Source organism: Primulina tabacum, chromosome 2 (assembly GCF_025594145.1).
Source record: "Primulina tabacum isolate GXHZ01 chromosome 2, ASM2559414v2, whole genome shotgun sequence".
Taxonomy (NCBI): Eukaryota; Viridiplantae; Streptophyta; class Magnoliopsida; order Lamiales; family Gesneriaceae; genus Primulina; species Primulina tabacum.
In genome coordinates, this window is record NC_134551.1 from 54,007,041 (window position 1) to 54,572,907 (window position 565,867).

Sequence of the window (565,867 nt, forward strand, 5' to 3'; positions counted from 1 at the left end):
TGAGAAAAATAATTGAGGCTTGAATTTATTATATTCAACGATGTTGGATCACACTTTGAGATGGATAATTTCCAAGACAAATTAAAAAATAAGGTAATGAGTTGGTTTACAACCGTGTGAGATGCTGATGTGGGCCAGAAAAGCATTTTCATTAATTGGGCCCACAGGCCCACATAATTTGGGGTTGCCCGGTACATTGACTGCAGTGTCACTACGAATACTAAACTTGTGGCTCAGGTTCGTAGTGATCCGGCCTTTTTATTACGTGGCAATTTTCTATTGGATGATATAGATACTGTCGTCGTCATATGTTCTGTTCCACATATTTTGTACGTGACTCAATTTCAGCCACGTCCATCAATGCAAAATTCATATTCATCAATGGGCAAGAATTCTGTGTGTTTGAATGCGACTTGTACTCGGGACACTATACCCGATTTGTAATCAAATCAAGAAATTGAGTTTTAGGTTTGAACAACAAGACACCGTGTCTAGTAATCACGAACTTTGATGGAAATTGAATGATTTATGGCATGCCTGAATCTCTGGATCAAAGAACATGGCCAATAATCAACCATTAATCTTGATTACCTTGCACTTGTTAGAACAACTAAAGCCGATTCGGGGTTGGTATCGAAGTAGCCGAACCAACCGAATAGAACCCAAATGAGATGGAAAAATTATCACTTTACATGACACCCCCGAAATAATATTTTTGATCCCTATCACCTCATCATATATAGCCCCACCACCTTTTCATGCCAACCACAAAATTATAGCACAACAATTTCCACCCACTAACTTCCTGCCACGTGTCGTCCCTTGGATTATTCCAACCCCTTTTCACTCCATTACTACAGACTCCGCCCTCGCCACAACTCGTCACATGCTACTTTGCACTTGAAGAATATGCAAGCACAGTAAATAGAAAAAGACCATGCTGAAATTCGAGAAACATGGCGACGAGGGCCTTAACACCTGGGCCAGAGCCTGCGACACGTGCCACTCCGCAGCATGCACTGTGTACTGCTGCGCAGACATGGCGTACCTCTGCAGCAGCTGTGATGCCCGTATCCACGCGGCCAATCTGCTGGCTTCCCGCCACGAGCGTGTTTTGGTTTGCGAGGCATGTGAGCGTGCTCCGGCTGCCTTCTTGTGTAAGGCTGATGCTGCATCTCTCTGCACTTCTTGCGACTCTGATATACACTCCGCAAACCCTCTCGCTCGCCGCCACCACCGAGTTCCGATTCTGCCGATTCGGGGCTTACTCTACGGCCCCTCATTTCCTAGACCTGGCGGGTTCGTAACAGGTGAAATATGCGAAAATGCTTTCTGAAATATATTTATAATCATATACGGAAGAATAAACCAGTTTAGTAATCTTCAACACAAATTAAACTATGTACATGCTAACTGTTAATGATGCAGCTGCAGCAGCAGATGATTTATTGACTCGGGAAGGAGATGACGCAGATGAAGAAGATGAAGACGAAGCAGCATCATGGCTACTGCTCAATCCTTCAAAGAATAGAGAAAATCAAAGCAATGAAAGTGGGGGTTTATTCGGTGAAGAAGTGGATGAGTGTTTTGATATTGATGATTATAATCCACGTCTAGACAACCAGTTCAACGATCAGTACAATAGTCTGCAGCAGAATTACAACAGCACTGTTTCTCAAAGGAACTATGGAGGAGACAGTGTTGTCCCGATCCAGAATTGTAAAGAAAAGGACGTTTTTTTCCATATGGGATTTGAGTGCAAGGCTTCTAACTTGGGGTACAGAAGTTATCCTCCTTCGAAATCTCATATAGTAAGTTACCTTTGCCAATAAATATTACACAAAATTTAAGTGAAATTCTTGCAATATATACGGAACACTTTTATCTTAGGGAAAAATTTTGATTTGATCGAGAGTTTGTGATGCATGACACACAAAATATTATACATGAGAAAATAGAAGTGACATGTAAGGGGAATTGGGGATGTAAAATGATATAAGAATATTATCCGAGTTAATATACGCTTGCTACGTACAGTGCTGGCATAAACCACTCGAAGGGCCTGAGTTCAATCAAAACAAACCTCTCGATCCCACATTACCCTCATAATAAGAATAATAACAGCATAAGACATGGATTTATTTTTAGAAGTCAAGCTTTAAATTGTTAGATTTACTATTAATAATGGTCGAGATGAATTAGAAATAGCACAGTAATCATGATACAATATCCTTATAACATAATTTCCCAGGTTTCCCTTTCGCCGGTGGACGTTGGTGTGGTTCCAGAAGCAACATCGTCCGATATCTCCTCAGTCTCCCACACAAGACCTCCAAAAGGGACAATCGATCTTTTCTCAGGTTCATCAATTCAGGCACCAACTCTGCAGTTAACTCCAATGGACAGAGAAGCAAGAGTCTTGAGGTATCGAGAGAAGAAAAAGGCTAGAAAATTCGAGAAGACGATTCGATATGCATCAAGAAAAGCATATGCAGAAATTAGACCAAGAATCAAGGGTCGATTTGCTAAAAGAAAAGATGTTGAAGTGGAAGTGGATCAGATGTTTTCTACTTCCATAATGGCAGAAACTGGATATGGGATTGTTCCATCATACTGATTGGTGGGTATCAGGAAAATGTGAAGAGCGATTAAAGCTACTACTGCTGATACTTTTTCTTGCTTTTAACTCATATTTATATTAATGGTAATTTGATTTCTTGAACTTGATTCGTGTCATATCTAAGTTGATTTATGTGCGTGTATTCGTTCTTGATTTTTTTTACAGGAATCCACGATTATCTTTGTATGTGTGTATATATATATATACTGTGTAAAATATAGAGCGTGTGTAGGAAAATATGGCCGAAAATTGATTAAAATAAAGTTGAATTCCAAGAAATACGACAATTACAGATTTTTCATTTCCCTTTGAAGAAAAATATGACAATCTGTTGGAAGATGATAAATCTTTCAAAAGAAACTAGCACAATGAAGTTAGCAAAGTCTACCGGGAGATTTTTGTCATCTTGGGATGCAAAATTATATTCTTATAAAGTTGCATCTGTTAATTTCAATTTTCTTTTTCTACAAAAAAAGATCCACGGCTCCTAATCAGATAGTGCGGCCGCGTGGGGGTTGTAAATTTGCAAGAAAAGTTCTGGGCTTACATTGGATAATGAAACTTAAATGCTCATCATGATCTCGAAAGAAATGCAGCAATCTCCGAGAACTGGAGGCTGCAAGCATATAATACATCCGGCCTCATAACCACAAAACTTTGCAGCTTCACCAGTTCCACATACGTTGCAATACTTACACTCCAAAAACCAAAAAATGTTCTCAAATTCGTACGCCACTCTTCAATCTAATTCACATTGTCAAGGTAAAAGTTCAAAGTCACCGTCAACCACACGAACATCAAATACACCACCACCTCTCTCACGCCTTCTCTTCTCGTAATCTGCAAACAGGGCACGTCGAGTCGTGGTGAAATGCATTCTCTATGGTACAGATGAAAACAAGCTAAGGCAATCTAGTCACTTTCTCTCCAACTGAAACCTCGTCCTTACAAACTACACAAGCAATTATACAATTATTATTCTGTCCCACTTCTTCTTTTGTCAGAAACCCCGCAGGCAGACTTTCTACCACGGATTTGGCTGCTGGTGGACTACCCTTTAAAGCATTCTCATTTTCCACCAGCGTCCGGAAATGGGCCTCATATTCCGTTATTCTAAGTACTCTATATAAGTCTTGATATTGAAAATAGTTTTTCATGTAATTTTAAAAACTCAAGAGTTGTTCAACATTAACTTTTAAAAACTCTATAAATATGTATTCAAATTTTCAATATACTTTTAATATAACGTACAAACATTAAAGCCTAAGATACAAGTATAAATTGTCAAAAATTGTATTTGGTTCAACAAAAGTTTTGGATGAATTTTTAAAACTTCTAACTCATACACAATCTATTTATTTCTTTCTCTATCGTTTCACCTCTCTCTTATCTTATCTTCTCTCCTCTCATCTATTTCTATCACTCTCTCAAATTTTCGAAGTGTATATCTATATATATTTTTTCATCTTTCTTTTTCAAAATTTTTATTTTTTGGCTGATTGTTCATTTAATAATTTTTATTTTAATATCATAGGAAATTTTGAATTTTAGAATTGATTTTGTGATTTTTAATTTATGATTTTATATAAATTTATGTAAAACACTCAATAATAATAAAAGATGATAAAAAATATCGTTTAATTCTTAATAATTGAATAGCCTCGCAACAACTATGATTTTTTAAATTCTTTTTTGCATTTTCATAGCAAGTTAGAAAGATTGAGCGACAGCCCTCCCACTCGGCACCGTCAGATCAATTAATATGTAAGCTACAATATTTTTATATAAAATTATATTCACACAATGCTAAATAATATTTTTTTCACATGTATATTATCAATTCAAAAATAATGTTACAGATTAATCAATTGATGTATTTTAAAAAATTTATAAACATTTATACAAACCCACATATATACATATGTAAATATTAAATGATTTAACTTTTAAATAAGTAAATTTAATTATTAATATAAATTTTGAAAAACTATTTCAAACTGAATATGTTATATATGTCAATTAATTATTGGTTCAAAAAAATTAATAAAAAATAATATGTTATAATTAAGTATAAAATTTAAAAATTTATTAAAAAAATTTCACAAAAGTCTATAAAAATCTTGCAAAAAAATCTACACGAATCCACATTAATCAGTTTATAAATCTGTGAGATTCTGTAAATGTCAATAAAAATCTATAAAAGTCTATCATTTGAAAAAGTTATTAAATACCATCAAAACTCTAAATTGAATACAACATACTAAATTTCTTGAATTTTTAATTTTTGACTTGAATTATTAATTACAAAGATAGTCATCGTGGGTCGTTTATCTTTTGATGTTAGTCCAAATTAATATTAAGTTCATTTGTTGCCTGTGAGTATAGGTCCAATGATCCAAACTAATTCGATGAAGCAAAATATTCATGAAACACATTGGGCTATATCATCCTAATTAGTCTAAACATGACTAGCCCATATAAGTTTTTTTTTAAAAAAAATACTAAAATCACGTAAATTAAATAGGTATTCGAATCTATAGATTTTATCGTAACAAATTCATTTGTTTATTTGACTTACAAACAAATTTCAAATTTCAACTTGACCATTTAAAATAATTATTTCAAATACTCTCACAAATCTAAATCATCCTCGTACCAAAAATGCATTTACAAAAACTTGTGTGAGACTCATGGGTCGTATTTTATGAGACGGATCTTATTTGGGTCATCTATGAAAAAGTATTACTTTTTATGCTAAGAGTATTATTTTTTATTGTAAATATCGGTATGATTAATCCGTCTCACAGATAAAGATTCGTGATATCGTTTCATAATAGACCTACTTTTAATTATATTACTCGTAAATTTCTCTTCCTACAAAATGCCGTGTTCAGCCGAATGACTCCAAATCCAATCGATGTCGTGTGGCCGCCCAAAAAGTGTGATCATTCAATATGACAATGTGACGTCTTACCTAAATTGTGTCCTTTTTGTTGTCATTAGATACATAGTTAATTCAAGTCCTAATAATTTAATCACTATCAGGTATTGTAATCTGGAAAATTATTATGATTAAATTAAGAAGTCGGTAAGCAATCAGGGTTATTTATGAGCATAATATTAAATGCATGAGTATGTATCTTCTGAGACGGTCTCATGAATCTTTATCTGTAAGACGAGTCAATCCTACCAATATTCACAATAAAAAATAATACTCTTAGCATAAAAAGTGATATTTTTTCATAGATGACCCAAATAAGAGATCTGTCTCACAAAATACGACTCGTGAGATCGTATCACACAAGTTTTTGCCTAAATCCATGTATTTACAAACATAATGATGTAGAAATGGGCTTTGGAGATTTAGAGTCCATTTGGAATAAAAAACTAGAGTAAGAAAAGAGTGTGAGTTTTTTTTTTTTTTATGTGATTTTTATAATTTTATATTTGTTTGGATGAGATTTTTTTTGTGTGTTTTAAAAAAGCACTTAATTAAGTAAATTTAGTGTTTTTTTTTCAAAAGTCAATATTTAGAGTTTTTAAAGAGCTTTTTAATAACCTAGAATCAAAACAATCTTAGTCGATCATCTTATCATATCGAAATTATTCACAATTTCAAAATATTCTCTATTTTACATAAAATTTTCTTTTAAATGATTATATGAAATTATTCACAATTATTCTCCTACTCATATGTTTGTTTTAGAATTGAAATTTATTGTCTTTCTTTAATTTCTTTTAAAAATCGAGTTATTAATTAATTAATTATAATATAACCATAGGTATTATTTTGTCTAATATTTTTTATGCTTTATTTTTCAATATTTACGGATATCGTTATGATTTATCAATTTAACACGTTGTTTTTTTATTATTTATATATATAATAGAAGTATAATATATATCGTTATTACACTTGTTTAGAAGTATAATAGAAAAACATATATCAATTAATGAATTAAAAAGCTCTTCAAAAAATACTTTCAAACATATTTTATGAATTAAATAGTTATTTATTTATTTATCCAATTACAAAATTATCATAACTCTTATTTTAAAAATATTTTTAAAATTCCAACTTAAAAACAAACACCTTTTGAAGCACTCTTTCTAATTGTATTTGGTCTCCAAAAATTAAAAGATATACCAATTTTTTTAATCTTTATTTCTAAAAGAAAAGGAAATTAATAAAATAAAAATAAAAAGGTATTTTAACATCATCGCATTCCTCGATTAATGATGTCCGCTCAATCCTCATCGGAACCACCCAATTGCCAACAATATCGATATAAAAAATAATGATGCTGTAAAATCAATGAAATCCCGATTATTCTTTCTTTATTTTAATCCTTCGATTCAGGTGAAAATGGAATTGGCCACACGCACACCAAGAGTAATTTGAGTGATACCGCGTGTACCCCACAAGCAGGAGTCGTTTAATCAATCGGACTCTCGGAGGAAAACGACGCCTGTGGTTATCGATTTATGTAGCATAGGGGAAACCCACTTCTTTCTTTCTTTCTTTCAAGCAATAGAATTCTTGAATTTACTGCCATTGATTTGTTCGGAGAATAATCAAAGCGAGTCACGGTCCCTGTAGCAGCATACTTGATTTGATGATATTATTATATTACTCATTTCAAGAAACGTGAAAATTTATCTCTCCGTTTCTTTCCGTTCCCATCATCGCTTCCTCTAACCATTGGCTACTTTGTTACGAGGTATGAAATTTATGTTCGTAGGGTTTTATTGATTGTGGGTTTTGATTTTTGATTTTTTTTTTGGCTGCGTTTTGTCCGATGATTGGATTGGTGGATTGATTTTTAATGAATTCAGCCAAGTAATTTTGATTTGGGATTCAGAGTTTCTTGTTTATGATTTGATTTCGAAGAATATAAGTAACTGAATTATCTTGAAATTGATTTCTAACTGTTTCTAAATTGATTAGTCTGTTAAATGTTTCTTATCACAAAAAATTCTCCTGAAAAAGGTTGTTTCGCCTTTATTTAAAAAGTGTTTTAAACTGATATTTTAGGTTAAACAAGCCGGGGAGTTTCTTCTGTTGTAATCATACATTAAAAGTCCAATCTTGACACAATTGTTCGACAATTACTTGAAAAATGACTACTGGAAGTATTAAGTACACGCAAGAAAAAAGGCCAAGAAAGAGCAAGCAAGTAGTTGTCGATGAGAAATCCCCATTGTTGCCCACTAAGCACGAGGAAGGGAGCGGGTTCGATGAATTTAATGGAGCTTCGTTTAGTGGGTCGGTGTTTAATCTGTCCACGACAATTGTGGGTGCTGGAATAATGGCATTACCTGCAACCATGAAGCAATTGGGACTCATTCTTGGAATTGCTATGATAATTTTTATGGCATTCTTGACACATGCCTCAATTGAGTTTTTGCTTAGGTTTAGCCGGACTGCAAAGTCTGCTTCTTATGGAGGACTTATGGGGGATGCTTTTGGAAAGTATGGCAGGATATTGATTCAGATCTGTGTGTTAGTCAACAACATTGGTGTGCTCGTTGTGTACATGATTATCATAGGTATTTTTTTGATTGAATTTTAGTTGCACGTGCATCTCCGCAAAAAGTTATTACAGGGCTTCTGTACTATGTGGCAGCCTTGGCAGCACAGAAATCGAAATACAGTGTTTGGGATACTGTATTATTTAAATGGCTTGAGTCACACTGGTTTCACAAATTATAACTTTTGGTACACCAGTAGACAGTTGATCCTAAAGCTTTTATTGTCTCAGTATTAACTTTGTGAATGCGTATGATGTTAAGGTGATGTGCTTTCTGGAACAACATCCGGAGGAGTCCATCATGCTGGTGTTCTTGAAGGCTGGTTTGGAGAACACTGGTGGAATACTCGTTTTTCTGTTCTTCTTATCACCACCCTCGTCATATTTGCTCCATTGGCAGGCTTAAAGCGAATTGGTGAGCCCCTTCTTGTTTTTTTTGGCTGTAGCTTGAAAGTTGGTACATGTTTCGAGATAAGCTACTCGATAACTTGGTTTTGCACCTTACTGAACTAACTGCGTGAGCAATTTGACTTCCTCTGGGATACTTGGGATTTAATTTTATGTTATTCTTTTGAAATATTATGCTCTTCATGTTTTTAACTCTTCCCTTTTCTATATATTTAGTTGTGTCATGTGAGCTAGTTTCCCACCAAATACAAGAATCGCAATAGCCCAACTAATCTTGTTTGTATCGAAAATAACACAAGGATTTTTTTTAATCTTGTTCTGTGCCTTTGTTTACTGATTTTGTGAGTAGTTTATTTTCCCCTTCCATCTGTTGAAGTTTAATGTTTCTTTCATTTGTTTACAGATTCATTGAGATACACATCTACTCTATCAGTTGCACTGGCCGTTGTATTTCTTGTCATTACTGTGGGGATTACGTTCTTGAAGTTGATAAATGGAACTGTTCTGATGCCTAGATTGCTTCCCAATGTCACCGATGTTGCTTCATTCTTCAACCTCTTCACTGCAGTTCCTGTTCTTGTCACCGCGTACATATGCCATTACAATGGTATGTAATCAATTCAATTTTTGGGCCTTAATTTTGCACCCGTATACTTGATGCTTTTACATTCGACAGAACCATAAACAGATTTTTGATAAATGTGTAAATTTACAATGGCTCTTAAATTTACTTTCAGTAAAAGAAATACTCGGCCATTTTTATAATCCAAGTTTTGGATACAATCAGCTAGAGACGTGTGTTCAAGTCCTCAAATTTTTTGTTTTGCAGTACATTCAATAGCCAACGAGCTTGATGATAACACACAGATAAAGTCGGTTGTTAGAACCTCCCTTCTCCTTTGCTCAAGTGTGTATATAATGACTAGCATCTTCGGGTACCTCCTATTTGGTGAAGCAATACTTGATGATGTTCTTGCCAACTTCTCAACGGATCTTGGCATTCCATTTGGATCACTACTCAACGATGCTGTCCGTGTTAGCTATGCAGCCCATTTGATGCTTGTTTTTCCCATTGTTTTTTATCCCCTGAGGCTAAACATAGACGGGCTCCTATTTCCATCCGCTAGGCCATTGGTTTCAGACAACTCCAGGTTTGCGGTGCTCAGTATTGGGCTCATTGTTGTCATCTTTTTGGGTGCAAACTTCATACCAAGCATTTGGGACGCCTTCCAGTTCACTGGAGCTACAGCTGCTGTTTGCATTGGTTTCATACTTCCGTCTGCGGTGACACTCCGGTAAGTTTAATTATTCGTGTCATGCCCCAGGCACACAACACCATACAAGCAGTGTTTCTCAACAGTGGGTTTTCTAAATAGTTGATTTGCTTCTGCACTCACTTTACAAAAATGGTTATACTCCAAACCCCTAGAAGTGGTCATTGCTCAGTCGTATAAAGTAACTCACATACGTTCCACAATCTGACATGGGACAGAATATTACAATATGAACCACTTGAATGCGTTAGATTATATGAGTTCAACTTGGTCCCACAAAATTTTTGCCCAAATTACGTGAAGTTAACCGTGACACTATTCTTGTTGGCCCAGGGACCGGTATGGCATAGCCACGAAGAAGGACAAGATCTTATCTATATTCATGATTGTCTTAGCCATCTTCTCTAATCTGGTGGCGATATACAGCGACACCTATTCATTATTCAAGAAGAATTCACCAAAACGTGAATAATTGATGACCTCTATTATTTATAAGCTAAAGACTTCCATTGTAAAAAATGGAAATGTATTCATTCAGGTAAAATGGTTGGATTTATAAGTGTGCAGGTCCGGGTTTCGGTCGCTCCAGCAGTCTGCTGCTCAACTTAAATGCTGAGTTGTCTTTCTGAAAGCGAAAGGTTCTAGTTGTATTGTTTGTGTTTGCATTGTATTTCAATAATTGTGTTGTACTCAGGATCATGTAATCATTATCAACCATAAATCTAGATATGTATACGTTCTGTTTCACCAGCTTGATTTCTCCCACTTGGATTTGGTATTTGTGTATGATGTGATTAACATGCATACCTTAATTAAAACATAATCTCAACAAAGTGAAACAACGGAAACAAAAAAAAAATAATAATAAAACATAAATCCCGCTATGCCAACGGTAAGTCTGAATAATCATAATACTAGATTATTATCTTTCTAAACATGATTTTTCCCATGATAACCGAGACAGTTGTCTATAATCTGCCTTTTGGGAACGATAGCTTCATAGCTCAATTCTTGAGTTGCTGCTTATTACGTGAGTTTTGTGCAACCCTTACAGACTTCAAGAACAATTGTAAAAATCCTAGAATGTACTAGAATATAGAGAGAAGGCTTGCAAATGTTGTACAAATTCTAAATCCCTAGTGACCTATTTACAGGCTGAGTTTGGAAGCTTCGCACTCGAGTTTGGACATTTCGAACTATATTTGTGACACCTCGTCGTTCGGAAGCCCGAAGCTCTGAATTCTTACGTGTCGATATTAATTTGACACTATACTTTGGAAGCTCTGATCGTCGATTGGGAACCTCTGATCTTCGTTCGGACGTTCCAAACTGACTTCGAAAGTTTGATTTGTTCGACGGTGGTGAAATGTTATCCGATGGTTTCGAACTAGCTGCTGACTAAATAATGATTTGCTTAAGTAATGACTTAATCATCTTTGGGTTCGCTTGATTTTTAGGATGTGATAATTGAATGATTGATAATTTGATTGATAAATGTTTGATAAGTTAATATATGTAATTTGAGATATATATAATATCATGTGTGGTGTGAAATAAACAAGAAGGATAAAATGTTGATAAAGTGATTTTTGACCAAAATACCCTTTAATATTTTAATTTAAATAAATTTTATTTTTATTCAGATCTTTCGAAGAAATGGGGATATAGTTGCCATAATTGTTCACTTCTCCCCTAAGCATCGCTCTGTATCCCAAAAAATCTGACGGGAAATGAAAACCCTCTCCACATCGTTCTTCCTTCAAGATCGTAAGTCGAGGTCAGATCCGTGAAAGATATGAACCGAAGTTGTAGTTTATCGAGTTTTACCTTCGAATAAATACATAACCAATACTCACACATAGATTCAAAGTCGTAGTTTATCGAGTTTTACCTTCGAACAAACTTGAAAATTGAACAGATCGGACTTAGAAATGAGGATTTTTTGTTCACCACTTTCGATTTCTAAGGTACTGCGCTTCCATCGATTCTTCAGAAGGAAGAAGGAGAATGACGTGTCCGTAGGCCACTTGTATTTTTTTTAATATAGAGAAGGGGTATTTTGGTCAATAAACGTTATGTGAGCAGCAGGATAAATACTATCCACACTGAATGCATGGATTTGTTGTCCAAGGAGAACAGTAAAGTTTATCTAACTAATAGTCAATATCATATTTATAAACGAAAGCAAACAAAGGATAACTAAACAATCTCACCTTAATAAGGCTAACCAAACTGGGCCTTTAAGTCATAATTTATCGATAACTGGATTTAGATCATTATAATAGGAGTGAATATAAATGAAATATAAGAATAAATGATATAGAGCGAAAAATTTTATGATGTTTAGGTATGATTTTGAATTGATTGATTATTTTTGTTAATTATATCGTGATTAACAAAATACCTTTATATTAATTAGTAATATATTTTGAAAAAAATTGTAGTAATTAATTAAAATTTTTAAGAATATTTTATTAAAAAATTAAAAATTAAAATATTATATTAATTATTAGATCTTTCCTGATTTCAATTCCAAGGATACATAAAAATAATAAAAAGTATTAATTAATAATATAGAAAATTATTAAAATTTAAAAATGATAGTAATAACAATAATATGCATTTATTGTGGACAATTAAATAATTTTTTTAAATAATAATACTAATTTGAATATTAAATAAAGTTGTATTTGAATGAGAGTACTTGGAATCTATGTATTTAAATATATTTTCATTGTTTAGATAACTTAAACAAAAGTAATTCAAATACATCTTCCAACTTATTTACTTTGAAATTATATATTAATCACAATGAATTTCAAATATTTAGAATATTAGAATCATTTGAAATCCCTTGTCATATTTATAATATAATTTATAAATGTAAATAATTGGACGATGAATTTGAGTGTATTCTATTTAACTTAAGTAAGAATGAATATTAATTTGAAATGAATTTCAAATTACTCAATCTAAATGCAAGCTAAAGGCGAGCAACGATAATACTATACTGTTAAATAAGTATTATTTTAATGATTACTAATAATAATTAACTAGTTTTATATTAGTCATATTATAAATTATAAATTTATAATTATTTTAAACTTTAGAATATTTTAGGACATCGTCTCCAAGGTATTATTTAAACACTGTAATGGAGATAATAGTCTTTTCAAGCATTCTTATTTATTTTACAAATTTTTACTTTGTTTAGTTTAAATAATTTAAATCTATATCTTCATCGTGATGATAAAAACAATAACAACAATAATAATAAATAAAACAATGTATAATAATAATTATATTATCAATAATAAAAGATTTGATTATTAAAAATAATTTTATTAAATTCATTTTTCATTTATTTTGATATCAATAGTTGAATTGAAATATGACTATTAATAAATTAATTTTTAGAGGCCGTAAACACTTCTGCGTGGTTATAAAGATATTAACACTCGTCTGATTTAAAATAATCATTAACTGTGAAAATATGATATAAAAAAGTATTTCAGATTGGGGCATTTTGGAGAAATCTCAAAATATTTGGGTGGAATAAGGATCTTAGAAATTTATGGGGCAAAATGCAATTGATTATAATGACCGAATCTCCATTTCGCCATCCATCACAGCGTCGCTCGCCCCAACATAGGCTCTTGAAGCTTCCATTATAGGTACATCTCTTTCTTTCATGCTATTCATCTGTACGCTTTGAAATTTTGGCTTTTTTTTTTTGTTCTTGATTGTTAAAAGATTAATGAATTTTGATTTGCTGTCGGGTTGAAGAAAGTTTTAGTTTTATATGAATTGGAGAAAAGATTTACATTTGTGAGAAATGTAAATACTGGGATGCATGATTTTTGAGTTTCTAACGCTTACCCGATTCATTTCCTGGAAATTTATCTTGCCGTGACTAGATTCAGTTTTAAATGGTGAACCAGGGGATTATCGTGAATGTACCTCAAGATTTTTCAGGAAGTGGTTTCATGATTTAAACTGCTTAAAATTCTCATGGGTCGATATTTCTATCTATATCTTTATGTTTGATCGGAGAGAGCTACCTAGTGCTTTGATCAGCATTTTCTGGTTTGCCTAGTAGAAATGGAATAGGCTATTTTGGGGGGTGGGGGGGATTTATATTAAGTTCATCAGTAGTCTGTACTGGGGATTATGCTTTTAGTTCTGGTGTTGATGACGTACAACAGCCAAATTATTTCAAGTTTATTTTGATTTACAGGAGACAAGTTCCCATGTCTCTTAGATTGATAGTGTATTTACTGACATGTTCTGATGCTGAAGCGTACTTAATACTAGATATGCAAATTCTTTCACCTGGTAAATTCTTAAAAGAAATTTGGGTCAAATTATGCCAAGTTCATGTTTGAAAATGCATTACACGGATGTTTTTGTTGAGGAAACTATCCACTACTGGTGCGTAGTTTTTGTTGACTTACATGGTATTGCAAGATCACTTTGGATCTTTGATCTCGCTTCTCGTTGTCACACTCATTACAGTGGCACTTATCTATGAGCCTAAGAAGAATAGATTGCCTTGGATGCCAAACCATTTTGATTATATCTTTCTTTGGAAAATTGGTATGTAGATTAAAGGTATCTTTTACTTGTGCATATCTATATCTATAATACAAAAATAAGGCTTGCATGAAATATTTGATGATTCCGGTAGTTTCCATATCTGGCTAATGGGAAAGTGATCACTGCATGAAAGGAAATTGTATGATCACACTCGATTATTTTGTGATACAACCAAGCCTTTTCTTATTTTAAATTTTGGTTGTATAGAAATTTATGTTATTTCTTGTTACTGAATGAGTTTTAAGGGTACCAAGGTGTGAAAGGTAGGGAAATATTTGGCAATTTAATTTACAAACACTTGTCTCTGCATGATGGACATAGGTCAACTAGTCTAGCAGGGCCCTGAGTGTGTCTCATAATGGCTTCTAGGAAGGAGATGGAGCAAGATCATCTGGCCGAGTCCCTCGATGATCTCTTCACCAGTGTCTCTAATATGATCAAAGGCGAGCTTCAGGTAATAGCTTGGCGAGACGTTTTGTTGTTTTAATAAAATGTAAAGGAGTGAATGAGTTCATGGAGAAGTGGTACATGATGATATGTATACATACACGTCATTCAGAGGTGGTTCTTGCGCGGGGCAGTCGATCCATCCTGTTCAAGAAACGATCATATTTCACTCTGTAATTTTTTTCAAAACTGCAAGCACTTTTGTTCTTCCAACTAAATCCAATTGATCCATCTCGCCTGTCCAGTTGCTCCTCTCCCAAATTATTGGATCAGCCCTTAGGTTAGTGAGTTTGTAATCAATGCCAAACGATGCTTATTCCCTTTGTTCTAGGTAAAGATTTTTTGAGTAAATTCTGGCAATGTTCTGAGATGATGCTAATTTATATCCATAACAACTTTTTGATGGTTTCTTGTTCTTATCTCCTCGAAACTTTTTCCAATGCTCTTGTTGCTGTGTGTGGCTCTCATCCAGTGAGCTGAAATTTTTCATATGTCTCAGGGAACAAACGACATACTCGAACTTTTGGAGAAAATGAATATAAGGGTCGCGGAAGAATACACAGGCTTTGGCGATGTGGCTTCTGGTTTAAGAGTATACGTGGAGCAACTGAAGTCCAAAAGCAACGGCTTTGACGAATATGTTCAACAGATCGATTCGATAGAGCAACAAGTCACCGAGTTTGAAGCTGTAGTTTCCACGCTTGATAAATACGTTTCCCTGTTAGAAACAAAGATGAAATCTATCTACCAGATTCCACCTTCATAGATTTTGTTCATTCTTTCAAAATAACGATCTAATCATCACATTTTTTGATGAAATCCTGTCAAAGTACTTACTTTAGATTCATGCGCAGCTTATAGCTCAGCAATAATGTCACGTGAGACGTCTCTCTTTTATATGTTATCAATTACATTAAATATAAGTGAGATAAGACAAAAATCATTGTGACTTTTTGCAGCCGCAAGGGTTAAAATCATAAAGTTTTGGTGCAGAATTTAGAAGTTATGGGCTACGTCGGAATAATTTACTAGTTAAGGTGCAGAATGAAAATGTCAACTATTTAAGCAAGGGTGTGCCACGAGGTTTACAACTATTACATAACAATCCAATTAAATTAAATTTAAAAATTACATGTATATATCTCATATTGTATTAATTTTACACTTACTTTAATGATACCACATTAATGCTACATCAAAAAAACAACGATAACCAACTAAAACATAAATTTGACAACATAGAGATCTAAAATCACAAAAATACAAACATAAGAGAGGAAAAAAGAAATTTTGCCTTATTGATATCCATACAAACATAAATAAAATCCCTCCAGATAGAATGTATTTGTATGTTTTCACAAGCTGAGAAATTTGCGAATAATGTGATCAAATAAAAGATTGACGATATCAAATTAATTTAAGTGTGTGTGTTTGTATTTATTTTGAAATGAGTTTAACAAAGAGATCCAAAATATTGCAATATTTTGATTATTTGAATAAAACAATTAAGTTTATTTTAATTTTATTTTTTTAAATTTTATTTGGACGGATTGGTCACACTGGCTCCATTGTATCAGCCCAAATGATCAAACATTTCATTGCACACTGGAAAGTGGAAACACTATTATTTTCAACTCTGATTGATTGCATGCAGCAATGACAGTCTAATTTCTGATATGTTGCGAAAAATGCTTATCATATAATATATATCAATGGTAAATATATTTTATATAAATTAAAATGGACTAATTTTTGTTCATAAATTTACGAGAAAATTAAATAGTTTTGTCTCTGCAAAAATTAAACAGTCCGTATGATGCCATGGTTGTTTTTGCGCTGATTTCAAGAAGTTAACAACTGGAAAGTAGAGTTCGCCCACGGGTCCTAATTAGCTCCTTAAGCTAGACCAGCAATTAAATTTTAATGCAAAGTTCTGAAAGAATAAATAAAGTGACGAGTAACTCAATGAAAATAATAATAATTCCACTTGCCCACGTTATTGAAGCTCTTCATTTGATGCGCATGTTTTCTCTAATGCCTTTTCTTTCTAAACCTAGCTACTAATTCCTTTACTATATTTCCTGATAACTACAAGGATAATGATGATGAAATCCGCGGTCGCTATTTTTAGTATGCACTAGGTAAATCTCTGAGCTAATTTGGACCGAACTGGTCAAACTATGTGTGACACACTCACCCGATAAAGTATTAATGTGAATAATCAAACTCATAATCATTGGTCAAACGCCAATCACCTGGAGTTAGGCCTTCACATTAACTTATATTCAAACCTGTGAGGATCGAATCTCTCTGACTTGAAGCTTTCCTCCATATTTGACTGTGCTGCATGCCTTTTTATTAAATTGTTTTTCCACTCATGCACGGAGATTTAAATACTATATTAATAGAGTTACAGCTCATATAGCATATGAATATTCACTCAACTATCGAGTTACTATTTATCGCATGAGAAATAAAAAAAAGAAGATAATTAGTCAGATGAATCTAGCACATGGGCATGTTTTAGAAATTTATAATCTGCACCAAACAGTGCTATATATATATGATTTGCAGAGTCCTAAGTTCGGAATGAGGAGTGAAGATAAGTCTGCAGTGAAGAATCGGTCAATATTACAATCTTTTGTATTTTTTTAACACTGTCACTAAATATATATTAGACCTTTTAGTTTTCCAAAGTTGTGTTTGTGCCAAAAAATGAAAATAAAAAACGCAGTTGGTTGCCTCCTGTCGGGAACCCTACTTTTTGACTCAGCTGCAAATTTGAACTCTATAAAACCCCATAATATTCCATCCGCTAACTACATATCATCTTCCTTCAATAATATATATATATATATATATATATGAAACGATATATATCAACCTTCAAATGGGGTTTCGAAGCTGTCCAAAATCACTGTTAACTTTTATCTTCATTGTGCTTGCATGCGAATACTCCATCGCAAAAGGTAAATTTATCGATATTATATATATCCAAGAAGATTCAAGATTCATTTTCTGTAACTATATGTCCATTTCCATAATAAAAAATTGTTGTCACAAGTTAATTAACTGGCTTACTTCGTATATATATATAGGGAGATATACGATTCATTCCCTCAAGAAATCTGCAACGGAATTATCAACAGGAAACGATCATGCAAAGGGCGGAGCAGCAAAAAGTGCCAAAACTGCTGCTGATTTTAGCTCTAGAAATGAGAAGGTGGTGGTTGTAAACTCTTATAAGTCGAAAACGACGGCTTTCCTCGGAGAAGCAGATGAAGTTGCAAATATGATGGGTAAAGACTACACGGGTTGTGATCGACCTAAAAATAACCCGCCGGTCAACAATCACGAGCCGAAAGATTAATTAACGTCTGATATATTAAATATTTTACGTGTTAATTTATGGCATAGTTTATCATTAATCAGTTCTAATTATAGGATTAGCTAGGCTTCACAATTTTGTTCCTCAAGTGAAGTCGTTCTGTTCTGATAAATCGTGTTGTACTTGTTAGCTAGAAATATTGTACAAATATTAATACAATACAATTACCTAGATTTTTTCTTTTTCCTTTTGAAGCTTTTAATTCTAAGCAACCAATAATGGCTGATTTGCATTTTTACATTCTGCCAGTAATTAGGATTAATGCTCATCCTGTGTACCCTCGCTGCTTTGCACATTCAACCCTATATATTCATATAATACACTGTCCGTGGCCAAATTTCGGGAAAAAAATGCATTTTTAGTCATGTATATTTGCTAATTATTTGATATTTTGGTACGTCATGCTATCAAATTTCAACTTTAATCTTGCATTTTTTGATTTTTACAATCTAATATTTTTTTTATTATCAAGAATGCTGGTATGACGTCAGTGTCACTTTGAAAAAAAAAACTAAAATATTGCAACACATAATCATAATAAAAATGATAAAAGGTAAATTATACGATTTTGATCTTTTAATATGCTCAAGAAATTAATTCTATATCAGTGCCAAAAATGACATATCATCAACATATAAACAAATGACAGCGCCTTTATTTCTGAAAATTTACTGTAAACATATGTTTAACTAATTCATGTATCATAAATCTATCAGTTAAAGATAGTTTGTTAGGAAGCACTTCTTAGATTCTAGTTGAGTGGAAGTGCTTTGAGGTGTTTCTGAATGACAATTTGTGCTTCAACTTCTGTAGTTTTTAACCAAAAGCTAGAAGCAAGACTGATATGCTTTTTTTTTTCTACTTATGCTTTTTATAAATATTTTTGGAGATTTTGTAAAATACTAAATTTTATTTATATATCGATTTTTAAATGTTTCGAATGGAACACATAAAATTTCAATAATATTTTATACAAGCATTTATTGTTTTAAAAATATTTTCCGTTATTTTATAATTTGCATTTAGAGAATTTTTTCACATATTTTTGTGCATTTATACAAAAATTTCATGTGTTTTTTTTATTAATCTTATACAAATTTTCTAGCATTTATGTTATAAAAATAAATTAATTTTGATACAAAAATATTCAAATCATAATAATAATTATATAAATACATTGTTCAATGACGCGAATACCAAAATTTAGATAATTAAAAAAAATAAATGATGTATAAATTAAATATATTATTGTCATTTTACTGAAAATAAGGTTAATTTGAAAACAATTTTTCTCCAAACATTCAAATTTTAGCTTTATAATTTTATTTTCAAACATTTTTTACTTTTATTTTTCACACACTTCAAAATAATATCTCGAAGAATCACTTTATAATAAACAAAACCTCTCTCAAACACTTACAAAATATGATAAAGATGATTATGAAGCACTATTGTTACTTATATTAATTAAAATGTAACAATTCAAAAGATGTTTGACCAACATGCATGCTTTATAAAAACATAAACAGGGACTGATTATTAGCTAGGGAATATTCAAAAAATCATTTTCAAAAATTCACTCAACAAAATAGCGTTGTTTGGGCACGAACGAAGTCATATTCGTAAAAAAGAGACATACGCAAAACTATGATAAGCTTGTATTATTATTACATGTTTTAGTGACAATAATCAAATTTTATTTTACCAACAGACAACAAGCAATTATTGTTTCGATTTAATAAGCACGAAAAAGCGTGTCATCCCTAACGCGCTTTTAGTTATTACTATTTTATATATATATATATATATTTTTTTTTTTGAGGCTTAATATTATTATTTTTCAATTCAACAAAAAGTTCGTTCAAGTCGTCGTCTCCTCCCGAAAATTCTAAAAAAAAAAGAAGATAAAAATGTTGCAGAAGATAGCCAGATATATAGATATGATAATCTGACTTCGGTTATTGTTTCCAAAATCCTCTATCTCCATAAGCTGGGTACTTCTATTTTTTAATTTAATTTTGTCTTATGTTTATCTTGTCGGGTGGAATCAGCTTAGACTCGTGTAACTGTAATGGGTTTGAAAAACCAAGTCCAACTTTTGTGGGTGTTTCTAGGATTGGATAGTCGTTGATGAGAGATTTGAGAATTTAGTGATTCTTCCTTACTTGATTTTGAAGGAAGTGGAAATTTCAGAGCTTTTGATTACTGTTTGTTTACTTTCTTCATACCCTATTGTGTTTATGTCGGTGTGGGGTTGATGATTTGATGTTGACTTCGCTGCAGCTTGATTATAAAAATTTGTGTATTTAACAAATAATTTGTATCTGGGCCATCTTCATTTATTGGTTTGATTTCGATCACTGATCATATCTATTTTGTTTTGATCTTGCAGGTGATAACATATTTATTTCAGTTGCTTGAGGCTTCCCAGCACCAAAAACAAAGCAAGGGTGGCACTTGGGTTGTAAGTGTCTCTCGCAGGTTCAGAAAGCTAATTCATATTTTCCAAGATCGGGGGTCTACTGTTATTGTTTTAGGTTATTTCTGTGCCATCCTACTTGATCTTTTAAGGTTTGTGTGGTCTGATTCAGGTTCTGTGGGAAAATCCTGAGGGGGGACAGGAAGTTTGAGGGGTTTAATTAAACCGAGATTGGCGATAATGGGCGCTGCTTGTTGCTGTTTGCGAGATGATTTCCATAATCCAAACAGCTCTCTTTATAGGAACTGTGTATGCCTTCGTTGCTTTGTTCAGAACTTCTTACTTGTGGTAAGCTATGGTTTTATGTTTTGAATTAGATTCTTTGACGTTAAAAATCTTTATTCAATTATATAATTCTGGTTGCTTACACCAAGCATCTCCGGTGATGGCATGCATTACATTTGTCCAGTATGATTTCCTAAATTTACAGATGTTTTTTTAATCTTCAAAATTTTAGGCCATGTTTGGTATCATTTTCAAAACCATGATTTTGTTTTCCAGAAATAAAAGCAATTTTACACCTTATTTTCTCAAAATATACGTTTCCGTCACAGCTCACAAATTTTTTTATCTAATCATAATTTTCGGTTCAACTTCTCACCATTCCCAAAACTTCTCGATTATTATATTATATCTTAATCTAGTAAACATCGTATTAATTATTATAAATGTACATAGCTCAACATATTATTACATGGTGTGACTTATATGGCAAAAAAATATTTCCTTCAGAAAGCAAAACGAAATATTTATTAAATTCCTCAATATGATTTTAAAAAAACCGCATTTTTTTGGAAACTACATAAATGAATTCAAACGTGGCATTGAGTTTTCAGCTAGATCTCGTGGTTATACAAACAACTACTCTTACACATAGGAGGTAGATCTAAAAAATTTAGAGTGGTGAACTGAAATATATATTTTTTACGTATATGCTAGATATAAATATGTATGCTCATAAGAAAATTTAAGAGTGAGATAGCATGAAGGCCTCTGACGCTCTGCCAATGCTTCTGAAATTGGGTTAGGTGTCTCCCCTTTCTCTGTAAAGGAAACATTCTGCATGAAGCTTCGACTGTTTTACTAAATCACTTCCTGCATAGGCTACTGAAATTTACTAAATGTCATTAGTCCTATCTTGATAAAACTTTACTTATGCAGTATGCCTCACTGTTTCATAGAGGAGATGAACATACTATACCTTCATCCTCTCAGGCGACTGGCTCTTTAAGTTCTGTGGCATCACTTGATAACTCTTTAGCTGATATTTATCGTTCTCCTCCAAGACCTTTACCATATGACGCAGATCCAAGATACTTCCGGTTGCAGCGTGATGGACTAGTCTCCCGAAGGGAAAAAGGCTCGAGCCATTCGCATGATCAGGAAACCGAACCACTAAGAACAAGTGAAGTTGATGAAGAGGCTGAGTCCATGAGTAAAAAGAATAAATGGAATGAATTTACATGTGAAGATGGATCAAAGGACTATAATTCAAAATTATCACTGAAGCTCTCAACAGGCAAAACAACAAGTGGATTTGCTCATATTTATACTACTTCAGATGATGAAGATGTCTGTCCAACATGTCTTGAAGGTAGGCAGTAAAGCTACTTCTTGCATTTTCTCTCTGCAATGACTGATAGAATCGTGCTCGTCTTGCGAAAAATATTTAATGTGGCATCGTCACTCAGGAAGAATAACGAAATAACATTACTGGAGGTAGAATTTTAGGATTCTCCAACTCGGTGAATGGTGTTAATATGTGAATTTTCTTTACCTATTCTTAATTTTGCTTGTTTAAACATACTAGGATTAGGTAACATTAGTGATGAGGTTGTGATTTTAAATATGGAACTTGAACAATCTTGGATTCCTCTGCAGAGCTCAAAATATTTTGCTCATGTTGAGTTGAGTTTGTTTTTTATGTTACATGTTAAACTCACGTATGTCTTATTGTGAGTTTTTGTTTTTCATAATTTTTATGTATCCTCTTGTGCAGAATATACAAAAGAGAACCCAAAGATAATGACAAGTTGTTCTCACCATTTTCATCTTGGCTGTATATATGAGTGGATGGAAAGAAGCGACAACTGCCCAGTTTGTGGCACGGTAAAGTCTGAACAGTATCATGTCGTTAATGTTACTATTTTCTGCTTTGTGTGCTTAGTGAGTTAGTTCTGCACAGCACCACAGCCCTTGAGTTTTTCCTCTTTACCATAGACTTTAAAGGATGTAAGATCGGCTCTCTTAATCAAAGTTTATGCACAGTTTGTTAAACTGTAGCGAGTTAGTTCACTTTTTTGATCGATATCGAACAAATATGTTCTTGAATGGACATGTTTAACTTCTTCTGCTGATCTTGTTTAACCAGTAGAAAGAATCGTACTGGTTCCAACTTGTTAAGATTGAGACTTGGATCTAGTTCAATATATGCTACTTCCAAGGACTTAATCCAGCCGATGTGAGATATCTTACGCTCGAGAATGATTCAACTCTATAGCTCCACTTTTCTATGTGCATTTCTTGTGTTGAAGAAAATACAGAGTAGAGAAAAACTTGAGATCCTTTCTAACGCTGGTGCTTGCAATTTCGTAATATTTTCTGAAATTAGATGGTTATTTTTTTTTCAGATTATCAAGCACATTCATATGATTTGTTAGCCAGTTTAGGTTTAGGAGACATTTCATACCATATTTATGTGAAGATAATTTCAGCTATATGAAAGGGAAATGATTGTATTTTAAATTAAAAATGATTGATATAGTTTGAGCACTCTTGAGAATTATGTTGTGAATAATGCTTATTCATGGTCGAATCATGTAAAAATATAGCATTGTGTTGCGTGCTATATCCACCTGTATTTCCAGTACTTCAAATTCAGTAGAGAGAAAATACAGCTACCATTAAGTTGAATCATGCATGTCTCATTTAACTAGAGTTTTGCTACGTTATGTACGCCTGGTATTTAGTAAGTTGAACAGCAAAATCTTTTTGCTCGACTTCTCACCATCAAGATTTCGTTTTAATTCTGGATATTTTCCTCTGGTTTCCTAGGTAATGGCATTTGATGAGTCGCCGTAGAGTATCCCAGAAGTTCTTCTCGTGGATGCAACGACACCAACACATCTAAGGAAGAAAAAAACTCAGTAAAGTTGTTGTAAATAAACCTTATACAAGAGTTATCTTTGTATTCATGAGCATAACATTGACAATTATTTGCATTTGAATGTAATGTTCTTCCACTTACGTTTCTTATATTATTCAAGATTTTAGCTTAAGCTTTCATACGAAGACGAACAAGTGTCGAATGAATCTAAAACAAAAATGAATTCTGAGGCTATGCTTGTTTCGTGCGGCTATATCTGTTTTGTGAGAACAGAGATGTACGATGCAACCGTGATGGGGTGTGGGCGAAGTTGGTCATCGGCGGGAGTATTTTCCTTTGTTTTCATTATTCTTAAATGCTCGAACGTGAAGTTTGGCTCGAATCACGATCTTGTCATCACCACCAATTACTCTATTGGTAAGCAAATTAGCAGATGCTCGGCCCCCGAGCGTGTAGCACTTTCTTATCCTCCGATGCACTTTCTTATCCTCCGATGGGGTATAGGAACAAGCCAATTGTGAAGACACCCTTTTATTTCTCATAAAACATGTTTTGAATAAGAAATAGGCCGGAAATGTTAATCTCTTCGAGCAAAGTTTACTATTTGTCATTTAAATATGAAATATCACATATGGTATTTAACATATGGTAATAAAAGATTTTGATATCTACAAAATGGAAACCGCCCAAATCGAATTGATGCACACCTGTGTCACAATATATTAATCTTGAAACGACCAAGTTTATTCATAACATACAATTACGACATACGGATTTCAACCCGACAATCACACTTGACAAACACCACGATGAGGTACTCAAAATGATAACTACATGAAATTTTATTATTAATTAACAGAGAGCATAGATCAGCCATCGGCAAGACGAACCCGTTTTTGCCTTCAAAAAAACTAGGAGCTCTCCTTTGCAGCCAATTGAAAAAGCTTGAGGAAGGCCTCCGGCGGTTGGCCGCCGCTCAACTGGTGCTTGCCGTTTATCTATCAAGAATATTGACTAGATTAGCGTTTTTTTTAACATTCAAAATCAACACTATATGCTTAAACGTGACTTACAACAAAATGTGGAACACCGCTTATATTGGACGAGTAGCGCTTCAAATCTTCATTAACCTTCAAGAAAAACAAAAATTGCATGGGTCCTTTGCATACACTTTGGTGTGGAAAAAAGAGCACAACAAAATGGGATAGTTTTCTCGTTCGGAAATACTACCTCCTTGATTCCATTGTTGGGATCTTCAAGAAACTCGGCTGCGCCTTCAACTCCAACCTTTTTAGCAGACTCTACGAGAAAGTCCCTGTAGATGAAGAAAAAAACATAACCATGCTAATTTCCAAAGGATAAAACAAAGATTAAAGACTATTCAGACCCACAATATCATTTTCTAAAGAGATTCTAACAAAACAAAACCACTAGCAACTCTACTCACCTGTCGCCAATGTACTTTCCACGAGTGAAATAGCCACTGCCAAGTTCCTCTGCGAGTTTATGTTGTTTATCAAGCCCTTGTTGTCCAGCAAAATACAGTACCCTATGGCTATCGAAAGAATTTCCCCTGTGCATCAAAGAAAATTGTCAGAAACAACTCTGTACAAAAGACCACCTTTTTACTCTAAAGCGTTGCCTACTCGAGTAATGAAAACCGACAAACAACATGAAGTGGCTAGACTCTGAACTCCTAAACAACGGAAACTGTATCCCCGTTCGACCAGATACTTAAAGCCAAACTCAAGAGTTTAAATTTTTTTTTCTCAGGTTTTAAAATTTCTACGACATCCAAGTTCATGGCTTTACGTGAAATATTGATGGACTATCGCACAAATTAAAAAATCGAGTTATGTGACTGATTAGCATCAACTATAGTTTTTCTAAAAAGGACAGAGACTCGATCATATACAAATTATCTCTTCTAACACTTATAGTGGGCGTCACACTTAGTTGAGAATATGAGCACACAGGAAAAACGGATATCACCACATCAAATTAACTCCATCGATTTAAGAGCAACTTACGTAAGTCCAGACATGTCATAGTCCATTCCAAGCCCCTTGAAAATCTGTCAAAACAGAAAGAAGTAAATTTTGTGATACTTATTGAGCAGAATGTGAAACGCAAAAAAAAACTCTCCTTTATACTGTATAATATAAAGGGGGTGCATAGAAACAAAAGGAACCTCCGACATCCGAGCTTCGATCTGTTCAGCTCGAGACCCAAACTTATTGCGGTAAAATTCCTTCTTATTGACGCCTTCCTTGGGTGCAGATGGCATAAGTAAGAAGGGATGCCACTTGATCTGCAACATAGAAATTAGGAATGATTGAGTAAAAAGTAGGAAGCATACAACAAAAAGAAATTTAAATATACAAAACACAACTCATTTGTACCTCAAAATTGTAGCTATCATTGGATAAACCTATAGCTTTGTCAAGACTCTTTTTCCCCACAAAGCACCATGGGCACACAGTATCGGCACTAATATCAATTTTAATAAGTTTCTTTCCGTTGCTGCTGCTACCAACTGAGGCCATGGAGATCGATCTGAAAATTTTTGGAGACTTATTCAAGTCACGCGTGCTATAATAAAAAGGCAGATTTTACACAACAGCCTTCATATTGAGAGGGGCAGCAAGCTTTAGCAACATATGCACTAGTCTAGCAAGGGGGAAGAATTCAGTTCCATGGTTTTAGTTAAGTTTGGCATCTGATTAACAGATAACATAAATTCTTGACAGAGTTTACATGTTTCTTAAAGATATAGCATGGTTTTTTGTTCACTACCTCATTTATTAGTGTATATTTGTATGAAAATCTCAATCACTTAGCAATGGACACACTTGTTCAAGCCAACCGTTGTTTCATACTTCCTATCGCACTCTTCTAATCTATTGTTCAACAATATTTGTCTGAATATAACTCCACCTTAAATTTAAAAAGAAGCCAAATCATGCAAAACCAATTATCAGCATTTCCGATCCTTTTGAACTGCATCCGCGAGGTATAAAATGGCACACTTGTATGTAATAATATAAAACTGAGCCGAGCCACATAATTCTGACGCAAGAAATAAAAATCAAAACTTTCTTTAAATCAGAACGAAAACCGTTCATCGTCAGATGTGTTTGGGTCTTTTCTATCGATTCAATCGAAACACAGAACAAAAACGACCCAAAATTCACAACCCTCAAAAGGGATCGGGATACACAATTTTATGAGCGAACATCACAAGAAAATATCTCCGTAGAACGATTTCTGAAACTTTAAAAGGGTAACAAACCTGGGAATACGAGCAATTCGGAATGTATGCTGCAGGTAGCTCGAACGCATAGAATAGAACTCGATCACCTACTACGCCTGCATCTCTTTATCTACCAGAAATTTTATGTTGACTGACATTAAAAAAATGAATATTTGACGGGATGATTTATTTAATGGAAACAAAAGAAATTGACCAATGACCAGACCAACCAGCCATCCGATCAGTGGCGGCATTATTCAAAATCAGTGTGGAAGCTTCCTTTTCTTTACATACTAAATGAAATAGTTTTCATCAAGTTCAACAATCGTGGATTGACTTCGGGCTACGACGTGGCTGAGTTTTTTTTAAAAAAATTGAAATTGTTCTATAAATTTAAGGCATAAACTTATCGTTTGAAATAATATATACATCTCTTTTAAAAAAAATGACATGAGAACTCGCATTGTGTATTGAATAAACCATTTTACTAACTCGAGGCACTACCCTCACTTCATTTCAACGGGTAAGATCTTGTCATACATACAATTTCAAAAAAAAAGTGAGTCCTATATATGCATGGACAAATCTTGACCATCCATCCTACCCATGGGGGCAGCAATGCCCCCATGGGTAGAATGAAATAAACCCTTGCGAACTAAGCTAACTAGATAATAACATTGGACAAGTTTTTTGCAACAGATTGACCTGAAAAAGAGGTCGGCAAGATAATCAAACCTTATAACCGTTAGCCAAACGATCAACTACTATACGAGCTCGGATAACCCTATAAACATTAATATATACATTTCTTACTGCGAGGTGACATTACACAAACCACATTTGATAATTTTAAGTGAAATATCAAAATTAGCGCTAAATAAGAAAGATGGGAAGAAAGAATAGTCTACTATATTGTAATTTTCCATACTATAAAAATATTCCCACGACTTCCTTCTTATTTATATTTATTTAATTATTCTAATCAACGTTACGTTATTTCTTTTACAACTTATTAATATTTTATAATTAAAAAATAATATTAAATATATTATATTACATGCAGACATCGGTGTATTTCGGACGCTGGTATATTTTATTAAGCAGTCCACCATTTTACATTTTTGTTCTTTTTCCGGTCGTCCCTTCGAGTTTCACCATGTTACTCACTGGTGCTGCAGTTCAAAAACAACAACAACAACAATAATATTATTAATAATAATATTTTACAATTTACTAAAATTATTTTCTTCCAAATGTAGATTGGAAGGCCGCAAATTCTCACCCAGAGAGCAACTGCTTAATTCTATAGTACGCAGTATCCACAAACATATATAATATTATGAATGCCAGTTATTCAACTCGTTACCACATTAAATTAATAAAATTTATTAAAAGTGATCCACTGAAATCTTTATCGTTGGTTCACGTGGCGGAGGAGCCACGGCGGAATAAGGGTGTTGGAATTTGAATTCTGAATTTGATTTGCTTCTTCTGTCCACTGCCGGGGCTCGCCACTGCATAAAACCCAAAACTCTATTATTTAAAAACTACAAACTTGATATATATATATATATATATATATATAAAAGGTCAAGCTAAAACTACGTTGGATAAATGATCTAGGCAAATATATACTTGAAGGTGACAATAGATGTCTTAGATTTTTTTAAAAAAAGATAGTACCCGATGGTGAGAGAAGGCAAAATTATATGCAATGCACGAGGAGGAATCAAGGGTTCTGCAGATAGAGCAAGAGCTGAATCTGGTTCCCCTTCCACCTCTACTGGCCTTTCAGGTTTCCCCTCTTCTTTCAGCTGTTTTGTTTCCATAATATGAACAAGTACTTGATTAAATTAAGTACTGTTTTTTTTTTTAAATCAAGGCGTGAAGAAAGAAATTGAAGAAAAAAGATATAAAATTCACCTTCTTTTTGAGTAAGTTGTTTTGATCTTGCAGAGATCTCTCCTGCCATAAATTCCCAAAAGAAAAATAAGAAGATTTTATAGCATCTAAGAACCCTAAGTTGTAGAGATAGAATCTTTGAAGAAAACATCTTTTCAGACTACACTACTTTTTTGTTTTATTTCTCGAAAAAATTATAAAATTAACCCTATATTTAAATTTCTACTTTCAGATATAAAATACACCACCATCAATTTAAATAATTCAATTGGCTACAATTCCATTTCACCCTATATCTTGAAGCCAGCTAATTATTAAATCTATGATTTAGGGGCTCATTCTTGACATCTCACCTCATATATCCCAATGTTATAATTTACTTAATTAAAAGTCATATATACGTATACACGAGCTGAGAAAAGAAATCAAACACCAGATATTAAAGTGTAGCTGGTGTTACCTTCTTTTGAAGCTGAGAAATGGACTCGTTCATCAGCTGGTTCTGAGGACGCATTTCGAACACAACAAATAATATTAATATGATGTTAAAAATATAGAGATTATTTATATCATTCGTATACTCGTTCACAATTCGATATTCGATTTAATTCAAATTTACCTTACCTTCTTTGTACGTATACGCTTGAGAGCATTGTCAAGCTGTTGTTCCAAACTCCGGAGCTCTCTAAAGCTAAGAGGGTCTAAAGCTTCACCCATGTAGTTGCTACAAAATCAATATAAAACAATAATTAATTCTTATTCAACAAAAAAAAAAACTATAAATTAATTCAGCAAAATTTAAACTTATTGTTCTTCGATCATATGTATACTTCTTGTAAATTTAAGAAAAATTACAGCATACATGAACAAGTAATTTGAAATGCCCAAATGCATTGTTCGAACCGGCTTGGATGTTACTTTTTCCGGTCAATATCTATTTAACATTCGGTACTGAATCAATTTGTTTATACTCCTATAAATCTATCGATGAACTATTTTCTAAATAAGGCTAATTAATTGTCTAGGAAATATGAATTGCATAATCATTGTTCTAAATATTGAACATTTTAAAGAACTTTAAGTTTTTTAAAAAATGGGTTGGCATTGATAAATTATAAGTGCATTTCCATTTAATCATATCAATATTGAATCTGAATTATCAAGAACTCATTGTCACTGCACATTTATGTCCAATATAACTATAGAAAATTGCCAGTGTGCCGATCCAATGTTAAGATCACATGAAATCTGTACCTCATGTTTCTTTGCAGAACTTCTATCCGAGCCATGAGTTTTGGATAATCGGCACTCCAATTTTCCTTGGTAACGAAACCAAAACGATCAAGAAATAGATGAAACACCACCTAGAAATTAATAAACCTGTCTGCAGATTTAGTACGCATACCTCGGGTTGATTTACAGTCGCAAGTTTGTTCTCAGCATAGGAGCGTCTCTCGTATCGTTCGATAATTCTTTCCATGCTAAAATATAAAGATCAAAGTGAAATTAAAATAACAATGACACACACTTAGCTAGGTAACCATAAAAGAAACTGATGCTGTATTTGCCACAGCAATCGTTCCGGTGTCGATAATAGGTATAGTTACATGTATTTGCACCTGTTTGTTAAAGAAACCATTCACATTTGTCCGAATTTTCAAACCTCTGGAACGGACCGTTAAGCGATTTGATCCTTCTACACAAGCACCATCTTATTTTTTCTAAAGTTTATAAAACGATTGACAGAAAGACATACGTAAAATGTACAAGTGTGACAGCTTGACTGATCTGTCACATATGTAAATATTAATCTAACACATCAGTTCAAAGACTTGGTACTATTAAGTAGACTGATCAGAAGCTAGCTGAGCTAGCCAATATCATAGTACTGATCAAGGTATAGATCTCCTATAAATTTAACATAATTCTTACAGTTGATATTCACCAAACTCAGCTCATTATTAACCCAAGAAAGTAGAAAGCGAAGAAAAATTTAAAGCCTGAAATTTTTGGGCAGCCAAATTCCAAATTCAAAATCTTGGGATTCATATAAAGTGCATATATGTGTCATATTGCTAAAAAGACCTCATAATTTGCAGTCTATAGACTGTTTCATCGATCAAAACCTTAAAATATTAATGTCCACTTAGGTTATGTCGAATTTATTACAGGATTTCCTAATCCTGCCTCTAAAAAACTAAGCAACTTTAAAACAGCAGACAATAACAAAAGCAAAAGTGTTCAAAATAAACTAATTAAGACTTTTATAAACTAAATCAGAAAACATCATTCACACCAAGAAACAAGACAATATATGGGCTGATGCGATTACTTGAAAACTTTTCAAATGACGTACATTAAATTGAAGTAAGTGAAAAAAATCATATTTTGTCTGTCAAAGAAAATCATCTGATCACGACCCAGATAACTCTTAACTCGATTTGGTATGTCTCTCGATGTTTTTTCTTTTTTCTTTTTTGTTTTCTGTGTGTGTAAATCATGAAGAGAAGTTAAGATAAGTATCTTGAAATGAGATCTGCAGAAAAATAAACCTGGAATCAGTAGAGTACTCAAACAGCTTTCCTTTGGAGGAGAAAACAATCAAAGCAACCTCAGCATCACACAGAACAGAAATCTCATTAGCCTTTTTAAGCAAACCAGACCTCCTCTTGGAGAAGGTGACTTGCCTGCTAATCTTGTTTTCAATCCTCTTCAACTGAACCCTACCTCTCCCCATCTCTTACTTTTATCCGAGTGATATAAAACTAAAAAGATGGACAGAAACTGAGCAGCTGCCAAGTCTATGAAGTTATGAAACTCAAAACCCTAGATTTTTTTGAATGGTCCTGTTTTAAGCATCAGACTCAATCCCACACACCAAAACTACTGAAGGGATGACATGAATGGGGATCTTATCCTGACATTACATGGTGTTTTCTACTTTGGTGTGGTTCAAAGACAAGGGCATATGATGTTCCTTAAAGCATATAGGGATCTTTCTTTATTTATTTTTCTTTCTTGATCTTTGTTTTTGTGTGTGTGTGTGAATGTATACACACACATATATTAGCGAAGTGGAAAAGTAAAAGAAGTAGAGGGGGGTTGGGGTGGGGGGGTGGTGACGATGGGGTGGGTGAATTGCGTTGTCGAGTTGCGGTTGGTCATGGGCTGGTGCAGTCGTTAATGTCTGGTTTTGAGCCACAGGTTTGGAACAATTCGTACGATGTGATGTCAAATATAAGGGCCCTCATTTACTTCCCTATTCAGCTGTCTTTGAACCCTAATTATTTAGACCAAAAGAAAACAAAAAATTTATACCAACCTAGGTTTTTTTTTTTGGGGGGGGGGGGGGTGTGTGTGTGTGTGTGTGTGTACACACACACACACACACACACACATACTCAAAACTTTAAATATAGAGACAAATCCAAGAAATGGAGAAATTCATATATCATTTGAATCAAATTATGGTATTCGGACTTCCTATGACCATTAATTTTATTAATGTTTAATCTCTCATTTTCGCTGTAATTTATAAGATAAGGGGGAAGGGGCAACTTCCAAATCGCTGTATAAAAGGTAGCCAGTATTCTTTTTATAGATTGAATATTTAAAGCTTTTAAAAGCTTATAATTGTCTAAATAAACCACCATGAAACAATATCTACGCTTTGCCAGTCTGTTATCCTTATGGTGGCAACTAATTTGTACTTAATATTCTACTCCCTTCTCCTCATCGGTTCTCCTGCTAGTCACTTAAGTACTACATTAAAGGTTTTAAAAACTATGCAAAAATTTTGTGGGGATTAACAATTGAACGTTGGATGGAGACGGCCGGTAGAAATTTTTTTGGTAAACAGGGTATCCTAGCTTTTTTCCGGACTAATCCTGGGGAGGACGACCTTCCCCAGCTTGGTTTGTCCTCTCAGATAAATGCGAATGCAACCATAATCTATACACACTTGGAGAAGACTCTCATTTGGTTTTTATCCTCAGTTGGATTTGAACTTGTGACGAACTCGTGTTATCCTCCAAATGTTGTTGTAACAAGGAAAATTTTTCTTTAGAAAAAATAATTAAAAGTATGTGTTGGGCTATACCTAGGAATCTATAATTTTAAAGAGATTTCAAAAAACCAAATTCAAGAAGACAAAAAAGTGGGTTTTTTGAAATTTTGAATTTAAAATATTTTTAAACTTATCCAAACAGAAAATTGCTTTCTCAAAAATATTTAAAAAAACAATATTAATCAATTATAAAATAAAATTTAAGCCTTTTTTTAAATGAGTAGGTCTCTTGTGAGACGGTCTCACGAATCTTTATCTGTGAGACGGGTCAACCCTACCGATATGCACAATAAAAAGTAATACTTTTAACATAAAAAGTAATATCATTTCATGGATGACCCAAATAAGAGATCTGTCTCACAAATACGACCCATGAAACTGTTTCACACAAGTTTTTGCCTTAAAAAAAAATCTAAACTTACCCTAAAATTATATATGATTTTTCTGATCAAATTAAACCCTTTAATTAGTTGGAATTGGATGCCAAGGGTTTTGTCCTGATTACGCTTTAATTTATTTGAAAGAAATTAAACTAATTCTATACATCGCATATCCTTCTTACGTTACAAACCTTTATATTTTACAGACCTTGAAAACTCAAGGTTTCTAATTTAAATTTGAATTGAAACTCATCAATCTGTCCTATGTACTCATTACTGTTCTTTATCGTAGGAGTACTATAAGCTATGAAGTTGACTCGAAAAGATATAAACAAGAATATCATATTTAGGAAACTTAAATCAAATTGAAATAAAATTGCTAAATATTTTTAAATAATAATTTGAAATAAATTATCGCAACAAATTAATGATAGAGATAACTGAGTGTAACCAATTTAAGACTAAATGGTACGTGCAATAATTTGAAATTCAGATCGAAAGAGCTTAAGGAGAAAATAAACATTTCTCAATACCCCTTTTTAATTTATATAACAGGCAATTACTCGAATTATTCATAACAAATTAATGGTGGTCCACTCTTTCTGAATACATATATGAAAATTGATAGAGCCCATAAAATTAATTTTTTTTATTATATATAAAACAAATTTATCTTAGGTTAATGCGAACGAAATATATTATATTTCGTACAACTTGAGCTGCTAACCATAGTTGTTTTGTTCCAAAAGTGGTCCAAATTAAGATACTTGTGGATTTATTTTCTAAAGAAACATGCATTATAACGTAAATTACTTTTAAAGTTTTAGGGGTTTGCTTATAAAGATGGGGGGACCATCGTTAATTTCATAGGGAAACGGGAAAGGAAGAAACCCTAATGGAAAATGTGTGTGAAATTCCTCTTTGAATCCGTGGGGTTCAAAATTTTCAATATAGCGGTGACAATTTATTGTTGAATTTGGAGATAATTTTTTTTTTTTTAAGAAATATCAATTACATGTGAAATTGAATAGTTTATTTACATTGGTGAGTACCCCTATATATATAGTGGATGACAGATGAGCGGTTGACATGATCGATCTTTCCCATTCCTTGAAATATATACAGACACACAGAGAGAGAGAGAGATATATATATATATACATATCTTATATTTATATGTTAATTATTAATAACATTTCAAAAGATTCTACATATGATTTGATTTAATTTTTCTATGTTCAACTTCTAAACTCTAAAATCGATTTCTTTAATATTCCGATGTGTCACTTATGTGACATCTACGTGACGTCTACGTTTCTATGACATGCGGTGATGTGTAAATTTCCTAACAAATTAATTTCATAAACAACTTTTGGTCACGGTACTAGAATACAGTGTTCAAGCACATATAGCAGTACCACAGTTGTCTTTCTTTCGTTCAAGTTAATGTGAATATATTTAATTTACCAAAAGTACCACCTCATCAGAATATATCCTTTTAATGGAAATCCATAGACCCTGGGGCAGTTGGGCTAAAATCTTGGATCATATTCTCAAATCACATTATTTTATTAGGAAATTCACGTGGGAAGTGGGTGAAATCCTTGACTACAGAGCTGCATAAAATTAGTATAAAGCTGTCTTTTGCGGACATAAAAAATGGAAGAAATTCATGGTTGATTGGCTAAATAAGGCATCATTTGAGTAATTCGGAAGTTTGGTCTACTTATAGAATTAAAGGATCTGTCTTTCTTTGAGCCAGTTTCTAAAATTTTAATACATATATTGTTGCAAAATTTAGCAGCACTGCTAATCAATATTCTTCTTATATCATCATGTGATCATGATGTAACTCAAGGTTTCGTTCTTGCCAACTTCTCCATCGCTTGTTGAAGTAATGTATGCATTCCTCTGATAATTTTTTCCTTTTCAATTTAGTGCAAGTAAATATGATCGGAGGGGCCATTGCTAGTGCTTCCTTTATTTTTATTTTTATTTTTAAAAAAAATCCAACAATCCTAACAATTAAAATTTTAAAATATTGCTTTATTGTATGTATATCCACACACACACTATATTGTAATACTTAAGTCATAGTAGAGACAAAATATGCCCATATTTCTTTTTTAGCCCTTCTATTTCTTTTTCCTTTTTTTTTTGTGCACGAAAATTAAATTTATTTAACAAAATTTAAAAAATTCATGAAAACTCAGAATTACACACGCAACACGTGCACACGAGTCTAGTATATATAATCGTCTTAACCTTACCTATAAATCTGTTGCTAATTCAATCTATACATGCATATGATGTAAATCAGTACTGATGACAAGATCATTTTGATTACATAATCAAAAGTGAAAATATTAATTAATTAATTAATTAAAACATCACTTGGTCCTATATCATGGAATATCATGGAAGATAAATATGCAAATACACAATAACATAACTCTTAATATATATATATATATATATATATATATATGCTTGGAGGATTCTTTGTTTTATTTTTATGAAATGCTTCACACACATATCATAGCAGCCAACCGGGGATCATTCCGCCAACATCAGTCGCTGCAGTTATTTGCCTGGAACTCGCACCATCATAATTATACCTATTCTCAAAGAAAAAAGAAACTTATAGATTTAAACAAATACTACAAATTTATGATATATGTTGGCAGCAAGGGTTCTAACTTTCAATATATGAAGATATACTTGATTTCACAATTAATAATGTTCTTATTAATAAGTATAAAATCTTGATTTCGTGTGTTGAAAACGAAATTAACCTTACCCATTATGGAGAGATAAACTGGAATGAAGAGGTTGAAAAATTCCTTGAGGTTGAGCATGTTGTCCCCCACCTTGGACCCAAGACGATCGCTGAAAATGTTCGCTCACCGCATGTATCTCTTCGAGCTGCAACACACGTACAAGGAAGGCTCAGTTTCTTCACCTAAAATTCAAGAAACCATGCATTCTACAAATGGAGTTTTACTTAAATTGTTGAGCATGCCCCAATCTCAACCATTATTAATTTAATATACCAAAAATAGGTTTGGATTGTGGTTTTGATGATTCCTACATGCACACGAATTAATCGAAACGAACCCCATTTTTATTTTCTGTGGTTTAAACCACGAAATCAAACTGAACCCTTGCCAAACAAAACCAAGAAATGGAAAAAGTTTTTGGCTTAGAATTATGCAGTTTCGTGTACATTATTTGGGAAAATTACAATTTAATTAATCTCGACATGTTGGATGAAAACAAAACATTGGCAAGTTATTGGATCAAAATCCAAAACATGTCAACTCACTAGACTGAAATTACAATTTTACCACATAATTTTTCCTTCAATATACATCAACACAAGTTAAACAATAAGAACTATGTAAAAGTACCATGTAGATAATATGTTTTATCTTTATATATGACATATTTTACCTTTATCTCTTTTATTCAAGAAAAATATCAAATTTCACAAGTCAAGTTGATCTTTAAAATGAAGATAAAATATAGAGTTTAAAAAGCCATCGATTAAACTGAAATTAACTTTGTGCTTTGATTCAATCAATGTATAAAGGCAGCTCCATTCTATTAGGGAACAGCCGATGGTTTCGATTTTACAAAGTTATAACCACCCAAACTAAACCAGTCGTTCACCTGCATGAAAAAAATTGGCACCCTAACCTTTCTTTCTAAAGCCTTGTTGGCCTCAAGCATCGACTTCTCCTGCAGTAAAATTCATGGCGCGTCATTTGAAGGCATGGAATCCAAGTATGTATAACTTGTAGAGTATATTAAGTAATGATCTATAGTATACCTTTGCTTGAAGATCAGAAAGCTGATCAACCATACCTTGAGCCTGGCGTTGAATGAGAACATTAAGGGAGGACTAAATATGAGCAATAAATAAGTTATGGCACTTTAGACAATATACATGCAAGGACTTGGAAATTTCAAGAAATGATTTTCATCAAGGATTATTTTTAACTGAACCCATCAAATTTAGACATCTATTTCTTTACGGTTTATGCTGCACAATAGCGCGAGTTGGGATAAGAGACGTCGTGATGTGCATGAAGCCTTTTTGGTACCATGGGATCACCCCAAAGTCAAATAAGGGAAATATCCAAATTGACAGGATTTCAAATGTTAATACATATCCAGACTGGTTAGATGAATCCATCTTGTGTATTTTGTGACTGTTCCGAGGAGGAAGTAAACTTCTCATTCAATGATTTAATCCAAATTTCAATTTGAAGATGTTGAGCTACTCGTATTGAGCTTGAACCTTTGTTTTGGGGTATATTTTAAGAAGTCTGGTTGAGATTTTTCTCAGGTTCGTGTAGGGCTTTGCTCGGTTTTTATATTAGTCAAGAAAGGGTTGGAGTACCCCGTGTACTCCCTTATTAATAAAATTTTCCTATCCAAAAAGAAAAAAGAAAAACAATTTTGTTGATAATGGATGGAGATGCATAGAACAAACTCAATGAAAATGAGAGGAAAACAGAATTTAGGTATACCCTTGTGGACCTTATATGTTTCAATGATGTCTCCAGTTGATGCTCAATGTGCTCAAGGTCATTCATGCTGAGAGGAGCCAAATCATCTCCAAGAAGATGCCTGCAAAACGACATTCATGAGTTCCAGAGGTACTGACCTTGTTGCACAATGTACAAAAGAGATGAAAGCTATTCACCTTTGGTATTGTTGGAGTGACTCGTATTCAGATTTTAGTTTTAGATATTCATTGTAGCTTCCATGCTACAACAAAATTCCAACTCTAAATTAAAACTCTTTATTAATTGATAAATATTCTCTTACTTCAAGATTGATACATATGATTCAATTTTTAATACCTCAATAATGTTCTTGGCTGAATGATTCACTTCTAAGGAACCATAACTGCAGTTTCGATACTTTTCAAGAGTCTTGAGCATGCTGACACAAATGCACAAGATTAATCGAAAACGAAATCCAATAGTTTCATAAAGAAAATGAAACAAAAACAAAAAAATCGAGAAATCAACCAAGTTGAAAATGTACATATATACTTCCTCAAATTCAATATCCGTGGTTTCACCAAAATTACTAGATAAGTACTCTCATGCATATACATTCAATTTTCATGGTTTCACTGTACTTCTTAGATTTTTTAAAAAAATTATAACTAGCTGAAACTTTAATCTCACGGTGTTAGGAATGGAACTTGGACCTAACTCAACCCCAAAAGCTAGCTCAAAGAGAGAGGATTGTTCAAGCCCATATATACAACTCCCATGTTATTTATCCAACCGATGTGGGACAGTTAACACACCCTTCTTACGCCCAGGAATGAACATCTGGAGCGTGAAGTTTACAAATGACCCAATTATGGGCAGAAAGGGTCACCTAATTATAGGCAGGCCAACACATAACGGTGGAACCAGGCTCTGATACCATGTTAAGATTGTAACTTGGACCTAACTCAACCCCAAAAGCAAGCTCAAGGGGAGAGGGTTGTCCAAGCCCATATATACAACTCACAGGTTATTTATCCAACCGATGTGAGATAATTAAACTCCGGTCGTGAACTTAATTATGTCTTAACAAGTTAAGTCATGCTCAACATCTAACGAATTTTGAGGATATATTGTCTTCTTCAGCTTTGTGGAGGAGTACTATTGCTTCAATAAATTTCTTGATTCCAAAACTCTCTATTCAGAATATTTTTTAGAATCCTAAATTTTATTCAAAACAGTCATTGTAATTAGTTGTTTATTCTTCATGTAGAAAACTGGAATTAGTAAGATGGATCAGGCCTAAAACCGGTGATCAAAACCAAACCCGTAAGACTGAAAAATAATATCTATTTGAATTGACTTCAAAATAATCTCGCTGCCAGTTTATATATTCTAAAGCAAAGCTGCGTCTAGCCCTGGAACAAGAATAAAATAAAGAAAATCACAGAACGCAGAGTTAAAGATTAACATACCAAATTCAAGAAATCACAACTGGCTCAAATAAGTACAAATAATTCTTTTTCAAAAAAATAAAAATAAATCCCATTATTGACGAAAGAATATAATTAAACTTATCGTATAAAAATACAAAAATAGAAAAAGCAAGAAGATACTTGGAGGAGCTGCAGAATTCATAGAGCTTGCCACGATTAGAGAAGATAATGAGAGCAACCTCAGCATCACACAGAACAGAGAGCTCGTAAGCTTTTTTGAGCAAACCATTTCTCCTTTTTGCAAATGTCACCTGCCTATTAATCTTGTTCTCTATTCTTTTCAGCTCCACTCTCCCCCTCCCCATGGATCCCTTTATCTATATAAATACGTATGTTCAATTTTCTGAAATTTTGATTTTCACGCTCTACTGATTACTTCCCTTTCTTTTCTTGGGAAGCTTTCTTCCTTTAATTCACTTGCCCACAGTCTTCTCAAACCAAATGCGTGAAAATCTTGAAACCCTAAAAGAGAAAAAGCAGGAAACAGAAAAGGATTTAAACAGGAGAGAAGAATATAATTTGGAAGCGGAAGCTTATCTATTTTATTCCTGTTATTTGAGGTTGTTAGATTTTCTGTAAGATTTTTCATGTGCACCAACAGATTAGATATATGATACGAAGAAAGTTATGGTTGGATTTTTTTTTTCTTTTATTTTTTGATTAATTATTTCATATTAATCTTTTGACCATTGTAATAAAAAGCATGTTGCAGTGTGTTAAATCTGGAGCGTGGCAACACGCGGTAAGATTAAAGCTCGGTGTATTTGTAACGCGGCATAGAGACGCGTGGCCGTGGATCCTAAGGTCAATCATAACATGGAATCAATGCATACCACGTGTCGGATGTTCAGTGGATATAATCTTGCAAGTTATTCAGATTAGATATTTTAAAAGGGCGTTAAGTATTGGTTAGGGTTTGTTAGATTGTAATTATTAAGTCTTTGGGGGTTACTGTGTAAATTCAACGAAACTCGAATATTTTTAAAGTCTAATTGTGGGGATCATGAATGAATTTGATGTTTTTAGGAGTAAAAGTTATAATTTATATCAATTAATCTTTTAAATGTTTCAATAACTCAGGTACGACATTATATCGTTTCGGAAGAAAAAATTTAAAACTAATTAAACAATTTTCATTATAACATCTTATAAACTGATGAAATGGGTTTTTTACATTAAATTTCGTTTCGGCATCATGGAAGTGTGCCGGCTCTGTGTTGTGAGCCGATCGATCTTGTCTCAGCATTGTATTGTGAGTCGATCATGTATCAAATCATGGACAAGTTGAATCTAAAAATTGAAAATGGAAGGGGAAAAAAATCGGAGCGTGAAATTAATTTGCCTTGAAATCCTATATTATTAAAAATCACGCACAAAACCTCTTACAAATATATATGGTGAATGTGCTTTAGTTTTTGGTACATTAATTTGTCTAATTTTGGATTTTAGTCCATTAATTTTTCAAATTTTTGTTTTGGTATATTATATTTTAATTTTATGCTATTTTTGGTCAATTTTCTGACGTGATATATTAGCGATTTTCAAAGTCACGTTAGTATTTCCTAATGTCACATTAGTAATTTGAACCGAACAACCGAAAATTAACAATTAATGTACTAAAATAAAACTTAACCGACCAAACCCCAATTAATCCCCATAGTTTTTTTTAGCATATGAGTGAGATGTGTTTGATTTTAAAAAATAAAGGATATATTAATCTATTAATATATATTTTTCAATGTCTTTTAAACTTTTCATTACCCCATCAATTCTATTGTATAATAGTTATACAAGTTAATTGCTTGGTATCGTCGCGGGCCGACGATAAGTTTTAAGGAACAATTCCAAAGTTTTTAGTTTTCTATTCGTAATTTTGTTGTTTATATATTTGGCTCTTGTGCTTTGTCTCACTAGAAACTCTTGGTTTCGGTACGAAATGCACGATAAAAAAATTTGTAATTTTCTGGTTAATCATTTGGCTAAATGACTAAACTGAGTTATCATTGAAAGTATTTAATGATCCGTGCAACCAAGAATCAAGACAGGTCAATTACACTAAATCATAATTAAATTAAATTGAATTAATTAAATATATCAACATTTGTAGCATTGTAATGGACGAATCTAAAGCTTCCAAAAGCTAATATCTGGTAATCTTTACTTGCTTCTCTTCCAGGTAGAACAAGAAGATCCTCTTCAAATACAATTCCTAAATCATCATTTTTACAAACATTAAAACTTTTCAAAAAAGAGTTTGATTGTAGATCATGAGTTCCTCACTTCCACCTCAAAAACCAGACGTAACACTTTCCCTAAGCTTACGACCCACTTCCAGTGGTGGATTGAAGCCCGAAGAAGGAGATGTGAAGCTTATTCAGCTATTGCTAACCTGCGCCAGCCATGCCTCCTCAGGGAATCTACACCACGCCGACGCCTGTCTCCGCCAGATCTCTCGTCTGGCCTCCATCAACGGAGACTCTATGCAGCGGCTCGCCGTCCGGTTCGCCTCTGCGCTGGCTGTACGCCTCGTCAAGCGATGGCCAGGATTGTACAAGTCCCTGAACATTAATGGTGCTGCCTCGGCTTCTTGTGACATTGTTCGGGCTCGGGAAATCTTTGAAAGGACCTTCCCATGCATCGAGTTTGCGTATGCTGTAATCAACCGAGTCTTGTTTCAAGCCATGTCGCGTGAACACGTGATCCATGTTATAGATTTGGGTTCCGGGAACCCGAAGTTGTGGGTCGCTTTTATTCGAGGATTACATGAATTGTCCGACGAGTTCGATCACGGGCCTCCGCATCTGAAGATAACATGTATTGGGAAAGACAAAGAAGCACAAGAAAGACTTCGGGCAGTCCTTGTGAAGGAGGCCGAGGTTTTAAGCATGCCCTTTCAATTTAACCCTGTGATGGTTGACATCAGAGATTTAAAAATGGACATGCTTAAGATCGAACCCGGTGAAGCATTAGCTTTGATTTCAATCTTGAGTCTCCACGTCCTATTAGCCGAGGACGACCGAGTTGAATCGCATTTCGGGCTCAGTAAAAATGATCAGATCAAAGATACTAAGCGTCTCAACGAGTTCCTCGAAATGGTCAAGTCCATGTCCCCTAAGGTGGTGCTACTAGTCGAGCAGGAGTCGAATCATAATTCGAATCGTTTGGTGGACCGTTTCGTAGAAGGATTACATTACTATAGCGCGATATTCGACTCCATTGACGTAGCTTTCGGCGGATTTTCGCGCAAGGATCGTACAACGTTGGAGGAAATGTTTGGAAAAGAGATTGAGAATATCGTGTCTTGTGAAGGAATGGAGAGGGAAGAAAGGCACGAAAGATTTCGTCAATGGGCCGTGAGATTTGGGAAAGTGGGCATTCGGCCCATTAGATTGTGGTCTGAAAATATGGATGAGGCCCTTAAAGTGGTGGAGGATTATGGGCCTAGTGGGTTTAAGGTCATTAGTGAGAAAGGAAGTTTGATGATATGTTGGCATGATAGGCCCATTTATGCTGTCTCCTCGTGGAATTGCTTTAGGTTTCTCGCTAATAACGACGGTTGAAGTTTCTTGTTCATTTCTTTTGATTTATTTGTACTCATTTGTTAAAAGATATTTGCTTTTGTGAAGCTAGAAGCTCGCATCATTCACAATTATTTCCGGGGAATATAATTAAATTAATTTTATCGAAGAAGTATTAGAAAGAAATAGTTCTATTTTTTAGACAAGATAAAATTTATAATTTTAAATAAAATAAAATAATTATATAGAATTTAAATTTTATTTAACGTTAACCATACATACATATTTCCAAAACAAATGAAACACCGCTTCACTTAAATAATGTTTTAGAAAAATGATGAAAAGTCCATAATTATATAAAGTTAAATTATTCGATACGTTAAATTCTAAAATTTCTGTTTTAAAATTTTTTATTCTCAAAGGTACTGATGCCCAGACCATCCAGCCATGTGTTCAAACATGAAAATAACTCGTTCACTTTGTCGTATCCATCCCACATGATATGTTTTGAATGGTTTTACAAGACAATACGATGGTTCTTCCAAGTTCCAATGATTTGGATGGACGGATTCGAAGTAGTTTTTGACTTGGTTACTTGCAGGCTGATTTCGACCGGAACCAATTCTTCACTCAGCAATAAATGCATTCAAATTTATGTGCAGGCTGATTGTGACAAAGTTAACATTCACTTTTGAAACCCATTTTTAAACAAAAAACAATACGCAAATATGAGATATGATCACAACCGGTCATTTTCCGAATAATAATTCCGGAGAAATAATCCTCTGATCAGGGAGAGCTACAAGTCGACCCCTTCTGCAACATTTAAGTCAGTTATTATTTTATTAAATTTAAAAAGACATGAAAAATGAGAAAACAAAAACAAATTTGGAAATGAACTTACAACACATGAATGAACATCATTGCATCCGCAAAGCAACTGCCCATTCAAGTCGTCCGCAGATCGAAACGACCCTCCACCCTCACTCCTCTGCATCAGTCAATGCCCCAAAAATTCTCTACCTTTAATATACATACATATATATATATGGCTGTTGGTGGCGCAAAATTAATTAGTTTAGTTCGAAAACATTGACCTTGTAAAAATCGACGGCCAGAAAATTGGCCCACCGGTTGCCGGACGCGGCTTGGCAGGTCTGAACCATGCTCATCAAGTCCCCGGAGTTATCCACACAGGACATCAGTTTGATGGGGATGGACCTAAAGTAATTCACCAGAACCAAAGATTTGCTGGTGTCGTTGAGGTTCGACGATTCTGCCCGATTGTAACAGCTCCCTCCTTTCATTCCATCATCTCCATCTGTTCCATTCAACAACATTCTTTTAGACAAAAGACAATAAAAGCTCGATTAGTTACTCCTACGCGTAAAAAAACAATTAGTTACATTGATTTTCGACCATGTAATTCCATTGATACGCGATCCCTTCACTGTTTTCTTTGGATTTGATGGAAGTAAACACGAGCAACCTCTGATTACGAGCAACCATGTCGCTGACGAGCGGCCAGTCTCCACCATTTTTAGGCATTTTAGAGAGTGGGAACCAATACTTCATCAATCCTGCGTCTGTGAAAACCTTAGTCAATCCGTTGGGTGTGTGAACGTAGTCCTCCAAGATTATTGTCACTATTTCTGATGGATTTGCAGACATGAATGCTTCGATTTCCTTCAATGTGTCTATTGCCCGTTCCTGATCATAAATCAATACACATCAGATTAGTATATGCTTCATAAATCTAAAGAACTGGATCGATCATCGACCTCTGATATACTTACAAAAGCAGTGTAGTCGTGGCATTCACCTCCGAAAGAATGGCATAACCAAATGTCTCCATCGAAGTCGTAAGTATCGAGCATCAACGCACGAACTCCATTCTACAACCGAAACTCGCAATTAGGAAGGTCCAAATATGTATATGTCCGTTGGGAAACTCTAAAAAAAAGTGATTCTCCTTTCGTTTAGGTGTCGCAAACACTCGCTAACTATGTAAACAGACATACATTAAGCTGTTGGGTGACGCTGTCTTCTTGATTTGTGAAGGTTAGCTTTGGATTTCCATCGCCTATCGCGTATGAATTGTGCGTCGTCAAAAACGCGTATTTATTGAACGGTAAAGAATTATTCTGCAACACACCCAATGGCACGAACTTCAAAATTAATTTAAAATGGCCCAAAAAACTCGATAAAAATGTAATCTTTTTAAGCAGTTACAAACGCAAAAAACCAAAAAGATACCACTAAGTTGAACTGGTTGGTGGCAGTTGATCTAACACATCTTGACCCTGAAAACGATGCTGTGCATGAAAAGCAATACAAGCCACCCTCACAGTCTCCATTCGATGAGCATTCATCCCCAATCTGCTACCAACTTCAATAAAATAAATGATCGATCTAATTCGGAAAATCAGACAAAAAAGTTTCTTGGGAAAAAAAAAATCAAATTATAAAACATATGTTTTGTTTAAAAAATAAGTACTTAAATTTTGAACATCTAGATCAAAGATGTGGATATACCTTGCAGGTTCCATTAGAACAGGCGATGCCGTGTCTCAGCAAAAGAAAGAGAGCAGTGATCAGCACAAGATGTTCTTGCTTCATCACACCCATGGCGCTGACAGAAACGGGAGGATTTTTACGTTTGTGGAGTTTTATTTTGTAGTAAAGTTTTGTCTGAGGAATCGAAGAGTTGATTTTTATACATCGAATACAAAATTATGGGTATTTGAATTTCGACAAGAAAAAGAATTCCTCAAAAAAGAGAACAAGAAAAGTCGGGTTTTGGTAGTATTGTAAGATAAAGACATACAGAAGGTCGGGTCTTAATTACGTCGGTATTAGTTAGGAGGGAAAACGTCCAATACTTGTAATTATTGTCAAATAAACGTAATTAAGGGGGTGGCTCCAAACATGTCACACGTATTATCTTACTATCGAAAATGTTCTACTTAGATTGCTGTATATTTTTAAAATTTTAAATTGAATTTTTAACATCAATTATAATTTTTGATATAACAACAAACGTTCAGTTCTATAAATTTGTCAAAATCGTTCTCGGAATCCTTAAAATTTCCCGTTGACAACTTTGTTCTCCTTCCATTGTTCAAAGATCAAGAAATTATATCCAAATCTGTAAAGTATTTCCTCTTTGAGTAGGTCTCTTGTGAGACGGTTTCGCGAATGTTTATCTGTGAGACAGGTCAACCCTATCGATATTCATAATAAAAAGTAATGCTCTTATCATAAAAAGTAATACTTTTTCATGGATGATCCAAATAAGAGATTCATCTCACAAAATACGACCCGTGAGACCGTCTCACACAAGCTTTTGTCTTCCTCTTTTATTAGTAAAGGTATTACATTTAATATAAACATCATGCTACACCAAATGTTTAAAATACTCAATCAAATTCCACATAAATGAAGACATTTTTATTAGGTTGACGTAATTTGCAGGTTTATGCAATTTCTTTTAAAATATGAATACAATCATAAGAATTGCTTACTTGAATTTAAAATTTTGAAAATTATACTAAATATTTTGTTTATAGTGAGACCTTTAACTTTCACATATCATTTATTAGGAAATTATCTTAGTAGTTTTGGAAAGTAATGGGACAATCATTATATATTAGTAGTCATTTATGACAAAGTGATATATGCTATATTTAAAAATATGAAAAATGTTTTTTTTTTTTCAATTTTATATTGAAAGTTTTCAATTTTTTAAATAGAAATGTTAAGAGAAAAAATAGAATAAAAAGATAAATATAAAATATGCTGTTAAAAAATATTTTGAAATTTTTCAAAAAAACTATAACAAAAGCTAGTTAGTATGTAAAGTATAAATAATACATATATTAATATAGATATTTATTTATTTTTATAATGAACCAAAAATAATACTCGCTAAGGAACAATTATCCATAGCGATAACAAAAATGCATTTAAGTGAAATATCAACATGAGACAAGTCACGATTAATCTAAGAGGACATATCACCTGGACCAATCTTGGCACATACAATACTGTACTAATCAATCATCATTAGGGATGTTCATCGGTCGATTCGGTTATGTTTTCGGTTTTTTATTTCGGTTTTCGGTTTTAGAAATATATAATCCGATATCCGAACCATTTTCCTTCAGTTCGGTTCGGTTTTCTACCAAAACGGTTCGGTTATTTCAGTCGGTTAATTCGGTTTTAATATAATTATTTAAATTATAATATAAATATATTGTAAAATATAATATGTTAAATTTTTGCATGTTTTCTTAGTGAAATATTTAAATATAATGTCTAAATTAATTAAACAAACAAAATATTGTCTAAATTAATTAAACAAACAACAATCACCTAAAAATTGTTCAAAATTGTTCTTCGTTCACTAAATATTATATCAAAATATATAATATCAATAAAAATATAAAAAAAATTATTAATTTATTGAAATTTCGGTTTTTTCGATTTTTTCGGTTTTGACATATATAATCCGAAACCGAACCAAATAAACTTCGATTTTAACATTTATATCCGAATTACTAAATTCGGCTTTCGGTTCGGTTCCATTTTCGGTTTTTTCGGTTTGGATTTTCGGTTTTATCCGAAGTTTGAACACCCCTAATCATCATTAACAATACGATGAAAAATTAAATCTTGTCCTTGCGCTAAAATCTCATTAATCAAAACGCAGAAGCATGCTTTTGAAAACGTTTATCTAAAATCAAGAAAGACAACAATGACGAGACCATCCATTTCTGGAAGAGTAATGTGCTTCCTGTTGATACTAAATTTGTTGGTATCGAGATGGGAACAAATCTAACCTCCGAGCCAACGAATATTGTAGGGGGGAACAACAGGCTTCGATTGAAATTTCCAGTAGCATACTAGCAGCTCTCATCCTATTGTTTCCATTTTGGGGGAACGACTATGAAAAAACACTCAAGAAATGAGCTAAAAAATGGGCTACAAATTTTAGTAAATTAAAAAGACAATGCTAAATTTTAAAAAATAAAATAAAATTCAATTTATATTATTAATTAGGTCAAAAAATATAGTCTGGGCTGGAACCCACTCCAGCCTTTGGGGTGGCTCCGTCCTTGATTGTACCATTAACTCCTTACAAGCATACCATTGGTTGTCGTTAGATCTTCAAGATCAAATGTATCTCGAATGGATCGATTGATCGGCACAAAGCTTGCCTAGTCGTTAAGGGGTACACCCAACAAGAGGATGCTGATTTTTTTGGAACTCTCACCCGTAGCAAAGCTTGCCACTGCCAAGATTCTGTTGGCTCTTGCTGCCATTGATGCATGGCATTTGGTTCAATTGGACATCAACAACGCATTTCTCAATGGAGATTTGTTTGAAGAAATGTATATGGATTTACCATCAGGGTATTTGAATAAACATGACTCAAAATCTGAACCACATCGCTTGATTTGTAAGCTTCATAAGTCCTTATACAGTGCTACTTTTAAATTCTCTTTCCCTTGTCAGTTTTGGTTTTATACAGTCCAAATCAGATCATACTTTGTTTACCAAAGGTGAAAAATCTTCATTCGTTGCCTTGTTGGTCTACGTAGATGATATTATCATTGTTAGACCAGCTCATTCTGTCATTGATGATCAATAGTCCTTCTTAAAAGGTCAGTTTAAGTGATAGATCTCTTAAAAAACTTCTTAGGAACGGAGATTGCTCGATCACAGGCTGGCATGTCCTTATGTCAACGACAATATATATCACAACTCTTGGAAGACACTGGTTTTCTTGCTGGGAAGCCAACCACTGCTCCTATGGATCCAACAGTCACTCTATCTGCTGTTGAAAATGAGCTCATTGAGGATGCTGTCATTTATAGACTTCTCATTGGTCGCCTATTATATCTTACCATATCGCGACCGGACATCACATATGCATTACATAAAGTGAGTCGATTTGTTGCTCGACCACAAACCACACACTTGGCTGCGGTGCATCATTTACTCAAGTATCTAAAGTCTTCGCCTGAGCAAGGCATTCTCTTTTCTGTCTCTTCAATGATTCAGCTTAAGGCATTCTCATATGCTGATTGGGCCTCTTGCCCGGATACCGGACGCTCTGTCGCTGGATTTTGCGTCTTACTCTCTTGTATTGGAAAGCCAAGAAGCCAACTACTACCTCTAGATCATTCGCTGAAGCCAACCACTACTCCTATCAGATTACCTGCCGGGATCGGATAAAGCTGAGGCAAGAAACAAGAGGACCAACAACACGGTGGATATCTTGCATCCTAAGATAGATCTAAAGCATCGTACTTCCATATCCGGAATTTCCTGAATTTTCTGGATTATGACTCGCGGTCACTGCTTTATCGAGTTCTGCAAGTGGAATGAGTAGAGAGAGAAAGAGTCACAAGGTGGCAAGAGCTTGTTCGAACGTAAAATTCTTTTCGTTTTTTTTTTTCCGAACTTTTTTCAGTAACCATTCACTGTAAAAATAAACTTGAACTGAAGGGTGCATTTATTTTAAGCTCTCGTATTTTTCCTATATGCAGAGCGCTTATGTTGCATAAATCATCAACAACAATACACTATGGTTGCATTTTTTGTTGGTGGCAAAGATTTTTTCGCAAACCTCTCCCATCCCGCATTTTTTATTGGTGCCATTAAATCATCAACAATAATACACCAAGTGCTTTTGTTAAAGCTACCCACGAAAATGTTTTAAGACTTGTTCTATGTTTCATTATCCGCTGAACAGAACCTCATACTCTTAAGTTGATATGATAGCAGAGCAAATTAACAAATTGTAGAGCAACTGCATCAAAATTGATTAAGTTGAAGATTTGCTATACGAACTTTTTATATAGGTCCAAAAAATGTCTGCGATTATACCAAGTGTTGAATACATATACAAGATTGAAGTATTAGTTATTCTTTATCATATCAATCACCAAATAGAACACGCAAAGAATGAGAAACCAAATGATCCAGACAGGTAACTTGGGGATGAGAGGCATCATTTGTTCCCATCGCTGAATAGGTAATTCAGGGAGGAGCCACCCCCAGGTGCAGCATGGACCTTCGTTGATGGTCGGTCCTGTAATCATTTATACATCATTAAAGAAGTCACACGAGTAACCATAGGTGGATGATAGGCATAATTGTCAAATTCGGAATATGGTGAAAAGAAGTCCATATAACTAACTGGACAAGAATTTGATTGTTATCCTGATGAAAAAGTAAAACCATATTTTAGAATCTGATATCATGCAAGAAATCTGTAGACCATTTGTGAACCGCCAACGTTATGCATAAGAATGTAACGTACAGTTATAAAGTTTCCGCAATTCTGCCCATCTGTTCTGAAGTAGTTGTTTGTGACATTACCAAGGCTGCTGCCGGCAGGAGTCCGCTTATTGTTATCCACTGCTTGAGAAGCAGCAGAAGGCTTCGAAGGAGGCTCATTACTTGGTGCATTTTGTGCTTCTCCAGGATTTTTTGGGGCCTCTCCACTTCCAAACAGGTAACCCAAAGAACTTTGGCCGCCACCAGCACTGACTCCACGACCCATTTTCTTTGTTTATTCAGAAGAAACACCTGATTAACAAAGGATCACACTTTCACAACAATTCTTCCCAAATGAAACTAACCTCGCAGAATATAAAAATGCATTCATCCCTTCGATACTTTAAAAAAAAACGTATCCCAATAAATTGTCATTTGATTAAACCATTCAACTTCAAAATCAATCAATCAAAAACATAAATATTGCCTAATTTGCATTCGTACTCTGTAAACCAATCCTCTCAAAATGATGGCATCGATTTGACATTTGAAAGCTACAATCTTGTTATATCTAATAAGATGTTTTGAACATCAATTCTTCATAATTCCATTCGCAGACTAAAACGAAGATTACCTGATCTCCAGAAAATGACGGATAAACATTAATAATGTTTGCGCAACCACATATACGAATGATCTCAATTATTTTTATTTGGGAAATGCAATTAACCAAAGATATCTAGCAACGCATCAGATTAACCGTGATGAGTCATATAATATCATATATTATAATTCAAAAAAGCGCAAAAATTATCAAAATGCAGATTTGATTCATAGATCCAGTAATCCCTGAAAATGAATACTACAATCAACAAAACTAGAAAATTTAGCATACCCCCCTTTAGCTATAGATGTTAGATGCGCGAGCAATGGAATTTCTTGAACAGAGAGAAATGGGAAGTTATCGGTTTGAAGGTGGGTATTAGAACGGACGGCCATTCGAACTATAAATTGAAAAACTTGACTAACCGTTAAAAGGACTTGACGCCAAATGTTTGGCACTCCGATTCCCCAGTCCTTTCAACCTTTCATATTTCTTTTTCAAAAAAATCGTTCGGCCACGTCCGAGTTGGTGATTTCTTGTCATGTGTGATTTATTTGGCTAGCGTATTTTACATTATATCACATTATTTTTATTTTTAAATATATATATATATATATATATATATATATATATATATTGTAATAGCACTAGCAACGTGCTAATTTATCAAAAAGAAAAAGAATTTAAGAGATAAATTTGTGTCTTCCAAGACAAGACATGTTTCCTTCCAATACCGATGCTCCTTAATTGCTCAAGGCTCGCAAAATTATCTTATAGAAAAATGATCTTTAGTTTTAGGCGCGATTTCGTGAAAGATAAGAGTTCGATTTCGTCATATATGTTTGCAATCAAATTGTCAAGTCTCGCAAGAACATGAATATGTATATAATCAATGTAATATTATAATTAAGACATGCACCACCAGATTTGAATATGTTAATAGTAAATCAATGAAGATGTTTGATTAGGTGGGGAGATGGTCATGTGCGAACAGATAGCCTAATCTCTTGGAACATAGTACTATTAACTATCTATGGGTTTGAATATTATTATATTAAGGTTCAGTTTGTTTGCCTTCTAAACTTCAAGCAACCATCATAGGATCTCCCCACATTTAGATTGTTTTTTTCCTAGCATACAATATGAAATTAATTATGCTGTCATATATCCTTAAAACTCACTAATTGGTCATAATTGATAAGTAATTATATGATATTTTTTTTCTCTCAAGGTTATTAACCATTATAAATAGTTTTTCCCTTGATACTTCTTCTTCTTCTTCTTATTTTTTAAATCTCTTTCCACACTTTTGAATTATTTATGGGTGAAAGAATATGTGGTAGAATAGAAGGGATGATGTTAATGTTTTATTCCCTATCTTTGTTTGGGCGTAATAAAATTTTAATTGCTTTTTTCTAAAGTTAAGGAAGCAATTGCTTCTCCAGAACCTAGTCGAATAGATAATGTATGTTTGAGGAACATTGCATGTGAGTCTGTGACGTAGTGACGAATTTAAGTAGAAAAAATCTCAACTGTGTACGATTGGTAATGTCGCTTATTAATCTTCAAACAAATGGCATTATTGTTCTAAAAACATGGAATCACTTTTTTTTTTTATTTTTGCCTTTGACATCAACACATGAAAAATATGGAATTAATGTTGCCTAAACTCGAAAGTAGTACTATACATAGAATGAAAGAGAAGTTAAACCATTTTAATCGTGTTGGACACATAACAAACTCTAGATCAGAATTAGCTATCATTCGTTTCGTATGGAAAACATTTTATTTTACGAGTGGTTGCTTAAAATCAAAGTTATGCCAGCTATTTGAACTTTTTAAAGTCTGTTTTTTAAGAAACTTAATTTTTTTTTTATTTTTAATAATGATGTATTGTAAAAAAAAATTCATACTAGAATTAAAATCAAAGTTATTCCAGCTGTCAACCACGTCAAGTGCACCAAATATGCTGGCAATTGTGACACATATAGTGTGATTTTTTTTAGGAATGTGAATTAATTTTTGCATGCATGGTGCTTCAAGATTTGACATCCAAAACAAGATAAAAATCTGTGTGAGACGATCTCACAGGGTCGTATTTTGTGAGACAGATCTCTTATTTGAGTCATCCATGAAAAAATATTACTTTTTATACTAAGAGTATTAATTTTTACTATGAATATCGATAGAGTTGACACGTCTCACAGATAAAGATTCGTGAGCGCTTCACAAGAGACATACTCCCCAAAACAAATAGGACGTGTACAAAAGGGTTCCCAATATTGCAATAAAGTAACAAAAATGACGTCCCATGAAACTATTTATATAACTTGATATCATTTTTTTAACATTTTCTTTTTAAAAAAATCAGCATCCATGCCATAAAAATGCAAATACTCGGTTCAAGTTTTCCATAACAATTGATAAACGAGAGAACTTGGTACATTTCAATTAAGAATTCAAATTTTATAGTTTTGATTGAAAAAATAGTAGATATAAAATCAAAGATTATATAATTTTTTTCTCTGATTTTGAGGAAGAAAATTTGTTATAATTGGATGTGGAATGTGAAACCTCGTTCAAATTAGGGATATTTGTGCCGGACACACTACATGAATATCCACAATATTATACAAGTTTTGTTCACAAGTGACTGTACTTAATTGGCCAAGACGGGGCCTTGAATGTGAATATTACAAGTGAGCAAGAAAATGAAGACAATCCCGCAAAAGCATTAATTAGTGAAGGGCAAGGGACAGGCAATTCTTGGCAAATACATCAATGGGGAAACATAGTGTCCCAAAGTGAGTCCAAACACAGCTATTTCCTTATCATCTACTCCTTTAATTTGGTTAATCTATTAAAATTCTTTTATTCGAAGACGATATCAATTTTTCGACTTGCTATTCATTCTTATTAAAAAAACAAAAATAAAGTATGATCTTTGTGCTTGAACTTGCAAAATCCCACCATTTTGTGACACAGTGATATCCTGGCATTTGGTCGATGACACATGTTACTTGAAGTGTGTGTATTTCTTGTAAAGGGCACATAACTAATGAACCATATCGAATACCATAAATATTTCGGTATTTCGAAGTTTGAAATGTTTAGTTCAATTTAAATATCCAAGGATTTTGCTGAAGAAAAGAAAAAAGGACGAGATAGATATAATAATACCAAGTTCATTTTCATAGTAAATGAAGTTCCTGAGAAGAAAACAATTGAAGAGTTTCAACAATTTATTGCAAAGACTGGCAATCTTTTTTTTTTTTTTTTTTTATGGTAATGCAAGGCAGCAAATTAAATGACAAGCACAAAAATAACAAGTTTCGGATCCCTACAATTTACTACTGCCAGCTGATGATGGTGAAATGCAAACCTGATTAAGTAATATTAGAGAGTGACACTTCCACCAAGCAATTAATTCACTGGGAAAACAATCCATTATGGATTCTACAAACTGTCGTCTAAAATCAAACTCGATACTTCATTGGCCCATAAATCTCCACTAGAAGAGTATAAAACAGAAAGGCCTCAAATAAGTTTGCGTATAAGCCAACTTTCCATAGATTTTCGCAGAGGATGTTTAGCGAGTATAATATTTTTTTGTCCATTGTATGTAAGTTCTTCCCCAAATCTCGACTTATTTGTTGTTTAATGTAATGTTCTGTTTATCTTAAAAGAAAAAATTAAAGGAGAAAATACTCCCATCCATTTACAACGTAAGAATTGACAAGAAAGAGGCTGAAAAAGTGGTTTAGACTCCACAAATCCATTTTCCTACATTAACCTGACAGAGTCCACGTGCCGCATGTAGACATAGCTCCACCCTTCAGAGTCTAGACATACCCCATTGTCTAGTCCACTTGATAATCCAAGAAAATGACTACTATAACTCAACCCCACATTTTCACATCACCAAACTCACAAACTATATATATGTATACATATAGCATCACCTCCACGAAACGTTAGCCTCTGTAATCCATCGGTCTCTTATTTGGCAGATTTTTTTCCAGAGACTACCAAGAAACAGAAGCATCTTTCCTTCATCTTTCTTTCTATCACAGTATCACCATTGGGATTCTGGGTCCATTTCCAATTCCTGTTTCTTCATTCTAGCTGTCACTCAACGGTGGAAACGGTATTCCTTGATAACTGGGAATCCAATAAGGCTAAGATTTCGAACCAATTCCCCATCAGTCATCAACCAAATGATTTGCATATTGCACCTCATTTGTAAGTTTTCAGTCTTGTCTTCTGTTATTTTTCTGAGAGTTGTTGCAGGCAGTAAAACCCAATAATTGGATAAGACTAATATATCCCCCCTGTGAGAAGAAAGATGCCAAGAAACAGTTTCAATCAACTATGATTCGTGTATGAAACTCACCACTACATGACACAAATATCATAGAATTTTTTGTAATTCTTGAATCTGGTCGCATTCTTGGAGTTCATGAAACTATACAGGCAAGTGCCGGAGTAAATTAGAAACTCAAAGATCCTCTGCTGTGGAACTAAAGTAAGAAACAGATGCCTTCCTTAATGGACGAGAATCGAGATTTTCGGAAGCAGATAGGATGCATGAATGGCATTTCTCAACTTTTTGATCGTCACCATTACCTTACAAGTTGGCGAATTAGCAGCCACAACAATAAAAAACTACTTTTAGGTACTTTAAGGATTCAAATACTCTAACATGCAGCTTTTAACTCTACGTATTTCTGCTAAACCCACTCCACCGTGTGTATTCTTTTAGGTACCCAATACCAGTTGAACTCCCAACATGCAACGAGAGCTGCGGTGGTAAGATTCTAAGCAATAAATGGATTCCATTTTATGCTTTATTAACGATAAATTAACTTACGTGAATGTAATTATACCACTTACATTTACAGGAAAAAGTTCAGGATATCCAGAAGTTGAAACAAAGAGTTTCCATGGATTCATCACTTGATTCTCATGGCACAGCAGGACCAGCATCATTCCCACAAAGACGAATCTCCGTTCACGAAGGCACGCTTGATCTTCGTGATGTAGTGAAAGGATCCATGTACAGAGAAGCCCGTTGCGTGCCTGTCAAAATCCAGACGAATGATAAAAGTAGAGACCATGTCATGAAGCACATCGACTCTCCCAGGCCCATGATGCAGCAGCACAAATCCGGGCAACCAGAAACCACGGCTTCCGAGGGATCAAAACTGTTTTTTGCTAAGTTCCAAGAAAGTACGAAGAACTCCAAGGCTGCACGACTGGCACTTCCTCGTTTGTCTTTTGATGGGAGAGAATCGAGAGACACATTTCAGTCGACTATGAAGAACAAAGAACTCCCTAGATTATCTTTAGACAGTAAAGCAAGTTCCATGAAGTATTCGTTCCTTGAGTCGAGGTCGACTTTACTTAGCAGGGACTACCTGCAAATGGAAAGTGAGAGCTACAGCCAAGTTCTCCCTTTGAAACAAGAACCAGGAGGTCAAAACCGATCATCTAGTGTTGTGGCAAAACTAATGGGCTTGGATGATTTCCCAGATACCATTTCAGCTGAGAAAAGGAAGATTAAAAAGTTTGAGTTGGACCCCAAAGAAACTTTACTTTCAAAATCATCCGCAACAATAGAGAAAAGCAAGCAAAATCAAGTTTCTTATTCCCCACGTGCTTCACAGAACAATCCTACATCTCCATCGCTATGGTTGCATAGTGCCAGTTCTATCAAGAAACCAACTGAAACTTCAAGGTTTTCAATGGAACCAGCTCCTCGGAGGCAACATTGCCCCACTCAAGGTTCACAAAAAAAGGCCCAACAAAGTAGGAAAGCACCAACAATTACCCAACATCTATCTTCTTCAGTTTATGGTGAAGTTGAGAAGAGGGTGACAGAGCTTGAGTTTAAGAAGTCGGGAAAGGATCTCAGAGCCCTTCAACAGATTCTTGAAGCAATGCAGAAAACAAGAGAGAGGTTAGAAAACCAGATAGTGGAGCCTGCTGAGGTTACATCACAAAGGAGTTCCATTTTGGAAGACAGTTTCTCGGACCAGAGTTCTACCTTGTCAATGTGGCAGAATTCAGACAACTACCTCAAAGTCCCTGGCACCATGGGCCCCAGACCTGCTAAGCATTCAGTTTCTTATATTGTTATAAAGAAACCAACCAAAGTGATTGACGAAAAAAAACTTTCAAGCTCCAATCAGCTCACCGAACTGGGAACACATCGGCAAAGAATCCAAACTCTGGACCTGAAACACGAGAGGGGAAATTCAGCTCACATACAAAAAGCAAAAGATCTTACCCCAAGGAACAATAATCTCAAATACACCAGCAAACATCTTCCTTCAATTGATAATAGGACCACTCGGAGAACTTTAGAGCTGGCAGGAACCTTAAAAGAACCTCAACTCATGAAGGCAGATAATTGCTCTGGAAGAAGTTTAGTAGCGCTGAGTGGAAGATTACGACAAAATCTACCAAAGAGCGTAGGAAAATCCAATGCCACAGTCGACACTTCATCAGACTCCGGTAGAATCAAGATGCAATCCAAGAAGAAAATGGTAGAAAAAAGTTCGCGCAACAAAAACCGCTCAACGAAATCAAAGTACTTGGAGCTAAGTGATGACCAATTGAGCGACATAAGCAGTGAAACAAGGTTTTCAAGTTACCAAGGTGACTCAGTCTCTGTAAAATCAGAAAGCAACGATAGCTTAGCTTCACATATAGAAACAGAGGTCATAAGCTCGGCTCATTCAATCAATCCAAATGCCAGCCAGGTACGAAGACAGAGTAAACCATGTTATTCTCGTGTTTTCTTAGTTGCTTAGCACCTGAACTACCAGTAACCATGCAGGAACAACCAAGTCCAGTCTCGGTTCTTGATGCTACATTTTATGGCGAAGACTCGTCATCTCCAGTAAAGAAGACATCGACGGATTTTCGAGGTATTGCTGTAAATACAAATTTGTTCTGCTTTTTTGACAAATTCACTTGAACAATTTACACCACGCAACCGTTGCCTCAAAATCAAGAGCAAGAGTCAATTCGAACAGAATACTTTACAAATATAATTCACTAGAATGTATGCAAGCTTCATCCATATTTTATATAGATCGTAGCCATGAATTTGAACAATTATATGGGCATGCAAATTGATTGTCAAAGCCTATGATAGAATTAAAGACAACTTGTTCAATAAAGTTGTAAGATAGCTGATATTTCAAATCAAAATGAAGAAAAACAAGAAAGTCATAGACACAATACATTCCTTCCATATCATTTCATGTCCTTATATGGAGTAATGCTTTTTGTAAAAAATTATATTATCTTACACATGCGCCAACAATGCATACTAATCTACTATTTTCTCCCAATATGCAGATCAGAGTCCAAGTCCTGATGAAGCCAACTGGCATTTTGAGAATCTAAATCATTTCATAGATTGCCCGAGAACTGACCATAGTCACGTAGTTCATGAAACTAGATTGTTGAAAAGTGAATCTGAAGAGTTGGCTCCGAACCAAAATGAAATGGGTAATCAAAGATATATTAACAAGATTCTACATACATCAGGAGTCCTGAAAAGTGCGAGCTTCATCCCAATGGCTAGTCAGTTCCTTTCCTCATGCCATGTGATTAATCCAGACACGTTCAACGTTCTCGAACAGATGGAGGAAACAACGCCGAGAGCGAACAGAGAGTTCATTGAAAAGAACAGTCAGAAGCTACTAAATCAAAAAAACAAAAGAAAACTTGTGTTTGATATGGTAAACGAAATACTTGTCCAAAAGATCACTTCAGGCAAAAGATTTATCACAGGGAAAAGAAGAATTAGCCCGTCAATGCTCGCGAAAGAAATATGTCAAGAGATGGAGTGCTTGTGCAGAATACCGGATAATAACTTTGAGGAATTAGAGGACGACAGATTAAAAAGAATCTTAACCGGAGATATGATGTACCAATCTGAAGATTGGGCAGAATACAGTGGAGAGGTTCCAGCCTTAGTGTTGGATATAGAACGCCAAATCTTTAAAGATCTGGTTAACGAGGTAGTCTCAGCTGATCATGCAATTGTTCGTGGTCGAACGAAGAAACATCGCAAACAACTATTTACCATGTAGTATTTCCTTTTCATCCTTCATTTAAAAGCAAAACACTAACTTCAGTATCCATGTTCAAAGCAATGCAGCTCCTCTGAAACCGATCGTAGATTTCATTTAATTTGACTTAGCCTATTTTTGTGAGAGCCCAGCCCAAACACATTGATACCACTCTTGCTAGGTGAAATCGTGATTTCTGAAAACCCGTCTAAAAACGCCGCCGGCTTCACCGTTGAAATCGTCGTATTCCGCCGCTCAAAACTAAAAATTGATTGAGGGGTTTTGTTCCTTATGTCGTAAGCTTCCTTTTGGTACAACTTTTGCAAATTTTCGAGAACAACCCGTCGGCTCCGTTTTTCTGCGTGGTTCCGGTCATCTTCTCCGGCGAGTTTGCCGCCTGTTGCCGGTGAGCTTCGGTGTAGGCTTGATTTTAGCCACTGTTGTTCGGATTACAAGCTACCTCGGTGCGAATTGTTGCCCACGTGAATTTATTTCAATTTCGACTCAAATAATGTATCATTATTGATTAATTATTGGGTTATTGTTGTAGGTTCCGGAATTGTGCAAGTTGGAGGTATAGTGTGGTGAACCTAGAATTTATCGCAGTCGCTTAAATATTAGTTTAGCGTCATTTAAAGCTAAAAAGAATATTTTGCGACGATAAAATAGAAATAATTGATTTTAGTCATTTTAGTCGAATATTGAGAATTTAGAAATTTAAAATGCCTAAATTGTTTAAATTGGATTTTTAGCGAATTTAAATGGTTCTGGAATTTTTATATGATGATAAGACCATTTAAATTAATATTCAGGTGATTTGTCTGAGTTGGCATTTACCGGACTTTCTTGAGGATTTAAAATATTTTGTGGTAAATTAAAGTCAGTTGAGATACGCATTAACTGTTTTATTATGACGTCTATATGATGTGAAATGACTTTAAGTACTTTGTAATGAGTTGTGGCGTGCCTTATGTGTTTCTGTGAATACGTGATTGCATTCACGCATTTATTTGAGTTGATACTATTGTGGCATAGCATTTCGAGCCTTGACTCCTTTGATTGCTATTGATATTGATCTATCGAGTTGTTGCGTCATCGATGGAGTGGGTGGGTAGGATTAGCACTCCTGATGACTTGCATGAGGGCTGAGCGGGTCGCTCCCGTACCCTCGATGCTACGTGCATGGGATGAGCGGCGGCATGATATTACGTTGCTGCAGTCCTGGCACGGGTGGCCACTGTTCTTGTTGCTGATGCGTTTCATTTGGACTCCGCTTTGGTATCCATTATTTTGTTGTTACCGACACGCATTGCATTGCATTTCATTGCATTTTACTTGATTTTATTTCATGTCAGTTATATTTGTCGTAATATTACTGGTTCGTCGTACTGGGGCCCGACCCCTCGTTTCTTTTTATGCTGTGGTTGTTTTTGATGCCATAGCAGGTTATCCAAGAGGATTTGACGCGTCTGGTGGAGCGTCAGGTAGTGGTGCCCAATCGTCGAGTCATGGTTGAGAGTTCCCAGATATATATATACTATATTATGGAGTTATACATTTACCGGGGAGATGCCCCGTGTAGCTGTACTGTTATTTTTACGATGTTTTGTATTGATAGTTGTGCGATCGAGCCTTGCCGGCTCTGCATGTGTTTAGTCCTGGCCAGTGCAGCTATAGGTTGTGAATTGATGTTATGACTTTATTTCGAGTATATAAATGTTGTTTGTGTTGTTTTGATTTTTTTTGGAATGTCCTATTTACGAATAGGTCATGCCGAAATTTCTGTAGGCCCAAAATGGAAAATTTTAATCGCTTTCGCTGTTTACATTAATAAATCCTGGTTGTTTTGTCATTAAAGATTAATCAGGAGCACGGGCCCCCAATCAGTTGGTATCAGAGCGTAACTGGGATATGCTCGAATTAGAGTCTAGGGCACTTGAGTCTAGACACAAATAACATGATTGTGCATGTGTTTGACGATTTGCTCTTATTTGAATTATTTGGTGTGATTTGCTTGAATTTACATGCGTTAGAACGACTAGCTGATTAGGCATGGTATGTAGTTTCGAAATTGCCTATAACTTTCTTTTACCTGTTATCTGCATGTGGATTTAATCCTCGTGTCTTGCAGAATGGCACCTGGAGGAAGAGGTAGAAAGGAAAAGAAATAGCGAAAGAATCTGAGGCGCAAAATGTTCGAGGACTTGCAGATATCATTAGAGGTAGACGTGGTCGACCTCGAGGACAAGTCGCTCAAAATGTTGAAGAAGAAGTGAACCAATAACCTCCTCGACCTGAAAGACCTGGAGCTAGACATGTAGCGATTGAGCAAGAAGTGGAACAGCTGACACAAAAAGTTGGAGGAATGCAGTTAATAATTTCTCAGTTTCAAGAATTACGTCCTCCAAAATTCTTTGGCAATGAGAGCGGAGAAAAAGCAGCAGGCTGGCTGAAAAGTATAAATCATCTATTTAATTTGTTGGAGTATTCCCAAGATATTAAATTGAAGCTTGCCATCTACCAACTTAAAGACCGAGCTCAACTCTGGTGGGAAGCCACAGAGGAAGCAATGAAGGACTCTGGTGAAATTATTACTTGGGATGCTTTTCGTGCCCACTTTACCCAAGAATATGCACTACCATCATATTATGCTGCTAAAAAAGAAGAGTTCAATCAGTTGGTGCAGGGCAACAAATCAGTGGTGGAATATGCTTCACAGTTTTCTGCTCTTTTGCCCTATGTTCCACATGTTGCCAGGAATGATCAGGCTAAACTATCACGTTTTCTGCACGGGTTGCAGCGGACTGTTCATACTTTGGTAATGACTGGATCGACTAATACGTATATTCAAGCAGTGGAAAAGACGAAGAAAATTGAAGCAAGTTTGCTCAGAGGAGACCCACAACCAGGTCCATCATCTGTTTCTCAGGGATCTGGAAGTAGTATGTCAATGCCAGTGGATTTACCTCCATATCAGCCTGCACAGTCATACCAACAACCCAAACAGCAGAGGTACAAAGTAAAAGGAAAGCAATTCAAGAAGAAGTCTCAATCCAGCTCTTCCAGTTCAGGCAGTGCACGAGGGGGAGGTTCTGTTGGGTCGTCTAGCACTGTGCATTGTGATCGATGTGGTGGTCGACATTTTAGTTCCCAATGTGTAGGAGTTCAGGGGACTTGTCATAATTGTGGTCAGGTTGGACATTACGCCAGGGTATGTCCTAATGCAGGGAGACAGCAGTTCCAGCCACAGCAGCTTGGTCAAGTTCCCCGTGGACCAGTCTTTAGACCATATGCTCCTACTCCATCATTTCAGCAGTCCAGTTACCCACCTCCCAGAGGTCCTATTCAGCAGCCATTTCCAGGGCCACAGCAAGCCCAAGTCCATGCTTTGACTCAGGACCAGGCTCAGGATGCACCAGGAGGAGTGATTGCAGGTATTTGTTATGTTTTTGATTATCCTGCACGCATATTGATAGACACAGGAGCATCTCATTCATTTTTATCTGCTGCATTTGTTGATGAGCATGAGATTGCTACTATTCCTTTGTTGGATACTGTGTCAGTTGCTACTCCTTCCGTTATATATTTGATGTCCCGTGAGATAGTTTTGAACTGTGTGATTAGATTTGAGGGTAATATTATGATAACAAATCTAATCAAATTAACCATGACTGATTTTGACTGTATTCTGGGTATGGATGTGTTGACGAATTATCGAGCCACTGTGGATTGTTTCCATGGAGTTGTCAGATTTAGACCATGTTATGGCAGCAAATGGAATTTTTATGGTTATGATTCACAGTCTCGAATTCCATTAGTATCTGCAATGGAAATGTTCAGGTTGTTGTCAATCGGCAATGAAGGATTTTTATCTATGCTCTTGATGCAACACGGGAAGAACGATTGAAAGTTTCAGACATTCCCGTTGTCAAGGATTTTCCAGATGTATTTCCTGATGAGATTCCAGGCTTTCCGCCTCAAAGGGAAATAGATCTTAGCATTGAATTGATGCCAGGGACAAATCCTATTTCTAGGGCACCATATCGTTTAGCTCCGACAGAGTTGAAAGAACTCAAGGAACAGCTACAGGATTTACTAGAGAAAGGCTATATCAGACCCATTATGTCGCTCTGGGGAGCTCCAGTATTGTTTGTAAAGAAGAAAGACGGAACGATGAGAATGTGCGTCGATTATCGGCAGTTAAACCGGGCTACTGTGAAGAATAAGTATCCTCTGCCGCGTATTGACGACTTGTTTGATCAGTTGCAGGGTACTTCTGTGTATTCCAAGATTGATCTTCGTTCCGGATATCACCAGCTTAGAGTCCGAGAGGAAGATGTTCCTAAGACAGCATTTCGGACACGTTATGGACACTATGAATTCCTAGTCGTGCCGTTTGGTTTGACTAATGCTCCAGCAGTTTTTATGGATTTAATGAATCGTGTGTTCCGGGAATTCATAGATAAATTTGTTATCATTTTCATTGATGACATCTTGATTTATTCAAAGTCACAGAAAGAGCACGAAATACATTTGAAATTAGTTCTCCAAACACTCAGAGAAGCGCAATTGGATGCCAAGTTTTCTAAGTGTGAGTTCTGGTTGGATAGAGTTTTATTTTTAGGTCATGTTATATCTGCACAAGGAGTATCTGTTGATCCTAGTAAAGTTGAAGTTGTTATCAATTGGCCTAAACCAACCAATGTGTCTGAGATTCGAAGCTTTTTGGGATTAGCTGGGTACTATAGGCGTTTCATTGAAGGATTTTCTAGAATAGCTAGGCCTATGACCCAGTTGACACAGAAAGATCGACGTTTTGTATGGACTGCAGAATGTGAGTCTAGTTTTCGGACTTTGAAAGAAAAATTGACCACATCTCCAGTGCTAGCTTTGCCTTCAGGCTCAGGTGGATTTGTTGTCTGTACAGATGCTTCCCTAAATGGACTGGGTTGTGTTTTGATGCAAAATGGACGAGTGATTGCGTATGCATCTCGTCAGTTGAAGCCACATGAGACTCGATATCCAGTTCATGATTTGGAGTTAGCTGCCATTGTGTTTGCATTGAAGATATGACGTCATTATCTGTACGGAGAACAGTTTGTGATTTATTCTGATCACAAGAGTCTGAAGTATCTTTTCACACAGTCCGACTTGAATATGAGACAGCGTCGATGGTTGGAATTACTTAAGGACTTTGATTGTGAGATTCAGTACCAACCAGGGCGAATGAATCAAGTTGCAGATGCTTTGAGCAGAAAGGTTCAGCCTAAAATGTTGGCATCTTTGACTATTTCAAAGGTTCATGAGCATTTGGGAACTTCAGGATGGACTTATCAGTCTAAGGGCGACTACTTTATAGTTTCATCTATACAAGTTGAACCAAAGATTGTTTCTAAAATCAAAGCAGCACAGAAAACTGATCCACATGTTCATAGATTGAAAGAATTGACTCAGACAGGTCAATCAGACAAGTTCAGTGTTGCTTCTGATGGATGTCTACGCTATAATGGTAGACTTGTGGTTCCAAATTTGATAGACTTAAAAGAAGCTATACTTCGAGAAGCTCATTGTAGTCGACACAGTGTTCATCCCGGAATCAGAAAGATGTATCATATCTTGAAATCCCATTACTGGTGGGAAGGTATGAAGAAAGAGATTTCTGACTTTGTGGCTAGATGTTTGACGTGCCAACAGGTTAAAGCTGAGAGAATGAAACCTGGTGGTATGTTACATAGTCTTGAAGTGGCACAGTGGAATTGGGAGCACATTGCTATGGATTTTGTGACACACCTACCTCGTTCTAATTGTGGTTGTGATGCGATTTGGGTGATTGTTGATAGATTGTCTAAATCAGCCCATTTTATTCCTTACGATCGTACTTGTACTTATAAGAAAATGGCAAAAATGTACATCGATCATGTGGTGAGATTACATGGTGTGCCTGTAACCATAGTATCAGATCGTGATCCCAGGTTTTCTTCGAAGTTTTGGGGTAGTTTGCAATCAGCATTGGGTTCAAAGTTGGCGATGAGTACTGCATATCACCCACAGACAGATGGTCAGTCTGAGAGGACCATTCAGACACTCGAGGACATGTTGCGAGCAGTCGTGATGGATTTCAGGAGTGGTTGGCAGGAATCATTGTCACTTGTTGAGTTCTCTTACAATAACAGCTTCCAAGCAACCATCGGAATGGCACCATTTGAAGCCTTGTACGGTAGAAAATGTAGATCTCCGATATGCTGGGAAGATGTAGGAGAAAGACAGATGTCAATGCCAGAATTTATACATGAAATGAAAGATAAGGTTGAAATGATTAGAAAAAGAATGAAAGCAGCACAGGATCGTCAAGCCAGCTATGCTAATAAAAGGCGTAGGCCTTTAGAATTTCAGGTTGGCGATCAGGTTTTCTTGAAAGTATCACGTTTCGTGGTACTATGAGATTTGGGCGCAAAGGGAAGCTAGCTCCGCGTTATATTGGTCCATATGCGATTGTTGAGAGGATTGGCACTTTGGCTTATCGTTTGGACTTACCACAGAGTTTGTCTGCGATACATGATGTGTTTCATGTATCTATGCTACGAAAGTACGAGCCAGATCCTTCTCATGTCTTGAGGACTGATGAGGTGGAGTTGGATAGTTCCCTTAGCTATGTTGAGCATCCAGTGCAAATTCTTGATCGTAAAGAAAAGCAACTTAGGAATAAGACTATACCACTGGTTATGGTGCAGTGGAGTAGACATGGGAGAGAAGAAGCTACATGGGAATTAGAGGCTAAGATGCGTCAGGAATGACCTCATTTGTTTGAAGATGTAATAAATTATTCCATGTATTCTGATTTCCCTATGTACTATCAATGGTAAATGTTTGTAAACCAATTTTGTATAAATATTGTGTATGGTAGATTTCGAGGACGAAATCTTTCATTAATAAGGGAGAATGTGAGAGCCCAGCCCAAACACATTCCCCAAGCCCGGCCCAGTTTGATTAAGTAAATAAATAAATAAAAAAAAAGAAACGTGAATTTCGCTTTCTCTCTCCCCGTAGCCGATCTTCTCCATTCTTCTTCAACATTTCAAAATTTATTTCGTCGATTGTGGCCGCACCGGTGATCAAAAAATTCAAGTAAATATACGATTGGAAAGCTCTCGACGTAAGCTTTCCATTGATACCACTCTTGCTAGGTGAAATCGTGATTTCTGAAAACCCGTCTAAAAACGCCGCCGGCTTTACCGTTGAAATCGTCGTATTCCGCCGCTCAAAACTAAAAATTGATTGACGGGTTTTGTTCCTTATGTCGTAAGCTTCCTTTTGGTACCACTTTTGCAAATTTTCGAGAACAACCCGTCGGCTCCGTTTTTCTGCGTGATTCCGGTCATCTTCTCCGGCGAGTTTTCCGCCTGTTGCCGGTGAGCTTCGGTGTAGGCTTGATTTTAGCCACTGTTGTTCAGATTACAAGCTACCTCGGTGCGAATTGTTGCCCACGTGAATTTAATTCAATTTCGACTCAAATAATGTATCATTATTGATTAATTATTGGGTTATTGTTGTAGGTTCCGGAATTGTGCAAGTTGGAGGTATAGTGTGGTGAACCTAGAATTTATCGCAGTCGCTTAAATATTAGTTTAGCGTCATTTAAAGCTAAAAAGAATATTTTGCGACGATAAAATAGAAATAATTGATTTTAGTCATTTTAGTCGAATATTGAGAATTTAGAAATTTAAAATGCCTAAATTGTTTAAATTGGATTTTTAGCGAATTTAAATGGTTCTGGAATTTTTATATGATGATAAGACCATTTAAATTAATATTCAGGTGATTTGTCTGAGTTGGCATTTACCGGACTTTCTTGGGGATTTAAAATATTTTGTGGTAAATTAAAGTCAGTTGAGGTACGCATGAACTGTTTTATTATGACGTCTATATGATGTGAAATGACGTTAAGTACTTTGTAATGAGTTGTGGCGTGCCTTATTTGTTTCTGTGAATACGTGATTGCATTCTCGCATTTATTTGAGTTGATACTATTGTGGCATAGCATTTCGAGCCTTGACTCCTTTGATTGCTATTGATATTGATCTATCGAGTTGTTGCGTCATCAATGGAGTGGGTGGGTAGGATTAGCACTCCTGATGACTTGCATGAGGGCTGAGCGGGTCGCTCCCGTACCCTTGATGCTACGTGCATGGATGAGCGGCGGCATGATATTACGTTGCTGCAGTCCTGGCACGGGTGGCCACTGTTCTTGTTGCTGATGCGTTTCATTTGGACTCCGCTTTGGTATCCATTATTTTGTTGTTACCGACACGCATTGCATTGCATTTCATTGCATTTTACTTGATTTTATTTCATGTCAGTTATATTTGTCGTAATATTACTGGTTCGTCGTACTGGGGCCCGACCCCTCGTTTCTTTTTATGCTGTGGTTGTTTTTGATGCCATAGCAGGTTATCCAAGAGGATTTGACGCGTCTGGTGGAGCGTCAGGTAGTGGTGCCCAATCGTCGAGTCATGGTTGAGAGTTCCCAGATATATATATACTATATTATGGAGTTATACATTTACAGGGGAGATGCCCCGTGTAGCTGTACTGTTATTTTTACGATGTTTTGTATTGATAGTTGTGCGATCGAGCCTTGCCGGCTCTGCATGTGTTTAGTCCTGGCCAGTGCGGCTATAGGTTGTGAATTGATGTTATGACTTTATTTCGAGTATATAAATGTTGTTTGTGTTGTTTTGATTTTTTTTGGGATGTCCTATTTACGAATAGGTGATGCCGAAATTTCTGTAGGCCCAAAATGGAAAATTTTAATCGCTTTCGCTGTTTACATTAATAAATCCTGGTTGTTTTGTCATTAAAGATTAATCAGGAGCACGGGCCCCCACAATTTTTCTTTCATGTCTTGCTTTCATGGACAAACAGATCGAATGATAAAGAGCTGTAGGAAAGTTACTTTCATGTATTTGCAGTCAATGGTTAGTTTTAAAAAAATTGCTTTAATCACTGTTATTTTTTAAAAAATTTATCTTTAGCTCGAAGGAGCAATGCCGTATCAAAATTTCTTAATCTTTCTGTGAACTCTTGAATCTAATCCAAGAAATTTTGCTCCGCCTTCCTCATCTCGTCGTAACAGCCGTGACAACCCTAAAAACGGTATTTTTTATTTTTTAATCTCAGTCAATTATTTAATCAAAAAAATTATCTATATATTTCACTAATTAAGAGATAATTGAGCGAGCTTATTCATTGGGAGGTTAATGGCCGAGACAATAATAATTTTAATAAAATTAAAATGTCGCAGAATATGGTTACCAGCTTCCGTAGCATAGTGGTATTGCGTTCGCTTCGTAAGCGAAAGGTCGCGAGTTCGATCCTCGCCGGGAGCTGTTGTCCAAATCACTCGTTGGTTTTTGGCTTTGGTCATCAGTGTGATTTGGCAAAAAAATGCATATCAAATAATTATTGAATTCTCAACTTTTTTTTGTCCTTTATATATATATATATATATATATATATATACATATTCTCAAATTCTTGACTTTTGCTTCAACACCTACTGATCAGTACAATTTCAGCATTAACTATTTTAGTAAATTGATATCTCTTCACGGACTTGGCTTTTTAATCCACATGCAGTCTATCATTTCAATCCATTTCATGTTCAAACTCATTACTACCACGCATGCGAATTACCCTTGCTGATATCGCTTGACAATTGAAATAAATATAATATTTTATGTGCATTTCTTAGCTAAAGTTGATAAATAACTCAAGTTTTCTTTTATATTTTACCTTGAGCGATTTATTTAAATAAGAAGACCTGCATGATCATGACCCTAACCTAATTGAATTTGAAAATATCTGGTAGATTTAAAGCTTTAATACACTCTCTTTGAAAGTAAAATGACATTTTCAAGTTTACTTGTTCATGCTTTTTATGGTGGATAATTAGTCTCTTGATTTTTTTAAAATTGATTTATTCATACGATTAATGGAAAATTAACTTTTTTGGTAATGTAACTTGCACATTTTTTGGTTTTAGTCATTTACCAGACAATTTATGATTTTAGTTTCATTTTTAACCTTTTTCAATCGAATTCATTTCAAAAAAAAAAAAATCGAATGACGATGTGACATCGGACACGTTAACATTTCTCGGTGCCAAGTAAACTTTTTCCAACGCCACAACAGCATTCATGAAAAATGACTAAATATGAGTAAAAAAAATTATTCGTCTGGTGCGATTAGTGTATACATAAATACAGATGATAGATACGTTTCAGAACCAGTGCACATGGGGACCCTTCTAGCTACAAGAATTTTGTGTATGCATGGTCCCTTGTACGTCTACACATACCCACGCCACATAAAAAAAAAAAAACCCTAAATATAACTTTGTACCTTAGCCAATCCCTTTCACTTCATTTCTTTTATTAGTTTTGGACCACACTATGGCTTTTTTCCCCCTTCAAGATTAAGCTAGCTTATTAATTTATTTTTCTTCAACTGCTACTTTCTTGGATCTTATATATATGTTAACATTGACAACACAGCACCTATCGTATTCACTCAATAACAAATTAAGCCCTTTTCCTTCCTTTTCTTCTTCATGTTGCAGAAAGATAAATGGTAAAGAAAATAAAATCCAAACAATCTATATGGGTACAGGACGATGATGCTGGCTAGCTAGGGTTTTCGTGCCCCAGATAATATGATATTAGGCATGTTCGTAATTTTAAACGCTTCAGGGCTTTATAAAAATCAAATACATGGAACTGATAATTGAGTACAATACGATTGGTTTCAATTATATAATGCTCTCATGTGTAATTCAATAAAATCATTCTTGAGCAAAATAATAAATGACAATAATACATTGGCTTGATATTTTTAACATACATAGGCAAGACACTCGCAATGTTGAGTCTTTCTTTGATCAACATGAAATCTTGGTATCTTGCTGACATGTAGTGATCAATTTCTTTCAAGCATGCATATGATAAGCAATATAAACTTCTTCCAGAAGGAGTTCACAGCATAAATGATTCGGTAATTGGACAGTGATCTATAAAATCTTCACTCACAAAAGTGTATGATGCAGCTTAGAATGTTAAGTTCATCGAAGTCGTGACTCACTCGCTTTTCAAGGAAATAATTAATAGAACCAGTTTGTGTAGCATATATAGAGCCTTTTAAAGCTACCTGGAATCATGAAACTGGTTACTGTTATTATTTTGCTCATTTTCTTCATTGTTATGAGAAAAGGAGATTGGCTGTCATGATGGCCTCACAGAATGAGCAGAACTTGAGTTAACAGGTGGAGAAAGGGAAGGAGTAGACAATTTTAAGGTCTGATAATTCAGTTGTTTAGGGTCGTTGAATTCTATATTCATTGCGGCTATTTGTGAAGAGAAATGGGATTGTGTAGCCGTTCCAGCTGGTTGGTACAAAAGAACCTGAGATCCTGATGCAAAAGACAGTGTGGATGACATTGGCAAATGGCTGAAATTATGCAAATCTTCATTCGCTGTAACCGTACTCAAACCATAGCTTTGTGTAGGTTGAGATAGAGTTAAATTTGAAGGATCCAGTCTAAAAAATGGATTATGTGATGAAATACTATTCACAAAACCTGAGAACGAAGTGGGATTTTGCCTAGAAGCCAAACAGATGCTTGCAGAAACATATCGGTTTTCATCTTCATTTCTTGACCAATTCTCATCTCTCACGCTTGTTTCACCTGAATTGTCAATTGATTTCCCCCAGAAAGGACTTGATCTTTGGTGTTTTAATGAATCATTCGCACTGTCACCGATATTTAGACCTTGTAACTTGTCTGATTGCGAAGCTCCGAATTCAAGAAAACTTGGATTTGGACGGAGACTTTGTGTGCTAAAGCTTAGTCCATTAGGGATTTCTAATGGAGGCAATTTATCAATCTCATCTTTCGCAGCATTAAGAAGCCAATCCACCACCTTGCTTGGCTGATTTAGCTCTAATCTCTCTTGAAGATCATACAATTGTATGGCAGTCGGGACCGATAGCCTTACCCGCCTGTCCCTCAAGCCTTTGGCTGTGCAGACTTTGCTGTGTCTATCTTTCCCACCAAATACTCGAGAGACTCGCACGATTCGTGGATCTTTTAACCTAGACCAAGATGTTGCTGAAGTACCTGATGAGGCCAGCTTGGATGTTTTGGCTTCCTGTGTACTTTTGGTGCTTATTTCTTGAATCAGTGTAGTAAAATCTTCTCCCCTTTGAATCATTCTTGTATATCTATACGTCTGATCTCTCTCTGATCACAACATATATTTACCATAAAGAAAGTGAATTACCTACTGAAATGGATAAGCATGTTGGATCTTGAAAAGATGTTTCTTTTTATCGGCACAAACCTCAAAATCCCAGCACCAATTTTCTGTTATGTTGAAACGGTCAGGATCAAATTTCTTTGAGAAAACATCAGCTTCTTCATGAAATCTATGGAAAGACACGTCTATTTGAACTCTCAGTGTTCAAACAAATCATAACAAATAAGTACTTACCCCAAGACTTCTGATTTCTTCGGCCTTTCTTGATTCAGAAATTGTCAGCCTGGAAATCTGAAAATCACTTTCATATAAATTAGTATATAATATACATCTAAATATGTATGAATATCAGAGAAAACAAGATGCCGGTCTGCAACCGACCAAGCTCCATCGGCAGGAAATAATGGTGCAAAGGCGGCCACGTTATTTATTCTATCAGTTTTCTTTGTCACACCACCTATATATTGTGGGCTTGATTGGTAATTAACCATTTGCTTACTGGTTGAGTACATTTTGAGTGAACCTTTTTTTTCTACAGAGATTGTACCACACTAGCTATTTTTATTTCCTGCTATGAAATTCTTAAATTCTTGAATTCGATCGAACCACATGTACGCATCTGATATATAAATAGTATATTATACTATATAGTATATTATATACCTAGTATTTTTAAATTCTTATTTTACGACCAAAGAAAAGTTGGTTAATTTTACATCAGCCAAGCAAATAATTGTGGAGTACTTAGGTTCTTCGACTCACATGCATTCTGCCTCCATATTGCATAAGAGGTCGAGACAACTTTGATTTTTACCAAATAGTACTAATTGCTTGTGTTCCTGTGAGAAAGACAAGTAAATTATTGATGAACCACGGGTCTTAAGTACTTCTCCAATATTGAAAAGACATGTTAATTAATTATTATATATGCATAAAATCAATCACGAGAAATTATTAGATTTTTACCCATTATATTGTTTTTTTGATGCTTTGTATTTATTACACAAACCATATAAGGTGGAAAGGACAAAGGACTGAACTAAATTAATTTCTTCGATTGTAATCAATCTTAATTAAAGAAACAGCTGTCCATTAAATATATATATTTAATTTCGTTGCATTAGACTAATATTGTAAGATAAAAAAAAACTTTCAATCACTTCACAAATTAATTGATTCTACAATAACTTTAAATTATTGAGGATTTGATGATAAGTAAACCTGTCTAATATTAGTATATATATATATGTGGAAATGCATACACAGGTTAGGATCTTGGATTAGAGACTCGATCGATGAATATTGAGGAAATGACCGAATTAATTATATATTTAAGTAGATGAAATATTAATTTTTTTAAAAAAAATTACACATTAATTAAAAAATATATTAATTTTATATATTCATCAACCTTAGCTGCTTGTTAGTCCAGTACTGACGTCCTTTGTATTAGAAGAACAGGTTCCATAAAACAAAACTATACTCATTAATTCGAATTTCACAAGTTCACTCCATAAAGTTTTAAATTGTCACATATTATATTTATATATATATATATATATATATATTATATATAAAAAATTTTATCCTAAAATATAAATGGACGACTTATTAAAAATTTTAAAATCTACATTTTTAAATATTCAAATGTATGAATTATAATTCCCAAGTTGCATTATTGCGAAGTAAATGGTCTACAAATATATGATATATCCTAGACAGAGGGTGCTTTAATTTAGGTCAGGAGTAGGTCTCTTGTGAGACGGTATCACGAATCTTTATCTGTGAGACGGGTCAACCCTAACGATATTCACAATAAAAAATAATAATCTTAGCATAAAAAATAATACATTTTCATAGATGACCCAAATAAGATATCCGTCTCACAAAATACGACCCGTGAGACCGTCTCACACAAGTTTTTGTCTTAAGTGAGAGTATCAGGGATACATCCTTTTTAAACCTCCATTAGCTAGCTTACCATATTTTTTTCGACTCGAAGCCAGATTAATCCCATTTTAATTCCGTAAAACAAAAGTTATTGAACTATTAATTATAAGCTGTATATTTATTTACAAGAATGTTATTAATTACTGATAGAAAATGAATAAAAGTTGAATAATTATATGAAGAGTAATGAGTGAATATTGAGGGGTCTCTCTTTTTAAAAAGCGTCGCAGAGGGTACTCTTTTATTTATATTCAACAATTAATTTCATGCAGACAATACAAGGTCAAGCAGATATTATATCAGGGTGGTGTGCTGCTCCTACTTAAAGTGAGCATGTGAATGTTTATTACACGTCCGGACGAATAATAGATAGCTATATATATATATATATATATATATATATATATATATATATATAAGAAAAATTACTTAGATTAATAAAAATATTATATGCTTAATTGTTTTAAATATTATTTCCTTATAAATTTACTTAGCATACTGTTTGGATGGATGAATGGATGGAGAGATCTGAGTACGGTGAGTGTACAGCATATCAAAATTATGATTCCAAATAACATAATTCAAATGCATATCTCCCGTCCATGCAATCAAGTTGCCATCGCCACTTAAGCAGGTTATTCGTTCAAATCAAGAAGTTGTCGATACAAGGCACAAATTTCATTACCGACCAAAAATTAAACTGGAAGCGACATATATAAAGCAATAAATTGAATTAATTTGATGAAGTTAATTGTAAGTAGAAGCTGGTCCTAGTTGAGTGCTAGCTGTGTTATTTAAGTGATAAAAGGTAGTGCTGGCACTTGCAGTACTTCATGATACATTATTTTATCGATCCCTTTATTTATTTTTAATATTATATTAAATATATCCTCATGAAATGTAGCTGGGTTTTATATGTGTATATATATATATATATATATGTATATATATTGGTGAAAAAATACAAGTTCATTGTTAACACGAAAACAATAGACAAAATACAAATTACATATCAAAAAATATAATTATCTCCATGAACCTAAATAACTAGATACATGGAATTAATTAAATTAGTTGGATTTGAAAAAATCTTGTATCGATATCGAATTTTTGGTTAATTAATATTAAAATTATATCGAACCTGGTATTTCATAACAAAACGGACGTGATTTTTTCGTTAAGTCTCTTACCAAAACAAAAAATGCATAGCCCATATAATGAAGTGTAAATCGAATTGATAACTATGACTATAAAAATCCATTTAGAGTATAAAATTAAAGTTTGAAAATTTAATGAATCTAATTTTTTAAATAAATTTTAATATATGATTGCCTTGTGTGTGTGTGTGTGTGTTTTGTATATATATATATATATAAGTTGTTTGACGTATTAGAGACAAATTAGTGTCATGACTCATGAATAGTTTTTTTCATTCCCCAAAATATCCTTTTGACATAAAAAAACTAAGTTTATGTAAAAAAAATAAATAATTAAAACTTATTAAAAATCATATAATTAAAAATTGGATTTTTACTTTTATAAATTTAATTTTTCTTTTTAAAAAAAGGAATGCATATACAAAATTTTGACTATATAATCATATAAAGCATGAAATAGCCAGCGAAAAGCCCAATAATCCTCTGATATTATTGTTTAAAGTTGGGCTTATTAAAATTTGAAATTTAATACATGAATTGGGCTGAACAACGGCCCAAAACCTAACCTGTGCAATCCTACTAGGACAGGTATAGATTTTGCAAACATGAAAAAAGAAATCAGCAAATTAAATTAAACATATAAATCGAGAAAACTAATTAAAGCCAAACCTTCAATTGTATGCAAGTACTCCGGCTTCAGAACTAAAAGTCTCGGCTCTTGAATCTTCTACCTCTCCAAATTCTCTCGCTCGTTCGCTCTCCGATCGTCTCTATCGGGTAATTGGTGTTATCACCACTTTCAGATCACACTAAAGACACTTTTTTTGTCGAATTTTTTCGTTGTTTTTACGCCGTGTATATGATTGCTAGCTTTCGTTTGGTCGAGAATGTGTGTTTGTTAAGTTGATATGTTTTTGCACATGATTTCTCAATCCGCGTGAAGCTTTGTCTCTTTGATTTTGTTGTTGAGACGTGTCTCAGTTAGATCTGCTGGCGGAATTCGTAAAATCCATCCATTGGTTAGATTTATTGTTTACTTTTGAGATTTATGTGTATTTTTCAGGCGTAAAAGATTCTGTAAAAGGTTCTCAATTTTTTTGAGAAGTTTTCATGGTTTATGGTATAATAATAAATTTGACTGATTAGGGTTCACGGTTAAGAGATGTCTTTTTTCTCATTATTTGTTGTTAAAGATGCTTTTACTCTGTTTATTGCTATTCCACGCAGATCTTGAGTTTAGTTAACCCTAGTTTGTGCTGTTTTGTCTCGATAAATTATAATCCTTTGGTTAGTTTCCGGATCAAGATTGTGTATTTTTTAGAAAAAAATTTCTCAATTGAAAATTTGTTTCCTTTAATTGGTGAACATGATAAAGTGCCTTTTTACTTGATCTTGCTTTTTGAATTAAGGTTTTTTAAAAGTTAAAAAATGGTGGAATTCAGGTGGGATTAGTTCTTGCTTAATTTTGAGTTTACCAGAAAGTAAATATTATATATACATTGAATTAATACTAATTAGAGCTAGAGTGATCAAAACACAAATTATGTTAAGCTGTATTTAATTTCTTTTTGTCTCATAAAAGATTATGCACCAAACTACAGGCAAAGATATGTGAAAGAGCTTATAGGAGATTGATTTTGACCCTCGTGATTTTCTGAACCCATTTTGACTTTGAGTTTATTTTCTTTTCTAAAGAATGGCCATGCAAACTGTGAGTCCTCTGCCTGCTCCCAGTGCTCAAGTGGTCGGAAATGCTTTTGTTGAGCAGTATTACCATATTCTTCATCAGTCTCCTGAGTTAGTTCACCGATTTTACAATGATTCGAGTGTGTTGAGTCGCCCAGATCCTAATGGTCTTATGACGACTGTGACAACTATGAAAGTAAGTCGTTATGATTTTCCCAAATACCAATTTTTCACCTTTTTTCTTTTCTGGATCTGCGTATATCTAAAGATTGTTTTTTTGAGATATTCATGTTTGTCTTGAACTGCTTTATTCTCATTGATTGTATTACGTGTATTATATATTTAAATATTGTTAGTTGTATCTTCAAAAGTTCATTACCCTGTACTTGTTTATGCTTCCCTTTCAGTTCCGATTTATCGCGCCGCTTACATCAACGTGTAGAATTTTTTTGCCGCTATACTAATGTACCACACGATCAGTTTTCATTAAGTTTAATGTGCTCCAATGGAAAAAAGTTCAATTCAAACATGACATAAGTAGCAGATATAAGTGATTTTAACCGGTTTGATTTTGACTGTTGGTGATTAGATGTCCCTTCTGAATTTACCAGAGATATGATGCGCTGTCTCTGGAAAAAATAGCATCCCCAGATCCCCTTTAACAATTTTGGGTCTTTCTGTACTTAAGCTTGGCTCCCTGAGGTGTAAATGTTGATTGTTGCTCGAAAAATCCCTGATGCTCAAGAAAGCTCCTGGTTTTTCGCTTGATTATTTACTTGGAAACTTGTGTAAACTATGAATAAGATATAGCTTAGGTACATTTGTTATGGGATACCACAAAATGTGGGGTTAAAAGACGAAGTGATGATAAAAGATACAACAGTTCACATTGTTCGTTTACACGTCAATCAAATCCGCGGAACATCCATTTTTCCTCAACGAATTTGAAGCCTGCCTGTCGCAAAAATAAATGCACAACTATTGTTCTAATATACAAATCCACCATGTCCAAGTCCTATCAGAAATGGTTTTCCCCAATTTTGGACCATGCTGAAATACTTCGAGTGGGACTGTAATTCTGGTCCAAATAATAAGGCATCTCAGTAAAATAATTAAGGGTGCTCTTACTTCCAGATATTTTTTTAATTCGTAAGGTCGTTCCCATCTTTGGCCAACGACTTTGGAACAGATGAAAAATTGCAAATATGCATGTTTGTAACCTCGTAAGGTTATAAAATGTGTGTGTGTGTGTCAAAACACTTCCATTTGAGATACTGAAGTAAATGGACAAGTGTTTTTCTTGAAAAAGTGAGAGCCATTAACTCTAATAAAATTATGGAGAATTTTCTCCAACTGTAAATCTTGTAATTAGCCAGGTGAATAAATGTGACTGGTTGATTTTTTGTGTCCTAAACTCTTAACAGGAAGACTTGCAAGAAATTGCAAAATAATTTTCTTCTAAGATACTAGAAGAAAAATTTATAAATACCAGTTTCCTCAGCATTCACCTGTCTCGTATTCTCTACTGCTTATTGATGATAAATTGATCAAATTCTATTATTGCCCTCTGGTAGAGCAAAAATATTATAGCATCTTTGATATGACAATCGACATTCTGTTTATCCATTACGTTCATATGTTCATGCGAGAAATGGATGATATAAACCTTTGTAATGTTTTTTTTTCCCCAGAGCATCAATGATAAAATTTGTTCCTTGGACTACAACAACTACAAGGCAGAGATAAAGACTGCTGACGCCCAGGATTCGTACAAGGATGGAGTGATTGTCCTAGTTACTGGTTGCTTGACTGGAAAGGACAACCTGAGGAGGAAATTCTCACAAACCTTTTTTCTTGCTCCTCAAGATAATGGGTATTACGTTAAAAATGATGTTTTCCGATATGTGGAGGAGAGTGAACCAAACATCAGTGAAGTGACAAACGGAGTAGGTGACTCAGCATTACATTATGTGGCCCAAGATCCAGGTTGGCTGTATAACTGGTTTCAAATGAATTACAACATGGTCTTGCTATCACTTTTTTTCGGTCTTTTTATCAACTTCAATTTTTTCCAGAACCTGTTCAAGTGGTTGATACGCCCACCTCAAACAATACAGCTTCTCATGAAGAGGAAATTGGGACTGTGGAGGAGAAAACCATTGGCCAAGAGGTTGATGAAAAACAAATTAGTCATGACAGGGATATTGTTGTTGAAGCTAAATCTCATCCTGATGAGAATCACGTATCTGCGAATGCAGAATCAGATGCTTCTGCATTTGAAGATGATGTTCCCAAAAAATCATATGCATCAATTGTGAGCTCACAAACAAAGAAGGGTCCGACCAAAGTTTATGTCCCTGCTAACACTGCAAGATTTATAAAACCTGAGAAACAAACTGTTATTCCAGCTGCCGAGTCATTGGGCCCTGAAGCATCTGCCCCTTCAGCACCTATTGATACCCCGGAAGGCAAAGATGACCAGGACGAAGGTATTTTTGATTTTACAGTCATATCAGCTAATTTGAGTAAGAACAAGCACTATGGGCCTGACAGCATGAGATTCTGGAAAACAAAACTTGATATGAAGCCACTTGTTGCTTATCTACAATTTTTTTGTTCTAAAGCAGTCATTCCAAAGATGTATATTTATATTTTTGCCTTATTTCTTACAGTGGATGGTCACTCCATATATATCCGCAATTTGCCTCTAAATGCAACAGTCGATCAGCTTGAAGCTGAATTCAAGAAATTCGGGACTATAAAGCAAGACGGAGTACAAGTCAGAAGCAATAAGGTTGATTTTACCACCACTTTTTTTGCTGTTTAATTCTACTTGCTCAGCTTCTGTTGATAATAATGTCATCTATTCTTTTATGCAGCAACAAGGATTCTGTTTTGGCTTTGTTGAATTTCAAGATTTTAGCTCCATGCAAAATGCAATTAAGGTCCAGGTTCTTTGAATATGTTCTTTATGTAGTCAATTACCACCTTGACCTTGATTTCATACATCTGAAATCAGACAGATCTAGAAGTTTGACTGTTCTGATTCACCATTTTGCATATTTATCCTATTGCAATAATTTGTTTATTAGAGAACATATGATCAATAACTCTTACGACATATCCCTCTATTACTATGTATTTATAAATAATTTACTCTTTCAGGCTTCTCCTATAACAATTGGAGATCGTCAAGCCACAGTGGAGATAAAGAGGACTACAACTCGAGGTGAGTCATACCTATGCTAAAATTATACTGGTGTCGTTATCTCTTTTCTAGGAACTTGTTACATATTAGTGGTTCTTCATATGATATATTGATTATGTTACTGTGACAGTTGGCATTGGGAGGGGTCGTTTCAATTCTTCACGTGGAGGGTTTCGTAATGACAATTTCAGAGGCCGTGGAAACTTCAGTGGTGGTCGAACCTATGTGAGAAACGATAGCTTCAGGGGCCGAGGGAACTTTAGCAGTGGACGTAATGGGGATGGTTATCAACAAGGAAGAGGGAGAGGTAATCGACTTCTTGGCCTGAGTCAGAATACTGGTTCAACGTAAGTATGTATCTTTTAGATATATGAGCAGCAATTTTGACACAATTTTCGTTATCTTTCTGGCATCTTCTTTCCTAGGAGTGGAGTAGTAACGGTTCAGTTATTCTTTCTAACTGTGTAGAGGAATTTTAATTGCAATAAATTAATTATTTTGTCGGCTGGAAATTGCTTTTCCACTTGTTTTTACCTTTACTGCAAATATTAAAGTTTTGGATTACATAATTACATAACCTAGGTACTTGTAAATTCGTTCTACATGGGTCCTCTAGTGTTTGTTCACAGATTTCAAGTGATATGGGATCAGTTGAAATAATAGGATAAGACACACGGACAGGGTGAATTTTGGTAATATTATATATAGAAAAATATGTAAGCTATGGTTAAATTTTATATTATATAAGATGAAACAGTCATTTACTCACTCAATAAATGAGCTATTCAAGTATTTTTATATGTCATATTATCGAATGAGTATTCAAAATAATTTTTTTTATAAATTAATAATATTTTTAAAATAATATCTTGTCTCGATCTCACCTTGAACTAATATACTATAGTATACATTAATAATTATCTAATAAAAATTATAAGTAAGACAATTTATTAAAATATAATTTACTGTTATTTGTTTTTATTTTTGAAAATTAAATTTAGTTGAATTTATGCCTAATTAATCTCATTGAGCTCATAGATGCAAATGTCTTTAATTCAAATTCTACAATTATTTTTTAATTATTAAAAAATAATATCATTTACTTGTTTTTATATGTGTATGAATGAATTTTTTTTTTTTATTAATAAGATGCGTACATTGAACACGATGTCTTTTTATGTGCTTTACGTTCACTTTGAATTGAAAAAAAATACTCTTTGGATGATAATTTGTTGATTAATTAATATTTTTCCAAATTAATAAAATCTATATCGTCCTAATATTATTAATTTATAGAAATTTTATGGTATATCAAGCTGTCCAATATTTTATATTGTATCGTGTTCGTTTAAGATGAATTTTGGCCTCGTTGTATGATCGATCAAGCTAGTTGTAAAAAATTCAGGGCGACAAGAAAATAAACGTAATGTTTGGATACATCATACGTATTTTGTGGAAAAAAAGGCTGAAACATAAATTCTTAAATGTTTTCCAAATTAGTCCTTTTTTATATTCTCTGGAACAGATAAATTCAAGTATACAGATGTTCGTACACCGGTATCAGCAATAAGAATACCGGTAAAAAGCCTGTTCTCTATAGTTTTTATTCCAACAACCAAAAAAAAAAAAAGAAAAAGGACAAACAAGTATACATCATTTTGCAGAACTTAAACCCCTAAATTATAACAAAACAGCGTGTAGAAATGGAACCAAAGCTGCACTACAATTTACAAATACCCACAATTCATTCGAAGACAAACACAAATTTACGGATTAGCTTCTACCTATGGATTGCTACATCAAATAAACCAATTCCCCCGTACATAACTACCAAGATGGAGGATGAAGCTGTTTAAGCCGTCTCATCACTTGCTTCATCGTCGGCCTGTTAGAGAGGGAGTCAGCAGTGCACACCACGGCCAAGTGTAGCACTTCAACCAAATCGTCGTGCGGCCCTGCATCCCACAATCCAGATGCAAAGAACTCTTTGGCACGCCCTTGACTCAAGAGCATGCTTCCCCAAGCAACGATGTTGAAGCCATTTCCGTATGATGAAAACGAGGGATCCAGTGCCTTTTTGTCGGATATCAACTCAAGAAGTACAACCCCATAGCTATAGACGTCAGCCTTGTCAGAGACACGGCATGTCATTGCATATTCAGGAGCTACATATCCAAATGTCCCGGCCACACCAGTTGTTGCATGTGTTTCTGAAGTTCCAAGAAGCCGTGCTAGTCCAAAATCAGATAAATAGGCATTATATTCCTCATCCAACAATATATTGCTAGGCTTCACGTCTCGATGAAGCACTCGTGGCACACACTGGTCATGTAAATAGGCAAGTGCCCGAGCAATGTCCAAGGCGATCTTGTGCAGTATCCTCCAATCAACATCTCTAACCGATCGTTCATGTATAAATTTTTCAAGATTGCCACCTGGTAAGTAGTTATACACAAGAAACATTTCAGTCTCACTGGCATGATATCCTATCAAAGTCACAAGATTTTGATGACGAAACCTTCCCAGGGTTTTGATTTCTGCATCAAATTGTTGAACGCCTTGGAAACGACCTAATGCAAGCCGTTTAATAGCCACTAAGACACCAGGCGCAATCTCTGCTTTGTATGTTGCTCCAAAACCTCCACTGCCGATACAGTTGCTGGCGTTAAAACTCCCAGTGGCAAGCACCACATTCTCGAATGTTAGAGGAACCCCAATGTCAGTAAAGACTATCACTTCCTTTCTAGAAGTTCCACTAACTCGGGACCTTGGTTTCCACTTTCTAGTATAGCATAGGAGGACAATAAGCGCAATAAGAACTGAGACAATGGCTGCAGCGGATGTTATAGAAGCAACTTCAATTGAGTTCAACCCACCATCGCCCCCATTTTCTTCTGGATTCAAAGAAGCATCATTTTGCAGATTCCCTGTTCTTCCCTGTTGATCAGCAAAAGATGAAGATAAAGAGGACATGGGGCAATGGAGAAGTGGATTCCCAAGATAGCAATTGCACTGGATAAAACTATCGTTCAAAGGCACGGGCCCAGACAAATTATTAAATGACACGTTAAACATCGACAGAGAGGAGACATTTGCCAAGTTGGGGGGAAGCTGCCCAGTTAGCTTATTATTGTTCAAAAGAAGGATAGTTAAATTCATCAAATTTGAAAGATCTTTTGGAATTTCACCAGATAACGAGTTCCAAGATAGATCAAGAACTTCTAGAGAGTATAACTGCCCCAAGTTTGTGGGGATCGAACCATTCAGGTAATTTCCAGACAAAGAAAGATACTGGAGATCCTTAATCTCACCAAGGGTACTAGGAATCGGTCCTTGGAGAGTGTTCCAGCTCAGATTTAGAACAAAAAGTGAAATTAAGCGGCCAAAGCTAGGAGGCAAGCTTCCAGCTATTTTGTTACTGGAAGAATCCAGGACGATCAAAGACTTGCACATAGTGGCAATATCGGTTGGAATTTGACCAGATAACCCATTGTCAGTGACATTGATAATTGTCCCTTTCACTAGATCACACTTCTCAAAAAGGGTTCCAGGAAATGTTCCAGTAAGCTTGTTCCTCCCGGCAAGAAATGCATAAACACTGTGATTACCTAACCTTTCTGACGCGATAGGCATTGACAGCACAGGGCCGGTAAAGTTGTTAGAACCAAAATTATGCAATATTACAAAACTACCACAATGTCCAGGATACGGCAAAAAGTCTTCAAATTGAGTTCTAAAACCAAAATATGATACACAGGCAGAGAAAGGATCACAAGGCTCAACAGAACGCTCGTGATTGGATTGAATAGGAGAACAAGATCCAAAATTAAATTTTGGAATTGAACCTGACATAAAATTTCCACTGATATCAAACAGAATCATACAGGGAACAGGAATTTTGTCATTTATCTCCCCACTAAGTCTGTTTGAGCTCAAATCAAGAAAGCTCAGCTTCTTGCAATTGCTAAACCTCTCGGAGATTTCCCCAGTGAAAAAGTTCTGAGCCAAGTTCAACATCTCCAAATTATTGCATTCACCCCAACTTGAAGGAAAATCTCCTTCCAAATTCGCTTGAGGAGCCCACAACATCCTCAAGCTCGAGAGACTCGTGATTCCGGCAGGAATGCTACCATCATAAAAATTGAATTCATCAGCTGTAAACGCTAATTTTCCAAATTTAGATCTACTGTCTAACCGCGAAACATCCGGAAGAGGATCCCATGAATTCGACAAAACGAGGACTTCTAAATTTGTGCAATTTCCAATCTCACTCGGTATAGCACCACCAAAATTGTTTCTTGACACATCCAGCACTTCAAGTTGACTCAGTTGACCAATTTCACTCGGAATGGTGTCCTCCAACACATTAGAGTACAGCAAAAGGGTCTTCAACACCCCACAGTTCCCAAGACTTTTCGGAATAGATTCAGATAAATAATTACTCGAAAGATCTAAATGTTCAAGCTTCCCACAACCATCCCCAATCTCAGCAGGAATCGATCCACTAAGTAGATTATAGGACAAATAAAGGCCCCTCAAAAGTCTAAAACCCCCAAAAAATCCTGGAATCGATCCATTAATTTGATTACCAGCTAAATTCAGTTCTTGAAGAGCCGCACAGTTTGATAAGGAACTGGGTAACTCCCCGAAAAGCTCATTGAAACCCAAGTTAAGCACTTTCAATTTCATCAACCCACTAAAAGAAGCAGGCAACGATCCTGAAATATAATTACCTTCGAGGTCAAGAACCTCAAGTTTTTCCATACCCCAAATCTCCACAGGAATTTCACCATTGAGTTCGTTGAAAGGAAGTGATAAAATCTTAAGCTCGCTCAGCTTAGCAACGGCCACAGGCAGTTTACCCAAGATTTTAACTTTACTATCGCGACCTAAACAAAGCCTCCTAATTCCAAAACCGTACAGTGGGAATTGAGAAATTCTAGCACAAGAAAAAGAATTACCTCCACCGGTGAGATTCAAGGCTACGACCCGATAACTCGAATCACAAGAAATCCCGGCCCACGAGCAATGATCTCGAGTTTCCAAACTCCATCCATTCAGAGCCCCGTTAGGATCCGAAACCGAATCCTTGAAGGCCAAGAGTGCAGATTTATCCGAATCGGAGCCCGAAACTCCGTTGTTACGAACCAAAAACAACACACATAAGAAACTGAAGAACTTCAACGGTTTATGAATATTGCACCATTTCACAGCAGACGTTAAAAGACCCATATCCCGAAAAATCCCGAGAAAACACCCGGACCTCAACCCAAACACTGATTTTGGGTTTTCACCCTTAAGCCTTGGCCAAATACAAAAAAAATTATCCTTCTGAAACAACGGATTCAGGACTGATTGGAGGCCGCAAAAACGTTTTTCCTTGCTAGTAGAAATGGGTTGAAATTCACATTTGTTTTCTCCTTTGATTTTTCTCAGGGTTTACCATTTCCATGGAATTTTGAGTCTTCAGCTGGACTCAATCACAGACTTCCTCTGATTACTTCATTTTATCAGATTGCTATTATTTAAAATAAATGAATTTGTCTGCATAAAAGCCAGAAAGAAAATTAATATGTGCATGATAATAACAAAACAGTCATTTTCATGCCAACCTTTTTCTCTGTTTTAATTCAAAATTATTGAAATAGTTTGTGGTTCATAATTTTAAACTTGATAGAATATAGAAGGGAATTGTGTTTGTGATAAAAACATGGTAATAAATATATGTATATAATTTTTTTATGTTGTCTCCTATTCGTACTCACCTCTATATCCAAAAAATGAATGTAACTTTATTGATTTACACAGAAATTTGCACGGTTTGCGGACAAAATAACAAAATAATATATATATATATAATGTGACGTTATTAAATTATATTGATTGATTAGCTTATATAATATATTTTTTTGGATGGAGAATTATCTTATAAATAAAATATTATATTTTCAATTTTCTGATAAAAACCCATGACAAGTGACCAACCTACATTCTATAGCAATGGCTTATACAAATAATTAAGTGATACTAAATTCTAATGACACCTAATTCATATCCGGTAAGGGATATTCTTTAAGAACATGACAGCTACAATCTGCCCATTTTAATATATTATTTTTCTGTTTCAAATATATATATATATATATATATATATATATATAGATATATATTATTTTTCGAGGAACAATAATTGGACTTTTTTAAATTTTTTTTTAAATATTCGTAAAAGTTTTGCGAGATGATTAACCGATGGGCCCACTCACAGCAAGAAGTATGGGGACCAGTCCATCGATGTTTTGCCCATCAGTCAATTGGGTTGAAGGACCATAGCCCAAACAAAAACAACTAAAAAAATTATTGTTTCTGTGTTTTTTTTAAAAAAAAAATTTATTTAAAAGAGAACTTACCAAAACTCATCTTAATAATAATTTTTTAGGCTAAACTATTGTCCCATTTGGTTAATAAGGGATTTTTCTATGTCCATCGTGAGTATTTCTTCTCACAATGTGATAAAATTTGACCTTTGGATAAATAACTCGTGATGTCAATTTCTATTAAAATATAAGGATAATTATTTTGAATGTAGTCATCAATAAGTATTTCAACGTAATTGGCGATACCCCATAAGAGCCCGGGTCATGGATGATCCGAGAAACTAAATGGATAGCCCAAATTAGAGTCAATAAGCATATTACTATCTTCAGCAGCCGGACATGTGATTACCCTATCATGAGCTACTTTATGCTTGACAAGCATTACTGTCAGAACGACATGTGTTTGGTGTATCAGAAAAGTCATCAGAAGTATGGTATGAGCAGCCGCCTTACCATACTTAGTAGGTGGACAATGAAAACAAAGTAATCATGAGATTTACTCCTATAAATAGCAGGTATACTTCTCATTTACAGATTTTGGGATTTTGTATCTTCGAGTATTCACATATATTCTCACATATATTGCCCTTATCTTCAACCTGCTGACTTAAGCATCGAAGTGGTCACGCCGGACACCCCTCCGACACCCATTCACGAGTTCATCTTCTTGTCTGCAGGTTTCAGTTAAAGTTATCTCACAGAGAAATATCTTCATCAGAGATATCTTCTTCCCTTGCTCATTTTCCTAAACATCAAACTTTTATCATGTCCGGTAGATTGCCCCGATTCAGCTCACCTGATCTACCCGGAACACATCAGTAATAGACCATGTAACGATGCTACTGTATGATTCAAGCTTTGAATTTTTATCCAAATCTTCACTTGATGATACGGGGCACTGCTCTCTTTATAAAAATGGGATACAATAGTCTTTCTCACATTTCCGTGGTTGGAAAGAAATGAGAAAAGATAGGGTTGGAACTATCTATATATATATATAGCACATCATCATCATCTTATCTTCACCAAATGCACAAGAACTCAAACTAGCTAGCAATGGAGAAACTTCAATCAAGCCCCATAAGTCAAAGTTTTATGCATTCATTCAATAGAAAACAACATGCGACACAAGCACGCTACATATCCGCATTCTCTGATACAAAGGCAGGATCTGTTTTCAACATTTGGAACTCTCAATTTTCTTGCAAAGGGATTCAAGAAAACCTCCTTGTTTCACGTAATCTTGCCATGGTTAGTCTCCTATCGTATCGTATCGTATGGTAGGTACTGTCCTTTTTAAACAGCATCAGTTTCATCGGGGAAGAATTTTTTTGCAACATTTTATTCCTAGTGAACTCAGAGAATTTCCTCCTTGTTGAATCACCAAAATTTGTTACATTAACAGAATGAGAACTTCATTGCTATATGTGTCAATGTTTGTCGTTGGTGAGTGAAGTAGTTCTTCTTGATTCTTTACTAGCTAGTTCGATCGAATACGGGTGTGGATGAAATTTTGATTGTCCAAACAGGTTGCTGCCATCAGGAGAAGAAGATCGAACATACAAACAGATACTTACGTATTGATGGAACCGGATAAAAATGAGGAATTTGTGTCGGAGGAAGAATTGTGCCAAAGGTTGAAGGCATTGTTAGAAAGGTGGCCGGGAGACAAGCTACCGCCAGATCTTGCAAGATACGATGACATCGATGACGCAGTTCGGTACCTTGTTAAGTCTGTTTGTGAACTTGAAATCGATGGAGACGTCGGCTCGATTCAATGGTACCAAGTTCGATTGGACTAGATATTTTGTCTGTTCACAAACATTTGAAACACAGGACAAATTGTTGTTGAATTTCGAATATAAGACTTGGTTCGATGATAGAAAAATTATTTGAAAAGATCGACGAGTTTTAATTTCCAAACCACATACTGTTATTTTCAAAATAAAGTGGATCATCTCATTGTTGATCGATTTTTGGGACAATACAAATTTCTTGAGAGTTAGTGCTTAATGAATTAAATTGAACGAAAAATAATAAAATTTTAACTTCTAACTTTTCAAACAACAACGTGAATCTTAAATTCAATAATTAGTTTTAATCTGTTAAATTAATATTCAATCGCAGTGGAATAATTATTTTTAAACATTTTAAAAATACAACAAAAATAATCGAGTTTATTTATTTTTACAACCGATTGTTAAGTAATACACACACACACATACATATATATATATGTATATATATATAAACGTATTTATGTATAATATTTAAAGATTGATCCAACGGTTGAAACCAGTTGAGTTCTCAACGGACTAGATCTCATTGACATACGGAGTGATTGTAAAATATATCCGAAAATTGCTTGCCAGCGGCAGCGAGCATCGCAGGATAAAACCCTTGCCATGTATGTTTGGCGTGCTACAAAGGAGTGCTGAATCTCGTTAAAGTTCTAGAATCTTATTCATTTTTCTGAGGTATTATACGATTTTTATACGCCCCTCTTGGTGATTTCCTAAACCCTTGTCCCCTAGGTTTCAGATTGCGGCGTTGTGCTTGTGTGTATGATCGTTTGAGTTCTTTTTGATTTCTAGTAGGATTTATGGTCGATGGGAAATATGCCATTGATTAAGATCCCGTATTTGATACCAAATTTATGGTTTTTTATTTAAACATTTATTTGATTTTAACTTCTATGGAAATTATTAGTGGAATACCGTTTGCTGTCTTACTCTATTTTGGAGATTTGAATTTATAGTTTGCTTGTACTTTCGTGGATGCTGAAGGGAAAAGGAGGTCTAGCAGAAATGCAGCTGATTAAAAATCTTACGGGATGTTTAAGTTACTTCATTTCGTTGGTAGGATGGTGAAATGAACCTATTACTCTGGTTTTGGTCCTTAGACAGCTCTACAAAAGGTCATTTTTGTCGGACTAGGTGGCATTACAAACCAATTTTGGGCTACTTCTACTGTAAACTAATGTTTTTAACTTGCTCCCTCTCGACTTTTTTACATCTAGTTATACCCCAGCTTTTAAATAGTTTGAACAGTTTTAAGCTCAGTTCAGAATGTCTGCCCAAACTTACAAAGTATCTTGTTTTGTTTGAATTAATTGGTTCATAATTCCTTGTTATGTAGCCTATCGTGTAAATTTTTCATGTTTTATTATATATTACTCCTGCTGACCTTGGTTTTTTTTGGGTCTCCTTTTTCAGGTGTGAAAATGGCTTTTCTCAACAGAGTTGGCAACTTGCTAAAACAAACCGTGAGCAAGCATGGTCATTTTGAATTAGCTGCCTCGAACTCTTCACTTTTCCAGGCAATAAGAAGCATGTCTTCATCCTCAAAGCTCTATGTTGGAGGTGAAAATTATTTTCTTTGGTGTGGAATATGCCAGTCTCTTTCTTCTATTACTTTGTTTATGTATTCATATGTTTCCCATTGCAGGTCTTTCTTATAATACCGACGAGATGGCTTTAAGGGATGCTTTTGCGAAGTATGGAGATGTGGTTGAAGGTATCAGCTTTCTCGCACAATGTATTATATTTGTAGTGAATTTTTTTGTCCTTTCTCAAGTTGTATAATCGTTTAATAGACTACACACGAAAAGCTTGTGATTCTGCTGTTGTTCCTATTGATGGCCTTAAACAATGCAGCCAGGGTTGTTTTGGATCGTGACACTGGTAGGTCAAAAGGATTTGGCTTTGTTACTTATGCAACTACTGAAGCTGCATCCAGTGCCATCCAGGCATACGATGGCCAGGTACTTTTACATGTGTTATTTCTCCGTACTTTTTACCTCGCTGTTGACGCATTCACCATACTGCTCTAAAAGAGATTCAATTCCGACCACATAATATAGTTGTTTGCAGAAATTATATCCTTGTGATGAAACTTTGAGCTCCAGATCACACAACAGCCATTAAATGACAAGAGATTACCTTTTTAGATTTATTTATTGTGGAAAAGAATCGTCCACAAATCTTGTTTGCCTATATATCTTCACGACAAGATATGTCCTTGTGTGTAATTTATCTTTGAATTCATGATTTCAAACATTTTCGGATGTGACAAGGAAACCTTGCAGAGATTCCTGCAGTCTTAGAGCATCAACGGTGGCAGGAGTCAAAAAAATTATCCAAAAGCTTTGAATTTTTTAGTTTATTCGCATTTACTGCCCTCAAAATGCCAAATTGTGATTTATTCATCATCACATTTCTTACTTATGAATTAGGCTTTAGAATTTTTGTTAATGAAGTTTAAAGTCGGCGTGCCGGGATGCCTTTTTCTGTATTTGAGATACCTAGTTTGAAAGTGAATTGTGTTTACAACTTTGATGATTTGGTACTGTATGGATATTCTTTGGTTTAAGTGTCTCTTGAGTTAGAGTAACTTTCAGCTTTGTCATTCGCAGGATCTTCATGGCCGAAGGATAAGGGTGAACTATGCAATTGATAAACCTCGGGGTGGGGGTTTTGGAGGTGGATATGGTTCTGGTGGTGGTTACAATTATGCTGGTCAGGATGGTGGAAACTATGGTGGTAGAGGATACGAAGGTGGTGGGTATGGAGGTTATGGTGGGGGTGGATATGGCGGAAACCAATATCCCAGTGGAGGCGCATGGAAACTACAATGGTGGCGATTCTGTACAAGGTGGTGGGTATGGGGGTTCTGGTGGAGGTGGATTTGGCGGAGGAAACAAGCGTTCCGGTGGTGGTGATGCTGTACAAGGTGCTGGGTATGGAGGTTCTGGTGGTGGTGGATTTGGCGGTGGAAACCAGTATTCTGGTGGAGGTGGTAGCTATGACAGTGGTGGTGATGCTGTGCAGGGTGTCGGTAACTACGGAGGCGTTGGCAGTAGATCTCCTGATAACCCAATTAGATTTTCTTCCCTTTTGGATGAGGAGACAAAGCGGTCGCCCCCGATCAGTGAAAGTCAGGAGCCACACGACACTGAAATTAACGAAGATTTTGGACGGGATGAGTCAGATGGAGACGATAAGGATGACAAATATGAGCCAAATGATTATGCCAATACGAGGAAATGATAACATTTTTGGAGTCTGGTCTTCTGCGAGCGTGAACATAGATTATCAACTTTACCTTTATCATTTCCCCGTGATTCTGTTTTTTTTCGCAATTTATAAATATTGTATGGATCTATTTTCTTATTGCAAAAAGGCGATTCTTGAGATGGAAAAAACTGGTAAATAGCATCAGTTTCATGAAATTTGACGCGAGGGAGCATTATTGTGACATTAATCTCGATCAATTTTATAATGCATCATCCTGAGATATTCTTGAGGAGATTATCAGAAATCAATGATAAATGAGACAAGTGAGACAGATACATAAAAGAGAATTAATCTTCTTGAGACAAAAAATTGGAGCAAAGGGTATAGACGGTTGCTTGGTTTGCTGTATTTGATTTAAAAGTAACAATAATGGTTCTAAGAAAAGGCCAGCTTTATTTTCTCGGAGCTTGATTCTCTCAAGTTAAATAGATGCATAATTTTTCACGGGTTTCTTGTGTTTAATTTCATAAGCTTATTTTCTGATACAATCAGCACAAATTCAGAACGCGAGGCCAGTATTTACTTCAAGGGAACTGGAACGAAACCAAAAGATCATTTAAAGAGATAAAATCGGATTTGTAGCTAGTAATGTCATGCATTTACGATTGTTAGAGACCAATATATTTTACAACTAATCTACACCCCCAAAAGATCATATTTCTGAGAACGAAAACGAAAGAATAACACAGGGCCTCAGAAAAGCCATTGGAGGAATCAAAATCTCTTATATCAAACCGCCCAAAAAGGTTTCGGAAAAACTGCTGTCCCTGGTTGCTTTTTAAATGTTTCCACCTCAACGTCGTCGTCTTCGTCGTCTCCATATTCCATTATATCAATTAAAGTATCTAAGAAAAAATGTATTCAGTAAGAAAGAACTTTTTATAATGACCGATGCAGCAGCAATATATATGAAAGTGGTAAAAACAAGTGTTCATCCTAAGGTTGAAGAAATGGAATAAGAATTGGGAAGTGATATTTACCAGGGATAATTTCCGGTTTTGATTTATGCATGGTGTTGTTTTCATGCAGTTTTGGTAACGATTTGAACGCCCTTGTGTCAGTTTATTTTTTAAAAAAATTTGGACAATTAGCGACGGCTTTTTAGAAACCGCCGCTGATTTGCTGACACGCGGGCCCCCCGTGTTTTGAATTATTTTAATTATATTTTATATTTTATGAACACGGGTCCCACGTGTTTTGATTTACGTGACACTCATGTGCATCACCAACTTCGTGCCGACTTAGTTGAACATATTTGGTCACAATACAACAACAATACTCGAATTAGTATTTTGCATCTTCTCTTAAGTTTAATTTATTTTCTTTTATTTTTATGCAAGTGTTATTTATTATTATATGTTGTACCGTTTTATTTTAAGTTTATAATAAATTTTTAATTTTAAATAAGTGACACTCATAAAATTAAATTATTTTACGCACTAAATATATAAAAACATATTATTATTAATATAAAATAATAGTAATTTAAATTTCTTAAAAAATTTGAAATTGAATTTATTTAATTTAAAATAAGAATAAGATGAATGAGTGGACAGCAGGACCTACAAATAATGAGGGTAAATGTTAAAATGAATGTGGGAGAATAGATGTGTTAGTTTAATGTATATATGGCATGTGGACCCTACAATTTTTGATGAAGTGGTGGGTGTTATAGAGCGGGTGCTCTAATAACAGTTGAAACGTCTCTTCACCTACATGTGATGTTAGTTCACGTGGCATTGGAAATTCTGATCCCTGTAAATTCTTCTGGGAAACATTAACCAAATCTCTCAAAGTTAGCAGAATATATGGCTGAAGAAGAATCGGATTCAGAGGATGAAACCCTCGGAAAATTGTCCGCTGTCATTAGATTCCGCATATGATTTCTTCACTAAATATCTGCTGCTCAAAATCTGTATTTCAAGAGAGGAAATGTACTTCATAAATTAAATTAAGAGAAACTATCAATTGAAGACCAAGCACAATAAAGAAAGAAGAAAAATGAAGAAATATTGGTAAAAAACAAAGGGGCATTCCGAGAATTGAACTCGGGACCTCTCGCACCCTAAGCGAGAATCATACCACTAGACCAAATGCCCATTTGCTTCTCAATGTTCAACGTTTTTATATTATCTTATATTATACTGTTCAAAATGAAACATCTCTTTTCACTTCCTTAAATTTTCGAATCCACATTCCCAGCGTAATTGGATTAAAACGGGCACAAGCTTTTTCAGAAGACAAGATGAGCCCATTTACTAGATCAAGCCCAATCTCGTTGTCCATCCCAAAGGTCATTACTGACTAGCTGAAGCCAAAGCCCAAACCAGAACAAAATCCATTATCTCAATGATTTCATGCTATTCTACTTTTGACGATCCAGCGTAATCAATTCCTCTTCGTGGATCTCTGTTTCTGTTTCTCAGGACTCGGTGAAGTCATTTTAGTGGTGATTTTATCCTTTAACACTGCTATCAATTCATTAGTTAGGGTTTGATTGTGTATTTCAATTGCCGATTTCAAGTTGATGCTTTTTTTTTCTTTTTTACTCAAAAAACATAATCGTTCATGCTTTTTCTTGGGTTTTGCCTGATTTCTAATGCGGTGTCAGTTAAATTCTTAAATTCATTGACTTACTATAGAAGAGTATATTTGAATTGCTTATTCTTGTGCTATTTTTGCATGATCTAGATGCTCTGAAACTTTGGATGTATCCATTGATTTCCAAGTTACAGCTGTTGGTTATATATCAATCTAAATCAGCGGCATTATTTTGGTGGTCTATATGTCGTTTAATGGAGCTTGGCATCGAGCAGCAGTAATTATTATTTTAGTTTTACTATGTTGGAACCTGTATATGCTGATGAAAGTTAGGCTGTTAGGGGCATGCATTAAGACATGTTAAGTGAGTGTATATGGGATTTAAATGATGTTTCTGATGCAGTATAAGATATCAAAAATCGTAATCTTTGTTTGGCCTTGTTCACCTCATATTTTTTGTTTGGCCTTGTTCGTCAAAAAAACCATCATCAGGTCACTTTTTCTTGCTGTGTTTTCATGCTAGAATCTGGATGTAGCGGAATTTTAGTGTACGATTTCATGTGACGTAGGCAGCTGACGCCTAACTTTATTAAATTTCCACTTTTCCAGGAATGGTTGTGAATCAGTTGTTCTACAACCTTTTAATGGCAAAAGTGTTGAATTAAAAGTTTTTGGATGAGAAGTATTCCTTTTACTCGTGGAGATGCCATTTGAGGAGATTTTGAAGGTTGTTTTCCCACTTCTAGAAGGCAAAGACCTTGTGTCATGTATGTTAGTCTGTAAGCAGTGGCTAGAGACTGCTCAGGACGATTATTTTTGGAAATGTCTTTGTGCGAGAAGATGGCCATCAATCTGCAAAAAATCCTCTCCTCCAACTTCAACATACCACAAGCTATTTAAAACCTTCTACAAGCAGAGACCGGTTAGAGCCCTTCTTCCCCCAAGACTGTCCTTCAATGACTTGGAATTTTACATTGACATATGGAGTGAAGATAGGTTGATTCTTTCAGAAGTGGTGCCGGGCCCTGTTCTACAAAAGGGTATGGGAACTCTGCCCCCTGGAATCTGCGACATGCTTAGATTTCACCTGAAGGGTCCAGAATACAAGATGACATGTTCTGTGCAGCCAAGATTCAACATTCCTTTTGATCAGACTGTTAGTGTTTCTGTACTCGTGGGTCAGAGGGATCCGAAGAAAGTTGCTTGTGTAATCAACAAGTCGATTTTTGATTATATAGATCGCTCAGCACATCGTGCCTTGGCTTTTGATTATCTTGATTTTTCACCAGCACACCCTTTTGTGTCTGGTATAAGGGCCTGGGTCTCCTTGCTTTTCATGGACCATGGTGATGAAGGGATTGTTGATGTTTTCGGGATTGAATTGGATTTCTGCGATGTTGCCGACTCTGAGGATCAAGTATTACGGCTTCTTGATATGCTTGATTGGAAGTGAAGAATCAGTATGTCAAAATTGACAAAAAGCACTGCCTAATATGGACAATGATGCATATGGGTTCCCTAATGTGCATTAGGTGCCATTTTATACGTTTTCCGTGAATAATAATAATAATTGTTCCGATTGCTGCATTCTGCCGGCGAGTTTGTAAAATGTAATGTTGTAGGTTGTAATGGGGTTATGTCACAATTGTTGTCCTCGATACTCTTTCAAGTATTACAATACAATAATAAGTCTATCTTTGTTTATGTTATAGACTTGGTTTTTGTTGGTTTTTATTGTCGATGCCTGCGCCAATTTTATTTATTCGTTCTGAAAAGATAATAAAATACACCACCACTCCTTGTCTACTTGGGAATATTGGTTCACCAGCGAAAGGATGCCGTACTGAATACAGATTTTCATGTGCTCTACATCATTTTACCAAGTAGTCTTTACGTAACAATGCCAAAACTAATTCACACCAAGGAAAAAAATAGAATTTCCTGTCAATAAGAGCCATATAACTGTGTACAGTTGGATTATTATTATTCATATTAATCTCAAAACTGATGGGCAAAATCAAAATAAATTGAGCCTCCATTTATGCTTTGTGTGCGCAAGTCGCTGGAGCACACAACCGGGTATTTTACAAATGGAACTAGAGAAAACGCCATTTTGAACAGAAAAGAAACCTAGTAACGAAGCCAGTAGGTCCTGCGTCTGAACCAGTTGTAGTCGGGCAGCCCCTGGACAGGCCCCATCGCAGTAATTGCGACGTCCTGCACACAAAAGCAAGGATTGAATGCAATTTAAATCTAATGGAGAACCAAATAATTTTATTGAAGCTCTGATCTAAAAATCGATCTTACTCTATCAAATATAAATCGGTTAGCAACACGTTTGACAGTGCTAGCATCTACAGAATCTATCCGGGCAAACAGTTCAGCATACGAGAGCCTTCTACCATATGTAAGCAGCTGCAATCAGGAAGAAAATAAATTCTCTTTTTAAGAAGAATAACTCGTACAAAAACAGATTACAATACTGTTTCGCAGAAATACGTTACCATTCATTCATTTATAGAATAGGATTAAAATGAACCGATATAATTACAGTTAAACCTAATCCCAAGAAAATGACCAACACACAGATCTCAGGAGGAGACAAATGAAAAGCACAGGCCTTTGTTGATCAAGCACCAAAGTTCGATAGACTAATCGGTTAAATTCTTATGAGCATTTTATCGAGGAAGCCAATATGGTCAAATACTTGCTGGAAAAGATAGGGTAATACAAGAAGATACAATACCGACTTTAAATTGCCACTTCCACTTGAAAAGCACATATTACCACTCCACGAACACCAAAATATCGAAGTACACGGTATACCATGCAATAAAAACTAGAGTATCACTGAACTGCAAGTTTATCGAGCCATTTAATATGTTAATCCCTAGCCCAAACCACAAAAGTTACATAAAAAGTAAACATCTTAAAGAAGAGTTGAAGCTAAGTTTAACCGATAAGTGAACTCCAAATTATAAAGAAACATATTACGCATCCGTCCATCATGCATAGTCTATCTCACTAAAATATTTGATTCTCAGATACCAAATTATACCTGACGGCCAATATCTTCAGCAACTGGACTGGTTCCATCAATGTGAAGCAGCAGCGAAGATTTCAACTGCAGAAGACCAACAATATGAGTTATAACTATGCATAAATAAAAACTCATTATTCTACCTCAAGGACACCAACATAGTTAACAAAATAAGTTCGCAGTAAAACCAGGTGGTAGTCACCGTATAGAAACTCATTATAAAAGGTACAACAAGGTGACACCATGACTTAAAAAAACAACCTGGTTACGAGCACGAATCGTATCAGCTTCTGATACTCGATAACATAGCTTGGTTATCTCATACATAATTGCATAGGCCAAATCATCCAAGCAATCAGGCTTCAAAAAAGGAAATAATACAAATCAGACCAAGTAAATAATTTTTAACTGCTTCCAGAATAAACAGTTCCACTCCCAAATTCAATTATTTTAAAAAAATGTGGAAGGGTGGGTGTGTCTAAGGCTTGGAAGTGAGAAATAAAGTGAAGGGAGGTATAATTTGAACAAATATATTGCCAACAATGCGTTGAAAAAAGTGCAGCATAATCAAGTAAATAACATTTCCCATTAACACTAGTAACTAGGTATCTTGGAAAATAATGAGCAAAAAACAAATTCATTTTATGAATCCTTGATGGGCTCAATGTACTTAATTCAGAATAAAAGTTCAACTGCCTCCTCTTTATCCAACGCGGAAAACCCACCTTGGCAACAGCATGAACACCAAATAAACCAGTGTCTTTGTAGTTGGTATTGAAAGCCATCATGCTCTCCGCTATTTCATTGATACCTACCCTCTGAGCAAGTTCAGAACTGTATCACAGAATAAAACCAAATTAATGAATGTGACTAGCAGTGAAAATCATAAACATTTTCAAAATGAAATCATATAAGCAATCATGATGAGGTTAGCGAGTACATACCCCATATGCTTCCCGCCACCAGCATTTTTATTCCAAGAACCCAACATCGACTGCATGACCATTAAAGCAATTGAATCTGGATCTGTCCAAGAGGCCCCCTCAAAAGCAACCGCAAATTGTGCTAGAGGAATGCCATCATCAATCATCCTGATCTATATATCCAAATATAAGTCATGTGACTGACATTGCTGTGCATTGCTCTCTTCAAACACTATTACTACTTGTGATCATCAAGCATTCAAACAATACAGGAATACCTCTGAGCCAGTGAATATTGCAGGTTCTTTAGCAACTAAGTCAGAAGTTGTTGTTGGATCTGTTGACAACTTCGTAAATAATTTCTTCACTTGCTCAACAATATCTTCATGCTTGACAGCACCTGCAGCAGCAATCACCTATACAATCCAAAAAGAGAAGATTAAGAGATTTCCATAATCAGAGAACAAGATTATCCAAGCTACCATGCCACAGATTGGTGGAGCCCAATGGAGAAAAGCATTGTGGTTCTACGTACCAATCTTGGATAAGTGTAGTGAGATGTTATGTAATTACGTAGATGTTCTTTTCTAATTGTCCTGATATTTTCAGCGGGTCCAAGTATTGTTCGACCCAAAGGCGTGTACTGGAAAGCAGTGGCATGAAGGTGATCAAATATAACTTCTTCAGCTTGTCCTTCAACCTATGATATTTAAATAATATACAAAAATGAAAGAGAGCTATTATGAGCGTAGAAGCCACAAAAGTTTGTTGTAGAATAAAAATTAGAGTTTTAACAATCTGGATGACTGTACAAACTAAATTCTAAAAAAAGTAGCCCACCAAGATGCATACCTGCCTGTAATTTTCTTTTAGAAATTGGAAGTATGGAGACATCATAATTCATAACGTCACAGAAAACATTTATTCAGAACAATATACATCAAATTAAATCACCAATGGTTTGGGTGGCCACGTATTAGCATGCAAAGGGTCAACAGTAACAAAAGCTTATCCGAAGAATTAACAATGAAACCGTAAAGAACAGTTTGAAAATTTGCAGGATGCCAAACAACTGTTAGATGACTACCAAATAAAGAATGGGTGTGATATCACTAAGTGGAATGTCTGTCCATGACCATCTACCACTACATTCTGTTCAGAATGGTATTCGATGACTGCAAAGCACCTTTTGGTTTGAGAAAGGAATAATTAAAAATAATGGTAATCACAAACTATGATACTTACACCACAAATTAATTCAGAACAATATACGTCTAATTAAATCACCAATGGTTTGTGTGGTCGCATATTAGCTTGTAAAGGGTCAACAGTAACAAAAGCTTATCCGATGAATTAACAATGACCGTAAAGAACAGTTTGAAAATTTTAAACACCTGTTAGATGACTGCCAAATAAAGAATGGGGATGATATCACTAAGTGGAATGTCTGTTCATGACCATCTACCACTACATTCTGTCCAGAATGGTATTCGATGAATGCAAAGCACCTTCTGGTTTGAGAAAGGAATAATTAAAAATATTGGTAATCACAAACTATAATACTTACACAACAAATTAATTCAGAACAATATACGTCAAATTAAATCACCAATGGTTTGTGTGGTCGCATATTAGCATGTAAAGGGTCAACAGTAACAAAAGCTTATCCGATGAATTAACAATGAAACCGTAAAGAACAGTTTGAAAATTTGCAGGATGCCAAACAACTGTTAGATGACTACCAAATAAAGAATGGGATGATATCACTAAGTGGAATGTCTTTTCATGACCATCTACCACTACATTCTGTCCAGAATGATATTCGATGAATGCAAAGCACCTTTTGGTTTGAGAAAGGAATAATTAAAAATAATGGTAATCACAAACTATGATACTTACACCACAAATTAATTCAGAACAATATACGTCTAATTAAATCACCAATGGTTTGTGTGGTCGCATATTAGCTTGTAAAGGGTCAACAGTAACAAAAGCTTATCCGATGAATTAACAATGACCGTAAAGAACAGTTTGAAAATTTTAAACACCTGTTAGATGACTGCCAAATAAAGAATGGGGATGATATCACTAAGTGGAATGTCTGTTCATGACCATCTACCACTACATTCTGTCCAGAATGGTATTCGATGAATGCAAAGCACCTTCTGGTTTGAGAAAGGAATAATTAAAAATATTGGTAATCACAAACTATAATACTTACACAACAAATTAATTCAGAACAATATACGTCAAATTAAATCACCAATGGTTTGTGTGGTCGCATATTAGCATGTAAAGGGTCAACAGTAACAAAAGCTTATCCGATGAATTAACAATGAAACCGTAAAGAACAGTTTGAAAATTTGCAGGATGCCAAACAACTGTTAGATGACTACCAAATAAAGAATGGGATGATATCACTAAGTGGAATGTCTTTTCATGACCATCTACCACTACATTCTGTCCAGAATGATATTCGATGAATGCAAAGCACCTTTTGGTTTGAGAAAGGAATAATTAAAAATAATGGTAATCACAAACTATAATACTTAGACCACAAATTAATTCAGAACAATATACTTCTCACCAATGGTTTGCGCGGTCACATATCAGCATGCAAAGGGTCAACGGTAACAAAAGCTTATCCGATGGATTAACAATGAAACCGTAAAGAACAGTTTGAAAATTTGCAAGATGTCAAACAACTGTTAGATGACTACCAAGTAAAGAATGGGGGTGATAGCACTAACTGGAATGTCTGTCCATGACGATCTACCACTATATTCTGTCCAGAAATGGCATTTGATGGATGCAAAGCACCTTTTGGTTTGAGAGGAATTAAAATAATGGTAATCACTAACTATAATACTTAAGCGCCACAAATTAATTAAGTTCACAGATAGAACTATAGTTTCCACCCTCTCAACCTCAATTCTCAATCTCAAACCAAAGAAAACACCATTATACATATCGCTAGCCAAATAATCAAACGAGTGAAACACACCTATCCACCAAGCAGGTATCTCCAAATGAAGATAATATGACAACGATCAATAGCTAAATATTAAAACTCGATTAATAAGCAGGACATCTTCTTCTTCCCTAACATGAAATATTTCGAAACAAAGAAAGAACACTCTTCACCACCAAACATACAAATTCGGCCATAAAGGCGGTATCTTTGTTCCCCAGAGCAAAAATCAACCAAAGGGAAACAACCCCGAAAGGAGAAAATAATCTTAAAATATTGAAACGAACTTTTTCATCTCAATCAATGATCAATCGACGATTGATTGCCTAATCAATGTTAAAACTCCAAGAGAAAAAAAACGAACATCAAAGAAACACTATCCAATGGATTGATCGTACCTCCTCCATCTCGCGGAGAATAACATCCCGCTCACGATTAATCCTCTGCTCATCAAACTTAGAATTCTGCAAAATATCAGATAAAATATCCAGCGCAATCGGCACGTCTTTATCCATCACTTTAGCGTAATAGGTAGTCTGCTCTCTCGAAGTGTAAGCATTCAAATGTCCTCCCATATTTTCGATATCCTCTTCCAATTCCCTTGCGGTCCTCCTCTCCGTCCCTTTAAATATCATGTGCTCCAAAAAGTGCGCCGTGCCATTTGATTCTTCACTCTCAAACCTCGATCCTGCGTCGATGAAAACCCCAACGGTGGCGGTTTTAGAAGCGAGTGAAGACTCAGTGGCAATGCGGAGGCCGTTGGGGAGTGTCGTGACTCGGGTCAGAGGAGCTGAAAGGATTTCGGTATGAATATCTGGTGTTGGGTGGGGTGAGTTGTATTGGAGGAAGCGTTGATCGGTGTGTTCGAGCTTTTTGAGCTTATGCTTAACGGATTCAGCTAATCGATCGTAGATCATTGCGGTTGGCGGCGGAGCAGCAGGAAGGGAGGGGCCAGTGGCATCGACCACGGCAGTGGAGAGGCTGTGGAGGGAAGTGAATGAATGGATTGGCCTTGGAGAGCGGCGGGTGAGGTTTAGCAGGTGGCGTGTCGTCATGGTCACGACGGCGGTGAGTGGGCGAAACGAGCTCAATGATTTGGTCGGAGAGACCAGAATTGGGAATAAGTTCAACCGATTGGTAGTCCTTAATACGGCGTCGTTGAAGGTCCCCCTCATTTTATTATTATTATTACTATTATTATTATTATTATTGCCCAAAAAAATCATATGATGTAATTGTAGAAATTTAGTTGATATTTCATATATAGTGAACTTACGTCTTGGACAAATTTATATAATGTTAAAAGTAACAAAATAGTTTTAATTTTAAAATATTGAAAGTATGTTTTGGATGGGATGATAAAATGTCAATTTAGCATAAGAAAAGGACTTTTTAAGTGCTCTTTTTCAACTCCATGTTTACTTACTTTGTTTGTGTCCTCAAACAATAGATTGAGCTCCCGCAGGCTGCATGCACTGAAACCTGGGGTTCTTGAAGGACTTGTTAATAATGCTCCATTTGATCCCGGGCGGTAAGTCTTTCATTTCTCGGTGCTTTTACGTTTACATTTTGATTCTGACATTGGCACCTAAACTTGTCTTGTTTTGAACTGTTCTTGAAGTATGTGTGGTACAATTAAGCAGAACGGTTACCTTTGTCTTCAGAAGTCTTTAGAAGCAAAACGCGGAACAAGTTTTTACATCTCATTTTGCATAACCCGTGATTGGTTGAATGTTTCAGCTTTCATGGCTCGAAAGATATTTGCGAAAGGAGAACTGTGTCTTGGTGCCTTACAGAGATCTGGGACAAGTCCACCTCCATTTGGGCGAAAAGCAGTGTTAGTGTTGAGTATCACTGGAACGGATCCAAATGGGTAAGTTTATTTAATTGTGGTTCATAAGATTGAGTTGTTACTTATTAGTTTTAAATGTTGTATATTCCACTTAAGTTTTTGGTAGGGAAAGTATTTTAAAAAATGAATTTATTAAGCCATAATATGATTGATTTTGATTAGACTTTGAAAAAAAAAAACTAACAATGATAGTACCCCATTCATTTACTCCATTGGATCGTTCATTAAATCGCTCGACCAACTCTGTGATTGAATATCTTATTCTCACAAAGTCATATATATCTAACTTATTTATCTACTATTTCATTTGTGATTTTGTATGAATATATAGATGGTGGTAAATCCAAAAATCAAGAAAATAAACAAAGCTTCCACCATTCATCCATTGTACACAGCCGCAGTTATCGACGCAAGACGAGCAACACTTGATCTTCTTGTGTTGAGGTACATGGAACTTCGGTTCTCTCGGTACAGTCAGGTGTTTCGTGGATCTGAAAGATAAACAAACAACCCACTTATGACTTGACTTTAATGATAGTATGATAGCATGCGTCTACTTTGGATGCAGATGTAAATGAAATTTTATTACCTTCTCGGCACAAAAGGTCTGTCAAAATATGGCATGGGTTGAGCTTTTGGAATGATCTCTTTCCTTAGTCTTCTTATCTCTTCTTCTTCTGCTAGCTGAGAAAAGCAAAATAAACATACCAAAAATTATTGCAGGACTGAAAAACATGTTGTCTCGTGTTCTCGTTTGCTATAGATATAGTTTACCTTTTGTTGTCTCTCCCTTTCCAACCGATATTGTTCAATAAATCTCATTTTCCGGGCAACCTTGATAGAAGGAAAAACATGTTTAGACAAAAGTATTAACAGATTGAAAAGCGGCAAGCTTACAAGTGAAATAACAAACTCCCCCAGATTCATGCTGTGACACAGATGGAAATGTGTCATTTCATGTGTTTCTGACAAAAAGTTTCAGCAGGTTAAGTAGGAAAAAGCTATGCCTGTTGATCAAATTCAGCACGCTCCTCTGCTCTTATATCACTATGCAATACCACATCAATGGGCCTATTGTTTTCTTTAACCGGAGGCTTTACCAAAAACTGAAAAACCATTAAATAAAATATATCTAATCAATTATTTCTGACGTAACTTCATATGCGACCAAGATACTGGGACAAGCAGCTATCATACTCCAAATAACAAGATCACTGTGACGATCAGAAAAATAATATTCAAGACTTCTTATCGGTTATCAACTTAGCAAAAGCATTTTTAGCCATAATCAAGAAAAATACTTATGGAAGTCATGAAATGATAGGCCGACCAAATAAAAACAATAAGGAATTGGAAGTATTAAGGTAAAAATTCTCAATTCAGTTAAAAAAGCTTTCCCCAGAGAGATAACACTGCAGGTTACCTCTGGTTCATCCGTGATCAAGGGAAGACGACCCTGAGCAATGGGTATCTGCAATTTTTTCTCCTCTTCCATCCTTTCTTGCAATCTTTTGTTTAGTACAATGTGCAGGCGGGATTCCCAATTTTTTTTATCGAAATAAATCCTACTTTCTTATCTAGACATGAACATGGTTTCGCTCTGATACCATTAGGGATGCGGCTTCGGCAGCATTCTCAAAAGTCATAGTTAAACTTCCGAAAATGTTTAAGCCTTTAAGTTACAACCTATTTTCTTACTGAATACAAGTTTATTTACAACTCAAAAACGAATACAGTAGCAGACTTAAGAAGTTTTATCTTTGCTCTTATAAGGTGGATAAATTGGTGAGTGAACATTAATATCTTCGAGTTTACAATTAAGTTTTGAACTTGTTTTAGCAGTAATAACAAATTATTTAATGTGTAAACGTCAATCTAAATAATAAACAGAGATCCTAACTTATATCAAATATCAAATGCACTAAATTCTGTTCTTCATGGCTTAACTGATTTATCCTGCTAAAGATAAGGTCAGGAATCACGAGTAGCCAGAGTACATGTTGAATATACTGTTTGGTTTATAATTCATTCAGTACCAAAATCAATAAGGTTTTCGGAAATTTCATATAACTTAAAACAATACCAAAATTTCAGATTTTTTTATCGCAAAATTTCAGAAAATCAGAAAACTAAAATCAAAATAATTTCAAAAGCAATATATATAATATATGAAAATAATAAATCCACTTACCGTTTCCGGTAGCCTCAAATTTATATGCAATATGAAAATTTCAGATTTTCTTATATTGTAAAATTCAAAATTTCAGAAAACTAAGATAAAAATTTATTATAAGCAAGATATAAAATATACAAAAATCAAAATATTATTATAAACAAGACATAAAATCAATACGAAAATTACAAATTTTCTTATATAAATTCTTTTTTCAGAATTACATAGAATTAAAATCCAAATTAAAATATAACATATATACGAAAATAATAATAACAAAAACCACATACCGATTCTGGTAGCCTCGGATACATATTCAATAAGAAAAATTAAAATTTTCTTGTATCGCAAAATTTCAGAATTTCAGCAAACTAAAATCAAAGTATTTTCAAAAGCAAGATATTCCCCATGTATTTCCAATGTTGGACTTTGGTTGCATTCCCAACAATCCTCCCGTCAAAAAAAATACCATTATTCTCATGGTCCGAGCCTCCTTTCAATCTCATCGGTCCTTTCCACTTAGAAGAAATCGAGGTGCACGCCTTACGTGAAATACTTGAAGCACCGCTGCCTCGAGAGCTTATTACGGATTTACTAGGAGCCCTCACCTCCTTCTTTTAAGTATCTAAGGATTCAAACCACATGGCTCAATCTAAACATGGCTCTAATACCATTACACAATTGAAATCACATATCTCCATAATGGTATGATATTGTTATGTATCCGAGGATTCCACCCACATGGCTAATCTAAACCTGGCTCTAATACCGTTACACAATTGAAATCACATATCTCCGTAAGCATTCTTAGTTTTGTTTTTGGGCTTTATGAATCAATGATCTTCCCCATTTATTTCTAATGTGAGACTTTGGTTACATTCTCAACAGAATTTATGGGAACTGACCCAGAATATACATATTTCAAGTTTCTTTAAAAAAAACTGATTTTTTTAAAAAGGGAGAAAAAAGTTCAAAATCATAAATAATTTAAATGAAGTTTCAATAACTTCATAAAGTTGAGAAACAAAGACAATTTTTTTATTTCGTCGTGCAATTCAACACTAACACTAACCTTCAATGTCAAACTATAACAACCTAATAGTGTCAATCTAACTTAAATCCCAAAAATCATATGTTACATTTTCTATCGATCATGTAATATAATCACTAGTTTCCCAAATTATTTTTTTATTGTAATAAGTCCTACTTTTCCATCAAGACCACGAACTTGGTTTCGCTTTGATACCATTCTATCATGCCACGGACCAAGGATGCGGCTTCGACAATATTCAAAGTCATGGTTAGGGGCAGACTTTAGAAAGATGAGGTCCTGGTCGAAGCTAAAAATACAGGCCTCGTGCATTAACTACACAAAGCTAAGAACTCGAAGCTAGGAACGTCAACGATCATGGAGGGACAATGTGAGAAATTCATGGACTCATGGTTAAAGTTTTGAAAATATTTAAGCCTCTAAGTTACAGAAATTCATGGAAACCAGCCCATTTTATTACAAAACCCAAGTTTACAAATCAGAAATATAGTAGCGAAATAAAAATTCAAATCAGAATAAGCTAAATAATTACTAAACTTCTTGAAACTGCAACAACACCATGAATATCCGATCAACATCTACAAGCCTGATAATTCTGTTTGTTCCCACCCCTACACGATTTCATTTTCGCTCTTATTTTCTGGAAGATGGGTAAATGAGTGAATGACAAGGGGCGGGGAAAAATTAATATCTTCCATTTTTAAATTTTTTATCTGTAATCACAAAATATTTAACTTGTAAAATGTACTCTAAATAATAAATAGAAATCCTAGATTATATCAAACATCAAATGCATTGATATAAATATAAGAAAATAATAATAAATCCCATTTACCAATTCCGGTAGCCTCAAATTTCTTATTATCTAGAGAGATACATAAAATAGTTTGTTTGAAAGCAGATAAAAGTTATAAAATCCGATTTCAAATATTAGTTATGTAGAATAACTCTAAGGTACTGTTTGGTGTGAATGATAACATGAATTGATTACACATCCTTGTTTCATTCAACGTTTGACTCAAATTCTACAAAGTCTTAAAGTTATAAATAATTATGTTATCCATACGAACTAAAAGGTGACTTAGAAATTAAATTCCAATATAAGGGTAACGATTTGTTGGTTTTGTATAAACAATTTAAACGTAAAAGTCTAATAAAACCGAAGTCAAGGGGAACCATCGAAAACATATATATTTCAAGCTTTTTTAAAAAAGGCTTTTTATATTTATTTTTTAAAAGAGTAAAGTTCAAGAGTGCTAAGTATTTCAAATGAAGTTTCAATAACATGATAAAGTTGAGAAATAATGACATATTTTAATTTTGTTTTGGAATGCAACACAAACACTAAGCTTCAAAGTCAAACTATAATCCAATAATGTCAATCTAACTTAAATCCCACAAATCATAAGTTAAATTTTCTATCGATCATGTAGTATAAACACAAGGTTCCCAAATAATTTTTTATTGTAGTAAATCTTGTTTTTGTGTGTGTGTGTGATTTTTCAGCAGCTTATATTGAAGACATAGAAATTATTAGTATAGAGTTGATGTTATTTTTGTAGGATAATGATATTAGGATAAATTGTTTTTAATATTTTGTTATTTCTTTAATAATTTTTAATTTGTTAATTTGATTTATAATTTTTTTCTCTTATTCTTCTAATTTTTTTCTTTTGTAAATATCCATGCTTATTCGAAATAATTCAAATTTGAGAAAACCAATTATATGTAGTAATAGGATTTTGATAAGGTTTGGATATCTAATCCTTTGACGGATATGGGGATGGGAATGATTGAATACCCAATGGGGATGGGGATGGGGATGAACATTACCCAAATCCGACCCATTGTCATCCATACCGTTCTGTCATGCCACGAACCTGGGATGTGGCTTCCGGCAACATTCTGGCAACATTCTTTAAACTTTGTGCCCATCTTTGTTTCCTTCCCAATACGAGTTCAACACCATAAACATGTTTATGCATTAAAATTGGAGGAAAACAACATGTCTAAAGATAATCATCATTGCACGTGCTCACGGGTCTTGGGGCAATCCAAGTTGAAGCCCTGAGTTAAAAATTAATGAAACTAGCCTATTTTATTATGGAATCCAATCCAAGTTTATTTACAACTCAAAAGCGAATTAGTGGCGGACTAAAATTTCAAATCAGAAGAAGCTAAATAATGATTGTTGGGTTTATAAACACTAGAAATCTTGATTTTGATGATAACAAAACTTTTTATTATGTTTCTAGAATATTTACTTAAGTGTAAAGTTGCTAGCGCAACCCGAAAATCGGAACTCAAATTTAACCAAGCTGAAAATCTGGCAAGCTGTAGTGTTTTGATGATAACTCATAGCTCGGTTATGCAAATGACCAGACCCCCAAATGATTGATCAGAAAACTCTATGTTATACAAGTCTTATTTCTGGTCAGTTGGGCTAAATCGAATGCTATCTAGGTAAATTGATGGTTGCAATGCAAAAATAATTGTAATGAAAACTGAAAAACTGTTAGTAACAGGTTTTGCACATTATCAGGGCTCAGACCTCGAATCAGCAAGGCTCGGCCTAACTGAAACGAGCCTGGCTGATTTATCAGTCTAACTGACGAGCCTAACTGACAGCAAGGCTCAAAATCAGTAGGGCTAGGGAAAAATGGCCTTGACGATTTTAATGTCAGAAACAATCCAGAACCTTTCTTAACAGTCATATTCTTTGGAGGCTATAAATACAATATCTTGAAGATTAAACAAAAGCTTTGAAGGAGATTCAAAGCATGGTCACCCTAGCAAACTCAAGTGTGGGGATACATATGAGATATATACATTGTAAAGGATTAAATTCTCACACACACAAATCACTCACACATAAGAGAGTTGAGCTTCAATAAATAGTTGAGTAATAGTCTTTACACAAAAACTTCAAAGATTGAGTAATATGCGGATTGTGAGGTTGTTGCCTACAATCAAGAGTGTGCTAGGAGCTTCGATTAAGCAAAAGAAAATTCTTAGGTTGAAATGGGTTTATACAATGTGTTGCATAAATCAAAGTCGTCTAATAGATCCTTCCTAAGTAGAAGAAGGGATGATAATGTAAGAGTTGTTGATCTCTGAACATCCATAAACAAATTAGTATCTACTTACTTTATTGCATTTAATTATTGTTGTTTATTTTAGAATGCATTGTTCAAGCATTTTATGTATCTTCAAATAACAAAGCATTGCATAAAAAGTGTTTGATAAACTGCTTCAACCAAACCGTTTTTATTATCGCTCTTATGTTCTAAAAGAGGGGTGAGTTGGTGAATGACAGTGGGGATCGCTCTGCAACTGATATATCTTCCAGTTTTGAAATAATTTTTAAATTTTTTTAACATTAGCAACAAAATATTTAATGTGTACACAATATTTACTCTAATTAATAATCAGAGATCCTAGCTTGTATAAAATATCATATGCATGATATTAGTCCTCTAGATTTTCCATCATGTTTTAACTGATATCAGTATTCTAGATTTATTCTCCTAAGGGTGAGTTCAAGAATCAGGAGTAGTCAAAATTATGTATCCCTAACATTTGGTTCAAAATTTCATTAAGTACCAAAATCAGGAATTAGAACTCAGATATTCAGAAATTTCACATGACTTTATTGTATCGCAAAATTTCAAAAAACTAATTCAAAATATTTTCAAAAGAAATATATAAAATATACAAAATAGTATTAAAGCCCAAAGTATGGTATCCTCAAATCCATATTCATACAAAAATTTCAGACTTTCTTTTATTGCATAATTTCAGAAAAAAAGATTTCAAAAGCAATATAGAAATTATAAGAAAATAATAATAAAGCCGGCTTGACGATTCCAATAGCTTAAAATGCAAATTCAATATGAAAATTAAAGATTTTCTTGTATCATAAAATTTCAGAATTTTAAAAAACTAAAATAAAAATAGTTTCCCAAAGCAATACAATAAAAATATGAAAACAATAATAAAGTATACTTACTGATTCTGATAAGTTAAAATCCATATTCAATACGAAAATTATAGATTTTTTACATCAAAAGATTTCAGAATTTCAGAAAACTAAAATCAAAATTTTTCAAAAGTAATATGATGCCCACTTACCGATTCCGATAGCCTAAAATCCAAAGCCCGCTTACCGATTTTGGTAGCCTCAAATCCATATTATTTGGAGAGACTACGTAAAAAAGTTTGTTGGAGAACAAACAAAAGTTCTAAAATCTGAATTCAAGTATTGTTTATATTGATTAACTCGAAATGTTAAGTTCCAATACATGGGTAACTGTTTATTTGTTTTGTATAAACAATTTAAATGCCAAAATCTAACAAAACTATTAGTTACTAATGAAGTCATGGGAACTAATCCAAAACATATATATTTCAAGTTTGTTTTTAAAAAAAGAAGACAAAAGTTCAAGAATCCTAAGTAATTTAAACGAAGTTTCAATAATTTGATAAAGTTGAGAAACAGAGACATTTTTTTATTTGATTCTGGAATTCGACATGAACGTCTGACACTAATTTTCGAAGTCAAACTATAACCCAATAATGTCAATCTAACTCAAATCCCAAAAATCATAAATTAAATAAAAATCTTAATTTTGTTTCGCTAATTGATAATGATAAATGTTCACAAGTATATTTTATTTTTTATGTTGAAAGTTAGCGGGTATCACAGCTGCAAAGGTGAAAACATAGCTACAATCACCTTTATGAGGAAACAAATCACATCACATCATGTATAAAATGTCTCACCCTTCGCCTGCTTCTTCCAACTCGGGCAGAAGTCCTGGTTGAAAAGCTGAAGCTTCAAAGTTAAAAAATCTAAGTCAGAACATAAACAAGATAAGAAAAAACACAATTTATATGATTAGGACAAACATATATCTTCTTGCTAACCTTCCTTGGCTGCTGTCTAACGAATAAGAACGGGTTGAACCCAAACTTAAGCTTTCTGATGTAAGTTAAATATCTGATGGACAATACAAAGGCAAATAAACTTGCGAGTTAGAGACCTTAGTAGACTGTTGCAGTCCGGGCAAGCCCCATTTTGTCCCCTTCTTTTCGTCCTGCACTTGCTCCAATTCTTCATCCCCAGAATCATCTGCTTTCCGAATCAAATGTAGATTCTCAAATGCCCTTACCAAATGCATCACCCTACCAGATCCTGACTCTGGAACACTTTCTCTGGCTTCTTTTAACAGTTTATCTCTTCTCCTCTTCAGAATTAATTCAACATATTCATCGTTATTCTCTGATGAATCTTTTCCTTCCAGTCCCCCTTCGTTATCAATCCTCGTGTCTTGACCAATGTGGTTTACTTTTAACCTTTCGTTCTCATCTCCGACATTATGCTTATTTAGCTTCTCAACGTCAATTTCATTGCTTAGTTTAGCGCGCTTATCGAAAAAATCTTCTTGAGAAGCCCTCAAACTCTGATATGCCACACACCAACACTTGCTGGATTTCCCAATCGCCTTCTTACACTTCTCACACACCACACCAGCCGCTGAAGAATTCAGTTCCTCATTCCTAGATTTCTTCTTCGCAATCACAAACTTCCTTTCTCGAATTTTTTTCTTCAACAAAGGCGAAGCCACTCGGATGGGGTTAGGGCTTCTGGAATCGGATTTTTTGGCACTCTTTTCTGACTTGATTATCGTCGGAGAATTGAACGACTTCAAGTTAACGATTGAAAAATTTGGGTCGAGATTCTCCAAAAATTTCCGGGTGTCATCAAAGTTAGATGGATTGAACCGGCTGTAGTTTTCTTTCCCAGGAGTAACAACTGCACCCGCAGTCCTCGAATTCGATTCCATGGGGAAACGCCGGAAAATCGAGTGAAGATTGGGGATTTTAGATACAGTAATGGAGAGGAGTCTTTAGGGTTTACAAGATGAGATCGTTGGAATTCATTGATTTACGGGGAAGTGGGGAATGATCGAAGAGGGCGCGGGGAGAGCTTCCTTCTGACTGCGGAATTGTAACGGCTAGTTATTTTTTAAGCGTTGATTAGTTGTTCTGCCGGACGGTCAGGATTGCAAGTTACTTTCCAAGCCCAATGCTTCAGTAGCCCATGGACTTTGCCATTCGGCCCAAAATTTGTACGATTTAGGAAACATTAATTATAATTTTTCAATTTATCTTCAAATTTTATTTATATTTTTCCAATTTAATAAATTTTATTTATTAAATCTTCTCCTAAAATATATATTTTAACTTACACTACACATGGAAAACTGACTTGAATGTTACTCGAAAAGGTGCGTTAATTCTTAATCTTGAAGTTAGCTTCATGCCTGCAATTAATGATTGATTGAACTTGCATCAAAGCTACATGCCATTTTTTAAAAGTTTTTTATGCACTAATTGTTATGTATTTTTTACTAAATAAAATTATAGTGATAACCGATTACATGTAACTAAAAGCTGACATAAATTTTATTTATTATTGATGATTCATTTCTTGAATAGGATTTAACGTACAAATTATCTTCTACCATATAAAGTTTAATATGTATGCATAATTTTCCGAGTGAAACTTCAAATAATCACGTGTATCATCGATTGAGTGAAGTGACATGAACATTTTTTTATAATAAAAACACGAATTCAAATAAAAATATTTACGAAAAAACTTCAATTTATTATCTAAGATAATCATTTAATGATAAGAACAAAAAAAAAAAAAAAAGAACCTAAAAATTGATGAATACTATTTATAAGCAATGAATCAACAAAAATGTAGATCCTAAAATATGATTTATTGCCTAAGTATGGTTTACATAAAGGTCTGAAATTACCATAATCTTCTCCACCTTCCAAGAACACTCAAATTTTGGCACTTGGAGCACATCGACTTGGAAAGCCATACGTGTAAGTGGAGGGGTCTTATTGTAACTTCACTCGTCCGCGGGGTGGGATCTTGGATCTAAACGACAATATAAGAGCTGCCCGCTCTCACGGTTTCTCGACCAACTTCTTTCATTCTCATACAGATATAGATCTCTCGTTCTCTCCACTTTTCAGAAATCCAAACGCGTAATTCAGAGGTAGATTTTTTTTTCTTCTTTAATCTGAAATATTGTAGCTAAGATGGTGTAAAAGTTTTGTTCTTGCTTTTATGTGGAATTTGATACCCGCGCTAGGATGTGTGCCAGGTGTGAATTTCTGGGTGAATTCAGCTTTTCTCGCATCATTTTACGTTGAATTTCCTGAGACGAAATCTTAAACTAAGATTTAGTTTTTTGGGTGTTGATCTGAAATGTAGTTGCCCGCTATTTACGTGATTTTGTTCTTTCCTCTGGTTTGATCTCTCATTTGCTGCGTTAGTTTTTTCATGATTATAATAGTTGCGGGAGTTTTTTGGAACTAGTACGTTCGGTGAATTCTGGCATTTGTCGAGCTCTTTTGTTTTCTGATGATTTAACTCAAATTACTAGCAGTGTTTTTGGGGATTACATGCAATTGAGGGATGGATCTTCAATGATAACTTTGTGGTTTTCTTTTCATATTGAAATGTTCTGTTGAGTTAAAAAAAAGTTTAGATCTTCAATGCTGGCATCTTTTGTCTCAGCTGCTTGCATCAAATGTGATTCCCAAAATTATTAAACGTTCAATTCTGAAAAACTACGATTTTTAAAATTTATGTGATTCTAATTTGATGGAGTATTAAGTTTTTTTATTCATGCAAACTAATGATGGGCAATTTGGATTCGTGTGTATGCATCTTTTATTAACTGTCTCTTTAGCGGCTCATTTTCCTTACTGGATGGCTGCTGTAAATTTAAATTAAATATTAATTTTTTCCATGTTCATGGTGCAATGATTAGTAATTAAATCATATTTTTGTTATGGTAATGCTTCCAAAAGCTGCCTGAGGATATTTTATTTCATATCGAAGTGTTATCCGGACTTAAAGATTTTGTTTGTCATTGAAGTATGATGTAAAATTGGATATCTGAGAGTTGTATGTTTGATATCTTTTCTAGAGCACTGAAACAAGGGTCAAATGGTGAAGATTTGCTGTATTGGAGCCGGGTATGTAGGAGGCCCGACTATGGCAGTAATAGCACTAAAGTGTCCTCAAATTGAAGTAGCTGTTGTTGATATTTCTGTTCCTCGTATCAATGGCTGGAACAGCGATCAGCTTCCCATCTATGAGCCTGGCCTTGATGATGTGGTAAAACAGTGCCGGGGAAAGAATCTGTTCTTCAGCACGGATGTGGAGAAACATGTATTTGAGGCCGACATAGTCTTTGTCTCAGTCAATACTCCCACCAAGACTCGAGGTCTTGGAGCTGGTAAGGCAGCAGATTTGACATATTGGGAGAGCGCTGCCCGCATGATTGCTGATGTGTCAAAATCGGACAAGATTGTGGTTGAGAAGTCCACTGTTCCGGTCAAAACTGCTGAGGCCATTGAAAAAATATTGACCCACAACAGCAAGGGAATTAATTATCAAATCCTCTCTAACCCAGAATTTCTTGCTGAGGGGACTGCTATTCAAGATCTTTTCAACCCAGACAGAGTTCTCATTGGAGGCAGGGAGACCCCAGAAGGCTTCAAGGCCGTGCAAGCCCTGAAGGATGTTTATGCCCACTGGGTTCCTGAAGATCGTATCCTCACCACTAATTTATGGTCTGCAGAGCTCTCAAAGCTTGCTGCTAATGCATTCTTAGCTCAAAGAATCTCTTCAGTCAACGCGATGTCTGCTCTCTGTGAGGCTACTGGAGCAGATGTCACCCAAGTGGCTTACGCCGTAGGAAAGGACACAAGAATTGGTCCCAAGTTCCTCAATGCCAGTGTTGGTTTTGGTGGTTCCTGCTTCCAGAAGGACATTCTGAACTTGGTTTACATTTGTGAATGCAATGGTCTCCCGGAAGTTGCAGAATACTGGAAGCAGGTTATTAAGATCAACGACTACCAAAAGAACCGTTTTGTCAATCGCCTCGTTGCTTCCATGTTCAACACAGTCGCTAACAAGAAAGTAGCCATCTTGGGTTTTGCCTTCAAGAAAGATACTGGTGATACCAGGGAGACTCCTGCTATCGATGTTTGCAAAGGACTCTTAGGTGACAAAGCCTACCTGAGCATCTATGATCCTCAGGTCACTGAGGATCAGATCCAGAGGGACCTTACAATGAACAAATTCGACTGGGATCATCCCCTTCATCTTCAACCGACTAGCCCCTCCACTGTGAAGAAACTTCATGCTGCTTGGGATGCCTACGAGGCCACAAAGGATGCACATGCCATCTGCATCCTCACCGAATGGGATGAATTTAAGACACTCGATTTCCAAAGGATATACGACAATATGCAGAAACCCGCCTTTATTTTCGATGGAAGGAACATTATTGACGCTAATAAGCTCAGGAAAATCGGTTTCATCGTTTACTCAATTGGCAAACCACTTGATGCCTGGCTCAAGGACATGCCTGCTGTCGCATAAATTCAAAATCAATTGTCAGAATGCCTGTTGGAGTTCAAACCAAGCAGCATAGTTGTGAAAACCAGGCAATCGCATGCTATTATTTTGCCAAAATTTTATTTTATTTAAAAATATGCATCACTTTCTGATTTCACTCATATGCCCTTTTGTAGTTGGAGGATTATCAAATATTGCTGCTATCTGGTATAAAGTTAGAAGTTTTATTGGTGACATTACTTTTTTTCGTTTGTGCTTTTGTTTTAGAATTATTGTTTTTGTTGTAGTCCTCCTTTATTATCTTTCAATTTATCAGCATTTGTATCATCTCCTTGACATGCAATCTCTGGAACTGTTCCACGATTTAGATACCTGTTCAAATCTTTCGTTCACATAAACATAAATAACGTGACAAAATAATTTTTGATTTATGTGTGCTGGTAATTTACTGGGCCTTGTGAAGAAAGTCCAAATATATAAAAATGTCCATGTTCATCGGATTCGCATCACCAACTGATTAACTGCGTATTAATTTATGTCGAATTTTCGTTTTAACATATTTTTGTGATTTGAGAAAATCCTCAAATTCCTTGAAGTGCCCTAGATTTATCACATCATAGTCCGACCACCCCAAAGAGAAAGAACATGGCCTCCCACCACCATTTCTGCCAGTGCCACCAACCCGCCACCAACTCCCCCTCTTGCTATGGCCACTGCTGCTACACTCCCCACACACACTGCCACCAGCACCACCACCACCACCCTCTGCCATTACCGCCGCAAGATTCCAAATTCCATTTTCCCATCCCTCCACGACCCCATCTCTATTCTGTTCAATCTCACATTCAAAATCTACACCACCACCCCCATACCCCGGAAGGCTACCTCCACCATGAGCGGCGGATCCATCCCACCGTGTCCTCTCTGCTAAGCCGAATCGCCTCCCTAGAGTCTGCCCTCCACCGTCGCTCCTCCCCTTTTTCCTCCTCCCACTCGCTCCGTGATGCGGCTGCGTGCACCATTCAGACTCATTTCAGAGCCTTCCTTCTCCGCAGATCAAGAACCCCCTCCGCCAGCTCAAAGATCTTGCTTCCATTAAATCAACTCTCGGGCTTCTCAAATCCTCGGTTTATGAGAAAACCCACTTCGATCATGGCATACTCTATGATAAAGCCATGGACTTGCTTCTCAAACTTGAATCTGTTCAGGTAAAAAGAGATCCTGGCTAGGAATGCTTTTATATGCTTGTATTGTTTTTAACACGAGTTATGTGATGTAGTCCGATCGATAATCTTTTCCCCATTTTTCCTCTGTGCTTGTACATTGAAGGGTAGTGATCCCATGATTAGAGATGGAAGAAAGTCAGTGAGCAGAGAATTGAATCAATTTTTGGATTGGATTGATGCAGTTTGTGTGGAAAGGGGAGGGGGTTTTCAAGTAATGTGAGACATAGAGGAGATAATGTGAAAACTAGGGTGTTAAATGGTGAAAGAAAAACTGGTAGCGTGAAAAGTGGAGGCTTCAAAGGAATCAATGTAGCGAAATTGAAAGGTTTAGTTGAAAAAATTGATAAATTAGCTGAGGAGCTTGAGGAGGAAAGTGGGTCAGGTGAAAGCCAAGATTTGTTTTTGACGAGAAATCAAGTTACTTCTGGGAATAGAAGTGGGATTTTGGTGAAGCAGTATGGAGGAGCTCATCCCAAAGTAACAAAAAATGTAAAATTTGCCGACAATGGCAAGGCTTGTTGGGTTTCAAGGAGAAACAGCAGGCCATTATTGGAAGAGGATTGTGATGATAGCATTGATGACGTAAATTTAGATGATGCTGAAAGACAGCTTGAAGATGATCTTTGTCGAGAAGTTGAAGTAATGGGGGTATCTTCAAAAGATGCTGATGATGAAGATGAGGAGGAAAATCACTCGGAGAGTGGAGGATCGTTGCCGAGCAGTGATGGCAAAAAAGGCCTCGGAAATAATAGTAATCATAAAGCCGAGGAATTTGTTTTTGCTGCTCCGTTGCCTGTGAAGATGGAAATGAGAGATGATTTGATTGGAAAGAGACGCAATAGCTAAATTGCTTCGGTTAATCGGATCCGCATATTGTTGCGACAATAGGAAACCAATGCCAGATTGCTGTTTTTAGTTTTTGGTTTGCATTTGGGGATCAAGAAAGAGCTTGTAGTAGAAAAACATGGTGACTATATATTATGTTGTGAGAGATCGGTGTCTTTATTTGAGCATGTAGCAGTTGCCTTCATTGGTGTGTGTAGCTTGTATGTTATTCTAACAAATGTTGTATCTTACATTAACTCATTCTTGTTTTTCTTGGGTTTTGTCTGTTAGATCTTTGAGCCCAGTCTTGGTTGTTTTTTTCGATGTTATTCGTTGTGGTCTAAATTGTACAATTTCCAGTACTTTTTTTATAAGATTATCCATTTTTCTTATAGCCATACTTGTATATATACCGTAAAATTTTCCTTTATTTTTGAGATAAAGTGCTATTACATTGGGATTAAGTACATAATAATATTATATCTAAGTTGAAGGGGTAAAAATTTGAGGCGTATAGTACAGTACATACAGTTGAAGCCTTGTGATGATCTTAATCAACAGTTATTTGAAATTTGAAGGTGCACAATTTATCTTGTCAAATTGAATTTAGGAAAAATTAGTTTTTAAGTCCGTTATGTTTGTCAAATTTCATTTTAATTTGACATGTTTAATTTTTGTTGCGGGAAAAACGACTGCTCGTTGGAATTTAATGATTTGACATCGAACTTTAAAATTATGAATATTTCAAGAAAATACACCGCACAAAATTTATTTTATCTTCTAAATATTCAAAAATAATAATTAACATCAAATGAAAGTCAAGCAAAAAAAATAAAATACAAATAAATAAATAAATAAATAAAACAATTTTACCATGAATGTATTTCATCTTTTCCCACATCGACCCAAGGAAAAAGAAATTCATAAGCGGGGAATTAATCAACGAGGAGCGGCAAACGTTTGAGAGAGAATTTATGGGTACGCATATTTCCAGAAAATTATGATTATGCACAGATAGATATCGGAATTGGGAAAGTGATAGGATATTTTTGGGATATGCATTTCAATGCGGGGACTGGAGGGGAATTAGGAGCGTTGATTAGCTGCCGGAGTGGTGAGGAATGCATTACAAATTTCGAAGAATTGCTGGGATCTACCTTTTCATTCGAGGAAGAAGATTATTAGCTTCAATTTTTGTAATGGTGGAGGCGGTGGAGGCGGAAGGATCATTTGCTGAACTTTAGGAGGGTAAAAGTGGAAAAGAGGAGCATTGTGGAGGAAGAGAAGGGCGGCGGTGGAAGATGCAGCTGCACTTCTCACCTAGCATGAGAAGTATAACGATATCATCGAGCAGCTGTGGAGGAAATGTCAATGGAGGAGGCGGAGATTTGATGAGGATCAAGGTTGCAACTCGCCATATTTCGTACCGCGCGCTCTTCCAAACCATTTTGATTCTTGCTTTTTTGTTGCCTTTTGTCTTCATTCTGACCGCCCTCGTTACCCTTGAAGGTGTCAACAAGTGCTCCTCAATAGGTACGTTCCTACTTATTTCTTACAAATTTTGATGGACGTTTGCTTTGTGTTGATTATTTTATGTGATGATGTTTGTTTGTTATATCTTGTGGACATTTGTTTTATGCTTTGTGCTATAATGGCATTTGGTGGATTGGTTTTTGGATTTTGGCTTCTTTACAAATTTTAGCTTTGGTACTTCCTTCGGACTGTGCTCCTATTTGTATGAAATGTATCAACTGGCATTGTAATGGCTTGCGAAGGACCTAATTACCCATTAGCTGAGCTAATGGCAGCTTGTCATCCTAGGTTATATGGCTAATATGTAGTTATGCTGTCTGTATATATCATATCGTTTACTTCCATTTTTTTTCTTTTTTGCTCAAATGTTGATAAAGTTGTCCTCTTTGCATTATTTTTCCATGAAACTTTGGAATTCTATCACGTGCTTCAATAATCCCGACTCCTTGCCTTCTAAAACTCTTATTATTTGAAGCAATTTACTTAAATGGCCTTCTTATCGACTGAAAGTGACCGATTCCATATTCTGCTCTCCTTTCTGTACTTCACCTCGCTATTGTGTCTGAAACATGATGTATGTTTTAAAACAGAGCTCCTTTTGTTACTTTAGACAATTATTTGAGTTATTCACTCCTGAATCGGAATGTGAAGTCCTAAGCACTGGTCCAGTGTCATGATGTAGTTTTTTGTGCTATATATTAAACTACATGGCAAAATATTTAAGTTGATGATCGTGTGAGAAAAAATGAGAAATGAGTGACTTCCAGCCATTTTTGCTCTTGCTTTTACCTGTATGCTTTCTTTACGATGCACGTGTTTCTTCTTTAAAAATAATAATTTCATTCTTACTTTGATGTATAAAAATATTGATTCATCGGTGAAGTTTATGGTCTCAAGTTCTGTTTTTGTTGCTCTCAGATTGTTTAGGACGCCGTTTGGGGCCTAAGCTTCTTGGTAGAGCTGATGCTTCTGGGGTAAATATATTTTGCTACTCGTTGATATTTAAAACGTATTGATTTAATTAAATATATCATACTTTTTCAAAGTAACTAGTTTTATTGGTGATCCACGTATGATACTGATACTGAAACCTTGTCACTTTTTTTTTATGAAAGAGGCTGGTCAAGGACTTTGTTAAGATCCTGAATCAAGCAAACTCTGAAAAAGTCCCTCAAAGTCTGAAGCTCCCAGACTCTTTTAGTCAGCTTGTTTCTGAAATGAAAAACAACAAACACAGTTCAAAGGAGTTTGGTTCGATTTTGAAAGGGATGGTAGGTGTCGGACTTACATTTGTGTTGTTGTTTGGCAAGTTCATGTTTGCGAATTGTTGATAAACCTTGCAACTTGTTTAGCTTTCTCTCTTTGCTTCTTCCTTTCTACTGACTCCAGTGCTTGATACATCATGATATATCGTATTTTAGAGTTTTAAGTCTAATTTTCTTGTGCATCTATCACGACAAACAAACAGATACTGTATCAAAATTGTTAAAACTTTGAGAAGGTTCTGAATTATGATTTAGCTTAAAGTTCTAAACCAACTAACTGACGAGACCCTTTCTCTGGGGTGACTTGGACTGCACCAATTTGGACATGATGGTTTTGTCTTACATTCCACACACCAAATTAAATCAAATCATGTCACCTCTAATATACCACGAGTTAAAGTGTTAATGTAGAAACAGATAAATAGTGATGTTACCATTGTACAAGATCCTATGGTTTTCTATCCCCCATGCAGCACGGTTCATGTCAATTGTCAATTGTCATATAGGTTTTTTTTGAATTTGGCTTTTGGGAACGGCTGTATCATAAACTGATTTTTATCCAAGTAATTAAAAAGTGATGTACCTTATTGGTTGTCCCGTGGGTTTGATAAGTGTAATGACTGGTGCCAGTTAATAGAAGCATTAATTTTGTTTGAGGTCAAATATTTATTCACATCTCTTGCAATTGATCTCTGGATATTTTTTCAAGCATTCTTTCTACCTAATTGACATGTATGTAATTTATGTATTATGGATTCTCCTTGGTGATCCTAATTTTGTTGATTTGGAAACTGATTTTTCTCTCTCTAACAGATGGAAAGATCTGAAAGGGAAATCAGGGAATCCAGGTTTGCAGAGCTAATGAATAAACACTTTGCAGCTAGTGCTATTCCTAGGGGCATTCACTGCCTTTCATTGAGGCTGACTGATGAATATTCTTCTAATGCTCATGCGCGCAAACAGTTACCTTCTCCAGAGTTACTTCCTTTGCTTTCTGACAACTCCTACCATCACTTTGTATTGTCTACCGACAACATTCTTGCTGCTTCAGTTGTTGTCACATCTGCTGTGCAGTCATCACTAAATCCCGAAAGAAATGTTTTTCATGTCATAACTGACAAAAAAACATATGCAGGAATGCATTCATGGTTTGCTCTAAATCCTGTATCTCCAGCTGTAGTTGAAGTAAAAGGTGTTCATCAGTTTGATTGGTTAACTAGAGAGAATGTCCCAGTTCTTGAAGCTGTGGAGAACCATTATGGGATCAGAAATTACTACCATGGAAATCACGTTGCTGGAGCCAATCTTAGTGATATCTCACCGCGATCATTTGCCTCAAAATTACAAGCTAGAAGTCCAAAGTATATCTCCTTACTCAATCATCTACGTATATATCTTCCAGAGGTAATCAATTAGCCATTGAGCATGCAATTCACGTGCTGTATATTTTTTAATCATATGATAATTATAGAGTATTGCTTCTGAAATTGCAAGGGATACACCATGTGCAAATATCGAACTTGAATATGTAGATAACCAACAGCTGTCTTGCTATTTTAAAAAAATTGGCATCTGTATTAAATTTCAACCCTTGTTTGTTGTTTGGAAACAAATCATTTCAAAAGTCTACGATCCAATCACATATAATCAAACAGAGACCACTGATAGGATCCCCGATGTTTTCCCCAAGCTTATCTCCCTTCATAAGAAACTTGAACCTTTTGAGCACTTGATCGGAATCTGATCAATTCAGTATCATCAGTTTTAACACTCAAGTCTTCTTATCAATTACAGCTGGGATTGAAAATATGTGTTATCATTATTTTATTGCCGTTGCCTTTTCACATTCTATTCATCTTTTCTTATTTAAGGCTGAGAAAGTTATTTTATTACACCTTGCAGCTATTCCCATACCTTGACAAGGTGGTGTTCTTAGATGATGATGTTGTGATTCAACATGATTTGTCTCCTCTCTGGGCTGTTGACCTTGATGGGAAAGTTAATGGAGCTGTTGAAACTTGTAAAGGCGAAGATGAGTGGGTCATGTCCAAAAGATTTAGAAACTATTTCAACTTCTCTCATCCACTTATAACAAGGAATTTGAATCCTGATGAATGTGCTTGGGCATATGGAATGAATATTTTTGATTTGAGTGCATGGAGAAAGACAAAAATCAGGGATATTTATCATGCCTGGCTCAAGCAGGTATACTTCAATGTCCTTTTAATTATATCAAGTAACTTGTGATAGTACTTACTTGCTATACGTATGATGCGTTGATCAGTAAGGCAACTATTTGTGCAAGTAGGAGGCTCAGCTTCGTTTCAGCGAGAGCTGCAGATCTTTATATACCTTGATATTTTTCATTTTGTTTCTATTTGAATACCACATATCCCGTCTTGCTTTGGTGCATTACTAATTCATCAGCTTTAGTTTAAGTTGAGTCCACTGTTTGTAAGTTTACACTTGCCTGATTTATCCATGTATTTTGTGGCAATTCACATTTTTTATGTATTTATGCATTCTTGTAGGTACGGCTTTATAATATTATATGCTGTATTTCTGCCGTTAAATTCATCCAAATATTCCTGCCCTTCTCCGTTATCAATTTCTGTACCATACCTATCAACTTCTTAACCAGGTTATCTGACTGCAGAATTTGAAGTCAAACCTGACATTATGGAAACTTGGAACCCTACCCCCTGCTTTGATTGCATTTAGGGGTTATGTTCACCCAATTGACCCCTCGTGGCACATGCTTGGGTTGGGCTATCAACACAAGAGCAACATTGAAAAAGTAAAAAAGGCAGCAGTGATTCACTATAATGGCCAGTCAAAACCATGGTTGGAGATTGGTTTTGAGCATCTCCGGCCATTTTGGACCAAATATGTGAACAACTCCAATGACTTTATCAGGAATTGCCACATCTTGGAATAGTAATCAACCAACGGAGTGTCACACTTGTGAAATAAATTGACATAAGATGGATACATTTCTGGTCCCTTTTGTGTGATAAAGAAATTTGTAGATATTTGGTTGAGCGAGAACAAGGGGAACCTTGATCTTTTTCACCGCGGTGAAATTAAATCTTGATTTCTACTTTGCCCACATTCCTGATGACTGGTATTGAAAATGGAAATCCGATCAGTATTTGGTTGAGCTAAGGGCATTATTTCTTTGCCTTCAAGTTGGAATTTGATCCTGCGAGTCTTGTTGCTTAGAAGAGAATATGGGTGTATATATTTGTTAATGCATATTGGGACATGATTCAGGAGCCATTGGTCTCGCCGGTCCTCTGCGTGGTTCCCTCTCTTCCCCAAACTAAGGAGATGGTTCTCTCTTATGTATTGCTTTCACATTTAGACAGGTTTTCCCCCATTTTCTTCAGTTTTTTACTCATTGCATTGATATTTTATCATTTTGGTGGTTCCCGTAGATAAGTTGTTAGCTTCCATTTACATACAAAACATCCGATACTTCCATATTGGTATTTCTTCTCTCTATTGGTTCGAAACATTTTAAACGAGCATATGATTCTTCATTGCAAAATTAAATTGAGAATATACATGATTTCCAAAAAATCAAGGGTCGTTGTCATTGTTCGCTTAATGCCGATCGCTATAATTTAAATTCTGATACTTTAGAATTGATTAGGGAGGAATTTGAGGCAGTGTTGTTACTTGGCAACATTTAGGCCACCAAAAATGAATATTTTGCTTTTAAAAGGTGAATGATTTGGTTCCCTTTGAGACAATTAAGAGAAGCTTAGATTCCTAATAGTTGGGGTCACGTATGTTATTTTCTATAATTTATTTTTTAAAATTAGCATTTATAACCTCATGGTAAGATTATTTAATTTTAACATTAATGTAAACTATTAAAATAGTAATGTGCTGATTGTTGGTTGAATAGTAATGCGCTGGTTGCTGTAAACTATATTTAAAATAAAAAATTAGCATTTAAAAGAGAAATATGAACTATGAAGGGGAGCATTTGCTGGTTGTTTATCTAACTGCATTGTTCTGAACAAATAAGTTTGGCAAAATATCAATTTTAGTAATGTATATATATATATTGGATTTATTACTTGATGTTTAACTAAATGCTTAATAATTATATTTTGACGATCAGTTTTAGTCATTATTGTGAAAATCAATATCATTGTTATATTTTTATAATTATGTTGTTAAACATACATGCATGTCACGATTTGGTATTATTGATGAAAAATATGAAACTAAAAATATTATTCAAATATATTCATAATTAATATTGACAATTTGTCGATAAGTTTTTTTCATGGGAATGAACTAACTAATAAGAGAACACAACACGAAGTTCATCGACTGCGTATAAGTTAAGTAAAATTCGACGTTTTTATTAACCTTAAAAACTCCGTTACAGCCTAGCCTCGATCTAGCATTTTCTTTATGTATATATATAATATATATATTATACACTGATACACGAACACCAGTTGAATTAACAATTCATAATTTCATACTAACATATTTTCGAGAAAAAAATAATAATTCATCACTAACATCTACATGTAAATACGTGTTGTACATTATTTATGCATTTCACGCCTTTGTCGCTTCTTCTTTTGTATTTTCTGATTTTCTAATGCATTTCTTCATTACCCTTGCTTTGTGTTTCTTGAAAACTAATACAATCTAGCGAAAAAGGGGAATCAGAGGAAGAATTCAACTCCACCCCAGATCAAGTAATTGCGTTCTTCAAAGTTTTTGATTGTGGGAACTTGAGAATTTTTACCGAAAGTGAGAACTTATGAGTTTTGTTTTTCCATTTTTTTTTTTTTGGGTTTGATTACTTTATTGATTTAGAAGTTAGACAAAGATTTAATTCACTTTTTCGTGATATTTGTGGAAAAAGGTGAGGTGATTACTGTTTAAGATTCTATTCCACTTTACCTTTTTTTTAGCTTTATTTTCGTTGCATCAGTTGGATCAGTCAACGCGCTGGTTCTTGTTCCTTGAAACCGGGCATGATAACCATTTTTTTTCGATGGTGTTAAAAAATTTCCAATAAGTTTAATTTTATATTTGCATCAATCTATGTGGTGCTGATTATTTAATTTATAAATTTGTGATATTCAACTGTGCATCTTAAGAATTCAAAGACTGTATTTTTGGTTAGTTTTAGAATCATATCTCAGATGCACAAAAGGCAAAGATGTGGATGGCTTTCATAATTCATTGAGGAGAGGAAATTCTTGTTATTGAGTGGATTCTTCATTGCTTTTGTGGAAGTGATCTGAATATTTTGTTGAACAGTAGTTCTTGAATTATTTTGAAGATGTCTGGGGCAAAAGATCAGCTGGAAATCAAGTTTAGGTTGAATGATGGGTCAGATATTGGACCGAAGAATTTTTCTGTGGCTACAAGTGTCGCTACCTTGAAAGAGAATGTCATAGCTCAATGGCCTAAAGGTTTGATGATTTTTTCAACAAAAAAAGATTCTTTGTGTGTCCAGTCTTTTCTGCATATGGAGACTTGAATCTGCATCTGTGCTGCGCTTATTTATGATTTACAAACATAAGCACACAATATATAAAGTTTCTTTTAATTGTGGCTGTTAATTCTGCTTTAAGCCCTAAAAAGGTTAGCATGTACAATAGATGGGGATTGGGCATGTTTCGATCGAAGAACTGGAATGGAATTTTCTCCTGAAAAAGAAATCTAGTAGTTAAGTTTTAGTCTGCCTTTGAAAGTGCACGTGCCCTCTTTTTCTGACTCTGTTAGAACTTGGTGCTACTTGGGAGTTGGGCGTAGCATAGTGACATGATCAAATTACGTGAATCACCAAATTCTAGGACATGTGATTTTATCATAAGGTGTATCAAATGGTTTCGTCTTCTATTGGAGTTTGTTATAATTAGGATTCCTACTGTTGGTAAGCAACAACAATAGACTTGTTTGTTAAAGTGGTTCATTTAGAAATGAGTTGAACATGAATACTATATTGTCAATTTAATGCTTTATTTCTGCAATCCAAACTAGTACATACCCATGATCTTATATACCTTCTAGGCTTGTGAACTTCATCACAGCACATTATACAAAAAAATATTAGGTTGCTCGTTGTCTAAACTCAAGTTTCTTCATGTTATGGTGTTATTTCTGCCTTCGGGTAAATAATCAAACATACTTTCCTTAAACAGAGAAACAAAATGGTCCACGTACAGTGAAGGATGTCAAGTTAATTTGTGCAGGAAGAATACTAGAGAACAACAAAACTGTGGGGGAATGTATGAGCCCATTATGTGATATTCCAGGAGGAGCCACCACCATGCATGTCGTTGTTCAACCCCCACCTGAAAAAGGTTTGATTTAAACTCCTTAATAAACATTTCTGGGAGATAATACCATCTAAAATTTCGTCTTTTCCATGTATATGTATGTGTTGGTTTTTATTGTGTAAGGGTCGATGGTGTTTCTCTTTCTTTCCCTAACTGTTGCCTCAAATGCTCTAGTTTTTACTTTTGAATACTATGTTCATCGGGTACGTATCATTTATGTGCAACAGAGAAGAAAGTACCAAGCGAACCTAAGCACAAATGTTTGTGTGTGATTTTATAAGATGCGAGCAATGTAGCAGCATTCCGATTCTCAACAGGTTTTTAAATTCTAGACTCCCTTTACTCGTCTTTTGGAATAAAAACGAGCTTTTTTTCTTCTTTTTTTACATTTTGCAGATGAAGTTGATGGGATTTGTATAGCCATCCAAAGAGGTCAAATTCTTGTTGACACAAAACAAGTGGTGAAACGAGCGCACATAACAAAAAACATGCATTCATGAAGGTTCGTCGTTGATGTTACTTCCATTGAGTGTAATGTTTTATAGATACATTTCTCAGATTATTTTGATGTATTTGGCTTTTTAAGCGTCGATTAAAGATTTCTTCATGCTTTGGAATGAATTTGATTCATAATCATAGAATGCCCCTGTAGTCTGTTGATTATGGCAGTTGATCTGTTGATTATGACAGTTGATATTCATTCATGGTGTTTGAATCTTAAAATTTCTAGTTTCTCCTTAACTTACGGCAAATGTCCACGTTTTATATTTTTCGTAACGAAGTAGTTGCTAAAGATTTCCGTTTCACTATTAGAAAGAGTAATAGTTGTTTATTTTCATCAATTTTCAAATTTATTTTTCCGTAGTGTTAAAACCTTTACAGAGTTTCCATTTAAAATTCATACATACGTTAAAATTTGGAGTAGCAGGACTGCGAAACAACGAAACATTATATCCACTTTGAAAAACTACTTACCCAACAAATTTTCAAAGAATATCTTCCAAGTATCATCCTCAAAATTTTGAATTGAAATCATTAAAAGCCAACGGAAACGCTGCCATTACAAGAACTTGTTACATTGTACCTTACATTAAGGTTCCCAAAGTATTCATAAATCACAGCCAACAATATTTGCTTGAACCATCACCATGTACACAAACAATGTTTCTTGGCAGCCTTGCGCCAGTGAATCTCAATGAAATAAACAAACATAGATCACTAACATGCATGTTGAACACAAAATCTTAGATGTCAAACCAGAAGTATTGTCAAATCTAGAATGAAAAACACATAATCTGGTTGTGCAGAGACAGAATGTCATGTGAAGATCTCCCTCATCAGCCAATCCAAACTGGGATATGCAAAGTACAGAATGAGGAAAGATGGTAGTGCAAAGACAACTGTGATAAGTATGTACAGAGCCAAGATGGCTGCACTAGCAGGAATCGCATAAAAGATTATGAGAAGAAAAATGACGACCAGTGGAAACTTTGCAGTCAAATGAACAAAGAAAATGAGGGCCTTTCTGAGGTTGGAGTGAAACCTCTCAACAGCAAGATATCCGTTGAATTGATTGCCATCATGACTAGATTCCAACAGTTCAGAATGATGCATATGTTGCCGTCTTCTATGGTTATTGCCTACATAGCTTCTCGTTGCTTTTGCACTTGATGAACAAACTACGTGATGATGCCCACAAATGGTGGAATCAGATTTCACTCTGTCACCATTCATGCTTTCCAGCATCCAAAGAAGAAAGAAATTTTTACTGGGAAATTTCAGGTTCCCTCTATAAACCAGGCGAAGTGACAAGAGATTGCACCAGGGGCAAGATATGAAGAGTGGGAGCTGAAGTGGTAAAGTGGGACATTTCACAACAGCCCACTGGAGACCAAGGATGCAGTTCTTGCACAATGAATGTCCACACCACAAAACATAGGGTACATTTTCAACAAGATTAAAGGATTCCCAGCATATAGGGCATTCTAGTCCCTCCTCTCTGCTGGCTGTTGAAGAAACTTCACCATCAGAATAATCCATCGAATCTTGTGTTTGCTTCAATGGGTCAATCTTGACCCCAGAGTTTCCATCTAAACAACCGGAAGCAAGTTCCAGATCATGCAGCAAAGTAGGGAGGCTGCTAATAGATTAACATTTCCTGTCCACAAGGCAAGGGCTCAAGCTACTAAGAGGTCAGACACAAAAATAAGATTCTCAGACTGAAAATTCATGGAAAAAAACAAAGATTAACATATGCAGATTCTAAGTCAGCTAAACTTAACTGCTGTCTATTTCCACCCCGACACATCAAATACCAGTTCAAAGTGAAACGAAAGCACCATTTGCATATGTGAATAATTTCATCACTTATTTTGAGCAAATATATCAATCATGATTCTTCAATAACCACAGCATTGAATCTGTTTGTTTCCTTAAAAAAGGTTTGAAAAAAAAAGGTTGATTTCACAAGAGCGATCATACGTAGCATCAAATCGAGGATCGCAGCTCGGGAAAATTAATGGATCTAAAAAAGTAATTTAAAGATGGAATTACCTATAGATTGAAGCCGATATCGGCGAAACCGGCAGAGGAGAGAAGAAGGATCTGAGATTGATCACAAAGACACAAACAACAGTGACAAAAATGGCGGGGTCCGTCCGCTGTGTGGCTGAGCTTAACCAGCAGCAAGTGCCTTTTGACCTTGGATTCCACATATATTGTCCAATCTCGTCGGCTTCTTTTGAATTTTTATTAATTGATTTCAACTGAATTGTGATAATTTTTTCGCGAACAAAAAGTAAAATTGAATTCAATTAAATAATTTTAATTTTTTGAAAAAATAAAATAAGAATAGATTGTCCGTTAACATAATAATTTCTAGAAAGTTTTATGGTTTAATAATATAGATTTTGACGCAGTTTAATATACGCAAAAGCATATCAACCTTGAAGATATAATCAAAAAATTTCTGAACGAAATATTTCCTCAAAAACCAATTTCGAAACTATATGCAATCGGTATGTTTTTTACTTATCCGACCGAAAAATGAACCCGTCGTTCCGAATTTTGTTCCGAGACTCAACTGTCCGACCATGAATCCTCGGTTGAACCCGCAAACTTAGAGAAGACGGAGAAAACATTCAACTTGTAGAAAGATTGAAAGGTTGAAGATAAAGCCTTAGCGAAATCATTTGTCACTACAAACGAGAACTCAATCATTGACAACGGTCACGAGACGGATACTTTTTGGGGACGTATTTCAAGAGAATTGTCCCGCAATTTATGTAATTCTCCGATCAATTTATATAGTCGTTGCAAATTAACTTTTGGAATATAGCAAGTGTGGATTTTTTTTCTATGTTTACTCCTTCATTTCAAATTTATAATAATATTTTAGTTTTAAATAAATTATACTTGTAAAAATAAGATGAAATAATTTTTAAGAATAAATATAAATAAAAATATTATTATTATTTATTTAATAATAAGTTAAATTATTGTAAATAAAATTGAAAGTGTATTTATTTAATGTAAAATAAAAATAAAGATAAATGAATAAACTGTTAGACCGACAAATAACGAGCGTTGTTTTTAAAATGAATGTGAGAGAATGTATGTTTTAAAATAATATATATGTGATATGTAGAGCCCGTGATTTTTGATTTGGTGGTTAGTGTTATAAGTGAAACAGTAGGTCACTTGTGAGACGGTCTCACGAATCTTTATTTGTGAGATGGGTCAACCGTAGTGATATTCACAATAAAAGTAATAATTTTTCATGAATGATCCAAATAAGATATATGTCTCACAAAATACGATCCGTGAGACCGTCTCACACAAGTTTTTGCTTAAGTTGAATGCTCTTAATGATTTGGGACGGCTTTTTTTTTCTTCTGATTCTTCTTTTTAATATTAGTTAAATTTATAAAATAATTTCCATAGATTTACGATTATTCTAATTAGTTTAATTCACATAAATGATTGTAATCTAATATTGATCTATATTTAGTTATTATAATACAATGGAGAACTTGCTAAAATAGATCCAATATAGACCTGATAATCACATAAATTATAAATTAAATGTATATGAAAACCTTGACAATTTGTCCATACAAGCATCGAGCTTGCTGGGCCTGCTCTATACATGTTGGCCCTAACAAAATGAAACATAATTGGATATCTAGTCTAGGAGAAACCAAGCATTCACAATTGTAGTCTAACAAATTAAATACACAAGTTCTTTGTAGAATTCAGTAGATTTTTCTTAAATGTTCTTTGACATGCATGTGTAATATATAGTTTCTACCATGTTTTCGATTGTTCAACCCAAAATGTTTTCAATATAGTTGTTGAAATTAGCAAAACTCAAACAATAATCGACCTAACTTCTCATCTTATCTTGGTTTCACTTTCATCGTCATAATCATCAACCAAATCTAAAACAATATACCCCTGCTTTCACAGTTATCTTGGTTGGTAGATTAGATAAATGCAATGTTAAATGATCGCGAGCATGTGACGTGATTTGTAGGCTAATATGTTAATCTCGATTGATTTACCCAATGCACAGTACTGGAAGCGACTACAGATTCACTCGTCACCACATTTGAATTTAAAAAAATGTTGAAAAAAATCATTTTTAAAAAATCGACTAACTGATAAACAAGTTGGAGGATGAAAAAATTTGTATTTGTTAGTTGTTACTCTATGTAAAAAATATATATATATATTTGAATTTTTATTAGAGGTTTCCATATATATTAAAGTTGTTAAAGCGCGCAGCAGCTCACATGCAAAATACGGTCTATGATGAAACGAATATGAGTGGATGACAAAATTGTTGGGCCTCATATCTTCAACGGGGAGATTCTATGAACAAAAAAAGACTAATTCATGCATTATTTTGCTTTTTGGACGATATTTGATACTATGCATGTGAAATAACTTCTCGGTAATGAGATCTTTGTTTCATAAAATTTAATATTTATTCTTTTGATATATATAGTAATAGATTTTGTTTTTTCTTTTGCTTTCTAAAATATGTCTTTTTTCTCTAGTTAATAATATAATTTTGACTTTAATAAAGCATATAATATCTTTCATATCTAATGTGCGGCAACGATGTGTATGTTAAACTGTTGATATATATTCGTATGAATGTGATGGCGATAATGTAGGTTGAGTATTTAGATTTAATAAAAATATATTTCTTTTATCTATTATAATAAGTATTTGTAAAGCCTTAGATTCGACGACTGTCTTCATTGTACCAAGACGAACCTTTCTGGCATGTCCCATAATTACCCAAAGTCAAGCACGCTTAACTTTGGAGTTCTTATTTGATGAGTTCTCGAAAATAATATGCACTTTCTTGTTATGACTAGTATCTAGCAATTATTTTAAGCATTCCTCAACTGCACGGAGTCTCATACGTGAAAAGTTTTGAAATCCCTCTCATTCTAGTGTGTGATCGGTTCATTCATGTTCTCTCTGTCTAGAATCCAACAAGGAGCCACTCATTATCCGTGAAACCTCATGGCACAGACGATCACCTCACCCTCTTCAGTCTCATGCATAACAATATTAATTAAGAGATAATTTATTAGGCACAAAAAATTTTGTTAGCCTGATCTTTTATTTAGATCACCCATGGAACAATATTATATTTTATACCAAAATTATTACTTATTGTTATAGATATGAGCATGATTGACTAATCTCATGAATAAATATCCGTGATACCGTCTCACAAAAGACCTACTATTTATTAGCATACTTAACTTTGTTGTAATAATTTTTGTTTTGCCTAAAATCAGTATTCTAAAAAATGACATCTAGGTGATCTGCGGTCGTCCGCCGTTCTAATTTTTAGAAAAATAACATCTCTTAGCGTTGTTGCATAAATCGGTTGCCCAAATGGCTTGAAATCGTCCTAGGCAGATACATATATTTTAAATAAACGGATTCAAAAATAAATAAATAAATTAGCATATTTTCTCATCACATATTTCGCATTCAAGACAACTTCGCGAAGCAAAATTTTATATCGGATTAAGAGAAGATGTCATGGATTTAGGTTTGAATATGATACAAAAAGAAGTGTTGAGTTAAGCGTGCATGAGTGAGATTATTATTAGAATGAGTGACCTCCTGAGAAGTTCTTGTGCGATAAACTAGTTCTCATGCGTCAAACTAGTGACGCTTTGCCGTTTGATCTGGTTGGCTAGGTTAGCTTTAAAAAGGTGAATCTTAACACATAATATTGTCTTTGTTGGGGACATGACTGACAATAAGGAAATGATAAGACTATTATATAAATAGTATAAGACAATATCAATAGATAAATACACACATCTCTAGATTCATGGGCCTAACAGCCCGATCTATTAGAATTCAAGTAGATGTATTTTATGCTGCCACAAAAATAAGGAAATAAAGTTATTCATTAGCTAACAACTATAGTTTTTTGTCTTGGTAAACGTTTTATCATAACAATTGGTATCAGAGTGAGGTTATGCGTTCAAATCTCTTATGAAGCATTTTTCTAGACTTTTTTTTGGATGATGTTGGGTTAAACATGCACGAACGAAAGTAGTATTTGGAAGAGCGATCTCCTAGGAAGTTATCTTGTATCAAGTTATTGACGTTGTGTCGCTTGATCTGGTTGGCTAGGTGGACAATGAAAATAATGATATCAGATCTTAATAGATAATATTGTCTCTACTAGGGTCAGGGTCGACTATAGTGAAATAATAAGACTGGTCTCTAAAAATATATATGGCAACACCAACAGATAGATACGCACCTCCCCGTACTGATGAACCTAGCATTTCAACTCATTAACACCCAAGTATGTACAATATAGGCTGTCATGAATATAAAGAAATAAAAATGCTCATTGACTAACAATTATAACTTTTGGTTTAGTAATAAAAGTTTGATCCTAACATGAAGTGTTGAAAAATATGAAAATGAACAAAAACAAAGAGAGTAGTTTTTTTGTGAGACAGGTCTCACGAATCTTTATCTGTGAGACATGCTAACCCTACAAATATTCATAATAAAAAGTAATACTCTTAGCATAAAAAAGTAATACTTTTTCATGGATGACCCAAATAAGATATCAGTCTCACAAAATACGACTCATGAGATCGTCTCACACAAGTTTTTGTAAAAAAAATAAAAATAAAAAATCAGATACATAAGCTAAAAGAAACTACCTAAGCATTCTAGTGCTTTTTAGAACAGTGCCTAAAATAACTTCATTATTCCAAAACTTCTCCTATTTCAGAGGAATAAATATTTGTGATTGTTTTTAAAATTATTTAAAATAAAACCATAATTTAATTCTTTTATTTCTCTATAGCATATGAGTTTTTAGTAATAATTTTTTTTATCCATTTATTTTAGATGGTAAAAAATAAAAAAGTGAACTAAAGTATATGAATATATATATTTCCACTATTTTTTAGTATATTGTGTCCACTATTTTAGACGTACAATGCTGAAATACTAGTTAGTATACATGTTACAAATAAATTTTAAGTATATTTTGTACAGTGGATACGTGTGATGGAGGAACAAGCATCCATCAGATTCAAGAATATAAAACTTGAACAAAGTATTAAATAGATTACTAAATTATATTATAATAATTTAAAATACTAAATTCTACTCTTGTTCATAATATTGTTATAAAAAAATTAACGAAGATAATATAATTTTTTTAAACAATATATTCAAATATAAATCATATTGTACAGTCTCCATTTGATTGCTTGTACCGCCCACGAGAAGAGAAAAAATATTAAGACGCAAACCAACCGTCACTCCCACCTTTATTGGCCATTTCTGAACAGTTTTGTTTTCCATTTTTGTTGTTTAAATATTATTTACTCTCACGTTTTACGGACCAAATTTGTTTCCTTCTCTCCCATGGTTTCCCTGAGAAGACTTCTTCTCAAAATCCAGACAAACAATTCTCCCTTCCAAGGTTACTGTGCCACCCTTAATTTTCTACTGTTATTTTGCCAAGTTAAGATATATAAAGGTGTTCACAATTTTATATATATATATATATATGTTCATTCTGTTCGATGTATACGAGGTTACTTCAGCTACACAACGTTCAATTTGTTTTCTGATATTGTTGAGTTGGAAAATAATAAATGCAGGTAGTTTGGAGTGTCCCGGCGAGAGCCAGTCCAACCGGGAATCAGAGACGGCATGGAGGACAGCCAAATCTCCAACTCCGGTGAATGTTACGCATGCACTCGAGACAGCATCCCCGTTTTCCATTCCGCAAGCTGGTACAAAGCCGACCAGCCGGAGTGGGAGGCGTCCGCGGGTTCTTCCCTCCTCCCGATAAAAAATCGGCTGGACAGAAAAAACCTCAACACCCACCTCGCCTCGAACCACCCATTCGTCAGAAGTTTGGACCCACGGAGCAAGGGCGTGCGACGTTGGAACAGGGCGATCTTGTTGGCGCGTAGCATGTCGTTAGCTGTGGACCCGCTCTTCTTTTATGTTTTGTCCATTGGCCGCGGTGGGTCGCCGTGCTTGTACACTGACCGTGTGTTGGTCGCTATTGCCACCGTGCTGCGTGTTTGCCTCGATGCCTTGCATTTATGCCATGTGTGGCTGCAGTTCCGGCTGGCTTTTGTGCCGAAAGAATCCCTGGTTATTGGATGCGGGAAACTCGTTTGGGACACACGTGCAATTGCTGCTCATTACTTGCGATCACTCGATGGATTCTGGTTTGATGTTTTTGTCATTCTACCAGTTCCTCAGGTAGTGTCGCGTTATTTACCCATTTCTCATTGTTATTTTGATTTAATCATACCTGCGGGGTCTTGGATAATGTCAGAATGCATAGGTTTTTTACTTGCAACGATGTTACATGTTATAAAAAGTTAGGTACACTTGACTTTTAGTTGCAGGGTTGGGAATGATATATTTTGTACTTATGCATATACATATGAAGATTTTTTTTCCCGGAGAATGTTATTTCATAATTAATAATCATGTTATTTTGCAGGCTGTTTATTGGTTAGTGATGCCAAGATTGATCACAGAGGAAAGAGCACAGCATATAACAACGATTCTCTTGTCGAGTTTCTTGTTCCAATTCCTACCTAAGATATATCACACCTTGTCCTTGATAAGAAGAATGCAGAAGGTAACAGGCTACATCTTCGGCACAATTTGGTGGGGGTTCGGCCTTAATCTCATAGCATACTTCATCGCCTCTCACGTATGTGTAACCAGATCCAAATCCAAGTTCTCGAAGGAATATTGCAACTAGCTAGCTTTGATATTGAATCTGTTTTGTAGTAAATTTGATCATTTTACTGCAGGTTGTGGGTGGATGTTGGTACATTCTTGCGATACAACGTGTAGTGTCGTGCCTCGGGCAACGACGCAACCCAGAAGTTGTGGGTAGAAAATCATTCTGCTTGGATGTCAATGGATCGTTTGGATACGGAATATACACATGGGCACTTCCTGTTGTATCTAGCAACTCGGTGTCTGTCAAGATTCTTTATCCCATTTGTTGGGGAATGATGACACTTAGGTACGTGCGCATGTTCTTATATCTGTATCTATGCCTGGGTGGATTGTGAGACAATAGACATGACTCACTAGACTTGAGAGGGAGCAAAATATTGCACTTTTAGAAAAATTATACAAAAAGTTCACTTTTTCAATTTAAATGGACTCGCCCTTCGCAGGGTTTGTGCGCGGGGGAATCCTTGTCACGAGCTCAAATCACACCCAGGAAACCATTGCTATGAGAAACATAGTATCGAGTCAGCAGCTTTTCATTAGCAGAGTGATGTGGGAGTGTTAGATGCGTAGTTCATGGCAATCTTGACGTTCATTTGCTTGTGAATAAATTTTGCAGTACTTTTGGCAACAACTTGGAGCCAACAAGTGACTGGAAGGAAGTAATGTTCAGTATAAGCCTTGTCCTTGGTGGTTTGCTGTTATTCACTCTGTTGATTGGAAATATTCAGGTGATTCAAAATCTCAAACTCCACTTATTTTATTAATAACACGAGACGTACATTAAAATAAATAAATCATTCACACTATGTTTGGAAAGGTATTTTTGCACGCTGTCATGGCCAAGAAGAGAAAAATGCAGCTAAGGTGCCGTGACATGGAATGGTGGATGAGACGGAGGCAATTGCCATTGAAACTGAGGCAAAGAGTCAGACGTTATGAACGACAAAGATGGACTATATTGGGTGGTAATGATGGATTAGAATTTATTTCTGATCTACCAGATGGACTCAGACGCGACATTAATCGATTTCTTTGCCTTGATCTGATAAAAAAGGTATACCGAATATTCTTCGGCCTATTTGAAGTCATCCATTTTCTTGCACTGAGTTTCAGTTGTGTTTTTTTTGGGAGGTACCACTGTTCCACACCTTGGATGATCTGATACTGGACAATATATGTGACCGTGCCAAGCCTCTCGTCTTCTCCAAAGACGAAAAGGTAGATCTTGTGCAACCATCATTTGCTCAACAGGATGTAGACCGACAGTAGTTTTGTATTTTAAGATAACATTTAAGAAAGCTAACGACTTTCTTAACATATTCACTGAATTATGACCAGATAATACGAGAGGGTGACCCTGTGCAAAGAATCGTTTTCATTGTGCATGGTCGTGTAAAGAGAAGCCAAAATCTAAGTAGAGGGATTCTGGCCACCAACATCCTCGAGTCAGGTACATTCTTTGGGGACGAGCTTCTCTCTTGGTGCCTGCGTCGCCCTTTTATGGAAAGGCTTCCGCATTCTTCCGCCGCATTTACATGCCTCGAATCAACGGAGGCATTTGCCTTAGAAGCCAACCATCTTCGGTACATCACGGATCATTTTCGCTACAAATTTGTGAACGAGAGGGTGAGACGCACAGCAAGATACTATTCGTCGAATTGGAGGACATGGGGCGCTGTTAATATCCAATTAGCTTGGCGACGTTATATGCAGAGGAGTTCACATTGTTCAGTTGGCTATGGCTCCGGGACTGCGGATGGTGATCGCCGCCTGAGGCAATACGCCATATTCTTTATGTCGATTCGACCCCGTGATCATCTTGAATAAGAGCAATGCACTAGGCATTCTCATTTCGTTATTAAAATTGCTGCCAAAGTCCTGATATCATGGCCTTACCTTTATCCTTATTTCTTAATGCTAGTGGCGGATCAAATAATTTAGTGGTAAGTTTTGGTCCTGGTCCTTTCAAGGTGGTATTAGGAGCTTATTTTGTTAAATTATGATATTAATTTAAATAACATATAAAGCTTATATTTTATTTTAATATATCTAGGTCAGATAAGTAATTAAAGAGGATTTAAAAAATTAGAGATCGATGGCTGGTTGCACAATAATTTTATAACAATTAAATAATTCCAAAGCTGCTCGGAATTTTCACTTGTGTACGAGTAATGTTTTAATATAGCTCATTGAATACGAGTATCATTCTTACATATATTGATATATGAAAATTTATTTCAAACATAATTATTTAATTAATTAAAATGATAAGTGAATTAATTTATAAAATAAATTAAAACTCATATAAGAAGATATCTTTGACGATTGAATTTCAATTCATAAATCATGATTTTGACGAAATTATCTAATCTATTAAAATATTATGTCGAGTAATATTAATCTAATTAACAAATTATAGTAATAAAGAGTTCTTTTGTTTTTTAACAATTACAATAACATTAACAAACTTTTAAATCTTTTAGCTTTCGATTTTCAGAACATGTACACAACCTCATATATCTATGCAATTAGTAGATCAATGAATTATGTTACTCTATCAGGTCATAAAATATCATCTCGATCTTATTTATAATACAGCAAAATCCGTAACTAGCGTTTGTCCTACAGTGCAGCGCGTTGCGGCACTGGTCTTGAAGTGCCTAGGCGCTGAAGCTATGCAGAGGTAGCGCTTGGTTTCTTCTTCCAAGCGCTGCTGCGCTTCTTCTTTAGCGCTGTCATGCTGGTCCGTCTACATTGTTCCACACTAATAACATTCACATGGTCTCCAAGCTTATTCACATGCATCACAACTCTTTTGAGGCTTGGAACGTTGTTTGCAAGCTCTTCTTGATCGCTTATGAGTCAATGCAATACTTCCTTAAATCTCTTTTCAACCATTAGCATGCCATGTCCGATTAGATTCATATCACCCTGTCATAATTGATGTAAATGACACGCCATCTTTCATTTTATCTTTTAAAAAACGTTTCTAGCTGTTTTTAGTACACCCCATTTCGCATACTTGTTTATAAACGGATTCGTTACTTCAGTGTTTCCTTCGAATCTGCGCCTGAAAATGTATCCATGAATAGTTTGGCCCTTCCTCTTGTCTTCCTCTGTGTTAGGCGTTGCAGAAAACACAATGACAATGGTACTCGCATTAGGTCTAACAATTCAGTGACAATTTCTTGAAATGTCTCCATGGCTCTCAACACAAATCCATTGTCTAGATAACCTGCAATCATCACGTTAAACAAGATACAGTCCTTAACCTTGGTTTTGTAAAATATATTCGTTGCTCCCCTTATATGCGTTACATTTTGAGTACATGTCAACTAAAGCTGTGGCACCAACAACATCGAAATGGACTCCTTTTCGTATTATAAAGCAATGGATACGTTTTCCAAAAAGCAAATGCCCCAAACCAGCACAACTCGAGAGTCCGTTCACTAAAGCAGTTGAATCAAGCCCACAATTCTCACGTACCATTTGGTGAAAGAGATTCAAAGCATCTCATTTTCGTCCAAACCGAAGACGTCCAGTCATCAAAGCATTCCAAGTAGCAACAGACCGTTCGTTTATCATGTCGAAAACCACAGCAGCCCTATTCGGATGACAGCATTTTACGTACATATCGACAAGGCTTGTTTTAAAAACTTCATCTAAGCCACCAATTCCTCTTCTAATTGCATAACCATGAATCATTTTTCCTTCATTAACTGAAACTATCCGTGAAGCGCATTGGAGTAGACTCACCAAAGTCACACCCTATTAGGCTCAAATGCATCCATCTGCATGTCACGTGCAACTGCGAAAGCTTTAAAAACATAATGATCCCCAACCTGAGCATATCCTGCTATCATTGAAGTGCAGGCAACATCTCTTATCAGTTATTTCATCAAGCACTTTAGCCGCTTCCCTAATTAGATCACACTTGCTATAAAATCCAATCAGTGACGAACCCACAAATCGATCATTACTCAATCCAAATTTTAAAGCATCCGTATGAACATTACTTCCAAATTCACAACTGCCCAACTCGGCGCAACTTTTCAAACCAAAAATAATCGCTGCGTTATGAATTCCAATATTTTCGGCCTCAATGCAACACACAATCTTAAAACATCGCCACATTCACTGGCTCTGAAGTATCCCACAATAATTGAATTCCATTGGGGTATATCGTCATTAAAAAATTTGGGTAAAAAGATCGAATTTTGCATAGGGACAGAGAGTCCTGGAGCCAAGAACTGAGTTCTGTTCAAGACCCCGTACGATCATGCAAGCTTGCTGCTTCTTTAACGAATTGGGCACTAAACAGTCGTCCAAATAAGTTGAAAATTTTGCGGTGCTGGCCAGTCAAACAGAGCTTCGACTTTCGGGGTTAAGCTAGAAAAATAGATAGAATGAACTTTTCTTGAGTGGAAATTGTAATGTAGGATTTTTCAAATGATTTGGGAATCCCACGAGAGACGGAGTTCATATTTTTTGTGCGCAATGTCGCACAATCTGAAAGAAAATCAGCATCTTAGAATAAAATCATACCATTGCAGAGATAAATAATGAAGGCTTATATTTTATTTTAAACCAAATGAACAATCAAAATCAGCAATAAAACATCATAGTCATATGTTTTCACCCGATGCATCAATTAGAGGCTTAATAGATTATCCACAGGGTAGTAATCTCATTCAGTATACCGACTTTTTATCCACTCGACATACATGAACAAGGACAGTTTGTGGCATGAACAACAATCCTAGATTAGACTCGAGATTCATATTAACAACAATACGTCAATATCCCATCCGGCCCTGGCCCAAAAACGTCGTGGATCAGGACACTTTTCTTCGGCCCATGAGCCCAATAATCTCCTCCCAAAGCCCAATGCTTCCGACACTGGTAAGCCCAACAACACCACAACTACAAGCAGCCACAGTCCAATACCCGGCCCTAATCTCATCCCTCAGCTGCTCCTTATCCCACCCGCAGTATCCATCGAAGAACCTGAACTCCCCGACTTTCACCATATCCCTTTTGACCATTTCAACCGCACATCCCACGCTTTCCTTAGTCCCGTAGTACAGTCCTTTCATCACCTCCTCAAAGACACCACTCTTCTCCACAATCTCCGTCTTCCCTTCTTCCTCGGGACTCACCAGAAACAGCCCTTCTTCCAATGGACCTCCGAAGAACAATGGCCTGTCCGAAAAGGTTCCCGAAACGTCGAACGAAGATGACTTCATTTCTTTGATGGACATGAGTGACGGCCGGTTGAGGATGAGGCCGGTCGGGCCGATGGGGCCGGTGGACAGGAGGAGGATCACGGTTCTTTCGAAGATGTGCACACCGTCTAGCTTCTCAGTCGCGATAAGCAGGCAGCCCTTTTCCGGTTCGGGGATCGTGTGTGCCCATTTGGATCCAAATGGGATTGGCGGAGGCGGGCTGGCGGGAGCTGTTTGATTGGCGGATTGATGTTCAGGCCGTATGGACTGTGATTCGTTGGCGACGAGTCTTGCTCGGAAAGCGCGCCAGTCGGAGCTGACAAAAGGATTTTCTTCATCTTGAGGCGATGCTGCTGTTGAACCTGATTGTGATTGGCAACGTGTGAACAACACCAGTTTAGAGGGCGATAAATTCAATAATACGAAAACCTTCAAGAAAACAATACCCATTAGAATAGAAACACGTACATGATACAGATAAATTAGGAGCCGTGAGTGTTTTAGACTGATACTGATTCAGCCTTTTCCTTTTGTAAGTGGGGATCCTAACCCTTATTGAAGGAAGAACTTCAGTTGTTTTTGTGAAGGAATTGGAGGAGAAAAAGCAAGCTTCCATGGTGACACACCCAGCTTCCCACAGAAAAGTGCAGTATAAAATGCATAAAAATAATATAAAATATAGCGATATGGATAAGAGAATGTATATTGCGCTTTTTTACGTGTGACATGACGTTGAATACAGACCACAAAATGCTCGCATCATATCCCATCCTGTCCAAGTAAGCTGCTTCAGCGTGGAACTCTACGCACCACAATTTCATTTTTTGTACACTAACTTAACTTTGTAGTTTGGAAAACGAAATCTTAGATATGATATTTTAATACTTTGTCGGGTTGAGTTGAGGTTACTTCGTTTGGGATGTTTGGCTTCCTTCTTCAGAATGGGCCTGTTATGTTGAAATGAACAGCAGTGCTCTCAAATTTTTGGCCCATAAAAGCCACATTGGAGATTAATAAATATGCAGATTTTAATAAGATGCATGAAAGATTCGTAGCAAATTGATAAATCTGAACTGTTCATGTTATTCAAAAAGAACTTCATCCGATGCGACGGATTCTTAATTGCTGTCTGAAACTCTTGTAAATGCTTTTAAGAAATTTACGTTTAAATGGAGAAGATGAAATGGCTGCTGGTGTGTGGTCTTAGGTGCTGGCGAAAATCCCGACAGGGGAGATGATAGTTAACGTGATTGTGCGTGATCTGGAGACCATGACCTACATATAGATAATGTCTATCATTATTTTCTTATATTTCTATTTTTAATTTATCATAAAAACAGAAATTACACTCATATCTCTACATATTAAAATCTCAAAACCTATTAGATACATTAAAGTTCAATAATCAAACCTTTAATCGATCATTTTAATTTTGGAGTTAATTTAATAGACAACTTACAACGCATAATTACTCACATATAAGCTCATATAAATAAAATAGATCCAACAATCTCCCACTTGAAGCTATATATGTAATCTTATAATAATGTTTGTAAAAATAACCTTATGAGTTCAAAAATAGTGTCATTCCGAAACATGTATATGATCAATCTGGTCCATCAATCAGATCAACATAGGATCAAAGCAGTATTTACAATAATAAACCAAATTACAATAATAATAATCATCAAATAAATTCAAATTAGTAATTGATTGTTTAATAAAATCAAATTTCAAAACCATATTTTATGAAATCATATCAACATAATTGTACTTGTACAAATTTTAATATATTTAAAATTGAATTTTACATTAAATTACCCATATTAGTTAAAATGAAGTAGATTTTTTTCCCCTAAAAAACACACTTGATTAGTTGATTTTTTTAAGTATACCTTTTTTCCTTGAATGCTCTTGCACGATGATTGGAAGCGGGGAATCTCAAATAATCATTGTTATTCGATTTTAAATTCAACTCATATTAATTTATATAGATGTAATGTTAACTATTTGGCATAATAGGTAAGCAAAGATTGTCTAATGATTAAAAGTGGTTCCATTTATCAACATTTTTTCGGATAAGTTAGACTTGTTCAGTATAATTTATCAGAAATTATTGTATTAATTTGAGGATTTATCCAAAAAAAACAACGTTTACGAATTCTCATGTCATAAATTTTTTTTAATCAACAGCGCAGCTTGAATTTTATATGTAGGAGTAGAATCAAACGCCAACCTAACTTGGAAAACTTCGCTCAAAAAGCAAAATGAGTCACATGTCTTATAAATCAGAGTTAACAACCTTTTTGATTAATTAACGCCATAATTTACAAAAAAAAAAAACTACCTTGGATTTACAAATAATAATAAAGTAATAAATTCACGCCCATCAGGGACTCTACCCCACACGTCAATATTTACTTTCCTTTTACTACGGCTACATATATCTGTTTTCTTTTCAGAGATTTTGTGTTGATTGTAGAAGAGTGGGCGCGGAAGATGGGCCGGTTAATTGCGGTGGTGCTGGGATTGATTTGTGCGGCGGTGATGCTGCCGGAGGTGGCGGCTGTGCGTTTCATGGTTGGTGGGAACGTGGGTTGGAGTCCAAATGTTAACTATACTGTATGGGCTGAAGGCAAGCATTTCTACAATGGGGATTGGCTGTGTATGCTCTCTTCCCTTTTTCTCGATTTTCAGATCTACTGCTTTTTTAGGGCTTTTCTCACCTTCACAATTTTTCTTGGAGATTTGGATGAAATATTTGAACTTGGAAAAACTTTACGTTATATGGAAAAATGAAAGTGGTCTGAGAAGCGTCTTCAATATCTAGGCTTCGTTGTTTTGGTTTTAAAGTGATTATTGCTGCTGCGTCTCACTTTTATGTGTGAATTGCTCGAGTGTACACTGCTTCTTGAATTTTTTTTGAACCGTAAAAAGAGATTTTGTTGGCTTTTCACATCATTTCATCGGGTCCAGGAATTGGACGAGGGATGAGAAGGATGGGTGGAACTCAAAGGTGAAATCTAAATTTGTATTTTCCAAATATTTGGGCCTAAATGTTTGAATTTGTTGACCAGATTTAAAGTATATCCATGCTTTTTATAAATGTATGTATGCAAATGTTATTAGTTTTTTGTATTTTACTTGGCAATTTATGTTTCTGCAATTGATCATTAAGAACTTGCTATACAAGCACCTTTCTTTTGAGTGTATGGATAGGAAACTGCTAATGAATCACACACAGCAAGTAACTTTGGCCACTTTTTCTCAGTTTTTGTGTACGATAGGAACCAGATGAACGTTCTAGAAGTGAACCAAACTGACTATGAAAGCTGCAATTCCGACCATTTCCTTCACAATTTTACTACTGGTGCTGGAAGGGATGTGGTTCCGCTGAATGTGACGAGAAAATACTATTTCATCAGTGGTAAAGGATTCTGCTTCTCAGGCATGAAGATAGCAATCAATGTCGAAAATCCACCGCCTCCACCATCATCTTCACCTCAGAAGGCCGGATCTAACAGTCTGTTCTCTACTTTACGAGAGATTCTGGTGCCAGTTCTTTTCGCAGTTGCTGTTGCGTGGGATTCGATTGTCATGATCTTCTAGGTGTGTTGTTAGAAAATATTTAGTTTGTGTTTGATTGGGTTTCTTTCTTTCTTTCTTTTCTTTTTCTTTTTTAAATCTTGGATTGAGTTGAACATTACATTGCAAGATTGAAATGAAAATCTTTTGTTCCATTAGTCTAATGGAAGCTTTCCCTGATTTTGGGGAGTAAAAGTGCTTGAATGATGTGAAATGCTTGTGTTTCTTGGATTTATCCTCTGCTCTATCGGTTGAAATTCATGTGAAAAAGCACAAATATATATCCGACTTGCTTTTTATTGGATGTACGCAAATTACTCCGTGCCGGGCTGTATATATCTATATGTTCAAATCAATTTGATCTCTTGGTGTGTTACTTTCTGTTCTGAATTGATAAACAATGAAGATTTAATTATGGTATATTTGTTGTGTTATTATTTGTCAAAGTTACAATTCAAAAATTTCTGATGTTAATATAAAAAACCAAAACTGTAATATTATCGGTCAGCATACTAAGTAAGGTAGCAAACATAAATTCAATAAAGTTAATTTGTTGATACTTGATGCTACAATAACACAAAATGGATAGGATAGGAGTTGGGTGGATGATAAACAGTAAATGTACTTTAAATTTTAAAACTGGATGTTTTTATATTTTGCAGTGCGACTGTCCAATCTTCAACGTGTGGTAGGACTTTTGTACAGCTCACATGAATACCAACCACATCATGTATATTCTTTCTTTTTGCCTCACCTGGCATGCACGTGGACACTTCAAATTGGCTATCATCAATGCCAAATATGTTTTGTATGTACATTCATTCGTTTATAAAATCTAGAAATTTCACAATCATATTGGATCATCACAAAAAAAAAAAAAAAAAAAGAAGAGATTTACCTGGTTGGTTATTGTTTGCAGGCGTGTCAGGTATGTTAAAACACAGATTATTCTTTTGTGGAGATCAGATAATAACAAATCCATGTTTTCAATTGCAATTAAGAACTGAACAGATAATAACAAATCCATGTTTTTAATTGCAATTAAGAACTGGAGTAAGACACACAAAGTTTGGTTGAATGAATACCAACTTTTCACGTGGAGGTTAATTCAATAAAAGAAGGGCCCATTCAGATGCGGGCTTTGATGATTAGTGGACTATTCCATTTGGACCATTCACTACCATACAGTTTTGGTTCTTTTAGCACGGAAATTTGTGGACTTTCATTTCAACCTAACTCGGGAAATTACATGTAAATACCTTCGTTCAAAAATATAAAATAAAAAAAAACAAAGATTTAAGCACACCCTTTTGCAGCTGCTTCCGATTCTAACAGGCGTGGAAAATTTCTAAAGAGATTTCAAATGTACGATTTTAAGACCTAAAAGGCGATTAGGACAGAGTGAGGAAAAAGAGGGTTCAATTTGCAGAGATGATGGATAACTAAACTGACCCCACCACCCAGCAGTTAATGCCCACACAACTTGCTATATATATTAATATGAATGTGGTGGTTGAGTAAGTGAGAAGGAGAAGAAGAACAAGAAGGAAAAGCAACCTACTTTTTGTTGCTGCAACTAAATCTTAAAAATCATATTTTGTTGGGATTTTATCCATTTTTTTTATTTTCCCAGAACCCGATCAACAAATGGGTGAGACTGTTGAAGAGGTGGTGCCGGTTTCTAAATCCAAGCCGACGATCTCGGTGCCCCCACGTGGCTCCATGGATGCCCTCTATATAAACTGGTCAGGTCTCGGATTCAGCCCGGGTCCGATGACGTTGGTGTCGAGCTACCTAGGGGACCAGGGTCCGTTTTCTTTCTCTCAGCTTTTAGCAGGAGCCATGGCTTCGCCGGTCGTGGGGAAGCCGGGGTTTCTATTGGGTCAAGATTCGGGGAAAGAACTGAGAGAGGGGAGTTTTGCTAATGATGAGAAAAATAGTGAGTCCGGTGGTGGGTATAAGCGGAATAGGCCCATGAATCTGGCGGTGGCACAGCCGCAGTCTCTATCGTCGGAGCCGCAGAGTTTGAGCCCACTTTTCATGTTTCCTCCGGGATTGAGTCCTGGATTGCTTAATTCACCTGGGTTCTTGTCCCCGCTAAACGTAAGCTACCGATCCTGAGTAAAATGTGTATTATGTTGGTCATTTGCTCTAGATTCTTATTTGTTGGATGGTCGAATTTGCTTTGGATTTCTTGAAATTACCGTTCAAACTTGAATAAGTGTGTCTGAGTTTAAGGATTCGTTTCATAAGATAATTGTAAAGGAATTGACACCTTGAATTTGAAACGGCAAATAACGCAATTCGGTTCGGTTTCACTAAGGTTAGAAATCTTAGATTTCACCTTCGCTTCAATTTTGTTTGGCCCGTATGTGCGAGTCTGCATATGTGGAAGCTCTGTTTTCTGGTATAGAAAAATTCAAAATTGACTATTCCAACCATTTTACTTATCATTTGTCCAGTGTGAAATTCTTTGGTTAAAACTAAGCTCGAGCATTATTTAAGTGATTCAGAATTTGAATTTGATGGATTTTCTTAAATCTTTTGCGCAGAGCCCATTTGGAATGTCGCACCAACAGGCTCTAGCTCACGTGACAGCTCAGGCGGCACTATCCCAATCTTTCATGCAGATGCAAGAAGAATTTAATCGTTCGTCATCTACCGCTATCACAGAAGCATTGGAGCACCATTCTGCTTCTGCACCAAAAGAATCTTCAGCACAACAGACCACTGCTTTACCAACAATACCAGAGAGTTCAAAGGTTGAGACATCTGATGTTTCCCTATCTGATAAAAGAGCTGCTTCAGTTGCTGGTGATAAACCGGCCAGTGATGGTTATAACTGGAGAAAATACGGTCAGAAGCATGTGAAGGCCAGTGAATGTCCTCGGAGCTACTACAAATGCACACATCCAAACTGTCCTGTCAAGAAAAAGGTTGAAAGAGGGGGTGATGGTCATGTATCTGAGGTTACGTATAAAGGACAGCACAACCACGATCCACCTCATCCCAATCCCAATAAACATGGAATGGATAGTTCTGGTTTAGATAGATCAATAAACTCACAAGTGAAGCCCGTTTTTTCCGAGGCTGTAAGTTATCCAGCAACCACTCCACAGTCATTTGAACATCTTCCTGTCACTGGTCAGAATGTGGAAACGAAATATGCTGCAGTAGCTGTAGATGGGGATGATGACGAACCAATTGCCAAAAGAAGGTAAAATGGTAGTTTTGTTTCTCTTGTCTCACTTCCTTAAAATTCATTTTTCTCGTATTACATACTCTTCCCTTGAAATGCAGGAATGTGGATATTGGATCATCAATGCCAGCTTCATCACAACAAACTGTTACGGATTCAAAAATTGTCGTTCAGACCAGAAGTGAAGTTGATCTTTTGGATGATGGGTTCAAATGGAGAAAATATGGACAGAAAGTAGTTAAGGGGAATCCTCATCCAAGGTTGGTCTGTTGATCAATATAGAAGTGAATATTGTTGTCATGTTGTGTTTCTTGAACTAAATCTTCTTCAACTTCACTAGTTGGCGACAAGTGTATTTAATTGTTTACTTCTGATCTCAGCATTTCTTTATGCTGAATCTTCCGACAAATATAAGGGACATTGGATAATGATATCGTGTTTCCTTCATAGAGAAATTTCAAGTCGGGATTTTGTTTTGTCGCTAGGATTTTAGGTTTCTCAGGATGTTGGGTTAACATTTGCTCCGTAAGTGCACTTCTCTACAAAATACAGGTTTCTCCTCATTAAATTTGTAAAACAGTCACCTAAGCTTCCTCTTGAGCCTCCTCTCAACCCATAAATATGCGTCCTAGAGGACATGATCTTGATTTAGCACATGTCATAAACAAGTTTTGATCGATAATCTCGTTGCTCCTATATGTTCATTCTAGATAAATAATTTCTATCATAAACACCTAATAAAATAGTATAACTTCAGCAGCTTGACACTGCTTTCCAAATTGGCCTTCGAATTCAATTTCAAAGGTTTGGTATTAATTTATTGGATTCAAGCATCAATTTCTGTAGACATTTGAAGTAGAACTTGACTTTTTAAAGTCAAGAACCCATAAATTTTACATCACCCAACCTTCTTTTAAGGTTATAATTGAATCATGTAAAACCTTTCTGCAGGAGTTACTATAGGTGTACATATTCTGGTTGTGATGTTAGGAAACATGTCGAGAGAGCCTCAGCAGACCCCAAATGTGTTATTACTACGTATGAGGGTAAACATAATCACGATATCCCAGCAGGAAAATATAGCAGCCATGGCTCGGGCAATACAAGTTCTCACCAGTTTCAGGCGCAAAAAATGGTTGCTGAGAATCCTACAGCAAATAAAAAAATAGATTTTGGGACTATAGACCAAATCCCGATGACTCTACAGCTCAAAGAAGAACAAATTGCTGCCGCTTGATCTCTAAATCCTGATATGATTACTACTTGCATTTGTAATATTATGTTGGATCTGTAAAGTCCTTTGTATGCTAAAAGATTTTGCACTCCTGTTTAGGTATTCTACTAGGACATGCAAGGTGTCAAGAATAAGTATTTGTAATCTGTAATGATGTATCTGGTTCGGTCGACTGAAAGATGCAAGTCACGTGCACCATTTATGAGTTTGTGATATAAGTGAAATTTATGTGGGCAACAGAAAAGGTAATCTTTTATGCATGCGAAAATTGTGCCCCTGCTAGTTTGTGATGCATGATAAATATGCACCGTACACTGAATATTGTGAAACAATAATCAAGTTTCATGGTCACACTTTACCTCTACTTTCTCAAATGGCCACGTTACGTTTCTTGTGCGCATTATTTTACAAACATCAAGAATCTGAAGCAAATAACATGATTATCGGACCCACGAACTGCAAATGTCCACCCCGCATATCTCGCAACAAAAATACACAAGATGACATAAACAAGGAATGCATGAAAATCTTTGACTTTACCTTTTCCGCTCTTTCCCTTTCGGCCTTTCCCCATTATTTTATAGTTTCTCTTTGGCGGCAGATTATTTTCTTTTTCTTTTGTCAAAACCAATTGCAATGAAGCTGTTGTAGGGGTGTTTCTTTTATTCCACCCCTCCAACATTTGCCCCATATGCTCATCTGGGTCCACCCAGAAATCTTGTGGTGTTGAAATATTTTGATGGGTATTCTTGGGTCATGGGTTGTGTCAGCTCAAAGAAGGCAAGATCTGACGAATCACCTGCATTTGATGCTTCATTTTCATCCTCAGCAAATGCGGTACGACGCCGTAGGTGCGGACGTCTTTCTGCCTCTGCTCCGTTGCATTCCCAGTCGGTATTCGGGCCGTTGGAGAAGATAAAGGAGGAGCCCGATAAGGATGATCTTGTGGAGGGCGAAAGCAAAGATAATGTGACGAATCAGCATTTTTTTATTGATTATTCAGGGCGTTTGCAACCGTTAAAGAGCGAGACCTCTTGTAAAAGGACTCCTTTTAGCATTAAATTTGGGAGGTGGGCGGAAGGAGAACAGCTGGCTGGGTGGCCACCTTGGCTCTCCGCTGTAGCTGGTGAAGCCATTGAGGGCTGGCTGCCCTTGAGATCGGACTCTTTTGAAAGATTTGAAAAGGTAAAATTTACAGGGACCGACCCAAAACTTGAGGCAAGGGGGTGCAATATTAACTGTTAAGTAATTGATTGGTAAAGTTCACATTTTTAGATTAGTAAACTTACAATGCACACGATTGTACATATATAGATTGGACAAGGAACTTACAGCCATGTTTACCAAGCACGGAACTTGGAAACTGGGAAGATGGTTGCTCTGAAGAAGGTGCGTTTCGACAATTTTCAACCTGACAGCGTAAGATTCATGGCACGCGAAATCTTGATTTTGCGCAAGCTTCATCATCCAAATGTCATGAAACTGGAGGGTATAATTACTTCCAGATTATCCTATAGTTTGTACCTTGTCTTCGAGTATATGGAGCACGACCTTTCCGGGCTGTTATCCTGTCCTGACATCAAGTTCACTGATTCACAGGTTCGTTCAGGACTCAAGCAACTTTGGTTTCTTGTGCATTTTCAGAAAATCACACGTTTTTTTTTATTTGAGTTTTTTAGATCAAATGTTACATGAGACAGCTATTGAATGGAGTCAAGCATTGCCACTCACGAGGTATAATGCATCGAGATATCAAGTCATCCAATATCTTGATAAACAACGAAGGAATCTTGAAGATTGCAGATTTTGGTCTAGCAAATTTTGTTAAACCCGAAAACGAGCAACCTTTGACTAGTCGGGTGGTGACATTATGGTATCGTCCTCCTGAACTCCTTTTGGGGTCAACAAATTATGGGGAATCAGTGGATTTATGGAGTATAGGTTGTGTTTTTGCTGAACTTTTTAGTGGAAGGGCTATTCTTAAAGGAAGAACGGAGGTTAGTGGGATCGTTCTAATTGATGGGACATTCACTTGTACATCAAGAAAGTGCAATTTTCTGTTTACGTGTTCAAGATTTGATTCAAGAAACTGGTGTTTTTAATCAATTTTTTTCATGCTTTTGCAGGTTGAACAGTTACATAAAATCTTCAAACTATGTGGTTCTCCAACGGAAGATTACTGGAAAAGGTGCAAACTTCCTCTTGCTGCAATGTTTAAGCCCCAGATTCCCTATGAAAGCACTCTTCGAGAAAGATGCAAAGAGTTTCCTAGAAATGCAGTTAGCCTTATAGAAACCTTACTTTCTGTTGAACCCGACGAGCGTGGAACTACTACTTCTGCTCTAAATCATGAAGTAAGTTTCGTCAGAATTATCAGTTCGGTTTTTCTGTTATGGGGGATTCAAATCTTTTGGAACCTCAGCTTTAGGAATCTGATAGGATCATTTATGGCTGAATCTTGTTTCTTCTTTCAGTATTTCTATACAAAACCACGTGCATGTGATCCATCGAGCTTGCCTAGGTACCCACCGAACAAAGAGATTGATGCCAGATTTCGACAAGAATCAAAATGGTGAATTACACAATTTGTTCTTTTCAGAATCAGTGATATCCTTTTTTCTTTTCCATCATAAAATTTGACTAGAAATTAACAATAATCTTTAAATAGAGTTGCTTCTGTTCATCAATTTCAAAGCTTCGATAAATAAACCGCCATTTTACCAGGAAGAAGGATGGTGTCCCAGCACTGGCACAATCTGGTTCAAGAAATCTTAGGAGAGTCCATAAAACTTCGCATGATTTCTACGAAGCTGTTCCAACCGAGGTCATCTTCCTCTCTCTGTCTTTTTCGTGTGCGTGAGCTGTTGATAAACGAGCCCATTAATTTTGCCGCATTTTTTCTTGTAGGGAGTGGAGGCCAACGTCCATACGGCTCAGAGAAAAAAAGGTAGAAACGTGTCCCAAATGGCATCCAATAAGTCCTACGACACTATATCGGAGGCTTCACAAATGACTCAAGAATCACAAGGATCCAACATCAATTCAGTCCCCGGACATATAACATCTACGAACGGTTTTGAATGGGTTAAACGGCGAAAACGGGGGGCCGTAATTACAAGATTACATGATTTTCCCAATTCAAGAAGTAAAAAAGTTGGGCCTTCGGAACCATCAAGTGTGTTGCATGTTCATGATACTGTGAACTCAGATCGGCAAAAAAAAGACAAATTTTCAGGCAGGATCCAAGGTGATGAGGCCGCGATGAATGCCATTCTCGGAGAACCGATGCATTTTAGTGGATCTGATTATTTCGATCCAACTAATATTTACGAGTCGAAGGGATTGCCATTGGTGAGATGATTAGATTTATCATTTCATCAGCATCAAGAGAGACATAAACAAATGATTTCATTCTCTGAATTTGAATAGGATTATGGCCATAAGAAGAAGAAGGGTAGTTTCTCAGGACCATTACTGTATCAATCTCAAGAAACAGCTTCAAGGCAGTATGGTAGACATGCTCAAGTTCTTCATAGATCTCGCTTTTATGAAGGTAAAAAAATAAAAAATCAACCCAATACTTGATATCGATCTCAAAATAAAAGAAAGTACCCTTGACGAATCTACCTTATTTTCTGCAGATTCGTGATGCAAACCTTATCAGTTTGCTCAAGAATGCTGATTCAAAAAGTACCGCTGCAATTCGATTTTGTTTGCTTAACCGTTCATAAGACAAGCCACTCAAAATCTTGAGGTGCTAAGAAAAGAAAGGTTCTCAGCAACAAATTACTGGCGTAGTATGAAGAAGTTTTGAGTGAAGCAAATCCCAAATATCATTCAACAGAGGGATAATACTTCAGCCGTCACTTTGATCAGCATTTTTTAGTTGTCTTTCAAATTTTAGATTTTCCTCCAGTTGCCATATTCTCTATGATGTTGCAGATGTTGTCTGTATTACATTTTGGTTCTTTTTGCCGAAACGTGTTATTCATTTTCCAGTCAATTGTAAATCACATTTTTTAGAAAATTATTACATGTCATATTTGAAGATTTACATCTATTGCTTGTTTTGTACTCGTGTATTTGAGTAAACGAGTAACCAACAAAATGGAACTTTCATTTTAGAGATTTTAGAGGATTGGGTTGAATATTTTATACCAGATATTGTAATAGCGTACCATCTTAAGAATTTCCGAGTCCACTTACTCATTGCACAGATTTATTGTTTTGATGAAACTGCGACAAAAAATACCATCTTGTTAATTTTTAATAAGTCCACATTAAATAAAACACAAAAAATCTTTTAAGACTGTCTTATAGATCAATTTTGTGAGATAAATTTTTTATTTAAGTTATCCATAAAAATATTATTTTTTTATTGTAAACATGAATATGATTTACCTTTCTTACTAACAAAGTCCGTTTTGCTTGAACCTAAAAAACAGGACTCGAGTGTTTTTCGAACAGTGTTACGTGCGAGTTCAGTTTGTCACCAGATTGATGGCTATATATCTTTACAAATAAAAGCTTCACAAAAACCAAAACTATAAGAAATAAAATATATCGGCTATGTTTATAACTAAAAGCTTCTCAAAACCCAAAACTAATAAATAAAGTATTTCATATCATATATGTCATTATGCTTATTACATACGCTGAATTCAAGAATCAAAGAAATATTTACATTCCCAGAAGATGACGATTTAGACTCAGAAACATAGTATATCCGACCATTTTTGTGGGGCCCTTAGCTCCTAATCGTTATTAGGACACAATCTGATTAGGGTTAATTAATTTATTTCAGCGGAAAACGAGTTTAAATTTTCTTTACAATGAGCCCAAAATATTTCTTCTATAATTTGAATACTAAAAATAGTATTTTATCTCATATCATAAAACTCGCCCACATATAATATATATATATATATACATATACATATACATATACTGGGAACAAAACATAAAACCTCAGCCCAAACTGTGACTCCCTCTAGAAGTACCCTCTCCGGCCTCCTGATATCCTGGAGTACCTGCCATTGTCCACACACAAAGACAGCAACAGCCTCCCTTGGGGGTGAGCAAAGCTCCGTATGGAACAACCATCATATAAACCACAAGTATCTAAACAATGATATATGGTATGCAATGCATCTATGTCGTGGAGGTATCAGGTCAAATATCCATCCACTGAGCACATGTCAGAATCAAAAGAATCACTATCAAATCAATGCTCGAGCTGGCACACCAACCTCAATCAGGGATACTCGTATGATAGCGTCGACAAAGCGCCATCAAATCCCTAATCTTAATCAATCGTCGGGGCCACAAATGTCTATGTTTTAAGGGTCATATAATACCAAACATAGCATTGTGTTCACAAACCCCAGAATCCAATCAAAGCATATCAGGGTATCCAAGGATCATAGCTCAACGTGCATGTCATGTATCGATGTATGCATCAAACGATGTGTGTTAACAAAACATTTATTTTATACATCGATATTCAAATCACAATGTCATGTATGCCACATAAACTCAACAAATAAGGCATATAAACATGTATTCTCATTCCAATCAATCAAACCAATCCAACATATATCATATAATACAGATACCTGTCGTATGTTACCTGGTCGCAACATACCTCAATTCTTCGTTCCAGTTGATGTAGCTTGAAGATATCAGTATAATAATCTATCTACATCAATAATATATTCATTTCAATCAATAACATGATCCAAAATCAATAATATAAGTTCCAAATATCTTTTGAAACTTTGAAAATTCATATCAAATCCAGTTCATAACATAATTCAATTCCGACATCAAAACTTAGTTTCTTGTTGGTTATTCTACCTCATATAGGAATCGCGACTTCAAATATATGCTATTTCAGCACTTTCATATTTAGAGCTGCTGAAACTAGAAGAAATTTACCTCAAAAGGAAGCTCTCGACGCGAAGATTCCGAATCTATAATTTGTTTCGCGTTTGGACAACATTTCGAAGTCGATTCGGACGAAAGAAATCGATTTTCCTTTCTTTCCCTCGAAGTTTGCTGAAAAAGAATGAATAAGAAATGAATCAAAAGACTCATTCTTATCTCCACCGCACTCGCGCTCGGGCGGTAGAATTCTCGCGCACGAGCGCGAGACATTCTGTCCCCGAGTTTACTTACATCGCGCTCGGGCGGTCACAAACTACCGCTCGGGCGCGGAATGTTCTGTCCAAGCACGTTCTTATTCTATATTGGCGCTCGGGCGGTCATTTTCTACCGCTCGGGCGCCACACGTTCTGTCCAAATTATTGGGTTTTGTATTATATTGGCGTCCAACTTCTCCACTCGAGTTCTTACAACTACAATTCTGTTAATTAATCAATATCTAGTACGATATTTCATTATTAACACTTATTTTCTCATTTTCCATTGTCATGAAATACCTCATATACATAATCACATGACAATTTGATAAATTATCGATAATCAACATAGGATTTACGATAATACGATACACGGTCCTTACAATTTCATTATGCGAGCGTGGAGCTTATTATCAGTCATCATCCAGCCTCAAAATTGTGGGTATTTGACCATGGTTAATGAAATCAATCTTATTCAATCTCACACAGCAAAGAACGTTTTCTGGTAATTCTTCGGGCTTCTGTGCCTGTTTGTTCAAAAAATGAAAGACTTAATTCCAGTTAGTAAGTTGAACTCATTTTCCACACACAGTTGGGGAAACGTAGTGAACCTGAATTGTTAGTCCGAAATCGAGTATTCCATTTCTTAATCGCTCACGGAATGCATCAAGTCCCTTTCTTGCTATGTAGCTGAAGCGATGAACATCAAGATCAATCTCGAAGTAGTTGGGTCCCTACATATCAGAGAAGTACCAAAATGAAAGCAGATATTGTCAATGTAGAGTTGCGGTACAGATTTTCTCGATTTTTACATGGAAGGCAGGGAGAAGATGTTCCACCTGATAAAAGTCATGTTGAGGGCGAGAAAGAACAGGCTTCTCATTATAGGCATGCAGAAATTTTCTTTCAGTCGAACACGAGACGAGATCTTTTGGATTTACCACACCAACCATAAGTTTTAGCCTTTCTCTGAATGGGACTGTCGACTCTTTCGCAAATCCTCTAACCTTTTCCATATCATCATCCACTAATCTCTGCAGTGAAAAGAATAAAAAACTTCCGATAAACAAATTGTACGGCTGAAAATGCTCGATCCTACAATCACCAATAGAGCATGTATATTTTGCATGAGTACACACTTGAATAAGCACATGTACAGAGAGTGGGGTTGGGGTGGGCTACTGCTGAAACTTAAAACTCATAGCATATTTACCTTGATCATGTCTTGAAACTGTGGAGATGTCTTTCTCAAAACTCTCGGAAAGTTTAAAATACAGAACAAGGCTCAAGCCCTCCCCATTGGCATCACCAAGAAACATTGGCACCGGATAGGTGGGCAGCTGCCACGAATTAGAAACGACCCAAGCCCATGTCAGATTACAACATTTTTGTTTTCATAAATTGTTGCCTCGAGGCACATCTCCAGCGCCATGAAAACCTAAGACGTTAGAATATTGAGCAAAATCACCTGAATGTTGACAATTAGAAGTGGAGGCAGTTTCGCGTCTGCTTTTATGGAAGGAAGATCAAGGTGCTGTGCAATGTGGTTTATCTTTCTCGAGGATGTAAACAAATCAACACCAATTGGAGTGTATGAACTCATATTGGGTGCATTGAATTTCTTCTTATCCCTGCAAATAATAAATTGTTAAGGAAGGGACAATGCCGCTGCCCGAAATTCTTTCATGTTCATAACAACATACTTGAAGTAGTTTTCTCCACGTAGCTTAAAAGTTGAAGGCTCAATCTCAGACCAACTTCCAGAAGTTGGCTTTTCTTCTTTACAACATGGAATCATAAGTGCCACTCTTGGACGATACAAGTACTTTGTTGATGCACCTAGATCAACAAAAAATCACGACAGTCGAATAAGATTACATTGTAAAGAAACAGGATTCTTTTTTGTTATTGACACTGTTAGAAACTACTTCCAAAAGCAGAACTCATAGGAAGTCGAGGAGGAAATAATTGCATCAGTAGATTTGAAATTCTAACGTCCCGCTTCAAAGATATTCTTAATCAATAATTTAAACTTCAACAAACCCAGTCAAAATATACTTACAAAAGTCATTAGTGTCTTCTCCATCAACAGATGTTCTCGTAACAGAGAGCCTAATAACAGCTGATTTCTTTCCACCGGAGCTCGAGTTGAGGTGGATCATGTCGTTAAAACTTACAGAATGAGCTAACCGAGGCAAGACTGACTTCAACAAGCTATCAGTACATTTCTCTTCGTACTCGTTCTCCTCATCTTTCACAACCTTGAAACTTGTATGGGCATGATCTAAATTTTTCTTCCTTTTCATACCAGACTCGTCACTCTTCAATAAACCAAGAAGTTTTTTTCCATAGATATTTACAAGGGTATACTCATTTGGCTCCTTCATTCCCTCTTTGCTCAATTCTATTTTTAGGAATCTTTCATGGTACTCTGTGGAGGTGCGGTTACTGTCCACAAAACACGATGAAGTTTTACATTCAAGCACTTGTCCATTGGAGACACCAGGAAAAATATCTACAGAAGAGAAAACAGCTTGGAGTTAACAAATAAGGTGTTATTCTATCAAATTTAGTAACAAACATAAGATTGGTTGTTCATGCCAGCAGCTCAAGGAAAGCTTGCTAAATCATCCTTTTTCTTAACAGAGAAAATAGTTTGATGTTGTTTACCTCCATGTACACTGCTAAAGTCGTCATCCGAGTCAGACTCTAGTAAGCTGAGTGTGTCAAACCACTTATCATCCTGACAAAAACCTATAAAAGCATAAATCTTCCATTATTTCAAATTTTCAGGATTCTGCAGTTAATGAAGTCTGAAAGTTCAATCAAAATTCCTACAGACTACTCGGTACAATCAAGATGAGGATGTGGGAAAGATTACAGTTAATTTACGCCATCACAGCTTGTAAGACGAGAGAAATTATGCTCCAAACATTCGACTCGGTCAACTTAACCGAAAACCTGAGTTTAAGAAGATTGGAAGACATGCATACCATCAGCATCAATTTGGCTATGGTGCCACTGAAACTGAGTGAGGTGGAATGTGGAGTTTGAGACCTCAGATCTTCTGCAGGTCGTAGTTGTGTGCACAAACTCACTAACAGAAAAATCTGAAACTCTAGCACCAGCATTGCTTTTTCTTTTTACGTTTCCATCTGTAGCTGAATTCAAACGATGCCTTTTGCAGCGTCCACGGCGTTTCCTTCTTACTTTAACAGTTTTCAACGGTGCACTTGTTATAGCTTGTGAGGAGACAACTGCCCATAACCGTATATCAGCCTCGTATCTCTAATAATTAAGTCTATGCGTCCTAAGCAGCTGCAAACCCAAAAATCGAGTTCATTTTAGTCAGAGGAACGGAAGTAGCATTTTTATAAACACAGACACAAAATTTCAAACCTTTTTCAATTATCCCTGCCTGGCCCTTTCTCACTTTCTTTGTACAACTGCCAGCAAATGTAAATTCATATTCCTTTGCCTTTCTGGATCAGAATATGCATATCATAGCTTTCTCTGGTGGGGTCTCCTTTGCTAATCATTTCAGAAAGTAATGAATCCTACCAAATTGTACACTCCACTCCCCTTCAGACCTTCAGAGAAACCATTAATGCAATCAAGAAAATAGATTTGATTACAGAAAGATATTTCAAATCAGTAACTCGATATCCCATCTATTAGTAACAAAGAACAGAAATATCTGGGGCAAACCAAATCGAACAAAATTTAATGTCACCAGCAGATTGCGTAACACTAAACTGAATAAAAAGGCATCATGATCTCATACAACCATTTAAATTGCCTGTTTCAAAGTATGTTCATAAACTGCAACAAGGAGAAAACAGCAATCAGATTTGAGAACATGATTTTGGAATATCACTTTCAAAGGTCGAGTCGAATTAATCAGATATGGTATGATAGAAAACAAGTTGATCATCCATACAAGCGGCCAAGCAGAGCCAGACCACGATTCAATAGTGGATGTCAATTTACCATCGTGTTATCATAAATAAATAAATTATGAATTTTATCTTCCCTATTGGCCACTCAGCTGGATAATCATCCAAAAACAATACAAGATTAATGGGAGAAATAAAATGTTCACAAGAAGCGAAAGTGTGGATATGCCTCAGTTCAATGCAATACACATAAACACAACAAATATCGTTGTCGCTTTCAAGAAGACATAAAAATAGAAATACCTTACAAAATATGAAAAGCATCCGTGGTAGAATAAATTGGAAAATTTCAAGTTAATTCACAATTCAATTCCAGATAAGAAAGAATAGGAACAAAATTCCATGCGCTACCACCCAAACAAATTAGAAGCTGTAAATTCAATTCCAGGTCTAAGAATCAGACCTGAAAAAGAGCTTACGGGGGAGAAGGAGATGTGGGCAATCACGATTTCCAATTCAAAACCTTCTCCTCTGTGTCTCTTCTTGGATAAAAATCGAGTCTTTCTTCAGTATGATTTTCTTATTTCATAGATTTTCTGTCTCTAAAAGGGTCGTCCGTGTGTGACGTAGTTTGCTAAGTTTAGCGTCTTGCCACTTTTCTCGGTTCTTTGTCATTTACTGGTACACTATCGGTCGGTTTACATTGATTGAGCCAGCAAGATCAGATTAGCATTAAAATATTTTTGGAAATTTTGAATTTAGAAATAAATAACAAAATTATTAAAGTAGCCTGATTTATGAGTACATCCTCATTTGAAGAATGGTGCACAACCCCCACAGATGAAGCAATTTCATAGCTTTCCAGGGGAAGGGGAAATGTCTTCAACCAACGAATTACTGAGGAGTACGTACTCATCTTGTTCAATCACGTATTGTGGTCTCCACAGTCGTCCTGTTTGCCAAAGTGCTGTTATTTCCAACACTCACACCAAAGTGTACGAATGAATAAAATATTATTTTTGGTTTGGTCGCTTATTCTTTACACTTTTGGGTGTATAATATATATATATATATATATATATATATATATATATTTATTAATAATAAAGAGTAACATCATAATATTTATCTAATATTAATTTAACTCAAAATCTCGTCTATTTAGATAATTATTAATTATAACTATTAGGCTGCGTTTGGTTGAGATAATTAAATAATGAAATGATCAAGAGAGAAATGATAAAAAGAATGATTGAAGTAAATAAGGATAAAATAATATTATGTTTGATATGATTTTTAAGAATGAGATAAATAATAATCTTTTGATGAATTGAGAAAATTGTCCTTCAAGTTTTGTGGCGGCGGTCGACGGTGGCTGGCCGGAAGCGGCGGCGGCGGTCCGGCGATCATCGGCCTGTGATCGGCCGACGATCGGTGGCGGTGGGCGGCGTCGGCAGTGGTCGGTCGGCGGTCGGTGTAGAGAAGTGGTGGTGGGTTTGGATTTAGGAGAATGGTAAAATTAGAAAAATACGATGGATTAAGAGTTGGATAAATAATCATAGGGATGAGGAGTGATTATTTTATCACACCTAATATAACCTAATCATTTATAGGAGAGATAGACTTCGTTAAATAATCACCCCTACTAAACATGTGATTAAGTGGGTTAAAAAAAATAAATTCACCTAATCAACCGTAACAAACGCAGCGTTATAGTCAACCCGCACGCATGTTTATGAAATGTTGTGGAAGTAACTACACGAAAACGCTGTCGTATCAGACAACGAAGTTCCAAGAAATTTCTATTTTATCCCGAACTTTCCCCGAATCTCCAGGTTCTTCTTCTAATCTTCTCCATCTAAGATTTGTTTGGTTAGGTCTCAGGTGCAAGATCCTTGACTTTCACTCAAACATCCGATTGGAGTTCTGATTTCATTAAACGATGAGCCAGGTTTTCGATGGTTACGAGCGCCAATACTGCGAGATATCTGCTAATTTGTCGAGGAAGTGCTCGTCGACCGCCGTTCTTGATGGAGGTCAGCTTGAGCCCTAAATTTACCCATTATTAAACGATGAGTTAGTGTTTGCTTTATTTGGTGCCCGTTTAGATTTGGTTATTGCTTTTTGTATGTTGTTTGTTGCGGAAATATTATGCGATGAGCTGTGATTCGTGATACACGATGATGATTGCGGTTCTATTTCTAGCCTACTATTTTAGAGGAATTGTAACTTGATTTCTTTTTCCTGTAACTTGGGCTGGAGCATGTAGGATCAGTTCTCGACGTTTATAAATTATTGCCCATTGTTAGAATACGATGCAAAGAGACGTTCTTTTGGATAGGATGGTCTTTTAGGCCGGGACAGATTCTTTGTTTAGAAACTCTGGTATTTTTAGTTTGACTTCTATGCATACTCTTCATTTCCAGCAAAGGAAGCCTTGTCTCTACTTGTTTTATGCGATAACTATTTGTGTATCATATCAAATGACACACCATTTTATGTGTGTTTACTTTCTGATGGGCGGTGTAGTAACTTCTTCATCTCTATGATGTTCATCACATCAACATGTTTGTGGATGCTTGCTTCAAGTGATGTTTTTACCATATGATTCTTAAAGTACTGATACATAAGCTGAATGGTATAGCAGTAGATGATTTTTTTTCTCCTCCGTATATGCTTCTGTTTTCTGTTGTTTTTACAGTATTTGAGAATTTTATTTATGCTCTTGTGAGTCTCCCTGGGATAGCTGTTATCAGAATATTATACATTTGCAGAACAAAGGAAGCAAAAAATTTTGGAAATAAAAAAAGGACTGGATGAGGCCGATTCTTTGGTACTCCTTAACCCGTTATCTAAACTATTTGCTTCCTTTAGTTTTTCTTGCAATTTTTTCCTGAGACTGGATTGACAATGTTTCAGATCCGTAAGATGGATCTTGAGGCCCGTGGTTTGCAACCAAATGTGAAGGCAGTTCTTCTTGCAAAGCTAAGAGAATTTAAATCTGATTTGAACAATTTGAAAAGTGAAGTAAAACGAATTGCTTCAACGAACCTGAACCAGGCTGCTCGAGATGAGCTGCTGGAGGCAGGGATGGCTGATACATTGACGGTATGTTTATGCCTATAAGCATTCCATTACCCAGTTCTTCTGTTCATTTTGACCTTTCAGAGTTCCCCTCCTCCTCGACAAACACATAAATTGTCAAACTGAATTTTCGAAGAAAAAGTGCTTACCCACCTTGGTCATGGATGTGTCTCAGTTTCTTTAGATGACCGATAAATTGTATTTTTTTTCCTGCTGTGGCTCTCTGTTTGATGATTTCGTATACGTCTCTACTTTGACTTTGTGGACGAATTTGGCCCAAACAACACTTCACTCTTCACTTAATTATGTAAATAGAACTCGAAATTCCTTTGAAAAAGAAATTCTTAAATTTGTAATAAATCATAATAGGATCAAGCGCTACTCTTTTGTTTTGCTATATGGAGATGTGCATACTCTCATGTTGATTATCACAGGCTTCAGCAAATCAAAGGGGAAGACTGATGATGTCAACTGAAAAACTGGACAATTCCAGCAACAGGATCCAAGACAGTAGAAGGGTCATGTTGGAGACAGAAGAGCTTGGTGTATCTCTTCTTCAAGATTTACATGGACAGCGGCAGGCTCTCTTACATGCTAATGATACAGTATTACTTTTTCATTTGCTAATGTTAAGATGCAGTTTTTTGCCGTAATTGTTCAGTAGGATAGTAATTTATTGTGCCTGGGTTCCTATTTGATTTGCTCTTGTACTCATCTCACTTGAACAAGGCCTGAAATCCCCATTCCATTTTCTGCACATAGTTGCATCTGCCTGAAATATCTAAGTTGCATCTGCCTGAAATATCTAATTCCCTGCTAGTGACGCTGAAGGTATGGGGCTTTTAAGTGTTGAATGGATATAAGTAACATTGACCTTTTCTCATTCAGATGTATGGCGTGGATGACAATATAAGCAGGAGCAAGAACATTATGACCAACATATCTAGGAGGATGGACCGAAACAAGTGGATTATTGGTTCTGTAATCACAGTGCTAGTTATTGCTATTGCCGTGGTTTTGTATTTCAAACTTTCCAAGTGACCCAGACCACATATTTTTCTTGGAGTCACGGAGTATATATGCCAGTTTCTTTTAGTTTATCTTGCCATAATTCAACTACTCGAGAGTTTGAATGCGTTTGCATGATGTGTTGCTTTTTGCTGTCGATGAATTTGTTTGTATTTTTGGTGTGATACTACCATGAAACTATTCAACGAACTGTAATTTGTATTGCGTTGTAAATTCAAACTTGGGGCTGAATTAGCACTTTTGTAAGATATGTTGCCTCTTTTAAGATTTGTTTTGACAAAAAAAAATTAGTGTTGCCATTTTTAATATCTATATTCGTAATAGACACATGCATTGTACGTGGATACTCATAATTTATTTATAATTTATGGATCATACAGTTATAAAATATTTATATTCAATTTTCTCTTGAATTTATTTCCTTGAACCGCATGGACCGTGCATTTCGAGAACTGAAGGAACACTTTTGCTGTATTGCATATTAATCTTCTAACTTAAATTCTGCTTTCGATGGCAATGCAATCCCTGAAAGAGAATAAAAGAAGCTGATGTGGCCGCCAATTCATTATACGTCTTTATGTGTATGCGCGCGTTCGTCTGTCTATATATCATGAAAGGGAAAATAATCTTGAATTTCAATATATAATTTATTCATTGAAATAATCTTTTTCTTAAATTTAAATTTCCTTATGATATAATATTACTGATTTAAAAAGAGGTTGATTCTATAAAACTCTTGATTTTCATATCTTGTAGATTTCCTTTTGAGACGAGGAGAATTATAAGTAGGAGAAATAAGCCAAGGAAAGTGGACGCTTCTTCGATTTATCGCTCTCGTGGCGTTTGACTCTTCGCTTGGAAGTTTTCGTTGCTACTTACTGTTACACTTTTGCACGTCGTGATCTTTCGGAGAAATACAATTCACAAGGACGCTGCTGTTTTGAAGAGTGTTGTTGCATGTGTTGTCGTGATTGTTGGAGACATCTGCAGACAACACGCGTGCAAGTGTTGATTGAAGATCAAGTTTTGATGCTCCAGTTTTTGACATCACGATTTTGCTTTCTTGAATACGTTTTAGAGTTGTTAGTTATTTTAGAAAGCATGTTATTTTATCAACGTGTTGAGAAAATTGATTTTTATTAAAATCAACAGTGATTGGTTTTTGTAAACTGAAAGTTATTTTCTAGTGATTATTTTGCCTGAGGCACCGCATACTTGTGCACAATTAATTCTGAGTTACTTTATGGTAAACTATTTATTTGTGTTATATTATTCCGATGCGTGTTGTGAAGTGTTACGATATTTGGAACAACATTTAAATATAATACACACAAACTCTCGTATACTTTACACAATTTATATTAAACAAAATACATCTCATACCCTACAGTATACATGATTAGATAAATATATTAGGTGCCTACAATACTAACATGAAGTGCTGAAGATTCAGTGAACAAATGCAAAATCTTGAAAGAAGAATTTTCTAGGTTTAGGTACATGTAAGTTGTAATGGATACAATTCAATGAACACGATACTAAGAATTAGGCTGTCTTGTGTTTTTGCTGCAAGAAAATCGTGGAATTCGTACAGGTCTAGTTGGCATGCACCATAGCTAAATATACAGTGGTAAATGGATGTATATCCATGGGAAAATTAATTACATTTATTGGTAACACATGTTGTCTACCCTCCAACAGTTGTGCTGTCTGCAGTTCATGATGAACGGTCATGTGGATCAAAGTATATATTATTCGATCAAAAAACATAATGTTGAAGAAGTTAAAAATATAATATACGTAATGATACGATATATTTTTTAGGTGTTAGAAGATAGATGAGAGCTCGAAAAAAAGTGATGTCACAAATCACTTGCTTTGAAATTAAACTGATTTTGTTGAAAACCCTTGTGATGTTGAAAGCATCAATTACTTAGTACAAGAGAAGCTTACCGGTCTTCATGAGATAAATTCAATACCTGCAAAATGCAAATAAAACCATGAAACATTAACAACTACACATTCATCAAAAAATCTAGCATGAGACGAACTAGGTAGATATATAGCCACGAATAACTTGCCGGACAGAATGCATAAAAACTATAGTATAATACATATAATTCACCGGCAAGTCATCCTTGGCTGTACCTCCTAACCTAATTGCCTCATGCAAGACTTGAGATGAAAAAAACGTGTAAAAGAAATCAAAATGTATCATTTCCCCAATCAAATTGTGTCCTAAAACGAAGAGCGAATGATTGAAGGGATTTCTTTCCCAAAAAAGAACACAACACTCTGCGTTGCATTGATGAGAAGTAACATATATCCTTGCAAAAATACAAATTAGAGGGGTTGTTTGTATCTATGAAGCATAGTAGAAGAAAGGAAGGCACCGATTGGTGAAATGTTGCAGATAAGGAACAAATGGGGCTTCATGTTATGTGGAGAACGCAGCGTTGGTTGATAAATAAATGGAAATGGGAAGGTTTTTAATAAATGCGGCTTTGATTTTCGACAGTGGGAGTAGCTAGCGTGATTGTTATTACCCAATGGGGAAAGGACAAAGATTGGGGGTAATATTTGAATCTATATGTTTATGGTGTAAGATACCAAAAAACAATTTTTTTTTTTTGTGATGTTATATCTATTTGGTTATTACCCTTATTTTAATATATCTAGTGTTTAATGCATGTAGATGTTTTAAAAGTTTCTTACCAAAATTTTGTGATCTGACTCGAGGAATTATTACACATACTCGTGGACATACAAACGCATAAAATGGGAGGAGATAAAAAATTCAAAATAAAATGCTTTCAGTGTAAACGCGCCAGGATTTTTATTTTTGCGTCTCTGGTTTTTGTATGGGTTAGATTTGACTATGCAATGTGCAGCAATTAAGGCAGGGCAGGGATTCGGTCTTTTTTGTGTACCTTATTGTTAGATTAAAGGACACGGAGTTCGGTGTGGGGGGCCTTTACTCCATTCATTAAGCCATGTATATTTGTGTTACCTCGGACCATATATATATTTTTGCGTAAATTCACCACAAATTCATATATGGTCCGAGGTAACACAAATATATATATATATATATATAGCAGTGGGCCTCCATCGGATCGGGTAAGATAATACACGGATCCACATCCTACAGCATGATTTCTTGCAAAATCGAGTCAAATAGTTTATATTCTCATTTTCGATTATTATAGACGAGAAATTCCAAATTTAAATTTCTTGATAATTTACAGATTTTAATATTTACGACTCAAACTGACTCGTTAACAGGTAATAAAAGGCTAATTAATTATCCATTATTGTTTTCCATTTTCTAACTTGAAGTGGTACTTTTGACTGCCTAACCGGGGGCCCAAACTATTGATAAAAGGATCCAGCTTATATCGATCTAAGGAACATATATGGAAATTTATGCGGTTTTGTGATCTTTCAGCTTGTGCAGAAAGCGTTTAGTAAAAATTAACTTATGCCTGTTTGGACTGAAATGGTAGCACAAGGAAAACTTCGGGAATGAACCTAAATCTAACAAAACTCGAATATAAAATTATGATTTGAGAAGATATTTGAATAATTAATTTCAAATGACACTAACCTTGCATATATTTAAAATCAATCACAATTATCATTACAAATACTTAATTTTCATATGTAGAGGATCTGAATTCGTTTGAATTTAGTCAAAATCCAAACAAGTTGAAGAATATATAGAACTATGAGTCTGAAATTCATGCAACCAAAAAGATTAGATCACACATCCGAGGGCATTGATGTAATTAAGGAAGATTTCTCTTTTTCTACGAGCCACCAAGGAAACTTTGTTATTTTTTGGAAGAAGTTGAAATTTTCAATATTTAAGCCTAGATTTTGAACAAAAACTGGTCTTCAAATGCATGCAATCACCCACTCACCACGCTAAAATATCGCAGAAAATAAATCCACGAGATACAAAACACAAATTATATGCTATTTTATAATGTCAATATGGAAAAGTAAAAGAATAAAAATTACACGGTAATAATGCTTCTACCCTTGAACAGTAGGTTACACACAATGTCATACGAGAGCAATGCTTTCGGTTAAGAGATGCATACATAATAACCACATTGATCGTGGCCCTACTACGGTTATCAACAGAAGACAAGAGGACAATAATTTTACATAAAATAATATATAGATCTACAGACCAACTACTCTGGGAAAAAAAAGGGTGTGGGTGGTTGAAAATTTTGACTTTGATAAAAAAAAAAAACAGTCACAATTTGCACCATTTCCAAGCATTATTCAGTTTTAAGCACTTGTTTTGGCCAATGTAACAGAGTGAGCAGATACTGAGATCAAATGCCCACGCATGCAACCCATATCACAATAGTATATTGTCAGGGTAAGCTCAATAAGGGAGCACGAGCCCAAAATGTATTGCAGGACAGTGTCAAACTAATATTACTGGTATTTTGTCCTACATGCATGCCGAGTGGTTTAACCATAGCTATCAGGGGCAAGCATCATTGCGAGAGCGATCAAACCTTAAAAAGTTTTTTCACAAGTAGATGATGGAACAGAAAAATTCATGCATGAAAAATTAGTCGAGGTTACCTGCTCTTACCATAGATGACAGCTTCACCAACCAGACGTCTGAGCTGCATTGGCCAATCACATAGATAGATCCTCAGGCAACTTCATAATCTACAACTTCTTGAATAACATCTTGAAAATGGTTATTGACCAAACAAGCAAAACCATTAAACGTTATAGCTTCACTAAGTGATTGCACTAACAAATAGAGGTACAAGAACCTTTTGGATTTCAGATGCAAAATAGTCTAAATTATGAAAAATAATATCTAAACAAACGTCCAACAGATATACCATATCGCAAAATTAAAATTCGCAAGAAGCAAATTCCTGAGATAAAATTGCAATCACAACAATGAATGAAGTAACCAACATGAAAAACAAGATTTAAGAAAATATTGACTCCAGACAAAACAAGTAAGCAAACAGCTGAGATCTAAGTAATGAAGTCAACTGATACATCAGTCGGACAAAGTAAAATGGATAAAGGCTGCAGGTTCTTGGGAGCACTGCAAATTAAAGCTTGGAGACGAGTGGTGTCGGGACATGCATTTTCAGTGGGTAAGATCTTCGGATAATAGTCCACATATAGGAAAGCAACAAGGTGGATCAGTTGATCCAGACCCTGTATCAACTGGTCTTCAGGTTTAGGCAGGTAGCTTCATTAAGATGGGCATGAGGCTGGCTTCAGGCTTCAACATCACAGCTGTTGTGTTGGGAAGGGAAATGAAATAAATGCAAACGAATAGTATCAGTCATACTTGGGACACTGATATGGCAATTACAGCAACTTGTCAAATGCACTGTGAATTGGTGCTACTTGTTGGAAAATGCGGACTAAAGTGAAGACAGGATATGCAAAGTCATCTGATGGTCTACCTGCGATTTTATTATTGACCTCTAGTAGTCAAAGGTTCTTCCACGAGAAATAGAATTACGGCCAGATATCCTGGTAAAGGAAGCTGACAATCAGGAACTAAATGGAATAGCATTTCAAGCTAGGGAATTATTCATTGTAAGATGATAAAGTTGAACAAGTAAACTTCCCCAACAAGGAAAGTTAACGCCCTGAGCCAGATAGAACACATCGGAAACAAATGTCTTAAAGTCTATCACTGGTTTCAGAGGTCAAGCTCAGCACAAATAAGGTTCGAAAAGTCGTCAAACATGATAATATTTTGTGCGAATAACAATCCAGTTACTATCATGTATCATCTGGAACACGCACAATGGACTTTACAGGTTATAACAGACCCAGGATATCTAAAGAACATATTAATTAAATATTGCTAAGGTGAATAGGATGCCAAAAGTCTTACCCGGAACCAACCGAATATAATGACAAGTAACTTCCATACGCTCCATAAGCATTGCCTCCACCACCACTCTGCAAATGACAAAAACAAAAAAAGATCTAACACAGGACAAAACAAAGAGAGAGGTGCTTTTCATACTTTATTTTTAGCAAACAACGTAGAAAATTAGGTAACAATACCTGAAGACTGCCATACAGACCATAGGAATCCACAGGTGCCAAATCAAAACGACCATAACCACCAGAAGAATACCCACGTCCACGGCTCTTAGCATCTCTGTTTTCATATTTCAAGCTATCTGAACCATCTGATGACACTGGAAGGTACGGGAGAACAGGCAGAAATGCAGGCAGAGAACCCTGTCCCTCCCTGTCAAAAAGATCAGCCCTCAGTCTTGAAGTTACTTGTATAAGAGCATCCTTAGCAACATCAAGATCTCCAGAAATCTGTAAACAGTAAAGCGTTCATGAGATGATATTCAACCTAAAATATCGCAACATTCATTCACATCCTTTCACATGGCTCAATTTTCTACTCCTCACAAAAGGGTGTACCACAGAAACCATAACATCCACAATATTAGATATTATACAGCAATCACTAGTATTATCTCTTTCTTCTAGCAGTTTACGCGATCTAAGAAAAGTAGAACAGTTTGATTAATCGAGTAATGGTTCGACGCATACCATGGAAAAAACATCGGTTGTGCAATATGCAAAAAGGAGCATACCAGGAAAAAAATATTGGCTATGCAATATGCAAAAAGGGAGTACACAAATTTCGATAATGGTTAAACAGTTAGATTAAACACTTTACACTAAATGTAGATATCAGCAACACCATAACAATTCCTAGCATTTCACCTGCACCATCTCATCATCTTTAGAAGCAACTTTAGGCAGGTTTTCTTTGGACAGTATGCGAATGTTGGCTTTGGTGACTTTCCTCATCTCTGAAATTATGGAACCTCCTTTTCCAATAAGACAGCCAATTTGAGAAGATGGAACAAGCAATCGTGTGGTAAAAGAAAGGAGCCCAGAATCCCTTTCAACTTTCTCACTGCACCTGGGCTGCAAGCGTGCAGCCGCATCGATTGCCGGGGAAAATGCATCTTCAAACGTCTAAAAATTATAGTAGATATTTCCCAACAATTAAATAATAAAGTAAGATTATGAATCAAAGACTAATTTATCGGTGAAAAATTTAACACCTCTTTTGCAGAGATAGATATCACACGATCATTTCCATCAGCAGAGGAGCTATCAACTTTAATAGCCGCGCCAGAATCTTGCCTTATTTGATTAATGATCATGCCACCCTTTCCAATTACACCTCCAATATTCGCAGTTGTACAAATCAAACGAAGTGAGAATTCTTGTGAAGACGCTTCATTTCTTGGAGCTGAATAAATAGACTGAGACCAATCTGCACTCTCACCCTTATAACCTCCATATGCCCCTACAAGTGGAGTTAATCCCATGATCGGACCACCACCAGCAGCCCCCAATACCGAACTAGAAGATGGATAGCCAGTTTGAGCAGAAGAAAGTAAATGCTGATATCGAGATGGATTATCATGTAGTCGAGAAGCAATCTGCTGAAGAGCTTTCTTCACCACAGAGGTATCACCTGATATCTATATGCGAGGGAAAAAGGATCATTAGCTCAACAAAAGGAAGCATCCACCAAAAACAGAATTTCCATAACTCCAATAAGGCAATAATGTTAAATAGAGAGCAATCGTGAAGCAGGATGGAGTCAATATAGCTTTAATTAGGTATCAAGAGTACCTGCACCAGTTCATCTGAACTCAACGCAGAAGTTGGCAGATGATCATCCTTTACAATACGGATCTGTGCCCCGGTTTCACTTCGGATGTTTTGAACTATCTGTCCACCCTTCCCAATAATACACCCAATCTGATCAGAAGATACTAGCAGACGAGCTGTCACCAGTAGGGCTTCTTCTAAGTTCTCCTCAACTGCAGTGCCATCAACAACAATCCTATCATGAACCTTAAAAAGGGCATCTTGAGCGGGACAAACATGACCATCAACACTATCAGATACATTAGTTCCCTCGTTTGTGCTGTAAATAGTGACAATACGTTCCTCACATCCTGGTACAGACTCACCAATTCTTATCTTGGATTTAGTATCCAATCTTAATTGCTTAACGATCTCTCCGCCCCTTCCAATTATACTTCCAATTTTCCTTCCAGGGCACAGGTAGCGGTATACAGTATCCTCAGGCCCAACGTCGAGTGGATCTTTATCAATTCCTGAATTTCTTCTTTTATTTGCACCATTATCAGTGTATTCGGAGTGAGAACAAGAGCGCTTGCCGTAGTTATTTCTCTGACCTGCCATACTGAAATAAGACATTGACAGAAGGTCAAATAAGAAAATTCTCAGTGTTCAAAGAAATTACATTTTCAGCATTCGAACATAGATAAATGTATTTTTGTTCCACAGAAAAATAATATTTCCTTAAATTCGCATCATGCATCTGCATCACTGCAAGTAAAAATAATTTTTTCTGCTAATCTCATTCGATAACGTGCATATTTGATCAATAAAAGTTACATGCAGCAATCACGATATTAACCAATTTCAAAACCTATACACTGGCAATATGATTTCGAGAGAAGTTCAAAAACCAACCACAATTACAACCCCATTCCCATCTTAACATCAACCTACACAGCAAAAGGGGAAAAAAGGAGAGAAATTTCCCTCGAATGGTATGTTCATCACATGGATAAACCGAATTACTAAGCACCTGACTATTATTCAATTACAACCCCAAACACTCTCTCCTCTCAAAAAATAACAGACTAAAGGTTCCCATCACACATCAACTAGAACAGAACCACTTATAACACCATGATATTAATTGATTTTTCAATAAACAAGGCCGGTAAAAGAAGAAATAGCCAAGCAGTAATAATTTGAACAGATCAATCCAAAAATCAACATCCTTATCTCTCAACTAAAAGTAAAAGTGACGAGTAAAATTTCAGAGGCAATAGAAATTGTAATCGATACAATACCCCTCTGATCGAAATTCCTAGTACTCGATCATGACCATGAGCGATATTACAAAAATGAAAATGACATATATATAGTACGCACCAATTCCAAACAAGCGAACCAGAAATCTGGATTAGATAAAGAGAAAAAAAAAGTATAGATCTTCAAAGTTCAAATCACTCGAGCGATTGCAGATATAATAAATATACAAGTATCAATCAACAGCGAAGTATCGTCAATAGCGAGCGGTCTAAGATAAATAATTGAATTGTACCTTTCCGGATAATTGAGCCTTTTTTCCACAAGAGTAGGGTTTCTGATTTTCCCCTAGAAGCTACCCGTACATCTAACTTAGGCATTTTATATACGAACAGTTCTCAACGGTCTCACGGATTTTTATATGTGACATCGGTCAACACTACCGATATTCACAATAAAAATTAATACTCTTAGCATAAAAAAATAATATTTTTTCATGGATGACCCAAATAAGAGATCCGTCTCACAAAATACGACTCGTGAGACCGTCTCACGCATTAGAATAAAAAATTTATTTATTTAATTATTTTTAAAATTTATTAAAGTAATAATTTCAGATTTAGGACTACGTTTTACTCGAGTAGAATCTACTTTAACTCTTGCACATCATGGACTCCGAAATTCGAATCATCTTATATGGTTTTTAATTGATCATACTTCATACGATGCGCCTTCAATCACACATCGCCTGTTTCGCCGTTGGACCATCACAGGAACATAGATTTTTATATGAACACACATACTCACAACAGTATATTTTATCATTATATGACTTGAGCTGCGATAATGGCATTGATGAGAGAAACGAGAATGGTGATGATGACAACTAAGATGACCACCAAGCCGAGATATCGTAGGATTTTATTATATTTTTATTGAAGATGTACGTTTGTTGTATATTTTAGTTTATATATAAGTCGAATTTGAAATATTTGTATATGTAAAATATTAGTCGGATTTTATTTGAAATATATTAATTTAATGTTATTTATTGGAGAAATTATAATTTAATTTATCATGGTTGATATATAGTCAAATTTATTAATAATTTTTTAAATAAAAAAACATATTAATAATTAAAATTCAAAATATAACTAAATATATTAATAATTAAAATTCAAAATATAAATAAATTATAAGTTATTAATTATATAAATTTAAATATTATTGTTTATTTAAAAATAATTTAAAATAAAAAATTTAGCGACAGATTTTAATGTTGTCGCTAAATTTAGCGACGATTTTTCATAAAAACCTCGCAAGTTAATATGGGTTTTCACAACAAATCGTCTCCAATTGAGATGATTTTCAAAATCTTCACAAAATTTAGCTATATTTATTAAATCCATTGTTAATATTAGCAACAACGTTTCACAAAAAACTGACGCTATCTAGCGACAACTTGATACAAAAAAATATCACAATTACCAACTACTTGTAATTTCGTCACTAATTTTAGAGACGGTTTTACACAAACACCGTCGCTAAAATATGGATATAAGCGGTTGTATCCTTTCCAAAATAGCGATGGTATTCTTAAAAGAACCGTAGCTGAATCTGCTACAATTTTTGAAAAAATGTTTTTATATGTCAACAACGACGATTAAGAGGTGAAATTCAAAATTAACGACGATTTTAGCGACGATTTTGACCATTTGCGAGCCACTTTTCCTTTCATTTATGTAGTGACATAAATATAACATAATGATGAAAATCAATATAATTGGATAAAATAATTGTACATGAGACTAATTTTTTTTTATAAAACATGATCTAAATATTGACATAACAAATATATGTAACAAGTCAATGTGAGTTTTGAGAATAGTTTTGAATTGGACATATTGAGCTAGCTAGGAATGATTGCTATATCTTTTGAGTGTGATTCGTTACATCATTTCTTTTTCTTAAAATAAAAAAACTAATAAGATCGATAATTACACACACATTTTTACTGCATGAGATTAGCAAAAATCAATTAAAGATCCTACTTCACACACACACACACACACAGATATATATATATATATATATATATATATATAAAGTAAAGTTGAAGACAGACAAGTGATTAAATATGAATTAGTTGAAGTCTAGCAGTAGGTGCCCGTACCAACAGTAAATTCAGTTTGAACCGCCTGAGCTAAGCTATGGGACCTATCTCATTATGCTTTTATCTATCTACCCTTGCTCGCGGGGGGGCAATGCAATGCTTTTTATTATAAATAGCATACTGATTTGAAGAATATAATATATCGTGTTATTTTATTTTTATTTTTAAAAAAAGGATAATTTGATCCCAGTTGTACGTACCACAAAAAAAGAAAAGGAAAAATCTTCATTAAACTATTTTAGTGATTATTTTGATGAAAAAACTTAGAATATTTTTGTGTTCAAAATAGATATAATGAGTTATAATTACATTGAAATATATCCCATTTAATCAAATTAAATAATCGAATTTTCTTTGCGACGTGTGGAAGGGCAAACATGCCTCAAAGACTGCACCCATTTTTGGTGCATTATAATCCTACGATTTCATTAATGGAGGAGGATGGAGAGAACAAGTCAAATTAGGAGTCATCCCCACTTGGCCAGTCGGTGAAACCCAGCAGGGCCCCCCCTTGGATCACTAATTTCTCCCAATCTGCAAATTAATTTAACACCGTGAATTTTATAAAACTACTCCAATTAATTTGCATGTCTCTCAAATCATTGCAGACTGATCCATGCAGCGGCACCAGCAAAGTGGTGGCGGCACATCCGCAAACGACAGCGGAAGAGAGTTAAATACCGCGGGAGGATGTTGCTTTATCATGAGGAATGGGTGCTTTGAACTCTCCGATAAAAACCCAGAAGCAGATGTTCTCGGAAATGTTTCTGCAGCAACCTGCACGAATTTCATTCGTGATCGAGGCAACCCTAGCGAAAATTATGGCAAGAAAACTAGAAATGGGAAGCCAAAAGTATGTTCTAGAGGGCACTGGAAACTTTCAGAAGACGCCAAGCTGAGAGAACTTGTTGCCATGCATGGTCCTCAGAAATGGAACCACATAGCCGAGAAACTACAAGGCAGATCAGGTAATTAAAAATCAACTGAGTATAAAATGCGCGCTAACTTATATTAATATTTAGCCTGATTAATGGTTGGTCTGTAGGTAAAAGCTGTAGATTAAGATGGTATAATCAGCTCAACCCAAAGATTAACAGAGGAGCTTTCAGTGAAGAAGAAGAGGAGGCACTAATGGCGGCTCAAAGAGAATATGGAAACAAATGGGCCCTGATTTCCAAGCTTTTTCAGGGCAGAACAGATAACGCTGTGAAGAACCACTGGCATGTTGTAATGGCTCGGAAATATAGAGAGTTCTCCAAATCTTGCATGAAAAAACCATGGAGCAGTACTCAGTCTGCACTTGATCATGTAGGAGTACTATTGATGGATGAATACTCAAAATCTAGTGTTGCACAGACTCCTACCTTCGTTTCCATAAAGTATAACGATCCGGCCGGATTAAAGATACTTGAGTCAAGTGGCGCCGTTTGTGCGCTTTCCAGGTTTCCTGGTAAGGGTTTCACGTATAAGCATCAAGCGAAACGTTTATACTATGTGGTAGTGAAATAAATACAGGATACACGTATACCAGGATCATATCGTTTCTACTTCAGTTCTTTTATTTATTTATTTACAACTGGGGAGGGGAAGGCTCGAACAAGAGCCGATGGTGTCACTTGGGTTAATCCCCACTGACACTTTAGTTCCATATTTTGATCATTCGAGCTAGATGCCATTTTTCTTTCACGATATGACATCGTCGACTATCTATCCCAATTAATCCTTAGATAGCACCCCACCCGGCCATTTCATGTCGATTTGTATCTACATATAGTTGATTCTGCCATCATATGAATGCTTTTCTCACAATTCGCAGGCTGGGAGGAAAGGCGGTGGCCACAGCTCGGAGAAAAGATACAAAGCGATATTTCGCTTTCAACATCTGAAATCTCTTTTGCTCAGCCATCACTGCCCGTTTCAGATGAGTACCAAGAAACATGCCGTTTTCAGAACAGTATCACGGAGACACCTCCCTTTGTGGATTTTCTTGGGGTTGGAACCTCATAATTACCCAGTCAAACTTCCTATTTTACCAAGGGAAACATGCTTGCTAAGTGATTTTCTTGTTTGCTATTCTTGTTTCTTTTTCTTTGGCAATTTTAGTTAATTTTCTAAGTGGCATCATTGCAATGTTGCTATAGATGTACGTACGTACGGAGTGGCACGTAAGTAAATTACCAAAAGTGGGAAGATACGAGACTAAGATTGAAATTTGATAACATAGATGACCAAAATTACAAAGTGACTAAAATTTGACAGATTAATAGACTAAAACCCAAAATATTAGGATTGGAAACAAAACAAATATTCCATTTATTTGGTCATATTATTTGAAGAGATGGGGGAAAAAGGATGTTGAATCCTGGAGGTATGCGTAATGCTGCTGCTCAATTCAATATAGAATTGAATGAATGAGTAATGCTGCTGCTCAATTCAATATATATTTCATAAATACAAATGATAACGTAATTACACAGTGTCAAAAAACTAATCTAACAAATCATATTGAATATTGAAACAAATTGCACGAAAGAAGTAGAACAGAAAAATTTACCCCACAAATTAACATATTGGATATTGTATAATTTATCGCATCACTGATGATCTATTTTATTATTTCCTAGCACTGATGATATAAATATATTTTTTTCTTATGTTATTGTTATTATTATTATTTTATTTGCTTTTACTCTCGCACCTCTTATTTTTTATAATATATAATATAATTACCAATATATAATACACTTATTTAATGTTGTACACAACTTATTTGCATGTATATATATGATCTTGCATCCGAACAATGGAATTTGGGCAACGTGAAAAGCTTGGCATCAGCATTTAACCACTGGTGTTTTCAATCAAAGTTTAAAGTAAAGGGCTTTGAGCTCAACAAACTTCCATATTAGAATGTTATAGCTAAAATATAATACTAATCGAACATCCGATCGAGCTCGAACCAAGTTCAAATAGTTAGATTCGTCAAGGCATTCACCATCAGTATCACACTAATTTATTTCCAACAAACAAGAGAACAAGGAGATCGTCTGGGGCAAGAGATTTTCGGCAAAATTCATTAGTCACAAGTTGATTTAGGGAACTTGTCCAGAGTAATAACAGATGGAAAATAAGAGAATTTACATAATAAAACTTCTTTCTGCTATATCCAAGACGCTAATCTTTCAAAATAATTACATTCCTCCACTGATGATGTAGAAGAAGTTACCAAATGGATGACACCTTCGAGTACTTCAGTCGAGGCACGGAAAATGTCATCCCAACTGAATAAGCAAAAATACGACCTTCAAATATTGACTTGGAAACCGACGACAGTACCCATCATGATAGGATCATGAGTCCCTGAACAGGAGCAAGAGCTACCTGTTCATGGCCACAAAACTTCACCATTGATATATTTAGCAGCTATGCACACTTCCTCGTAAATTTGAGCAGCATTATCCCAACTTAGATCCTTCATGCATCATGCGGCGTTTCTGGAGCCCCTCCCAAATTGTTTTATACTGACGATATATATGTCAAAAACAGTTTCCCAATGCATTTATCAGTTCATTAGCCTCAGCTTTAGAAAAAGTCCAGCCAAGCCCAGATTCCTCATACGGGTTAAATTGCTCAACTGTGTCTCTTAATCCACCCACGGCATGCACGACTGGAATTGTTCCATAACGCATAGCATAAAGCTGATTCAGCCCACAAGGCTCGAATCTCGATTATATCTTCACCAGCAGTTATTCGATGAGCGATTTTCACAGAGAAACCAACCCAGCCTCGAACTCTGTCACGCTCAAACTGCCTGAGAAGCTGTTCAAGGTCATGCCTTCCCGAACCCAACATGATCAACTGGCACATCCTGGCCCGGCATCCAAGGAACTACGTCAGCTATCTGATCGACACCTTTTTGGTGATCCAGTCTCCCAATGAAACCAATTAACGGAACATCGTGACGATGGGCAACCCAAGCTCCTTTGGTAATGCTGTCTTGCACCGAGCTTTGCCAGTTTTGAGTGTCTCAATTGAGTAATTGACATAATTGTCAGATTTCAGGTGAATATCTAACTCAGGGCTCCACTCTTTTGTGTCAATTCCATTTTCAGTTCCACGTAGTTTCCAATCATTATCGTTTATGATCTCGTGTAGACCCCAGCCACCTTCAGAAGTTATCTCCCAAGAATATCCACGGCTCACTGTAACTACGCGATCGGCCGTCTTTAGACCTGCAGCGAAGATGTTGAAGTGTCCTCCACCCATTGGATCATATAACTTAAAAAGGTCCTCGCAGTGAGGTGTAAGATCCACAAAGGAAAAATCATCCACGGGGCCGCGACCCCTGGTTGGTCATTAGATGTACATGGAGAGAAAAATATGTAAGATGTTGGGTAACATTTTCTCCAATAAAAAAATTTATAACTATTGAAAAACTGAAATAGAATCATAAAAATCAGGAGTACCTGTTTTAACCCATGGAGTACATTCTGTAGCAACCAACATTATGTTCAATCTCCATATAAGGCTGTTCGCTTTCCTCTTGATCAATTATACTATTTTTTTTTTTTATCAATGAGATCAATTTCTTTCTTTCAGCAATCTGTGTTGCGGAGTCATAGAGAAAGCGAGCAATTATGACCGGATATTTAATCGTTATTCAAGTTCATCCAATCAAATACTAACATGCTTTTAGAAAGAACGTCAAACCATGGATGGAGTTCATCTATATTAATAATTTTATTTGTGTCATCCATGAAAAATATTATTTTTTTTTACTAAGAGTATTACTTCTTATTTTGAATATCGGTAGGGTTGACCCGTTTCACAGATAAAAATTCGTGAGATCGTCTTATAAGAGACCTACTCTATAAGATTTCATGAGATATTGAATTAATGGTTTTGTCTTTCTAGATATGATATTTATGATAATGATTTTTAAGATATATATTATTGATTTAAAAAATAGAATTCTTGATTTCCATCTCTTGTAGATTTCTTTGAAGATGAATCCTAGAAGATGAGATAACTATAAATGAAGGAAGCAAGTTAAGGAAAGGGTTTGGTCGTGCGCGGTCGTCCCTTTTGGTGATTAAATTCTATTGCTCTCAAGACCGATTTTGTTTTTCACTATTCATTTGGAAGTTTTCGTGACTGCATATTGTGTGCACTTTGCACGTCGTGGATTTCAGAGAAAAACATTCTACAAGGACGTTGTTGTTTTGAAGAGTAATGTTTCACATGTTGCTGTGATTGTTGGAGACATTTGCAGACAACATGTGTGAATGAGTTGACTGAAGATTTGTTTTTGTTGCTCCAAATTTTGACATCACGTTTTTGCTTTCTTAATTATGTTTTAGTGTTATTCTTTGTTTTGGAAAGCATTTTATTTTCTCAACGTGTCGAGAAAATTAATTTTGTTTAAGTTGGTAATATTTTTTATAATTTATTTGATTTCTAATTTATTTTGTTTATACAAATCAAAATATAGTTACAATAAGAATTGTGAACTGACTCTACACTTGATGATAAAAAAAAACATATTATTTACATTAAAATTTTAATATTTTATTAATATATATAATTATTAAAATAGATCATACAACTAAAAATCAGTAATATAATATAGATTATTTATAAGTTCAGTTGACATGGAATAAATGTTTGCATTTAATATAATAACGGTTTATTAATGGCAGTTCAAGCAAAAGCCGAGTGGGTTCGAGATAATTATCAATTTCGCATAATCCCATACAAGACGTAAAATAAAATCGTTTCTTAATACTTGAAAGTCGGTAGAAATATGAGGCCAAACTCACATGTCAAGACAAATATTAGCAGCTTATAACATATTTTGGTATGGAATAATTAGCAGGGAGTTGATCAAGGGCATTTTGGACCTCCTTCTTTGGTCTTCCAGTTGTTGTAGCAGGGGCACACAGCTTTGTTGCCGTAGTAGCCAGGGGGCACGCACAGGCATTTTCTGCAGCACTTTTGACAGAAGAACATGCAAGGCTTGTGGTATTGGGTCCTCCCACACCGCCTCGAGCATTGTGAGGGGCATTCTGGTCATTCACACAAAATGAAATTTGTGGTCAAACTTCTCTGACTCTACCAGTAATTAGATAATATAACATTTTGCAACAATGGGGTGTTGTGCTCGGGAAGCACCTCCGATTTTACTATATGAATGTATTCTGAACAATGGTGTCATTCAAGATAGGAAAAGGAAAACGCAGAAGAGAGACATTTTATCACTTACGGAAGCCCTTCAAACTGCCGGAACCGTATCGGCTCTGTCATAACAAAAACATCAGCACTTGCCAAGAAATCAAACCAGAGAGTAATAAAATGGTACAAATTTAACCTTGTTCAGCTGAATATCCTCCTGGGAAGCCATGATCTGGGTTCAAAAAAAGAAACAAGAAAACAATGAGAGAGCTAAAATATTTAACACCTTTACCCAAACGAGGAAGACAAACTCTGCTCACAGGTATTTGCATCACGGAAATGACCACAAGGGCCAAGAGTAGAAATGCAAGAAACTTGGCCATTGTCTGGTTCAGGCGAGCAGCAAGTACGCTCAAGAACTGAAGTGTGATCCGTGGGGGTTGTGGGCTATTATGCGGAGGCTTTAAATAGAGGTTTTCATGAGTTTGTTAGGGCTATCAATATTTTATGGGCTTCTGGTTGGGGATTGGCCCCCGCTAGGTTTTATGGACAGAACATTATATATCAGACCTTCACATGCTCCACAGTTTCTCCTTTTTTTTTTGTTTGACATATGCTTTTTTCACATGCATGATCATGATGGTTAAGTCCATGCTACCCTAACAGGCACTGCCTCCACGTGTTTTGGATAAACAAGATTCACACACATATGTGATTTTAAAAAAATTAATGTACCCCGTGTATGTGTGGTTAAATTTGAGCCCTTGATTTTATCATGTGGATAGTGCCCCTACATGTAGAATGTAATCAACCGATCATGATGATGATTCTTTGGCAATTACTATCTCAAACACTTGGTCGATTTTTTTAGGTTGGAAATTATTTTTTTTCTTGTTATCATTCTATTGAAAAAGCATAAATACATCAAATCGAGCTAAATATGATGAAGAATTTAAGGTTCAAATTCAACTTGAATTAATTCTATTCGAGTTCACTCGATTCAAAGTTCGAAAAATTTACATTTTTTGTTCGAATTCTGCTCGAAATATTTGAACATGTTTGTTAACTATTGCTCCAAATTAAGTACTCGAAACACTAAAGTTGTATTTATCTAATTTATATTTATATTATATTAATAAAATATTAGGCGCGAACTGTTGACAAAACAATTTGATCTTGAGTTTGGTTCATCGAAAATGTTTGAGTTCAGCTCGAATACAAATCAAATATTTTTTTAATCAGCTCGACTCTCTTCGTTAACACTCTAATCAATTCACAGTATCTCCACTAACTTACATTTTCTTCAATTTTAATTATTTTTAATCAAAATGTGACATAGCAATGGACGCGCCAGCAATAACTAAAGTCACGTCATTATTTTCTTGTCAGCTATTGTTGGGAATTATAAATTGGAAGAAGTCCTTTGGATAAATATAAAAAACAAATGTATAATAGTTTAAACTCAATGTGAACAATATCATATCGTTTTCAAGATATATAACTTGTCGTATGTTGTGTGAAATTTGTTATGTTCTCCTGAATGGTAGTATATATACATGCAATGAATCTGTCTCAAAAACAAGATTTGGTTGTTATGGTCCCATAAAAGTGGTAAAGTATCCTTTACTATTGTCGTGTAAATAAATTAACAACGTGAGACCATGTGGGAGGGGGGGTGTTAGTTTGGGAAGTTGGGGACAGAGGGTACACCCCACTATTAAAACCAAATTGAATACAAGGATAAGAAAACAAAATATATTAAAGTTTTTGATCAAATTATGGATAGGAGTTGAATGCGGAGGCCTAATACATGTGGTGGGGTTTGATAGGCACGTGAAATCAATACTGCTCGCCGTTTGCGCTGTACGCAATCCTTTTTCACAATAAATCTATGATTGGAATCGGTTCTTTTCTATAATATTAAAATATTTGCATATTCTTTTAATTTTTTTGGATATAAATGTATTATATATGGTCAAGTAATGTCATCTCCAAGCATAACATCACCATTTTTTACATTGGATTGAAGCAATACTACCTACAAGCTGCTCCACATTTTTTTTGTTTTATCTTATTTTAAGTAACTAATAAATTTTATAATATTTTTATTTGTAATTTTAAATCAATATTAAATTTTTAATTGTTAAAATAAAAAAATAGTGTGAATAATTCTATTGTAGAGAATATGGGTTGGAAATAATGATTTTTATGTAACACTGATGTAACGCAAAATGTACTTTACCGTGCTGGAGATAACCTAAATAACTTAATGATAGAAACTGTGTTTTATTATCATATATATATATATATATATGATGATAATAATAATTACATAAAAACCTTCAATTGAATTGTCTTCCAAATTAAATGGGAATGGAAAATCATTTGATAAGACTCGGAATATTGTAATATTATAATAGTTGAATCATCATATTTCGTCAATTTAAATAAACATTGAATGTGTTTCCCTCGGCCCAAATTCATATATACATTCATCGACCCCTAATTGAGGGTGCCCATAGTTGCACTCAAACATGTGGGCTTCTGAGTTATAATTAATCATAGCATACAAATGTACAGTTGGCTAATCGGGTTTGGATTTTGTTTCAGTACATAATATATTATAATTGCTCTTAGTAGATATTGATGCGAGTAATGTCGATTTGACGTAATATATTATTTTCAATAAGTGGACGTCATCACAGCGATGTTCGTATCATATCAAACCTACGTATACATGTATAGATATATAAAATATAAATACTGCTTGTATAATATTTTGTTAGTCTGTGTTGTCCAAAAAGAATGGACTATTGACGTCATATATGGATTTGACATGTACCAAATTTAATAACAGATACCTAAAGGTTTGCTCCCTCCGTACCAATACCTAACCTGAGAGCATTTTGTTCTTGTCCATCGCACATGCACGAGACTCGCTAGCTCCTAATATGTATCAATATAACTCTCATGCACGTATGGTGTTACAAAATAATTTGTACTAATTATGATTTAAAAAATTTATAATTTTTCGTCTATCCGTACAATTAGCTAGGTTAAATTAGAAAGGTAAGAGGCGTTAATTGCTTGCCTTCGAAGTAATTTTCAATGTAAGTATTCGGATTGGCTGGCTTGTAATGTCATATCCATGCAATTAACTACTGAACAAGCTCAAAACATGAAAGATTATTCATAAGAAAAAAGATAAAACATTTTAAAAGGAATATATATACAAATATATTTCAAGAAATTCATGCACATACATAAGCAGTAGAAACACGGTTCAGTTACTCGATATACGTGGATGAGAAGTGGCATATTCTGAAACCGCCTCCGATCCAACCTCCCTCCGGTGGAAGCTACGGTGACAGCCACAGGCGGCGCAAGTAAGTGCACCATCAGTTCCCTCCTCATCAGAAGCCATGAATTCTCCACAACCGTCCACGGCATATCCTCCCACATCCGCCGCTTGATTTTTCTGGCACTCAACGTATCTCACACTTGTCGCGGTAAATGACGAGTTTGCGTCACTCTTCGGAACAACTTGGCATTTTTCCATCTCAGCTTGCAATCTTTTGAGGCGAGGCTGGAATGAAGAACAGATTCCAAGTTGGGGAAATATGGAAGTTTTGAGTTGAGCGTGGAAGCTAGCTAGCAAGTTCCTTTCCTTTGAATATGAAACGACAAACCCTAACCCTTATGGAAATTATTTATACAATCAATACAAAATCGCATTGTATAAAGCTGAAATTTACATAAATTTAAGTTTTTTTTCTAAAAAAAATTATGCAACAACTTTTTTAGACGTACGGCTTGGTATTACCTCCAAGCCGAGTAAGGTGAATTTTGGCGATACTGAATCTGAATGACACAGAAACAGTGCTTTTTGAGAGGAAATGGGCCAACTAACCGAAACGTGATTGTGGATTCAGAATATTTGAATTAATTTGATGCCCAACCTCTTTTTTAGGTTTAATTAATGGGGTGCACTTCTCATTTCTCAATATATATATATATATATATATATATATATATATTTATTTATTTATTTGATTTTTTTTTGGACTATAAATAAATATGGTCGTGGTTTGATTAAAGTTGGAACGAATAATATTCTGAACGTTTAAATTTTTTTAATCTATTAAGTTAATCTTTTCGTTTTACGTTTCAGTTACATAACATATCACAGGAGAAAGTAAGGGTCTTGGTGTGGGGGCCCGTGCTCCTGATTATTATTTAATGATCAAACAACCAGGATTTATTAATGTAAACAGCGAAAGCGATTAAAAATTTTCCTTTTGGGACCAATAGAAATTTCGGCACAACCTCCCCGTAAGTAGGACATCACAAAAATTTCCAAACAACACAAACAACATTTATATACTCGAAATAAAGTCATAACATCAATTCACAACCCTATAGCCGCACTGGCCAGGACTAAACACATATAGAGCCGGCAAGGCTCGATCACACAACTAACTATCAATTCAAAACATCGTAAAAATAACAGTACAGCTACACGGGGCATCTCCCCGGCAAATATATAACTCCATAATATAGTATATATATTTGGGAACTCTCAACCATGACTCGACGACTGGGCACCACTACCTGACGCTCCACCAGACGCGTCAAATCCTCATGGATAACCTGCTATGGCATCAAAAACAACCACAGCATAAAAAGAAACGAGGGGTCGGGTCCCTAGTACGACGAACTAGTAATATTACCACAAATATAACTGATATGAAATAACATCAAGTAAAATGCGATGCAATGCAATGCATGAAAGGTAACAATCGATAACGGATACCAAACGAAGTCCAAATGAATCGCATCAACAACAGTAACAGTGGCCACCCGTGCCAGGAACGTAGCAACGCAACATCAAGTCGCCACTCATCCATGCACGTAGCATCGAGGGTATGGGAGCTACCCGCTCAGCTCTCATGCAAGTCATCAGGAGTGCTAGTCCTACCCACCCGCTCCATCGATGACGCAACAACTCGATAAATCAATATCAATAGCAATCAAAGGAGTCAAGGCTCGAAATGGTATGCACTAATAGTATCAACTCAAATAAATGCATGAGTGCAATCACGTATTCACAGAAGTACATAAGGCACGTCACAACTCATTACAAAGTACTTAACGTCATTTCACATCATATAGACGCCATAATAAAATAGTTCATGCGTACCTCAACTGACTTAATTTACCACAAAATATCTTAAATCCTCAAGAAAGTCCTGAAAATGCAAACTCAGACAAATCACCTGAATATTAATTTAAATGGTCTTATTATCATATAAAAATTTCAGAACCATTTAAATTCACTTAAAATCCAATTTCAACAATTTAGGCATTTTAAATTTCTAAAATCTCAATATTCGACTAAAATGCCTAAAATCAATCATTTCTATTTTATCGTCGCAAAGCATCGAACTAGTTGATACTCGATTTATTCATCTCATTAATTCAAAAATCCCTTATTAAATATTCTGAAATTTGTTTAATACCTCGAATCAACTCAAAGTTTATACCTACATCCAAAAATATAATCAATGTCAATATTGATATCAAATTTAACCAAAAATGAAGCAACCCTTAAACAATTTCTGGAATCATAATATATACCTCAATATATATATCAAAATGAAGCTTATGACCCAAAGAACAAAATCCCTTAATCAATTTCTGAACTCCGGCGACGATTTAACGAAGAAACGGACGACGGGTTTCCGACGGGTTTTTGAGAATCTCGATTTTTCCTATCAAAAGTGGTATCAATGGAAAGCTTACGTCGAGAGCTTTCCAACCGTATATTTAGTTTAATTTTTCGATCATCGGTGCGGCCACAATCGACGGTCAAAGATTCGAAATTGAGAAAGAAGGAAAACGAAGCTTCTGGCAGAAGGTTACGGGAGATAGGAGAGAAGATTCAAGTTCCTTTCTTTTCTTTTTCTTTTTTTTTTTTTTAAAAAAAAACTTACTTAATAAATGGGCTGGGCTTTGGGGAGTTCTTGGGCTGTGCTCTCACATTCTCCCCTACTAATAAAAGATTTCGTCCTCGAAATCTACCATACACTACATTTATGCAAAATTGGTTTACAAACATTTACCACTGATAGTACATAGGGAAATCAGAATACATGGAATAATTTATTACATCTTCAAACAAATGAGGCCATTCCTGACGCATCTTAGCCTCTAATTCCCATGTAGCTTCTTCTCTCCCATGTCTACTCCATTGCACCATAACCAGTGGAATCGTCTTATTCCTAAGTTGCTTTTCTTTACGATCAAGAATTTGCACTAGATGCTCAACATAGCTAAGGGAACTATCCAACTCCACCTCATCAGTCCTCAAGATATGAGAAGGATCCGTCTCGTACTTTCGTAGCATAGATACATGAAACACATCATGTATCGCACACAAACTCTGCGGCAAGTCTAAACGATAAGCCAACGTGCCAATCCTCTCAACAATCGCATATGGACCAATATAACGCGGAGCTAGCTTCCCTTTCCGCCCAAATCTCATAGTACCACGAAACGGTGATACTTTCAAGAAAACCTGATCGCCAACCTGAAATTCTAAAGGCCTACGCCTTTTATTAGCATAACTGGCTTGACGATCCTGAGCTGCTTTCATTCTTTTCCTGATCATTTCAACATTTTCTTTCATTTCTTGAATAAATTCTGGCATTGACATTTGTCGTTCTCCTACATCTTCCCAGCATATAGGAGATCTACACTTTCTGCCGTATAGAGCTTCAAATGGGGCCATCCCGATGGTTGCTTGAAAGCTATTATTGTAAGAGAATTCAACAAATGACAATGATTCCTGCCAACCACCACTAAAATCCATCACGACTGCTCGCAACATGTCCTCGAGTGTCTGAATGGTCCTCTCAGACTGACGATCTGTCTGTGGGTGATATGCAGTACTCATTGCCAACTTTGAACCCAATGCTGATTGCAAACTACCCCAAAATTTCGAAGTAAATCTGGGATCACGATCCGATACTATGATTACAGGCACACCATGCAATCTCACTACATGATCGATGTACATTTTTGCCATTTTCTTATAAGTACAAGTACGATCATAAGGAATAAAATAGGCTGATTTAGACAATCTATCCACAATCACCCAAATCGCATCACAGCCACGATTAGAACGAGGTAGGTGTGTCATAAAATCCATAGCAATGTGCTCCCAATTCCATTGTGACACTTCAAGACTATGTAACATACCACCAGGTCTCATTCTCTCAGCTTTAACCTGTTGGCACGTCAAATATCTAGCCACAAAGTCAGAAATTTCTTTCTTCATACCTTCCCACCAGTAATGGGATTTCAAGATATGATACATCTGTCTGATTCCAGGATGAACACTGTGTCGACTACAATGAGCTTCTCGAAGTATAGCTTCTTTTAAGTCTATCAAATTCGGAACCACGAGCCTACCATTATAGCGCAGACATCCATCAGAAGCAACACTGAACTTGTCTGATTGACCTGTCTGAGTCAATTCTTTCAATTTATGAACATGCGGATCAGTTTTCTGTGCTGCTTTGATTTTAGAAACAATATGCGGTTCAACTTGAATAGCAGAAACTATAAAGTAGTCGCCCCTAGACTGGTAAGTCCATCTTGAAGTTCCCAAATGCTCATTAACTTTTGAAATAGTTAAAGATGCCAACATTTTAGGCTGAACCTTTCTGCTCAGAGCATCTGCAACTTGATTCATTCGTCCTGGTTGGTACTGAATCTCACAATCAAAGTCCTTAAGAAATTCCAACCATCGACGCTGTCTCATATTCAAGTCAGACTGTGTGAAAAGATACTTTAGACTCTTGTGATCAGAATAAATCACAAATTGTTCTCCGTACAGATAGTGAGGCCATATTTTTAATGCAAATACAATGGCAGCTAACTCCAAATCATGAACTGGATATCGAGCCTCATGTGACTTCAACTGACGAGATGCATACGCAATCACTCGCCCATTTTGCATCAAAACACAACCCAGTCCATTTAAAGAAGCATCTGTACAGACAACAAATCTACCTGAGCCTGAAAGCAAAGCTAGCACTGGAGATGTGATCAACTTTTCTTTCAAAGTCCGAAAACTAGACTCACATTCTGCAGTCCATACAAAATGTCGATCTTTCTGTGTCAACTGGGTCATAGGCCTAGCTATTCTAGAAAATCCCTCAATGAAACGCCTATAATACCCAGCTAATCCCAAAAAGCTTCGAATCTCAGACACATTGGTTGTTTTAGGCCAATTGATAACAGCTTCAACTTTACTAGGATCAACAGATACTCCTTGTGCTGATATAACATGGCCTAAAAATAAAACTCTGTCCAACCAGAACTCACACTTAGAAAATTTGGCATACAATTGCGCTTCTCTGAGTGTTTGGATAACTAATTTCAAATGTTCCTTGTGCTCTTTCTGTGACTTGGATATTAATCAAGATGTCATCAATGAAAACGATAACAAATTTATCTATGAATTCCCGGAACACACTGTAACCCCCCAGATTCGACGACTGTCCTCACTGTATCAAGACTGTTCTTTCCAGCGTGCTTATGTCCTCACTCACACGTACCCTAGGAAACTTCCCAGGAGGTCACCCATCCCACCTCAAGTCAAGCACGCTTAACTTTGGAGTTCTTATGTGATGAGCTACCGAAAAGAAGATGCATCTTCGTGATATGAGTAGTACAAATCAAATCTTTTAAGCACTCTTCAACTGTACAGTCCATTACATTGAACAGTCTCGTAATCCCTCTCATTCCCGTGTGGGTCGGTTCATTCATGTTCACTCCACCTAGAAGCCTGCCAGGAACCGCTCATTGTTCGTGCAGCAACTGATGGCACCGACGATCACCCCCCGCCCTCTTCGGCCCCGGGCCTCACATGCCCACCAGCTTCCGCTTGGTTCGTCCCCGAACCACACCGTACTAAGAGAGGTCGGCTCTGATACCAACTGTAACGCCCCAGATTCGACGACTGTCCTCACTGTATCAAGACTGGTCTTTCCAGCGTGCTTATGTCCTCACTCACACGCACCCTGGGAAACTTCCTAGGAGGTCACCCATCCCGAAATTGCCCCAAGTCAAGCACGCTTAACTTTGGAGTTCTTATGTGATGAGCTACCGAAAAGAAGATGCACCTTCGTGATATGAGTAGTACAAATCAAATCTTTTAAGCCCTCTTCAACTGTACAGTCCATTACATTGAACAGTCTCGTAATCCCTCTCATTCCCGTATGGGTCGGTTCATTCATGTTCCCTCCACCTAGAAGCCTGCCAGGAGCCGCTCATTGTCCGTGCAACTGATGGCACCAGCGATCACCCCCGCCCTCTTCGGCCCCGGGCCTCACACACACGATTCATTAAATCCATAAACACTGCGGGTGCATTAGTCAAACCGAAAGGCACAACTAAGAATTCATAATGCCCATATCGTGTCCGAAATGCTGTCTTAGGAATATCTTCCTCTCGGACTCTAAGCTGAGGATATCCGGAACAAAGATCAATCTTGGAATACACAGAAGTACCATGCAACTGATCAAACAAGTCGTCAATACGCGGCAGAGGATACTAATTCTTCACAGTAGCCCGGTTCAACTGCCGATAATCGACGCACATTCTCATCGTTCCGTCTTTCTTTTTTACAAACAATACTGGAGCTCCCCAGGGTGACATACTAGGTCTGATATAGCCTTTCTCCAGTAAATCTTGTAGCTGTTCTTCCAGTTCTTTCAACTCTGTCGGAGCTAAACGATATGATGCTCTAAAAATAGGATTTGTCCCTGGCATCAATTCAATGCTAAGATCTATTTCCCTTTGAGGCGGAAAACCGGGAATCTCATCAGTAAATACATCTGGAAAATCCTTGACAACGAGAATGTCTGAAACTTTCAATCGTTCTTCCCGTGTTGCATCAAGAGCATAGATAAAAAATCCTTCATTGCCGATTGACAACAACCTAAATATTTCCATTGCAGATACTAATGGAATTCGAGACTGTGAATCATAACCATTAAAATTTCATTTGCTGCCATAATATGGTCTAAATCTGACAACTCCATGGAAACAATCCACAGTGGCTCGATAATTCGTCAACACATCCATACCCAGAATACAGTCAAAATCAGTCATAGCTAATTTGATTAGATTTGTTATAATAATATTACCCTCAAATCTAATCACACAGTTCAAAACTATCTCACGGGACATCAAATATACACCGACAGGAGTAGCAACTGACACAGTATCCAACAAAGGAATAGTAACAATCTCATGCTCATCAACAAATGAAGCAGATAAAAATGAATGAGATGCTCCTGTGTCTATCAATATGTGTGCAGGATAGTCAAAAATATAACAAATACCTGCAAAGTACATAACGTCATTTCACATCATATAGACGTCATAATAAAACAGTTCATGCGTACCTCAACTGACTTAATTTACCACAAAATATCTTAAATCCTCAAGAAAGTCCTGGAAATGCCAACTCAGACAAATCACCTGAATATTAATTTAAATGGTCTTATTATCATATAAAAATTTCAGAACCATTTAAATTCACTTAAAATCCATTTCCAACAATTTAGGCATTTTAAATTTCTAAAATCTCAATATTCGACTAAAATGCCTAAAATCAACCATTTCTATTTTATCGTCGCAAAGCATCGAACTAGTTGATACTCGATTTATTCATCTCATTAATTCAAAAATCCCTTATTAAATATTCTGAAATTTGTTTAATACCTCGAATCAACTCAAAGTTTGTACCTACATCCAAAAATATAATCAATGTCAATATTGATATCAGATTTAACCAAAAATGAAATAACCCTTAAACAATTTCTGGAATCATAATATATACCTCAATATATATATCAAAACGAAGCTTATGACCAAAAGAACAAAATCCCTTAATCAATTTCTGAACTCCGGCGACGTACGGCGACGATTTAACGAAGAAACGGGCGACGGGTTTCCGACGGGTTTTTGAGAATCTCGAATTTTCCTATCAAAAGTGGTATCAACGGAAAGCTTACGTCGAGAGCTTTCTAACCGTATATTTAGTTTAATTTTTAGATCACCGGTGCGGCCAAAATCGACGGTCAAAGATTCGAAATTGAGAAAGAAGGAAAACGAAGCTTATGGCAGAAGGTTACGGGAGATATGAGAGAAGATTCAAGTTCCTTTCTTTTCCTTTTTTTTTTTTTTTTTTTTAAAAAAACTTACTTAATAAATGGGCTGGGCTTTGGGGAGTTCTTGGGCTGGGCTCTCACACTTGGTACAGCTGCCTAACAGATCAATACTGATTAATTTGTAAGATATAATTTTTTACTATTATATTTATAGTTAATTAAAAAAAAGCTATGACTAGTTAGCAAATTATAATGTAAGATAATATATTTTGTCTCAACTAGAAGTTAGACCAATCGAAAATGTGATGTTTGAGTTGTTATAGTTTTTGGTAAAGTTAAAAAAAAAAACGATCATATAATAAAATAATATTTAATAATGTATTATGAAAAATATTGTATAAAATTAATTTACTTTATCTATTGATTATTTCTCAAGTGGTAAAATATATAGATAACATACGCTCTCTTCATGTCTTCACTAAGCTTTTTTGTAATTCCAATATTATTGCCCTGAAATTTTCCATGCAGGATAATTTCCAAAATTTATTAATGTGACAATTGTTTGCCACACGCGGACCAATTTCTCGACCTTTCTCATTTAAAAATAAATTTAATTTAATTAATCGTTAAATATCTTATAATAAAGAATTTATTGCAGGAACGTCGTAAATTTTCATTCAACAGTCAACACCATGTAGGATCGCATTGATGTCACATAAGAATGGCCACGGGTCGGGGGTAGTTTTAACCAAACCCGAAAGCCGACCCTCCAAACATTGGACCCGTCCCGTGAACCCGATGGATCTAATCCGAATTAGACCCATAAACTCGTCAAATTTATTATTTTTATATTTTTTTCAAATACAAAGTAAAAAAATTAAAAACTAATTAATCATAAAATTATTTTCAATAGTTATATTAATAATATTTAAGAAAAAGGTATTGCCACAAATTAAAATGTATTAATTTCAATTAAAAATTAATTATCGATTTTTATTCAAGTAATAATTAACAAAAATGTGTAATTAAATATATTTATATCAATATTTTCTAAATATTTAAAAATAAAATTTTGAATAAAATATTTATTATTAAATATTTGAAAATTTATAATTTTAATATAATAATAATAATAATAATAATATATATTTGTTTTTATATAAATACGTATATGTCGAGTTCGGGGTAGGTCTGGCTAAACCTAGGTTGTGACCTTGTGACAGTGGAACAATCCATGCACAGATTTCTCCACGAAAAACTAAGAGCTGCTGGCCTGGTGTAATGCCATGAAATTTGATCTTGCATTAATATAGTAATATAATATAATATAATATAATAGTACGTAATGTGTGGTGTAGTTTAAAAGTAAATCAGTGTGGTATATATAAAATTAAGGAAGTAAAGCATAATATTGATAATTTAAGAATTTATTAATATGTCATATATATATTGAGTTTTTATTTATTGTCGAATAAATTAAATGCACATTACTATTTGAGAGGGAAGCGTTTGGTATAGTTGCGCACATGGCCGTGTCTTTGTAATTGATATATATTGTGCGTTCCGTCGTCACAAGATTTGGATTGCGATTCATTCAATGTTAAAATATATATAGGCGTAGGGTCCAAACCATGTGATCCAGTGAACTCATTTTTTATTCTTATTTTTTTAAATCATCTACTCAATTTCCAAACCGGGTTCGACAGAGAATGGACAACTGAGAATGGACAACTGAGAATGGTATTTATGACTACAGTAAATTTTTAATCTCACACTGGATATGTTGTTGACGTGACCAGATGTTAGTAATGACATGTTCGGCAGCATTATGGTGAAATAGGAATACAGAAGAAGCAAAATAATTAGTATTCTAACGTGTCGTTTGATTCGTGTGATATGATAAGTAAATGATATATAATAATAGTGATTATAAAATAAAAAGTAAAGATAAATAAATAAATTATATGATGTTTGAGACGATTTTAATTTGTTTGATTGTTTTTGTTAATTATATTATGATTACTAAAATGCTCTCGTCATATATTAATTAATAATATATTATTAAAATGATTAAATAAATAAATAAAATTTATAGAATTAATTTATTTTAAAAATTTATAAATAAAATTAAAATATTAAATTAATTATTAAATTTTCATTAATTTTAATTTCCGTAAACAACTAAAAAAATCGATTAATATTATAGAAAATAATTAAAATTTGATAATAACATAAATATACATTTATTTTGATAATTAAAATATTAATAAGAATTTGAATATTAAATAATAGTTAAAAACAATTATAATCTACGGTTAAAAATAATATAATAGTTATTAAAATATGATCAATAATAGTTAAATTATTTATAATATTAGTCAAATTAAAAATTATATTTAAATATTATTAAATTTGTTGAATTTATAATTATTTTAAACTTTAGGATATCAAAAGAAAATTTAATTAATCAAACATCATCCCTTCTCACCCAAAAGATTAAATAATCATCAACAAGAGGATAATAATGCATACAGTGCAGGCCGAGTGTGGGTTGAACGGGCCTATCACAATTTTAATCATTCACTACCAAACATATGATAAGTGAAAGATTAAAAATCAATCATCTTTTATCATGCATACCAAACAATACCTAAGACCAAAACTTTAATGAGTCACGTTTGAGCGAAAAAAATCCCCCAAAATACGACGACTATAAGACGAAACCTTCAATTTTTTTCCGTCAAAGGGGAAGGGGTCGAGGGAAAATGCATGTTGGTTGATAAATTCCACGTTTGTTGAATTTTGGCCTTCGGAGCTTCAATCGATCAAGCCTTAATCATTAAACCATTTTTGTAAATTACATAAAATAATGTTTTTATTATTTCTCGCCTTTACAGCCTGAAAGATTCTAGCACTTCACATGTCAGCATTTAAGACCATCATCTGTATTTCAAAACCCCATACATTCTTACCATTTTTTTTAAATCACAACAGTCCATCATTATATTTCTATATTTCATATGTCCTGTGCTACTTTGATGAGGTCCAACTTATTGAGATAATCAAAAACTTGTATGAGACGGTCTCACAAGTAGTATTTTGTGATACAGATTTTTTATTTGATTCATCCATAAAAAAAAGTATTACTTTTTATTGTGAATATCGATATGTTAACACGTCTCACATATAAAGATTCGTGAGACTGTCTCACAAGAGACGTACTCTATCATAGAGATTGTGATAATTTAATTTCACAAATACCCAATCAATCATATAGGTTTTCTTATCTTTTCTTTTTCAAATATAGAGTTCAATGAGTATGAAAACAATAAACGGACAGAGAAAATTTATCCACCCAGTTCTAAATAGTTAATTGGAAACTAAAATTAGTGTGGATGTAACCAACCACATTCAAGTGCGGAATTGCTAATGAACAAGAATGGAATATATCACAAATTAATCCAATAATATTACGTTGTCATTCAAAAACTCAACTAGAAGATGAATATCAGACATCGATCAACACTTTCGAACCATACATCAATAAGACAAAAAAGGTGAAGAAGAAAAAATCCATAGTTAGGGCCTAAAATCAGAATGTTCAGTAGAAACACACAAAATCTAGCTATAAGTTTGCCATTTTCCTTGAACAACAATATAATCAAATCTTAAAACAAATCTGAATTTTCATCAAATGAGAAGTTAGTCAAATAATCTTTCCCTTGATCATCCAGCAGCCAATTCTCCAGCACCGATAAGGGGGCCAATCCAGTGGAGTCGTCGAGTTTCTTTTCACCATGAACGAAACTATTTTCTGGAGAAGCGGGTCTCGAAAACTTAGAAGTAGAAGATTCAAAAGACTCAAATGTACCAAAAAGTGATTCAAATGATTCGGACAAGTTTGTGGTGGAAGTTGACTCTGCGGTCACAGCATTGTTCGATGAATCTTGAGTACTAATCGAACACTTGGAATCTTCAGATTTCGGCTTGTTTTTCACCCACCCTTTAAGCAATCTCGCTATGTTCTCTGTGCTGGACGCGTAAGAATATGCCTGCAGCACCGGTTTAGCATAAGAAACTGATTCATCTTTTAGCGTCGACTGACCGCCAAAATGACCCGGTTTTTCGAAGGACAATGCATCTTTAAGGGCTTGTTTGGCTGTGTTTATATCAGCTTGGAGCCTTCTCTCCCATTGCCCCCTGGAAATAGAGTGTGAGTTTGATGAAAATCCATCAGAGCCCATTTCAAGCTTTTTAAGCTTCTTCTTTAAATGGGTGTTCCAATAGTTCTTTACATCATTGTCTGTTCTTTCTGGAAGATATGAAGCTATGGCTGCCCACCTGGATTTTAAACAAATCCCAGATTCAGACGTAAGTAATTAATCAGTGTAAACTTGTTTTCATTCAACTTATCGTAGCTTATAATTACTTGTTCCCAAGAAGATCTTGAAGCTGGATGATCATCTTTTCTTCCTGATCAGTGAAGCTGCCTCTTTTAATTCCAGGGCGGAGATAATTTGTCCATCTCAGTCTGCAACTCTTACTACACCTCATTAGACCTGTAAATCAAATCAAGAAACAATCAACCAGCTGGAAACTAGACATTCATAATCGAAAGCCCCAAGTAAGAGATCAAATTGGCAAGTAACCTGTGCGTGTAGGAACAGACTTCCAGTTACCAGCACCTTGCTCTTGAACATAAGAAACCAAAAGTATATCTTCTTCCGGAGTCCATGGTCCTTTTTTCATTCCCATTTTTTCACAGCAAGGAGGCCTGCCCATTTCCCTTGTTTAGTTAATGTTTCTTGACTGGATTGGATTCGATTCCACTTAACTTTTGAAGCTAAGTGTGGAGAACAGTAGTGCTAGCTTATATATATATATCTCTCGAGATCTAATTCTCTCCTAATTTGTAGTATATTTCTTGTTTGGAAATAAAAAGAGGAGACAATGGTCTAATGGGCACAGGATGTCTCTCATCCGCATATATAGAAAACAAAGATGGTTTTCTTCTCTAATCTAATATAACTCGATGACAACGCTGACCTAACAGATGGACTCTCAAAGAGTCAAAAGTTGACAGCAAATTAATGCATTAACTGAATGCATGATCTAAAGTCAGCTGTGCTTCTATTATTATCTATGGCGTCTTCTGTTTCTGATGTGTTACCAAAACCGCGTCGCATTCAATGTGGATCACTCATTATTGAAAACCCTAATTCAATTTGACCTTTTCTTCTGCCCTAATTCTATGCAACAGAGTACATTCTATCGTCTCATATCATATTTATATTATATTATATTTATATTATTAAAATAGTTAACCCATGATCGATGTACACGCGCAATTTATGTATGATAAATTTAAAAATTACTTTTTTACTGCATATCAGTAATTTAGAACCGTAATTAATTATTTTGTAGTAAGGACGTGACATCGGACATTGCTAACTTGTTTGATATCATGTTAACAATTTGACTAAAATAATAAATAATTAAAAATTAATGTATCAAAATCAAAATTCGAAAACTTAGTATGAGACACCAAAGAAATTAATTATTTGTAGTTAATTTTGTTTGTTAAATAATTTATATGTTCATTCAATTATCACAGTGCGTAAAATTTTGTTTCAGCTAAATTGACTAATCAAAACATATTAGTTTGGTAACTAAGTTCAGTGTAGTCAAATTTCATCAAAAACAGAATAATTCAGATAAAACAAACTTGATGGGAATTTTTTTGATTCTTTAGTTTTAGTCGATTGCTTTCCATATTTTAGAGATTATTAGTCCTGTTTATTCTAAATATGGTTTGGCTTAACGTATTTTAGTATAAATTGGATTCAATTATTGACCAAAATTTGGATTGTTCTATTAGTTCGAAAAACATCATGAAAAAAAAATATTTTATATTTTGGTATATGTGTGTTTATGCATATATATGATTTTATATCGCTCAATATTAGTTGGCAAAAATTTGTGTGAGACGGTCTCACAGGTCGTTTTTTGTGAGACAAATATCTTATTTGGGTCATCAATGAAAATTTATTATTTTTTATGCTAAGAATATTATTTTTTATTGTGAATATCGTTACGGTTGATTCGTCTCACAGATAAATATTCGTGAAACCGTCTCACAATATATCTACTCATATTAGTTAAGTACTTTACATTAATGCATTAGATATAAATTTACTCCCAATTCTATTTATAACAAGTCACGTCTTCTTTCCTTCCCAATATTTTACTGTGTTATTCGTGCATCATCTTCTTAAGTCCAAATCCAATTGAAAATATATATAATATTTAAATGTGTATATATATGGTTATTAAGAAAATTAATTTATTTTTTTTTAAAAAAAGATTTATTTATTCAAATGCCAAAAACTAAATTTTTTTGAAAATTAATTAAGAACTATCGAGTGATTTAATTTCCTTCTTTGCTTGTGGGTCGAATAAATGAGAGATATTATGCAGGCGGGGACCTAATTTTTATTGATTAATTAGTTAATGAATTAATTATCATCCTTTCACGCAATAATTGATAAATTAATTCTTCATAAATGTTCATTGTTAGATTAATGCTACCCCTAAAAAGGTTTTTAAGGAATATTAAGTTTCATTGCCTTTAGTTAAGGCACCGCCGCATTGGGTAGTTGCGATAATTAAAGATGATTGTCGCATTATTAACTTCAAGAAATAAATATTCTCCATTTATATATATAGAAATATTAAATATAAAACCTTAGCAATCCATTTTTATAGTATCTACATAATCGTTTCTCTGTGATATTTTTTTTACTAAATCAATTAATATGTAAATTAATAACTTACACTTGAGTATTTTAAAATTTTTGATATTTTGGTTATATATTTTACTGTGCAATTATTTTGTAGATTTCCATTAGGTAAAATAATTGTTACAGTAGGTGTATTTCATGTATTTAAAAATTTGACAATCATAATATTAAAGTTAATTACTTTGGACCTCCAATTCTTGATAATATAGTATAGAAGTATTATAGTATGGATGGATATAGAATGTGACCTGTAAATTTCTTGAAAAGGCTAAATAAAATTTAAGCAAGGATTGGTTTAAGAAGATGGCTAGCATGCCCAAATGCCCTGTCACGGGCAGGAGAATTCAAGAGGTGATACTCACGGGAAATTTAGGGTTCGATCCACGCAAGCGTCACTAATCCAGACACGGGCTTCAAAATTACCCTGGGCGTGAAATCACAAATAAGACCGTTAGGAGGGGGCTAGGAGGGTGTCCCGGCGTAGCCCCTCCGACGCTCAAGTCAGAGACTGAGGATATATGGGGGGAGCAGCTAAGGGCGCTGCTGAAAACAATATATCGAATCCAATAATCATACGCTCCAACCTGGTATTTATAGGAGAATACATGGGCTTGTCATGGGCCATTCACCTGTGGGCCTTAATGATGGGCCGGGAATTTGGGCCGGATCTTGATGGGTTCATCCCTGGGTATCAAGGGGTATCTGCTCGTTGTACTAGTTAATATGTTTTTGTTTTTCACATCGTGAGATTCACTGCGCGTGGTGGTCTGAATTTGGTTGTTACTGACTCGTGGTGCTGTTATGTTCTTGTAGAAAAGGCCAATCACTAAACTGGTTTGAGGAATGTTGTGTAATTTGGCAATGACGAAAGTTGATCCGCAACCCCATGACCATATATAATTTGTCAAGATTTTGTGTGACATTATTACCTTCATGTGGCTTGTCTGCGATAGCGTAGGGCACATGATCCGAAAACTTTTGGATGTGTCAAGATGCTTGCTTTTTGCGTGTTTGTGCTTATTACATAATTTGTAAAGGATGCGAACTTGTTCGTCACATATGACTGGCATCAAGGCAAGGCTTGTTCATGACAGTCTGTCTGTCTAGTCCTCATGATGTCAGTCTCTGGGGAATGTAGCTCATTTTTTATGGACTCATGTAGATCATATCCATATATATAACGATGGGATGGTTGTCGGAAACTAACTATTACCTCAATGGGTAGTTCGTCAGTGTATAAAATTATTGCATGTTTGTGTTGATTCAGTTTGTGGATAATCGCCAACTAAACATTCTCATTCTGAGATTGATGTATATTTGATGGAACTTGTGCATGTTTTCAATTCTTCTGTTTGTTCAACTAAGCTATAGAATGAAATAGAGCATGTGAACTATTTAAATTATTTTTATTTATTTGCAAAACCACTTAGGTTGATAATAAGTTCAGTTGATAACACTTGATTCAGGATCACATGCATGGCTGTAGTTTATTTCAAACATGTCCATATATTTAATTAAACAGCTTTGCAAAAAGATTTAATTAAACCTAAACTAAGATTATATTCGTTATGAAATTCATATTTGTCCAAAATTACAAATTATCTTCAAAATTTATAATCTAATCGTGGTCTTGAATCATAATATCATCATTATCTTATATTACGAAAATACAAATTTAACGGTAATGTCACGGTCTTGCTAAACTAATATTTCTATTTGCTCAATTTTCATCTTTTTTGAACTCATGTAATCATGTATCTAGAATTTACAACAAATAGATGTTAAGTCTTTGGGAACTCAGTGAGGGAATAAAATTGGGTTTAGATATGTATAACTATAAGTAGTCAAACATTAATATCTCATTGCAGTAATAGCCGATCGATAATCAGTCATAAATCAATAAATCAAAAAATCTAAATCTGAAGTATAACATGACCAATAAAAATGAAAAATGCATAATATGATGTAAATATATGGATAAACCTAGTATTGGGGTGGAAGTATAAATATTATGCATAACATACTATGATGAAATAGTATAAATATTATGCATAACATTTCGTGAGGTATAACATTTGACCTAGTATTGCAGTAGATTCTAGGTCAAATGTTAAATACTATTATTTCACGAAATCGGTAGAAATCATCACGGTGGAGAAACCTCACCTCGATAACTTACTATTTCACTTGGTTTATGAGCTCAAGCCGAAATAATTTCTTATAAATATAATTCAAGTAAATTTATATTATGTAGGATCAAGAGTAAATGTTGAAATATAAATTCATTTTTGTACAAAATGTGTACCGAAATAGTTTTGGTTAAAACTTGATAAATTCATATTAAATCAAATACATGTCTGAAAATTACAGAAACTTCACCGAATGGCTAGAATCATGTCGGAATTGATCGGAAAATGTCAAAACTAACTTCTAGTCGGCCCGTGTGGTTGCTCCAATGACCACACAGGACTGCAAATTTTCATGTCGATGTATCTTGAGACGATCTACGACTTTTATGTTTTATAATTTTTCAAATTTAGATTGGATCAATAGCAAATATCGTTTATGTCATTGTGCAGGAAAAGCGAACCAGCCCATCTCAAGTTTCAGATAATGACATAAACTTCAATATCATTTCTTGGTCGAAAACGTGTACATCATGCAATGCTCATACGTCTCTCCAGGATTAATAATCTGTGAAGGGAAATTTGGGTGATTAACAGAATCCGGAAATCCTTGAGTCTCTAAGCACAAAGCTGCATGAGATTGGTAAATAGATCCACCTTTTCCCGTCACATTTTTAATATAGTTACCGGTATACAACTGCACTCCAGGAGCATTCGCTGATAAATGCATCACTCTTCCAGACTTCTTATCGTAAACCACAGCTACCGGCTTCATTTTTTGCCCTTTACGACCATCGACCACGTAGTTGATATCGAAACCCTTGGAGCCCTCCGGGAGATCTTTTATTGGCCCTTTTATTTCACGGGATTTACGAAAATTATAAGGACTATTCTCTACTGATACAATTTTACCAGTGGGTATGAGTTGTTTGCCAACAGGCGTGATGTGTGATGCGAATATCTGCAGCTTATTCGAGAGTATATTCCCACTGTTATGACCGCCAAGATTCCAGTAGCTGTGTTGGGCGAGGTTCACAGGAGTCGCTTTTTTTACAACTTTTGCCTTCATGGTTACACTTAGTTTGTATGGTTCAATAAGAGCATATGTAACAGAGGCCTCAACATCACCAGGGAATCCTGTTGAATCAAGAGTTCAGACACTGAAAAATTGGGATCCTGGTTAAATGAAAGGGTTATGTTACTTACCTTCTTCGCCATCAACACTGTAACACGATAAGGTGATATAAGGAAATTCTTCATGTTTCTTGTGCTTCTTCACCTTCCAAGCAACTTGGCTGAATCCTTTTTTACCACCTGTAAGCAATTTACAGAACAAAATATTCAAAAGTAACAGTACACGAGATGCATCATGCTTTCTGAAGACTCCATGTCTCCCCAACAACTAAAAGATGGAAAGGACAGATACAAACGATTAACAACATAGTACCGTGAAGCATGTTAGATCCCTCATTAGCGTCAAGATTATATAGAGTTCCATTTAGAACAAACTTAGCACCGCCAATACGATTAGCAACCCGGCCAACAATGGCTCCAAAATAAGAGCTGTCATTCTGCAGCCATAGGATCAAATCCATGTAAGGAGCATCCAGGGGAACTTTTAAGGTAGCTGAAGTTCTACAAAGTGCTATTTGGACACAACCATTCCTCGATCATAATAAAACAAGACATACACGCAGCATGTGTTTGAGCAAGTACCGGAACCAGATATTGAGTACATGAGGCAAGCACAGTGGGGACGAGCAGCTCAAAAGCCCACACTCATATAATAAAAAAATATCTAAACATACATGTTCCGCCTTCTTAGTAGACATTCGAGTCTCCCTCAACCAAATTTGTCTGTTAGGATTTTCCAATTTTCTTTAGGATGATTGCCCAATATAACATCAACAGGCTATAGAGCCACCAAACAGTGACCCATTTAACAGCTTTGAATTGAATGCCTGGCCTTTAACTTATCTTGTTGTATGATCAAATAATAGGATAGTAAAGCACGTACCATATTGTTAAGAGTACTAACCCAGAGTCATTATTGAGGTGGGAGAACAATGAGTCCTCTATCACGACAAATGGAAACAAAAAAATGGTCTTTTCCAACATTATAAAACATGTGAAAACTTGAAATCTTATGACAAAAAAAACTTAAAATCTTTTTTTTTTTAATGGGAAAAACTTGAAATCTTGAGACATGCTGATTAAGGAAATTGAGATGTTGAAGAATAACTGTCATCTACAACAAATATCCATGACTAGAATCACGAAAATGAAAGAAATGTGATATCTTTGAAATTTGTTGACTACGACCGGAGCCAGTAGTTCACTTTTCATATCAGAAATTTATCAGCATTTTAAAATGTAAACGAAACAATGAAAACACAATTACCATATACTCTTTGATTGTGTCATAGCCAAGAACAACGTCTGCTAACTTCCCTGAAAAATCATGGAACAATTGGTTCTTTCAGACACGTGTAGTCAGAAATCTGAAACATTAAACATGAATTCCAAGAAACATGGAAAAATCGGAGCACCATTCTTATCAGGAAGTATAACAGAGACGATTCTTGCTCCATAGTTGGTGACTTTCACTGAGAAATCACCTTTCTTGATCTCATAAAACCCAAGTTTTGAACCACTGACAAAATTCAAGAACATGAAACAAAACAGGATCAAAATCTTAGACATTTCTGAATGTTTCAAGAACTGCCGTCCCAGATTTACTTGAAGTAGCAGATTTATGACATCAAGAAATAATGGGCTCTGCATAAAACATTTAATCCCATGAAAATGAAATGAATAAAAAAATGGGATTGTTGTCGGATACTACCCTCTGGATGTAACGGGGTAATAGAAAAATGCGATGATGAGTTGGGAAGTCTTCGGGTCAGAACCTTAAGTCAGTCTACATTGTTTTATTAATGGGATTTTGTGTGCAAGAATAATCAAGAAACGTGTAACGAGTCAGGATTGGTCCAACAAGAGTGGAAAGAACAAACGTTTAAATTTTGATAAGTGAATGAATGTGAATGACATTTATTATTATTATTATTTAAAAAAGAATAAATAAATAAATTTAATGATTTTTACCAAAAAAAATTAATCTTGAGTCTTTGTGATTGACAAAATAACATTATCAAGCTATTGTAGGAAACCGGCCACTAAATTGTTTTGTAATTTCAGGTTTCCGAACGTTGATGAAGAAGCCTGACCGTTCAAGTTATTTTCAACCTGCAAATCACTCAAAGTTTTGACCGGAACAAATTTTTAATAAGCATTCACGGTAAATCGTTACTATACAACTGCAAGTCAAAAATGTGCAAAGCAAAGCCGATGCTTGTTTTTCAACCATTTTGAAACTACCTATTTGATATAAGACTACAGTATCCCACCAACTCTCGATGTGACAAAAAATTTCCTTGTATACCTTAAGTCAAGTTACTTTTCAGAGATTACTCAAGCTTAAGACGAAAAAGCAAAGTAAACATTAAATGATATTTATTGTAGTATACGATAATGATAGAGACAAAGTCATTCTATCAGGAATTCCTACAAGTAATAGTTGAAAATTATATACGATTTGTGGAGATTTTCAACTATACATAGATGCAGATTCAGTTCAAAAAAAATACTTACGCTCTTGCTTTCGAACTTGCGTACTATCTTACTGCATCTTAAATATATTTGAGCACTGTTAAAGCTATATATTTTCAAGTCGCTTACTAAGCACACACTCAGTAGTTCATATCATATCTTCCAAGGATCATCATTGTACTACTCAAGCCGTTACAAGCTATTTGTTGATATTGTTTATAAGTTTCTGGTGAAATGAGGATTCTAAAAAAGTCAAAGTTGTAAAGTGATCACTAAGAATTTCAACTCAAAGCAATAGATAAATCATAGTTCAATTGAGTTGTTAAAAGACATTGTAAAATAAAAAATCTTTTAATAGAAATCTTCTTAAATGGAAGAAGACGTGACATAGAAGCTTGAGTCTGGAATATCCATAAAATATTTGTGTCATTAATATTATGCATTTACTTTCATTTATTTATCGTTTCTAGTTATTGATATTTATTGAGAAGATATTTTAACTATATATTTATCAATAACATTTTTGGATCATTTCCGCATTTTTCACCTTTTAATAATCCTGTAAAACTAGTTGTTCAAAGATCTTTGTTTTCAAACAGCTCTTGTTACTCCTAAAATGTTTTAAAACGTAAATTCACTCATTCTAAACACTGTTTCGATCTCAACTGTAATATCCCTTGTCTCACATTTTAAAAATTAAATATTTAAAATGAGTTTATAATGAGCTTACAATGAACTTCTATAACAATTTGGGTTAATCATTTCCGTAAAACGAGGATGAATATGAAGTAGTTCCTATAAGGGCTATTGTGCATGGAGACGCGAGCCCGGACTCGAGGTGTGACACCAACATGTACTTATTTATTTTTCATTCAATAGAGTCCAATTAATTCGATTCAGTGGATTCAAATACAAAATTAATGTAGTTGCGAAGCGTGAAATTCATCAAATTTTAAAGAAAATAATTATTCGTGCTTCACATTTAGGTAGCTTTCAATATAGCATTTATTGAATATAAAGCTGGAAATAGAATTGGCTCGTCAATTTTTAATAAGCTAACGCGATAACAAGTTAGGGGGGGTCATTCAACTATTTTAATGCACTTGTAACTTCAAAATAGTAGTGTTTTTTTTAACAAAATATAAATTTTTTCTCCAACTGATCTAAAATAAATATTAAGAAAAAATTTCATATTATTTTATTTACAACAATAATTTTATATAAGAAAATATTGAGCTTAATAGAAAAAAAATAGAACCCATTAATTTTATATATTTAATGTAATTATAAAATTATTTAATACACAATTATTAAAAAATAAAACCCATTTAATAGACAATTAATGAAAAAATAGAAGTTATTAAAAAAACAATTGTCACGCAAGGTAAGCCAATAATAAAATTATTTAACACATAATTATTGAAAAATAGAATCCATTTAATAAAGGATGAAGTTTTGAATCGAAACTTAGCATCGTTGGGTGAAAATTTCTTAACGTATTCATTGTTTATGTAGATCTTGGAGAAACCTGGATCAGCCCTTCCACCGTCTCAAGTGAAAACTCAATGCGGGAACGACATAACCGCGACGCCTGCAATCTTTGATGGGGCAGTAAAAGTCTCCGGTGTGGAAACAGAAGTTGAAAGCCTTAATTCAACCACACCAGCTGTTTTCAATGTTACGACGCCTGTATCCAGAACAACTCCAACCATTGCCGGTGACTTGTTGGTTATCTGTGAAACGTGCGACGGGAGAGCTTGTTTGGAAAAGGCAGCTTGATACGCGGATATGCATGGACATTGATCGAAATCATGGCAAGATTGTCTGGTCAACTTTAATTTTTATCGATTATTTGTTGTACTATGAATAGAGATGCAAGGTGACTGGCTCATGAGTTTGTTGAGCCGATTTCATTCAAATCCAATTTGAACTTTAGCTCTTTCGAGCTTCAAACTCGAACTTGAGGTAAACCTTTGATGTTCAAAAAGCTCTCGTATTGTCACATGAGCTTTTTGTTATTTTAATTTGTTTAATATTTGAGTTAGCTCACACTTACGACAAGTTCATGGACCCCCCAATCGACAACCTGGTCTCACTAGTTCAGTTCTAATATTGTTTTCAGCTTGATTAATTAGCATTTAAGATGATCTCGATTAAACACCTTTTAAGTCGAACTCTAGCTCAAATAAATGATAATTCTGGATTTGGAATCATTCACAAACTAATCCCGATCGTATTAATTCAATATTTTCCTGATGGAAAGAAGTAATACTGATGTAGGAGGCTGGTCCGGAGGTGCCAATGGAGGAGCAGCCACAGACACAGACACTACGAAAGTTTACACCAACATAGCCAACAACGAGAAGAAGAATTTTACTCTCTTGCCATCAAATGAGGTCACAACTGGAGGCTGATGGGTCGCAATGGATCCTGGAAGGCAGAATCCTCTGATCGACCGCTGTTCCTTACAACGCCACGACAAATCCCGTGACCATTGCCAACGGGCGTTCTCTTTGCGGGTTCCACATATAAACCAGGGCCTGTATACACCATCAATGGAATGACTGATGCAATTCTCTGGAAATATGAAACAGGGGCCTCAGTATATGGTGGCCTATCTGTCAGCAGAGGATGCCTAAATGCGGGGAATGAATGAATATCGCGTGAACCCACCCGTCCTTCACAGCAAGAACAACTCTTTTTGCCTTCTGAGTATATCAAACCTTTGGACAGTTTTAAAACTTTCTTTTCAGTGTATTGCCAGAATACCAAGTGTTATGAAAAATGTAGCAGTAATAGTAAGACTTGTATATCTAAATAAAACGAGCTTGGTTATTTTGTTTGGTTGTCGGGTATTATTGAGAAAGAAACAGACCTTAAGGTTGGTATTATTGCTAACAGTATAAGCACCCGTTCATCTTTGCATGCAGATATATGGTGCAGCATCAACTCCACTACTGTTCTGATTGAGATATTGAAGGAATCTTTGCAATCTCTAAAAATATGCTTGAGAAAAATTTCATAATGACTGCTACCTTAGTAGACACTGATTAATGATTTGTGAATTCTATAAGTTGGTGTAATTTTGCAAGAGCGCGACATCAATAATAACCTGAAAAGAGTAAGCTGCTCGGAGCGGGAGGCAATCGTGTGTGTCTGGCACAAGAACAAATGAAATTTTAGTAGACAACAACATTAGAGCAGTAGCTTATTAGCAAATGTAGATGACTAAGATCCCTCTAAGTTCTTGGTCTTCGAGTACATATTTCTTGTTCGATGATTTTTCTTTTTTGGATAAATTTATGTTCATGTTCCTATGTCAATTTTTAAAGCTATTGATCTGGTCACTGTACTTGAAATAATAATAATAATAATAAATCTCGCTTCTGAAATAAATGAAAATTTGGTGCTTTTTTCCCTTTTCTTTTTGAAAAATATGTCGCAATTTTCATATGAAAGAGCCGAGCATTTGGCAAGCCCAAAGAATTCGCCTGATTCGAAAGGCCAAAAGCGAGAGCCCTAATTGAAACCCCTGCAACTCAGCGAGCTTTCCTTTAGCCCAGTAAAACATGTCTTCTCTGTGCAGAGCATCAAAGACCCTAAAATCATGCAGCAGAACCCCTTCCTATCTAAGCACTGGCAGATTGAGCTGCACGCCCAATTTAAGTTCAATCTTGAGTTGGACTCAAACTACATTTTTTGGGTCATATTCTAGGGAAAATCCGAATGTGGACCTGAGTCAGTTCCCTCCCGATAAAATTCGCAACTTTTCGATAATTGCGCATGTGGACCATGGCAAATCAACGCTGGCTGACCGGCTTTTGGAGCTTACTGGAACGATAAGAAAAGGCCATGGCCAGCCGCAATATTTGGATAAGTTGCAGGTGTCTTTATTTTTCTACTTCTGTTTGGTAGCTTTTGTAGTTGGGATTGAATGTTTTGCTGATAATTATCTTTCATGCGGTTTTTCTAGTGAGGATTAATGCAGTGATGCCCAATATATATTAAAGGGGTGATTGTGTTCAATTAACGCCGGGACTTTGAATTCGTTGTGGTTGAAAGGGGGCACATCCTGTTTCAGATGTTTGTTAGATTGTGGCCTAGTGAAAATTTAAAGACAATAGCTTTGATTTGAGTTTTCTATTGTAAGTTAACACGAGATGATATGAGGGATCTTTGGGATCAGTTTACACACCGAAACCATTGGCATAGTTAGTCTTCAAACTTCCATTGTTTTTTGTTTTGGTTTTTAGCTGCGAGGGGTGAGGGAAATGTATAAGTAGTTGATGAAGAATGTGATTTTTTTGAGGTATTTTTTTCTTATCTGTATTGTCAAAATAAAATCTGTATATGTTTCACAAGTTTTGGAGAATATTTCCATTTATCCATATTCTCGAGTATAAGATGTTTTACATATTTTTATCTTCTCTCTGTTTATGTTGTAATTGTAGACTTGTCCATTAATTTATGGAGATGAGATCTTTGGTCATTTTTTCGTATTTCTATACTTATTCAGAATTAGTTTTTGACATGTTGAAATTAATTTGCAGTGACTATTAGAATCCCGTGTTTATTGAGTTTATATCAATTGCGTTAGGTAGAGAGAGAACGTGGAATAACAGTTAAGGCCCAGACAGCAACTATGTTTCATAGACATGACCTTCTTGGCACTGACACAAATTTCTTACTGAACCTAATTGACACGCCTGGGCACGTGGATTTTAACTATGAAGTTTCAAGATCTTTGGCAGCTTGCCAGGGTGTTCTACTTGTTGTGGATGCAGCTCAAGGTGTCCAGGCACAAACAGTTGCAAATTTTTATCTTGCTTTTGAAGCAAACCTCTCAATAATTCCTGTCATAAACAAAATTGATCAACCAACAGCTGACCCAGATCGAGTTAAAGCACAGCTGAAGGCTATGTTTGATCTTGATCCAGACGAAGCTCTTTTAACATCCGCAAAAACAGGGCAAGGTCTTGAGGCTGTCCTTCCTGCTGTGATCAAACGAATACCTCCTCCTCCAGGGGAGAGTAGTTCGCCATTAAGAATGCTTTTGTTGGATTCTTACTATGATGAATACAAAGGTGTTATCTGCCATGTAGCAGTTTTTGATGGTGCTCTGCAGAAGGGTGATAAGATTTCATCTGCCGCAACTGGCCAATCTTATGAAGTTTTGGATGTTGGGATCATGCATCCTGAGCTCACCCAGACTGGAGTCCTTTTCACAGGGCAAGTTGGATATGTCGTCAGCGGTATGCGTTCAACCAAAGAAGCACGTGTTGGAGATACTCTCTATCATACACGAAACTCTATAGATCCTCTTCCAGGTGGAGTTTTTACCTTATTTGTGTTTTACTTCAACATTTTTCATGAATTGTTTGGATTGGTGTAATTAAATTTGATTGGGTTACTCTGGTTGCACCACTTTTATAGTATTTCTTGCTATGCTATTGGAACTTACCACTATGTTTTATGTACTTAGATCATTCTTTTATTGAGATGGTTGTTAATGTTGAAAGGTTTCAAGCCAGTAAAACATATGGTGTTTTCTGGTCTATATCCTGCTGATGGATCTGATTTCGAAGCTCTTAATCATGCCATCGAAAGATTAACTTGCAATGACGCTAGTGTCTCTGTTACCAAAGAGAGTAGCACAGCACTTGGCTTGGGCTTCAGGTGAGTGTAAATTGCAGTGGTTGTAAAACATTCTACGTGTTAGTTCTAGTTTTGACAACTTATAGTTTCCAACAGATGCGGTTTCCTTGGCTTGCTCCACATGGATGTTTTTCATCAACGTCTTGAACAGGTATTGTGTTTCACTTATATATGTTTTGAAGAAACTGAAGCAACATTCATAAACTATTCATCACTTAAACTACCATCAGAGATTGTCATTGAATGTTGTTTTAGAGAAAAATCTCATATGTTAACATACGAAAATCATCATATTTTCTCAGGATATTTATCCTTTTCAAATGGTATGTTGCATTCCTATATTGCTGATGAATATAGTGCGACTTACAGTGAACAATATACTCAGAACTTGTTTTTCATGAGTTGGACTGTTTCACTTATTTTTGGAATGTGAATATTTTTTCCATCCATTTTCTTGAGGTGGAATAAGGAAAGCAATTCTTTAGTGCACTTAATATTATCATCTGTCAAGAAAGAATGAAAAGCACATCAATTTTAGTTATGCATGGGTCTCACTAATGCAAATGTTATTTTGCATACAATGAAGTAGCACCGTCACTGCCTTTTTCATGCGTTGACAATTGGAATACCTTCATTTTTTGACATTTTCTTTTTGTTGCGCAATATAGGAACATGGAGCTCATGTGATTTCCACTGTTCCAACTGTGCCATATATTTTTGAGTTTTCCGATGGCAGGTAAGTGGCCTGTACAAAAACTTTTAACTTTACTTTTTTCTTTCAACGATTTAAAAGCAACTGATGGTTTTATCCCTTTTGAATAGTAAAATACATATTCAAAACCCTGCTATGCTGCCTTCAAATCCAAAACAACGAGTGACAGCTTGTTGGGAACCGACTGTGATGGCAACAATTATAATTCCTAGTGAGTAAGCTCTCAAGCTCTACATTTTCTGATAATAATTTCATGTGATGTATTGGAAAAGTCTGGCCTATGAATTAACCATTAAGCGTGTTTACTAACATCTTTTCTTTGATTGAAGGTATGTTGGTGCCATTATAACTTTGTGCTCGGAACGGCGAGGGGAGCAGTTAGAATACTCTTTTATTGACAGGTGATTTATTTGAATGTGGTCAATGTCTTGCTGTTTTCTTATTGAACCCTTGCTTTAAGTTTGACAAAGAATTTAGGAAAACGATAAATGCTTAACATGAATCTGGCTTTGGTTTGTACCCTCCTAACCCCGTGTTGGAATAGACTGTCGGTGATTAACTAAATCATAATTTTAGCTCTCAATTTGGTCCAAAAGGTTAAAATAAGCAGATTATTATTTTCTCATCTTATTTACCATTGGTAAACTACTTTTCTCCTGTTCCTACGGTTAGTTAGCCCTGGGTTTTTTTATTGATGCAGTCAGAGAGCTTTCATGAAATATCGATTACCTTTGAGGGAAATTGTTGTTGACTTCTACAATGAATTGAAGAGCATAACGTCAGGATATGCATCTTTTGATTACGAGGAAGCAGAGTGAGTTTGGTGCTCTTCTTCCTTGCACCTTTTGGGTTACTTTTATTTTCACCGGCTCTGAAGATGCAGTGCTGCATAATCTACGAGTATCCTTAAATAGAATTAGATGTCAACAACTGGTTCTTTTGACAGCTATCAGGCCTCTGATCTGGTGAAAGTTGATATCCTGTTAAATGGACAACCAGTTGATGCTATGGCCACTATAATTCACAGATCAAAGGCCCAAAGAGTTGGCCGTGAACTAGTGGAGAAGCTGAAAAAATTCATTGACAGGTAATGATCAATATCATTAGCCATTCTATTTGATTTGTGCTTTGTTGTGGAGACTATCGTAATACATCGTTGAACAGGCAAATGTTTGAGATAATCATCCAAGCTGCTATTGGGTCCAAGGTCATTGCCAGGGAAACGTGAGTAGTTTTAAAAATTCCAGAATTCTCATAATATATGCCTGTTTGGGTAATCTTATACACAACTTCTTGTGATAGTACCCTTTGATTTTCAACAATTCCAACTCACCCACACCTCACTATTTATAGAATTCAGGATGTGTTAAATTTTAAATGATTCAAGTTTTATGCTTAGTTTTCATTTTATGTGAGCGATGAGCCTATGACTCTTCCTTGCATATTTTTAGGATATCGGCAATGAGGAAAAATGTTCTTGCAAAATGCTATGGTGGTGATGTTACTAGGAAGAGAAAATTATTGGAAAAGCAAAAGGAAGGAAAAAAGCGCATGAAACGTGTTGGGTCCGTTGACATACCACAGGAGGCCTTTCACGAGCTATTGAAGAGTTCATGGTATGGACCCTGTCATACAAGGGGATGTTATTTACTCTTTTTTTTAATCAGATGCCAAGGCATCACGTTCTAATGTCACATTCAACTTTTAGTTTTGGCAAAAAAATTCTACTTTCTCACTGTTTGATATTTTTGCACCACAATTAGCAGCCACCGATGATATTGCGGCAGCTATTTCGGATAGAGAACTTGGATCAAATGTAAATGATGTCGTTGGTGCCTGCTGGGAGGAAGCAGCTTGGGTAAATATAAATCCGAGCAAGTTTATTAATTTTTTTCTTGGGTTAATTTTCCTAGCCGCAAAGGATGATAACTGTCATTAGTTTTAAGTTCTAAAAACATCCCCCAGTGCCCCCAAACTGAAGATCCCATGTTAGAATTCATGAAGAAAAAGCCTTGACTGTTGAAATTTTTTGGGTTATTTCGAGCTCGAATGTCCGTCTATTTGATGTGGTGGATGGATTGGTGGTGAGGTCGAGGGTAACGATGGGAAAGGGGCCGATTTTGGACTGTACATGAAGGTTCACCTTTAGTTTGCCCTCGGGACAACTCTATCAAGAAATTATGACGGCAAATATACCATCACGGCCTATTCATTATAATAAACCTTATCGATCTTATAGTGATCGTGCCGAAATTTAGAATAAGATGATAACAACGAAGAAAGTTCAAAAGTCTAAAATGGAGATGGTCTAATAAAGATTATTTAATTTCGAGTCAAATATAGTTTAGATCAGGCATTCGGTTGTATTTCCACTCAGCAAAAGTTGAATTATTAACGAAAAGGGAAGATGCATGCTTTCTTAAAGCTACCTAATCCGTATACCATCAAATCTTGCTTCGAAGTTAAGCAGAAAATTCCAATGGAGGATTATCATAAAATTCTCGTTGTCGACGTCATCGATAAAAAAACAAAAAGAAATGTTCAAACTTTGTTCTCTCAAAAATATGAGGTAGACTACATGGATTCCTTCTCTTTACATTTCTATCCCCCAAAAAAAAAAAAAAAAAAAAAGAACCGTGTTGCCAATTCTAAGGCTTACATTAACTACATCAAATGAACTACATCAAATGTATTCCGTCGAGAACTATAAATTGGCAAACCGAATTTAACACGTCAACAAATGTTTCTTTTGGGGGTTTAATCTTATCTAAATATATACATAAAACTGTCCTGAGATCAGGAAAACAAGCGTATTCTTATCCGGGGTGAAACAAAGAACAAAAGTGAAAAGAAACAGAAGCAGCAATGCAACTATCTTAGTTTGTTGCTATCTTTGGTCCCTTATATGACACGCCAACTACGTAGAAATCTTCCGGTTTTTCCCTCTCCATGAGCCATGCAAACTCATTCTGTTCTTCCTCAGGTACAAGTCGGCAGCTCTCCACTGAATCTGAACGACAACGTGTAACGAAAATGAGCATTAAACTACCAACCATGGTGATGTGGAAATGCATGCAAGAGTTGAGGGGTGGATTCAGTAGCGAGTGCGAAGGTGGATCACTGCCCGGATAAAAACTTCTAATTTTTTTACATGTAATATCTTTTGGCAATCCACGAGTTATCCAAAATACATCGCCAGTCCCCCCACCCACTCGACTTTCTAAATCCACCCCTCCACAATTACTAAAATGTTATACCCGGAAAATTGTTTAATGGGAACTCATGGTAGTATTGACAATGACGACCCTCGGGATCACAGTATGGAGGGCCAAGCACATCTAGTACTGCACATGCAGTCTTGGCTGTTAGGATGTGCATGTTGCCACCATGAGCCGGATACAGAATCGACGTTTCACAAGGAGCAGTGAACTGGGAGTCCACCTTGAGTTTTGCTAGACGTAATCCATTAGCATCGCCTGCACGATCAAATATGATAAAATTATCATTCACACTTTTCAACACGCACGTGCGTACATTCCGACCACAATTCAATAATTATAAGACCCGATTATAAATAGCTTTGGATTAAACGCATAAGATTAAAAGATGTTGGTCTAGGACGGAAATGTGGCTACTGTCGAGGTGGAAGTAAATTCTATGCCTTTGAGGGACCAAAGGTAGGTATGGCTTATGTTAGACAGCAGTAAAGTAACTAAAATTCCAAATGTGACAAGCCAGCATAAAGCTGAGCTGTCACATTGTTCTTGGAAAACTGTTACTTTCACCAATCAATTGGAGGACAGATAAATTTCACTTTCCCAGACTTGTTATGGGGAGACCTTTGCACCTAAACTCATCCACAAAAGTCTTAACATCTGTCATGTCCTATACTGTACAAGAAAGCATCGAAACATGGAGGAGGGAGCTTCGTAATGTATTTAATGCATTTTTTTTTTTAAATATTTAATGCATTTTTGGAGGCATTCAAGTTCAAATTTTTTTCCTCATTGGCTGGATGATAACCTTCCTTGCACCTGATCAATGGTCGGTTAACTTACTCTGTAGAGCGTTGGCAGTTGCGGCATCAATGTTAGCATCCATCTCATTCCACCAGTCATATGACTTGTAATGCATTTTTCCAAAGAGAAGCTTACTAAAAACTGTCATTCCAGGATGATTATGTAGCGGAATGACACTTTTCGGTGGCAAGCAGAAAATTCCAATCTGGAATCATTCATTCAAGACAATAAATATCGACCATTAGGATTGCGGGTGAAATAAAGAGCGAAGCAGCAGATTACATACGGAGAATCTATCGCACTCGTGGAGGTGCAGGTAGGTTATGATTGGAGCTCTATCATTGTCGAAAAACCTCATATTAGGACTCAAGCCAACATCCGCTTGAGTCATCTGGTCTGCGAGGGTACGAAATTTTATTAGCCCGGTAGAGTTCGCGACGAGAGTACATAAACCAGCGGTTTGCATATCTTCAAGCACACAGGAATTAGGTTCTTTATATATTTTATAAGCCTAAAATCATTGAGATAGCATCCAAAGAAAACAATGAAAGCATATCTGAAAACATGAAAAGATTAGAATTCATACTTGATTACCTTAATTCAAGATGATCCTTTGAAGACAATGAAACAAGACTCATTTAAAATAATACCACGCAAACTATGATTTTGTTGATATCAAGAGACAGAAATCAGATATACCTAAAGCGATTGCAACTCATCTTTGAATTCTAATTCAGTAACAAGCAAGATTCAAAGTAACCAAGATTGAATTTTTATTGTCAGAATCTCTAAAGACAAAACTCAAGGATTTAGTATATACCATGCCAAGCTTCCTTTATAAGAAAACCAAAAGGTATATCATTTCTACGTTAAAACAAGAATGAATGAATGAATGAATGAAGAAGGCAAAAAAGGCTATAAATACCCAGAACAGCAGCAAGCTTTTCAACGTTTTGAGGCGATGGAACAATACCAGGGGAACAATCGGCAAACACTTCCTTGCAAGTCTCATACAGTCTTTGAACAGGGGACAGTCTCTTCTGTCTCCGCTTATCTTTATTACCTTTTCTACCACTACCGTTTTGTTCCATCCCCATTTGCATAAAAAAAGCCACAAAAGTTGTAAAAATCTTGGGCTGATGAGAAAATTCAGAAAAAAATTGAACAAAACTCGATATGGGTATTTCAACCAAATCAAAATTCTCGAAACTGGACAAATTTCTGATCTATAATCTCTGTATAAAAAAAAAAGAAAGAAAAGGGCGGCCTTTTGTACTCAAGAAAACAGGGAACTCAACAAACAGGGGAGGGGAAAACAGAATCTGCGTAGTCTATATATATTTATAGATAACAACACAGATTCAGTTCCAACACAACAGTAAAGTTGTACTCGGTAATGAAATAAAAAGTTTTGACAGATTTGTGGAAGATGGAAATTATGGTACATATACAGTTGGTATGCAGAATAGTTGGAAGGAAAACCAGGGGCCTGTTTAAACTTTCCCATGGGCTGTTCAGAGAGCGGATTCTATTTTTTTTTCCTATATTTTTTTAATCTTTTCCCAATTCTCCTTTAAGATCAAGATAGGTGTATTCAATCTAAGATATTTTTATGATTATGTGTGAAAAGAATATTGTTCTTGCTAAAAATACGAAGTTAACAAATTAATTGAAAATGTTAAAAAAAATTAAAATCATTTTTACTGAAAAAATTAATAAAAATTATAAAATTTATTTTTAAAAAAATTACCATTAATTTCAATTCTATGACTAGGTTTATTTTATAAATTTCTTCTTAATTTTATTAATATAGTGATGTATTTTTAAAACTTTACAAACATAATACAAACTCATGTGTATACACACATATGTATGTAAGAATTAAATGATTTAACTTTTAAATAATTAAATTTATTTACTAATATAAATTTTAAAAAACTAGTTCAAACTGCATATGATATCTATGTTAGTTACTTATGTTATAATTAATTAGGTACAAAATTTCATATAAAAAGTTTACAAAAATGTATAAAAATCTTGTAAAAAATATACATAAATCTGTTTGTAAATCCGTGAAATTATGTAAAAATCAATAAAAATATATCGAACCAACAAAAGTTTATCATTTAAAAAAATAAGTAAAATTCATCAAAACTATAGATTGAATGCACTGACTAATATTGGATTCGACTATGTAAGAAGTTAATGTTGCCCTTTAAAAATTCTTTAAAATTTTTTAATGGAAAATCAAATAAAAAAATTTCCCATATTTGACAAGTTTAAGGTTTTATTTTCAGGGGCCTGATAACTGATATAAACAAATTCAGCTGCTATTATTGTTTTGGGCCAAATTTTAGGTTGAATTATTAAAATTCCAATTCATTTCCTTTAATAATGAAATCAAATTTTAATATCATAATATAATTTAATCTTGAAAACTCAATTAGTTTAAAACATATTTATGAAAAATGTATTAAAAAATTATTATATATGGTCTATCGAATAGTACAATATTTGATCTAGAATTTAATTTAAAATGCTTTTATACACGTGGGTGGGAGCTTGGGATTCTAGGGGTCACCTGCAATATATAACTAGTATTTACTATTTAGGTATATTTAATAAGTAGATATATTGTGAAAAGACCAAATAAAAATATCATTTTAAAAAGTCACAAAAATTCGAAGTAAATTACCAAGATGGATACAATCTGCTCTATTCACAAAATAAAATAATTAAAACAACAAAAAAATAAATAAATGAATATAATATAATGCATGATTGGCACACAAGATGACATTGCTCTATCCATATATATATAATCCCTTTCTTCGTCTCTATTGCTGTACGCATCAACAAAATAAATCAAATTCAGGGCATGCATGCATGCATGCAGCAGTTTTCTAACATGGTACCCCCGGCCTGCAGTTGAGCCAACCGGCAAACTTGGTCATTTCTGCTACGAGCGTTGCAGAGGCAGCCGATATCTTGTCGAATTTCTCGGGATGTTTGCTGGACCAGTTTGGGTCACCGGATTGAACAAAGAATGCTCCTCTCAAGAAAAGATCGCCCTCTGATCTCCATGTCCACTGTTTCCACACTGATTCTGGTGCATAGTCTCTCTTTGTCACCTACATTTTCATTTTAATTTTTTTAAAAAAGAGTTATTTAAGTATAAAACTTTGTTTGGATCAAATCCAGGATAGTTTTGTCTGGCGTACCTCCTTGGCGTAAGGGTTTTCGGGAGGGGCGATGAACCGGTTTCCCTGGCTGATAATGGTAGGGTGCTGGCTACCACCGATGGCATACATGTTCCAGTGCGTGTAGTCGTTGTTCACGACGTGGAAATAACCCCATCTGCACCGCGGCATTCTCTGCACCATTCTCTTACCGAAGTGGTTGAATGCCACCGTTATCTGCATTATCGCGTCTTGAGAGTGGCTGTCGCTCGCCCCGAAAAGCATCGCCTGCATGCACGCAGCAAACTCGATCTATCAGTATCTTTTTTTGTTTCTGGATTCTAAAATGATCATTTGACTTAATAGTTTCGAGTACGTCACCTCGTTGTGATCGGTGAAATGGCCGTTGGAGATGGTGATGCCAGTCGAGCCCATGATCGCATCTATAAGGCCGTCGTAGCAATTTGTCATCGACACATGATCGATCCATATATCCTGAGCCCCAAAAATAGAGATCCCGTCACCATCACTCCTCGTCCTCAACCCGAAATGATCCACGGAGTCCCTCACCAAGCCTCCACTCCCTTGAACAATGTCATGAATCCTCAACCCATGTATGATCACATTGCTCACGTACTGGATCGTGATCCCCGCTCCATTAGCGATGTGAACCCTCGCCCCACGAGCATCGATGGTCTTGTTGCTCTCCATGATCAGCTCCTGCGAGAGCCTGATGATCATGTCGCGCTCGAATATGATCCAGAGCGGCTCCTTCTGGATCACCGCGTAGCGTAGAGTCCCTGGTTTCGGGTTTAAGACATTGTCGTCCGAGGAGTCAGTCACCACGTAGATCTTGCCGTTCTTTCCCCCCTTCGCCTTGTAGCCAAAGCCTAACCCGCAGTCTGCGAGCCTGAACCGGTTGGAGGCCCAATTGGGCTGGCATCTCCAGCACCTGTCGATGGGATTGGTAGCCTGGCATGGGCCGCTGTAGGAACTCTTTCCTAGATGTCTTCTCGTGCTATTGTTTGAGCTCGAATGGTCCAGTCCTATTTCTTTCAATGTCCTGATAAAAAAAACATGCATGGAGCAAGAAATTATATATATACATATCACGAGGATAAATTAAATATGAATGAGATATTTCATTATTTGAAAGTATGTTTGATTTGATTATTATAATATGAACATGAATGAGGTGATCTTCTAAATTTTGAGAGATGGTTTGTTGCGTTTATATTTTCCAAGAATTAATGCGAAGACGGAAAGGAAAAACTTCTTTGAAAAGTGGATTTGTAACTTTAAAAGATATTATCGATAATAGAAGTAGTTAAAACTATTGGTACGTACATACCTGTGGACATTCATGTTCAAGTGGCTAACTATTTTATGGGGTTCTTGCTCGTAAGATTCCAGGGTTCGATTCCAGGCCTCGGCGGCTCGCCTTTGCCAGAACTCATCAAACTCTGCGAAATTAGCTCTCAGGGTGGGAAGAAACGAAGCAAAAGCATAAAACAAGACGATTAACGAATTAAATTTAATGCTGCCCATCTTGGTATATTTTCTTTATTTTTTTTTTTAAAGATATACCGGTCTGGAACGGGGCCGAACCCTTTAGCTCTTCGGGTTCAGACCCTGTGATCTACTCGACCAGACCGAACAACAGTACTCAAGATACTTGGGATTCTTACTTCTTAAGGATATAAAAAATCAACTCACGAATATGTGATATATTGTGCTGTAATAAATTGTTTTAAATAAGGAATTGTTTGATGAGACAACCTTTGCGATGATAGAGGGTAACCACTTGCTTCCAATGGCTATCAGGTTGTGTGTACGATCACACATTTTAGTGGTAGTGTTTTTTGTGGTTCAAAATATATATATAAATAATTGGATTAACACTTACATTCAAGAAAAATTCTACTGGTATATGTTTATTGTTATCGTTTAAATAAATTTGTCCCGAATTTTTGGGTTGGGACCTTTAATTTATTTATTTGCAGGAGAGGTGTATGCTTGTAGTCAATATTAGCGGATGGGATTAAAAATATTCCTTATATAAAGGTGAAGAGGTTATGTATTTTGGATGTAAATATTTTAAAATAATTAATAATACTTCTTATTGTTTAAGGTTTTGGTTTAGAGTTATTTTTTACATCTCTTGAATTACGCTTCATCTATATTATGTGTATTTGAATATCACATACATATTATCAAACCTTCAAATTATATTGCTAATCAAATCTGGTAGTCAAAATGCTAAAATTCGAAATATGAATACAACAATTATATAGACCAGTAAACGAAAGTAAGATCGTACGGATACAAATATACCACTAAACAAAAGCAATATGCAACTAAAAATATATATAAATATCGAGTGTATAAAACAATGGGAAAGCAGTATATCAAACCGAGACATGTACGGTGTACAGTTTTCTTAAAACATATTTGTCCCCTTCGAAAGTGTTTCGAGGATCAGGACGAACAATTGTTTCGCACGATAAAATGACAAAACCATGGGACAACACAAAATCTAACTAATCTTGTTTTTAAAATCCATACCACTTCCTACATATCTGACAAGGATATAACCTGCAAGAAGTCCCAAATTACAAACTATGGCAATGCTTTTGCATCATACTATTTGGATAGTCATGTAAGAAGTATTACAGGCGATTTCTAAACTATCCAAGCATTTGCCAGTACACCAAATATTTGCCAGTAAATTTTTCAAAAAAAAATTACTTAATTCGTATCAAAATTTGAGAATCAAATTTCCCAAGAGTTCATTATATATGAATTTCAGAAAAATGAAGAACATCTATTTTCAAGGCAGCAGTATCACGACTCTGTTACCAAATGTTATATTTTTTTTTTCAAAAATTCATATTTCTACAAATTTATAAACATGATAAACAATATGCGGAAACTAATCTAGCGTTATTTATGGCCATTTAAATAATTTGTTAGTTTTCTGTATTTTTCTCCGATTGAAGTCTTCTAAACATTCCAACATTCTATGTAGATGATGTATTTTGTTATTATGAGGTGTGTGCTTAGATACCTCAATCTTCGATATTTATAGGTGATACATATACTGTTTTTCAAAATTGTAGACTATAGCTGTCGTCATTTTCTACGCATTTTTTCTTCCTTTTATATGAGCTATTTTTTCTTACATACCGCACTACAATGATTTGAGCTCAATTCAATTTGTATTTCTTGTTGCATTATTTTATGATGATGATCTTTATTTATTTAGTTCCGAAATAATTGAATCTGAAAAAGGAAAAAAAATTAATTCATTGGTTAATTTAATGAAATAATTAAAAAGAATATATATCACATTTAATGACAAATAAATATAATTTATTTCGGCGTTGTGCCATTTCACTAAAACAGAATGGTGACTTCGTAGAATGTTGCTCACCTGGCCTTTCGCCCGTAGCCTTCCCGATCGACTCGCTCCTCGTGCTTAGGTGATTCAATACAGTAATTCTTAATCTCTTTCGCCCTTAATTTTTTTTTTATCTACAAAATTTTACTTGATCGCATAATGTTTTTCAATCTTCTAGTTTTCCCCTCTTTTGGGCCAATCGTTTAGTCATACGATATCGATTTTCTAATTAAGATTCAGTCGTCCTGAATTGGATCTGAGGAAACACGGTGATTTTTTACACGCCCTTTAAGGTGTTGGGTGCGAATTATCTGCTATTGTGTTTGTTAATGTATTATGTACGTGGGAAAAAAATTAGCTTGATGTAGAAATGTTTCGTTGAATTATATCAGTGATTACTGGTGAACATCTGCAGTAATATACCCATATGTCACGAACTTTTTTTTTTTTAAAAAAAATTGCTTATTGCTGTTGATTGTGAGTAATCAAGTGTCTTTTTCTTACCCTTGCATTTCTTGATTGGAGATTGTTTTCCTGTGGCCGTATATTTGGTTCCTGTACTATCCCTAGAGGTGTGATTAGTCTTTTAGGTTCAACAGAACTAATAAAAGTGGTCTATATGGCAAGCACCACAAATCATGGTTACTTACCTGAAGACGTGATGCTCGACATTGTATTGAGGTTGCCTGTGAAGACACTGTTGCAATTCAAGTGTGTTTCCACGTATTGGTGCACTCTCATCGAAAGCCCAGGCTTTGTCAAACGGCATTTCAATCACAAGAGTAATCCAGAGCGCCTGCTTGTTCGCAATTATAGACCTGACACCGACGAATATGCCTATGCCTTGTTTCATGATGAAACATTTTCTGGATTCGAAGAACCTGATCATCTTCAAATGCCCATTACAGTTGGATCTCTTCTGGGACCTGTGGATGGCTTATTTTTGGTGGTTGGTAGGTCGGGAAACATGGCTTTGTTGAATCCATCCATGAGACAGCTTAGGCCTATCCCTTTACTTCATCCGGATGTTAAACCCCATTTATCTCCCTATGATGATCTGCTTGGGTTTGGATGGGACGAGTCTGGCAAAGATTATAAGGTCATTTCCATCCAGTATTTCTGGAATGATGAACTGGATATTCCTCATGATCCTTCCATTGTTTCTATCTACAGCTTGAGGAGTGATTCTTGGAGACATTTTGAGGACGTGGATTTGGCAAACTCAGGTCATTGTTCTTACAAGTCCCTGTGTAACACGTACTTGAATGGGGTTTATTACTGGTTCACAGAGCTTAACGACCAGGATGTCTCCATACTTGCTTTTGACATGAGCCTTGAAACGTTTTGTGAAATAAAAGTGCCAGATTGTATCAAAGCTAGAGGAGGGGACCTTGCTTTGTACGGTGATTCAGTGGCCCTAATATCGTGTGATTTAGATAGGAATGATAAATGTGTTGACATATGGGTGTTGAAGGAGGAAAGCTGCTGGATTAAATGTTTGAATATTGGCCCTTTTGAAGACCTTAAATGGCCCCTTGGTTTCTGGAGGGACACTGAACTCTTACTGGAAACTGGAAGTTCGCACTTGACTGTGTATAATATTAATACGAAGAAATTAAGGACTCTTGAAACGCGAAGAAGGGAGAATGGTTTTTTCATATATTGGGTATTCTTTTACAAGGAGAGCCTTGTTTCGATAAATGGAGAGGGGCTCAAGTGCATGCAGTGGGATCCTTCTTCTGATTCTATCAAGGATTTACTCAGAAGAAGCCAGTAACTGGGCAGATAAAGATATCTGCATACATGTTGCATCTTGTTTTCAAAGTGTGTAGATTTGTTACATATAAGGATGGTTGAAACTAAAGTGGCAAATAATCTCAAAACAGTTGAATTTCGGTTAGCGCTTGTGGTTGACAGCATAGAGTCTTGAATTTGTTTTCCTCGATTAGTACATTTGCATTCAAGTTTTCCATCACAATTCCCAGTCTCACAAGCGTATTCCTGATTGGAAGAATGGAAAGCACAGCCCGTTCTAGCCCGGATTGGGCCGACCTGGATGCTATGGGTTTTATTTAATAAAAAAGTTTTTGACCACCGATTTTAGTTAAATTTGTAGCCCACATCTATAACTATCACTTCTTATATAATTTCCAAGAAAATTTTGAAATTACTTTAATATTTATTTATTCTTTCTAGACTTTTGAATTTTTAAATAATCGCATTACTTCCAACAGAAATTATTATTAAAAAAATTTATTTAAACAACAAAAAAAAATTATATGTAATTAAATGGAATTTTAATAACAATATTTGGAACGTGAATAACATTATGTTAAAATCTTGGTCCATTTTTACTAGTTGATGAAGACGATAAAGCTACCATTTTATTAATTTTTTTGGAATTTTATTTGCTACAAAAATTTCTAATTCCATGTCTATCAGAGAGAGAGAAAAAAATTGAACCTGAAAATTTGAAATAGTTTTAGAAGCGTGTCATCATTTGTTCATACAGTTAATTTAATTTAACCCCTAAAGGATCAGCACAAGTATAATTGAATGCACCAACCAGTCTTGATAATAGATCGATTTATTGTTTGAGACAAACCGATTCATATCATCTTAAAATAATATTTTGATTAATTTGTGGTTGAGATTTGAATAACATCCAACTGTTTTGAAACAATAAAAATAAATTGATATTTTCTTAGACAAAAACTTGTGTGAGACGGTCTCACAGGTCATATTTTGTGAGACAAATATCTTAATCGGGTCATCCATGAAAAAATATTACTTTTTATGCTAAGAATATTACTTTTTATTGTGAATATCGCTAGGGTTTACCCGTATCACAGATAAAGATTCGTGAGACCATCTCACAATAGACCTATTCATTTTAATATTAAGATTATAATATGATTCTCCCTTTAAATATTTGGATCAGATGGTTCTTGTGTTGTGTTGGTTTATATATATTAAATGATGTTTGTTCAAACTTTGAATGGAGCCGAGGAATTCAATATTACAGGGCTGTCTCTTTAAATGTTATCCATCGCATAAGCTTGTCGAATTTAATTTTTGTGTGCTGTTTCTTTTAAATTTGAAAAGATTCATTAATATTTTTAATACTGCTGATTTTGAATTTGTATCGTCCACCTAGGGGAATACAACAACACTATTTTCTCTTTATTTATTTATTATTTATTTATTTATTTATTATTATTAATTTAGTAGATTTTGTTATTATTATCCATTTGATGAATATTTCAAAACCAGTTTTATCTTATTTTAACTCATTGGGCTTCTCAACACAAGTAACGTTGTTCAAATTTGAATGAGCTTTTTACTTCCCCTTCCCCTTCCCCATGCTCACTTGGCGCCCGCATCTGTCTCCCATTTGCTTTGACTGCCTCGCCGTCCCAAAACCCCATTTGACCATCTGCCTTTCCCCGGTCTTTTTAAAGCCATTTCAGTCGTTTAAGCAGACTTCAATCCCCTATAATGACCGAAGCTTCGGAGAATAGGTGGAAATGTGATTCCACCACGCTCAACCTTAGTGTTAATACCAGTCCTAGCGTTGATTTATGTAGCAGTACGGCAACAGGGTCCGACACTTCTAGCTTAAGCAGTGGTCAAACTAGCGAATATGGTTTCTTAGATAAACGAGTTGATATTAAGAATGCTGAGGTCGATGCCATTGAAGCAAGTGCGGAGAGCGAGAATACCACTAGTTCGAGCGATGCGAATGACGCCGGTTTTAGGAGTGTTTTCCAGTCTAAACCGCATAGAGGAAACGATGTGAGGTGGGATGCAATACAGCGTGTGCAGGGTAGAGATGGGGAGTTGGGTTTGAGGCACTTTAGACTTCTGAAGAAACTGGGGTTTGGAGATATTGGTAGTGTTTATTTAGCGGATTTGAGGGGTATGGGGTGCCTTTTTGCCATGAAAGTCATGGATAAAGGTATGTTAGTTAATAGAAAGAAAGTGGGGAGAGCTCAAACTGAGAAAGATATCTTGGGTTTATTGGATCACCCGTTTCTTCCAACTCTTTATTCTCATTTTGAAACGGAGAAGTTTTCTTGCTTGTTAATGGAGTATTGCAGTGGTGGGGACCTGCATGTGCTTCGGCAGCGTCAGCTGGGCAGGCATTTCTCAGAGCAGGCTGCAAGGTATGGCTTCTTTGGTTCTAATAACAAGTTTGAACTTGAAATTATGCTTTCATCCTATTTAACTTTAATTCACTTTGCTCCTAGTTCGTTTTTATGTTCTTGGATAATTTTTGTGTAAATAATGATAATAAAAAGATCAACTGCTTTAAAGATTTAATCTTTATTTATAAAATTATATCATCGTCGAAATATATAAAAAAAATGAAAATTTTGTAAATCCCAACTGATGTGACTTTCTTTGGCTTCATATTATGTTGTATTTGATAGGTTTTATGCATCAGAAGTGCTTCTTTCGCTCGAGTACCTTCATATGATGGGAGTGGTGTATAGAGATCTGAAGCCAGAAAATGTATTGGTGAGGGAAGATGGGCATATTATGCTATCAGATTTTGATTTATCACTGAGATGTTATGTGAACCCGACCCTTGTTACGGATGGCGATGGTCCGTCTTGTACATTATCATCGTATTGCATCGAACCATCTTGCATTGATCCTGTATTCAAATTGCCCGTTTGTGTTGAGCCGTCATCTTGTTACAAGCCCTCTTGCTTCAAGCCTCGCATTTTTAACTCGAAGACAGAGAAAGTCAAGGATAAAAAACCAACTTTGGCAAGCAGAGATTCGCTTCCGATGCTCGTTGCAGAGCCAACAGCAGCAAGGTCAATGTCATTTGTTGGGACACACGAGTATTTAGCCCCTGAAATCATCAGAGGAGATGGTCATGGCAGTGCTGTTGACTGGTGGACTTTTGGCATATTTTTGTACGAGTTGCTCCATGGAAAGACACCCTTCAAAGGCAATGATAACAGAGAAACGCTGCTTAACGTTGCTGGACAGCTCTTGAAATTTCCCGAAAGTTCCTCAATAAGTTTCGCTGCCAAGGATTTGATTCGAGGTTTGCTTGTGAAGAACCCTCAGAAAAGACTTGGATTCAAACGCGGGGCAACAGAGATAAAACAGCATCCATTCTTTGAGAATGTGAACTGGGCACTTGTTCGGAGTATTAGTCCTCCTCAAATTCCCAAACCAGTGGATATAGCCGTTTTCAATCAGACTTCGAAATCATCTTTGCCATCGAATGAAAAGTGTACGTCGGATTCGAAGAGAACATCCGGCTCTTACTTAGAATTCGAATTTTTCTGACATTTTCTCCCAGTGTAATCATATTTCAATTCAACGAAATTCTTTCTTTTGAATCTATGCATCCATCATAGAGAAAGAAACAAGCACGCCACCAGAAATATCCCCATTTTCTGGGCAAGAATCTTGTGAAGCTCTTTTATATGTCTTGGGATTCTTTAAAGAAACATTTTGATTGGGACATATTAGTATTGGCTTTGTGCTTTAAACGGGTGTCAGTGTTGCCAACCAATTTCAGGTCGTGTGCTTAAACTTATTGTCCGTACTTTAAAGTCCTTTTGGTCTCTTGTACGGAAAGCTTGATTTTTGGTGTGGAGGCTGCTGCTTACATGTTACCCAGCAGAGGAACCATCTCCTGTAAAAACCATTTGAGAACTTTGTGCGACACACATTTTATAAACAAGAAAAGCTTTATTTTCTCAATGCAGTTGGCCTATTATTTGATCTAGTATACATACACACCTACAAGTAGCAATTTTTTTTTTTAGGGGTAAATAATTGTGTTGTTAATAATTAATATTCCAAATGAATTTTAGCATCAATTATCTTAAAATTATCAATTACAATATCGAGGGCACTCGAATAAATTGCATGATCAGCCAGAAATTGGTCCCTTCAATTGAAAAGTCATTACATCTACATATATGAAAGCCTGGATAAATTGTGATGGGCCTGTTTTTGCCCGGTTTCCAGTCACTAAAAGTCCACGCGTTCCATTCTTGTTTTTCTCAAATACACGTGTTTTACGTTAGGCTCTCCACTAAGCAAAGAGGCTGTGCTGTCAAGGGAATAGTTCCTGCATGAGAGGTGTGGTGTCCGGTGCTCTCTCCCCTTCGTTCTTTTTCCCATCTCTTTCCAACCATTCTTCTCACACTCCTTTCTTTGCCCGGCTCGTACGCTGTTGGGCTTCTTCCCAGCTAGCATCCATCTTTCCCCCATCTTTTTTTGCTGTCTTGCGCGCGTCTTCAACTCTTCTTCTATTTTCCCTCGCCTCGGAAAGCCATATTTCGGTTCGTATTTCCTTTGGCTTTGTTTGATTCGGGTTTTTTGCTCGTGGTTTCCCCCTACCGGATGCGTTGTCTCTTTCGATTTTTTATGTCTTTGCGTTGTGTAAATTCGAGCGTTCATGCTTACATGCCTTCTTCTGCTCTAATAACGGTTTTTTATGGCTAGGGTTTTAAAACAGCGGTCTCCATTCTGCTTATTCACTCTCGTTTGCTCTTCTTCGCTTCGCAAAACGATATTTGGGTATGTGCTTTCTTTGGATTTGCTTGAATATGTTTTTTTCCTTGCGGTTCATTCCTTATTCGACGCGTTCTTCCCCTTGTTTTTTTTACCTTAGCTTCGTGCAAGGTGGAGCTACTGTGTTTATATGTTTTCTTCTGCGCTACTAATTTTTTTTAATTTTAGGCCTCCGAAGCACCGACTGTCACTTTGCCAGGAAGAACACGCGAGAAATAGGTGAGCTGGTCCTGCTATTGTCTTGTTCCTAAAATGAGCTTCTTTTGTATATGGTTTGGTTTGGCAGCCTGCTTGTGTTACTTCCCTTACGTGCCATACGTTTTCCTTAAAAAATTTGCCTTCATTGTTGTATTTATTTGAGATTTTATGCTTATATGCTCTCCTCTGTTTTGTTTATGGGTTTTAACTTTTATGTTTTTGCCTTATTTCTCTCCTTTCTGTTGGTGAGTGATTAAAAAAATAACTGAGCTAATTATGATGTTGGCTTTCTCCTACAATAAACCGACTTTGTCAATGAGTTTGCTTCGAGATTAGCTTCCCAATGACAGGGGCATAATACGAGGGAGCCGGGTTTTTTTTTTTGGTTTTTGCTTGCTATCAGTGACTTGCGATTTTCCCCCTCTTTGTCGTTCATATATTAGTTTTAGGTCGCCTGTTTTGTCTTTTAGCTTGATCTACTGTTTTTGGTTTTCGGCTTTCCTGATGTTTCACGAACAATATGAGTTGCATGTCAATCTAATAGCTGGATAAATCCTTCGCTGTATTTCCCCCATTTTTTGGTTAAAAAATATGTATTGAGAGGCAATAGCAGATTCATCTGTTATCTTCCACTTTTTAAAACCAGATATTCAAGAAATTAATAGCAATAACAATAATAATTCTGAACATTCCAGTTGAAAAAATTTTAGAGACTACAAACTTCTAAACAATAAAATCAAACGTGAATTGTCAAGTAGTTGGGCCAAGTAATTGTTGCTTACTTGTCCAGATATAACTTGAATATGCCATTAGCATGAATGAAATCGTAGGTCCTTGGGTAAGTGGAGAACCCTTCACACCTGAAATAATCGAGAACAATACAACTTAGCTCCAAATCTAGGAATTTCCAAAAATTTACTGGTTGGATATGCATGTTAAGGTCCGTTTGTTGAATGTGAAAAAGTAGACAGTGTACCAATCATGATATATGCCAATCAAGCCTCGCTCGTATATGAAACCTAGAGTATCCTGAGCAAATTAGGCACAACATTCATCACCCATAGTTTCAGAGATTCCGATGATGCTACAAAACCTCCGAGACCTGCATTCATATCCATGATGTTCCGATATCTTGCGGTGCCAAGTAACCTATCAATTCTTTTGTACTCGTTGACATGTTTTTCCCAAAGCTTATTATCCTCTTTATACAATTCGGATGTAACTCCAGGAACATCCCCATTTTTTATTCGAGGTGGCACATCAAAAAGCCTGGCCGGAAACCGCTTCAACTCCCCTCCAGCTACTTGATTGTCTCTTTTGACCTCTGGGAAAGGAGTTATGCAAGTTTCTATTTCCTTGTACTTTCCAAGACATCATGAAATTTAATATTAAGATTAAATATCTTCAGAGGAAAAATGGTTTCAACATACATAAAGAAATTAAGGAATCCTCTTGACATCAAGATCACTCAACTGGGCATCACACATGTGCGTCAGTGTCTTCATGTTTATTAATTTTCCTTGAATTTTGTTATTTTTTATGTTGTATAATGCTTATAAAGATGCTCAAATGAATTTACATTTCAGTAAAAAAACGATAAATTATACCCTAAAACCATCTCTAAAATTTTCATATGCACATTGAGGGTGGGAAATTAAGGAAAAACATATAAATCTCACACTATATTAGAATTGGAATAAATTAATTGAACCATCAAAATAAAACTACTTACATTTATATAAAACGAATAAGCCCTCAATCACCACCATTAAACCCCAAGTGATATGGGTTTAAACCACGAAATTTATAAATTCAGCCAATGAAAACAAAAATGTCGTCAAATTCTATTTTTTGCGGTTCATCAAATCATTTATTTTCGGATAAAGCTTTGGTAACAAACATGCTAACACCTGATTTTCCAAATGTCAGAACAATAGACGCTAAAGCAAAATAACAGATGTTGCAAAACAGATTTATAGTGCAAAACGTTCATGATATTAGAGTATTTGTTATTATTGTATTATTTTTGTAAAGCAAACAAAATACCAACTGCCACAATGTTTAGTCAACTCAAACAAATCAAAAAAACAAAAAAAAAATTACGATTACAAAAAAAACATACCTTCGACACCACATTATACACACCTAACTCAGCCTCTGACACTTGTCAATTGTTAAACAGGGTTAATCTATTTTTACTGAGGTGGCTCAAAATAAGCACCACATGTGTCATAGTTTATCTATGACTCACCCTAACGCATACACTTTATATAACATCATTTGCCTTCTTTTACATTACGGCTAAATATCCAAAAATCCCTACACTTTCTCCTCAAAGTTTAGAATTACTTTTGTAAATCCAACTCTAATGGAAAACAACCGCTATTGTGAATGTATCGACTGTAGCCAATGCTACTACAATTTTCTATTTGAAAAAGAAGTCGAGGAACTGATGAAAAGGCTTTTCTCGAACCCAATTTGGGCCATTATGTTCCGAAGAGCACTTAATATGGAGTCAAAGTTTTCTCTTTTAATAGACTATGCAGCCGATATTGAGACAGAACTGAATCTCAACATTACCCGCCAATCTCAGTATGTACACTGAGTAAATAGTTAAACATTTATCTTATGTACTGATAATAGTTCATTTGCAAAAAAATTAATATGGGGTTGCTAAAAACTCTGAATAAAATTCAATAAAACATTTACTTATAATACTTATTTTTACCTCACTCTTTACATCAGTTTAAGTTATTTTTTTCCAGTGCATAACTAGATTTTGTTCATGTCACTAACATGTTGTATTTTCTCCCTGATATATCTATTCTCAACTATTTAAGTATGTAAATAAGTTACGATATTACTCACAATTACCTAATGCATGATATGTCTAGCTCGTTCTTAGTTTTGACCACATCCTACTATTTACAAGATTTGCTATATAGATATATTCAAAAAAACAATAAATAATATTAGTTTTCAAAATATGTTAATATTTAGACGCAAATACGTTCAAATAGTTATGTTTGCAACGATAGTAAAAATTTAAACAAGTTAAATGATTTGTTCTCCCAAATTATTTCATTCTCAGATCTTTAACATGATATACTTAAAGTTTCTAAACAATATCGTTCGCATTTATTTAACTTTTTAAAATTGGATCTCAACCAAAATGCTACAAATTAACTAACTTTATTATCGGGTTTTTTTTGCAGGTCCAGTGCAACAGCTGAAGACCAAGCATGAAACCAGCGCGTAATACTGCGAAAACAACTAAACTTTTTATGTTTTCTAAGTATGTGCTACTCACGAAAAAATCATAGTATATGTACAAATTATCATATTGTTATAATATCTACACTTTACTCCTACTCTGTAGCTATACTTTATCCGACCAACATTTTCTTTTCAATCACAGTATGTCAGTCAATATGCAACAAAAAAAACGTCATATATTGCACAACATATCTGGGTAAACACCTCAAATATTGAGGTTCGCCTACCTAGTTTTACAAAATAAATAAATAAACAAAAATTTGTCCATTAAGTTATAAATTTATTATATATCATGTAATAATAATTATTATTATTACTACTGTACGATACTCGCTATCTTTAAGTGTGTTGCGGGGATAACTATGTTAGTTATTTAAACCGTACTGTACAAATTATGTGCGACTGATTGTCACAAGAAGATGTTTATTAGGAGAATGAGGCTCATTACCGTATATTTTTATCATGTATGTATCATTAAACAAATAGTTAAGTTGTAGATGAGAGCTTAATTTTTGAATTACGTTGATATAATGTCTCTTTCCAGCCGGAGATTCCAATAATGGCCGGGGTCGTAGTCATAGGAAGGCGTGTTTCATTATTAATCGACGATTTGATTATCCATCACGTTTTTGAAAATACTGTTGCAGCTATGTGCTTTAAAACCCCGGATTAATTATAGTTATCAGAAAATAGCTTTAAAACTCTACAAAAAGGAGAGAAAAATCTGATTTTTTTTTTTTATAAAAAAACTGATTTGATTACGACAAGACAAACGTTAATTAAATTGATTCCTCACACAGAAGCAATTCGAATTTGATGTAAAGTTTATAAATAGTTAAAAATTATCATATATACTAACTTTGATTGTTAAAACTTCTTCACGATATTATCTATGTAACTTGTGAATCAAACAAGTTTTAGAGGGCCACAAAGCCCCTTGATCTCTTAACCAAAAAAAACTTTGTCCATTACATCAATTTTGTACACACTCGAATCTCACTGTCATTATATATGTGTGTGTGTGTCACACAAATGATCAAGATCCATCACACTTGAGCTAGCTAAGCATAATATGGCCGAACAAACCAATATTTCACATTCTCAAAAATTTCCTCATATCAACGAATGTGAGTCCATTGGACGTGAGAGCCACACTGTTGTCACCGATATGGACGGGACGTTGCTGGTTGGCCGGAGTTCCTTCCCATACTTCGCATTAGTAGCTTTCGAAGTTGGTGGGATTCTAAGGCTCTTTTTTTTGCTCTTGTCATCTCCGATAGCAGGAATTCTGTACTATTTCATCTCCGAATCAGCGGGCATTCGTGTACTAATATTTGCGACATTCGTGGGCATGAAAGAGTCCGATATCGAGTCTGTGTCACGTGCAGTGCTGCCAAAGTTCTACTCGGATGACATACATCCAGAGACGTGGCGTGTGTTTTCCTTGTGTGGAAGGAAGTGTGTGCTCACTGCTAATCCTAGGATCATGGTGGAGGCTTTCTTGAAAGAGTATTTGGGTGCTGACATGGTTATAGGGACCGAGATTTCGAGCTTTAAAGGTAGAGCCACAGGGTTCGTTAGTGATGTTGGAGTGCTTGTTGGGAAGAATAAGGCTGAGGCTCTACAGAAAGAATTTGGTGATAAATTACCAGATATTGGGCTTGGCGACAGGAAGACTGATTTCCCGTTCATGAAATTATGCAAGGTTCGTGGATATATATACGAGTGTGTATATAAAAGTATACATAATGTCTGCACGCGTGTACATAAGAATCCAAGAAATATATGTGATTAAAGATGTCACAGAACGCACATGACAAGTGCAATTATATTAGTAAGAAACTTAAATAATATATTATGCCTCCCAAACGGCGTATATCATGTATTTTTCCAATTGATCTCATCTCGAATCAAACTTGCAGGAAAGTTACATAGTCCCAGCAGAGGAAGGAATCCAGCCCCTAAGCCCCGACAAGTTGCCAAAACCAATAGTGTTCCATGATGGCCGGTTAGTCCAGAAACCAACCCCAATCGTAGCATTTCTAATCATCTTATGGATCCCAATAGGCTTCCTCTTGGCCTGCCTCCGCATAGCAGCCGGCGCCCTCCTCCCCATGCCTATGGTTTACCATGCTTTCTGGTCCCTCGGGGTTCGTGTTGCAATCAAGGGTACTCCACCCCCTCCGGCAAAAAAATCTCTCGGCCAAATGGGGGTACTCTTCGTTTGCTCTCATCGAACGCTACTAGACCCCATCTTCCTATCGACCGCGCTTGCTCGTCCCATCCCGGCCGTAACATACTCGCTCTCTCGTCTGTCTGAAGTCATATCACCCATCAAAACCGTTCGTTTGAACCGGGACAGGGCTAAGGACTCAGAAATGATCAAGAAACTGTTGCAGGAAGGTGACTTAGTCATCTGCCCCGAAGGAACCACTTGCAGGGAACCGTTTTTGCTTAGATTTTCGGCTCTTTTCGCGGAACTAACGGATGAACTGGTGCCGGTTGCCATGTCGAATCGGATGAGCATGTTTCATGGGACCACGGCCCGAGGGTGGAAGGGGATGGACCCGTTTTACTTCTTCATGAACCCGAGCCCCGCTTACGAGGTCACATTCTTGAACAAGCTGCCTCGAGATTTGACTTGTGGAGGGGGGAAATCGAGCCACGAGGTGGCTAACTATATACAGAGGATGATTGCAGCAACTTTATCTTATGAATGCACAAGCTTTACTAGGAAGGATAAGTACAGAGCATTGGCTGGGAATGATGGAAATGTGGTGGAGAAGCCAAATGGGCTGCTGAAGTAGAAACTCTTTTAGGAAAATGGACACAACACATGAAATTAAACAAGTTCATGTATATTTTTATAAACTAGAAGACATGCACGTGCGTTGCTGCACGTAACGCATGTGTGGAATATACAAAGATGATATGAGGAGAACAATTCTCACACTATCTTTTATTTTTTAACAATTAATTAAATCTACGATACATCGATAAAGTTCAGTATTTATTTTTGCCTGAGTTCTTGAATATTAATATAATTGAATTGTTTTAAGTTTGATATACATATAATTATATAATGTTGCAATATTATGTCTAAATATAAAAATATTTATTAATGTGATCCATAATTAGAACCATATTCGACATGAGTATTCAAAATAATAAGAACCACAATTTCTAAATTTCTCATGATATATTTTGAAGTTATAAAGTTCTATACATAAATAATGCCATAAAAAAAAGTTACAAGTTCTACAAGTATTCATCGATGAAAATTTGACAGGGCATAAAACATGAAGATAATTGTATTATTTTTTAAAAAATTTATTTTTCGAGAATTTTTTTAAAAAAAAATTAGAAAATTTTAAAAATCTTATAAATCATTTTAAGTACCTGTAGATGTAAAGTAATTTGTTTTACATAAAAACAATATTTATTTGTTTTTTTTATCCATTTGATGTATATAAGAGTAATTATTACACATAAAATTAATTTAAACTCATTTTGATTCTTTTGAAGTGTTTTCTTATGGTACCAAACAATTATTTGTGTTTGTCATGCATAGGATTTAACGATTTGGCAAATTGACAGCCACGTCAATGCAATCCTCATTATGTTCACTATTAGCTTAGTATAGGGATTTGCACGGTAAATCACAATTATAAGAAATAAATATTGTGTCGTGGGTAACAAATATAACTTTTGACATAAAGATTAAGAAACATTCGAACTAAAAGATAAATCTTTCAATATCATTCAGTTTTGTTGGGTTAAGTGTGCAAGAGTGAAGGTAGTACTGGGATGAGTAAACTCTTGGGAATTTTCGTGAGTGAAGCTGCTGACATTGTGTCGCTTATTTTAAATTTCATTAAAGATATATATTTTTTTTGAAAAAAGTTGTAAATTTCATTCCAAAAATAAATTTTTTTTTCTTCAATTATTATAAAATTCATTAATACCTGAAAACGAACAAAAAAAGATATGTATTTATTAATATTATTTAACGAAAATAAAGAAATATATGTAAATTCACACAATTTTATAAGAGTTTTCAAACTTATTAGTCGTGTATTATTTACATTAAAATTTAAAATTGCATAAAAACTCCTACGAGACTGTTTCACGGGTCAATTTTATGAAACATGTTTCATATCATACTATAATAATGAAAAATCATTGTTTTTCACTCTGAAAATTGATCGGTTGGCCCATTTGAAGGATATATCCATGAGACCGGCTCACAGAAGACCAATTCAAAAATTGGAGAACTATAAAATTTTGAACAAAGGTGTATGTATACTTAATTTTCATTCGATTTATTTTAAATGCATTAATTAATGTAAAAAATCAAATAAAGAGAAAAAAATAAATAAAGATAGAGTTCACAAATAAAAAAAAGTCAAACAAAAAGAATTATTTTTAAAATAAGGATATAATTCATTCTGTGAAAATATATTGTAAATTTTATTATTCTTTTATTCATTTGAATTCTATTAAAGATATATTTTTTAAAACAAATAAAGTATAAATTTCATTTCAAAAAATATGGCTAAATTTCATTTTTCAATTTTATTTACAATTAATTAATAGTTGGAAAAAAACAAACAATAGAACATGTATTTATTATTATTACTATTATTATTTTAAATTTTATTAAAGATATAATTTTTTTTAAAAATGATGGGTAAATTTCATTCTAAAAAATGAAGACTTAGTTTAAATTTCATTCTAAAAATTGGTGGCTAAATTTTATTTTTCTTCAATTTAAATATATGGAAAAACAAACAAGCGAAGAGAAATATATTAATTATTATTATTTATATTATTCATATATGTTAATTTATTTAAGTTAAAAATAAAATTGACACAGAAACTCTTATGAGATTGTTTCACGAGTGAATTTTGTGAAACATGTCTCATATCAGACTTGAATCATGAAAAAATTTATTTTTCAGTCCGGAAATGACTGGGTCAGCCCCTCTCAGGACTATATAACAATGTAAATTTCATTCCAAAAAATGGTGACCAAAATTATATTTTTTCAATTTATTTTATAATACATTAATTGCTGATAACAAAAAAAAAAACAAAAAACATGTATATTTTAACAAACCCCAATTTTTAGTAAGTTTTAAATTCTATAAATTAATAGATGAAAAGCAGTAGGTTTTAAATTCTATAGATTAATAGATTCTATAGATTAATAGATGAAAAGCAGTAGGTTTTAAATTCTATAGATTAATAGATGAAAAGCAAACAAAAAATAAACATGTATATTTTAAATTCCATTAATTAATAGATGAAAAGCAAACAAAAAAATAAAAATGTATTAATGATTATCATTAAATGAATAGATGAAAAACAAACAAAAAATAAACATGTATTAATGATTATTATTGAATGAAGATAAGGACATTTATATAAATTCACAATTCAAATCCATATATTTATATTAGTATAGATATAGATAGATATAGATAGATAGATAAAAAGTCACAATTAATAAAGATGTCAAAGTAAATTCACAATTGAAGTGACATGGTGACGTATTTATATATAATAAAGCCATAATTAATAAGGATGTCAAAGTAAATTCACAATTGAAAAGGTGACATATTTATATAGATAATAGATTTTATTAAAGATATATATATATATATTTTAAAAATAATAGAGTGTAAATTTCATTCCAAAAAATGGTGAATAAATTATATTTTTTTCAATTTATTTTATAATACATTAATCACTGATAACAAAAAAAACAAAAAACATGTATATTTTAACAAACTCTAATTTTTAGTAGGTTTTAAATTCTATAGATTAATAGATGAAAAACAAACAGCATGTTTCAAATTCTAGATTAATAGATGAAAAGCAAACAAAAAATAAATATGTATATTTTAAATTCTATTAATTAATAGATGAAAAGCAAACAAAAAAATAAAAATATATTAATGATTATTATTAAATGAATAGATGAAAAACAAACAAAAAATAAACATAAAGTCATAATTAATAAGGGTGTCCAAGTAAATTCACAATTAAAGTGACATATTTATTTTTTTCAGTTTATTTTATAATACATTAATCGCTGATAACAAAAAAAACAAAAAACATGTATATTTTAACAAACTCTAATTTTTAGTAGGTTTTAAATTCTATAGATTAATAGATGAAAAACAAACAGCAGGTTTTAAATTCTAGATTAATAGATGAAAATCAAACAAAAAATAAACATGTATATTTTAAATTCTATTAATTAATAGATGAACAGCAAACAAAAAAATAAAAATATATTAATGATTATTATTAAATGAATAGATGAAAAACAAACAAAAAATAAACATGTATTAATGAATATTATTGAATGAAGATAAGGACATTTATATAAATTCACAATTCATATCCATATATTTATATTAGTATATAGAGTAGATAGATAGATAAAAAGTCATAATTAATAAAGGTGTCAAATTAAATTCACAATTGAAATGACATATTTATTGAGGTGACATATTTATATATAATAAAGTCATAATTAATAAGGGTGTCCAATTAAATTCACAATTAAAGTGACATATTTATATATATAATAGAAATATAAAATTCAGTGTGCCAAATGTCTGGTAAAATATGGATGTTTATTTCTAGTTTGGAGCAGGTAAAAATGACAATGCAAATTTTAATAGAGTAGTAAATAATAATTGACTTTGAAAGATCTATTTAATCCAACTTTCAAGATGAACAGACAGACTAAAGATCTTATTTAATCTACAAACCAAACACAAAATGGAGTGTCCGATATTGAAAACTAAGATGTTTTGTTTGACATCGCCACCAACGGAACACATACCCTTGCACAATCAGATAAACCAGGAAAAAGGATTGCATGAACTCAACTAAAATAGTAATAGGTATTGACTGGCAACAATATTCCCTTGATCTCACAAAGCAATACGTTACGAGTAGTTGCATCAACAACGCCTCGAAAAAGACGGCAATCGTTAGTCTCGGCCATCTTCGCCCTGAACTCCATGCACAAATATTGACCTATATGAAGTTGAGCTTACAAACCGTCTCGAGATCGAAATTGATCTTTTGCTGCAACCAACCCAAAAACATGCAAAACATATTCAATAATATTAAATAATTTGAAATAACTCCTACCTAAATTCAAAATAGAACAAAATCAAAGGCGTACCCGTGGATTCGGTCTGGGGGTGAGTACGACCAATCCTTTGACATTCCAGAGTCGTGTTCTTTCGTTAACGTACTTAAGATTGGGTTTTTATAAAATTGAGTGACGCTGCTCGGGAAAATGGGTGAGTAGGGTAGGAGATTTTCCAAACAGAGATGTATTCTTTCGTTATACGTGTTGGTGACCAGGCAAGGTGAACCCGAGCTGGATAGCATATCTACCTGAGTACAAGAAACGTTACACCAAAAAGGTTTCCTACATAGCCACTATGATGTTTAGATCAGTCACGAATGCATACATAGGAAAAAAATGCATTTTAAGTAAATATGTAGAGAGCGCTAGTGAGAATAAAATGGCCAACTCCCTAATTTTATCTCTGATAAGTATTATAGGTTAGCAGAGTCGGTGACCGCTCCGAGATGCTCGAATAATGGCCACGATGTGAGGATGTGGCCCACGAATGGCTTCAGCACGATCTAAGAACGTGGAGACGAACAAGCTCCTTGTTTATCGATGGACAACGTCCATGATCAATCTATTTAATATTTAATCTTCCTTTATTGTCCGATTGAGGCCATGTGCCAGTGCTTGTACAAGTCTAAAGTGGTTCGATAGGTTTCTCCAATTGATGCATATCAGGTATGGTTTAAAATGAGGTACTCTTTCTTTGCTCGGGTCGGCTTCCACCCGGACTCCTCTTGACTTCTCGGGACCAGCTCTGGGTTCCAGGTCTTTGTTCCCTCCCCCGCCCGAGTCCAAGGGCTGTTTCCGGGGTATCATTGGGCCAGATTTGGGTTATGGGTGTCGATCATATGTTAATTCTCTAAAAAAAAGATTATTCGTTAATCTTTAAATAATTATAAGGTATTTTAGAAACATATTTCATTCTCTGTGCCTAAAATGTTGTTAACATTTCATATTTGGTAGTCTTAAATACTACGAACAAATCTTTCAAATATCTCCCTCATTTTATGATTTTTACTTTTTCGAATTCAACAGTCGAAAAGTATAACCCAATTAATCATTGATAAAATATATTGGCCAAGTGATTTCCAAGTCACGGAACCACAACAAATATACTGTGAAAAGTGACGCGCATAAGCAAAATAAACACAAACTTTCATGCAATAATCCAGCATATTCGGTTGTATATATCTTCTATTTTTATACACGATTGGTGGATTCAGAAATTTAAAGACCAGCTAAGCCGTCGGAGTGCGCATAATATTATTTATACAATATTGTTAGATTTTAAGATATTGTAAATTCTTAACATACGTAGATGGCACTCATGCATTTGAACATTTGTCGCCACCGTTTGCGGTGCATTCCATTTTTAAAAAAAAACTCAAATAATATTTAGACAAGTGATATATAGTAATCAGTGGTTTGTCTAGTGTACGTACCATTAATCGAACAATTCTTTTCGTGTTTTGTTTTCCAATAATTCCCTCCATCTCTGCCTATTGGCACTATGCTTCATCATAAATAAATAATGTTTCGGCCAACAAATCAAAGTCATCGCCAATGGCACTCAGCAAACCATGCATACTCCTCATAGGTAAGTAACTCTGTCGCATTGATTATGTTTTTTTATTATCATTATTTGTTGTCGGTTTATTCATTTTGCTGTGATTCCGTCTCTTATCAACAGACGAGCTTCAATTATATATAAATATTTTTTTTTTCAGTTTCAAGAATGTGTGAAATTGAATGTTCTTCTTACCCTTTAATTTCGTGGGTTTGTTGAGTTTGGTTTTGAAAGTTGAAACAGTGATAGCTGGAATAGAGAGATTTGCCTTCAAGGGGGTGGCTTCAAATTTGGTGTCCTATCTGACGGATGTTATGGAGATGAGCAATTCGTCGGCCGCAAAATATGTGAATAGTTGGGTCGGATTTACGTGGATGCTGCCGCTCTTGGTGGCGACACTGGCCGATTCCTACTGGGACAGATACGCCACCATTTTAGCTTCTTCGGTTCTCTATGCCGCGGTTAGCGTATATTTGAGCTATAATATATGAGAGAGAGATGACACAAAATAAATGTGCTTTTAGACTCTCAAATATAGGGATGAAAGAAATTGCATAGGTGAAATATATTTCCGAAAGTGTTGGGATTAAATTTATGGATAAGGAGGATTTGAGAAAAATCAAAATTGCTAAGTTTTTGAAAATAAGAGTGAAAAAGACTAAGAGTGTTTTTGGCTTTATTTGGATAACACATATCATCTTCAAAATTATTGAGTGTATAAAGAGATTTTCGTTTATTTACCAAAATATCTTAATCAAACCAAGATCACATTTTGAGATTTTGATTAAATTAAGCATAAGCTCACACAAAACGCATAATTAATTTTTTTAATTGATCACTGAATATTTTTTAGAAGCTTTATATGTTAAGATTTGGACATGTGTTTTTTGACCAAAATTGTAGCAAGAAAATTGTGTCTACGTTCAAATTGTCGTCCAATGCGAACGTCCACACTACCGTCCAAATGGTGGCTATAAAAGTTTGAATCTAGATCTGGCTTTCACATTTGAAGAGTTTGCTATATATTGAGCTCATTTGTTCATTTTCTAGACACTCAATCCTAGCTTTCTAAATATCTAAAGTTCAATAGAGCAACTCAAGTGAGAAGAAAAAATTCGAGTGTTATTCTTGTGTGAGTTAGAGAAAATATTTTCTCGGTTATACTCGGGGTTGGGATTGTGAGAGATTGAGTATTGTATACACTTGTAATATTTTCTCCCTATAATAAAGATTTGCAGTAGATCGGTGGATGTAGCCTATCTTGGGGTTATGAACTCAGGAGCTTCATTTTATACCACCGGTAATCGTGATGCATTCGATAATTACATCGTTGGCGATTACGAAAAAGTTTTCTTGGCTGATGGAAAGCCTTTGGAAATAGTTGGTATTGATGATGTCCGGATGAAGATGTCAAATGGATCTATCTGGAAAATCAACAAAGTCAGACATGTACTAAAATTGACACGCAATTTGATCTCAATGGGACAGCTTGATTACGAAGGCCATAATGTGATCTTTGGTGATGGTTCCTGAAAAGTAAATTAATGAGCCATGATTGTTGCTCGAGGAAAGAAAATTAGAACACTTTATATGACTTCCAGTTGCGGAGTTACATTTTCAGCCGTGGATGCTGGAGCAAATTGTCTATGACATTATATGCTTGGGCATATGAGTGAGAAGGGAATGAAGATGTTTGTATCAAACGGGAAGCTACCAGAATTAAAGACCGTTGAACAAAAGCTATGTGAAAGCTGTATCTTTGGAAAACAGAAAAAAGTAAGCTTTTCAAAAGGCGGTAGAGAATCGAAAGCAACAAAGTTGGATCTGGTTCATATTGATGTATAGGGACCATCTCGTGAGAAATCCCTTCGAGGCTCAAGATATTATGTCAAATTTATCGACGATTCGAGCCGAAAACTTTGGGTTTATTTTCTGAAAAATAAATATGATGTTTATGAGACCTTTAAAAGGTGGAAAACCATGGTTGAGAATTAGACCAACTTGAAGGTGAAGTGCTTACGGTCTGATAACGGTGGTGAATATGAAGATGAGGAGTTCAAGAAATGTTGTGCACAGAACTAGATCAAGATGGAGAAAACCATTCCTGATACACCTCAACATAATGGTGTAGCTGAAAAGGATGAACATGACCTTGAATGAACGTGCTAGGAGCATGAGACTACATTCTGTATTACCAAAATCATTCTGTGCTGATGATGTTAACACTGCAGCATATCTGATCAACAAGGACCTTCGATACCGCTTGACTGCAGAATACCCGAAGAGGTATGGAACAGCAAAGAAGTAAACATTTCTTTCTTGAAAGTGTTTGGATGTTTATCATATGTTCATATTGACTCAGCTAGCAGAACAAAGCTTGATCCGAAATCAAATAAGTGTTTGGATGTTTATCCTATGTTCATATTGACTCAGCTAGCAGAACAAAGCTTGATCCTTAATCAAATAAGTGTTTCTTTATTGGTTATGAATATAATAAGTTTGGTTATCGTTTCTGGGATGAACAAAATCGAAAAATCATTCGGAGCAGAGATGTAATCTTCAATGAGCAAGTTCTTTACCATTAAGTCAGACATTGGAACTGAAGATGAAAGTTCTGAAGTCAAGAATAAAGATGAAGTGTCATTGACATATATTGAATGAATAAAAAAGCAATAACTAGGAAGATGAAGAATCAACTGCACAAGATGATGGCCCACAAACTTCGGTCATTGAACTCAGGAGATCTTCGAGAACAATTAAACCACCTGAGAGATACTCCCCTTCACTTCACTATATTTTACTGACAGACAAAAGTGAACCGGAGACCTATAAAGAGGCTATGAAAAATGGCGATTCAATCAAGTAGGAGTTAGTCATGGAAGATGAGATGGATTCAATGTCATCCAACCAGACGTGGGAGTTGATAGAACTTCTGCAAGGTAAAAATGCATTAACTTGTTGTAAAAGGTTTTCAACAAAAGGAATGCATTGATTACACTAAGATTTTCTCTCCAGTTGTTAAGTTAACCACAATTAGTACTGTACTCGAATTAGTGGCAAAAAAAGATTTACATCTGGAGGAGTTAGATGTCTCTAGATGTAAAAACGACATTTCTTCATGGTGACCTAGATGAAGAAATTTATATGAAGCAGCCACAGGGTTTTGAAGTACATGGAAAAGAGAAAATGGTGTGCAAACTTCAGAAGAGCTTGTACGGTCTCAAACAAGCTCCAAGACAGTGGTACAAGAAGTTTGATGGATTCATGAGTAATAATGGTTTCCTAAGGTGCCAGGCTGATCATTTTTGTTATGTGAAGAAGTTTGATAATTCTTATATCATTCTATTGCTATATGTAAATAATATGTTGATAACAGGAGCTTGTCTGGAGGAGATCGATAAACTCAAGAAAGAGTTATCAGAAGAATTTGCTATGAAAGATTTGGGTGCTGCAAAGCAAATCCTTAGAATGAGGATCTTAAGAGATCAGGTGAACGGAATCTTGAAATTATCTCAAGAAGAGTACTTGAAAAAGGTGGTTAGCAGATTTAACATGAATGAAACTAAACATGTGAGTACTCCTTTGGCTAGTCATTTTAAACTAACCAAACCACAATCACCTTCGACGGAGCAAGAGCGGGCTCATATGAACAAGGTTCCTTATGCTTCTGCTGCCATAAGCCTCATGTATGCAATGGTGTGCACTAAATCAGACATAGCACATGCAGTGGGGGTTGTGAGTAGGTTTATGAGCAATCCAGGAAAACAACACTGGGAAGTAGTTAAATGGATTCTGAGGTACTTGAAAGGCACTGCTAGTTTCTCTTTATGCTTCAGAAGATCAAATTTGGGCTTACAAGGTTTTGTCGATGCCGACATGGATGGTGACCTAGATGGCAGAAAAAGTACCATTGGATATGAGTTCACATTAGGTGGTACGACAGTAAGTTGGGTATCTAAGTTGCAAAAGATAGTTGCGCTTTCAACTACTGAAGGTGAGTATGTAGCAGTTACAGAAGCTAGCAAAGAGATGATATGGTTGAGATTTTTTTGGAAGAATTGGGTCAGAAGCTTGAAGGTAGCACATTCACTGTGACAGTCAGAGTGCTATCCATTTAGCAAAAAATCATGTTTATCATGCTAGGACAAAGCATATACAAGTTAGGTACCATTTCATCATATCAGTACTTGAAGATGGAGTCTTGATGCTTGAGAAAACATCCGGAAGTAAGAATCCAGCTGATATGCTTACAAAGGTTATGACCATTGACAAACTGAAGTTGTGTTCAACTTCAATTGGACTACAAGTATAAAAGGGATATATGAGCTACTGCATTGATGGTGCGAAGACATGATTAAAATCAAGTCTTCAAGTGTGAGAATTGTTAAGATTTGGACATGTGTTTTTTGACCAAAATTGTAGCAAGAAAATTGCACCTATATTCACATTGTCGTCCAATGTGAACATCCGCACTACCGTCCAAACGGTGGCTAGCAAAGTTTGAATCTACATCTGGCTTTCACATTTGAAGAGTTTGTTATATATAAAGCTCATATGCTCATTTTCTAGACATCCAATCCTGGCTTTCTAAGCATCCCAAGTTCCAGAGAGCAACTCAAGTGAGAAGAAAAAATTTGAGTTTTATTCTTGTGTGAGTTAGAGAAAATATTTTCTCGGTTATAGTCGGGGTTGAGATTGTGAGAGATTGAGTGGTGTATTCAATTGTAATATTTTCTCCCTATAATAAAGATTTACAGTAGCTCCGTGGACGTAGCCTATCTTGGGTGAACCACGTAAATCTTTGTGTTCTTGCTGATTATTTTATTCCGTATAATTTTTTATCATCACGGTCGTTATCGCTTCGGTGCAATTTCCCAACAGTTAACACCCCCTTAAATAAATTATGGCTAGATTTGATTTCCATATTATCTTGTTTATTAATTCTTAAGTCGCTTGAAAATTTTAGTATATCTAATGAATTAGATGAACTCACGTGCTCAAGCCATAATTCAAGCTTTGTTTAGTAAATCTCAATATTAAATTTGGCTCAAATGAATCGAATTCGAATTATGAATCAAGCACAATTAGAACACAAAACAGTTTGGTTTTCGAGCTTTGAGTGTCAAGACTGCAACTTGATTCAAGCTTGAATATGAAAATATAATTAATATTCAACTCGATTCGACTCGTTAGCGCTTGGGATCTATGATTTTGAATTGTAGAAAGATGTCCAAACCGAGAAAAACCATGATTATTTAAGCATTATATAACTTATGATATGATGCATGTAACCAACACGATAATTAAGTGCTAAATGTTATTAGGGACTTGTAGCATTAACATCAAGAACATTAACATGGCCTTGGATTCATTCAAACAAACCCGGCTCAGTTTCATCCCTATCCTTGTCTCTTTATATGATTTCACTTGGACAAGGAGGTTATAACCCTTCCCTGCAAGCTTTCGGAGCAGAACAAAATGAAGATGAGTTACCTTGTTCTAATAACAATGATCAGACTTCAGACAAGAAGAGTTTGTTTTTTCAATGGTGGTATTTTGGAGTTTGCTGTGGCAGCCTAGCAGGCATCGCGGTTATGTCTTGCATCCAAGACACGTTTGGTTGGGGACTTGGATTCTCTATTCCTACTCTTGCTATGATGATTTCCATTCTCTTGTTTCTTTGCGGCAACCGGTTTTATATGCATAAGCACAGTAGGATCATGGATGGGAAGTTCGAAGACATTGTCGTCGGAGCTAAAGCTCTTTTCTCAAAGATGATCCGTTATGGGAGGTGTTTGCCTAGTAAAGAGTACACTTTGGTTGAGTTAGAGTAAGCATTTTCTGAGTTATTTTAAAACTTTTCTTGCTTCTTTTTCTGGGATTCGCCGATGATAAAGTATTAACGAATAGATTTTTTGTTCTTAGACTTCAAGATAAAGAACTCTGTAATGGAGACTCTGATCAAGAAATCCAGGGCTTTATGGAAAAACCAGATGGAAACATGAAATTACTTGAAGTTGTGAAGATAGTTCTGCGACTGCTGCCAGTTTGGTTAATGCTTCTAATGTTTGCGGTAATTTTCCAACAACCGGCCACGTTTTTCACTAAACAGGGCATGTCAATGAAGAGAAATATTGGAACCGAATTCAAGATTCCGCCAGCTGCCCTGCAGAGTGCAATAACCGTGGCTATAATACTTCTGATGCCCTTATATGACACGTGCTTCATCCCTCTAGTACGTACTTTGACAGGAAACGAAAAGGGCGTCACCATATTCCAGAGAATGGGAATCGGGATGTTATTGTCGGTTGTGGCAATGGTAGTTGCTGCTACAACTGAGAAGAGGAGACTCGAAGGCCAGTAAAAACAGGGAAATAGAGTCTAAAGAGGTGCAATTTACCATCTTTTGGCTGCTTCCTCAGTATATATTGTTGGGGATATCTGACATATTCACTGTCGTTGGGATGCAAGAGTTTTTCTATTGTGAAGTTCCTGCAAGAATGAGAACTGTGGGTATGGCTCTGAATACAAGTGTTTTTGGGGTGGGAAGTTTCTTGAGCGCGCTTATTATATCTGTAATTGAGCATTTGACAACTTCTGGTGATGGGAAAAATAGCTGGTTTTCTGATGATATGGACGAAGCTCGGTTGGATTATTACTACTGGTTCTTGGCACTGTCGAGTGCTATAAGTTTACTAAGTTTTGTTATATTTTGTAAATTTTTCAGATAATGAACATGAAATTGACTAGTGAATCTTTTGAGTTATGGGTGCCTTCGAACAGAAGGATCCTCATATTATTATAACTTATAAGCACAAGCATGGCACCGGAAAACACATCAACCTTGTCTTTAGAACAAAAAGGATTACTAAAACAAGGGATACGTTAGAAACATTTCAATCAAAGAAACCTTAGTCGCAGACGTCTACACACACATACATCAACGTGTATTTGGATCGTTTTTTTAGAGAGGTGTATCAGTTTGGATACAAAAATAATCAACTTTTAAGAAAAACTTGACTTGGAAGGGTACCAAGGCAGAAATCAAAAATCCTTTTTTTCGGCTTTTTAAATATTCCTTATCTAAACCAAATGCACTTTACACACACTAACATGTCAATTTTCGTTGAATTTTATTTATATATATGTATATATATTTCAAGATTAACCATGACAATTATACTGAATATCATCTGACATGTATATTGTCGCACAATCCAGAATTAAAGGTCTGCACACTATCTTTGCTTTAACTATACTATATGCAAGTCCAAGAAACTCAAGTAGCCAACGCACATTTCCATAATAAAAACTCCTATGGTGAGAAAACTGTTCAATGTGCCAAAACAAACCAAACGAAACTGCCTCAAAGATAGAGAATTGCTACATAAATGTATTTATAGAGAGCAAAATCACAATTTAAACACCAGTAAGAGCAAGGAAAGACCCAACTTACTAAAACAATGGGAAATAAATTGATAATATGTTTAATGTTCCTCGAGTATTCCTCTCAATTCTTCTTTTAATCCTCGAGTATTTTAAAACAAATGCAAAGACACATGGAAGTATAAATCTCAATACCAATTTTGACATTGAATCACCTCAAGAATGTAGTTGATGATCGTTAACCGCTGACTCTGAATTGGCCCCAATGGCCTTCTGCATTTCAACGTTCTTTGCCTCTTTAATAATCTCTCCGTTGCTGTCTTCATCATCCGAGTCCAAAGTGAACTGAGACCGACCGTCCATATGCATTTCCCCTCCATCTCCAAGTGGCTTATACTGCATAAACTCACGGCTAACCCCATTCTTCTTACAAATAAAGGAGTACACAGCAACAAGCAGAGTCACAAGAAAGGCCAGATGACAGTTAAACTGTAACGTCGCAATTGCACGGCCACGATGATACTCGGGGTGCCCTTTGCATTTGATAGTATAATTTCCCCGACTATTTGCGTGCAATGCGCATCCGTTAGCTATCAAATTCGTGTGAAAGGAAAAACCCATTTGCAAAACCCACATTCCTTGTAAAACCAACCCAATTCCACGGCCTAATCGTGGGTAATTTGAATCAGGGTTCTTCAATTCAATGATAGTGGAAAACACGCATATCGCAATGGGCACCAGAAAAAGATCGTAGTACCGGTTTTCAATCCCACTCGGGTCCTTACTTCGGCTATAAAAAAGAAAGAATTCTTCTCCAAAAGCAAATGCACAGATTAAATTGAGTACAACTAAGGGAAATCTAAACGAATCTCCAACGTTAGTCAAAATGCCTAAACCCGAGTAGAGGAGGAAGAGCAAGGAAATTGTGATTACCTCGAACTGTAAGGCGAAACCCGTGTTATCTCTAAACTTAATAGCGTCGAACAACGATATCAAAGAGTTAACTATAACGAGGATAGAAAGAACGGAGATCGAAAAGAAAGTAATCGTCGATGAAAACGTCGTCGTCTTCGTAGTGGTACCTTGCAGCGGAGAGGGCGACGATTGGGATGAGGACGCTGATGAAGAACTCTCAACGAGAACTTCAGAGGCAGATATGATTGACTCCCACGCGCCGATAAGTATGAAAGCGCCGCCGGTCACTGCATAGGTGAACAACCCCATCATTGACTAGTCGCACCAACGTTCTGACGATTGAACCTCTGCCGGTTTGTGCTAATACATATGGCTGGCGCACAGATAAAAATGTATATATAGATATATAATAAATACGTAAATAAATATAAATAAATTTATTTTCAAATTTAAATTTGATTTTTTTTAAATATAAATTATATTTAATTATTTAAAATATTGTATCATTTAATTTAATTTCGATTATAATTTTGAGTTTTATATTATTTTATATATTTAGATCTCCCTACTCTACACCATATTTAATAAAATATATATTTTTTAGGAAAAATATAATTTTTTTATATAATGTTAAGTTTTTAATTTTTAAAAAAATAATTAATTTTTTAATAAAAGTTATTAATCTAATAAAATGACAAAAAATTGATAGCGTTGAAAAATATTTATTTATTTTTTCAAATTTTGATATACAAAATAATATATAATTTTTTTTATTAATAATAGTTTCATTCAACAAAAATAAAAAAAAGTCAATTTAATTATCTTTATTTAAACATTATATCAAATGATATAATAAATTTTATAATAAGATTTAAAATATAAATATATTCATTACATTATACCAATAATTTTAGTGTAATGTACTCAATTCAGAGTTTTGATATCTTTTAATACTTATTAAAATTTTAGACTTTCGTGAATTTGATAAATTTTTATTAACTTTTACAGAATCTCACTAATTTACAAACAGATTTATATTGATCATGTATTTTTTACAATATTTTTATAGATTTAGTATAAAATTTTATAGATTTTGTACTTAATTATACCATAATATTATTTATTAATTTTTCTAAACTAATAATTAATTAACATATATAACATATTCAGTTTGAAATATCTTATAAAAATTTATATTAATAAATAAAATTTATTTAAAAATTAAATCTTTAATCCTCAATTTACTGATATATATATATATATATATATATATATATGTATGTATGTATGTGAGTTTATATGTATTTTTACTTATATATGTGTGTGTGTGTGTGTGTGAGTTTATATGTATTTTGTCCATAATAAAAACATATATTAATAATATGTAGCATTCTGGTTTGAATTATATCTTCAATATTAGAAGTAATGAAATAAAGAAATAAATTTAATTTTTAAAAATCAGAAGAAACATTTTATTTTATCAATTATATCTTAAATGTTCTTTATGAATTATAACTAAAAATCTTCATTTTTATTTTATTTTTTTATCATATTTGTTACGAGACTATTCAACTATAAAAAATTAAGTGATGTTATTTTTTGGATAATTTTTTATTATTTTGAATATTATATTTATTTGTATAAATCATAAATTAAAATAACAAAATCAATTTTAGAATTCAAAATTTCATATGATATTAAAATAAAATTTATTAATGAGAAATCAACCAAAAAATGAAATTTTGAAACGAAAAAATGAAAATTTATATAGAGATAAATTTGGAAAATTAAGGGAGTGGTAGAGATAGATAAGATAATAAAAAATGAAAAAAAAAAAGGTGATGTGAGAATGATATAGAAAGAGCGTGTATATTAACAATCCATTCAAATATTTTGTTGAAACAAAGATAGTTTTTGACAATTTATAGTTATATATCATGACGAGTTCCCTCTGTAGCTGGTAAATCTTATAACTCTTGATCTTTCTCAATAAAATTACAAGTTTTGCTGTCAAATTTTTTTTTTAAATTCAAATACGAATAGTTACTAATTTTAATCATTAATTATATAAAATAATATTTTATGATCGTACACGGGTAAAATACTAGTTTGGATAAAGAACAATGGGCAATTCCAAGTAGTTCTTGGGTCGGAAAATAATATTAATAAACTAAAATAATAATTTTTTCCTTTTTAATTTTTTTTATATTTACAAAATGCCTAATTTTAAATAAATCACATTTGATATAAATAAAAAAAATTAAACATTTTAGTTAAGTCAATACGTACAAATTAGACGATTGATAAAATTTAGTGTATTAATTTATCATTTAACCAATAGTTGATGTACCAAATTATTTTATACTCGATTTTTAAGAAATTTTTACCAAAAAAAAAAATCATTATTACATATTACATTCTATTATTCAAACATGAAAATGTGATCAAAATGTTGATAAATTTTATTATATATAATTTTAATTTTTCAAAATAAAAACAAGATATATTTCATTTCCACATGAAAAACTTTTTCGACTCTGCCTGACAAAACAAGGTCATTTGTGTTTTTTTAGACGGATACATAAATCTCACCTTCTTTTAGAAACGAAAACGAATTTTGTGTAAAAATATTATCGATTTATAATTTAGCTTCACCATGATTTTTGGGGGATTTAAATTATCTGATTTTCAAGAATTAAGTATTTGCATTTTTAGTTATGTAAATTGACATATTTTAATTTTAATATTATAATTTGACAAAGTTTAGTTTCATATAATAACTTGAATTTTATTTTATTTTTGGTTTTTTTTATCAGAAATCGTTAAATTTCATCCGATATTGCTCGTTTGACTCCGATGATCAATCATGTGACTCATGTCACAAGACAGTTTATTTACACAGTTAAAATATACACGAACTAAAATAAAACGATTCATTTTGAAGTATTTGGGCCATTTTTCTAGTTTTTATCGAATGAATTTTAATATGAATTTATTCTGGTCATCTATAATATGCATGAGAGAATTAATGCAAATTTTAACTAAAACAGAACAGCTTATGAAATTGAAATTACAATTTTCCCTTCTAATCTTTTGCACTTAATGTGTTGACAGTCGAGATAAGACGCACTCGCAGAATAGCGAGAATTGATTATTCTATAATTATTATTAAATTCAGAAACTTCATATTTTATTCGTGCGGTGGGGACGGGACAACTTCACAGACTACATTATTATCATTTTCTTCTGGTTCAGGACATGAGCAAAGAAAAGAGACATGAAAAGTTTTGGGTTCTTTCGTAGCTTCGTTTTTGCGTTTATTTCTATTTTGGGGGTGCTTCAAGAGTCCATAGGTGGGCGACCTTTGGCCAGACCTCGACCAGATGATGCAGCAGCTTTTGCTAGGTGGTTGGTATCTCAGAGTTCCTGGGGCGTTCTCAAGTATTCTTCTCTATTCAATCTATATCTTTAAATTTTGTGTTGAGACAGCGGAGAATATTCTGTTCTTGGCTCTTAGGATTGCCTAATTTTGTTTGATTTTGAATTCCAGATCAAAATTTTTTTTGCCTGTTCTTGTTGTATTTGACTGTTATAGTAATAGTTCCGTTCCTTTCAAGATTTGGTCGTGGAGTGATTTATGACTAAGTGCGTATCATTAATTTTGATTGCAATGTTATGCTGAACTGAGATTCTACAGTTAGTGGGTTTTGGGCTGTGTGATTTTCAAGGATCAGATCCATCTATTCGGTGATTGTTCAGATGGTTGGTTTTCCCTCAACCTTCCCGTGTTGGGAATCCTCCTAGTTAACGCACCGTGTGGGAGACTTTTCAATTTATACACAATCAACTTTCCCTCAACAAGCTGATATGATCATCTTAATTTCGCAGCACAATATCCAGTGAAATGGAAGGGGCGCCTTTCGGGTATGTTCTAACTCGACCTTCACCATGATCAGTCTTGTTTCTATTTTATATAAAAATGGAATTCAGATTTCAAATGCAGGATGCGTTTGCATTTTGTTGAATGTTTGCAACTTATTAATGGAATGTAGCTGCAATAGAGCAAATACTACATATTTCATTTCAAAGTCATATAAGTTCCCTTTATGATAATTAGAATATATCGAAACCATTTGCAAAACTTCATCATTGACTATTCCCAAGTTGATTGTAGAACATTTTTCCAGATATAAACAACTGGAGCGAGAAGTTTACTAGACATTATTAGGTGGTTCAATAGGACAGTCAAATACATGACGCTAGCCTGAGTCTGTTGATTGGGGTATTCAAATATGAGAGGAAAGCAAGAAGAAAACAAATGAATATGGCTTGTAGAGGCAAGTGTTGAACACTTTCTACTTAAGAAGAATTTGCCCCTCACAATGTGCTAGAGGTTATGGCAATCTTCTCCCAAGATACAACTACAACACTTGAATAATGAGCACTCAAATATTCAAGTTCTATCACAAGGAAATGAAGAAACTCTCTCTTGTTGAAGAAGGAAGAAGACAATATGCATAAATGATGTTATGATATGTGTGTTCTCTTTTGATTTTCAAAATATCAAGCATTTAATGTTTTCATGTTAAAAGACATGATCTTTCAATCATAGGGGTTTCCCTTGGCCATTGTAACTGATCACAATCATCAAACAATGCCAAGGAAATGAAAAAATGCATGAAAAATTCGAAGGGACACGAAGACCTGCAGGCACCCGCTCGCGCCTGCACGCGCGCGCGCGCTGCCGAGCGCGCTCGGCTCTCGGCAGGCGCGCGCACCCGCGCCAGTGGCGTGCGCGCGGGTGCGCGCCTGCCACTGGTAGGAGGCAGGTGCGCGCACCCACGCGCAGACCCGCACGCGGGTGCGCGCCGGCTACTGTACACGCGAATATTTATTTATTTATTTTTTTTTTCGATTTTCGTCCCTTACACGAGGTTCTTTCTTATGTCCGGTACATGAAGTGCATCAACAAGGGTTACTTCCAAACCCGATGTCATCTTCAGTACCACATTTCCGGTGCCCACCACCTCAGATGTTGCGGAGTTCCCCATGTAAAGTTTTCTCCCGGTCGATGGAGTGTATGTGGAGAACATCCCTTTGTTGGAGCATATGTGTCGAGTTGCTCCAGTATCAACCCACCACTCATTGGAGTTTTCAACCAAGTTGGCTTCCAAAATAACTGCAGTCAAATCAAGTTGAGAAAAATCAAATGATACCGACCTTTCTTGAACCACATTGGCTTGAGGATTTCCCTTCTTTGGCTTCCTACAATCCTTGGCCATGTGATTTGGTTTTCCGCAGTTATAACAAGTGCCTTTGAATTTCTTCTTGTTTGGTGGTTGTTGGCCTTGTTGTGGTTGCTTTTCAAACTTTCTCTTCTTCTCTTGAAAACTCGATTCAACAATATTCACCCTCGCTGCCATTTTACTTGCCTTGGTCTCGGTGCTCTTGTTGTCCTCTTCTATCCTCAATCTCACACTGAGATCCTCCAATCCCATCTCCTTTCTTTTGTGCTTCAAGTAATTTTTGAAATCTTTCCACAATGGAGGGAGTTTCTCGATCATGGCAGCATCTTGGAAGGACTCGCTTAGACTCATTCCTTCCGCATGAATTTCGTGCAAGAGAAATTGTAGTTCTTGCACTTGACTCATCACAGATTTTGAGTCCACCATCTTGAAGTCCAAAAATCTCCCAACAATGAACTTCTTCAAACCTGCATCCTCCGCCCTGTATTTCTTATCAAGCATATCCCAAAGTTCCTTGGCGGTCTTTACTTGACAATACACATTGTACAATGCTTTGTCAAGTCCATTTAGGATGTAGTTCTTACACAAGAAGTCACTTTGGTTCCATGCATCCAAAGCGGCCCTCATGTTGGTATCTGTCTCGTTTTCAGCAACGGTGGGAGGATCCTCCTTCAAGAACCCTGACAAACTCAAGGTTGTGAGATAGAAAAGCATCTTTTGTTGCCATCTTTTGAAGTCCGCACCAGAAAATTTCTCCGGTTTCTCTCCTTGTGCAATGGTTGCATGTGGTGTTGTAGATGATGATGCCATTGATATTCTTCTTGCAATGATCAAAAATCCAAGTTCTTCTTAAGATTGTTGATTGGGGTATTCAAATATGAGAGGAAAGCAAGAAGAAAACAAATGAATATGGCTTGTAGAGGCAAGTGTTGAACACTTTCTCCTTAAGAAGAATTTGCCCCTCACAATGTACTAGAGGTTATGTGTAAAAATTATGAATATTATTACTATTATTATGGCTATTATTATGGCTATTATTATTATTATTATTATTAACTATTATGAAGTGCAAAACATTGAAAAACATGATTGCAAAACATTGACAAAACATGAGTGCAAAACATTGAAAATCAAATGTGCCAAACTTTTGACTAAAATAAATAAAATATATTAAAGTATGCATCAATTGTGATAGCTTTGCCTTCCAATTCAACTACGACATTCTCAAGCATAAAACCGTGTCCAGAATGTCGAAGGAACACTGGTGCTTGCTTCAATTGTGGGAAGATGGGACACCGAATTGCTAATTGTCCTGAACCATTAAAGAAAATGACATGGTCAAACACTAATGCTACCCCCAACAAGCCAAAGGAGAACAAGACCAATGCTCGTATGTTTGCCATAACACAATAATCAATAAAATTTCAGCTTATGTGTTGTTTGACTGTGGTGCCACTCATTCATTTATTTCTAAGAGATTCACTAAGAAGTTAGGGCTTATACCAGAGATACTTGTTGAACCTTTTAGAATTGCTACTCCCACCAGTAAAACAATTGAAACACATAAGATACATCGGAACTGCATAGTATATATCAATAAACACACATTCAACGCTGAATTGATTCAAGTCAACATGGTGGAGTTCGACGTTATTCTGGGAATGGATTGGTTATCCAAGAGTCATGCAATAGTAGATTGTCGGCGTAAGATTATCAAACTCCGAACTCCAAGCCAAAAAGAAATCACATACCATGGCAAGGCTAAGAAACGTAAATCCCTCATTTCTGCATCTCAAACCTGGAAAGCCATGAAGTCTGGAGAAATAGTCTACCTAGCAATGGTAAATGAAGTAAAAGAAGGAGTCGAGCTCAAGATAGAAGATATTCCAGTGGTACAAGAATTTTCGGATGTCTTTCCAGAAGAGTTACCTGGAATGGTCCCGGACCGTGAGATAGAATTCGAGATTAACTTGGTACCAGGTGCTACACCAATATCAAAGGCACCCTCTCGAATGGCTCCAACAGAACTCAATGAGCTAAAAGAACAACTCCAAGAGTTGTTAGACAAGAAACAAATCAGACCAAGTGTCTCTTCTTGGGGAGCTCCATTCTTATTTGTAAAGAAAAAAGATGGAAGTATGAGATTGTGTATCGATTATAGAGAACTCAACAAGATCACAATCAAAAACAGATATTCTCTTCCAAGGATAGATGATCTTTTCGATCAACTCAAAGGAGCCACAGTATTTTCCAAGCTTGATTTGAGGATAGGATATCATCAACTGAAGGTCAAACCAGAAGACGTTCCAAAGACAGCTTTCAGAATAAGATATTGCCATTATGAGTTTACGGTAATGCCATTTGGATTGACAAATGCTCCAGCAGCTTTTATGGATCTCATGAACAGAGTATTCAAGCCATTTCTCGACAAATTTGTGGTGGTATTTATCGATGACATTCTCGTATATTCCCCAAGTGAAGTGGATCACAAAGAACATCTTCACCTGACTCTTCAGATGTTAAGAGAAAAAGAGTTATACGCGAAATTCAAGAAATGCGAATTCTGGCTAAAAAGTGTGACTTTCTTAGGTCATATCATTTCAAAAGAAGGAGTATCTATGGACCCTAAAAAGGTGGAAGCAATCACTGGCTGGCCAAGACCTAAGACAGTAACTGAAATTCAAAGTTTTCTGGGATTGGCAGGTTACTATCGAAAATTTGTTGAAGGTTTCTCTTCAATAGTTACGCCTCTTACAAAACTCACACAAAAGAACTCAAAATTCAACTGGAGTGAGGAGTGTGAAAAGAGCTTCCAAACGCTCAAAGAAAAGCTTGCATCCACACTAGTACTGGTTTTACCCACTGAGGACAAAAGCTTTACCATTTACAGTGACGCATCAAAAGAGGGTTTAGGATGCGTACTCATGCAAGAAGGAAGAGTAATCGCTTATGCATCAAGACAATTGAAGCCGTACGAGAAAAATTATCCTACTCATGACCTCGAACTAGCTGCGGTAGTTTTAGCCTTAAAAATTTGGAGACATTATCTTTACGGCGCCAAATGCGAGATCTTCACAGATCATCAAAGTCTCAAGTATTTGTTCACACAGAAAGAATTGAACATGAGGCAGAGAAGATGGATTGAATTGTTAAAAGATTATGATTTAACATTAAGCTATCACCCGGACAAGGCAAAGATTATGATTTAACATTATGATTTAACATTAAGCTATGTCCCGTCCCCACCGCACGAATAAAATATGAAGATTATGATTTAACATTAAGCTATCACCCGGAAAAGCAATACAAATCAAAGTTTTCAGAAGTGCAAAGATAAGAAGTACAAAAGAAAGGAAATGGATTATAAATCCTTATTACAAATAATCACGACACTAAATACTCAATCATCTAAAATCTCGCCATCTCCTAGTATTTCGTCTTCCATCTGTTCTTCTACCGGTTCTATTTCCGGCTCCAATGCCATAATGATGGCATCCTCAAGATGATGAACATGGTTCTGTAATTGTTCATTTTGCATAGTCAAATTCTGCACCGAATTCTGCAGTTCTTGAATGGTTGCCTCATCTTACTGACGGCGTTGTTTTTCCATTAGCAACATTTGTTGAATCTGAGACTGTAGTGCTTGGGATTCCTCTAACATTCGTTGGCGTAATCCATCCATTTCAAGGGCTATTGTTTGGGAAGTCTCTAGTTTGTTCTTGGTCATTTCGTGCTGTTTTTCTTCTGAGTTAAGATAATAAGCAAACCTTTGCATGTCAGCCTGAAGATGGTCTTTGATATCTTCTAGTTCTTGTTTTTTCTTCTTCAAGTTTTCATATACCAAGTCTTTGGCTAACAATTGATCGTGATATTTTTGTTGTTCCTCGTAAAGTTGCGCTCTAAGATGTGCCATCGCAATTTCGTGGTCGTTAAGGGCGAGTTCACGCATACGTTTGGTTATTTCAGCACGAGTACGAGGAGCCATTTCCTGAAATAAAACAAATGGAAAGGCTTAGAACAAGGAGTTATGATATTCACGATTATTACCAAAAACGGCAAAACGTGATTTTGGATGCTTCAACAATAGAATTTTGCGATTTTCAGATGTCACGTTAAGAATAGTGAATATAGTTCATTGGTAGGAAGTCGCTAGGGTCTTGCCAAAAACTGACTTTGTCAAATTTCCTATGTAAATTTCCCAGCCGGATTATGAACCTGGAGGGCTCTGATACCACTTAAATGTCACGTCCCGATACCGGGGTGAGTTGACATCCGACGTTGTTTTACGATTATTCAATTGTAATTCAACAAGCCTCGTAGTACAGTGTACAATCCAAACCAGTCTTTTTCATAAAACATACATTGTCTTTACAACGTAATCAACTTAACAAACGAGTGCGGAAGCGAACAACGTAAAAATAAAAGATAGCCAAATTCCAAAGTATGTCTTGATCAACTGAAACCTTGTTACCATCCCCAGAAATGCATTTGCTCTTCTTCTTCAACTTGTTTTTCATTCTTATCTGGGAATGAGAGGTGTAAGGGTGAGTATTTTGTGAAATACTCAGCAAGTGGGGGTCGATCGATCATAATAACACAAGGATATCAGTATATAGATCTTAACAATTCGAAATTTGCCGTGTATCAACAAACGTCGGGACAATAATTAGACAAAATGATAGACATGACATAACTTATATATATTTATGTAAATATTAAATGAATTTCATGTCACAATAATAATTCATAACAAAAGTCAAGACATGATATTAACAATGAGCAAACATAACTTATCATATGCATATAGACATATATATTATTCGTATTACACTGTTATTTCATCTTATTATCCATGGTGTTACTGATCAGTCTCATATATGTAATTCCTCTAAGGGGTGAGGCTATATATCGGTTATTATTACCCACCGCATCAGGGCCATAAACTTGTCATATCTTATCATGTTTTAGGAAAATTTTTCTTTTTTTACCATTTCTAACTTGAGTCATAACAGTGACTTTAAACATAATTCTTAGAATACACCAAATTGGTGTTTAAGAACATATATTAGAATATAACATGAAACGAAGACAACATAATTTTGAAACGAAATGAACATGCTCTTGAAATTGATTTAAACATGCTTAACAATTTATCGAAACGAAATATTCATATATCAAATCGAAGGAATATATCATGTCGATCGAATTTTCGAAAACATACTTAAATACTTTAAAACATAAGCCCACTTACTGAAAGGTGCTCCTAAATTATGGAAGAAACAAGCTGGAAGTTAACGTCCGAAAATCCGTAAGATTGCTAAATTCGCTTGAATTCCGAGCAGTATTCTTGCAGATACGTTTCCCAGAAATTGAACCGTTGGATGAGGCTGAAATTTGGGTATGATGTTTAGAACATTTGAAAGTGTATTATGAACGGTGGAGATCGGATTCTGAGGTCTGGAGTGATGGGACGAATTTCCAGAAATATAACAGAATTCTTGCTCCTAAATTTCACTTCAAGAAAGGTTGATGGTTTCAAACTTCATGCCTGCTCTAAATGGATAGGTTTTGGTGTGATTTCCCTCAAACTCAATACATCTATTTATAGGCAAAATTTGAAAACAATTTCCACAATTTGATGCATACTTTAATATATTTTATTTATTTTAGTCAAAAGTTTGGCACATTTGATTTTCAATGTTTTGCACTCATGTTTTTCAATATTTTGCAATCATGTTTTTTCAACGTTTTGCACTTCATAATAGTTAATAATAATAATAATAATAATAATATTCATAATTCTTAATAATATTCATAATTCTTACAATGTCCTTCTTATTTATGCACTTAGGAAGCACTCTCAAAATCCTAATATTTACTTTTGGTTATCCTGTAAATTGGTTTCTATGCAGAAATGTAGTTTCATTTAGCGATGGCTTACCTAACAAAGGCAGAGGCATCCCGTACTTCTATCTTACAACCCTCGATCCTACGGCAAGCAATGCTTTAAAAGACCAGCGATCTTCCTTTACTCTAAGCGAATATAACCTAGGAACTTGTGGCACGACCGACCCTGAAAATCCTACATGTGCCAAAATCACACTTACAGGAAAGGTGGTTCTCATCTCATATACAGTAGTTTACTTGGGGACTTTTTAATTAAACACATCAAGTCCTACTTACTTTTCCTTAGGTACATCAGGTCCCTTAAAGTTATGGTGTGTTGTATATCAGTTAGCTTGATTGCTTCAACTCTCATTTCTATCTTAGGCGAAACTCATATGTAAATACATTCCTCGTTGGATTGTGGGTGAGTTAATCACGCGAGATCTAATAATTTTCATAAACCGAGGAAACATGTGAGCTAGTTGATAGCGTATACTATTTTAAGTCATAATTGCGGGACCTGTGGCTTGGGAAGTTACATTATCCGTGGGATATAATCTTTGAAATGATAAATTACTCACAATCTGAATTGTCTAATCAAAAGGTCTACCCGCTTTGAATCACTAATGTTCGAGTACCCATTCCAACAATAATAGTAGTTGGGAAGTTCTTTAGAAATATCTGTATCTGGTTTATGATTCATGCTTTATTATTATTATTATTATTATTAGTTAAAAGCACTTGACGGAAACTCTACAGAAGCAGAATTTGCTCGAAGTGCATTGTTCTCGAAGCACCCAGAGATGAAAGGTAAGTGAATGCCACTGGAAAAATCTGCACACACCCAACCTTTTTCCATTTCATTGATGTCTTGTCGTTTCCCAACATCCAACCATTGTTTTTTTCATGGATTTGTTTTTCAAATATTCCATTTGACTCTGACAGGCTGGCCTAAAGGTCACAATTTCCAAATCTTCCAATTAGATATAAAAAATATCTTTATGATCAATTGGTTTGGCGGTCCAAAGCCTCTCACAGTGGATCAGTACTTTGGAGCCAAGATGTAAGTTTGCGCCATGGTCCATCTTCTAATGTTAAGTTCTTGCAATCCGTAACAACTTTGTTCTAAAGTAGATGTGATAATAATCATTCCCAAGAATGAGATTAAAGAGGATGGATAAATTTACCTATGGTTTCCCAACTTTCGACCCTCGTGATTCTGTGTAATCTACAGGAGTAAACTTGTAGCCATGGGGGATTCAACTTCATCATCGTGAACTCACGTTCAACAAAAGAATTGGACCCATCTGCGTTCATGTATTGATATCATGTAAATGAGAACATGGTCCAGCTAGTTGGCTGGAGAAAATAACACTTGTAAATGAATTGAATGCCTTCTGTATTTGAATTCCTTCCTTTTCATCACACCACATCTGTATAAATAATGTAGTACTGCTGACTCTTTGCAACTAAATTTACATTCCAAACCTATGTATCCCTTGTGTGATGGAGAAATGAACGTACAATACAGTATCGCTGGCATCTTTAAATGTCTCACATTTTTATAAACCAAATCACTGATAAAAATATGAAATTCAACTATATATTTATGTTAGACAAAAGTATAATATTTAATGTTGGTTGTATGTACCTAGGGATGGCAATTGTACGGGGCGGGTTTGCCATCCCCGTCCCCGAATTCCATCTTCACGTCCCATACCCGCCCCGATCCCCGCTTTTTTCGGCTTCGGGGAATTCCCAAATCCGAAACTTCGGGGATCAATTTCTCATCCCCGTCTCTATCCTCGTTTCAAAAATATTAATATAGCAAGATGATGTCGGATTCGAAAATTTTCTCCAACCAAAACTTATTATTATCTATTATTATTAGTGATAATATTAATATTAATATCGATATTAATAATAATATTATTATTGTTATTTTAAAAAATTATATTCTTAATACTAATAATAATATTATTTTATTAATGATATTATTTTCGGGACGGTTTCGAGGACGAGGATAATAATCCCGTAGCCGCCCCGAAATAAATTGGGGATTTGAAAAAAAATTTAAATCCCCCAATCCGATCCCGAAAGTGATATATTATATTAAGAATTTTTATAATATTAAAGAAGATAAATGATGTACATAATTTCCCGATATTGTGGAATGAGTGGCGTTCATCACCACCAATCTATTTAATTCGGAAAATTGATAAAACAGTAATTTCTAACTGTGGTAACCTAGAGAGCGACAAATTGTCAGGACGAATAATTTTTGCCATGAAAGCTCTTCAAGCTTCCACATCTTACAGTCTCGCCTTTGGCGTTTCATCTGTCCATTCTTGCTCAATCCCTTCGCGTCACCGCCACATTATGTCGGCGAAAGGTAATTACTTGTTTTGATTTCTAACCCCATTCTGGATTATTAGTGTTTATTAGTTTATGTAGTTTGGAATTATCGTGTTAGTGGAGCCGACGGAGAAATCAGTTGAAGTCATGAGGAAATTTTCGGAGCAGTATGCTCGCAAGTCTGGAACTTACTTCTGTGTGGACAAGACCGTCACCTCTGTTGTCATCAAGGTATTCTTTTCTTTCCGGTGATTTCAAGCTACTTTCTGTTGATATTCCCTAAATCCTGGCGAATGGTAGAGCTTTCACTCGCCGAATTCTGTTTTTCATGTCTCTAGATGACGAATTACGTGCTTGATTAGTTAGGAGCTTCTTGGGTGATATTTCAAATGAAATAAATAAAATTGCCTTGTGTTCGACTTATCTTTGCTTATCAACCGCTGTAATCTACAATTTGAAGTTGAAATGCAATCTACATCGCATTAAGAATGTCATTAGAGGAGGATTGTCGTCACCATTTGTGGATTTTCGATGGGATTTGTGTGACATGACCGCACAATCATACATTCATTTGATCCTACATATGACATCTAATTGTGGCACAATGAAAATTAAGTTTCAAAGTTAATATATTGAATCTTACGGTGGATTGTGTTCCAACAGATTGTTTATATCTTCTTGAAAAAAAGAAATAGTTAATCATCTCATCTTTTTTCAACTTTCAAGTGTTCAACTTGAATGCATGACAATCACAAGGTTGTATGTACTGAGGACGAACCTTCAAAGTCTTGAGTTCAGGAAACCAAATTAATCATATTGCCGGAAAGAATCTGGGTTGTAAGGTTTTTTGGATAATCTTGTTACTTGTATTGATAATTTATCTGCACTAACTTTGGAAACCCTGTGAGACATTTACAGGGTTTGGCAGAACACAAGGATACATTGGGTGCACCTCTCTGTCCCTGTAGGTAAATATATGTCGAGGAAATTTTTTTGAACAAAGCTTCCAAATGCTGTTAAATTTGTAGCAAATCTGTGTCTATATGATTTAGACATATCACTCTATTTCAGGCACTATGATGATAAAGCTGCTGAGGCACAACAAGGTTTTTGGAATTGTCCTTGTGTTCCTATGAGAGAAAGGTACTGCAGTCTTCTATCTTTTTGTTAATTGGAGGTTCAAGTTTCGACCTTTGAATACAGATGGGTTGCTTGAGTTCAAACTTCAGAAAGTGTGCTTTAATTTTTGTAATCTGCAATTATACACTTCATCCAACTTGGGGTTATTAGGAATTTAAATTGAATCTGTGGCTGGTTGTGTAATCATTTCTTCCCAAGGCCGTAGTAGTTGTATGCATTGTTCTAAAAGGTGCGGTTAAGAAAGCATTATGTGGGATTAAACATTAAGCGTGAACAAAATGCCGCATTTTGGGGAAAAGTGTGAACTAAGCTGTCAAAGCCATGGCTAATCGCATTAAGCATGCTCAATAAAGCACAAGATTTTCAACATCAAGACGATAATAATTTAATATTTCTTAATAAAATAAATATTATAACTTTCAAACTAACTTTAAACAATCAGAAACTCTTTCTAAATGAATCCATAGAAATGAATTTTTTTTGAATGTCACAAATACTAGTAATAATCATAAATTTGAGACTTTTATGTTTTTGAGAATTTGAAATTTTTTTCGTTTAGTCTTAAATGTATTATGTTTATGTATTACTTAACTTCATGTAATAAAAATTGTTAAAATTAAACACTTTTTAATATTTAAGCTTAATCATTCTTAATTTTATAATGTTTGATCTTGAGAACCATGGTTGTATGCTAGCCCTCTCTAGTTTTACTGGTGAATTCATTGATGTAAAGAATTTTTGCTCGTTAACTGGAATTGAATTTGTCAGTTGTTTCCTGTTTTCTACCATGTCTATGGAACAAGAAGATTTGATGCTTTTTCTGGAATTCGTTTTTATATTCCATCAAGGAGATTGCATTCCCAATTCAAGCTCTAACCTTTCAAGCGACTATTGTCAGTCTATCTCAAGCCATTTTCCTTCTCTTTGCTCTTTTCCTTCATTTCCTGCTTGAGTTTAGCGATGTAAACACATACGTATTGACACTGACCTGTGAGTGGAAAGTTTAATTTCATGTATTAAGAAGCTGCATGGCCAGTTAAATTTTATGCAATAATCAGTTTGATTTGTCCAAAACCCTGTTCATATCAAGTGTTTGATCTCTTTGTAACGATGTGGGCCGTTGATGATCATCATTAGAGGCTCTACTTTTGTTGTCTTTTGTATCATAACCTATTGCAATATCTTCCGGGCAGGAAGGAGTGCCACTGCATGCTTTTTCTCACTCCTGAAAATGATTTTGCTGGCCAGGATCAGGTTTGAACTTTCTTTCGATTTTCTATGTTAAATTTGCCCATTTCGTATCTTTGAATAGAGTGAATGAAAACCGTGTGTTTAGAAACTTGTTACCTTTGATCCTCGCCAGTCACCAGTCACCACGCCAGTGGAATATTGTGCATGGACTTCAATGTCCATTACTGCTTTATTACACCGTAATTGCCTTGTGCTATGCAGGCCATTTCGCTGGAGGAGATAAAAGAAACAACGGCAAATATGTGAAGATTTAGTCTTGTATTCACTTGTTTGTATTGAAACAACCGTCTGTAAATCATCTCTAAAAAGAAATGCTTTGTTTTTTTTAACCAAAAACGTCTTTCCATACGAATACTTTGGCCTCATTTAACTGTCTTTTCGTGCTTCTGACCATACTTATTGTGTGAGCATTTCGAGTCCCTCTTATCGAGGGAATTCTGAGCAAGATTAGATTATTATAATCATACCATTGAAGTTTTAGACATAGACAATCCAAATACATATATTATCTGATCTATTTTTGTAAGAAAGATATAAAATTGTTACATAGTCCGCTAAAAATAATCAACAAGCTTTGACAGCTGGTGGCATGATCGGAGCAGTAACCCTGTTCCCGCAATCTTTCACACTCCTTGCATCCACAAATTTGTTTTTACCAGCTGCCATCGGTGAAGGCAATGGAAGCTTTCCGCAGTTGTGATCCGTCGGAAACCTGTGCCTCAAGCAAACATTGATGCGGCAAATTTTGCACGATGACGTATTGGAGAACGTCAGAACTTCTTTACACCGCCGCACAGGGCACGCTGGTTTTTTCTTCTTCTTTGGATCGCAGTCGTGCTTCTCCAGGATTTTCTTCTCTTCTTCTTCGCCGTGCCCGGTGGTCTCAATCGCATGAGAGCAAACTTCACATACCAGCACCTTGCGGCTGCCGCTATCTGAATTCGGACAATGATGGGATCCGTATGATCGGTGTTCTAAGCAAAATATCTGCACATTTCAATCGATTAATAAAAAAATTAAGTAAGATGTACGGCATAAAGCCGAACGATTTTTACCTTGTGACAGGCGTGACAAGAGAAGGGTAGAAAATCGAGTTGATGGCAATCTGGTAGTTCGCAATGGCTTCCTAAATCCGGAAAAGCTTCTGTACCTCCTCCCATCTCGATTATTTTCTGCTGTGTAGTTTGAAAATGAATTCTGAATGGAACAGGGTCATATATTTATTATAGAATGGGGTGACTTGGGGAAGAAGTCAAAATTCATGGAAGAGTCCAGAAGCTACGGGCCGAAACAAACAGGTTGCGATTTGGGCCTGGGCTTTTCCATATTCGATATTATTTTCTCTGGGACATTTAAGCTTTCGAAATTCCACAACGAGTAGTCATGTGAGATGCTTTGGAAGATCCTTTTATCTTCAACTTTAGATCAATCAATGAATTTTGATACGTATTTACTGTTATTTATATTTTTTGATAATTCGACATTAATTCCTGGCATTTGTGATATATGAATTTAATCACATGACATATAGATTTATTTTTATTAAATCTTCAACAAGTAGTGTCAGAGTCATGTTCATATTCAATTATGAAATTTTTTTTATTGATTGATTGAAACAAAAAATAATGTTTTATTCTCAGAATTGATGCGATTTTCCAGTCTATAAATTTTTGAATTCAAAACTGGTCTTTGAGTTTTCTGAATTTCGGATCAGAATAAATTCATGCTTTTGAGATCAGTATTTTCGAATTTTATATCCAAAATTTAGATTTGTTATCGAATTAAAAAAAACGAAAATTTGAATTTTCGAATTGGGGTTTGGGTCTTCGGATTTTGGGCAAATTGACATCCTTCAGTAATTTTCAGACGACGGCTATTGAGGTAAAATATTACTCATCTCCAGGCGCCCATATCAATACCATCTATTGATTGAAAATTGCAGCAATGTGATTAGATTTTGACTTGAGATTCCCAACCTCCGTTCACATGATTTCCTCCATTTTGTGACGATTTCCGATCGTTTTTTCGGCAAGATGGTGGTCGGAGATGGTAGGATAGTGGTCGGCCAAGGCAAGAAGATTGTGGGTCAAGGTTGCTGGAGTCTGGTGCCGCCGGAGGAAGTGCTGGCGGCGTTTCGCGTTTAAGGTTAAGGTTTTCGAATTTGAGGATTTATTTTTAGTTGAATTTAAAAGGTCTTGTTTGGTTGTCTAATTTTAAAACAAATCTTAAAATCCCGAATTTTTACATTTTATTAAATTTTGACTTCCACAATTCTGATTTGTGAAATTATGTTCGACAATTACAAAATTTAATTGCAAAAAATAAAATTAATATGAAAATATTCATTATTTTATCGTCTTTCTTTATTGTAATAAAATATTTATGGATGAATAATTATGAGATGCAAATATTTTATTTCTTGCATATATGATCTCTATATTTTTATTTGGCCCAATTAAAGTAAATTAAAATTTATTGTGAAAATTTTGAGTTAAAATAATATCTTTTATCTCAAATTTGGCTAAATTTAAATTACATGTAATAAAGTGATTTTTGAGATATGTTGATATTATTAAAGTTCAAAATAAATTGTATTTCAATTTATGCAAAAAATAATCGATCCACAATAATGCTATTTTTTGGCCAAATGCAAGCACAATAGATGATTTTAAAGTGCATCTAGATCTATGCGGAAAAAAATCGGTCCAGAAGAATATTAATTTTTGGCCAGATTTTGGGTACAATTTAACTTATTCAAGTGCAATTATATCTGTGCGAAAATTAGTTGGCCCAAAAGAAGACTTTTTTTGGGCAAACTGCAAATATAATAAGTGACCCAAAAAAGTGCGTTTATATCTATGCAGAAAATAATAGGCCCAAAAGGAGATTATATTTTGGCCAGATTATAAGAACATAATTACATGGTCTTAAAACATATTAAAATTATGCGGAAATTAATCGACACAGAGGAAGATTATTTTCTTGTCAGATTGTAGACACATTATATTATATTAAATAGTGTTAAATTTATGCGAAAAATGATCGACCCAAAGGAATGCCATTTTCTGACAAAAATTTAACATAATATGTGGTGCTAAATATGTGAAACGCATGCGATTGTTGGTTCAAAGAAAATTACCAATATTTAATAACCACGATGTTTAATTATACCACTATAAATTGTTATTTTTGTTCAACGACTAAATATAAATATTGTGCTAGGTACCTTTTTTATGGGCACCTGCATGCATATTTTTTTATTTATTTAATTTAAATATATGTATGAAATATAATTTATTATGAGTTTTTTTTTTCTATTTTATTATAACATCTTCTTTATCTACCATTCCCAACAACATTCTAATACTTAATGATTCAAAATTCAAGAAATAGAAAGAGTATATTATGATAGTGCTCGGCTGCTTGGATTTGGACTATGATCTAAGGGAAGGTCGCCTCGTACTTTTGACCAGTTCAAGAACTGCTGATCAAAAGGTTCATGGGAAAAGTGGAAGCGATCAAATCACATGAGTCTGATGATTATGAAACATTCCATTCCAGATACTATAAGAGGTGAATGATACTAAAAAGTTCTTTACTCAAATAGCAGATTGTTTCGCTGCAAACAAAAATGTCGAGACAAGTGCTATTCCGAGTAAACTTGTCTCAATACGGTACAAAGAGAAAGGGAACATAATAGAGTACATAATCAAAATGTCAAATCTTGTGACTCGACTAAAAACATTCAAGTTGGAATTGTCGGAAGACATACTTGTACATTTAGTTTTGATATCTCTGCATACGCAATTTAATCAATTCAAAACAAGTTTTAATGCCCATAAGGAATAATGGAATTTGAATGAGCTTATTGTGCATTGCGTTCAAGAAGAGGAGAGATTGAAATAAGACGTGATTGAAAGTGTTCACTTGGCACCTATCTATCAAAGTAATAGCATCAATAAGAAAAAAAAATAGATCAATAAAGAAAAAAATTCTGGGACTTCATACATGTGTAGTAACAAAAACAAGATAAAATGATCAAAATGATAATCACAGGATTCAATGTTGCAAGTGTCGGTGTCATTTCCCAGGGAAGTGTCTTTCCTTGTCTGTTGATGTGGGATCCGTTAAATGTTATTATTACATCCCAAGTGCTTCCTTGGTTAATTTTAATAATAATAAAAAATCTTGTTTGAAAAATGGCTTGATTTAATTCATGTTGGTCAGTCGTCACCACAGGCATTAATACAAAAAATAGCAATTTGGGAAATTCAAATGTTTAAAAACACCCATGTGATCAGATTCCATGCACAAACAAACAATTTAACACTAGTTCAACCAGGACATTTGTAATAGCCACGTTAATTTGTACTTGAAACAACATCATATCATACGGGCAAGTGACCTGGATAGCAATCAACCATAGAATAGTTTTTGTTTCAGACATGCCCATTTATGTTTTGATTCAGCAGCAACATTTTATTACTCACAAACTGCATATTATTATTGGCTTTGATATATTACTTTTATTTATCCTGGGAAAAACCCGAACTAGATCTTGATAATACAGCTCAAGAAACAATATGATGATGGGTATAACGATTACAAGTAATGAGCAAAAGCTATGCATAAAGAAGATGTAAAACAAGAAGCAAGCACATGTGGACGGACAAAGAGCAATATTCATAATTTCATATTAGAGGTTTAGAGCTGACATTTGCACTGCATCGGATAGTTACATTTTTCAAGTCCGGGGCATCTTTTCTTAGTGCAGAACTCCTATACATCGAATGTTTTAACAACCATCATGATGACTAAAACAACACCATGTACCAAAAAGGGTAAAGAGCTGACCTTTTAAAGCTCCTAGGAACACTTTTCATCGTAAGATGATTCACTATTCGCCGCAGCTAAACAGCCTAAGCAAGAAGGATCCTCGAGATTTTGTTTAACAGTGTAGCAAAAACGTCAGACCATCCGATTTCAGACCCACTTGCCGAACTTCTTCTTTTCCAGAAAGCAACCCGTCCACATAGCCTTCTCTGAAATGGGTTTCCTCTAAATTAAGAGAGGATTCGAATATGGCTTCAAATGAGTCGATTCTTCCCACGTCTCGAATTGGTCTTATTTTTATTTTTTTACGTTCACTACTCACTTTTGCTTCGACCAATATTCAACTCTTGGGTTAGTTCGATGTTTGATCCAAAATGCATGACCATTGGATCAAAAAAATGAATAATATTAAAACATCAGTTTAAATACACGAATTGTTAGAGTAGGTGCCCGGCAAGCCAACTTGTGGCTAGGGTTTTTATTGACTCTAATGCATAACAATCTTTATTTTAATAATATTTTACGATTTTATTCGATTATAACATTATACTTTATCTGTATACTCATGCAAGCTGCATAGATAAAGTCCTTGAATATACAATAGGTACCACGAGGTCTGCGTCACAACGTAAGATCATGAAACTCATTAGGAAGTGTACCGTATATTCTAAACATGTTCCTAGTCGATTCAGCCGCCTAAAACAAGGATAAAGATCGCTCAAGCTTGAGACTAGCATTTGTGGTGTAAACGCCATGTTTCATTGGCAAGGGCATGGAGATGTCCATTCACACAGATGGGTGATCATGTGATGATGCACTGAACAACCCTCATTCAGACTATCCAAGTGGTTCTCACTTATCGAGTGGAATAGTCCGCTGTTATGGTTGTACACCATTAGTCCCTTGACCCGGGATAATGTAGGGGCTATACGTACTAGCATGCACTTTGATCCGTTTACCGACTCTGTGGGGACCCGAACTTAATTCAATTTTTAATCACTTTCTGGGAATAATTAATCAGTTACAATAAACAGGGTCTAAAATTTTTTTTTAAAATACGAGAGTACGCAACATATGAAATAAGTCATATCTCATTTACAAGATCACTATTCAGATCTAAGTACAAGTCCTGTACAATCATAAATCATAATAACTACTGTTTCTTCACTACATCTCAGGTGATATAACAGATATACTCCTAAGTCCGGATCTCCACGCTAACTGTCTTCTCTCATCCTCTTCTTGACCCTGATCCAGCCCCACCTGTTGTCATGCACACATACAAAACAAGACAACAGCCGGATAACTCCAGTGAGAATAAATCCCAGTATAAACAATGTAAACATGCAATCATATAAAAACATATACAAAAGCATATAACAGTTATCATTAACATGTAGCAAATCAACAAACATGAATGATATAAAACGGTAGATCAACTAGTCATCACAGACTCGACTCAAACAACGCGTCGTCTCAGACTCGACTCAACTCTAACCTAGGGATCCCAATGTCTGGATATTGATAATTGTATCGAATCTTAGTCGATAGGAATGAATCAACCCTAAACGGCATCGATATAATTCATATATCCAGTGTCTGGGCGAAACAGCCGGAGAATTGACGAATCAGTCAAGAATTAAGCGAATCAGCCAATAATTAGACGAATCAGCCAGTAATTAAGCGAATCAGCCAAAGTTTAGACGAATCAGTCGATAATTAGACGAATCAGCCAATAACCAGACGAATCAGCCGGTGACTAGGCGAATCAGCCAATGACTAAACGAATCAGTAGTCAATACATGCAGTGGCTATAAATCAATAGACTACAAACATCAATATCATCAATTACAAATATCAATGCAATAAACTAAGTATGTGATTTAGGAAAACTCGAGTCAAACCTCACTCGAGTTGTGCAATCCCAACTCAACATTAATTTATACCTTTCTTTCTGATACTCTGACTCTGTCGAAGTCTCGAACTCCAAGTCTGTCAATACTCAATCTGACAATAACAATATTGAGGGTACGACATCAATACACCACTCAATCAATACTGGATATAATTAGAATTCAATCAAATTCTGTTTCAACAATATAATGTCATCATTTCAATATATCCAGCACTACCATATCAGTCAGATATCAATTCCAACACCTCATACTCAATAACAATTCAATTCTGATATCAAATCGACTCCAAAACTATTCCGAAAATCATAACAATTTCATGTGGTATTTGTTCTCCAGTCCGGTTTCGATTATACGATGTCTAACATGACAAGAACATCATATATGAATCATATCAGATTTTGACAATAACATAATTTCAAATAATATCAAAACGTAGCAAAACTTACGTCCAGTTGTAGCCTACGTCGATAGGAACTCAATACCGAAGTCGGATTCAAAATCGGACGGCCGGATTTCTCCTAGACGGCGTAGAGATTTCTTTCTTTCTCTGAAGCTTTCCCTTTCTTCGTTTTCTAGTTCTGAAGAATTAAGATGTACATATATATATATATATATATATACATCCACGCACATGCAATAAGCCAAGTGGCTCGGTGTGCCTACTGCACGTCTCGCGCATATGCGCGACTAATATCGGCGCATATGCGCGAGACCTACGGGTCTCGTGGATAAGCTTCTCGGCAGCTCGCGCATATGCGCGCACCTCTTCCGTGCATATGCGCGAGGAATTCTTCACAACTCTCGGGTACCCTCGCGCATGTGCGCGAATCCAAGTCGCGCATGTGCGCCCAACTCTCTGGACCTCTCGCGCATGTGCGCGTATACAAGTCGCGCATGTGCGCCCAGTGTTCTGTCCCGCATCATGGGCTTCCGCACTACTCGCGCATATGCGCGCTTACTCTTCGCGCATATGCGCGAGACCTTCGGCTCTCGCATCAACAATCTTACATGCAAACTTTCAATTCGTGTCTCGATTAGCCCTTTCATAATCGTCTCGATTAAAATCAATAATCGTAATTTAACACGATATAAAATCTCGGGCATTACATTTCCCCCTTCCTAAGATACGATTTCGTCCCCGAAATCACAGGCAATCAATCGTATCAATAAGAAGGTATATAGAAGAAGCTAAGTAAACCACTCACCTTAGTGACATAAAACTGGGAACCTCTGTCTCATCTCAGACTCAGTTTTCCAAGTAGCTTTTTCAATGTCATGTTAACTCCACCAAACTTTCACAAGTGGAATAGTCTTCGTTCTGAGCTACTTTTCCTTCCGATCAAAAATCTGAATCGGTTTTTCGAAATAACTCAATGTCTCATCCAACTCGGCCTCATTTGGTGGGATGACATGTGAAGCATCAGACAGGTATTTTCGCAAGAACAAACATGAAAAACGTCCTGTATCCCATATAATGAAGGCGATTAAAGCGAGTCGATAGGCACAATCTCCTATCTTCTCAAAAATCTCGTATGGCCCAATATATCATGGAGATAGTTTCCCTTTCTTGCCAAATCTGACAACTCCTCTCAAAGGTGAAATTTTCAAAAATACTCGGTCACCAGTCTCAAATACCAACGGTCGTCGTCTGACATTGGCATAATTGGCTTGTCTGTCTTGGGTTGCCTTTATTCTCTTTTGAACTAGCTTCACTTTTTCAATCATATCTCTAGTCATATCAGGTCCAGTCTCAGGAACCTCAGAGATATCATTCTAATAAAGAGGAGATCGACACCTCTTTCCGTACAACGCTTCGAAAGGAGCCATCTCAATACTCGTTTGATAGCTATTGTTGTACGAAACTCACCAAGTGGCAATATATCTTGCCAGCTAGTGCTAAAATCAAACACTGCTGCTCTCAGCATATCTTCCAATGTTTGGATCGTCCGCTCAGACTATCCATCGGTCTATGGATGATATGCAGTACTAAAATATAACTTCGTATTCAAAATCTGCTATGAATTCTGCCAGAAGTGCGATGTAAACCGAGGATCATGGTCTGCTACAATCGACTTCGGCACTCTATGCAGTCTACCTACCTCTATGACATAAATCTCAACCATCTAGTCATGTCTGTACGTCATCTTGTACAGAATAAAGCATGCGGATTTGGTCAATCTGTCAATTACAACCCAAATCGCATCGCAACCTCTGGAGGAACATGGTAACTGCGTCACAAAATCCATGAAAATGTGATCTCATTTCCATTCAGGAATGGACAAACTCTGTAACAATCCTCCGGGTTTCTTTCACTCAGCCTTTACCTGTTGGCAATTCCGACATTTGGCTACAAATTTAGCAATATCAGCTTTCATTTGTTTCCACCACAACTGTCTTTTCAAATCATTATACATTTTCCTGCCACCAGGATGAATACTGAACCGAATGTTGTGCGCTTCTGATAGTATCTATCGTTTCAACTCCGAAATATTTGGCACAACAATACAATTATTTACATACAGAACATTGTCACGAACCTGGTACTCGGATCGATGTCTTGCTCTAACCCTCGCTATCTAGTTCTGTACATTCTGATCAACTTTCTGAGCTGCTTATATTTCAAAATCAGCTCTGGGTCGGACTGTACAATATAAATTCCCCCACTGTCTACTATCTGATTCAAACACGGAATTAGAACAACCGCAATATTCAATCAGATTCAAAACATCACTCATCGGTACTGATCTGCTAAACTCATAAAACCGCAAATATCTAACACTGATATCCATCTCGGCCAACTAATTACGGTTTAATTCTGCTAAAATCAATAGATACATCATCTTCAGATATAACATACCCTGAATGCAATCTGTCTCAATCAGGATTCACCAATTCAACAGTTTCTGATATCAAGTCAAGGTTAAAATCAATCTCTCTGACTGAAATCAAATCTAAAGTCTTATATGGGGAAACATCAATAACTTTCATATCATTGATAAATCAGCCAATGATAGACTCAACTTCAGTAAATCAACTGAATACATAAGGAGTCTCTCTGCTCCTTTCTGTAATAATCAAATCATAGGTAGTACGAATTATCAAAGGAATTCTCAATCTAGAATCCTTATCGTACAATATTCATCCTTTGGCCATCTCAGGTTCGATTCTCACCATCTTCTGGAACTAATCTAGGGTAGCTCTATACTTGGTCAGCATATCAATATCAGTAATGCAGTCCCAAAATCAGATAACACTAGTATAATACCAGCTACCAGACGATCTAACTCAATCTCATTCTCATCCTATTGTAGTATACGATATTTTACAGAGTTCACTGCTATAAAAACTCTCCCCAACCAGTAAAGAGATATACTACAGTAGATAAAAATTCAACAGGTAATGCATAACTCAATGCAAATCGTTCAAAAATAAACGTATGGGAAGCATCCGTATTCATCAATACAAAAGCAGGATAACTACATCAAGAACAGTTACCTGCAACATCATTATCTGGTGCTTCCTGAGCCTGCTCCTCAGTCAAAGCAAATACTCTGGCCTGCTGTCTAGGAGGCTGGCTAACTGTCTGACTTCCTCCTGGCCTCTGCTGTGACTGAGATGGTGCTGGCTGGAATGAATGAACAGCAGCTGATCGTCTACTCCACTGTGCCGTTGATCCAGATGATTCGGTTCCCTGGGATCTTTGAGAACCCTTCTGTGGACACACTCTGGCAAAATGTCCCTGTTGTTTGCAGAAGTGGCAACTACCAAGTTCTCCTTGGCATTGCTCAGTGGAATGTCTCCCTCCACAATTTCCGCAGTAAGCTCCGGTGTAACTCTGTTTGGAACCACTGGAGCTAGAAGAACTGCCGCCAAACTTCTTAAACTGCTTTCCTCTAGCCTTCAGAAAATCTTTATTTCCACCACTGCTACTATCACTCTCGAATCGAGGAGATGGTTGCTGTGGTTTCGGTGCGGGAGGAACATCTGCAGCTCCTCTCTGCCTTATCAGGCCCGCTTCAGCGCCCTTTGCTCTATTCATGGCATCAGCAAAGTTATTCGGTCGCCCTGTGTTCACCAATGTAAATATATCGGGATTCAAGCCATTGATGAACTGATCAGCAACAGCTTCGTCATTTCCAGCCACATGTGGAGCAAACTTCAACAAGGTAGAGAACTTGGTCACATATTTTTCAATGTTCAGCTGACCCTGTCTCAAATTGGCAAACTCCGCCCCCTTGTCTTTCCTGTACGACACTGGGAAATTTTTTTGATAAAACTCAGTTTTAAATACATCCCAAGTAATAGTCGTACCTCGATGCTCCAAGGCCCTCTTCATCGTAATCCACCAGTTTTTTGCGACATCCAGCAACTGGTGCCCAATCAACTTAATTCGGCGCTCATCACTGTAATCCAGTGAATCAAACAGCATCTCAATGTTATCTAACCAACTCTCACATTCAACTGATGTCTCAGTACCCTTCAGAGTCGGTGGTTTGAATGACTGAAACCTTTTCAATAACGTTTCCATCGGAGTTGCTGTCACATCCATTGGAGGATTCGATGTGCTACCCTGTTATGGTATTCTTCGAGGAGGCATATCTGATAATCAAATGGATTAGTACCCCAATCCAATAAACCTGTTTCACTTCAGTTCCCTCCTCCGATCATCTTACTGCTGATCGAGAATCGGTTCAAATTCGTTCCCAATAATACATATTACACAATCAAATCAGATAACTCAAGTAACATGTATTATATAAAGCGGTAAAGCATGCTAGCAATCACAAGCAAGGAAAGAAAACTCAATCAGTCTAAAGGATCTATCGCTCTGATACCACTTGTTGTGGGGACCCGAACTTAATTCAATTTTTAATCACTTTCTGGGAATAATTAATCAGTTACAATAAACAGGGTCTAAATTTTTTTTTTAAAATACGAGAGTACGCAGCATATGAAATAAGTCCTATCTCATTTACAAGATCACTATTCAGATTTAAGTACAAGTCCTGTACAATCATAAATCATAATAACTACTGTTTCTTCACTACATCTCAGGTGATATAACAGATATACTCCTAAGTCCGGATCTCCACGCTAACTGTCTTCTCTCATCCTCTTCTTGACCCTGATCCAGCCCCACCTGTTGTCATGCACACATACAAAAAAAGACAACACCCGGATAACTCCGGTGAGAATAAATCCCAGTATAAACAATGTAAACATGCAATCATATAAAAACATATACAAAAGCATATAACAGTTATCATTAACATGTAGCAAATCAACAAACATGAATGATATAAAACGGTAGATCAACTAGTCATCACAGACTCGACTCAAACAACGCGTCGTCTCAGACTCGACTCAACTCTAACCTAGGGATCCCAATGTCTGGATATTGATAATTATATCGAATCTAAGTCGATAGGAATGAATCAACCCTAAACGGCATCGATATAATTCATATATCCAGTGTCTGGGCGAAACAGCCGCAGAATTGACGAATCAGTCAAGAATTAAGCGAATCAGCCAATAATTAGACGAATCAGCCAATAATTAAGCGAATCAGCCAAAGTTTAGAAGAATCAGTCGATAATTAGACGAATCAGCCAATAACCAGACGAATCAGCCGGTGACTAGGCGAATCAGCCAATGACTAAACGAATCAGTAGTCAATACATGCAGTGGCTATAAATCAATAAACTACAAACATCAATCTCATCAATTACAAATATCAATGCAATAAACTATGTATGTGATTTAGGGAAACTCGAGTCAAACCTCACTCGAGTTGTGCAATCCCAACTCAACATTAATTTATACCTTTCTTTCTGATACTCTGACTCTGTCGAAGTCTCGTACTCCAAGTCTGTCAATACTCAATCTGACAATAACAATATTGAGGGTACGACATCAATACACCACTCAATCAATACTGGATATAATCAGAATTCAATCAAATTCTGTTTCAACAATATAATGTCATCATTTCAATATATCCAGCACTACCATATCAGTCAGATATCAATTCCAACACCTCATACTCAATAACAATTCAATTCTGATATCAAATCGACTCCAAAAATATTCCAAAAATCATAACAATTTCATGTGGTATTTGTTCTCCAGTCCGGTTTCGATTATACGATGTCTAACATGACAAGAACATTAAATATGAATCATATCAGATTTTGACAATACCATAATTTCAAATCATATCAAAACGTAGCAAAAATTACGTCCAGTTGTAACCTACGTCGATAGGAACTCAATACCGAAGTCGGATTCAAAATCGGACGGCCGGATTTCTCCTAGACGGCGTAGAGATTTCTTTCTTTCTCTGAAGCTTTCCCTTTCTTCGTTTTCTAGTTCTGAAGAATTAAGATGTACATATATATATATATATATATATACATCCACGCACATGCAATAAGCCAAGTGGCTCGGTGTGCCTACTGCACGTCTCGCGCATATGCGCGACTAATATCGGCGCATATGCGCGAGACCTACGGGTCTCGTGGATAAGCTTCTCGGCAGCTCGCGCATATGCGCGAGGAATTCTTCACAACTCTCGGGTACCCTCGCGCATGTGCGCGAATCCAAGTCGCGCATGTGCGCCCAACTCTCTGGACCTCTCGCGCATGTGCGCGTATACAAATCGCGCATGTGCGCGTATACAAATCGCGCATGTGCGCCCAACTCTCTGGACCTCTCGCGCATGTGAGCGTATACAAGTCGCGCATGTGCGCCCAGTGTTCTGTCCCGCATCATGGGCTTCCGCACTACTCGTGCATATGCGCGCTTACTCTTCGCGCATATGCGCGAGACCTTCGGCTTTCGCATCAACAATCTTACATGCAAACTTTCAATTCGTGTCTCGATTAGCCCTTTCATAATCGTCTCGATTAAAATCAATAATCGTAATTTAACACGATATAAAATCTCGGGCAGTACAGACTTTATCGAGGGTCATCAGGTGGCGAGGTTGGGTGTAGTTTCGAAATACGTAGGAGCAAATGCATTGTAGTCGGGGATTCATCGTTCGCCTACGGGTGAAGATATCCTATGTGATCTGATGAGTTAATAGTGCAAGGAGTCTCTGGCCAGAGCAAGAAATGTGCTTTAGGAAAAGGTGTTTTCCTAGTTGCACATGCCATGCCACTATTAGTACTCAAAGATACATCACATCGTTATCGAACTCATATGCAACTCTCGATATACCAATGGTTGCAGATTCGATCGGGATATATGTGTTGAAGGGATCGTACTGTACGCTAACCATGACTAAAGGTTCTTGCAGGCACTATCAGTGATACCTAGGGGATCATGGGGCGATGCTACTAGACGCTCTTACCATGATCTGATGGGTGCAATCAGAAATGAGTTCTGACATTCTTGATCAAGGAGTTGATGAAAAGAATTGGGTTAACTAGGGTAAACTCGAATAAGAATAAATGTTATTCTGAATCACATGGAGATGTGAACCCACGGCTAGCTGTATCCCTGAACCATTGAGGGTCACACAAGTATCGGATTCTGTGTTCTCGTTGAGATAGTCAAATTTCAAGGAGTTGGAATTTGGCGACTATAGTTTGATGGAGATTAAACATGAAGCTTATAAAAGGAGTTTATGAGCTGATTCCATAGGATGGAAGAAGTGGAAGTTAGCATTATTGCTAAATAAGAAAGAAGAGTGGAACTGCCTGTTTTGTGAAGGAGTTCACTAAAACTGGCAGCTGCCAATTATGGTAACTGTCATATCTGGTAAGTTCTAAATTTGGTAAATGAAAATTTTGATTTTCGAAATTTTCGATTTTCATTATATGAACAAGATTTGTATCCTTGGTACATCGGCGCTCTCGGATCGTCGTTCGGGGTTATAATGAGTTCGGAATCATTTTTCTTGTGAATTTGGAATTTACTAATTAAATGATTGTGCTAGTAGTGGTGACTACTAACTTGCACAAATTTTCATATATGTTCTAGAGGAGTCTAGAATTAAATTAACCAATGAGTTAATTTATTAATTAAATAATGGTTCTTTAATTTAATTAATATACATGAATATATTTTATATGATTTTAATTATACGAGAGTTTAAATATAATGAAATTATTAGAGTTCTTGTGGGAGATGGACTCTTAATTAGATTAGGAGCCTTACTCTATAAATACACTATTAGGGCTCATTGTTTGATGATGAATTTTTCACACCAAACAAAGCTTTTCTCTCCTCCATCTTTGAAGTTACGGCCATGATGAGTTAAAGCAATCAAGTCATGAAATTAATTATGGATTAATGACTTGATTAGCTTTCTTAATTGTTGATTATGAATCAATTAGTTTCACCAATTTAAAAGAACTCTCGGCCATCTCAAGACTTTGTGAAGAAATAATTTCGGTCCTTTGGTTTCTTCCACGCCGCGCTATACCAACTCCGAATTTTGGAAATTTGGAGGCAACAGTCTCAACACAAAATTGTTTGTGATTTCTAGTGCAATCCAAGCGAGGAACATAGTTTTCGATCGTGGACCTAATTAGGCGATCAAAGGAGGCAAGCCGTTCGTAGAGATTTACAAGAAGAGCTATATCCACTTAAACATCGGAATAGTTTGGAGTCCAGCGTTAAGAACGCAAAAGTATAATTCTAAACATCCTATGGATGTTTTGAACACACGACGCCCAAGAACAAAATATTTTTAAACTTCCGCTGCGTCTTGGGTGCGAGAATACGATGTCCCAACACGAATAGCACATTATCATGATCGATGAAGGTTCATTTATATTTAAATTTAAATTTCATAGTCATTGTCCGACTGCTTTGCACGATCTCTGTGAACTTTTCAATAACTTTTTCCGAGTGCATATTCTAAGTTTGTTCAACGCCTAAAAATCTAACATAGACCAAGCAATGAATTTCTCCTAAATTAACATGTTGTCATCATCCCATATGGTTAATTTTGGGGGAAACGAAACGGAATACAACAATCGATACGCACAAAGAAAGCTGTATAATCCACAGTAAAGTAACAGCAACTAGCTAGTCTTGCTAATCCAGGAGTACTGGCACGATCGGTTTCCACAACAATTGAGAATATTATATGGTTTTGATAGACTTTGAATCTGATTCTTGTCGGAATTGAGAACTTATTCTCCTTCTCATTTCGAGAACGGTGGAACAGTGGTGGGGGTTGCAACAGAGGTAAACTTTTTGTTGAAACAAATCTTCGATGGTAAGTAATGGTTAAAAAAATCTAGCCTAATTACTTTTTCGTTCTTGAGATAATATTATCGCATCACGATTCATCGTTCAACCGCTATTCGTCTTGCAAGAGCACTTCAAAACTCAGAAATCCATTAACCATAAAGGTTTAAGGCATTCTTGTAATTATAGAAAGCTTGAAGCTCGAAACTATTCTCCAGATTCTGAATTTAAGATTTGATGTTTTAGAAACTCAGATAAAAAAATTAGCATGGGATTGATACCAGAACAACATCAACAAGATACGGTTATCACATGCTGTATGATGATTTGCATCGTATAAATGATGAATCGAATTATCGATAATTATTCACGTACGGATTAATCAACTCTAGACGTGGTAAATCATTCCCACCTCTAAAGTCGATGCACGAGGTATATTTAATTCATATGTTGCTGAGGTAGAGTTCCTTCTCAAGAAATCATACCCCATATTGATCACCATTCTCTTGATCAAACTTGAACCGGACTTCGCCTTCACATAGCAATGGCCTAGCATGAAAGTCATCCCTGCTTCTCTCGCTTCTACTAGTTCCTCCAGTTCTATTCGACTATTTGTATCGCTTTCTGGGACAAGAAATCTTACCCTTTTCGTCGAAACTTCTGGTGACCTCATATCTCTTGACTCCATGATACTGCTTACTTCAGATGATTCTTTGTCATCTTGCCAAATCTCCATCCCTTTTGCATGGGATGATGTGGTCCCAATCACGTCCATTTTCTCTTCGTTTTCAAGATTCTCGTCTGATGAGTTATTGCAGTCGCCATAATGAGATTGAATAAATTTTGCTATACTACAAACAAGATCCTTTTCGAACTCCACGTTATCCATAAGAACATCACGATATCCATATCGTGCTATACATCTGTAAACTCGGTACTCTTTTGGTCCGATTCGTCCCACTAAGTACCTCTCCTCGGGTCTCACATGAGGAACTGGAACATATTTGATACAGAATAAAACCAGAACCTCGTGAAAAGCTGGGAGATTAGTGACAAAATGGGAGAAAATGGCTGGGATTCCCGAAACAAGTTCTGTATGTATGAGGCCAATGCCTCGAACTCGTACAAACCCAGCTTAGATCCCAAACTGAGGAGCCAGTTGACGGAAACTTTGTTTTGAAGATCAAACTCGTATTTTTTCAGCGTTCCGTAATGCCAAGTGTACATAATGATTAGGAATATAGAAGAAAGAGCAACTGGGACCCAAGCGCCTTCAAAAAACTTGATTAGTGAAGCTAAGAAGTAAAGGGCCTCGATGAAACCAAAGAAAAATATGAAAAAAATAGCCAAGATGGCGCTTCTGTTCCAGCACAAGATGATGACCAGAGACGTAAGGCACGTGGTTACCAACATGACCGTTATAACTGCCAATCCTGCGCCAGCAAATGGGATTTTACAGGACATCTTTATTGATCATCACCACAGAATCAGACTTAGTTTTTACAACAGAAAATTGGGGCTCAAACGTTAGTTACCTGATGCATTGCTAATGTGTTTCGTGTCTCTAAAACCAATGGTAACAGCCAAGCAAAGGAGCATCAGAATCCAGTTGATTTCTGGAATATAAATCTGCCCACACACTTTAGACGATGTGTGAATTATTTTGACTCGGGGAAAGCAACCTAAAGCAGAACATTGCTTGATAATGGAAAACGTCCCAGTAATGACGGCTTGGCTTCCAACTATGGCAGCAAGTATAGCGATTCCAAGAACAGGCCACCGGATATTTGCTGCATTATACAAAGGAGAATGAAATCACATAAAACTCGGAGTAAAGTTGATTAAAACTTCATACCAGGTACTGATTCGTAGAATCCAATCCGGTAGTAACTCTCGATTACATGATGCTTGGAAAGGTAAGCAGCTTGTCCCATGTAAGCAAGGATTAAGGATGGATAGACGATAAAGCTAAAAGCTATCTGCACTAAGGCAGATTTCAGTTAGAGTAGAACCGGCTACTAACGATATTTAATGAAGTATCTTTCATCATCAAATCCTTAACGTGTAGAATGATTCATACTCGTTGACAAAATTATTATGTTGTTTGGCCAGCTGAGTTCAAGGTTTAGAATAAATGATATCTAACATGACATCGATTCCTGGAGTTCACAAGTTCAAAACCTTTGATTCACAATCTCCTTAAATTTCGTTAAGTTGGACTTAGGTACTTGTTTCTTTGCATCTATTAACCTCTGCCCAAACAATATGCGTTTGTGCATGTCAGATATTAGTTTTGATCCTATGTTTTCCAATCTTCGTATATGTGTAAAGGGATATGCTAAAATGTAAAGCAATTACGAGTTTAATTCACGTGACCTCTAACTTTTGGGGTAAGGTACATTTCACAGATTCATTTACACCTGAGATGCATTCACCTTGACGGACAACTGCGAAAAATGACCAAGATCAGCAAACATGGCCTCCGAACCTGAAAAGATGTAAAAAATTTGAATAACTATAAGAATAAAATTTTAAAAATCGTATGTAAAATTAGATTGGAAACTTTTATACCTGTTATACACAACAATATCCCACCTAAGGACATCCACCCCGCTGTTTGAGTCTTTTTCAAGAATTTATACGTGTAATAAGGAGATAGTGCCTTGTAAACATGGGGATTCCAGTAAAAGATATTGTACAAACCAATGGCACTGATGCAGAAGAGCCAAGTGTTAGCCAAGATCGAGGAGATCGGATCACAAAAATTAATTTCTTGTGATTTCGATCAACTCTTCTTCACAGGATCGATTGTTCTACGTATTTAACACGAATTAATTAATTACAACACACAGAAAATAGAAATTAACTCTGAAGCGTGTCTCCGATCTTTCTCTGCACTAGATCTACGCTCCAAACCTCCAAGCCTTCTCCGGTGTTCTCTCAAACTCTTAACGTAGGATTGTGTGTGGTCACAAGTTACAATATCACATATATATATATATATATATATATATATATATATATATATAATATATTTGTGATATCTTGTAACAAAAAGATAATGACAATATCTTTTAGAATATAAATTTAAATGGACAGAATATATTATACCATATCTAGAAGATTCGATGATAAACTTCCATGTAATATATAGTCCAGATAAATTTATCCCACATATACCATAAATTATAACTCATATAATTTATCCGAGTTTATATTAGAGCCACCAAAGGACCTGGTCGGATTCAATTAAATTAAGCTCCAATAAATTAATTTGATCCAATCAACTCATGATTTATCAAAATAATTTATTAATCTTATTCTACTTCACTAAAAGAATAAGATTGCACTCTCAAATTAATTGATATTACTGAAGCACAAAATCAATAATTATATCCTCTGATTTATCGACCCAACATATCACCCATGTCGATCAATTAGAACATCTAAAACAGGGTATCATGACCATATAACCCATATTAGATATTTATAGCTTCTCAACACTCATCTTCTCTTTGACAGTCCCATGTGATCACATCACATAATTAATTCAACAAGAATATTGAATTACTGAGCTCAGATTTTACTGTCTTCTAGAAGAACTTGTGAGTTTATGATCATACCTATTGACTAGGTGACATATTCCATATTACGAACATATGTTCTTTGTTATTTCACTTTGATTCCCAAAACATCGAGATATTGACCAATAGTTTGGTCTTACTCATTGATGTATCAAAGAACTTCAAGCTAGTAATCAAAGTTCATTGTCCGCTCAGGATTAACGTGTTATGTACGACAATCTAGTGATTTTGAATTAGTATGGTCAAATCAAATTCAAATCTCACGTGGTCCAGTCCAATACAACAAAATGTATCCCTAATTTTATTACCAAACCAAAGATAGGTTTCAATAAAATTGAGACGATCTTATCAAAATAATTTGTCCTTATTTATTTACCGATCGTGGACAATAAAACTTTGGATTGAATTACAAATTGAATCTTTCTGTGTTTAACGACTTAAACACTCAATTTATAATTATACAACAATCCAATGGACATATGCATTGCTCAAAAATAAATTTATTTAAATAAATAAATGAACATTATTTTAATTTCAAAATGTCACCAACATATAATAAAAGTACTCGATGGGCATCATACTATCGAACATTATTTCCTCCCACTTGCCCTAGAGTAAATGAGTCATGTCTAGTACACCCATATTTCGAATATGTTCCTCAAAAGCTCTAGCAGGTAAGCTTTTGGTGAAAGGATCAGCAAGATTTTCAGCAGATGCTATCTTGCACACTGTCACGTCTCCTCGTTGAACAATATCTCTCACTAAGTGATATTTTCGTTCAATGTGTTTTCCACGCTGATGGTTTCTTGGTTCTTTTGCATTTGCCACTGCACCACTGTTATCACAGTATAAAGTAATGGCTAGGAGTGGGTACGGTACGGTATACCGTACCGAACTACGGTACCGTATACCGTACCGAAAATATCGGTATGAAATTTTCCATACCGATACCGATAACGAAAATTTTTCGGTATGAAAAAATTTCATACCGGTACCGTACCGACACCGAAAATTTTGCCGGTATACCGAAAAAATGTCGGTATGCCAAAAACATTTTCGGCATACCGACATTTTTTCGGTATACCGGACTTAAATTTAAAAAATAATAATAATAAAAAATTATTTTCGGTATTTCGGTACCGTACCGAAATGTTCGGTATACCGATTTTTTCGGTAAGTTCGGTATTTTTTCGGTACTGTTTTTCGGTATTTCGGTATTTCGATATTTTTTCCCACCCCTAGTAATGGCATTTGATGCAGCAGGAACAACCTCAAGGCTTAGCAAAAACTTTTTCAGCCAAACGGCTTCTTTTGCTGCTTCACAAGCCGCTACATACTCCTTCCATTGTGGAATCAGCAATACATGATTGCTTGATACTCCTCCAAACAACGGCACCACCACCCAATGTGAACACAGATACTGATGTGAATTTACGAGAATCTCTATCAGCTTGAAAATCAGAATCAGTATAACCCACAGGTGCCAACTCTGAAGCCGAGTAAACCAACATATACCCTCTAGTTCTGCGAAGATACTTGAGAATATGCTTTACAGCAATCCAGTGCTCTGGTCCTGGGTTTGACTGATATCTACTAACAATCCCAACAGCATGACAAATATCTGGTCAAGTGCATAGCATAGCATACATAAGACTTCCTACAGCCGAAGCATATGGAACTCTTTTCATGTATTCCACTTCACTTGGATTCTTGGGATTGTGGTCCTTTGACAAGTGAATTCCATGCCTAAAAGGTGTTTGACCTTTCTTGAAATTTTGCATTGCATACCTCACCAATATTTTATCAATATATGAAGATTGAGATAAAGCAATCCGTTTATTCTTCCTATCCCGAAGGATTTGGATACCTAGAACATAACTTGCTTCTCCCAAGTCTTTCATGTCAAACTGTTAAGACAACCAATTTTTGGCAGATGTCATCACCCCTACATTATTCCCAATAAGTAGGATGTGATCCACATATAGCGCAAGAAAAATCACCTTGTCATCCAAAATTTTCTTATAGACACAAGGCTCATCAAGATTTTGATCGAAATAATCTTTCACAGATTGATCAAAAACGATGTTCCAAGACCTTGACGCCTGCTTAAGTCCATAAATAGACTTTTTCAGTTTGCATACTTTATGCTCTTGACCGTTTTGAATAAAACCGTCTCGTTGTACCATATAAATGGTTTCGTCAAGATTTCCATTAAGAAATGCTGTCTTGACATCCATTTGCCACACCTCATAATCAAAATGAGCTGCAATGGATAAGAGGATCCGAATAGACTTTATCATAGCCACAGGTGAAAAGGTTTCATCGTAATCGATTCCTTCTCGTTGGCTAAAACCTTTGGCTACCAATCTAGCCTTAAAGGACTCTATTTTTCCGTCTATTCCTCTCTTTCTCTTGTAGACCCACTTACACCCTATAGGTCTCACACCTTCAGGAATGTCTACAAGAACCCATACGGAGTTAGTGTACATGGATCTCATTTCTGATTCCATGGCACTCCTCCATTGGTCAGCGTCAACATCCTCCATAGTTTTTTGTACGTGATGGGATCCTCCTCTTGTTCAATTGGAACCGCATCAAACGATTCTCCATAGAGCAAGTATCTAGAGGGTTGTCGAATGACCCTCCCACTACGTCTAAGTTGTGGAGGTTCTTGGTTGATTGGAATTGATTGTCGTTGTCTTAAGTTCTCTTCTTGATCATTTCCTTCATTCTCCATTTGGATATGATGGGGTAACCGATCATTAGAACCAATGTCTTCTACCACTTCATTTGCTTGGAAGCCAGTGGTTAATGGTGGTAGAAATGTGAATTCAAACTGAGTAGGTTCAGTGCGGATCTCTGGAGTAGATGATTCAGCAATCTCTTCCAAAAGAACCTTACTCTTTGATTCACTCTCTTCTATGTGCTTGTCCTCTAAGAAGGTTGCATTTGTACTTACAAATACCTTCTTGTCTTGAGGACTATAGAAGTAATATCCTCTTGTTCCTTTAGGATATCCAACAAACATGCATAATTCTGATCTAGGTTCCATTTTATCCATATTTCTCTTTAGCACATAAGCATGACATCCCCATATCCGAATATGTCTTAGATTAGGCACGCGCCCATTCCACAATTCAAGAGGTGTCTTAGAGACAGACTTAGACATATCCCCAAAAGGATGTACTGAGCTTAGAGAAACTTAGCATAGACCTAACCATGTCCAACAATGTCCTATTTCTCCTTTCAGAGACACCATTCTGCTGAGGTGTAGCTGGTGCACTCAATTGGGATATTATCCCATTATCTGATAAGTATGTTCTAAAGTCATTGGATAGATGCTCGCCACCTCTGTCTGATCGAAGTGTTTTTATGCTCTTACCTAATTGTTTTTCCACTTCATTTCTGAATTCCTTGAACCTTTCAAAAGATTCAGATTTGTGGGACATTAGGTAAACATAACCGTATCTAGAGTAATCATCAGTGAAGGTGATGAAATACTCAAATCCTCCTCTAACTTGTACACTAATTGGTCCACATACATCAGCGTGCACTAATTCCAAAACTTCATTGGCTCTATGTCCTTTATATTTAAAAGATCTCTTAGTCATCTTACCTTCCAAACAGGATTCACATACAGGCAAGGACTCCACCTTTAAATTACTTAAAGGACCATCCTTTACCAACCGTTGAATTCTATTAAGGTTGATATGACCAAGTCTCAAGTGCCACAAATAAGTTTCATTAGTGGGAGACAATTTAATTCGTTTGTTGGATTCAATGTGATGCAAAGAGCTGTCATCTTGTTTTAAGACATACAAATCGTTATTCAAATGTCCCTTGCAAATAAAGGCTTTATTCAAGGTAATATCAACCATCATTTGTGAAAAATGGACATAATATCCTTGTCTAAACAATAAAGCAACATAAATCAAATTTCTAATAATCTCCGGAACATAATAACAATGTCTTAAAACCAAATGTTTATTATTCGAAAAATAAAGATAAACAATTCCAACAGATTTTGCAGACACCACAGCCCCTGTGCCAACTCTTAGAGTATGTTCCCCTTCATTGAAGCTTCTGGTTACTTGGAACCCCTGCAAAGTATTGCATATATGATTAGTGGCTCCAAAATCTACAATCCAAGTATCAGTAGAATCAACCACTAAACAAGACTCAATAAAAGATAACTCACCACTAGCCTGCTTCTTGGAAGCTAGATATCCTTGGCAGTTTCTTTTCCAATGACCCTTCTCTCCACAATGAAAACATTTTCCCTTAGGCTTGCCATCTACCTTGATCTTCTTCTCATTTTGTTGTGGACCCTTCTTGTTGGGCTTCTTCCTTTTATTCCCATTTTTACCTTTCGGCTTGGAATAAGATGGCCTAGCAGAAGCAACAACAAATGCATCACCAGTTTTAGTCTTAAGAACACTTTCAGCATTTTGCAGTTCCTTCATCAGCTCAGTCAGGGACATATTTAGTTTATTCATGTTATAGCTAACTTTAAACTGTGAGAACATCTCAGGGAGAGTCTCAAGTGCCATGTCAACCTGAGTCTCTGATTTGATTTCAGCCCCTAACACCTCAGCCACGTTAAACTGAGCGATCAATGCAAGCATATGATCTCTCACGGGCGTCCCAGGTTTCATGCGCATGTTCATAATGGTTCTAATGGCTGCTTGTCGTGCCTGACATCCTTGATGCTCAAACATTTCTTGGAGGCTATCCATGATTTTTGTAGCAGTGTCCATGTTCTGATGTTTCTGTTGCAGCACATTTGAGATGGATCCCAAAATGTAGCAACGGGCCATCTCATCAGAACTGATCCACTTATCATAAGCCTGCTTCTGAGCTACTGTGGACTCCGTCGTAGGCACCGATGGACAGGGTTCATTGAGCACAAACTTGTGTTTCTCCGCAGTTAAGACAATCAATAAATTACGTTTTCAATCAATGTAATTTTCTCCGACTAGTTGGTTGTTGGTTAATATCATAGACAGTGAATTTCCAGTCATTTTTCTGAAATTAAAATAAATTTAAATGAGCAATGCAATAAATAAAATTATGTGTTATGCATGAAATGCATTTGTAGATCCCAAAAACTACTACAACACAGCAATTTACCTAAAACTCCAAAATACATAATTTTTTCTTTAGGAAAAAACATGTTATTTATAGCTAGGCTGAGACCCTCCCATTAAATTCAATATATCTAGCAACTCATGCAATATTAATTTAGTATTGCTTGATTTTGGCCATCAAAAGATATTGTAAAAATATTCTATAGGAAATTCTCACAATATCATTGACTTAAGTGTATATCCTTAAATTAATTATTTATCAAGTACCAAATTAATTATGTCACCTATAGGGTGGTCATAATTAATTTTACTATAAAATAATAATGGGTCCATTCAAGTAACCAAAACAATGTAGCCCTCCTATAGGGAGACCAATAAAATTGGCACGAGGCATACATAATTCTTACTAATAGACTAATAAGGGAGACCGCTGATTTATTTAAAATATACCCTCTCACACTTAATATTTAAATTTAATTTTGGATTTTATCCGATTAATAAAATCATGACTATTTTAACTCTTAAAATAGTTCAATTATTAATCAAAATATTTATTCTCTAAAAAATAGAATAAATAAAATTTTATGCATGACAATATAGTACCTAAAGCGGTGTTTATGCAATCTACATGGCATGATGCATGAATGACAAATATAAGCAATAATTAAACAAGAACAAATTTATGGCCCAACCTAGACAAAAAAAAAATTAAAGATCTAATTGAACCCAATTTGGCCCAATACTTCAATTTTTAAAAAATTTCCGGCCCAAGTAATAAATCCAGTATTATGGTTTGGCCCATGAATAATTTTCCGGATCCGACTCGAAAGCCCATGACCCGAACCCGTAACCCATAGCCCGCGACCCGTCTTCTGCATCTCACCCTACAGAAAAATCGCCGCCACCGCCGCCGGTGGATTCGCCGGAATCTTGCGGAAGTGAAGATCTCCACCGCGCCGGTCACCGAAAAACCATCGAGACACCATATCCAATTCGAAATCGGAAAAACAGATTCTCGATTTTTCCAGATCCAACGCCGAAAATTTGAATCTTTTCGAATCTCCTCCGCGCCGCTCCACCGTGAAGAACAACACGTGAGAAGGACCGCAAATCACCTTCGCATTCATTCCTCATCCTCACGGCCACGTGCTTCCGATTACGCGATCCAGATATGCTTTTTCATGGTGGTTTTCGGAATTTACAAAACAGGTCCCTGACGATTTGAAGAAGATGCACTCTGGTCCCTGGAATGCTTTGGACGAAATTTCCGTCTAGTCTTTGTAGTTTTAGTTGAATTGCATCAGGCCCTCCAGTTTTTTAATCAGAAACAGAAAAGCCCAAATCCGAAAAAATACAATAAAATTACACGAAAATAACAAGGGAAAACATGGAGTCGTAATCCACCCCCTTGGTTACAGACTCGAAAATACGAAATACAATTTCACCAAAAAACTAAGGTCATAAACCGTTCAAAAATTAAATAAATCAATCCATTCAAACCACAATCACAAAAATCTAACACCGCTTTAAACTAAAACATGCATAAATAAATAATTAATTCGAAATACGCAAAACAATATCAAAACCCGTGGCTCTGATACCATATGTTAGCCAAGATCGAGGAGATCGGATCACAAAAATTAATTTCTTGTGATTTCGATCAACTCTTCTTCACAAGATCGATTGTTCTACGTATTTAACACGAATTAATTAATTACAACACACAGAAAATAAAGATTACCTTTGAAGCGTGTTTCCGATCTTTCTCTGCACTAGATCTACGCTCCAAACCTCCAAGCCTTCTCCGGTGTTCTCTCAAACTCTTAACGTAGGATTGTGTGTGGTCACAAGTTACAATATCATATATATATATATATATATATATATAATATATTTGTGATATCTTGTAACAAAAAGATAATGACAATATCTTTTAGAATATAAATTTAAATGGACAGAATATATTATACCATATCTAGAAGATTCGATGATAAACTTCCATGTAATATATAGTCCAGATAAATTTATCCCACATATACCATAAATTATAACTCATATAATTTATCCGAGTTTATATTAGAGTCACTAAAGGGACCTGGTCGGATTCAATTAAATTAAGCTCCAATAAATTAATTTGATCCAATCAACTCATGATTTATCAAAATAATTTATTAATCTTATTCTACTCCACTAAAAGGATAAGATTGCACTCTCAAATTAATTGATATTACTGAAGCACAAAATCAATAATTATATCCTCTGATTTATCGACCCAACACCAAGTTATCACGATTGGTGCAAAAAGAAATCCTATTCGGTGAGTCCCATAGTGTTGTAGATAAAATAAGAACACCAGAATTGTGCAAGCAACTGGGACTTCAATATCTGTAGAATATGTAAACATCAAGAAAATTATAAGATTAGCATTTAACCACTGCTAAATACAAGGTAACGAACAACAGGTGATTTTCACATCCCTTTTATTCTTTGTAAAAAAAGAAGTATTCATGTCATAAGTCGGTAATGATCTTCAATAGCCGTTACAAAACCGAAAAGAACAGAAAAAATCCAATGTAAGAAGACCACTAGAACGGAAATTCAATAACTGATCAATAAGTCAGAAAATGGATAATGGTTGGACCTAAATAATTATTGCAGGTCATAAATCATGCTTAACATGATCCCAATTCAATATCTCAACAGTTGGATGTTCCGTTCGCCAAATTACTTAAGAAAATAATGTGGCTACCCATTCGTTGACATTTAATAGTTGCCAATATCTTCACACATTAGTTGGATTTTAAATTAGTTAAATAGTGTAATCAAGCTATAAACTTTAATTTTTCATCAGAAGATTATTAAAACTTTTCCACTTTTCAATTGTTTAAGCAAGATTTTCTTCGTATCAGGCACAAGATTGTCCAAACAGTATTCAAATAATAGAATTCGCTATACTTCTAAGCTCAGGTTGCATCCCAACTTATAAAGATCACAACCTAGAAAGAGGGTGAGCCAACTTTAGTTGATACAGATGATTTTCATCTGGTTTTGATTCAAGCAAGAGGTTTATCCTAATATATGAGTGGTCCCACTGTATAGGTTTTTTTTCTGACCTCAAACTACATAGCTAAAAGTAAAGAACTTTGAAGATTTCTATTGGAGGAGGAAACATCTTTGGGCTAAAACATCACACCATCATTGAGCCATTCAATTGGAGTGATCCAATTGCTATATATATCCTTTAACGTTTTCCACTTCGCTTATTCTCAATCACTTGTAGAAATTCTAATAAGAATCAAGTTAAGGAGATAGAGGCAAACTCTAGAGACAAGATTCAAGAATGGCAATGAAATTAGTTATTTTGAACTCTATTTATGCAATTAAATATAGACAGCTCCTTATCTAATGTTTGTGTGAATTTAGAGCCTGCCCAATCACAAGATTTGGCAGACAAGAACAAAAAGTCAGGGGCCAGTCCAAGAATTCGAAATAGGGGCTGAAACGAGACAAAAGGAGGTGGCTGTACAAATTTAGTGTGTAAAAACTTATCACTTTAAAAGAATTCACAGTTAAAAAAAGGAGTGAATTGAAAAACATGAGACTTACACTGATGATGATGCTTTGATACGACAAGCTCTAATCCAGACACAGCAGAAAATACTACATACAGTGACAAATAAATAATTAGTTCCAAGTTCTCAGCATATGCAGTTCCCAAAATCTGTAAAGAAAATAGATAGTTTCTCACCCGAAATAGCTGGTGTAAGAACTCCATCCCCAATCACCATACATGTCCCAATCAAAGCCAAAGTGAGCAATATCTTTTGAAGCAATTTATGCTTTTCTAGCATTGATTTCAGTATCAAACCAAGACCCTTGTTAGCTTGTGCAATTCCATCTTTTCTATACTCATACAATTCCTCATCAGCAAGCTGTCCATTTGGCAAAGTGCTCACCCGGGCATGGCGGCACAGCAATGAATACAAAGCAAAAGTCCCACCTTCTCCATTATCATTTGCTCTAAGAACTATAAACACATATTTAATAAGTGGGATCAGAGTTAAAGTCCAGAACACCAAAGATAACACCCCGTATATTTCCTCATTAGATTCTGAATGTTGAATGTCCTCCGCAAAAGTACTTTTATACACATACAGAGGTGAAGTGCTCAAATCACCATACACAACACCTAAGCTCTGATAAGCCAATGTCAATACAGTTCTCCAAGATTCTTTCTGCGATAACAGTTTTATAATAAATAAATAAAATTAGGCAAGAAATCACCAAACATCAAAATGAGATTTTTCTTTAACAAAAAGGTCTCACCTTTATGGGGTTAGTTGGGCTCCATCCTTCAATATCATCACTGGCCGCCTCAGAATCACGGGAAAATCATTCTTGGCCTAACATCTTAATCAGATTACAAACCAACCACTTCAGTTTCACCAACTAGTCTTTTTTTAGCAAGAATGCCCGATCAAAATATTATCAACAAAAAACAAACCTTTATTGCGATGGCCTCAAGAACGCAAATTAACAGAGAATATACGGGAGATGTTTGGAGAATCCGTTATATGGAGGGTGGGCAAAAGCGAGAGGGAATTGTGCTACAGAATATCGCTTAGCAATAGATTAATGTTATCGGCGGCACGCATGACGTACATGGGAACTTTACGTTGGTGATAAAATAAGAACTATTTTTTTAAAGTGTTTACATATCAGTCTGTCTCCACCATATAATCTTCGTCATGAACTTCTAGTATGTATTTCTAATATCAGACTTTGATTGAATGGACAACATATGAATGGGCTATGACCTATTGGAAAATATAGGCTTAGAAAGAAAAACTGACAATAAACCATTCATATTAAAAAAAAAAAAAAAAGAAGGGCGGATTTTTAATAAAAAAATCAAAGAGTTCTAAAAAAGAATGAAACATTTGAAAGAGTGGATTTGAAAAAGGCTTCGCTTCTCTGGTCAAGTTCTTGCTAGCATAATAAACACAATGTTCTAGTGTTATATCTAATTTTCATTTGAATATGAAACGAAATGATTTTACTTTACAAGACACAATTTATCTCAATTTTTTTTTCTTTTTGATAATATTGTATATAAAAATCTTGTTATTCTAAAATATTGAGTTTTTTAAACCATAGATATGATATTTAATATTTTAAAAAATTGTTTCCTAATGAAAAACAACCCTCTTCATATTGTATGAATCTATTCAAAGAATACTATCAATATCATTACAAATCTATATATATTGAAGAATAACTGATGCAACAAAGTGAATCGAGACGAGTTAGAAACGAGAGAACAAAGATAGAATTTTCTAAAGAACTCGCTAAGACGAAGCATCATTGTTTCAATGTGTTGCCATGACATGTTGGAAACAATTGAAGACAATATTCATGCAAAATGTTAATTGAAGAATTGTTTTGTTGCTCTAAATTTGCCACACATATTTTCATCATCGTGTTTTTGTTATTTTTGTTATTGATATTTTATGAGGCAATTTACTCTCTTGACTTGTTAAGAAATATATTTTTTTTACTAGTATTAGTTTTATAAACTCGATTTCTTTTTTAGTGATTATTTTGTCTTGAAAGAATCGTATAAGTCAAATTGTACTGATTTTATGTTCAATTTTTTAATTACTTTTACTTATAGAATACCGTACTTTGGTTTTGGGTCGAGTCACACTTATTATTTTTATAAGATTGCAGATTTTTATCATAAACTATAGCAGATAAAAATTTTCACCAGACCTTAACTCAGGAGCTCTGATTACGTCAGAGCTCAACTCGTCTCGGTTACGCAAGGTTTATAAGGGTTTTCACTCAACCTCAAGGAACTTGATTACGTCAGGGATCACCTCGCCTCGGTTTCGCCGGACTTATGAGAGTTTTCACAGCTCAAGAGCTCTGATTGTGTCAGGACTCACCTCACATCGGTCACATCATGATTATAAAGGTTTTCACCGACATCTCTCATAATGAACTTTATTCGTGTTACCAAAATCGAAAGTCCGATATGAGTTTGCAAAGGGAGATCCGATGTCTCAACAGACCTCATGGTTTTCATCAACATCATATATATATTTTAAGAAAAATACCATTTGGTTTTCCTAAATGAAGGGATATAGAAAGAAGTTGGAAGAATTAAATTATACGAGAAGAAATATATTTTAGTTTGATAAAAAGAACACGTGCAGCCAATTATACGTAATCAGTTACCAAAATATGAAAGATGGTTGTACTACGCTGCGACTTTTATTATTAAGTATAAGTATATGTCTTTGTCTTACAACTACGACTTTTAGAATTTCCATATAAATAAATTTGTGGCCGTAAGCTAATCATTGACCATTCATTCCATTTAATACTACTACTTAGTTACACATCAACCGTCGTGTTAGAAAAAAATAGATGGCCTACTTTCTTATTTCTCCAGTTGATATATATATATTTGTCAAATGTTAGATATTCCGATATACATATCATTGGTAATCGATCGTTCCTCAAGCTCTAATATTTTATCTTTAGTTTGTGTGATATCATTAATGTATCTAAAATTAAGTGAATAAAAAAATAATAATGATTTTGATTTTGATTTAGTGGCTATTTTAACTTTTGTTGATTGTTGATTGATGATGATGCATATCCAACCTAACAATCTATAAATTGATTGACATAATTTCAACACTATCATCAATTCATCATCAAGTCAACTATCAATATTTTTTTAAGTCAGTTCACATGCACTTCTCCCACAGATTTGGGTTCAAGCAAAGCAAAAAAAATTCCCCCAAGTAAGTCTCCACTAGAATAAATTCGATCCTTTGTAAATAGACATATACCTTTGGAAGAGTAATCGATTCAATCCACACCATTAATTTGAAAACCCCAAGAAACACAAAAACCTGAAGGCCTATCCTAACCATGAGGCTGAGACATCATAATCACAAAGGTTATATTTAACAACACATAAAAAAAAATACATATATAAATTACAAGTGTTCTTTTCAGTTCCATTAAGATGAAGAACTTGATCCTTAACTCAAAATTATCACCCTACTACTACACAATTTGTTGTAACACAATTACTTGAGTCCAAATCCCTTTTCGTTTTCGATGAATGAATGCGTTTTGAATAGATAAACAATCCACGTAAATCCAACAAGAAAGAAATTGAATAAGGAACACACGAGATTTACGTGGTTCGATCAAGAATATGATCTACATCCACGGGAGGTGTTTTCATGATTGAATCAGTATACAAAATGAACAATTTACAGTTGCAATATAGACTCTCAACTCCACTCTTTTTCTCTTCTATGAATTACAAAGAAAAAACTCTCGTGCCTTTGTTGAGAAGATGTAATGCCTGAAATGAATATCACAAGTTGTTGATTTAGTAATATGATATTACTAAATAATTAAGGATTTTTAAAAAAATGAAATATGACATATGTTGGTCATATGAAGTCCAAATGATTTGAAATTTGGATATAACGTAGAAAATTCAAAGATATAGAAATTTCATGTTTTGAGTTTTGAGAAATTTGGTCGTTTGACTGGTCCAAAGAGATATACCGGTGTTAAAATGTTAAATATTATATATATTATATTATATTATATTATATTATTTAATTAATATAATAGAATATAATATTAAAAAAAATTTAAAAAAAAGGATAAATTCGAAACTTTCATCGTGAATGAAGGAAAAATTCATTTGACATTAAGATTCGGAGAAGTGAGAGAAAATAGCATTTTGATTTTCTTTTCGATATTGCGACTTATCGGTTTATCTTATCGACGAACCGACTTCAGTTCTGGGATCGTTGACACGAGATCTTCGATTTGAGGTATAAATTTTATATTTTTGGTGATATTTGAAATTCGTCGATTTCTGGAATAAATCCAATAAATTGTTAAATCTGTTGTGAAAAAGTAAAAATTTATGGTAAAAAGTAAAAATCTCAAACTCTCAAAATTTACCAAACTACACACTTTATAATATTTTTCTCTCTACTCAATTGTGATTTTCTTCACAAATGAGAGATCTATTTATAGGAAATCTTTACAAATAATCCAAAAATAAAATACATCATTACCTACATCATCACACACTAATTTTCAATATTTACAACTCTTATTTTCAATATTCAAATATTCAACATTCAAATATTCAATACACACACTTTAAATATTATTTTCCAATACTCCCCCTTGTGATGATGATCATGATACGATGATGTCTTCATTACGTGTTTTTGTACTGCCTCGTTAAAAACCTTACTTGGAAAAACCCATTGGGATAAAAACCATAGTAAGGGAAAAAGAGTGCAGTCACGTAAACTCTCCCTGATGTTGACATGAACAATTCTTCACAAATTTCGTAGATTGCGCATCCCAATATTATATATGTGCTTTCTGAATATTGACGTAGGAAGTGCCTTTGTGAAGAGATCTGATGAGTTTTCACTTGATTGAATGTGACGAACATCAATACATCTATTCTTCTCAAGCTCCTTGGTGAATGCGAAGAACTTAGGAGGAATATGTTTAGTTCTGTCGCTTTTTATGTATCCTTCTTTCATTTGAGCAACACATGCAGCATTATCTTCATATAGTATCACAGGCTTCTCATCAGATGATAATCCGCATGAAATTTGGATATGTTGGGTCATTGATTTTAACCACACACATTCACGACTTGCTTCATGTAGTGCAATAATCTCGGCATGATTTGATGAAGTTGTTACGAGCGTTTGTTTCTGAGAACGCCAAGATATTGCAGTGCCTCCACGAGTAAATACATATCCAGTTTGGGAACGTGCCTTGTGTGGATCAGATAAGTATCCAGCATCAGCATAACCAATTATACTTGGATTAGCATCTTTTGAATACAAAAGTCCCAAGTCTGTCGTTCCTCGTAGATAACGGAATATATGTTTAATTCCGTTCCAGTGTCTCTTTGTTGGATATGTGCTAAATCTTGCCAACAGATTCACGGCAAAAGATATATCAGGCCTTGTACAATTTGTAAGGTACATAAGGGCACCGATGGCACTTAGATATGGTACTTCTGGACCAAGAATATCTTCATCATCTTCACATGGACGGAATGGATCCTTTTCTATGTTTAATGATCTAACAACCATTGGAGTACTTAAAGGATTTGCTTTATCCATATTAAAACGTTTAAGGATCTTTTCTGTATAATTTGTCTGGTGAACAAACATTCCACATTCTTTTTGTTCAATTTGTAAACCCAGACAATACTTGGTTTTTCCAAGATCCTTCATTTCAAATTCTTCCTTCAAGTATGACACAACTTCTTGAATTTCTTTATTCGTTCCAATGATGTTTAAATCATCAACATATACAGCAATAATTACGCATCCGGATGTTGTTTTCTTAATGAAAACACAAGGGCATATTGAATTATTTACATATCCCTTTTTCATCAAGTGATCACTTAGTCGATTATACCACATTCGACCTGATTGCTTTAACCCATATAATGATCTTTGTAATTTCACAGAATAACATTCCCTGGGTTTTGAACTTTGTGCTTCAGGCATCTTAAATCCTTCAGGGATTTTCATATATATATTACTATCAAGTGATCCATATAAGTAAGCTGTAACAACATCCATAAGACGCATTTCTAAATTTTCAGATACCGCCAAGCTAATCAAATACCGAAACGTAATTGCATCCATCACAGGAGAATACGTTTCTTCATAATCAATTCCAGGCCTTTGAGAAAAACCTTGTGCAACAAGTCGAGCTTTATATCTTACTATTTCATTTTTCTCATTTCGCTTTCGAATAAAAACCCATTTGTATCCAACAGGTTTTACACCTTCAGGTGTAAGGACTATAGGTCCAAAAACATTACGTTTATTTAGCGAATTTAATTCAACCTGGATGGCATCTTTCCATTTTATCCAATCCTGCCAATTTTTACATTCACCAAAAGATTTTGGTTCATGATCTTCGTTATCATTTATGATGTCGATTGCCACATTATAAGAAAATATATCATCAATTTCATCTATATCTTTTCGGTTCCATATTTTTCCAGTATTAATATAATTGATAGAGATTTCATGATTCTCGTCAGTTTGTGGTTCTGACAGAACATTTTCATCATCATGTGTTTCTTCAGGAACACCATTCTCTATTTTGTGATCATCATGTGTTTCTTCAGAAACGTCATTCTTTATTTTATGATCATCGTGTTTCTCTATAAATTTTTTTTTTCGAGGATTTTTATCATTGGAACCGACTGGCCTTCCACGCTTCAGGCGTTTAATGACATCATGAGTATCTTCCATTTGTTTCTTTGGAATTTCAATTCGAGCAGGGGCATTTGCAGCATGTATATATGATTTAGTTATCCCTTTTGTGTCTGCAAATGCATCTGGTATTTGATTTGCTATTCTTTGCAAGTGTACAATTTGTTGTACATCTTTTTCACATTGTTTTGTTCTTGGATCCAGATGTAACAATGATGATACATACCATGTAATTTCCTTTTCGGTATGTTTCTGTTCTCCCCCTAACATTGGGAAGATTTCCTCATCAGCAAAACGTGCTGTGAACACGTCGCCTGTCTGAGGTTCAAGATATCGAATGATTGATGGACTATCATAACCGATATAAATTCCAACCTTTCTTTGAGGTCCCATTTTCTTTCGTTGCGGTGGTGCAATAGGCACATACACCATACATCCAAAAATTCTCAGATGAGAAATGTCTGGTTCTTTACCAAATGCAAGCTGCAATGGGGAGTATTTATGATATGCACTTGGTCTGATGCGAATTAATGAAGCAGCGTGTAAAATTGCATGTCCCCATATAGAAATAGGGAGCTTTGTTTTCATAATCATTGGTCTAGTAATCATTTGCAGACGTTTAATCAATGATTCAGCCAATCCATTCTGTGTATGTACATGAGCAACAGGATGCTCAACAATGATTCCCATAGACATACAATAATCATTGAAAGTTTGGGAAGTAAATTCACCAGCATTATCAAGTCTAATTTTCTTGATTGTATAATCGGGAAATTGATTCCTCAATTTTATTATTTGAGCAAGTAATCTTGCAAATGCAATATTTCGAGTTGATAATAAACATACATGTGACCATCTGCTGGAGGCATCAATCAGTACCATAAAGTATCTGAATGGTCCACATGGTGGATGGATTGGTCCACAAATATCACCCTGAATACGTTCAAGAAACATTGGTGATTCAGTTTGGATTTTGACTGGTGATGGTCTTATAATAAGTTTTCCAAGAGAACATGCTTTACATTGAAACTTATTATTCTGAAAGATCTTCTGGTCTTTCAGTGGATGACCATGTGTATTTTCTATAATTCTTCGCATCATTGTTGAACCAGGATGTCCCAATCGATCATGCCAATTGGTTAATATCGAAGAATTATCAACTACCATGTTTGATTCAACGGGACTTATATGTGTATAATGCAATCCAGTAGGGAGCATTGGTAGTTTTTCAATCACATATTTCTTTCCTGATTTATATGTGATAAGACACATATATTTCTCATTCCTTTCATTCATTGTTTGAGTATCATATCCATGGGAATATATATCATTAAAACTCAACAAATTTCTTTTCGATTGTGGTGAATATAAAGCATCATTGATTAAAAATTTTGTACCATTAGGTAACAAAAATTGTGCTTTACCACATCCTTTAATCAAGTCTACAGGACCTGATATTGTATTCACCGTTGTTTTTGTTGGTTTTAGTTCCAAGAAATATCTTTTATCTCGGAGGATAGTGTGCGTTGTACCACTATCGGGTATGCAAACTTCAGCTTTGCTCATAGCATTTTCCATATTTGAACTTCAAAAAAAAATATGCAATGAAATAAATTACTTGCAATATATATTTAAATATAACACAAATCATAATTATACAATAAAACATTATTCTATGAATACATGAAAAATAGATTATTGTACATTTATATTCTACCATTATATTGTTCATTTTCAGAGAAATCGTTGAGAAAATCTGCAGCATCAATATTGTTCATTTCTATCCCACCAACATATTGATCATTTCTAGAGAAATCATTCATAAAATCACCAGCATCAAAATGAGTTGAATCACTCAAACGGTCACTGCGTTCAGTGAAGTTGGTCTCCTTTTCTTTCCCCTTTAATGATTCTTTATAAAGTTTACAAAGGTGCTCAGGGGCTCAACAAACTTTGGACCAATGTCCTGGAGTACCACATCTGTAACAAGAACTTTCATATCTTTTTGAGTGCTTCTCATTAACACTTGTATTCTCATGATGCCTTTTCTGTGGATGGTTTGGGACGTTCTTTTGAGATGAGTTATAAAAATAACTATCTCGATTATTTTCAAAACCACGGCCTTGACCACGACCACGGCCAATTCCACGTCCACGTCCACGTCCACGACCTCGACCTCGACCTCGACCAAAACCTTGTCTTTGAATTTGATTTTGGTTTCCAGGTTTAAATTCATTTTTACTTACAGCATTTACTTCTGGAAATGCTGTTGATCCAGTGGGTCGGGACTGATGATTTCTCATTAATAGCTCGTTGTTTTTTTCCGCCACAAGAAGACATGCGATGAGTTCAGAATATCTCGCGAATCCACGTACTCTATATTGTTGCTGTAGAGTAATATTTGATGCATGAAACGTGGAAAATGTTTTTTCAAGCATCTCAGATTCTGTGACCTCATGTCCACAAAATTTTAATTGCGAGATTATTCTATACATCGCCGAATTGTAATCACTGACTTTTTTAAAGTCTTGGAATCTCAATGTATTCCATTCATCCCGGGCGGTCGGAAGTATAACCTCTCTTATATGTTCGAATCTTTCTTTTAATCCCTTCCACAAAGCCATGGGCTTTTTTCAGTCAGATATTCACATATCAATCCATCCTCGAGATGTCGACGCAAAAATATCATGGCTCTTGCCTTTTCTTGTGACGTGCATATGCCATTTTCTTTAATGGTCTCGCTTAGACCCAATGACTCAAGATGCATTTCTATATCTAGAGTCCATGGCATATAATTCTTTCCCGTGATGTCGAGCGCAACAAATTCGAGCTTTGTTAAATTTGACATGGCGGTACTAAAAAAAATTACGATGCATTTTATTAGTTAATAATTATTGCAATACAAAGTAACGGATAAACAACAAGTACAAGTATTTGTAAAAATAAAGAAAACGCACGAGGAGGATATTCTCCGATAAATACAAGACTCGTGAGTATGACAACCAAAATAATTAAAAATATCCTTGAGAAAGCCATCTTCTTTTTCTTCGAAAAATTTGATGATGAATAATTTTTAGAGAAGAAGAGAAAGTTGGAGTGATGGAATGTGTTTGTGAGATCATATTTATAGGGCAAAAACTAGCCGTTTTTTACCATTTATGACCGTTGGGGTACAAAAAAAATAAAGGTATGTATTTGTATAATTTTATGGTAATAATATGATATATATAATATTAGACATGTTTAAATAATTATGTATATCATATCATAATATTATAATGAGTGTCATAATTTATTTTGTTTAAAAACCTTATAGGCTTTTATACTTGTCGTATCCCTTACCGGGAGTGTGGGATGTCGTCTTAACATCTTCCCAGGATTTATAACAAGTTTATGAAAAATTTATTTTTATTATTTCTAATAATAACATTATATTGTATATTAAATAAATACACAATAAATAAATAACAGTAAAATAAATATAATTATTTTTGTTACCTTTTTCTTCTGTTTGGAGCTTGGAAAAGTATGTAGGACTTTTAGAGCTTCGTGCTGATAACGTGTTGTGAAAAAGTAAAAATTTATGGTAAAAAGTAAAAATCTCAAACTCTCAAAATTTACCAAACTACACACTTTATAATATTTTTCTCTCTACTCAATTGTGATTTTCTTCACAAATGAGAGATCTATTTATAGGAAATCTTTACAAATAATCCAAAAATAAAATACATCATTACCTACATCATCACACACTAATTTTCAATATTTACAACTCTTATTTTCAATATTCAAATATTCAACATTCAAATATTCAATACACACACTTTAAATATTATTTTCCAATAAAATCATACTGAAATTGAAGATTGTTGAGTAGTGTATGATTTTAACGAAGTAGAGAAGATTATTGTGTTGTTGTTTTGAATTATTCATAATTTATTATAATTAGAGATTTTTAATCATTGGATTGAGATTGGAGAGTTGTTTGTCAATTGTTATTAATTCTGATTATATATTCGGAGTCTACGACGTATAGGCTACACGTTGATATAAAGTTTTCGTAATTTGACGGATGTTGTAAATAGCCTATTATTTGAAGTTAATTAATTAGGGTGTATTTGATGGTAGTATTGTGAATTAAATACACCAGATTATTAAATTGTTGAACAATACGAATTTATAATCGAGTTTTATATTTTGTTGAATTAATTGTTGTTGGGCTATTTGATGTTATAAATTGAGGCTATTATAACTGTGTTCATACGGTGACAATGATCTGATAATTATTGTTGAATTATTTAGATACATCACAAGCCTCAGGATCAAAGAAATAGCCAGATTGTATATATACTCGATTATCAGGTACGTGTTGACGTACGAGCATATGTTGTTATTGTTTAGTATTGATGAATACTATTGTGTTGAATGACGATAAATCACTGGATTTGGGTGATTTGGTATTATATTTGTTGTTTATTATTGTTGATGTTGTTGGTTATCGTTGTTGGGAGACGTCTCGTTGATGTTGTCACGTTGATGTTGTTCGTTCAACGATATTGCTGTCGCCGGTGTTGGGGTGCGACGTATCGTTGATGTTGTTATTCGTTCGACGATATTGCTATCGCCGGTGTTGGGGTGCGACGTATCGTCGATGTTGTTGTTCGTTCGACGATATTGCTGTCGCCGGTGTTGGGGTGCGACGTATCGTCGATGTTGTTGCATTGTGATGTTGTTGAGGTTGTTGTTGGCTGATTGTCCAGAAACGGCAAATGGGGTATTTCTATTATGATTTCAGATATATTTTATGTTGTTAATATAATTGTTATGTATTACGATGATGATTGTTGTATATGCTCACCCTTTGAGGGCTGTTTCTGTTGGGCAGGTTACAGGACTATGCGTGTGACATGATAGTGGTGAAGGACTAGGTGTGTCTAGTCAAACAGTCTTGTAGTTGATAGTAGATAGAGACAGTATAGCTTATTGTCTTATTTGAGTTGTATGTGTGTATTTATTATACTGTTTCTGCTACACTGACGTAGATAATGGGGTGATTGCACTATTTTGTCGTATATGCATTATATTATTACGTCGTCGAAAAGAAAAAATTTTATGCATATGACGTCATATGTTGCATGATTACGTGGCGAGGTTTGGGGCGCCACATGTGGTGGTATCAGAGCATATGTTAGATGTATGGGATGGTTAAGAGTTGGGTTTGTGATGAGGGAGTTGGTAACGATATTATCTGCGTGTGTCTGTGCATTTGACTTGTTATTGATGATTTCTCGATATGATTGATTGTTCTTTAGTTGCGTGTACTTTCGTGCGAAAGGTGTGATGATGATTACTGGATTGTAGTTGTTAAATATTATGATTAATAATTTGATTTCCAGTGATGGCAGCTAGAGAACAGGTACATCCACACGAGAAAACAGACGAGGTTGACAGTGGATTTGGACAGATAAATCCATTGCCACCTCCTCCTATGGGACAGGCACCAGCAGATCAGCCTTTATTGCCTGGTGAGTTGACTTTGGCACAGTTCAGCAGTTATCTTCCACCGAGATTTGATAGTTCTGACACCGGTGAGCGAGCAGAGGAGTGGATTGAGAGGATAGAGCAGATATTTGTGACTGCACCGTGTGCTAGGTCTGCTCGGTTACAATTGGCTACATTTCAGCTTTCGCGGAATGTACTATTGTGGTGGCAGACGACTGAGGCCGGATTGAGAGCTCAGGGCCGTACTGTTGATTGGGATGTGTTTCGATCTCGTTTTCTTGATAAATATTTTTCTATAGCAGCCAGACAAAAGAAAGAGAAAGAATTTGAGGATTTGAGACAGGGTAGTATGTCTGTTGCTGAGTATGAGACTCGATATTCTGCATTGTTGAAATATGTGCCACATATTGCTACGAATGTTCATGCTAAGATGAGGCATTTCTTGAAAGGGTTGAAGTTAGAGTCATTTGATCGTGTGCAATCAAACAACCCGGTATCATTTGAGGATGCAGTGACGAGGGCTGAGATGGCTGAGTTAGTTATGCAGGAGTATGGGGCTCAGGGACGATTATCAGAGCCGACTAGGGAGTCATTGCGACCTCAGGACAGTCTTTTAAATATCATAAGAGTTCATCTTCTTCTTCAGCATCATCTGGGAAGCATCGATTTGATTCACGACGTGTTGAGAGTCGTGGGGGCAGTTCTCAGTCTGTTCAGGGGCAGAGAGGAGAGTCCAGAGCAGTGAGATGTTATCGTTGTGGAGGACCTCATCTGATCAGAGAGTGTACACAGACCGAGATCACCTGTTTTGAATGTGGCGGTGTTGGTCATCTGGCGAGACAGTGTCCTAGTCGTGAGGGACAGCGAGAGCCTAGGAGTGCTAGAGGTAGATCCTCAGAGAGAGGAGGACGACAGCCTCAGCAGTTTACACCACGATCTTCTGGAGGACAGCCACGTATGCAGGGAGCTGGTCCGCCTCAAGCACAGGTGTATGCTTTGACACGAGAGCAGGCAGAGGAGGCACGAGAGGAGATGATAGCGGGTAAGTGTTATTTATGTTCTTATCTTGCTTATATTCTTGTTGATATACTGGTGCCTCGCATACTTTTATATCGAAGAGGTTTGTGGTTGAGCATCATATGCGCTCGTCTCCATTGTCTATGCCTCTTTCAGTTTCGATACCTTCTGGAGTTGATATATCAGTTGTATCTATGATATCAGATGGTATTATTTCTTATGAGGGCTATGAGCTGAGATCTGATATGATTATTCTAGAGATGACTGAATTTGATTGTATTGTGGGAATTAATGTGCTGAGGAGATATTGTGCGACAGTTGATTGTTATCAGCGGGTGGTATATTTTTATACAGATGAGAAAAAGCGTTGGACATTTTATGGGAAGGGTTCTCGTCCCCATGTTCCGTTGGTATCTGCTATCCGGATGTCTTGGTTATTGGAGCATGGACATGAGGGTTATCTTATTTATGCTGTAGATGTGACAGAGAAGAAGGAGGAGGTGGGAATAGAGGAGATACCTGTAGTTTCTGAGTTTGCCGATGTATTTTCTGATGAGATTCCAGGCTTCCCACCAGCTCGTGAGGTGGAGTTTGGGATTGAGTTGATGCCAGGTACTTCTCCTATTTCTCGTACTCCTTACAGAATGGCACCAGCAGAGTTGAGAGAGTTGAAAGCCCAGTTATAGGACTTGCTGGACAAGGGATACATTTGCCCTAGTGTATCGCCTTGGGGTGCACCAGTCTTATTTGTGAGAAAGAAAGACGGAACGATGCGGCTTTGTATTGATTATCGACAGCTGAATAAGGTAACGGTTAAGAATAAATATCCCCTCCCTCGTATTGATGATTTGTTTGATCAGTTACAGGGAACCTCGGTATATTCGAAGATTGATTTGAGGTCAGGATATCATCAGATACGAGTTAGAGAGGAGGATATTCAGAAGATAGCATTCATGACCAGATATGGGCATTATGAGTTTTTAGTTATGCCGTTTGGGTTGACGAATGCTCCAGCTATGTTCATGAGTTTGATGAATAGGGTATTTCAGCTTTATCTCGATCGATTTGTTATTGTGTTTATTGATGATATATTGATATATTCAAGGAGTGAGGCTGAGCATGCAGGGCACTTGCGTTCAGTGTTACAGGTGTTGCGAGATAGACAGTTATATACCAAACTCAGTAAGTGTGAGTTTTGGTTGGATCGAGTGGTCTTCTTGGGTCATATTATATCGAGAGATGGGATTTCTGTTGATCCAACGAAGGTCGAAGCCGTGTTACAGTGGTCTGCACCTACATCTGTACCAGAGATTCGTAGTTTCTTGGGTTTAGCAGGTTATTATCGTCGATTTATCGAGGGATTTTCAAAGATTGCTAGACCTTTGACACAGTTGACCTAGAAAGGTGTGCGATTTCAGTGGTCTGAAGCATGTGAGAGGAGTTTTCAGGAGTTGAAGCACCGACTAACGACTGCACCGGTGTTATAAATTCCTACAGAAAACGAGAGGTTTGTTGTTTATACTGATGCATCATTACATGATTTGGGATGTGTTTTTGATGCAGGATCGACATGTTGTGGCATATGCCTCGAGACAGCTGAAACCACACGAAACAAGATACCATGTGCATGACTTGGAGTTGGCAGCCATTATCTTTGCCTTGAAGATATGGCGACACTATTTATATGGTACCTCGTTTACAATTTATACTGATCATAAGAGCTTGAGATTTCTGTTTACACAGACATAGTTGAATATGAGACAGAGACGATGGCTAGATTTGCTGAAGGATTATGATTGCGAGATTGAATATCATCCTGGTCGAGCCAATCTTACAGCTGATGCATTGAGCCGTAAAGTGAGTTGTACTGCAGAGGATGTGAGTCGTTTATCAGCTATGATGACGTCTTGTTGTTCCTTGGGATATGATTTTGATATCTCGACGACTCCTATCCAGGTATCTACCTTATTAGCTGAACCTGATATATATGGTTGTATTCGTGATGCACAGATGACAGACGAGAGAGTTCAGCAATGGAAGGAGTTAGTTTCTCAGAAACAAGATACTCGTTTTAGAGTGGCTGATGATGGCAGTTTGAGGACGAATAATAGATGGGTAGTTCCTGATATATCTGAGTTGCGCCAAGGCCTGTTGCGGCGTGCACATTGTAGTCGATATTCTATCCACCCTGGTGGCAAGAAGATGTATAAGGATCTACGCTCTCAGTTTTGGTGGAAGGGAATGAAACGTGATGTGATTGATTTTGTACGTCGATGTCTTAATTGTCAACAAATCAAAGCTGAGAGGAGAAGGTCGGGAGGTGAATTGAGGAGTTTAGAAGTACCGACTTGGAAACAGGAGCACATATCGATGGATTTTGTGACTCATTTGCCAAGAAGCACTGGAACTATTGATGCTATTTGGTTGATTGTTGATCGATTGACGAAAGTTGCACATTTTATACCCTATAGCATGAGTAGTACGTACATGACGATGGCACAGTTGTATATCAGAGTAGTATTCAGATGGCTCCATTTGAGGCATTGTATGGGAGACGTTGTAGATCTCCGTTATACTGGGATGATGTTGATCGAGCTGCAGTTACCAGTCCTGATATGATTCATGAGATGGAACAGAAAGTAAAGTTGATACAGCAACGATTGAAAGCAGCTCAAGATAGACATGCCACATATGCCAATAAAAGACGAAGACCCTTAGAGTTTCAGCAGGGCGATCGAGTATTTTTGAAAGTTTCTCCTTTTCGTGCCACAGTACGATTTGGCATGAAAGGAAAGTTGGCACCGAGATATGTTGGCCCGTATGAGATATTGCAGCGGATAGGCACTTTGGCTTATCGATTGGCTCTACCTCCATCTTTATCTGGTATTCATGATGTGTTTCATGTGTCGATGTTGCGGAAGTACGAGCCGGATCCTTCACATGTGTTGGATATTTCTGATGTTCAGTTAGATCCTAACGTGTCTTATGTTGAGAGACCAGTTTGTATTTTGGATCGATCTGAACGGAAGCTTCGTAGTAAGCTTATACCGATGGTGAAGGTTCAGTGGGAGCATAGAGGTGTCGAAGAGGCCACTTGAGAGACAGAGCGGCATATGAGGGAGCTCTACCCCTACTTATTCTGATGGTATGACGTATCTTTTGTTTATGCATGTTATTACTGTTGTTGATTAATTTCGGGGTCGAAATTCATTTAAGGTGGGTAGAAATGTAAAGCCTGAAATGAATATCACAAGTTGTTGATTTAGTAATATGATATTACTAAATAATTAACGATTTTTAAAAAAATGAAATATGACATATGTTGGTCATATGAAGTCCAAATGATTTGAAATTTGGTTATAACGTAGAAAACTCAAAGATATAGAAATTCCATGTTTTGAGTTTTGAGAAATTTGGTCGTTTGACATGTCCAAAGAGATATACCGGTGTTAAAATGTTAGATATTATATATATTATATTATATTATATTATTTAATTAATATAATAGAATATAATATTAAAAATATTAAAAAAAAGGATAATTCGAAACTTTCATCGTGAATGAAGGAAAAATTCATTTGACATTAAGATTCGGAGAAGTGAGAGAAAATAGCATTTTGATTTTCTTTTCGATCTTGCGACTTATCGGTTTATCCAATCGACGAACCGACTTAAGTTCTGAGATCGTTAACACGAGGTCTTCGATTTGAGGTATAAATTTTATATTTTTGGTGATGTTTGAAATTCGTCGATTTCTGGAATAAATCCAATAAATTGTTAAATCATACTGAAATTGAAGATTGTTGAGTAGTGTATGATTTTAACGAAGTAGAGAAGATTATTGTGTTGTTGTTTTGAATTATTCATAATTTATTATAATTAGGGATTTTTAATCATTGGATTGAGATTGGAGAGTTGTTTGTCAGTTGTTATTAATTCTGATTATATATTCGGAGTCTACGACGTATAGGCTACACGTTGATATAAAGTTTTCGTAATTTGACGGATGTTGTAAAATAGCTTATTATTTGAAGTTAATTAATTAGGGTGTATTTGATGGTAGTATTGTGAATTAAATACACCAGATTATTAAATTGTTGAACAATACGAATTTATAATCGAGTTTTATATTTGTTGAATTAATTGTTGTTGGGCTATTTGATGTTATATATTGAGGCTGTTATAACTGTGTTGATACGGTGACAATGATCTGATAATTATTGTTGAATTATTTAGATACATCACAAGCCTCAGGATCAAAGAAATAGCCAGATTGTATATATACTCGATTATCAGGTACGTGTTGACGTACGAGCATATGTTGTTATTGTTTAGTATTGATGAATACTATTGTGTTGAATGACGATAAATCACTGGATTTGGGTGATTTGGTATTATATTTGTTGTTTATTATTGTTGATGTTGTTGGTTATCATTGTTGGGAGACGTCTCGTTGATGTTGTCACGTTGATGTTGTTCGTTCAACGATATTGCTGTCGCCGGTGTTGGGATGCGACGTATCGTTGATGTTGTTATTCGTTCGACGATATTGCTATCGCCGGTGTTGGGGTGCGACGTATCGTCGATGTTGTTGTTCGTTCGACGATATTGCTGTCGCCGGTGTTGGGGTGCGACGTATCGTCGATGTTGTTGCATTGTGATGTTGTTGAGGTTGTTGTTGGCTGATTGTCCAGAAACGGCAAAGGGGGTATTTCTATTATGATTTCAGTTATATTTTATGTTGTTAATATAACTGTTATGTATTACGATGATGATTGTTGTATATGCTCACCCTTTGAGGGCTGTTTCTGTTGGGCAGGTTACAGGACTATGCGTGAGACAGGATAGTGGTGAAGGACTAGGTGTGTCTAGTCAAACAGTCTTGTAGTTGATAGTATAGCTTATTGTCTTATTTGAGTTGTATGTGTGTATTTATTATATTGTTTCTGCTACACTGACGTAGATAATGGGGTGATTGCGCTATTTTGTCGTATATGCATTATATTATTACGTCGTCGAAAAGAAAAAATTTTATGCATATGACGTCACATGTTGCATGATTACGTGGCGAGGTTTGGGGCGCCACAGAAGACTTGTTGCCTCTTGATCATTTTCTTTTCGGATGAGTTCTATGTGTGTGTAACTCTTGACTTCACCTCCTTATATATCTCCTTCATCACTGAGACAAATCTCATGATTGAAAATATTCGGTGATCAAGTGCTGGTGATAACCACTCACATTTGTCCAACCAACTTCTAATTCTTTTAACTGATTCTTCAACCAACTTGATTGCTGACATACTACAATTCTCCACCTTGTCTGCTACCAAGTTTACCATGAATACACCTCCTCCTGCCTTTTTGTTTTAAAGCAGCCTGTAGCTGGTTACATTAACCAGCTCTTTGCATTTCTCGAACTTATGTGTCCCTATCACTTTGGTACACATATTAGCAGGATTATCGTTGGTACTTATCTTTAGAACTTGAATATCACCAGATTCAATTAATTCCCGAACAAAGTGTAGCCTTACATCTATATGATTTGTTCTCTCGTGAAACACTTGGTGTTTTGACAGGTGTATGGCACTTTGGTTGTCACAGAACACAGTTACTGACTTGTGGTTGTAGCCTAGCTCTTCCATGAAGCCTTTAATCCATTTGGCTTCTTTGAATGCTTCAGTTACTGCCACATATTCAGCTTCTGTGGTTGAGAGCGCTACTACTGGCTGTAGGTTTGCCTTCCAACTCACAGCTGTGCCATTGACTGTGAAGATGTATCCAGTTAAGGACTTCCTAGTGTCAACACTACCAGCATAATCAGAGTCCACATACCCTGTTATCAAGTTATCAGTTTCTTTTGAATCTTTGAAGATTATACCAGTGTCAGTCGTTCTTTTAAGATACCTTAAAATCCATTTGACCGATTTCCGGTGTACTTCACCGGGGTTTGCCATGAATCTGCTCACCAAGCTTACTGAGTATGCAAGGTCAGGCCTAGTGCTGACCATCAGATACATTAAGCTACCTACTGCACTTGCATACAAAACTTTCTTCATGTATTCTCTTTCCTTTTCGGTGTCTGGTGCTTGATTTGTTGAGAGCTTGAAATGGTAGGCCATTGGTCCTGTTACAGGTTTTGCATTTTGCATCTCAAATCTTTTAACACTTTCAACACATACCCCTGTTGTACCAATACCAGCTCCTTCTTCTGCCTATTTCTTTTTATTTCCATGCCAAGGATCCTTTTGGCTTGTCCAAGATCTTTCATCTCGAATTCGCTACTTAGGTCCGCTTTCAATGATAGAATTTCTTTTGTATCTGAACAAGCAATTAGCATGTCATCCACATAGAGCAGCAGGTGCATGTTATTCCCAGATTTTAACTTCTTGTGATATACACACCAATCATAGTTGTTCCTTGAGAATTCGTGACTTATCATGAAGTCATCGAAGCGCCTATACCACTGCCTCGGTGCTTGCTTTAGGCCATAAAGCGACTTCTTTAACAAGCATACCAGAGGAATCTCACTTTTGACTTCGAACATGTGAGGTTGTTGCATGTATATCCTTTCTTCAAGTTCACCATGAAGGAAGGCTGTAGTGACATCTAATTGCTCAAGCTCCATGTCTTCCTTTGCTGCTAGGGCCAGAACAATCCTTATTGATCTATGTTTGACAACCGGGGAGAATACTTCTTGGAAATCTATCCCTTCTACCTGAGAAAAACCTTTGGCAACCAATCTCGCCTTGTACCTTGGTTTTTCAACCCCAGGTATACCTTCCTTTCTTTTGAATATCCATTTACATCCGACTATCCTTTGGTTGTTTGGTTTTGGTACCAATACCCAGGTATGATTCTTTTCCAGAGAGTTCATTTCTGTTTTCATGGCTTGATACCAGCTTTCTTTAGTATCAGTGTTCATGGCTTCTCTTAGACTTACCGGATCATCATCACCAATTTGTGATGCAACTGAGAATGCATAAGAAACCAAGTCTGTGTGTCCTAACCTTTTTGGTGGTTTGATGACCCCCCTGTTTCTGTCCCTTGCCAGCTGATAATGTTTCAGATTATCACTGTCTTGCATGGATCCTTCTGACTCATTTCCATCAGATGTGTCTCTTTCAGTAGTCAGCTGGATTTTATCAGATAGCTCCACCTCAATCTTTGTATTATTAGGATTGTCATGTCTTACCAAAGACTCATCAGCTTCAGTTACGGCCTTATAAGGAAAGTAGTCTTCCTTAAAGGTGACATCTCGGCTGATTATTGTCCTTTGTTTTCCAGGTTCTATACACCAAAGCTTACAACCTTTGATGCCTTTAGGATATCCCAGGAAAATACATTTGATTGCTCTTGCTTCTAGCTTCCCTTGTTTTACATGTGCATATGCTGCACAACCAAAAACCTTGAGGTCATCTAGGAGTGGTGGTGATTGGGACCACCTTTCCATGGGTGTTAAAAATCCTAATGGGACAGAAGGGGACTTATTGATTAGATAGCACACCGTAGTTGCTCCTTCTGCCCAGAAACTCTTGGGAACTCCTGAGTGTGCCATTATGCATCTCACTCTCTCAAGGATAGTTCTATTCATCCTTTCGGCCAGCCCATTTTGCTGTGGGGTGTAAGGAACAGTAAGGTGTCTTGATATTCCTCTACTCTTGCAAAAGTCATTGAAATCTTTCGAGCAAAACTCTAAACCATTGTCTGTTCTGAGTTTCTTCAGTCTTTTGTTAGACTGATTTTCAACCAAAATCAGCCATTGTTTGAATTTGTCTAGAGCTTCATTTTTGTTTTTCAAGATATATATCCATACCCTTCGAGAGTAGTCATCAATGATAGACATGAAGTATCTCGCCCCCCCATTTGATATAACTCTTGATGGTCCCCAGAGGTCAGAGTGAACATAGTCCAAAGGAGCTGAGGACACATGAATTCCTTTGTTGAATTTCACTCTTGTTGATTTACCTTTTATACAATCCTCGCAAAACTCAAGATTTCTTAGTGATCTGTTGCCAAGGAGACCCTGCTTCTGGAGTTCTTGTATTCCTCTAACACTGATATGGGCCAATCTCAGATGCCACAACATTGAGCTGTCCAGGCTTTGTTCAGCAGTGCTGACCGATCCAGTGTGAGTCCCTCCATGAAGAGTGTAGAGTCCATTTGATCTTATACCCTTCATTACAGTAAGGGAGCCTTTGTACACTGTCATTTTTCCTTCCCGTGCCTTGAAGGTATATCCAAGCTGATCAAGGCTTCCAAGAAAGATCAGGTTTCTCTTTAACTCAGGAACATATCTCACATCTTTTAGTATGAGCTCAGTCTCATCGTGCAAGATTAGCCTTATTGTGCCAATGCCCTAAACTTGACAGGTCTTGTTGTTACCCAGTATTACTTGTCCATCATTTATCTCTTCAAGAGATATGAACCAATCTTTGTTTGGTGACATATGAAAAGAGCATCTACTGTCTAAGATCCACTCTTGATCTACTTGGAAATCTCCCACGCACAGAACTTCTGCACTCTCATATCCATCCTGGGCAACAGATGCTTCTCCATTTTCATTTCTTTTGTCACCATGTTTAAGCCGGTCTGGACAATCCTTCCTGAAATGGCCTTGTTTGTGGCACAAAAAACATCTCAGTTTCTTTGACTTGGGGTTTAATTTGGCCTTCTTCTTGTTGATATTTCCGTTTCTTTCTGATTTTCCCTTTATAAACAAGCTATCTCCCAAGTCCTTGAGTTCTTTTTCTACCAGTTTTTGTGATTCTTTTGCTTTCAAGGCTTTCTGAATTTCATCAAATACCAAGTTCTCTTTCGCATATTTCATTGTATCAACAAATACCGAATACGAACTTGGAAGAGCATTGAGGAGAATGATAGTCTTATCTTCTTCATCAATTTCGATTCCAATGTTTCCCAAATCAAGTATGAGTTTGTTATATTCATCAAGATTTTCACAAATGGATTTCGAATCATTCATCTTGAAGCCGAAAAATTTACCTTTGAGATAAATACTATCTTGCAGCGATTTGGTCATGTATAAGGATTCAAGTTTTGCCCAGATCCCTACGGCTGTTTTTTCTGAGGCTACTTCTCGAAGAACTTTATCACTCAAATGGAGAGTGAGGGAACTGAATGCCGTTTCCATCATGTCCATCTTCTGATCAGCGGTGAGCGTTTCTGGTAATTTACTCTCACCGCCTAGTGACTTAGCAACCTTTTGTTGGACAAGAACAGCGTGCATCCTTCTACGCCAGAGCGAAAAATCTCCTATTCCATCAAAGCGATCAACCTCAATCTTGGAGCCCATTTGCGAGTTCCCTGATAGCCAAGAACCTGGAGCTCTGATACCAGTTGTTGTAACACAATTACTTGAGTCCAAATCCCTTTTCGTTTTCGATGAATGAATGCGTTTTGAATAGATAAACAATCCACGTAAATCCAACAAGAAAGAAATTGAATAAGGAGCACACGAGATTTACGTGGTTCGATCAAGAATATGATCTACATCCACGGGAGGTGTTTTCATGATTGAATCAGTATACAAAATAAACAATTTACAGTTGCAATATAAACTCTCAACTCCACTCTTTTTCTCTTCTATGAATTACAAAGAAAAAACTCTCGTGCCTTTGTTGAGAAGACTCGTTGCCTCTTGAACATTTTCTTTTCGGATGAGTTCTGTGTGTGTGTAACTCTTGACTTCACCTCCTTATATATCTCCCTCATCACTGAGACAAATCTCATGATTGAATATATTCGGTGATCAAGTGCTGGTGATAACCACTCACATTTGTCCAACCAACTTCTAGTTGTTTTAACTGATTCTTCAACCAACTTGATTGCTGACATACTACACAATTCAATAATAAAAAAAAAAAACAAACAAACATGTCATGCTATCTATCTCCCAGGCGTGAAGCACGTACTTTGATGCTATGAATGCAAAACAATTCCCTCCCGTGCAATGCTGGTCACACGATGGACAGCTTGTTCACTCAAAGGCTAGAGCTTCGACTGGCAGAAATGCTCCCACGAAGCTGCAACAGGTTTATCAGATACAGTGGCAATTGGTTCCAGTATACGAGATTTCTCATATACAGATTGTAACTCCAATAACAACATATGAGCAGCATCCCGGGATTCGGGAAGCTGGTCACTAAGACTGGGATGCTCCTATTTGGATCAATTTATCGATGCCAAATTCTTCAATTCCTTCACCCCCCCTGTAAAGTGAGGCACAAGGTTGAGTGGACAATTCTTGGTGCAGGAAAGGAATAAATAGCACATACAAAGTTAGAAGCTGCCACTAATGATATAAAGGGTGCATAGAACCTACGTAAAATTTCTTACCAGCCGTGGCACACTTCTTGAAATACACATGGAATCCTTTGCTCACATTCAAGCATTGTGCCTGTGAATGTGAGTATTCATATATAATGTCATTTGAATGAATCAATAGTTCTCTCTTTAGGGTGTAAGGAATAAATAAAGGATCTGTCCATTTTATGATAACGTGGCAATATTTGAAAGATGAGAAGAAATGATATTTTGATTAAAAATTTCTCTTTATTTATATTTTTATACCTCTAACAATAACATACCAAAAACAAATTACAAGAGAAAAATCATATAATAAAAGAAATTTGTGTGCATATGCACCCATAAGCTCGAAAATTACTATGAAAATTAGGGTTCATGTTCAATTCATGGACTTGACGATTAATTCTGGCAGGTCCGAAACAATGGGCTTGATTTTGAAGAAAAACTAAAACTGGTATGTCAACTATGTTGCTTCAGCCAATACAACATTCTTGCCTTTGACTGTGATAGCCGCTCAAGATAACTTGTTTCCTCATTAAAAAAACAATGAAATCTCCTTAAGATTTATCTTTCCGTACCATCAAACGTTGTGCTCGAAGCTCAGGATAACATGTTTTCTAATGGGAAAAAAAGAAAGAAAATCTCCTTTAGAATTATCTTTTGTATTATCAAGCATTGTGCAATTACCTTTGAATGTGAGTGTTCATATAATACCATTTGAATGAATCAGTTGTTCTCTCTTTGGGGTGTAAGAGATAGACAAAGTATCTGTCTCTTTCATCATAACGTGTCAATATTTGACGGATGATAAGAAATGATATTTTGATTAAAAATTTATTTTTATTTATATTTTTTATACCTCTAACTAACATACCAAAAAAATTACAAGATAAAAAAATCATGTAATAAAAATATATATATACTTATGTACCCACAAGCTCGAAACTACCATGAATATTAGGGTTCACATTCAATTCATGGACTTGGTCATTGATTTTGGCACATCCGAAGCAATGGGATTGATTCCAACTTCATTATGTGCAGTCCTTTTCATATTCACATTTATTTGAGAAGTCTTCCATTATCCAACAACAAGAACCGCTAACATCTAAGCTCAAGAACTACAACATATAAATATCCAATTCTCATAATCAAATTGTTTTATGTCACCATGAAATAACACAGATTAAAAGTTCAAAGCTCACAAAGATTGATAACTAATAAAAAAAATTTATCGGGTGCAATAATTGTCCATGTTAGTTAGACAATCGAAACATGGTGCTTGAGCCGATGTACGGTGTAAAAGATTTGAGTCACACTGTTACGCCATCAGCTATAACTTTAGGTAAAACAACAATCATCGGTCCTACAGATTTATATTTTAATTTTGTGCAAGATGGAAGATGAGATATTTTTAAAACATATTTAACTTTTCGTGTGGAAAATGTGAGAGCATACCTGCAACCAAACAAATTAAAAATATATTAATTTATCCAGGAAGCTATTAGAGACATATTATAAACACAAAATCAATTAGAAATCTAAAACATTGTTGATGACTGTTTATATTCAATTTCAAACGTTGCATATAATAAAGACGGATTATAAACACAAAAACAATTTCAAACCACCAAATTCAATATTCAATATCTTAGAGGAAACTATTAAAAAAAATTCGATAATACTGATGTCAAGTACCCTGAACTCAAAAATAGGAAAGTATTCCTTTGCATAGAATCAAACCATGCAAGAAATCCACAAATATAAAATAAATAAATCATGATATTAATGAAGACCGATCTTTTTCATCTTCTACGATCTACATACACAAAATCAAGGGACATAATCCCACTTAGATTATTATTTATTAGTACTATAATATGAAACCTTAATATGCGATCAATATTAATTTTTATTTCTTAATTAATGAAATAAAAATCAAAATAATTGTATGATTGTGTTCACATACAGAAATTTGTTTCCACAATATAAAATATCAATTATTCTTCTACTATCTTTATAGAAATTAACCTTAAATTTAATAAATTGTAACCCGGTTAATGTATGCATCTATGTGAGGAATTGTTGCACACTCCATTGGTACCTCACGGATAGCCTTGGTCGTTCAAGTTGCCTTTCTCCCAACTTAGAAATAAAACATGTATTCTAAGCACCGCGGGTCATTAATCAAACGTTCAATCCTTATTTATCGCTTTTTTTAAATTTTATTTGTGAACTCTATCTTTATTTTTTAGGATGTCTTTTTGTTTGATTTTAATTTTTCATTAATTAATAAATTTTAAAATAAATAGAATAAAAATGAAGTTTTCGTTTTTGTTCAAAATTTTATAGGTATCAAGTAGATATATCTATAAGACAAGTCGACATTTTTTATTAATTAATATTAATGAATTTTAAAATAAATAAAAAAAAATGAAGTTTACACTATTGTTCAAAATTTTATAGTTCTCCAATTTTTGAGTAGGTCTTCCGTGATACAGTTTCATTTATATATATATATCCTAATATGGGTCGACCCAATCATTTCCAAAGTGAAAAACAATATTTTTTCATGATTCGTGTTAGATAGGAGACATGTTTCATAAAATTGACACCCCCGAAACAGCCTCATAGGAATTTTTGTGCCAATTTTATTTTAATTTGAGTAAATTAACATCCATAAATAATGTAAATAATAACAATTAATACATGTCTACTCGTTTGTTTATTTGTTTTTTTTTTTTTTTTGTGTATTAATCAATAAATTCTAAAATAAATTAAAGAAAAATAAAATTTAATCATATTTTTTGGAATGAAATTTAAGCTTTCATTTTTCGGAATAAAATTTAAAATAATAAAAATAAATACAAGTTCTATTATTTGTTTTTTAAGCTATTAATGAATTCTAAAATAAATTGAAAAAATGAAATTTAACCACATTTTTTAAATAGAATTTATATTCTATTTTTTATTAAGAAAAATATTTAATAGAATTTAAAATAAATAGAAAAATAATAAAACTTACGCTCCTTTTTGTAAAAATGAATTATATCTTTATTTAAAAAATAATTATTATTTTTGTTTGATTTCTCTTCTTTTTCTTTTTGTTTGATTTATGAACTCCATCTTAATTTTTTTCGATGCCATCTTTGTTTGATATACTTTTTTCATTAATTAATGAATTTAAAATAAATCGAATGAAATTAAAATATGCACTTTTTTTCAAAATTTTATAATTCTCTAATTTTTGAGTAGGTCTTCTCTGAAATGATATCCTGGATATATATCCCTGAGATAGGTTGATCTGATCCATTATCGGAGTGAAAAACAATTTTTTTCATGATTCGATTCGGATAAGAGACATGTTTCACAAAATTGACCCGTGCGTGAAACAGCCTCACATTGAACAAATTAACATCCATGAATAACGTAAATTGTGTTAATTTAAATGTATGTCCTTATTTTAGTTAGATAATATTAATATATACATGTTTTTTTCAAGTATTAATGAATTTTAAAATAAATTAAAGAAAAAAAAAATTATTTTGGAATAAAATTTACAGTCCATTTTTTTAAAAAAAATGTATCTTTAATGAAATTTAAAATAAGCAACACAATGTCAGAAGTATGCACAAGAACTTTTTAAGAGTTCATCCATCTCAGTACTATTCTCACTCATGCACGCTTAACCCAACAAAACTGAATGACAGTGAAAGATTAATATTTTAGTTCAAACGTTTTTTGATTTTCAGGTCAGATGTTATATTTGTTATCAAATACAAGACTTTTATTTTTTATAATTGTGATGTACCATGCAAATCCATATACAAAACTAATTGCGAACATAATGAGAATTGCATTGACGTGGGTGTCAATGAGTCAAAGTCTAAAACTTTATGCATGACAAACCCAAATAATCACTTGGTGCCATGAGAGAACACTTCAAAAGAATGAAAATTAGCTTAAATTGATTTTATGTGTAATAATTACTCTAATACACATCAAAATGATAGAAAATAAGGAATAAGAAGGAATTCAAATCTTTTTTATGTGAAAAAAATTAGTCTTACATCTATATTTACTTAAAATGATTTATAAGATTTTAAAACTTTACTTATGTTTTTTAAATAATTTTTTGCTCGAAAAATAAAAATTTTTAAAAATATTACAATTATCTTCATGTTTTATGCCATGTCAAATTTTCTTCGATGAATACTTATAGAATTTGTAGCTACTTTTTCAATGACGTGATTTATGTATAGAACTTTATAATTTCAAAATATATCATGAGAAATTCAGAAATTACGGTTATGGTATGTTTCATCTTTATTTTGAAAAGGACTTTAGCTAGACGACCTCTGTTTCATTGTTTTGAAAAACAACCCATAAACTTGTGAAGGAAATAAAATTAAACATTCGATATTTGTATTTTGTAAGTGTACATTAATCTTGAAACTACAAAATGCTATAATGAACTTGCATTTTGGAGATATCGCCCTTCATGTAGTACAAGAGACTGCAAACCATATAAATGCAAAAACCATGAGATTCCATCACAATAATAATACCATCACCGAAGACACGACAAACCATAAATGCAATGGGAACAACAACACAGCCTCGACCAACAAGAAATGATAACATAAAATGGATAATTGTTCTTTCAAGTGGATAATTTTTGTGAATCAACAAGAAAGTGAAGAATTAGCTAGGATTTCAAATTTTGAAGTTGACACTTCAACAAGGCAAATGCAAACTTTGAATTAAATTGATGCGTCGTCGATTTTGAACAAGACGTGCATATGTTTTCGGATGCATTTTACATTTTGTTAAATGTGTATATATATATAGTAAGATTATACAAAATGATAACATCGATGATGGATGAGTGAGAGAGCTAGCCAACCAACAGACATTAATTAATTGCATGCATGCCCAAGTGAACTAGAGAATATTAATTTCTCGCACCACAAAAGGAAGCAAAGTTCCTTACAATAACCACGCAATCGGGTTTAAAAGCCCCATGGTATACAACTCATGACAAGTCAAGTCCCCCCGGGGTAATTCAGCTGACCCAGAGTTGAGCCCATTCTTTACAAGTAAAATATGGAGTTTACAGCAAACAGCACGATCACTAAAGTATGAAATGTGGTTTCCAGAAATGACGTAATCACTAGGGCACGTACATACAAATCTGGTAAATGCATAAGCATTGTAGCAACGTCACTGCATCAAATCAGAAGGAAAAATTGGAAAAGAAGGGTAAAGGGCCATAGTTGCAGCATTATATCCGACGCTTTTTCTTATCTGGTGTTGAATGTACTTGTGTTTTAATCCCATAAGTCAACAACTGGAAATTCTCAAAAGCCTCTGAAACTAATCCGACCTGCGCAAACATAGAGTTAATATCATTATTATGCAATCGGATAACTGGAGATATTTGATACTTTTCAAGAGCTGATTCAAAGAGACCAGCTCAGGCTTTTTGGAGTACACTCGCACGATCATGTCCTGGTAAGATGTTGGAAGCAAGTGACTGACACGATCATTGGCTATAGAGAACTTCTCTTCACTGTCATAATCCTAAAAGAGAGTAATCATAAGTTTAAAAATTGGAAAAAATGGCAAATCTGTAAAGGGTTACAATTACTATCTCTTAGTCTTAGTTGGGAAAGATTAGTCATACCTTGAAAAATTTGATTCTGGTGGAAGGAACGTGGCAAAAAGAATGAAGACTGATCACTAATGGAGCTTAAATTTGAGCAGGACCAAATGGGTGGTAATTTCATTCAATTAGATATGTACCTCTCAAGAGGATCACACCTGCCACGAGTCAAATCGATCCGAACATTACTTACCACAACGTCCTCCTCTGTTAGCATCACTCCGCCATTTTTCTGTATCAGGCTTATTCATATCAATATATGGGCACTAATCATTGCAAAAAAACCTTCAAAGCACAAAAATAATTGTTTAGAGCAAGTAATTACTACCTGTGAACAAACAACTTCTTGAGCCGTGACATTTTTAAAGTTCTCCAATTTGTCCTTGGGAACAACATACTCGTTACAAAACTGCAAAAAATGGACATGGTGTGGAAACCATGAAACCTTGCAAAAATACACAGAGATTTAAACTCATAGTAGGATGGTGTTAAAGCAATAATGATTAAAACCTGATACAAATCTCTCCTGCGTATGCGAAGGATCAAATCCCTAGATTCCTTCAGTTGTTGACCAGGAGCTGTCTCAATGGTCTTGATAATTGTGTCATCCAACTACAACAACACTGGTAAAACCTTTCAACAGTGGAGCAAGCATGATAAAAATGAATAACAAGTAGAATAGCCCCTTATACCTTCCAATATTGTGAAGGATCCTGTATGTAAGATGCTATCTGTAAATAATCATTTGCTCTCACTAAGGCGTCAAGAATCATGAGCTCTATTGCCTGGAAAGGTGTGAACAAATTAACAGTAACTATTTTATTTCATAAACTCAGACATGAAGATCAATGTAAATATGATCCTGACATAAAGATGTTAATTATGAAACAGGACGTTATACTTGTACCTTTACTTTTGCATGTGTATAAACTGTTCTGTGCAGATCAGCTCGTGTTGAAAACAACTTGTAGATAGTCAGATCTATAACATAGTAAGCAACATAGGATGGATAACTAACCAATAGTACAAGTTTAGTAATTTCATTTGGATACTTACAATCTTTGTCCCGGTAGCATATCTCATCTCCCATTACTCTCATAGTTTCCAACAACCTGATAGTCGGGGGAAAAAAAAAATAGGAAATATGTTTCTTTTTAGTAATTTTCCAGCAGAGGTTGTTTGTAAGGTTTGGGGATGTACATGATGTCAATGTCAGAATATTGAAGAGATTTTAGGAATAACCTTTGAAAATGAAAGCTGCATCCTAAACCACATGCTCGGCAATCACGAATAATGTAATCAAACCTGCAAACAAGTTTTTAACATGTAAACAACTATATCAGTCAAGTAGTCAAACAATAAGAGTGAACATTAAAAACCAATAAAGATTAAAAAAATAAGTGGAATGCGAGAACATGCAAATGGAATATGGTTCCTAGTGTTAAAGCTACTTACTTGTCAACATCTACACCATTTCGACCATTAGCCACAATATCATATAAAAAATGCTTTTCCCTTCCGCTCTACAAATTAGAGAAAATTACTGATTCAATACGAACATACGAGGCAGCTGATAATATAGCTGATCAACAAATGAATAAAACTAAAATAATAATTAAATTGTTTACAAATAACACTTACTGTGGCCATAGAGTATTTCGAACTTGCAAGTATCATTTCCTGAAAAGAAGCAAGCACTTTATTTGGTACATAGGAACATAAGATTTACCCTATACTACTAGCTAACATGTTCGTAAATGAAATTCTCCCTGAGACAAAGTTCAATAAAAAGAAATAAACCATTGAATAAGCTAAAAGCAATAAAATCAGTACACTTGACATCATAAAGCAGATTGATGTTAGACGGAAACTAACCTATTTTTAATGAATAACTGAAACTAGATTCTTTTGAAAAGGAAAACAAAAAAAGGTAAAACCGACTTCTCATTCAGTTAGAAATCCATATCTTCATATTCTAGCATCTAACCCTAAGACTTAAGTGTGATCAAAATGAGATAATTTCTAATAAAAAAAAATTAAATCCTTATAGAAAGGGAGAACCAAAATCTGTAAACATGACTTTTTCCAGTTGGCAATCAGTGTTTTCGTATTTTACCATCTAATACAAAGACTTAGTGTGATCAAATTAAGCTAATTGCTACAAAAAATTAACCCACAGACAAGATATGTCTAACTAGTGAAAACTACGAATAGCAAAAACCAAAAAAACATTAAAAAAATTATTATGGTAGTTTTCTCTATCAGGTCAGAACTTCAAAGGTGCATCAGAAATATTAAGATGTTTTTCTTAAGATTTCAAAGAACAAGAAGAAGAGCTGGTAAGATGCAACAAAACTGACGGCATTGATGCACCATCATCAGCTCACCTTGACCTTTTTTTGTGGCCTCGGCATCTATTTCAATATGATGCTCATCGACAATGTGGTCAATCATGTCCACTGACATTTGCTCATGAGACCTGTAACAGAATGAATTCATAAAACTGGGCAGATTTCAGTCAGACCAACATTAAGTTACACATAGATCTTATAGCTAAAGCTTAACTTAGAAAGAAATATGTGAGGTAGTGCTGACAAAACCCAATAACAAGTAAAAAATTTATACAGCTTCTCACATTACCAAAAGAGCAAAGCCCTATTAGGAGACATGAACTTCTTGTCCACGTAAATGCTAGTATGCATACTAGGGACATCTGACAAACAAACACGGAGAGAGATAGCCAGTGATTCACAAAAGGATCCTGGAGATCCCAAGGAAAAGGCCTCAACAATGCAAGGTCGGCGCATAGAGAACATCCAGTGGCATCTTTTCTTTTCTCAACTTATAATAAATTTCCAAATCATGACAGAACAAGACATAAGATTCATAAGCGTATCTCACAAGATTTTATTGCTTGAAAATCTTGCATTAAGATCATTTAACATTTGATAAACATCTTATACAGCTTCTCACATTACCAAAAGAACAAAGCCCTATTAGGAGACATGAATTTCTTGTCCACGTAAATGCTAGTGTGCATACTAGGGACATCTGACAAAAAAAAAAACACAGAGAGAGTGCATAGAGAACATCCTCTGGCATCTTTTCTTTTCTCAACTTATAATAAATTGCCAAGTCATGACAGAACAAGACATAAGATTCATAAGCATATCTCACAAGATTTTATTGCTTGAAAATATTGCAGTAAGATCCTTTCACATTTGATAAACATCTTTCCAGATAGTTGCAAATACTTGGCATGAAACGCCAGTTGTTTGAAAAATGCTTGATTTGATTTATGCTAATTTGCATGTACATCAAACTCAAAACATAATGCGAAGCTAAGTCGCATAAAGCTATAACAAGCCCAAGAGCAAAAGCGAGAGTTGTAGAACTGATTATGCAAAGGAAAAAATGAAATTACCACCAAAAAACTGCAGATAATAATAAAACAAGAATGAACTTGTCAAGATGAATTGTGCATTTGTCATCTGGAAAACCATATAGCATAAACTTGCAGTCAGTTTAAGAAATATTACCATTCTGATCCATTAACCATGGGAAGAAACTCACGTTCAAACAAATGACTAAGGGGTCCGTGACCTAAATCATGCAAAAGACCTGTCCATATAAAATTATGGATGATCGACATCAACAGGTATAAAAATCACACTCATAATCTATTGACACGTTTTTAAAGTCCACAACAATACCCGCAAGTTTCACAGTTTGTACATCAAAGTGATCAATACCAAGCTCTAGGCCCTGCAAAAGGTATATTGTTGAGGAAAATTTTTCTAGAACATGACTCATATTATCAAACGAATACTTGTTATGCAGCTATCATACTTGCTGATTCTTAAGTTTATGGATAGCATCACCAGCAAGCGAATACACTCCAAGAGAATGTTCGAATCTGGAATGTACTGCTCCTGGATAAACCATATGCGCCATCCCTGAAAATCGACAAAGTGTGCAAGCATTAAAAATCTCTCTCTCTCTCTCTCTCTCTCTCTCTCTCGTGAAGGTGGTGTTGATGACATTAAGTTAGTGGTAGAAACAGTTATGGAGATGAAGAAACAAAGAAAAATCCAGGCACTCACCTAGTTGCTTAAGATCACGCAACCTATCAATGGAACAATTTCTCGACTTAGTTGGCGAATCAAAATTGGATAATGAATACTAAAAGAAAAATGAAGGAACGCAATCTAAGTTTACCTTTGAAACTGCTCTGTGTCAATAAACTTCAAAGAAAGCTGTAGATAGAAACACCAATCAATTGAAGAAATTCGATACATATATGTATATATATATATATATAAAGAAAGAGGAAAGTAGTACAGGATCGAGAAAAATATTGCCATGGACATTGTCATAAACGTGCTTGGAGAACCTCGGATCTTGATAATTCGAAGAGACGTCGCAAAAACCTCCCATTCTCTCTTCTGCTCGGGAAAGCAACAGTTGATTGAAACTGATAAGTGGATCGGTTACATTCTTACCTCAGCAGACTGCAAGGGCATCACTTCACTTGGTTTTCTCTACATTCCGCCGATTTATATGTTTTTTTTTATTTAATTTTATATTTCAACTATAATACCTACTCAACCAGTCAACGCTCAAATTATTTTACTTCAAAGTAAATTACAATAGTAAAATTTAACCAAAATAGTCCCACTTTTGTTGAATACATTACTAAATCCAAAAATAGTACAATAACACCTCCAAACCAAAATTTATTTTCTAAATAATATCAATTCCTTGGGCCATCGACCATCATTATCTCCATAATATATTTTAAGAGTACGCATATAATGTCGATCAATCCAGTTCATATTTCCAATAAAAAATAATATTTTTTCATGATTGACCCGAATAAAATATATGTCTCACAAAATTAACCTGTGAGACCAGAGATCGGACGGATACAGAGTTATGATGAAATTTGAGGACGGAGATGGCAAAACAGCCCCATCGCCATCCCTAGACCACATGTTTACACATAAATTCCCAGGGGAGAAAGAAAGCATCCATTATTTATTACAAGTATAACAACCATTTCATGGTACAGAACATTAACATACAAGGATAGGGATTACAAAAACTACAGTTCAATTTATTCAGATCGCCTGTACAGCAATCACAGACCAATGTAACCAAATCCAACACCACCGAGGCCATCTACCGATACTGAGGCGCCAGTTCTCCATCCTTGACAATGTAATTCTGCGGAAAAAAATCCTCTCCCTTGAAATACGCCTCAAGCATGTCCTTTGTTCCAGCCGCATAACGCAACTGCAAGATCACGTTTATTCAAGTTTAATTATATAAAAAGGAGTACAGCATATGTTTTCATCTGAAGATGGCATGTCTTATAAAAAAGAGCCAGTACCGTACCTGTGCATCAATTGTAGTTCCAGATATATGAGGTGTCATAGCTTGGTTTGGCATGTAACGCCAAGGGTGATCCTTTGGAGCTGGTTGTGGGTACCAGACGTCTCCACTGTAGCCTAAATTAACCATGGGAATACTGGTTTAAGAAAACAAGTAAAGATCCCCGTTCATCTGTTAGATTTTCCTGGTTTCAATTTCGATTTAGCACCCATATATTTCCTTGATAATGCATTATTACTCATAAACCATTAATTCATCGAACGTCGTTCCCTTAGTTTGACTCATGGACGAGATGAAAAAATTTGTCAATGTTCATTCCTTTGGTTTAACTAATGGATGAGATGAAACTGAAGAGACCGAAAAGGATGAATGACAATTAAGGCTGCTCGAAAATGTTAACAGCTCAAGTAAAAATAGTTCATGATGTCTTTATGGTTTTGATAATATTACCAGCAATATGACCACTGGAGCAGGCATCAGCAACTGCTTGTGTATCCATGATTGCACCTCTTGCATTGTTCACAATCAGCACCCCCTTTTTCAGCTTGGCTATCCTTTCTTTGTCAAACAACCCTCTAGAAATGATGGGTAAACACAAAGACAAGTCATCTTCAATGTTTGGTATGATCAATCGGGACAGAGTTGGGGAGAGTATATCTTAGTAGCACGGCTAATCGAGTAAAAAAAAACGATCATGGATTTCGTGCCTAAATTTGAAATACGACATAATATCAGTATCTTACTTGGTTTTTTCCGTGAGAGGCGTGTTTATAACAATTATGTCACATTTTGGAAGCATAGCATCGAGATCTTCCTCGTACTTAGCTCCAATTTGATTTTCTAACTCTGGATCCATCTTAAGACGATCATGGTAGAGTAGATTACAGTTGAAAGGTTTCAGTCTCTGTAGCAAAAGCTTTCCGATACGTCCAGCTCCAACTGTTCCAACAGTCTTACCTTCGAGATCATATGCTCGGTAAGCGATAGCTGCAACATTCCAATCACCACTGATAACTTGATGGTGGCCAGGCAAAAAATTCCGGGTAAGAATGAGAATCCTCATGAGTTCATCTTCTGCAACTGAAACGACATTGCTTCCAGTGACCTCTGCCACAGTCAAACCAGCATCAGCTGCGGCTTTTAGATCAATATGATCCGAGCCAATTCCTGCTGTGAGCAAAAGTTGCAAATTTTTTGCTTTCTTGATCCTTTCAGCAGTCACATATGCAGGATGGAAGGGGGTACTTATCAGCACATGGAGATCGGGTATGTGTTTCTCAAGCTCTGCGAGACAGCATCGAACCAAAAGATCTTAGTTTAGGAATAAATATTCGATCTTCACAAATACTTCCTGGACTTATTCATAATTTATTTAGGAGGCGAGGAATAATAGTTGTGAATCTCAATAATTTGATTTGAAAAAATTACCGTAAAAATACTTTTCTCTGTTTATATGATGAATTTTAAATGTTTGATTTATGTCAATGGACAACATGTTAATAGCCATATCATATCGGTCGATTGCCATAACTTCAAATTTTGTGTGTGATTCTTCTAAAACCATGAGTTATGTCCCAAAACTATGACATGATGACAGTGATAGTAATATGTTTACTTACCACTATCCGGTCCATCCTTGTCGGCAGTAACAATATACCGGTGCCCTTTGGATTCTAGCCATTCACGTATGCCCAATGCATTCTCAACACACCCCAAGAAATTGGGATTCAAGGAAGCATACTCATTTGCATTGTAAAATACTCCCACTATCTTCTTGCTTCCAGGTGAAGCCTAAGTATATAAACTAGAGTTGTGACTTTTGCCGGTCAAGACACTTTAAAAAAGAAACAATGTGTGGCATCTAAATGAATTTGTAATGCAATGTTCAATCATAAGCAATTATACCTAGTTTTATCTAAAAAGATGATTTTCCCCAAAAATACGTTAATCCCCAGTGTACCAATTTCCTCTATCCACACTTAATTGGAGCAAGAGGAGGTTGAGGAAAGGATTGGTGCGGACGGGACAGGCACATCTAAATTGATTTTAGGTATTTAAAATGTGGCATTAGCCATTTTAATACTCAATAATATAAAATAATCAGGCTTTATATGTTCTGAAGCAAAATACGGCTGTTGCTGTTTTATCGTTTTACCCTTTTTTACATTCGCCTCGCAACGTGCTACTTATACGCCGAATAAATACGGTCCACCGACCGCACACTTGGCCTGACCAGTTTAGTAAAACTTTACATCATCGATCAAACGAGCCAGATATCGAAAATCAAAGCCGATGAACTCAGAGCAGAGGAGTTAATCGGAGATCATGTATATAAATATAAATTAAACAAAATTTTACAATGGTGGAGCGATCGTTAAAGCTGAGATCCGGGGAAAAAAATTCTTACATGCAGACCTCTGGTGATAACTGAAGGAGAAGTAAAAGCACGAATGGCCGAAGTTACAGCACGTTTCATCGCCATCTCGTATAGCGATCAGACTGAGGATAATTGTGAATTTTGACAGACTGCGAAGAGAAATGCAATTTGACTTGACTTTCAATTATTCACTAGAATTTAAAAGTCTATTAATCGAATTTTTTAATTATATATTTTTCAGTGGTTTCCAAATAGACTTTTGATTTTAAAATGTTCATGAAATTGAAATATATATATATTTATGTAATTTAAATTCAGTACTTATTCGATTTATGTAAAATAAATTAATTAGTAGATGTGTAAATAATATGATCAAGTAAATATATGATTAAATAAGATAAATCATGGATGTATTAATAATATACAACTTTATCGAAATATGTGTACATAAAGTAGAGGCAATATCGTGATTAAAGGAAGAATCCTAGGGAAACTCCATTTTTGCTGGTTAAATGAAATAGCATATTAGTTCAATTTTATATTGCATAGTTTGACGTCATTGGGATGATTGTAACTTTGTATGTGAAAATTTAAAAAAAAAAAAATGGTATATTTTTCATTCAATGATGAGATCGATACATAAGATCATACATGACGATTATTGTTTGGCCTGACTAAATATTCATTAACCTCATATTGAATTGTCAATTAAGCTTTTTAAAAAATTCCATAAATATCATCGTAAAACTTTCACCTTTACTACAATCATCTTTTTAATCTTCTTCATTCTCTAGAAAAATATCCATACAGTTAATTTCTGGCTTTCAACATATAGTGCTTTTTATTATTACTATTGTTCAAGATATTATTATAGTAAATATTTAGCGTGTATATCAAATTCATCATATTTATATATCACAAAAATCCATGAGATTGTCTTACGTAATAATCTTGTGAGACGGATTTCAGATCCAATAAATGAAAATTTTACTTTCAATGCCATCAACTAAGTTGGTTTACCTGGCCATATGCAGTATGTTTGTTACATTTTCTATCTTGCATAGTGTCTTCTGAAGATTATGGTTTTATAGGCTTCAGATATGGCTCTTTGAATCTTTCAGTTGGAGCTACGGTTATTCCGTTCACTTGTATGTCATCTGCATTACACAGTTAATCAACTCTTTGTGCTTGAACAACAGGATTTCATGTCTAATGGTAAATTGTAAAGATGCAATTTTTCGTAGAATCTCAATGGAACACGTTGATTCAAACAAAACTGAGGTTGTAAGATTATAATGAAAACCTGAACTGATTGTGAGATTGTGATGGCAAATACATACCTATAGATATAGACGCACATATCATAGTTTGCATTGTGGAACAATTTTCATCATTATAATTATTTAGTTTGTCGATAACGAAAGATATGTATCGTTGCGAAAATTACGGGATCGACGAGGGGGACCACCCCCAAAAGCTCTTCAGAAACCACACAATCATTTGCAAGGGTCATGATTGGTTTTCATGAAAGGGTGCAATGTTTAACGAAGAGCCACGTCTGTTCTGAATCGAATTTTTGTTTCTATATATATGGCATCATTAGATCAACAAATGTATTGTTTTTGTTGGATTCTGATTTGATTTAGTAACCTACAAATACAGTCTTGTGACTAAAGTGAGAGAGAAAATATTTCTTAAAAGAAAGCGTAGCAAACGTGTCTAGGAGTTTATTCACAAATTATTCGAAAAAATATTTGATCAACATGCATGAGCAAGAATTATGAATTTATTTATTTCCTTGACAGCGGGAGATGAACTTCCAAAAAACGCATGGTTGGTTAGCAAGATGGGAAGATTAACTGCCGGCTTTCAATATGAACGTAAATGTAAGTGTCTTGCTACATTTCGGGCCCGAAGATTAACTGCCGGCTTTCAATATGAACCATGACATTGTTTTTATTGGAAGTCTGTTAAGGAAAGTACAAGTATTATATCAGGTAATCTTTGTGAGTTTACTACTCATGTCATGGTTCAGAATTATACAGAATTACTTTGATGTTCAGCATGTGGTTATTTTTCTGCACCACATTAAGCTTTTTCTTTTTAATTGTTATTTGATTTTCATTTCTTTATTAGATGTTGCATTCCTGTGCCTTTTTGTCCACTGCACTCTTATTTTCCGATTTTACTTCTCTCAGATTAATAAAGGACAATTGTGTGACTTTGTGGAGTTAAACCACGTTATTCATGTTGTTTTGCATTTCATTCAAATAATGACGGGAAAATATTATGGCAATTTTTTTTATACAATGTTGTCTTTAGTGGGAAGCAAAAGATGGAGCAAGATTCAAAAACTTAGAGAGCTGGAGCTGTGCAATTGGTTATGGGTTGAGATCAGGAAGTCCATGGAGCCCATCCTTCAATTTTGGACTTGAACTTGCAAAATATTTCGCAGGTTCTTGAGTTTTCAGACCATTTATTCTGCTAGTCCTTCGTTGACTAGCATTTTGTATCTCATAGTCATGTCAACTTCTGATGTTACTGTTATACGGGCCGAGCATGCTTTTTAGATAATCTTGAAAGGTGTGGGAACTTGAGTCGCTCAATTTAAAGAAACACATACTTCCTCTACATCTTGTATCATAAATCATGTTAATACGTTCTGTGAAGAAGTATTCTAAAACAAGGACTCAATCCACGCAACTTATAAAAAAAGTGGATGGAATAACGCTAAGATGGCATATATAGGTGGTAGATCTGGCATTGATTCATCTTTTATGTATCTTGGGCTTGCTCAGTAATGGATATATGATAAACCCTAATATTTGTGCTTATCTGTAAGTATTATCCCTAATTATGTGCTTATCTGAATTAATTTTATAATATTTTTATATTTGAATAAAAGAAGAAAAAAGCCTAATTTGGGATATAATTATTTTACAAAACTTCAAAGGAACTAAAATACCAAAAGAAAGGAAATACAATATTTTTATATTTTACTATCTTGAAAATATTGAAATTTTGGAACAAAATCTGTGCAGATCTTGCTAAATAAAATCTCTACAATTTTTGAACTTTTCATGAACCTCAAGTAGTTGGAGGGTTAGACCCATGAAATGGAGATAAAAAGAAACGCGAAAGAAGCTTACAAAAAAGGCGCAAAAGAAAAGAAAAAAAGCAGCGCGGAAGGGGGGGGGGGAGGAGAGAAGAACAAGAGAAGAAGGCAGAGACACAAGGAGAAGCGCAGAAGAGAGAGGCAGAGGAGAGAGAAAGGAAGGGATGAGACAAAGGATAGTCACGCAAAGAAAGGAGGAGAGCAGAAGCGAAAGCAGAGGAAGGAAGAGAAGACGAAAGTGTAGAATTGAAGGGAGGAAGATAAAAGGCAGAAGCATGAGGAATTCCTCAACACACGCCAAAAATCACTTAGTGGGGTGTATTCATGTAGACTTTTAATGATTTTTTCAAATGCTAGACTTTTATGGATTTGATAGATTTTTATTGACTTTTATGGATTTGATAGATTTTTATTGACTTTTATGGAATCTAACAGATTTATATATATATTTATGTGGATTCATGTAGACTTTTTTGCAAGATTTTTATTAACTTTTACAGAATCTCGTAGATTTATAAACATATTTATGTGGATTCATGTAGATTTTTTTGCAAGATTTTTATAGACTTTTGTGAATTTCTTTTAAAGGATTTTATAAATTTTGTACTTAATTATAACATATTATTTTTTATTAATTTCTTTAAACCAATAATTAATTGACATATATAACATATTCAGTTTGAAATAATTTTTCAATATTTATATTAATAAATAAATTTACTTGTTTAAAAGTAAAATCATTTAATACTTACATGTGTATATATATGGGTTTGTATGCATGTTTGTAAATTTTTAAAAAAAATCAATTGATTAATCTGTAACCTTGTTTTTGAATTGATAATATATATGAGAAAAGAATATTATTTATCACTGTGTGGATACAATTTTGTATAAAAATATCATAGCTTACATATTAATTGAAAATGCTAAAAATAATTTAAAAAATCATGGTTGTTGCGAGGCTATTCAATTATTAAGAATTAAGCGACATTTTTTTGGATCATCTTTTATTATTATTATTGAATATTACATTAATTTGTATGAATCATAAATTAAAAATCACAAAATCAATTCTATAATTCAAAATTTCATATGATATTAAAATAAAAAAATTATTAAATGAACAATCAGCCAAAAAATGAAAAATTTGAAAAGAAAGATGAAAATATATATAGAGACACATTTCGAAAATTTGAGAGAGTGATAGTGACCGACGATTTCGATTGGGAATAAATCTAGCAAGCGGACTAGGTCAAGTTATAGTAAATGGATGATGAGTTCAGTATAGATCCCACAGAGACTACTATTTAATTACTAAAATTTATATCACTTAACTTAAGCTAGACAAAATAAATAAAAAGATGATATGTGGATTATTAATCTAAACTTTAAATAAAATAATTGCAATTAAAAACGAGGGATTCAAATATCAGGAGAGATTCAAATTCAAATAAATAACTAAGACACACAACGGTAACAAACTCTACTATGTTGACACGTATTAAAATTCAATTAATTATTTAATTCTTGACAATTACAATGAAATCCCCGAATTTATTTATTAAACGATTTCTCGAGTTAATAAACCTATTTAAATATAACAGTCCAATTATTTCTAATTGAATTTAATTAGATCTAAATGCATTAAATCTTCGTGGAATTTCAGTTTTCACCTAAAACCGCACACTGAAACCGAATACTATTTCTAGTCAGTTTAACCATGTGTTGATGACGTCTTTGTTGCTATATTTAATCAATCATCTTCTGATTCGTGATTAATCAACATACATGTAAATAGTTGATCAGACTATTAACAAGAAATATTAAACCAACATCAATCAATAATTAAAATCAAGAGAAATAATATATTGAAAATAAATTAAATATCAAATAAATTTTTGTTTGGACCTATCGTGGTCTTAGTCTAAACAAAATTATTCCATGAATTCAAAACAAAAGTGCAAAGTCATATTTAAGTTCATAGAAGAAAACAAAATAAAGAAGGAATAAGAGAAATGCTCAGTGATTTGTGGCGTGTGATGAGGAATTCCTCCAGCTTTTGCCTATGTCTTTCTCCCTGTTTCTTTTCTCTTCTTCCTCCCTGGTGTTGTCTTTCGTTAGTCTTCTGTTTTGCACTTCCGTCTTCTCTCTTCTGCCTCTCTCCTTTGCTGTTACGGATCTCCTCCCTACTGTTCACTTCCGTTCTCTTTCCTTTCTTCTCTCTCCTCTACCTCTTTCTTCTTTTCTCTCTCTGTTCACGTCTCTGTACGCTTTCTCTCTCTCTTCCTCGTTGCTTCTCTTCCTCTCTCTTCCGCGCGGATTTTTTTCTTTTGTTTTGCGCCTCTTTTTCCTGTTACGCTTATGCCCCTTTTTATTCTTCTCAATGGACCTCCTCTTTCAAATATTTTAAGCACATGTCAAGTATAAAAAATGTAGATAAGATATTTATCAAGATTTATATAGATTTTTCTAAATTTTCAATATCATCAAAGAATGATAATATTTTATTTCCTTTCTTTTGATATTTCGTTTCCTTTGAAATCTTATAAAATCATCTTATCTCCCAATTTAGGCATTTTTTCCTCTTCTATTCAAATCTACAATCATTATAAAATTAATTAAGATAAGCACAAAATTAGGGATAATAATTCTAGATAAGCACAAATATTATAAAATAAAATCCCTAAAATCTCTATAAGATTTGAGCTTATCAATCCCCCCACACTTAGTTTTTGTTCGTCCTCGAACAAATAAAAGAATAAAAATATAACCGAGAAATATTCAATGATTCACCACAAAATTGATACAATCAACATTTTTCAACCTTCCAAATTCCGTCACACTCAATCAAAAGATCACAATTCGAAAATCATAAAATTCATTTTCGTTGCAACTTTAAAACTCAAGCATTCACTAGAAAATATCAAAATAATGAGACGTGTGTACTGTGGAAGTCAAAACTCATATTCCTCAAATGTGTTTTAGTTCAAGGAGTGCTCATATTTTATGATTTTTTTAAAAAAATTCTCCATAAGCTTGTCTTTCATACCTTTCTCCACTAAATGTTGGAGAAATATGACCTGGTCAATAGGTCTTTTTAAGTTTATAACGTTAGGCCACGGGCTCACGGCTACAATAAAGGTAGGGATATTCAAAATGAGAGAAAATAAACAATTATTCCTTCAGCGCATTCCTTCATCTCTTCTCTTCCTTCTTATTGAGTTTCATCATCATCCATCTAATTTTTTCATATTCCTTGTACTTTCGTTCATATTCCCTATTTTTTTTCTCTTCCTCCAGCTTTTTTCAATCTTCAACAACATTCCCTTTTAGTTTTTTCAATCACTACATCATACAACATTCATTCCTCCTTCTTTTCTTTTATAATTATACATATCTTTTCATCAACTCCTCCAATTTTTCTTATCAATAAACACATAAGAGTTATTGAAAATTTTAAAGCTCTAAAGAGTTTATTTCTCTCAAAATTAAGGTAGAGGAATAGTGTATATGCTAAAATTGGGTAGTTGATGTGGGATTTTGAAGGAATACGAATGTGGGCTAATTGTATGTCTTTGACATACTCCATTCGATTTATTAGGCTCAACAGGGGATACTAGGGATATGAATGATGCATAGGATAGGCTCGAAAGGCTCAAACGGTCCAAGGATCGCCTAATCATCCCTAAGTCATCCTCCTCCGTATTTTCGCCTCAAAATATAATCAGACAAATTCTAGATTGTTTCTTTTTTTTTAAATATTTTTATGAGCTCATCTCTTGCCAATTCACAATTAATTCATATAAGTATGACCTAAAGTGCATAGATGATGTCTCAAATATGATACAAAACTAGTTTGTGCTTAAATCCTTCAGCTACAACTACAATTTATCTCAATTAATTCTAGGTGTGTGATTCAATCTCTTGAGTGATCAAAAATCTAGAAAGTCAATTAGTGTATCATGTAATCATAAGTGCAGTTTCTCAAAGAATAACCAGAAAAAAAATTTCATGTTCGAGGATTAGATATTTAAGCACATGCTAAGTGTTGTGACATGAAACCAAACACAAATGCCCCCCCACCCCCCCACACACTTTTTATTCACACTGTCCTCAGTGTCATGCCATTCAAAAATAATATAAAAGTTGGATGCAGAATACCAAGAGAACACTTCCCTGACAATGTTGCTTTAAATCCCATGGACTGTTACATGGAGATGGTAGAATTCCTCAGTGCTGGAAATCTTTTATTTCAACATTTTAGCTTTTCCAGAATCTAAATCATATTCCTTCATTCCAATATTCCATACACACACCAAAATCACAGAGGATTAAACTAACAAAATGAAAAAGTAAAAATAAAAGAAACAAAATAAAATAAATCACTGGGTTGCCTCCCAGCAAGCGCTAAGTTCATTGTCTATAGCTTGACTATGGAGAAGCAGCCTTCAAATAGCGGCTTCCGCCCATATTAAGTATCATACGATATTACATATGAGTCTTGATTGTGTGTGTCCTCAAGCTTGGCATGATATTGACATTGTAAGCTCGTCGCTCCAACAACACTCGGCAAAAATTGATTATTAGGGGAAGAACAATCCAATCCATGATAAATCTCGTAGAGGATGTAATATTCTTGAGTTTTCGTTGATAGAAATAAAGAATCTGCTGGTGGAATATATGTTAAGACCATATATGAGTTCAAATCCTTCGACTTGTGTTCTTCTACATCCTCCAACTTCACTTCTGCCTCATCTTCGCATAGGAATTCCTCGTACTTCACTTCTGCCTCATCTTCGCATAGGAATTCCTCGAAGAATTCTTCTTCCTTCAGCTCAAGTACTTGTGGAAGATCAGATTCAGATGAAGTTTCTACATGATTTGAATCACTCTCCAAACCTTGGTTGTTTGAGTTGTCATCATTCACCCATGCCTGATTGGTCATTAATTGATCAGCAAAAATCGCTTCATTCTCTTGGCGGATTTCAGAAACTGGTTGCATTAGAAGCTCAATCTGTTCATCGATGAAACACAAAGAGTTGACCATCTTCTACCACTGGGCCATGATTTCATCTAAATGTGCAATACGCTCTTCTTGTTGCTCAAATGGTTGGTTTACAAAATCGGGGCAAAATTGTGGAGGATATTGGTGACTCCAACCCTGCAGTGAAGGATCACAATGCCAATGGTAGTCGAAATCTGCCATATCATCTAACAAGTGCATCGCACTGTTGTAATTTCTATTAAATAAGTGACTACCAGTTGCTAAAGCTCCATAATTTACCCAACTTCTTGTTGCCTCATCCAAACCAAAATAGAAAATTTGAATAAGAGTGTAGTTTGATAAATCATGAAACCGAAAGTTGTTTGCAAGATCATTGAATCTCCCCCAAACAGCATAGAATGGTTCCGAGTATTGTTGGGCAAAATTCGTGAACCCCGATGATCCATCTTGAAGTACCTCGCAATAAAACAAATAAATTAGAAAAAAACAGATGATTTTTTTATCTTTTTTTTGGGAAAAAATGTCTAGTCTCAATAAAGCAATTTATTTCCAATATTAAATAAATTAGTCCCCGGCAACGGCGCCAAAAAATTGACTGACGATTTCGGTTGGGAATAAATCTAGCAAGCGGACTAGGTCAAGTTATAGTAAATGGATGATGAGTTCAAGTATCGATCCCACAGAGACTAATATTTATTTACTAAAATTTATATCACTTAACTTAAGCTAGACAAAATAAATAAAAAGATGATATGTGGATTATTAATCTAAACTTTAAATAAAATAATTGCAATTAAAAACAAGGGATTCAAATATCAAGGAGGGATTCAAATTCAAATAAATAACTAAGACACACAACGGTATCAAACTCTACTATGTTGACACGTGTTAAAATTCAATTAATTATTTAATTCTTGACAATTACAGTGAAATCCCCAAATTTATTTATTAAACGATTTCTCGAGTTAATAAACCTATTTAAATCTAACAGTCCAATTATTTCTAATTGAATTTAATTAGATATAAATGCATTAAATCTTCGTGGAATTTCAGTTTTCACCTAAAACCGCACACTGAAACCGAATACTATTTGTAGTCAGTTTAACCATATGTTGATGACGTCTTTGTTGCTATATTTAATCAATCATCTTCCGATTCGTGATTAATCAACATACATGTAAATAGTTGATCAGACTATTAACAAAAAATATGAAACCAACATCAATCAATAATTAAAATCAAGAAAAATAATATATTGAAAATAAAACAAATATCAAATAAAGTATTGTTTGGACCTATCGTGGTCTTAGTCTAAATAAAATTATTCCATGAATTCAAAACAAAAGTGCAAAGTCATATTTAAGTTCATAGAAGAAAACAAAATAAAGAAGGAATAAGAGAAATTCTCAGTGATTTGTGGCGTGTGATGAGGAATTCCTCTAGCTTTTGCCTCTGTCTTCCTTCCTGTTTCTTTTCTCTTCTTCCTCCCTGGTGTTGTCTTTCGTTAGTCTTCTGTTCTGCACTTCCGTCTTCTCTCTTCTGCCTCTCTCCTCTGCTGTTATGGATCTCCTCCCTACTGTTCACTTCCGTTCTCTTTCCTTTCTTCTCTCTCCTCTACCTCTCTCTGTTCACGTCTCTGTACGCTTTCTCTCTCTCTCTCTTCCTCGTTGCTTCTCTTCCTCTCTCTTCCACGTTGATTTTTTCTTTTGTTTTGCGCCTCCTTTTTCTGTTACGCTTATACCCCTTTTTATTCTTCTCAATGGGCCTCTTCTTTCAAATATTTTAAGCCCATGTCAAGTATAAAAAATGTAGATAAGATATTTATCAAGATTTATATAGATTTTTCTAAATTTTCAATATCATCAAGGAATGAGAATATTTTATTTCCTTTCTTTTGATATTTCGTTTCCTTTGAAATCTTATAAAATCATCTTATCTCCCAATTTAGACATTTTTTCCTCCTCTATTCAAATCTACAATCATTATAAAATTAATTAAGATAAGCACAAAGTTAGGGATAATAATTCTAGATAAGTACAAATATTATAAAATAAAATCCCTAAAATCTCTATAAGATTTGGGCTTATCAGATAGAAATAGATGAGAGGAGAGAAGATAAGAAGAGATGTGATGTGAAGCGACAGAGGGAGAAATAAATAATTTGTGTACGAGTTAGAAGTTTTGAAAATCCATCCAAATCTTTGGGTTGAACAATTTTTTACAATTTATAGTTGTACTTTATGCTTTAATATTTGTATATTAATGAATTTCATGAAGTTATTAAAAGTCTATTAAAAATTTGAATACCTCTAGATTTTTAAAAAGTCAATGTTGAATATCACTTGACTTTTTAAAACTCTATGAAAGTCTATTTTGAATACCACTAGACTTCTATAGAATATGCAAAAGTCTTAATTGAATACATCTAAACTTTTAAAATCTACAAAAGTCATTAAAAGTCAATAAATCTCCTACATTGATACAACCCCGTAAGAATTCTTTTTATTCCTTCTTTATTTTGTTTTCTTCTATGAAAATAAATCTGACTTTTCACTTCTGTTTTGAATTTATGGAATAAATTTCTTTAAGCTAAGATCACGATAGGGCCAAACAATACTTTGTTTGATATTTGTTTTGTTTTCAATATATTATTTTTCTTGATTTTAATTATTGATTGATGGTAGTTTAACATTTCTTGTTAATAGCTCGATCAACTATTTACATGTCTGTTGATTAATCACGAATCGAAAGATGATTGATTAATTATAGCAACAAAGACGTCATCAACACATGGTTAAACTGCCTAGAAATAATATTTTGTTTCAGTGTGCATTTTAGGTGAAATTGAAATTCCACGAAAATTTAATGTATTTAGATCTAATTAAATTCAATTAGAAATAATTAGACTGTTAGATTTAAATAGTTTTATTAACTCAATGAATCATTTAATAAATAAATTTGTAGTTGAATCCCTTCTTGATTGTTAAATTCGTTGTTTTTAGTTGAAATTATTTTATTTAATAGTTTAGATTAATAATTAACATATCATATTTTTATTTATTTTGTCTAGCTTAAGATAAATGATAAAAATTCTAATAATTAAATATTAGTCTCTGTGGGATCGATACTTGGACTCATCATCTATTTACTATAACTTTACTTAATCCGCTTGCTAGATTTATACACAACTGAAATCGTCGGCCAATATCCTAGCCTATAAGGTCTGTGACAGGGGTTCTAATTTTAGCCATTTCATGCCTCTCGAGATTTATACTTATACCTGATAGCCGTTAGTCAAGTCATAAAAATATGAATTTATCAGTAGAGGAGGATGAAAAGTTTTCCTATGAATGAAGATTATTGAATGTACAAAACGCACACACCTATGAGAAATAAATAAAAGACCCTTGTCCATCGGGAAACAGTTTCCCTGCTGTTGTGATTCATGTGCGTTCTAATTTGTTCTCGGCGTTGACTTGAATTAACTTTTTGTTACTCGTGTACTGCAGTTCATTGCTTCTTTCTATCAGCATGTAGTGGTTCAGAGACGGGTATCTTTTCTCTCTCTCTTGCATTCTCTGTGTGTGTGTGTGTGTGTGTGTGTGTGTTTTGTTTTATGTGGTTTTGTCTTGCTCTTTGAATATGTTCAGGTTAAGCCTTTTGCATTGCTGTATATGCATGTGACAGACAAATTTTGATGATGAAAGTCATGTGCTTGCAATTATTCACATCCTGAACAATATGCTACAAATTGGTCAAACAATATATATAGTTGGTTATTCCTTGCTGACATTGGATATGAATGCACCATTGCTGAGACATCTGAATAAATATGAATCCATATCGCATACTGCTAAAATGTAATCATTTGGTGGATTTAGAGTGGTAGTTTTGATTAAATAGCAAAAGCACATTATTCAGACCACCACCATCATTTGATAATTGTGGTTTCGATCTTAAATGAAGATTTCATACACAATTCTAATATTTGAAAGTTCATAAAAATATAATTGACAATAATCTACTTCTCCTATGATACAGATAAAAAATCCACTTGAAGAAAATGAGATTGTTGGAATCACAAATTACATTGATTTCGGTTTTGAGTCACAAACGAGGTACTTCCATCTGTTTATTGGAAATATTAGTCGGTTTTTTGTTTGAGGGTTTGGATTACATTTAATTTTTTTATGAAGGGTTGATTATGTAAAGTCTCCTAGCAACATTCAAGATTCAACTTTTCAAGTTGCTGCATCTTGGCAAGCCAATGAAAACTTCTTACTCAAGGTGATACACTTATTTGAATCGTCAACCTTTAGTTTGTTCTTTAATATTCGTAAAATTTTCTAGTAAAAAATTAAGTAATAGTAGCATGCGGCTTCTTTAGGGAAAGGCAGGGCCTCTTAGCTCGTCCATTGCTTTAGCTTTCAAATCATGGTGGAAGCCTTCCGTCACTTTTAGCTTGTCAGGTGTCATTTGTGTTTTCCTGTCTAGTTGATTGGAGTTTTAGTTCCCATATTTTTGGAATTTCATTTTGATGCTTGTTTACTTTCTATAGCCCTGCTAGATCAGTAATGTGTCTGGCGCCCTACTATGTAATCTCTGCATGTCTTGTTAATGCTGTAAGCTGGCACTTTGATTTCACTAATACAGCTAGCGCACATACCGAATTTCGTGATGCTGACCCCAAACAAAGAGCATTTAGCAGAGGGCATCCACTGGAAAATTGGTGAGAGACCGATGATCCAATCTGATGTGAATTCTGGAAATTAACCTTGAATAAAATGTTGTAAATCTTTTTATTTTGTTCTAAGATGGGAAAACTTTTCAAAGTACGATTTGGATTCATTTTAGCATTTTAAGAATGTTGACCAAAAATGATGTTATAATTTAGAAGATGGATCGAATCGAGTTTTAAAAAAAAATCTGTGTAATGAAGTGATGTTAGTTTGAATTATGAAGAGATTAATTTGTTAAAAATGGAATGACGAAGGATAAAGAAAATCATTAAAATTTATTGTAAAAACAAAAAAAGAAATAATGAAACAAACATCAATAAGAATCAACTGGGCTGACTCAGTTAGGTAAGAATGGCGTCCACGCTCGTCTCTTCCACTCCAAAGTTACTTTCCCACTCTTCAATCCCCAAATTATCCATTCATCGTAATCTGGTCGCACCGGCCGTAGTTTCCGCTCTCCCGGAGAAATTTTCCACCAACAGAAGCTTCGTGAACTCGCTACTCGTGCTCTGCGCATCTGTTGCTTTATCGGTTTCGTTTTTCGTGACTGATGTAGATTCTGCTTCGGCTTTTGTGGTGAAAACGCCAAGGAAATTGCAGTCCGATGAGCTCGCTACGGTTCGTCTTTTTCAAGAGAACACTCCCTCTGTTGTCTACATTACTAATCTCGCCGTCAGGTGCTTCTTTTCTTTGTTTAGCTACATTGCTAATATGTACTTTGAACAAACAGTGTAAATTGAAGTGTTCCTGGCTTGCTTAGCTGCATTATTCAATTAGTTCGTTTCGAAAATGTTAGGAAAAACTTATGAATGTAGTTTGGGTCGATTTACCTTTTGGTTGACATGGTATGGTTTAGGCAGGATGCGTTTACATTGGACGTGTTGGAGGTGCCTCAAGGATCGGGTTCAGGATTTGTGTGGGATACACAGGGCCACATCGTCACTAATTATCATGTGATTCGGGGTGCTTCAGATCTCAAGTATGCCCCTCACCCCCCCACTTGAGTACTTTTTGGATAATTTCAAATTGCATTTCTCCATGTTAATCCCTTCCATCCAGAAGCAGCCTAAATTTTAATTGTTATTGAATCAATCTGTCTTACTTTTGTCCCGGTACTTAGTTCCTACATGAAATGGTCCTTGTAACATTGAAATAGTTGTCAACACTAAAACTATACTTCAGGTCTCAGCTGGTGTTCCAGTGAAATTCATGCGCACATTTTATCTGTTATTTGACTCTCTCATCGTTTGCTGCACTGAATTTCTTTTGAAAGAATTTATATAATATTATTTTCTTTTAACAAGGTTCTGGATAATATGTATTAGAGGAGCTTCTCACTAAATCATGTGATAATTTCCTTCTTGGTTGGGTTCAGGGTCACTCTTGCAGACCAAACCGCTTACGATGCAAAAGTTATTGGGTTTGATCAGGACAAAGATGTTGCAGTTCTGCGTATTGATGCTCCAAAAGACAAGTTGAGACCAATACCAATTGGTGTGTCTGCAGACTTACTTGTTGGTCAAAAAGTATATGCAATTGGAAATCCTGTAAGTACATTCGTCATTTCCTTTCTGAATGCTTTGATTTTGTGTACTAGTTTTTTGTTTCTCCAATTATGGTTTCATATTAAGACAAGGATAGGGTATCGTATGCAATTGTTTTTTATTGTGAGAATATCACAGTTGGGACTATTGGACCAGCAGTTCACCCTGATTTCATATTTCAATGTATTTTCACTAAAATCATTGTAGAATCAAACATTTGCATATTATCAAAAATTATAGCTGGTAGGAAGGAAACGACTTGGATATTTTTAAACTTATAATTATAATAGCTGAAACGGCACATTTCAATAGTTCTTCTGGCAAAATTAATAATTGCTCCCCAAAATCAGTCGTCATGGAGCTCATCGTCCCTTATTCGGATTTCCTCTAACTCCTTGCCTTACATATCATCACCATATTTTTATAATTAGTTGCCCTGGGGTATTTGTCCTAATGCTTTTGTGGGCTTTTATTATTGTTTCTGCCCTGTGAAAATTTTCAGTTCTAATGTGATCATTTGCTTTTAATTTAATATATATACCATTAACCTTTTTTTGATGATATGTATGTTTTTTTGTTCTATGCTTTATCACTTTGCAGTTTGGACTTGACCATACACTTACAACTGGCGTCATCAGGTACTCATGCACTCTATTTTATGATTCCACTTGTTGATATATTTGTATTATTACACTTTCACAATGGCTGATTGTATTTTCCATCATCATTTTCTAATTGGACATGTTCTTTCTATCAGAAGCGAAAAAACGACAGCAAACAATGTCAGACTGTTCACTTTTATTTATTGCTCAAATCGACACCAATTTTCTTGATGTTTATATTGCAACAGAAAACCCGAAAATATGGTAAAAAGTAATCTTATAGCCTCTTTTTAGTTCGCCCAGTTCATAAATTATTGGGGAACTTGGTTCAGATGTATAAAATTCCTATAGTTCATCTTTGAATTATTCTATGAATCTCCAAAATCTGGATTTCATCTATTATTTGAATATTGGATTTGAGACACTAGTAAGATCTAGTGAAGAATATTGTATAGTGTTTGATAATGCTAAATAACACAATGTCTTCTTTTTTCCTCCATAGTGGCCTTCGGAGGGAAATCAGTTCGGCTGCAACTGGCCGTCCAATTCAGGATGTTATCCAGACTGATGCTGCCATTAATCCGGGAAATAGTGGAGGGCCTCTTCTAGACAGTTCAGGGAATCTTATTGGGATAAACACAGCTATATACTCTCCTTCTGGTGCTTCATCTGGTGTGGGATTTTCTATTCCAGTTGACACAGTGAGTAACTGATTGAATGCAAGAAGTTAGGAGGCTTATATATGTGTCTTGTGTTCAAATCGTTAAAACGTTTCATAAATCCTTTAGTTTTGAAGTGGTGAGAGCATCCATCATGCTAGCTCAACGAGGTTGTGGATTATTCTTTCTTAAGAAATACCCAACCACCAAGAGTCTGGTGGATGACACTGGCATTTGTGTTCAAATATAAGACGACTGTAGGCCAGTGGGGAGAGGAGAGACTTGATAGATCAGTTTTTAAGTATTCTTAACACCTTGTTCTTTTATGTACAGGTCAGTGGCATTGTCGATCAATTAGTAAAGTTTGGGAAAGTCACCAGACCGATTTTGGGCATTAAGTTTGCACCTGATCAATCAGTGGAGCAACTAGGAGTTAGCGGAGTTCTTGTCTTGGATGCTCCTCCCAATGGGCCGGCAGGAAAAGCAGTATGTCTATTTGCTATAATCCTTCTTTGGTTTAGCTCGTGTAGAATGATGAAATTTGAAGGCATGAGATTTATGTTGTTGTCATTTTTGTCTCCCAGGGTCTTCAATCCACCAAACGAGATGCATATGGCAGACTTATTTTGGGTGATATCATTACATCTATTAATGGGAAGAAGGTCTCCAATGGTAGTGATTTGTACAGAATACTGGACCAATGCAAAGTTGGTGACAAGGTAGATAAAATAACTCTAGGCATTGTTTTTTTTTTTAAATAAAAAACTACTCTATTTTCTCATTTTCACACCGTCAATTATAATCCAAAATGTTCATCTTTGCCCAAAGATTCAAATTTTCAGAAATAGTAAATTACCATTATCATTTCTGAATTTCATTGATCAGGTGATTATTGAAGTGTTACGTGGTGATCACCTGGAAAAGGTTCCGGTAGTCCTCGAACCGAAGCCTGACGAATCCTGATGTTACAGATTCATCCGCTACAAAGAATCAAAGCATATATAATGGAGATGGACCACTTTCAAGTGTATAGTTATTATTCTTACCATTCACCTGTGTTGAGGTGAGGACAGTTGATACTCAGACAACGTAAATTTAAACCAGTTAAGGAAAAAAATCAAGTCTTATGTTACACGCCCTTTACCACATTGATCTTGTATTTATAAGTAACAAAAACATCATCCAAAAATCGAGTTCTTTTCCTATACTTATCGGATGTATAATTAGTTATATGTACCAGTTTGAAAACGACAAGTTTCAAGATGTAATGCAAAATGTTATGTTTAAGATGCCAAGAATATCTATTTCATCTTTTGATAAGATCTTTTTGGCAAAAATGATGAGAAAATCGTATGAAAAATTCTCTTCTCAGGCCTCCTTGTGGATAAATATATTGTGGATTTTTTTTAAATTTTAGATTAAGGTAGAGTTGAAGAGGACAAGATACTGATCATTATTCTTTTGTAGAAAAAATAAAAGGAAAAGTAAGGATAAACCCTTTATGTTGATCTATACATCGTAGGAACAATAACGAGAACATAAAATGATAAACCATACATTTTGTAAAGCTTGGAAGTATTTTGACAACCAAAACAGTTGCACTTGCACGAATCTTCATCAACAATTTTCAGGCATCTCCACGGGCAGAAATTGTTGATGAAGTTGGTCCAACTGTATTATGGGGAGGGAGATGAAAACAAGTAGAGAACAATTTGGGCATCATGAAATGTTTTATTTTCACAATCAGTAGAAAGATTCCATGGCATGGTAGGTCCATTAGTGCCACAACCAAGTACCTGCCCGATTAAATAAAGGAAGCAAGTTCATTAAAAGTACCCGATATTAGGGAAGTCATCCTTAATAGTTCTGCCTACGTTTACATACCATCGGTAGTCCAAATGTCTTGCAAATTGGAAACAAAGATGACAGTTTATTGTCGTTTCAAACTTGGTCTATATCAGCTGCATCTATTCTATTTTCCATTAATTTATGTTTGATAATATATAATATCTATAAATATGTGAGTTTGAATTATAAATTTACTTAGTTACCTGTTCACTCACTATTACTTATTCATGTTTTATTTATTTATTTATTTAGGTGACTATACTATCATGTGAGTTTGAATTATGAATTTACTTAGTTACCATTTCACTCACAATAGCTTCATTAATATTTTACTTAGTTACCCTTTCACTCACCATTGCTTCATTAATTTTTATTTATTTATTTATTTATTTAGGTGACTATACTATCATTGTGAGTTTGAATTATGAATTTATTTAGTTACCATTTCACTTACCATTACTTCATTAATGTTTTATTTATTTATTTATTTAGGTGACTATACTATCTATAAATATGTGAGTTTGAATTGTGAATTTACTTAGTTACCCTTTCACTCACCATTACTTCACTAATGTTTTATTTATTTATTTATTTAGGTGAGATATGAGTTTGAATTGTTAATTTACTTAGTTACCATTTCACTCACTATTACTTCATTAATGTTTTATTTATTTATGTGACTTTTCAATTTTTAGATCTAAAGATTGATATTGAAAATAAAAATAATTTTATTTCATTATTTTAGTTGAATGGACGACAAATATTACAAACACATTAATATGATACTTTATTTTATTTTTAATTTCATAAATTGTGATATTAAATTAATGACTTAATACACATATCAAACTTCAGAAAATGTCATTCTTTATGATACTTTTCCAATTAAAATGGATACTGAGAGCATGCAGATTAAAATTTTCTAATAGTTTTATTTGCAATATAATTTGATTATTTTGAGTTATTTCAACTTTATTCATAGAAAAAGAAATTAATGAGAAATTAAAAAGAATGAAAATTACTTTATACTTTTGTATTAAATATATGAGATAATCCTTATAATTTTTTTATTTAAGATAATTCTTATAATAAATATGAATTATAGTGCTAATTTATTATCATTTGTTAGAAATTAATTTTTTTTATATATGATATTTTTAAACTGAATGTTACGTATATGTGTTTTACTACACATATTTATTTGATTGATATTATTTTAAAATTTTATTTAACATGAAATTATTAATCATCAATATTAACTTTCAAATGATATATCATGATATAAATTAACTGTGTATAATATATATTTTAAAAAAGGAGAAAGTTAAACAAAATTCGCAAGGAGTTAAAAGTTAGCAAAAACAAAATTGATATTTAACTTAATAACAAGTTTAGGGGTTTTATTTTAACATCATTATGATAATTTAGTTAATTAATTATGAGAATTTTATTTGACAATCGCTACATGCACTTCATTTAAAAATATTGTGATTTTGGTTTTAGTAATATTCATTCTTCTATTATTTTTATTTTTTTCCATTGTGAATAGTATTTGGATGAAAAATATCTTTGTTAATTTGATAGAGCTATCATTATGTTATAATCACACGAATTGAAAATGTTATATAAATAAATGAATATATTTGATTTATCGTCACCATGTATTTTTATTTATTGTGTTTTGATATATTTAGATTAATAAATACTTATAAACAAGATGTTATTCAAACGATTTTAAAAATTAATTAAATCTTTATTTTTCATTATTGGTCACCTATGGACGTGATCATTCCTAGTCTTGAATTTAATTCACGTCGATATTTGCTCTAATAAACTCATTTTTAACAATGGTGCCAACATTTGGAATTGGTACTAATATTTGCTGAATGATGGCAAAAAACGAACTTACCACAATGGAGCTTGAGCTTTTGACAAGTCAAGAAATGGATATGGCCACCTAAAACATATAACGACCGATGGTGAGACAATGAAATACAAATCTCTCTGTGGAAAAATGCTAGAGAAACTGCAGTTACCAAATTGACACTGGAAGATAACATAGATACCCGTCCACAAATGGAAGTAGGAAACTCGGAACCATGGAAATCTCTGGAAGAAATATTTTAAGATTAAATGCTGAGTGATATCGACAAAAATAACACAGGAAATACGATAGCAGCTCACCAGACTATTTAAAGCTGTATCACCAAGAAGCAAGACAGCACCAAGTGAATGTGCTAAAACTGTCAACTTATATAAAAAAAAAGGAACATTGGAGAGTATATATTTTGGAGTCTTCAGACGAAAGATTGGCATCTTCCAAACGTATAAATACATCTGCATCATAGAACCCTGAGCTCCGAATCAGTAAAGATTCCGACACTTACAAGTAGGATGAAGAGTGGTTATCATCAAAAGGTTAGCACATAAACAAGAAAATATTCAACTAATAGAAACAGTGCAGGATAGAGAGTACTTGTTATCAAAAGCAAAGTACACAAAGATGACAAAAATTAACTTCAAGAAACAATGTGGAAATACCGAGAGGTTAGCGCTAGCTGTAAATTCTGTAGAATATATGCACAAATTGACTATGTGACTAACTATGATAAGCAAATGGCGTATTTCAAGTAATTCTAAAAAGATTTCATTATATTTAGGAAACAGCGCAACGAACATAAAGTTTCTAAAATGACCAGCTGTAAATCACATCAAGCACCCTTGTCGCTTTACTTGTTAATGAAATCAATCCGGTATACTAGGTTTACTCAATTGAGGTAAAAAAAATTCTATTTTTGATCATTATGTTAAGTCACAAGTGATTATAAAGCGCACGATCATTTTTTATGATGACAAGTATGGCATTGATGACTTCACAATCACTAAAGAGTAGTCAAGAGCGGAAGCATAATGGGCTTATTTTGTTTGTTATGTAAGTACTTACAACGATCGTCGACAGAAATGGGAAAATCACATCACGCACCAGTAAACAATATATGTAAGTATTCTAGCTGTCATCTGTTTGTGGGTAAGAGATTATTAATGAATAGAAAACTACCAGTTTAAGTACAATCAATAGAATATTCACCACTTTTATCTTCTCATAACAAGTATTGTCAAGGGATGTTGAAAGTGTAGCTCAGTTTTATGATAGATAGAGCAATGACAAAAATGGACGACACAGGATAAACTTCACGCAGTAGTTGGCGTTGGTGAGGAATAAAACAAATCGTAAACCTCTCATTTTTAAAACGTTCGCAAGATGTAATATTGTTTTTTATATACCTGGTTTCGTTGGACGTCATTTCACAAGTAATAAGTCTCTGAATTATGAGTTGGCCTCAGATATGCATTTAGTCATGATAAATTCTCTTTAAGCATATTCATTATCATTTGTAATTCAAACTAAAATTGAGCTTTGACTTGCGAATTTCATAAAATCAATGGACCATTTCGAGTTATTGAATATTAATTTAACTAGTAATAGCAATCACTCAGACGTTTTCCGCCTAAGAGCATGGTTTGACCAAAAGTAATTGGACTTCTACAGATAATAATATGAATCCCCCATCAGCAGATAAAGCGCACATGTAGCAAAACGAAATTACAGTGTACGCAAACAAGCAAGCTAATGATACCAGTTCCAAAATATGTAAGACAGATGATCAAGCTGTCGTTTGAAACATGCTCGTATTCATCGTGCTTGCTTCTGCTGACAGAGTCGTTTCCTCCTGTTGCCCTTTATAACTAGGCTTTGATTCATCGTTGCCAAATCGCTCGGGCTGATGATCTACCCAATGCATGATCAGTACTGGGTGAAGAAGGTGAATTTTCATGAAAGGAGGTTGGCTTAGATGATGATGATGATCGAGGCTGTGCCAACATGGATTCATGGTAACTAAATCGGGTGGCAGTAGCAGCTGCCCCATCAAATCTCTCACTGCTACGGCTTCGACTGCGACTGCGAGCTCTGTCATGGTTATCACCCCATCCTGAGTTTCTGGTCGGGCTTCTGCTGCGACTTGGGCTTTCCTCCCTGTTCTTTGCAGCAGCCATCATGGTCTCATGAAAGCTCTTGTAAGGAAGGCTCCCAGTGGCAGTTGAATCTTGCACAGCAGAGGATTCAAAACCATGTCTACGAGTACAAAGTCAAATGTTAAACAAGCCCAACGTGCACAAGCAAGTTGTTTCACAAATCAAAACATGCTGCAAAAAAAAAAGCAGCCAAGACAACATACCTATTTTGCTGTCCATGGTCATTATTACGGCCACCCACCCCATCTGGAGATGATGACACTCCCCACCCACCGCTTCCCCCATATCTTCCACTATATGAAGATCGACCATCTCCATATCCTGTATCATGTTCATTGGGACCTGAGCTCCATCGTCTTCCCCTTCCCATTCCTCCACCACCATAAGAAGACATACCAAGAATTTCAGGAGGAACGCGTTGATTTGCTCCTTGCAAGAGTTTGACAAGCTCTGGTGCATGCTTTGAATCCTGGTCACAGAAAAAGGTATAAGCCACTCCAGTGGCACCGGCTCGTCCAGTTCTTCCAATCCTGTGAACATAGTCCTCTATTCCGGTAGGAAAGTCATAATTTATCACAACCCTGGGAAGAGAAACTATCATAGCATCAGGTTATCACAGACGCAAACAACGAATGATAGCAGGCTGTAAATTACTGTAATACAATCAGCAAGTTACTAAAGAAAATGTTTCCATTAAAGTCACCGACAAAGCAAAAAAAAGATCGAGATAAAGGAAGGCGATCAACAAAAGATAAACCAGTAAATGAAAATAAACATGCCTCCTGCTCTAACAAGAAAAATATTAGGTATTAAAAATTACAGCACATCCCATCTCTCCCAGAAATATAGTTGATATCATTATCCACGGCAGAAGGATAACCTACAATACTACCAGACAACAAAATCTGCAAGATCAGAGCAGCATCCACCAACCTGATGTCCTTAATGTCCAGACCACGAGCAGCAACATCAGTAGCTACGAGCACAGGAGAACTTCCATTACGAAACTGACTCAAGACATGATCCCTCTCGCCTTGAGATTTGTCTCCATGAATAGCAGCAGCTCCAAATTGACGGGTTAAGTTCCCTGCAAGAAGGTCGCACATTTTTTTCGTAGAGCAAAAAATAATTATCTTTGATCCCGGTTCTTGAGACCTCAATATCTGTTCCAGTCGCTTGCGTTTATCCATTGGTGACAAAACCTCCACGTACTGCAACATTAAGAGCTACTACCAATGTTACTAAATAGGCATCATAACAAAGAGAAATCGAAACGTAATGATTTTCTTAAACGACAGAATATTCAGGTATATACCTGGGTTATAGCCTTGTTTGCAACAAGCTCGTCAACATTTCCAATGTTAACCTGAGCAGGGTTAACCAGTAAATCAGCAGCAATTCTTCTAACCTCCTTTGGCCAAGTTGCTGTGTACATCAAGGTTTGCCTTCGAGAAGGCACCTCCTTGACAATTTTTCTTATCTGGGGTTCAAATCCCATGTCCAGCATTCTGTCTGCCTCATCTAACACCAAATATGAAACTTGATGGAGCGTGACTCTCCTCATTTCTAGAATATCATTTAAGCGACCAGGAGTAGCCACAACTATATCAACACCTTTGTCTAGGTCTCTCAGTTGAGGACCTTTAGGCGCACCACCATATAAGCACTTCAAGTAAAAGCTGAGAAATAACATCAGCAAAAAACTCGGAGAAAAATAAAAACAATGTCAGTCACAAAGTGATTACTTGTTTAATAATTTAAATAAATTGGAACTGAAACTGTTTCAGACGAATGTAAGGACCTGATTCAACACCAAAAAGATGGCTACTTGTTTGACTACAAGCAAAGAAAACCGAAAGAGAAAAGATATTTGCAGAGATAGAAATAGATGTACTTCATTTAAACCAGTTAAAGATACCAAAGGTTAATGACAACTAACTATGCATAAACTACAAGCAACTTCAATCATAATTAAAAATCGTTCAAGCAGAACACTATGTAACATTCAAAACCATACAGTGCAAGATATTTTAGATGATCTTCCAAACTTCACAGCTTCATCTTGTATCTGAGTAGCCAACTCTCTTGTTGGTGAAAGCACCAAGACTGTTGGACCCAATCTAGGATTATTCTGCCGTCTTTTCAGATGAACAAATCCAGGAATTAAGTAACCCAATGTCTTCCCAGAGCCTGTCTTAGCAATGGCTACTATATCTCGATTTTGCAAAGCAATAGGCCATGACTGCGCCTGTATCGGAGTAGGAGCAGAAAAACCAGCACTTTGAACCTATAAAATGAAACAGAAAAAACTAGCCGTTATGCTTCAAATTCCCGATTCATTTCTCTAGAACAAGGGAAAGATGAAGCTTCATCTCCCAATAACGCAACGAACTGCTTGCAGAAGCAAGCAGAATGGAGGAACCGCCTCTTCTTCCATTTGGGCCAAGGGACAGACTGAATCACCACCAACAGAAGTCCCAGCCCAGCTTGAACAATTTGGAAGGCCCTTCAAAATTGGTCCATCAATAAGGGCAGTCCAAATTCATGCAGAGCACCACCAGAAGGCAACACATTGTGCGATACTGGTTCCTTCCTGGAACAAATATCGCTCCTACGACAAAAAAGCATGCATGTATAAACATGCACACCAAATCTACAGTATATACCTCCAATAGTACTTAAAAGAGCAGAAAATTTGTTTGAATCAGCAGATAGACTTACAAATGCTTCCAACTGTCAAAAAAATTCAAAGTACAAATTAAATGCTTACCTCCCTCAATATCTCTGAAGGAAAACCAGTGGCTTGAAATGAGGTAAAAGGCTGGGGAACATCAACTCCCTAATCAAGTGAAGTACAATCAACCAGTGAGAGAGAGAGGGAAAAACAACAGAACATGTACTCACAGAGTAAGGAATGCATGTAAAATAACTGATAGGAGATGCACATTGAAGCTGACTAACAATTAAGTTGACTGAGTCTTGACATCAAAACTGTGAATCAAAAATAATCACACTTGGATGCAGTTCCATGATTCCTGCTAATGATTTCATTGGAGTTTTAAGAAAATCCAACTAAAGGGTCTACTAATTCTAACCACCTAAAACAAAATCAACATCATTAGATAAGCATTGTATATTGTCTCCAATTACTGTTTCATAAAAACACAAGTTCCTTAATTTTGTTTAGGAAACATAACGATCAAGTAGTACAAAAAATTATAGGATAAAGCTATTAGGATTCCATATATTATATGCCAGAATCTACACTGTTAGATTAATCAACAGTCGAAATGCTATATTATATGCCAGAATCTACACTGTTAGATTAATCAACAGTCGAAATTTCAAGAATTGACCGAGAATGAAACCCTTCAAAACCAGGTAGGGGCAGAATGGAGGATCCCTCATAGAAATGGTTGATCTAGTTAAAGAGTTCGACAACCAGGTGAATTACATCTCTCCAAGAATTAGAGCAGATTCACAGTTGGAACTAGATCTGGAGAAAAGCAAATAAATACTTACATTTACAGTTATTTCATGATGACGGCGATAAGACTCTGCCGACAAACTACATTCTGCACCTTTAGAAACATATTGTCCACGTCCAACACCAGCTTTAGCATCTGAATCATTCAGTGAATAATCTGATTTGCTTCTGGCATTCTTACAAATTGTAGAGAAAAAAAATGATGAGTTCTTCTAAGATTACAATACACGATTTACAGACAAAACAAGCTTTAAGCAAAGAACAGAGAAGTTTCTCCTGATCGAGTTGCCCAAAACATATATTTCAAAGCTGCTTCGGTGTTGGATTCAATACATGTGCACCCAATTAGAAATAAATAATTATGGTAGGTGGATACCTAAAGGAAAAGAGCAGATAAGGCAAAGAACGCAGATGCACTTTCATTAAGCCAATGAAACTTTTATGCACAAAATCTCCAATTCTTCAGTACTGACTTCAAAAGATCCACCCACATTATCAAACAAACTAGCACAACAGTGTATCACAAGCATGCTCATATGTAAAGACTAATCCAGTATTGGCAAACTCTAAGCAAGGAGAGCCGCAAACAAAAGTAGGAAACAAAGAAAAAATTAAAACGACAATGAGATGATTAATAAGATATGAGAACATGAGATAATTTCACTTGCATACCATACAAACTAGCAAGACAACATCACAAGAGTATGTTCACGACTTCACGTATAAAGACTGGTAAAGCACTAAAAACATTACAAACAAGGAGAACTACAAAGTGAAGAAAGAAAAGAAGTACAAAAAACTTGGAACATTGATTAATGAGATACAAGAACAAATTTTTTTTTACTGCGGTTTAGATTCTTATAAAAGCTTAAATCAAACAAAACAGCAAAAAGAGTCGAGAAAATAGAAAAAATTGATGTTATATTAGCTTGGATATTAACCGGACCATAACAAAGCACAACAAAAAACCTTGTAGTAGTTATTTCAATTCAAAAGGGGATAAAAATCATCAGTAAATGTACACTGACACAGAAAATTTATGAAAGAAGCACTTGAGACACCTGATATGTTCCTGCAATTGACTCAACCTTTGTAAGGCCACCATCGCTACCATCGTCATTTATTTTATCATCATCATCATCGTTGCCATTATGGTGTCCTTGAAGAGGCTTTTCCAAGCATGAACTTAAACATTTCTGAGATGGAACACAACTTGCATGCAAAGAGGCAACAGGCCTCTCATATTGCGTTGTATTAGTCTCAGGATTCCAGAAGTAAAGATATCCAGTTTTACCGTCAACCAGGCCCCTCCATGGTTTTGGAAGTGTTGGGTCGTCAGGTGCATACCTCACACCAGTGGATGAGGAAGTTACAGTAGCGGCCATAATAAAGCTTCTTCACAACTACTATGCGAAACTAATCCAAAAGGGAATGAAAAATACTGACAGAAAAAAAAATCTCACGAAATCATGAGAAGATAAAAAACATTGCCAGAAAATAGTTGTCTGAGAACGAAAATTTAGTAAATGATAACCATTGTCTCGTAACAATTTTGATCCATACCACAACATAAAGCAAAAAAACACACATGGGGAGAGCGGAGTAAAGTAGTTCGTTGAGGGGGGGAGTAGATCAAAAGGGAATAAAAAGACATAAATAATTATTAGCGACGATGCATTCCATGTCATTGATGATTGCAACATTTAGATTAAAAAAAGTATAATAGCATCTGTAGAAGCTAAGGACCCAGACAGCTTACAATCACCAATCCACTCCAAAAAACTAAAAACGCAAACATACCTGCTCGTGCATGAATAGAAATCCCGTTACTTACATGAAAAATTAAGGGAAATTTTGGAAAATCACACTCCATACCGTCCCAAAAACATAAGGCCAATTCATATAGTTGCCAAAAGTACCATAAGAACAAACAATTATATCAAGTCATCCGGGCAATGAAAAAAATAAGGCCTGGATAAATTGAAATAAATGGATTAACGAATAAATTAAAAGTTAGATACAGAAAGAAAAAGCTTGAAATGTTCGCCCGAAGGAAGATCCACGTCCAAAACCCTAACACTACTAAGGTAGTGATATCTACCGCAATGGCAAGCACATATCAAGCATTACACACAGATACAGAAAAATCGCAAAATCAGAACATGCATTAGCAAATAAGAGCAGAAATGCTGGTGAAAAGGAGGATGTGTACCTCTGTCAAAATCCAAAATCCCTTTACCCAGCGATCGATCCCTCAGTCTGTTGAACAAGAAGCGATTAAACGTCAGTGGAAATAAGCCCACGCTTCCGAGAAATCAGAAGCCAAGGGGGGATGAAGAGGCGAGAGTGGAGAAACAATGAGTAAAGGCAACCCTTGGGGGAAGAGAAGAGAAGACCCCGCCAATTTTCCCCAACTTACGACGACGTATAAGACGGATCAAATATATAGGGATTGGGCTGGGCTCGTTGAGTATTTGATGATCTGAAATCTGAATCCCCAGCAGCCCTACACGCAATATTTTAATGAAATTTTTTAAAATATTTTTAATTACGAGTCGTAGTGTCTCTGACAATTTCACTGTTTATGGGTTTCCAACTTGATTGATTATGGGCCGCGATTTTACCTTCGGATCCGAATGCTCTATCAAACTTGTATTCTTGTGTGCTTAGCTTAGATCAAACGACTATGATTGTTGAATTGATGAAATTTATGAGCAATATTTTATAAAATTTTTTTAGAGGATTTTAGATGGAGAAGATTTGAGAAAAAAATTTAATTGCTTAATTGGTATGTTTTCCGAAAATTTGAAGTGTTATTTCTGAAAATTTGACGGGATGGACAAATGTATTTTTATTTGCTAAAGTTTTAAGAAAAATTTTAAAATACATGTGTTTTTTTAATATATATTACTCGTTATCTCATAAACTTTTTTGGCCCTTGGACTCACTATATTTCATCGATACAGATGATGATGATTGATGTGGTGTTGGGTGACGAGAAATGGCGGTCCGGAGTTGATGGACACTTATCCGAGCCTTTTATTATTTCCGCAAATGTTTACTTTAAGTTTATGGATTTTCTTAGTTGAATCATTTTAATTTCGTGAGGTTTTTGTGCTTGGATTTTATAGCTTTATTTTTAAGGATTTATGATTTCTATAACTATATATTTTGGTTTATAATTTAAATTTTTAGTTTCTTACATTGCTAGTATTTGATTTTCCATGCCTTGTTGTTATCTATCTATCCCGACTGGATTAAATTTTAAAGTTCGATTTATCTATTAATTTTTGAGTATAATAAAACAATGTTAATTTTATTTCAAAAATTTATACTTGGTTTTATAGTTTTTTCAATCATCTTGCATAGTTTTTAATCTGATTAAATTATTAATTCGAATTTAATTTATTTGTATATACTTGAGCCACAAACACTTGAATCCATCCGGCACTAGTAAAGAGAGAGAGTCCAATTCGACAACCGGCCCAAGGGGTTCTTTCGATTCCATCAAATTAAAAATTTTCTCAAGCCATTTAAAATAACTCTTGTTTATTTTAAGCACATGCCTTGCGCACAAAAAAAAATCGTAAAAAAAAGCTTTTCAACTTTCCTCGGGGAAGATAATCGATTCACGACTCGACATGACGACGGCTTAGGGATCTCGGGCGACCCATGCCGTGCAAGTTGTGCGCAGCTCGTGAGCACGACTCGAGCTCGTGACCTCCCTACCTGATAGATCATTTCTTAAAATTTCTTCATACAAGTCATAAATTAAACTTTTACTGTGCTCGATTATCTTAATCAGGAAATTATCTGGAAGTGATGTCCTGAATATCATCAAAACTCTATCGTATATTAAACATTAAAATCCTTGCTTTAAAATTTATTCACTAACTAAATTATTTTAAAGAATAAAATAATTATCATATGATCTAGGTGATCCTTAGAAATTTTTTAAGGTTACGAATGCATCATGAGTAGGTCTCTTGTGAGACGGTCTCACGAATCTTTATCTGTGAGACGGATCAACCCTACCGATATTCACAATAAAAAATAATACTCTTAGCATAAAAAATAATATTTTTTTCATGGATGACCCAAATAAGATATTCATCTCACAAAATAAGACTTGTGAGATCATCTCACAAAATACGACCAGTGAGATCGTCTCACACAAGTTTTTGCCAATATTTATGGTTATCGAAAGGTTAATCTTGAGATAACTTTGATTGGTTGTATAAATTTACTATGAGTTATTTTTAAAAATTGTGTACATGATTTCATAGGTGTATAACTAGTACTATCAAACGGGCCGGTCCAACTTGCCAAAAACCCGTGTACATGGGCCGGTCCGAATTTAGCGGGTTAAGAATTTTTCAACCCAATCCAGCCTAACTTAAGATGGGTTGCAAGTTAGGCGGGCCAACCTGCGGGCGATCCAAAATATTTTTAAATATAATTAATTGAATTTAATAATTTAATGAATAAAAATTTAATAATAATACAATTATAAATAAATAACTTCACACATACATGTAACCAAAATAATTAAGGGGCGAACTTCTCGTTTTATAGTCTTTTAAGCATGAAATATAATACGCTTTCTTTCAAATTGAAATTGTAGTGAAATGGAAGGGATTGAAATAATATAAAATGAGAAATATATCTCTTAAATTCTCAAAATTGTCATCCATAATTTCACAATTATATATGTTAGTCAAATATTTATTACAAAATATTTACAATTTTCACTATCATTTGTTTTTTAAAAAAAGTTGTGGGCTAGCCCTTGGAGGACCAAATTTTAATGGGTGTGGAACCCAACCCGTTCAATTTTTTTGGTGGGATGGGCCATCCTGACGAGCTCAACTCGCATTGATAGCTCTACCTATAACTTCACTTGTAGTCGTTAGGCCTAGATGTTGGGAACTTTAGGACTCAATAATGTTACTTTAAAAACAACTTACTATAAATCAAACTCCTCAAAACGATGATTTTGATATTTTACATGAATTGATTGAATAATCATTGTGAGAACCCCGATTTCAGCAGACTAACAAATTCAACAAAGCTGTAGGATTGAGCTTTTGTCTTTTTATCAAATTTATAGCTGGTGGTAATGGTGCAACTCAAATATTTTTAATTGTATAGCATCTCAAGCGCAATAGTCCGATCATTCTCTAGTAGGGACACTTATTTCACCTTAACAATATCTCTTTTAATAATTGTACTCATTGCAATCAATGAGAATCGAACTCGTGATCTTGGCTCTGATATCAATTGTAGTTTCAAGCTCTTGTCATTTTACCAAAAGCTATAGCTAGTGGTAATGATGCAACTCAAATATTTTAAATCGTATAGCAATTATCAAAACTGCAACTATAAAAGATTTGGTTTTAAACCAAAATATTTTCCAAATCTGAAATAATATCAAAATATTTCAGATCGATCATATCAATATATTTTCCAGATCTGAAGCCATATCAAAAAGTTTTAAACAAAATTTTATTTTTCAGATCTGGTTCCAAATAATATCCCAAAACTTTAAACAAATCTCAATGGTTCAAACATGAGTGACTCTGATACCACTTGTTGGAAAAAACCCATAAACTGCAGAATCCATCGTGCTAAATCATTAAGAATTTGACTTGAAAACTTAAGCGGAAGCGTACCTGAAGTCATATTTCTGAATTCTTTAGAACGTGTCATGATCTTCCAGATCTACATGCTCTTTCCTTGAGAGAATCATTTAGTTTCTCTTCAAAGTTATTTTTTTAATGGAGAAGAGATTAGAGAACGTGATAACGCGAGATCTAGATATCATGACCAATATATATAGATAATGTTTATTCATTAAATTCTGATATTTCTGTTTTAGTTCATCATAAAAACATAAATTACACTAATTCCTCTATTAGATACATTAAAGCCCAATAAACCGAAATCTTAGTTGATCACTTTATTTTGGGTTTAACTTAATAGACAATACACAACACATAACTATTCACATATAAGCCCACATAAATAAAATTGATCCAACATAACCCTCCAAGGCCTTGCTATATGCCGGGTTTAAAGGCTTCTCAAATTTATCAAAAATTTCCAAGGGACATGCCTTGTTATATTAATTAATTAACATGTTAAATGCCATCAAGGAAGAGGTTGGAGTTTTATATGTTGGTGATGTCTTTTCAAAATCTCAAAAAATCCCTTTAACTTCCTACCACTTTTCTAGTAATTTATTCTCATTCATTATCTATCTCCAAATATGTAAGATCGAACATTTGACGTTTTACTAAAAATTATAGCTGATGGTAACGATGCAAACATCCCAAACTCTACGTTTCAATATCTCTTCGAGGAGTGACAATCATTTCATCCAACAAAACTACTTTCAAATTTGAAGGAAAATTAGCTAGATACATTGAGAACCTTCATTATTTTTGGAAAAAACAAAATTTAACTGACGTTTTATATCAATTTCGATAGTGTCTCAAAATTTAACTAAACAAAATGCTTTAAAATAAATATTCATCGCACATATAAATTTCATAATATTTATGTGCCTGATTGCTAATATAATATAATATATTATTCACACAAACCAAGAATACTACGTTTGAGCATAATGGGGTTGAAGAATGTTAGGTTTCTAGTTTATATGATTATATTTCTTTGATCTGCCGCATGTGTCTTTCCTGGGATCATTTGACCTGTTCCAATGCCAGAAGTAATTTTTAATGGGATGAACTAGTTACTAGATTCATCACACCTATTCATACTTCTTGTTGATCAGAAGTTGGACGACTTTGATTTCAATACACTTACTAGTGCATGGTATCGGCTGGCTACGCCGCCAATGAATTTGTCAAGAGAGGCATCACTCATGGCGAACTCTGCGTCATCTCTGAAGAGCGGGTATCTCTAGTATCTCTTAAATTTCACTTATATATGTACTTTTTTATTTTTCTGAAGTTGAATGTATGTGTTTGTTACTATCTGTTTGACTAAGTAAGTTGTGTTCATTTCTATTTGGAAAGTAATTTGTGATTAAAATGGTTTATTTTGATGTTTGATTTGGTGCTTTCTCAACTTGCTTGTTTTGTTTATTCTGGTACACCTTTGCAGGTTGAGCCATAAGAAAGGCCTGAATTGAGCAAAGGGTACTTATTTCCAGAATGTATTCATTCCCTTGTGAGATTCCTTGACGATATGCTTGTTCCTCATCTAAATGATATATTTCCTATAATGATTTTGCACCTCTATGATTAATTTAAGATCAATACCCATAATTGTGAAACTCATCAGTAGGAAAATGTTACATCGAGCTCCTTAGATGCATGATATTTACATGTCTCTTCTTTGTTCCACAGTAAAATAAAAACATGCAACTCGGAATCATGGCAATGCCGTTCAAACAAACAAAATAATCATAGCAATGCAAGAAACGAAAGGTAGGCTGACAGAAATTCAGGATTGGGAATGGGACCAGGAATATGATTTTAGGCTTTGAAATGTAAAATCGCAATTGGTGCTGTGTGCTTGATAGATGTTAAATTAATGGGCTAATGGATTCATTTCCCTTTGATAAAAATAAATTTCAATTTTACAAACTTTTTATCAAGTGTAACTTTCCATTAAACATGTCATTATTTTCTTCATTGTTATTGGTTTCTTAAATGTGCATCTGAAGTTATAATTATCTTTCACAAATAACATTAATAATATTATGCGTAATTTAACTTATTATAATTTTTGTCACCTGCAGCCAGAGACGGATGTATTCTAGGGCTGTACTGGGCTGTAGTCCAGCCCACTTTTTTAATAATTTAGCGACGGTTTTTCAAAAACCGTCGCTAATATTTGCGACGGTTTTAGTAAAACCGCCGCCGATCTGGATCGGCGACGGTTTTAATTGCACCGTTGCTACTAGTGACGGTTTATTCAAAAAGTCGCTAATAGCGACTGTTTTTTGAAAAACCGTCGCTAATAGCGACGGTTGTTTCAAAAACCGTCGTACATCAATGTCTTAGTCCAATCAAGTCCCGTCCATTTACAAGGATGAGACCAAATTTATCATCTGATCCGCCCCACCTCAATTCTACAAAATTTCTCTCCCAAGTCCCAAGCCCTTTAGCGACAGAATAGAATTGCGGACTCCCGAAGAAATCGAATTGCTCATCGGCAAGGCAACAATCCAGGTAAGAATCGGCTATACATTTTTTATTTTGTTTTTTATAGCTTCTCTGTGTGTGATTTGTGGTTTCTTGATTGTTTGTTGTTGAGTGACTATTACTTGTTTATTTGGTTAATAATTATTTTATTCTTGTTTAGGATTATAAATTGAACTATTTCAAAATGGAATATCAATCTGCTGCAAAGAAAGGAAAAACATTGATATCCTCTTTCTTTAAGAAGAGAGATCGTCAAGCTAGTGAAGATACTTCAATTTCTACGGTCCTTACAATGCAATATCAATCCAGTGAAAGTCTTCTATTTCCCAATATCCAAATTCCTTCATGTTCCTCTCTTAGAGACGATCATCAGTCTTCGTCTACTTTTATTGAACGAGATCCAGGAAAAAGAAAGCAGATATGTGAATATCATGTTAATGTACGAGATGAGATAAGACGTTCATATCTAAATATGGGGCCTTATCAACCAGATATGTTGGAGTATCCAGGTACAAAATTTGGAAGCCAGAATCGTCGTTTTCAGAAAAAATGGTTTCAGAAATTTTATTGGTTGGAGTATTCGCCTTCAACAAATAAGGCATATTGTTTCTATTGTTTTCTTTTCCTGAATGATGTTAATTCATCTAATATCTCGGCATTGGTCAATGAAGGATTTGACAATTGGAAAAGGGTAAACCAGGGAAAAACATGTGCTTTTCTTGCCCATATTGGTTCTGCAGCTTCTTCACCTCATACTATGTGTGAGAGAAGGGCTGAAAATTTGATGAGGCCCTCACAACATATTGATAAAGTGATGCATGCACAATCTAAAGAGGAAAAAGAGAAAAATCGTCTGCGTTTAAGCACCTCAATTGTAGCTGTTCGTTGGCTAGCACTTCAAGGTTGTGCTTTTAGAGGTAACGATGAATCTCTATCTTCATCTAATCGTGGAAATTTTCTTGAATTGGTGAAGGCTTTTGAAAAAATGAATATAGAAATTGATGAAGTTGTGCTTGAGAATACTCCAAAAAATGCCCAATATATCGCTCCAGAAATTCAGAAAGAGATTTTACATATTATGGCCAATAGAGTACGACAGATGGTTCGTGAAGAAGTTGGAGATAAATACTTCTGTATTCTTGTTGATGAAGCCCGAGATATATCTAAACGAGAGCAAATGACCATTATATTGAGGTTTGTGAACAATCATGGGATTTTGACAGAAAGATTTTTTGCCATCAAAAGTGTTAGTGACACTACCTCAATGAATTTGAAAAATGAGATATCAAATGTTCTTGTTCATCATGATTTCCATGTTAAGAAAATCAGAGGCCAAGGATATGATGGTGCTAGCAATATGCGTGGAGCGTGGAATGGACTTCAAGCATTATTTCTCAAAGATTGTCCCTATGCATACTATGTCCACTGTTTTGCACATCGTTTACAACTGACATTGATTTTTGCAGCTAAGGATGTTAGTGTTATTTGGGAATTCTTTTCTCATTTGGACAATATTGTTAATATTGTCACTTCTTCTACTAAGCGCATTGCTGAATTACATACTGCACAGAGAAATGAAATTGAGTATATGTTGTCAATTGGACAACGTGATTCTGGAAGTGGTGCAAGCCAGATTGGTAATTTGCAACGAGCAGGAGCTACTCGTTGGAGTTCTCACTATGATTCGGTAAAAAGCTTGATAGGTATGTACACTGCAACTTGCAAAGTTTTTGAAGTTCTCAGTGATTATTCTCCAAATGGAAGAGTTAAGGCTGAAGTTCGGGGATTTACAGAAACATGACAAGCTTTGAATTTGTGTTTATTTTGCACTTAATGCATAAAATTATGAGAACAACAGATACTCTTTGTCAAATTCTTCAAAGAAAATCTCAAGACATTTTGACTGCTATCACATTTGTCACTACTACCAAAACTTGCCTTCAAGAATTTAGAGAATGTGGGTGGAATGAATTTCTTCAGGAAGTTAAAGTTTTTTGCTCAAGAAATGAAATTGATGTACCTGACCTTGATTGTCTATATAAGATTGGACGTTCCTGTCGGCAAACTACAATAGAACATCATTACCACTTTGATGTTTTTAATGCAGCAATAGATTTCATTTTGATGGAGTTAAATACTCGGTTCAATGAGTCATCGGTGGAACTTCTTTATCTTAGTACAGCTTTAGATCCTAAAAATTCATTTGACTCATTTAACAGTGATGATATTTGCAAGCTTGCGAAGAAGTTTTATCCTGGAGATTTCACAGATCAAGAAATTGTTGCTTTGGAGTATGAATTGATACATTATAAACTTGATGTGATGCAGAATTTAAAGGTTTCTACACTTGTTGAGTTGTGTCAGCAATTGACCGAGAGTGGACGGTCAAGTGTTTATGTTATGTTGACTAGATTGATTCATCTTGTTTTGACATTACCTGTGTCTACTGCCACTACTGAGCGGGCTTTTTCAGCAATGAAGCATGTGAAGACGGCACTTCGCAATAAAATGGAGGATGACTTTCTTGCCGATTGTTTGACACTCTATATTGAACGAGATTTAGCTAAACATATTGATGTAAATTCTATTATCGATGAATTTTATGTTTTAAAATCTCGTAGGGCACAACTTCGTTGAACGATATAATGTAAATTTTTTTTTAATAATATATAACTTATCATATTGACTTCAAGCCCCCCCCCAACTTTTATTCCTGGATCCGTCCCTGCCTGCAGCTCAAAAATTGGTTCCGTAATTTTTCCACACATGTGCGTTGATTAACTGCGGAATTTTATTTGGTTATATGGGTGGTTATTTGTAGATACACAATCAGGTTTGATGCTTAGGTATAATAACTGGATATTGAAGTTTTTTCTCAGAAAGTTATTTTGCAGGGAGTCGTTCAAAACTTGATTTTGGTTTGATCAAATCCAATAATTGATTTCTATAGACAGGATTTTAAGTTTGTGGTACTTCAAATGCTTTTGAAATTTCTTGAGTTGTGGAGATTAACATAAAAAAGTCAGAGCTAGTATACTCAATTGTTGTTTTCTAATAAGAGGTCGTGTTAGCTTTCCAAGTTATATCTATAATTTATACTTCTCAGTGGGTATTGAATTGATACTTGGAACTCGAGTTAAGTCTGCTGATGTGAGGCGTAAAGACATTGCTAACTGCAACCGGATAAACCATAAGTTACAAATATCTAATTGTTTCGACAGGTGCTCGGGTATTGAAAATGAGCTTTTATCCAACTTAGGTACTATGTAACATCTTATGCGGATGAATTTTTTGATTAAAATCAAAAGGAAATTAAAAGGCCTTTCTCCTATTTGGCATTCGAACATCATGATTTTATGGCAGAATTCAGTTTTGGTGCTTGGTCTTGCATATTTGTATTTTGGTACTTTCAGAGTCCGGGGAGAGTAGGAATACCACATCACTAAATTAAGTCGTCTCTAAGATGGTTCAATGCTCGTGACTGATAGCATGTACTCTCTGTGTCTGAAGTTTCTTCTTCCATTTTTCTTTCAAGATGTGAAAAAATGTTTTATTTCAAAACATGACACAACTTTTTCCACAAAAGTCTCTCTTCGAACTTATGACTTGATGTCACTATCAAAACGAATATCTTTTCAAATTTTAATTACCATCTAAAAAGTTGTGCCCCTTCTAATTGGCACATTCAAATTTAGGAATGGATTAGGTAAAAATGGCACAACTTATCATGAAAGGTTTTGGCTTTTTAAAAACCAGTACTTCGTGGATATACTTGGTTAAGGTACATGAAAATTAGAGTTATGGAATATTTTATATGCTTTGAAGTTCGAAGAGTTTGTGTGTGTGGATTCGATGCTGGTAATGTGTGTTATTTACGAGATTTGGCTTATGTCGATAGACTCGTTGCGTAATGCATTCTTGTGACAGAGGAGATACTGTTGTTATTGACGGAGGCTACATAAGAATGGAATGCGTTACATCTCTGGTGATAAGCAGTTTTAAAGTGATCATGGTATTCTAGAAGCACGTTGTAATAAGTAATTTTCATGATTTTTTTTATAATTTATATTTGCGGTAAATTTGTTGGCACAATGAGGTGTTTTTCAGTACAACAAAAATTGTGATCCAATACAAGTCTTCCTGTCCTAATCTTTTTGGACTACTTGATTTCTGCAGTGGCACGTTTATTTACCCCGAAAATCGCCAATCACCATGAAGACTTTACTTTTACCAGTCAGAAGGAGTGAAATTTGTGAACGCAAATGTGTTGACATCATTTGATGAAGGTAAACGTTTTAATCCCTGTCCTGCTTTAGAAACTTCATACCCGTGTAATTTCTCACGCATTCCATATTTGAAAACGACCAAATCTTTTGGAAGGTCACTGCTGTTAATCTTAAATAAAAGATTTTGTTTTTTTTTTTTGGTTAAAAAAAAAAGAAAAAGAAAAACCAGAGCCTGAAGAATTTGAAAGACGCTACTCCGCGCGCCTAAAAAAGCAAGCCCCACTTAAATATTTAGCATTCATTTCCATTAATTGCGTGCCTCCTTTTTTGTTGGTCAGAATTTCTTGTAGAAATTGCAAGTAACATGAAAATAGAAATTTTTTATTTGAAATTAAATTAGTTTTTTAATGTAGTATTTGACAATTAATCTCGGAATCCGTCTATCCAAGCCTACGTTTTGTACTATTCCCTCCCCTCCAAACCAAACAAATCCCTACTGGCCATTGAGCTGTCGGATTATTCTTCTCGCAGTCTTACCTTTAAACCCTATTTTCTTTAAGAAGACGCTTCCGCATGAAATGGCTTAAAATTTTTACGTATTCGGTTGGTAATTCGTCGTTTAACCCTCTCTCTGTATTTATTTCATGCTGATTCTTGATGTATTTTCAACTTTATTTATTTTAATTTCGTTATTTGCACCGCTTCTTGTATGTTACTGTCTTTCTTGGGTATTTAGGGATAAACCGTCAAGTAATTCTCTGTGAATAAAAACTGCTTGATTTTGCTTTTGATGTAAACCAAAATTTTTGCGGATATATGGGGATTGAATTAACTTTTTTGCAGCTCGCTTCCTGTGCAAATGGCAACTCTGGAAGATGTTGTCGCGGCGACCCAATTCCTTGCTAAGGAATCTGAAACCCTAGTGGCAGGCTCGGGTTCTGACAGCCGGGTTAGGGCTTCTGATGTAGAGAAAGTTTATGGGTCGGCGTCTGCTACTTTGAAGAATTTGAACAGTATATCTAATGGTGTTACTAGTGTTTCCGTTAATGGTCCTTCTAATGGTATTTTTGGTGGAAAGAGTACTGATGATAGTAAGCAACTGAAAGAAAGTGGGAAAAAATATTCGATAGGAGATGTGATTGATGACAAGCTGGAGGATGGTTTCCGAGTGGGGGATTTTGTTTGGGGCAAAATTAGGAGCCATCCATGGTGGCCAGGACAGGTTCATGATCCCAAAGATGCATCAGAATTTGCAGAGAAACATAGCCAGGAGGGTTGTCTTTTGGTGGCATTTTTTGGGGATGGTTCTTGTTCTTGGTGCACACCATCACAGCTGATACCTTTTCTGGAGAATTTTGAGGAGATGTCAAAGAGTGGTGGTTCTAAGAGCTTTTTGAATGCTGTAAAGATGGCCTTGAATGAGATTTGTAGGCTTGTGGAGTCGGAGATGAGTTGTAAATGTACACTGGAGGAGATAAAAGTTGGCCTCGCTAGGCCCATGGTGTCCAATTTTGGAGTGAAGACTGGAGTTCTTATGCCAGAGTTTAATTTTCATCCTCTTTTTCTTGGTGAATATGAACCCATTAAGTTGTTTGCAAAATTGAGGAACTTTGCGGAGGGCATTTCTTTTGCTAGTTCTTTTGAGCTTGCAGTCTTGACAAGCTGGATTTCTGCCTTTTACCGGTTTAAATGTGGTTATCCGTTGTCTCGATATCACAGGGCCTTTAGTATTGAAGGTCTGGAGGACGAGGACAAGGACGAGGATGAGGATGAGAATGTGGCTGAGGTCATGAATGATATCACTGATCGGTATGAAGTCCCTATAAAGGGCCCCCATTCTGATTATGAGATTTATCGTAGAAGGAAGCAGAAAAGTGTTGCGGCGCTTATGGGAGAAGACCCATATGTGAAGCCGAGAAGTCAAGAAAAAGTTACAGTTCACGAGGCAGTCAATTTGGGCAAATCCAGGTCTTCCAAAAAGCGGAAAAAGAGCATTGATGTACTAGGAGAAGGCGGCGGCCAAATGGATTCTTCTATAGGGAAAACGAGTGGGAGGAAAAAGGTTCAGGTTTCTGTGTCCAGTAAAGTGACCAGTGAAGAGGTTGTAAATGCAGAAAAGAGTAATGTTAAAGATGTGGATAATGTAAATAAAGGTTCTTCGTCAAGGAAACGAAAGAAAATAAAAGCTACTTTGGGTGAAGCTAAAGAGGAATCAGAATGGATTACCACACCAAGGGAAAGAAAGAAGAGCAGGTTCTTATCTCCACCTTATACGAATATTGCGCGGAGGGCTGTTAATACTAGCTCAAAGAGGGAGGCAGAATTTGAATCCGATAAAATTACCAAGATAGCTCCTCGGGTGAGAGAACGTATCATGAAAGCTGCAGAAAACCTTTTTGAATCTCCGCCTTTACCCAAGATGGTTGATGAGGCATTCGAGAAAGAACAGCCTGACAAACATTTGGAAAGGCATGACATGTTCGATAATATGAGTCACTGTACCAAGAATGATAAGTTGATGTCTACTATATCTGATGTTAACTCCCCTAGCAACTGCACAGAGAATGATAAGTTGATGTGTTCTATGTCTGATGTTAACTCCCCTATCGATGTAATATTATCCGAGATCAAGTTTACTGCTCTTTTTCCTCATCAAGTTAGCGATGGAGGTTCCCTTGATATTGTCAGGGGCTTTGTTTCTGCACTCAGAAGCTCAACTTATATAGAAGGATCAAACTACAATATATATCAAAATTGCAAGAAAGGGAAAATGAAAGAATCATCTCCCGCTCAATGGAGAAATGTTGGAGACGACCCCACCCAGAAAAAAACCAAGTCATCTGGCCTGAAACCTAGCGAAGCCTTGACAATGAAGACTGAAGAAACTTCAGGTAAGTCCATGTCCAAGAAAGCTGATGAGACTTTTGGCGGAAAAACCAGACCGTTGAATGTAGAGGAAATTGATGCGACGAGGCTTATTTTGACATTCAGCCCCGAGTATTCGTTACCTTCAAAGAAAGATATTTTAAAGATATTTAGCAAGTATGGTTTCCTGAATAAAAAGGAAACAAACATATCCAAAGATTCTCACTCGTTTCAGATTGTTTACGTAAAAGATTCTGATGCAGAAGCAGCCTTCAAATCATCTTTAAGCCAGAGTCCCTTCGGTAAAAACGTTAATTACAGACTGCAGTGTTCCTCAACTTGGCTGAGGTCTCATGGATCTCAGGGAAGAGTTTCATCTTCCCACGAACAGATATCCAAAGAGCTCGACTCTTCCCAGCCACCGGACGAGTTGATGACAGAAGTCAGTCTCATCAAGCAAAAGTTTGAGATAATGACTGCAATTCTCGAAAACTATCATCTTAAATTCTCCCTAGAGGAGAAGTCTAGCTTGAAAGATGAGATGAAACGCCTCGTGGAGATGGTTGAAACAGCTAGTGAGAAGGTAAGAATCATGGCTGAGGGAACCAAATTTTGAAGAATTTGGGCGTCTGTTCATCTTGGGTGTTCTTGATTGTCGATGTAGACATTGGGTAGAGGAGAAATTGCGATGATAGTGTGTGTTGTGTAGTAGCAACCAGGGGTTTTCGTTGGACAGTTCAGATCGGTTTTATAATACAATAGTCAAACGGTTTTATAATATGATTTTCTGTTTTTGATTTTACAAATGTCTAATATGATATCCAAACCGTTTTTTTTTTTAATTTCGATTCGGTTTTTTAGGTTATATTTTTTCGGTCCAATGAATCAATTGAATCACAAATGTAGTTGTTTTAAAATACTAATAAAGCAAAAACTTGTACGAAACGGTCTCATATATCGTATTTTGTGAGACAAATTTTTTATTTTGGGTTATCTATGAAAAAATATTATTTTTTATGCTAAGATTATTATTTTTTATTGTAAATATCGATAGTGTTGATCCGTCTTACAGATCAAGATTCGTGAGACCGTCTCACAAAAGACCTATTCTACTAATAAATATCAACTCAGAACAATCTTGACTAAAATTGAAAAAAAATCACAAGAGATCTGCTCTACTAATAAATACCAACTCAGAACAATCTTGACTAAAATCGAATACTAATAAATACCAACTCAGAACAATCTTGACTAAAATCGAAAATAAATTATCCACCCAAGACAAGTAAAGAATGATTATCAAACGCATTGTGAAAGCCCATCCACAATTTTTTGCCGATTAAATGCAATGAGAAATTGTACCATACGATCAATATTAACAGCCAACTTATTTCAAATGCTAAAAAACTGCCGTACCATCTTTACAAATGACATAAAAACCAACAAAGAATATTTATGCGTATATTTACAAAAGCAAAAAAAAAAAGCCCATTAGCACAACTCGCGCTCAATACAACTGAGAGTTTTCACTTGGGATTTTCTACAATACGAGGCAGCACCAACTCTTGCAAACGAACTGGTAACTCAGTACAGATTAATGTCGTAGAATCAATCCTCGGCAGGATCTTGAGGAGCCTGATCTGCACTACGCTTAATTCAAATGACAGGGCAATCGGCATGTTTCGTGACAAATTCACTCATAGTTCCCACAAAAACCCTATCAAGTTGGTGAAATTCAAATTTTTTTTAATCAAAATTATAACATATGACAAGTCTGATGCTTAAGAGGTTTCAAAGTCATGACAATGAATGGATATGTTCGGACCTATGGAAATTATATTTTTAAAAAAGACGGTCTAAACCAAAAGGAGACAGGCTGCTATACAGCAAAAAAATCAACTGAATATACATACTGTCTAAACCAAAGAAGACAGGCTGCTATACAGCAAAAAAAATAATTGAATATACATACTTCTGAAAAGGACCGAGACCCCTGTTCCCAACCACTAGCAAATCTGGCTGGCGCCATTTTCACCTCATGGCAGATGAGGTCCTTGGCATCACCTGTCTTAACCCATGCTTCACAAGCAACCTACAAATGTATTTGCACTCAGTCGAAGGTCACTTAAAAATAGCTTTGAAGTAGTTTCTAAATCAGATACAAAAGTAACTCGTGGAACCTAATTGGTGAAATAAGTCAAACTTGGATAAAGAAATGAATGCAGGCCTCTATTATTGACTAGCCAGATTAATTTCTAAGGGCAAAGATAGCCCTTCATGCGTGTGAATGACTTATTCATATACATGCAAGAAAATAAAGATGAATGGGGGAAATTGAAAGAGCCACAATGCAGTCGATATACCCCAATCTCATGGCATTGTTTCACGTAGTAATTAGCAGGAGTTGAAGTCCATTATTTTTGTCCCTCTGCCTCAAACTTTTGAAATCTTCAGGAGAGGCATATATACTATCCACACCATCGAAACCTGACCATGAAGGGAACTTTAAGCGTTTTGCCACAATCCACTTAGAGATAAAGCATCATGCATCGAAATTGGACAGTGATAGCAGAAGCGATAAAAAAATAAATAGGATCGATGAGTATAAGAAAAAGTATGTACTCCTTGGACTTTAATGGTGTGAGTGAAAGACATTCCATTAAGCATATACTTCAGCCAGATTAAAAAAGTAAATGGGTGTCACATTACATATTCACAAGGGAATCAAGCCCAGAAGAGAATAACATCCTGCACCTGTTTTTCGAAGATTAGCATGGAAAATTAACCATTATTCATTATTCATGCTTTTAATATCCACCACCATATTAACACTCTGACGTTGACACGAGAGATACATATTACAGCAACACAATATGCTGTCTCACTGTTTCAATTCCACATCATGAAACCCCATAAACCTTCAATATGGCAGGATAGCAAGCTCACAAAGAGGACATGGCTGAATCTCTTATATTCGTTATTGACAGGTTTACAACAAAGATCACGAGGTTCTCATGATCTTAAGTATCAGTGAATGAATTCCAATAAAACCACAACAGATAAATATAATCGTAACTTCCCAAGCTAACATTACCTCTTATATCTAAGTTAGTTGGCTGTTTTGGCGTATTACATGCCCCATTAGCTTCAAGTGAGAATAATTTGTTGGATTAAATATATATGATATATATTGGGTTGTAAGGATTTTGGGCTTTTAATGTGAGTCAATGGAAATTTGGGAAAGTGGATTTGTAGATGAGTTTATATTGTGTTACACTTTACGGAATTATAAGAATGATTGGTCAAGAGGCTCTCTCTCACACACGCCGGTGCAGGAGGTGCAAATCATGGGCTCGATTTGAATTGGAAAATGCTTGACTGTGTGCAAGCATATGAGCGCGACCTGAGTGCGTCGAATGTGGGGTCGATCAAGGAAAAAATCACCTAGCTAGTAGTCTATGCCACCTTTTGCAATTTTTTTTCTCGGAAGAGACATTTCACATGCCCTTGAGATCTTTCACATGGCCTGACTGTTGGTGCTCATTTTGCCTAGCTGTTGGTGCTTCAGCTGCCCTATTGATGGCAACCTTTGGTGCTTCAGCTACATCTTGATGACAACCTATGGCCTTTTGTATGGCTGCTATTAGCATGTATAAATAGGAGATATGTCAAGGCCAAAATACACACAGAAAAATCCACTTTCTTTTACCTTCCTACATTCTGCTCCTGCTAGCTGCGCTTCTGTTCCTACATTTTCCACTAATAAAGTTCAGGTACTACTTCGTTCGCCTGTGTAGTGATTAATGCAACATCTCTGCAGGTCTGCCCGTTGTATAATTGAAAACAGACGTCCGTTTAGAACCTCAAAACACATGCCGGAAGGGTATAAATATGTCTTAAGCAAACTGCACTTAGCCGTAATTTTCGCTTACATAATTTACCTGTTTATGCATAATCATGTAAGATGACTGAAACAATTATCCCAAGAGCATCATCTTCAATCCTTTAAATACCTATACTCTTACTTCAATTGAAATATATTTTCTAAAAAAAGCTGGACTACATGATCGAACTGTAATAATTTGTTTGCGCTCGAGTCCAGAACTCGTGAATAAATTATGAAATTTATATCAGATAAAAGAATTGTAAACATTTATTCTTCCAACAATTCCCCTTTAGCTGCATCCAAGAAACAATAAACTGCACCCAATAAAGGAAACAAAAAGTGCTGTAAACAACATCACATACTTTATCTATCTAAAGCAATCACAACAAAACAATAGAAGTCTTTATACCAAAACAGCTAATCTTTATTTGGCAAATAAAACTACAAGTTGTGTTGGTATTTCACTAATAGAGTAAAACAAATTTTTTTTTCTCTATGCGACATTTTATCCCTGTCGTGGCTGATGGCTCTGTTAGATAATTCATGAGAAGTAAGTCATCGACCTTCTTTATTCTTATAATAGAAAATACCAGAAAAACAATCAAACTCCAAGTGTCAGAATGATTCACATGCTGATCAATTTCCAAAGTTCTCGTTAAAAGCACTCAATTCCCATCTACAAGGGGATAAAACTCCACTGCCATAACACGAATCTCCACCAAAAAAAAAAAAAAAACTAGCTCAACAAAAAGAAAACAGATACAAACGTTAAAACGACCATACTAAACAACACAAGATCAGAAACATAAATATCGAGAATAAAAAGCAAATTTTTACAATAATGCTTCGGCTAATCTTAAAAAGAAAAAAAAAAAGAAGAACAATTTTAGTTGTTCATTTACCATCTTCATCGGGAACTTGAACTTGAAGAATGAGGAGTTTAAAACCAGAAGTATTGGAACGAATGATTTTGTGGAGAGTCCATTCGAATGCTCCTTTAGAGCTTATGGATGAGTGTGGGTAACCTTTGAGAGTCGACTGGTTGACCGCCACCATTATCCGAGTTGAGTCTATGCTCTCCGACGCCATATTCGGCAACTGCTCCTCCTTCGGCAAGCTTCTGCATGAGTCGGACGCTGGATTGGTTCTACTTGACGGCACTCATGACTTTGCTCATAATATTTATATACACGGTGGGTCATTCTGTCTCGTATCATATATATGTTAGATGATCAACTTTATTTATATTTATAATAAAAAATAATATTCTTGTATAAGTAAAGTATTTGTATAAGTAGAGCACATGATTCGTAAGAGTAGAGTACATGATTGTTTGATATATTGGCATTATTCTGACTTTCGTACCCAAAGAATTTATGATTACAAGCTCTGTCATCCCAAAAAAATAAAATAAAAAAAAGTAGTGGTATATGACTAACGAGTGAGCTCAATAATTTGTCCAAAGCAAGCCATTAATTAATGATTGGATTAAATATTAAATGAAGTATGGTGGGCCCGCCATTTTCAAGCCCACTCGGAGGCCCATAAAACTCTGGAAATTTGGGTCGTAGGGCAAAGGATTTCCGAGATGGAAAATTTGCAATTCCCCGTGCGCCATACCTCCATCTCTCTGGATGTACAGGCAAGTGTTTTGTTCTGTTAATCGAAAATTCAACTTTTAGTTTGATTATTGTATGTATTCCAGGGGAACGAGACGGAAATCATCGTAAGCGGCTATGGAGATCACATCCTTGTGAGTGTGTTTACTACCCTCTGGGTTTGTAATTTGCCTACATTTTTAATCTTTCGAAACTATATCAGGTTTTGGCTACGCAGATTGGAAGCATGGGGACAATATTACATGCCAGGTGTGGTGTGTTTTTTTTATTCTCAGCTCTTAATTTATATTGTAGTGACAAGATTTATTAAGTTGTAATCTAAAGAGGGTGTATCTTGGATTATTTTCTTTCTGTGGTTTATATCGAGTTTGCATTGTTTGAATTTTAAAGGAAAATATAAATTCTGCAATCACACTTGAGTAGCTTATCAGCCACTTGGGTATAATCATGTTGTACATAGGTGAACATCATACCACATCCACTCCCGTAGACTCCTTGCGTAACTTTGAATTGATGTTTAGACATAGGGCCCAGAGTTTTTTTACATTAAGTCAGCACTCCGCTACATGGTTTCAAATTACTAGTTACAAGGAAACAAAGAAAGTGTACTTTGATTTGTTCTTACTAATGAACATGGAGTTTACCTTCTTTGAGTAGCATAATTTTGGTCTTATGATCTACTTTTGGTGTCAACACGCATTTTGCGGTGTTCTTCACGGTTATAAGTTTATTACTCATGTTAACCGCTATGGATGTGCCCAATTACAAAAAAATTTGATCTTGGTATTGATTGTCAGGAAAGAGGAAGGCCTGTCAGTTGACCCAACTTTCAATGTTAATGTAGTATTTGGGAAACGAAACGAGGTAATTGCTTGACTACTATATCTTCCTGCTTGCGTAAGTATTACTTTATGGTTTTAAGGGATTTAAAAAGAAAAAATACTGATCACCAGATGATCATGTGCAGCCAATGCTAGTTGCATGTGCTCGACGAATAATACAGCATATAAGGTAATCTAGCAAATTCCATCATTTTGTTGCATTCTTGTCTGCTCTTCCTTGCCAACTTTTTGTCAAACATTATGTTATTTAACCTTGTTTATCGACTCTCTCTCTCTCTTGCTGCAGCGACGCAGGATCGTCTAAAGCATTAGTATTGTCTCTTGGGCTTATAGACCACTCAATGGTACACTGTTTATCTATAATTTTTATTCATGAAACAGAAGTAAGGCCATCGAGTTTCCTATTTGTTGATTTTAATGCAGGAAACTATAAAGGCCATTGTTTCTGCTGTCGTAGAAAAACTTCCCGAGGCCACTTGATGTGGTGAAGATACACTCTCGGTGGTCGGATATAATGGCTAAATTAAGAACTAGGCTGCTTAATATTGACAAGCCAATTTAGGGAAATACGTCGGGGTGTGTTCATTGCCATTTTAGTCATTTTCTTTAGACTTGGGAATGAAGTTGAAAGACTGGGAATTTCTAAATGATCCGATCCATGTACGTTGAAGATTATAATTAAGTGAAAATCTTAAGGTCGTATTTCATTCATTGATCGATGCAAATCCAACATACACATATTTTGTATCTAATAACTTAGTCTAACTAATGATAATGACGTGACACGTGTCATGCTGTTGTGACAAATTCTATGCTCGATATTTACATTCGCCAACATTTCATGGGGCTTGACAATTGGATCTTCTTTATTTTGTGCTAGTTGGGCCTGATTCTCATATGGCCTAACTATGTAATAGCAATTCGACTTCTATCTTACCCTTATCAGTGGATTAATAATCCCAATTACTGGCGGTGGCTGATTCGGCCATTGATTATCATACCATATTAATTAAGTTGGGCTGATCTCGATCGAGATGGGACATGCATAAATTAATCAGCACGTAGCCCGTTATCCCTGAATTTAAACATTTGCAATTCAAAATGATTTTGGATGTTCTCTCTCATGACCAATACGGCCGCATGCAACTTGTATTTCATGCACACAACGTCATACATGCAAGCCAACACGTAGCACTCAACCTTCCTCTTTTTATAGCACCTATCTCAAGCTCTTTTCTTCACCATCCCCATGGCTGACCGCGACCGCCCACAGCCTCACCAACTTCAAGTCCATCCTCAACAGCAATACCGCCAGGAGGTGGGCGGAAAACCCCTCCACACCCAGAAAGGCCCCACCACCAGCCAAATTATTGCCGTTGTCACCCTTCTCCCCGTCACCGGGACCCTTCTCTGCCTCGCCGGAATCACACTAGTCGGAACCCTCATCGGGTTAGCTGTTGCCACCCCACTGTTGGTGATATTTAGCCCGATTTTGGTCCCTGCTGTAATCCTCATCGGCGGTGCGACCACTGCGTTTTTGACGTCTGGAGCTTTCGGGTTAACGGGTCTTTCGTCACTTTCGTGGGTTTTGAGTTCATTCAGACAGTCCACTGGTAAGGAGCCGCTGGAATATGCGAAGCAGAGGATGCAGGAGGCAACAATTCAGGTGGGAGAGAAGACTAAGCAAGTGGGCGAAACGATCAAAAGTAAGGCTCAGGAAGGAGGTCGAGAAACTGCTGGCAGAACTTGAAGATGAATTTCGACAGGAATAATGCACGAGTTGGTTTTGTGTGTTAGTTACGTTTGCGTGTGTGAGTTTTCATGTTGTTTTGTGTAGAATGTGATCCAGTGGAACATATTCGTAATACAATGCGAATCAAATCTTCTTGTTTTCTGTAATTTTCTTAGTCAGCTCAACTTTTAACTAAATATAGCTTTTGGAAAAATAATGATTTTAAAATGAAAACCTGAAACCAAGGCTGTTCACATAGAATTCTGACGCTGGGATGATCGTGCTGTCCATTCGCTCACGATAATTGGTATCCAAGGCATTTGGGCCCGAGCGAATGGTGTATTTGCTTCCTAACAATTCGTGAAATAATCAGTAACAAAGATGAAAATTAGGGTCATATTTTAACAGTGTCCACGAAATGGATCGCGTGCAAACCCATGCCCAAATATCTATCCACAAAATGGTTACTGATGTCAAAGTTTCAGAAGGTGGTTTGCCCTTTTCATTGGGAATCCAGAAGCTAAGCACCGAAGATGAAGCCAGCAAACATTGCTCTACGATCTCAAGCAAGTTGGGATCCCTACATAGCAATCCCAGCACCCTACCTGCGCAAACAGAAACACCATTCCGTCTTAGTCCGTAAGATTGTACTCTCTTTCATGCACGGACTCTGAATAATCTTCGGAATCAAATTAATTCTTGATCTCTAATCATAGCTCATTTCCTCGGCAATCAATATACAAATTAATAACATGTAGAAACATCATGGTGTGGAATTATACACGGTGAGGTCAATTAACCATACGGTCTCTGCTCAAAATGCCACAAAATAAACTAGAACTCAAGATATCATCAGGGACAGCGAAAAATATCTTGCCAGGTAGTCGTCATGCTTTTCTATCCATACCTTTGGATAATGAGTTTTATTTTTCCATAAAAATGACTTCAATAATTCAATAAAGATGTATACGTAGAATTCTAATAAATATTATACTATAAATTGATTATAATAATTAATATCATTTCAAGAATAAAATATAACTCATATATTAATTTTTGTAAATAATCCATCTTATAATATTTTTAAATGTTTTTCTTTTAATTTTCTCTACATATTTTTTTTATGATTTTAATGTAATCTTATAATTATTGATATATAAATAATTATGAATATCAATATGTTAATAATCTCAGAAGAATTTGGAGTCTATTATAAGAAAATGAAATGTTTTAGTGGCAATTTTTTTTTAAAATATTATATATATGAAAAATTTATAAATTCAATACACAAAATTTGGTGGTATTTGAAACATCTACTAATATTGTTTAAAATTTAGACATTAATGATCTAAAAGTAAATCCGAGCATGATTCTCAAAAACAACAGAATCAAAATCAGAACTAAAATCTTTTCTTGGTTTTAGTTCCAAAATCAATTTTCAGAATATATAAATTTTACGCCATAATTTTTAAACAATTAGTTTTACTGTCTCACATATTGTATAACCATTTTGTTCGATATTAAAAAATGGATCATAGTTGTACTTTTTTTTAAAAAAAATTATATTATATATCAGAAAAATTTATAAATTCAATACACAAGTTTGGTAGCATGATATCTTTTAATTTATAATTATATATATATTTTTAATTATTTTAGAAATTATGAAAAAAATAAAAAAAACAATAATAAGAAAATAAAAAATACAAGTAAGTGAAAAAAATTACATATAATTTGAGTACGTTACTACTCTAAAACTTGAAAATCAAAATATTCCAAGTGATGTTAAAGAATTGATATGGGAATCAGTTAATGTAAGTAAGTTGTCATGTTTTTACAACTATAATATTTAAATTATATGGTATATTTAATGTTATTAGTTTATCTTTTGAACTTATTTCCTAATTTTTTATTTACAGTTGACTACAATGGTGACATAACAAGTAAATCAACAAATAACAAGTGGCGTACAAAACTCATCTAAGTCAAACATTCATTTTTAGCAAGCATGACAAGCCACAAGAGTTGAACGAGCCACGTACTGGCTATGGAGTTAGCAAAGATGATTGGAGTTCTTTTGTCATTAGTCGCATGTCAGACGACTTCATTGTAAGAATCATAATTTGTTCTTTCAAAATTAGTCTACCATAATTTATATTGAAATTTGATTGTGGAATTTCTGAAATAACTAGAGACTAAGTGATCAACAAAAAGAGAGAAGAAAGCAGAATATATACTCTTACAGGCTTGCATAGAAAGGATATGCACGCTTTGTCGAAGAAATAATAAGTCAACCAATTGAGAATTTGTGGTGTTCTCTCTTTTCTGTATCGGTTAATTTTATTTTTTGATGTTTTTTAATCACTTTATTTTATCTTGGATTTTTTTAGTTTGATATTATCTGAACTTTGATAAGTTACTAATTTCTTGCTGTAGGCGCTGAACTATGTGATGATGATGAGATCAATAGAGCTATTATTTGGAAGAAAGGACGACTCAACAAAGAATGGAGCTTTGAAGGCGAGGATTTGACAAAAACAGTGGATAAGATTGTAAGAAAAATGAAAATAACTCAACCAATAATTTTATTGCAATTGTACTAATTCAATAAAAAAAAGTTTTCAATATTACATGATGCTTATATACAAGAAGAGAGTAAGCTGAAAATTGAAGGGCCAAAAGATGGTATACTTACAAAAGCAATTGAGACTTAAGAACATGCTGGGCGTGTGAGAGGTATTAGAGATCATATGACTCCAATGATCTACTTCAATGTTGGTAGAAACGGGAATGGTGATGATGTTGCGAAAGATGTAATCACTGAGCATAAAAAGGAGTTGATGGAAGCAAAGAAGAAAATTTCAGAACAAGATGCATGTATCAAAAAACTTGAAGCAATTGTGTATAAAAGTTGTGCATATGACATGTCGATCGATGACAAAGACAGTTGCTCAGTAAGAGTAGTACTGACATAGATGAACTCTTAAGAAGTTCTTGTGCGTAGTTCCGATATTGTGTCACTTATTTTAAATTTCAATAAAAATATAATTTTTTTTAAAAAAATGGACTGTAAATTTTATTCCAAAATATTTTTTTTCTTTGATTTATTTTCAAATTCATTAATACCAGAAAAAAAAACATGTATTTACTAATACTATCTAACTAAAATAAGGACATACATGTAAATTCACACAATTTACGTTATTCATGATGGTAATTTACTCAAATTAAAAATAAAAATTGGCACAAAAACTCATGTGAGGCTGTTTCAAGTGATAATTTTGTGAAACATGTCTCATATCCGACTCAAATTATAAAAAAAATTGTTTTTCACTCCAAAATGGGACCATATCAATATTTCTCAGGGATATATATCCATGATACCAGTTCACAGAAGACCTAATCAAATTTTAGAGAACTATAAAATTTTGAACAAAAGTGTATATTTTATTTTAATTTGATTATTTTAAATTCTAATGAAAAAAATAAATCAAACAAAGATGGCATCGAAAAAAATAAGATGGAGTTCATAAATCAAACAAAAAGAAAAAGGAGAGAAATCAAACAAAAATAATTATTTTTTAAATAAGAATATAATTCATTTTTAAAAAATAGAGCTTAAATTTTATTATTTTTCTATTTATTTTAAATTATATTAAATATTTTTTTAAATATAATATAAATTTTATTTTAAAAAATGTGGTTAAGTTTCATTTTTTTCGATTTATTTTAGAATTCATTAATAGTTTAGAAAACAAATAATAAAATTTGTATTTATTTTTATTATTTTAAATTTCTTTCCGAAAAATGAAAGCTTAAATTTTATTCCAAAAAATGATGATTAAATTTCATTTTACTTCCATTTATTTTAGAATTTATTGATTAATAGACAGAAAAAATAAATAAACAAACAAATAGACATGTATTAATTATTATTATTATTATTATTATTTACATTATTCATGGATGTTAATTTACTCAAGTTAAAAATAAAATTGGCACAGAAACTCCTATGAGGCTGTTTGGGAGAATTTTGTGAAACATGTCTCATATCCGACCCGAATCATGAAAAAAATATTGTTATTCACGCTGGAATGGATTGGGTCGATAAATTTAAATTTCATTTTAAAAAATAGGTAGCTAAATTTTTCATTCTAAAAAATTGTTGCTAAATTTCATTTTTTTCTTCAATTTAGTTTAGAAGTTATTAATAGTTAAGGAAAAACAAACAAAAACATATATTTATTATTGTTATCATTTTGAATTTTATTATAAATATAAGTGTTTTTAAAAATGAATTGCAAAGATGCATGAAGCACAAAGTTCAAAATCCAGAGAATGTTATTTTGTGAAATTGCAAAGATCATTATATGGATTAAACAATTCGGTCGAATGTGGTATAATCGGCTAAATAAACACTTAATGAAAAAGGGATATGTAAACAATTCAATACGTCCTTGCGTTTTCATTAAGAAAACAACATCTTGATGCGTAATTATTGCTGTATATGTTGATGATTTAAACATCATTAGAACAAAAAAGAAATTCAAGAAGTTGTATTGTATTTGAAGGAAGAATTTGAAATGAAAGACCTTGGAAAAACAAAATATTGTCTGGGTTTGCAAATTGAACAAAAAAATGTGTAATATTTGTTTATTAGTCAAATTATACAGAAAAAGTCCTTAAACGTTTTAATATGGATAAATCAAATCCTTTAAGTACTCCAATGATTGTTAGATCATTAAATATAGAAAATGATGCATTCTGTCCATGTGAAGATGATGAAGTTATTCTTGGTACAGAAGTACCATATCTAAATGCTATTAGTGTCCTTATGTATCTTGCAAATTGTACACGACCTGATATATCTTTTGCTGTAAATTTATTGGAAAGATTTAGCTCATATCCAACAAAGAGACACTGGAACAGAATTAAACCTATATTACGTTATCTACGAGGAACGACAGACTTGAGACTTTTGAATTCAAAAAATACTAATCAAAGTATAATTGGTTATGCTGATGCTGGGTACTTATCTGATCCACACAAGGCACGTTCCTAAATCAGATATGTATTTACTCGTGGAGACACTGCAATTTCTTGACGTTCACAGAAACAAACACTCGTAACAACTTCATCAAATCATGCCGAGATTATTGTACTACATGAAGCAAGTCGTGAATGTGTGTGGCTAAAATCAATGACCGAACATATCTAAATCTCATGCAAATTATCATTCGACTAGAAGCATGTGACACTATATGAAGATAATGCTGCATGTGTTACTCAAATAAAAGAAAGATACACAAAAAACGACATAACTAAACATATTCCCCTTAAATTCTTCGCATTCACCCAAGAGCTTGAGAAGAATAAAGATATTGATATTTGTCACATTCAGTCAAGTGAAAACTCATTATATCTCTTCACAAAGGCATTTTCTACGACAATATTCAGAAAGCATATACATAATATTGGGATGCGCAATCTACGAAATTTGTGAATAATCGTTCGTGTTAACATGATGGGGAGTTTACGTGACTGCACTTTTTTTTTCCATTACTATGGTTTTTATCTCAATGAGTTTTTCCTAGTAATATTTTTAACGAGATAATATAAAAACACGTAATGAAGACAATCATTATATCATGATCATCATCACAACTCACAAAGGGGATTGTTGAAAATAAGAGATTGAGTATTGAAAATAAGAGTTGTAAATATTAAAAATTAGTGTTTGATGATGTATGTAATGATGCATTTATTTTTGGATTATTTCCAAAGAAATTCTATAAATAGGTATGTCAATTTGGGAAGAAAAACCCAATTAAGTGGAGAAAATTTTATAAAAATGTATCGTTTAATATATTTTGTGAGTGCAGATTTTCACTTTTTATCGTAAATTTTTATTTTTCACACTTGACATTTTATTATTATATAGTATGTTCTTGAAATTTTATTAGAAAATATTTTTAAAAATTCACAGATAACGATAAAAATAACTTTATTCCTCAGAAAAGAACGCTTAACATTTAATGTTACATGAAGTACCCACACATGGAAAACTTATTATTTCAAGGGGAAAATAAACCCCCTCGTTTCCTAACTTTAAAAGTGGTATTCAATGAGAGAAAGGCCGGAAGGAGCATTCCACGGGACTCGAACAATAACCATCTTATCTTCATACCCAAACGTCGGATTCCCATCATTAAGCTTGCAAGCCACGGGTCTCTCCGAAGCAAACACCCTTAATTCTCCCGTTCCTTTCACTCCAATTTTAACACATTTCGCATTCTCGTCCAACACCAAAGACTGAACCGCGCCACCCGTATTCAGCATGTTTACTAGCCCGATCGGAGCAAATCGGATGGTCTTTTTGGCCAAATACTTGACAGCAGAGACTGTGATGAGCTCGAAATTGAAGGGTTCCAGCGATATGGCTATGGTGTCGTATGGCTTGGCCACAACGAGCTTCTTCTCGCGGAACAAGTACATGGCGAATGCTTGAACTCCTTCAACGGGGATTGGGTTTGTGCCGTGTTTCCATTCGATGTCGCTTGGGCCTGTGACCGAGGAGACAACTTTGGAGTATTCGGAGGCACATTTGTTGCGCCTCGTCTCCCTGCACCATCCTCCGCCTTGGCAGTTAAACAGCCCAACAACTCCCGTGAACTGATGCAAATATCGAGTTAATTTAATGAACTCAGTATCCATGCATATTGCACCAATAGGTAGGTCTAAGTATCAATACTGTACCTTGTTTAGGTTCCAAATTTTTAACATGGTCTTGCCGTTATGAAGCGGATCTTCAAACAGGCCATCACGAGTGGGAAGTGCGTAGTAGTCGCACCGCAGGATGGTGCCATCAGGCAAGGTCATGGTCTTTAGCAGCTCGAAATTGTGCTTGCCAACCGAATCGCTCACATAGATGGGTCCACCTGAAATAGCTCGGGATGCGGCATGGAACTCCGCGCATGGGTGAGTGGACTGGAACATGTCCCAGTCGGGGTGGATGAAATTGCCCATCCACAGGCTGTTGTAAGCACAGTGCACCATGTGGCAGCCCTGGAGCCAGAATGTGCCGTTGGGGTCCCCCGACGGATCCGTGCACCAATAGTCATCTCCTGCGTCAGTTGTATGAGAATGAGAAGCTATTAAGTAGCGTTTTAGAAATCAAACATACATACCGACACGGCCTAGGGATATGGCCTGGGTGCCGAGAAACATGAAGTCATTGCAGTGCTCCATGCTAGCAATTACACCGTTCCCCTTGAAGTGGTTCCTTATCGAAGAGGACAAAGCCCCATAGTATGCCTTAGCTAGCTCCACTCTCCCACCGTAGTCCTCGCATAACATTTCCAGCAACTGTACACACACAAGAAAGCATAACATTGAATTTTAAACCAAAAAATTAATAAATTCGCCTGCCTATGTACTTACGTGAATCACATCAATTTTGACCCCATCAATCCCAACAGACTCCAGATGTGAGTGTAACCCTTCATACATCTGATAAGCAATCTCAGGTGGGACCAACCCCACTCCATTGTTTACAATCTTGTCGACTGCTAAATCTTCCATCGTCATTTTCAGGGCCGGTGTCAGCACCGGTGTAATCACCTTTGCCTCGGGCATGCCGGGGAGATTTGGCCTGATTCCACCCCAGTACCCGCACAAGGCATGCCAAACATACACGTAATCCACGGTCGTAAACTTGTGCTTCAGGTCCCTGATAAACGCCCCCATGCCGGAATCCGGGCCCTGCACAGATTTATTCGGGCTCTTGTAGTCTCTGAACTTGTAGTTTTCAGGGAATTGGATGAGTCTGCACGGCATTTGCTCGCCGGCGGAGGTGCGATTCATTCCTTCGGAGCTGATCGGATCCTCGTCGTGGCAGATGGACTGCCAGCCGTCGTCGATCAGCACCAGACCCGGTGGACATCCGCCGTCGACCAAGCCCTTGACACCTTCCCAAACACCGTGAGGGTGGACCGTTAAGTAGAAGGCATCCCACGTGCACCACCCGAATTTGTCCACAATTCCTGGTGGGGTTTTCTCATCTAGAAGTTTGAAGGTTCCCAAATGCGTACGCGCCACTTTAATGGCGTCTTTTACTAGGGTAAAGGGATCGTCTCCTGCGTGCATGTAGAGCGAGGTCCGAAATGAGGATCCTGCAACTTTTGTCGACCCGGTTTCCACGCATAAGTCCACGTGGTCGTGGGGTCCGGGCTGGAGAGAAGCCCGAAAAGGGCTCTCGATGAGTGGAAGAAACAGGACATAGGGTCTTATGCCGTCGTGTGACTTGTCAAGCATGAGAATTTGGGTTTCGTGCTCCATATCGGAGCCTTTAGAGCCGGTCCAGTGGGTGGTCCACCAGACCTTGAAGCGGAAAATGGACATGAATTTGATTCCTTTGAGCTTGCCGATGGAAACGACGTGGTGGCTACGGGGTTCTTGGGTGTCGAAACCGACGAAGCATCCCGGGGTGGGGGCGTCGAGGTCCCCAGCGGTGTAGGGTGATGGAGTGACGGTGATATTGGGTGGGACCTGTGAAAGAAAGACATGATCATTGACAGTGAAATTGGAATTTTCATCTATAGTTATTGATGAGTGAGTGGACGATCCATCGACATGAAATGCGGATTTGGAAGCATCTTTGCTCAAACTTGGAGCCATTGTTAGTAATAGCTATGTTGGTGTCGAGGAAGTGGCGGCTTATATAGAGATGATAAAAGTGTGGGAATCAGTATTAAGATTTCAAGAATGGTGTTAGCCAAAGAAGAAAGAAATTCGTTTGTTTTGTGCATATATCTTAAAGTGCAAGTAAAAGTGATGGTGAATAAATACGGAAGGATCATCCAATGCATGTCGGTGAGATGCAGTCGAGGCGCCAAAAGGAATCATATGCTTTTACGTTAATTAATAATTAATAATATCCGAATGTTCTTTCAAATTGAGCAACACTTAAATTTACATCAGAAAAAATATTGCGTTTGCTCCATTCATCCATAGTTAATATACAAAGTCTAATCACTGTTCAATTTAATATGATATTGATCATAAACGATCGTCGGTGTTTGTATTGCCACGTGCTTCAAATATAATCCATTCACATGCCACATGTACCCATATCTTGCTTCCATGTAAATTAAAATTTTCCACACTTTAATCGTTCATTTCTTTTGTTGGGACAATTTTGATTTAGGAAGATTTGTTTTTTAAGCAAGAACTTAACGAAAAAGGTTCTGTTTTGGGGTTGGGACCTTTTTTCTGTTGGATTATAGTACACATGTACATGGCAATATTAGCAGAATAAAAATGTGGGCCAAACGAGATTCCAGAGGCCAGGTCCCAAAGAAATTCCAAATTCTGGACATAACAAATTACTACACCAGTGGTAGATAGTTTATCGATACAAAACCGATTTATAAACTCTGAATTTCTTGTGTACAATTTTCTCTATTCACAATATAACAGTCATTTTCATAGCTAGTGATCCTCAATGAAATTATTTCAGGCTCTGCTTGTTGCTTCACTAGATATTCCTAGAACAGACTGCAGCAGCAGATACAAGTTATGTTTATTTTAAAATTTTAAAAAGCGCATAGCATTTAAACATGTCTTCTCGACTCACTGTATTAAGCAGGCGTAGAGCAGCAGGCCGTGTAAATTTCCTCGCAAAAAGGAAGCATTTTGAGGGTTTTCCCTTGCTAGTGCACCATTCTCTTCTGTACTCGGTTTCATAATAGATATTGTCTATATCCTAGAGTATTGATAAATTAACAAGTTTCTTAGCTGTGCAGAGACCAAAAATTGCTACAACTTCACCGAGTACCTTGATGGATTGGATGAGCATGGGAGAGGAATCAGCTAACTTGTAAGTCAGGGGATGCCATCCTCGCCTTTCAGGGTCTTTGGAAGATGAAAGATCCCATGAAGAGTGAGTCAGTGATCTCCTTGTGATTTCTCCTTCAAGGCCCTTTTGCTGATCAGTTGAATAAAGGAATGGGCGGGGAAATAAGTGGTTGGACATGGATAATATTATATTTGAAATTTTGGCTGAAAAGATGTTACTCTGGTATACGAGTAAGAGATCAACTTACAGCAAGGAGCGTTTGGACATAATGTTCATCTGGTATGCAGTTATGTTCCTTAGATGCATCAGCTGGCTGCAGATAAGAGATTTAAACAAAAACGAGAAAAATATCATATCTTCAAGTTACATTTCATGACCTAGTAATCTGCATATATGTGAAGATTATACAAGGTAGCGGCAACAATCTGAACCAGCAATTTATTACTGATAAATAAGGTACAAGGGGGTGGTGGAAGAGGGAAAAGGTAGCAAACTGCACAGAACAGACACTTACAAGCGCTGTCTCACGCCAAAATTCTGGTAAAGATCTCTTCTGCTTGCAAAAAGGTAAAAAACGAGTTACTGAAAAATTCAGTCAACACACACAAAGCATCATATGATGTGGTGGTCCAAATAAATGCATATGCATCCTGTGCAAGGTCAGTTCATTTGGTGTGTCTCACAGTGTACTTGGAGTTCCACTTGAACCAACCTGATGCCGCGGTATTAAAATTTGAAAGCTGGCAGATTACAAAGTGTGGGACCATCAGCAGGTCAAACACGAGGAGTTCCAGTCGATTATCACGCTTCTTCAATTAAACCAAGCTCTCACAATAGTACAATTGTATGGTAACTTCTAGACCATCAATTATGTGATGGAAAGGCATGTTACGCAAAAAAGAAATCTTCAAGCATATTTGCTACCAGTGCTAGGACCAGTGATGGCAGAGTAAAAGTCATAAATGAGACAGCATAACGGTAGAACAGAATTATAAAACAGCTTGCCTTGCAATGCCACTGAAACATCGGGAATACAGAGTCATCTTGAACTATGGTCTCGACGTGCTTTCTAGTAAGAACAACCCACTGCAAGAATGAAGGACATGGTTTACAGACTGGTACTTGATGATACACATCAGTTTTTACTTCTCCAATCCATTTTCCTTTCTGTATGTAATACCAGGAAGCTAATTAAAGTTCGAAAAGCATGAAATAGAACAGAAATATGCCGGACCTGAGATCCTTTCCTCCAGTTATCAACAGGAATCACTGGACCCATTTTCGGATTGTATCGACCCTCTTTTGTGTCAGCAAAACTGCTTACATTATTATGAATAGGAAATGCTCATAACAAACTAAATGTGGTATGCGGTTAACATACATTGTTACAAATATTGATTCAATTTCAAAGGAAATGGATATAAAGAAGAACTTATATGGAAGAGAAACAGAAAGATATGAAATTTATTCCTGCGTAAAGAGATCAGCCAGAGATTGGACATGACAGAATAACACCTGATGATTGAAAAGGGAAAATGATGGATTACATTTCAACTAACCTGTCCACGAAGCTAGTATTGGTCGACATTATATAGTCATATACGTAGCTGAAATTGTATAAAGGTATGCAGCTGTGACAAGACAAAAAAATTTAAAAAAAATTAACAACGGAACTTAGACATTAGAGATTGTAGGCAGCCATAGATGGAAACTTCAGTACTTTTATAACAAGAAGATGCAACAGTTTCTCAAAGTTCCAGATATGAAACATAAACATTAGAAAAGTTACTGAAACAAATAAATAAAAACTACAGCACATATTGACCTGTCCGAGAGGAAAATAAACCGTTCATTTAAGGGATGCATCAGTGCATTTTGGAGTAAAATACGCTCTGCTTGGATCATACTAGCTTCTCCCCAATCTACCTGGAATCAAAGAATCCCTAGGTATCTAAAATAAATTTGAAAAGTGGCACCAAATTTCTGATTTGCGGATAACAAACACATGTTCAATTCAAAACAATGAGATAAATAAAAACCACAATGTGACCAAAGATGTTTGAATTGACTAGTAGTTCAGATAATCAATATAAAATTAGACCTGTATGCTATCATTTATTTGACGATTTAAGAAATATGGAGACCTCGTTGTTGCCTTGTTCAACAAGAACCCAGGACGTGAATGAACATAGATAGAAAATCTGTTTTCCTCATCTCCCTGTAAACAGTCTCAGCATGTTGATTATATGTGATAAAGTAAGAATGAATAATGTGCTAAAACTAATGAGATCATAAAACATAGCAGGTAAACTTTTTTGCCATTTACTAACTCATGATCAGATATTGGAAAATATCTATTAAAATGGTGAAAACTTATAACCCCGATCCATGCACAAGCAAAGCCAAGAAGTCACTATTCAAAACAATTAATTCACACGCAAGTTTTACATAAAAATCTACTGGCATAAGAAGTAAATTAGTCAAACTAACAATGACATGGCGTAAACAGGAACTCCTAGAGCCATGCTGCTAAAAAGGAAAATTTTTTTTAACACGGGATCTACGCAGTTCAAATGCCAAATCCAAATGAGGAAATCATGACTTCATTTTGTCATCATAACAAAGAAAAATCAACTAAGGCCTAATAACAAGGGTAAACGTAGCATAAGAAACAAAAAGAAGGAACTAGGAGGAATCCGAGCAGTTACCCGAAAAAATGCATCCCAAACCATGTCAAGTGGAATCCGATTCCTTGCTATAAATAGGCAAGCGATTTTAGGCTTGGCAATTGTAGGCGGAGATACGAAGGTCAACATTTGAATTGGGCTATACTGCGATTCCACGAGTAGAAGAATGGTGAAACAAGAAAAACACAAAAGCATAGCAAAAAGCTTCCTCTTCCATATATGATGAAATTTCAGCGAATTTGATCTTCGCTTCATTCTTTTCTACACCTTCCCTACCTTATCAATAATTTCGAGAATTCAGAAAAACAATTCCCTGACAGTGTTTCTTCATAGGCACACTGCCAATCAGATCCGAAGAAAAAATGAAGACTTGAAAGTAACTGAGGTGTAGTTGCTATTCCCTTTTCGATTTGTTAGTTGCCCGTATCATATAAATTTTTAAAAACTCATTGTTTCATTATTTTGTGAAGGTTATAAATGTAGTTATAGTCGATCCATATTTCGTCTCACAAAAGACTCATACTATATATGAAATAAGGTCTTGTGTGATCCAATTTTTTGACATCAACTAATTTTTACAAAAATATTCTATCCATTTAAATAATTAATATTTTTCATATAATTTACTCATAATTATAATATATAAAAATTTAACAAATCATATATTTAATATAATTACGTTGTTTTTATCCAAATAATAATTAAAAATGTAAAAAATTATGAATAAACTCGATCATGATTATAAATAATAATCATTATTCTACTTATAGCATTGCGTGAATATGTATCATACCATATCGGTTGTAAAAGAAAGGTCAAGAGTCGCACTCCCCAACAACACATGCTTGTATTTTTTTGATTTTATAATTAATTTAATTCTTGAGTTTAAATTGATTCTTAAATGCTATCGCTGTATATATAATATAATTAAATAAATATCTAAAGAGATCCATACATAAAACAAAACGCACAAAGGGAATATAAGTTCATTAAAACAAAAAAAACATTTCCTTCAGAAAAACGCATATCATACAACACTTTATCCTAAAAGAAACCAAAATTTCTGGAGAAGTTTACATTAGGTAAAGAATCCCTACCCACACGCTGAATCCGTTGTACAAATATGGTCACCGGGAAAGTTCAGGCATGCTTTGATATCCAACGATCCCCTTTCTGTCAAAAAAGGTTCTTCGCATAAGTAGATTCCTACCAAGGTTGTGTGGCATCGGTTTTGAATTTATTTCCAATACCACGCTAAACGTAAGAGTTCTACTCTTGCACCAAAGACATTACAGGGATCCCCTTGCTGGAGAAACTAGAGCACTGTACTCTTATTTCTTCGCCAACCTCAAAGTCTTTCCTGACACCGCTCTGCAGTACAGAAATGAATAGCAAGAGTGAGAGGTGTTAAGCTTTTTATCATCCTGGCATCGAGCTATTTTTCTGCAGGATCTCTCCTACAATATCGTCACCGCAGTAGAGTGTAGTATTTTAAGAGAAGTTGTTCGCCTTATTTATTTAGCCAGGTATAATTTGATAAGGACTTGAATATCAGACGCTTGGATAAGTCACAGATTGGTAACGATATAGCATTAAACTGGGAAAATAAAGGAAAATAACTTCAAGTTAGGTAAAGTCCACAAAAAAATAAAAAACATTCTTTGTTTGCAGACATCTGCGGCTAAAATTTTAGTTTTATTTATAATAATCTCATAACAAAAGGATCAATCAGGTTCAAAGAGAGAAGTCTTTGTTTACCTCAAACCTATACATGCCATGGACACCACCACCCAAGTCAAGGACTAGGCCATGTGCTCGAATTTGATGAACCTTGGCTGTCACTTCCATGCCAAGCTTCAGTCTCTTCGCATTTATAGGAGCCTCAACTGTAGGTTGCATTGGGTTAGAACACGCCAATTATGTTTAACAGATGGGAAAACCATTATAAGGTAAGAATAATTGTAAATTTCAGACTTCGGGCTAAATTTTTTGGGGTGCTATGAAACCAACAACTACCTTTGCTATTCTCTTCGAGAGCAGCAGAATTTTCCTGGTCACAATCAGCAACACTTCGAATCACAATTGACGATAAGCTATCCCCATCTCTCAAAGGCTGATCATCTCGATTTGTTGGCTCTTGCACATTACTAACTGGCACCCTGATTTTTGGTGTTTGTTGCACAGACGCCACAGATACTCTGACTGCGTCACTTGTTTTTGATCCTGGTCTAGGTAAAGTGGCTTTGAGGGATAATTTGATATTACCACGTACGTCCACACCAATGCACATCAAATTAAGTGTTTGACCGACCGACACTATATCGGAGACCTGGCACACCTGACAATAAATCAACATAATTTGTGATTATCATAAGAATGTGGAAGGCCACAAATGGAAAGCTCCAAACATAGCGATTATGATCAGGAATGTAGCAAAATGAACTAACAGGTTCATGTGATAACTCAGAAACGTGTAGAAGACCTTGTTGGCCTCCATTGAACTCCACAAAGGCGCCATACTCTTTGATTGATGTTACAACACCTTTATACACTCCCCCCATTTCAATCTCATGACCCACTATAAAATGGATCTGAAAACAAAAATATAAAAGGCAAACTATTGCATGAGGTCTTCGAAGCAATGATCACTTACCGGCAATAGCCTGAGGAAGCACAGATACTAAAATGATTGCTCAATATGCAAAAGATATGGCCTGTGATAGAGTTCAAATTTTGACCATATATACGATATGATCTGTTCTCTCTAAAATAAAATACAAAGCAAAAGGTTCACTTGTTTCAATGGCAATCGCTGTCTCAATGGTCATATGTCAATTATTGTTGCCAATATGCAGGTAAAATCTAAGGAACACAATCGTAACATAATATTGACGATGATGCAATATTTTCCTGTTATAAAGAGGGCAAAGATTTTTTAGACAAATTTTGCACAACTGGACGGTTTGGTTTATACAACCTCGTATTACCAATTTTATGATTATATAATCAGAATTTTAGATATAGCCAGAATTAAGTAGAGGGCATAATGAACCCAACTTGCAAAACAAAAACAGGTTGTCTTATAACACCAGCCAAGAGAGTGCACTACATGCAAACCAAATACATCCAAACAATGTATACTATTACCTTTTCCATCAATTTATCCAATACTGATTGATTTTTAGCAACTATTGTAAGAAAACCGTCATTCACAGAAATCCTTCCACCTGTTGCATGGAAAGTAATGATGAGCCACCAGAAGGTAAACAAACTCATAATAGAGTCTCACCTGAGAACAATTTCTTTAAGCGATGGTGGTGATATTGATAAGTGCAAGGATAAAACTCAGAAATTATGAGAATCTTCAATGGATACAAACAAGATCATAAACCTAAAACCTCAACATGTTTCCAGAGAATGCGAAACACCTCGCATGGTTGTATAAAAATTAAAAAAAAATGATAGCCAAGGAAAATTAATAAAATGTGGTACAAATTGAAGATTTAAAAATTGTGCCTGAGTATTATAGGAATTTCACTCTACAGTTTGCCAAACCATATCAAAGAACAGAGTGTCCATGCGATTACTTGTTCCAAGTAGCAAGAGATATTTGCACACAATAGAATTGTGTAAACAAATAGCATCAACATATTCAGATGCTATTACTAAACTAAATCATTGAAATTCCAGGTCAGTATCAATAACAAAACAAAGTAAGTTTTATGACCCCTTAAAGAAAGAAGAAAAATAACATATTGCGCCAAGGAATATTGAGAAGATAGTCAAAATTAAGAAGAATTAAAAAAGCACAGACTACAGCAGTCCTAAATCTTGTACCAGAGCTACATCACTAAATCACCTGTTTCTTCTTCAATTTTTCTCTTCAACGAGCCAAGAGGACCAATTAGGCGGCGAATCACATCGTTGCTATACTTCAATGTCACTGCATCAATGTAAAACAAAAAAGGCACGTAAATCACTAAAAATATTAACACCATATCATAAGATACCACACAGCCTGTGTCAAAAAACCAGAAGGAAAGCGAAGAAGCCAAAGCTCCAATCGGACATCTTACATATCTGTGGAGAGAATCTGCAATCCTGAGTACGTGGTACATTTATCTCTCCATCCATGTGATCAAGGATTTGAAGCCGCCCTTTATAAGCAGGTTCTAAACACTCGCATATTATGTCTAAAGGGATTCCAGCAGGCTTGATATCCAACTGAATTGCTGTAATTCCATTTCGGGTTCCAGCAATTTTGAAGTCCATGTCCCCAAGATGATCTTCCAAACCCTGGAAATAGTATGCGACAAAAGAAGTGACACATGGATAATCTAATAACTTAAAACTGAGAGGAATGTAAAACATTACTCTGAACCTAGTTGAGAATCATAAAGAATCATGTTGATTGGCCAACAGCTAAAGGATGACATATGTGAGATGCCATACACGCACCCCATAATTCTTTTTCATATTATAGTCCCCAAAATATGCATAGATAAATAGGAAGTATGGCAATTCACCCTAAAAAATAATAAAAAATAGTTCTCACGTGCACGCGTTGTGTGTTTGTTCAGTCATGTATTTAGTGAAAATCTTCTTTGGAGCTTAATCATTTTTCTAATTAATTTTATTTATATTAAAATAGAGGTAATATCATAATCGTACAAATTGATGAGAGACTATACTGTAATTTGATGAAGTAACAACTGCAATTTGATGGGAGGCCATACCAAATGGACCACAATGTCGATCTAAGTCCTTGAGCCTTAATGGTAGTAATAGATAAATGAACAGTGAATAATGAAAAGAAACTCACAAGTCACAACCAAGAACACACAAGTGATGGGATCGATCCTCACTTTCCACTGAAGATAAAACACAATACAGCCAAGGGAGAGAAATAAAACACAATCAAATCTTATTTTGGTTATGCTAGAATTTATGGAAAAATATTCAAGCCAACTTCTTCCACACTAACTATTCTAGAGCACAACCAATATGCATCAAATTGTTTCTCACACTACCAACCATTCCAAATTTAAAAAGTTTTTACAATCAAAGCAGAAACAACAAAGGGCAATCTTCTGTAGTTTTATAGAAGAAGATATGCTGATATACCAGGATATCCGTTAAAATTCTGTATTCAGTGATTGCACCAGTTGAGGGATCAATGTCACTGACGAGGCCCACTGACAAACCAGCTACATGTTCTTTCAACAGAATGCCAGCATCCATCAAAGCCATGCTGCCTAGAATGATAGATGCATGTTATATCCTGGCAAATAAATCTTTCGAGAAAGTAAACACACATTAGATAAAGATAGAGATATGGATGCAATAAGCAAAGGGATATCTCCATACAAATAGAGATAAATTAATCATCATGGAGCAAAGTTCCTGATCAGTAAAATGCATAAATAGTGAAGCTCCTACAGTAATAGCCCGGCTGTGAGATGACTACCTGCACAAACAGAAGCCATTGATGTTGATCCATCAGATGCCATAACTTCAGCATTAATGCGAACTGTGTATGGACAATTATCTTCAGGAGGTAATACAGCAAGTAGGGCTTTTTCGGCAAGAGTACCTGCACAATGAAGATTCAGCATAAATAATCGCAAATGGTGTCCTGACCAGTAGGTTACCATCGTTGAAGACTAGCTTTAAGGAACTTAAGAAAACTACACGGCATACTGATATCATTGTAACACTAATTTAGAGAGAACTATCACGGTCAAACAGAATGAAGAACGAGGAGTCCTGGACAATTATGTAGCCAATAAAACACCAACAAATGGCACATGAGAGATGCAAATTTTCTCATCACTTCCAGAGAGACAATGGTGGAGACAAATAAGGAAATTGTTTTGCTTTCACTTCTGACAATCAGACAAGTTAAAATAGTTTGCATAAAGAAAAATGAGCAAATAGATGCCCAGAAACCATGAATTAGGACAACTATGGATATGTTCCTGGCAGAACTAAAAACCTTGTTGCCAAAAGTATTCTCCATTACAAGTACAACAGAATAAACAATAAACTTCCAGATTGCAAATGTCAGAGAATCAAAATAAGGATTACAGAGCAGATCCAACCACTCACCAAGATAGTAAAAACAACTGTCCTAAGATTAAAATTCATCCCCTTCAATGTGCAACTGTTGAACTGTAAATGTCAAGATATTTTGATATCATAAAGTAGCTTAACACAAACATCTTTCACATGCAACTTTGCAGCGTATTCAACTTAAAGTGAAAATGGAGCATTGCGATCATGCCATCGAAAATTCAGTTTCACTATTAAGGGACAATGTCACCAAATACTGCTTCAAATTCAAACTCATCCAAAATCTAGGCCAAGTGTGGACAAAAATTGTGGGCAATTATTACTCAGCTATTAGAAGACCACGCAGAGTCGAAGACCACGCAGAGTCGAAGACCACATTCTACCATTATAACACTGCCAAATAAAGGAACCTATATGAACAGAGGACATATCAATAAACAAGTTGTGTTCTTGTTTTCCACCATGAGTTACAAGATAATAACAAAAAATCATCTTGGAATCAGCAGTTGACCAAGACCAAAGAAATCACTTCATGCCAACTAAGCTATAATGCATTGCAAACATGAATATGTGCCCATCACTCTCATGGAATTCAAGCAACTTACCATGCCCAACTTCTCGTCTGTTCAGGCCAACCCGTTTACCCACCTCATTAATGCAGAATGGTGGAAAACTATAATGAAGCATGAATCGCTTGGATGGAGGACCGACTATAGATTCTAGACGTTGGGCTTCTCCAGGTGCTCCAAGGGTTACAGTACAAAGTACCTGTATCCAGCATATTAGATGCCACGGCAACCATACGCATCCCAGAAGAAAAGTGCCCACAAAAATGTCATGCCCCTCTATCATGAGCAAACTCTTTCGGGAACACCATAGACAATGAAGTTACTAACCTGAGTATCTCCACGTGAAAAGATTGCTGAGCCATGTAACACAGGTAAATAACCAGCTTCACAATACAGAGGCCTGATTTCATCAAGGCATCTTCCATCAACTCTCAGACCTTCACCGATTATCCTTTTGCGAACAACCTGACATGATCATAAGTTTAAGATGCCTATGCCTAAATAAGATGGGTTTATGAAGAGTGAATCTAGTGGAAAGAAAAGCACAGTTGAAACCCAAAAATTTTGACCAAAACCAAAGAATTTAAATTTGTCCTCATATAACTTCACCTGGAGCTGTTTTTCAATATGCTCAGCAGAAATTGCTTCCGAATTCAATGAAAATTTTCATTATACGAATGACCATCAATATATAAATATTCATTTTGAAGGACTTAATACATAAATTTAAACATCGAAAACATGTATTGATGGGTAAGGCCAAAATCATGATGAAAATACCTGTTTCCGTACAGCATCTACAGTTTTTGATAAAAATTTTAGACCTTCCTCGTCACATTCTTCCTCTAGTGTTTTTTTCACATCCTGCGTAATATTATCCAAGGCTTCTCCCCGCTCAAACTACACACAACAAATTAAGATAATAAGGTTCATAAGAATAAGATAGCAAACTGAGTAAATAGCAATAAGAATACAAAAGGATGCACCTTGCCATATGTAGGGTCTGTAAACACAGCTTCAATGGGAGCTTCAGCCAAACTCCTAATTTTCTCATAGGTTTCCTTGGATGCCAAAGACAATTTATATTCTCTTTTCTGTTTGCCAGCTTTGGCTGCAAGCCGTATTTGAGGGTCAAGATATTTAACTGCCTGAAAAATAAAAGATAAGCACCATAAAATATCATGGTGTTAAACATGACCAGTGTGACCACTCACTTCAGGATGCGCCAGCCTTAGAGCTGCTTTTAAGTCTTTTTCTGATATCTCACGTGCTTGCACATCTATCATCAAAGTCTTGTCTTTTGTGCATGCATACACCAAGTTAAGATCACTCAAATTAAGCTGCAAATATCCATGAGATATAGCACATCAGATCAAAAGCACAGGATTTCTTCAATACAATATCTCATTAGGCAGAGAAGAACCTTCAAACTAGCGTCCAACCTGCAAGTTTGAGATCATCTCGAACTGGAATCCATTGAGGACATAAATGGGACAATTTCACCTTATCTAGTTATTAGATGGTACAAGGCATGTGCATTCGTGTTCTGAAGGGTTCAATTGATGCACTCCAACTCTTATACTCCATGTGAAATTTTCTTCATCCATCTACATTTAATACACCTTAGTGCACTTTATTTTCATATGACTGCCAACTAGAGATGCCTCAGACCTACACTGTAATGCAACCTCATACCATAGTGCACAACGCTCCTTTAGTAACTACGCCACAAAAAATTTACCAATTAACCAAGCTACCCTACCTGTCCTCTACGGCATCACATTACTTAATCTAATGTAATTGGGTATAAAGTAACTATCACATCCAGACCTCTTAGTCTCAACAGGGAAAAAAAAATCCGTGGTTTTCTCTAAAATCAAGTCTATCTAAAGATCACAGATTAATTTGGAACACCAACTGACATTATTAAGTCGAAGTACAAAGAAGTAAGAAAAAATCTGACAATCATTTACGGGGTTTCTCAAGCAATAGTGCAAACAGGAAACAGCAGAGCGGCTGAAATTTTAACAATGATGTCTACAACAAATAGTAATGGAGATTAACCTAATTGATAATTATGTGAAGAGCATAAAGAAATGCATCTTACAATGGAAAAGGGATTGAAAATACCTCATCCATGCTGGGGTTAACAATAAATTGATCACCAATCCTCCCTATACGGATGACCCCGATGGGGCCACCCCATGGAATATCTGATAACATAAGTGCAGCAGATGTTGCGTTTGCAGCCATCACATCTGGATCTTGTCTCCCATCAGATGAAAGGACAGTAGCCATGACCTAGCAAAGAAGTCCATTTTCCAAATCAATGGAAGAGTAGAGTTAACAGGAAACTGTTCGTTAATGTTTAAATGCATTATAGTACCTGAACCTCATGGTAAAATCCAGCAGGAAAAAGTGGTCTGATAGGTCTATCTATGATTCGACCACATAAAAGTTCTCGCTCTTTTGGAGCACCCTCCCTCCGCATAAATGTGTTGGGAATCACACCCTGAGCAAATTGTTTCTCCTGATAGTCGACCTAGCAAATAAATGTTCCATCATAACGTGCATCGATGATGCACCTACTTGCCACTGCCAGCAATTATAAGCAGTCCAATTATAATTTAAAACTACCGCAATCAAAGATGCATCTGATACGTTAATTCATCAGAATTAAGAATGTAGAGTTTCAATGTTAAAGAAGAAACAATCGGTTCCATAATTTCAGTATGGATAGTAAAGATAGGGCTCCCAGAAGCTGATAAAACGGGCAGTTAGATTTCTAACTCTCCTGTGTGTTTTATTTTGGAAACTGGGAATCCCCGTGTATTTCAAAGTATAAAAAAAACAGACACAGATATTAAAAACAAAAAGCCCCGTGATAAACCCACAGAAAATGATACTCTGAATCTTTTCCTACATAGATTTACTCAAACTTCAAGACGCAGACATTCAAATTTGGCATACTGAACTTCAAAAAGCATGTTCGAAACAAATATTGGTTGTCTTGATGGATTAAAGAAAGAAGAGGAAGTGATCCCAGTTGAACAAGTGACGCCAGGAGAAAGAGAAACCACGCGTGAACTTGAAATAGTACTAAAACAAAAAGATATAAACGCATACAGTGAGAGGTAGGAAATCGCGAGTGCCATCACACTTAGCTGCGGAAATCGTGGACAACACTTTCGTCTCTTCCATAGCCAAGATAACGGCGCCATTCGCAAAACGCGCTAACTTACCTGTTTCCAGCGTAATTTTTCGTGATCCAACGTCAAACTCTTCGGTGTGTGTTTCAAGGATTTTCTTTCCTGCTACTCGAGTTTCAGAATAGGCGATGGCTGACGTGGACAATGCGTTGGAACAAGGGCCGCCGCAAATTGTACGGAATTTGATTCGCGGCCATGGTTTTGTTGAGAGTAGAGGATTGGCTTTACTCGCCATTCGTGCCATGGCGCGACGGGAGAGATGGAGACGTCGGGGTTTAGGGTTTAACGAGAGAGTGGGGCGGGATCAGGTGCATCGCGCTGGAATTGTTTGGTGATAAAATAATTGTTTTTTAATCATTTTAAATTAAATATTTTCATTAAAACTTTAGGCAGCCAAGATCAATTTTGATATAATTTTAGTTTTCCATAAAGAAAAAAATTCTTATATAATGATAAAACGTAAAATTTCCTGTTTAAATTTTTAAATCGAAAAATCCATGATTGTGATAAATGAATATATAATTGAATTTCTAAACATATTTTAAAAAATTATATTTGACAATTCATATTTAATTTTAAATTTAAATTTATAAGATAGTTCTTTTTATATTTATTTAGTCGTATCGAAAAAATAATGATTAGATGTAAAATAAGAATAATAAGATCAAATTTCAATTTTACTCTATCATGTTCAATATCGTAATTTATCGTCACACTATTCTCCCTAAATCGGTTCAACCTTTCATCATTGTTGTTTAGTTTTACAACAATCTCAAACAGTAAATTGACAAAAAATTGTGTAGATCGGTCTCACGTGTTATATTTTGTGAGACTGATATCTTATTTGGGTCATCCATGAAAAAATATTACTTTTTATGATAAGAGTATTATTTTTACTGTGAATATCGGTAGGGTTGAGTAAGAGTTTGGTGGACGATTTCACCGAGTCGAGTTGATGAGCCGGAGATGGTTGCCGGGCATATGGACCTGCACTTTCAAGATAGAAAGAACGTTAATGGGCCCCGAAAGATTCTTTGGTGTGACTACTCCGACGCTCAAGTCAATCAACGGTTATAGGGAGAGTTTTGTAATAAACGTTGTAGGTAATATGTAAGTGAATGAATCAATGTTTAAACAAACTTGATATTTATAGAAAGAAAGTCAATGATGACCTCGTTTTCAGTGTCCGCTTATTAAATATGGCAAGATGGTTGCTCATACCCTGCTTTCACTGATACTGCTGGGTCTGACAACCCATGCTTATTTTGATTGAGTTCGGTTACTTTTTACACTCCAAAATTCTTGATAATAATGATTACCAAGCTTAAGTTTCCCATACTTGTGCACTTGAATGCGATGTTTTATCGAAATAACTCAGCTCGGGAGACGTCATCCAGATTCTGTCTGGGAGCCCGGGCTCCCTTTGACTTGGGGAAATGATGCCCCAGGCATCTATCTACATGGCACCTTACATGATCCTACTAAAAACTTTCCATGATCTGGGCTATTCATCTATTGTCTCGGGTCATTCATGACCCGGGTTCTCCCGGGAGGGTATCACCAATAATGTAAAAGTATTCATTCATAGATATAATCAAATCGTTAGATCGCATTATGTGTTTGTTTTTAGAAACACGAACAATCTTAATTTAGATGATAACAAAATATATTACTGTATTGTTAAAATATTAATTCAATTGTATAGTTGGTGGATATCAATTTGGAAGTGCAAGATTGCCGAAAAAAAACTAGTTTAGTTAATCTATGATGTAACTGATTGTTTCACTCATATTTCATCGCACGATTATCCAAATGACATGCTTCTAAATCGGTTGAACAACCAATTAAAAATGCTAAAAAATTCATTTCTACCATATAAGCACATTTGAATGTTATATATACAAAAAGTTAGTCACAAACAACTGTATGGCGAAATCAAAACAACAACCAGCTTAGTGAAATCAAATATAATATTTTGGTCATACTTAACTTGATTATCGAAGAATTCAACAAGTGTTACAAAGTCAAGAAAAGCATAGTTGACTCGAGCAACAGGTAGACTATAAATTTCAAACCAACAAGGTTGATCAGTGGAGTAAAATCAGTTTGGTTGCATAAAAGAACAATTACACGAATATGACCGTTTAAATGTTAGAAATCATACAGTATATTTTCAAACAGTCTTATTCTTGTCTCTAACGTCTATATCATTGTTGGAAGTCATTATAATAATGTAAAGATCAAAGAAGAAGATTTTGAAATAAGTTGAACATATGAGCATCTAACTGAAAATAAAGCACAACCCAAGAAATAGAATTGCGAGGAACAATAAATACGCGAGCTTTGAAAGATATAATGCTCACACTAAAACAAGTTTTTAGAGTACTCTTTCATGTTGAAGCACATACAGAAACATCTTTTTGAATATAATACTCACACAAAATATAAATGAATTAATAAAATAGTTGAGTTGAGTTAATAGAATAACTGAACGAGAATATTTGTATACACACTAAGAATATGCAATCATATTTGTAAATTTGGTTATGTGACTTGTCAGTCGTGCTTGAGTTGTTAGGAGTTTCGGCTATAAGAATGACTTTATTTGAAATGTGTTTATACAATAGTTTGTATAAATCAAAGCCTTATCATGGATTTTTTCTTACAGCGAGAAGAAGAACGTAATACAAGACTTAGAATACGTCCGAACCTCTATAAATCTCGTGTTTTATTTTGCATCTATATTTATGTTTTTGGAGTTTATTCTTACCGTTTTGAATGACTTTGGTGAAGCATTATATATTTTATTTATAAAATATTTCGTTGTTGCATATTAAGTGTTATATAAAATGTTTCGATCAAACTTTATATATATATATTTGACTTGCATACTTTTAAAGTCATTTACAAAATACTTAATCAGTTTTATAGATGTTATTTTGAATATTTTTCACTAGATTTAGAAAAGTGTACTGGATATAATCAACATGTTCAATTTGAAATACAACATTTTAAGAACAGAGCTATGACAGCTCTGAAATTCTTGCACCACACCCACTTAAAACTAGAATTTAACTTGTTCTTGATAGGAATCTAGCAAGACTGGTCTATAAATTGATATTTACAACACGCACCCATGAGTACAAGTGCTCTACAGCAAAATAAATTCGACAAAATTGATCTCTTTTGAGGCTATCCAAATTAGTGGTGTATAACCATATTGTTTGGGGTTTGTTATTTTTTATATGCAAAGGACACCATCTAAATACTTGGTAAAAGAGCAAAAGTCAAAGGTACCAGTTACTCCACAACATGAGTAAATTACACTTTGTATTATCTGAAGAAAAGTGTCTTGTACCATACCCCCCGCCAACCGCCAAAACATCGTTGCTGCTATCCAAAACCTATTTTTTGTGCATGGCTAAAAATGTGGCTATTTTGCTTCAACGTCATGTTCTCTTACACAATTCCCAGGTAGAAGATACTTGTAATCTTCAGCCTTTTCCAGTAAATATGTTGGAAGATAAACTGCCGAATACGAATGAGGGATTGGCCCCATTTTCCCGATGATTTCCCGAAATGTGTACTCCTCAGGAAGCATGTCGAACAAGTTAGCCCTTTTGCATATAAGATCTTGAATTCTCTTTGGACTTAGAAAATGTGAGAATTTTACGCGATCGTTGTGGCTATAAGCTTTCATCTTGAAGATAAAATCATTAATATAACGGAAACAGAAGCTACAATGCCAGCCCGAATCAGATAAAAGGTAATCTGTTTGTCGGTAATGCGCATATCTAGTTGTTCCACTTTGGTACCTGTGGACCGAAGCCCTCCAACTCTGAAAATCGTACTGAAATTCGTACAAGTATAAGTAATTCCTCAGCTGAAGATGAAGAATCGGAGGAATTTCATCGCATCATCTAAGAAGATTTATCGTATGGCGACTTGGGATTTCATCAGCATCAGACATTATCAGCAAATCATCGTGCTCTATACCTGTGGTTTTTAGAAGTTGGTCGAGTGCCAGTCTCTGGTATGCCTCTTCGACAAAAGGGTTCTCGCCTTTCTTGAATCTCCCACCGATGTAACCATAAGTCAGACGAGGCTCGACAAATTCGAACCGATCCCTGTTTTTGGCAAAGTAGAGAGGTTTATGTATACCCGTGAAGGTTGAGTTGGATTCAAGAAGTACAAACTGTGTGATGTAAGGATACAACTCTTTCCATCTTATAGTGAGCATGTCTAATTCATTGCTGAACAAGATTGCATCATACACAGGCCTCGGGAATTCACGAATCCCCCAACCATGGAGCTTACAAAGAGCCGCCATGGAGACATTTTCATGATAATAGTGGGTTATTGGTTTAAAAGGTTTTGGGGGAGACTGCCATAGAGGGCGTAGAAAATAGGTAATCTTCTGTCCATGGAAATATACGCCAACCATGCCTATTGAGATAAAGAGAAACAAGAAGATAACTGCCTTGAAATAGAGCCCCCGGAGCGAAAATCGGGACTTTAACATCCCTAAAAATGACTGGTCCTGCTGCATACGAAAACATATAATAATTCCAACAAAACAATATGGTACACATGAGAAAACAAACACCACCAAAAGGATTCGATCAATTTTCAAGTCTCACAATTACATATCGAAAAGGACAGAAGGAATTGTCCAAAATATAATCAGAGACATTCAAAAGACACTTAGAAATCAAGTTTACCTCCAAATCACAAGAAATAAAGGTAAACCTCGCCGAGAGTTAAGCCCTGCTAATATAATTTCGACCATGGTTCCTGGAAACATGCAGAATGTTCTGAACCATGCATAAATCTGGAAACCAACAAGGAACCAAATCACTTCACTCGTATCCTCGTACCAAATACTCAGAAACGACCAAAAGTTTCAATCTTTCGATCAATAAAAAGTAAATAAAAACTGTAAATCACAGAACCAGAGAAGCTAAATTCATCGATCGCACCCCAGTACAAACATCTTCACAAACCCAATAATCTTTTTTGAATAGGTAAACTATAATCGGACAGAGCCCTGTGTGATTTCAAACCCTTCAAGTCTGTTGATTTATCATATCCCGTTTCGAGAAAAAAAATCCTCTTCCCCTCCGTGATTACATGCGCATTAAATAAAAAGGAAACACCGATATCTAGAAAGAACTCAAAAAAGGGAGAAAGAAGGGTGGTTGGATTGTTGTTGCCTAAAAACAGGCAAATTTCCTCAACAATGCTTTTGCTCTATTTTCCCTCATCGCAAGCGTATTAGTTGTCAGCTCCCAATTATTTTGATGGCTTTGAATCTGCACAGTGCTCTCTGTTTATTGGAGAGTGATGAAGAATGAAAGGTGGAAGAATATGAATGAAAGCGCAGCAAACCATTCTGTTTTGAAAAAATTAAGGACCACTTGGTACATACAAGATTTATTTTGTCTGGAAAATATTAATAAAGAGTAAATAAAAAAAACAAACTAAAGATTACGCTTACTTACGTCAACTCAAAAACAAACAAGAGCTGGGTTTTTGTGAGACAATCTCACGAATTTTTATTTGTGAGACAGATCAATTTTACCCATATTCACAATAAAAGTAACACTCTTAGTATTAAAAATAATATTTTTTCATGGATGACCCAAATAAGAGATCCGTCTCATAAAATACGACCCGTAAAACCGTCTCACACAAATTTTTGCCAACAAACAAATACAAAATAACATACCTACCTGTTTAGCCCAAATCAATTAAACAAGGACCCAACTTGGCTGGGAGCAATTTAATTAGCCAAAATCCATGAAGTCCAATCCACAACCCAATAGATGAAGCCCAAGGAAAGTTGCAGTTGGCCCAGTAAAGGAACGTTGCTGCCAGTTACGGCCATTATCCAAGGTGGAAGATCGTGGGATGATCGTGGAAAGGAGCAACTGATGGGCAAAGTGTGTCAAAAGAGAAGAGAAGGGAATCAGAAAAAGCCCCGACAAATCAACACAAAAAATCTACAACAATCTTCTGCAGAATTCTGTCAATAATTGTTTGCTCATTTTTCCATTTCCAAGCAGCTTATTTTAATCATTCCTTCAACTTTATTGTAGAATGTGGATCAAAATTCATAAAAGCATATTTAAGTTTGATGTTGTCTATGGATCCCGTCTGTAATTTCTTCATTTTCCTTAGTTTATAAATTTAGCTTTGAAGCCATTTCGAAGGAGTTAGAACTTACAACCGAATCGAGACCTACAACGTTTGGTAAACGAAGTCAGATTATTTCACAATTTTGGCATGAACACGTGCCTGGAACGCCCGCAATTTTCGTGATAAACAAGTTGGCACGTCCAGTGGGACCCAATGCCTCCAAAGCGTACTGAGAAGAGTGAAGGAATTCCTCCATCACTGGGGAAAGGTCATTGCTCACAAGAAGAGTTTCAGGAAACTGATGCAGAAGGAAGAACGGTTGAAAGGCTCGTACACCAGGTTCGAGGAAGAGACTATGAAGGAAGGAATTGCTGTTTCTGGTGGTGATGGGTCTTCACCGAACTTCATGTTGGCCATGGAGAAAAATATCCGCAGCAATCTCAAGGAAATGACTCAAACTTTCGCTACTGTCATGATGGAATTTGTGGCAGAAATGAAAGAATGGAGAAAGTCTGCAAAAGGCGAAGTGGTTATACCAGAGAGTGATAAACTTCAAGAGAATGACGTCAAGCTGCTGAAAGATCAAGGCCAAGGATCAGGAGTTTCTCAGGCAGGTGAAAGTCGCCGCTTGGGGGAAGCACGAATTCCTGAATCTGCCAGGGAAGGGAGATACACTCCTCCGCACAAAAGGGATGAGGAGTTGGGGTTGAAATTCCAAAACTGCAGCAACAGTAAACAAATGGCTGGTAACATGTTCTCTGTGACGTCTCTTAACTTACATCCAGGGATGTACGTTGATGGGAGAATGCGTGGATATTCAGCGCCAGGTTTGGGGAATAACACTCGGGGGGCAATCTATCCTCCTCACCAGTTAAGACAAACTCCAACGTTGGATTTTGAGATGGTACGTGATGTGATTCAAGAGTTGTATGGCCCAGGAGTGAGGCCAATCAACCGACCAAAATTCCATAAACCGTATCCTGATGTTGTGGATCGTGACAACCCTTATCCAAAAGGATACCGCATTCCAGACTTCACGTTATATTTCGGGGAAGACGGTCAATCCAGCGTGGAACAGGTGGCCAGGTTTACAATTCAGTGTGGGGAATTGGCAAATTTGGAGAACTTTTCTAATTACAAGTTACGTTTGTTCCCCAATTCCCTGACCAGTACTGCTTTCACATGGTATGCAACACTACCTCGAAACTCTACTATGACTTGGCACGATATGGAACGTCAATTCCATACACAATTCTTCCGGACAGTACCTGAGATTAGTATAGCGGAATTGTCAAGGGTGGTCCAAAAACCGGGGGAATCTGCCAATGATTTCATTTGTAAGTTCAAGAAGGTGAGAAGCAGATGCCGAGTTTTCCTCCCTAAATCAGAATACGTGATGATGGCACAGCGAGGACTCGATTTTGAACTTAGAAAGAAGTTCCAAGGGATGGAATTCCGTGATTTTTATGAACTTGCGGCCAAAGTATCAGAGTATGAGGAATTGTTACGAGAAGAGAGTCATAAAAGAAAGTCTACAGTGGGCTCTTATTTCCAGGAAATGGAGGATGTTGCACTGGCAGAAGTAGCAAATTCCGGATCACGCACTGTCCCTTTATTGAAGCGCAAGAGTGAAGAACTTTCCAAGAAAAACATTCCTCCAGTGCAAACTCCTTATACTTTCGATGCATCTAAGACGGAGGAAATCTTCGATCACTTAGTGAAGGAGAAGTTCATAACATTCCCCACAGATCACAAGCTACCCATGAAGGAGGAGTTGAAAGGAAGAGATTACTGTAAATATCACAATTCCTTCAACCATAATACTAATGCTTGTTGGGCGTTCAAGAATGTCTTGCAAGAAAGAATCAACAAGGGAGTCCTGAAATTTCCCGAGAAAAAGGAAGCGATGATAGTGGATGAAGATCATTTTCCCCCGATAGCCAATGTGAACATGGGCAGTACTGACTTGCGTTTCTTGATCAATGAGAGGAGAAGGAACGGGTACGGGGACAGGTCCATCAAACCACGATTTACCATAAAGAAGTGTTGGGTGCCTCGAAAAATGATATTTGAGGTCAAGGAGAAGAAGATAGAAGCTGTTCATGAAAAAGACCACTGTCACAGTGGAGATGATATGTATTATAGTGGGAGGAATATGAGGTACAGTAGGGGATCCATGGCCAAAAGGCCGGAGAACCAGCACCTCGGAAATGTTTCATTTCATGGGTCAATGAATGGCGAGGGAAGGAGTGATAGACAGTCATTCCAGAAGCTAATACAGAGGCCACCACCTCTAGACACCGATAATAGATATGAAAGAAAATCTCGTTTTGTTATTCCTCCCAGAGCAATCCCCAATGGTGTATGGAAACGGGTGGAGCATCCAAAGTTCCCAAAATCGCTTTCTCGGACCCAAAAACGACGTTTGTTGAGAGAAAAAGCTGTTGAGCGCAGATCTAAGGTGGAGGAATCATTCAAAGAAAAGAAAATATTTGAGGAGGAATATGGAGGTAGCAAGGAAGAAGAGTTACAAATGGAGGATTTAATCTTAGCTCCGACTCAGATGAAAGATCGAGAGCCTGAGACAGATGTTTTATAAAGATGGAATAGATGAGAAGTATTGTACAAAGTAGGCTGGATAGTCACTTTGGCTAATTTTGAGATATTGACTCGTAGAAAGTTTCTGTAATATGCGAGGAATAGGCTTTTAAGCCATTCCCCGCTGAACTTGTTTGCAAATAGTGATGGACCATCTGTGAATAAATAAAAAGAAAATTTGCTCATGGAATCCTTTGCAGCTGATGTGATTTTAATAGAATAATGTGTTGTCTTGATAGCCGAATTGATGACGTATAGAGCACGTTTATTACATATTTCGATACTTTGATGGTGTTTGGAAAGTATGGGTGATAATGAGCAATGGTGATAACATGTTGTGATAATATTGAAGAAAACAGGCTATTTAGCCGTTGTTCTTAATTTATTTTACAGAAATCCGGGCAGAGTTTCCCCTGTAAACGTGACATCCTAGAAATACAAATACATGAAAACAAATCCCAAGCAGCATGTATAAGGTAAACAACATGTTTCCAACAACAAAATTTGGCTTTCAAGCTACTTTTCCAACCCTACACCTCATAAAAGACACTTGCCAAACCATGGCAAACAAGTGCAAAAAATCAGTTGCAAAGATATTCATCCAAGCTTGGAAATTATTTTGGATTGGCCGGCGGCACTCCCAAGATGTAATTTCCATATCCATTGGTATTTAAGGTACTGCTTGCATTGGCCTTTGAGATAAATCCTCAATTCCTCCAATTATGTTCCTGCGAAATAAATGGGACCACATGAGAAATAATGGAATGTTGATCAACAAAACCATGCTTTGTGTGTGCTATTGTTGTCATTGATGTGGCACGTGTCACTTCTTTGTGAGATGGAATGAATCTTGCCATTTTTTAATTTATGGCTTGCCAAGATTCCAAAAAATGGGATCTCATCCTCAGTGAATTTGGTGGAGCATCACAATTCCTTGTGCTGGTGCATTTCTTGTAAGTACATGGAAGACTATATAAGTTGCACAATCTATAGACCAAGCTCTGAATATGCACAACAAGGAAGTTGCTCTGTTGAGGTGCAAGCAGTGAGCTCGAGTGACATAATTAATGATGGTCCGGAGAAATTGTTGGAAGCTTCTGAAATAGTGGAAAAGTCCCAAGAGGAAGAATGTGCAAATTACGAAATGCCGATTTCAAGAAACATGTTCGAAAATATTGAAGACGTTGACGGTGGTGCTCTCTGAGATATTTTTAGAAGGCAAGATGTCTCAAAATTGGAGGAATATGTGAAGAAGCACTACAAGGAGTTCAGACACATCTATGGGAATCCCTTGCCACAAGTGTTGCAAGGTGTTGCTCATCAAAAAACTTATTCAAACATAGACACAAACACCTTGAGAGCAGCATGAAATGTGGCAAATTCTACTGTGTTTTTGTGATAGAGGATTGAGAAAAATGGTGAAATATACCTATCTTGAGAAGGTGTGGCTTGATGTAAAGAAGTTTGATGATGACAATTTTCAGAAACTTGGATGCCATCACAAAGGCGATGTATTCGGTAGTGATATGGGACATGGGATCTCCATGAGTGGTTGAGTAGTTGTCTCAAAGTGAAGGAAGATTGGTTGTGAAAGGCAGTGAAAATGGGAAGATTTTGGGGGAAGAAGGCAAGGAATAAGTTTATAAGGAGGAAAACCACACTGCTACCTTTTCTTTTTTCTCCTCATCTGTCTCCTCATCATATATGTCGTGTTAGCATTTGAGCCCAACTTATAAATGGGCCAATATATTTGAATTATTATACACATAGCCAAATTGGCCCATGAGCCAAATTGGCTACGGGGGGCAATTGTTTAGCCCAAATCAATTAAACAAGGACCCAACTTGGCTGGGAGCAATTTAATTAGCCAAAATCCATGAAGCCCAAGCCACAACCCAATAGATGAAGCCCAAGGAAAGTTGCAGTTGGCCCAGTAAAGGAACGTTGCTGCCAGTTACGGCCATTACCCAAGGTGGAAGATCGTGGGATGATCGTGGAAAGGAGCAACTGATGGGCAGAGTGTGTCAAAAGAGAAGAGAAGGGAATCAGAAAAAGCCCCGACAAATCAACACAAAAAATCTACAGCAATCTTCTGCAGAATTCTGTCAATAATTGTTTGCTCATTTTTCCATTTCCAAGCAGCTTATTTTAATCATTCATTCAACTTTATTGTAGAATGTAGATAAAAATTCACAACAGCATATTTAAGTTTGATGTTGTCTATGGATCCCTTCTGTAATTTCTTCATTTTCCTTAGTTTATAAATTTAGCTTTGAAGCCATTTTGAAGAAGTTAGAACTTACAACCGAATCGAGACCTACAACGTTTGGTAAACGAAGTCAAATTATTTCACAATTTTGGCACGAACACGTGCCTGACACGCCCGCAATTTTCGTGATAAACACTACCTTCGATATATATTTGATTATTTTGATTTTAATTATAAAAAATTATTTTATCTTGTCCACGTAAAGCATTATAATCAAATTATCAAGCTTTACGCGAAGACGAAAAGTAATGCACCTTTTGGCCACTAAATTTGTATTAAGAATTTTATATATACTACTCACCTACAACGTGTGCATAAAATTTATGTATATAAAATAATATATATTTATCATAATTTTTTTTAAATCCATGCACGACTTTAATTATATTATATATTGAATTATTTGTATTGTTTTGGTTAGTTATTTAATTAGGAAATTGCATACATGGATGGTCTTTTTAATTATTTTTTTCCAAAAATTAATAGGGTTTCTACTCTGCATGTGTTTTTACTTGTAGTTATTTATGGAGCTATATAGCAATTACGAACTTTATCTATCCATAAAAAAATAATACATAGATTTCATTTCACTTTGAACCATTTCCACTAATTTTTCAGCATCAAATAAATCCATATTAGTTTGCATAAAGGAAAATATGCAAGGGCATTCATTGTTGTTGTATATGAGTATGAATATTAATAGTTAGCAGTACAGTTGAATTTATTCTCTCTTCTATAAATCCAAACTTCATAATTGGATGGATATATATATATATATTACTGAAGGATAAAAGCACCATTTATTCCACAGGTCTTATTGGATATAAATATATATGATTATCCAAATATAGACGTCCTATTGATCTTCTTCTTTGATAATAATTAGGGTTTGGCTTAATATGAAATTTTATTTTGTTTTTCAAATTCTTACAAAATTAAATTTGATATACGCAATGTCAAACTAAATTTTTTTTGTGTTTAATAATTTTTAACATAAAAATTATAATTTATTAGGATATGATACTTATAGATTAATGGTTAGGTAAGTTTATTCAGATAGTTTAAATTTTTAGATAAATTAGATTTAAGTTGGAGAAAATCGAAAAAAGATCGAGAGATGTATAAAAATTATTAATAAACTCATTCCAACAAAACTGGCTAACAAATATATGAAAGATAAAATTATAAAGAAATTTTGAAATCACACATAGAAGTTAGTTAACATGAGGTGCAATACAGTACAATAATAATCTCCGAATCTTTGGAAGCTCACAAGCATATTCCATGGCCACACCGATATATTATTCTACCCACAAATAAATAAAAATGAAAATATCAACTCAATGAAGTTGGCAGATGAGATACATCTATCGAAGTAAATGTTACACGAGTAGAAAATATACAAGAGAAATTAAACGTCAAAATTAGTGTCGATGTTACATATTTGACACCTGCTCTTTTAACCATGTTCCATCTTACCTATTCTTTTTTTCCTTTTCCATTTCTTTTAATAAAGATAATATTTATGTAAAGAAATTAAAAGCTTATTAAGGAAATTTAAAATTTTAATTTCAATATAATCGATTGGATATATACGTAGCGCTTGAACAAAAAATTAGTTTTGATCATATTTTGTGGTGGACCAACTCCAACACGATCTGTGACTAGAAGAATTAACTGGTTGTAGCTTTTGGATTTACTCCCCAAAATTTTTTATTTTAGATTTCACTTTTTGAAAAATTAATTATTTGTATTATTATTATTATAGTTTGCTCAACCAAATGACTTTTCTCATCCACAGTAGTTCATCAAGTCAGCCTGATTAATGTCTGTCTTACCAGCAACATCTGCCACCTAATCAGTATCATTGTTAAATAGTTAACGTTTATTTCTAAGCAATCACGTCACACTTCTACTTCAGTATTCGTTATATATCATCAAGTCAATTTATTATTACAAAGTTTGTGTTCTTTCTATACAATCTTTGATTATTGATTGTAAAATTATCCCTTATATATAATGATTTGAATGTTATTTTCTGTATTTCTTTTTTACAACTCGTGTCTCTTCTTAGTCCAAAATCACAATAATGTCTCTGTCAATTTTACGTGTTCGAGTACATCGTTTAGAGTCCCTTTTGCATGGTTTTGTTATGACCCGTCCGGTATTTTATTCGCTTATTTAATAGTTTGTGTATATAAGTCACTTCTTACTTGAATTAATTGCTTTATAGGGAAAAGTGACAAAAAAAAAAAAAAAAACTCGAAGTGAAGGTGCACTGGGATTGCCTGGATCTTCCAGACGCCACACCAGTGCCCAGCGCAGTGTTTCTCATGAACATATATATTCACCTTTCCGAGTTTTCAGGCTTCACTTCTTCCATATGGTATCTCTTGATGATTTCTTCTTGTCCTTTGGCCCAAGAGAACTTCATATGATTATAAGACATGTCACTGCAGATTGGAAATATTAAATAGAGCATCAAGGCTCATTTGAAAGTAATTTTTGCATCGGATTTTCTTCAAAAATCATGCACTCATATTATATTCATTTTACTTCCTTCTATTCAAAAGATATAATAAAACATATTTGGATTATTGTTCTTTCAATTTATTGTGTTGTTGCAAACTTTACAAAAATATATATATACAAAAGTCATATACTTACCGATTTAGTTTACTTGCTATTAGAACGTGAAATAAATTGCTTGGAATTATTTCTGGAGTACACAAAATCTTTGGACAATTTTTCTTTCAGCACTTGAAAATGAATAGCGACTTGGATTGGAAAATAGACAATAACTTTGACAAGAATATTGCTCGAAATGGACAACAACTTGGACTGGAAATTAAATGGACAGCAATTTTGACTGGAAAATTGCTCGAAATGGACAACTTGGGTCGGAAAATCTTGAAGAAAACGAAGCAGAATTTCCCCCCTTCTTGCAGCTAGTGATTCTCAAATTTCTGCAGCACTTTTGCTAGATTTTTGTTACTATTTTGGTGTTGTTTTGGTGTGCTCTTCCTCTTGGATTGAACCACTATTTATAGGGTGAAGGGAGAGTTGAATGGTCATGGGTTTCAAGAGGTTTAATAGCGGCTAATTAACCATTATTTGGTTGTTAACATACCAATTCAATTCAACATAATGGAGAGGTTTAATAGCCACTACAACACGAATTCAATTTAGCATAATGGCCCTTCATAAATCATAATTGTCGAAAATGGTGGCTGAATAGAGTTTTGAAAATTGACGATTCAATGTCTCCAAATTCGAGAATTAAGAGCTTGAATGGATTTGTCAAAATACGTTAAATGTATGGAAGAGTGGTGGTTAGATTTTGCAAACTTGAGTAACCTTAAGGCTTCAAATTATGTTTGTAGAATGTGCGTGAGTTTCAAATTCTCATGCATGCAGGACTTGGAGTGTCACGCTCTGAGACCGGGATTAGTCGACATCGGCGTTGTTCATCAATCACACAATCGAAAAACAACCAGCCTCGTAGCACATTATAAACCGAAACCAGTTTATTTTATAACTTCTAAAATAACATTGTCTTTACAACTGAAAAATAAATAATACGGAAACGTTTTACAAGGAATTAAAACATGAAAATTCGAAACATGACTACTACTAATCTTAAAAATCATCAGCCCCAAAATTGTTATGACTCTTCTTCCTCGACTTGTTATTCGGATTTATCTTGGGAGGGGAGAGTAAGAGGTGAGTATTTTGAGAAATACTCAGCAAGTGACGGCCGTTCGAGCACAACAAACAACATGTAAGAAAATTCGAAACACACACCTTTCATAGCATGACTTAAACCACATACATACCATCGACAAGCACTGAGATTCCTCTACTTTCAATGGTTTACTAATATCAGTCCCTAATTTTTACTTTTCTAAGGGGCCGAAGCCATATACCGGTTACATCTCCACTGCGTAAGGGTCATATCATAGTTGGGATTCCCTCCCATATCAAGCTGAATCCTCACAGTGCCAATACATAACTCATGCAACAATCGTAACCAGAAGGGGTAGAGAAGAATTTGCACACGACTGAATTTAAAAAAAAAAACAAAAATGCACAACCGAAAATTACACATTTAAAACAAGCCCACTTACCTTAATTCTTGAAGAAAAAACATGAAAAGATAGGGGGTTCTTGCACTGGAATTTTCGAATTTCAGCTCTAGGTCTGCATTCCAGCAGCGCTTCGGTACTCGGCACGTTAAGAGAGCAAGCTCTTGAAATTCTTAGGGAGACTAGAGAGAAAACTCGAAAATGTTGATTGATTTTGAGGTGTGATTTTCGAGTTCCATGGCCCTCCTATTTATAGGGGTTTGTTGCTATCCTAATCGTTCATTATCCTCGCGTTTCTAATCAAACTTTAAATCTAGGATAATTATCATTCTTTAATATGTACTTGGATAATATTTCGAAATCTATCTATCCTTAATTTCGAAATTTATGGGTTGCATTATCTTTTGCTTGATCTTTATCCAGATATATCATTATCATCTCCAATCTTAGATCTTTATCTGGTACAATCTTTCCAATTTTGAATTTAAATCTGCTCATATCCAATTATTCCTTATTAAATTCCTTAGATCATGATCTATTTATTTATTCTAAGGTCAAAATATATACACAATATTATCTTATATTTCAATATCCAAAATATTATACACGATATAATTATCCACACAATTTTAAAAATTAAATCTTACAAATCTTACATCTTGAATAATGAGATAGATATCCGAAGATTTCATAATCCTAATACAATTGAATTAAAAATATTATCACGTTTATACAGAAATCTTGGATTTTAAATGGAGAGTTCGAATCTTCACAATATTTGACCGTCCCGGCACACGGCACACTGATTTTGAACATATGTGTTCACCTTTTTCGATTTTTCAGACTTCACTTCTTTCATATGGTGTCTCTTGATAATTTCTTTATGTCATTTGGTCTAAGACACACCTCATATGATTTGATATCATGTCCCTGTAGATTAGAAATATTAAACAGAGCATCAAGATTCAACTGAAAGTAATTTTTGCATTAGATTTTCCCTAAAGTTTCTGCACTCATATTGTATTAATAATACTTCCTTCTATTCAAAAAGAGAAATACAATATTTCTTGGTTATTGTTATTACAATCTATTATGTTGTTATGGTAAGAATGAATTGTTGTATCTTAGGAGATTATGATTGTCACAAGCTAAAGTACTAATCATAGGGAGCAAATTCTTCTTAAAGAGAAAATATTCAGCACTTGTCTCAACTCATTAGCTGCATCATGATCATTTAATATTTTCAGTATTCAAGTCATTATCACCACCAATATGAACTTTTTTTGGGTTAAGAATTGTACATTTTATAATATAATAATAGTTTATGTTTTGATGGATCGGTTCAGGCACTTATGAGGGTGTTTCAAACACAATATTCTTAATGAGCTACAATAGCTCGTGTTCTAAGAATGTATACGATGAATTAGATCGAGTTTGGTTTCAAACCAAGCGAAAAACACTCGAAATAATCCTTCGTTAAGAAAAAACTGATAGATATTAAAATCTAATAACTTGTGTAAACTGATCGACTGAAATACGGGGAATCAGTTATGTATTCTATCAGTTCAGATATGTACATAACTGAACTACTATCAGCTGAACTGATCAAATCAGTTTAAGAAACACAGTTGATAAGTCAATACACAAGATATGTTTATGGATGTTCAGAGACTTCAACTGCTCCTACGTCACCCCTTCTACCACATCGGGTAGGATCCACTAGAAGACCTTGATTTATATAACACCTTGTACAAACCCACCCAGCTTAGGACTTACTCATTTCCTAACTGAACTCCTAGTCTAGACTGAAGGCATCACCTTCTAGCCAACATTTGTTTAACGTCTGTATGTCAAAGACTACATACACAAGTTTTACGTTTTTGTGCAAGACGGAATTTGAGTGGAGGTGAGTGTGTGTGTGAGAACTGATATCTGAAAATAACCCGAAAGGTGTTCTCACGCACTGAGGGAAATAAGCCTCTACACTAAGCTGATATAACTTTGAAGTGTCCCATCGACTGTGCTGGTTGCTTCTTTGTAAGCTGATATGCAATAAGCGTGTCCTTTCTTTTCTCTGTTGTTTTTCACCTCTCGTTCATATGTTTGTTGATGGTCTTGGTCTGTATTTATAGTAGTAATGTGATCGTATATCAAGACTCATCACATGTGATCGTTGCAGCTTGAATGCGTTCCTTGAAATTTGTGTCTCGACTTTTCCGACAGCCATTCTGGAACATTTTGTCTTTACGCTTTACTGCAACGTCCATTATTGTACTATTGATAGTACAAATGCTTTTGTACCTTTGTGCACAGCTGGATCCCATTGAATAAGCTTGTCGAGTTCTGCAACTGATTGATTCTAACTGATGTTCTGAATTGGTCAGTTGAACTGGTCTTGAACTGGTGAGGCGAAATCAGTTGACTCGTCAACTGAACTGATTTCACTGATTCAGTTGAACTGGTCAGTTGAGTTCTTCATCAGTTGAACACTTCATCAGCTGACCGGGTTTCTGAAGGTCTTCTGATGAATCTCCTATCAACTGGACAATCAGTTGAACTGCTCTTGATACTTCAGTTGTATTTGTTCAGTTCGATCAATCAGTTGGCACTTTCAGTTTACTCCTCGATAACTTTAGTTTTGGCTTGATAACTGATCAGTTCGAGTCCTGATCACTTTCAGTTTCTGGGCACTTATGTATAATCATTAGAAATACAATAACAAGTTTTGGAATATATTTAGAAATGATATATCTTATAATTTTAAAGATAGCATATTTGATTAAAGTTTTTTTTATAATAATTGGATATTGTTGGGAAGTGGAAAAAATTTAAACTGACTTTAATCATAATATTGGAACATGTAGAAATTGAAAACAAAAATGGGGGAAATTAGGCTGAAAATGGATGCAAATTGTGTTGATCATTTGCAAGGTGCACACGCTCGCCCCAAGATGTACATATGCCAATCTTATAAACAATTTGGTCGGTCTTTATTGTCTCTTACTTTCTGTATCTTTTGAACCAAAGTTGCCTGGAGATCGTTCATATGCCAATCTTATAAACAATATTTTTGTAAATAAATAATATATAACTAAATTTAAGTATATTGAAATACATATTTTATCAAAAGCCCGTTCGTAATTCACAAATATAATTTTTGTATTCCTAAAAATACTTAAACACATCTATATATACATCGATCTCCTTGACAAATATAATTAACGTATTCAATTATTTTAATGAATTTAAAATAATTTCTTAAAGCCAAAATAGTTGGACAATGAGTATATGTATAGCAAACAAAAAATTACTACGTAGTGGAATTTGTCCCCATCTTGGCTGCCCTTTAATTTAGGAAACTTGGTGTTTTTGTTTACGCCAACCGCTATATATTATATAACATAATTCAAATCATACTAGTATCTAGCTCGTCCCAAACTATCGACATCGTAATTATAGGTATACATTCTATGATCGGTTTCATATATTAATTGATGGCCAGTCTTCGAAGAACCAAGAAAAAAAGTTACAATAAATTAACATGCATGCAAGTAATTAAGTCAAAATGATTTATTTTTTCTCAATTGATCAATATTATTTATTGTTTACGTTTTCCAAATAACCTTAGCTTTTTTCGTTTACCGAATAAAATGAGAAAAACCTTTAATTGGATTAACATGACTGGACTGGTCATTATACGTTTTAGTTAATTAATTTCTTGCAAAAACTTGTGATTAGATCATATATATGCATAGATTACATTATAATTTAATGACAAAGAATATTAAATATAAGTTTACTCTTATATTTCTAGACAGCGGTTATAAATCGTGAAGGATCACACATATATATATATATATATATGAACGAACGCAAACACCCACACACAACACAACCCAATTACAAGTAATTAAGTAGTTTGATGGCTGCCCTTTTGTCTGTGTTGCTAGCTATTTTATCAGGATCCATAATATATTTTGCTCTCAAACATTTTGACATCTCCATTTTTAAAGAAAAGTCTGCTGGCCGCTTGCCCAATGGAAGCATGGGGTATACATGCACAGTTTTATTATTAATTTGACGTTCAGTATTCCATCGTTTATTAATCAACTTGCAGATGGCCGTTGATTGGAGAAACCCTCGCTTTCCTCAAGCCACATAAATCAAACTCTATGGGCAGCTTCTTGCAAGATAATTGTGCTAGGTACGTATGATCACGAATATTATTTTACAGCATTTATATTTTCATTGTTAACACAGAATTTATTAATATCGATTATTGAAGGTATGGAAGAGTGTTCAAATCTCATCTTTTCGGTTGCCCAACTATCGTTTCTTGTGATCACGAACTTAACATGTTTGTTCTTCAAAACGAAGAGAAGCTCTTCCAGAGCAGTTACCCCAAACCGGTTCACGATGTTCTTGGAAAATTATCGATGATGCTCGTGTCTGGGGAGTTTCATAAAAAGATAAGAAGTGTTGCGGTTGGTTTCATCAATTCTTCATGCAAATCCAGGTCTGGTAATAATTTTCTGGGTTACTTAGAGAAGTTGTCTCTATCTTTCATCGACTCCTGGAAATCAAAAAAGGAAGTTCTCTTCTTCAAAGAAGCGAAAGAGGTACGTGCTTATGTACGTGCATGTATTTTAATTTATTAACTTGCATTCATTTTAAACGAAATAATTTTTTTGTGTGTATATACACACAGTTGACATTTCATCTTATGCTGAAAAGTCTAATGAATATTGAGCCTGAGGATCCACTTGCTGCGGTAATTCTCGGGGATTTCCTGACTTTCATGAAAGGATTCGTTTCATTGCCTCTCTACATTCCGGGGACATCTTATGCCAAGGCCGTCAAGGTATGGACGCGCTACAATTCTATAATTAATCCTGAATAACGTGTATGTACATACCGGGAGCTAGCTAGTCGTATATATATATATATATAAAATTAAATTTTGCAGGCAAGAACAAGAATTTCATCTACATTGCAAGAGATGATAATGAAAAGAAGAGAGAAGAATAATATAGTAAATGAAGAAGGGGACTTCTTAGATGAACTATTACTGGGAAAAGTTTGGTTAAGTGATGAGGAAAGAGTGAGCATTTTGCTTGACCTTTTGCTTGCTGGTTATGAAACAACATCGGGCCTCATGGCCCTTGTTGTTTATTTTCTCTCGCAGGCGCCGCAGGCCCTTCAAACGCTGCAGGTAGCACTGGTTACAAAACATATGACAGTTTGATCTAATACTTAGGATCTTGATTATCTCAATGTTGAAGGGAGAAGAAGGACAGCAGAGGCTGGAGCTAGCTAGCTAGCACCGCTTCCGATCCCTCTGAAAATTAATTTTTCTATTCTATCTCTGACTTGGCCACCGCTGATCTAATATTCAGGAAGAGCACCAATTGTTGAGGGGAAGAAAGAAGGAGGGGGAATTTTTGAATTGGGAAGATTACAAGCAGATGGAGTTCACTTCTTATGTATGTGCATGGTCATTACGCTAGCTAGCTTTTTTCTTGTATAACCTTGACTGATGGGAATAGGAATTAGAAAACAACGAAGTTTACTAAATCTCATGCTAAACATGTATTTTTGGCTAAAGTCGCGGATATGCATCCATGATTGGTACAGGTCATATGTGAAGCTTTACGCTGTGGAAATCTGGTTAAGTTTTTGCACAGAAAAGCTCTCCGGGATGTTAAATTCAAAGGTTTACAAACTTTTGGCATTTATAAAATAGTTAAATATATAACCGCTAGCTAATTGAATTCACTTAATATTTGTAGAATATGTAATTCCTAGGGGCTGGCAAGTCCTTCCTATATTTTCGGGTGCACATCTGGATCCAGCCCTTCACGAAAACCCATTCCAGTACAACCCCTGGAGATGGGATGTAAGTATTCTTCATACACATTGTTAATATCCATCAACTTAAATTATGGATAATAACATATTTTTTTTATACGTTTATAGGATCCGGCCACAAGCAGAAAAGTGAGCCCATTTGGTGGGGGGCTCAGGATTTGTCCAGGGGCAGAACTTGGTAAATTGGAGACTGCCTTCTTTCTTCACCACTTTGTCCTTAATATTAGGTACTTTTTCATTAATTATATTTATATATCCAACTCTTATCGGGACACCATCCTTGAATCATGCATGTCTAGATGAGTGAAACAAAATTTGAGTTCAAAGCCACGCCTACTGACTTTTGATTGATTTGAATTTTATTTATCGATTTTTTGTTAGGTGGAAGTTAAAAGAAGAAGATTGTCCAGTCTCATGTCCTTACATGGATTTCAAGAGAGGTTTGCCAATGAAGATAGAATCAATACAGAAAAAATGTGTGGAAGTTTTGAAGTTATAAATGATCAAATATGATTGAATATAAATGGAGCGCGGTTGTAATGTATATATAAATAATCCATGGACCACATTTTACCGATCAACTTACGATCTAAGTAGTTACATAAAGTTGCGCCTATTATAAATATTTGATCAATGCAAATTATGATTAAAGGGTTCGACTTATTCATGTATGTAAATTATGATTAAGGTTCGTCTAGTTCATGTATGTATATTGCAATAATAAGGTGTACTTTTGGAATCAATTATCGTCTTACTTGGAAACTAATGTCGATGCCTGGAAATTTATCCAGTTTCATGGGGTTGGAGTAGCTTGAATGTGCTCTACTACCAAGCATTTCTTCCCATCAAGACCAGGATTTTGACTCTCCTATTCTGCACTACTCTACTGAACCTGGAAGCACGTGTTCATGAAATGGGATTTCTTGTTTTAGTCTTTGGTACGAAACAAGAGTGAAGTGGTTCGCAATTGAAGTAGAGACGGTGAGATTTGAAGACAATGATGAGTAACAAGGATAAAGAACATGAGATAGGCCACCATGGCATTTATATGTGCAACTGAGGTGTTTGCAACTGGCAAAAACAGACGGCGTGAAAATCACATCTGAGTTATGAAATATAATGCCAGCTGCAGCAGATATGGAGATATTACGGCATCAAGTTCAAGGGCAATGAAGTGTTTGCAACTGGCAAAAACAGACGGCGTGAAAATCACATCTGAGTCATGAAATATAATGCCAGCTGCAGCAGATATGGAGATATTACGGCATCAAGTTCAGGGGCAAAATTGCTTCTTTACCGAGTATCATGAATTCATTTGTACAGTCTCAAGGCCACATCCGACAAACAATTACTATCAAAAGTAGATCTTAATTCTCGTCTCGATTGGATTGCTGCAAATCGAACACAGCTGAAGCTCTGGTCCACGCTCATGGCACGTCTGCAGAAAGCTCAGCCTTAAGTTTCTGCAACATTTCTAATTTGCTCATAATGTTTGGTTCGAACAAAAAAATTATTGCTTTGGAAACCAAACATTATGAGCAAATTAGAAATGTTGCAGAAACTGAAGGCTGAGCCGAAATCTATACAAAAAGCTATTTCTGGCGTTGATCGATTTGGTAGTAGCATACACATACCTGTTGTTCAAATCTAGACCTTGAAGCAGATGGAGTGGTATCTTTGGTACCATCGTGGTTGTAAAATTAGCTTCGGTTTTGCTGAAAACTAGTTGTAAGTGAGGCCTCTGAACTGCTGCCACATGTATAGATGGGAGGAGGAAGAGCTATCCTGGCAGGGCTATTTTCTCTCGATCCCCAAAATCACCCAAAATGAAAAATATACAAGCAATAAGAGATGCATATGCAACCACAAGGGTCAAGTGACAAAGGGCCATGTACAACGAGATAAGGAGAAGAAAGGATTATCCCAACAAACAAAGCTCCATTGTTGCTTTATATTGAGCAAGAATTTCCATCAAACTATTTTCATAATTGGTACACATTTTTTAACCATAAAATTAACAAACTGAAAAACAGATGGAAGAAAAGTTGAAAAAAAATTAGTAAGCAGATGCAACTTCTTGATGAAAACCTTACAATGTTCTGAAGCAAACCAAAGACTTGGAAATTATCAAAGTCCCGAGCAGGGATGTTGTAGTCAAATTCCTTGCATCATGACCCAAGGACCATCTCCCACCCAGCCAAAATAATTGATAAAAAAGAACTTGCTGCAACGCAATTTTTGAGGTCGTGTAAATCAAAGAGTGAGCAAAGCTGACCAGTATCCTCCAGAAAATGTTTATAAAAACTTACCTCGCTTCAACAATTGCTCGAACAGCTCTATGCTCTTGTGGACTTAACTGACCATTCTCAGTATCTGTTAAGATCGGTTTGAAAGGTCAAAGTGTTCAGAAGAGAGGTTGAATAAACACTTTAGGATTTTCGACTCTTTTTCGATAATGGTGAATCAGTTTAGTGATAAACTGAATTCAAGAATCTCGTTGTCGATATCAGTCAGTTAACTAGTATAAGTGCGGAAACAAACTAACTGATAGATTGAATACTCAAAGAATAATTGAAACAAAGAACACAAAGATTTTATGGATGTTCGAAGATTTCAAATGCTCCTACGTCACCCTTCTATCACAAGGATATATTTTCCACTAAAAAACTTTGATTAATTACAAAAACTGTAATAACCCACTTCAGTTTGAGTTGACATTGCCAAGCTGAAACTCTTAGTTCCCTTTACAGTTTATCGGTATACAACTGATTTTCTTTTCTTAGCACAACTGATCTTAGAAGATCAAATACAATAATGTAATGTGCTATTGCTTTAGCTCAGATGATAGCTTGAAAGCAATGAAATATCTCTGTTAAGTGTGAGCTTTTCTGTATGAATATCGTTACTGCACTTGTATGCTTGAATTCAAAATTCACTTAGAATAATTGTGCAAAAGTTCTTGTCTCAACTGAACTCCTCGACTATTTATAGGCTTTGCTTCCAACGGTAACATTGAATGCATTAATTAATACTTATCTGTTGATTTTTCCTTTCTGAATGTGTTAACATTCTTTTGATAATAGTAGACTGTGGCATTCTGATATGCGGCGCTTGTCACGCCCTGGGACGGGGGTTGGTTGACACCGGCATTGCTCTCAAATTTACACTCGAAAACAACAAGCCTCAGAAGTACAAAATTCAGAAACCAGTCTTTTGTTCATAATACGAATTAATTCATTGTCTGATACAAACTCGAATCACTAATTTTTTACAGCGGAAATGTAAAACCAACATAACATTATTTGAACAGATACAACGGAAACATAAACTAGAACTGAGAACAATAGGACAGGAGCTCCCCACGGAGATGCGCTTGGTCGGATTTGCTTCTTATCCAACAATTCTTGAAGTTGCTCTTTGAGTTCTTTCAACTCTGCCGGAGCCATTCGGTATGGCGCTTCTGAGATTGTTGTAGAATTTGATACTAAATTAATCTCAAATTCCACTTCGCGGTCGGGAATTTCGCCAGAGAGTTCTTCAGGAAAGACATCCGGGAACTCTTGTACCACCGGAATCTCTTCTAATGCAAGTGTGGTTTCTTCCTTTACCTCGCTTAACATAGCTAGCTAAACTTCTTTCTCCACTTATCATGGCTTTCCAAGTCTGGCAAGAAGAAAGAAGAGTCTTTCGTTCTTTTGTCTTACCATGAAATAACAGTTTTTCTTGGCGTGGAGTTTGGATGGTTACCGTCTTTCCATGACAGTCTACTAAAGCATGATTATTGGCTAACCAATCCATTCCAAGAATTACATCGAATTCCACCATGTTTAGTTGAATTATGTTTGCTTTGAAACTCTGATTTTCTATGAATACATTAATATCCCGATATAGAGTGCGAGTTTCTAAAATTCGATTTGCAGGAGTTGCTACTCTATATGGTTCTTCTAAGTTATCAGGCTTAGCTCCTAACTTCTTGGCAAATATCTTAGACATGAATGAATGCGTAGCACCACAATCAAATAACACATAAGCATGTATATTATTGATTAGAGTGGTACCAGCTACGACATCATTTGAGTTGTCAGCCTCTTCTTGAGTGAGAGCATAAACTCGAGCATTTGTCTTGTTTTCCTTAGGCTTGTTTGGAGTTGTTCCTCCTGCTGGACCATTCCTTGGATCTGGAAGAGGGCATTGAGCAATGCGATGGTCCATCTTTCCACAACGGATTCAAGCTCCAGAATTCCTACGACATTCACCAGTGTGAGCGAATCCACAAATTTGGCACTTGACTCCCTCTTTGCTTGACTGAGAAGAAGTGATTCCTTTAGATAGAGCACTGGTAAATTTATTGCTTGAAAACCTAGGCCTCTTGAATTGTTGGCCCGATTGGTATTGGCTTGACTGAGGACGTTTGAGTTTGTTCTCACTTTCACGCCTCTTAATGTCGTTCTCAGCCCGGATGGCGGCTCCCATTAATTCATCGAAAATATTGGGCCCGATAACAGCAAGGGCAGATTGAATGCGGCTGTTCAATCCTTTCTTGAAGCGATGAATCTTCAAGGCCTCGTCTCCCATGATGGTTGGGGAGTAAGTTCCCAATGAATGGAACTTGGATGAATACTCCACCATTGACATGTTTGGTTCTTGAACCAAGCTTTCAAATTCTGACAGCTTCTGCACTCGAACTGCTGTCGGGAAGTACTACTTCAGAACTGCCTCTCGGAACCTTTGCCAAGTGATATGTTCCGCCCTTACCATAGCTGGTGAGACTCCTTCCCACCATTTGACTGCTTTATCCACAAGAAAAGGTGTAATCATATCTACCTTGATCCTTTGTGGAACCTCAAGTAGTCGAAGATGGTTCTCCACCTCCTTCATCCAATTCTGTCCGACCTCAGGATCGAAGCTTCCGTCGAAATTTGGGACTCTTGCTCTTCGGAGAGCCTCATAGTACTGCTTAGTCCCATTCTGAGCTGGAGGTGGTGGCAGTGGCTGATTAGCATTAGGGTTCACTAACCCTTGTAGCGTGGTTGCCACAATCGTGGCTATAGCCATCAAATCCGCCTGACTGAGGCCAACTGCTGGTGGTGGTTGTGGTGGTTGTTGTGCATCTTCATCATTACGGTTATTGTTGCGGTTATTGTAACGAGGGTTACGGTTGTTTTTCACAGGTCTCCCGTCCATTTCCTAAAAATATGAAAGCTCTAAGGTTGATGGCAGAAAAAAGAATTAAACAAAGGAATCACAATAATTGATTAATTGCTCCAAAAATTAAATATGAAACCAACGGATAGAAATAAATTTTTATTGATTTCCCAAGAAAGTGCAATTACAAATAACCTTTGAAAATTCTAACAAAATGCAAATAAAACAAGTGCTATTACAAAAAACTACTACTGAATGTCTAATCTATCACTTCTCCTAATCCCAAATCCATAGGATCCTCATCGACTTCTGCTTCTTCTTCGGGATCCTCCTCAGGTTCATCTTCATGGTTGGCTATTACTGTTTCCAGATGTTCAATATGACCATACAGAACTGCATTCTGGTCGCTAAGAACTTCAACAGTGCTCTGCAACTCATGAATCTGAGCATCAGTCTGTTCACAATATTGATTATGTTGGTGCACGAGTTGGTGATTATGATCCTTAAGCACTTGGATCTTCTCAACATAGCTATCACGTAACTCGATTAACTCTGCAACATTCTCTTGGGAGGTTTCAAACTCTTCTTGAGTTCTCTTATTCCTCTCTTCTGCCTCATGCAGATAATGAGCATAACGTTGAACATCATCTTTTAAGTGTTCTGCTCGACGCTCTGATTCATCTTTGTCCAGCTCTAGGCAATAGTTATGTTCCTTTAGTTTCTCTAGCTTCCTCTCTAAGCTCTTAATGTAGCTATTCTGGTAAGTCATATCCTACATCCAAAACATGAGAGTGAATGTTCAGAATTGATCTCAAGAATACAGGTCGAGTTATAGACGAATACTGGAATGAACAAAATCAGTACTGCCTATACCTTTAATAGAAGAAATAGGTCAAAAATTTTCAGTCTCAAAATTTCGTGAAAAATTTACTAAAAATCCTTCACATCATAAATATGAAGCGTACCAAATTTGGTGTAAAAATACTAAGCCGTTTGGAAATGGAAATTCCTCAAAGTTTCAAAAATCTGGAAAATTTTACGGAAATGATGATATCCCTACCTAAACGAAGGATTTTGGAGTTCGTCGGTGGTGCTCGAACGTTCTAGGTTAGGTTCCTCTCAGTTGAGAACTTTCCAACCGTATCTTTTAATAGTAAAAATTCTTCCTGGATCAAAAGTTATGGCCGTTTGAAGTTTGCGCGAAAAACACCTCAACTTCCATGCCATTTGCAAGGTTTACTGCATGCGCTTGCTGGAATTCACTGTCTACTGCAATTCTGATGTTACTGCAATCAGTCTGCTGTTTTTCCAGCACTGTCTGCTACTTTCCAGCACTGTTAGAACCAGTCTGCTGCATTCCAGGTCTAATGACCAGGTCTTTTGCATTCAGATATACTGATTTCCATCTATTGGTTCTAGTTCCAGACTACTGGTTTTGATGCTACTGTTTTTCTGTTATCTGCTGGTTCCGGTCTACTGATTTTGGCCTACTATTTTTTTTATTTCAGTAGTCTATTACAGTAGCTTATTTTCAGTGGTCTATTACAGTAGTTTATTTTCAGTAGTCTATCTCAGTTACTTTCAGGACTTATTTTCAGAAGTTTATCAGAACTTATTATTTCTTGTTCATCCTCCCCAGATTATGAAACCCTGGTTTGCTCTGATACCACTTCAATGTCATGCCCCGGGACGGGGGTTGGTTGACACCGGCGTTGCTCTCAAATTTACATTCGAAAACAAAAAGCCTCAGAAGTACAAAATTCAGAAATTATTGTTTTATTCATAATACGAATTAATTCATTGTCTGATACAAACTTGAATCACTAATGTTTTACAGCGGAGATGTAAAACCAACGTAACATTATTTGAACAAATACAGTGTAAACATAAACTAGAACTGAGAACAACAATCTTCTTCACCAGCCCCAGCATTGCTTCTGCTCTTCTTCTTCTTCTAACAAAACTTCCTCGTTCTTATCTGACATGGGTTTGGTGGGTGAGTGATATGATTGTCACTCAGTAAGCGGGGGCGGGAATAACTCCCAGTTTTCGAAATCATTTTCAACAGAAACAGTAGTACAAATAATGTACAGAAAACTCTTCTTTTCAGAACATGAATCAATATTTAGAACAGAAATCACGAATTAACAAGTAAGTAAGCACTGAGCACGTTTGTGAATTTCATGGCTAAACTGATATCAGTTCCCTATATGTTCTCTCCTCTAAGGGGTGAGGCCAGAATCAGAAATCAGAATTCAGAAATGTTCAGAATATATATTCCTACCATTAGTTCACTAGGTTTCAGTGCTTCAAAATCAGAGATCAGAAATATATAAAACAGGATTTATCAAAGTGATTTCAAGATATTTATACATAAGCTCACTTACAATAATTTGCTATAAGGTTTCGATAGAAGTCTGGAATCTGCTTGTTCTTGCTACTGGTTTCTACTACTCGAAAATACGCACTCTCTTAGCTCGAAAATTCAAGTGATAATCTCAAGATTTGTGTAACACAAATTCAGAGGTTTGAGGGTGTTATTTATAGGCAGAATTCTGACTGTTAGCCTCCCAATTAATGACCATAATCTGCCATTAACAGTCTTTATTCCATGTTAAATGATTCAGTTACAAGTCATGAGCTGAATTAGTAACTGTCTGCTGGAATCTCGTTCTTTTGCTGCTGGATTTTATTTGTTGTCTGCTGCTGGATTCTAATCTGCTGAAAGAAATATCAGCTTTTGAAATATTAGCTTCTGCTGGAATTTTGCATTGCTGCTGAAATGCTACCAGCTTCTGAAATATTAACTTCTGCTGGAATTTTGCATTGCTGCTGAAATGCTGGAAATTCGGGTTCTCACAGCGCTCCCACTATGAGTTACAGTGTTTTTGTACAAATTGTCGGTTGTTGGCTAAGCTTTAACCGATGACGTGTCAAATTGATTATTAGTTGACTATGTAGCCGATCAGTTGAGCTGCTTGTATAACTGATCAGTTCCAACTGATAGTTCAGTTATCTTTACATATTGAGTTAGCCTCGATCAGTTTGATTGCCTTTGATTATTTAACTCATTATTTATTAGTACGGGCAACTTCAGTTCGGGTAGTTTAAGATCAAATTAATTCAGTTGAACCGATCAGTTCTACAATCTTCAAAAGTTTTATTTGTCAAACTCCGAAATTCTGATTCTAACAATTTCCCCCCTTTTGGTGTTTAACAAAACATAGAATTCAAGAACTGATAAACTCCATCGTAGATAAAATAAACTGAACTCTTGTAGATAAAAGAATCTTCCACTTTACATATTCATACAAACTTAATAGTGAAAGACTGTCATCTAACTGAACTTACTGCTCTTCACTTCTTTGCTCTTTTGTCAGCAGGTCCTTGATCAGTTGGTTGACTAGTTCTTTTTCTTTGACTGCTGCTGCTGCTGCTCTTCTTCTCCCTTTTTGTCAACACCAACAAGGGTAGAGAGTAGGCGAACTTCTGAGATGACTTGAGATATAACATTCAGCATCTGTTCTTGCATCAAATCCATCCGCTTTGACATCTTGTGTTCATGAAGTCAATGCAATTGATAAGCAAGTCCTGTTTCTGGAAGAGAGCTGAAACTGTCACTCGGTCCTTCTTCAGCTGTTCTACAAGGATAAATAATGAGGTGATATCCTTAGTAACCTGCTTGGGGCTCTTTATGGTATTCTCCTTCATAGAATCAAATTTAAGTGTGTGCATCTGCTAAGTTGACTTCGTGTTAGAGACAGTTGAGATTAGGTTGTGCAAACTGGACTGAATTTCTTCAATTATGATATCAGTAGCTATAGATATTTCAGGAGACAAGATTTCAGATGTGGCAGGTGCTTTGCCCTTGTCCTTTTCATTGAAAATCACCATGGCTAGACGTTTTAATTTGGTATCAGTTTATTGTTTTAATTCTGTAACAATTTCTTCAACAACTTCCTGCTGAGCGTCTGGAACTAAAGTAGTAGGCTGAGCAGCAGTTGAGCTGGATGGCACATCATTTGGCACTTGCAAATCAGCTATTGGTTCAGAGTGCAACTGGGCCACTTCAGTTTGTTGTTTTAGTTCAGTCATAACAACTGACTGAACTTCATCTACAATTTCTTTCAACATAGCCTCCAATGCTAATTATTCCGTTGAGCTTTGGCATACATCTTTCTCAGCTGGCTCGAATTTCAGCTAGATGTTAGTGGCAACTGATTTGGTGACTTCGTCAACGGTGGCCAATGACAACTCAGCATCGTGTATAGAGGTTGTCCAGCTGCTCGAGATGATGAAGGTGCATAGAGTAAAGATGGTTGAATCAGCTCAGGAACAGATTCAGTTGCTAGCTTAGAAACCTGTTCAGCAACTGGCTCTTTGGATGGTTCTGGCTGAACTCCAGTTGGCTGAGCTTGCTCTACTGATGTTAGACTTTGGGAATCAACTGGTATGTATAATTGTTGATCCATTTCCCAGACTTTGATCCTCATTTGCAAAGATATCAGATATGAGTCAGCTGCTGGAAGACAGCTCAGTCATTATAAGCAGTCAGACCGATTGAATCATAGTTCAGTTTCAAATGAGCTGTTACTTCACTCAGCTTCTTCAAGCGCATCAGATCAAAGAAATAAGTCCTCCTTTCCATTTCTTGAGCAATAATGACGACCTGGACTGTCTTCAAAATCATTGTTTCCAGGGCAATGAATTTCCTAAAAACTGGTTTCTTCTTCAGTCGTCTAGCATACACTACAGTGCAAAACTTGACCCATTCATCAAAATCTTTCATCTTAGACTCAGCAAACTCATTTATCTCACTCCAAATGAGATCGATATGAGTTTGAAATGTGTTGGTTGGCCTGGGTTCTTCAATCATCTCGCCATTTCCTTTTTGGTCAGTTAGGGCGTGAGAAATGGTCAGCCCCGTGGTAGTTGAATCTACCTTTTTCTCTAATTATCACACCTTTCGGTCGAGCAATTGGTAGAACAGTTGGTCTGGTGACAGCGATAGGAGGTGCGCGATGTCCAAAAATCTTCAATTTGTCATCAGATTAGGTGACAAGCTTCAATGGATGATCAGATGGCTTCTTCAGCTAAGTCTCTTCAGCTGATAGTACAACTGGAACTGACCGTATTTATATAGCAGTTATGGGTGCCTCAGCCGAAGTAGACATCAGTATATCAGCTGGAATCACTCCAGAAGCAGTTTGTTTGGCCTTCTGAGACCATGGCTTCTTCAAAATCTTCGGAGATGGAGTCTTCTTTGAATCGCTCTCACTGACAATCAGTTTTTTTTATCGTTGGTTTCTTAACCGCGTCCTTGGTTCTCGCTTTTTTCACATATTTGGGAGCTGCCATCATCCTAATCTCTTGTTTGATCTTGATAAATTTTTCAGGCGAGATGTCCAGCTTGGTTTTCTGTGGCTGAATGTTCTTGACGTTGAACACCATGAACTTTGATGACTTTTCAGCTGAGTCATCAACGAGATCAGAGCTCTTCAGCAAATATCTGAGCTGCAGAGCGAAACCATTCAACTGCTTGGAGGATTGAACCATGTTCTTCAGGATATTGAAAATAATATTTGACCAGTTGAATCTTGTGCCTTTCATGATCGCATTCATGATTTGAAATTTTTCAAGGGTGAGGGCAGCGAATGAATCTTCCTCGGTGAGGACGCCCTTTGCAATAATATCATCCAGCAGTTGGATCTCTAGCTTCAGTTCTTTCTTGGGATCTGAAACTTTGATTTTCTTCCCATCAAAAGACAACAGAGTCTGAATCTCTTTAATATTACCTAGTTTGATCTCAGAGAAGTGAGACAAACCTTCAGTTGGGAGTTGGAAGAGATTGCTGAAGGATTCTTCGTACACAATCAGTACTTGCAGTACCTGATTGTTGATTGTCATAATAATCTTGCCATCATCAGAAATATTGTTGTTGGCATAAACTTCTTGAATGTTCTTAGGATAAATGACTTGGGTTGCGATTACCAAGAATTTCTTCAAACCAGCAGCTTCTAGCTTCAGAAATACGCTCCTAACAGCTTCATCTGAAACAGATAGTATGGAGTCAAAGTCGATTGCCATTGTGTTGACAATGAAGTTTGGGGTTTGGTTTGCCATTAGCTTAGATTTTCGTTGATTGCTGAAAGAGATATCTTCATATCCTCATGTCAAAAGTAATGATTTCGTCCCTTTGTATGGTTATGGGTCTATAAATAAGTAGGGATGTAAACGATCCAAACCAAACCAAACAGTATCAGGCTTGAGCTTGGCACGTTTAAGATTGTTTGAGGCTCGAGCTAGAGCTCGGTTTGTTTTGAAATTACCAAGCTAGGGAAAAGCTCGAGCTCGGCTTGTTAAAAGCTCGTTTAGCATGTTAATCAAGCCATGCTCGAGCTTGATTCATTAATAGCTCGTTTATCATGTTTAACAAGCCTGGCTTGAGCTCGGCTCGTTTTCGAGCTCGTAAAGCAAAGAATTGAGCTCGAGTTTGAGCTTGATTCGAGCTTGTTAAAAATTAAATATATATAAATTAATTTTAAATCAGATATAAAAATGTAAATGCATTCATAAATAACCAAAACGACACAAATAAGAGCTAAAAAAACATAAATCAATATATTATCGAACATTCTAAAATAATATATCTAGAATATTCATCATACACTGATATCACCATAAAAATAACAATGAAATAATTTCACCCCTTTAGTACTTCAACTAAGTCTGGTGAGAAAGTAGAGAGGACGTCAAAGAATCCATTAAAAACATGAATTACAAAATCATCTCCAATAACAACTAGTCAAGTATCCTGCAAAGTTCATAATAACATTAGTACTAATATTTTTATTTGTCTTGTGTTAAATTCCTTCAATTGACATTAGTACTAATATTTTTATTTGTCAACTCAACAAATGAGTCAAGCTCAAGCTTACGAGCCACCTAAACGAGCCGAGCTCGCGAGCCTATTATCAAACATGTTTGCGAGCTCACGAGCCAAATATCTTTAGGCTTGAGCTTGGCTTGATTAAATTTTCAAACTCAAAATCGAGCTTGAGCTTGGCTTGATATGATTAACAAACGAACTCAAACAAGCTTTTTATCGAACCGAGCTTCGAATAGCTCGCAAACGGTTTGGTTCATTTACATCCCTATAAATAAGAAAAAACTAATTAGTTACTTTGAATATTTCAACAGATAATACTTATCAAGGCAGTAACATATGGATAAGGCGAGCAGTTCCCAGCAAATAGACATGGCAGAGGAGTTCATGTGGTTCATAGTGGCTGCGAGGAAGCTCAAGATGGAGGATAACGTCTGGGAAAAGACGCTATCGATAATCTCTTGGAAAAAACGCTATCTACCTGGAACAATATCAGTATTTCCATGAGGAAAGACTTTCCTCGTGGCAACAAAAATTAGTATCACCGACGACTCTGTGTTGCCCATGCTGCCGACATCTTCAAATATGTCTATCTTCTGGGATGAAGGCGTCTATCTTCTGATACTCCTCAAGGAGCAGAAGGTTATGAGAATGATCGTCTTCTCAGAGGACTTCCTGAAGACCACTACTGGTGAGTTAACCACTTGGTTGACCAACTGGAGGGGGACAGTATATAGGGAAATTTCTATTGTACAAGTTCAACTATATCAATAAAAAATTTATTTTGTTCAATGTTGTTTTCCCTTTAATGCTTTATTATTTCTTGCACTTAATCTTGGCAATGAATCAACATATAAAAGTGTTAAAATGACTAAGATAAATCAATTAAACCAAGAATATTTCAGAAATAAGAAAACTTAGTCTCATGTAGTGGCTTGGTGAATATATCTGGTGCCTGTTGTTCAGTTGAAATGTATTCCAGTCTGATCTCCTTCTTGAGAGTATGATCTCTGATGAAGTGATGTCTGACATCGATATGCTTTGTCCTGGAGTGAAGAACTAGACTGTATGTAATCGTAATTGTGCTAGTGTTGTCACAAAAGATTGATGATTCTTCTGCGATGACTCCATAATCTTTCAGTTGTTGCTGAATCCAGAGCAGTTGGGCGCAGCAGCTTCCATCAGCTAGATATTCTCATTCGGTTGTGGAAGTTTCTATGGATGTTTGCTTATTGCAAAACCAGTAAACCAGTCTTTCTCCCAGAAACTGACATGATCCACTGGTGTTTTTCCTATCAAGTTTACATTATGCATAATCTGCATCTGAATAGCCAACTAAATTGAAAGATGAGTCCTTAGCATACCATAGCCCACATTTTGTGTGCCTTTAAGATATTTCAATATGCGTTTGGCAGTCAAAAATGCGATTGTTGAGGATTTGCTTGAAATCTAGCAGACATGCAGACAACAAACATAATAACAGGACGACTAACAGTTAAGTAAAGTAAAGAACCTATTAAACCTCTGTAAAGTGGCATCTCAACTGATATTCCCCCTTCATCTTTATCTAATTTAATTGATGAGCTCATGGGAGTGTTTGCAGCTAAACATGTTTACAGGCCAAATTTCTTAAGCACTTCTTTTGTATATTTGGTTGGACCGATAAATGTATCAGTTTCCAAATGGTTCACTTGCAGACCAAGAAAGAATGTCAGCTCACCCATCATAATCATCTCGAATTTATATTGCATTAATTTAGCAAATTTGTAGCATAATTTGGGGTTAGTTGACCCAAAAATAATGTCATCAACATAAATTTGCACAAGTAAAGTATGATATTTCTTTGAAAATTTGAACATTGTTTTATTTTACTGTTCCAACAGTGAAATCATGATTAGTTAAGAATTTTGATAATGTCTCATACCAAGCTCTGGGAACTTGTTTGAGGTCATACAATGCTTTGTTAAGATGATAAACATGATCTGAAAAAGAATGATTTACAAAACCTGGTGGTTGTTCAATATAGACTTCTTCCTGTAACTAACCATTTAGGAATATACTTTTGACATCCATCTGGTATACCTTGAAGTTTTTGAAAGATGAATAGGTTAGAAATATTCTTATTGCTTTCAGTCATGCAACTGGTTCATATGTCTCATCATAATCAATTCATTCCTCTTGCCCGTATCTTTGTGCAACCAACCTGGCTTTGTTGCACACAACTGAACCATCTTCGTTTAGTTTTTTTCTGTAAAATTATTTTGTACATATAATAGATTTTGAAAGTGCTCTTGGAACTAAAGTCCAGACATTGTTATGGGTAAACTGATTCGGGTCCTCTTGCATAGCATTTATCCAGTTAGGATCAGTTAGAGCTCCATCAGTTTAATTTGGTTCAAATTGAGAAACAAATGCTGATAGTACAAATAAATTGAACATTTTATTTCTAGTTCTTACCGGATCAGATGGATTACCTATCACCAAATCTTGTAGATGTGATTTATTCCATATTTATTTGGAACTAGTTGGATCGATTTCAGCAACTGTTTCAGTTTGTAAATGAACATTTCTTTCAGTTTCAGTTGCGACAGTTTCAGTTGGTATTTGAATATCATCGCGTTGTTCCACCAACTGATTGTTAGGAACATCTTCATGTTCAACTGTTTGATCCACCACTTCATATTCTGGTGTTTGAAAGATATTTCGATTTATGTGAATTTCTTCTTCACTATCATCCTCTAATCTAATTTCTGTTAAGCGATCAGTTAACTCAACTCGATTAGTTGGCTTATCAGTTAGTGCAGATTCATCAAATACAACATGAATTGATTCTTCTACATTTAGAGTACTCTTATTAAACACTCTGTAAGCATTGATAACTGAAGAATAACCAAGAAATATTCCTTCATCAGATTTAGCATCAAATGTTTTCAAATAATTTTTGTCATTATTGTATATAAAACATCTGCAGCCAAATATTCTGAAGTTGGACACTACATTTTTCTGTCCATGCCAGATCTTATACGGTATTTTCAAATGATTTTTATTAATCATTGATCCTGTTCTGAGTATAACATGCAGTGTTTACTGCTTCTGCCCAAAATCTCTGAGATATACCAGAATCAACAAGCATTGTTCTAGATGCTTCTTTAAGAGTAAGATTTCTTCTTTCAGCTACACCATTTTGCTGAGGTGTTCTAGCTGCTGAGAATTCATGATTAATTTCAGTATTTTCTAAAAATTGAGAAAGATTTTGACTGAAAATTCAGTCCCTCTATCAGACCGTATTCTGTCAATTCCAACTGATTTTTCATTTAAAGTTTTTTGAAAAGCTTAATCAGTTGTGCAGCAGTTTGGTCTTTTGATTTGAGAAAAATAACCCAAGTAAATCTTGAAAAATCATCAACAATTACTGAGGTGTATTTCATTCTCCCTAAACTCATGACTGGTATATGACCAAAAAGATCCATGTGCAACAGTTCTAAGAATCTGGAAGAAGATTTACTACCTTTGTTTTTGAAAGAAGATCTTACTTGTTTACCAAACTGACATGCTGAACAAACTTTATCTTTTGAAAAATCGATCTTAGGAAGACCAGTTACAATATCATGATTACTCAGATGAGTGATGGATTTGAAATTTAAGTAGGTTCAATCTTTTATGCCACAACCAGTTCTTAGATGAATTTGAAGCTACAAAACAAACTGGTGCATTAGGTTGATTAGTCCAACTTACCTTGTAAATATTACCACATCGATTACTAGTTATGATGATGTCATCAGTGGAGTTCTTAACTGTGCAGGTATGCTTGTTGAACTGAACTAAAAAATTATTATCTCATAACTGACTAATGTTAATAAAGTTATATTTCAAATTGTCAACGAGTAGGACATCGTTAATAAGAATATTACCATGGATAAGCTTACCCTTACTCACGATTCTACCTTTTGAGTTGTCTCCAAAACTTATGTTTGACCATATTACTTAATCAGTTGGGATAACAAATCAGCATCCCCTGTCATATGTCTCGAGCATCCACTATATAGATATCAAATTTAATCTTTTGTTGATGTACTTGTGACCTGAAATCAGACACAATGAATAATTTTGGTACCCACATCTATTTGGGTCCTAAACTGATTAGGTTTTTAGGAACCCAGACATGGACCAGTCTAACTGACTTTCTAGGTGTTGTGTTCCGGATAGTTTTTCTCGGTTTGTGTGTGCTTGATGTGTTGTGTGCAGACGAAACAATATGATTTTTAACCTTGTTCAACTGGTTGTTCATCCGATATCTTTTCTGAACAGGCTTGCTATTATAATAATTGGAATAGCCACTCTTAGAGTTCTAGTTTTTATAGCTGAACCGTTTAGGTGACCAGCTTCACGAATCATTTGAAATCTTAGGGATGTATCTGATTCCATACTTCTTAGCCTTGTTCTTATTTTCAATCGGTTTCTCAAATGGTTTACTTGGTTCTGAAAGTTCATGTACCATAGCTGATTGTACATAGTGAATATACTTCCCTTTGCACATATTCAGCTTTGGCATAGTATTACTAGTAGAAGATTCATATTGGCTATTAAAGACTAAAAAAGTTTTATCAGTAACTTATTTCTGTAAATCTTGTATTTAAGTCAACGGGACTGATGACTTATTCCAAGCTCGAATCAGATCAGTTTGTCTTGAATTTTCAAGTTTCAACAGCTGAATCATATATTGGTTCTCAATCATTTCAGCTTTCTACTTGACAATCTCCCTTTTTAGACTCAATATTTCAACTGATTCATCATTTTCAGTTTTATTGTCTTGGGGATCAGTTTGCTTTGCTTTGGCCTTATCAAATGAGATATCAAGCTTATGATACTCATTGACCATGTCGTGTAGTGTGGAAATAAGTTCTTCCCGTGTAAAATCAATTGAATTAAATCAAATACCTGATCACTGTTTGACTCCAGTTCTATGTCATCAGCCATCAAACACTTTGTTTCTTCTTCATCGCTGGAGCTGCTCAAGCTCTCAGATTCTGATTCATAATTATCAGTTTTTGCCCACTTGGACTTACTTTCTTCAACTAACAGGACTTCATGTTTTTTTTTAAATGATATATTATCATCCTTATCTCTTCTCATGTGCTCAAATGACTTCTTTCTATTTTCAGCTGAACGTCGATTGTATTTTTTGGCTTAGGACAGTCAGCAATGATGTGTCCAGTTTTACCAAGCAAGAATTTGATTCTTCCTTAAAGATATTTTTGTGATATTGTCTTTGAAATGAACCTTGATTTCTTCTAATTAATCTCCCAAACTTCTTGACGAACAATGACATGGCATCATTGCTCATCTATTCTACAAACTTTTCAGCTGAACCAGTTGGTTCAAGTTTCATTGCACTGAGGGCAGTCGTGACTTGTGGATTTGATGGTTCTCCCTCTCTAGTATGTAGTTCAAACTCGTAGGCTTTGAGATCAGCAAATAAATCATGTAATTCCAATTTGTTCAGGTTTTTGGATTCTCTCATTGCCATTGTCTTCACATCCCATTCTTTGGGAAGCCCACAAACAACTTTCAATGCAACTTCTTTATTTGAATACACTTTCCCAAGTGCATTCAGTTTGTTGATGATGATGCTAATTCGTTCATCATATTCATTCATTGACTCTCCAGTTTTCATCTTGATATTATCAAACTTTTGTACAACAACTGAGAGTTTGTTTTCCTTTGTTTTCTCATTGCCTTCACACAGCTGGATCACTTTTCCCAAATCTCTTTGGTTGTTTTGCACATCTTAATTTTGCTGAATGTGATCTTATCCAATGTTGTATAGAATATCTTTTGCCACATTCTCCAAGTTCGCTTTCCTTTTGTCTTTAGCAGTCCACTCTTCTCGTGGTTTTTCAATAATATGAGGTGCTCCATCAGTTATGGAAATAACTGTATTTGCTTTCATTGTCTTCAATGGTCCGTCAGTTATAACGTACCACATATCATCATCTTGTGCAACTAAATGAGATTGCATTCTGGTTTTTCAATCATCGAATTCTTCTCTTGAGAACATAGGAATTTTATTGAAGGAAGACATGGTGATCAGGCGTATGAATAGAAGTATTCAGAAACAAGATTGAAATTGCTCTGATACCACTTTTTAGGATCGGTTTGAAAGGGTCAAAGTGTTTACAAGGCACTTTAGGATTTTCGACTCTTTTTCCGATAATGGTGAATCAGTTTAGTGATAAACTGAATTCAAGAATCTTGTTGTCGATATCAGTCAGTTAACTAGTGTATGAATGTTCGGAGGCTTCAAATACTCCTACGTCACCCTTTCTATCATAATGATAGGTTTTCCACTAAAAGATTTTGATTAATTACAAAAGCTTTAATAACCCACTTCAGTTTGGACTTAGACACTGCCAAACTGAAACTCTTTGTTCCCTTTACAGTTTATCAGTATACAACTGATTTTTTTTCTTAGCACAATTGATCTTAGAAGATCGAATACAATAATGTAATGTGCTAGTGCTTTAACTCATGATAGCCTGAAAGCTATGAAATATCTATGTTAAGTGTGAGCTTTTTTATATGAATATTGTAACTGAACTTTTATGCTTGAATCCAAAATTCACTCAGGATAATTGTGCAAAAATTCTTGTCCCAACTGAACTTCTCGGCTATTTATAGGCATTGCTTCCAACGGTAACATTGAATGTAGTAATTAATACTTATCCGTTGATTTGTCCCTTCTGAATGTGTCAAAATTCTTCTAACAATAGTACACTATGCCATTCTGATATGCGGCGTTCCCACTATGAGTTACAGTATGCTTTTGTACAAATTGTCGGTTGTTGGCTACGCTTTAACTGATGACGTGTCAAATTGATTATTAGTTGACTATATAGCCGATCAGTTGAGCTGAGTGTATAACTGATCAGTTCCAACTAATAATTCAGTTATCTTTACAGATTCAATTAGCTGTGATCAGTTCGATTGCCTTCGATTATTTAACTCATTATTTATCATTTCGGGCAACTTCAGTTTGGGTAGTTTAAAAACGAATTAATTCAATCGAGCCGATCAGTTTTGCAATCTTCAAAAGCTTTATTTGTCAAACTCCGAAATTCTGATTCTAACAGTATCAACACTTCTCGTAACCAAAAAAGATAAGAAAGGGCTGTTTAGATGAAGTATCACAAGAAATAAAATTTCATTGATGTTTCTATTTATGTTGCCGAACGAATGAACAAAGAAACCTTAAAAGAATGGTGTGGCAACATAGCAACAGTGCCAAGACAATAACAACAGTGTCAATTTCAATGGAGTTGAAAAATACTTTTTGTCGAACCTGTGTGTCAATTTAAATAAAATTACATGTGCAAAAATATAAACTTAAATCCAGAATTTCAAGGCCATATATACTTGAAAATTCCCACACATTTAGTAGACAGATAAACAACAACTGAAAAGAATTTGGTTATCACGGTAGTTATTTGCAACTCAATCCTCAAGGTTGGTCTAAATGTGATGACAAAGGTTCATAAATTCTGTTTTGAACAATCACAGTGTTTTTAAAAATTACTAGAAATGTAAAAGAAAATTGCTGCTTCTAGCATAAATGTTAGCAAAAATTTCAAACTAGAAGTTGAAATTATAATAGTACTGGAATCCACAATCTAACAGCATATCATTGAAGCTCGAGATCTAATGTCAATGAACATGTTAAACTCAACTTGACAAAAATACAACAAAATAGTCTATCTTGGCTTCCGGTCCTCCACAAAAGTCAAAAGTCTAGTAATATATCATTGGCTTTAAACGAGCTTTAAACGAAGTGATGTTGATAAAATCTTTTTTATTCAAAGATTAAAGCATTATATTTTAATTTGTCAAGTATATGTGGATGATATAATTTTTGGTGCTTCTTCACAAAAGCACGTGGATAATTTTGTTGAATGCATGTCTTCACAATTTGAATGAGCATGATAGGTAAATTAAGTTTTTTCTTGAATTGCAAATTAACAGTTGCATGATGATATTTTTCTATGTAAATCCAAGTATACAAAGAATTTGTTAAAAAAATTTCAAATGAGAACACTAAGCACATGACAACTCACATGGGGTCTAGTGAAAAGTTGTCTAGATATGATATTGTCGAAGGTGTTGACAACACTTTGTACCGCAACATCATTGACAGTCTTCTTTATTTAAGTGCTAGTAATATAATGTTCAGTATTTGTTTATGTGTTAGATATCAAGTTAATCCTAAGATCACTCATCAAAAGGCTGTCAAGCGAATTCTGAGTTATATTGCAGGGACTATTGAGCTAGGTTTGTGGTATACCAAAGAGAAAAATACCAATTTGGTGGGATTTAGTGACGCTTATTAAGGTAGTTACCTAGATGATAGGAAGAGTACGAGTGAAGGTTTGTTCTACCTAGGAAATAATCTAGCGTCATGGTACAGTAGAAAACTAAATTTTGTGTCTTTGTCTATTGCTGAATCTGAATATGTGGTAGCTGATACTTATTGTTCACGACTTTTATGGATGAATCAAATGATTGAGAATTATTGTTTTCATAGTGAAACCTTGATTATTTACTCTGATAACTCAAGTACTATTGATATTTCAAAACATCCAGTGCAACACTCTCGAACAAAATACATTGACATTATGCATCATTTTATTCGAGATTTGGTTGAGAATGATATAATTCAAATGAAATTTATTGGAATCGAGAACCAACTGACTTATATTTTCACAAAACCGTTGAATTTCGAGAGATTTTCTAACTTTCGGAAGTCTCTTAGCTTGTTTTCATAATAACCACTCAAACGTGTTGTCGTGGGTGTTGCAACACCTCTGACAACACCTTAAATTCGTGTACTTTTGTACGATGCTAGACATATTGCATATATCATTCATCATGTTTCGTGTAAAGTCTATATAGTGATGGCTATCTCTTGGTGGACTCTCAGTTATGGTTCGAACTTCAAATCAAGTACTGGAGAGCGGTTTATGCTCAATCTAAGTCATCAAGTAGTTGATGATGTTCATGTATTTCATGATACTATCCAATGTGGAAAAGTGACTTGGAAAATTTGAGCAAAATGAGAAAAACATAAAAAGGAGAAAATAAAAATAATATATATTTTAGAAGAAATTGAAAAAACTACCTAGATAAGTCATATGAAAACTATTGTTCTAATGTGAGAGCTACCACTTTTAAGTCAAAATATAGATGAAAAAAGTTACTTAGAGGAGTTCACTGATGACCGTTCTTCTAGTGTGAGAACTATCATTTTCTGAATCAAAAGAAAAATCATGAAAGTTTGGCTCAAAATCAAGAGTGTTGCCAACACCAAGTACAGATAGACTACAATTTGATCACTGCCTGACATTTTCTAATTATATCATACTTGAGGCATAATTAAGATATGCATTATGATTGATTTGTGAACTTGTCTTACTTAGTGGGATATCAGCTTTTAACCGATTACATTTGAAGAAAACCTAATCTTCTTGATTTTGAATTTTTAAGTTGACGTGGCGTTAAACTTGGATCTTTTTTCTATTTAAAGGATTGCAACGGTTCAACTATATGGAATTGAGTTTGTTTTGGGAAATTGTTGTTAATAAAACCTGCACATTTTGTTAAAAGCAGAAGAACTATAACTATGAGAGTTTTTGAAATGACCACTACTTTTTTTTAAAATAATAAATCATAAACTCGAAAATACTAAATGACTTAACATATCCAACTGTCATAATAATTTAACATTTAAATCTCGAGTGTATAAAAGTATCCCTAAATCATCGACTAACCAAAAATCTTACGTTGATCTTTAAAAATATCAACTAACATAAAATAAAGTATAAAAATCCCTAATAAAATCATTAGCAAAAATCTTTAAATCTTTTATCTGTCAAGCTAGTGCGGAAAACATGCTCCCTCTATGGGGCCTTGGCCCGTAAACGGGGTTCCTCTGGGGCCTTGGCCCTCACGATGTCCCCAAAAAATCATATATCATATCTTTTGTCACAGTCAATTCACATCTCTCAAAATATTTTTTATTTTCTTTTAAAAGCGTAAAATATCATTACTTTTCAAATATAACATTTTAATTTTAACAGTAAAAATTGCATAGATTTACCATAAATCATAAAATCTCATATTTTCATAAAAATCATCATTTAAAATCAAAAAATATCATTTAACATATGTTATGATCTTTCGGTACGTTGACAAGCTTTTACGTATTTTTTCAAGTGTAAAATGACTGTTTCGCCCCTAGACGTAAAATTTCTCGATTTTATCTTTTTCTTACTTTTAATGACATGGGCTTATCCCAAATAATTATTTAAATTTAAATCTAATTTTTCATAATTTTATTAAGTTTCAATCTAGGCTTTCTAATTAATTCTTTAATTAATGTTTCGTGAGACGTTTAAATCCCGAATAAATTCCAAACTTAATATTTTCTTCCCAAATTTTAAATATAGACTTTTTATTACCTAAACTACTCTTGTGAGCCATGAATCACACCCGTGGACCCATGGTTCCAATTTTTATTATTAAATTCTCGTTTTTTGACCCTTATAAGAAGACATCGAGCCATCTCATAATTTACTCGAGTCACCTCGAGCCAAACCCTAGCCAACTCATCTAGGAACCCTACTGACCAGCCTTGACCCATAGAACCAGACCCTAGCTCGCTCAAACCTCCTGGAACAAAGACCCTTGCTGCGCACGTTCTACATCTTCACGCCTAGGACTCCAAGCTAACTAGGACTCTTCTAGCCGAGCCACCACCGAGCCCACCTGACCCTCACCAACCATGGCCCACGCCCAGACACAACCAAGCTCAGTCCAGACCCTAGACCAGCGCTGCGAGCAGCATGAACAAGAACAGTAGCTGCACGCTCCTTGAAGCTTTTTCACTATTCCGCTCGAGCCAGCAGCGAACCCAGCCACACCATCCCCTGTCCCAACCCTTGACCCTCTTTTTAGATCCTATAGGACCAACCACGAGCCACCCAACCCTAGCAGCGAGCCCCCATGGCCGCTGCTGCCCTCCGCAGTCGCGTTAGGAGTCATTTCTCTAAGGGACTCCTCTTAGGCTGCAACCAACGGTTCCTAGCCATGCTAGGACACTTTCTAACCCTTACCAACGCCTAGCACAGGCGCCAACCCAAGCCCTAGCCAAGCCGTGAGTCCCCATGCGAACAATCGAGCCATAGGATCAAGCCAACATGAAAGTTGCACTTAGAAAACCCTTGGTTCCTCTCCTACGCTATAACTTCTCTTTCCAGATTGTTTTACCTTTAAAATTTATCATGTTTGTTCAAAAATCAACCTGAGTTGGCAGCGTGTCAATTGGGTTCATAACGATTTTCAAAACGAGCGTAAAATCATCATATTTTTGAAAATAAACGTTCTACCGTAAAAATATTCAAACACCTATTTTTCATGCATAAACAATTAAATCATGCATATTATGATTCGCATGATATTTAAAAGAGTTTATAAATCGTGCATTTGTATTTATAACGCTCGAATATTCAATCGTCGGCGATGGTGCGAAGTTGGACTATCGGACGACGAAGAACCCAAGCTTTTCTTCCTTTGTTGTTTTCGAAAATTCTAGTGTGTGCAAGTGTGTATTTCAGCTGAATCAAGCTGAAATGTGGTGTTATGAAAGCCTAAGAGTCCTTTTATAAATTTAATTGCATGCTAATGGGCTTTGGTTTTGGGCTTGCAAGTTTAAGGGCAATTAGGCCTACTTTATATAATTAAGTTGGGCCCAATAACACTTATTTAATTAAATAATAAAATTTTATAAAAATTAATTTTCAAAAATAATCCATTTGATATCTTAAAAGTCCCTTGTTTGCCCAAAACCGGCTTCCCGGGAAAAATCGAGCTCGACTCGTAAAAAAATTCGAAATCTAACATTTTTAGAAAATTAAATCATTTTTAATCATATTAGGAAGCCTACACATATTTAAAGAAAAATACATATTCTTGACTAGATTGTCTCCGGTCTAGTTTCCCCTGCCTATGATCTAACATTCGGGTAAAATCCTTCAATTTCATAAAATCATGTCATGTTATCATTTAATCATGCAATCATGCCTTTAATCATTTTATAAATATCATACTAGCATTTAAAATCAATTAAATAAAATAATTAAGCAATTAAAATAATTTGCATGCATGTGGTTTACGTAGGTTGGTTTTTCGGACGTTACAGTTTTGTTACCGTTGAGAGTAAGAGTATCTATGTTTTCACTGTTGAATATGCAATTCATCATTGTTAGTTGCTCTTACATTTCTTCTCAAACATTCTGTGGGGCCCTTAGCTCCTAATCATTATTACAATGCACTTTGATTAGGGTTAACTACTTACAGCGGAAAACGAGTTTAAAATTTCTTTACAATGAGCCCTAAATATTTCTTCTATAATTTAAATACTAAAAATAGTATTTAATCTCACATCATAAACATGCCCACACGTAATCAAAACCAATCATATACAAACAACTCATATCCTCGGGACATGCCCCGGTATATAAATACATATACATATATACTGGGAACAAAATATAAACCTCAACTCAAACTAAGACTCCCTCCAGAAGTACCCTCTCCGGTCTCCTGATATCCTGGAGTACCTGCCATTGTCCACACACAAAGACAACAACAGCCCCCCTTGGGGGTGAGCAAAGCTCCGTATGGAACAACCATCATATATACCACAAATATCTAAACAATGATATATGGTATGCAATGCATGTATGTCGTGGAGGTATCAGGTCAAATGCCCATCCACTGAGCAAATGTCAGAATCAAACGAATCGCTATCAAATCAATGCTCGAGCTGGCACACCGGCCTCAATAAGGGATACTCGTATGATAGCGTCGATGAAGCGCCATCAAATCCCAAATCTCATATCAATCGTCGGGGCCACAAATGTCTATGCTTTAAGGGTCATATAATACCAAACATAGCATTGTGTTCACAAATCCTCAGAATCCAATCAAATCATATCAGGGTATCCAAGGATCATAGCTCAACGTGCATGTCATGTATCGATGTATGTATCAAACGATGTGTGTTAACAAAACATTTATTTTATACATCTATATTCCAATCACAATGTCATGTATGCTACAAAAACTCAACAAATAAGGCATATAGACTTGTATTCTCATTCCAATCAATCAAACCAATCCAACATATATCATATAATACAGATACCTGTCGTATGTTACCCGGTCGCAACATACCTCAATTCTTCGTTTCCAGTTGATGTAGCATGAAGTTATCGGTATAATACTTTATCTCAATGAGAAGCCCTCGACGCGAAGATCCCAAATATATAATTTGTTTCGCGTTTAGACAGCGTTTCGAAGTCGATTAGGACGAAAGAAATCGAATTCCTTTCCTTTCACTCGAAGTTGCTGAATGAAAGTGAAGAAGAAAAGAAGAAAGAGAAGCATTCTTATCTCCACTGCTTCGGCGCTCGGGCGGTAGAATTCTCGCGCCCGAGCGCGAGACATTCTGCCCCGAGTTGTATTTGTGCCGCGCTCGGGCGATCAAAAGTTACCGCTCGGGCGCGGAACGTTCTGTCCGAACACAAATTTCATATATCCTGGCGCTCGGGCGATCATTTTCTACCGCCCGGGCGCCACACGTTCTGTACAAATATTGATTTTTGTACTATATTGGCGTCCGGCTTTTCCACTCGAGCTCTTACAACGTCAATTCATATTCAATATTCATTTTCTCAATTCCATTATCATGATATACATCAAATACATAATCACATGATAATTTCATAAATTATCGATAATCACACAGGATTTACGATAATACGATACACGGTCCTTACATTTCTCCCCCTCTTAAAAGATTTCGTCCTCGAAATCTCAAACACCTCTATATACATAACATTGGCAAACATATATATGTCACCAGTTATAGTAAATATCAAAACTAAAATCAGTAAATGGATCAGTATACGTCGAATACAATGGAACATGTGGAATATTATCAAATAAATGCGGATATGATTCTTGCATCTTGCTTTCCAATTCCCACGCCGACTCTTCCACACCATGCCGTGTCCATTGCGCTCGAACTAGCGGAATCGATTTATTTCGCAATATCTTTTCCTTTCGATCCATAATGCGAACAGGTTGTTCAACATAGGAAAGAGAAGGATCAAGTTCAACCTCATCAGATGCAAGTACATGTGATGGATCCGGTTCATATTTCCTCAGCATAGAAACATGAAATACATCGTGAATGGCAGATAGAGCTGGTGGCAATTCCAATCGATAAGCAAGATCGCCAACTCGATCAAGAATCTCGTATGGACCAACATATCGAGGCGATAACTTCCCTCGCATGACGAATCGAACAGTGCCTCTAAAGGGAGATATTTTCAAAAACACTCTGTCAGCTTTCTGGAATTCCAAGGGTCGTCTTCGTTTATTCGCATAACTCGTTTGACGATCCTGAGCAGCTTTCATTCTATGCCGAATCAACTGAACCTTACCAGTCTCACAACATTTTCAATGTATAAACGGGTCATTCTCTTATAAAGATAAGTCCGTTCATACGGAATGAAATGTGCAGATTTCGAAAGCCGATCAATAATAACCCAAATAGCATCACAGCCCTTGGGCGAACAAGGTAAATGAGTCACGAAATCCATAGCAATATGTTACCAATTCCATTTCGGGATTTCAAGACTATGGAGCAATCCTCCAGGTTTCATTCTCTCGGCTTTCACTTGCTGGCAGACAAGACATTTCGAAATAAACTCAGCAATGTCCTTCTTCATACGTTTTCACCAGAATTGAGGTCTCAATGTCAAATAAATCTTTCGACCTCCAGGGTGAATACTGCATTTGCTACAATGTGCTTCTCAAAGAAGGGCAGATTTCAAATCAGAATCATCAGGAACTACCAGCCGACCATTAAGTCGTAAAGAACCATCAGAAGAAATTTGAAATCCAGACTGATGTCCAGCAGATACAAGTTCTTTCGACTTTTGGATCTGAGCATCGCTTCGTTGGGCCTTTCGTATTTTCGATATCAAGTTCGGCTCAATTTGCAATGCTGAGATAGTGACAGAATTCCAATTCGAGTGAAAAGTCCAACCAGAAGTACATATATCCTCATGTACCTTGGAGACACAAACAGAAGCCAGAACAGAATCATAAACTTTCCGACTAAGGGCATCCGCAGTAACATTCACCGATCCAGGGTGATATTGAATCTCACAATCAAAATCATTCAGTAGATCCATCCATCTGCGTTGCCTCATATTCAAATCAGATTGAGAAAGAGATATTTCAGACTCTTATGGTCCGAATATATAACAAAATTTTCTCCGTACAAGTAATGGCGCCAAATCTTCAAAGCAAAAACAATGGCAGCCAATTCAAGATCATGAACAGGATAACGAGTTTCATGAGATTTCAATTGACGAGACGCTTAAGCAACCACTTTGCCATGTTGTATCAGAATACAGCCCAAACATTTACCAGACGCATCTGTACACACAACAAATCCTCCGGTACCTGAGGGAATAGTAAGCATAGGTGCTGTGGTCAATCTCGTCTTCAATTCAAGAAAACTAGCTTCACATTCATCTGACCAAATGAATCGCTGATTCTTCTGTGTCAGTTGAGTATAGGTTTATCTATCTTCGAAAATCCTTCAATAAAACGACGATAATATCCAGCTAAACCCATGAAGCTACGGATCTCAGGAACATTCGTAGGTCTCGGTCAATTCAATACAGCTTCGACCTTCATAGGATCAACAGATATGCCATGTCTCGAAATGACGTGGCCTAAGAATACAATTTTGTCCATCCAAAATTCACATTTGGACAATTTGGCATATAAATGACTGATACGAAGAGTTTGAAGTACCAGTCTCAGATGTTCGGTATGCTCCTTTTTCGATTTTGAATATACAAGAATATGATCAATAAACACGATAACAAATCGGTCAAGATAATCTCGAAAGACACGATTCATTAGATCCATAAAGACAATAGGAGCATTGGTGAGACCAAAAGGCATAACCAAGAACTCATAGTGGCCATACCTGGTACGAAAAACAGTTTTAGGCACATCTTCGTCTCGAACTCATACTTGATGATAACCAGAACGAAGATCAATCTTAGAGTAAACAGAAGTACCCTTAAGCTGATCAAATATATCATCGATACGAGGAAGTGGGTAATTTTTTTTCACAGTAGCCCGATTCAGTTGCCTATAATCGATACACATTCGCATAGTACCATATTTCTTTCGAACGAATAAAACTGGAGCTCCCCAAGGTGATACACTCGGCCGAATATATCCCTCATCGAGAAGATCCTGTAATTGTTCTTTCAATTCTTTCAATTCCAATGGTGCCATGCGATAAGGAGCTTTAGATATGGGAGCAGTCCCCGGCACAAGATCAATACTAAACTCAACTTCTCGATGAGGAGGAAAATCAGGAATCTCATCGGGACATACATCTGGAAACTCTTTTGCAACAGGAATCTCATATAAGGAAGGCTCCTTCTTAGAGATATCAATAGCATAGATAAGATAACCCTCATCTCCACTAGTCAAAAGTCGAGACATTTCCAAGGAAGATACCAATGGAATTTTGGCTTGGGAACCCTTTCCATAAAAATTCCACTTGGGTCCATCAATCGATCGAAATCGAACCACTCCATGACAACAATCAACTGTAGCTCGATTTGTCATCAAGATATCCATGCCAACAATACAATCAAAGTCGTGCATCGGGAGAACAATCAAATTCAGAAATACCACATTATCCTCATATATCAATACACAATTATGCACAACTTTCTCAGACAAAATAATCTTCCCTGCTGGCGTGGCTATCGACAAAGTATCATACAATGGGGTACACTCAATATCGTGAGATGCAAAAAATGCATGAGATATGAATGAATGAGATGCTCCTGTATCAAATAAAACACGTGCAGGATAATCGCAAAGCGTGAAAATACCTGCAATCACGCCACCAGGATCTTCTCTCGCCTGATCCTCGGTCATTGCGTACACTCTCACTTGAGGAGGAACTTGGGCACTCTGACCATCCGGTCCTCGATATCGTGGGACACTCGACTGCTGAAAGGATGGAACAGGAACAACAGGTCTCATCATACTAGGGCCACCTCTAAATCCTGGCTGGGGTTGGGAAGAAGTCGTACCCCTGTTCGGACATACTCGAGAGAAATAGCCTTGCTGCCCACACTGATAACAAGTACCAAACATACCTCGACACTGCTCGATAGTATGTTTACCCTCACAATGGCTATAGTAAGGAGCAATCATAGGACTCCCTCTCTGGGATCCACTAGAACTCGAAGAAGACGAAGAAGCAGAACCAGTCTTCTTGAACTTCTTACCCCTCGGCCGCAAAGTAGGCTGCTGAGCTGACACTAGAGGTGGAGGAGTATACTGTGGACCTCCTTGCCTGAGTCCAGCCTCGGCTCGTTCAACTGCCTCTGTGTAGCTGGTAGGCAATCCAGAAACAACATAAGTATATATAGCAGGATGCAATTTGTAAAGGGGCCTAAAACTCCTTTCTTGAAAATTTGCGGAAAATTAAAAATTTTCTTTTTAAAAGAACTTAAATGGCCTCATTCATAAAATCACTGGTGAATCAAGTCCAATATTTCAAAATATTGCAGCGGAAGAAAATCAAAGTTTTGCCAACAACAACGATTTAAAAATATCCAACAACTGATAAAAATTGTTTGCGAAGAAAATAACAACTGCTGCTCTGAGGTCCTCGGGTGCCACTACTGCCGATCCAAGCTGGCTCACTGGTCCCCGCCCTCGGCCCTGGCCTCATCAGTACCTACAACAATCAAGTCTAGTGAGCCTAAAGACTCAGCATGCATAAATCGCAGGTAACGAGTAAAAATCTGAATTTAAAATATGCATGAGATAAAATATCCTGTCCTGAGGCATACTGAAAATAATCTGTACTGAGCAATTATAATACGTGAATAACTGAACTGGAAGTCACTGTAAAAATATTTGCTCCTTGGAGCCTGTACTGAAATATCTGATAAAATTTTCTGTTGAGATTATGTTTTACGCCTGTGGCCACTGCACTAAGCTGAACTGATCGGTAACTGGCTACCGGGGAGGCTGAAACTGAACTGAGCTGGCCGGTCACTGGCGACCGGGTGGTACCATACTGAACTGATCGGTCACTGGCGACCGTATAAAAATAACACTCCCACATAGTGAATGAACCACAAGCCATATCGCATAAATCTCAAAAATAATCATTTTCTATTTAATGCACGTAAAATAATTAACTGGCGTAATGAAAATTCCTGTAATTTTACCAACTGGATTGGATTGGATCGTTCCCAGGCTCGCTGCAACCTAACTGTGCCATGAAAAATATGCAATAGTTTAAACATGACCAACTATGCAATTTACGTTCAAAAGATGCGACTATGACGCCTAATGACTTCGCATTTAATCATGACTCCGAGCCAACCTGAACCGACACTGAACCGACATATAGTCATGATTAAAATACGCTGAAAAATCATAAAATAATGTTCCTAAAATGATAGGGTCGAAATCTAGGTGGAATGGAGGCCAAAACACGAAACGCTCTTTCGAGAGTCAATTTGGCACATTGCACCGTAAATTCTCGTACGACCTAAAAAATGATCCAAATGACGAACGGTCAAAAACATGACCTTCCTAACTCAATGAGGCACTGTCCAGTCTAAGTCCATGGGCTAAAAGCCAACCAAGAACTCAAACGACGCTTCTGAACAGCAGCATACTTGCTGTCAAAAAAATACAGCAGCTGCGCACTACAAGACTTGCATTGGTTTCGAGACTATCGGCCATTAGGGGCGTGAACCACCGACCAGAGACTCTTACCAACATCCCAAGGAATGATTTGAACCATGGCTAAGGGCCCTAGGCCAGCCACAATCCGCATCACACCAAATCTTAACCGAAGGGTCCAACCGAGAGCAACGTACATGCGTGTGTAGTGTTTATGCTATGATCGATGTCTTGCGTCGTTCCAGTGGCCATTTGATTGACCATGGCACGATCTAGACATCTAGGAGCATGATATGAACCGTGGCTAAGGGCCATAGGCCAACCAAGATCCACACCAAGCCACAAAAGAAACGAACCATATGCTGAAAAATGGAAGGGCCGAATGGGGAAAGGGGCTGTTCTTGTGGATTATTTAAAAACCGATGAGCCATGGACCAAGCCACCAAAAGGGCAACTTAGTCACGTCTTAGACTTGCTAGGGAAGTAATCCAACCATGGCTATAGGCCTTTGGGGCAGCCAAGATCAGATCCTTCCTCCATGACAAGAAACTGAATTTTTCGAACAACATTTCTGCACCTATGGGGACTTGCTGTCATTCTGAATTTCCAGCAAGCATGGGGCTGGTTTGAATGGACCAACATGGTCCTAATGCATCCTAATACATGTATATAAGCCGCCTTGGGAGCCTGGAGTCGATCCATTACCTGAAACTCACAAACCAAACGAAACCGTGAAGCTTGCCAAGGAATTCGAAAATTCTGCATGTGTGGTTTCCAAAATATTTTGACATGTATCTCGGTTTTTGCTTGCTAAAACATGATCATGTACTGAAAAATAAATGATAATATGACTTGATTGAGGTTTGAAAGAAATCTAGACATGCCTGGTTTCGTTTTGAAAGAAAACGAACGAAACAACGACGACGCGGCACGGAGGAGGTGGAGCGCTTCTCTTTTCTACCTTACCTTGCTCTCGATTTTTCTCTCTTCTTTTTGGCTAGGTACCTCACGATTTTTCTACTGAAAATGAGTGTGGATTCACTCTGAATTTTCGAAAAGGAGAGGGGGGGAAAATGGTTATGAGGGGTGAGGAGAAGGGTGCACAATATAAGGAAGAATCAAGACCAAGTCCACTCCCCTTTGAATTTTAAATTTTGAATTGATATCAAATGAGTTGGTGGATGCTTCTAGGAGGTGGTGGCCGAAATTTAGCTTGATTCTAGACTAGGATATGTCCATTTATTTAATTAAATTGTGCTCCCAAAAATCCTAGAATTATCCTACTAATTACATGCAAAGAATTGGTCAAAGTTGGTGAGTTGGAAAAAATGAATCTTCTAGCACTAAGGGTGGCCGAAAAATGCATGATAAAATAAAGGGAAATGTTGATTATCTAGTCAACTAATAATCCTTGAAAGCCTTACTAATCCTTTAAATAATTTAGTGAGCTAACCCCTTAATTTAATAACTTAAATGAGTTCATTTCTTAATCACCTCAAATAATTAAATTAAATCTTCAAACCTTCCTTTCTAACTTAAATGAACTTAGTTACTAGCTAAATTAACTTCTGGAAATATTTCTCAAATCTTAAATTCTATCTCAAAACTCCAACTCCGGTCCGGCCTCACTGAAAATACTGAAATGCTAAAAATCAATCTACTGAACTGAAATAATGAAATAATTAACTTCAAACAAATGCATTTAAAATAATCATGCAATGAAGTCAATCAAATTTAAAAATCTAGAATTATGCATGGCTTATACGTCTACTGACTTACGGGTTCTACAATCCTTCCCCCCTTAAATAAATTTCGTCCTCGAAATTAGAACTCACCGAATAACTCAGGGTATCGACTTCTCATCTCCGGCTCAGACTCCCACGTAGCTTCCTCCTCTGAATGGTTGAGCCATTTGACTTTGACTCTCTTAACCAACTTGTTCCGAAGTTTCTTCTCCTGTCTGTCTAGGATCTGCACGGGTCTCTCCTCATAAGATAAGTTCGGAGTAAGCTGCAACGGCTCGAAATTCAGCACATGCGAAGGATTTGCCATATACTTCCTCAGCATGGAGACGTGAAAGACATTGTGTACTCCGGCCAGATTCGGCGGAAGAGCCACACGATACGCTAGCGTCCCAACTCTGTCAAGGATCTCAAACGGTCCAATGTATCTCGGACTGAGCTTCCCTTTCTTGCCAAATCTCATGACACCCTTCATAGGTGCCACTTTCACGAAGACATGATCGCCCACTGCAAACTCTAACTCTCTCCTCCGCTGATCGGCATAACTCTTCTGTCGGCTCTGAGCAGTCCTCATCCTATCACGGATCTTGACTACTACATCTGCTGCCTGCTGAACAATCTCTGGACCCAACTCTGCTCTCTCTCCTACTTCATCCCAATGAACAGGAGATCTACACTTGCGGCCATACAGCGCTTCATACGGAGCCATACCTATAGACGACTGGAAACTGTTGTTATAGGTGAACTCTACAAATGGTAAGTTCGACTCCCAACTCCCAGAGAAATCAATGACGCAAGCACGGAGAAGATCCTCTAAGATCTGAATAACTCGCTTCGACTGTCCATCTGTCTGCGGATGGAAAGCTGTGCTAAACAGCAACTTCGTACCCATAGTCGAATGCAAACTCTTCCAAAACGAGGAAGTGAATCTGGGATCTCTGTCGGATACGATAGAAACTGGAATACCATGGAGTCGGACTATCTCTCGGATATACAGCTCTGCATACTGAACCATGGTGAAAGTCGTCTTAATAGGCAAGAAGTGCGCTGATTTGGTAAGACGATCTACAATCACCCAGATAGCATTCGATCCTCTGGCTGACCTCGGCAATTCGGTCACAAAGTCCATGGTAATGTTCTCCCACTTCCACTCGGGAATAGGAAGAGGCTTGAGCAAACCTGCTGGTCTCTGATGCTCGGCCTTCACTAACTGGCAAGTCAGGCACTCGGATACAAAACGCCTGATGTCCTTCTTCATCCCTGGCCACCAATACAATAGCTGCAGATCTTTGTACATCTTCGTACTCCCAGGGTGAATGGAGTACGGGGACGTATGGGCCTCTGATAAGATGTCTGCTCGGATAGAATCACTGCTGGGAACCCATATCCTATCTCGGTATCTCACAATACCGTCGCTGACTGAATACAAAACACTGCCCTTAGCTTCATCTCTCTTCTTCCACTGTGCCAACTGCTCATCTGCTGCCTGACCGCTGCGAATACGGTCAATAAGAGAGGACTGGATAGTCAAGGTAGATAAACGAGGAACTCTACCTCGAGGGTAAGTCTCAAGATCAAACCTCTGCATCTCGATCTGAAGAGGTTTCTGAATCGTCAAATGAGCCATCGCTGCGACTTTCCTGCTCAAAGCATCCGCAACTACATTAGCTTTACCCGGGTGGTAGCTAATGTCACAATCGTAGTCTTTCACAAGCTCCAACCAACGCCTCTGACGCATGTTCAGCTCCTTCTGCGTAAAGAAATACTTGAGGCTTTTATGGTCGGTAAAGATCTGACACTTCTCCCCATACAGATAGTGCCTCCAAATCTTCAAAGCAAAAACTACGGCCGCTAACTCTAGATCATGGGTAGGGTAATTCTTCTCGTGGATTTTCAGCTGTCGAGAAGCATACGCTATCACTCTCCCATGCTGCATCAAAACTGCACCTAAACCAAGCTTCGAAGCATCGGTATAAAGGACAAACTCACCAGATCCTGACGGTACAGCCAAAACAGGTGCTGAGATAAGAGCTTGCTTCAAAGTATCGAAGCTCTTCTGACACTCCTCGCTCCACACAAACTTCACATTTTTCTTTGTCAGTGCTGTGAGTGGAACGGCGATGGATGAGAATCCCTGAATGAACTTCCTGTAATATCCTGCTAGCCCAAGAAAACTGCGGATCTCTGATGCATTCTGAGGCACAACCCAATCTCTGACTGCTGCAACTTTCGCCGGGTCTACCTCAATGCCACTGCTAGAAACAATGTGGCCCAAGAACGCCACCTTCTCTAACCAGAATTCGCACTTACTGAACTTTGCGAATAATTTGTGCTTCTGCAATGTCTGCAACACTGTGGTCAGATGCCTGCTGTGCTCCTCCCGACTCTTGGAGTAGACGAGAATGTCATCTATGAACACTATCACAAACTGGTCGAGGTACGGCTGAAATACGCGATTCATGAGATCCATGAAGATCGCTGGCGCATTCGTCAGACCGAACGGCATCACAAGGAACTCGTAGTGACCATAACGAGTCCTGAAAGCTGTCTTCGAGACATCAGCATCTCTCACCCTCAACTGGTGATAACCGGAACGCAGATCTATCTTGGAGAAAATCGAAGCTCCCTGCAACTGGTCAAACAGATCCTCAATCCTCGGCAGTGGGTATTTATTCTTCACTGTAACCTTGTTCAACTCCCGGTAGTCAATGCAAAGCCTCATCGATCCATCCTTCTTTTTCTAAAATAAGATTGGCGCGCCCCATGGAGAAAAGCTCGGGCGAATGAACTCCTTGTCGAGAAGTTCCTGGATCTGCTTCTTAAGCTCTGCCATCTCTGTCGGTGCTAGTCGGTACGGCGCTTTGGATATCGGAGCCGTACCTGGCATAAGCTCAATGGAAAACTCCACCTCTCTCTCTGGTGGCATACCAGAGACGTCTTCGGGAAAAACGTCTAAGAAATCTCTAACTATCGGAACATCTGAGGCTGACTGGCTGGGTTCCTCGGGGACAGATAAAAAGGTTGCTAGAAATGCCCGACACCCTCTATGCATGAGCTTCCTAGCCTGAACATAAGGAATAATGCGCGGTAAAGAAAAGTACCTGTCCGGCTCAAATAAGAACTGCTCCATTCCAGGCGGTCGGACAAGAACGGATCTCCGCTGGAAGTCTATCAACACTCTGTTCCTCAATAGTCAGTCCATCCCTAGGATGATGTCAAATTCCGGCATCGGTAGCACAATCAGATCCGCATAAACAAGATTACCGTGCAACTCAAGGTCTATATCTCGGATAACATTGGTGGCTGCCATCTCCTCGCCTGACGGCAACACTACTGAAAAGGCTGTATCTAGCCCAATGGTCTGGATCTTGAGAAAGTTTGCAAAGACCTCCGAAATAAATGAGTGAGTGGCCCTTGAATCTATCAAGGCCTTGGTAGCGGAACCAGATATAAAAATTCTCCCTGTCAACAACATAGTCTCCGGGTTGGTTTCCGCGGCATGGAGAGCAAAAACTCTGCCTTGGGTAGGCAGATTCCTCTGAGGGCACTGCAGCAACATGTGGTCTGGACTGCCACACTTAAAACACTTTCCTGAGCCAGCCATACATGCTCCAGGATGGCGACGTGAGCACCTGGGACAAACTGGGTGCTCCTGGGTCCTCGGGGCTGGGCGTCCCCGCTGCTGCTGCTGGCCTCGGTTCCTGGGCGGTCCATAAAAAGGCCTCTTATTCTGCTGCTGATGCTGATGAGGAGGAGGGCGGTGCGGTGCCTGGACTGGGCGCTTGCCCTGGCAATCCCTCTCGATATCCCGCAGATCCTGCTCTGCGGCTAAGGCCTTGGAGACGGCAACCTCATAAGTAGCAGGGTCAGATACCCTAACATCCCGGCGCAAGATCGGCCGTAAGCCCACCAGGAAGTGCATCAGCTTGGCTCTGGCATCATTCGCTATCAGGGGCACAAAGTGACAGCCCCTCTCGAACTTACGGATAAACTCCGTAACCGATATATCCCCCTGTCTAAGACTCATGAACTCGATGGTAAGCCTGGTGCGAACCTCCTCAGCAAAATACTTGGATTAGAAAACCTCCGTAAAGCGGGTCCAAGAAAGTGTAGCCAATGTCAGGGCTACCGAAGCTCCTTCCCACCATAAGCGGGCGTCTCCAGTGAACAAGTAGGTGGCACATCGGACTCGGTCTGCGTCCCCCAGCTCCATAAAATCGAAGATAACCTCGAGGGATTTGATCCATCCCTCGGCAACCATGGGGTCAGATGCCCCAGAGAATTCCTTCGGGCGCATCTTCATGAATCGCTCATACACTGCCTCGGGCCCTGTCGGCCTGGCTGCGGCTGCGGCTACGGCTGCGGCATTGCCCCCCGCAAACTGTGCGAAGAACTGTGCCATCCCAGCTAACATCTGGGCACTCATGTCCGGTGGGGGCGGTGGAGGGGTGGTAGGTCTCCCTCCGGTCTATGCTCCTCTCTGTCCTCTCGGCGAGGCTCCTCCTCTCTGTTGCGCTCTAAAATGCGTCTAGGGGGCATACTGTTCCAACATAACCCATACGTAACTAACATGCATAATTCCATACTTTATTTTAAATGAACACTGAAGTACTGAAAATCTGGAAGCATGCTGACAAAATAATTCATGCTTTAACTGAAATACTGAACAAAATGTTGAACTGAAAAACTTACAGACCAAAGGCGTGGCTTCGTGAGCTTCTCGCGGTCAGTAGTAGTGAAACCCTATACAGAACCACCGCTCTGATACCAACTGTAAAGGGGCCTAAAACTCCTTTCTTGAAAATTTGCGGAAAATTAAAAATTTTCTTTTTAAAAGAACTTAAATGGCCTCATTCATAAAATCACTGGTGAATCAAGTCCAATATTTCAAAATATTGCAGCGGAAGAAAATCAAAGTTTTGCCAACAACAACGATTTAAAAATATCCAACAACTGATAAAAATTGTTTGCGAAGAAAATAACAACTGCTGCTCTGAGGTCCTCGGGTGCCACTACTGCCGATCCAAGCTGGCTCACTGGTCCCCGCCCTCGGCCCTGGCCTCATCAGTACCTACAACAATCAAGTCTAGTGAGCCTAAAGACTCAGCATGCATAAATCGCAGGTAACGAGTAAAAATCTGAATTTAAAATATGCATGAGATAAAATATCCTGTCCTGAGGCATACTGAAAATAATCTGTACTGAGCAATTATAATACGTGAATAACTGAACTGGAAGTCACTGTAAAAATATTTGCTCCTTGGAGCTTGTACTGAAATATCTGATAAAATTTTCTGTTGAGATTATGTTTTACGCCTGTGGCCACTGCACTAAGCTGAACTGATCGGTAACTGGCTACCGGGGAGGCTGAAACTGAACTGAGCTGGCCGGTCACTGGCGACCGGGTGGTACCATACTGAACTGATCGGTCACTGGCGACCGTATAAAAATAACACTCCCACATAGTGAATGAACCACAAGCCATATCGCATAAATCTCAAAAATAATCATTTTCTATTTAATGCACGTAAAATAATTAACTGGCGTAATGAAAATTCCTGTAATTTTACCAACTGGATTGGATTGGATCGTTCCCAGGCTCGCTGCAACCTAACTGTGCCATGAAAAATATGCAATAGTTTAAACATGACCAACTATGCAATTTACGTTCAAAAGATGCGACTATGACGCCTAATGACTTCGCATTTAATCATGACTCCGAGCCAACCTGAACCGACACTGAACCGACATATAGTCATGATTAAAATACGCTGAAAAATCATAAAATAATGTTCCTAAAATGATAGGGTCGAAATCTAGGTGGAATGGAGGCCAAAACACGAAACGCTCTTTCGAGAGTCAATTTGGCACATTGCACCGTAAATTCTCGTACGACCTAAAAAATGATCCAAATGACGAACGGTCAAAAACATGACCTTCCTAACTCAATGAGGCACTGTCCAGTCTAAGTCCATGGGCTAAAAGCCAACCAAGAACTCAAACGACGCTTCTGAACAGCAGCATACTTGCTGTCAAAAAAATACAGCAGCTGCGCACTACAAGACTTGCATTGGTTTCGAGACTATCGGCCATTAGGGGCGTGAACCACCGACCAGAGACTCTTACCAACATCCCAAGGAATGATTTGAACCATGGCTAAGGGCCCTAGGCCAGCCACAATCCGCATCACACCAAATCTTAACCGAAGGGTCCAACCGAGAGCAACGTACATGCGTGTGTAGTGTTTATGCTATGATCGATGTCTTGCGTCGTTCCAGTGGCCATTTGATTGACCATGGCACGATCTAGACATCTAGGAGCATGATATGAACCGTGGCTAAGGGCCATAGGCCAACCAAGATCCACACCAAGCCACAAAAGAAACGAACCATATGCTGAAAAATGGAAGGGCCGAATGGGGAAAGGGGCTGTTCTTGTGGATTATTTAAAAACCGATGAGCCATGGACCAAGCCACCAAAAGGGCAACTTAGTCACGTCTTAGACTTGCTAGGGAAGTAATCCAACCATGGCTATAGGCCTTTGGGGCAGCCAAGATCAGATCCTTCCTCCATGACAAGAAACTGAATTTTTCGAACAACATTTCTGCACCTATGGGGACTTGCTGTCATTCTGAATTTCCAGCAAGCATGGGGCTGGTTTGAATGGACCAACATGGTCCTAATGCATCCTAATACATGTATATAAGCCGCCTTGGGAGCCTGGAGTCGATCCATTACCTGAAACTCACAAACCAAACGAAACCGTGAAGCTTGCCAAGGAATTCGAAAATTCTGCATGTGTGGTTTCCAAAATATTTTGACATGTATCTCGGTTTTTGCTTGCTAAAACATGATCATGTACTGAAAAATAAATGATAATATGACTTGATTGAGGTTTGAAAGAAATCTAGACATGCCTGGTTTCGTTTTGAAAGAAAACGAACGAAACAACGACGACGCGGCACGGAGGAGGTGGAGCGCTTCTCTTTTCTACCTTACCTTGCTCTCGATTTTTCTCTCTTCTTTTTGGCTAGGTACCTCACGATTTTTCTACTGAAAATGAGTGTGGATTCACTCTGAATTTTCGAAAAGGAGAGGGGGGGAAAATGGTTATGAGGGGTGAGGAGAAGGGTGCACAATATAAGGAAGAATCAAGACCAAGTCCACTCCCCTTTGAATTTTAAATTTTGAATTGATATCAAATGAGTTGGTGGATGCTTCTAGGAGGTGGTGGCCGAAATTTAGCTTGATTCTAGACTAGGATATGTCCATTTATTTAATTAAATTGTGCTCCCAAAAATCCTAGAATTATCCTACTAATTACATGCAAAGAATTGGTCAAAGTTGGTGAGTTGGAAAAAATGAATCTTCTAGCACTAAGGGTGGCCGAAAAATGCATGATAAAATAAAGGGAAATGTTGATTATCTAGTCAACTAATAATCCTTGAAAGCCTTACTAATCCTTTAAATAATTTAGTGAGCTAACCCCTTAATTTAATAACTTAAATGAGTTCATTTCTTAATCACCTCAAATAATTAAATTAAATCTTCAAACCTTCCTTTCTAACTTAAATGAACTTAGTTACTAGCTAAATTAACTTCTGGAAATATTTCTCAAATCTTAAATTCTATCTCAAAACTCCAACTCCGGTCCGGCCTCACTGAAAATACTGAAATGCTAAAAATCAATCTACTGAACTGAAATAATGAAATAATTAACTTCAAACAAATGCATTTAAAATAATCATGCAATGAAGTCAATCAAATTTAAAAATCTAGAATTATGCATGGCTTATACGTCTACTGACTTACGGGTTCTACACAATTCATTCACAAACCTGTTATATTTTGCTTTTGCATTTCCAGCTACGTGAGGTGCATACTTCAACAATGTAGAAAATTTCGAAGCATATTCTGCAACAGTCATCGTTCCCTGCTGCAGATTATTAAATTCATTCTCGTGAGCAGTATAATAGGATGGAAGAGAATACTGCTCCAAAAACTGGGCCTTGAAGACATCCCATGTGACTTCAATCTCGGCCTCTTTTAATCCAATCTCAGCGGCTTCCCACCAAGATTTAGCTCGGTCTTTCAACTGATAGAGAGCAAGTTTCAGTCTCCGAGCCTTGGAATATTCAACAATATTAAACAAATGCTCAATATCCTTCAACCAGGCCTCTGCTCTTTCAGCACTCTCAGTGCCAAAGAACCTCGGTGGTTTCAAATCCTGGAATCGAGCCATCACTACATCCATGGACAATCCTTCAAATTGCCCAACTATCCTCTCAGTACTGCTACTCGCAGTTTCATTTGTGTGATCCATCTACAAATCAAGGGATGAATATCACAAATCAATATCAATTTCACATCATTATCATCTCATATCATCAATCTCATCAATAACTTACTCAAATCAAATCAAGTAAGAGCAAGTAATACAAATAGATCAAACACAAGCGCACAACTCATTTGTGCCTATTCAAGTGTACACAAGACTCAATCGAGCATTCTCAGCTATGCTCTGATACCACTCTGTGTGGGGCCCTTAGCTCCTAATCATTATTACAATGCACTTTGATTAGGGTTAACTACTTACAGCGGAAAACGAGTTTAAAATTTCTTTACAATGAGCCCTAAATATTTCTTCTATAATTTAAATACTAAAAATAGTATTTAATATCACATCATAAACATGCCCACACGTAATCAAAACCAATCATATACAAACAACTCATATCCTCGGGACATGCCCCGGTATATAAATACATATACATATATAATGAGAACAAAATATAAACTTCAACTCAAACTGTGACTCCCTCCAGAAGTACCCTTTCCGGTCTCCTGATATCCTGGAGTACCTGCCATTGTCCACACACAAAGACAACAACAGCCCCCCTTGGGGGTGAGCAAAGCTCCGTATGGAACAACCATCATATATACCACAAGTATCTAAACAATGATATATGGTATGCAATGCATGTATGTCGTGGAGGTATCAGGTCAAATGCTCATCCACTGAGCACATGTCAGAATCAAACGAATCGCTATCAAATCAATGCTCGAGCTGGCACACCGGCCTCAATAAGGGATACTCGTATGATAGCGTCGACGAAGCGCCATCAAATCCCAAATCTCATATCAATCGTCGGGGCCACAAATGTCTATACTTTGAGGGTCATATAATACCAAACATAGCATTGTGTTCACAAACCTCATAATCCAATCAAATCATATCAGGGTATCCAAGGATCATAGCTCAACGTGCATGTCATATATCGATGTATGCATCAAACGATGTGTGTTAACAAAACATTTATTTTATACATCGATATTCCAATCACAATGTCATATATGCCACAAAAACTCAACAAATAAGGCATATAGACATGTATTCTCATTCTAAACAATCAAACCAATCCAACATATATCATATAATACAGATACCTGTCGTATGTTACCCGATCGCAACATACCTCAATTCTTCGTTTCCAGTTGATGTAGCCTGAAGATATCGGTATAATACTTTATCTCAATCAGAAGCCCTCGACGCGAAGATCCCAAATATATAATTTGTTTTGCGTTTAGACAGCGTTTCGAAGTCGATTCAGACGAAAGAAATCGAATTCCTTTCCTTTCTCTCGAAGTTGCTGAATGAAAGTGAAGAAGAAAAGAAGAAAGAGAAGTATTCTTATCTCCAGCGCTTCGGCGCTCGGGCGGTAGAATTCTCGCGCCCGAGCGCGAGACATTCTGCCCCGAGTTGTATTTGTGCCACGCTCGGGCGGTCAAAATTTACCGCTCGGGAACGTAACGTTCTGTCCGAACACAAATTTCATTTATCCTGGCGCTCGGGCGGTCATTTTCTACCGCCCGGGCGCCACACGTTCTGTACAAATATTGATTTTTGTACTATATTGGCGTCCGACTTTTCCACTCGAGCTCTTACAACGTCAATTCATATTCAATATTCATTTTCTTAATTCCATTGTCATGATATACATCAAATACATAATCACATGACAATTTCATAAATTATCGATAATCACACATGATTTACGATAATACGATACACGGTCCTTACACATTCTATGTTCTCATTTTTCTTTATGTGCAAAATATTTTTGATCCTAGGTTTCATCTGTTATTCCGACTTAAATTTTTCAGAAAGATGGAATAGGATATGACCTTTTGGACATTCGAAGTGAAATGACGGCTAGTTTCGGTGTTCCACCTCATGTGACAACATCGCCTATAGAATCTCCTACTGTTAATCTTCTTCAGATGGTTGCGGTAGCCGAGGACTCAATTCCGCTTGAATCCATTGCCCTTGGAGACCTAGGTAATGAAATAGATGTTAACAATTTGCCGGATTTTGAAGAGCTGAATCGTGTCTTCCTTGTTCCTCCACAACCAAGACGATCAAAGCGTCAGGCTGGTATGACCTTGATTTCGTCCCATCCAAGAAGTTTCGAGCATCTTCCTCCACTGCGAATATTTTGGACCCTAATTTCTCATTTGGAGATGACTCGAATTATGAGGATTACGAGTTGGTCGAAAGACCAAAACCTACTATTACAGCGAAGAACACAACATCATCTACTACTACTGTTCAATCATCTTCTCTAAAAAACCAAATGATGTTGCATGAACAAGCGATCCTGTTGATTCTAATGACAATGAACAATCTTTGGTTGAGTTTCTTTCTCACTTAAAAGAAGAAAAAACTGCAACTAAGCACATCTGATGACGACGAGCCCGATGAGGAGATGCTACAAGAATTTGATAACAATCGCGCTGAATCTTTTGACAGTTCCTCTTCTGAATCTGATATTGAGTCTGAGAAACATACTGATGATAATGAGTTACAAGCTAGTGATGGTGATAAAATTGAGGTTATTGATGATGTAGCTGATGTTTCTATCGATGATGAGGCGATTGTTGCCAACATCGAACTTTGACTCTGTGGACTATAATGTGTGCAAGTCCTTCTCCACGAAGTTCTATTCTGAAGTTGCTTTAGCTTTGTGGACATTGTACAACAATAGAGAATTTATTGAAGAAAAAAATATTGATGTGGAGTTTTATGGACTGTAGCTGTTTTCTTCAAAAATCGAGGAATGTTTGCTATTATGAGCACTGTGACTCCTATGCCAGAAAACGTGTTCTGGAATTTTACTGCAATCTTCTATCCAGTGTTGGAGATGCAAGATCAGTGAAGTTTGGCAGGGTGTTTGTCCGTGACATGATATTTAACTTTAATCCCAAACTGATAAATGCTTTCTATAAACCCCTGCCAGAGAATAAGACGAGAAAGTTACACCTGATTTCAATGTCATTGTTGATGTTCTCACTGATGGACTAATCAAAGCTTTTCCAGATCATCCCAAAAGGTTGTCAGCTCCAAACTTGACTTCATTTTATTATGTTTTGCATAAGACTACAATCATAAATTGGAATCCCTCAACCAACACTACAATGGTTACTTGACCACGAGTCATTGTTCTCTACATGCTTGGTACTGGTAGTATCACTTTCAATTTTGGCCCGATGGTATGCAATATTGTTCTAAAGTTTGCAGATAGAGGATTCAACTCAACTAAGCTACATTTTCCTTCCTTGATCTATGGGATTTTGAAATCCCAAGGATCTCTCGAGGATATAGATGAAGATATGTATGATGCGGGCCGGTGACCTACTAAAGATTGCACCTGCGTATTTCAAGAGAAACAAGAAGGTTGATTTTCCCTGGCTTGAGCCTGTGTTGCCCGGGATGTTGGCAACATGGGTATTTCAACATATTGAACCAAACCATATGAAGCTAAATCTGTTTCGGGAGAAAAACCTTCTGAGTATGTTATGTTCTCTACCTCCCATATACAAGCTCAAATAGATTTTGGTCGACAATAAATTCAGACTGCACATGAAGTTATTGTATTCTATGAAGCTCAAGTGGGTGAGTATGAGTTGTTGGTATTTGGTGTTCATTCATTTGCTGAACAAAAAAGGGGAGTAGAAGTAGAAGCTGATGTTGATGCAAGAATGAATGAATATGATGTTGCTCTTGATCCGTAGTTTGTTTGATTTTTCTTTTATTGTGTTATCTCTAAGTTTTTAGTTCTGCTTGCTTAGTTATCTTGTTTTGACAATGAATTTTTTAGTGTTCTAATTTACGTGTTACAATATCTATTTGGTAACACTGCACTAACATATTTGAATTCAGGGGGAGATAACTATCTAACTCTAGGAGATTTATTATACCGGCGGAAATAATGCATATTAGAAAGATGTTTTGTCCAGAAATGCAAAAATAGATATATTGAAATGAATATCTTATTCCTTAAATAATTTTTTTTCATGTTGTTAATATTGTGATATTGACTATTAAGTTTTGACTTTCTAGACTAATAAAACTTTCTAAAATATTGATATTTCGTTGTTCGATAATATTATGATATTATTAAAATTTATGATAAAATCTCTAAAAATTATATTATTGTTAAAAAAAAGTTTATTTCCTAATTAAATTCTTGTTTTCTTATTGTGTAGGATTCTATACAAAGAATAAACTCTAGGGCAAAGGTAGTATATAAATAAGATATCATTGTTGCTGCGTGTGTGTGGTCAGGGATTTGAGACAGTGGTTTTTCAGAGTAGAAGGAAGAGCAAAGAATTATAGAGCGTGATCGACTCACGTAATTTGCTGTGTTGCCGTAAGGTGTTGGAGACACTTGAAGACAACACTCACGTGAAGTGTTGGTTGAAAGTTACTTGTGGCTCCGGGTTTCGACAATACAGTTGTTGCATCCGTGATTTTGTTTTTGTTTATTTGTGATGCAATTTACTTCATTGACTTATTAAGAAATATCGTTTTCCGTAATTTCACTAGTATTGGTTTTGTAAACTATTTATAATTTTCTAGTGAATATTTTGCTCTGACGTGCCTCACAAGTTTTTACACTTGTGCATGATATATTCTGTTTTATTTTAATCATTAAAGTTTATTTGTGTGTTTAATTAACATATTCCGCTGTATGTTATGGATATATATTATAACACCTGCACACAATACTTAAAATTTACACTGTCTAAATATTTTCTGTATTTTTATGTTAAACAAATCACCTTCAATACCTGTTTCCGAGTAGGCTATGGAGAGAAAGACGAGATGTTTCAAAGTGAAGAGACCTCGAAAGGAAACTAGAGTTGGGTGCATGGCGCAATTAGTCATTTCACGTCAAGCTGATGGAAGGTACCGTGCCACCCACTTTGAAGAACACCATAATCCCGAACTTGTGCCTGCATGTAAGTACGTCTGCTAAGATCACAGAAGAGGTCGTCACAAACATCAGAACACTGTGCATCGGAGTGTTCTTGCATGGAACCAAACTCACTTACTAATTTGATATTAACTGGAGTAAGGGCTTCAGACAAATCTAGCTGTGATCCCTTGGATCATGAGATGATTCTTACATCAAAACATGCGTGGAACGTAAAGCGAGAAGAAGCGGAAAGTATTTACCGGTACTTTCAGATCAAGAAATTGAAGGAGCCTTCGTTTTTTTTCAGTATACAGCTTGATGCAGAAGAGCAAATGACTAATTTCATTTGGGCTGATGAGAAAATGATGGTGGGCTATGGTGTTTTTGGCGAGGTGGTTTGCTCGATACAAGTTGGAAAGGTTTGCTGGATACCTACGCTCTCTGGGAAAATGAATGGCTGCGCCGAAAATTCGAATTACATGAGAAGTGGGGTTTATCCTATGGTAAGCATGTCTTTTCAGCTGACATAGAAACTGTATTACTATCCGGGATCCTATTACCAGGCACCAGCTTGAGAAAATACCTGAAACCCGAATCACACATTCTCCAATATGTCAAGCTTTCGGTAGAGTGATGAACGACTGGCGTTACAAAGAATTGGAAGCTAATTATGATATGAGTCAGCGGGTGCCTAAACTGATGGGAGACATCATAATGCTGAAGCAGGTGAGGGACCTATACACACCGATAATTTTGAAATGTTTCAACTAGAATATGAGAATTTTCTAAATCTTGTAATTAATCAATGTGTCGACTCTGTGTCCTCGTACTGTTCATATGGTCAGGTTCAAGGATACGAGGTTTTATACACCGCGGATTATGATTCAGTTGTCTGCAGTTGCGTGAAGTTTCAGATGGAAGGGATTTTGTGTAGCCATGCATTGAAAGTTCTTGACTGCAGGAATGTGAAGATAGTTCCAAGTCAATATGTTTTGAAGCGATGGACCCGAGATGCAAGGGCTTAAATGAGCTCTTTTCAGTTGTAGGCGAAGTACTTGATAGTGTTTATATTCAGGGTTAATTCCAGTCGATCCAGGATTTTTGGGGGCCCCGAAATTTGGATATTTAAGAAATAATATAATATATAATTTTTTTTCATCTGGTCTTAGTTATTCCACCACTGTCATTTTCTATTCTAGATCTCCTTTACTCACCAGCATCCACTGAAATGATGATCACAGATCAATTTTCGTAGATCATCACCATCATCATCACTATCTCTACCTTCAGCTTCTTGGGTATTTTTTGCCACCTCAAGGAAAAGCCTGAAGTGTGTTTTGATGGGTGGATTTTAAGTCGTGGATTTCAAATCCAGCTGATTACTTTGATGGGTCACTTTTAACTTTAGGCTAACCGAATCGGAATTGAAAAAATAGCGTTTTTCTAATTTCTGAGTTACTAATACATGTGCTAAACAAGTCGTCTGAGGAAAATCTTGATGTTACTATACAAACAATAGAAGAATATCGCACAACGTTTGCAGAAATAGTACAATAAGACCACAGATGCTTGAATTGGTAGTTCAAAACAAGATACAAGAAAATAAGAGATGCATCCATATAATAACCAAGACAAGAAGAAAATTTGACGTGTATAAGCTTTTTTATTGTTCATTATCAAGTCATCTCATAATCAGAATCTCAAAACAGGAAAACTTGATCTTAAGTCTAAACTCATACATTACAAAACTGGGAATCAGTGAATATAATGTTTAAACCTGTGAGATTCTGTCAAGCTCTTTAACTGTCTAGAATTGGAGGAGAAACGATCAGAAACAGTTCAAATAGCTGCCAAAAGATTCGTGCTTGAATCTTGACAGGCTTCATCTCAAATATTCAGCACGGAATGGATATGTAAGAAATGTAAGGCTCCAAATGTAGGAATTTTTATGGCTTTTCCTTTTTACAATAGTTAAGAATATCGGAGATACTTATAATGTTCATTCATATACTATAATCTTGACTAAGAGAGGTTCTTCTCTTGGACTTCAAAGTTTTACCTCTTTTTTTATACCCTCTGCGACTGAAAATCACCATTGACATCACTGCCACAAAACCAAAGATTGAGAATGCCCACAAGCCAATTATCCAAAATCTCATGGAAGTGAATGTTTGGCTGGTCTCTGCTGGTGGTGATACTCCCTGAGATTCATTGTTCAGCTCGAAAGTATGTCCAAGGGAATCAATTCCATCAATTTTTCCAAATTTCCTCGAAGCTGAAATTTCATTGGTGGATTTGTGACTTGTGAAGGGTAACAAAGGGCGATTAGGAGTCCCTCGAGTTTGTGTGGTCGGCGAATCAGGATCAGTGGCTTGACGAGATGGGTTGCTTGACAAATCGAGATCAGGGGTCTCATGTCTCAGGTTGGTTGAGGAATCAGAACTGGGGATCTTCCGAGTCAGTGTGTTTGAAGAATCAGGATCAGGAATCTTATGAACGAGTGCGGACAAGGAGATGGGATCAGCGCATCTCCTTCTCTTGTGATGATGTTTTAGAGCATCATTCAAAGTTTTAACACACTCAATGCTTAGCAAGTCCCGTTGGAACAAATTTTCATCCGATCGATCAAGAATTGACGAATCAGGAGGATCAGGAAACTGAGCCCAACACTTCTCAACCACATCTGCATGTCTCCAGTTAGCTTTATCAAAGCTCCAATTACCAACCTTAAAATCCAAGCCATAATGAAGAACTCTATATTTGACACCAGGTGCAGGGACATATCCGGGATATATCAAAATTTCATTGCTTATAACATGCCGCAAATTCAACTGCAGCCAGAAATATGAATATATTGTCTTAAGAATTTCATAACTAGATTTGTTACACTTTGAGCAAGCAAAATCTCATGCATCACATTTGGCAAGGCCTGATATCATCCATTTTTAATTCTACAAAATAAAACGATGCAAAAAGACTGACAATATGATAAAAATGAAACAGAAACATAAGTACCTCTGCTGCCCCAAAGGAGTAACCGTACATCTCACTGATCCAACCAGCTTCGTATATATCTCCAGTGAAGTTTCTTGACCAGTGGCCCATATCTGCTCGAACTTCCTCGGTTTTATGAAGCCAAAGCAAAGCAAATCTCCTTAGGTCCCCCATATGCATTATGATTACACCTCCAACCTTGCTGCAAGCTTCAGGGTGGCGAGTATGAATCCTTGCAAGCTCATTGTCACAGCCAATTAGGTAACTGGCATAGCATATTGAAAAGTCAAATGATAAAGTAATATCATAACAATTTCTGTAGGAAATTTGCTAACGAAGATGTATTCCCACACCAAATTGTTTAAGCAAAACAAAAAATCTTTCGTACTTATAGGGAGTGGAAACAGGCTGTCCCCGTGTAGCATTGAACTCCCATGGCGTAATTGGTCCTTTCATTATCATGTCAGCGTCCAGGATAACTATGTATTCCGCGTCAGTCTTTACATGGTTGAGCCAATGAACAACTGCAGCTGGTTTATTAATTGCCGGATACCTATCACAGCACAAATTATAATCAGGTGTCACTAAATATTTTTCAGTATGGCATGCAGAGATTGGGTCCATTATTTTAGATATATGGAGATAGCAAGATAAATCTTTTTTTTGAAAAAAAACTGTATGAGATTATTGCATGTAAACACATGGAGGTTAATCTTTCTAATAGGTAACTATGGTTGACTAATGGAGAAAAAAAAATCACTAGGAAGAAGATAATCACGTGTAAAAAAAATTTCAAGTGAGGATCTCAGCAAAGATCAAGGAAAACTCACTTTTAACCGGAGTTCAAAATAGTCATTTGGGAGTAATTTTGGTACCTTGAAAGAGAATAGCAAGAAGTATTCTCATGATGTGATCAATAGAGTCAAAATGCACTGAAATTTGATACCAACAGAACCATTTTCGCCTCACAGAGAACCTCATATTATTCTACCTTATTATGTCAGCAAATTGATTCACCTCATCGCATTTTTCTAAACACCAAAACTACTGCTTAAAGATCTTCCTACTCCTTTCATGGTTATTAACACCAATAAAAGAAGAGAAATGATTAGATATGGTAACTTAAAGTATGACTAATAAATAGTTACTATTAAAGAAAAAGAACCATCAACAAATATATGATATATGTATCTAATATTTTCAAGAATCATTTCAATAATTCCCAGATCACCATCAACCAACTAAATCCACGCCCACATAAACAATAAAGGAAAAATCTCGGGATTTGTGACTGGTTCTTTAGCTTAAATTATTTCAGTTTTTTCCCCTTCCTTTTTATTGCAGGATAGTTTCAAACTATAGATTGTGACAGAAAAGAAAAACATAAAAAAATGTATGTGTTTCGAGTAATCCTCTCATTTGAGGTAGGAGGGCAAGTGTGGGGAGATGGAAACTATTTCTTAAACCATCGATGCTAGGAAAATATTGTCCATTGAGAAGAATACAGAATTGAATACAATAAACGAGGCTGGTTCGCTGAAGAAAGTTCAAGGAAGCACAGATACTTAGATGGGTTATAGTTCTTAACCTTTTATAGTTTATGTCTAGAGGTGGAGTAGAGAATGTTCTCTCCATCTGTCTTGTCCTATATCCCCAATCAAAGAATGTGGCACAAAAGCAAACGTCACTCATTACATACAGTTTGGGAATGCCAATTTTTGTTCTCTTTTATCCATAACAATTGTCACTACTTGTCCATGTGCAAGATTATATTATCTTAAGGTTGTGATCATAATCGGTTGTGATCATAATCGGCAAAAGTAGAAAAAAAATTACCAATCCCCTGTTAACGGATGTCGGCTCATCGATGGAACATAGTGCGTGTGAGCTAAATCATGCCCCTTATATTGCTTCAAGTCCTCTTCTGTACAACTTAGTAGCCTTGTAATGTTTCCTGGCTGACCACTCAGGTGAAAACTATGAACAAGCCCCACAGTCTGCCAATCAAAGTAAGGAGAACATTCTGTTGAAAAAATGGTATGGATTTTTGGATATGTCTTTCCAGATTCATTGGCATCTTGCTTCTGTACATTCACTTCCACGGTTTGAAGACTTTTTGGAGTCAATAGTTTTGGACGAGTAAGATCTGAAAATGTTTTGCTCCGTAAGAAACTCAAGTATTTTGACTGTGTGGGCTTGGGGCAACCATAAGCTGAATGTTGCAACAATAGACCTTCATTTAGCATATTTATACATTCTAAATTGAGGTATAGTTCCCGTCTTTTGTTTGGATCTCTTTCCAAATCTCTCACCTGTAGGAAAGGCCAGGCCATACCAATTTGAAATTTGAACGTTTCATTAAACAATTCAACTTTGTGTTCAATACCAATCACTCTTAAAAATCAACAATAAATGCTGGAGAGAAATAAGGCATAGAGAATAATTTGCACCAAGAATTTTCATTATGTATCCCATCTCCATTGAGTAGCCTTTTTCCAGAGTTAACAGATAAAGAAAAATAAAACAGTAACTCTCACTTGCCTGATTAGCATGAGAGAATTACCACTGCTATCCAAATGGTAGGGCACACAATGGATGGTGACAAACACTATCTACCAGTAATTTTTTAGCACAAACAACATTCCAATCCTCATACATTGATTCCAGAATACATTCTTGAAACTCTAACTAGTGTTGAAAGGAAAATATTCATAGATGCATCAAGAAAATCTATATTTGTAAATTAAGTAGCTACACGCATTTTGTCACTCGAAAGTGTACAAATCTGGTGATCAAATTGTCCGAACAAACTACTAGTTAAAATCAAATTTTCATTGTGTAGTTATTATATAAATCTAAATCTAATTGAGAACGATAAGAGTGAAAGAAGTCAAAAGCCTGAAATTGGCGGGAAAGGTTGCTGCAAGAAATCAGGTTATCAATTTACCTCTCTTGGATAAGGAGGCACGGGAAAGAGACGCCCACAATCATATACAATGTTGTCTTCATGGTGATCTAACTTACTGAACGACCAATTTCCAACGCTAAAAGGTATCCCATAGTGCAAAAGAATGGGCTCAATGCCCTCTTCAGGAACATAGCCAGGATAAATCATCAGGTTATCGTTTATCTTGTGGCGGAGTCCCACCTGTCAAAAGCAAAAATCATAGTCATGAATGTCTCTATTTTTACTTCAGCGGTGTCGGGGGAAGGGGATAAGGACAGAATTATTTGTCTTTTTCTGGTTAATATAATTGTGTATGACATTTACAGAAAGATATAGCAGCTGGAAGCTGAAGATGTTAGACAACACTACTATGTTAGTTAACAGTCATGCTTTGAATTTTCAACATGCTATCTTACGAATTGTCTTTAGAAGTTCGATAACTTTTAATTAGATTATTTCGTCATTCTCTTAAATTTAATATATTTTTAGTAGCAAGGTTGCATCACTTCTCCCATCCAATCTTGTTACTTCAAAATAACCTTACTGGTGGTGTTGCAAGAAAAGTTAGATATCTAACAGAAGGACGAAATATTGGATAACTTATGATAAAGTTAGTGCAAAAAAGGTTACCTCTGCAGCCCCAAAGGAGTATCCATACATTTCACTAATCCACCCTGCTCCATAAATATCACCAGTATAATTAGTTCCCCAATGAGCCGTATCTCCCCGTACTTCTTCGGTTTTTGATAACCACATGGGTGCCAAAGCCCGAAGATCATCTATATGCATGGCTAAAAGCCCGCCGACCTTGTCACAGAGTTCGGGATGCTTTGTGTGCAATTTAGCCAGAAGATTATCACATCCAACCAAGTATCTGGCCAATACACCGCTTCTTTTTATGAAAAACTTTTTAAGGAAAGGTGGTAAAAGAAAAGGCTCGTACCAAAAGAAACAATCCCATGCATCCCCTCATATTATTTGGTGGAAAAACACGAGTAACCTATCAGTTTGATGGCTTGTATTATTACCCATAATATGCAGCAACTGGGCGGCCTTTTTCTGCTCCTAGGTCCCAGGGAACAATTGGACCTCGAATGATCATATCTGCGTCTAGAATTACCACCCAATCAACATTTTGGGCATCCTTGCTATGTTTAAGCCAATGCAATATCCCAGCTGGTTTATTAATGGCTGGATACCTGGGGGAAAATGAAGCATGAAATAGATAATTTGGAAAAAGGAAACGGGATATCCGAGTGATGAAGAAAAGCTGACCAGTCACCAGTCTTGGGATGCCTACTCATGGATGGAACCTCAAGAGTTGGCGCCAAATCCATTCCCCTGTAAGTTTTCTTCTCCTCCTCGGTGCAGCTAAGCAGCCGGGTGATGGGGCCGGGCTGGTGTGACTTGCGGTAGCTATGCATGAGGCCCACAGTCTGCCAATCGAAATAGTTCTGGCACTCCACCGAGAAAAGCGTGTGCATCCTAAACGGCGCCTCTTGATCCCGCTGGATCTCAGCTCGCCCCACCAGCAGGACCGTCAACAACACCGCCGTTAATATTCCCACTCCCATTGATTACAATGACTATCCCAATGTTACATCTAATTATTATCTGAATCTGGAGGATGTATACCGGACAAAATGTCGTTGACCTTTTTTTTAAAAAAAACCATATCTTTTAAAATTACTGAAATTATCATATCTAAATATGATTATTCATAAAAAGAAAAAATCTCTCTGATTATAAAATAATAATAATAATAATCTCTAAACTTTTATTTTGAAAATAATATCTTTTATATAAACATATATTGTAAAGATAATTGAGAGTCCACCTAACTCAGTGCCCATAATCCACGTCAACTTTCCATAAATTCATTATTATTGACAACCTAACTTATTAAATTCGTCGAATTATATTGCCAGCAGTTTCCGTCGACTTTTTAAAGCATATACTTTGGTTTTTAAGAAAATACATAACCATTAATAAATAGTAAATCAATTTGAAATAGTGATAAAACTCGATTACAACCTTTGTTCTTGTAAGTCATAACCATAAATTTCTATTATTTTTTCTAATTAATCAATATGTGCAACAACAAACGTTAAAATATTTGTTGCAAAATGTTTTAATTCAATTTATTTACTTATCTAATTAAAATGTGTTGTTTTTTTTTTTAACAATTATGTATTATTATTATAATTATTATAATATTCATAATTGTTTTGTTTCGATTTGATTTAATTTTTTCAATTGAAATATTCCATTTTTGGGTTTAGTTGACTTTAAGACTGATCATGATTAACTAAAAATAATCTATACCGTTCAATTTGATCAACTTTGTCACTTCGGATTGTCTTGGTTTGATTTATCGAAACTCCTAAAAAACAGTAAGGTTGGAAACAAAAGAAAAAACAGGATGGGCTATATTGAATTTGATTTTGGTATACATGAAAATCCAGGCTATGTTCGACTCAACTCAATTTAAAATTTATTTGTTTGAACTCATATTCGATCGAGTATGAAACGTTTACTACTCGTTTTTCTTAAAAAGTAATAGAATTTTTTTTATTCATAATTCATTCGGCCGAAACACCAAGCATTTAAAATATGAATATTTTACCACGTATTACCACGACACTGGGCGACGGGGACATCAGCGACACTCTCACCAGTCAACTGAGCATTTGGCTTACATATTATCGTATCATCGTATTAGTCACAATCAATCACCCCATTCAACTTATCATATTTTCATCAGTTATAAAATTCATGCACATTTAAATCATTTTTCTTTTAAACCAACCATACAACATATCTTTTAACATTAACGTTTCATTTTAAAATTCCATAAACATTTGACATTATAAACATTTTAACATTATTTACATCATTCAGGGCACTGCTAAGATGTCTAACATTTTTCAAGTGTAAAATGACCGTTTTGCTCCTGAAACCCTAACTTTCCCAATTTATCCTTAGATCTTAAAACGATTACTCAAATCATTCCAAATTTAATATATCACCTTAAAATACACCCATAAATATTTCTTAGACGTAACCTTAAGCTTCTCGACTAATTTCCCAATTTGTTTTAAAATTAGACGTACATCCCGGTTTGACTCGTTTGACTTGAAACTTAACCAAAACTTATCAAACTTGAACCAAAGCTTATTGACACCTAACTAAATCATATAAAACCCAAATCAAGCCAATTAATACCCTCGATCAAGCTTAGATCAGCTACTGAATTTTCTTATCCTAATTCGAAAACCCTAGCCTTTCAAACCATGCACCCCCTTCGCTGCTAGCCTTTAGGTGACCCAACCAGACCCTGGCTAACCCTCATAGGACCTTGAACGAACCCCTTAGACCCTTCCTAGACCATCTCTACGGCCCATGCATGAGAACATGCACCATAAGTCCCTAACCATTGTGCGCGCGGGTTTGACAACTTGCATGCATGTGGTTCACGTGGACCTTCAAATTTTCGGGACGTTACACTCTATCCCCTTTAAATTGAATTCCGTCCCCGAAATTCGCTTATCCTCGATAATCAAAAACTTTAGACTCTAAATTCTCGTATCCCAATAATTCACGCTTCCGCTGCTCTACTCAGATAAAATAAGTTTTAGGATGTCCTTATTTCTCTTCAATCCTAATTAAATTTTTCTTCTAAATCCTCGTTTGCGAATCGTGACTTAAAACGACTTATGACGACTTAGTTCTATTTTACTATAACCCTGAATTTCAATTTTTCTCACAATTCTCAATATTAAAAATGGAGTTCCAAACTTATCGTATCTTATAACTTTCCTTATATTGTACCCAAGATGTTCATCGCCTATTATAATTCAACATTAAAATCCCAAAGACATCCTTTCTTAAATTTATGGAACTCAAGGCATGCTAAGACTTTAAATTCAAATATTTGCAGTGTTCTAAAAAGCCCGCTTAAGCTTGAAGCTCGACAAAAACGTCCCGCTTTGGAGAAAAGCGAAAAAAGCGGTTAAACTGTAGTTTGACCGAATTAAGCGTAATTAAAGCGTTTAATTAAATGCACTTAAGCACAATTAATCGAATCTATTTATTTTTAAAATTTTATTTTGAAGGTATGTCTTTTTATTTTAAAATAATAAATTAGGTTTATAATTTAGATGTTTATTTTTTAATTTTAATTATAATTAAGTATGTCTGATAATGATTTGATAAATATTTAACATTTTTTAATGTGGTCTAATTGCAAAAAACAAATAAAGATTGTAATTTTGAGATTTTTATGCTTTTATAAATATGAGAATTAATGAATCAGACTTAAATTTATCATATTTATTTATTATTTTATCTATTTATTGGTTTGAGATAATTACAATTACATTAAAAATAAAAAATAAAACGCTTTTTCACGCTTAAGCATGTGCTAATCTCGCTTAAGCTTGAAAAACTTAGAGCTCGACATTCGCGCTTCGAGGCGCTTCACGCTTTTTAGAACCTTGAATATTTACATTTATGCAGTTCAATTTAAGAGATCTTAACACCAAAATTTACTAATCGACTTCTATACTGGGTAGTACACTTAATCATTAAACATTATCTCAACCCCATAATAGTATTAATCTAAGATCTTTGAATCGAATCTTTATCTTACAGCACCAAACTAACATAACTTAACTATTTATAAGTACATCCCAAATGTAAAATTGCTGCAAATCTTAAATTTCACCCCGAATTTTCATATAAATACATATCTCATAAACTTATAATTCAAACTTACACAACCCAAATAGTCTTAGATAGCACAATTTCAACACACATATCCACTTAATCTCAAGTTTCTTAATGACTTTCAAAAATTCTTAAAGACATGGTGTCTATCCCACTTTTTACATGCGTCTTTCAAGTAAACGAACCATCAATGATACTCAACTTTCTAGAAAAATTTAACTCTAACAAATGAATAATTTTAACTTTTCAGATCATGACAAATTATGATACATCAAACCTTAAGTTCCACAAAAATATGTTAACTTAAATGTCTAATCATATAACTTAACTAATTGATCAACTTTACCTTAAATTTTCATCAATCTAAATTCTTAATTTGCCACAACATTATTCCACTGACGCTTAGATTTTCAAACCCAATATTGATTCGTCCTACAATGCCCTTGATTACCATTCTTTCTAACCTTATAACCAAGATATTTCAAGGTTCTAAATATTCCTTTCAAGCTTAATCATCGAACATATCTATCATTTAAATCATTCAATTCTCACTTATTGCTAAACTAGTCCCCAACTTCCTTAACAACTACAAAATAAATTCCTAATTTCCTCGAAAATTATCCATTTGGTCCTTAATTTCTAAAATTCTACAATTAACTCATAAGTTATTGGCATTCTTAATTTCATTCTATAGGTTTCCTGTAGAACCCGTAAATCAGACTACGTATAAGCCATGCATAATTCCTAGTATCTTAAATTAAATGATTTTTATTTCATGAGTATTTAAATTCTTTTATTTAAATTTAATTATTTTACGCAATAGTTTAATTGTTACCTTTTCAATTAATTAAGTGAGGCCGGACTGGAGTTGGAGTTTTGAGATAGAATTTAATATTAAGAAAACATTCCCAGAAATTTTTTTAGCTAGCTAATAAGTTAATTTAAGGTAAAAGAATGCTTAAGGAATTATTTAAGTAACTTGAGGTAAGTAGGAAATAAGTTCATTTATGTTCCATAATTAATGTGTTAATTCACTAAATTATTTAATGAGTAGATAAGACTCTAAAGATTTAAAATACATTAACTAAGCAATATTTCCCCTCCACTTAATAGCCTAATTTCGGCCACCTCATAGGTGATTTAACATTTCTTTGACAACTCACCACCTTTGACCCTTTCCTTGTTATTTCTTAGTATGATATCCCTTCATTTTTTTTTAATCACCATTAATTATTAATCAATCATTATCTTAGCCTTGTTGGATAGGAAGAATCGGTCATGCCCTTCATTACCCCTCCAAAAATCCTTTGGATATCAAACCAAGTCCTCATCTAACCATTCAAATAGAGCAAGACTTGGTCATGCCATTTAAATCCGTTCTATATTGCAACTCCCCTTCATTCTCCTAACCATTTCCCCCTCTCCCTTGCACCGAAATTCAGAGAGAATTCAGAGTAAAAAAATCGTGAGGTGCTAGGGGAAAAACAAGAGAGAAAATCAAATAGAAGCAAGAGAGTGAAGAGCACTCCGTCTCCTCCGCGTCGCGTCGTTGTTTCGTTTGTTTTTCGTTCAAAACAAACCAAGGCATGTATATGTTTTTATTTACTCTTCAATCAAGCCATATAGATATTTTTAAACATCACTTGTACATGATTTTAATACAAGAAATCCGAAATACATCAACCTATTTTCAGAAAATGAACATGCAGAATTTTTCGGATTTCCTTTGCTACCTCACGGGTTGGCTTGTTTTAATTGTTTCAGGTATTGGTTCGACCCTAGGCTCCCAAGGCTACTTCTAGACATGTACTAGGACATGTTAGGACCATGTTGGTCCAATAGTTCAAGCCCCATGCATGCTGGAAATTATATATGACAGCAACTCCCTCCTAGTGTCACTTGTGTTTCAATTTTCTGTCATCTTGCTGTCAAGGGAGAGTTTCTGATCTTGGCTGCCCTAGGGGCCTATAGCCATGGTTAGAACACCCCCTATCATGTCTAAGACGTGGCCAAGTTGCCCTTTCGAGGCTTGGTCCATGGTGGAATCGGATTTCAAATAAAAGAAACAAGAACAGCCCCCTCCCCCCTTCGACCCCTTTCAAATTCTGCACATGTCCCTTCGGTTTTGGTGGTTTGGGGTGGACCTTGGTTGGCCTCTGACCCTTAGCCCTGGTTCACACCATACCTCTGGATGTCTAGATCGTGCCATGGTCAATCAAATGGCCACTGGAATGGTCCATGACAGCAAGAACGATCGCAACAGCCCACGCACAGGTTTGGCTCTCGGTGGGAAGTTTCGGTTGATTCATGGTGTGATTCGGATTGTGGCCGTCCTAGGGCCCTTAGCCACGGTTCAAACCATACCCTAGGATGTTGGTAAAAGGCTCTCGTTGGTGGTGCAAGCCCCAATGGCTGGTAGTCTCAAAAACGACGCAAGGAAACGAATGCGCTGCTGCTGTATTTTTGTTGACAGCAAGTGGTGCTTCGGTTCAGAGGCTCGTTCGAGTTCATGGTTGGCTTTTTTAGCCTATGGCCTTGGACTGGACAGTACCTTATCGAGTTAGGAAGGTCATGTTTTTTGCTGTTTGTGATTCGGTTAAGTTTAGAGGTCGTACGAGAATTTACGGTGCGAGGTGCCAAATTGACTCTCGAAAGAGCGTTTCATGTTTTGGCCTCCATTCACCAAAATTTCGACTTGCATCATTTTTGGAGCATTATTTCATCATTTTAGGTGTATTTTAATCATGACTAAATGATGGTTCGGTGTTGGTTCGGGTTGGCACGGAGTCATGATTAAACACTAAGTCGTTGAGCGTAATTGTCTCGTTTTTGGATTCAATTACAAAGTTTGGTCAAGAAAATCATTTGCATATTTTTCATGTTAAATTTAGGTCAGAGCGAGCCTGGGAACGATCCAACCCATTCGGTAAAATTAATACAGGATATTTAATTACGTTGTTTAATTACATTACGTGAAAAATATAAAATATTCATTTTTGAGAATTATGCGATATTGCTTGTAGCCAATTCACTATCATGGGATTATTGTATCACCCGGTGGTCACTTACCGGTTCAGTTCAGTTCAGTTCCATCCAGTATACTGTGGCATTAGTCTGATCAGACGATTATTACTTCACCCGGTGGTCACTTACCGGTTCAGTTCAGTTCAGTTCATGGGCCACTAGCGTAGAACATAATCTCGACAGAAAATTATGATATGCCATTTTATTTCAGGGCTCTCTTGAGCAAACATTTTACTTAAGATTTTCAGTTTAGTTATGCACGTATTTATAATTATTCATGATGTGATTTTCAGTTCAATTATGCAAGTATTATAATAACTCACGACATGATATTTTCACTTCACATGCAATTTTATTATTACTACTTGTTATTTACGATATATACATGATGAGTCTTTAGACTCACTAGACTTGATTGTTGTAAGTACTGATCAGGACGGGATTGAGGGCGGGGACCAGTGAGCCAGCCCGGGTCGGCAGTAGTGGAACCCGAGGACCTCATTTCAGCATTTACCATTCTTATGCTCAAATATTTTTATCAGTTTTTGGATTACTTTAACTTGTTATTTTGCAAACAATAATTTCTTCCGCTGCTATTTTGAACATTAAACTTGATTTATCAGTTTATTTTATGAATGAAGCATTTTGATTATTTTAAAAAGAAAATTTTAAATTTTTTCGCAAATTTTCAAACACGAATTTTCGGGCCATTATAGCTGGCGCGCAACATCATGCGCGACCGCGCGCGCACAGACGAACATGAAGTCCCGAGAGGCGCGCGCGGCAGCACCACAACTTTCGCGACCGTGCGCGCTCGCACACAAGCAGATGAGCAGCATCGCACGCGCAACCGCGCGCGATCACTGCGCAGCCGCGCGCACCGCGTTCCTGAAATTTATAAAAGCGTGAAGCGCCAGGGGCCTTAGAGGGCGGGGGATGATCGCCGGTGCCAACAGTTGCACGGACAATGAGCGGCTCCTGGCAGGCTTCTAGGTGGAGGGAACATGAATGAACCGAGCCACACGGGAATGAGAGGGATTCCGAGACTGTTCAATGTAATGGACTGTACAGTTGAAGAGGGCTTAAAATATTTGATTTGTACTACTCATATCACGAAGGTGCATCTTCTTTTCGGTAGCTCATCACATAAGAACTCCAAAGTTAAGCATGCTTGACTTGGGGAAATTTTGGGATGAGTGACCTCCTGGGAAGTTTCTCAGGGTGCGTGTGAGTGAGGACATAAGCACGCTGGAAAGACTCGTCTTGATACAGTGAGGACAGTCGTCGAATCTGGGGCGTTATAGCTGGTATCAGAGCCTATGTTCTTGTAAAAGGTTGTACTACTACTAACCACGAGAAGCTCATGAAGTCACGTCTTCGGTCTGTAAGTTTTACATTTACGCATTTTATTTAAAGCATGAAATATTCGGACAACATGTTTTCATGAAATATTTTACGTCCAGATTTTTATTGTTCAGTATTTAAATTTAAATAAATTATGAAATTATGCATGTTGGTTACGTATGGGTTATGTATGGAACAGTATGCCCCCTAGACGCATCCTCGAGCGCACTAGAGAGGATGAGCCTCGCCAGGAGGACGGCATGAACAAGAGGCAGGAGAGGGACTTACCACCTCCACCTCCACCTGACATGAATGCCCAGATGCTAGCTGGGATGACTCAGTTCTTCGCACAGTTTGCAGGGAACCATGCTGTGGCAGCCATGCCGACAGGGCACAAGGCTACTTATGAGCGCTTCATGAAGATGAGGCCGAAGGAGTTTTCAGGGACGTCTGATCCCATGATTGCCGAAGGCTGGATCAAGTCCCTCGAGGCTATCTTCGAGTTCATGGAGCTTGGAGATGCAGACAGAGTTCGATGTGCCACCTATTTATTTGGAGGAGATGCCCGCTTATGGTGAGAAGGAGCGTCGGTAGCCCAGAACTTGGCTACGCTGAGCTGGACACGCTTCACGGAGGTATTTTACTCCAAATATTTTACTGATGAGGTACGTTCCACGTTGACCAGGGAGTTCATGACCCTGAGGCAGTGAGATCTGATTGTTACGGAGTTCATCCGTAAGTTTGAGAGAGGTTTCCATTTCGTGCCCCTAATTGCGAATGATGCTGGAGCAAAGTTGAGACACTTTCTGGACAGACTACGGCCAATCTTGCGCCGTGATGTTAGGGTGGCTGGCCCTACTACTTATGATGTTGCCGTCTCCAGAGCTCTAGCTGCAGAGCAGGACCAGCGTGACATTGAGAGGGATCGCCAGGGGAAGCGACCGATCCAGTACCACACTGCCCTCCTCCTCCTCAGCAACAGCATTAGAATAAGAGGCCTTTTCATGGCCCGCCTAGAAACATAGGTCAGCAGCAGCAACGGGGACGCCCAGCCCCGAGGACTTTTGAGCATCCAGTCTGTCCCAAGTGCTCACGCCGCCATGCCGGAGCATGTATGTATGGCTCAGAGAAGTGTTACAAGTGTGGTAGCCCAGACCACTTGCTGCCGCAGTGCCTTCAGAGGAATCTGCCTACCCAAGGCAGCGTGTTTGCTCTCCATGCTACGGAGACAAACCCGGAGACCATGTTTATGACAGGTACCTTTATGCTTTAAGTTTATATTTGGGATTTAATGTTTTGGGTTAAGATTTTGAACATAGAATTGCAGTAGGATTGCATGCTCTACTCAGTATTATTTTGGGAATTTAAGTTAGAAGAACTTTGATCTTTGCATGTCTACAAGTTTAGTTCTTGTAACTATTGGGTTCAACTTCAAGTTCCGATCTTTCAGGGAGAATATTTATATCTGGTTCCGCTACGAAGGCCTTGATAGATTCAAGGGCCACTCGCTCATTTATTTTGGAGGTCTTTGCTAATTTCCTCAAGTTCAAGACCGTTGGGCTAGATGTAGCCTATTCAGTAGTATTGCCTTCTGGTGAGGAGATGGCAGCTACCAATGTGATCCGAGACTTAGATCTTGAGCTCCATGGCAACCTCGTTTATGCGGATCTGATCGTGTTGCCGATGCCGGAGTTTGACATCATACTAGGGATGGATTGGCTATTGAGGAACAGAGTTTTGATCGACTTTCAGCGGAGATCTGTCCTAGTCCAACCGCCTGGGATGGCGCAGTTCTTATTTGAGCCAGACAGGTACTTTCCCTTACCGCGCATTATTCTTATGTCAAGGCTAAGAAGCTCATGCATAGAGGGTGTCGGGACGTTTTTAGCAACTTTTATATCTGTCCCCGAGGCACCCAGTCAGTCAGCCGCAGATGTTCCTATTGTTAGAGATTTTCCAGACTTTTTTCCTGAGGACGTCTCTGGTATGCCACCCGAGCGAGAGGTGGAGTTTTCTATTGAGCTTATGCCAGGTACGGCTCCGATATCAAAAGCGCCATACCGATTAGCGCCGACAGAGATGGCAGAACATAAGAAGCAGATTCAGGAACTTCTAGATAAGGAGTTCATTCGCCCGAGTTTTTCACCATGGGGCGCGCCAGTCTTATTTGTGAAGAAGAAGGATGGCTCTATGAGGCTTTGCATTAACTACCGGGAGTTGAACAGGGTTACGGTGAAGAACAAATACCCACTTCCGATGATTGAGGATTTGTTTGACCAGTTGCAGGGAGCTTCGATATTCTCCAAGATAGATCTGCGTTCCGGTTATCACCAGTTGAGGGTGAAAGACGCCGATGTTTCCAAGACTGCTTTTAGGACTCGTTATGGCCACTATGAGTTCCTTGTGATGTCGTTCGGTCTGACGAATGCGCCAGCGATCTTCATGGATCTCATGAATCGCGTATTTCAGCCGTATCTTGACCAGTTTGTGATAGTATTCATAGACGACATTCTCGTCTACTCCAAGAATCAAGAGGACCACAGCAGACATCTGACCACAGTGTTGCAGACCTTGCAGAAGCATAAGTTATTTGCAAAGTTCAGTAAGTGCGAATTCTGGTTAGAGAAGGTGGCATTCTTAGGCCATATTGTTTCCAGCAGCGGTATTGAGGTAGACCCAGCGAAGGTTGCAGCAGTCAGAGATTGGGTTGTGCCACAGAATGCATCAGAGATCCGCAGTTTTCTTGGGCTAGCAGGATATTAGCGGAAGTTCATTAAGGGATTCTCCTCTATTGCCGTTCCACTCACATCATTGACCAAGAAGACTGCTAAATTTGTATGGGGCGAGGAGTGTCAGAAGAGCTTCGATACTTTGAAGCAAGCTCTTATCTCAGCACCAGTTTTGGCCATGCCGTCAGGGCCCGGAGATTTTGTGTTGTATACCGATGCTTCGAAGCTCGGTTTAGGCGCAGTGTTGATGCAGCATGTGAAGGTGATAGCATATGCTTCTCGATAGCTGAAAATCCATGAGAAGAATTACCCTACCCATGATCTAGAGTTGGCCGCCGTAGTTTTTGCCTTGAAGATTTGGAGGCATTATTTGTATGGAGAGAAGTGCCAGATCTTTACCGACCACAAGAGCCTCAAGTATTTCTTTACGCAGAAGGAGCTGAACATGCGTCAGAGGCGTTGGTTGGAGCTTGTGAAGGATTATGACCGTGACATTAGCTACCACCCGGGTAAAGCTAATGTAGTTGCGGATGCATTGAGCAGAAAAGTCGCAGTGATGGCTCATTTGACAGTTTCGAGACCTCTTCAGACTGAGATGCAGAGGTTTGGTCTAGAGACTTATCCTCGAGGTAGAGTTCCCCGTCTATCTACCTTGACTATTCAGTCCTCTCTTCTAGACCGTATTCGCAGTGGTCAGTCAGCAGATGAGCAGTTGGCAAAGTGGAAGCAGAGAGATGAGGCCAAGGGCAGTGTCTTGTATACAGTGAACGACGGCATTGTGAGATACCGAGACAGAATGTGGGTTCCTAGTAGTGGTTCTATTCGAGCAGATATTCTATCAGAGGCCCATATGTCGCCGTACTCTATTCACCCTGGGAGTACGAAGATGTACAAAGGCCTGCAGTTATTGTATTGGTGGCCGGGGATGAAGAAAGACATCAGACGGTTTGTATCCGAGTGTCTGACATGTCAGCTTGTGAAAACAGAGCATCAGAGACCAGCAGGTATGCTCAAGCCTCTTCCCATTCCCGAGTGGAAGTGGGAGAATGTCACCATGGACTTTGTGACCGGATTGCCGAAGTCAGTAAGAGGATCAAATGCTATCTGGGTGATTGTTGATCGTCTTAGCAAATCAGTGCACTTCTTGCCTATTAAGACGACTTTCACCATGATTCAGTATGCAGAGTTGTACATCCGAGAGATAGTCCGACTACATGGCATTCCCATTTCTATCGTGTCTGACCGAGGCCCCAGATTCACTTTCTATTTTTGGAAGAGTTTGCGTTCGACCATGGGTACGAAGTTGCTGTTTAGCACAGCTTTCCATCCGCAGACAGATGGACAGTCAGAGCGAGTTATTCAGATTTTGGAGGATCTTCTCCGCGCTTGTGTTATGGATTTCTTTGGGAGTTGGGAGTCGAACTTGCCATTAGTGGAGTTCACCTATAACAACAGCTTCCAGTCGTCTATTTGTATGGCTCCGTTTGAAGCACTGTATGGCCGTAAGTGCAGATCTCATGTTCATTGGGATGAAGTAGGGGAGAGAGCAGAGTTGGATCCAGAGATTATTTAGTAGGCTGCCGATGTAGTAGTCAAGATCCGTGATAGGATGAGGACTGCTCAGAGTCGACAGAAGAGTTATGCGGATCAGAGGAGGAGAGATCTAGAGTTTGCCGTGGGCGACCATGTCTTTGTGAAAGTATCACCTATGAAAGGTGTCATGCGATTTGGGAAGAAAGAAAAGCTCAGTCCGAGATTCATTGGACCATTTGAGATCCTCGACAGAGTTGGGACGCTAGCTTATCGTGTGGCTCTTCCGCCGAATCTGGCCGGCGTACACAATGTGTTCCACGTGTCTATGCTGAGGAAGTATATGGCGAATCCTTCGCATGTCTTGAACTTTGAGCCGTTGCAGCTTACTCCGAACCTGTCTTATGAGGAGAGACCAGTGCAGATCTTAGACAGGCAGGAGAAGAAGCTTTGGAACAAACTGGTTAAGCGAGTCAAAGTCAAATGGGCTTAACAATTCAGAGGATGAAGCTACATGGGAGTCTGAGCCAGAGATGAGGAGTCGTTACCCCGAGTTATTCGGTGAGTTTTAATTTCGAGGACGAAATTTCTTTTAAGGGGGGGAGGGTTGTAGAACCCGTAAATCAGACTACATATAAGTCATGCATAATTCCTAGTATCTTAAATTAAAATGATTTTTATTTCATGAGAATTTAAATTCCTTTATTTAAATTTAATTATTTTACGCATAGTTTAATTGTTACATTTTCAATTAATTAAGTGAGGCCGGACTGGAGTTGGAGTTTTGAGATAGAATTTAATATTAAGAAAACATTCCCAGAATTTATTTTAGCTAGCTAATAAGTTAATTTAAGGTAAAAGAATGTTTAAGGAATTATTTAAGTAACTTGAGGTAAGTAGGAAATAAGTTCATTTATGATTCCATAATTAATGTGTTAATTCACTAAATTATTTAATGGGTAGATAAGACTCTAAAGATTTAAAATACACTAACTAAGCAATATTTCCCCTCCACTTAATAGCCTAATTTCGGCCACCTCATAGGTGATTTAACATTTCTTTGACAACTCACCACCTTTGACCCTTTCCTTGTTATTTCTTAGTATGATATCCCTTCATTTTTTTTAATCACCATTAATTATTAATCAATCATTATCTTAGCCTTGTTGGATAGGAAGAATCGGTCATGCCCTTCATTACCCCTCCAAAAATCCTTTGGATATCAAACCAAGTCCTCATCTAACCATTCAAATAGAGCAAGACTTGGTCATGCCATTTAAATCCCTTCTATATTGCAACTCCCCTTCATTCTCCTAACCATTTCCCCCTCTCCCTTGCACCGAAATTCAGAGTAAAAAAATCGTGAGGTGCTCAGGGAAAAACAAGAGAGAAAATCAAATAGAAGCAATAGAGTGAAGAGCACTCCGTCTCCTCCGCACCGCGTCGTTGTTTCGTTTGTTTTTCGTTCAAAACAAACCAAGGCATGTATATGTTTTTATTTACTCTTCAATCAAGCCATATAAATATTTTTAAACATCACTTGTACATGATTTTATACAAGAAAACCGAAATACATCAACCTATTTTCAGAAAATGAACATGCAGAATTTTTCGGATTTCCTTTGCTACCTCACAGGTTGGCTTGTTTTAATTGTTTCAGGTATTGGTTCGACCCTAGGCTCCCAAGGCTGCTTCTAGACATGTACTAGGACATGTTAGGACCATGTTGGTCCAATAGTTCAAGCCCCATGCATGCTGGAAATCGGATATGACAGCAACTCCCTCCTAGTGTCACTTGTGTTTCAATTTTCTGTCATCTTGCTGTCAAGGGAGAGTTTCTGATCTTGGCTGCCCTAGGGGCCTATAGCCATGGTTATAACACCCCCTATCATGTCTAAGACGTGACCAAGTCGCCCTTTCGAGGCTTGGTCCATGGTGGAATCGGTTTTCAAATAAAAGAAACAAGAACAGCCCCCCCCTTCGACCCCTTTCAAATTCTGCACATGTCCCTTCGGTTTTGGTGGTTTGGGGTGGACCTTGGTTGGCCTCTGGCCCTTAGCCCTGGTTCACACCATACCTCTGGATGTCTAGATCGTGCCATGGTCAATCAAATGGCCACTGGAATGGTCCATGACAGCAAGAACCATCGCAACAGCCCACGCACAGGTTTGGCTCTCGGTGGGAAGTTTCGGTTGATTCATGGTGTGATTCGGATTGTGGCTGGCCTAGGTCCCTTAGCCATGGTTCAAACCATACCCTAGGATGTTGGTAAGAGGCTCTGGTCGGTGGTGCAATCCCCAATGGCCGGTAGTCTCGAAAACGACGCAAGGGAACGAATGCGCTGCTGCTGTATTTTTGTTGACAGCAAGTGGTGCTTCGGTTCAGAGGCTCGTTCGAGTTCATGGTTGGCTTTTAGCCTATGGCCTTGGACTGGGTAGTACCTTATCAAGTTAGGAAGGTCATGTTTTTTGCCGTTTGTGATTCGGTTAAGTTTAGAGGTACGTACGAGAATTTACGGTGCGAGGTGCCAAATTGACTCTCGAAAGAGCGTTTCATGTTTTGGCCTCCATTCACCAAAATTTCGACTTGCATCATTTTTGGAGCATTATTTCATCATTTTAGGTGTATTTTAATCATGACTAAATGATGGTTCGATGTTGGTTCGGGTTGGCACGGAGTCATGATTAAATACTAAGTCGTTGAGCGTAATTGTCTCGTTTTTGGATTCAATTACAAAGTTTGGTCAAGAAAATCATTTGCATATTTTTCATGTTAAATTTAGGTCGCAGCGAGCCTGGGAACGATCCAACCCATTCGGTAAAATTAATACATGATATTTAATTACGTTGTTTAATTACATTACGTGAAAAATATAAAATATTCATTTTTTGAGAATTATGCGATATTGCTTGTAGCCAATTCACTATCATGGGATTATTGTATCACCCGGTGGTCACTTACCGGTTCAGTTCAGTTCCACCCAGTATACTGTGGCATTAGTCTGATCAGACGATTATTACTTCACCCGGTGGTCACTTACCGGTTCAGTTCAGTTCAGTTCATGGGCCACTAGCGTAGAACATAATCTCGACAGAAAATTATGATATGCCATTTTATTTCAGGGCTCTCTTGAGCAAACATTTTACTTAAGATTTTCAGTTTAGTTATGCACGTATTTATAATTATTCATGATGCGATTTTCAGTTCAATTATGCAAGTATTATAATAACTCACGACATGATATTTTCACTTCACATGCAATTTTATTATTACTACTTGTTATTTACGATATATGCATGCTGAGTCTTTAGACTCACTAGACTTGATTGTTGTAGGTACTGATGAGGACGGGACTGAGGGCGGGGACCAGTGAGCCAGCTCGGATCGGCAGTAGTGGAACCCGAGGACCTCATTTTCAGCATTTATCATTTTTATGCTCAAACATTTTTATCAGTTGATGGATTACTTTAACTTGTTATTTTGCAAACAATAATTTCTTCCGCTGCTATTTTGAACATTAAACTTGATTTATCAGTTTATTTTATGAATGAGGCATTTTGATTATTTTAAACAGAAAATTTTAAATTTTTCCCCAAATTTTCAAACACGAATTTTCGGGCCATTATATTTCCTATAAAATAAAGTTCAATAATTTTAAACTTATTAAACACAAAATCAATTCTCATAACCAATCTTTTATTTCCATCAAAATCTAAAATCCCTAAATTATATATTTTTATACTTCTAAAGACCGATGAAATCTAAAAATTATTATTCCTTGTATTGAATCCTCAAAAATTAACTCAACTAATAACCACGAATCATCAGTATTTTATTAGAAAATCTACATGTCCTAAAAGCATTCATAATCTTCATGTTTAACTTATGATAAAAAAGTATAACATCAGTACTAAGACCCAAAAGTCAATATAATCAAATCATTTTAAAATTTCCTAACGCCTATTAACCAAATTCTTAAACATGTCTGATTCCTACTACGAAGCCAGCATGCATGAAAATCATATAATTTTTTTATCTCATATCATAACATGCAAAAAAAAAAAAAAATCTAAGGCGTTTAATCTTTTAGCTTAAAAAAACCATGCAACCATGCATGTTTTAATCATAACAATCATTTATCATGCAAACTAAAACATAAATGTTGTTTACTTCAAAAAGTGTTTAAACATGTAGCTTAAACGTATAAAACATGTAAACATGCAGGTGATAACATTAAAAACATTTAAACAGACAAACTTGAGGCTTGATGACTGAGCTTTCCGGAACTGTCGGTGGCACAACCCTTTGCAGGATCATTGCTTTGATACCAACTAAAACGTCCACTACTCATTTTTCTTAAAAAATACTAAATTTTTTTTCTTCCTAATTCATTCGGCCGAAACACTAATCATTTAAAATATGAATATTTTGTACCCTTTAAAAATAAATCAACCAACCATTATTTGAAAATCCAAAAGAAAGTAATTCAAAACATAAAGTCGTAAAACGTCAACCAACCTAAACTAACATTATATTAAAAATAAATTTAACTCTAACATCCTCTCAAAAACCTCTCAAAAGTATCATAAGTCATAAAAATATTTAAGTAATCATAAATAATAAATTATTTTATTTGCGAAAAACTAGCGACGGTTCTCGCGTTGTAGTGCACCTTCAGTCCAGCAAGATCATCAAGACTTCCATTAACATCAATCTCATGCTTACCTACATCGATCACACCTAATTAGTTTATTAACCCTTAACCATGATAGCAAGTAATACATATACATTCACAAGCAACATTGAAAATACTTTTAATAAAATAGTGTTTCATGAACATAAACTTTAACATTTTCCTTTCAGCATATCATATTATATTTCCTTTCATCATATACGTATATGTTTCCCTTTTTATTGAATTTAGATTCTCAATTGGGACTTTCGTATTAGCTGAAGGTCAATGTATCCACTTACGTATTACCACGGTACCGAGCGGCGAGGGCATCAGCGACATATTCACCAGTCAACTAAGCCTTGGTCTTACATATTATCGTATCAGTCTAAATCAATCCACCTCGTTCAATTTTTCATATTTCCATCACTCATAAAAATTAATGCACATATAAATCATTTTTCTTTTAAACCAAGCATACAACATATCTTTTAGCATTAACGTTTCATCCTATAATTCCATAAACATTTGACATAAACATTTTAATATTATTTACAGCATTCAGGGCACTGCCATGATGTCTAACGGGTGTAAAATGACCGTTTTGCCCCTAAAACATTAACTTTCTCAATTTATCCTTAGACGTTAAAACGATGACTCAAATCATTCCAAACTTAACATATCACCTTAATATATGTGGGGACTCGGACGCTAATTCATGTCTTAATCATTATTAATGTCAAATATAACAATTAAGAAAAGTGGGACTAAATTTTTTTCTTTTTAAATACAAATGCGGAAACGTAATAATAATCTATCTAATATACATGTCAATATAAAAGTACAAGTTATGTACTACATGTCTCTATCTCAACTAGGTTCAACATCTATACATCCAGTGCTGAATCCTATTCTGCTTCTGGGCCCGGAACTCCACGCTAACTATCATCTCTCATCCTCTTTCTGATCCTGATCCTGTCTCACCTGTTGTCATGCACACATACAAACAAGACAACAGCCGGATAAATCCGGTGAGAATTACATTCCCAGTATAAATCATGTATACATGCATTTCATATAAACAAATATAACAGCATGAAACAGATATTCATAACATGTATCAAAATCAAAAATATGAATCAATATAAACTCTGAATCACACTCTGTGACCCATAGACTCTGACTCGACTCATCCTAATCTAGGGATCCCGATCTGAATAAGAACATACACCCACCTACACTCCCGATCGGGGTGGAGGTACGTTCTTATTCACGAACTTTGGCTCTTTCCATATTGAACATCAGTAATAGAAGAAACTCCAATTCTATCCACTTCGATATAGCCAAACATCCGGTGTCTTGACCTATCCGTCACAGACTAGGCAGATCCGCCCTGGCATATCGTCCAATCATCTAGGCGTATCAGCCCTATGACTCAATACATAAATCAATAGACCAAAGATAGCAATCACATCAATTGAAAATATCAATGCAATAAGATGAAGTATGTGATTTTGGGAAACTGAAGTCGAATCGGACTCGAGTTGTGCAATCCCGCATCAACATCAATTTATACCTTTCTCTTCTCGGTCTGACGAAGTCGAAGTCTCGAAGCCAAATATGTCCATATCAAATCTGAAATGACAATATCGAATACACTGTATCAATGTATAACTTAATTCAAAACTTGTTCTGATTAATACTCAAATCAAACATAATCTGATCCATATCAACGATATTATGATCCAATCTTAATCAATACTGAATCTGATCAAAATCAATCTATTGATATTTCGACGGCATAACAATACAGTCTTGATAGCCCCGTCAATCTCAACATCAAAGATATAATACCACAACTCATAATCGATATCAATACGAATCATAATCTTCAATAATAACAAGTCATAACATCAAATCTGCGCAATCTCAATCATATCACTTCCGAAAATCATAACAATAACATAAACGGTCCGTCCTTCGATCTGACTTCAATTATATACTGATCAGTATACCCAGAACACAATATATCGGTCAAATCACAATTCCCCCAATATCATAATTTCAAATGATACCAGAATTCTATAAAACTTACGTCTTGTTGTAGCTGTCGTCGCTAGGAACTCAGTGTTGTACTCAGATTTAAAATCGAACGGACGAATCTTGCGTAACGTTCAAATTCTCGCACGTAAGGAACTTGGAGCTTCTTCCCCTCGGTTTCCTTTCTTTCTTTTCTTTTCTGATAAATGAATTGCTTGTAATATATATATATATATATATATATATATATATATATATATATACATGTTGCATGGTTAAGGGCAAGTGGCAATTTTTCATTCTGCATGACTCGCGCGCGCATATGCGCCAACTTCTCTGCCATGCTCGCGCATATGCGCCCATCCATGTCGCGCATATGCGCCAACTACTCTGGGCTTCCCTTTGGCTTCTCGCATGGCTCGCGCATATGCGCGCACACTTCTCGCGCATATGCGCGAGGTCTTCTGCCACTCTCGCGCATATGCGCTGCTCGTTGTCGCGCATATGCGCGAGGTGTTCTGCTCTCGCACATATTCCGTGTTTTCTTTCGTCTTTTCAGTCTAATTCATTCTGTCTATAATCCTATCAATTATCACCAAATCATTTCAGATTACGGTAATCAAATTCTCGGGCCTTACATTTCTCCCCCCTAAGATCTGATTTCGTCCCCGAAATCACAAGCAATCACTCGTATCTCACAGGTAATCATATCAGATACCAAATCAGGTACAAGAAGGAGGTATATACATGGATTAAGTAGAAAACTTACCTCAATGAAACAATTCTAGAATCTTTATCTCATCTCGGATTCTGTCTTCCAAATAGCTTCTTCGATATTCTAACAACTCTATTGAACAGCAAAATAGTCTTCATTCTGAATTATCTTTCTTTTACTGATTCTGATTTCAATCTGGAATAATACTTCAAGAAATATAATGTCATAGTACCACTTGAAGTAACTCTGATAGAATCAATCTCAGAATACTGGCTATACAACATCCGTATATATCCATCAATAGCTCATAAAAAATCAAAATCAACAGCTGTTATCAACTCTGTTTAATTCCAGTTAATTCATTATTCAATTTTATGCTTCAACTATCAACAGTTATCTTCTGACGTTGGCATATTTAGTCTATCTATTCAGAGCTGTCGTCATTCTTTTCTGAATCAGCTTCACTTCCTCAGTCATATCTCTGATCATATCAGGTCCAATTTCAAGTATCTCAGAGATATCATTACAATAACAAAGGGATCTACATTTCTTGTCGTACAACGCTTCAAACGGTGTTATCTTCATACTTGTTTGATAGCTATTTCTGTATGACAAATCACATCGTGGCAATGAATCCTGCCAATTAGTGCTAAAATCAAGCACTACAACTCTAAACATATTCTCCAGAATCCGGATAATCTACTCTGACTGTCCGCCAGTTGGTGAATGATATGCAGTAATCGGATATAATCTTGTACCCAACTCTTGCTGTATACTCTGCCAAACGTGCAAAGTCAACCAAAATCACGGTCTAATATAATCAACTCTCGACACTCTGTGTGATCTGATCACTTTTCTAACAGAATCTCAGTAATATAATCATATCTATACCTCTTCATGTACGAGCTAGCACTCGCAGACTGGGTCAGTCTGTCACTCCTAACTCCATCAATGCTCAATTCCGAGAGGAATGCGATAACTTCATCACGATATCTCTAGAAATGTAATACCATTTCCATTCAGGAATAAATAAGTTATATAACCAGTCTCCTAGTTTCATTCTTTTAGTCTTTATCTGCCGGTAATTCAGACATTTCAATACAAATTCTGCCACATCTGATCTCATCTGTTTCTATCAGGATAAATGCTGAATCAACTATTGTGCATTTCTGACAACATCAGTCATTTCAAATCCGAAATATCTGCACAACCCATCGGCTATTCATATACAATGCAGTATCACCTACCTGATATTCTGATCGATACCTTGTTCTGACTATCGCTAATTAAGTTCTGCCCATTCTGATCAACTTTCTGAACTGTTTCAACTCTCAACATCAGCTCTGATTCGGCTTGTACGGTATCGAGTCTCAACTGTATAAAATCCGTATCAAATACTGCTGCAGAAAATAATCATTCTCAAGAAATTCAGAATAACAATCAGATACAATAGCCTGCTAACTCATGCAACTACAAGTTTCTGACACTGATGTCGATCTCAGTCAACTAATCACAGCTTTACTGTACTAGAATCAACAGATATATCATCTTCAGATATAACAAACCCTGAATACAATCTGTCTCAATCAAGATGCACATTTCAACAGTTTCTGTATACCACTTTCCAGTTCCCAGAATATTCAATACAATACTCAGATATTCAACAAAATCAGTCATAATCTTCAAATATACCAGAATATCATAGATCAACTAATCAGAGAATCCTCAAAATATTCTGAACACAGAGTTTATCAACTCACCAATATAGCTGATACATCCCGAACGAGAAACATTCAATCAGATGTAACTCTCAGGCCGTAAATCTTTTAACTGATCTTTCAATTCAATTAGTATCATTCGGCACAAAGTTCTAGAGATAATAACAGTACCTGATATCGAGTCAAAGCTGAAATCAATCTTCTTGATTAAAGGCAAACCCGAAAGCTCATCTGGGACGACTTTAGCAACGCTTATGTCACTAGCAAATCAGTCGATGATACGCTCCATCTCAGTAAATCAACTGAATACATAAGGAATCACTCCATTCCTTTCGATAATCATCGAGTCATGAACATCACATATATCAAAGATATTCTAAATCCAGAATCCTTACCGTACCATGTTCATTCTTCAGCCATTTCAGGTCCGAATCTTACCATTTCCTGGAAATAATCTGCGATAGCTCTGTACTTGGCAAACACATCAATATCAATAATGCGTTCAGAATCAGATAACACCAGTACAACACAAGCTAATTCAATTTCATTCTTATCCTATTGCAGTATCCGATGTCTCACGGAATTCACTAATATCAAACCTCTTTCCCAACAGGTAAGGAGATAACTACTACAGTAAATACGGACTCAACAGATAAAGCATATATCAATGCAATTCATTCAGAAATCATATACATGATGTACTAATATTTCTCAATATACATATATACGCAGAATAATCATAAAAGATCGATTACCTGCCACTACATCCTCAAGTGCATCCTGGATCCATTCCTCAGTTACTACCACCACTCTGGCTTCCTTCTGGCCCTGGTTGTGTCTGAGTAGAGGGTGGTTGGAAAGAGCGAACAGCAGAAGATGATCTATTGATCTGAGTCACTGATCCAGATGATTCTGCTCCCTGGAATCTTTGGGAACCTCTCTGTGGACAAACTCTAGCAAAGTGTCCTTGTTGTTTGCAAATATTGCAACTACCATACACTCCTTGGCATTGCTCTGTGAGATGTCTTCCTCCACAGGTTCTACAATAGACCCCGGTATAACTCGGGCTAGAACTACTGGAGCTAGATGAACCGCTCCCTAACTTCTTGAACTGCTTCTTTCGAGCTTTCAACTGTTCTTTCTTCCCAATACTACTACTACCAACCTCCAATTTCAAAGGGGCTTGTAGGAATTGGACTGGAGATTGTTGTTGTTTCTGAGATTGGATGACATATAGCTTTTCTTGTTGTTGAATCAAACTTGCCTCGGCTCTCTTTGCTCTATTCAAGGCGTCAGAAAAAGTATAGGATCGCTCCACATTTACCAATGCAAGTATTCCCGGAATCAATCCATTGATAAACCGGTCAGTGACAACTTCATCATTCCCAGCAACGTGAGGTGCAAAACGTAGCAAAGTAGAGAATTTAGCAACATATTCTTCAATGTTTAGCTGTCCCTGTTTCAAATTTTCAAACTCTGCCCTCTTGTCCTCTTGATACGAACCCGGGAAAAACCTTTTATAGAATTCAACTTTAAAGACTTTTCACGTAATCACTGTACCATGCTGTTCTAGGGCTACTTTGGTTGCGATCCACCAACTTTTTGCGACTTCCCTTAACTGGTGCCCAATCAGTTTAACTCTCCGTTCATCTGGGTAATCGAGTGAATCAAATAGCATCTCGATATCGTCAAGCCAACTCTCACAATCAGTCGTCGTCTCAATACCCCTCAGAATCGGCGGTTGCAAGGACTGAAACCTCATCAATTGTGTTTCCATCAAAGTTTCTGACACATCCATCTGATCGGTCAAAGTATTTCCTCGTTCTGGAATTCTTCGAGGAGGGATATCTGATGATCACAAGAGTTAGCAATCACATGAGACAAATCTGTCTCAGTCCCTTTCTGATCAGCTTACCTCTTATCAAGAATTGGTTCTGATTCATTCTCAAATAATACACATTACAAAATCAACTCAGATATTCAGGTAACATGTATCTTTAAAAACAGTAAACACATATTGCAATATTAGCATATACAATGTAATTCAACATTATAATAAATCACATGCTAGCAATCACATGCAAGGAAAGAAAACTCATTCCACCCCGCTCACTAGCTTCTGTCTTAGTCTCAAGAACCTACAGTTCTAGACCTATTGTTCTGATACCACCTGCTGTGGGGACCCGGACGCTAATTCATGTCTTAATCATTATTAATGTCAAATATAACAATTAAGAAAAGTGGGACTAAATTTTTTTCTTTTTAAATATAAATGCGGAAACTTAATAATAATCTATCTAATATACATGTCAATATAAAAGTACAAGTCATGTACTACATGTCTCTATCTCAACTAGGTTCAACATCTATACATCCAGTGCTGAATCCTATTATGCTTCTGGGCCCGGATCTCCACGCTAACTATCATCTCTCATCCTCTTTCTGATCCTGATCATGTCCCACCTGTTGTCATGCACACATACAAACAAGACAACAGCCGGATAACTCCGGTGAGAATTACATTCCCAGTATAAATCATGTATACATGCATTTCATATAAACAAATATAAAAGCATGAAACAGATATTCATAACATGTATCAAAATCAAAAACATGAATCAATATAAACTCTGAATCACACTCCGTGACTCATAGACTCTGACTCGACTCATCCTAATCTAGGGATCCCGATCTGAATAAGAACATACACCTACCTACACTCCCGATCGGGGTGGTGGCACGTTCTTATTCACAGACTTTGGCTCTTTCCATGTCGAACATCAGTAATAGAAGAAACTCCAATTCTATCCACTTCGATATAGCCAAACATCCGGTGTCTTGACATATCCGTCACAGACTAGGCAGATCCGCCCTGGCATATCGGCCAATCATCTAGGCGTATCAGCCCTATGACTCAATACATAAATCAATAGACCAAAGATAGCAATCACATCAATTGAAAATATCAATGCAATAAGATGAAGTATGTGATTTTGGGAAACTTAAGTCGAATCGGACTCAAGTTGTGCAATCCCGCATCAACATCAATTTATACCTTTCTCTTCTCGGTCTGACGAAGTCGAAGTCTCGAAGTCAAATCTGTCCATATCAAATCTGAAATGACAATATCGAATACACTGTATCAATGTATAACTCAATTCAAAACCTGTTCTGATCAATACTCAAATCAAACATAATCTGATCCATATCAACGATATTATGGTACAATCTCAATCAATACTGAATCTGATCAAAATCAATCTACTGATGTTTCGACGGCATAACAATACAGTCTTGATAGCCCCGTCAATCTCAACATCACAGATATAATACCACAACTCATAATCGATATCAATACGAATCATAATCTTCAATAATAACAAGTCATAACATCAAATCTGCGCAATCTCAATCATATCACTTCCGAAAATCATAACAATAACATAAACAGTCCGTCCTTCGATCTGACTTCAATTATATACTGATCAGTATACCCAGAACACAATATATCGGTCAAATCACAATTCCCCCAATATCATAATTTCAAATGATACCAGAATTAAATAAAACTTACGTCCTGTTGTAGTTGTCGTCGCTAGGAACTCAGTGTTGTACTCAGATTTAAAATCGAACGGACGAATCTTGCGTAACGTTCAAATTCTCGCACGTAAGGAACTTGGAGCTTCTTCCCCTCGGTTTCCTTTCTTTCTTTTCTTTTCTGATAAATGAATTGCTTGTAATATATATATATACACACGTTGCATGGTTAAGGCAAGTGGCAATTTTTCATTTTGCATGACTCGCGCATATGCGCGCCCAAGCCCCGCGCATATGCGCGAGACCTATTGTCTCGGTGCATTACAACTCACGCATATGCGCACCTCCATCCGGCGCATATGCGCCAACTTCTCTGTCATGCTCGCGCATATGCCCCCATCCATGTCGCGCATATGCGCCAACTACTCTGGGCTTCCCTTTGGCTTCTCGCATGGCTCGCGCATATGCGCGCACACTTCTCGCGCATATGCGCGAGGTCTTCTGCCACTCTCGCGCATATGCGCTGCTCCTTGTCGCGCATATGCGCGAGGTGTTCTGCCCTCGCACATATTCCGTGTTTTCTTTCGTCTTTTCAGTCTAATTCATTCTGTCTATAATCCTATCAATTATCACCAAATCATTTCAGATTACGGTAATCAAATTCTCGAGCCTTACAATATACACCCATAAATATTTCTTAGACGTAAACTTAAGCTTCTCGACTAATTTTCCAATTTGTTTTAAACTTAGACGTACATCCCGGTTTGACTCGTATTGACTCGAAACTTAACCCAAACTTACCAAACTTGAACCAAATCTTATTGACACCTAACTAAATCATATAAAACCCAAATCAAGCCAATTAATACCCTCGATCAAGCTTATATCAGCTACTCAATTTTCTTATCCTAATTCGAAATCCTTAGCCTTGCAAACCATGCGCCCCCTTCGCTCCTACCCTTTAGCTGACCCAACCAGACCTTGGCTAACCCTCCTAGAACCTTGAAAGAGCCCCTTAGACCCTTCCTAGACCAGCTTTGCGGCCCATGCATGGTAACATGCACCATAAGTCCCTAATCATCGTTTGCGCGGGTTTGATGAACCCGAGCCGAGCGTCTCTCCTTCCTGATCCATTCCGTCATCCTTGGATCACCATGGCTCATGGCTAGGACCTTCATGAGCCCAGCCTCTCTCCTGGTAAGCCATTGCATAGCCCCTTCCCTAGTTTCTCCCAAAAGTTGACGCCCTTGCCCTCATGCTCCAAATTTTTGTTCCACCTTGTTTCCCTTGCGTCCAGCCCTTACCCATGCGTCTAGGGCCCCATAAACATGTGAAAAAATATTTTTTCAAGTTCTCCTACCATGACAGCCCCTTTGTGCATCATTAGGAAGAGTTTCAAAAAAATAAAATTCTACTTTTATGCATATAAAGCCATAAAAACGAAAATGAAAATAGTGCATCATATTTTTCATGAAAGGATAATCAAGTATATATAATATGGTGTGAAAGATGTTTGAAGGAGGATTAAGGCGTGTCTTTGCATATATTACGCTCGGAAATCAACTTGCGATGAGAGGAACGTCGACGGAGAGGAACCTTGCTGAATTTTCTTCAAGTTTCATGTGAAAAACCTTCAAATTTGTGTGCGTTCATGTGTGTGCGGATGGAGAAAGAATCCTAAGGCTTTTAGAAGAGTGGGCGTGAGTTTTGTATAGTGGGATTAGGTTTTGTTGGCTTTATTTTTATATATAATTCATGGTGCAAGCTTATGCCCATTAACCTAGTATAATAGGCCTATTAGTTATTATTTAAAATATTTTGTTTAGGATAGTTTGTAAAATATTAGCCGAGTCCTCAAAAAGTCTATATTTTTATCGAAAATCGATTACCGATTTAAAATAAGACTCAGCGTATAAAAACACGTCAAAACACCTCATTTTCGAAAATTTCTATCTAAAATACACAACACATTAAACAATTAAAAATAACTATTTAATAAAATATTTACCTCATATAATCTCCGGTCTCCGTTCCTCGATCGCGCCTCGAATAACCTTTAAAACACTGTTTTATGCATTCTAATATAAAACTACATTTTAAACATGTAAACTTGGCTACCATAATCAATTTATGCAATTAAAACAATTTAATTAAAATGCATAAGTAATTTGATAACTTGCATGCATGTGGTTCACGTGGATCTTCAAATTTTCGGGACGTTACAAAATAAGCAACTTCAAACTCCATATCGACTCAATTCACATATCGAGATATTTCACTCCGTGCTCAAAAAGCTCAAAAATCTTATTGGCATATGCAGAAAAAAATTGGGGATTTAAATTATATATTTTGAATCAAAAGTGTACATATATAGTTACTCATTAAACTCGAATTATTCAAACTCGATCTCAGTCAAATCAAGATGAGTTTTGACTAAATTGCTCACAAATAACTTGCTCATTTGCAGCCATACATAATATATTATGTAATAATATGGATATTTTGGTATTTAGAAATAGAAATTATATGAAATAAGATATTAAAAATAATTTGACGTGAACCTTAATTTTTTTTTCAAAAATGAAAAAACTTTAAAATTGTCACAATTAATTTTTTAAAGTATTATAAGCTATTTAAAATTTATTTTACCAAACACTTGTTGGAGCTTATAAAACCTCGACAGTCTCGAACCAATTTGGAGAGAGTATAAGAATATACAACACAACGGGGAAAAAAATTGTCGATTCAAAGAACACTTGGCCAGCAAGCAAAGACAAACTACAAGAAGCACAAACAGAATCATCAAGCATCTCAAACTAAGATTCTAATATAAGATTGGTTCCTACTTTGAACAACATTTGAGAACCAATAATGAAGCACATGGATTATCCTCATATCACAAATTTTAAGCCCAGGAACAAAATTTAGCATAATTATCAGGAAACCGATTATTATTGACCAGTTCCAGTAGCAAACAAGGAAATGAACCGATGACAAAAACTGACTTAAAGACTGCTACTGCCCCATAATCAGCGCCCAGGATTGACTCCAAGAAGCATGTTATTGTTACTAGGCAGGTACATAACATTCCCATTCCTGCTCATGGTAGCAGCATTTTCCTTGGCGGCCTCGATCTTCCTCAGCTCGATCAGCCCCATTCCTGCAGCAGCAGTTGCATCAGAAATCAGCTTAGCAGACTCACTTTCCCCTTCAGCCCTAATAATGGCAGCCCTCCTCTCTTGCTCGGCCTTTGCCACCACGAACTTTGATCTCTCTGCCTCCTGTTGGGCCACCTGCTTCTGTTCCACGGCCTTGGAGAACTCAGCACCATAGGACAAATGTGTGATAGCTACATCATCTAGCACAATATTGAAATCCTTTGCCCTGCGAATCAAACTCTCACGCACAAGGGCAGAAACATGGGGACGTTCAGTGAGCAATTGATCAGCATTGAATTGTGCAACCACAGCTTTGAGAACCTCATTTCCAATGGATGGGAGGACTTTCTCATCGTATTCAAGCCCTAGGGTTTTGAATATGTCTGGTAGGCGGTGGACCTCGGGGCGTGAGAGTACACGCAGTGTCAGATTTACCATCTGCAGATCCTTGGTCCCTAATAATTCGCAATAACAATGAATCGTCCATAATAGAAACAGCGAGAGAAAACATAAATAAGCAGCACAACTCAGCTGGCTATGGAAATGCCAAATTGGTCTCAGCTGGTTAAAACGGACAAAAATTGCATCCACGGTAACAAATCGTAAATAATACTGCAAACAGAAAATCTAATCTGGGTTTTGAAAGAAGGAGACATACCTGAAACAGAAGAGAAAGTGTGAGGACGCGTGCGGATGTCGAAGATGAATGGTTTTTGAAGCCAGGGAATCAGAAAGTGTGTCCCTTCCCCGACGGTGTCATCAATAACGCCACGGAAACGATCGAAGAGTACAGCACGTTGGCCGCCGTCGACGGTATAGAGGGATGAATTGAGGACGGTGGCGCCGATACCCAGTCCGAAAGCGGCTCGCGCAATATTCGTAAGGAATGAGACTGCAGCTTGATTGCTACCCATTACTGGAATTTCTGGGATTTTGAGTGAGAGGAGAGATTTTCTTCAGAAGAAATAATTGTTGTTCACGAAATGGTAAGACCGTAAAGCTTAAACCCTAAATCAAGATGGGTTTTGGTTTGACCCAACACATATTGGACTGCTAATGTTGGCCCATGTATTTATTTAGCCACAAACCCTGTCAAATCAAATGATTTTAAAATGATTATAAAAAAAAAATTATTTGGTTAAATTAAATGTAAAAAAAAAATAATCAGAGCAAATTTATAATTATACTATTTTTTAAAGGGAAATAATAAAATCAGAAATTATATTATACAATAATACAGTGAATAACAATAATTACAAAAAAGATGGTGTATTTAGGCATGGTTCGGTACGGTATACCGATTTTTTTTAAATAATATCGTATAACGTATCGAAAATTTTCGATTCTGAAAAATGAATATCTATACCGTACCGAAATTTTGGTATACCTTCATGTCGGCATACCGGTATGACATAAACTACATACCATTCTTACCAAAAAAATGGGTATACCGCAATTTCGATACGGTATCGGTATAATATCGTGTATACCAAAAAATTTTGTAACAAAAATTTGTTATTCTCATCACAATCACAACAAAATAACTTTTAACCATCTGTCCTACCAATCAAAAATCAGATCCAGACATCAAATTTCACTTGACACCCACAAATAACATGATTTATCCAAATGAATTCCAAGAAAACATAAATATATCAAAACAAAACAGGTCTATGGACGAATGCGGCAGAGATTCAACTACACGAGTCATATCTACTTTAAAAGGAAAATTAACGCCACAGATCGAACAATAGAGTTTTATAATATATATGTTTCAAAAGAGCAACTCAACAAGCAAAAATTTTACAAGATAAAAATAATATTTTCAAAACAAAATGACACATCAAATATATAAAAAATTGTTATTCTAAAAGGTTCTAGGTTAGTTGCAAAAAATAGTGTTATGTCCTGCAATTTTTTTAAAACTCCAACATCTCAAAAACCCTTCAAAAGTTAAAAAACTAAATTTTACAAATATTAGAACTTAAATGAGTAAATGTAAATATTGTCTTACTAACTATAATTTTGTTGAAACTCTTCGCTCTCAAAAGACCTGCAAAAGTTAAAAACTACATTTAGTTAAAAATATTAGAATTGAAATAAGTAAACATAAATATAGTATTACTCTTCAAGTTACTCCAAAGTGGTGGAGGAAGATGAAGTGTTGGCACGGTCTTGAGTGAAATTTGCAGCCTGTTAAAAGAAACATTAGTATTCATGTTAGATTAACAATGACATTATATAAATGTAAACTTAACTAAATAAAAAAATATTATTTTTTTCAATTTCTTCAATTTTCTTATATAGTTCAAGGTCATTGTTCGTTGAATCTTTCCAAAAAGAGAACTCCTCTGCTCTTAGCCAATCACTAGTATACACCAATGCCTCTACCATTTTAGGACTCAAACTGCTCCTAAAAGAATCCACAACTCATTTGCCCAAGCTAAAAGCGGACTCACTGCAACGGTTGAGCAAAACTGAGCATCCAGGAAAAAAAGGCCATATGCAGATAATGAAGAACCATAAGACTGAATTACCTGGGATGCCTGTGCCCATAAGAAATCGAATTGAAAAAATATCTTTGGCAATCATTGAAAAATTGGGTACCTAGTTTAACTTCCTTTCCACCACTCCAAAAGATTGAAAGATTCATTAGATCGTTTTTCAATCTCATCGGCCAAATACTTGTCCACTTCATTGGATATCACTTGAAGTTGTTCTTCTTCGTTTTGTGCTTCCAAATCATCAAACAATTCATCACAGAGACCACCACCACCACCACCACCAATAATATCTCCATCTCTATTATCACTACTCTATTTGCATACTTTGACTCTCAACATTCAATATATCATTTATTCTCTTATACTCCGACCACAAAGTTACCAAATTTTGTTTGACATTATCAACAAATTCTTTGATCTTTGTAGGATTACCTCCCAATTTTCTGATGGTGACTTTGATCATTTGAAGTTTGTTCCTCGGGTCCAAAATATTACCAATAAATATCAAAGGGTTCATGCTATTCCAATTTCTTCAATATATCATTTATTCTCTTATACTCCGACCACAAAGTTACCAAATTTTGTTTGACATTATCAACAAATTCTTTGATCTTTGTAGGAGTACCTCCCAATTTTCTGATGGTGACTTTGATCATTTGAAGTTTGTTCCTCGGGTCCAAAATATTACCAATAAATATCAAAGGGTTTATGCTATTCCAATTTCTTCAATACTTGTCAAACTTTAACTTCATTACACATGCTACCTCTTTAAGAATTGGATCTCAATCATCATGTCTCTTTCTTTCAATCTCAACTTGTAGTGCAATCATTGATTGATAAATAAATTGAGAGGTAGGACTTTTTGATGCACTTAGCTCCAAAGTGGCATCATAAATTTTTTTCAGAAAATGTACAAAAGCCTTTGCTATCTCCCAATCATCAGCAATTGGAGGCCCAATCCTTTCTTTACCCTTATCATCTTTTTCAAGAAAATAATTCATAAAAGGCAACCATTCTTCAGTCATCCTTTCGAATGCAACTTCAAGCATTTTATAAGTTGCATTCTACCTCATTTTGACATCCATAGGTACTGTTGATGTACTAGAAAACTTGGCTAGTATGGCGAACTCTCTAAATTTATTCAATCTTGATGGGGAAGAATGTATAAAACCAACTGCATTTCTTATAGCTTTAATTGAAACACTAAGCTCCTTCAAGCCATCCTTAACAATTAAGTTAATTATATGACAAGCACACCTCAAGTGCAAGTATTTCCCTTCAAACAACAATGAATTTTCACTTTTCATTATTCTTGTCAAGTACAATTGAAAAAACTTTTTCTATCTTCCACTCTCTCAGACAAACCTCAACCATTTTCCCAATTTCTTCTCCAGAATGACTAGTGATTTTTGTGAAGTTGATTATTCTTTTATGCAGCTTCCAATCAATATCCAAGAAGTGAGCTGTCACTACCATGTAATTTATGTTTTGAATGGAAGTCCAAGTATCAGTAGTGATACTTACCCTTTTGTCATTGATCACACTTTTTATCTTAACTTTCTCAACTAAGAAAAGATCATAAACCATACCTGCAACTTTTTTCGACAAGGTATTAAGAATCTCGGTTGTAATTCATGCAATAATTCTACAAACCCCTTCCCTTCGACAACCCTAAAAGACACTTCATCGACAATCACATACCTTGCAATTTTCAATTCACATTTTTTTTGATTAAAAGTATGAGTAACCAAGGCACTTCCTTGCCCCATAGTTTCACTCGTCAATATAGTTTGATTTTTATCATCCCCACTCGTTTCGTAGAGCGGACTTGACTTACACCTCCTTAGTGAGGGGTTTTTTAACCCACTAGTACTTCCATAAACTGTTGGGATCTCAATTTTGCAATATCTGCAAAGATGACCGCCTCTTTATCAGAGGTCAGTTCCCGAGAAGTATTGCATGTTTCCCGGTTAATACTCTCCACTGAAGAAGAGACATTGCCAGCACCAGAGGACTCGTGGATGACACCCTTGATAAAATTCATTGTAAACAATGAATTTCCTGAAGATAAAGCTCAATCTCAAAAGATCAAGAAACAAGCTCTCAGGTTTGTTATCTTAAATAATATCTTGTACATGAGATTATTTCAGGGACCTCTACTAAAGTGCTTATCTATAAGAGATGTGGATTATGTCCTCCGGGAGATTCACGAATGGTGTTGCGGAGAGCATCTCGGAGGAATAGCATTGGCCCAGAAAGCAATGCTTGTCGGATTTTGGTGTCCCACTATTAGTCAAGACTCTGCCTGAGTGGTCCAGGATTGTGAGGGTTGTCAACATCATTCAAATTTTCAACACAGTCCGGCCACCCTAATGAAGCCTATCTGGGCATCTTGCCCCTTTGATCAATGGGAAGTGGACATTTTTGGTCCCTTTCTAGTTGCCCGGGCTCAGAAAAAATTTATGTTGGTGGCTGTTGATTATTTTTCTAAGTAGGTAGAAGCCAAGCCCCTGACAAAGATTACTGAGCAAGAAGTTTTGAAATTTATGTGAAAGAATATTGTATGCCAATTTGGAGTCCAAAGAGACTAATCTCAGACAATAGAGGCAGTTTCAGGGAAATGAGATTACAGCCTGGTGCCAGAAAATGAAAATCACTCAGTCTTTTACTTCTGTTGCTTATCCTCAAGCCAATGACTAAACAGAGGTGTTGAACAGAATTATTGTTCATGCCTTGAAAACTAGGTTTCAGGGCAAAGGAAAAGACTGGGTTGAGGAATTGCCTAGTTTTCTATGAGCATACAGAACTAATCATCGAGCACCTACTCAAGAGACTCTTTTTAATATGATGTATGGTTCTGAAGCAGTTACTCCGGTTGAGATCGGATAATCTTCTGCCCGGGTAGAATCTTACCCTAATGATAATGATCAAAGTCGGACAATGGAATTGGATTTGGTGAAAGAAAAGAGAGAGCATGCTCTGATTCAAATGGAAGTTTACCGAGGTCAGGTTATACAATCATATAATAAGCGAGTCTGAATCCGAGACTTTCAAGTAGGAGATCTGGTCATGAAGAAAGTTAATCCAGCTGGAGATGTTGGAAAATTGGAAGCTCTAACCCGGAAGGTTAGCTCGGGAAGCTTATTATCTAGAAGATGCTCAAGGACGCTCTCTAAAGCGATCATGGAATGTATTTCATTTAAAGAAGCATTTTGCTTAAAAGATGTACATTATTTGTTTGAAGACATAATGATAGTTCTGTTCTTCTCAGAAAATATATAAGTGTGAATGTTATACCTAAACCTGGGAGGTACAAAGCCCCAGATAATCCATAAGTCCCGGGACATGATCCCGGCCCAAGGCTCCATACCTTGGTTATTAATAAGCTCAAGGTTCTACACCCTGACTCGGGGCAGCCACACCTCGACCATTCCCAAGTCCCGGGACATGATCCCTGGCCCAAGACTCCGTACCTTGGTTATTAATAAGCCCAAGGCTCTACACCCTGACTCGGGGCACCACAGTAGGGTGGGGTAGTGGCCCCGCTCCACTTGGCTCGGCCACTTGAGTAGTGACCGGGACTTCAGTCTCGTTGCCCCCCCTGGGCCAAGGCTTTCTTATCAGCTGCTTCATTAGCAGCCTTCTTCTTCTCGGCTGCTGTTGCCTTCTCAGCTTCCCGTTTCTTTGCTAAAATGGCCTGCATCTTGGTCTCACCTGCAAAACAGAGTTATAATTAAGTGTTGTGGTTGAACAAGAAGTAAAATAAAATAAGGAGTAAAAGAGGATTACCCGGTTGAGCACCCGAGCCAGCCACCTCGTCAATTACCGTGTCCATAGGGTCTTCAGCCAGGGTACTCAACCCGTATGTAACAAGATTTTCCTTCTCAAGGAGGACAGAGGAAGAAAATTTTCTTTTTCCAACAAGATCATGGCTCTGGGTGTAGGGTTCTTCGAGTTTGTAGCCGCGAGAAAGCTCGGGTTGGGTAGGAAAAGTGGGTAAGAAGCCGGTTAGACATGGAGGATGGGAAGAAAGGGTTATGAAGAAGAATCTGCCTTTCCACCCCTTCAAAGAAGAAGAGATGTCATCAAGGAATCGGCTCTTCAGCCGGGCTGAGAGTGAAAAATCATTGTCACCGAAGCGACAAATGAAGAAGTAAAAGAGGATGAGGGGGTTGATAACGAGGCTGTGCATTTTTAAAAGAACGAATACTGAGGCAATTATACGGAAGGAGTTGGGGTAGAGTTGGTTTATGAGGACCTTAAAGAAATGGGCCACATCAGTGTAGAAAGAAGGGAATGAGGAATTTAAGACCACTACAGAGCTAGTCCTTAAAGAAAGTATAGAAACCCTTCTGGGACTTGTCTACCCTATCCGAAGGGATAGGGATAAGAATGAAGAAGGAAGAAGAGATAGATCCTAAGGGGTTCTAAGCTCCTCCTTCGCCCCGAGACGAAGAGTGCTTGCCATGGTAGAAAACAACGGGGCACCCGGGGCCTCAGAGGAGGGTGGGCTGGGGGCTAGAGCTTAGCCCTTCCACTTCTTAAAAACTCGAGAGGGGCCCGCAATAGAAGGCTTAATCCTCGGTTTATTCGATTTCGGGGGAGGGAGAGTCAAAGAAACTCTGGGGGGAGGGGAAAAGGAGCAATCGGAGCGAACCGCTGCTGATTCATGCTCCGATGAACTTTGCGCTTTCGCTCCTGAGGTAGAGGAGGTAGAGTTTGACATTTTTTTGTAAGGAAATAAAGAAGGGACTTACGTGAGTAGATCAGAGATGAAGATGACGGTGGTTGAAGTTCGTCGGAGACTGGAGGGAAGCGCCGTGCGTCAGAGAGATCTAGAGAGAATTTGAATTTCAGAAAGTGACAAATGAAAAGTATGTGTAGATATATATAGCAAAAGAGAGGTGTGATCTCCACAGTTGATCTAAAGTTGAATTGGACGGCTAGGATGCATCTTGGAAATTGTGCCAGAATATGAAAAGACGTGCACATATATCAAAGCGTCAGACTTATCATATTCTCGAAATACGAAAAAGTTTCCTAACCGATGGAATTCCAGGGCATACGTTATCATGACATCATCCTGACTGTCCGAAGAATACTAAACGACAAAAATATTCAAAGTCCGGGAGGCATGAGGCCCCAGCATCTTATTCAAAGTCTGGGAGACATGAGGCCCGGCATCTTATTCAAAGTTCGGGAGGCATGAGGCCCCAACATCTTATTTAAAGTTCAGGAGACATGAGGCCCCGACATCTTATTCAAAGCCCAGGATACTGAAGCTCCCGGTATCTCATCCCATGTCTGGGATATTTTAAGCCCCCGATGCTTTTATAATCGGAATGGATTATTTTTCTATTTAAGCCCAAGCGTTACTGGTCGGGATAGCGAGTAAAACTCTAACCCGACTATTTAAGGGATGGGTGGGGATACCCCCTTAAGAGCCCTGGGTCATGGATGACCCGGGAAACTAAATGGATAGCCCATAATCAGAGTCAATATGCAAGCTATTGTCTTCAGCAGCCGGGCATGGGGATGCCCGTGATATTTTCTCCTCGGAAAATCAGGAGCCCAGGCTCTCGTGCCAGCTCCCGGGAACTTTCTACTCGGGCTATCTCGAGAAGTGTGCCCCACTAGAGTATACCAGTATGGGCTACCTTATGCTTGACAATCATTTCTGTCAGAACAACATGGGTTTGGCGTGTCAGAGAAATCATCAGAAGCAGGGTATGGGCAGCTGTCTTACCATACTTAGCAGGTAGACAATGAAAACAAAGTAATAATGGGATTTCCTCCTATAAATAAGTAGGTATCAATCTCATTTATAGATTCTGAAACTTTGAATTCTCAAACACTCACGTATATTCACACATATACAAGCCATTTCACATTTCTTCTTCACCTGCTAACTTAAGCATCGGAGTGGATACGCCGAACACTCCTCCGACGCCCATTCACGAGTTCATTTCATTGTTTGCAGGTCAAGGTAGAAGCCCAAGATCACAGAGATATATTTTCCTCACAAGATATATTTTTTCCTTACTCATTTTCTTTAAACACTATATCACCATCCGGTAGATCACCCCGACTTTGCTCACCCAATTTAGTCGGATAACATCATCTATCTTTAAAAACATCTATGCAAGGAGGAATTATGTTCCTATGCATCCAAGACTTTAAATCCCCGTATGATTCCTCTTCTTTTCTGCTTGTAATATCGCTCGATTTGAGCATAGTCTCCCAGTTTGAAGCTGCGCACATGTTTTGGAGTGCATTCAGCGAAACCGAATGATGAAACTAGTTCTGGTGCTCCCTAAATTTGGTACAACTGAACGGATCCGAGCTCACCCCTAAAAAGACCCGAACCTTATCAGCCATCCAAGCACACAGATCCCCAACCCTATCAGAAGTCCAAGCCCAGGATCCCTAGCCCTATCAGAAGTCTAGGCTCACAAAAAGGCCGAGAAATCCGAGCCCACATATTAGTCAAGAATTCTGAGCCCCGATGCAATTAAAGGATATGAAGATATTCTCAGGGATAGATAAGGGCCCCGATAAATCCGAGATTCGGGTAAATCTAGTCAGATAAGGCAAGAGTCCTAGCCGTCGTCAGGATAGAGTCCTAGTGTTTGGAGTCTCCTATCTCAGCAGGAATCCTACTCCAGCAAGGTAATTAAACTCTCCTCTATAAATACCAGGCATGTGCTATGGTTTTACACATTTACACTCCCCTGCTCACTTAGCACTAGCATATTTCACGCCTAAGTTTGCTATCCGAACTGACTTAAGCATCGAATTGGTCATGCTGTAAAACTCTCCAGCGCACGCTAACCCTATTCTCGTCTGTGCAGAATTTAGGAGCCCTGTGAAGATTTGAAGATCCGCTCTCCAGATCGAACCCGTGGTAAAATTTTGGTATCATCATCTTCCAATAAAACAAATTATCATTCAACATGTTCTTCTGATTCAAAAAAATATCGTTCCCCAAAAAGTCCTGCCATAAAAATATTTTTTCAACTTTTTGATTAACAGATAAGCAAGTTTATGTTAAAAGTTTTTTCTTAAAAAAATAATATATAAATAATGTTGTTTGGAAGGACTAATGTAAAACTTAGGAAAAACTATAAATAAGATATTATTAAGAGTAGGTCTCTTGTAAATGCTCATATTTATAATAAAAATTAATACTTTTGACATAAAAAATAATAATTTTTATAGATGACCAAAATAAAATATATATTTCATGAAATTGACTCGTAAGACCGTCTCACAAATTTTTGTATATTATTAACTAATGGAAGATTTAAATAAATATTAGATTATTAATGTAAAAACATTTGAGTAAAACTAAAACTAATAAATAAACAACACAAATACACATATATAAAAATGTACAAATTCATGACTTAGTAATGATATTTAATATAAAAGAAATTTCGATAAATATAGATAATTAAAATAATATAATATTACCAAAGAAAATTGACTGACCAGTAAACTTGATCTCATTATTTGATAATATCCAAGAAGTTTACCTGCACTACCGTAAATATTTCAAGCCACTATAGAACGTGTTTCACACTTTCACTCACTGTACTTTTTTTTCAAGCTCAATTCGTTGAGTTCGAGAAAGAGTGTACTCACATAGAAACCAATAAGCAACTCAATTGCTACAAGATACCATGATACACAGAGAAAGATGAAACTAAAAATATCGAACTAATATGAAACAGAAGTACAACAAAAGCTGATGGGAATGCATAATTTACTAAACCGGCAAAAAAAGCTACTTCGCCTTAATACCTTTGTCTTTACACAGCATATGCCACTCCTGTAGCACAGCGGCTTGAAGAGCACGATGTTCAACTTCCTCAGCAGTTAATTCAAACAATGTGGAAGGCCCCTTTGCTTCACCGTCTTCCTCCTCATTTTCTTTTTTCTCTGTATTTTTCCTTTTCTCGTCGTCTTGTTCCTCTTCCTTCTCTTCTTCATCTCCATCAGATTTGGGAGACTTTGGACGGGGTCGTGCTGCTCTTAGCAGAGCTATCCGTTCCATTGAGATCCTTAGCCTCTCAGCAACAGCTGATTTGACTTCATCTTCGGGAATGTATTCAACACTACCATTAGTGAGGTCATCCATCCATCCCTGTAGATCTGAACCAATCTCCTTTGTGATAGATGCATCTGAAGCTCGAACAACGAATTTGCATATCATGGTGGTAGTCTCATCTCCAAGGTCGACGTTTCTACTCACTTCACTGGCACCGAAAATCATCAAGCCCACAAAACCTCCATACCATGTTTTAGCGGCATAGCAAAGCTGTTTAAGACACAAAAGTTGTACAAGAGAGGTTGGTTGCTAGAAAGTTGAAACGCAAACCAAAAAAGGCTCGGGGAGACATTGTAATCTATACTATATTATTAAGTGTGAGGCCTTTAGAATAACTACATTAAAGGACACCAAAATATTTAATTTCATAACTACCCTTCTTACCCTACTAAAAACATCATCAAATCACTCCATATTTTACGTAGAAAAAATCTAAACAAAATTTCTTTTTAAATCGAATAACTCTTCTAAATTGAAAATAATTTCGTGTTAACTGTTTAGTATTATTTGATCAAATTTAAAATAATAATAACACATACAACGCGTGTGCATCTTTTACTAGTTGTCTATAAAGCTTAAGGATAGAGATAAAATTTAGAAGATTAAAGCATGTCCATGATACAAAACCTTCATCAATTTTTTACAAGCTAATTCCTATGTAATATATATATAAGAACTATTCTCTCATTTACCCAATAACCCAAAAAGTATATATGTTTGTACATGCCCGTATATAGACGTCCAGGCGTAGCAGGAAAAGCTTATAAAAAATTTATGAACTTAATTTTGCATCCTTACGCAAAAATTGTGAAAGGACTATATAAAAATCAAAAAGCATATGTGACGAGATCTCAGTGGCGGAGAAAGTACTTGAAAAAATTAAACATCTAAGGCATATGAAGAAGATCCATCTAAATGAGTGGTATCAGCACAGTAGTGGAGTCGTGAAAGTTAAACAGACCTGAAAACCAGCAACTGTCCGGATAATGTGAGAACAAACTTTGTGGAAAGGCTTGGAAGACAAAGATTTCAAGCCATTGAGAAATGGAGATTCCCCATACTGCTGCGCCGCAGTTGCCTTAAACCCACTTCCTTCATATGTATACGTACCAGTACATTCCAGTATAGCAGGCAAACTAGGCCACATTCGGAAGTACTCAACAGGTGAAATTTTGTGTGGTAAAAGAAGTTCAGTTATCGGAATTTTGTATGGCTGACATCTCAAAATAACTGGCTCTCCTATTTCAGGCCTGAGACTTTTCTTTTGTCTCGTAATTTGTGAATCTTCTTCAGCATAGTCCCCTTCATAATCTGTGGGAGCACCACTACCGTAGAATGGATAATACAGGACTTGGACCCAAAGGGCACAACGCTCAAAATGGGACACACCAACAGTTACGCTGCAGATTACTGGTTCCTAAAGAAATGCAGTAGGTAAAAAGAGAATAAGATACCACACAACTACAAAAAAACGAGAGCAATTTAGAATTTGAAATTTTTTTAGGCAATTCAGCAACAATGCCAGGATAAAAAAATTTGATCAATTTTTAGTGCAATTCAACAGCAATGTCAGGATCAAAAAATGTAATGACAACTGAGGAAAAACTTAAGATCTAGTATGCAAAACGAACAGAGCGCATTATAAAGTCTGAAACACTGTGTGAGCTCATATGTTGGCACCTCGATACTCTAAATATGTTGAAACACGCCACGATAATACCAGCAAATCAAGCACCTACCAAAAACTATTTGTAGAGCTACACATTCGAGGAAAATATCGGGAATGTCAAATGCTGTAAATGTAAGAAAGTCCACGCAGTGATGAAATTATGGTCTTACCTGTTTCTTATAAACATACTGCGCCACAGATTTTTGTGCAGAAGAGTTCAATATTTTTTTGAAGAAATTTCTATGTTCTAAGACAGCATTTTTTGTCTATCCACCTTCAAAACATACTCATGAGAGTTGTTTTGTTGTCACTGGACCCTTTGAAGTGATTGCTGTTAAATTAATTAGCTTTAATGATACTCTCAACTTGATGATAATTGTTAAAATGTTTCTGATTCCTCGAATTAATCATCTAATTATGTGATTCGGCGTAACATCACTATGTATTTATATTTTTTTAACACACGTCATCAAGTTATAGAAAATTTCATATTTTGGTCCCATGTGGTGGAGCATTTTTGTAATGCCTTACGATCATTGCATTTTAAAATCGTTATAAGTCTCTTCAACGATATATCTGAACAAAAGAAAATTTAAATTCTATGAAACACCATGGACCCAACCACAAAAATAATATTGATTTGAATAGTTAGTTATAACAGATCCATTTAGAATTTGTGGTATGTCCACATGTAGGACAATAGCTTCTAGAGTCCACATAGACCCGTGGACAGAGTTACTACGACTCCATGGTAATGAATGATAAATTATTGAATTTGACTATAAACGGACCCGTGCACAGACCTAGCGCAAATCCATGGTCAAATAAAACAGTAAACTTTCGCAAACTGCCTTACTAATGCTTCTGACAGATATAATAAGTATTCTACATAAACACATACGAGTTTTTATCTTGTTCTCCAGCCATATTAACCCAGTAGACCAAAACTAGAACTGAAGCATCTCACTCCATATTTTTCTTCAAAGCCAAGCCTCGAAACCTCCATCACTCCAAGAACCTACTGCAAACCATGTTTTTCACGTCAAGAACTTCTTAATGATGTCTGTCTCACTTGGTTACTTGATTGTTAAAGTTGAATATGGCAAATATAGGTCCTAAAGCTCTTGAATTAAGTATTACAACCTTTAAAATGACATATGGTATAATTTTGATAATGGTATTTGAGTTATTTGGTTTCACGCAGCGTTCTAAATTGCGGCCGAGGCGCCGCCGAGGCGCTAGGCGGAGGCCGGCCGCACCGATAAGGTGCTAGGCGGCCAGCCCAGGCGCGCCTAGGTGGGCCTGTTTTTTTTTAAAAAAAAAATTTTGGGCTTCAAAATTCAATGATCCGCTAAGAAGCTCATTTAAAAAAAATAAAGTTTTGGCCCACTAGGTATGATGCTTTTCTTTCTGGGCTGCTGCGTTTCTTTCTTATCGTTATTTTCCAAAGCACTCCTCGTTCCAGAAGGCAGCCTCGATCCAGAAGCACTCCTCGTTCCAGAAGGCAGCCTCGATCCAGAAGGCAGAAGCAAGCCTCGTTCCAGAAGGCAGAAGCAAGCATCGTTCCAGAAGCACTCCTCGTTCAAGGTGTACGTTCCAGAAGCACTCCTCGTTCAAGGTATTGGCCGTGCATTTAATTATTTGGAATAAGTATTGGCCGTGCATTCGGAATAAGTATTGGAATAATTTGGAATTAGTGAGGCTTGATTTTCAGTTTATGTATTTTTGTATTGACCCTTGTGATTTGTGTGCATATCTATATGGTTCATGAAAGTGGAACTTTTGTGAAGGTGGGTGTTTGGGATGGCTATTGGTGCAACTTGCAAGAGGTTTATGGTAGAAGCAGTAGGTTGTGACATCGGATGGGAGTAATCTTATGATGGTTGTTTCATGTTTGTATCTAAATGTACTTAAAAATCTACTGTGACTATACCATTGCTTGCTCAGTGTCATTTTTCTTCATGCTTCAAAATATATGGAAAGACTTTGAGCTTTTTAGTACTATCGTTTGTTTGTGTGGTGTTATCACATCAAATTTTTAGGTCTATTGCTGAAAAGGTTTAAGTGTTTCGTATTCAACAAGATTTGGAGGGTGACAATGGCATGCAATCCATCGTCCACTGCATCTGTCACTCAGCCTGAATCTGGGATTTTTAAGAGAAATTCAAATGACAATCGGATAGGAGTTTGGTATGTTGATTGATCCTAAGAACCTCGACAAAGTTAAATGTAAGTTGTGTGGGAAAATGATGTCTAGTGGAGTATATAGAATCAAGGAGCACATAGGAAATATACCTGGAAATGTATCTGGGTGTCGAATCGCATCTCAATAAGATCGTAATAAGTGCAAACAGGATATTTTAGAAGGGAGGAACAAAAAGAAAAACATAATATTGGAAGAAGAAAGTTGTAGAGCGGAGATGAATATTTCTCTAAACGAAGAAGAAGATGCTGAAATTGAAGGGATAGATGGAATTAAAAAGCCCCATCTACTTGGCCCCATGGATAGATATGCATCGATGATTGCTCCAGAAAATGTAAGTTCAATTGGGAGTAAATTGCTTCGCCAAAAAAATATAAATGAGGCTCTTTTCAAAGAGAGAACTCAACAAATTCAATAATATGTTGGGAGATGGGCTTACGAAAATGGAATCTCATTCAATGCTCTTGATAATGATAGCTTCAAGCAACTAATGGAAGCAGAGGGTCAATTTGGACCAGGGTTCAAGCCTCCAACTCAATATCAACTTAGAGAGCCATTTTTGAAAGCTGAAGTTGAAAGAACAAAGCAACTGTTGAAGAATCACGAAGAAGAATGAGCAAAGAATGGGTGCTCGATTATGACAGATGCATGGAGTGATAGAAAAAAAAGAAGAATATTAAATTTGTGTGTTAATTGCAATGAGGGTACTGTATTTTTAGAGTCTAAGAAGTCTTCAGATGAGGCACATACAGCTGGACTTATTTTTGAGTACGTTGACAAGTGTGTTGAACAAGTAGGAGCTCATAATGTTGTTCAGATTGTAACAGACAATGCCACCAACAATATGGCTGCGTCTAAATGATGAAAGAAAAGCGGCCAGGGATATTTTGGAGTTCATGTGCAACTCATACTGTTAATCTCATGTTTGAAAGTATTGGCAAGCTTCCAAGATTTAAAAAGATTATCGACCAAGCAAAGTCTTTTACAATTTTCATTTATGCTCACCATAAGACTTTGTCATTGATGAGAAGTTTTATGAAAAACAGAGACATAGTCCGGCCAGGAGTTACCAGGTTTGCATCAAACTTCCTCACATTGCAAAGTTTGATTGAGAAAAAATCTAGTTTAAGGGCCATGTTTACAAGTGATATGTGGGAGAACTGTAAATGGTCAAAGACAAACAAAGGGAAATTGGCTTACTCTACTGTGATGAGCATGAGTTTTTGGAATGGTGTGACACTTCGTTCGAAAATATTTACTCCTTTGGTAAGAGTTCTCCGATTGGTTGATGGAGATAGAAAGTCATCCACGGGGTTTCTATATGGGGGGAGCTAAAGAAGATATCAATGTGGCCCTTAACAATGTCGAATCAAATTATCAACATATCATAGTGATTATTGAGTCAAAAATGAAGGATAGACTTGATACATCATTGCATACCACAACCTTTTTTGTTGAATCCCTACTTCTACTACAAAGATAGTTCTATTGCTCTTTATGGAGAGGTCGCGGCAGGAATTTTTGAATGCATGGAAGTTTTGCATGCCGATGAGTTTGAACTGCAAGATACAATTATTAACAAGGAATTTGAAAAATATAGAGAGAAGACTGGGTTATTTGGGAAAGCATTGGCTGCAAAAGCATGTGAAAAAATGACGATACATTTGATCCATGTACATGGTGTAGTACATACGGTGCTCACACACCCAACTTGCTAAGAGTGGCATTGAGGATTCTTTCATTAACTACAAGTTCATCTGGGTGCGAAAGAAATTGGAGTGCATTTGAAGGAGTAAGTTTAAACTTTAATTAAAATAAATTATTGATTTTTAAAGAAATGTTCATCTTCCTAACTATACTGATTACTTTCTCGGTTTTTTTTAGATTCATAGAAAGAAAAGAAATAGGTTGGATGTCCATAGGTTGAACAATCTAGTATTTGTCCAATTTAATGCTAAATTGTTTAACAAGCAAAAGAGAGAGAAAGAAAGAAATGTCGACGTCCTTCTTGAAAAAGATGCTTCAAATGCACAAGGTTGGATTGTGGATGGTAGGGGAAGAAAATGAAGTTGAACCAGGTTCGAGGCTCACTTGGCAATTAGTTGACGAAACAACTGGGGCAGATGAAAATTTACAACCCCGAAGAAGCTCTAGAGTTAGAGAACTTCACGAGGATGATTTTGAATCTGAAGAAGAAGATGATGATCAAAATGATGATATTGATTTTGTGTCTGATGAAGAACAAGTTGTCGAAAATTTCGGAGAAGAAGAAGTGAAGTAAATTTGTGATGACACATTAGACTATTTTATTGTGAATTTTGGAAGAAATCTGAATTCTTTCTTATTTTATTGAGATGACACGTTAAACTATGTTGGGAATATTTTGAACATATTCTAAATTTGATGTTATTGTGTTAAAGTTCTAGTATATGATTTATTATGTTTTGATATCGTAGAATCCGATTAGTGGCGCCTAGTCCCCGTCTAGGCGGCCTAAGCGCTGGGCTGGCGCCCGACTAACGCCTAGCGAATTTTATAACCTTGGTTTCACGTGACTTAGAAATCCCTTGTTTTGATTCATTTATTGTTTCTTAAGATACCAGAATTCAGTGTTTCATAAAGCATATTTTCTATTTTGATTACTCTAGAGGATGGTGATTGTTTAGAGTGATTGATCACATTTTAATAGTTCACATCACTCAGCCATTGTATGAAAGATTAAGGTACGTTATAACCAGGCAACATAATATGTTTTTGTGCTCCTGCGTGTGTACATGGATCACCATGGCATCCCATTTGTTTACGGTGCATTGAAGAAAGTGATGTTTAATAGCACGCATCTTTTTATTGTTATACTAATACATGACTAAATTGCACATGTTGCGCAATGTTTTCCTTGTTAGCCATGTCATAAATATTCTTTGATTGAGGCGGAGTTTGAGGATTATACAGAGCTATGACTGGCTTGTGATGTAGTTATTGGTCGATAAGGCACGGTGAACCTTAATCCTGGTTTGTTAGGCATCTAGAACACGACAGTATACTGGTGGAGTGAACTATGCTAATGCAGCCACTCCTCGTACCCTGCTCGCTTAGGTTCGAGCACAATATTTTTATCCTGCAGCTTATGTCTAATGTTACATCTCAAAACATGCATTGCATTTTCATGCTGCATCATTCAAATCCCATTGTTTTCAAATCCTTGTTGTCTTCGTAGTTGAATACATCGCTTGAAAAATACCTTGGCGTGGTTAAAGTTAAAATATTTTCAGTACTATATATAAACACGTTGTCGAGTAGTTAGAATTTGATAGACTTAATTTTAAACTAGGATCCTACATTATTGTTATGATAGGATATTTTCCAGATTTATTGGGATTTGATTTTACAGCGGTGAAATTTTCTGTAGAATGCCCTATTGCCCCCTTCCCTTGATTTATATACTAATCCATGACTCTAGAGGAAAAACAAGAGAAATTTTTTCTCATCAAATTGTCTTTCGTATTATTCTATATGGTATCAGAGCAATAGGTTGGGATTGACCATGAATTTTAAAGCAGCCATCGTCGGCGCTGGTTCCAGTAGTGAAGGTGACGGTTCAAGCAGTGACAGTAGTAGAACCCAATCGCATGTCACTCCCCAAGATTCTTCCCTTCAACTAACGATTCACAAATTGGATGGGAAGAATTACTCGTAGTGGGCACAATCAGTCCGGCTGATTATTGATGGAAAAGGCAAACTAAGGTCTATGAACAGCGAAGTGAAAGTCCCGTGTTTGACTGACCCGAGATACAAGCAGTGGTGTTCCGAAATTCATTGGTCACAGCATGGTTGATCAACTCTAAAAAACCAGCAATCGATAAACCAGTCATGTTCTTACACATGGCTCGGGAGGTTTGGGAAGCCATCCGAGAAATTCACTTCGATTCTGAAAATTACTCTCAACTGTACGAGCTAAATACCCTTGTATGGCAGATGAAACAAGGCAACAAAGATGTCACAACTTATTATAACAAGTCGATAGTTCTAGGCAGGAATTGGACCTCCTCGATGTAGATGAGTGAGAGAGTGGCAAGGACTGTACTCGATACAAGGCAAAACTGGACCGAACATGATGTTTGTCTTTCTTGCGGGATTAAATAAGGATCTGTATGAGGTTCAAGGTCGTGTACTTGGGAGAAAACCTCTGCCCAGCGTTCGGGAGGTGTTTTTTGAAGTCCGGCGTGAAGAAACTCGACGCCAAGTGATGCTGAAACACTCTGAACCCACCATAGAGTCTGAAGGTTCGGCCCTTGTGAGTATAGAGACAGGTTCTGAAGGTAGACCATTTTGTGAGGTGCAAAAGGCCATGACACACTATAGAAACATGCTGGAGAATACATGCGAAACCAACCCATCTTAAGAAAAAAGTTAGCGACAACAAATCGAATACTAGTGGTCGAGCCCTTCAAGCAGATGGTGAAGATTCTGGAATGCCCTCATCCTCCTCAGATTCCCTTTACAAAGGATCAGTTAGAGCAACTATTCCAATTGTTTGATTATCGACTTGATAAATCCAAGCCCTCGTGTTCCTTGGTCCAAACAGATCCTTGTACAATATTGCAAATTCGTTCGGGAGCCACATATCATATGACCTTTTTCTCCTCATATATACCGTGTGCAGAAAACCAAAAAATTAAAATTGCTAATGGCTCTGTTGCATCTGTTGTCGGGAAAGAAACTTTTGTTATTTCACCTTCCTTGACTCTCACAAATATGTTACATGTTTCCCCTATCGTATAATCTTGTGTCAATCAGCAAACTCATTGCTGATCTTAAGTGTCGAGTCATATTTTTGGCTTCTCATTGTGAATTTAAGGATTTGGCCTCGGGGACGACGATTGGCAATGCTAGACTAGGATGGTGGTCTTTACTCTCTTACTGTCAAATCCTTACTTGGCATACGTGATCCAGACAAGTGTCTCAACTCTATTTTCTACTCGAGTGTCGATGATATTTCATTAGTCGGTTAGGTCATCCGAACTTTATTTATTTGAAAAGATTGTTTCCCAAGTTGTTTATCAATAAAAATACTTTTACTTTGCATTATGAATATTGTGAGTTAGCCAAACATCATCGGTCTACTTTTTCGTCTCAACCTTATAAAAGGTCCAAATCATTTACAATGATTCACAGTGACGTTTGGGGGCAATGTAAAGTAAAACAATTACTGATAAACGGTGGTTTTTGTGTCTTTCATTGATGATCATTCACGTATGACTTGGGTTTTCTTTTTGGAAGGTAAGTCTGATGCATGAGTCACATTTCAAAAAATTTTCAAATGATTCAGACTCAATTTCACACCAGGATCAAAATTTTTCGGAGTGATAATGGGGGGAATACTTTAACAATATAATTGGAAAGTTTTTTCAAGAGCAAGTGATCATTCACCAAAGCTCTTGTCCCCATACACCTCAACAAAATGGTGTAGCTGAACGGAAAAACAGACATCTCCTTGAAGTTGCTCGAGCAATAAGTTTTGAAACAAAAGTGCCTGAGTATCTTTGGAAGCAATTTTAACAGCCACCTATTTGATAAATAGACTACCATCCAGGATCTTGAATTTTCAATCCCCCATGAATATTTTTCATAAAAACTTCCCAATACGCGTCTTCTGACTAAACTCCCTCTGAATATATTTGGTAGTCTATCATTTGTTAATAACTTTGATCCTGGTATTTTGAAACTGGACCCAAAGGCACGGAAGTGTATCTTTGTTGGTTATCCTGCAAACCAACGGGGGTAGAAGTGTTTTGACCCTGTTACCAAATTTTTTTTATCTCCATGGATATAACATTCGCTGAAGTCAAGTCTTTCTACACTCCTCATATTCGGGGGGAGTCCAGAGACAGTGAAGATGACCACTTAACCGAGTCTGATTTTAATATAGAACTAACAAACTATGAAATTTAAAATTTTAATCAATCCGACATAACTGTGGAGACATGTAAGAAATAGTTCAAATGGTTGGTTTATACATGGAACAATGGTGCAAAGAAAAGGGGAGACCCGTGGACCTGATCCTGAAACTCAGAATGATGCCCCGACCACTCTTGAAAACAACATTGATCTTCCCATTGCCCGGAGAAAAAGGTACTCGATCATGCACGAAACACCATATTTCAAACTTTGTCTCTAATAAAAAACTGTCATCCTCCTATTGTTTGTTTGTCTCTCAGTTAAATGTCATTAGTATTCATAATAGTGTACATGAAGCTCTAAAGATCCCTGAATGGAGAGAGGAGATTTATGAGGAGATGAGAGCTCTGGAAAAAACTCTACCCGGGAGAAGGCTGGTCTACCAAGTGAGAAATCTATTATAGGGTGTAAGTGGGTATTTTCCCCAAAATACAATTCTGATGGATCTCTGGAATAGTATAAAGCATGGTTGGTCTCTGTTGCTGCTAATCTTGATTGGCCACTAAATAAGCTAGATGTGAAAAACACTTTTCTAAATGGTGATCTAGAAGATAGTTTACATGGAACCACCATTTGGATTTACTGATCAGCTTAGACCAAAGTGTGTATGCTAAAGAAATCACTCTATGGACTGAAACAATCTCCAAAGCATGGTTTGAAAGGTTCACAAAGTGTGTGAGAAGCCAAGGCTACTATCAAGGACAATCTGATGATATCCTTCTTCACAAAAATGTCCAATAGTGGAAAGACTTCCGTGCTAATTGTCTATGTTGATGATATAGAAGAGACAAATTGGTTAAAGAAGAGCTTGGCAAGAGAGTTTGAAATGAAAGAACTGGGGCAGTTGAAGTATTTCCTTGGAATAGAGGTAGCAAGGTCAAGAAAGGGAATCACGGTGTCCCAAAGAAAATATATTCTTGATATCCCAAAGGACACAAGGATGAGTGGATGCAAACCATCAAATACTCCTACAGATTCCAACAAGAAGCCAGGAGATATCAACAATGGCGCTGCGGTGGATACATGAAGATATCAAAAATTGGTCGGGAGATTGATTTATCTATCTCACACACGCCAGGACATTGTATGGTGACCAAATTTATACACTCGCCATGTGTAGAACACCTTGAAACTGTATATCGAATTCTGAGATATCTAAAGGAAACTCCAGGGAAGGAATTGCTCTTTGATAAAACTGAGAAACGAGAAGTTGAAATATATACAGATACTGATTGTGCAGGATCAGTTGCTGATCGAAGATCAACCTCGGGTTATTGCACATTTGTGTGGGGCAACTTGGTAACATGGAGAAGCAAAAAACAAGGAGTGGTTGCAAGAAGTAGTGTTGATACAGAATTCAGAACAATGGCACAAAGAAGCACCGTGGCTTCAACGAGTCATGGAGGATCTATAAATGATTATGAAGTTTCTCATCAAGCTGTACTGTGACTACAAAACAGCCATTAGCATTATTCACGATCCAATTCTTCATGAGAGAACTAAGCATTTCATAAAAGAGAAAATTGAAGACGGAGTTATTCCATTAGTTCCAAGCCTATTACAAGTTGTTGATATCCTAACTAAGGGCTTATCCAAACAAACCTTTGAAGAACAAGTGAGAAAGTTGGGGAGGATAGATATTTTCGCACCAACGATAGGGGGAGTGTCGAGTAGTTAGGATTTTATAGATTAATTTTAAACCAGGCTCCTATTTTATTGGTATGATAGGATATTTCCCAACTTTATTGGGATTTGATTTTATTCCCTTGATCTATATAAAGTGTATTAATCGATGACTTTAACATAGGAAAAATAAGAGAACTTGTTTCTCCTCAGATTGTCTACCATATATACTTGTCGTTTTAGCCCCAAGTAAAATGAAATTTAAAATGTTTTTTCTGTTGTAATTAAATAAAATATATTATATTGCACGCTAATATTGGACAGGGTCCGCAAGCCTCGCAATGTTCAGCACACTTTCAATGAAGAACCTTGCCATCCTCATAAATTGTTCTCATAAATGAGACATTAAAATCATAAAATACGATAGTCTGGCCCTGGAAATATTCAAATAGAAAAGGTAAAATGCACATGATGCAACAATGAAGCAGGATAATCTAACTTAACCTGTGAATTAAGATCACGCAATTGTCGCACAGCTTGTGGAGCTCCATCCATGAAGTATAATCCACCAGAAAGGCCAACTCGAATGTCCACCCGATTTAATTCTATCTCTGTGAGATTCAAAACCTGCAATTACTTGCATTATTAACTGAATAAGAAGTAGTTGAATCAAGTGCAGTGCGAAGTGTACATTCTAGAGTGAACTTCAAGAACTGTTGGTCTGAAATACAAAAGATAGAACTATCTGTGTTAAGAACTCAATTTCTGCTTACTAAATGGCTGCAAACGGTCATAAAGAGGTGCACTTGAAAAGTATGTTGATACCAGAAGAAACAGCATACACTTGATCATTAACTGGTTAACAAAATAAGGATATTTGGAAAGCGGTTTATATGATTAGAAAGTTCAACGCCAATTGTCCAGCTCATTTGATGTATTATGCAAAAGAAAACAATTATTTCACTAGATAAAATCCAAAACGTACATTGAGAAGCAAACCTAATTAGAGAATCATCAGAAGTTGCTAACAATGGGTAGTCTAACCTTCAAGTGAAGAGTAATCCTTCCATCATTTGGATCTGTCAAGTGATATCCTTCAACATAGCAAGGATCACTACTACCAGACAAAGTGTATGCGCTTGGAGGTGCCTTAGTCATACTTGAGTCAATTCCTTTTGCCAACAATTGAGCTAATTCATTGGGATCTGGTCTCCATAATTCTAAAATAGCCTTATGAATTAAACCCTCTAATTTACGGTCCTGAGCAGTGGAAGCAACATAGAACTGGACGGTTAGCTTGTGGTGGCTAAATGGATAGTCTCCGCGGGTTTCACTTACCCCTGTCCACCTGAAAAATTAAAAGAAAAATCAGGGCAACCAAAGCAAGTGATCACACTAAAGTAGAAGCCAAAACTCCAGAACAAACAGGCAACAATTTAAATTTTCAATACTTTAACATTACCAATACTACTAATTAATGTTAACCCCCTAGAGTATCTAACTTTTGGTCTATTGGTGAAGTTTTTTTATAATTTCAAAATTACATTTTATCCACGCAATTTAATATTCCACATTTTATCTTTACATCATATCTTCTTTCCTATCATTTTAATTTCAAAATTGATAGCTTTCATTTTAATTTTTTTTTAAAAATACTTCATTCTCCATTTTTCTATGGAACACATACATTGTGTGTGTCATGACCAGCTAGTACATATGAAACTTGTTTACATTTTGTCTAGGTTCCATTTAAACTCATACAGTAGTATATCAGGAAGGAGAAAAATAAATACAATTAAACCCAACTAACTGAAAAAAAGATAAAGGAAGAAAAGATTTGACTCGCATGCATGAGGACTGTTACACCACGCACATGACAAGTACAAAATGCACTTTTGAAAAGGCAGAGTATAAACTATTTTAGACATATCAATCAATCAACATAAGATAAAATGCTCACTTGTCATCCGGGTGACTTGAAACATATTTAATTCGATGGAGTATTAAACGGCATTGATGCTTATTGACTGAATCAGCTGAGGGATTGCTCCTAAACTCTTCAAGCTCTTTAGTCAGCAACTGCCCAGCCCTAGCATTACGGGATCCCAAACGTTGTGCGCATAGCAGAACTGCTTGAACATCTTGAAGCCGATTTGTCGTGCTTGCAGATGAGTCTATGTTGAATAGGACCTTGTGGCAATTTGATATGATAATGTTTAATGGGTCCTCAGGATCATCAGCAAGTAGAGGGTCCAATCCCTCCAAATCAATGTGCTCTGAAATAGCCCAGAGAAGACGAGCACAGATTTGAGGGGTGTTCACCTGAAAAGTTTAATACAATTATGCGACAACATACTCGACAAGTTCTCTATTGACTCAATCTGCATCGAACAGTACTAGAGAAGCATAAATTATTCAGTTCATGTTAACTGACATTAAACCTTGAACTGAAATTATTTAAGTCATAAATACGGATATTTTACAAATGCCACTCTTGAGATTTTTTAAACTGTGGAAATGTAAATGTTTTTTCAAATATTTAACTTTGTAGTTGGTAAAAGACATGAACAATGTATTGTAAAATTTTGTTAGGATACTTCTAAACTCAGGATCAGCATAACCTCCAAACTCTATAATTATTCCCTAAAAGCCAAGGAGATAGAAATAACGTAATTCACAAAGCATTACAAACCTCTCGGAGATCTCTAACAAGTTCCCGCTGCAAATTTTGCAAGCGTGTTTCATTCAATATCTGATCCTGAGATGCCCCATCTTTGACTCTTTTGACACCACCTCTGGTATCATAAATATGGCAAAGTCTAACAAGCAATTTAAGATAGCAATCAACAGCATATGTTCGACCATCACAATCCCATTTAACACATGGCCTACACACTTCCACCACTTCCAAAGCTGGTTCAGTCCAATTTAATGCACCATAACCCGTTCCATAAGCTAAGGCTCCAATCACTCTACTCTCCATACGTGAATGCTTTTGTTCAGGCAATGGCAAAGATAACTGGAAGCAACTCTCAACCAGCATGGAAACCAGTTCTTCTCTAAACAAGCTCTTACTAGCTACACTGTTGAGGTCATCCTTTATTCTTGCATCTTCAAAAAGTGATGCTATATCCGTTCCTGCTAGAGGTTTTTGACCTCGGCGAACGCTTTCTTTTGCGAAAAGGTCAACACAGAGAGCAGTTCTACAGATGCATGCTAAAGCATGCATACGGTCTGATTCAGCTCTCAAGTTTCTAACCATAAGTAGCAGCTTTTTAAACAATGAAACCTAAACTCAAAATAATGATGCAATTGTCAGTCACGGCCAGAATTCTAATTGAGATAGAATCATAGGTATAGAGATCACTCATATAAGATAGGGAACCATTTACTTCATCTATTACAATGAATCTAGCATGCAAGAGAATACTGAGACTGCATAGAACATGAAACGCATATGAAAAGCTTAATATAAGTTGCCTAAATCAATGATATTCGAGTTTGAAAAGAAGTTCTGCTAGAAAGGGTGTGTGCTCAATCAAATAGTTGGACCTTGTTACTTGTCAAGCAAATCACACATCAGCCATCATAAGGAATTTTTACCACATCCATAATTAGTTTTGATAATTTATACAGATGAACAAACTAATCAGTAGCCAGATCAAGCTAAAAAAAGATAGAATAAAGAACTGATGGGCTAAGACAAGCACACGAACCTGCATGCTAAGATCAAGAAGATGCAAATTTGTAACAACAGCTCTAACAATGCTCTCGCGAGCAGAAGAGTACTCCTGCCTGTCCCAAAGAGTCAGAATTGCAATTATGGATGCAGAAGCCCACTCCGGCTTCCCTCCAGGAATATCAGCCAAGTACAACATATTGATGCCGACTTCAAATATCAATGCAGGATCCAATGAAGACGCCAAAAAAGGAGCCAAATGTGACACCACATCTGATACTCCCACAAACCTTTCTGCATTTCCAACGGTGGACGCCGTACTGTCATTCTTACTCTTTGATGACCTCGAAAGCTTCCTGATCACCTCAATTGTTCCCGAAGCCACTGCCTTCACTGCATACACCAATGGATAGACAGTAGCTCGAAAACTCTCGACGGGAAGGATCAAAGATCGAGACATCAACGAATTCCTCTTCTTCCACACAAAATCAACCATGGATGAAATCCAATTCGATCTAATTGCGACGGACTTTTCAGTATCAACCAGCTTATCTCCAGCAAGTCTACTCATTCTCTTTGAGTCAAATTCCTGAAATAGCTTGCCAACAGATTCAAACGCGACCTTGGAAACAGAGTCAGCTTTGTCAAGCATGTTCTGCGCGACTCGGTTCCACCAATTGCAGACACGATCGAGTAAGTTAACATTGTTCTCGCACAAGGTCACGAGATCGTCACGTGCGAGGATGCAGCCTAAGGTTTCGGTGATGGAGAAGCGGAGATTATCACTGGGAGAATCGAAGCAAGAGGAGATCTCTTTGTTACAATCAGTTATAAGCTTTCCAAGGCGGTAGGAAGGAATGGCGGAGAGAATTGAGACGGCGGCAGCTGTAACATCGGGATCGGGGAAATCGAGATCGATGCGAATACCGGTACAAACAATTTCCCATAAATCTGGAGTGAGGCGCGTAGAACGGATAAGGTCGAAGGCGAGTTTCTTGGAGACAGCGGAGGCGGGGGAGGCGACGATCTCCTCGACGGCGGATTTGGCAATAACGGAGATGTCGCGACCAGCGGCTGATTGTTGGAGCGCTTGGAGTAAAGCACCGGATTGGCGAAGGGCGTCGTTGGAGCGAATGTCAGCTTGGATTTGAGCAAATAGAATGTCCATTTGCAGAGATGAGTTTCAACAGCTCATCTTCTGTCCAACTGCGAATATCAATGTTGAGCCGGTGGTTGTTCTAACAATGGCGTGGTGTGTAGGGATGCCAATTTTCCGAAACAGACACGGGGATTCTTTATTTTTTCAGTTTTGGGTCTGGTTTCGGGAATTTTAAACCCTGAAACAGTTCGTGTGTCGAATTCGTATAATAATATATATCGATAATAAAATTATTACTAACAATGGTAGATAATAATAAGCTGGTTTGGAGAATTCTCGTATTTATCATGTCTTGTCTCGTTAATATTTTTGAAACGGAGATAAGAGCGAACATAAAGATTTGATCCCATCGGGTTCGAGGATTCCCCGAACAAAAAAAAAACGGAATTGGAGCGGATTTGTGGGTAGGGATGAAATTAGACGACATGGATGGAGATAACAAATTTGTCCCCGCCCCACCTCGCCTCATTGTTATCCTAGTGATGTGTTTTCAATTCATTATTTAAATTTAATGGTTTTTTATATATAAAAATTAAAATTAAATATTCAAATCAAAACATAAATTTACTAACTCTCTATACTCAATTTTGTTTTTTACTCCTTAAAACAATAAAAATGATAAAAATATCCTTATATTTGTTGAGTTTATTTGATAGATTTACCTGGACCGTAAATGGTATCGGAGTCGATGTAAATTATTTACAACATACAAAATTATTATTGCAATATAATTAAATATTTAAGGAGGATAATTTTCTCAACTAATATGGATCTTAACACAGGTTCGATATTAATTATTTGCACGAATTATTCCAATACTTTGGAATATTTGAAACAAAAAAATCTAACCAAGGTAAAATATCAGGAGCAAGGTGAAACTTATCCGGATCTAAAAGTAAATTTATGATTCATTTTAATAAGTTTCTGGAAATATTACCGGATTCCTCTAAAATCTTCGAAGATCTTAGATAAATTCAAAAGACGGTACAGAATTATAGAAGTATGTTGTATTATGTACCACTAAAAAATATCCTTGAAAAACAAGAAGAAATTATTGTAACAACAAAAATCCAAACTCTATAACAACAAACAAGTTCTATAAAATGACTTTGATATGCAGTTACCATCATCCTTTGGTATTATACCATTATTACATCAAAGAAGTACGGCCAAGGTGATGACAAAACCTTTAACCGACGAAAAAAAATGATCAATCTAATTAAAAATGTTACAGAGAGGAAATTAAACTGATGACAACTTCAGAAAAGATTGGTCTAGAGGATATCAAAGACCTTGCATAATCTTTTACAAATTTCAAGGTCGTAGATCTAAAGATGTACACAACTGGAAGTTAATCACTCACAATAACCTAGGTCATCTTCTCATGAACAACCAAGGGAAAGCGTGAGATCTCATAATACAAATATGAGAATTACCCAAATAGAATTTCAAGTTAGTGGATAAGCACACCCAGCGTGAACCAGGTCAAGGAGAAGTCAAATTCTCTTGCACCAAATACCCTATGGAAATCTGTTTTAGAACATATACATCTTTGTGAGGTTATGCTTAACTTTGATGTACTAGATTTCAAAAATAGATAAACTTTCAGAAGAGCTCATACCCGAGCTAATAAAAGTTTTGAAGATTGTAATTACTGGACATGTGGAGCAACAGGTCACATCTCGACCAACTATCCAGAAAATGAAAAAAGGGGAATAAAATGCTCTGATCTGACCCTAAATATTGAAGAAACAGTTTATTGTCCAGATCTTGTTCAAGTATACCAGTTTGGGAATATTGCCTCAGATGAAAGTATATATGAAGAAAAAGAAGTCTTGAGTGAGTTGTGGGAAAAACGGAGAAATCGTCCAGCAATTTACAGAAAAATGAACTCATCGACAAAAGAGAAAAAGAACACACATCTCGCACAAATTCTGGAAAATCCCAGCAGAAATCTTAATCATAGTTCAAGTATTTTTTCACTGTTTTTCATTCCAGATTTCAGTAGTTCAATTCATTCTTGTTTATATTTCAGTATCTTTCTTTATTACATTTTTGTGTCTTGTAAATTCCTACAATTTATTGAAAATATAAATAACGAGTTTATTTTTCAATTTGCATTACTTTTCTTTGTATTGGCGTTGTATTTGTTTAGGAGATTAAAATGGGCGATCAATTTTAGTATCTATAGTCGTTGCGATTTTAGAAGTTAGTTTTTATTTTTTTTCACACAAGTTGGTGCATCTTTGCATCTGACACGCCCGCATCATAGAAATATTGTGCAAACACTATGGTCGAACATCTATAGCCTCAACAGCTCTCAGAAGCTTCTTCTCTCCCAGATCTGTAATCGCATCACTTCACATTTTTGAAACACTATAATGTTGGCTCAAAAGCAGAATCGTTTTATCGCTGATACCCCCCGGATGAGCCCGGATCGTGGATAACCCGAGACAATAAATGAATAGCTTGGGTCATGGAAAGCTTCGAGTAACATCGTGTAAGAGATCGGGCAAGTGGATTCCCCGAGCATCATTTCACCGGACTAAAGGAACCTGGGACCTCGGACAAAATCCGAATGATATCTCCCTGTCTGGGCTCTCGGGAAAAATCCGGATGATCTATACATGTCCGAGTTACCTCAATAAAAGCAGCACACTCTAGTGCATAGGTATGGGATACCTCAACTCGGTAATCATTGTTGTCAAATCAAGGGTAGTGGATGGTCATGAGCAATTGGTGTCAGAAACAGGGTATGAACAACCATCTTGCCATAATTAGTAAGCAGACATTGAAAACAAGAGGATTGATAAGAAGATTGTGCATTTTAAAAAGGATATAGACTGAAGCCATGATCCGAAAAGAGTTCGGGTGAAGCTGGTTTATGGTAACCTTGAAGAAGTGAGTACATCGATGAAAAAAGAGGAAAGGGGAAATTTAAGACCACTACGCACCTGGTCTTTGAAGAAAGTAAAGAAATCCTCGGGGGGCTGATCTGCCCGATCAGAGGGACTAGGGATTCAGATTTGGAAGGAGGAGGGAATAGAGCCTAAGACTCTAAGATCTTCCTCAGCCCCGAGACGTAAGGTATTTTCCATGACAGAAAACCAAGAAGCACTCGGAGCCCCATGAGGAGGCGAGCTAGGGGCCCGGACTTTACCCTTTCCTTTTTTTAGAACTTGGGAGGTGTCGGAAGCAGAAGGTTTGATTTTTGGTTTTTTAGATTTTGAGGGAAGATGATCGGAATAACGCTTTGGGGGGGTGGGATAAAAGAGGGGGAATCAGAGCGCATCACGACAGACTCGTAACCAGACGAGCCTCGCGCATTTGCCTTGAAGTGGAGGAGGTGGAATCTGACATTTCTAGAAATAAAAGAGAATGAGAAGAACTTACGAATTGACGGAGCTGGATGGAAGGAGTTGTTATGTCGGAAGAAGATCGGAAGCACATAAAGTTGCGAAGAGTGAGAGATGGCAAAGTGACAAATGGGGAGGTTTTTTTGTTTTAAAGCAAAGTAAATTGATCTAAAGATAAAGGGACGATCAAGATGCACCTTGAAAATTGTGCAGTGATTTTGAAAAGACGGGATCGAATTTCGAAGCGTCCTAGAACTATTTAAATTCTAGGGCTTACATCATCATGACATCAGCCCTACAAACCATGAAGATAAAGCGACAAAAATTTCCATGACTGGGAACAAAAGAATGATCGGACATCGAGAAAAAATCTAGCCCAGCTATTTAAGGAGGGAATGATGATACCCTCGGACGTGAATAACCCGGGACAATAGATGAATGGCTTGGGTCATGGAAGCTTCGAGTAACATCGTGTAAGAGACCGGGCAAGTGGATGCCCCGAGCATCATTTCCTCGGACTAAGGGAACACGGGCTCTCGGGCAAAATCAGGATGATATCTCCATGTACGGGCTCTCGGACGAAATCCTGATGATATCTACCTGTCCGGATTACCTCAATAAAAGCAGTGCACTCGAGTGCATAGGTATGAGATACCTCAACTCAGTAATCATCGTTATCAAATAAGGGGACATAGTGGATGGTCAGGAGCAGTTGGTGTCAAAAAACAAAGTATGTGCAACCATTTTGTCATAATTAGTAAGTAGACACTGAAAACAAGGTCATTAATGACTTTTTTTCTATAAATACCAGGTTTGTTTAACATTTAAAGATTCATTCACTTACATATTGCCTACAACATTTATTACAAGATTCTTTTTAAAACTCTTCACTGACTTGAGCGTCGGAGTGGTCACGCCGGAGAATTTTCTGGTGCCCATTAAAGATCTTTCCCCCTTTGAAAGTGCAGGTTCAGATACCCGGGCAACCCTCTCCAGCTCATCAACTCGACCCGGTGTAATTGCCCACTAAGCTCACACCCGATTCACCCAGTCATCATCAATCGCGCTGGAGAATCTTGGTAAGCTGTGAGAGGAAATAGGACTTGGCAAAGCTCGAGTTTGTTGTGTTCAACATTACAGGAAAAAAATTATACGCCATGGACTCTCGATGTAGAAATGTATTTTGAGTCATTGGGTCTAAGCGAGACCATTAAAGAAAATAGTATCTCTTCATCACAAGAAAAAACAAAAGCTATAATATTTTTGCGTCGATTTCTTGATGAAAGTTTAAAATGTGAATATCTTATCGAAAAAGATCTCATGGCTTTGTGGAAAGATTAGAAGAAAGATTTGAACATATAAGGGAAGTTATACTTCCGACCGCCCGTGATGAATGGAATATGTTGAGATTCCAAGATTTTAAGAAAGTAAGTTATTACAATTCTAGAGCTGTCAATATGGGCTAGGCCCGCTGGGTTGGGTCGGCCCGACAAGAAAATTTAATGGGTTGGGTTTTGATTTTGTTGGCCCATTTAAATTCGGGCCTAAACGGGCCCAGTCGCTCGAGATATGGGTTGAATTGGGCCTAACCCGATGGGCTCGGGTTAGCCCATGGCCCATGGGTTAAATAAAAAAATTATTTACTAATAGAGTAATAGTCTAACTCTAATTCTAGTATTCTACCTTTGGACAATTGGACCGTGAGAAACCTAAATTTTCTCCAATGCTCCAATATTAAATGCTTTTGGAACAGGTTTTTGGGGTGCCGTTGGGTAAACTTAGGCCGGCTGCTTTTACATCAAGAACTTGCTCCGCCCTCTCAGTGGAGGTAATTTCTCTGGCATGTGTGATGTGTATCGATATGAAAGTATAGATGATTAGAAGAGTGTGTGAAATGGTGATGGTGAAGTTCTCTATTCATGTTTTCAATTAGTTTATGATGACGTTGCTGATGTGATGAGATATTTGATTCTATTTGTTGTAGACTCACTTAGATATTCAATTTTAGTTCATCTTTCATATTATATACTTTTGATTGGTTAAATCACGTTTAATCCGAACAATTTTTTCTTTACAGAATATCCTAATTTTATGGTTTTGTGTCGTAGACTCGTAGTGATTGGTGTGCAGTGATATTGATGTATGTATGTATCTTTATTTTCAATGGCTCTTCATTCAAGCAATTTTTTACCATCCTATTTTTTAGGCAAATTTTGAATTCAAAATTACAGTTGGTTTTTGAAAAAAAAATTACAGATTGTTGAAATGGACGTTTCTTCTCAAACTCCAACTGCTGATGTGGATGTTGATGAACTGAAAAATCCTAAGAATGATGAGGGTTCAATTAAACCAAAAAGACGTAGAGAAACTTCTGATATTTGGATGTATTTTAAGAAAATCAAAGGGATTGATGGTTTAGATAAAGCTGAATGTAATGGATGTAAAAAACAGTATCAATGTGGGACTAAACAGCATGGAACTTCTACGTTGTGGCGTCATCAGAAAACTTGTAGCAAATTGAAGTTCCATGATGTAGGACAAATGATTCTTGATCAAGATGGGAAGATGAGGTCTAAGAAAATAGAACAAAAAATTGCACGTGAATTATTGGCTTGTGCAATCATTAGACATGATTTATCATTTTCGTTTGTTGAGTATGATGGTATTAGAGCTTGGATGAAATACATAAATCCCGATATTCCTTGTATTTCTAGAAACACTCTTGTTTGTGATATTAAAAGAATCTATTTGAGGGAAAAAGAGAAACTTAAGCATGTTTTGGCTACTATTCAGAAAAGAGTTTGTTTAACTTCGGATTTGTGGACGTCGTGCACTAGTGAGGGTTATATTTGCTTGACTGCTCATTTTGTTGATAATGATTGGAAGTTGAATAGTAAAATTCTTAGCTTTTCTCATATGCCTCCACCACACTCAGGAGTTGAATTAGCAGCAAAATTATTTGAATTTTTGAAGGAGTGGGGAATTGAGAAAAAAGTTTTTTCTTTGACATTGGATAATGCATCTAGTAATGACAACATGCAAGTTAATTTGAAAGAGCAACTCTCTTTGCATGATAGCTTATTGTGTGACGGTGAGTATTTTCATGTTCGTTGTTCTGCTCATATATTGAATCTAATTGTCCAAGAAGGTTTGAAAGTCGTTGTTGTTGCTTTGAATAAAATTAGAGAGTCAGTCAAGTATGTTAAAGGTTCGGAGACAAGGATGAAGAAGTTTCAAGAATGTGTACAAGCAGTCGGTAGCATTGATACTAGTATTGACTTGCGATTGGATGTGTCTACTCGTTGGAACTCGACATATTTAATGCTTGATAGTGCCATCAAGTATAAGAAAGCTTTTGTTTTCCTTCAATTCAATGACAAGAATTATAAATTTTGTCCTTCAAGTGAAGAGTGGAAAAGAGGAGAAAAAATATGTGAGTTCCTTGAGCCATTTTATGACACTACCAATTTGATCTCCGGTTCTTCTTATCCTACATCAAATTTATATTTTATGCAAGTCTGGAAGATTGAAGTTTTGTTAAAGGAAAACTTAATGCATGAAGATGAGGTGATAAGTGATATGTGTAAAAGAATGTTGGAAAAGTTTGAAAAGTATTGGACACAATATAGCATGGTGCTTGCATTTGGAGCCATTCTTTACCCACGGATAAAGCTTTCGATGTTGGAGTTTTTTTATTCTAAGGTTGAGAGTGATTTTGTTAAATGTCTCGAGAAGATAGAACTTGTGAAAGCAAAATTCTATAAGCTTTTTGATGAATATTCTAAGACTGACAATGCAAGTTCTTCACGACCACGATCTTCTTCTAGCACACAAATTGCTCCCCAAAGTGCAGGAGAAGGTAAAGGAAAGAGCAAAAGCATTTTTTATGTAAGTATTCTAATACTTTTTTTCTTGTATTATTTAACAGATTTATATTTTCATATCATAATTATTGCAATTAATATAGGAAATGATGGCATATGAGAGCCAGACAATTACAAATGTTAGAAAATCTCAAATTGATCTTTATTTGGAGGAGCCAAAACTTGAATTTGCATATCATCAAGATTTGAATGTTTTGGAGTACTGGAAGGATAAAAAACATCGGTACCCCACCATAGCAATGATGGCATGTGATGTTTTGGCTATTCCAATTACTACTGTTGCATCAGAATCAGCTTTTTCCATCGGTGCTTGTGTGCTTACCAAGTATAGAAGTTGTACACTTCCTGAAAAAATTCAAGCTCTTATTTGCACTCGCAATTGGTTGCATGGTTGCGTTTGTAATATTGTTTACAAATTTCTAGTTTGTTGTTGACTTAATTGATAAATTAGTTTATTATTATTTTAATTTTAACTACATTCGTATTTTGTATTTTAATGTTGATCAAGGTAATGAAGACGACACAAGTGTTAAAACAGCGTTGTCTAATCAGGAACAAATGCTGATATTGATAAAGGGGGAGAGGATGAAGATGGAGGAGAAGAATTTGATATGAATGATTTCATGATTAATGAAATTTAAAAAATTGTATTGTTTTTTTTGTTTAGTTTGATGAACTTTAATTTCTTTGAACTCTTTAACTTTTTAGCACTTTGTTCGTTTATTTCACTATCAATTGTGGCATTTCATGTTTTAACATTTACTCATCTTTGGATTCTTTGACCGCCAACAACCCTTTTTTATTCAGATTACAGCACAGCGTTTTTTGTCAATTGTTTTGGGTGAACTACAGTATGCAAAACTAAGCAAATATATTGAAATTGTTTAGATTTTTTAGACCCGTGGGTTGGCCCAACCCAGCCCGCGGCCCATATTTTGGTGGGCTGGGCTGGGATTTCCCAACCCACCAACCCGATGGGCCGGCCCGCCACGGGCCGACCACTTCCCAACCCGAGTCGGGCCGACCCAAACCGACACGGGCCGGCCCGATTGACAGCTCTATACAATTCTGTGATGTATCGAATAATCTCGCAATTAAAATTTTGTGGACATGAAGTTACAGAATCGGAAATGCTTAAAAAGATATTCTCCACGTTTTACGCATTAAATATAACTCTGCAACAACAATATAGAGTGCGTGGATTTGTGAGATATTCTGAACTTATCGCCTGCCTTCTTGTGGCGGAAAAGAACAACGAGCTGCTAATGAAAAATCATCAGTCTCGACCCACTGGATCAACATCATTTTTAGAAGTAAATGATGTAAGTAAAAATGAATTTAAACCTGAAAACCAAAATCAAATTCAGAGACAAGGTTTTGGTCGAGGTCGAGGTCGAGGTCGAGGTCGAGGTCGTGGCCATGGTCGTTGACGTGGACGTAGAAGTGATCGTGGTTTTGAAAACAATCGAGATAGTTATTTTTATAACTCATCTCAAAAGGGCGTCACGAACCACCCACTGAAAAGACATCATGAGTGGTAATGAAAATCACTCAAAACGATTTGAAAGTTCTTGTTTTAGATGCGGCACTCTAGGACATTGGTCTCGTATTTATCGAGCCCCCGAGCACCTTTGCAAGCTCTATAAAGAATCGATAAAGGGGAAAGAAAAAGAGACAAACTTCACTGAGCACAGTGGCCGTTTGAGTGATTCAACTCATTTTGATGCTGTAGATTTTCTGATTGATTTCTCTGGAAATGATCAATATGTTGGTGGAGTAGAAATAAAAAATTTTAGTTCGTCTTGAATACACAAATTTAAAATATGACATATACACTTAATATGGAAAAATTTATCACCTAATGCTGATTTACATAATTTAATAAGATAACTAACATTAGAAGTATTTGTACTAGCATTATCAAAATAAATTAAAAAAATTTTCTTCTAAAATAACAATATAAGTTGAGAAATATTTTGTGTCGTATGTAATTCATTAAAACATCCATATGCAAACAATATTTTTTAGTATTCCAAGAACTATCAATCCAATGACAAGTAATATGCACATATGAACAACTTTGTCAATGTTCACTCCAAATATCCAAACACGAATAAACTTTATTATTTAAACTAGAAAATTCTTTAATTAATTTTTTTTGTTCAACGACTAATTTTTAAAGTGTGCGCTTTAATATATTTCGTGAGATACGTTTAATAGAAGGTTCTATACTTGTTGAAAGCCAATTTTTAAAACATAATTTATCATAAGAACTAAAAAAAGTTGTTGAATCACACAATATCTAATCGTTTCTTCTCTAAAATTAGATTCTTAATATTTAAATAGTTGAGATGAGAATGTCAACATTTGAGTTTGAGAACGATCAATACCAATTTTCACCTAATGATTTTTCTCGACGTGCCACGCCCTGTCGGACAAGAACCTTAAACTGGTGGCTTAGACAAATTCAGCCATCTAGCTTCCCTAAGACTCCAAGAGGTTGAACAATTTTTTTTATAAAAATGAGAAACAAATATTAGTTGGATTTGAAGACGAAAGTACTAAGATACTTTTTACAGAAGTAAAGCAAAGACACGAACAATAGCGGATGGTGCAACAATTGATTGGAATTAGATTGAGGATGGTATCATTAGCAAGAAATAGTAAAAGTCTGTCTAATCAGAGAGCTAGCTATCTTGGGTGATATACGGGTGACACCTTCCTTTGAACAATGTCCTGGATCTGCTCAACGGACAACAGTGATGACTCCAGTTCAAAATTAGCCGCCTCCATCTGTTGGTGAATCTGCAATAGCACAAGTCAACTGAGATTTCTACAATGTAATAAGTTTTGACGAATCCAGGAATTTTAAGCAGATACGAATGAGGGACAGAATACGAAAACTTGGGTTTCAAGGAACTGGAAATGCGGAAGTTCATTTTTATAAAACAGAAAAGAAAAACCAAATATATATGGCTGTTGTCGTGTAAATAAATTGACAAAACATTAAACAATTAGTCAAATATGAAATGAAAATCAAGATTTTAACAATATAGACCCAACTAAGTAAAGGGGCTAGAGTCTAGACTAGGCTCCTTATATAATTAGGCCCCGGCTCTTTCCAACGACTTCACTTGAGAGGGGTGTCCCATGTTTCCAAATAAATGGGTTCATGTGCGATATATTCAATCCATTAATATTATAGTTACATTTCACTACTAAAAATCTATTCATAGTTTGGTCCGCACTTAGAGACTAGGTCTGATGGTTGCCATACTCTACCTCACTGACCTGGACGAAATGAAGCAATCGGGCTATATGAAAACGCATGGGTTTACAGAGTTTAAGTGTGATGAAGAAAGAAGGAATTACCCATGGATTATATAAAATTCAGGATAAAAAAAACAAAACAAAACAAAACAAAACAAGAAGACGAATAACAAAGCATATGGTTTTGATGCATGCTATCAATCCATAATATTAAGCATTTTACGAAAATTTTGGTCAATATATGGCTTAACATAAAGATAAATGGTGAAGGTAATGATAAACTGAATTCTTGTTTACACTGCTCGAGACATGTATGCGTATTCATGTAAAGAGAGGAAACCAAAAACAAGACTAACTCATTTACGCAGTGCACCTTTGCAAGAATTGCAGACTGATCATTCAAGTGAAACTTATGCATGTGTGTCAACATCTCCAGTTGCTGTAAAAATGTTAATCCAACCAATCAAGAGCTTTTTAAAGAAGTTAATTGCAATTGGAAACAAAATACCTGTTCTTGTAACTTCTGTTGCATTTCCATCCTTACGGCAAATTTTTCTGGCCCAAGCTCTGCTTCCTCACAAGCTATCTCCTCCCTTTCAATAAATAGAATAGCCGGTAATACATCACTTTTCCAAAACTGGGAGATCTCACAACTTTTAGAAGGAAAAGGATAAAATTCCAGAACAGATTAAAAGACTAAAGATGGATAGATCTAGTGAAGACTGGAGAGTAAGAGTAGTCACACACATGAATAGAGAAGAATTGAATCACTGTATGGATAATATAGTTCATAAAGGAGGAGCAGGAAATAATGAACCCATTTTCATAACCAAAAGGGAATTTGGGTTGCAAGACTATGAGAGTAAGAACCAACCATCCAAAAGAATACTTGGTGAACTGTGCTTAACCAGATAGTCATAAATTTAACAAATTCAAACTGTAGAGATGATTGACTCTGTGTTTCCAATAGCTTTAAAGAATAGCTAGAACCAATTAGCTTGGATGCCACATGGATACATAAATTAGTCGTGCTTACTTTGCTACAAAACCATAAAACTGAATCATCAAATCTCGATCATTCTCATAAACCATGTTTACTTTTCCCAAGAAAGCTAGACCAAACCGTGGATCTGCAATCCAGAAGTAAAGTAAATCAATCACCAAGTAAGTCTGTGAAAAGAAGACAAGAAATAACGAACTTCACATTATCATTCAAGAGATACTGCAAGTTATTTTTTTGAACCACAGTTCATCTACTTGCAAACAATGTCGAATGTCTGCTTCATGAAAATAATTTTAATACAAAGCTCTATTATTATGTGCAAAATCATTTATTTTTCACCAAGATCACTCACCAACTCCCATCTGCGAAAATATCTCCTCTTGGATAGCAGTAGTTACAGCAACAGCTTCCTGCATGGGTTTGAAATTTGAATTCAATCACAACCAAAGGGACAATTGAAGCAATTTTCATCCAATTTTACTTTCCAATGCTAGAATATGAGCTTCAACAATGATAATTAGTAGTAAAAATGGAAAAGCAAACGACTCTGAAAACAGATTAAATCTCGTATCAATCAAGTTGAAATTTTATTAAAACAGTTTTAAAGAATATACAGCCCATGCACAAAAGCAGCGAACATCTACGCCACCACAAAAGTTACTACTGAAATTGAATCAACCGTTGTTTCTCATACAACCCACATTAAACCCTAAAAACTCGGTGCCCAAAAACAGTGAGGGCATGTCGCGTAAATCTAAAATTGACAATCTTGGCAATGAAAAACCAGAACACACTCGATCTTGGTACGAGGATATTTCTAATCACATATTAATCAACACAGTTAACAGGATTAAACTTCTATCGACGAGTAAAAGAACAAATAAAAATAATATTCACCTGCTTGTCGCCGACGGCATCAGCAATCCGCTTCTTGACCTCTGAAAATGGAATATCTCAGCCATTTAAATGAATCGAAAACAAATGTGAAAAGACAGTGAAATTGCTACGAGTACCGGTCTGTGAGGTGAGAAAGGAGAACCGATCAAAGAGATAAAGCAACTGATCCCGTGATAGCATACCAGAGTCCTGATACGCCATAGCCCACCAGAAGTGGTATGGTCCAAGAACTAATTGTTTTTTTGGGTGTGGGGGGACGGACCTCTTTTGTAGTGTGGGATAACCTGGCACGCTTATTAACGATCAGTAATTTGACATCGAATTATTTATGTGCAATGAGGAATTCGAATTAAATAATAATTATTTAAAAGATGATAATATCTTGCATTATTATTTATAATCGTTGTGAAAATGTAAAAATTTATGATAAAAATTAAAAATCTCAAACTCTCAAAATTATCAAACTACACACTTTATAATATTTTTCTCTCAACTCAATTGTGATTTTCTTCATAAATGAGAGATCTATTTATAGAAAATCTTTACAAAATAATCCAAAAATAAATTCATCATTACCTACATCATCATACACTAATTTTAAATATTTACAACTCTTATTTTCAACATTCAAATATTCAATACACACATTTTAAATATTATTTTTCAACACTCCCCCTTGTGATGATGATCATAATGATTGTCTTCATTACGTGTTTTTATACTGCCTCGTTAAAAACCTTACTAGGAAAAACCCATTGGGATAAAAACCACAGTAAGGGAAAAAGAGTGCAGTCACGTAAACTCCCCCTCATGTTGACACGAACTATTCTTCACAAATTTCGTAGATTGCGCATCCCAATATTATATATGTGCTTTCTGAATATTGTCGTAGGAAGTGCCTTTGTGAAGAGATCTGATGAGTTTTCACTTGATTGAATGTGACGAACATCAATATATTTATTCTTCTCAAGCTCCTTGGTGAATGCGAAGAACTTAGGAGGAATATGTGTAGTTCTGTCGCTTTTTATGTATCCTTCTTTCATTTGAGCAACACATGCAACATTATCTTCATATAGTATCACAGGCTTCTCGTCAAATGATAATCCGCATGAGATTTGGATATGTTGGGTCATTGATTTTAACCACACACATTCACGACTTGCTTCATGTAGTGCAATAATCTCGGCATGATTTGATGAAGTTATTACGAGCGTTTGTTTCTATGTACGCCAAGAAATTGCAGTGCCTCCACGAGTAAATACATATCCAGTTTCGGAACGTGCCTTGTGTGGATCAGATAAGTACCCAGCATCGACATAAACAATTATACTTGGATTAGCATCTTTTGAATACAAAAGTCCCAAGTCTGTCGTTCCTCGTAGATAACGGAATATATGTTTAATTCCGTTCCAGTGTCTCTTTGTTGGATATGTGCTAAATCTTGTCAATAAATTTACTGCAAAAGATATATCGGGCCTTGTACAATTTGTAAGATACATAAGGGCACCGATAGCACTTAGATATGGTACTTCTGGACCAAGAATATCTTCATCATCTTCACATGGATGGAATGGATCCTTTTCTATATTTAATTATCTAACAACCATTGGAGTACTTAAAGGTTTTGATTTATCCATATTAAAACGTTTAAGGATATTTTCTGTATAATTTGTTTGGTGAACAAATATTCCACATTTTTTTTTGTTCAATTTGTAAACCCAAACAATACTTGGTTTTCTCAAGATCCTTCATTTCAAATTCTTCCTTCAAGTATGACACAACTTCTTGAATTTCCTTATTCGTTCCAATGATGTTTAAATCATCAACATATACAGCAATAATTACGCATCCGGATGTTGTTTTCTTAATGAAAACACAAGGGCATATTGAATTATTTACATATCCCTTTTTCATCAAGTGATCACTTAGCCAATTATACCACATTCGGCCGGATAGCTTTTGAAAGGGGATCGATTAAGGTGCCCTAATGTGCAACGGAAGTTTCAAAAATTTGTTTTTCAACAAGAAAACAAAACCGAGCACCCTAAGCCTATAGTGTGTAGCAAATACAAAAACACGAAATGTCATACATAGGGTGTTATGAAATTTACCTATCAATCACAAGGGATTGATGATGGCTCCAACTAAGGTGTAAACACCTTAGCTCTTGATGGGATGAGTTGATCTACAAGCTTCCTCCTTTCCTTCAAAATTAGGTCCACCACTTGCTAACTAGAACCCTTCTTACTTTGCACTAGAAAAATAAGAAGATTTTTCAAAGAGAAGAGAATTGTTTCTCCAACAATTGAAGAACAAAAGGAGAGAAAAATGAGGAGAGTTCTTCCTCAAAAATTTCGGCCAACTATGTGTAATGGGGAGAGGGATGACTAGCCTTGGTTGTGTAAAAAGCTAAAACAACTTTTAGCATGTCAAGCCTTGGAGATTGAAAAAATGATCTCCAACCCTTCAACTCCCATCCATGCAATTTGACTTGGGCTTGTAACATTTACAAGGCCCATGGACTTTTATTTAAATGTTCCAAACATATTTGAGTCCATTTAAAGTTTACTTGATTTTACTCAAGCCCACTAGTTTAATAATTATTTCTAATTGGGCTCTACAAGGCCCAATGTTATTTAATTAATTCAACACTTGAATTAATTTAATTATTTGGACTCTACTAGGCCCACTAGTGTTTAATTAATTCAACACTTGAATTAATTTAATTTAATCCATAATAATGTTTATGAAAATCACAATTTTCAAACACATTATTTATTTGGCCAACTTTTAATTTAGGAACACTTCCACAAATTAAAAGTTACATTTCCCTCATAGAAGTCATACTTCTATTTTTCCTTACACTTATAAACTCCTTTATAAGCCGTTCAACACATTGAACTATTTCACTTCTCAACGGGATCTAGAAAGCTAGTACTTGTGTGGCCCTCAATGGTTGGTTCATTGATACAACTAGCCGTGGGTTCACATCTCCATGTGATTCGGACTAAACATGTCCTTATACGAGCATACCTCAATTGCTATATTCTTACTTATCAACTCCTTGATAACAAGAATGTCAGAACTCAAGTCTGATAGTACCCAACCAATCATGTTAAACGCCTAGCAGCATCGCTTACATGATTCCCTAGGTATCAAATGATAGTGCCTGCAAGAACCATTCAATTATGGTTAGCGTACAGTACGGTCCCTTCAACTCATATATCCCGACCGATTCGACAACCATTGGTATATCGAGAGTTGTCAATGAATCGATACTATGTGTCATGTCGTAGTTGCATCGATGGTGTAATCTATGAAACCCATTTCATAATTACCACCATACTCTGATCAGAGATTTCATACTACATACACATAGGATATCCATACCAGAAGGTAAGCGGTGAATCCCCGACTACAATGCATCGACTCCTATATGTTTCGACAGAACACCCAACCTTGCCACCTGATGACCCCATGAGAGTCGGTAAACAAGTCAAAGTGTAATTCTAGCACATAGAGTCTCAATGTTGTCCCGGGTCATAAGGACTAATGGTGTACAACCATAAACTAGGACGTTTCCACTCGATTAGTGAGAACCACTTGGAAAGTCCTTTATTGAGGGTTGTTCAGTGCACTCTACAAGGAGCACCTATCTGCATGCTCGGACATCACAATGTCCCCTACCAATGAAACATGGTACTCACATCGCAGATACTAGTCTCGAACTCGAGCGGCCTATATCCTTCTTAGCGGAGGCTGAATCGACTAGGAACTGTTTAGAATATACAGTATTCCAAATATGAGTTCCATGATACTCATCATATGAGCATCTCATATTCTTTCTACTATTTGTATATTTAAGGGCTTTATCTATGCAACTAGCATGTGTATACAGATAAAGATGTGCCAAAATAATAATAATTTCAAATATTATTAAAATAAATATTGTTTATATATAGAGTTTCATTGTGAACACTCGGCCAACACTTGGCTCGACGTGCACCTACTCTAACAGCTTTAACCCATATAATGATCTTTGTAATTTCACAGAATAACATTCTCTGGGTTTTGAATTTTGTGCTTCAGGCATCTTAAATCCTTCAGGGATTTTCATATATATATTACTATCAAGTGATCCATATAAGTAAGCTGTAACAACATCCATAAGACGCATTTCTAAATTTTCAGATACCGCCAAGCTAATCAAATACCGAAACGTAATTGCATCCATCACGGGAGAATACGTTTCTTCATAATCAATTCCAGGCCTTTGAGAAAAACCTTGTGCAACAAGTCGAGCTTTATATCTTACTATTTCATTTTTCTCATTTCGCTTTCGAATAAAAACCCATTTGTATACAACAGGTTTTACACCTTCAGGTGTAAGGACTATAGGTCCAAAAACATTACGTTTATTTAGCGAATCTAATTTAACCTGGATAGCTTCTTTCCATTTTATCCAATCCTGCCGATTTTTACATTCAACAAAAGATTTTGGTTCATGATCTTCATTATCATTTATGATGTCGATTGCCACATTATAAGAAAATATATCATCAATTTCTTCTATATCTTTTCGGTTTCATATTTTTCCAGTATTAATGTAATTGGTAGATATATCATGATTCTCGTCAGTTTGTGTTTCTGACAGAATATTTTCATCATCATATGTTTCTTCAGGAACATCATTCTCTATTTTGTGATTATCATGTGTTTCTTCAGGAACATCATTTTCTCTTTTGTGATCATCGTGTTTCTCTATGAATTTTCTTTTTCGAGAATTTTTATCCTTGGAACCGACTGGCCTTCCACGCTTCAGGTGTTTAATGACATCATGAGTATCTTCAATTTATTTCTTCGGAATTCCAATTTTGAGCAGGGGCATTTGCAGCATGTATATATGATTTAGTTACCCCTTTTGTGTCTGCAAATGCATCTGGTATTTGATTTGCTATTCTTTGCAAGTGCACAATTTGCTGTACATCTTTTTCACATTGTTTTGTTATTGGATCCAGATGTAACAATGATGATACATACCATGTAATTTTCTTTTCGGTGTGTTTCTGTTCTCCCCCTAACATTGGGAATATTTCCTCATTAAAATGACAATCAGCAAAACGTGCTGTGAACATGTCGCATGTCTGAGGTTCAAGATATCGAATGATTGATGGACTATCATAACCGATATAAATTCCAACCTTTCTTTGATGTCCCATTTTCTTTCGTTGCGGTGGTGCAATAGGCACATACACCATACATCAAAAAATTCTCAGATGAGAAATGTCTGGTTCTTTACCAAATGCAAGCTGCAATGGGGAGTATTTATGATATGCACTTGGTCTGATACAAATTAATGCAGCAGCATGTAAAATTGCATGTCCCCATATAGAAATAGGGAGCTTTGTTTTTATAATAATTGGTCTAGCAATCATTTGCAGACGTTTAATCAATGATTCAGCCAATCCATTCTGTGTATGTACATGAGCAACATGATGCTCAACAATGATTCCCATAGACATACAATAATCATTGAAAGTCTGAGAAGTAAATTCACCAGCATTATCAAGTCTAATTTTCTTGATTGTATAATCGGGAAATTGATTACTCAATTTTATTATTTGAGCAAGTAATCTTGCAAATGCAACATTTCGAGTTGAAAATAAACATACATGTGACCATCTGCTGGAGGCATCAATCAATACCATAAAGTATCTGAATGTTCCACATGGTGGATGGATTGGTCCACAAATATCACTCTGAATACGTTCAAGAAACATTGGTGATTCGGTTTGGATTTTGGTTGGTGATGGTCTTATAATAAGTTTTCCAAGAGAACATGCTTTACATTGAAACTTATTATTCTGAAAGATCTTCTGGTATTTCAACGGATGACCATGTGTATTTTCTATAATTCTTCGCATCATTGTTGAACCAGGATGTCCTAATCGATCATGCCAATTGATCAGTATTGAAGAATTATCAACTACTATGTTTGATTCAATTCGACTTATATATGTATAATGCAATCCAGTAGGTAGCATTGGTAGTTTTTCAACTACATATTTCTTTCCTGATTTGTATGTGGTAAGACACATATATTTCTCATTCTCTTCATTCATTGTTTGAGTATCATACCCATGTGAATATATATCATTAAAACTCAACAAATTTCTTTTGATTGTGGTGAATACAAAGCATCATTGATCAAAAATTTTGTACCATTAGGTAACAAAAATTGTGCTTTACCACATCCTTTAATCAAGTCTACAGGACCTGATATTGTATTCACCATTGTTTTTGTTGGTTTTAGTTCCAAGAAATATCTTTTATCTCGGAGGATAGTGTGCATTGTACCACTATCAGGTATGCAAGCTTCAGCTTTGTTCGTAGCATTTTCCATATTTGAACTTCAAAAAATATACAATGAAAAGAAAATTATTTACAATATGTATGCAATAAATTGAAAAATACAACACATATCGTACTTGTACAATGAAACATTATCATATGAGTACATGAAAAATAAATTATTTTACAATTATATTCTACCAATATATTGTTCATTTTCAGAAAAATCATTGAGAAAATCTCCAGCGTCAATATTTTTCATTTCTATTCCACCAGCATATTGATCATTTTCAGAGAAATCATTCAGGAAATTTGCAGCATCAAAATGAATTTAATCACTCAAACGGTCACTGAGTTCAGTGAAGTTGATCTCTTTTTCTTTCCTCTTTATCGATTCTTTATAAAGCTTGCAAAGGTGCTCGGGGGCTCGACAAATACGAGACCAATGTCCTGGAGTGCCGCATCTAAAACAAGAACTTTCAAATCTTTTTGAGTGATTTTCATTTACACTCATGTTCTCATGATGCCTTTTTGGTGGGTGGTTCGTGACGCCCTTTTGAGATGAGTTATAATAATAACTATCTCGATTGTTTTCAAAACCATGGCCGTGACTACGACCACGACCACTTCCACGTCCACGTCCACGACCACGACCTCGACCTCGACCTCGATCAAAACCTTGTCTCTAGATTTGATTTTGGTTTCCAGGTTTAAATTCATTTTTACTCACAACATTTACTTCTGGAAATGCTGTTGATCCAGTGGGTCGGGACTGATGATTTCTCATTAATAGCTCGTTGTTCTTTTCCACCACAAGAAGACAGGCGATAAGTTCAGAATATCTCGCAAATCCACGTACTCTATATTGTTGCTGTAAAGTTATATTTGATGCGTGAAACGTGGAAAATGTTTTTTCAAGCATTTCTGATTCTGTAACCTCATGTCCACAAAATTTTAATTACGAGATTATTCGATACATCGCCGAATTGTAATCACTAACTTTCTTGAAATCTTGGAATCTTAACATATTTCATTCATCACGGGCGGTCGGAAGTATGACTTCTCTTATATGTTCGAATCTTTCTTTCAATCCTTTCCACAGAGCCATGAGATCTTTTTCGATGAGATATTCACATTTTAAACCTTCATCGAGATGTCGACGCAAAAATATTATAGCTTTTGCTTTTTCTTGTGATAAAGATATACCATTTTCTTTAATAGTCTCGCTTAGACCCAATGACTCAAGATGCATTTCTACATCGAGAGTCCATGGCATATAATTTTTTCCCGTGATGTCGAGCGCAACAAATTCGAGCTTTGTCAAATTTGACATGATGGTACTTAAAAAAAATTACGATGCATTTTATTAGTTAATGAATATTAAAATACAAAGTAATGGATAAACAACAAGTACAAGCATTCGTAAAAATAAAGAAAACACACGAGGATGATATTCTCTAATAAATACAAGACTCGTGAGTATGATAACCAAAATAATTAAAAATAATCTTGAGAAAGCCATCTTCCTTTTTCTTCGAAAAATTTGATGAAGAATAATTTTTAGAGAAGAAGAGAAAGTTGGAGTGATTATATGTATTTATGAGATCATATTTATAGGGCAAAAACTAGCCGTTTTGTTACCATTTATGACCGTTGGTGTACAAAAAATAAATGTATGTATTTGTACAATTTTATGATAATAATATGATGTATATAATATTAGTCATGTTTAAATAATTATGTATATCATATCACATTATTATAATGAGGAGTCATAAGTTATTTTGTTTAAAAACCTTATAGGCTTTTATACTTGTCGTATCCCTTACCGGGAGTGTGGGATGTCGTCTTAACATACTTCCAGGATTTATAACAAATTTTTGAAAAAATTATTATTATTATTTCTAATTTTTATTATATAATAACATTATATTATATATTAAATATATACATAATAAATAAATAACAATAAAATAAATATTATTATTTTTGTTACCTTTTTCTTCTGTTTGGAGCTTGGAAAAGTATGGAGGACTTTTAGAGCTTCGTGCTGAAAGTAAAAATCTCAAACTCTTAAAATTATCAAACTACACACTTTATAATATTTTTCTTTCAACTCAATTGTGATTTTCTTCACAAATGAGAGATCTATTTATAGAAAATCTTTACAAAATAATCCAAAAATAAATTCATCATTACCTACATCATCACACACTAATTTTCAATATTTACAACTCTTATTTTCAACATTCAAATATTTAATACACACGTTTTAAATATTATTTTTCAACACCAACCATAATTTAGATATTACTTCTTTTTTATAATTAGTATCCACAGATGTAATGTTCATTATTCATTTTTAGGCCAATTCCTTGTCACCACAATTATCATTAGAATACTATATTTTAAACAAAATTGTTTTTCTTAAAAAAAGTACATCCAAGGTTGAAGTTGCCTCGGGTTGTTGTAAAACTGGTCGAACAAACCGGATTAACGTCCGTGGTATGAAAAACATGAAACCTAATTTGCATGTCAAGTTCAAGAAGGTGATGAGATAAAAAACCACTGCCACGTTATCCAGCTGTTACTCTTACGTTTCATGATGTGTCGTGTTGTGTAGTATCGCGTTCATGCTCTTGCTCGTGATGATATTCTACCTTTCCATTTCAATGGTCTTAAGATCCACCAAACTATAATATCTTTGTTTATTACCCAACCTCAAAAAACTAAGCTTCCAACCACCACATCAGTAAGGGAACCACGCGTGTTTAGGCACTTAAGTTAAATTAATATCAAAACAGACCATATTTCGAAGCACACCTTTATTAGCACGCCAAACGTGATAATTAATGCTTTGCTTCTTCATATGACCATCACTGCCACAGAAAAACAACCAGAGTTTTGAGGATCACTAGGATTTTTCTGTTGTTTCTTCGAAAGCCGTGTATTTGCAGCTTCCTTATCATTCTTTTTCTTTTCTTTATCCTTCGAGATAGAGGCATAATGAGTACTTTCTGTCTTGTCTTACTTCAACTTTTTCTCTTCCTGAACACAGTGTGAGATGAGCTCATTCAGAGACCAAGTCTCTTTCTGACAATTATAGCTCACATTGAATTGGTTAAACTGAGGATGAAGAGATATTAAAACCAAATGCACCAGCAAGTCAAGGTCAGGCTTTAGTGTTTTCAATCTTGAAGCAAGATGAGACATTTCCATAATGTACTCCCCAATGTTTTCCTTGCCTTTGTACCTCATTGGAACGAGGCTTGCTAAAAGTTTACCAATTTCAGAATTTTCATTTTTAGATAACCTCTTTTCGAGGTTCTGAAGAAAATCCTTAGCCGTAGCAATGTCACTCGACTTTATGCACCTGAATGTTTCTGGAATAGCCCTCTTCATAATCATCATACACATGCGATTCGACCTCTCCCATCTTATCGCAAGGTCCAAATCCATGACTCCGAGAACTATCAATAAATTCTCTTGCCAAGATTTAAAATTCGAGTCATTTAACATAGGGATATAATTTATGTTGAAATGAATATTTACATGAGTCAAATCTAAATAGAGAACAAAAAAATCAAATATACACGCTCAACCAAATATCCAGATAAAACAATCAATAAATTCAAATAATTTAAACACCAGAAACAAGATACTTAGCACTCCAATAATGTTTTATCTTTGGACAAAAGATTAACTGGTTTTTGATATCCTGACGTAACAGTCAAAGACTGATAGTAACTATAATATCAAATAACAACTTTTCTTTTGGTCAAATGACAAACCTACCAATTATCACATGTTTACCACCACAAGTGCATATATAATTATATTAAATATTAACATTCTTTTGAGCCGATTAATATTTATATAAATCACATATTCCAAAATCTTTTTGTATTTTAAAATAAAATTAATTTCCACAAAAAGATAACATTGGCGACATTTCATTTCAATCAATCAATTTTAAATACATAAAACCTTATTATTATTTGATAATTGAATATTTAACCATAAACCTGAACCGTAAAAAAATTCACGAAATCAGTACGGCCCGAAATCGCATGTCTACTTCGGCCCAGATATCATGGGTGCGCTGGGGGACCCAAAAATAACACCCATACGCGCTTGCGACTGCATGGACAGACCTGGACGAGCATGGGCGCCCCGAAAAGTTGTCTCTGTGCATCTACGTCTGTTTGGGCGTACCATATGTCGATTTTGGTGAAAAATTTTAACCAAAATTTTCATTTTTTTTAAAATATATTTTTGTTAATAAAAATTGGACAAAAATCGAAGTCTTGTATGAAATCCTTAAAATTTTCAACCAAATTCTCTTTACAAAAATGGAAATTTTAAAATATTTGTTTTCAACTAAAATATTTCCAGATCTGAAGTCATATCAAAATTTTAAAACAAATTTATTTTCCAAATCTGGAACCAAATAATATCTAAAATTTTAAACAAATTTCAATGATTCACGCATGAGTGACTCTGACACAACTTGTTGGAGAAATTCATAAACCACATAATCCATCATACTAAATCATTAATAATTTGACTGAAAACTTGAGCGAAAACATACCCGAAGTCATAATTCTGCATTTTTTAGAATGTTTCTTGATCTTCCAGATCTAAGCGCTCTTTTCTTTGAGATAATCTTTTAGTTTTCTCTTCTGAACTATTTTTTTAATGGGATAGAGAATAGGGAACGTTATGCTTCACGATCTGGGTATCATGACCCATATATAAATAATATATATCATTATTTTCTGATAATTATGTTTTAGTCTATCATAAAAACAAAATTTACATTTATATCTCTATACATTAAAGGCCCACAACTTATCAGATACATTAAACCCCAATAGTCAAAACTTTAACTGATCACGTTAATTTTGGATTTAACTTAATAGAGAACCCAATAAACATAATTATTCACATATAATTCCATATAAATAAAATCGATTCAACATATTTATGACACGATTAACATAGAACATGGCCTAACATGTGCAATATAGTCATCTATTAGTATAACAATAATAAGATGTGCGCTAACAAACTACAATTCATTCAATGCACCGTCGACAAACGTGATGCCATGGTGATCCACGTAAGGATGCAGGAGCACATAAACATATAAATTTAATACGAAATATCTGTTGTATGTTGCCTATTTATAACACAACTTAATCTGTTATACAGTGGCCGAGTGATGTGAAACTATCAAAATGTGATCCATCACTCTACACGGTCACTATCCTCCAGAGAAATCAAAATAAAAAATATGCTTTATGACACCCTTAAATCTGGTATCTTAAAAAAATAAAAGAATCAAAACAAGGTATTTTTAAGTCACGTGTTACCAAATAACTCTAATACCATTATCAAAATTATACCACACATAATTTTAAAGGTTGTAATACTTAATTTAAGAGCTTTGGAATCTATATCTGCCAAATTTCAACTTGAACAATCAAGTAACCGAGGGAGACATACAGCAGTAAGAAGTTCTTGACGTGAATTAAAACACTATTTTGCAGTAGGTTCTTGGACTGATGGAGGGTTTGAGGCTTCGCTTTAAAGAGAAGTATGAAGAATGAGATGCCTCTGTTCTAGTTTTGGTCTACTGGTTTAATATGGCTGGAGAACAAGATAAGCACTCGTATGAGTGTGTCTGTATACATATATGTAGAATATGTATTATATATATCTGAAGCATTATTAGGAAGGCCATTTGCGAAAGTTTATTGTTTGATTCGACCATGGATCTATGTTAGGTCTGTGCACAAGTCCGTCTATAGTTTAATTCAATAAATAAATCTATACACGGGTCTACGTGGACTTTAGAAGCTATTGTCCTACATGTGGACATGCCACAAATACTAAATGGATTTGTTATGACTAATTACATGCTCAAACATGCTACCACAGATTCACGGCTAGTCCGTGCTCGGGCAGATGCTCAACTGGAGGATATTGGTTGTGATACGTACATGTTTCCATTATGTTTCCTCTCTTAAAAATTACTTGTCGATGAACTTGTATCCCTAGAATCTTGTTTGTGGTCCCAAGTACTTCATAGCAAATTCCCTAGCCAACTGTGCCTTCAATTATTGGACCTGATTTTTGTTGGGGGCTACCAACATATCGTTCACATACAATAGAAAAATGATATAATCATCATCAGACCTCTTGAAATAATTACAATGGTCTGCACTCAGTCTGTTGTAACCAGGGCTCATGATATAGGAATCAAATCTCTTGTACCAACACCTCGGCGCCTGTTTAAGACCGTACAGAGATTTTTTCAACCTGCAAACCAAGTTCTCTTTGCCTTTTTCTGCAAAACCTTAAGGCCGAAGCATATAGATTTCTTCTTCAAGATCTCCATGAAGAAATCATGTTTTCACATCTAGCTGTTCTAGATGTATGTCAAACACAGCACACAATGCAACATTACTCTGACTGTTGCAAGCCGAACCACCGAAGAAAATATCTCATTGAAATCAATGCCTTCTTTCTGAGCATATTATTTTGCCACCAATCTAGCACGATACAGCTCCACTTGGTTATTGTCATCATGCTTGATCTTATAGACCCATCTATTTCCAATGACTTTCCTCCCTGGTGGTAATGTAACAAGATCTTAAGTGTTATTCTTGTCTAATGCCTCAAACTCTTCTTGCATTGCTATAATCCACAAGGATATATTCGAGCTTTGAGTAGCCTCGTGAAAACTCGATGACTCACCATCCTCTGATAATAGACATTGTGCAATATTGCTTTCAGTGACATAATCTGAAAGACAAACTGGTGATCTTCTGTCTCGGGTTGATTGCTTCACATTGAAAACCTCAGACTTAACATGTTCTTGTTCTTCATGCTCTGGTACTGTTTCACAAGAAATTTGACTTTTGTTCGGCTTATTTTCCACCTGAAATATAGTTGTTTCTGAATTCATTGTGCTTTTGTCTCTCTTTACTTTATCTTCCTCGAAGTTAACATCCCTACTGATGATAAGCTTGTGAACAGTAAGATTCCACAAGCGAAACCCCTTTACTCCATCAGCATAACCCAAGAAGATACATTTTCTGGATTTTGCCAACTTTGATCTTTCTTACTCATTGTATAGAACGTACACAAGACTTTCAAATGTATGCAAATGAGAATAATCTGTCGGCTTCTAGATCCACATCTCCATCGAAGTCTTTAGATCAATCGCGACTGATGGAGAACGATTGATAATATAACAAGTAGTTTTGACTGCTTCCTTCCAAAATGATTTGTCTAGACCCACAGTACTCAACATAACTTTTGTTTTGTCCAACAAGTTTATGTTAATCCATTCCGCCACTCCATTCTGTTGAGGTGTGTAAGTCGTCGTAAATTATCTTTTGATGTCCTCATGTTGACAAAATGCATCAAACTCGTCACTGATATATTCTCCTCCATTTTCAGTCCTCAAACACTTGATTTTCTTTCATAATCAAGTTCAACCCGCGCTTTGAAATCTTTGAAGACTTGGAAAATATCTGATCTCTTCTTGATTGGATACACCCAAAATCTCCTAGAGAAATCATCAATGAACAAGACAAAGTACCTCGCTCCTCCTAGGGATCAGCTCCAATATGCTTTTGCTTCTAGCAGTAGAAATGCCAAAATTTAATATGTGTTTTCTACTGGTAACACAATGCTCACAAAAGGTAGTGAAAATTTTTTATGTTCCGACAACAGTTTTCGTTCTGAGAGAATTTTCAACCCTCGTTCTGACATATGCCCGAGCTTTATATGCCATAACACTGTTGATTTTTCTCCTGAACCAATAGATGCAACAGCTAGTTCAGCTTCTTTGTGTGTTTCTCCCAAAATTACATATAGATGTTCAACAACTTCTTCTGCCTTCATAACCACAACGGCGCCCTTCACAATTTTCATGATCTCATTCTCGATACGAGTTTTGCACCCAATATCATCCAATTGCCCGAAGGACAAAAGATTTTCCGTCAGTCCCTTCACATGTTGTACCTCATCTATGGTGCGAATGGTGCAATCAAATATTTTTATTTTGATAGTACCAACCCTTGCGATTTTCAAGGCATGATCATTTCCCATTAATATAGATCCTCTTGAGACTGGTTCATAATGATCAAACCATTCTCTCCGTGACGTCATATGCCATGTCGCTCCTGAATCCCTAATCCATGTGTCACAAAATTTGTGCATGCCTTCTACAACTATTGCCGTTTCGCTGAATAATATTTCACCATTGTCTGGAATACTGGCCACATTTCCTTGAGAATTTTTCTCGATACTCGTACACTCTTTTTTGAAGTGCCATTTACCTCCACATTTAAAGCAGTAAATATTTTTCTTTTTTACTTCTCGATTTTGATCTACCTCGTCTTTGGCTCCCACTGGAGTCATGGTCCATAAATCTTTCTATTATCATCGACAAAGCCTCCGACTGCTTCGAAGTTACCAAACTATCTTCCTTATTCTTGCGTCGGCTTTCTTCTTCGAGAACCGCAATTAAGACAACGTCGAATTTTAGAAAGCCCATAAGAATTGGTTATGTTGATGATAAGTTGATCACATGAATCTGGTAGATGTTGAAGTAGAAGCTCCACACGTCATTTTCTTTTATTTTATGCCACATGGAAGTGAGTTGGAAAAATAAAGTATTTATTTTGTTGATATGGTCAGTCATCGATGAGGATTCTGCCATCCGAAGAGTATAAAGCCCTCTCTTTAAAAAAATCATGTTGTGTAGCAACTTAACCTTATACATCTTTGTCAGAGTATCCCAGATAACTTTTGCTATTTTTATCTCAGAGATACTTGACAATACTTCGTCTATTATTGCCAAATGTAGATTGATAACAACATTATCATTCATCTCATTTCACTTTCCACTGCCCGTAATTTTCTTCGATCCATCTCCAATAGTCTTCAAGCAATTCTCTTTTCTTAAAACTGCTTGTATCTTTGTTTTCCACAGCATAAAATTGCTTTCATTGAACTTTGTCATTTCGTACCTGCCTGCCATTATGGCTACAACAATTTTAGTAGACTGGACAAAATAATCACACCTTAATAAGAAATCATAAAAAAAACTTTTCTGATGTGGAAGATCAGTCTAGGCTGCAACCACAGAGCAAACTCAAAATCTTAAGAAATTTTAAACAAAGGCTCTGATACAACTTGTTGGTTCCACGTTTGGCAACTTGATATAATAATATGAAAATAAAGTATAAAATGAACACCAAGATTTACATGGAAAACTCCTAAAAATTATTAGAGTAAAAACAACGGACAAGATGAAAAGAATTCCACTATAATATTTTATGGTGTACAACCCTCTCACCGCGTTTTCAAAGAGAACACACACTTTCTTAATACAGGAGAACAAAACACATCTTAAATATTATAGGACTAAGCACTCAAATGATATAAGATGAGAGAAAACTCGAAGAATGGATACTTTGAAATGAAGGAATGAGACACCTATTTGTAGTCGAATTTCGAGGTGTGAAACCGTGTAAGAAAAAACACGTCTTCTTTTTCAAATTTCATTTGTCAAATGAATACATCTGTCTCATTAATATCTTTGTCTATTTGTCTGCTACATTCCTATGTGACAGAAACTAGGTCAAATTTAGGTGTTGGTACAATCATTTTGTTTATCTTATAAATAAAAAATTGCAATTTTAATTTAAATTAATATGTTTTATATTTTAGTCTTGTAATTTGTTAATGTTTGATTTCATTTACTAACTTATAAATTTTTTTTGCTTTGGTATTTTTTAATATTTCTTATTTTGCATTGATGCTCTCCTAGGTCCTTTGGTCCAAACTTCCATACTTTTATGTTGGAGAATGAACCCAAGGACATACAAGATGCTCTGGCTAGCCCTGAAGCTCCTTTGAAGAGCCTTCCAATGGTATAGCATTTTCATTTAGAGTTGGATCATGAGTAGGTACTTGACCTGCATTCTCCGTCTCAAGTTTTCATTTGCTAGAACCAATTTCTTTCCTTTCTTTACAAGGAAATATATTTTCAAAAAATACTGCATTTCTTGACTCAATTGTCATGCCCGTATTCATTTCTGCATTTTCAGATTTGTGCACTATAAACCTATAGGCACTACTATTATGTGCATATCCGATGAATATGCAGTCGACCGTCTTTGGTCCAATTCGCTCTTGTTTAGGCTTTGGTATTTCAACCTTAGCTAGACACCCCGACACTTTAAGGTACTTGTAGGAAGGCTTATGATATTTCCACAATTTGTAAGGTGATTGTCATTTTTCTTGTGGGGTATCTTGTTCAGGATGTGATTAGCCAATAGTTGATCGAGCAAAACTTGCACAGTGAATAATCCCAAAATTTATTTTATAAATGAAAGCTCGATTTAAATATCGCAAGTGCACGATAGTCAAGTTATAATAAACGTAAGTGAATACGAGTATCGTTCTACAAGGACTGCGTTACACTATTTTTATTTTCAAGTAAAATTTCTTTAGCAATGATAAAATGAGTTGATGATTAAACTAATGTAAATTAAACAACTAAAATAATTAAAATGCAAAGAAAACGTACTCAAGACCGCAATGATTAATTTGGATTAAATCAAATGAGAAATGAATTTGTTGGGAATTAGCAGTTCACCTACCACTCGTGTTTAAATAATCACACTCGACTTTTACTCGTGCGTTCGACGGAATTCCCTAGACTAATTAATATACTCTGTCGAGCTATATTAATACTAATCAAAAACATGCAGTACTCAAGTGTCCTCAAATATTTAACAGTTCAAGATTGCATTACATTCTATGGAATCCACTAGCTTTCATTCGGGTGAACTATTACTATTGACACGTACCCAATTCCGTATATCTACTAAAATTGTAAATCCGTGATTTATACTATTTGATCGTATTGTTAACTATTCTATCGAACTCATCAACAACATGAAATAATCAAAGGAAGTTAGCTAGGCTTCGATTGAAACAAGAAATAACAATAGCATAAACAAATCACTAATAAAAACGTCGAGAAATAATGTTAAACACCGAGTACGGGGTAGGATCCCCTCAAATCCCAACAAATCTAGAGTTTAGCTACTGAAATTCATGATAAAAACCAACAATCAATGTAAGAAATAAAATACTGAATAATGGAAATACTAAAGATGACGATGGATGACGGCCACGACGCGTGGAAATTTCGAGGTCTTCGAAATCTCCTTTGCTCCTAGCCTCCTCTCCAAGAAAAATGATGAAAAGTCTGATAAAGTGTGTCAAAAACGGCTGATCTCGTGTGTTAGGTCTTGGTGTAGGATAGAGTCCCTCAAAATTTGGAAACAAATCTTTCTCAATCTCGCTTCTCGCTAGGGCGGTATATTTTGACCGCCCTAGCGAGAGGTCCTCGAATAAGCTTCCTCGAGCATGTCCCTGGTTTCGCTGGGGCGGTCACTTTTGACCGCCCTAGCGAGACACTTGCGCAAAATAATCCTCGGCCAGACCACAATGCTCGCTGGGGCGGTCACTTTTGACCGCCCTAGCGAGACCTCTTCGATATTATGCCAAAGTTTCTCCCACTTTTTGGTTCAATTTCTACAAAATAACCACAGAATACACGATATTAGTCAAATGCTCAATAATGCTAAAAAAAATGCAAAATTCAACTAAAACAAACTAATATGATGCATGAACGCGACTCAAAACCAACACTAAAAACACGTAAAAACGAGTCCTATCAACCCCCTCATACTAACCTTTTGCTCGCCCTCGGGCAAAATAGGTTAAAGCACGAGATTCTAAACAAACACAACAAACACAAAATACTCAAACAAGAAATAACCAACACAAGTAAATGTCAATGGTGAGTTAACACTTTTATGCTCATGCCTCAATGAACTTTCCCACATACAAATCATAATCAAGTCAAATCACAAACGAATACTCATTCTCATCTACACATAAATCTCGACACTAATTTGAACGTGTGTGTGTGTCATGATGGGTCTAGTCACTCGTACTTCAAATAGATCAATCATCCGATCATGCGAGTCACTCAATTAGCACTTCAATACAAGTCTCACTAGCATGCACCCCCGTGTCCATTTATCACTAACCATAATTTGAACTTTATTCGATTCTTAAGTGCAGAGAAGGGTGTCGAAAAGAAGGAAAATAAGCTCAAGTGGCTAACAGTCGGGAGTACACCGATCATTTTCATTGTGCAATCGTTCGTCTGACTTTCCTCGTCTCCTTACATCTCCAACTTTTAGCCCAGGAATAGAATTTCATTCCTTTTATTTCGGCTCCCCCTCACCTTACATCTCCACCAATTTTTTCTTTTTCGATATAATATTTTTTTTTTGATGCACAATTTTCACACGTGTACTCCCTAGGCTAAGAATATATACTTTGGATTACAGCTGGTTAGGAGTATGATATTTTAATTCAGTGCATTGAAAAAGGGGGTAAATGTAAAGTTCAAGGCAAATCACATGTTCTCATTCAAGGTCCCAATTAGTGACTTATTTTCACGGGTTTACATGCTAAATCAACTCATAAATGATGCCTTTCAAGTTAACCACACAAAACCTTCAAATTTCACCATTATTCCTACAAAATTCTAGTCCCCACACATATGTGCTCAAAAAGTTCAACTTTGTGCCAAAATTCATGCTTTAACAATCAAGAGTACCATTCATGAGGTGACCCAATCAATACTTTTGTATACTATCAATTCAACATCATCATTGGCTCATACACTATGTCTTCTCACCATAAACGACACCAAACATGCAATACTATAACGGACTAAAAACAACCAACTCAACACAAGCAATACTAACAACACCAAATAAACTCCCATAACTGAAAATTGACACCACCAAAGTAATATAAACTCCACCAAACAAAAGAAATGCTACGAATTTAAAACCAATTAACTAAGAAAACATAACAATCTACCCCCTCATACTAGAGTTGTGCAATGCCTCATTGCACAAAACAAAACAAACACTAAAAACATAAAAACTCATGAATGTGAAGGCAAAGACAGAATATGCAAAATAAAAAGAAAGGGGAAACAGTAAACTCCCCTGATCAGAAATCATCCTCCTCCTCATTCTCCGGCGGTGGAACTCCCTCTTCAGCTGCTGGGGGCATATGATAATTGTACTGAAACTGGAAGGGTGGCGGGAATGCGGGTGTAGGTGGCCGTCCGGAAGTGTCGATGCCCAAATGAGTTGAGATCCCCTGCACCAGGTGTTCGATGTTCTGAATATGTGCCTGATTAACGGCCTGGTACTGCGTCTGATAATGGGCCCAAGCGCCCAATTCGGCGACGCGATCTCGCATGGCATGGCGGCGTGGCTGCGGGGGTGGTGGTGCATGTCCTAAGGCCGGAGGTGGTTGAGCTGCTATCCCATAATCGAAAAATACCTCCTCGGGCAGCTCAGCTTGTCTCTTCTCCCTCTTGGATTTATAGAGAGCCTCATCAATGGCTCTCATCGGCGGTAACCACTCATCATCATCTTCGAATATCACCCCCGCTCGGGCACACAGCTCAGTCACTATCGTCGGGAAGTAAAAAGCCAAATTGCTGCTATTAATGCACATGTTAAGCTGTCCGAAAATGAGCCTGCCCACATCAATCACCATCCCAGTACAGATGGCATAAAGAACAACCGCCCGCTCACGCTGCACATCACTCGTATGACCGATCGGCATCAATCTCTTAGACAAGAATGCATACCACAATGCCCCCCTCCACTTTCAAAAACTTTTCAAGAAAGACCGTGTAAGTCCCCGGTTGTTTCCACGTGGTGCCCGGATAACAGAGTGTGCGAATGATCAAATCATAATCCGGGTTAAGCACCCACGCCTGAAACACCGAATCGTCCACCGACGGTAAACCCAACATATCATTGATCGTCTTGGGATCATACGGGACTAGATGTCCCCTCACAAATGCCTTCGACTCATTTCCCTCCGGAGCATTGGCATAAAATTCACGCACAACCGGAACCACTGCTGCATTCGGTTGTGCTACAAAGGTATTCCACCCTCTTCTTTCTATTTGGGACTCCGAAAATTGACCGATAAGAAACGAGCTAAATCCACGCTCAGGGATTGGTTTCCTATGTAGTCTAGCATGCTCAAATCTCTCCCTAGCTTTTTCATTCACAAACATAGACGGAGTGGAACGAAAACTAGAAGCACCGTGAGTTACCTTAGATCTTTTGGGTGCCATGTAGAGATTGGAGTGCACAAAGTATCCAACCGCCGGAAAATTGTTGAGGGTCGCCGGAGAAGCTCACCGGAATATGTGGAAGATGACCGGAGTTGCTTGAAAGACCGCCGGAGAAGAAAATCTTGTAGCCTAAATGCTTCCTCTTGGAGTGTATGGACCAAGATTGAGTCTTTGCCCTGAAAAATCACCAAATAATAAGGATTGAGCACAAAAGATGGAGGGGGGGCGCCGAAAATCGGAGGGGAGGAGTAGGGTTCGAAGTGAGGAGGAAAAGAGAAGAGGAAAGTATTTATAATTTGCGCAACTCGCTAGGGCGGTCAAAACTGACCGCCCGAGCGAGAAGTTTTCGGAAAAAAAATTTTTTGTTAATCTGTGCGACTCGCTAGGGCGGTCAAAGTTGACCGCCCGAGCGAGAAGTTTTCGGGGAGAAAAATTTTTAATCTGCGCGACTCGCTAGGGCGGTATATTTTTCCCGCCCTGGCGAGACGTTTTCGCAAAAGAAGTGTTCGGGAAAAAAATTTGAATGCAATGCCATGCAACTACCTAAATGCAAATGATGCGATTAATAACTAAAAAAAAATATATATAATCAAAATCGAAATAAGGAGTAGAAGTAGTTCTCAATTTATAGTCTAGAGCTCGACTCTTCACCCATGTCCTCAATGACTGTCATGGAGCCGAGTGACTCCAATTTGTGGCTCAATTGTGCCACCGATATAGTGCTTCAACCTTTGAGCGTTCACAGTAAATGTCCCTTCCTTGCCATCATGCAACACCACTGCACCCGATGGGAACACCTTGGCTATAGTGAATGGTCCTGACCACCTTGACTTTAGCTTGCCCGGAAAGAGTCGTAATCGAGAGTTGTATACCAACACCGCTTCACCCACTTTGAATTCCCTTCTTATAATGTGTTTGTCATGGGCTCGTTTGGTGCGTTCCTTGTAAGATAGTGCAAGATCATAAGCTCTTCCCCGAAACTCATCTAACTGATTCAACTGCAGCAATCGTTTTTCACCTGCAAGAGCTAAATCAAAGTTTAGTGCTTTGGTCGCCCAATATGCTCTATGCTCTAATTCGACTGGTAGATGACATGCTTTACCAAAAAGCAACCTGTATGGTGTAGTGCCTATAGGTGTTTTAAAAGCAGTACGATACGCCCACAAAGCATCATCTAACCGAATGGACCAGTCCTTCCTATTCACATTAACCGTCTTCTCTAAAATCCTCTTAATTTCTCGATTGGATACTTCAACTTGTCCACTAGTTTGGAGATGGTATGGAGTGGAAACCTTGTGGGTGACACCATATTTGCCCAACAGTTTATCAAAAATTTTGTTGCAAAAGTGGGTGCCACCATCACTTATGATTGCACGTGGTGCACCAAATCGATTAAAAATATGTTTCTTCAAAAATTTTAACACCTCTTGTGCATCATTAGTGGCACAAGCCTCTGCCTCCACCCATTCAGATACATACTCCACTGCCACCAGAATAAATTTCTTTGCAAAAGACGCAGGAAAAGGACCCATAAAATCAATCCCCCACACATCAAATATTTCACACTCAATAATGTTATTTAAAGGCATCTCATGACGGTTGGAAATATTACCTGTGCGTTGGCATCTATCACAATTGAGAACATACAAACGAGCATCCTTAAAAAGAGTTGGCCAATAGAAGCCACATTCAAGTACCTTAGATGCCGTCCATATGGGTCCAAAGTGACCACCTACCTCACGGTCATGACAATGGTTCAGAATTTGATTGGTTTCCTCCTCCGCCACACATCTTCTTATCATGGAGTCTGCACAAATCTTAAACAAGAACGGTTCCTCCCAAAAATAATATTTCACGTCTGAAAAGAATTTCTTTCTTTGGTGAAACAATAAATTAGGTGGAGGTGTGCCAGTGACAAGAAAATTTGCAAAATCGGCATACCAAGGGTACGCATTTACCTCAAGCAATTGTTCATCAGGAAACCAGTCATCTATATCATCGTCACTGCCCTTAATTCTAACATGCTCAAGCCTAGACAGGTGGTCAGCAACTACATTTTCCACACCCTTTTTATCTCGAATTTCGAGATCAAATTCTTGCAATAATAAAATCCACCTAATTAACCTAGGTTTCGCATCTTTCTTAGCAAGCAAGTATTTTAGGGCAGAATGATCTGTATACACAGTTGCTTTAGACAGAACAAGGTATGAATGAAATTTGTCGAAAGCAAATACTATAGCAAGCAATTCTTTTTCAGTAGTAGCGTAATTCAATTGAGCATAATTTAAAGTCTTACTTGCATAGTAGATGGTATGAAATACCTTGTTCTTCCTTTGACCCAGCACCGCACCAACAGCTGTATCACTAGCATCGCACATCACCTCAAACGGTAGCTCCCAATCAGGGACAGTCAGAACAGGTGCTTTCACCAAGCTTTCCTTGAGTATCTCGAATGCATGCAGACACGTAGAATCAAAATTAAATTCAGCATCTTTCATCAACAAAGAGGATAAAGGTTTAGCAATTTTGGAAAAATCTTTAATGAAACGCCTATAAAAACCAGCATGCCCTAGGAAACTTCTAACTCCTTTTATTGATGAAGGTGGGGGTAAGTTTTTGATTACTTCCACCTTGGCTTTGTCAACCTCAATTCCATTCTTCGATACCTTGTGTCCTAACACAATCCCCTCTTGAACCATAAAATGACATTTCTCCCAATTCAACACCAAATTTCTCTCCTCACATCTAACTAACACCAAGTTCAAATTCTCTAAACATTCATTAAATGAGGAGCCAAAAATAGAGAAGTCATCCATAAAGATTTCAAGGAAATTTTCAGTCATGTCATGAAAGATAGCGGTCATGCATCTTTGAAATGTTGTAGGTGCATTGCATAAACCAAAGGGCATACGCCTAAACGCAAAAGTACCATAAGGGCAAGTGAAAGTAGTTTTCTCTTGGTCCTCAGGTGCAATTGTGATTTGATTGTATCCCGAGTATCCATCTAAAAAGCAATAAAATTCATGACCTGCTAATCGTTCAATCATTTGATCGATAAATGGCAAGGGAAAGTGATCTTTACGGGTTGCATCATTCAATTTCCTATAATCTATGCATGCACGCCAACCCGTAACAGTTCTAGTGGGAATCAACTCATTTCTTTCATTAGTAATAACAGTAATCCCACCCTTTTTAGGCACACATTGTACAGGACTTACCCATGCACTATCAGAGATAGGATAGATAATACATGCATCCAGAAGTTTAATTGTTTCAGCTTTTACTACCTCTTGCATCTTTGGATTGAGTCTCCTTTGTGGTTGTGCTAGAGGTGAGTATTTATCTTCCATCAGAATTTTGTGCATGCAGATCGAAGGACTTATCCCTTTTATGTCCGAAACCTTCCAAGCGAACGCTCCTTTATGCTCCTTGAGGACTCCCAAGAGCTTACTCTCCATATCATCTGTCAAAGAAGAGGAAATAATAACAGGCAATTTATTATTTTCTCCTAGATATACGTACTTGAGATGTGGAGGTAATGGTTTGAGCTCCAAAGTAGGTGGCTCCTCTAGGCTTGACTTTTGAGGCATTAAATCTTTTCTGTCTCCCAATTCCTCGTCTAAGCCTCACTTGCTTTCTCCAAGGTGGAATGGCATTCAAATGAGCTACCATCTCCATCTTTTCCTCGTCTAGCTCATCCTCCTGCTTTTCAGTAGTGAGAGTGGCCTCCAATGGTTCTTTCAATCCATCCTGCACAAAATCACAAACAAGCGAATCCAAGACATCAATACGAAAGCAACTATCATTGTGCATTGTGTGCTTGAGAGTATTGAAAACATCAAAAATAATTTCTTCTTCTCCAACTCTCAGTCTCAATTTCCCCTCCTCAACATCAATCAGTGCTTTCCCTGTAGCCAGAAACGGTCTCCCTAGGATTAAAGGCATCTCTAAATCTTCCTCCATGTCAAGTACCACAAAGTCTGCAGGAAAAATAAACTTATCCACTTTCACCAGAACATCTTCGATAATCCCACGTGGATACTTGACAGATCTGTCAGCCAGCTGCAACGACATCCTAGTTGGCTTGGGTTCACCTAATCCCAGTCTCCTAAACACAGAAAAAGGCATCAGATTAATACTCGCACCAAGATCACATAGAGCTTTATGAAAATTAATGTCACCAATAATGCAAGGTATCGAGAAACTCCCTGGATCTTTTTGCTTCGGAGGCATCTTGTTTTGAACTAAAGCGGAGCAATTTTCGGTCAAATTCACCGTCATATGATCTTCTAGCTTCCGCTTATTTGCTAAGATATCTTTCAAGAATTTTGCATAACTTGGCATATTCAATAAAGCATCAGCAAAAGGAATGTTAATATGCAATTTTTTAAATATCTCAAGAAATTTACCAAATTGTGCATCTAATTTAGCTTTCTTCATTGCTGCAGGAAAAGGTGGAGGGATAACAATTTTATTTT

At 36.0% G+C, this 565,867-nt stretch overlaps 66 protein-coding genes, 3 long non-coding RNA genes, 2 other non-coding genes and 7 pseudogenes across 114 annotated transcripts; 40 read left to right on the top strand and 38 right to left on the bottom strand.

Annotated features, from left to right (window-relative positions):
- The first annotated feature begins 715 nt into the window (after window positions 1-715).
- LOC142537048 (zinc finger protein CONSTANS-LIKE 2-like) lies at window positions 716-2,803 on the top strand. 2 transcript variants are annotated; one of them, XM_075642585.1, is made up of 3 exons: window positions 716-1,310; window positions 1,435-1,811; window positions 2,252-2,803. In XM_075642585.1, exons 1-3 carry the CDS (start codon window positions 938-940, stop codon window positions 2,615-2,617), a joined length of 1,116 nt encoding a protein of 371 aa, XP_075498700.1. In that variant the 5' UTR covers window positions 716-937; the 3' UTR covers window positions 2,618-2,803. The 2 variants fall into 2 exon arrangements, with proteins under 2 accessions (XP_075498700.1, XP_075498699.1); XM_075642584.1 differs by having other exon boundaries at window positions 718-1,310; window positions 1,429-1,811; window positions 2,252-2,801.
- Window positions 2,804-7,013: 4,210 nt separating this feature from the next.
- Window positions 7,014-10,580, top strand: LOC142537049 (amino acid transporter AVT6A-like). Its single transcript, XM_075642586.1, has 6 exons — window positions 7,014-7,341; window positions 7,656-8,170; window positions 8,414-8,566; window positions 8,963-9,166; window positions 9,389-9,854; window positions 10,167-10,580. Exons 2-6 carry the CDS (start codon window positions 7,741-7,743, stop codon window positions 10,303-10,305), a joined length of 1,392 nt encoding a protein of 463 aa, XP_075498701.1. The 5' UTR covers window positions 7,014-7,341; window positions 7,656-7,740; the 3' UTR covers window positions 10,306-10,580.
- Window positions 10,581-13,332: 2,752 nt separating this feature from the next.
- On the top strand, window positions 13,333-15,717 carry LOC142537051 (biogenesis of lysosome-related organelles complex 1 subunit 2-like). Of its 3 annotated transcripts, none has more exons than XM_075642587.1 (3): window positions 13,333-13,507; window positions 14,751-14,883; window positions 15,376-15,717. In XM_075642587.1, exons 2-3 carry the CDS (start codon window positions 14,788-14,790, stop codon window positions 15,640-15,642), a joined length of 363 nt encoding a protein of 120 aa, XP_075498702.1. In that variant the 5' UTR covers window positions 13,333-13,507; window positions 14,751-14,787; the 3' UTR covers window positions 15,643-15,717. The 3 variants fall into 3 exon arrangements, with proteins under 3 accessions (XP_075498702.1, XP_075498704.1, XP_075498703.1); XM_075642589.1 differs by having other exon boundaries at window positions 13,488-13,537; XM_075642588.1 differs by lacking the exon at window positions 13,333-13,507 and adding an exon at window positions 13,544-14,429.
- Window positions 15,718-20,102: 4,385 nt separating this feature from the next.
- LOC142537052 (E3 ubiquitin-protein ligase At3g02290-like) lies at window positions 20,103-23,966 on the top strand. 2 transcript variants are annotated; one of them, XM_075642590.1, is made up of 6 exons: window positions 20,103-20,258; window positions 20,657-20,745; window positions 20,856-21,031; window positions 21,905-22,337; window positions 22,743-22,852; window positions 23,798-23,966. In XM_075642590.1, the coding sequence occupies exons 3-6, from the start codon at window positions 20,924-20,926 to the stop codon at window positions 23,822-23,824; spliced, it is 678 nt and encodes a 225-aa protein (XP_075498705.1). In that variant the 5' UTR covers window positions 20,103-20,258; window positions 20,657-20,745; window positions 20,856-20,923; the 3' UTR covers window positions 23,825-23,966. The 2 variants fall into 2 exon arrangements, with proteins under 2 accessions (XP_075498705.1, XP_075498706.1); XM_075642591.1 differs by having other exon boundaries at window positions 20,657-21,031.
- Window positions 23,967-24,538: 572 nt separating this feature from the next.
- On the bottom strand, window positions 24,539-27,347 carry LOC142537053 (uncharacterized). The gene is made up of 8 exons (XM_075642592.1): window positions 27,142-27,347; window positions 26,252-26,405; window positions 26,041-26,160; window positions 25,880-25,923; window positions 25,297-25,422; window positions 25,080-25,164; window positions 24,923-24,979; window positions 24,539-24,847 (listed from the first exon to the last, which is right to left on the bottom strand). Exons 1-8 carry the CDS (start codon window positions 27,189-27,191, stop codon window positions 24,761-24,763), a joined length of 723 nt encoding a protein of 240 aa, XP_075498707.1. The 5' UTR covers window positions 27,192-27,347; the 3' UTR covers window positions 24,539-24,760.
- A 939-nt stretch (window positions 27,348-28,286) lies between these two features.
- On the bottom strand, window positions 28,287-32,042 carry LOC142537054 (agamous-like MADS-box protein FUL-L). The gene is made up of 8 exons (XM_075642593.1): window positions 31,557-32,042; window positions 30,410-30,485; window positions 30,259-30,323; window positions 29,629-29,728; window positions 29,465-29,506; window positions 29,026-29,067; window positions 28,786-28,916; window positions 28,287-28,616 (listed from the first exon to the last, which is right to left on the bottom strand). The coding sequence occupies exons 1-8, from the start codon at window positions 31,739-31,741 to the stop codon at window positions 28,514-28,516; spliced, it is 744 nt and encodes a 247-aa protein (XP_075498708.1). The 5' UTR covers window positions 31,742-32,042; the 3' UTR covers window positions 28,287-28,513.
- A 3,823-nt stretch (window positions 32,043-35,865) lies between these two features.
- LOC142537055 (agamous-like MADS-box protein MADS2) lies at window positions 35,866-40,076 on the bottom strand. Of its 2 annotated transcripts, none has more exons than XM_075642594.1 (8): window positions 39,578-40,076; window positions 38,322-38,403; window positions 38,162-38,226; window positions 37,986-38,085; window positions 37,283-37,324; window positions 37,123-37,191; window positions 36,251-36,375; window positions 35,866-36,068 (listed from the first exon to the last, which is right to left on the bottom strand). In XM_075642594.1, the coding sequence occupies exons 1-8, from the start codon at window positions 39,760-39,762 to the stop codon at window positions 35,987-35,989; spliced, it is 750 nt and encodes a 249-aa protein (XP_075498709.1). In that variant the 5' UTR covers window positions 39,763-40,076; the 3' UTR covers window positions 35,866-35,986. The 2 variants fall into 2 exon arrangements, with proteins under 2 accessions (XP_075498709.1, XP_075498710.1); XM_075642595.1 differs by having other exon boundaries at window positions 35,871-36,068; window positions 37,150-37,191; window positions 39,578-40,073.
- Window positions 40,077-41,616: 1,540 nt separating this feature from the next.
- On the top strand, window positions 41,617-43,043 carry LOC142538093 (scarecrow-like protein 3). The gene has a single exon (XM_075643531.1). It carries the CDS (start codon window positions 41,725-41,727, stop codon window positions 43,015-43,017), a length of 1,293 nt encoding a protein of 430 aa, XP_075499646.1. The 5' UTR covers window positions 41,617-41,724; the 3' UTR covers window positions 43,018-43,043.
- A 525-nt stretch (window positions 43,044-43,568) lies between these two features.
- Window positions 43,569-45,759, bottom strand: LOC142538094 (PI-PLC X domain-containing protein At5g67130). The gene is made up of 8 exons (XM_075643532.1): window positions 45,511-45,759; window positions 45,232-45,354; window positions 44,997-45,119; window positions 44,772-44,870; window positions 44,382-44,685; window positions 44,073-44,296; window positions 43,880-43,966; window positions 43,569-43,791 (listed from the first exon to the last, which is right to left on the bottom strand). The coding sequence occupies exons 1-8, from the start codon at window positions 45,601-45,603 to the stop codon at window positions 43,765-43,767; spliced, it is 1,080 nt and encodes a 359-aa protein (XP_075499647.1). The 5' UTR covers window positions 45,604-45,759; the 3' UTR covers window positions 43,569-43,764.
- Window positions 45,760-49,819: 4,060 nt separating this feature from the next.
- On the bottom strand, window positions 49,820-51,331 carry LOC142538095 (protein SPIRAL1-like 3). 4 transcript variants are annotated; one of them, XM_075643534.1, is made up of 3 exons: window positions 51,159-51,331; window positions 50,306-50,551; window positions 49,820-50,074 (listed from the first exon to the last, which is right to left on the bottom strand). In XM_075643534.1, exons 2-3 carry the CDS (start codon window positions 50,546-50,548, stop codon window positions 49,994-49,996), a joined length of 324 nt encoding a protein of 107 aa, XP_075499649.1. In that variant the 5' UTR covers window positions 50,549-50,551; window positions 51,159-51,331; the 3' UTR covers window positions 49,820-49,993. The 4 variants fall into 4 exon arrangements, with proteins under 4 accessions (XP_075499649.1, XP_075499651.1, XP_075499650.1 ...); XM_075643536.1 differs by having other exon boundaries at window positions 51,292-51,311; XM_075643535.1 differs by having other exon boundaries at window positions 50,306-50,574; window positions 51,158-51,280.
- Window positions 51,332-55,191: 3,860 nt separating this feature from the next.
- Window positions 55,192-59,147, top strand: LOC142537057 (protein LONGIFOLIA 1-like). The gene is made up of 5 exons (XM_075642597.1): window positions 55,192-55,541; window positions 55,629-55,675; window positions 55,768-57,643; window positions 57,682-57,798; window positions 58,235-59,147. Exons 1-5 carry the CDS (start codon window positions 55,403-55,405, stop codon window positions 58,972-58,974), a joined length of 2,919 nt encoding a protein of 972 aa, XP_075498712.1. The 5' UTR covers window positions 55,192-55,402; the 3' UTR covers window positions 58,975-59,147.
- Window positions 59,148-66,058: 6,911 nt separating this feature from the next.
- Window positions 66,059-67,683, top strand: LOC142538096 (uncharacterized). The gene is made up of 2 exons (XR_012818645.1): window positions 66,059-66,845; window positions 67,401-67,683. It is a non-coding gene; the product is annotated as an uncharacterized LOC142538096 (long non-coding RNA).
- A 584-nt stretch (window positions 67,684-68,267) lies between these two features.
- TRNAT-CGU (transfer RNA threonine (anticodon CGU)) lies at window positions 68,268-68,339 on the top strand. Its single transcript has one exon. It is a non-coding gene; the product is annotated as a tRNA-Thr (tRNA).
- Window positions 68,340-69,453: 1,114 nt separating this feature from the next.
- LOC142537056 (uncharacterized) lies at window positions 69,454-71,738 on the bottom strand. The gene is made up of 3 exons (XM_075642596.1): window positions 71,646-71,738; window positions 71,499-71,555; window positions 69,454-71,371 (listed from the first exon to the last, which is right to left on the bottom strand). Exon 3 carries the CDS (start codon window positions 71,217-71,219, stop codon window positions 70,230-70,232), a length of 990 nt encoding a protein of 329 aa, XP_075498711.1. The 5' UTR covers window positions 71,220-71,371; window positions 71,499-71,555; window positions 71,646-71,738; the 3' UTR covers window positions 69,454-70,229.
- Window positions 71,739-75,017: 3,279 nt separating this feature from the next.
- On the top strand, window positions 75,018-79,786 carry LOC142537058 (nuclear transport factor 2-like). 2 transcript variants are annotated; one of them, XM_075642598.1, is made up of 8 exons: window positions 75,018-75,148; window positions 76,067-76,253; window positions 77,749-78,043; window positions 78,133-78,546; window positions 78,730-78,851; window positions 78,937-79,002; window positions 79,223-79,286; window positions 79,396-79,786. In XM_075642598.1, exons 2-8 carry the CDS (start codon window positions 76,068-76,070, stop codon window positions 79,614-79,616), a joined length of 1,368 nt encoding a protein of 455 aa, XP_075498713.1. In that variant the 5' UTR covers window positions 75,018-75,148; window position 76,067; the 3' UTR covers window positions 79,617-79,786. The 2 variants fall into 2 exon arrangements, with proteins under 2 accessions (XP_075498713.1, XP_075498714.1); XM_075642599.1 differs by having other exon boundaries at window positions 75,064-75,122; window positions 76,048-76,253.
- A 1,094-nt stretch (window positions 79,787-80,880) lies between these two features.
- Window positions 80,881-84,792, bottom strand: LOC142537060 (LRR receptor-like serine/threonine-protein kinase RPK2). The gene has a single exon (XM_075642600.1). It carries the CDS (start codon window positions 84,495-84,497, stop codon window positions 81,093-81,095), a length of 3,405 nt encoding a protein of 1,134 aa, XP_075498715.1. The 5' UTR covers window positions 84,498-84,792; the 3' UTR covers window positions 80,881-81,092.
- Window positions 84,793-86,600: 1,808 nt separating this feature from the next.
- Window positions 86,601-87,794, top strand: LOC142537061 (protein CHLORORESPIRATORY REDUCTION 7, chloroplastic). 2 transcript variants are annotated; one of them, XM_075642601.1, is made up of 3 exons: window positions 86,601-86,890; window positions 87,120-87,131; window positions 87,163-87,794. In XM_075642601.1, the coding sequence occupies exons 1-3, from the start codon at window positions 86,696-86,698 to the stop codon at window positions 87,439-87,441; spliced, it is 486 nt and encodes a 161-aa protein (XP_075498716.1). In that variant the 5' UTR covers window positions 86,601-86,695; the 3' UTR covers window positions 87,442-87,794. The 2 variants fall into 2 exon arrangements, with proteins under 2 accessions (XP_075498716.1, XP_075498718.1); XM_075642603.1 differs by lacking the exon at window positions 87,120-87,131 and having other exon boundaries at window positions 86,628-86,890; window positions 87,169-87,794.
- A 200-nt stretch (window positions 87,795-87,994) lies between these two features.
- On the top strand, window positions 87,995-90,872 carry LOC142537062 (uncharacterized). Its single transcript, XM_075642604.1, has 7 exons — window positions 87,995-88,116; window positions 88,398-88,497; window positions 88,855-89,001; window positions 89,087-89,155; window positions 89,296-89,402; window positions 90,054-90,222; window positions 90,293-90,872. The coding sequence occupies exons 2-7, from the start codon at window positions 88,473-88,475 to the stop codon at window positions 90,685-90,687; spliced, it is 912 nt and encodes a 303-aa protein (XP_075498719.1). The 5' UTR covers window positions 87,995-88,116; window positions 88,398-88,472; the 3' UTR covers window positions 90,688-90,872.
- Window positions 90,873-92,741: 1,869 nt separating this feature from the next.
- Window positions 92,742-92,813, bottom strand: TRNAP-AGG (transfer RNA proline (anticodon AGG)). The gene has a single exon. It is a non-coding gene; the product is annotated as a tRNA-Pro (tRNA).
- Window positions 92,814-93,024: 211 nt separating this feature from the next.
- On the top strand, window positions 93,025-94,989 carry LOC142537064 (F-box protein At5g39250). Its single transcript, XM_075642606.1, has 2 exons — window positions 93,025-93,163; window positions 93,865-94,989. The coding sequence occupies exon 2, from the start codon at window positions 93,959-93,961 to the stop codon at window positions 94,706-94,708; it is 750 nt and encodes a 249-aa protein (XP_075498721.1). The 5' UTR covers window positions 93,025-93,163; window positions 93,865-93,958; the 3' UTR covers window positions 94,709-94,989.
- Window positions 94,990-95,180: 191 nt separating this feature from the next.
- Window positions 95,181-101,338, bottom strand: LOC142537063 (putative mitochondrial-processing peptidase subunit beta, mitochondrial). The gene is made up of 9 exons (XM_075642605.1): window positions 100,588-101,338; window positions 97,754-97,918; window positions 97,497-97,634; window positions 97,240-97,391; window positions 97,021-97,129; window positions 96,557-96,655; window positions 96,314-96,379; window positions 95,563-95,670; window positions 95,181-95,472 (listed from the first exon to the last, which is right to left on the bottom strand). Exons 1-9 carry the CDS (start codon window positions 101,242-101,244, stop codon window positions 95,386-95,388), a joined length of 1,581 nt encoding a protein of 526 aa, XP_075498720.1. The 5' UTR covers window positions 101,245-101,338; the 3' UTR covers window positions 95,181-95,385.
- Window positions 101,339-102,241: 903 nt separating this feature from the next.
- On the bottom strand, window positions 102,242-111,387 carry LOC142538097 (microtubule-destabilizing protein 60-like). 4 transcript variants are annotated; one of them, XM_075643537.1, is made up of 5 exons: window positions 110,308-111,387; window positions 110,048-110,093; window positions 102,816-103,147; window positions 102,631-102,725; window positions 102,242-102,532 (listed from the first exon to the last, which is right to left on the bottom strand). In XM_075643537.1, exons 1-3 carry the CDS (start codon window positions 111,109-111,111, stop codon window positions 103,125-103,127), a joined length of 873 nt encoding a protein of 290 aa, XP_075499652.1. In that variant the 5' UTR covers window positions 111,112-111,387; the 3' UTR covers window positions 102,242-102,532; window positions 102,631-102,725; window positions 102,816-103,124. The 4 variants fall into 4 exon arrangements, 3 of the variants coding, with proteins under 3 accessions (XP_075499652.1, XP_075499654.1, XP_075499653.1); XR_012818646.1 differs by lacking the exons at window positions 110,048-110,093; window positions 110,308-111,387 and adding an exon at window positions 103,465-103,806; XM_075643539.1 differs by lacking the exons at window positions 102,242-102,532; window positions 102,631-102,725; window positions 102,816-103,147 and having other exon boundaries at window positions 110,192-111,387.
- Window positions 111,388-112,157: 770 nt separating this feature from the next.
- Window positions 112,158-114,958, top strand: LOC142537066 (UDP-glucose 6-dehydrogenase 1-like). Its single transcript, XM_075642608.1, has 2 exons — window positions 112,158-112,344; window positions 113,284-114,958. The coding sequence occupies exon 2, from the start codon at window positions 113,304-113,306 to the stop codon at window positions 114,744-114,746; it is 1,443 nt and encodes a 480-aa protein (XP_075498723.1). The 5' UTR covers window positions 112,158-112,344; window positions 113,284-113,303; the 3' UTR covers window positions 114,747-114,958.
- Window positions 114,959-115,195: 237 nt separating this feature from the next.
- On the top strand, window positions 115,196-117,063 carry LOC142537067 (BAG family molecular chaperone regulator 8, chloroplastic-like). Its single transcript, XM_075642609.1, is given in 4 exon segments — window positions 115,196-115,787; window positions 115,790-115,930; window positions 116,052-116,144; window positions 116,147-117,063. Coding segments are annotated over 4 exon segments (1,302 nt in total). The 5' UTR covers window positions 115,196-115,367; the 3' UTR covers window positions 116,795-117,063.
- A 590-nt stretch (window positions 117,064-117,653) lies between these two features.
- LOC142537065 (putative galacturonosyltransferase 14) lies at window positions 117,654-122,987 on the top strand. Its single transcript, XM_075642607.1, has 6 exons — window positions 117,654-118,306; window positions 119,225-119,280; window positions 119,422-119,577; window positions 120,385-120,975; window positions 121,474-121,776; window positions 122,228-122,987. The coding sequence occupies exons 1-6, from the start codon at window positions 118,075-118,077 to the stop codon at window positions 122,507-122,509; spliced, it is 1,620 nt and encodes a 539-aa protein (XP_075498722.1). The 5' UTR covers window positions 117,654-118,074; the 3' UTR covers window positions 122,510-122,987.
- Window positions 122,988-124,113: 1,126 nt separating this feature from the next.
- Window positions 124,114-126,617, top strand: LOC142537070 (membrane-anchored ubiquitin-fold protein 2-like). 6 transcript variants are annotated; one of them, XM_075642613.1, is made up of 4 exons: window positions 124,114-124,298; window positions 124,892-125,024; window positions 125,757-125,918; window positions 126,291-126,617. In XM_075642613.1, the coding sequence occupies exons 2-4, from the start codon at window positions 124,892-124,894 to the stop codon at window positions 126,392-126,394; spliced, it is 399 nt and encodes a 132-aa protein (XP_075498728.1). In that variant the 5' UTR covers window positions 124,114-124,298; the 3' UTR covers window positions 126,395-126,617. The 6 variants fall into 6 exon arrangements, with proteins under 6 accessions (XP_075498728.1, XP_075498733.1, XP_075498731.1 ...); XM_075642618.1 differs by having other exon boundaries at window positions 124,167-124,298; window positions 124,873-125,024; XM_075642616.1 differs by having other exon boundaries at window positions 124,172-124,298; window positions 124,870-125,024.
- Window positions 126,618-126,888: 271 nt separating this feature from the next.
- Window positions 126,889-128,628, bottom strand: LOC142537069 (uncharacterized). 3 transcript variants are annotated; one of them, XM_075642612.1, is made up of 2 exons: window positions 128,448-128,628; window positions 126,889-128,076 (listed from the first exon to the last, which is right to left on the bottom strand). In XM_075642612.1, the coding sequence occupies exon 2, from the start codon at window positions 127,932-127,934 to the stop codon at window positions 127,212-127,214; it is 723 nt and encodes a 240-aa protein (XP_075498727.1). In that variant the 5' UTR covers window positions 127,935-128,076; window positions 128,448-128,628; the 3' UTR covers window positions 126,889-127,211. The 3 variants fall into 3 exon arrangements, with proteins under 3 accessions (XP_075498727.1, XP_075498726.1, XP_075498725.1); XM_075642611.1 differs by having other exon boundaries at window positions 126,889-128,079; XM_075642610.1 differs by having other exon boundaries at window positions 126,889-128,052; window positions 128,448-128,627.
- Window positions 128,629-133,763: 5,135 nt separating this feature from the next.
- LOC142538099 (cyclic nucleotide-gated ion channel 2-like) lies at window positions 133,764-137,272 on the top strand. The gene is made up of 8 exons (XM_075643540.1): window positions 133,764-133,890; window positions 134,072-134,687; window positions 134,935-135,150; window positions 135,254-135,471; window positions 135,802-135,913; window positions 136,003-136,239; window positions 136,317-136,403; window positions 136,524-137,272. The coding sequence occupies exons 2-8, from the start codon at window positions 134,124-134,126 to the stop codon at window positions 137,010-137,012; spliced, it is 1,923 nt and encodes a 640-aa protein (XP_075499655.1). The 5' UTR covers window positions 133,764-133,890; window positions 134,072-134,123; the 3' UTR covers window positions 137,013-137,272.
- A 2,441-nt stretch (window positions 137,273-139,713) lies between these two features.
- Window positions 139,714-141,080, bottom strand: LOC142537071 (uncharacterized). The gene is made up of 2 exons (XM_075642621.1): window positions 140,879-141,080; window positions 139,714-140,772 (listed from the first exon to the last, which is right to left on the bottom strand). Exons 1-2 carry the CDS (start codon window positions 141,024-141,026, stop codon window positions 140,021-140,023), a joined length of 900 nt encoding a protein of 299 aa, XP_075498736.1. The 5' UTR covers window positions 141,027-141,080; the 3' UTR covers window positions 139,714-140,020.
- A 1,776-nt stretch (window positions 141,081-142,856) lies between these two features.
- On the top strand, window positions 142,857-144,209 carry LOC142537072 (early nodulin-like protein 17). The gene is made up of 2 exons (XM_075642622.1): window positions 142,857-143,075; window positions 143,682-144,209. The coding sequence occupies exons 1-2, from the start codon at window positions 142,910-142,912 to the stop codon at window positions 144,017-144,019; spliced, it is 504 nt and encodes a 167-aa protein (XP_075498737.1). The 5' UTR covers window positions 142,857-142,909; the 3' UTR covers window positions 144,020-144,209.
- A 1,158-nt stretch (window positions 144,210-145,367) lies between these two features.
- Window positions 145,368-148,705, top strand: LOC142537074 (putative WRKY transcription factor 3). Its single transcript, XM_075642624.1, has 4 exons — window positions 145,368-146,098; window positions 146,548-147,212; window positions 147,296-147,454; window positions 148,146-148,705. The coding sequence occupies exons 1-4, from the start codon at window positions 145,643-145,645 to the stop codon at window positions 148,429-148,431; spliced, it is 1,566 nt and encodes a 521-aa protein (XP_075498739.1). The 5' UTR covers window positions 145,368-145,642; the 3' UTR covers window positions 148,432-148,705.
- Window positions 148,706-148,829: 124 nt separating this feature from the next.
- On the top strand, window positions 148,830-152,469 carry LOC142537073 (cyclin-dependent kinase C-2 C-like). Its single transcript, XM_075642623.1, has 9 exons — window positions 148,830-149,613; window positions 149,743-150,027; window positions 150,108-150,425; window positions 150,555-150,782; window positions 150,903-151,000; window positions 151,153-151,252; window positions 151,336-151,779; window positions 151,858-151,981; window positions 152,070-152,469. The coding sequence occupies exons 1-9, from the start codon at window positions 149,185-149,187 to the stop codon at window positions 152,075-152,077; spliced, it is 2,034 nt and encodes a 677-aa protein (XP_075498738.1). The 5' UTR covers window positions 148,830-149,184; the 3' UTR covers window positions 152,078-152,469.
- A 566-nt stretch (window positions 152,470-153,035) lies between these two features.
- On the bottom strand, window positions 153,036-158,158 carry LOC142537076 (uncharacterized; annotated as a pseudogene).
- A 658-nt stretch (window positions 158,159-158,816) lies between these two features.
- On the top strand, window positions 158,817-162,883 carry LOC142537077 (vesicle transport v-SNARE 13-like). Of its 3 annotated transcripts, none has more exons than XM_075642625.1 (6): window positions 158,817-159,033; window positions 160,342-160,500; window positions 161,239-161,297; window positions 161,384-161,572; window positions 161,983-162,153; window positions 162,437-162,883. In XM_075642625.1, the coding sequence occupies exons 2-6, from the start codon at window positions 160,407-160,409 to the stop codon at window positions 162,587-162,589; spliced, it is 666 nt and encodes a 221-aa protein (XP_075498740.1). In that variant the 5' UTR covers window positions 158,817-159,033; window positions 160,342-160,406; the 3' UTR covers window positions 162,590-162,883. The 3 variants fall into 3 exon arrangements, with proteins under 3 accessions (XP_075498740.1, XP_075498741.1, XP_075498743.1); XM_075642626.1 differs by lacking the exon at window positions 158,817-159,033 and adding an exon at window positions 159,354-159,368; XM_075642628.1 differs by lacking the exon at window positions 158,817-159,033 and adding an exon at window positions 160,273-160,299 and having other exon boundaries at window positions 160,349-160,500.
- A 4,169-nt stretch (window positions 162,884-167,052) lies between these two features.
- LOC142537078 (RNA-binding KH domain-containing protein RCF3-like) lies at window positions 167,053-171,883 on the bottom strand. Of its 8 annotated transcripts, none has more exons than XM_075642635.1 (8): window positions 171,786-171,883; window positions 170,270-170,849; window positions 169,690-170,115; window positions 169,343-169,600; window positions 168,659-168,925; window positions 168,483-168,550; window positions 168,043-168,112; window positions 167,053-167,281 (listed from the first exon to the last, which is right to left on the bottom strand). In XM_075642635.1, exons 2-7 carry the CDS (start codon window positions 170,846-170,848, stop codon window positions 168,064-168,066), a joined length of 1,647 nt encoding a protein of 548 aa, XP_075498750.1. In that variant the 5' UTR covers window position 170,849; window positions 171,786-171,883; the 3' UTR covers window positions 167,053-167,281; window positions 168,043-168,063. The 8 variants fall into 8 exon arrangements, with proteins under 8 accessions (XP_075498750.1, XP_075498748.1, XP_075498749.1 ...); XM_075642633.1 differs by having other exon boundaries at window positions 167,053-167,284; XM_075642634.1 differs by having other exon boundaries at window positions 167,053-167,296.
- Window positions 171,884-174,250: 2,367 nt separating this feature from the next.
- On the top strand, window positions 174,251-175,732 carry LOC142538100 (transcription factor MYB105-like). Its single transcript, XM_075643542.1, has 3 exons — window positions 174,251-174,631; window positions 174,709-175,113; window positions 175,480-175,732. Exons 1-3 carry the CDS (start codon window positions 174,280-174,282, stop codon window positions 175,668-175,670), a joined length of 948 nt encoding a protein of 315 aa, XP_075499657.1. The 5' UTR covers window positions 174,251-174,279; the 3' UTR covers window positions 175,671-175,732.
- Window positions 175,733-176,906: 1,174 nt separating this feature from the next.
- LOC142537882 (granule-bound starch synthase 2, chloroplastic/amyloplastic-like) lies at window positions 176,907-178,185 on the bottom strand (annotated as a pseudogene).
- A 1,239-nt stretch (window positions 178,186-179,424) lies between these two features.
- On the bottom strand, window positions 179,425-180,363 carry LOC142537088 (gibberellin-regulated protein 4-like). Its single transcript, XM_075642650.1, has 4 exons — window positions 180,155-180,363; window positions 180,031-180,066; window positions 179,926-179,959; window positions 179,425-179,728 (listed from the first exon to the last, which is right to left on the bottom strand). The coding sequence occupies exons 1-4, from the start codon at window positions 180,215-180,217 to the stop codon at window positions 179,547-179,549; spliced, it is 315 nt and encodes a 104-aa protein (XP_075498765.1). The 5' UTR covers window positions 180,218-180,363; the 3' UTR covers window positions 179,425-179,546.
- Window positions 180,364-183,028: 2,665 nt separating this feature from the next.
- Window positions 183,029-183,668, bottom strand: LOC142537089 (mini zinc finger protein 3-like). The gene has a single exon (XM_075642651.1). It carries the CDS (start codon window positions 183,391-183,393, stop codon window positions 183,118-183,120), a length of 276 nt encoding a protein of 91 aa, XP_075498766.1. The 5' UTR covers window positions 183,394-183,668; the 3' UTR covers window positions 183,029-183,117.
- Window positions 183,669-190,233: 6,565 nt separating this feature from the next.
- LOC142538101 (uncharacterized) lies at window positions 190,234-191,020 on the bottom strand. Its single transcript, XR_012818647.1, has 3 exons — window positions 190,750-191,020; window positions 190,632-190,655; window positions 190,234-190,388 (listed from the first exon to the last, which is right to left on the bottom strand). It is a non-coding gene; the product is annotated as an uncharacterized LOC142538101 (long non-coding RNA).
- Window positions 191,021-194,478: 3,458 nt separating this feature from the next.
- On the bottom strand, window positions 194,479-196,059 carry LOC142537086 (myb-related protein 306-like). Its single transcript, XM_075642649.1, has 3 exons — window positions 195,670-196,059; window positions 195,450-195,579; window positions 194,479-195,361 (listed from the first exon to the last, which is right to left on the bottom strand). Exons 1-3 carry the CDS (start codon window positions 195,800-195,802, stop codon window positions 194,689-194,691), a joined length of 936 nt encoding a protein of 311 aa, XP_075498764.1. The 5' UTR covers window positions 195,803-196,059; the 3' UTR covers window positions 194,479-194,688.
- A 4,313-nt stretch (window positions 196,060-200,372) lies between these two features.
- On the bottom strand, window positions 200,373-202,910 carry LOC142537079 (uncharacterized). 2 transcript variants are annotated; one of them, XM_075642638.1, is made up of 6 exons: window positions 202,792-202,910; window positions 202,496-202,722; window positions 202,348-202,397; window positions 201,394-201,517; window positions 201,153-201,260; window positions 200,373-201,083 (listed from the first exon to the last, which is right to left on the bottom strand). In XM_075642638.1, exons 2-6 carry the CDS (start codon window positions 202,647-202,649, stop codon window positions 200,452-200,454), a joined length of 1,068 nt encoding a protein of 355 aa, XP_075498753.1. In that variant the 5' UTR covers window positions 202,650-202,722; window positions 202,792-202,910; the 3' UTR covers window positions 200,373-200,451. The 2 variants fall into 2 exon arrangements, with proteins under 2 accessions (XP_075498753.1, XP_075498752.1); XM_075642637.1 differs by having other exon boundaries at window positions 202,496-202,895.
- A 4,041-nt stretch (window positions 202,911-206,951) lies between these two features.
- LOC142537081 (translation factor GUF1 homolog, mitochondrial) lies at window positions 206,952-211,968 on the top strand. 3 transcript variants are annotated; one of them, XM_075642639.1, is made up of 12 exons: window positions 206,952-207,439; window positions 208,153-208,882; window positions 209,075-209,231; window positions 209,307-209,361; window positions 209,879-209,946; window positions 210,033-210,137; window positions 210,252-210,323; window positions 210,623-210,736; window positions 210,869-211,009; window positions 211,087-211,146; window positions 211,374-211,538; window positions 211,686-211,968. In XM_075642639.1, exons 1-12 carry the CDS (start codon window positions 207,125-207,127, stop codon window positions 211,696-211,698), a joined length of 1,995 nt encoding a protein of 664 aa, XP_075498754.1. In that variant the 5' UTR covers window positions 206,952-207,124; the 3' UTR covers window positions 211,699-211,968. The 3 variants fall into 3 exon arrangements, with proteins under 3 accessions (XP_075498754.1, XP_075498755.1, XP_075498756.1); XM_075642640.1 differs by having other exon boundaries at window positions 206,953-207,439; window positions 211,689-211,968; XM_075642641.1 differs by having other exon boundaries at window positions 207,303-207,439; window positions 208,157-208,882.
- Window positions 211,969-212,548: 580 nt separating this feature from the next.
- LOC142537082 (plant cysteine oxidase 2) lies at window positions 212,549-215,455 on the bottom strand. Of its 3 annotated transcripts, none has more exons than XM_075642644.1 (5): window positions 214,867-215,455; window positions 214,228-214,337; window positions 213,981-214,146; window positions 213,180-213,398; window positions 212,549-212,926 (listed from the first exon to the last, which is right to left on the bottom strand). In XM_075642644.1, the coding sequence occupies exons 1-5, from the start codon at window positions 215,042-215,044 to the stop codon at window positions 212,799-212,801; spliced, it is 801 nt and encodes a 266-aa protein (XP_075498759.1). In that variant the 5' UTR covers window positions 215,045-215,455; the 3' UTR covers window positions 212,549-212,798. The 3 variants fall into 3 exon arrangements, with proteins under 3 accessions (XP_075498759.1, XP_075498760.1, XP_075498758.1); XM_075642645.1 differs by having other exon boundaries at window positions 212,549-212,932; window positions 214,915-215,454; XM_075642643.1 differs by having other exon boundaries at window positions 212,549-212,932; window positions 214,867-215,448.
- Window positions 215,456-216,677: 1,222 nt separating this feature from the next.
- LOC142537084 (putative pectate lyase P59) lies at window positions 216,678-218,833 on the bottom strand. The gene is made up of 4 exons (XM_075642647.1): window positions 218,472-218,833; window positions 217,502-218,183; window positions 217,163-217,408; window positions 216,678-217,072 (listed from the first exon to the last, which is right to left on the bottom strand). The coding sequence occupies exons 1-4, from the start codon at window positions 218,666-218,668 to the stop codon at window positions 216,845-216,847; spliced, it is 1,353 nt and encodes a 450-aa protein (XP_075498762.1). The 5' UTR covers window positions 218,669-218,833; the 3' UTR covers window positions 216,678-216,844.
- Window positions 218,834-220,499: 1,666 nt separating this feature from the next.
- LOC142537085 (F-box protein CPR1-like) lies at window positions 220,500-222,459 on the top strand. Its single transcript, XM_075642648.1, has 2 exons — window positions 220,500-220,602; window positions 221,120-222,459. Exon 2 carries the CDS (start codon window positions 221,140-221,142, stop codon window positions 222,295-222,297), a length of 1,158 nt encoding a protein of 385 aa, XP_075498763.1. The 5' UTR covers window positions 220,500-220,602; window positions 221,120-221,139; the 3' UTR covers window positions 222,298-222,459.
- A 1,395-nt stretch (window positions 222,460-223,854) lies between these two features.
- On the top strand, window positions 223,855-225,990 carry LOC142537083 (serine/threonine-protein kinase D6PKL2). The gene is made up of 2 exons (XM_075642646.1): window positions 223,855-224,686; window positions 224,954-225,990. Exons 1-2 carry the CDS (start codon window positions 224,019-224,021, stop codon window positions 225,828-225,830), a joined length of 1,545 nt encoding a protein of 514 aa, XP_075498761.1. The 5' UTR covers window positions 223,855-224,018; the 3' UTR covers window positions 225,831-225,990.
- A 5,625-nt stretch (window positions 225,991-231,615) lies between these two features.
- LOC142537883 (glycerol-3-phosphate acyltransferase RAM2-like) lies at window positions 231,616-233,350 on the top strand. Its single transcript, XM_075643363.1, has 2 exons — window positions 231,616-232,248; window positions 232,466-233,350. Exons 1-2 carry the CDS (start codon window positions 231,616-231,618, stop codon window positions 233,348-233,350), a joined length of 1,518 nt encoding a protein of 505 aa, XP_075499478.1.
- A 5,663-nt stretch (window positions 233,351-239,013) lies between these two features.
- On the top strand, window positions 239,014-246,038 carry LOC142537090 (protein NRT1/ PTR FAMILY 5.8-like). The gene is given in 5 exon segments (XM_075642652.1): window positions 239,014-239,308; window positions 239,513-239,739; window positions 244,603-245,108; window positions 245,204-245,629; window positions 245,631-246,038. Coding segments are annotated over 5 exon segments (1,572 nt in total). The 5' UTR covers window positions 239,014-239,274; the 3' UTR covers window positions 246,010-246,038.
- A 516-nt stretch (window positions 246,039-246,554) lies between these two features.
- LOC142537091 (uncharacterized) lies at window positions 246,555-247,965 on the bottom strand. Its single transcript, XM_075642654.1, has one exon. The coding sequence runs from the start codon at window positions 247,889-247,891 to the stop codon at window positions 246,881-246,883; it is 1,011 nt and encodes a 336-aa protein (XP_075498769.1). The 5' UTR covers window positions 247,892-247,965; the 3' UTR covers window positions 246,555-246,880.
- Window positions 247,966-250,774: 2,809 nt separating this feature from the next.
- On the top strand, window positions 250,775-260,136 carry LOC142537092 (uncharacterized). Of its 3 annotated transcripts, none has more exons than XM_075642657.1 (6): window positions 250,775-251,020; window positions 251,468-251,503; window positions 258,738-258,939; window positions 259,443-259,521; window positions 259,657-259,778; window positions 259,946-260,136. In XM_075642657.1, the coding sequence occupies exons 1-5, from the start codon at window positions 250,857-250,859 to the stop codon at window positions 259,776-259,778; spliced, it is 603 nt and encodes a 200-aa protein (XP_075498772.1). In that variant the 5' UTR covers window positions 250,775-250,856; the 3' UTR covers window positions 259,946-260,136. The 3 variants fall into 3 exon arrangements, with proteins under 3 accessions (XP_075498772.1, XP_075498771.1, XP_075498770.1); XM_075642656.1 differs by having other exon boundaries at window positions 259,657-259,774; window positions 259,846-260,136; XM_075642655.1 differs by having other exon boundaries at window positions 259,657-259,774.
- A 716-nt stretch (window positions 260,137-260,852) lies between these two features.
- LOC142537094 (ferredoxin-thioredoxin reductase catalytic chain, chloroplastic-like) lies at window positions 260,853-263,822 on the top strand. Its single transcript, XM_075642659.1, has 6 exons — window positions 260,853-261,103; window positions 261,185-261,297; window positions 261,985-262,034; window positions 262,138-262,209; window positions 263,400-263,460; window positions 263,659-263,822. The coding sequence occupies exons 1-6, from the start codon at window positions 260,998-261,000 to the stop codon at window positions 263,701-263,703; spliced, it is 447 nt and encodes a 148-aa protein (XP_075498774.1). The 5' UTR covers window positions 260,853-260,997; the 3' UTR covers window positions 263,704-263,822.
- On the bottom strand, window positions 263,656-264,688 carry LOC142537093 (zinc finger AN1 domain-containing stress-associated protein 12). The gene is made up of 2 exons (XM_075642658.1): window positions 264,513-264,688; window positions 263,656-264,444 (listed from the first exon to the last, which is right to left on the bottom strand). The coding sequence occupies exons 1-2, from the start codon at window positions 264,615-264,617 to the stop codon at window positions 264,022-264,024; spliced, it is 528 nt and encodes a 175-aa protein (XP_075498773.1). The 5' UTR covers window positions 264,618-264,688; the 3' UTR covers window positions 263,656-264,021.
- Window positions 264,689-279,611: 14,923 nt separating this feature from the next.
- Window positions 279,612-295,028, bottom strand: LOC142537886 (potassium transporter 6-like). Its single transcript, XM_075643364.1, has 9 exons — window positions 294,945-295,028; window positions 291,830-292,316; window positions 291,688-291,741; window positions 290,360-290,466; window positions 281,982-282,135; window positions 281,846-281,898; window positions 281,266-281,389; window positions 280,946-281,200; window positions 279,612-280,843 (listed from the first exon to the last, which is right to left on the bottom strand). The coding sequence occupies exons 1-9, from the start codon at window positions 295,026-295,028 to the stop codon at window positions 280,392-280,394; spliced, it is 1,770 nt and encodes a 589-aa protein (XP_075499479.1). The 3' UTR covers window positions 279,612-280,391.
- Window positions 295,029-295,817: 789 nt separating this feature from the next.
- LOC142538102 (uncharacterized) lies at window positions 295,818-303,400 on the top strand. The gene is made up of 3 exons (XR_012818648.1): window positions 295,818-295,955; window positions 302,700-302,759; window positions 303,283-303,400. It is a non-coding gene; the product is annotated as an uncharacterized LOC142538102 (long non-coding RNA).
- Window positions 303,401-320,179: 16,779 nt separating this feature from the next.
- LOC142537095 (uncharacterized) lies at window positions 320,180-325,458 on the bottom strand. The gene is made up of 19 exons (XM_075642660.1): window positions 325,246-325,458; window positions 325,123-325,160; window positions 325,008-325,030; window positions 324,754-324,860; window positions 324,618-324,669; window positions 324,444-324,525; window positions 323,298-323,383; window positions 322,546-322,601; window positions 322,360-322,427; window positions 322,147-322,209; window positions 321,961-322,016; window positions 321,812-321,885; window positions 321,597-321,689; window positions 321,415-321,516; window positions 321,233-321,313; window positions 321,045-321,136; window positions 320,926-320,941; window positions 320,712-320,822; window positions 320,180-320,625 (listed from the first exon to the last, which is right to left on the bottom strand). The coding sequence occupies exons 1-19, from the start codon at window positions 325,339-325,341 to the stop codon at window positions 320,524-320,526; spliced, it is 1,398 nt and encodes a 465-aa protein (XP_075498775.1). The 5' UTR covers window positions 325,342-325,458; the 3' UTR covers window positions 320,180-320,523.
- A 464-nt stretch (window positions 325,459-325,922) lies between these two features.
- Window positions 325,923-328,862, bottom strand: LOC142537096 (formate dehydrogenase, mitochondrial). Its single transcript, XM_075642661.1, has 6 exons — window positions 328,706-328,862; window positions 327,918-328,089; window positions 327,042-327,582; window positions 326,749-326,873; window positions 326,302-326,414; window positions 325,923-326,199 (listed from the first exon to the last, which is right to left on the bottom strand). Exons 1-6 carry the CDS (start codon window positions 328,778-328,780, stop codon window positions 326,086-326,088), a joined length of 1,140 nt encoding a protein of 379 aa, XP_075498776.1. The 5' UTR covers window positions 328,781-328,862; the 3' UTR covers window positions 325,923-326,085.
- Window positions 328,863-329,114: 252 nt separating this feature from the next.
- LOC142537887 (uncharacterized) lies at window positions 329,115-341,568 on the top strand (annotated as a pseudogene).
- Window positions 341,569-341,859: 291 nt separating this feature from the next.
- Window positions 341,860-345,471, top strand: LOC142537098 (protease Do-like 1, chloroplastic). The gene is made up of 8 exons (XM_075642662.1): window positions 341,860-342,211; window positions 342,391-342,513; window positions 342,910-343,081; window positions 343,679-343,716; window positions 344,183-344,381; window positions 344,673-344,825; window positions 344,924-345,058; window positions 345,225-345,471. Exons 1-8 carry the CDS (start codon window positions 341,886-341,888, stop codon window positions 345,300-345,302), a joined length of 1,224 nt encoding a protein of 407 aa, XP_075498777.1. The 5' UTR covers window positions 341,860-341,885; the 3' UTR covers window positions 345,303-345,471.
- A 4,237-nt stretch (window positions 345,472-349,708) lies between these two features.
- On the bottom strand, window positions 349,709-356,138 carry LOC142537099 (ATP-dependent RNA helicase-like protein DB10). Of its 2 annotated transcripts, none has more exons than XM_075642663.1 (9): window positions 355,922-356,138; window positions 354,771-355,150; window positions 353,745-353,885; window positions 352,993-353,061; window positions 352,240-352,509; window positions 351,538-351,888; window positions 351,156-351,433; window positions 350,426-350,803; window positions 349,709-350,322 (listed from the first exon to the last, which is right to left on the bottom strand). In XM_075642663.1, exons 2-9 carry the CDS (start codon window positions 355,092-355,094, stop codon window positions 349,947-349,949), a joined length of 2,187 nt encoding a protein of 728 aa, XP_075498778.1. In that variant the 5' UTR covers window positions 355,095-355,150; window positions 355,922-356,138; the 3' UTR covers window positions 349,709-349,946. The 2 variants fall into 2 exon arrangements, with proteins under 2 accessions (XP_075498778.1, XP_075498779.1); XM_075642664.1 differs by having other exon boundaries at window positions 354,771-355,125; window positions 355,922-356,137.
- A 6,217-nt stretch (window positions 356,139-362,355) lies between these two features.
- LOC142537888 (uncharacterized) lies at window positions 362,356-363,684 on the top strand. The gene is made up of 2 exons (XM_075643366.1): window positions 362,356-362,392; window positions 362,555-363,684. Exons 1-2 carry the CDS (start codon window positions 362,356-362,358, stop codon window positions 363,682-363,684), a joined length of 1,167 nt encoding a protein of 388 aa, XP_075499481.1.
- Window positions 363,685-363,728: 44 nt separating this feature from the next.
- On the top strand, window positions 363,729-364,722 carry LOC142537889 (uncharacterized). The gene is made up of 2 exons (XM_075643367.1): window positions 363,729-364,460; window positions 364,705-364,722. Exons 1-2 carry the CDS (start codon window positions 363,729-363,731, stop codon window positions 364,720-364,722), a joined length of 750 nt encoding a protein of 249 aa, XP_075499482.1.
- Window positions 364,723-366,534: 1,812 nt separating this feature from the next.
- On the top strand, window positions 366,535-369,767 carry LOC142537100 (PWWP domain-containing protein 3-like). Of its 2 annotated transcripts, none has more exons than XM_075642666.1 (2): window positions 366,535-366,716; window positions 366,953-369,767. In XM_075642666.1, exon 2 carries the CDS (start codon window positions 366,969-366,971, stop codon window positions 369,588-369,590), a length of 2,622 nt encoding a protein of 873 aa, XP_075498781.1. In that variant the 5' UTR covers window positions 366,535-366,716; window positions 366,953-366,968; the 3' UTR covers window positions 369,591-369,767. The 2 variants fall into 2 exon arrangements, with proteins under 2 accessions (XP_075498781.1, XP_075498782.1); XM_075642667.1 differs by having other exon boundaries at window positions 366,535-366,712.
- A 595-nt stretch (window positions 369,768-370,362) lies between these two features.
- Window positions 370,363-373,991, bottom strand: LOC142538103 (universal stress protein A-like protein; annotated as a pseudogene).
- A 364-nt stretch (window positions 373,992-374,355) lies between these two features.
- Window positions 374,356-376,032, top strand: LOC142538104 (uncharacterized). Its single transcript, XM_075643543.1, has 7 exons — window positions 374,356-374,502; window positions 374,566-374,613; window positions 374,682-374,728; window positions 375,277-375,343; window positions 375,447-375,490; window positions 375,608-375,665; window positions 375,745-376,032. Exons 1-7 carry the CDS (start codon window positions 374,449-374,451, stop codon window positions 375,799-375,801), a joined length of 375 nt encoding a protein of 124 aa, XP_075499658.1. The 5' UTR covers window positions 374,356-374,448; the 3' UTR covers window positions 375,802-376,032.
- A 515-nt stretch (window positions 376,033-376,547) lies between these two features.
- LOC142538105 (oleosin H1-like) lies at window positions 376,548-377,220 on the top strand. The gene has a single exon (XM_075643544.1). It carries the CDS (start codon window positions 376,571-376,573, stop codon window positions 377,069-377,071), a length of 501 nt encoding a protein of 166 aa, XP_075499659.1. The 5' UTR covers window positions 376,548-376,570; the 3' UTR covers window positions 377,072-377,220.
- A 5,838-nt stretch (window positions 377,221-383,058) lies between these two features.
- On the bottom strand, window positions 383,059-385,754 carry LOC142537101 (galactinol--sucrose galactosyltransferase-like). Its single transcript, XM_075642668.1, has 4 exons — window positions 384,494-385,754; window positions 384,241-384,418; window positions 383,810-384,177; window positions 383,059-383,725 (listed from the first exon to the last, which is right to left on the bottom strand). Exons 1-4 carry the CDS (start codon window positions 385,727-385,729, stop codon window positions 383,162-383,164), a joined length of 2,346 nt encoding a protein of 781 aa, XP_075498783.1. The 5' UTR covers window positions 385,730-385,754; the 3' UTR covers window positions 383,059-383,161.
- A 666-nt stretch (window positions 385,755-386,420) lies between these two features.
- Window positions 386,421-390,013, bottom strand: LOC142537102 (glycosyltransferase BC10-like). 6 transcript variants are annotated; one of them, XM_075642669.1, is made up of 11 exons: window positions 389,618-390,013; window positions 389,011-389,127; window positions 388,735-388,835; window positions 388,469-388,540; window positions 388,144-388,225; window positions 387,915-387,995; window positions 387,424-387,462; window positions 387,157-387,222; window positions 386,889-387,038; window positions 386,688-386,816; window positions 386,421-386,608 (listed from the first exon to the last, which is right to left on the bottom strand). In XM_075642669.1, exons 1-11 carry the CDS (start codon window positions 389,849-389,851, stop codon window positions 386,567-386,569), a joined length of 1,113 nt encoding a protein of 370 aa, XP_075498784.1. In that variant the 5' UTR covers window positions 389,852-390,013; the 3' UTR covers window positions 386,421-386,566. The 6 variants fall into 6 exon arrangements, with proteins under 6 accessions (XP_075498784.1, XP_075498787.1, XP_075498788.1 ...); XM_075642672.1 differs by lacking the exon at window positions 389,011-389,127; XM_075642673.1 differs by lacking the exon at window positions 388,735-388,835 and having other exon boundaries at window positions 389,054-389,127.
- A 702-nt stretch (window positions 390,014-390,715) lies between these two features.
- Window positions 390,716-399,759, bottom strand: LOC142537103 (polyribonucleotide nucleotidyltransferase 2, mitochondrial). Its single transcript, XM_075642676.1, has 17 exons — window positions 399,364-399,759; window positions 398,624-398,779; window positions 398,368-398,538; window positions 397,452-397,577; window positions 397,224-397,385; window positions 397,018-397,137; window positions 396,565-396,702; window positions 396,274-396,436; window positions 395,064-395,189; window positions 394,721-394,851; window positions 393,673-393,892; window positions 393,456-393,539; window positions 392,744-392,823; window positions 392,044-392,187; window positions 391,613-391,934; window positions 391,355-391,482; window positions 390,716-390,967 (listed from the first exon to the last, which is right to left on the bottom strand). The coding sequence occupies exons 1-17, from the start codon at window positions 399,688-399,690 to the stop codon at window positions 390,866-390,868; spliced, it is 2,700 nt and encodes an 899-aa protein (XP_075498791.1). The 5' UTR covers window positions 399,691-399,759; the 3' UTR covers window positions 390,716-390,865.
- A 3,006-nt stretch (window positions 399,760-402,765) lies between these two features.
- On the bottom strand, window positions 402,766-404,855 carry LOC142537104 (uncharacterized; annotated as a pseudogene).
- A 13,603-nt stretch (window positions 404,856-418,458) lies between these two features.
- On the top strand, window positions 418,459-421,050 carry LOC142538106 (cytochrome P450 724B1-like). Its single transcript, XM_075643545.1, has 10 exons — window positions 418,459-418,586; window positions 418,654-418,740; window positions 418,822-419,155; window positions 419,245-419,397; window positions 419,503-419,748; window positions 419,933-420,019; window positions 420,171-420,249; window positions 420,326-420,432; window positions 420,513-420,631; window positions 420,786-421,050. Exons 1-10 carry the CDS (start codon window positions 418,459-418,461, stop codon window positions 420,901-420,903), a joined length of 1,458 nt encoding a protein of 485 aa, XP_075499660.1. The 3' UTR covers window positions 420,904-421,050.
- Window positions 421,051-466,083: 45,033 nt separating this feature from the next.
- Window positions 466,084-467,376, top strand: LOC142537890 (protein FAR1-RELATED SEQUENCE 5-like; annotated as a pseudogene).
- Window positions 467,377-467,899: 523 nt separating this feature from the next.
- Window positions 467,900-473,862, bottom strand: LOC142537105 (peptidyl serine alpha-galactosyltransferase-like). The gene is made up of 8 exons (XM_075642677.1): window positions 473,523-473,862; window positions 473,276-473,446; window positions 472,878-473,121; window positions 472,248-472,448; window positions 471,137-471,612; window positions 469,689-469,853; window positions 469,322-469,565; window positions 467,900-469,137 (listed from the first exon to the last, which is right to left on the bottom strand). Exons 1-8 carry the CDS (start codon window positions 473,819-473,821, stop codon window positions 468,310-468,312), a joined length of 2,628 nt encoding a protein of 875 aa, XP_075498792.1. The 5' UTR covers window positions 473,822-473,862; the 3' UTR covers window positions 467,900-468,309.
- A 27,219-nt stretch (window positions 473,863-501,081) lies between these two features.
- Window positions 501,082-502,436, bottom strand: LOC142537106 (prohibitin-3, mitochondrial-like). The gene is made up of 2 exons (XM_075642678.1): window positions 502,101-502,436; window positions 501,082-501,897 (listed from the first exon to the last, which is right to left on the bottom strand). The coding sequence occupies exons 1-2, from the start codon at window positions 502,354-502,356 to the stop codon at window positions 501,314-501,316; spliced, it is 840 nt and encodes a 279-aa protein (XP_075498793.1). The 5' UTR covers window positions 502,357-502,436; the 3' UTR covers window positions 501,082-501,313.
- A 9,128-nt stretch (window positions 502,437-511,564) lies between these two features.
- Window positions 511,565-528,509, bottom strand: LOC142537107 (protein TPLATE-like). The gene is made up of 7 exons (XM_075642679.1): window positions 527,226-528,509; window positions 526,202-526,798; window positions 525,470-525,831; window positions 524,554-524,857; window positions 524,014-524,136; window positions 513,018-513,473; window positions 511,565-512,266 (listed from the first exon to the last, which is right to left on the bottom strand). The coding sequence occupies exons 1-7, from the start codon at window positions 528,354-528,356 to the stop codon at window positions 511,733-511,735; spliced, it is 3,507 nt and encodes a 1,168-aa protein (XP_075498794.1). The 5' UTR covers window positions 528,357-528,509; the 3' UTR covers window positions 511,565-511,732.
- On the top strand, window positions 514,825-524,007 carry LOC142537114 (uncharacterized; annotated as a pseudogene).
- Window positions 528,510-538,087: 9,578 nt separating the features above from the next.
- Window positions 538,088-541,062, bottom strand: LOC142537108 (uncharacterized). The gene is made up of 7 exons (XM_075642680.1): window positions 540,874-541,062; window positions 540,758-540,798; window positions 540,213-540,270; window positions 539,894-539,987; window positions 539,366-539,450; window positions 539,231-539,296; window positions 538,088-538,392 (listed from the first exon to the last, which is right to left on the bottom strand). Exons 1-7 carry the CDS (start codon window positions 540,956-540,958, stop codon window positions 538,279-538,281), a joined length of 543 nt encoding a protein of 180 aa, XP_075498795.1. The 5' UTR covers window positions 540,959-541,062; the 3' UTR covers window positions 538,088-538,278.
- Window positions 541,063-550,135: 9,073 nt separating this feature from the next.
- Window positions 550,136-550,567, bottom strand: LOC142537891 (uncharacterized). The gene has a single exon (XM_075643368.1). It carries the CDS (start codon window positions 550,565-550,567, stop codon window positions 550,136-550,138), a length of 432 nt encoding a protein of 143 aa, XP_075499483.1.
- Between the last annotated feature and the right edge of the window lie 15,300 nt (window positions 550,568-565,867).

Excerpts from the sequence above, each read along its gene's own strand:
- LOC142537048 (XM_075642584.1), top strand. The coding sequence starts at position 938 with ATGCTGAAATTCGAGAAACATGGCGACGAGGGCCTTAACACCTGGGCC. Across the intron at positions 1,311-1,428 it reads ACCTGGCGGGTTCGTAACAG|CTGCAGCAGCAGATGATTTA; the intron begins GTGAAATATGCG and ends TTAATGATGCAG. Across the intron at positions 1,812-2,251 it reads CTCCTTCGAAATCTCATATA|GTTTCCCTTTCGCCGGTGGA; the intron begins GTAAGTTACCTT and ends ATAATTTCCCAG.
- LOC142537049 (XM_075642586.1), top strand. The coding sequence starts at position 7,741 with ATGACTACTGGAAGTATTAAGTACACGCAAGAAAAAAGGCCAAGAAAG. Across the intron at positions 8,567-8,962 it reads GGCAGGCTTAAAGCGAATTG|ATTCATTGAGATACACATCT; the intron begins GTGAGCCCCTTC and ends ATTTGTTTACAG. Across the intron at positions 9,855-10,166 it reads CCGTCTGCGGTGACACTCCG|GGACCGGTATGGCATAGCCA; the intron begins GTAAGTTTAATT and ends TTGTTGGCCCAG.
- LOC142537051 (XM_075642587.1), top strand. The coding sequence starts at position 14,788 with ATGGCTTCTAGGAAGGAGATGGAGCAAGATCATCTGGCCGAGTCCCTC. Across the intron at positions 14,884-15,375 it reads TGATCAAAGGCGAGCTTCAG|GGAACAAACGACATACTCGA; the intron begins GTAATAGCTTGG and ends CATATGTCTCAG.
- LOC142537052 (XM_075642591.1), top strand. The coding sequence starts at position 20,924 with ATGGGCGCTGCTTGTTGCTGTTTGCGAGATGATTTCCATAATCCAAAC. Across the intron at positions 21,032-21,904 it reads TTCAGAACTTCTTACTTGTG|TATGCCTCACTGTTTCATAG; the intron begins GTAAGCTATGGT and ends TTACTTATGCAG. Across the intron at positions 22,853-23,797 it reads ACTGCCCAGTTTGTGGCACG|GTAATGGCATTTGATGAGTC; the intron begins GTAAAGTCTGAA and ends CTGGTTTCCTAG.
- LOC142537053 (XM_075642592.1), bottom strand. The coding sequence starts at position 27,191 with ATGCGTTCGAGCTACCTGCAGCATACATTCCGAATTGCTCGTATTCCC. Across the intron at positions 25,924-26,040 it reads TCGAAGCTCGGATGTCGGAG|ATTTTCAAGGGGCTTGGAAT; the intron begins GTTCCTTTTGTT and ends CTGTTTTGACAG. Across the intron at positions 25,165-25,296 it reads GGAAAGTACATTGGCGACAG|GGACTTTCTCGTAGAGTCTG; the intron begins GTGAGTAGAGTT and ends CTTCATCTACAG.
- LOC142537054 (XM_075642593.1), bottom strand. The coding sequence starts at position 31,741 with ATGGGGAGAGGTAGGGTTCAGTTGAAGAGGATTGAAAACAAGATTAGC. Across the intron at positions 30,486-31,556 it reads GAGTACTCTACTGATTCCAG|CATGGAAAGAATTATCGAAC; the intron begins GTTTATTTTTCT and ends TTTATATTTTAG. Across the intron at positions 28,617-28,785 it reads TTGCCTTCTCTCACCATCGG|TGGCGAGCCCCGGCAGTGGA; the intron begins GTACTATCTTTT and ends GGTTTTATGCAG.
- LOC142537055 (XM_075642594.1), bottom strand. The coding sequence starts at position 39,762 with ATGGGGAGGGGGAGAGTGGAGCTGAAAAGAATAGAGAACAAGATTAAT. Across the intron at positions 36,376-37,122 it reads TGCCAATTTTTTTCATGCAG|CTCGAAGAGATACATGCGGT; the intron begins GTGAACGACTGG and ends CGTGTGTTGCAG. Across the intron at positions 36,069-36,250 it reads AGTTTATCTCTCCATAATGG|GTATAATTATGATGGTGCGA; the intron begins GTAAGGTTAATT and ends CTTTGAGAATAG.
- LOC142538093 (XM_075643531.1), top strand. The coding sequence starts at position 41,725 with ATGAGTTCCTCACTTCCACCTCAAAAACCAGACGTAACACTTTCCCTA.
- LOC142538094 (XM_075643532.1), bottom strand. The coding sequence starts at position 45,603 with ATGGGTGTGATGAAGCAAGAACATCTTGTGCTGATCACTGCTCTCTTT. Across the intron at positions 45,355-45,510 it reads GTTCTAATGGAACCTGCAAG|ATTGGGGATGAATGCTCATC; the intron begins GTATATCCACAT and ends AGTTGGTAGCAG. Across the intron at positions 44,686-44,771 it reads GCCACGACTACACTGCTTTT|GAACGGGCAATAGACACATT; the intron begins GTAAGTATATCA and ends ATTTATGATCAG.
- LOC142538095 (XM_075643534.1), bottom strand. The coding sequence starts at position 50,548 with ATGGGTCGTGGAGTCAGTGCTGGTGGCGGCCAAAGTTCTTTGGGTTAC. Across the intron at positions 50,075-50,305 it reads ATTGCGGAAACTTTATAACT|GACCGACCATCAACGAAGGT; the intron begins GTACGTTACATT and ends AAATGATTACAG.
- LOC142537057 (XM_075642597.1), top strand. The coding sequence starts at position 55,403 with ATGCCTTCCTTAATGGACGAGAATCGAGATTTTCGGAAGCAGATAGGA. Across the intron at positions 57,644-57,681 it reads CAGCCAGGTACGAAGACAGA|CACCTGAACTACCAGTAACC; the intron begins GTAAACCATGTT and ends TTAGTTGCTTAG. Across the intron at positions 57,799-58,234 it reads GACATCGACGGATTTTCGAG|ATCAGAGTCCAAGTCCTGAT; the intron begins GTATTGCTGTAA and ends CCCAATATGCAG.
- LOC142537056 (XM_075642596.1), bottom strand. The coding sequence starts at position 71,219 with ATGATTCAAAGGGGAGAAGATTTTACTACACTGATTCAAGAAATAAGC.
- LOC142537058 (XM_075642598.1), top strand. The coding sequence starts at position 76,068 with ATGGCCATGCAAACTGTGAGTCCTCTGCCTGCTCCCAGTGCTCAAGTG. Across the intron at positions 78,044-78,132 it reads TTATGTGGCCCAAGATCCAG|AACCTGTTCAAGTGGTTGAT; the intron begins GTTGGCTGTATA and ends AATTTTTTCCAG. Across the intron at positions 78,547-78,729 it reads CAAAGATGACCAGGACGAAG|TGGATGGTCACTCCATATAT; the intron begins GTATTTTTGATT and ends TATTTCTTACAG.
- LOC142537060 (XM_075642600.1), bottom strand. The coding sequence starts at position 84,497 with ATGGGTCTTTTAACGTCTGCTGTGAAATGGTGCAATATTCATAAACCG.
- LOC142537061 (XM_075642601.1), top strand. The coding sequence starts at position 86,696 with ATGGAGAAACTTCAATCAAGCCCCATAAGTCAAAGTTTTATGCATTCA.
- LOC142537062 (XM_075642604.1), top strand. The coding sequence starts at position 88,473 with ATGTTTAAGTTACTTCATTTCGTTG. Across the intron at positions 89,403-90,053 it reads TCCAGGCATACGATGGCCAG|GATCTTCATGGCCGAAGGAT; the intron begins GTACTTTTACAT and ends TGTCATTCGCAG. Across the intron at positions 90,223-90,292 it reads GTATGGAGGTTATGGTGGGG|GTGGTGGGTATGGGGGTTCT; the intron begins GTGGATATGGCG and ends ATTCTGTACAAG.
- LOC142537064 (XM_075642606.1), top strand. The coding sequence starts at position 93,959 with ATGCCATTTGAGGAGATTTTGAAGGTTGTTTTCCCACTTCTAGAAGGC.
- LOC142537063 (XM_075642605.1), bottom strand. The coding sequence starts at position 101,244 with ATGACGACACGCCACCTGCTAAACCTCACCCGCCGCTCTCCAAGGCCA. Across the intron at positions 97,635-97,753 it reads ACTACACTTATCCAAGATTG|GTGATTGCTGCTGCAGGTGC; the intron begins GTACGTAGAACC and ends TGGATTGTATAG. Across the intron at positions 95,473-95,562 it reads ACCGATTTATATTTGATAGA|GACGTCGCAATTACTGCGAT; the intron begins GTAAGATCGATT and ends TTTTGTGTGCAG.
- LOC142538097 (XM_075643537.1), bottom strand. The coding sequence starts at position 111,111 with ATGGAATCGAATTCGAGGACTGCGGGTGCAGTTGTTACTCCTGGGAAA. Across the intron at positions 110,094-110,307 it reads GACTGCAACAGTCTACTAAG|CTTTTCAACCAGGACTTCTG; the intron begins GTCTCTAACTCG and ends TTGAAGCTTCAG. Across the intron at positions 103,148-110,047 it reads TTGGAAGAAGCAGGCGAAGG|TTTTTGGTAAAGCCTCCGGT; the intron begins GTGAGACATTTT and ends ATGGTTTTTCAG.
- LOC142537066 (XM_075642608.1), top strand. The coding sequence starts at position 113,304 with ATGGTGAAGATTTGCTGTATTGGAGCCGGGTATGTAGGAGGCCCGACT.
- LOC142537065 (XM_075642607.1), top strand. The coding sequence starts at position 118,075 with ATGCAGCTGCACTTCTCACCTAGCATGAGAAGTATAACGATATCATCG. Across the intron at positions 120,976-121,473 it reads TACGTATATATCTTCCAGAG|CTATTCCCATACCTTGACAA; the intron begins GTAATCAATTAG and ends TACACCTTGCAG. Across the intron at positions 121,777-122,227 it reads ATCATGCCTGGCTCAAGCAG|AATTTGAAGTCAAACCTGAC; the intron begins GTATACTTCAAT and ends ATCTGACTGCAG.
- LOC142537070 (XM_075642613.1), top strand. The coding sequence starts at position 124,892 with ATGTCTGGGGCAAAAGATCAGCTGGAAATCAAGTTTAGGTTGAATGAT. Across the intron at positions 125,025-125,756 it reads CATAGCTCAATGGCCTAAAG|AGAAACAAAATGGTCCACGT; the intron begins GTTTGATGATTT and ends TTCCTTAAACAG. Across the intron at positions 125,919-126,290 it reads TCAACCCCCACCTGAAAAAG|ATGAAGTTGATGGGATTTGT; the intron begins GTTTGATTTAAA and ends TACATTTTGCAG.
- LOC142537069 (XM_075642612.1), bottom strand. The coding sequence starts at position 127,934 with ATGGATTATTCTGATGGTGAAGTTTCTTCAACAGCCAGCAGAGAGGAG.
- LOC142538099 (XM_075643540.1), top strand. The coding sequence starts at position 134,124 with ATGGAGGACAGCCAAATCTCCAACTCCGGTGAATGTTACGCATGCACT. Across the intron at positions 135,914-136,002 it reads TGTTGATTGGAAATATTCAG|GTATTTTTGCACGCTGTCAT; the intron begins GTGATTCAAAAT and ends ATGTTTGGAAAG. Across the intron at positions 136,240-136,316 it reads GCCTTGATCTGATAAAAAAG|GTACCACTGTTCCACACCTT; the intron begins GTATACCGAATA and ends TTTTTTTGGGAG.
- LOC142537071 (XM_075642621.1), bottom strand. The coding sequence starts at position 141,026 with ATGGAAGCTTGCTTTTTCTCCTCCAATTCCTTCACAAAAACAACTGAA. Across the intron at positions 140,773-140,878 it reads TCCTAATTTATCTGTATCAT|GTTCAACAGCAGCATCGCCT; the intron begins GTACGTGTTTCT and ends AATCACAATCAG.
- LOC142537072 (XM_075642622.1), top strand. The coding sequence starts at position 142,910 with ATGGGCCGGTTAATTGCGGTGGTGCTGGGATTGATTTGTGCGGCGGTG. Across the intron at positions 143,076-143,681 it reads CTACAATGGGGATTGGCTGT|TTTTTGTGTACGATAGGAAC; the intron begins GTATGCTCTCTT and ends ACTTTTTCTCAG.
- LOC142537074 (XM_075642624.1), top strand. The coding sequence starts at position 145,643 with ATGGGTGAGACTGTTGAAGAGGTGGTGCCGGTTTCTAAATCCAAGCCG. Across the intron at positions 147,213-147,295 it reads GAACCAATTGCCAAAAGAAG|GAATGTGGATATTGGATCAT; the intron begins GTAAAATGGTAG and ends CTTGAAATGCAG. Across the intron at positions 147,455-148,145 it reads AAGGGGAATCCTCATCCAAG|GAGTTACTATAGGTGTACAT; the intron begins GTTGGTCTGTTG and ends ACCTTTCTGCAG.
- LOC142537073 (XM_075642623.1), top strand. The coding sequence starts at position 149,185 with ATGGGTTGTGTCAGCTCAAAGAAGGCAAGATCTGACGAATCACCTGCA. Across the intron at positions 149,614-149,742 it reads CTTTTGAAAGATTTGAAAAG|ATTGGACAAGGAACTTACAG; the intron begins GTAAAATTTACA and ends GTACATATATAG. Across the intron at positions 150,028-150,107 it reads TCAAGTTCACTGATTCACAG|ATCAAATGTTACATGAGACA; the intron begins GTTCGTTCAGGA and ends TGAGTTTTTTAG.
- LOC142537077 (XM_075642625.1), top strand. The coding sequence starts at position 160,407 with ATGAGCCAGGTTTTCGATGGTTACGAGCGCCAATACTGCGAGATATCT. Across the intron at positions 160,501-161,238 it reads GACCGCCGTTCTTGATGGAG|AACAAAGGAAGCAAAAAATT; the intron begins GTCAGCTTGAGC and ends ATACATTTGCAG. Across the intron at positions 161,298-161,383 it reads TGGATGAGGCCGATTCTTTG|ATCCGTAAGATGGATCTTGA; the intron begins GTACTCCTTAAC and ends ACAATGTTTCAG.
- LOC142537078 (XM_075642635.1), bottom strand. The coding sequence starts at position 170,848 with ATGGCAGGTCAGAGAAATAACTACGGCAAGCGCTCTTGTTCTCACTCC. Across the intron at positions 170,116-170,269 it reads GTTCAGATGAACTGGTGCAG|ATATCAGGTGATACCTCTGT; the intron begins GTACTCTTGATA and ends CCTCGCATATAG. Across the intron at positions 168,926-169,342 it reads AAGATGATGAGATGGTGCAG|ATTTCTGGAGATCTTGATGT; the intron begins GTGAAATGCTAG and ends TACTGTTTACAG.
- LOC142538100 (XM_075643542.1), top strand. The coding sequence starts at position 174,280 with ATGCAGCGGCACCAGCAAAGTGGTGGCGGCACATCCGCAAACGACAGC. Across the intron at positions 174,632-174,708 it reads GAAACTACAAGGCAGATCAG|GTAAAAGCTGTAGATTAAGA; the intron begins GTAATTAAAAAT and ends GTTGGTCTGTAG. Across the intron at positions 175,114-175,479 it reads TGCGCTTTCCAGGTTTCCTG|GCTGGGAGGAAAGGCGGTGG; the intron begins GTAAGGGTTTCA and ends CACAATTCGCAG.
- LOC142537088 (XM_075642650.1), bottom strand. The coding sequence starts at position 180,217 with ATGGCCAAGTTTCTTGCATTTCTACTCTTGGCCCTTGTGGTCATTTCC. Across the intron at positions 180,067-180,154 it reads TTTCCGTGATGCAAATACCT|ATCATGGCTTCCCAGGAGGA; the intron begins GTGAGCAGAGTT and ends TTTTGAACCCAG. Across the intron at positions 179,960-180,030 it reads AGGATATTCAGCTGAACAAG|AGCCGATACGGTTCCGGCAG; the intron begins GTTAAATTTGTA and ends TTGTTATGACAG.
- LOC142537089 (XM_075642651.1), bottom strand. The coding sequence starts at position 183,393 with ATGGAAAAATGCCAAGTTGTTCCGAAGAGTGACGCAAACTCGTCATTT.
- LOC142537086 (XM_075642649.1), bottom strand. The coding sequence starts at position 195,802 with ATGGGCAGGCCTCCTTGCTGTGAAAAAATGGGAATGAAAAAAGGACCA. Across the intron at positions 195,580-195,669 it reads GTCTGTTCCTACACGCACAG|GTCTAATGAGGTGTAGTAAG; the intron begins GTTACTTGCCAA and ends TTTGATTTACAG. Across the intron at positions 195,362-195,449 it reads CAAGATCTTCTTGGGAACAA|GTGGGCAGCCATAGCTTCAT; the intron begins GTAATTATAAGC and ends TTTAAAATCCAG.
- LOC142537079 (XM_075642637.1), bottom strand. The coding sequence starts at position 202,730 with ATGCAGAGCCCATTATTTCTTGATGTCATAAATCTGCTACTTCAAGTA. Across the intron at positions 201,518-202,347 it reads ACACAATCAAAGAGTATATG|AATGACAGCTCTTATTTTGG; the intron begins GTAATTGTGTTT and ends CTATGGCTGCAG. Across the intron at positions 201,261-201,393 it reads GGGATCTAACATGCTTCACG|GTGGTAAAAAAGGATTCAGC; the intron begins GTACTATGTTGT and ends AATTGCTTACAG.
- LOC142537081 (XM_075642639.1), top strand. The coding sequence starts at position 207,125 with ATGTCTTCTCTGTGCAGAGCATCAAAGACCCTAAAATCATGCAGCAGA. Across the intron at positions 210,138-210,251 it reads ACAATTATAATTCCTAGTGA|GTATGTTGGTGCCATTATAA; the intron begins GTAAGCTCTCAA and ends CTTTGATTGAAG. Across the intron at positions 210,324-210,622 it reads GAATACTCTTTTATTGACAG|TCAGAGAGCTTTCATGAAAT; the intron begins GTGATTTATTTG and ends TTATTGATGCAG.
- LOC142537082 (XM_075642643.1), bottom strand. The coding sequence starts at position 215,044 with ATGCAAATGGGGATGGAACAAAACGGTAGTGGTAGAAAAGGTAATAAA. Across the intron at positions 214,147-214,227 it reads ACGAGTGCGATAGATTCTCC|ATTGGAATTTTCTGCTTGCC; the intron begins GTATGTAATCTG and ends GAATGATTCCAG. Across the intron at positions 212,933-213,179 it reads CCCATTAAACAATTTTCCGG|ATTCAGTGGAGAGCTGCCGA; the intron begins GTATAACATTTT and ends GTTGTCGTTCAG.
- LOC142537084 (XM_075642647.1), bottom strand. The coding sequence starts at position 218,668 with ATGGGCAGCATTAAATTTAATTCGTTAATCGTCTTGTTTTATGCTTTT. Across the intron at positions 217,409-217,501 it reads ATTTCACCGATCACAACGAG|GCGATGCTTTTCGGGGCGAG; the intron begins GTGACGTACTCG and ends GCGTGCATGCAG. Across the intron at positions 217,073-217,162 it reads AAAACCCTTACGCCAAGGAG|GTGACAAAGAGAGACTATGC; the intron begins GTACGCCAGACA and ends ATGAAAATGTAG.
- LOC142537085 (XM_075642648.1), top strand. The coding sequence starts at position 221,140 with ATGGCAAGCACCACAAATCATGGTTACTTACCTGAAGACGTGATGCTC.
- LOC142537083 (XM_075642646.1), top strand. The coding sequence starts at position 224,019 with ATGACCGAAGCTTCGGAGAATAGGTGGAAATGTGATTCCACCACGCTC. Across the intron at positions 224,687-224,953 it reads TTCTCAGAGCAGGCTGCAAG|GTTTTATGCATCAGAAGTGC; the intron begins GTATGGCTTCTT and ends TGTATTTGATAG.
- LOC142537883 (XM_075643363.1), top strand. The coding sequence starts at position 231,616 with ATGGCCGAACAAACCAATATTTCACATTCTCAAAAATTTCCTCATATC. Across the intron at positions 232,249-232,465 it reads CGTTCATGAAATTATGCAAG|GAAAGTTACATAGTCCCAGC; the intron begins GTTCGTGGATAT and ends TCAAACTTGCAG.
- LOC142537091 (XM_075642654.1), bottom strand. The coding sequence starts at position 247,891 with ATGATGGGGTTGTTCACCTATGCAGTGACCGGCGGCGCTTTCATACTT.
- LOC142537092 (XM_075642655.1), top strand. The coding sequence starts at position 250,857 with ATGAAAAGTTTTGGGTTCTTTCGTAGCTTCGTTTTTGCGTTTATTTCT. Across the intron at positions 251,504-258,737 it reads ATGGAAGGGGCGCCTTTCGG|AAATGTAGTTTCATTTAGCG; the intron begins GTATGTTCTAAC and ends GTTTCTATGCAG. Across the intron at positions 259,522-259,656 it reads GAAGCACCCAGAGATGAAAG|GCTGGCCTAAAGGTCACAAT; the intron begins GTAAGTGAATGC and ends TGACTCTGACAG.
- LOC142537094 (XM_075642659.1), top strand. The coding sequence starts at position 260,998 with ATGAAAGCTCTTCAAGCTTCCACATCTTACAGTCTCGCCTTTGGCGTT. Across the intron at positions 261,298-261,984 it reads TCACCTCTGTTGTCATCAAG|GGTTTGGCAGAACACAAGGA; the intron begins GTATTCTTTTCT and ends AGACATTTACAG. Across the intron at positions 262,210-263,399 it reads TGTGTTCCTATGAGAGAAAG|GAAGGAGTGCCACTGCATGC; the intron begins GTACTGCAGTCT and ends TCTTCCGGGCAG.
- LOC142537093 (XM_075642658.1), bottom strand. The coding sequence starts at position 264,617 with ATGGGAGGAGGTACAGAAGCTTTTCCGGATTTAGGAAGCCATTGCGAA. Across the intron at positions 264,445-264,512 it reads CTTGTCACGCCTGTCACAAG|ATATTTTGCTTAGAACACCG; the intron begins GTAAAAATCGTT and ends TGAAATGTGCAG.
- LOC142537886 (XM_075643364.1), bottom strand. The coding sequence starts at position 295,028 with ATGGTTAGGATAGGCCTTCAGGTTTTTGTGTTTCTTGGGGTTTTCAAA. Across the intron at positions 282,136-290,359 it reads CACCAATCGTGATAACTTGG|CTCTTCTGCATCAGTGCCAT; the intron begins TGTTGGGTCGAT and ends GCTAACACTTGG. Across the intron at positions 281,899-281,981 it reads GATATTGTTGTGTATAACAG|GTTCGGAGGCCATGTTTGCT; the intron begins GTATAAAAGTTT and ends ACATCTTTTCAG.
- LOC142537095 (XM_075642660.1), bottom strand. The coding sequence starts at position 325,341 with ATGGGAGGTTTTTGCGACGTCTCTTCGAATTATCAAGATCCGAGGTTC. Across the intron at positions 324,670-324,753 it reads ATAAACTTAAGAATCAGCAA|GGCCTAGAGCTTGGTATTGA; the intron begins GTATGATAGCTG and ends TACCTTTTGCAG. Across the intron at positions 321,517-321,596 it reads ATCCTTCACAATATTGGAAG|TTGGATGACACAATTATCAA; the intron begins GTATAAGGGGCT and ends GTGTTGTTGTAG.
- LOC142537096 (XM_075642661.1), bottom strand. The coding sequence starts at position 328,780 with ATGGCGATGAAACGTGCTGTAACTTCGGCCATTCGTGCTTTTACTTCT. Across the intron at positions 328,090-328,705 it reads TTATCACCAGAGGTCTGCAT|GCTTCACCTGGAAGCAAGAA; the intron begins GTAAGAATTTTT and ends TTATATACTTAG. Across the intron at positions 327,583-327,917 it reads CAAGGATGGACCGGATAGTG|AGCTTGAGAAACACATACCC; the intron begins GTAAGTAAACAT and ends GCTGTCTCGCAG.
- LOC142537098 (XM_075642662.1), top strand. The coding sequence starts at position 341,886 with ATGGCGTCCACGCTCGTCTCTTCCACTCCAAAGTTACTTTCCCACTCT. Across the intron at positions 343,082-343,678 it reads TATATGCAATTGGAAATCCT|TTTGGACTTGACCATACACT; the intron begins GTAAGTACATTC and ends ATCACTTTGCAG. Across the intron at positions 345,059-345,224 it reads AATGCAAAGTTGGTGACAAG|GTGATTATTGAAGTGTTACG; the intron begins GTAGATAAAATA and ends TTCATTGATCAG.
- LOC142537099 (XM_075642663.1), bottom strand. The coding sequence starts at position 355,094 with ATGGCCGCTACTGTAACTTCCTCATCCACTGGTGTGAGGTATGCACCT. Across the intron at positions 353,886-354,770 it reads CAATTGCAGGAACATATCAG|AATGCCAGAAGCAAATCAGA; the intron begins GTGTCTCAAGTG and ends ACAATTTGTAAG. Across the intron at positions 351,434-351,537 it reads CAAACAAGGCTATAACCCAG|TACGTGGAGGTTTTGTCACC; the intron begins GTATATACCTGA and ends TTAATGTTGCAG.
- LOC142537888 (XM_075643366.1), top strand. The coding sequence starts at position 362,356 with ATGGGGCCTTATCAACCAGATATGTTGGAGTATCCAG. Across the intron at positions 362,393-362,554 it reads AGATATGTTGGAGTATCCAG|GATTTGACAATTGGAAAAGG; the intron begins GTACAAAATTTG and ends TGGTCAATGAAG.
- LOC142537889 (XM_075643367.1), top strand. The coding sequence starts at position 363,729 with ATGAGAACAACAGATACTCTTTGTCAAATTCTTCAAAGAAAATCTCAA.
- LOC142537100 (XM_075642666.1), top strand. The coding sequence starts at position 366,969 with ATGGCAACTCTGGAAGATGTTGTCGCGGCGACCCAATTCCTTGCTAAG.
- LOC142538104 (XM_075643543.1), top strand. The coding sequence starts at position 374,449 with ATGGAAAATTTGCAATTCCCCGTGCGCCATACCTCCATCTCTCTGGAT. Across the intron at positions 374,614-374,681 it reads GCTATGGAGATCACATCCTT|GTTTTGGCTACGCAGATTGG; the intron begins GTGAGTGTGTTT and ends AAACTATATCAG. Across the intron at positions 375,491-375,607 it reads CGAATAATACAGCATATAAG|CGACGCAGGATCGTCTAAAG; the intron begins GTAATCTAGCAA and ends CTCTTGCTGCAG.
- LOC142538105 (XM_075643544.1), top strand. The coding sequence starts at position 376,571 with ATGGCTGACCGCGACCGCCCACAGCCTCACCAACTTCAAGTCCATCCT.
- LOC142537101 (XM_075642668.1), bottom strand. The coding sequence starts at position 385,729 with ATGGCTCCAAGTTTGAGCAAAGATGCTTCCAAATCCGCATTTCATGTC. Across the intron at positions 384,178-384,240 it reads CATATCCCTAGGCCGTGTCG|GAGATGACTATTGGTGCACG; the intron begins GTATGTATGTTT and ends CAACTGACGCAG. Across the intron at positions 383,726-383,809 it reads AAATTTGGAACCTAAACAAG|TTCACGGGAGTTGTTGGGCT; the intron begins GTACAGTATTGA and ends TATTTGCATCAG.
- LOC142537102 (XM_075642669.1), bottom strand. The coding sequence starts at position 389,851 with ATGAAGCGAAGATCAAATTCGCTGAAATTTCATCATATATGGAAGAGG. Across the intron at positions 389,128-389,617 it reads TTTGGGATGCATTTTTTCGG|GGAGATGAGGAAAACAGATT; the intron begins GTAACTGCTCGG and ends GACTGTTTACAG. Across the intron at positions 386,609-386,687 it reads CTCTACGCCTGCTTAATACA|TCTGTTCTAGGAATATCTAG; the intron begins GTGAGTCGAGAA and ends CTGCTGCTGCAG.
- LOC142537103 (XM_075642676.1), bottom strand. The coding sequence starts at position 399,690 with ATGGCACGAATGGCGAGTAAAGCCAATCCTCTACTCTCAACAAAACCA. Across the intron at positions 397,578-398,367 it reads TTAACCCCAGCATGGATGAG|CTTAATTTGAGTGATCTTAA; the intron begins GTATTTTCAATC and ends GGATATTTGCAG. Across the intron at positions 390,968-391,354 it reads ATGGCATGTATAGGTTTGAG|AGCGGTGTCAGGAAAGACTT; the intron begins GTAAACAAAGAC and ends TCTGTACTGCAG.
- LOC142538106 (XM_075643545.1), top strand. The coding sequence starts at position 418,459 with ATGGCTGCCCTTTTGTCTGTGTTGCTAGCTATTTTATCAGGATCCATA. Across the intron at positions 418,741-418,821 it reads TTGCAAGATAATTGTGCTAG|GTATGGAAGAGTGTTCAAAT; the intron begins GTACGTATGATC and ends CGATTATTGAAG. Across the intron at positions 420,020-420,170 it reads AGATGGAGTTCACTTCTTAT|GTCATATGTGAAGCTTTACG; the intron begins GTATGTGCATGG and ends TGATTGGTACAG.
- LOC142537105 (XM_075642677.1), bottom strand. The coding sequence starts at position 473,821 with ATGGGAGTGGGAATATTAACGGCGGTGTTGTTGACGGTCCTGCTGGTG. Across the intron at positions 472,449-472,877 it reads ACTCCTTTGGGGCTGCAGAG|GTGGGACTCCGCCACAAGAT; the intron begins GTAACCTTTTTT and ends TGCTTTTGACAG. Across the intron at positions 469,138-469,321 it reads ACTCCTTTGGGGCAGCAGAG|TTGAATTTGCGGCATGTTAT; the intron begins GTACTTATGTTT and ends TTCTGGCTGCAG.
- LOC142537106 (XM_075642678.1), bottom strand. The coding sequence starts at position 502,356 with ATGGGTAGCAATCAAGCTGCAGTCTCATTCCTTACGAATATTGCGCGA. Across the intron at positions 501,898-502,100 it reads CACTTTCTCTTCTGTTTCAG|GGACCAAGGATCTGCAGATG; the intron begins GTATGTCTCCTT and ends GCGAATTATTAG.
- LOC142537107 (XM_075642679.1), bottom strand. The coding sequence starts at position 528,356 with ATGGACATTCTATTTGCTCAAATCCAAGCTGACATTCGCTCCAACGAC. Across the intron at positions 526,799-527,225 it reads TTCTTGATCTTAGCATGCAG|GTTTCATTGTTTAAAAAGCT; the intron begins GTTCGTGTGCTT and ends TTTTGAGTTTAG. Across the intron at positions 525,832-526,201 it reads TTGTTAGAGATCTCCGAGAG|GTGAACACCCCTCAAATCTG; the intron begins GTTTGTAATGCT and ends TAAACTTTTCAG.
- LOC142537108 (XM_075642680.1), bottom strand. The coding sequence starts at position 540,958 with ATGGCGTATCAGGACTCTGGTATGCTATCACGGGATCAGTTGCTTTAT. Across the intron at positions 540,271-540,757 it reads ATGCCGTCGGCGACAAGCAG|GAAGCTGTTGCTGTAACTAC; the intron begins GTGAATATTATT and ends AAACCCATGCAG. Across the intron at positions 539,988-540,212 it reads ATTTTCGCAGATGGGAGTTG|ATCCACGGTTTGGTCTAGCT; the intron begins GTGAGTGATCTT and ends TCTGGATTGCAG.
- LOC142537891 (XM_075643368.1), bottom strand. The coding sequence starts at position 550,567 with ATGGATTTGGACCTTGCGATAAGATGGGAGAGGTCGAATCGCATGTGT.